Raw genomic sequence first — 576,716 nt, 5'->3', positions numbered from 1 at the left:
CAGTCCCTATAGCCACTGCCATTGTTGTCACTACTGCCACCATTACCACTTGGGGCTGGAGAGAAAGAATAAAACAGAAAGATGACCAAGGTATCATCCTCACTCTCTGATAGGAGTCCCCTTCCTGCTCTTTAAACTAGGAAGAGAGGGTTTCTCTTGGAGCTGTTTTTGTCTACACCCACTGTGCCATTCCAGGTTCTGGAGTGTCTTTGAGTCCAGGCTGGGCAGTGATGGAGGAAAAGTAAGTAGGCAGCCTAGACCAATTTGCTTGGCACTTCACATTCTGGCCTCATTCTCCTGTCTGCTTACCATTTACTTTCCAGAGTCCCCAGATAACCGCTCCATGCATTCTGTCCAGGAATCCTAGTTCAGTGGAGAGACAGGATGAAATGTACATCTTACATCTGCCCCAGATCAGGAACCTTGACCCAGTGAATTTTTCATTCCAGATTTATTTTTTCGCTCTAGAGTTTCCATTTGTTTCTATCTTTTTATGGTTTCAACATCTCCTCTCATTTTTTTCATTGTTCTTTAAATCCTTGAGTATGTTTTTAAGAGCTTTTTTAAAATTACTGACTTCTAATTCCATCATCTCTGTTGTTACTGTTGACTCATTTTTCAGTCTGTTACTATTGACTCATTTTTCTTTTGCTTATTGGTTATATTTCTCCACCTTTTTGCCTGGCTAATAATTTTTATGTAATGCTGGACTTGAGATTATTATATTGTTGAATGTCTGGATTTTGTTGTCTTCCTTTACAGAGTGTTGCATCTTGTTCTGACAAGCATTTAGTTCCTTTGTGTACCAACTTGAACCTTTCAAGACTTGTTTTTAAACTTTGCTAAGCCTTTACCCGGGTCATTTCAGCTGTATTCTTAAGATGTGGCCTGCCTGGAGGTTTCTATTGAATTAATTTGATGTTCAGTGAGGACTCCCCACTCTAACAGGTCAGAACTGAAGTGCCTCCCAACCCTATGTGAGCTCTGGCAAATGCACCTCTACTCGGTGTCTGTTCAGTCCCATTTGCCTTATGCAGGTCATATTACCATTCATCCAAAGACTCAAAGGGACCCTATGCAGATTCTTGAACCCCTTTCCTGCTTGGATCCCTCCTATCAAATTCTCTATCCCCACAAAGTCCAGCTTCTTCAACCTCCCCAAACCACAGTTTTGTCTTCTCAGCTCAATGAGACTGCTATTCTCTGCTGGGGTCCCCTCTCTACACTGGGGTCCAGTAAATGCCTGCAGGCAGGAAGCCAGGTAGGTTACAGGGCTCATGTTATTTGTTTAGCTTCTCTGCGGGATCACATTGCTACGCTGCCTGTTGTCCAATATCTTCAAATAGTCTTTTTGTGTTTTTTTCCCCTGGTTTTCAACGTGTTTACAGCAGGAGGGCTTGTCAGCTGCCAGTTGCTCTGTCATATCAGGAAGTGCAAGTCTGCTTATTTCCATTGGAATTATTGAATTATCCGACTGCTTTGATATGTAGACAAAGCTCTAGCCAGTTTTTAAAAATGTTACCTCATAAAGGAGACAGTCCCAGAAACTTGAACTATAGTAATTTTTGTGCAATTGGATTACCTTTTAAGATAGATTTCTGGCATATCCATGTGAAAGTGCTTTTAATTAGGAAAAAGCTGCCATGCCCTAAGAAACTGCTCTATAGTAGTATTTGCAAAGGAGATTAAAAGCAAACTTGTAGTTCTTATTGTTATTACAAAAGTAATACTCATCATTGAAAATTTAGAATATAATGACAAGTAAAAAAAAAAATCACCCATAATTCCATCATTTAGCAATTGTCTTCATTATTATTGTAATAAATAAGCATGGGTACTCTATTATCTGTATAGCCACACAAATAATTTTATACAAAAATTGACTCCTAATGTATGACTTGTGCAAACATTATTTTTGAGTTGCCCTAGTAGGAGGAATCTGATGGGAGTGTTCAGGAGAAGCTTGTCAACAATGCAAATCTACAAGCAAGCTATCTTCTGCACTGATTCAAGTGGGCTGTCGCTGCATCTGGGTGATGGCTGGATGGATGTCAAGAGTGGATGGATTGACCGAGAAGCCACCAAGGATGGAGGTCACCGGGGATGGCAGGGGAGTGTCTGTTGTCTCCCCTGGGCATGTGGTGAGGCACAGAAAGAATCCATAATCATGTCAGCCCCATCCTCATGCATACCCCCTAGGAGGCAGGATGGCAGATAGGGACATTAGGGACCATCTGTCCCATTAGACCACAGAACACTCTGGATTCACTCATTCGCAATAAATTTATATTCATTTCACTTTAAAAATAATAATGTGAGGCCAGCTAAAACAAAAGACACAAATTCAAGAAAGCTATATTGCTCAGATAATTTTTTTTAAGATTTTATTTATTTATTTGACAGAGAGAGACACAGCAAGAGAGGGAACACAAGCAGGGGGAGTGGGAGAGGGAGAAGCAGGCTTCCCGCGGAGCAGGGAGCCTGATGTGGGGCTCGATACCAGGACCCTGGGATCATGACCTGAGCCGAAAGCAGATGTTTAATGACTGAGCCACCCAAGCGCCCCTGCTCAGAAAATTTTTTAAAGACACGTTATAAAAGGACAGCGTAGTTGTACTAAGAAACTTTAGACGAAAGCTAGTTGCTGTGAATAAGTTTAATTATTTAAACTTGACTTTCCTGGCAGCCAGGGCAAAAAAAGAAAAATAAAGTGTGTTGCAAAGCTCTTGCTTTCTAACACAGTCCCATGACTCCTTATCAGAAGCCCTGGGGGGAGGATGTTTTTCTGAACTCAGAACATTCGAATTTTAGGCCATTAGTAATGTGTATATACTGTATATTAAGTAATACTCTAAAAGGATCGGGGGCAGCAACTCATTACTAAGCATACTCATTTTTGTGTGGTGAAATATATAAATATTCATTCTGAGACTTGAATTATCCTTATATCTGACCAGGTCAGGTTTTGCCACTAAATGCGTTTGCCACTAACTTATGGAAAAATCTTGGTTTTCAGAAATATTTAGATTTCTGGAACTGTGCATAAGAGACTGGAGGCCTGTAATAGAAGCTGTTAATTAATCTCAAGGGAGAGAGAAATGTTTTCCTAGTTCAGAAATCTAATATCTCACGGACTTGAAGGATATTGCACAACAGAACAGGCAGGTTCACCCGTGGACATTTTATAAGAAATGCATTGTTCCAGCCAACTCTGTGGAGCCCTCTTGGATGCATCTGGTCTGCAGCCAGCAACTGGGGACAGGGGTGGTGGGGAGCAGGGCATGGTGCTGGATAAGAGATAACCCCCACCCTCCAGAGACACATTGTGGGGTGCTGAGTGTAACAGGGTGGACTGCCCCTGGTAGGGCTGGGGAGGAGGAGCCTCTGCAGGCAGGGTGAGAGGTGCACTGGGCTGTGAGCAGCAAGGCCCTGAGCTCAAGCGGGATGGAGCCATCAGAACAGAGACCCTCAGGGCGGGAAGTGCAAGGAGGGGCAAGGGCGGTAGCAAGTGCCGTTTGCCCTGCACAGCCCTCCTCAGGGTGGGGCTTCACCCTCAGCTGATAAAAGATGTGACATCCTGACATGGCAAAGCCCAGCAGAATGTGCTAGACCATTTCTTTCGGTGAGTCTATTTTATCAGAGAGGAAACCTTACCCAGGGACTCCCAGCCGACTTTGGCTCACATCTCATTGGCAGGCCTGGTCACTGGCTCCTGGCCAAGGGGATGAGGGCAGAATGGCTAGCCATGACCCAGCAGGACGGATCCCCGAGTCATTGGCCAGAGGAGGAGGACCTGAATCAAAATAGACCCAAAACAGCAAGGAAAGGAGGAATGTTGGGGGGTAAGCAACCCATTGTGCTCTCCAGGGGTAGGGAGAAGGGAGTGGTGGGGACAAAGAGGGGAGGTCACTTCGCAAACCTGGTGGGGCTGATGACCCCCAAGAGAAATTAACGTGCCTTGAAAATGAGGGGAACGGTGCGCTGTGGGAGCCAGGTCCCGAGGTTCCTCCTCACTGCAGCTGTTCTGGTGGCATGCAGAGCCTCAGGCTAGGAGCAGGGCCTGACCTCTGTGTCAGCACAAGTAGAAGGAGGCGGGGAAGGCACGTGGCCCCCAGCTCAGGCAACAATGTCAGTAGAGGGGGCGACAGATCTGAAATCTACAGGGCCAAGGTGCCCTTCATGCCTGCAGGGCAGAACCCCGGGGAAAGCCCACCTGCTCTCTGTCCTAATGGGGGAGAGTGATGGGTCCAGCCGGATACTCTGCTGATGAAAAGCTTTCTACCTGTTGGCCTTGACGCACTCACATCTGCACAACCACCCAGGAAGCCAGGCTCAAAGGTAGCCTCCTAGACTCCCTTGTAAGCCCAAGGAAGTAGCCCTGGCCCGGGCCCCGCCCATTCCCTTTGCTCCCACTCCCCACCCAGCACACTCCTCCCTACACTGGAAACCCCAGGCCCACAGGTGTGCCCAGCTACAGAGAAGCCACCCTGGGAAGGCCCAGGAAGCAGGTGGGGGCATTTGTCAGGGAACTTCCTGGTCCCTGGTATCTGCTACATGGCCTAGAAGGGGCAGAGGCTCTGAGTGAGCATGTCCCCTGGGCCTGTGGGAAGGGGCGCAGCTGGAGGAAGGCTCTGGAACAGGGTTCCTCTTGCGGGCTCTGAAGGGGGCAGGGGTCCCTATACAATGTGATAAAGGGATGCAGGGAATGAGGGGAGGGAGGAGTCTAGAGGTACACCCTGGGGTCTGGTCTGGGCCAGGAGGAGGTTGATAGTTCCTTCACTAAGATGGAACTTTTCAGGGAAATAGCGGAGCTACACGCTTTCCATATTCTTTCAGGATCTTTTTTAGATGGTGTCATATCCCATTTTGTAGAACATGCCTCGACACACCAACCATTTCCCCATTAGGCCAGGGCTTGGGAAGGAGAGGAACGCAATGGTGGGTCCAGGGGAGAGGCACTGCTTTTCTGTTTGGGTATTTTCTGTAGTTTTGATTTTCAGTTTGTAAGAGTCTTGAGCGGATCTGTGTGCTCAGGGAAGGAGTCCATGGACATGGGCAGAGCATCTTGCTCTTTTCTGTTATGTGTATAAAAGCCGTATTCCTGGGAGGTCACACGTGGGTGGCTGGAGCCCTGGCTTCAAGGGCTCCCTTTCCTTCCGGCAGCCAAGTGTGGCCCAGGCGGGGGGCCCGACGTCAGAACCACCTGTGGACTGAGAGGGAAGAGGGAGTGTATGGGATCCCTGGGCTGGGGGCAGGCCCTGGTCCTGGCTCTGCCCCACAGGGCACCCTTGGCTGGGGCGACCCCACAGCCCCTCTCAGCCTTAGGGCCCAGGCTCGGAGAACACTGGGCTCAGAGGCCCTCTCACGGAGAAGGGGCTGGTGACAGACACAAAGGGATGAGGCTGGGGTCAAGTCAGGCCCTAGGTGCCAGGCAGACCCCAGAAGGAACCCAGTTGGTGCACCCTGGACAAGAGGCCCTCTCTTGTTTTACAATTCTGTGTTTTCTTCTGTTTCCATGGTCCTCCAAACCCTGCCTGGCCAGGCTCCAGCTGCGTGGGGTCAGATGCGAGGATGCAGAGTCCTGATCAGAAGGAAGGCGTTGGGGCACACCCGTCCGGCCCAATGCCCGCCCTCTGTGGTCACGTGCTTGCCAGCCAGGCGAAGGCCCACAATGCAGCTTTGTGAGGCACCTGGCTCGGAACATGCACCGCGTGTCTGGGGAGCTCTGGCCGCCGGCGGTGCCAGCCGTGGAGGCCAGAGATGCCTGGGAGGGAGGATGCGCCCAGCCCAAGCCTCCAGGGCCCTGGGCCAGGGGCTCTCCAGGAAACACCTGGGGTGGCCTGGCGGCCCCTAATGATACCTGAGACCGTGAGGGCTGTGTCTGGGGAAGAGGGAAACTGCAACAGCGCCTAGCCATCAGGTCTCCAAACTTACAGGGCCTCCAACACTAAGCCTCTCAGCGGGACCGACTCAGCCTGCCTCGGGGCAGGGGGCGGTGCCAGCAGAGCCCCTGGTCTCGGATAAAATAAGACAATGAGAGCAGCCTGGTCAATATTTATAAAGCTGAATATATCCGGTTTTTAATATAAGGTTTTTTTCCGACGTAAAAACATCCTTTTTTAAAAATGAAATGATTACAGGGGCGCCTGGGTGGCTCAGTCGTTAAGCATCTGCCTTCAGCTCAAGTCATGGTCCCAGGGTCCTGGGATGGAGCCCTGCATCACGCTCCCTGCTCTGCAGGAAGCCTGCTTCTCCCTCTTCCACTCCCCCGTCTTGTGTTCCTTCTCTTGCTGTGTGTCTCCCTCTGTCAAATAAATAAATAAAATCTTTAAAAAAAATGAAATGATTACAGTAGATAGAGGTGGTTTTGTGACGACACCCTTAACGGACAAAATAAAAAATTGGCAACCTTATTTTCATCCCTCTTCAAAATAAATTTGGTTCATGAAGCCCCCAGATGCTGACATTACGGCGCTGGTGGAGGCTGGCTGGGGCCTTGTGGAAGAGCAGTTGGCAAGCTGTCGGGCCTCTGCGGCAGGCCCCCAGGTGTGAGATGCTCCAGAGTTTCCAGAAGCCGGCACTGGAGAAGGGGTTTCCCTCCACCCAGGGCCTTCCCTCTGGAGCAGATTGAGGTTCCTCGCTTATGACTGAATCACTGAGCAAGGTATAGATGGAATGTGTGCCCAGAGGGGAAGGTGCACGTCCTCCCTGTCACCCCGACCCTTGTCAGCCTCCCCTGCCTTCTGCACAGCCTGCTCCCCGCCAGCCTGGGGGAGGCAGAGTGGGGGAGTTGGGCCAGAGTCGGGAGCCAGGATGTGTTGCGACCCTGGACAGGGTCTTCCCTTGGAGGATGAGGTGGTGCTGGGGGACTCTTCACAGTTGCCTGAGTATTGAGGGGAAGGGAGATGCTTCTCCTCTGAGTAACTCAGCCTCACTTGAGAGAAGCAGAGGCCCCTCAGCCTGAAGGCACCGACCTTGTCCCCTGCCTGGTGGGGGTGGACAGGAGGTGATGGCCCATCTGCCACTGCTGCCCAGCTGCAAAATCCTTCTGGGACCCTGCAGCCACATGGGTCCACAGGGACTTGACTGACAGGAGATTCTCTCAGGCCTGAGGCTGGCCCCTACCAGATTAGGCCATTTGGAGGGAACATCCAGGGCGTGGGGTTATCCCTAAAAAGGCCTAGAGGGAACATTGCTTTTCACTCACTGAAGTGTTTAAGAAACAAATGCTGTTTTGGTTCTTACTTTTGAAGTCACTGAATTAAACAGCAGTTTAATTAATTAATTTAGGGGAAAAAGCTCTCAGATAGGTTTGTTTCCGCTTCGAGTTGGATTTGCATTAAGCTTTTTTTCCTAAAAAAAAAAAAAAAAAAAAAGCCAGAACGCCTTTCTAACTGGGCCTGATTCTCCCAAGATTTTAACCCATTTCCGTTCTGTGGATAAGGGTAGGAATGGTGGCTGAGGGGGATGTGCCCAGAGCAGCGCAGAGAGGCCCGCAGCTCTGAGGGCTCCTCTCAGCCTCTCAGCCTCTCACCCAGGCTCCACAGGAACTCACAGTGGCTGCCTCCCTACTCAGGGAAAGGGAAGGGAAGAGCAGCTTCTGGGCTTGGAAATTATCTTACCCTCCCCCACCCCCACCCCCCCACTGCCCATTCTGGGTCTTTCTGTGTGCTTGATGGGGATTGGGGGTTGGGCACTGTGGGGCAGAGGCAGTGGGCAGGCCCTCACCAGATGCTGTGAGTTCTGTGCTGGACCCTTGCGCACAGTGTGGCCCCCAAGAAGTTCACGCTCCTTTAGTAGGAAGCCGGGTGGGCAAATGAATAAACACAGCCATACGGGACCACACAGGTTACTGGGAGAGCGGGAGGGCAGCGCAAGCCCCCAGGAAAGAAAAAGGATGTCCAGGGGCTGTGTCACCTGTCCAGACCAGGGAACAGGGTGTGTGAGGGCTGGGAGACATGGTGCATTGTGCCAAGTGCAATGTGCAGTCTCGCTGGAGGGTTACGCGTACTCCTCAACCCAGCCCTGAGTCCAACTCACCAGGAAGGAGCTTCTGCAGAGCAGGACTCCCAGACTTTTCCCCAGAGCAGGGCACTTATTGTTCCAGGTGTGGTCACTCGAGTACCTAGAGGCCAGAGGAAGGGCTGAGGCTGGGAAGTGGCCAGGGGAGGCACATGTCACCTGTTTTTTCTCATCTGTGCATGAGGCTGCTGGGGGAGAAAAGCAAGGTCACACACAAAGCACGCAAGGCGCAGAGGTCCCTAGGCCAGTCGAGTCATTGGATTTTCTCTGGGAGTGTGAGGCAGCCAGGCCGCCCACCAGGAGGGGGTGGCCAGCGTGCCGGACACAGAGTGGGCGGAGGGGGGGTGGGGGGCAGTGGAAGCACAGACTCTCGACCAGCCTCGGGGTGGCTGGGCTGTGTGCCAGGGTGGCCTCAGCCTCCTCAGCCTGGTTCGGAGTTGGTGTCCCTGCCTGGCCCCTGGCCCAGAGGTGAGATGGAGTGCACTTGTTTCTGGGCCTCGTTGCTGGGAGGTGCCAGGGTTTTCTCTGTCAAACACGAGTGGAGAAGCCTCTGGCACCTTGTTCCCTCTACAACACCCACTGTCAAGGCAAAATCAGAAGGCCCTGAGCATCATTAGCCCTAGGACCTAGGTGGGCGACAGAAGCGGGGGGTGGAGGGGAGGCACCAAGAAATGGAGGAAATGCCCCAGGACTAGCTGGACACGGGGAGCTGTAAGCATCTGGCTGGGCAGGGCTCCCAGCCTGTTCCCTGGAATTTCAGACAAGGCCACCAGAACCCTAAGAGGTTGCATGCTTGTCCCAAAAGCTTCAAAATGTCCTCAGGAGCACACTGAGAGGGGGCATTGAGGATGAAAGAAACACAATCCTTAAAGAGGTTCAACCTAAAATAGAGTCTAATATCTAAATGACAGATGCTTAATTTCTCACAATATTTCTGTCATTAGGCCCGGCCAGATAGTCTTGTTTGCCCAAGACCACAAGGGATGTATTTGGAGTTGCTGTACAGCATAGACCATCCCCCAAACATGCCTGTGGGCCCCACTGGACCCTAAGTCAAGCCCAGGGCTTGCTTATGCCAGGGACCCAGAGCCCCGCACCTTGCCGAGGCCCATCTGGCTGGAAGAGGGGCTTTGGAGAATAGGCAGGTGACCTCGGGCTCCTACAGAGCCTCACCGCTCAAAACCACTCTGCCCAGCCCTGAAATCCCTTGGCAGGAGACAAAACTGTGTCTGTGGTGATTGGTGGTCATGTGCTATAGGGCACAGGTGTCAGTGAAAGAAGGGGATACCAATTCACACCATGGCGAGACGGGGGCGTCTCAGACTTTTCCCCAAAAACACCCGAGAGCAAACAAGATCCAAGAGGGCATCCTGCCAAGCCACCTGCGTAAGATTCATTTTACCTAGAATGTCTCCTGGGTTTCCTATACTATTCCTCCTCCTCCTGGGTTTGTTTTAACTCTTTTTTTTTTTAAAGGTGCTCTAAAGTAGTCACTGTTGCATACGGAGTGCGGCTCACCCTCCTGGCCCTCCTGCTCCTCGTCTGAGAACTAAGCTGCTGACCACCTGTGCCCCGCCCCTCCTAACTCCAGCCCCTAGTGCCTACAGGGGGGCAGCAAGGCAGAGAGGGTGGAGCCTTGAAGGGAAGTGGGAACAAGTCCAGAGGCCCCTGACAGGCCTGATGAACCAGTTGTGGGGTGTTGGTGAGACAGCGGTAAGGAAGGGGGCACAGGGGTGATTGGTGATCATGTGGCAGGCAAGGCAAGGGGGGAGGAAGGAAGTACAGACAGGGGTCCTTCCGGGGTGCTCCCCTCCACCAGGGCCCCACTATCCTTGCCTGCTCCCTGTATTGATCTATAGGCCTGTCTCAACAGGGAAAAAGGAGCCTTGTGCATCCTGGACAGGTGACAGAGGAGGGGCTGTCCACCGGGCTGGGGTTGACACATCAGAGATCACCTGCTGCCCTTCCTAGCAAGGGTCAGGACTGGAAGGTGCTGAGCATAGCCCACCCAGCGCAGCTCCTGATGGCCCTCAGGAGGTTGGCTTCATGCCGTGGGGCAAGGCCAGTGGTCTGGGCGGTGCCTTCCTGGGGAGACAGGGGTGGTAGAATGACTTGGCGGGTTCCAAGCTGGAAGGGCTAGGAGAGGGGAGCAGGGGCAAGAGGCTTGAAAAGCAGGGGACCCACACCTGTGTTCTTGCAGAAGGCCCCCTGGAGAGCCCTCCTGCCCAAAGGAAATGCAATCTGCCTTCTTGCTCTTCTGTAGTCATTTATTTATCTGGAAGATACTTTGGTGGCAGGAATCCAGGGCTGCACACAGCCGACTCTAATGAGGGCAATAGGGACCAGAAAAGGGACAAAGCTGTCCCTCTGGGGCTGCCGTGGGAGGCTAACAGCCTTTGCGTCAGTGGAGCTCTGCGCCTGCTCTGCAGCATGCTCCACTCCCACCCAGCCTTTCACTCCCAGGCACGGAGGCGCAGGTGTGCCACTGGTCAGATCCTCATTTTACAGCTGGGGAGACTGAGGCCCTGGAGTCACCCCACAGGGCCACGTGCACACCCAGGGCTACAGAGTTGTTGCCCCGAGGCAGACCCGCGGGGGACCTGGAGCTTTCCCCTGTACACTAGGTGCTGCCCGCCTGCTGTGAATTACAACTGCTGGTTGTTGCTATGGTGACTGGTCCTGTTAGTCCATCACTGCTGAGCTGTGTGCATGGCCTCGCTCCAAGACGGTCCATTCTGCAGGAGTCCATATCTGCCTCCAGGTGTGTGTGCGTATACCAGCCACCACCTTGGCCCTGCCCAGTTCTTCCTGGCATACCCATCCTCTTCCCTGGGCCCAGTGGAGCCCAGGGCCCTGCCTCACTCAGCCCCACTCCTCTTGGGTGCTGTGCGGGGTGCTGGTCTACCCCTCCCAGGTCCTGCGCAGTCAGCTCCCCTGTGTCCGTACCTGAGAGCACCTGCATTCTTGTTTAAGCTGAAGAGAACTCTTATATGCACCGACAGACCATAATCCATCGAACCCACCCCTGCAAATGGACGGTTGGGTAGTTTCTAATCTCTGGCTGCTACAAACAAATCTTTGAAGAATAACCTTGAATATTTGTCATTTTGCACATGGGAGAATGTTTGTAGAATAAATTCCTGTAAGTTGCATCATTGGGAAATAAGTGTATGCATTTGTAAGCCTGGTAAATATTGCCAAATGGCTGTCCATCGTTATTACCCATCGCATGCTTATTATGTGCCAGGCACTGACTTGACACTGTATCTGGATTATCTCATTTATCTCTCCGCAACCTTGTGAGAGAGGTGATTCCTCTCTTCCTTTTACACAAAAGGAAACTGAGGCTCAGAGAAATTTGGCAATTTGCCAAATCATTGTAGTATGTGTCTTTTGGGCAGGGAGGCCCAGCCCTGGGACCCCATTTAAGGTCCCTGTGCCCATGAGTCCATGGATGGGCCTTTCTCACACCAGCCAGCCTCCCCCTGGAACCAGGTGGCCCACCCTGGGGCCTTGGCACACACAGTCCCTCTGCTGACGAGTCCGTCCACCCCAGACACCGTCCCCAGCCTGGCCAGCTCAGCCTCAGCGGCGCCTGCTCAGAGGGACCTCTCCCAGTTGCCTGGTCTCATTCTTCCCGGGTGGTTGCACAGTTTGAGGTAATGTCCTTCTGCCTCTGCTTCTTTCTTCTGGTTCTGTCACCTCCTGGCTGGACTGAGAGTCCCCTAGAGAGCTCAATCCTGGCCCTTCATGGTGCACCGGGCAGTGCCCACTAAGCCAAGCTGCGGAGCACAACCAGGAAGAGCAGGGCAAGATCGGGGTCTAGAAGCGCCCCGCCTCAGACTGCGGGTGGGTGGGGGCCTGGAGACCTCACTTCATCTGCATCACAAAATGGTTTGCTGTGCCCAGGGCAGAGATTGCTGGGAACCGCCTCCTTCGTTTGCATAACAAAAGCGACTGCCCAGAGCCTGGGGGCAGCCGTTCTAAGCGGCTTTGTTGAGAGCTCTGGGCTGTGCTCGGCCAGCCCCAGTGCAGGTCGTTCCCGGCCTCCACTGCCACCCCGGCGGACAAAAGCCACATTGTGGGGCAAGCAGCAGCTGCCGGCATCTGCTCCCGGTGCCGCCGCCCAGAGCCGTCAAGGCTCCTCGGTGCAAATGCTGTCCTTGCCAGGGACATGGCCGTGGTCAGAGCTCGATGCCCGGGGGCCTCCCCCAGAACACGGGAGGGAGCGGGCTGACCCTACCTGATGAAATGAGGTCTCCAGGTCACTTGGTGACCAACGGTGACCCCAGATTTGAAGGAGGGAAGATAACTGCCATGGCATGTGCACCTGCCACATGGTGGGTGCCGTAACCCACATTGAAATGTTACGTTATTTGATGCTCCGCTCACAGCAGGTGTTTTTTTTTGTTTTCTGGGTTTTTTTGCACTGTTCAGACGGGGAAGCCGACTCAGAGAGGTTCCCGAGGCGGCCCAGCATCACACAGCAGAGTGGAGGTTTGAAGGACCCATTCCCTTAAGGTCTGTTCTTGGCTATCCCTGAGGCTCCTCCCATGCCTCACTCCTTTTCCACTTTCCCTTTCTGAGCTTCTCAACCTTCTTTCTCTCTCCTGTGCCCCCTCCGCACCCCTGCATGGCATCTAGCTGCCTGGGCCAGCACACCGATTCACCTGGGAGCCCCCAGTTAGGCTCTTGCCTATGTCGGGGGCTCCCCCCAGCACAGGACTGGACTGTCGGCCCTTGCGACGCTTCTTGGGGCCCATGCCATCTGCAGGCGTCACTTGTTTCCTGGAGAACTGCCCTCCACCCCTCCACCCCCCAGCACGCCCTGCTGATCTTGGGCTGCCTCTACTATCACACCCAAATTTCCTTCTGTCCCTGAAGGACCCACAAACTCCCACTAACCCACCCAGCCTTGCACACGTCTCAGCTTCCTGGATTCCTCTTCACGCTCCTGCCGAGCTTTGCTGCCTTCTGTTTGCACAGGGCCCGGCACCCTAGCCATGAGTTCCCTCTGCATTTGGGCACCCTGGCTACTTAGCCCAGAAGCCACACCTCCATGCCTCCCGGCAGCCACCACTCATGGACCTAAATGAACTTGACAACTTCAGGTGGCCCACTCTGCCTCTCAGAGCCGGTTTCCCCCTGTGCAGTGGGATCATGACTCTGGCATCACAGGGAATCTCAGGCAGCTCTGACTGCTCTAACAAGACACCACTGACTGGGTGGCTCAAACAGCAGACATTTATTTCTCACTGTTCTGGAAGCTGGAAGTCCGAGATCTAGGTGTTGGAATCTGGTGAGAATTCTCTTCCTGGCATACAGATGGCCACCTTCTTGCGGTGTCCTCACATGGTAGTGAGAGTAAAAAAGAGCTCTCTCCAATTTCTTCCTCTTCTTTTAAGGGCACTAGTCCAATTATAGTCCTTCCCCAGGACTTGTTGCCCTCGGCCTTCCCAATGGGGGAGGGGAGGCGGCAAGGCCTGGAGGGCTCTGCTTCCTGCCTCCTGGCAGAGAGGACCTGCCTGGTCCAGCAATCACACTGGAGTGAGTCTGTGTGTCCCAGAAAACCCAGCACAACCTGCTTCAGGAAGAGAAGAGCTCCATGTCCTCTCATAAAAGCAGCCTTGGGGGAAGTAGCAGGGTAGGTGTGGGGGCTCCTCAACCCTCATGGCAGCTTCTAAAGCTCTAGCAAGACTCTGGGTTATGGGTGGTGGGTGCCAGGAGAGCAGAAGGCAGCAAGGGTTCACCTCTCCCTGTATGGGGGTTTCTTGGACATGGTATTTCTCTCCATGGGCCCCTAAGATCCCATTGGTCTAAATGCAGTCGTGAGGCATGCCCAGCTCCAGGGGAGGCTGGGAAAGTCAGAGATTTTAGGATCTTTTTCCCTATCTCTGCTTCGGAGGCCCTTGGGGGATATTTCCAGGGTGCAGCAAAGGCTCTCAGTGGGGGTCACTTTCAGCACCTCCCTCTGGGAAGTGGCCTTGGGTGCAATCTTAGGAGCCAACTCTTCAACCACAGAAATCCCTCCCCTGATGGGCCCAGTTCCACATGGCCCTTGGTTCTGTAGGGGAGGCATATCTCACCGTGGCACTTATGAAATTATATCTTATCTTTAAAAAGAACAAAAATACCTCTTTTTCAAAAAAGAGCTTCGGTTTCCCAAAAGGAAGGAAGGGGGATTGCACTGTGGCATTTCTGGCCTCTCCCAGGTCCTATGAACTGTGGTGGAATCAGATACCTTCCAACTTTAGCAACGAAGGGCCTCAGGCACACTTACTCTCCGTGATGGGTTGTACTTCCTAAAGAATGCCGCGGTAATCTCTCCCATTCCCCATGCTCTGCTAGAACCTTGCTACTTCCCCATCAAGAAGTGGAGTCCATGTCTCCTCCTCTTGAATCTGGTTGGGCCTTTGTGACTGCCCCAGTCCCCAGACTCTGGTGGGAAGTGTTGCTGAGTGACTTCTGGATGCCAGGTCATAAAAATGCACTTGTCCTTCCATCCCTTGGGATGCTGGCTCTTGGAAGCCAGCCCACCATACTGGGAGCAAGCCCCAATAGCCTATGGAGAGGCCAGCTTGCAGAGGAATCAAGGCCCCAAACCCACGGCCCAGGCTGAGCCCTCAGTGGACCACCAGGACTAACTTGCCAGCCATGCGAGGGAGCCATCTTGGAAGTGGGCTCTCCTGAGGCAGTGGAGACGCCCCCACTGACCCTGAGCAGAGCAGAGAGGAGCCAACCTCTCTAAGTCTTGTCCAAGTTGCAGAGTTGTGAACGAAATGGGACTCCAATGGTTATTTCAAACCACTAAGTTTTGGGTGGTTTTTAGGGAGCAATAGTAACTTCTATTTCAAATGAGTTTCACAAAGGGATGGTGGGGTAGAGACGTGAGTCCAGAACTCCTGACTGTAGTTCTGGTGCTCCAGGACGGCTGAGCAGGAGACACATGTTCTGGTTGACCAGGTGGGAAGAGCTGAAATACCCCCAGGAAATGGGCTTCAGAAATCAGAGGAGCTGTATGTGATGAGGGTGACCTGGTTTGTTGAATGACCCGAGGATCCTGCTGGGGCAGGCCTGGACCTCTCACATGATGGCAGACTCAGTGCTCCCCTCGGGCAGCCTCTCTCCCACAGTGGAGCACAACCACTCCCCGCTCACCCTCTTCCCTAGGCAGAAACCACACCATGTTACCTATCCCCAGAGACCACAGGTGACTGGATCAGGAGTGGGCCCAGACCCCAAAGTTCCCCATCCTTAGGTGGCCTATGACTTAGTCTGACATGAGAGACTGTGTCCAAATGGATTATTGTGATTATCTGAATCAATAAGTTCACTCAGGAACTTAACTTACAAACACCAAGCAGACCACCCCATTTGTAGAAGAACATCATGTAGGAAGAGGGCCCAGAAATACAATTATGAGTCCTGTGCAAGTCAGGTTTGAAGAAAGAACATGATGAATTTATCAGTTAGGATCTGTGTTCCTCTGTTATAAACCTGGCATAAATATCAAGAACTGCTAGTCCCCTTCCCTGTAAAAAAAAAAGTTCAGTGTTAGAAAATTCAAGTAAATTATGGGAGGTTCCATGATGTCACTAGGGACACAGGATCCATTCAGTTTTCTCTTTGATTTGTAGCATATGCCTTCAGCTTTGGGGCTGCCTCATATTCACAAAATAGCTGCTGGAGCACGAACCATCACATCTGCATCCGGAGCAGTCAAGAAGAGGAAGAGGGATAGGGCAAATGCCAGCTGTTTCTTCCCATTCTTACAAAGCTTTTGGCAAGTCTCACCCAACTTATACATCCATCTCACTAATCTCCATCTGCTTTGGGGAAGGCTTAGAAATGTAGTCTTTTAGCCAGGCGTCTTGTTGCTTAGCATAAAATTGCAGGATGAAGGGGATAATGGACACTGAATAATGGGTAAGTATGGTAGTTTTCAAATATGTCCCCAAATTTTTGGACATTTCTCACTTCAAAAGGTAGAGCTTAATCTCCACCACCCCCTACCCCTACCCACTTTGAATCTGGGCCAGACTTAGCAAGTCTCCGAAGAGCCAATGATTCGGATGTGGCAGAAGCGACAATCAGAAAAAAGAATAGCTGTCGCTTGGCTCTCTCTCTAGACCTCTCGCTCTGGGTCAGGGAAGCCAGCCGCCATGTTGTGAGAACAGTCCAGCAGCTGCATGGAAAGGACCTAGTGGAAAGGAATGGAGGCTTCCCACAAGCAACTGTTACGTTGGGGAATCACTGTGAGGCTCATTCTCCAGCCCCTGTCAGGTCTTCGGATGACTGCAGTCCCAATGTCATGACTGCAATCCCATGAGACCCCAAGCCAGAAGCCCCCAGCTTAGCCCTTCCCAAATCCACAGAAACTGTGAGTCATAGTAAATTTTTATTGTTATTTTGAGCCACTAAGGTTGGGGCTACCTTGTTATGCAGCAAGAGCTGGTCGACACAGTAAATAATTAGCAACGGCTATCACAACAAGTAAATAGAGAAAAATGGTCTGTACATGCGTGAGTTGGCAGAAGAGCAAAGAAATGGTTCTTTTCCTGGACAAAATAGCAATCATCAGCTCTTCAGTGTTTTCCAAATTAAGTAATGGAATTAAATAATGGATAAGGAAGTTATGGAAACATGGAATTTTGGAGAATGTGTCAGAGGAGCCAGGCCTAGGATGGCCAGAGTCCCAGTCATTCTCCTGAGGAGGAGGCTGGGCTGCAAGGACCCTAAAGGGGTCATGTGCCAGATGCATGGCATGGAGCTGAGCATTCACCCCTCTTGTCAGAGGAGGCTCTGAGGAGGCAGAGAGCTCACCACTTGGGGTCCCTGAGTGCACCTACCAGGCAGCTGTGAGCGCCAGGGGAGTCTCAAGTGAGTCCCTCAGTCAAACACAGAATAAGTCCCCTTGAAAATCCTTTAGCTCACCCATATCGTCCAGACGTCAACGAAAGGCTACCATCATTGGTTTCCCCCTTCCCAGGACTGAAAGAGATCATTTTTCTCTGAGCACTACGCCCGGTCATTTCTTGGTTTAAAGAAACGATGTTTCTTCCAGTTGCTATTGCTGTGTGACAAACAACACCCAACACAATGCTCTAAAGCAACAACTGTTGATTTGTGGGCTAAGAATCTTGAAGGTTCCTGGAAGGGATGGTTTCTTTCTGCTTCAACAATGTTTGGGGCCTCAGCTGGGAGGTCTGGAAGGCTGGAGGGCCTGAGGGTCGACTGCCAAGATGCTTCTTCACTGACATGCCTGGCACTGTGGTGGGGATCAGCCACCGGGTCAGGGCAGCTGGATTTCTTATACAGAAATTCAGGGCTCCAAGAGGGAGGGAATGAAAGTACCCTCCAAGAGAGCCAGGTGGGAGCTGGGGGGAAGGAATGGAGGCTCAAGAAGTCACAAAGTTTCCCTTCTACTCTACTCAATGGGCTAAAGCAGTCAAGAGCTGCTCAGATCCAATGGGAGAGGTGTTAAAAACTTTGAGGCCATTTTTTAAAAAGCTGCAACAATGTTGCAACAACGTTTAAAACTGCCTTGCGATATTGCAACAATGTCTGCTTTCAAGTGCCCGCTGGCCTTAGCTTGGCAGTGTCCTGGAGGCCCAGGGCATCCCTGGTCCCTCCTGGCTGGCACTGCAGGCCTCCCCAAGGGCAGGGGCAGCTCCCGCACCGTCAGGACCTCTGTGTCACCAGCACGTGGTGGAGGTGCACTGGGTAGAAGAGTGTGTGCCCCTCCCGAATGGGTCTGCAAGTGGGCTGCTCACCTGCCCCTCCCACTCTTGGCCAGCCTGGGAGTCTGGACTGCAGTGCTCGAGTCCAGACTTCTCAGTCCAAGAGTTCCTGCCTCACAATGACACCTAGGCAGATAAAGGACATTAAGGGGGGACTTCAAGGCAACAACAGAATGTGGATGAGAAATTCCCCCATTCCCTGGGCACCTGCTTCCGGAAGGGCTGTACAGCTGAGGTACTGGACACAGAGGGGAAGTAGAGTGGAGGACTGTCCAGTAGCTGACCCCAGGGCTGGCCCAGACCCAGGGGCATCCTCCTGCCCTGGGAGAGGAGCCTTCGGGAGGCCTACCTCATGGTCACCCACCAGACCCAAGGCAGACCACCCAAAGGGGGCTTAGTCAGCAGTTTCCAGTGGAAACTATTTCTGGACTTCCAGGAAATGATTTCTGATCAGAGATGGCAGCCTCTTGGCTGCTCTCAAGTTACCTGTAATGAGATTAAACTAATTCATTTTCAACTTCTCTTTTCCTTTTCCTGGCGGGGGTGGGGTGGGGCGAGTCCTGAGAGGGAGGGGGGAACATTTCTCAGGAAGCTCTAGTTCGAAGAGGCTCACACAGAATCAACTCAGACTATATTTTGAAGATATTTTAAATCAACTAATTTAACTCTAAAACCAGGTATAATAGCTACTGACTCTCTTGATGTACTATCCTACAGAGGAAACCCAAAGCCCAGAAGACCAACTGAACATATGGCGGTGTGGAGGATGGATGAATGTTCTTTGCCCCCACCCCCCCCCCCCAGAGGAGACAACAGACCCCATGTGCCCCAAGAGCTCACCTGACCATGAATCAGGTGGGCATGACCCAGCAGATTGTCTCTGGCCCCCATTTCTGGGATTTTATGATGCCTAAGCAATATCATCTGGAGTACTAGCATAAAAGAATCCTGCTTTATTTGTATACTATCAGCTAAACTTCACCACCCTTCCTGTTCTTCGCCTAAGTCCTGCATGCAAACAGCCAAGAATTAAAGACAGCCTTATCCTATATTGTCTATTGCAAATCCTCCCAATCCCATTAATGGGAATACTCATTAGACAGGATTTCCATGAGAGCCCAGAATGGACCAGCCTTGCTCTGATTTAATTGATTTGATAAATCCCCACATTAATTAGCTAGCTTCCCATAGGCTGGGGGTGGGGACACCAATATGAGGTGAAAGAACTCCGGGCTGATGCTCTGGGCTCTGCATCTTGGTATGTGTGGCCTGCGGGGGGAAGTCTCTCAAGCCGACTGAGGCTCAGTTTTCTCACCCGTGAAATGGGAAGGAATGGCACCTTCCTTGTAGCATGTCCATGTGTCAGGGGAGTTCTGAAGTGTTCCCAAAGGTTGGGGCTTATAGGTACTGACCGGGGCTTGGCAGGAATCTCTGAGTCATGTCAAAAGGACGAAATGCAGCATTTGACCCTGAACACCCACCCAGGGAAAGGATCACAAATTACGAACAGCAGACGACCAAGGGGTGAGACTGGGAGGGGACACACAGAACAGACGATTATCATGGCAACCAGAGATCCTCCCAGAGTATCAGGAAGGAAGGCGGGATCCCATGTCAGTTGCCATGTTTGGGAGTGAGAGCCATCTGCTCCAGCAAGCCTGGAAGGGACCATCCATCATTTTAACATGCTTTCCTCCTACATTTGTTGCAGACACTGTAAATATCTCTTCGGTCTTTCGATGGCTGGTCTCAGAAGCATTTCTGGTTTTAATCTTTTGCCTTGTAAGCGTGCACCAGATGTGAAGCCGGCTTTCATCATTTAGGACCTGATGAATTATTTTGTACTCCAGGACCACTGGGAGATGGGACATGAAAACAGTTTTCTACCCCACCCCCATGTCATACAACAGAGAATGGCTTGTTCTCCTTTTCATGCATCAAATCATCAGTGACTGTGATGAGGTTTGGGTCAGAAGTTTTTCATCCAACCATCCAACTCTGAAATGGTCAGACTTGAGGGCTGCAAAAGCTCAAGGTCAAAGTCCTCCTGGAGTGAGTAATTCTCTATGATACTGTGACTAAGTCAGGAGACAGGAGCCTGCGAGTGACCCCTGGGCTGGGCTGGATGAAGAAGACACTGCTTGCCTTCTGTGAGTGAGGGGTCTGAGCATCAGGACATCACTGGATGGTCCTGGATAAATTCCAGCCACCCTCAGCCCAGCTCTGGGCCATGGCTTGTGAGTAGCTGCAGGATTTAGAGGCTGTACCCACCCTGGGAAGGAGAAGTAGGGAGGACGATGCCCAGAGCGGGCACACCACAGCCTGGCTGCCACCAAGAAGCCAACGCTAGAAAGTAACACTGTAGAACAAAGCACAACCCTCACTTTGCCTGGCACTGAGCCCCTTCTGCACGTATCTTGTTTGCTTGTTTTTCTCCTATCCATTCCTCTCACTTCCACTTTTACATTAGTTAAGGCAAGCTAAGCCCCAGTAACAGGTAGGCCCCGAATTGTTGTGGCTCAAATACAGTGACCATCCAGGAGAGCACTGTTGGCCAGATTTCTGGGTCCCTGTCTCTTCTATTTGGTAGCTCCATCATCCCTGAGGGCTTTGTTGTCATAATCATCCCTGAGGGCTTTGTTGTCATAATCATGATTATGATGACAAAGGGGAAAGAGAACACGCAGGTTAGAAACCCACTCTCTTAAACGCCCCAGGGCACAAGCAGCCCACAGCCCCTCCACTCATATTCCTTCACTCAGAACTGGGTCACCTGGCCACATGTAACTGCACAGGTGTGTGGGGAATGGGGTCAGTCACTGCTATAGAAAGTAGGGATAGATTTTGTTGCTGTCTTGGTCCATCTGGGCTGCTATCAACTGAATACCACAGCCTGGGTGGCTTATAAACAACAGACATTTATTTCTCACAGTTCTGGAGGCTGGAAAGTCCTAGATCAAGGTGCCATAGATTCTGTGTCTTATGAGAACCCACTTCCTGGTTCATAGATATGAACCTCACATAGCACTGGGTCCTCACAACACAGAAAGGGCAAAGGGGCTCTCTGGGGTTTCTTCTGTGAGGGCCCTTATCCCATTCATGGGAGCTCCACCCTCATGACTTAATCACCTCCCTAAAGCCCCACCTCACACGAGGGGTTAGGTTTCAACCTATAAATTTGATGGGGAGGGACACAAGCATTCACTCTACAGAAATTGGGTGCTGGTAGTCTGACATCTTTTTTTTTTCCTTGAAAATAGATTTAATCTTACTCAAATTACAAATGTTCTAAGTCTCTCTCCAAAACCACCTCCAAAGTTCTCCTCTTGACAAATGAAAAATTTTCCGGGGAAAAGTTTTGAGGAGAGTAAAAGAAAACATCACTTTTTTTTTTTTTTTTTTTTTTTTTTTTTTTAGCGTCGATCCATCTAAAGGCACATAATCAAAAAATGTCAGTGTCTGACCTGTCCACAAGGTGTCTGGATCATTCCTTCCGAAGGAAAAAGGCAGAGGGGAGAATCACCATCACCGCTGTGATTTGAGAACATTTTTATCTACCATATCAGTTAACACTGGTATAATATGCAAAGACCAGTGGCCCTCAAGGGAAGGTTTCATGGAGGGTCTGACACATCTTTTAATTGTGATTAGTCCTTCCATCAAAGTTGTATATGCAGATACCTTAAAGGTGCAAGGTTTGTTATGAAACAGCAATCCCTCAACTTCCCTGCCTTCCTTCCCCCACCCCAGAGACAACCCCTCTTGCCTCTTTTCCCTGATTATTTCTATAACTCAAACAGCACATGCTTGAGTTTTCTATTGTGTAACAAATTACCACAAGTTTTAGCAGCTTTAAACAACCATTTGTCATCTGGCAGCTCTGTAGGTCAGAAGTCCAGGAATGGGCCAGCTGGCTTTTCTGCTCAGGTTCTGACGAGGCCAAAATCAAGGCATCACCCAGGCCATATTCTCCTCTGGAGCCCAGGTCCCTCTTCCAAACTCACATGATTGTGGTTGAAGTCTGTTCTCTGCAGTTGTAGGGCTGAGGTCCCCAGTTCCAGTGGGCTATCATCTGGAGGCCAGTCTCAGCCACCCGTGTTCTTTGCCATATAGCCTCTCCTCCATCTTCAAAGCCAGCAACATAAAATCTCCCCCACCTCAAATCCCTCTCATGCTTCCAATCTCTCTGACCTCCCATATCTGACCCCCAGACCCAGATAAACAGGCTCATGTGATTGGGTCAGGCCTACCAGATAACCTCCCCATCTTAAGGTCAACTGATTTGGGCCTTAATCACATCTGTTAAATGCCTTTGCAGAAACACCTGCATTAGCGTCTGACTCTGTGGGAGGAGGTATGTGTAGACTGGGGACTGGAATGTTGGGGGCATCTTAGAACTCTGTCCACTGCAGCATGATCACATCGCTACCTCTTGGGCTTTCCGTTTGGGGTGCTGGCGGTTACCTCCCCATATGTAGATGTGGACTTAGCTTCCTTTCCTCTTGCCGCTTCTGCCCATGTGCACTCCTCAAAAGGCCCCATTAGAGTGACACAGAACAGTTCATTAGATCAATGCTCCATGTTTGGTATTCTCATGAAAATACCCTCCGTAACTGAGCCAAGTGGTCAACTACAATGGACTCCTTTTGTTTTCTTTGGAGCTCTTGATTGCTTTCTTTTTTGTTCACTTAGTTTTCTATGTAATTACCATTAATTCAATCCCAAACTCTTTGCCAGTTTTCTCAATATCCTCAGAAGTCACATTTTGTGGAAATCACAGGTTTTGGGGAAAGTATTAATACTTCGCTCAGTAGCTCAGCTCCTTGTCTTCTGGGAAACTCATGGGGCTGCACCTGGCTCCCTGTGGGTAGGGCAGTCCTTGTGACCATTATGAACAGAAGTGACTGTCAATGTTCCAGAGCATGGCTGCCCCATTGATCTGGGTGCTGGGATGAAGGTGATCATGCCCCAGATCAGTCCGCAGCCAGTCCTCGATGGATTAAGAATTAAACTTTTGGTATTTGAAGCCACAGAGCTTTTGGAATCATCTGTTACTATAATATAACTTAGCTGCTCCTGACTGATAAGAGAGTAGCAACCAGGTGTGGGGTGTTGCTGCAACAGAAAATATTTGTTGCATTGGCTTCAGGGCTGATGAAGGCAAAGAGAAAACTGATGGTGGAGGCTGGAAGGATGGCCATCATGTATCCAGTGATAGAGTATTTGGTAAATTGTCACCTGGGATAACTTGGAAAAATCAGAGAAAAGAGACTTAAGGGTATTGCTCTACCATCAAAGATCAAGAGGCTCAAGGAAACTGCAATTAAGTTGAGAGAGAAAAGCATGTATCAAAAAGCAGTGGAAAGAGGCTATTAACAATGTAGCTAACTGGAATCAAACAGATTAGGTAAGAAGTTAACTACATTTTAATTTAATCAGTTAGTAATATTTAAATGAGAGCGATTTATCTTTAAAAGAAAATCAATGAAGTTCAGCCTTTTGATGTGGGTCAGAATGCTATACCCTCAGCTGCCAGGCCACCAAATGAATACAAGTGTTGACTAGGGGTGTCTAAATAACAGAGGAAAGCTACCACAAGGGACTGTCCAGAACAGTCATGAGACACACCACAGATAAGGAGGACACAGAAGGAAGAAATACAAATTAAAATATGCACACACATTAGTGAAACCAAGGAGAAATGACATTTCCAGATCTGTGACTTTGCAAGTTGATACTGTTCCTCTGTCTCTTTGGTGTTCTCAAGTTCGAAGGCATTAAAAAAACCTTTAAATATATATCTTATGCTGTATAAGTACACCATCTATAGTTACTTTTTTATTGTCATTGCAGAATATTTTACAGTTCTTCCTTGGTTATAATATTTTAACCAGAGTCAAGTAGCCATGAACATTGAAATTTGAATTTTGTTGCATTCTTATATGGATTGAAATGGGAAAAACTTACTGTTTGCTCTAGAGCCTATGTATCTTAAGAAATCATACCTAAAATGCCTCTCACAGCTGTCCTGTTTTTAAACGAGAGGCATAGACTATATTTATTGTCTTCCTCATGTTTACATCAATGTCCTGTTGAAAATATTCTAAAAATATAATTATTTAAGAATAAAAAGAAGAGAAGTTAACTAAATTTTTGAGAGAAGTAGTAGAGCCAAAGAAACTATGTACAAGGACTAATAGAATTTGTGGCTGGAATTTCCGATTACCCTTCTACAGATGGAAGTGGGCTGGAAATTGCCCAGCTCCCAAAAGGGTGTCTTCCCCATGCCCATCCCCACCTGTGCAGATAAGGAAGATAATGAAGAAAGAACCCCCAAGGGTGAAGCAAGACTCCAAAGAACTGTGCACTGGCCAGGCCTTCCCAGACAGCAGGATTGGGATGATTCCAGGAATATCCTCACTCCTGGGTGGGGGAAAATACCTGCCGAGCAGGATTTTAGGTTTGCTATGGACACAGTTTACTGGGACTCTCCCACTCCTCTGCTTTCGGAATCAGGGTGTTTGTTGTGTTAATCTGTCCCTTTCTGCCACTGTGCATTGGGACTTTGCATTGAGGCTAGGAGTGGGGTTGTGTGGAGGGGACAGGCAACTCCTCTTTAGGGCATAGGTTTCTAGACTAAAAAGAACCGTATGAGCCAGCTACACATGAACCACACACATGAAGAGACCACTGAGCCTCCTACAGAGGTCCTGGACCTGGAACTGGACAATGCAGTCCCCCTCACCTCAAATCCCTGTCATCCCTCAGTCTCGGATTTCCCTGTCCCTAGCCTCTAGATCCAGATTTGGAAGGCTCATGAAAGTGGGGCAGGCCCGCTGCGGGGGGGTGGGAGTAAATGTTACGTGTGGGAAAGAAGGCCCAAGTGACACCTGTGGGTGAGTGCTCTCACTGTCCCTCTGACATGATGACCAGCATGTTCTAGAGAGGCTGCTCCATCAACCTGCTGGTCCCTGGGTGCCTCACTATGGACTCATAGCCTGGCCAGAAATAAAACTTTGAGATCTGCAGGTTGTTTGTTCTGCAGGATGGCCCAGCCTCTCCTGACTGATACAGGGATTCTATCTATCGTAACTTGTGAAGCCGTATCCCCAGAGCTTCTGACCTGCTCCATCCAGCTTTGTCTGGTTGCCCTCTGTGCCCTCCTCCCCCCCCCCCCCCCCCCCCCCCCCGTGTGGAGTGCTTCCTGGACCACATGCCTCTTTCTTTGTTGATGCAACTCTTCATTTTGGAAGCATTATCTCTTGTAGCTTCCTACCACGAGAAAGGATGCATAGAAGGTAAATTTTGTGACCTCGTGAATCTAAAAATATTTGGTTTGTACTTTGTCTGGGTGAAGGTGGGAAAATAATTTTACTTTAGGTTTCCCAAGGCTTTGCTCTTTGCCTTCTAACTTCTACTTGTTGCTGTGGAGAAGCCCACAGCCATTCTGACTCCTGACAATCTCGATGTGACCTGCTTCTATTGCCAGGATATTTTTTTGTCCCCATTATTCTAAGCTTCAACAGCAATCTGCTTTAGGGTAGGGCTATTTTTTCCCAATGTGCTGGGCTCCCTGTGGGCCCTTTCAGCCCACATTCTTCAGTAGTGGAGACTTTTCTTGGATTAATTCATTGATGACTCCGCCCACCCCTTGTGTTTTCCCTGATCATTCATTCGGAGTTCCTGTTATTTGATCAATGGACTTTCTGGATGGTCCTCTAATTTTTTTCTCTATTTCCCATCTTTGGCATTCTTTCTTGCTCTACTTTTTTTTTTTTTTAAGGTTTTATTTATTTTAGAGAGAGAACACAAGCGGGGGAGGAGCAGAGGGAGAGGGACAAGCAGACTCCATGCTGATCACGGAGCCTGACGCAGGGTCCGATCCCAGGAACCTGAGATCATGACCTGAGCAGAAATCAAGAGTCAGACGCTCAATTGACTGAGCCAGCCAGGCACCCCTTATTCTACTTTAATAGGGATTTCCTCAACTTTATCTTCCTTTCCCCCTCTTGAGGGTTTTTTCCTCTCTGCTATCTTATTTCAAATTTCCAAGAGCTTTGTTCTCTGTTTCTTTATATGTGTCATGCCTTCATGGGTTGCAATATCGTAATTTCTCTTATGACATTATTAGTAGTTTTGTTGACATGGACTTCTCTCTGTATAATCTCTGTTTCTTCCAAGCTGCTTAAAAAAAAAAAAAATCCATTGGGGGCTTTAGATTTCATGATACAAAGCTTTCCTGAGATGCCAGGTCCACTTTGGCAGCCTGTGAAAGACTGATTAGAAGCCCTGTACACATGCATGGGGCCTTTCCTTTGGGTGATCTGGCTTAGTTGGGCAACCACAGATGCCAAAGAATTTAGGTGTTTCCCTTGGCCTGGTCCTGATGCCCCAGAAAAGACCCTTTGTCTCCTGGCTCTTGCAATCTGAAATGCCAAAAAGGGGGCAGGGTTTGGTCTCAGTATCCAATATCTGTAGGTTCATTTAATCCCCCCATTCCTATTATGGCACCTCTGCCATCAATTATGCCTGGTGTCTCTCAGTGCAAGATGCTCGCTTATACTTTCTTTAGATAATAACCATCCAGTCTTTTGTTAGGATAGGGACGGCTGCACAGAATTAGGGAGGGGATCTGGGCAATTCAGTGCTTCTTAGCCAGGCTTTCTAGCTTATTCTTAGGTTAGCCTCTCATTTATACTCATGTCCAGAGGTACCTAGTGCCATCCATTCATGAACCTTCTGGACATTCCAAGGTTTGTTCCTGGCTATCATTTCAGGATTTCATTTTCTCTGGTCTGTAAGTATTGTAGCTTCAAAAATTGTGTTGTTACTTCCTCCCTTGCTCTCCCCATCCTTGACAATTTCTGTCTTACAACAAGTAAACTTACTGTTGTTTCAGGAGGCTCCGGAAATTAGTCAGTCTACCACCTTTACCAGAAACCCCAGCCACCTTTTCAGTCTTGTACGTCTTTACTCCGCAGACACATCTCCATCTACTTGTTCTCATCTGACTTCCCTACTCTGCTTTTGTATATTCTGTTCCTTCCATCTGACAGTTGATCCCCACCCACCCTCATATATACAATGAGCTACCTCTGCCAGAATCCTATTTAGCAAGAAAAGCATGGATTCATAGCTCTGGGGAAGAGAAATGAATCTCTGGATACCGGAACATACTTCTACATGGTAAAGGCTGCAGGGTCCGAGGCTTGCTTTCTTTTTTTTTTTTTTTTATAAATAATTTTCCTTTTTTTTTTTTTTACGATTTTATTTATTTATTTGAGAGAGAGAGAGAAACAGCATGAGAGGGAAGAGGGTCAGAGGGAGAAGCAGGCTCCCTGCTGAACTGGGAGCCCGATGCGGGACTCGATCCCCAGACTCTGGGATCATGACCCCAGCCGAAGGCAGTAGCTTAACCAACTGAGCCACCCAGGCGCCCCCGAGGCTTTCAGTGAACAGTCATCAAATGGGTGGGAAACCAGCCAAGGGGCTGAGTTTTGCATCCTGAATGCCACAGGGCACAGCTGAAACCCTTAGGGAGACTGCACTCAGCACTCACGGGGAGAGGCCTAGGGACTGCTTTGGGCTGTGGATGGGGGTGGGGTTTGAGGCAGTGCAGGGGACCCTTGACCCAGGCTGGCCTCCCCTCACACAGGGCGGGTGTCTTATCCATGGCTGTGGCCCAATGCCTAGAATAGTGCATACCTGTAGGAGGATGGCCAGTGTATGTGCAGGCGGGGGTGAGGGGGTGGGTATCCCAGCAGGGGTCATGGAGAAAGCCAAGAGTTGTGGTAATCTCAAAGACTGGGGCAGAGTCCCCCACTCAGGCTGGAGAGGAATAGAGAGGGGATGGGTGCTGGTAAGTCCGTGTAGGGCCAGCTCCATCTTTAATGAAGTGACTGATTGTGGCATGTGGTGGGACTACAGAGACATTGTGAATCATTATTTGGTCAGAACACAAATCTCTTAAATGTCATCAACACAATCTGCCTGACAGAATGATTTCTTCCTGCCAGGAGACCCTCTTCCAGGGACCTCACCCAGATGGCCCTTACAGAGCCCACCCCAGAGAAGCACGCCTGTGGTCTTCCCAGAGGGCACCAACTTGATCAGTGAGAGGGAAGTTTAGAGTTTCAGTGACAGACACCCAGGGCGCTCAATCATCCACGCCAGTTTACGGTTCACCACAGCATGCAACAGAGAACGTCTCTCTCAGTTCCTTCTTCGTTACCTGGAAGGACGTTTTTTCTACTCACGACTCAAATTAATTTGGTGAGAAATGGTCGCTCTGAATTTTGTGCGCAGGATGACCTCGCCCCACCCAGCCCCCTTCTCAGGTCCGCAGGCTCCCCTCGCGGTCGGCGGACACGTGCAAACCGTCCTTGAAGGCAAACCACCCAGGGGCTGCCGTCCCAGGCCTCAGCCTTCCGGTTCAGGGGCTGCCGGCGAGGGTCCGGAAAGGGGCTTGTGGCCTTGATTCTGAGGCAGTAGGAAGTTCTGTACTGGCCTCTCCAGTGATGGCCTAGGCCTGTAGAAGGATGGTGGGGCCGAGGGGATGGGGGGAGGAGGGGAGCCGGTGAGAGTCAGGGGCAAGTTGGCAGGGCCAGGGCCAGGAGTACGCGGGCTGGGCGCAGCGGAGTATTTCCTTCGGTAGGCCCGGACAGGGGGTGTGGGTGGGGCGCGGTGGGCGGGGTCCTCGCAGCTGGCGGCGTTTGAAGCCTTCCCCACCGCGGTGGGAGAGGGGCAGCCTAGAGAAGTTGGCAGCTGGCCTGGGGCGGGGAGGAGGAAGGGGCCCCGCGTTCCCCGAACAGCGGCGCCGGCTGCACCAGCACGTAGTTCACTCTTGCAAGCACAGGACGCGGTGGGCACGTCACCCACGTTGCCAGGTTGACCACCAGCCCGGAGCCAGTGCGGCTCCGGCTGACCTAGGCTCACCGGCAGCGCGATCCCCTCCGGGTCCCCGGCCGCCTGGGACCAGTCGGGGAAGCAGCCGGTCCTTCCTGCGCGAGCGGCCCCGCCCCACCCGTGACCTCGCTCCCAGCTGGGCCGCACGGAGGCCCGGAGCTCAGCAGAGGGAGCATAGAGGGGGCGAGCGGCCTGCGTCTCGAGGCGCGGCCACCTAGGAACCCTGCAGCGGTGGGGTGCACGGGGAGCTGTTCCGCCCCCAGGCCAGGCCCGCAGCCCAGCGCCCAGCCCGAGCGGACACGCCTCCTCGCCGTGCAAACGTCGCTCTGGAAGGGAAGAGAGAAGCGGAGGCGAATCCCGCCGAGGCGCACCCATCCCTGGCGCCCCTCACAGGCGGGGTGGAAGGACAAAGGGGCGCCCTCCCGAACGCTCGCTTCCACTCCGGGGTTCGAGGCTGTCACCGTACAGAAGACCCGGCAGGAAAATGCCTCGCGGGTACCCCGCTGCTAGGGGGGTAGGGTGGGGTGGGGAGCGGTCCCCTCACAGCCACGCCCCAGCCCACCGCCCTCGGACGTCCTGCGTCAGCGTGCCCGGCTCCCGGCTCAAATTTCCGCTCCTCCTCCCGACGGCCAAGAGGGCACGCCCATTGGCGCGCGCAGGCCCCAAGGCCCAGTCGGCCCCCCTGGCCGCCGGGATTGGTCCGACCGCCTACCGACGAATCTACGGCGTCCGCCCCTGTCCTAGGCCACGCCCCCTCCTCAGACGCGAGCGCGCGACCCATCCTGACTAGGCGCGCTCTCGGATCCCCGCCCCCTCCGCGCGCGCAGTTCCCCGCGGCCGCCGCCGCCTGTAACCTGCGCCGCCAGGATGTGGCTGGGGGCTGACGTCGGGTCCAGATGTGGCCCCGGCCCCGCCCACCCCCGGGGCCGGGCCGCCCACACCGACCCGCGGCGCGCACGGCGGCTGTCCCGCCTGCCACAATGCGCGGCGAGGCTGCGGCCGCAACTTGGCGAGGTAGTCTCTAACGTCGCTGCTTGGCATCCCTAGGACAGGCCGCCCCTGACGCCGCGCGGGGACCCCATTGGCCCGCGCCCCCCATGCGCTCACTCTTTGGTGCCCGGCCGGGCGGGCGCCGCGCGGACGCGGAGCCGCGCGGGTGACGGCAGAGGCGGCTGCGCGCCCAGCCCAGCCCGCGGAGAGGGCGCGCCGCGCCCCCGCCCCCCGCCCGCTCTCGGGAGGCCGTGGGTGCGGATGCGCCTCTGACGACTCTCAGCGACCAGCAGTGCCGCCGGCCCGCCGGCCGGAGCCCGCAGCATGGCAGCCGCCGCCTATGTGGACCACTTCGCCGCCGAGTGCCTCGTGTCCATGTCGAGCCGCGCGGTCGTGCACGGGCCGCGGGAGGGGCCGGAGCCCGGACCCGAGGGCGCGGCCGCCGCTGTCGCCGCCACGCTGCCCCGCGTCGAGGAGCGCCGCGACGGCAAGGACAGTGCCTCGCTCTTCGTGGTGGCGAGGATCTTGGCGGACCTCAACCAGCAAGCGCCGGCGCCCGCCCCGGCGGAGCGCAGAGAGGGCGCCGCGGCCCGGAAGGCGAGGACCCCCTGCCGCCTGCCGCCCGCGCCGCCACCCGCCCCCGAGCCCGCCTCCCCCGGCGGCGAAGGTGCGGCGGCCGCGCCCCTCAGCCCCGCGTGGAGCGAGCCCGAGGCCGAGCTCGAGGCGGGGCTGGAGCCGGAGCGGGAGCCAGGGCCCGCGGGGAGCAGCGAACCCGGCCTCAGACAAAGGGGCCGGCGGGGCCGAAGTCGCGCGGACCTGGAGTCCCCGCAGAGAAAGCACAAGTGCCACTACGCGGGCTGCGAGAAAGTTTACGGGAAATCCTCGCACCTCAAGGCGCACCTGAGAACTCACACAGGTCAGTAGGGCCGCCCGGGCGCCCCGAGCGCGCGGACGGGGACAGCACAGGCCACCGGGCCACGCCCCCGGAGCTGCCGGCGGGGCGCGAGGGGCGGTCGGGCCGGGAACGGTCGGGGCCTCGCCCCTTCCCCCGCCATACGGTCCTGCGGTCGGACCCGCGCGCCGAGCGAGGCGGGTCCGGGAGCTGGGAGCCGGCGCCCGCCCGGCGACCGCGCCCCCGCCGGGCACGCCCCCTCCCCGGGCACTCTCGGGCGGGGCCGCGGGGGCGGATGTCGTCATCTGGGCTGCGGGCGTATACCCCGCGGGGGCCGGGGGGCGGCGCGGGCAGGTGCGGGCGAGCTGGGTGGGGGCCTCGCGTGCTGCTCCGGGAGATGGGCCGCGGGAGCGCCCTGGGGCCGCGGGGGAGGGGTGCCCTCGCCCCGGCCCCTCCCCTGCCGGCCCCTCCCCCGCCGGCCTTAGAGCGCGCTCGGGAGGGGAGGGACCCGCCCGGCCCGGCCCGGGCGAGCGGCGAGCGAAGTTCACGCGGGGACAGGGCTCCCTCCAGCCACTCGGCACATTCTTCGCTCTCCTCTTCCTGTAATTTTTCCAGCGTTCTAAGGTTTAATTTGTCGAAACCGGAGCCAGCAGCGGCCGACGCGGGGGGCGGTCCGGGTTCTCGGCCGGAGGCTCTTTGTGGGAGCCCCGCCCATCCGGCCAGCGGAGGCGCGCCCGACCCCAGGGGGCTCTTCGGCCTGGGGGCGCTTTCGCTCGCCTAGTACATAGCCCGTTCCTCCGCGCCCCCTTCTCCGCCCTGCTCTCACCTGCCGGGTGCCGGATGCGTGCGGGCACCTGCACGGGGGCGGTCGGTCTCAGAGGACCATCGCCTGACCCCCCCAACCCCCGGGCAGCCCTCCCCTTCGCACGGGCCCGGGACCTCGTCGTTGGTTGTTTTTCGTTTTCTTAAACACAAAGGTGGGATGCAACCTTTCTCACCCAATTTGGTTTTAAAGAATTGTGTGTTTTTCCTGGGCTCACGCTAACTCTTATGTTACACTTAATTCTTCCACATTTGGAGCAGGTTAAAAACCCGTATAAATACAGTTACCTTGATACCAACGATTTAGACTTCACATTTATAAAACAGTACAGAAACTGGTTACAAGACTGGCTTAAAAACTGCAGTCCTCAAGACCCTGGAGCTGGAAGACCCCCTTCTCCTGGTATATTTGTAACTGAGCAGTCCCGAGGTCTGCAGGTGTCAAAGCCAGCGGATTTCAGACAAACCTTTACCTCGGAGGCTGCCCACGCGGTTTTGTCCCTTGCTGTGGGCGCCCCAAATCACGTGGCTGGTGGTGGGGTCGAGGGTGAAGGCGGGGCCATTTCTATTCATTCTGAGTCAGAATTAAGGGTGTGTGGACCGAGATAGGGGGTGGGGTTAGTGTAGGGTTGTTGGTTCAGCTTGGGAACGTTACTGCAAGGGTGGGTGTGGCCGTGGAGGAGGGGCCAAACTAGGTTGGGATCCTGGAGCACCCAGATTACGGGGGCGGGGGCAGGGCGTGGGGCGTGGCTCGAGGACCGCCTTGGGGGGCGAGGCCGGCACTGGACCGGTAATTTAAGGATTGGAAGCTTCGTAGCCTGTTTGACTGTGGCCTTCCAGGGGGCTAGCGGGGTTCGAGAATTGCGGAGGGGCTGGCTGAGGGGTGGGGCTCACTGTCATGGGCGGGGCAGGCTTGGACGGGGGACCGGAGCTGGAGGATAACTGGTGGGTTGCCTTGCTCCCTGATTCAGGCTCTAGTGTCCCTGATGGGGTCCCTTGGCTAGAGGATTGGGCAGAGGCGTTGGGAACCCAGGCCTCCCCCGGTGGGGTGGAATCCAGTCTCCCTGGGGTGCTTTGAAACCCTAAGCAGAAAGAAGAGGATGGACCCCACACTGGCTGCAGTGTGCTGGGTCTAAGAGCAGGGAGGTGGCCTTGCCCTCCAGGTGAGCCCTACCTCCAGAGCAGATGTAGACCTCCAAGTCAGGAGTGTGCGGGGTTCCTTTGGGGCCCTTGGGAATGCAGATTTCCAGGTCCCAGATATTGACCTTCCGCCGAACAGTTTTAGTGGTGCCCCAGGTGAATCTGATTATGAACCAAGAAAGAACCTGCTTCTGGAGGGTGTCTGGTTCAGCTTCAGGTGGAGAGCACCTCTAGGGAGCCCATTTCCAGCCTGTGCCCAGGTGTGCAGAACATAATTAGCTGGTGTTCATAAAGGAGACAGGGGTAGCCCACAGGCCACAGTGGGTGACCGAGAGGCCAGGCTACCCTGGGAAGACCTGAGCAGCAGACCTTGGTTCTGAGGTAGCTGTGGTTTGGTTTGTGGACTTCCAGCAGCTTTCTGGGGGGGTCCCTGCCGGCAGTGGTTCAGGTCATGCCAGGCCTTCTACTCAATAGGAACCGCCGCCACCACCACTCCACCCACCTGTAGCGATTTCATGGCAGGGGGTGAATATCAAAACCTCTTTAGCCAAGAAGGCAGTTTACAGCTTGCTCTGTCTAGCCCTGTGGCCAAGGATGGGTCCCCAGACCTCCCTGCAGCTTGGTGATGTCTCCCCTGACCACTTGGAAGATCTGTGGGAAATGAGGCTGTGAGTTTGACAACCCTTTGGGAAGTACAAGGCTCAGCCTTGACTCTGGGGAGACCGGGCCTTCCCTGACTCTGCTGTGATCTCCCACCCCCACTCCCTGCCCGACTGAATGCAAAAGAGCTGCTTGTCCTGGTTAGTTGTGTGCCAGTCTCCTGGGGACTGATTACCCTGTCACATTTAGGTAATTGTTGATGTTATAGCAAACACGTGATGAAACAAAGACACGTTTTTGCAGCTCAACTCACTTTTTTTTTTTTTTTTAAAGCCACTTATTTGGCTAGTCAGAACTTCCCAGTCCAGATCTGGGAATTTGCTAAGTCTTGCCTTGGGGACCAGGAACATATTTTCTTGGAGGCTGAAGGGCTTTGATGTGAACATTCAGGACTTTCAGAAGGAAAGGCCTAGGGCCCTTTGAGGGCAGATCTTCCCCCTGAGCCAGCCAGGCCCTTCACCTGGAGATTCCTGCTTGTTGTCTGGAGTGGTGGGGCTTGGCAGACCCCTAGCAGAATGGTCACTCAGCCTTTCTTGGCAGAGATGCTTTGAATACATTCCTATTTGTTCCCACAAAGAATTGTTTTCAGAATGCCTCTGTGCCCTGCTTTCCCTGCAGCACCGGGAGCTAAAACATCCACTCACTAGCTGCCTGGGCTGGGTCCGTATCAGCAGCTCTGGGGGGCTGGCTGGAAAGGGGGGCACTGTGCTGTGCATGGCTCCTCCCTTCTGCAGACCTCGACGGAGACACATCCCTGGTCACCTGGCCCTCTTTGGGGTGGGGGTGGGAGTAGAGTAAGATTGCATTCTCTCAGCCATTTCCCGTAATAATTTGGGTGGGGTTAGTTGGAAGTTTATCTTGAGCCACTGAACAAGGGATTTGATCATGAATGAGATTATTGGGGCAGGGTATTTAGGTTCCCTCCCCCAACACAAACTCTGGCTGTAGAGCCTGGTTTCCAACCACACTGCTCTCCTGGCCCCATCGCAGCTGTGTCGGACCCACAGCCTGTCGAGTGGAGGGTGAACGGCTGGGGTCTCCTTCACCTAGGGTGAAGCCAGGCTGGCAGAGGGCCAGCACTTTGTTCAGGATACATCCAGGCTGGCAGTTCCTGTCCCTGCTCCCTCACGGTCCCGGGCTGCCAGTGGGCCTGGTTGTGAAATTCTTCAAACAGCACAGAAGCGAGTAGACAGAATGTGTCAGCCTTGCCCTCCTCTGGCTAACCACTATCACCGCATGTTGGTGTGTCCCTTTCCAGACCCTTTTAATGGATTTGCATTATGCGTGCGTGTGCGTCCACACAGACATTCGAAAAATACACATGCAGGATGGTAGCGAATACATTCTACCACAGGCTTTTGTTGTGTGCTTGTTTAATGAGGCACCTTCATTCTTTTCCCTGGCTGTGTGGTACTCCAGGGGGCCGTGTGGCTGTGCAGACGTAACTGGGAAGCCTCCCACCCGTTGGAAGGATAGCTGTGTTGCCTTTCCCATTTTTCATTGTTCCGTGCCCGCAGCAGTGGACTCTGGTGTGGGTCTTGGTGCGGAGGGGCTGGCATTTCTGTAAGATCGAGCCCTGGCAGGGTTACTGACCGTGGTGTAGACAGCAGTTCAGTGCACTGTGGAGTTAACTATGTTGACTTAAAAGACACATTATGTTTTTAAAGGAAATAGCACATTATGTTTTTAAAGGAAATAGATGGAGGTCTTGGTCTCCCCAGTACTGAGGTTCCTGCTGTGTTGCTGCCTTTTTTTTTTTTAAACTTCTCCCAGTTCTCCTTTTGCACATGTGAGATCATCATATTGAGAACATTTAAAACAACACTAACAAAACCACCATTACTCTCTCATGCCTCATGACCTCCCACCATCTTTACTTGGCTTACGCTGGGGCCCGGCCTGGGTGAGGGTTCAGCCCCTGTCGCAGTTAGGTGTGCCCACCCCACTCCCCACCCCTGTGCCTCCTGGCTTGTTGGCACTGGGCACGAGGCTGGTGTGATGCCATTTGAAACTCTCCCTTCTCTGGCTAAAAGAGGGCTGGAGCCCCTCCTATGTGAACAAGCTGATAGCACTACACTTCACTTAACCAGAGGTCCTGTGGGGGGCTTCAGATGTGGAACACAACAGAGGTGGCGCCCTGCCCCTTCAGAGTCGGTGCTCTGAAGCCCACTCACTGAACTGAGCTGCGACAGCCCAGACACGGTTAGGACCTGTTTGCTCTAACCTTCCTCTGAATCCAGTTCGTCGTTGGGTTCCTAGACGTAGCAAATCAAAAGGGGAAGGGGGAGATATGTTAATAGCAGCTACAAGCAAGGAAGGAAAGAAACCAAGTTATTAATACGTATGCATCTGTACTTAAATATATAACTCAAGAAACCCAACAAAACCAAACAGCACTGGAACAAAGGTGGGGCTGTTAGTGGAGGGGCACGATGTACTGCCCAGTAGTCCCTGAGGCCTGTGTTCTGTCATAACCGGCATTTTATAACAGTGATCTTGAGGTATCAGGGCACTGTTAAAATGTGTTTGGTTTGTGCTTTAAGAAAGCAGTTAAACTAAATTTTTGAAATGAAAACTTCTAGAATGACATGCTCCGCTCTCACAGTTGTTATCTAATGCTTGTAGACTGCTTGCTAGGGGCTGCATGGTTCTGTTTGCATTCGTCTCCAGTAAGCTGTTTCATCTTCCCAAGGACCCTGTGAAATAGGCACGGTCTTCAAATAAAGATGCCAAGGCTCAGATGGGTTAGGGAATCTGCCCAAGGTCACACAGCAAATGAGGGGGGAGCTGAGGTTTGTGCCTGGGCAGCCACACTGCTGAGTTCCGGTATACCCGAACTGTGTCTGACTGCGACTCCTGTCTGGACCTGTGTTCTGGAGCATGACAGGCGGGCTGTGCCTCATGGTATTAGAAGCCTGCATGCCCCCAGCACACTGCTCCCCCCACCCACAGATTCCCATTCTGAAATATAGTGAACGCTCAGACGTTCTCCTGGACTCATCAGTTAAACATTTTGTCACCCTCTTTTTATCCCTTTTCCCCTTCCTCTTTTCCCTCTAAGTACTGTATTTTGTCCCTTCCCTGTCTCTCCTTTTTCTTTAAATAGTACGTATTATGTAATGTGCAGTCCATATTCAGTTTCCCTAATGATTCCCAAAATGTCCCTTATAGGATGCAGGATCCAGTTAATCACACATGGCGTTTGGTTGGCCTGTCTCTTTAGTTTCCTGTTGTCTGGAGTAGTCCCCTATCTTGTGGCCTTTTGTTGCATTGGCATTTAGGGATCCAGACCAGTTGTCTTGTGGAATATCCCGCAGTCTGGATTTGTCCAGTTGCTTCCCCCTGATTAGGTGCAGCCTAAACAGATTTTGGTCAAAAACACGGCACAGGTAATGTTGGGCACTTCCATGCACCACCGTGGGAGCATGTGATGTCAGGTTGTCTAGTTGCTGGATCACGGCTGTGGTTAAGGCGGTGTCTGCCAGGTCTCTTCACTGTGAAGGGACATTTTTCTCTTGATAATAAGTAACCAGTAGGGTGACACTCTGAGGCTGGGTTTTTGGAGGGTTAGAGTGCTGCTGGGCCTGTGTGTATAGCCAGGTGCCTGGCTGGTACAGGGGCGGTGTCTCGTCACCTTTATTCAACCCCCTTCAATCTGGTCCACCTGGTAGGTTTCTGCTGCTTCTTCCAACGTCAATGACTGGACAAGCACTGGGATTTCTGGGTCCTGCTGTTGGGAGTCCTTTTAAAGTCAAAAGGATAGCTCAGCCAAGTCTTAGGTGCTCCCTTCCCAGATAAACAACACGCCCTAATTTTACTTTGAGTGAAAATGTTTCCAGATGGTATTTATAGCCTGTTTTTTTTTTTTTTTTTTGTTAGCCCACCGGCACCCTGGCTCTGTGGCCACAGGTGACCCATCCCCCAGGCCTGAGTAGGGCCTGCAGCCAGTGATACCCTCAAGGTCCTGGTGGGTCTCTGCATCCTTTCCAGAAAAAAACAAATATTGATCTAAGTCCACACACCTGAGTCTGTTTTACTTCCCTTTCATTAGCCCCAAGTGGGATTATTTTCTTGAGAAGTCAGCTTCCCATCAAAACGGAATTAAACTTTGGAGTGTTCTCTCGGCTTGGCATTTTCGAAGCAGCTACTGTGGTGGGACTGGGATGGGAGGGTAGTGGGGGTTTGGGACCCTGAGCTCAGAAGGCCTTGGCCCCTGCTCTCAGTCAATATAATGGAGACTCGAATGCTAACTTTTTATTTTGTTCGCAGTGATTTGACACTAGGCACTTGATGTAAGACAAATCGTCACCCAACCAAAAGCTCTGCCGTTTGGCTACACACACACACACACACACACACACACACACACACACACACACACTCTCTCTCTCTCTCTCTCTCTCTCTCTCTCTCTCTCTCTCTCTCTCTCTCTCTCTCTCCTGGATTTTGGTTCATTGATTCAGTTTGATCTTACGGTCCCCCTAAACCCCAGATTCCAGCATCTGTGGATCAGCTGTGTGCAAGTCAGGCTTCTTGGAGGCACGGAGTTCCCTCAGCTGAAAGTAGGCTGTGACAAAGAGATGGATCAGCTGCCTTGCCGACCCCCTTGCCCCTCTCAGTGCCCTAGCACTGAGTGCCTTCTGCCCAGCTCCCGTCCCTCTCCTGACCCAGGGCCTGGGCGTCGTCACTGTTTGCTGTTGGGTGTTGTGTGCATGGTGGGAGCAAGTAGCCTTGACCAGTCCATAGTTTTAACTAACATCATTCTGGACGAACAGAACAGAGGGTACAGGTGTTTTTTTGGGGGGGTAATGTTGAGCAGGGGGTCCTGTTTATTGTTCTCCTTTTTTGAAGTTCATCACACAAAAACACTTGCTAACCAGGAACTTGGCCACACTCCGTGGCGATTGGCCAGTCTGTCCCAAGGTGACCTGCTTGGGAGAGCGCTGAGGCTTGATGCCTCAGATTAAATGTCCCTGCTTTGCTGCCACAGGGGCGTGGCCTTCCCTGCATGGGTGGGTGACCCATGGTCCCTGAGCACAGGGTACAAGCTCGTCTCCTTGGAGCTAGAGTCCAGGGTACATCATGAAAGAGCTTTGCAAGGAATGGGGGCCCAAATTAAAAATCACTTGCCAGGGAGCACATGGTTTGGTGCGTGCATCAAGGGCTCCTGTCCCAGGAGCTTCTGGAGGTGGGGTTCTGGCACCTGCCTGTCTCCTGCGAATACTGGCCAATTGGAAGGAAGCTTGGGAATGGGAAGAAGATGAAGTGGGCTCAGAGGAGCTCAGAAGTCTTCTTGCCCCCCACCCAGGACCACCATAGAGACATGGAAGGACATCAGCAAGGTGATGGCTCGTGGTCAAGGTCCCAAGTTGGGACCTCCTGACACTCTTGCGTTAAGTAGACCTGAGCTCATTCTCCTCATGTATGTGTAGGATCTATGATATAGGCAGGAATTTCCACCCCTGTAAACTTCTTCTCTGAGCTTTTTTACTTGTCTTTAACTCTCTTTAATGGTATACATGTTCACACACACAGGATCAAGGGAACTTGGTTTGGGGCTAGAGGTAGAAGTTAGTTAATGGCAGATCAAGAATAGAGGTTTTTGCAAGGAAGTATTGGGAAAGAGAGGAAACAGAAGAGGCATTCGTGAGCTTAGAGCTCCGCCCTTTGGGGGGGAGGGCTCCAGGCTTCTAGGTGTGTCCTTGGGGCCCAGTGATGTTTTGCCTGGGCCATCAGCTGGGCTGGTTGTTCAAAACCGTGTCTGGGATCAGGGGAAGGGTCTGGAAACTGGTGTTGGCACTATGAGTGCACCTCAGACATCTTACCAGTAACCAACTCCAACATATTTTCATTGAAAGAGAAATAATAAATGTGAGCTAATTACAAAGTTGCCATTGTAACAGGTGCTGGACAGTCCAGCTCCTTAGCTGTCTCTCTGTTGTCTTAGTTAGCACTCTGCAGTCTGCTTTCCTGACTTACTGCCTCACGGCAGTGTGCGAGAGCCCACGGGGGACTCCAGCTCCTTGCAGCCCTGTGTGCTAAGGGCAGTTTCCCAAGGCTTCCTCGTTTTTTCCAGAGTGCCCCTTTTTGGCTGCTTTCATGGCATGTCCTGCTTTCTAAAATTACTTTGCTGCTTGGCCTTATGCATCAGGGGATATCAGAAGGGTCTGAGGGGCTTTGCAGATGCTGTTTTTTTTATCATGATGAAGCATAGTCTCAGCATTTTATGCCATGCCATCTTTGTGGGGGTTCTATAGTCTGGCCAACAAGCGTCTGCCATCATGGGCATCCTGTTTCCCTGTTGGTGAGCACGAAGGTGGTTGTCCTGAGTTACTGTCAGGCCTTTGGGTCTCGCAGGATATTCAGCCTCTGCTCCTTCTAGGTTCTGATTTGAAGCTGTCCTTCCCTAATGATCCGTGGGCGTTACATGTTAGCATTTTGCTTTGGATGGGTTGCCTCATTCTAAAGTGTACTAACTTTGGCCTCCTAAAAACTTCCACTTTCATTTCCCTTTCCCTGATCTCACTTGTCTCCCTGAATCTGAGCTGAGCATTTAAACTCCTTCCCATACCCAGGCCCTCCTGTCCCACATTCAGCACTGCACATGGCCTCTGAAGACAGATATTTATGTGTGTGCATGTGCGTGTGTGTGTTTGCGCATGCGTGCACACTGTCAGCCACCTGCCAAAGCTCAGGAGATTGTTCCTTTGGAAGTAATCCAGTCACAAGGCATCTGGCCAGGTGGCACAGGCTGCAGCAGGGATGGCTTTTTCTCCATGACCCCCCAGTGGGGCTGTTTCACATCCAGGCCAGTAACTTGCAAGAGCACAGAAGGAAGGAGCAGTGTGTGCTGGGTAGGTCTGTCCTTCAGGGTAGAGTGGGGACCCTGGAGCCAAGCTGGAGGGTTTGCATTCCTGGTCCCTGATGGAGTCTTCCTTCTCAAGCCATTCTGCCCTTGACCTTTTCTGCTGGGGCAGACAGCCTGGTATGGGGGCCTGGCTGAGGCCAGGTGAATGGAAGCTCTTTAGCTACCCAGCTAAGTGTGCAGCCCTGTGTGCCCTCACTTATGCTCTCCTCCTCCTCCCCTCCCTCTTCCCCTCCCCCTTCCTCCTCCCCCTCCCTTTCCCTAGTCTTCCTCTCCCTCCTCCCCTCCCTCTTCCCCTCCCCTTCCTCCTCCCCCTCCCTTTCCCTAGTCTTCCTCTCCCTCCTCCCCTCCCTCTTCCCCCTCCCCCTCCCCCTTCCTCCTCCCCCTCCCTTTCCCTAGTCTTCCTCTCCCTCCTCCCCTCCCTCTTCCCCCTCCCCCTTCCTCCCCCTCCTTTTCCCTAGTCTTCCTCTCTCTCCTCCCCTCCCTCTTCCCCCTCCCCCTTCCTCCTCCCCCCCTTTCCCTAGTCTTCCTCTCCCTCCTCCCCTTCTCCTGCCCCCTTCCCCTCCCTTTCCCTAGTCTTCCTCTCCCTCTTTCCCCTTCTCCTGCCCCCTGCCTTCTCTCCCTTCCCTTCCCTTCCTCCTCTTCTTCCTCCTCCCTTCCCCTTCCCCCTCCTCCACCTCTCCCTTCTTCCTTCTGCCTCTTCTCCCTTCCCCTCACCCTTCCCCCCTGTTCATCTCTCTCCCCTTCTCTTTTCCCCCCTCCCCTTTCTTCTCACCCTGCTTGCACCCTAGGATATAAGCACATTTTTAATCTGCCTTCAGGGGTTTCCAGCCCACAGGACTAAGGCAGGAGGTGTGCTGGGGAGTAGGGCCCCAGGGGCTTGAGAGCCGGTGAAGACCCCTCTCCTTGGTGCTGTAGCTCTGGCTCAGCCTGGGAGACCCCATGGGCTGGCTTCCTCCTCACACCCTCTGGGGATGCCCTGGCAGCCCTTCCCAGTATGGTAGCCCGGTGGGCTGTTCCTGGGCAGTCGGCCTCCTCCTACAGAACGGGAGGTAAACACTGGGTCACCTTGGCAACTGGCAGAGCTGGGGCTCAAAGCGCTGGTGGCAAGAGTTCTCATTGTCTCAAGTTTCTGGGATGCTGTTTTTGTTTTGATTTTTTTTTCTTTAATTAGCTGGAGTGACTAAGATACCAAAATGCCTGACCTGGTTCCTATAATTTCTTAATAAACATTTATATTGCCTTTATAGGAGGAATGTTTCTTCCTGTGATTCAATGACTTTTTCTTCTAAACTGTGGCGAGGCAGGGCGGGGGTGGCACAACCCCCCCCCCCCCCCCCCCCCCGCATACAGCTGGCTGGGCCGCAGGCCTGAGGGGAGGGGGGTTGCCTGGCAGGGGTCCAGGCACTGGGAGCATTGACGTAAACACCACACCAGGATTGTATTGGCTTTGAAGTTGATTAAGTTCCATGGAAAATTTGGGGGTGATGCCTCTCTTATCTCGGGGTGTTCAGATCCCCATAACTGGAGCTTCAGGAAGCCATCTGTCAGACCCGTAAGTCTTTCTGAGCCCTAGCAGTGCTCTCTCCACCCAATGCCAGGTTCTCCTGGGAGGCCAAGGTGTGAACTAGTTTCACACCTCGGTACAAGGTGACGCTTTGGTGTTTGCTGTTAAACAGTAACTGCCATGTAGGTAACTTGGGCTGGATGTGTCAGGGCGGGTCTCCTGTCACCCTGCTGGCTGTCTCAAGGAGTGCCGGGAGAGGGGTTCTGGGCCAGGCAGGGCCCTGGGTGTGGTGTGTCCTTTAAGCCGCTCTGCAGTTAATACCCAGGCCTGTATCCATGGTCCCTTCTTCATCGTGGGCATGTAGGCCCCTTGGTTCTCTTCTCCCTACACAGACAGGCTGAATTCTTGCTGGGTCAGGCACGGCTGCCCCGTGGCCCCTCCCTCCTCAGTTTCATTGCGGATGCCCTGTGTGTACCTTGTGTCGAAAGCCTTTTCCTGCAGCAGGGGCTATTGCGATCACCGTGGGGGGAGAGTTCCCCCCAACCCAAAACTGAAGGAAATGTCTGTATGTGTTGCATTTATTTTGTGGTGAGTGGTGTTACTGGCATTACTGGTTCATGCACTGTACCTTTAAGCTTTTCCAGCTTTTTCCGTCAAGTGCTGGGCAGCCTACTTCCCTGGGCACTGAGAAGCCGTCTCGTCATCCTTTCTCCCTTTGTAAGGGATCCTTTTCAAGGATGTATGCAGAATTTGATTTTTTTTTTTTTGGTGAAGAATTTTTTTTTTTAATAATGTTGGAGAAAAGACACAAATTGAAGATATTAAACTGGTATTGAAAAGTGTTGGCAGTCCAAAGCCCTAATCCATTTGGGAGTTTTGTCAAAAACCCAGTGTCTCTGTGCCCTTTGTAAGTCCTAACTAACAACCTGGGCTTTGGACTTCCAGCCCCGCTGCCGTGCTCCCCTCCCAGCTGCAGCTGCTTCTGGAGCCTCTCAGTGTTTTTATCAGAGGAAGTCCTTTTTGCCTGATACGCTTTGTCCTTTAAACAGAGAGACAAAATGGAATGTTGTTGAGGACTCTGGGCTCTGGAGTGAGAACAGATCGAGCCGGCCAGTGTTCTTATGTGGCAAGCAGGTCGGGGCGAGCTGAGCTCAGAGGAGAGGAGGGTAATGGGACCGCTCCAGTGCCCGGTAGGAGGTGCGTGAGACATGTGGTGTGTGGTGTGTGAACGGGTTGTGTGCGGGTGCGGTTTGCATGTGTCTGGGTGGTGTATATTTAACTTGCTGGAGCAGAACTTTACCCAGAACTGTAATGCTCACCAGCACCTGAGTGAACATTTTTGCTGCCTGCTCTTTTGGAGAAAAACAACAACAGATGCTTTAGAACTCCTTTTTTGAAGCAGGTGCCCGCTCACGCCCCCACCCGCTGGTACAGTGTGTGGGGTGAGCCTCCCCGGGAGTGCGGCCCCAACTGGGCCCCAGCCTCCATGCCCCAGTACGGAAAGTGCCCGTCCTGGGCTGTGGGAGGATGAAGCGGGAGCCAGGAGCCGGGCTCCTGGAGGCCAGTGCAGACGTGAGGCTCCTGGAGCATCTTGTTGCTATGGAGACCTGCTGCAGGGCGGAGCTGCGCTCAGCCTCGGGACGGTGGCCCCCTCTCAGGTGAGCCTCACCGGTTACCAGGGAACGGAGCCTCCCAGGCCCCAGCCAGCTGGGCTGGGCCTGCTGTTTTTTAAGGCGCAGAAGCGGCTGAACTGGGAGCTTGAGGTGAAAGCCGCCGTCACTGGGCACAGAGCGGCTCTGGTGGGACCAGCAGAGACGGGCACCGGGCTAGCAGCTTCTCCCCTCCGCAGGGTCAGACAGTCTCGTGGTGACAGGTGCTGTGCTATCCTGCCGGGCGACTCCACCTCCATGGAAGGACTTCCCGGGTCCAGGTGTGCTCTGGGTGCCACTTGGCAGAAGCATGCCCACCCCTCGGGGAGAAGTTTGGTAACTGGCCGCCTGGCTCGGCAGCAGCCCTGCGGCTCCTTCAGGTGGAGGGCGCTCGGCTCGGCTGTCACGGCTGCTTCGGCGCGCAGCCAGGGAATCCCACTCAGGACTTACATTTGCTATTTTTATAGCTTTCCTGGGCTTCTCCGGTTTCAGCACGCATTCTGCTTCTTGTTTGCAGGAGGAATTGCTTTCGTGAGCTTTGGGCCATGTGGGTTCCCCCCTCCCCCACTTTCTTTTCTTTCATTTTTTGGGGGGGACAGCAATTTGATGTTTGTAGATAGGAGAATTGTTTCCTAAAGGGAAGCAGAAAAGCGTTCTTGAGGCTGGCTTTTCAGCTGTCGGACCACAGTTTCATACCCCTTTCCTTCTTGCTTTTCATCTTTGTGAGTGTATTTGGCATCAAGATGCTTCCTGTGTGGTCTGAGGTGAATATTTTGAATGAATATAAGGGCTGAGGGCATTGATTCTGAGATAACACCTGGGCACCAGCGTGGCCTTCCTTCCTCTCTCCTGGCATCTCCTTGTTCCAGAGGATATTTGTGATTGTTGGGTGGGGGCAGGGGCTCCCCGGTCCCCCGTGAACCTGTACCTCTGCTCAGCCAGGAGAGGCTGCTGGGGGCCTGGGCTGTTCCTGTGCCCTGCTCACGTGGTGGGCTGTGTCCCTTGCCTGCTCTGAGCAACGGGGCTGTGGGGAGCCCCTGAGCTGGGCACACCCCGCAGCCCTGCGCAGGACCCACTGGCTCAGGTGTCCACTCGACGTCCCCCCGGGGAGAAACAGCCCCAGGTCTGTGGTGGCCACGTTTGGATGTCCTTCAAAGTGCAGAGACAGGCACGCCCCCGTCCTTCTCGCAGGGGTGAAGGGGCAGAAGCCAGGGCTGTCTGTGCAGAAAGGCTGGACAGGCATGGCCTCCAGTAGAGATTCCTGCAGGCTGCTCCCTGGCGTGGAGAACACCAGGAGACTGGAGAGGCGTCCAGCCTGCTGTGGGGCCCAGAGTGGGGAGGCACTTTAGCCGGTGGGTAGCCTGAGTGCTCATGGGCCTTCGCAGGGCCATGTGCCCACCTGTGCCAGCCGCATCCTAGCCCCCAGGAGAGCAAACAGGGTTTCATATGTTAGGGGACGATTTCCAGCCACAAGGAAATGACCTGGAAACTTTTCTGCTTACATTGCCCAATATCGAGAGTGGCCAGCCCTGGGTACTCAGTGTGCCCTCTGGGTTTTGGATGTTCTGACTCTGGACTGCTGTGACTCCATGGAAGACAGAGCCTTGCAGAGGCCAGACAGAGAAAACCCGAGGGCACCTTGGGCTCCCAGGCACAGAATTGGTGTCTCCTGTTTCCTGAATCAGCTTGGGAAGGGCTTTAGGAGTCTGCCTTCTCAGTTTTTCTGGAGGGCAGAGTTGCCCCCCTGGGGCCCTTGCCCAGCTCTGGGGTGCTCCGTGCCATCATCTTGCTTTAATATCTCTTCGTTGGGGAGATATCTTGCTGCTACCCCCCACTGCACCTCCTTTTCCTCTGGGTGCGTTTTTGTGTAATAGTGTGTCTCCCTTGCCCCAGTGAAACAGGTCACACCAAGCAGAGCAAAAGGCCCATTCCTACTCAGGAACTACTTATGGCACAAATGGCTGGCTCTCAGAGATGACATTGACCTTGGGGGATGCTCCCTGCTGTTGTTTGAGTGTGTTCTCCCTCCCCCCCCCAGATTCTCAGGTTAAACTCTAATGCCCTATGTGTTGATATTTGGCGGTGGGGCTTTGGGGAGGTGATTAGGTCCTGCGCCCTCATGAATGGGATCAGTGCCCTTATAAAAGAGGCTCCGGAGAGCTCCCTTGCCCCTTCTTCCTTGTGAGGACACAGTGAGAAGGCACCAGCTAGGAACCAGGAAGAGGGCCCTCAGCCTTGATCTTGGACTTCCTATCCTAGAACTGTGAGAAATACATTTCTGCTCTTTGTAAGATACCCCATTGGTGATATTTGGTGACAGACTGAACAAACTATGACACTCCCCAAGCCCTTTCGGCAAATACCCGGCAATACTTCCCCAGCTACCTCAGGTTAGCCTGGTGCCCGTGCAAGTCCAGAGCCCTTCACTCCAGCTCCAGAGGCGGGACTTACCCTCCCAACCCTGTTCATGAAGATGGGGCACCCCCAGATCTGCCCTGACAGCATCCTAAACCTGGAGGCTGGCTGGCACCTGGTCTTACCCCTCACTTGCCCCACGGCTGGGGGTGTCAGCAGAGTGGTCCCGAGTGTCTTCATCACTGCCTTCACCTGAATTTTCAGGCCATTGCCACTTGAAATGGGGCCATGGCTCAGAATTTTCCATGTATCCAGTTGGCAGGGATTCCAGGGAAGGGGTTGGGGGTGTTGGGACCAAGGCCAGGAACCAGCAGCAGCCCAGGTACTCACCAGACAGGGTTCCTCAGTACCTGAGCTGGTGACCTTTGCCTTGTGGGATGGCCTGCTCTTGCCCCCTGTCATGGACTGGGTTCCACGGTGGGGTGAAGGGGTCAACCCCTTCTCAGGAGCCTATTGCCCCCAGTGATAAGGGAGAGCTCTTAGAGGTCTGGGCTGTCATTCTGCACCCTTCCCCAGGGCCAAACATGGTGGTCACAGGATTTGTCTTAAAAATGTGGGGAATGACTCCTGGTCCTTGAGTTTACAGGGTTGTTTGTTTGTTTTTTTTTTCTCTAAAAGCAGTAGAATCTTTCCTTCAACCAAATCCCATGGATTCCAGTGTAGAAGAGAGCTGGGGAAGGGAGGATTGCTGGTAGGGGTTGGAGGGGTTTTGGCTGTCACGCCTTTTGTCACTGAGCACTCCAGGGCACTCTCCATACACCCTGAAGACAGTCCCCAGCGAGGCTGGCTGTGTTGTCCCCAGGCTAGCATAGGTCCTGCTTCTGTACCTCAGTGATTTGGAGGGGAAGGAAGCGAGATGAATGGGGTTCAGCCCCTAAGGCTGCAGGCTAGGTGCAGGCTAACCCTTGGGGCTGGGCCAGGGAGTTGGGCCCTCAAGGTCTGGGGCAGGTAACTTCTGGGGTCTGTGGTCAGTGTCTTCTCACCTTTCAGAGGGGTGCTACCCTGGCTGCCCAGGCTTTAGTCAAGGGTGATTGGGTTAGGGCTCTATGGGTTCCAGCAGGCAGAGGTAGTGAGATGAGACCCTGGCCAGAGCAAGGGGCAGAGTGGAGGGCAGACAGGAGGCACATAAGGTCACAAGACAGGGGGCAACAGGGTCTTAACCCACCCTGCAGGCTGGCCGAGAAGCACTGAGCTCTCAAGAGTCAGGAGAGAAGGTGGCCAGGGGTCAAGGCGATGGGCTGGCAGGTATGGGGGCGGGGTTGGCCAAGCCCGTGGCACACACTGGACTGGTGTGTAAAGCAGACAGTGTTGGGGTGGGGGATGTGGGACATGGGATTTTGTCACTCATTCCCTGAGGGCTGCAAGGGTCCTGGCTCTGGCTGTGCTTCTGCCTCTTGAAGGGAAGACTTGGTATCTGTGAGGCCAGAGCCATGTGGCCCCATCCCCATATGCTGCTCTGGGCCTGGGTTGGGGGGTCTGTGTCCCTCACTCCAACCCCCCTTCACCCTGGGTGCTCTACCCATCCCACTCAGCCAGGTCTTTCCCTCCTTCAGATGCCTTCTCAGAAAGCACAGGGGTGGGGGCAGATCCAGGTCTGAGTGAGCACTGTGTGCCCAGCAGTATGTGACCAGGGGACACACAGGAAGTGAAAGGAAACACTTTAGTGAGTATGAGGAGAGCCAGAGAGGTGAGCTGCTCCCATGGGTGCCTTTCACCAGTGACCCTGATGTCCCCAGATGGGCAGCACCCCACCTGGCTGGCGTGCTCTGCCTGGGGGTGTCATCACAGTGATGGCAGGCTGGATCTCCCACCATCCCAGTTCTAAAGGAAGAGTATCAGAGGGCAGACGTTTCTCAGGACATCCCCAGAGCTCAGATGGAGCTTGTGCGCGGAGGGGATAGAACACCTTAGTGCCTGTGTGTGCCCAGCATGAGCCCCGGTCCTGGCACATGCCCCCAAGTGTCCAGTGTCCCTCATGAATCTCCGGTCTGTCCCCATGGGAATCCAGGCCTGTTCTGTACAGAACACCGGGTCGATGATCTTGACTCTGTTGTTTCTGGGAAGATTACCCATCTTAGTTCCAGAAAGCTCCTTCTTCCTTTTTCTGAAATGTGGAGCTTTCTCTCCCCACCCCGTGAGTCAGGAGCAGAGCTGTCCTCAGTGGGCCCCTCACTTTGTCTGCCTGGGCCTGGGCCATCCCTCCTGGCTGTGGGAAGCCTGCACGCCTGGCCCTGCTCTGGCTTCCCACCCCCCAACCACCCGGTCATGGTGTGGCTCTGTCTTGTCTCCTACAGACCTGTGCCTGGTGCTCCCACACCTCTATCCTGCCAGTGACTCCATGCCACCTCTCCTTTCTCTTCTTTCTCCTCAGGTCCTACCTGGTCTCCTGGCCTCTTAGGATCTCAGGGGCTCCCAGGCTAGGGGCTCTGAGCCTCCTGCTGCCTCCCCCACAACCATAGCCTCTGCTCTGGGGTGGGCCTCCCATGAGGCAATGACCTGCTTTGTCACAGTGGTTCACTTCCGTACCTTCTTTTCTCTTTCAAAAGCATCATCTTCAACTGGAAGAAGAAATGAAAACACCACCTGTGCCTCAAAACCATTCAGTTTCTAGACAGGGATGTGCCAGGCACTTGGTAGTTGGGCCTGGCTCACCCTTGCCCTCCGCTGTGCCCTGCGCCCACCCCAGGCCGTCAGGATTGGGGGTCAGTGGCTAGGCGGCTGAGGTCAGGCAGGTGCAGACTGAGATGGTGGTTTGGGTGGGCAGCAGGGGAGAGGGGCAGCCTGGGGGGTCGAGCACAGGAGGGGCTCTGGGTAGGAATCTCAGGTCCCCTGGCCACTGGCCTTCAGTTGGGGCTGTGGTGGGGCTGGGTTTGTGTCAGGGCTCCAAACTCAGCAGGTAGGTGTATTTGTGAGCTTGAAAAACTAGGTTAGTTAGGCAAGGAGTTGGGGTTTAGACACCTTCCCGGCATCAGCAGATATCCCCCCAGAGCTGTCCTGGCAGCACCAAGGCTTCCAAGGAGAAGCCTTCAAAGTTTAGTCTGGGAACCACCTGGGAGTCCAGGGCCACCAGGAGACTGGTTCCTATGAGACCGAGCTGGACTGAATGGTGGTATGGGAAGTACTGTCCCTGGTGCTTGTGTGTGGGGGGGGGCGGGGGTCTTTTCAAAGCGCTGAGCAAGGCTCATGTTGTTGAAGGGATGGTGTGGAGGGGGCCGTGGCTGGTGTGGGAGTAGGGGGGGCTGCCCCGTCATTGGGGTGGGGGTGGGGAACCTGACAGAGGCTGGGTAGCCAAGGGAAAGTCAGAGGGAGGGCTGGAGTTTTTGTCTGCAGGGTGGAGGCGTGGCCTTGGCAATGAGAGACAAGCCCTGGGGCATGGAGATTGAGGGGATTGTGCTGCTCCTGAGAGATGGTGGGGTGGGGAGAGAAGTCCTGTGGCAGCCCTTTGCCGCTGGAGCCTGGATTGGGGTGGGGAGCACCAGAAAAGGGGAGAGAAGAAGAGAGGGAGGCCGCGTGATTGGGACCCAAGGGGAGAAGAATGAAGGAGGTCTCATGGTGGCATGTCCTGCCCTCTGTGCCCCCTGGCCTCTGGGGTGCTGTGGCTGTGTGCACGGCCCCTCCATGGGCAGCTTGGGTGGAACACCCAGGCATCTAGTTGGCTTCTCCCAGACTGCACATTCCTGGGGCCAACACCTGCCCCGCCTGCCTGCCCTGCGGGTGGTGCTGGCCCACACTGAGCAGGAAACGTGTGTTCCATGCCTGGTGCCTCCTGCTTGGTCATTCCCACCCCTGGAGCATCGGCCTTGACTTGGGCAGCTTCTTCCTGCTCATCTGGGCACCTGTCATCTATGGCTGAAGGCAGGACCCACCCCAGGTTTTCCTGCCGGGGGAGGAAAGTGGAAAATGTGCAGGACTGGCGTGTGGGACGTGCCGCTTTGCTCTTGTGGGGATGGCCACGGGAGCGGTCATGTGTCGAAGAGGGGCAGGCAGCAGAAGCGAAGGAGTGGCAGGCAGCCCCTGCTACTCCCTTGAACTTGGTTTTGTGCTGAAGTGATGGTGGGACCCAGGGGTCTGGAGGGGTCAGCCCAGCCTGTGTGCTTTCTGGGAAGAAAAATGTCATGCATGGCACATGCACACACATATACGCGTTTTTACTGAAAGTGATACGTTAACTGCAAACAATTCAGAAAATAGAAGCTCAAAGCAAAGATTAAGTGGCACACGTGGTTTTACCTCCCAGAGAGCACTGTTGTTTGGCTCTCTTCTCACCTCCAGCAAACCTGTAGTTCACTGCCACTCATCCCCAGGAAGCCCCTCCTGGCGCCCATGACCTGGCCGACCGTGAAGGCAGCACACAGCCTGCCTGCCCGGCGCTCTGACACAGCTTCGTTTCTGGGAGCCTGAGGCCCAGGCTGCAGGCTAGGCCTCTGTGCTTGGGCTGTGGGGTGCAGCCGGAGCTACTGATGTTGGTGCTGGCATCGTCCAGAGCCATTTGTGGAGGCCTGATGTTGTCTCGGGAAGCGGGGAGTGCAGATATGGGTGGGGTGAGACGCTGTATTCCCTGTGGGCCCACTGCCCCCACTTGCAGGGGCTTTTTGATGCCTGAGTTTGGAGGGTCATGGTCTGTGACTGTAATTCCTTCTGGGGGAATCCCGGGACCGGTGGAAATGCTGCCCAATGCTTTCCTGTCTTGGGCAGGTCCTGGCTTTGGCATTGTTTTCCCAGAGCTGGGGATGGGCCACCCGCCGGCCTGGCCCACGTGGTAAGCATGTGCCCTGCTGGGCTGTAGTGGGAGGAGCGGCTCTCTCTCGTGAGTTGAATGGTGAATGGTCAGGGGGGCCAGGGATCAAAAGTGCCCTTGACTCATGCCGTGCCTGATCCTGGACCTGAGTCTCCAGTCCCCTGACTGGGTGCCGGCAGTGTCCAGCCTCCACTCAGCTGCCTCACTCTGATACTTCCATGGGCCTCTTGCTATGTGAGCGTGCAGGTGGTGCCTGCTTTGTGAGGCCTAGCAGGTGGTGAGGAGGAACTGGGTGCCCGCCAGGCCCCTGGGGGGGTAGGTGTGGGCCAGGCCTGTGCCACTATCTTTGGACCAGCAGGATGGGAGTCCAGAGCTGGGAGCAGGGGTCCTCAGGTACTTCAGGTAGCTTTAGGCCTCTCTCCCAGGGCTGGAGCGCTCCGGGGATGGGGGGCTGTCACTGCTTCCAGGACCCCTCCTGCCAGTGCAAAGTTGGGCATGAATTAATGAAAAGCAGACAAGTTCAGATGTCCCTGGAATTCCACATGAAGCTAGATGGTAGAACAAGTGATCAGCCATGTGTCCTTGGCTGAACCAGAAGTACTCGGAGAGTTGCTGAAACTGCCAAGTGTTCTGAGAAGCTCTTGCAGAATTTGTGAACATTTCTGTGGATGATGTGTCTCTTCTCCACCAAGTAAAGCCCTACAGAGAATTCCCCTGACCTCCCAAAACTTGGAGGGTGGTGTGGCATGTGGTCTGTGTCTTTAAGCCAGTATGCAAATTGCAAGCTAGAAAAGGGAAGAGTCTGCCCAAGTCCCAGTGGGGGAGTGGGTGTACTAGACCCAGGGATCCTGGCTTGGGGAGGGGAGACTTGGAGGGCTAGAACCAGGTCCCACAAGTCACACAGGCCCAATCTTCAGAACCTGTCCTGGGTTCCTCTGTCTGTGTCACAGGTAGATGTCTGGGAACTGCATCTCATTACAGATCACAGGGTGAAGTGTGTGAGGTTCCTGGCAGGGACACTCCCCTTAGGTTCTGTTTTCATCAGATGCTTAAGCTTGATGTGTAGGGAACTGTGTCCCCCAGGATGTGGGGTAAAAGAAATGAGGCCCACGGCTTGGTGCTTTGCACCTGCTTCACCCACACAGTGCTTAGAGAATGTGGTTTGGTGTGTAAGGCAGCTTCTGGTCTGACATCAAAAGATCCACAGGGTGACTTTGGTCTGGGTACAGCCCCCTAGACAGGCTTCAGAGGAGGCCCCATGGCCAGGCTAGTAGAACCCAGGCTGACACCCAGGGCCCAGGGTGCTTTTGGGGCTACAGCAGTTTTGAATAGGTGAGGAGCCTAGCTTTCTGTGAGAACATGGTGGTGACGTGAGAATCACGACACTGAACAGGGATGTTGGTGGACATCCAATTGGAGAATCCCACAGCATCTGTAGGGATGACTTGCCTTTCCAGATGACCCAAATCCACCATCCCTGGACCTGTGGCAGCTTCTGAGTCGGGTCTAGTCAATAGTCAGAAAATGTGCACTCCACCCATAGCACAGACTGGGTTCTGGTGCTCGGGGAGGGGGTGAGATGTGTGTTCCTGTTTCTCACAAGAACTTGGCTTGCCCAAGGACTGACTTGGGTGCACCGCATTCGTTTTCATTTCTGATTGTAAAAGTTGAACGTGTTCATGAAAGAGGATTTGGGAAACAGAAAAGTATTAAGAGAAAGATTAACCCGAAGGAATATCAATAACTTTAATCCCACCCGCCCACCGAGTCACGACGGTTAACATTTTTGACTCTGTATGTTTTAGTGTAAAACTCGGGATTGCTTCACGGAAGTCATTTCGTGTTCCATTCTTTTCCCACTGGAACATTCTATCATGATCATATCCCTGAGGTGCTGACTGACTCTTCAACCCGCACTTCCATGGTCATCTCCAGTATCCTAAACAGTCACTGGTGGTTGGTGGCTGTGGTACCTCCAGCGACTTGCTCTTCTGGAATATCTGTGACTGAGGGCCAGCCATAGTGATTCATCTTTATGATTTTTCACAGCAGGAACTCCTGGGAGCAAGTAGGGGAATGTGCAGTTATGGGCAAGGGAGAACGAGCCCAACATCCACAGCCATGCATGAGAGCAGCCGGTCCAGCCCTCTGGCAGGGACAGCATTATGAGAGATCCAGAAGGGTGTCCCAATGAACCGAGGTAGCTGCTTGTATAGAGTTGATGTAACAAAAGCCCCAGACCCGCTCTTTATCCTGGGACCCTTACACTGTCCTGTTGTGTCCCCACCTCTGGACCCTCACGGCTGTAGGGTGTGTGGTATGACCTCAGACCCCACGGGTTTTGAGATCTCCTGGTCAGGGAAAGGGGGGTTTTTCTACAGCAGCGCCCGGCCAGGGAAGTCAGCTGTGGGAGCTCTTCTCCTCTTTAGGGCTCACCCATGCCCAGGGGTTCCCATCCCTCTTCTCAGCCCCAGAGTCCACCCAGGGCCCTCCACGTGCTCTGGACTTCCGCCCTGCTGCCCCTCAAGCTTCTCTGGTTCCCAGCATCCTCGGCCCTCCTCAGTGCATAGACTTGGTGGCCTGGGTGGTGGCCAGCTGGGCTCTGGATGGAGCTTTCTGGAGATATAAATGCAGCCAAGGCCAGTCCCCACAATAGAATGTCATTCTGAGGTCAGGCACAAGCCTTGCGAGTCCTGCCTGGCCTACCTAGGTGTGGCCCTGGATCAAGTCTTGTGGCAGCTTTGGTGACTGTTGAGATTAGCGCACACATGCAGTGGTGTCACTCGGTGTGGTTCCAGCCCCTGGTCTGGGGCCGGCCCTGTGGAAAAGCCTCTGGGCACCTGCTGTGTCCTGGAGACAGGAGCCCCATCCCCAGGGCTAGGGCTGAGGCTCTCCAGGCTCCCCAGGCCTCCTGAGTGCTGCAGGAAAAGGCTGAATGAAGTCTCGTGAATCGCAAGGCCAAGCTGAGTACCCTTAGGAGTGAAAGGACATTGTTTCCAGGTCCCAAGCTGTGAGCATCAAGATAGAATCCCAAGACCACTGGGCACTGGGACTCCAGAGTGGCTACTTGGAGTTCTTGCGGGGAGGCAGCCCCCTGACCATGGAGTGGTGTTGAGGCTGGGCTGCCCTTCCCTTGTCTGTCTGCAGCTGGCCCACATCGGGGCGGTCAGGACTCAAAACTGCTGCCTGCCTTCGACCTGTGGCCCAGGGCCCTTGTCTCACAACCACGCCCTGCTGTGGTCAGGAGCTCTGTTGGTGTCTCCTCCAAGTGTGTAGGCAGAAGGTGGGGCAGGGGGCGCCAGGCGGGGAACCGGGCTCAGGGTTGGCCGCGTGGCCCTGCGTGTCACAGACCCTCGTTGGACTTGATTGGCTGGCCTGTCACTTAGGCAGTTTTACTGGGTTGTGAAAAGGCAAGTGCCCGAAGAAGCAGAGCAGAGGCTCGTAGCCCCTGGTTACATGGCACAGTTACTGGGGGTTTTACCACTGCTGCTGCCGGCCCTCCCAGCAGTGGAATTCAAAACCAGACCAGTGCCTGGGGAACCCTTCGGGGCCTTCCGTAACTCACAGCTGTAGGTGTCTTCCTGGCTGTGGAAGGCCAGCTCAGAGGGAAATAGCAGGAAGTCCCTTGGGAGGAGGGGAGCCCTGGAAGGGTCTTGCGCTGAGCAAAGTCCCTGCCATCTGGCCTGGCCTACCCCTGGCCGACCCAGCGTCTGCCTTGGTCCCTGCAGGGGTTGGACTACTTCCAGATTTGTTTTCGTTTTCAATTCCCTTTATTGCTCAAACCACCTCAGGGCCGCAAAAAAACAAACCGTTATCCTCAGCTGACCTCAGATTCCTGGCCTCAATTGTTTGCCATTTGCTAATTTTAGCTTCTGATCATTTCCACCCTTATCCTCCCCCCCAAAAGGAGACACAGACCGAGAATAGCTGCCGGGAAGGGGGGCTGTGGCGTTTGCGGCCAGAGTTCCCACAGTGATCTGGCACCGTGTGTGGGGCAGCTCGCTCGCTGCAGCTGGCCTCCCCCACCCCAGGCCGGAGGGGGTGGTTAGGGGGCCCTCAGCAGGCGGGATGCCCCCTCCCCCAGCCCCTTTCTTGCCAAGGACCCAGCACCCACAGAGTGCAAACATGCAGAAGAGAAGGACTCTTCTCTGAATCCCTTTGTCCTTTTAAACAGAAACCAGGCTGCTTCTTGGAAAAAAAACACCCCTGCTGCCCTGCCTAGTGCACAGAGCCCTGGGAGTCAGGAACTCCCCAGAGCTCCCAGACTGCAGCACCAAGTGGACATGCACAGTCTGGGGTCAGACATGGCGCTTGGCCACGGTGAGGCCCAGGAGACAGCATCAGGCTGGAGGGCCCTGGCCAGGCCCAGTCCCCGCCCGGTGCCCTCTGCTCTCCCAGCCGTGGGAGCGAGCACAGGGCCTGTGTGGACGAATGGCGAGTCCGGGGCACTGGCCAGGCCTGCAGGGCGCCCGCCTGCCCACGGGAGGGCGAGCAGAGAGCAGTCTGGGGTACCGTGAGCCAGCCTTGGGAGAGCCAAAGGAGGGGTGAAATCCAGTGAGCAGAGGGGCCTCCAGGCTGGGCCTAAGGCATATGGCTGCACCCTGCGTCCGTGCAGTAGGGAGAACATCAGGCAGACACCCTGGGTGAGAGGAGCACATAACGAATGCTCACATCCCCAACATCCCTTCCAGCGCCCCCCCCCCCCCACATTCTTTTCAAGGAAATCCCAGACACCATATCATTTCATCCATTAATATTTCAGTGCCACACATTTTTAAATGCAAGTCCAGTGTGTCTAATGCTAGAGTAACACTAATTAAATATGGAGTAAAGAAAGCCACAGCCTGTAGTCACCCCAGAGGACTCCTTAGACTTGGGAAGTGGTGTGGGCCACACCCCCTCAGGGCAGTGCTTTGTTGCAGGCAGAAGAAGGTACCCAGTGGCAAACTGTTCTGGACACAGGTTTTAATCAAAATCAGCAACAAAGACAATCAGAAGTGCTGCTGGGGTAACACAAGTAGGTAAGGGAGGAGGCCCAGCTCCCCAGGAAGGGCTTTCCTCTGGTGCAGGGGGCCGGGGAGGAGCAAACCAGCGTTACACTCAACGCCCCTTGGGTACCGGCCCGTACCCTCACACGACTTCCGAAGGGGTGACAGGGATAGCAGAGCGGTTCTGCATGGAAAGGCTTGGCCGCCACGAATGTTATCTCCCTCCCATTTTGTAAATTATTTTAAAAAATGTATTAGAGGGGCACTTGGATGGCTCAGTTGGTTACGCGTCTGCCTTTGGCTCAGGTCGTGATCCCAGGATTCTGGGATCGAGCCCCGTGTCGGGCTCCCTGCTCCGCGGGGAGCCTGCTTCTCCCTCTCCCCTGCTCGTGCTTGCTCTGTCTCCATCTGTCTCTCTCTCAAATAAACAAATAAAGTCTTTTAAAAAATAAAATAAAAATAAAAATGTATTAGAGTAGTGCACCAGTTAACACATGTAGCCCAAGAACCAAATCTTCTTGCACATTTTATCATGATAAACAGGTGCTAGGCTGTGCCCCTTCCCTCCCATTCCCGCTGCCAGAGGCAGACGCTGTTGGGTTCCTTCAGCTGCCTCTTTTGGGATTTACCATCCTAGCTCTCGACTGCATGCTCCTGGGGGCTCTGCTCTGTGTTTTGGCTTTGAGTATCATGTACTGACTTCCCACAGTGGCAGATGAGAAGTGAGCTCCCTGTCACCACCCCTGTCCCTGCCACCCCACTAGGTTAGGGGGGTATTTTGCGTTAGGTCAGCATTCAGTGCTTACAGATGACCAGGACTAACTGAATGCTAGTTGGCAGTGACCCTAATGTCACACATTTCTTTTCCATAGAATTAATAGTTGCTCCTTGGTTTTCTCAGTGCTATTTTCCTTGACTTGTCCCCACACCCCCTGGCTGTGTGGCTCTCACTGGTGTGGAGGTGTCCTCTCCAGACCTCTGGCGGCTTCCTGGACTGGCCATCCCTGTTGTCCCGAGACCCCCTGCCCCCCTTTAGGTCCCGTGTCCTAGAACCCATGCCTCTGCCTTCTGATGAAGGCGTGGGAGGCCATGTCTTGGAGACTTACGTGTCTGGAAGTGTCTTGCCCCTCGTCTGATTGAGTTGTGGCAGAAGTGCTGGGCCTGAGGCTCTGTTTTCCTACAGTGGGCCCTTCGGTGTGGCCACGAGTGCCCTGGCTTCTGGGACCCATTCTTGCACATACTCTGGGTGACAGTCCACCTTCTGTGTTCTCAGGGCTCTCGGGGGTCCTTTTATCTGGAATTGGAACCATTGGCTGATCCTTCCAGGATCTTACCTTTCCCTCCTATCATCCACTTACTCGTCATTTGCTCTGTTTTCCGTGAGATTTTCTCCATTTTCTCTTCCAACCCCGAAATGGAGATTTTAACCTCTGCCGTATTCCCCCGCTGCGTCTTTACTGTCAGACTCAGGTTTCCGCTGGAGTGCCTTTTCTAAGGAGTATCCTGTCGTTGCTCCATGGATGCCATGTCTTACCTCTGAGGCTGACTCACAGCTCTGGACGTTCTCTTCTCCCCATGTCGCATGGACTCTGCATCCTCTGGGTCACGTTTTTCTGCTTGCCGGCTTGGATCTCTCACCTGACAGCCCTGGTCAGAGGTTCTTCTCTGACTGGTCCTTGGTTTCTGGGGATACTGCTCAAAGGCCAGGACTGGTGCACAGATGGGCTCAGTGACTTTCTGCTCCTGCCTCGGGGGGAGTCCAGGGCCAGGTGGGGAGAGGGCTGGGAGTGGTGGCATGGAGCAGGTGAGCTCTTCCTCGGGCCCCCATTAGGGAGGCTGTGCTGCCTGCCGTGAGCCATGTCTGGGGTCTCCGGTCCAGAGCCTCCACCTCCCCTGACCCACCCTGCAGTAGATTGTTCTTCGGCAGGTAGGGAAGAGACAGGCGGCTGTGATGTGTCTGCTGCTTCTTTAACGTTCGGGTACCCCCTCTTTCAGCCCCACTGTGCCCTCACTACGTGGGGCTCCTAAGCCTTCAGGAGGTCACATCCTGCAGGGTAATGTGCTTCTTTGCTTTCTGTGCCATCCCTCTAATTTCCAGCTTCCAAATTACTATTGTTTTCTCCTTTCCCTTTCACTTAGTCCTTTAAAGTCCCTTTCCTTTCATTTTAGAGGGATCTGGGGATGGGAAGGTGGTGATCTGCTATGTTTATCCAGAGTTTCTGTTTCGCATGTCGGCCAGTGCAGGGAGGTCCAGGGAGAGACGAGCGGCCAAGATGAGGACCTGCCTCACCAGCAGAAGATTCCCTTCCCACGTAGGCTCCCACCCCTGCGTGGCCTGAACTGTCTAGCCCTCAAGCTGCCAGTGTCATCCTTTGGTTATGATCCAATGATGTGACGCAGGAATTACAGCTAGTGCTACAGTGAGCAATAACCTTGAGGCAACTGAAGGCAGCTCACAAGAAGACAGTTGCCTGGGGAAACAAGAAGATCTAAACCTAAGGTTGGTGGGTTTGGGTTTCTTTTTCTCCATTTCAGGTCCCAAAGTGGATATCCGGGGCTGGTGTAGCAGCTCCAGGATGCCACCAGGGACCAAGGCTCATCGTCTCTTTCTCTTTAGTCGTTGTTGACCCATGAATTAGGTTGTGCTTTCCACCTATGAGTGCATGACAGCTGCTGGTCCTACAACCTTGGAACATTCTCCAGGCGGAAAGAAGGGCACAGGCACAGGGTCCTCTTTCTCATGAGGAGGCTTGTCCAGTGACTTATCCAGAACTCACTGGCCACAATCAGTTCACAAAGCCAGTCCTAGCTGCAAGGGAGTCGGAAAGGAACCATCTTTACTGGGCTCATTGCCGCTGCAAACTTAAGTCTTGTTGTCTGGGGAAAGAAGACACGGAGAATGGTTGCTGGACCAGTTGGACTTAGTCGTCACTGTCATGGTTGCTGGGTGACTCCTATGCATTTGTCCTCAAGGTTGGCAAGCACTGATCAGCTGGCAAAGGTGACCACTGCATGAGCCGGTGCTCCCAAAGCATTTGAGGAACCTCAGAAATCATGTGCTTTCTCCAGCATTTACTTTTTCCCCCAACAAGTGAGGCTGTCCCAGCCATTTGTCCTAGCTAAGAAGTACTGACTTACTACTTAGAAATGAGCTACACGGTCACAGCTGTAGTGACCACAAAATGTGAGTGAAGTGAGTTTTTTGTAATTTATTACCTGAACTGTAGTTGTCATGCCTTCTCAGGCTCCGTGTGGGTTGTGACAGTTTCTTAGGCTTTCCTTGTTTTCCATGACCTTGATAGTTTTGAGAGGTAGTGGCCAGATATTTTGTAGATTGTCCCTCAGTTTGCATTTGTCTGATGTTTTTCTCATGATGACACCGGGTTTATGGCTTTTGGGGAAAAATACCACAGAGGTGAAGTACCCTTCTCATCAGGTCATATCAGTGGGAGAACATTACCACATGATTGCCACTGATACTTAACTCTGTTGCTCGGTTTTTCCAGCGTTGGCCAGGAACTCTGTCAGGTTGGCTCTGGTGTCCCTTTGACCCATCCCCATCCTTCTGGTTTTTTGTGCACTTCTTTACTTTCTGGCATTAATAAGATAAGTCGGGTTTATCTTCTATTTTTCCTGATCTAGTCCTAGAATCATCCATTTCTCTAAGGAACCCTGATTCCTTTTGCTAGAAAATTATATTTAAAAACCAAGATCTGGGTGCTGGGTGTGTTCCCTGTTCTTGGGGTGTCGCTGCTTCTAGCCCCTCCCAGGGGACGGACCCAGGAAACATGTCTGTGTCCCAGCCCATTTACACGTACATACCCTTAATAGTTTCTCTATCTGGCCCTCTGTGTGCACACTGAGCTAAGCATGCATTCACACAGATATCTCAGATTCTGTGGCAGCCCCTAAGGAAGGACGCATTCCCGCCTCCCTCTGCTGATCTGTAACCTCCCTCTCCAACAGTGAGACGCCAGGTCCCGCCATCCACCGTGCGGTCACCTGTTTGTTCAATCCCAGCATACATGGGAAGCAGTTTCATAATTGTTTATCTCGTGAGAAGCTGGAGCAGTGTTTAAGTACTGTCACTTATGTCTGCAGTCTTTCAGTTTCCGGTCAAAACACCATTTTCCCAAGTTACTTAGGTCAGCTGCTTTCCACCCTCCCCCGCTTCCCAGAGGCCACGTCATACATTTGTAATATGGTCACAGTCTGTGGTTACAGTCTGCATTCCATCCTGGGATCCCCCAACCTCCTTTATGTGTTCAAAATTTGTGTACATTAAAGTGCAGTCGGCAATGTGCAGTTCTATGGGTTTGACGGATGCAGAGTCTTGTATCCACCACCCCAGTACCAGGCAGAACAGTTCCATCGCTCTAAAAATTCTCCTTTGAGGTCAGCCACTTCCTGATTCCCCAACTCTGACAACCCCCCTTACAGTTTTGCCTTTGGCAGATATCATATGAATGGAGTCATACAATAGATAAACTTTTGGATCTAGCTTGTCTGACTTTGCAAAATGCATTTAATATTCAACCATTTTTTGTGTTTGTGAATCAGTACTCCTAATTTTCACTGATTATGAATAAATCTGCTATAAACATTTGCAGATGGCTCTTCAGTTCTCATGGTAGATGCCTAGGGCTAGGGGTTGCTGGGTTGTATGGTGAGTCTGTTTTTAACTTTATAAGAAACTGCCAAACTGTCTTATCAAATGACTGTGCCGCATTCTCACCAGCAATGAACAAGAGTTCCAGTTGCTCCAACGGCTTTTAATGTTGTTGGTTTTTTGGCATGTAGCCATTGTCATAAATGTATGGTGCCACCTCATTGTTTTACTTTGCATTTCCTTAATGATGATGCTGAGCTTCCTTTACTTTTGATCAGCCTCAGATGAAGAGCATTTTTATCAAGTAAATAAACCTGAATCTTTAATTGTGGATTCCAAACTCATGTCCTTGTCCTTGTTGTTTGAGAAAACCTCTGAAAAGACCAACTGAGATGTCATCCGTAGGTTGTCAGCAGCTGTCAGGGCTGTGCATGCAGATCACATATTCCCAGAACAGGGTTGGTGACAGCACTCTGGCTCCCGAAGCAGCGGAATGCTCCCTTTGAGATTGCAGAGGAAGGGGGGGCGGTCAGGGAGCTTGACATGAGTCACTCTGGTCAGCCCACGGAAAGTGCTCCTGGGTTCCCTTTGGAAACAGTTAGTGATGTGACCATTAGAATAGATGGGAAAGAAATGGGCACCTCACATGAGTCTACCCATCACATTTGGTCACCTGGTGGACCGTTGCAGTCCAGGATCTGGAAGTGTTTGACGGCAGGAGCTGATAGACCTCTCTCTCCATGTCCCTTCAGGAGAGAGAGTGTGTGTGTGTGTGTGTGTGTGTGTGTGTGTGTGTGTGTGTGTGTGTGTGTGTAGGGGGTGGGGACCTCTAAAGCCCTTCTTTGGGGTGGCCCCTGGCTGCCTGCTGGCAGAAATCATCAGTATTTTATTATTGCTATTTTAAATGGGACCTTGGGAATGGAAATTTTCAAATGTGTTTTGTAACCCTTAGCAAAAGGGGGGAAAACACCTTTGTGAAATTTCTGGCATGTGGTCTTTTGACCTTTCCAGGCACATGCACCCGTGCCTGTAAATTCATGCTCTCCCTCACCAGAGGCCAGAGGTGCTGAGTTCTGTGGACACAGGCCCAGTTAGTGAGTGGGACTTTGGGTGAGCTATTACTATTTTGTAACAGAGGTTCATAACATATATAGATAAGTACACACATATAGGTAACCATGTATACATCCAATTTCATGAGATAACAACTGCACTCTGCAAAAAGCAGCTCAGTTGAAAAGTATAGGAATGCAGAAAGGACAATCACGCATGAATCCCATCTTCCCAAGATAATGGCTGTGTTTCTTTCCTGCCCTTAACAGCTCTGTAGCATGAGCATTTTCTGCATGCGTTAGGACAGTGAGACTCAGCTGCTCGGTGGTCTGTTTTCTTGGTTGGTCTACTCGAATACGACTACTTATAAGTGGGCCCCTGTCTGTGGCTTATGAGACTTTAGAGAGGGACAGCCAGGCAGCCTTCATGCTGACCCTTCCTTTGTCTGCTTACCCAACACATGAAGCCTGGTCCCGGTGATGTTGGGTGTGACACCAAGGAGCACCAAGCCCCTGACACCCCACTTCAGGGTTTCCCTGCCCTGGGCAGCTTGTCCCAGCTTTTGCTGGCCCTCCCTTGTCATCAGGCTGACACAGGTAGCCTTGGGTCATAGAGTCCCCTGCAGAGCTGTTACTTGAAGAAGGAAGGGATCACTCTGGGGGATGGTGGGGATTGGAGTGCCCAGCGGCATCTGCTTTTCTTCCTAGCTCGTGTCCTCAGGGTTAACCCCCGTAGTGACTTGTTCCAAGCTAGGCATAGGAACAGGGTTGAGCAGGAGGCAGGATGTTAATGAGGAAGGGACCGGCTCAGAGAAGCTGTGGGCAGGCCCTGTGATAGGGAAGGGGCTGGCCTTTGTGCCCTGAGCGTCAGAGGGCCCTGGGAATGCACTTCCTTCTACAAACAGTGTGGGTTTCTTCAGGTGGGGAGAGGGCTGGCTGGTGAGGGCAGCAGGGGGCCACCTCTTCTCTGGCAATGGAACTCAGATTTACTGAGGAGCAAGGCCCCTGGCTTACTATTCTAGTATCCTGTTCTCTGCAAGTGGTTTTGTGAACAAAATAGTTTTCCTAGAACACACCAGGTGTAAATTGCTCCAAGTGGCTGAGGCTATGGTGCGTCTGGTGACCTGGGCTACTGAAGGAGAGGCCCCAGGAGATCTCTGGGCTCCTCCATGAGTGTCTGAAGCAGTTCCTTAGCACTCTTCAGCTGTGCTAGAAAAGGTAGGTCAGTGACTGGCTTTTTTTTTTTTTTTTTTTCTTGCATCAGCTCCCTCAAAAACCAAAAGCATTTTAGGACTATAGAAAAATGACTTGCTCGTTTTTATTCTGATTTATTTGCTTTATGAAACCAACTGTGACAAATACATTGTTTTGCTAGGTTCTGTTTGAAACCTTGTGACTTTTTTTCCCCTTGAGGGAAATGGACGGCTGCTTTAGTACCTGAGGCAGGCCAGGTATAGGTGCTGGGTCTGGAGGAAGAGCCCGTGCTCCCCAAGGGCCACTTCTTAGATCCATTATTTTGAGTGCGCTGCCTCAGGATGCTCAGTCGTTCTCAGACAGGTGGGCGGGGCCTCTTGGAGAAAAGCTACCCGGCCACAGGCTGCAGAAGGACTGGTGACTGCCTGCCAAGGCCCTCAACGGGCAGAGTGACCCAGTGCTGCCCTACTGGGCTGGGCGTGCTGCTGGGGAGCTCCCTTCCCTGGTAAGCTGGAGGCCCCAGCATACCGAGGGTGGCAACTTATGGTGTGTATGCTGGGCTTCCGTGCCTTCATCTGTGAGATGGGCCCTTCGCCTTGACGGTCCCTCTTCTGCTTTCAGCTCCCAGGACACTAATTGCCGAGGTCATCTTGGGCAGCTCACCATAGCAGTTCGTATTCCACAGTGGGGAGAGGCTGTGAGAGTGTCCTCCTTCTAAGTGAAATCTAAACTTGGAGGGCCAGCCATTCTGGGCGTGTGGCCTTGGTGAGGTCCTATGACCTTCCACCTTTAGTCCCCATCCCTGAGATGGGTTTCATCTTGACACCCTTCTCTCCCCCAGGGTAGAGTCACATGAGCTTGCATACGTCCAAAGTAAAAATTGTGTCCCTGGAAAGCTCTGTGCTTACAGATGTCTGCGCTGTGGATTGTCCCTGCCACGGGGGCAGCTGTGGTGAGGCTGGGTCCCTGCTGGCAAGGCCCACCCAGGAGGCACAGGGGAGAGGACGGGGAGTGAGGAAATGAAGGCTGGGGGAGGGGGAGACACAGGAAGAGGAAGTGGGACAGAATGGTTGCCAAAGGCTCTGCAGAGCAGGGCCCCTCCCTTGGTTGCCTAGAGAGCCCTGGGTATGGGCATGGGGCCTTGGGGTGCAGAGCAGGGCAACTGGTCGTGCACGCTGACAGATGGCGGCAGGAAGGGGACCCGTTTGGTCTGCTCTGTGCCCTCTCCCAGGGGCCCTGGCTGACCTTGAAGAGTTTTGTTTCTTTGGGGAAGGGGTGGTGTGGGAAGCCTCAGGTTGGCTGAAGTCTTGCTTGTCTGTGTCTAGGAGCATTTTGGCTTCTCCGTGAGTCCCTGCGGACCTTCCTGTGTGGCCACCAATGACTTGGTGCCACCCCAGACGTCACAGCCCCTCACAGCCTGCCAGAGGCTTTTCTGTGCTGCGGCTGCTTCCCCACCCCCACACGCCGGGCCCTCTGTCTTCCCGCCCTCCCTTCCTTCCTTTTCCTTTCTTTTGGTCCAAGAGAAAAACCTTTCCCAGAAGCCTGCATGGGTTCCCTAGTTCCCACCGCCTCACCAGTCCCTGGCGGAGGGGACCGGGGGACCAGTTCTCCTGCCTTGAACTTGAAGCCTGTGCGCTGACAGGCGGATGAACTCACCTGGCCGCGCCTCGCCTCGCCCGTCTACTGCAGCTGGTTCTCGACAGTCCAGTCCTGTGAGAGTGGACCCGGCGACGTTTATGACAGGCGCGTGGTATTTAGGAGCCTGAAGGGGCCTCTGACCCACCCAATTACAGATCTGGGTCTGCTGCTTAGATCCTTCTCCCTTACCTTTTAAGTCTGATTGGGTCTGTCAAACCATGTATCAGGGAGCGCCCTCCAACACGACAATTGGCGGTGTGACCCAGGGACTCGAGCCCTGGAAGTCCTGCCCCGGGAACACCTTCCGGAAAGGTGGATTGGACCTCATGGCTATTTTTGAATTTCTCCTACACCAAGGAGCTCCCCTCCCCCTCCCCCATTCTGAGGAGAATCTATTTTAAGGGGAGCTCTCAGGATCCTCTGCGGCTGCGGAATGTGCTGAGGGATGTGTGCCGCCACATGCGGCGTGAGTGGGCCTGGCCGGGAAGGCACAGAATGTTGTTCCTTCGACTCCTCTTTTAAAATTTGCTTTCTTTGTAGCTAGCATTTCCTAGTTTGCTATGGATTCTTGTATTTAATTGTTTGAATTAGGTAAGTGCATTTGTGTGTTTTGAAATCCAAGAGACTGAAGTGGTTTTCAAGGAAAATCCCCAGCGCCCCTCCGTCCTCCCAGCTCTCTGTCCCCAGGTAATCCCTGTGGTGACTTTCCTAGCTGTGCTCCCAAAGGATCCTACTGCACGTACACGCTAATGCACACACGCACACTCACTGTTGCTCCTATTTCACGCATTCTGCGCCAAGTCTTGCTTTCCTCCCTCAACAGTACCGCTTTAGAGTCTCCCCCTGTCAGTTCAGAAGGAACCCAGTCCACTTCTTTCTCATAGTATTCCGTGATGTGGCTGTTGCATAAGTGATTTAACGGGCCCCAGAGAAAAGGCATGAGTTGTTCTGAGGCTTTTGCTGCCTTGAATAATCAGGCACCTATCCCGTTTTGTAGGTGTGCAGGTATGTCTATAGAATAGGTTCCCAAAAGCTGTTTTGTGGGATCAAAGGTTGCACACATCTGTAATTGTGATCAGTATCACCAAGTCGCCCTCCATCAAGGTTGGAGCAGTTTGCACTTCCATTTCCAAGCTGCCAGAGTGCAGGCCCTGCAGCCTAGCCACCTGGCAGGTACAAAGTAGGACCTCAGTGGGCTTTAGTTTGCATTTGCTTCCTGACGGGTGAGGCTGAGCATCTTTTCAGATGTTGGAGAGTCCTTTGCGTTCTCTTTATCTACTATCTTATAGCCTTTGCCCATATTTCTGTTGGGTGTTGATTTTTCCTTTTCTGTACCCTCTTTCTGTATTGGAGAATAGGCCTTTATAATATGAGCTGCAAATATATATATTTTTTCTCAGATTGTCATTTATCTTCTGCCTTTGCTTCTGGTAGCTTTGTCCTTAGAGAAGTCTTTTATACTTTTGTAGTCAAATTTATCAATCTTTTCAGTTATGGCTACTGGACTTGATTCATAGAAAGAACTTCTATCCTAGCATGGTCCTTTCTTTCTTTCCAGATGCTACTTAGTTGTCCTTACACATATTTTGGACCCTTTCCCCTCCACCCATCTGAGATGTTAATTTATGCTAAACATGTTTCCCATTCTTTTGGGGTCCAGTTCTGCCATTTCTGCTCCTCTCCACTGGCCAGTTACCAGCTTGTGTAGCAGTATGTTGAATGTCTGGTGGTCTAGTACCCTCACATCATTCTTTTTCAGTTTTCCTCAGTGTTTCTGTTTGTTTGTTTTTATATATGAATTTTAGGATCAAGTTATCCTATTCCAAAACAAAGCAAAGCAACACCAAAAATGCCTACTTTAAAAGTACACTTGCATCTATTGTTGAAAGGCAGATTTTGTTTTAACTGTGCCCCCAGGGCTGTGTGTAGCAGTGTCCAATCTCCCCTCACGTCCTGCCACCTCTGCTTGGGTGCAGGAGTGTAGGCAGCGTGTGACCCACAATACTGGTGCACTCGCACCCATAACAGCAGCATGAGAGCAGAGTGCCTTGGGGCGGGGGCAGTTCCGGCAAAGATGAATACTCACATTTCCCAGTGGCTTGCTCATGAGAGCTCCCCTCAAGGGGCTCAGGAGTCCAGGAGCAGCCCCCTGTCCAACTGGTGATAACAGTGTCGCTCATATGAGCATGTATGGGCTCCCACTTAGGTCTCACCGTAACTGTGAGAAGAAACAGGCAAGATGACAGCCCCTGGAGCTGTCAACAAATGAGTAGGGGTGCAGGGGTGAGGCGGGGGCTGACCACTGCAGGGGCTGCTTCCATGCAGAAAGCACCTCTCCGGCTACAGGCAGAGTCCCAGGGCAAGGGGGGGTCCCCGCTCTCCGTCCTCCTGGGCCTCACCTCCCTCATTTGTACCATGGTGGGGAGGGGCTTCCAACTGGGGCGTCCTAGGAGACAAGGCACCTGAATGTCAGCTCCATGTGGGGCTATAAACCATGGGCATTTTCAGTGATCAGTGGAGTAGCCAATGGCCTCCTAATGACAGGAAAGTCTGCTTTCCACCACAGGGGACAGGCCTTTCTGCTGACCCCAAGGCTGCTCGTGGGCCTGGGTTTCCTTGGAGGCTGGCAGCCGATTGGCTCCAGTGGTTGGCCGGCTGCCAAGCTGCCCCAGAGTGGGAGGGGAGCAGGAGGGATTCCCCAGAGTGACAGACATGGTAGTGTTGAGGTGGGGAGCTGGAAGTGGTCCCCTGCCAGTGGCCACAGGTCAGAGCTAGCTAGTGATGAATGACAGCCCACTTGCTGGCAGTGAATAGCCAGGACCTGGGTGCTGGGCCCTGGCAGGCCGGGAAAAGCTGCAAGTCTGTGGAAACCTCTCCCTGTGCCTCCCTCTGACTCTCTGACCAGCCCTGCCCCTCATCATCACTCCCCAGACACATACCCCTGTGGATTCCTTGTGCTCACTGAGGTCTGGTCATGTGAGTAGGCCCTCCTGTTAAGTCGATGGAGCCATCTGCCCTTCCCTCTGGGGGGGCCTCTGTTCAGAGATGCATCCCCTCCCTTCTTTCTTCCACAGAGGGGAGCTCAGCTAGGCTTCCCAGAGCCCTGGCTGGTAGAGCCAGCCTGAGCTGAGAAAAGCCATCAGGAGGCCGAGGGGGCTAATAGGGGAGAGCACTTACTGCCCACAGGCAGAAAAGGCTTTAGTCTACAGACAGTATTCTGGCCCCGGCTCTGTGTGAGACACTGGGACACAATGCCAGAGGAACCCCAGGACTGCGCACAAGAGGCCCACAGATAAAAAAGAACAGCCGTGTGCAGGTACCGTTGGAGCCAGAAGGGACCCACTCACCTGTAGGACCTGGCGGTCTGGCCAAAACTGGCTGGAGCAATTGAGATGATTGGGAGCATGCCCTTTGGACAGGGGTCAGAGCCGGAGGGAGTCTCACTGTGGCCCGGGCCTGAGCTCGGGGCATGAGCTGGATTGTGCACATTTCCCAAGCTGCACCTGCAGGCCTCCTGGAAGGGGGTAAGGGGGGAGGGCCCAGGGCTGGGTGCCCAGTCGGGGGCTCGGGCAGGAGGAAAGCCCCTGTGCTCCGAGGCTGGCCTCTTGTGGCTTCTGGGAGGAACAAGCTGTCCCAGCCCAGGCCTGTGGCTTGGGCAAGAGGAGCATGTGGGACACAGTGTTCCCTGATAAGATGAGGCAATCGCTCTCACAGCCTCACTGCAGCGCCAGGGAACATTTATATAACCCCCGCCCTGCGCCCCACGAGCTCTTGGCCCTGGCGCCTCTGGCGCCCAGCTGCCCCCCCTTACTACACACCAACAGCACCCCGCCCTGTACAGGCCAGTTGTCCCCTGACCCGCAGTTCCTGGCCCTTGCACCCTGGCACCCTCAAGGCCCTCCACCCTGAGCACGGCCTGGCCCCTTCCCCAGCCCCAGGGCCCTCTAGCCCCCCACAGTGACCCCAGCTTCCCTCCCTCCCTGTGCACCCTGTACCCCATAAAACCTGACCTCTGTCCCATTCCTCTTGCTCTGCCTCCGCCTCCCAAGACCCTCTCACCATTCAGTCCCATGGACCAAATCCTGGCCCCCTGCAGCCCTACCTTCTTTGGAAAGTGAGGGCAGGGGGACTGCAGTGGGCCCATGCCAGGCTTAGGCTTCAGGCAGGATGCTGCAGGAGGGCTTCCTTCAGGGTTCTGGAATCCTCGATTAGGTTTCCTGTCCCAAGAGGGCCAGTGTCACTTCTGAGCTAGACTGCACACTCTCCTTGTGATGGCCCTGTGGTACTGTTGCTGTCTCCCCATCACATGCCCAAGAGGAAGCAGATGCAGAATTTGAGCCCAGCAGGAGGGAAGCTAGGGTTTACTTAGTCTGGAGGGCTGACTCCCTATAGGGCGTGGACCTGCTGGGCCCCCACTCCAGGCTGGGTATGCTCCCTCTATACTCACTCAGCCCAGTCACACCACCTTGGGGTCAATTCCTAGCAGAGCAGTTTTCAAAGGGAGGCCCAGGGACACCTGTAGGTAACCTGAGACCCTTCTAGGAGGCCATGAGGCCAAAACTATTTTCAAAATAATAACATTATTTGTCCTTTATTCTCTGAAAAAAAAAAATACAATGGAATATTCCAAAAGCTAAATGATGTGTGATGACATCATCCCCCTGTCAGCTACTGGAATGTGTGCTTGAGTTTGAATTTTTGTTTTAATTTCTAATATGATAAATATCAATGGATATAACCCACATAAACAGACACTTTTTTGGGTCCCTCTCTACAATTATGAGAAACACCATCATGGGTGACTGTCTCCCTGTCCAGGCTGCCTTTCCCCACCTATTCTCGATTCTCCTGGCTGCTCTTCATTAGCCTCCTGGGTGCTGCTTGAATGTCACCAGCCCAGCCAGACCCTGGTGCTGCTCCTAACCAGGATGAATCATAACTTCTAAGTGTTTTATTCATCTGTTTGTGGGCCAGTTTGTTGCCATCTGTCGTCCTGGAATGGGCTGACAGAAGTATAAAGGATGGAACAAGGAGGACCCTGTCTGCATCAGGACCCTGTTCCCAGGGCCAGACATCGGGTCTGTGTTCAGTAAAAGTGCCGAGCTGCTGACGCCCAGACAAAACCAAGAGCCGTGTGCTGGCCTACGTGTGATGCTGGGCTTTCCCTACCTTCTGCCACTGCAGGCTACCCGGTACCAGCATGCCATGGTGTTGGATGCTGCGGTTCTCTGCGGCCCTGACATCACTGTAGCCCATCTATAATTAGACCTGCCTCACACGCCTCCCAGAGCTCCAAGCGTAAGGACCCTGAAAAGGACAAGCCCCCGTGAGGGCCCAGGGCTTCTTAGAAAGCAAGGGTGAGTCTGAATTTGGGTTTGTCCTCCCCTACTCCCACCACAGGCTTAAATTTGAGAAGACACAGGTGACAAAAATAATAGATAAGAGCAAAAATAATAGCTTAACATTTTAAGGGTAAGCATTTGGCATGTGCCAGGCACAGCGCCACGATCTGGTTGTGTGTGACATTATGGAATCACCATGTGTACTCCACTATGAGGATGGGGTAGTATATTCATTTCCTGTGACTACCATAACAGATTACCATAAACTGGGTGGCTTAAAACAACACAAATGCACTTTCTCACTGTTTGAGAGGGCAGAAGTCTAAGATCAAGGTGTTGGCAGCTCACTCTCCTGCCCACCTCTGTTCTTTCTGAAGGCTCTGCTGGCAGGGGGGAAGTGGGAATCCATTTCATGCTTCTCTCCTAGCTTCTAGGGGGCTGCCCTACAATGCTTGGTGTTCCTTGGCTTGTAGATGCATCACTCCAATCTCTTCTTCTGTCATCGCTTGGCCTTCTCTTCTGTGTCCTTTCCCCTTCTCTTCTTTTCTAAGGACACTTGTGATCTCATTTCAAGATCCTTACCTTAATTATATCTACAAAGACCCTTTTTCCAAAAGGAAAGGGATTCAAGGATTTCTTGGTTCAAAGGATCAGGACTTGGACATCTTTTTGGGGGAGCACTCTTTACCCCACCATAGAGGCGATTATCTGAGGCCATCAATACACTGTGAAGACAGGTCTGAACCTCATCCGTCACACTTGGCACATTGAGCTCTTGAACTCAGCACCCAGTCACACAGAAATGAAACCATTGTATTTAATGCTGGACCTTTCCAAATATTTAATGACCAATGTGCATTGTGAAGTTCCTAGAGTAGACTTAGCATGCAGCATTTCTCAAACTTTTTTGTTGACAAGAATTTCCCCCCCAGAACCAATTAACAATATATTCAATTCTAAAAAGACACATAACATAGAAGAACTTACAACGACAACAACAGAAATCCTGTTCCCAATGCAGCCTCACTCCCCAGAGACCAACACTGCTCTGAGTTTAGTTGTGTTGGTGGTTTCTGACATAAACTGTATTATTATTATTTATTTTTTTGCTGTTCTTTGATGTATCAGATTTAGATACGATCTGTTATCTCCCTTCCATAAAATTTAAGGATTTACCTCATTTCTACCCCTCCCCTCACCTCCTCCTGAATTGATGGATGTATTATTATTTTAATTGTTTGTTGATTATCCTTATAACTTTAACCTCATTCAGACATTTCCTTTGTGCATGTGTGTGTTCCTACCTTTCTTGTACATCCACATTCTCTGTTGGGGCCATGAGTCAGTTGTCTATAACATTGATTCTAAGCACTGACAATTAGCTGGTGGTAGGGTTCACATGACCATGACTGTGGAAAGATTACTTCCATATACCAGGGCCTGTACAGGGATTTCATTCCCTCCTGCTGCCTCATGGGGTTGTTGTGAAAGATAAATAGTATAACATACAAAAAACCCCTAGACTAGTGTTTGGCTCAGAGCTCTTCCCTGATTGCTCATAGTCTTGTAGCATTTTAGTTTGCTTCATATTTAGACCCCAATTTTCTTGCATGTCTTCTGTTTTTCCTGGAGTTTCTAATTGCCTCTGTTTTTTCTTTTAACCAAAGAATAGTATGTGCCTTCACTATGTCCTGAAGTTTATTCAGTCTCTTGATCATACTCTCTGATGCATGGAACTCACTTTCTTCTTGGAATTATCCTCCTATGAATCCTGCCTCAGTGGTCCCCAGGTCTCTGCCTCACTCTCCTGAATACCCCTTCATTTTTCACTCACTTCTCTGGCTTCTTGGTTTTTTTCTTATTTTTGCTGGAGTTTGAGAGGTAAATTTGGAAGAACCTATTTCTTTGTCATCTAGAATCCAGTGTGATTTATGAGAAGTCTAGTGTGTCCCAGCCTTATTCTCTTACGGATAACTTGGTGTTTGTTCCTTACCTCTTTCTAATAAGTTTTGTGGTCTCTTTTTACTCAGTGTTTTGACATTGCAGAATTTCTCATAGCAGGAGCCTTTACTCACTACACTGCCCACATCTGGCTAGCTAGTCTTATTTGATTCTGACAGATACCGTTTTCTTGTTTCTTTGATAATTTGCTCTCCTCCCTTTTTTTCTGTTCTTTAACAAACAGAAATTAGTTGAATATTGCACTCCCAGGATTGATTCCCTGTAACTCTGAACTATCATTTGTAACTGTTATATAGGTTTGGGAAATGATGGTTTGCTCTCCTACTTGATTTTGAATCCTCCCCACCACAGACACCCTTTCCCCCTCCAAAGAAAATCCCCAGAAAATCAATAAGAACATATACAACCACGCATAGCTCTTAGTTTCAGCATTACTAGGAGACAGAGAATGCAGCAACATTCACATATTTCTAAAACCTTTTTAATGTTGTTCCATTTTTTTCTGGGATATTTCCTTGAGTTTATTTCCAGCTTTTCTGTGGAATTTTTGTTTGGGCAACAATACTCTCAATTTCTAAACACTATTTTTTGTTCTCTGAACTTCCTTTTGATGTTATCATGTTTGCTTTATGCATGAATTTTTTCTGAAATTTCTCTCAGAATACTAATTAGAATTTTTAGGTTGGCATTCTCTTCTGTCTCCTGGCTTCACTCTTTTTCCTCTGGAGTAAGCTTTGTTTTGTTGCTCTGGGACTTCTCCCTTTCATGCTGCTGGTTTTCCTTGGCCATCTGGCCATCCTTGGGTGTTTGTTTATATTTAAGGTTGATGGGCTCATTTGGGGTGGGTGGTGTGGATTTCCTCCTCCAGGCACAGGTAGGCCAGCTTTGAGGACTGGCTGTTGGCTTTAGGGCCAGAGTGGGGGAGGGAAGGGCAAGGTAAAGGGTTGGAAGGGTTGGCCGTGTGGCCACCCCCGGTGCCATAAGGGCTGCATTCTGGGGTGCCAGGAGCTCCTGCTGGTTCTCTCTGAGCAGTTGATGTCATTTTTTTGTGTGGCTCAGAGTTTGCCTGGGTAAATGCTGGCCTGTTCCTTGCTCTGAGCAAGGGATAAGAGGGAGGAGGGGTTCCTGATTGCAACCGACATTTGTTACCTCCCCCTCATGGAGTGTTCTGAGTAGCCACCCTTGTCTGTCTCCGTGCTTGGGTCTGCAAGAGCCTGTTGTAGTCTCCTGCTCTGCTGGCTGTTGCCTGTTGGCCACATTGGAACTAATGTAAGAGAGGGGGCAATAAGAGAAGGAAATTCCCAGGTCTGTGCTCCTCATGTTATAGGTGAGGAAACTGAGGAGGGGTCAGGATGGTGGTAGGGCACTTGGGTTTGGGAATGGTCTCTTGGCCCTGAACAGTGTGGGGCTCTGAAGTGTGGCTCCCCTGGGGTCAGTGTGGGGCAGCTGGACTTTCGCAGACCTGCAGGTCCTTCCTGGCCCTAGACCCTTCACTCCTGTTCCCCATCTTTGATCCTGAAGATGGGCCTGAGCTCCCCACAAGCCAGGGCCAGGGGGCCTGCACAGGTTGTTGGGTGCCACGACCAGGGGCCTTGGGCCCTGCAGCCACATTACCTGAGATGCTGCCATTTCATCCTGGGAGGTGTCTGCTGCCTTCCTTGGGTACCGGCTGGAGGGCACTGGCAGGGTACACCTTTGCCCTGATGGCTTTGTCACAGAGGGCTGGTGGAGACAGGGCGCAGAGGGCGGGGACCAGCTAGGGGTGGGGAGGAGCGGGCTGCGTGGAGGGCAGGACCAGGAGCAGGGACTGACGCTCTGCCCTGTCACCCGCAGGTGAGAGGCCCTTCGCCTGCAGCTGGCAGGACTGCAACAAGAAGTTCGCGCGCTCGGACGAGCTGGCCCGGCACTACCGCACGCACACGGGCGAGAAGAAGTTCAGCTGCCCCATCTGCGAGAAGCGCTTCATGCGCAGCGACCACCTGACGAAGCACGCGCGCCGCCACGCCAACTTCCACCCGGGCATGCTGCAGCGGCGCAGCGGGGGCTCGCGGACCGGCTCCCTCAGCGACTACAGCCGCTCGGACGCCAGCAGCCCCACCATCAGCCCGGCCAGCTCGCCCTGAGCTGGGCCCCTGCCAGCCCGCGGCAGCACAGCCCCGCCCTCCCCGCCCCGGGGCCCCGCCCCCCCACCCCCCCTTCTGCGGGCGCCCTGCCCCACTCCGCCCGGCCCACCCCGGGGCTGGCCGAGGACCCTCCGCCCCCACTACAGCCATGAGCAGATGCTCGCCCTTCTCGTGATGCCCTGTCTTTTCCTTTTGTAATAAGAAAGAAGAGAGAACTTTATGAAGTCAATAACAACAACACAACAAACAATTTCTTCACCTCAGGTGTCAAAGTAAATTTGTAAAAAAACAAAAAATTTTCAAAAAACACCATCCACAAATTGCACAATAGACATACCCACAAAGGTGAGATTCAGTGGTGTTGACCCCCCCCCCTTTCTCAGGGATGGACATGTTCCACGAGGTCAGTGAGGACACCCCTTTCCTGCCGCCTTATTCTGTACATAGATTTGCACTCTGGAGTTTTCTGTTAGGTTCGGGAACACACTGGGGACAAAGGAGACGAAGCAGTGCAGGTGGGGCTCAGCATCCAGCCTGTGGGTCAGTTGATCGGTCAGTTCTGAGCGAACGCGGTCACTGACATTTGCTTCCAGGCCAGATTCCCAAGCCGGGGGCCTCCCGGCCGCCAAGCCTCTGCCCCAGCAGCCCGGCCGGGCTCAGGACGTAGATCATTCAGAGGGATGCCTTAAGCTGTACTGGGCAAAAGAAGCACTCCACCTGGGGAGACCACAGAGGCGCCCGCCTTGTGCAGGGGCCCTGCCCATTTCCCTCCCCTGCCTCCAGGAGCCTTTCTCTGGGCCTCTCAGAGCACTGGAAGCAGAGATGCGAGCCTGGGTTGATCAGCCCGCTGCACCATCTGAAGTCCGATGTGACAGGGCCCGGGCCACGTTTGCCCAGCCCTTGGCCTGCCTGAGGTATGTGCCCCGCGTAGGGACACCTGATGGTCTGTGTCCTGCAGAAGGCACATGGGGACCTATCACTCTCTCATCTTCTCTGACTGGAAAACAGAGCCTGGGAACCCAGTCTTCTTCAGAGATGACCGAAAGTGTCTCTGGTGCCTCCAGTTCCCGTGTTCCCCTGGACCGGCCCTGCTCTCAAGACACCTTTGTTTGAAACCGCGGGGAAGGTTGTTGGGCCACCTTGCCAGAGGCCCAGTGTGTGTGGCCGTGCACGTGGCAGCACTCGGTGCTTCACAGAGACAGTTCTGTAGCAAGAGACCGGAACATTGTGACTTGGAACTTTTCGGGAGTGGTAAAGCAGATGTTATGGGAAATGCTGTCGGAGAATGTGCATTCTGTTTCCTCCCCGGGGAACACCAGACAGAAAGTTGTGGGAAATACTTTGCTCAGACCCACCATGTTCCCAGCTCGGAATTAGCAAACCTCCAGCTTCTCCATGAGCTTTGCACCCCCTGGACTTCTCCCTTTCCCTCCCACTCCTCCCCTCCTGCCTGGGAGGCCCCGGCCCACACCTGCCTGCCCGTGGTGCAGTAGGGCTCCGGGGTGCTGTGTTTCCAGCGTTCTCCTGCTGGGAGAGGAAGAGCAGAGAGCTGAGTGGTTTCTCCGGAGTCCCCCGCCTGGGCTGGGGTGGGGCTTGAGCCCTGGCGGGGCAGTCAGGCTGGGCTCCAGCATGCTGCTCCTCTGCAGACATTTGGAGGCTCCTGCTCAGTGCTGCTGCCTGGGCACCTCCCTTTCCTTCTTCCTGAGAGTTGGGGCATGTAAATACAAGCCCCTAGGACAGTGTGTGTGTGTGTGTGTGTGTGTGTGTGTGTGTGTGTGTGTGTGTGTGTGTGTGTGTGTGTGTGTGTGTTGGGGTGGGGGGGTGTGGGTTTGGGGTGGATTTGAGGTATCTCGCAGAGACCTCTGCTCATTTTGGTGAGGAGGAATGACCCTTGGGACCTCAGAGGGCTGTAGATGGGCTTCCTGGGCCCAGAGTGCCTTGGTGGTGGCCATCCTGCGTCCACCCCACTGTATCCTGGCATGGGGTGCAGCACAGAGAAGCCCCAGAGACCCAGGCCTGGCTGGTGCTCACAGGGGCCGGCACCCTCTGCCCATAATGACCACAAGGGTGGCAATCTGCTGGATGCAGCACTTGGGTGCCCCTTTCAGACTCTACTGTGTGTTGTCTGGGATCGGCCAGGGGCATGGTGGTGGCTTCTGAGTAGCGTGTTAGGTACCAAGTTGGGCAGTAGCATTGTTCTTGCTGTGGGTGAAAGCCAAGCAGGGCTGGGGGATCAGATGCAGAGGTGACGGCCCTAGCTGCTGTGTCCCATTTGGGCTGCATGACAGCCCTGCTTGCGTTTGGTCTGGAAGAGAGGGTGGAAGATCCTATAGAGACCTGGACAGAAGAGCGCCCTGAGTGCTTGGGGTGAGAGATCTTCGTGCCCAGTTCCAAAGTGAGGCCCAGAAGGCCCTCGGAGGCCCCTCCCAAAGTTGTTTCTGTGTGAGGCATAGAAAGCCACACTCTGAATACATTTCATGTCTCAGGAACTCACATTCCAGGTTCAGGAATTTTATTCCAAAGTCCTTTGGTGTGCTCACCGTCCACGGGTCCCCGAAGGCAGGGCGAGGGAGCTGTGTGTCCCTGGGAGGCCACATAGTGCTACCCCCTTGAGGAGCCAGGAGTCTCCTTGTGATCTGCCCACTGGCATCTCAGAAGGAGGGTTTCTAACCCCACATCTGTCTGCACATAGGAAGGGGAGTAAGGACTCTAAACCCAGTCATCTTGGAATAAAAGAAGAGCTGGTTTGTTTTAGAGGCGGGGTGGGGGGTGGGGGAGGGAAAGCGGGTGTTTGCTGTTTCCAAAGAGAGCACTTAATTTAATTTTTCCTCTAAATGACCCAGGGCTGTTCCGTCAGATAGATGGAAGGGTAACATTGCCTTAAAACAGAAATATGCAGGCATTGACTATTTTTGGCAAATGAGTGTGTTTTCATTCCCAAAGCGGTTCTGGTCTAATGGCCGGGTGCGGTCCTTCCACTATGGGCCTGGCCTGGGAGATGGGGCACTGCTCTGCTGACTTAGGGCACCTGGAGGGAATCCCCGCCTGGCTTCCCTGGGCACTTGGCCTGGGGCTCCGGTCGGACCATCCTGACTCATCTGGGGCTAAAATTCATCTCACTTGAAGGGTGGGAAAAATCCATGAACCTCAGGCGAGGTTTAAATGGGCTCTCCCTGGCATCTCATCACCATGAAATGAGTGCTTGTGGAAGGGGGCGGTGGGCCTTGGAAAGCTACTCCCTGGGGCCCCCACTGGAAGCAGTTACATGGGGTGGACCCTCCTGAAACAGCTTGCATTTTCTTCTAAGATGTAGAATGTCTTCCCAGCCTGGGTCTATTTCAGGGTCTTTCATTTTTCTGGTTTATGGCCATGCTTGCCGGCTTCAGTGTGATTGAAGAACCCATAGGACTCCTAGACATAATAGTGAAAACTCAAACCTTTATTTTGTAGCAGACTTGTTCTCACAGGCCAAGGGGGCAGAGATCTCAAAATGAAGGTTGCCTGAACAAAGGGAGAATTTCCTCCAAAAAATCCTAAAAGTGACCCTGGACTCAACCATCAGGGGGCTGGTGTTTAGCTCATGTCCCAAATAAGAAAGCCCCTCTTTGCGTCAGCCATGTGAGGGGACCAGTTGTCAGCTCCCTATATGCCCATGGAATCCTACAGCCATCTGGAAAGGAACAGGTGAACACAGCCGTTTCCACGAAGGGCCCCGGGGTCCTCTTCTGTAGGGTGCTATGTAGGAACAGGCAGCGATGCCCTTGATGGGAATGTAGTCCTGGAGGTGCCCTACCTGCATCCCACCACACCCCCACTATGGCACTTGAGGTGCAGGACACTACCCACCCTTTATTCTGAGGCCATGCAACCGGGCAGGTGCAGGATTCGCCACGGTGCAGCCTCCAGGTGCAAACATCAGTGGGACTGGGGTCCCCAGATCTCACCGTGCCCTGGGTCACAGCTCAGACCAGTGGGGAGTGACTTGGAGATAGGGACAGACAGGCCAGCCACAGGTAGCCCCCAGCCCACCTGTTGGGACATGAAGAGAGGGCCAGCGGCTTTCTATGGTCCCGAGGGAAGTGTGGCAGAACTGGGGTCTCCAGTTGAGCTCTCTGCTGCCCAGCCCAGAGTCTTCAGAAGACCCAGCCTCCTTTCTTGCCAGAAGCAGGTGCTAAGGTGGACGGCACAGGGTCATAGCACTTGCCAGGGACTTCATCCGTGGTTTCAGTGAGCAGGAGTGCCACCTAACAAAGTGTGATCTGAGCAATAGCATCCCATTGTCATTTAACTCCTGGTTTGGGCTGTTTACAAGGCTACCTGATTATTTTGACTTCTGACAGATATCACTGATTTTTTTTTTTTAAACCCATTTTTAAAGTCAGTCAGTCAAAAACAGTGCTGGAAGGTTTAAAGGGTCTGATGTAGTGGTCACATCGAAAACAGTAAGAGATGCTTTGTTGGTCCCCCGTATCTTTTGCTACCCAAAGGTTCCATATGCGATTCTCGTGACCATGTTTTCCAAAGGTAAAATCGAGGATGTGGACCTACAATTTCTGAAGGCAGGATTGCCCTGGGAAGAGCCAGCTCCCTATGACTGATATTCCCGATTCTGAGGCTCAGTTTCAAAGGTTTGTCCAAGACACATTCCAGAGAATTTTGTACCAGAATTTGGATGCGCAATCCAGCTTACTACTGATAAATGCCTGCACATCATTTAGGGCGAGGCCCTTCCTGCCACCCACTGCCCTGTCCCTCACTGGTGTGAAGATTGGCTTTGGTGGGAGCTTTGAGCCCCGGATCCATGAGGGCAGAGGGGCCGTACTTGGTTTCCTCTGATCCCCTGTAGCAATGTCAGACTTGCAGTGCGTCCAGCTGGCCCTGCCCAGCCTCTCCCCTTCTCATGCAGCTTTAAAACCTTACGACTTTTATTTAAAGATGAACAAGATGGGAGGGGAGGGGACCACATGAGCAGCTTTCTCCCAGGGCTCAGGGGCGTTTTCCCAGGGACGTGTTGACAGGTTGTTGTACATGCTTATTTAGAAACCCAAGTATGTGAGCTGAATGCAAGACAACCACAGGTCTGGCCGAAGGTTGGCCCCCCCCTACTCAGAGCACAAGGGCTGGGTGTACCGGCCGGATCCCTCCCCAGCTTGCCCTGTGTATGGGGTGAGAGGGCCACTTCCCAGCGGGGATCAGGTGCCACTTGGGGAGCAGTGTGGCGGCCTTTCCCAGGTCAGGGTGCAGGTGTCGGGGTGGGTGGCTTCGCTCCCGAGCTTCACCCTGGAGAGTCCGTGTGCCTAGTGCTGAGGATCCCAAGGGCTCGGCGGCATCAGCACGAGCTATGCATTGTGGGGCGTGGGGCTTGCTGTGTTCCCACATAACCGGGAATACATCATGTGGGTGCGTTGGGTGCATGAGTCAGCCACCCCCAGACCCGCACAAATGACCCCTTCCCCATCCAAAGCCATTGATGGAGCTTCTCTGGAATCGTATGCCAAAATCCCAAGGCAGAATCCAAGGGTCCAAGACCATTTCCATGGATCACGCATTTTCCTTTTCTGTAGGAACTTTTTTTTTTTTTCTTTTTAACCAGCACCACACCATGCTTCCGAAGGCCATGTTTCATCTTTCCTGGATCACTACAGTGAAGTATTACAGTTGTACAGTTCCCAATCTGGCCTTGGCTTGCTCGGATAAAACTTTGTATGTATTTTGTATGGCATAGATTCTATATTGTAATGATGTCCTATGCAAAAAGAAAAAAAAATAACTAAATTGTAAATTTTATTGTTTTAATGTGTATGCATGTTTAGTGACGTTTACATTTTGAAATAAAATTTATGATTCATTATTTTATTTGCCAGAGCTGGTTCCTTGGAGAGGCCCAGGGTTGGGGCGGGGGGGAGCAACCTAAGTGGACCAACTCCAGCAGCTGTATAGAATTGGCTGAGGGGCAGAAACCAACCTGGAACTTTGTAGGCCTTTTACAGAAAACAAGGCTTTGCAGAGAGTGGGTGCCCCTCTGGCCATCCCCTCCCACCTACTCAGCTGATTTCAGCTTGTCGCACTCCCAGCCCTCAGCTCTTCTCCCTTCCCACACCCCACCGCCCAAAAGCTCTACCTGACAGTTCCATCCCCAAGAGCATCGAGGAGAAAGGCTCTCAGGGAGGCAGCAATGATGCGTTTCTGAGCAGGTCATAGTGATTGTCCCTAGAACTCCCCATAAACACCTGAACATCCTCCCCCTGCCCCCGCCGCCCCAGCAGCAGCCCCCTTTCTCCACCCCAGTCGCCCTCGAGGTTCTGACAGCCCGTCAGACCACACTGTCACTCGGCCAGATCCTGCTTGCTCCCCTCGCCCCTCTGCCCAGAGTCCAAAGAAGGACCTGTTGGCAGCCACTGAAGTCCCTGAGGGTGGCTGGGGGCTCTGAGCCCAAAGCTCTCCGCCACAGACGGCAGCCCGGAGCTGTGGGGACAGGCCTCGGGGGCTGGGGACTGGCATGGTACGTGCTGCTGCAGAGCTCGTTTAAGTCTCCTGTGATCAGGCTGCTCCCCCAAAACAGGGCATTTCCGCAGCAGGCAGCGTCCAGCCTGTGGCTAGTGGGAAGAACTGGGTGATGGGGTCCGGCCCGCGGCCTGTGCCCACAGAGCACGGAGAGAAGCCCCCAGCCAGGTGCAGACCCAGGCCTGCAGCCGGGACGGTGTGTGCTTCTCACGTTACCACCTGCAGTTTGGAGAGCACACGAAGACATGGATAAATGTAAAATGAGTAGTAAGAGCGACAAGCACTGGAGCTGATCGAAGGCGATTTCTCCTAAAGAGACATCTACACTGGCAGGTGTTTCCCGATAAAATCTTCTCTGTGTCATAGATGAGGAGGAGGGCCCGCGAAGTGAAGGCCCTGGAGCATACACAGAACCGCCGGGAAAACAAGCACGGGTTTCAAAGTTTCAAACAGAAGTCTCCTGGTGCTCAGACATGTGGAGCCCCGTCTTGGTGGCAGCATTTTCCCAGGACAGCCTTGTTCCGCCTTCTCAGAGACCATTTCTTTCTGCTCGGGAACTCCCTATTGCAGCAAGCCGGGTGGATCCACTTCCATAAATAGTTGTGTGCTGCGAGGAGCCCAAATGCTTTAGAAATACTGACTGGCGGGGGGAGAGATGCAGCCATCCGCCGTGACAGCGCTGCTGAGGTTTGCAAGAAGTTTTGGGTTCCTGCTGAGGTTCCTTTCTAGAAGAGGGGGGCCTGGCCACTCAGGGAGCCTCCATCTCAAAAGGCCGAGGAATGAATGTCCTGCGACCCTGAGAGGCACCCAGTAGTGTTAGAGGGAAGAGAATGCTCAAGCAATAGGTTTCCCCGGTGTTTAAAAACCACACATATTAGTGCGTGTGACGTGCACATAGCACATGAGCAGTGCGTGGGGCGGGGGATGGGGATCTGTGGTACTAGGATATCAGAACTGAGCAAGGACTGGGTGTCACAGAGTGGTCAGCCCCCAGACACTCCTTGCCCAACACCCTCTGCCTTTTTTATCAGGACCTTGCTTTACAAAGTCCAACTTGGGGCAGTTAGGTGAAGTACACGCTGTCGGGGAGGGTTTGCACAGAGATGGGGATGTAGTAGTTAATTTCTTGGATAACAGAGGATTCAAAACAGCATCCACAGGCCAGTAGGATGGCGGCCAGCCCCTGACCACAGCCGACAAGACGAAGTGTGTCTACACCACATGACACAGACCCATCCTACCATGTAGAGTCCGGAGGAGACCCAGCCTCTGACCAGCAGCGGGTCGCCGGGCGACACAGGGGGTGCTGGCTTTGAGTGGGTGGGGGGGTGGCATCGGAGGGCAGAGGCCAGCCGGGGCTCCCACACTGCAGGAACTTCCCATGATTCGGCAGCAGTCTGCGAGCAGTGACCACTCCACCGCTGGAGGTATTCAAGCAGAAGCTGAAATGCTACTGCCACAAATGCCACAGAGGAATTCTGAGTGGGAGCCTGGTTGGTAGGCAAAACCGAGGCCACGGTATTTTCCAGGGGGACCCACTGGGGCATAATCCTGGGAAACGATCTCTTTCCTACGGCCGTGTCAGTCATGGTGGGGGTCTGACGGAGATGGGGTCGGAAGCATAGGGCCCCTCCTAGTTTGCTCTTACTGCTGTAACAAATCACTGCCAACAGAGCGGCTTACGGCAACACATATTTATTCTCTTATAGCTCGGGAGTCAGAAATCTGCAGTGAGTCTGATAGGGCTCACCTCAAGGGGTCAGCCGGACTGGTGCCGTCTGGAGCATCTGTTTCTTGCCCTTTCCAGCCTGTAGAGGTCACCTCCCTTCCTTGACTCCTGGCCCCTTCTTCCATCTTCAAAGCCCAGAGTACAGCAACTTCTCTCCTCTTTGACCCCCCACCTCCCTCTTATAAGGGCCTTTGTGATGACATCAGGCCCACCTGGAAAGTGCAGGATAACCTCGGCACGTGCCCCAGCCCTCGGGGCCTTCCTGCACCCACCCTGAGCCACGGAATGCACAGTAGCAGTGCGGGCTACAGCGGACAGACGCAGGCTGGACCAACCCCTGCATGGTGGGAGAGCCCTGCCGTCACACGGGAAATTAAATCGGACTCAGCTGCTGCCACGTGCATTTTGTCATCCTTCCCAGTATTTTCCTGCAGTTGTCAGCTCTTGAAAAGTAGAAATAACAACCATGAAAACAGTAGTCAATGCACTGTAGCTCTTTTTAAAGAAGTGATTGGGGGGCGCCTGGGCGGCTCAGTCGGTGAAGCCTCTGCCTTCGGCTCAGGTTGTGATCCCGGGGTCCTGGGGTGGCAGGTTAGGACCCTCGTCATGGGGCAGGCTCCACGGCCGTGCAGGGCCCTAGGCTGGTGCCGTCCCGGTGTCTTCTATTCCCAGCCTCGCCACGGGGCAGGGAGTCATTTATTAATTCCCCCAGAGCACTGGGTGAGTATCAACACTAAATATCAATATGGTTGGTGTAATCAATAGGCTTCCTCCTCGAAGGAGTCATCCGTGCACAGAGCCGCCACACGAGGCCGTGGCTTATTGATCCGTTATTGCTTTCGGAAAATGGTTGCTGACGGCTGGCTCTGATGAACGTAAGCTGCGCCCTGTCTTTGGCCTGTCTCCTGCCCTTGCCAACTACGAGCACATTCTGGAAGGTTAGCGGAGACTGATCGCAGGCCCGTGAGGCCAGGACGCCCAGAGCAGGGAGGGCAGCCCCATCCAGGCCTCTGCAGCTCTCTCCCACCCCTAGTCCAGGGAAGTTCTTACACGAACCTTTCACCTTGGACAGGAAGACCAGCTGCTAGTGCTCGAACCTCGATTGTAATGGAAACACAAACCCCACATGGAGGAGAGGGGGTGCCTCTAGTCGCAGGGACAGGCGGCTAATGGCAGCTGTGACCGGCTCTGCGGGGAGCGGAGGGGGGTGAGGGGTGAGTGGGGGAGGTCAAAACTCACACTTCTGCGGGCGCCTGGGTGGCGCAGTTGGTTCAACGTCGGACTCCTGATTTCGGCTCAGGCCATGATCTCAGGGTTGTGGGGTTGAGCCCTGTGTCGGGTTAGGCACTGTGTGGAGCCTGCTTAGGATTCTCTGTCGCCCTCTCCCTCTGCCCCTCCCCTCCTCTGCTCTCTCTCCCTCTTTTAAAAAAAAAAAAAACCCACACAACAAAAACCCCACCTCACACTTCCATTACATATATTCTTGTGAATGCAGTAAATAATAAAACACTTAAAATTATCTGTTAAAAACACCAAAATGTTTAAAAATAGTGTATATAGGAATAGAGGATTGGCTAAGTGAACTATGTAACATCCACTGTCTCTAGTGGCCAATATATTATTAGGTAAAAAAGGCAGGTAATAAAACAGTTTGCAAAGTATAATCACATGTTATTTAAAAATTTTTCTCTATAAGCTATATAATTGTGCTTATGAATATATGCATAGAAAAATTCCTGGTAAAAGACAAAACTCAAGCAGTTATATCCGTCAGTGGTGGAAAATACAAATTATTTTTTATTTACTTATTTTTGTTTATTTTTTAAGTTTTCAAAACTACCCAGGTGTAACTTCTGTAGTTAAAAACCGCAATGGCACTTTTGTGAGGCTAAGAGCTTGTCAAAGGTAAGCTGGGAAGCCCACCTCCCACCCCCAGGAGATGTCCACTGGCGTCCATGACTGTGCCCTTAGGGAGAGCTAAACCCAGACACACCCCAAAGGCTCCTAGACACGCAGCCATGCCCAGTGGCTGCCCGCCCATCTGTGCAAAGGTGCAACGAAGAACCGAGCACATCAACCTTAGACCATCCCGAAACAGTGCTGCATAAAGAAAACAAGCGGCAAAAAGGAAACCCTGCCATAGAGCGACATGCTTGTGAGCTGGAAGACAAAGGGTAATGCTCTGTGTGCCTCGTACATCCATCCCCATAAGCCAAGCCTGGGAACCATGGAGGGGAGGTCGGGGCAGGTGGCTCAGAGGCCTTTGCCTGTACCTGCTAGGTGGTGGGAGCTGTGGGGGCTCTTTTTTCTTTCCCCATATTTGCTCTAGGTGTGAAATGTTCGACGATCTTACATGGTCCGGGGATTTGGTTCCTGCATCTGGGCTCGTCCAGGCAGGCCTGCAGGCCGTCCTTGCGACGTGCAGCCTAAAGTGTACTGTGAAGGCTTCGGGCTGCCCCCTGCATTGGGCAAAGCCTGGCACCAGAAGCATGGATGCTGGCTGGGACATAAGCTGTGCATCACAAGAAATAAAAATAGACCTGCTCCAGCCCGAGGGAAGTTGGGGCAGGGAGGGGTGGGCCGGCTCCTTGCTGGGAGGCCTCTGAAAGGAGAGGAGTGTTCACTGATCTTAGACTACGGAGGGATACCGGCCCTGAGTGCCAGGAAGGGTCCCGGCTACCTGCTCTGGTACCTGGAGGCCCATCTGGGGGTAAAGGTGGGGGACTCGCTATTCCTCACCCCATCTGGCACTTACCCTTAGGTAAAGGCCTGAAACTTTTTTTCCCCTTCATGTATACAGGTAAAGTAAGGAAGGCATGCTCTGTATACATTCGGGTGGTTGTAAAACTAATCGAGAAAGCGCCAGTGAAATGCTTTACAAAGTAAAACAGCAAAATATGTTTACTCTGCTTTATGGAGCGTTGAGTCATGGTGTTCAAGGACTTTGGGAGCTATTCATTCATTGGTTTCATTTTTAACATTTGCGAATTTTAATCAAAGTAATACATGTGAACAAGGTTAAAAAAACAAATACCAGAAAACCTAGTGATAAAATAATCTCTCTCCTCCGGCTCCCCACCCCCACCCCAAAGTTCCCCCACCCCAGGCCTAACCCTTTTCTTTTTATCATTTCTCTTTCTGGAGGACGAGGAGCAAGATGGCGGACGAGTCAGAGACCTAAATTTCGTCTGGTCCCAGGGATTCAGCTGGATAGGGATCAAACCATTCTGAACACCTACGAACTCAACAGGAGATCGAAGAAAAGAATAACAGCAATTCTATGAACATTTCTCTTTCTAAATATCTTGTTAGTTATTCCCTTAAGCCTCAATGAAATGCTTGTCTGTCCTCCTGTTTTGCAATTTGTGAGCATTTGATAAAATATACTGGCTTCCTGATATGAAAGAGGATGGATTAATTCCATCTCCCAACCCTGTGCTTACGTGACGAAGAATGTTTGAGCTCTGTACGTTCCCTCTTAAGCTTTACAAACTGCTGTTCTTCTCATGGATGCTACCCTACCTTTGGTCCATGTCTCTACTTCCCTTTCTAGAAAGTGAGGGTCCTATGGCCCTTGCCATCCACCACCCTGCCGGCCGCCCCTCAGTCATGTACTCTTGCAAACTTTGTACAGTAAACGTGGATTCAAGTGGTACAGTAGCAGGCATCTCTACCCGCCGGGGCTGTGAGCATTTTGGTGACACACCTGTCACTCACTGCACAGCCAGGCCCTGGGTTAGGGGACATTTCCTTCTCTGTGAGCCTACTATTCTTAGCATCCAGGGCAAGTCGGGTGAACACATTTTATTCCATCAGTAGCTTAAAATCGTATCTCATTTTAGTTCACTTTATATTTGAAACTTAATTTTATTATATACATGTCTTTTTTTCTCTGTAGCTTTTAATCCCCTTTCTTCCTTTTTGTTAACAAACTAATAAGGTGCCTCTGCCATAGCCTCAGTTTTACCACTGTTGTGTTCCCAAGACTTCCTCCCCAGCACTGTTCTGCTCCGGCCCGATCTGGCTGCTTGCTCCTTGGCTCCTGCACAGTCCCCCTGTTACCCTGGGACTCCCTCTACCACCCCTGGGAGGGTCACTCTTAAGCTCCATTTCCATGTCTGTCTATTTCTTCATTTTCTTTCTCACTTTGCTGCAATATATCAAGTAACTGTCCGAGAAGGGATGCGTGTGAAGCGTATATATGTATTTTTGCATCTTCGAAGGTGTGAAGATATCTTTATGCTGTCTCATTGCTTGAGTGATAATTTGGCCAAGTATAGAAAACTAGGTTCAAAATTACCTCCCGAGTGTCTTCTTATGTCCATTGCTACCAAAGGGAAGTCTGAGCCACTGTGAATCTCACTTCTTTGCAGCAAACATTTTACTTTTACCATTTTTGAAATCTTTCAGGCTTTTCTTACTCCCTGTTGTTTCACACTTTCAAGAGGGTTATTTCTAAGGGCAGGTCATTTTTCCTTCATCCAGACACATCCGTCCCATGTGTCTCTTTAGAAATGGAAATGTTTTCTTTGATGTTTTATTGCTAATTTTCCTCCCTTCATGGTCTCTCCTTTTTTGTTTCATATTAGTGGTAGGTAGACTTACAAAGTCAACCTTCTGTATCTCTTATCTTTACTTTCACTTTTTCTGTCCTGGATTATCCCCCTATTTACCTTCCCTCTTATCTCCTGGTCTGCTTCCTGAGCTGGAACAGGCTTCTTTACTCAGATCGCATACATCCTCTAAGACGCAGGCCCCACTCCTGTGCTTTTCCAGCCTGCGGTGGCATCCCTGTCCCCAGGCAGTGCCCGGGCCCCCTCAGCGGGAAGCACCCTGTCCTGACCCTTACTAGGCTGCCCCAGCAGGAAAGGATGCCAGAGTATCCACTGCATGAGCCTCCCCTACCAGGTGGAGGGCTGTGGGGGGCTGTGGGGGACTGTGGCGAGGGGCTGTGAGGGGGACTGTGGGGTGGGGCTGTGGGAGACTGCAGGGTGGGGTTATAGGTGGGGCCGTGGGCGGAGCTGTGGGTGAGGCCGTGGGCGGAGCTGTGGGTGAGGCTGTGGGCAGGGCTGTGGAGGCTGTGGGCGGGGCTGTGGAGGCTGTGGGCGGGGCTGCAAGGGCTGTGGGCGGAGCTGTCGGTGAAGCTGTCTGCAGGGTTGTGGGCGGAGCTGCGGGCTCCTGGTGAGGCTGTGGGGTGAGGCTGTGAGGGGAGGCTATAGGACACTGCACTGTCCAGGCCTTCAGGGGCTCCTGGAGACATTCAGGGAAAGGGAATAAGAGGAGTGGGAAGGAGGGAGGGGGGAGGAGCCAGGCAGGCCATCCCTCCTTGCTTCCCAAGGCTCCAATAAATTCCTGAAATTCAAGAACTGTTCCTAGCGAGAGGGTTTGCTATAAAAGCCAGGAAGGTTCGGGATTCTGTGTAACAGGCGTGAAACAGCCCGTGTGACAGCAGGCCTAGAGACAGGGGCCTTCTTCACGGAGGGCTGGTGGGCTCACATCCGGTCTCTCCCTCTCAACCAGACCCGCCCGTCTCGGTGCACCCCTCCCAAAGCTCTGTTTTCCTTCACAGCTCCACTCAGCTCCACGGGAGAGCACATCCCCGGGTTCTGGCTCAGGCTCCCGCCACACCCGTGGGCCTCCCACATCCGGCGTTCACGCAGCCGCCCACTGCGTCTGCACCTACGTCTGAATCCTCTGGCTGCGTCCCGTGGCTCTGGGAGTGCCCCTGTCCTCCCTCGCACTACCCCCCCACTTGCAGACCAGGGCCCAGCGTTGCCCTTCGCGCCGCAGGAAGCCCCTTTCGGCTTCCGCGCTCAGTTCCCGCCCAAGGACAGCCCGAGGACTCCTAGATGCTGCCCTTGTGTTTCTAACCCCCACATGTCTTTCAGCCCTCTGCTTCTGAGAGTGTGTTGAAGCCCCTCTGGGACATACGTGATAGAAGAATGATGCCAAAGTCTTGGGGAATAATGACGATAATCGTTACTTTCTTCTTTGTACTTTGTGATTTTAAGGTGCTTTTGACTCGCATGAGCTCATTTAATGCTGCTGCTGCTCCCCAGAGAGAAGGAGAGGAGACTCCTTCCTCATTTCCAGAAGGCCCACTGAGGCTCTGCAGGCCCTATGCTGGCTGTGGCCACAGTAAGTGAGGGGCTGAGCATGGAGCCCTCTCCAGGTCTTGCTGGGCTGCATCCATGAGGCCAGTGGCCCCAGCCTTCTCCCCTGCCCCCAGTCTGCAACCAGAACCCCCTGGTTTCTCTGGTCCACCACTACAGGTCCTTTGTCCTCCAGCTACTGGGTTGGTCTGCAGGGGTGTCCCAGTGGCTCTGTCTCTTCTGCCCCCACATGCCTGTCCTTGGGGGCCACTGCTGCTCAGCTTCATCCCATAGGGCTCCTTCCTCCATGTTCTGGAGCCCTTGGGGCCATAGTGTCCGGAGGACCCCCCAGGATATCTTGGGGAGGACCCATATAAGGGCCAGAAAGCAGAATGGCTTGGCCAGGTGTCATCTTGGAAATTCAGTGAAGATCTGCTCACGTTATTTTAACAGTGTGGGCTCTGCAGGGTCCCCACACATGGGTCAGGAGGGAACTGGGCCAAGAGCCCCATCTGGGGATCCACAAGCATTTCCTCTATTGCCCCTCTCACCACCCTCCCACCCCTGGAAGCTTCCAGAAAGTCTCTGCCGCAGACACAGGCTTACAGACATGACATGACAACTCTTGAGACATGCCCAGGGCCCGGCTAGGCCCTGCTGCCCACGGAGATGGGTAGATGCAGATTCTGTCGGCCCCATCCTCAAAGTAAATCCTTCTCTGAAGGCTTTGCAGCACGGCCACGGCTGCCACTCGGGCTCCAGACCCCATCCTCTCTTGCCTGGACCAAGACAGTGGCTACCCCCGACAGGCCCGCATACAGCTTATGTCCCGGCCCAGACCTGGCCGGAGCCTTACAAGTCTAAAGGCAGACGGATGGATGCTTTTCTGATCAGAACCTGAACATGGCTTCCCTTCCCCCTCACATGGACCCTACTTGACTTGGCACCCGCCTCTCCCAGAACTCTGCCTCGCCCCTAACTTCCTGCCAGCCCCCAGCCTGCTGGAATCACATGGGCTTCCCGGCAGAGTCCGGGGTACAGCGAGTGAGCCCTGGCCGGGGCCTCTGACATTTCGCACCCAGATATCGAGGTTTGCTCCTCACGCTGTGCGGCTCTCTGCGCAAATGCTCCTCCTTGGAGGCGCGCACCTGCCCCATCACTCTCGGCCCTTCCCAGAATCCCTCCAGTGGTGGCATGTGCCTCCGAAGCTCTCACCACAGCCCCTTCCCTGCACCCTCTGTTCCCCTATCGGAAGGCCCCTGCTTGCACCCCTACTTGTCTCCCCCATTTACGGTACTCCACCCCGCTGTGCTCTGGGGGGAGGGTGCAGCCGCTTCTCTCAACGAGGAAAGAGGGGGCCCCGTGCCAGGAGGCAGCAGAGCTTCCCAGCCAGACATTGGTTTGCTTGGCCTTGAAGGTGAGGGTAATCATAACCAGAGTTCCCACTTAAATCACGGTCATTATGTCCCAGACACTGTTTTACGTCTTTGACCGGTATCAACTTGCCCGACTCCCACTGCAGCGGGTTTGCAGGTGAGAAGCCCCAGGCGGCAAGGAGCAGCTCCACGGCCCCGGGGCCAGCTCAGCAGCCCCCCACCTGGGAGGGGCGGGCGCAACGCCCACCAGCGAGTGCTCCCGGGCAATGGGTTCCGGGAACCTCCCCCGGTGAATCATCAGGACGGAGATGGGAGTAGCAGGCAGGCATGGGTGTTCCTGCCGTGCGCGCGCGCACACACCCACCCCCCCCCCCCCCCACACATATGCACATGGATATACACTTCGCTTACTTTGGCAAAAAGAAGTCTTGCGGACATAGGCAGAGGATAGGAGAACAAGATTTCTCTGGGCACACATTTTTTTTTGCTTTAACAGCTTTATTGAGATAGAATTTGTATATCATACAATTCACCCATTTCATGGATACAATTCGATGGATTTTGGTATATTCAGAGGTGCAACCAACCCCACAGTCAACTTTAGAACATTTTCATCACCTTAAAACATACCCTTTACTTTCACTCCACTATTCTCCTTCCTGCCCGGCCCCCAGCCCTAAGCCACCACGCATCTATTTTCTGTGTCTATAGATTTGCCTATTGAATATCTCATGTAATTGGAACCATACAATATATGGCCTTTTGTGTCTGGTTTCTTTCACTTAACATAATCTTTTCTTTTTCTTTTTCTTTTCTTTTATTTGACAGAGCGAGACAGCGAGAGAGGGAACACAAGCAGGGGGAGTGGCAGAGGGAGAAGCAGGCTTCCCACTGAGCAGGGAGCTCGATGTGGGGCTCCATCTCAGGACCCTGGGATCACGACCTGAGCCGAAGGCAGACACTTAACAACTGAGCCACCCAGGAGCCCCAACATAATCTTTTCAAAGCTCATCCATATTATAGGGTGTATCAGTACTTCATTCCTTTTCATGGCTGAATAATAATCCACGGAATGGATATAGTGCCTTTTTTTTTAATCCATTCATCAGCTGATGGACATTTGGGTTCTTTCTACTTTATGACTATCATGAATGATGTTTCTTTGAACATTCACATACATGTTTTTATGTGGGCAGATGTCCATTTCTTTTGGGTCTATACCAAGGAGTAGAATTGCTGGGTCATGTAGTAACTCTATGTTTAACCATTTGATGAATTGCCAGACTGTTTTCCATCTGTATCACTTTACATTTCCAGTTACTCCACATCCTCACCAACACTCATTTTTATCTGTCTCTGAACACAGTGGGGTGGGCAGGTGGGTGGGGTTGTTATGGGGAAGCTGGCTCGGGGGCGGTGCCATGGCTGGGCCTTGCTCCCCCACACAGATTGGCACTCCGGATCCCTGGGGGGGCAGAGCTGGGACACCCCTGTCTGTGCTGCTGTCCGTGCTGCTGGACATCTGTCTCAGGTCGGCTGGGGCCACCAAACAGCACAGTCTACTTGAGGCCAAGACAGTCTAGCTAGGGAAAGATGGCCAGGGTATGGAGGACATTACCCAGCAGCAGGGGTCAGGTATCACCCAGCTGGGGGGCAGCCATCCAGATGCCACTTAAATACTGCTAACAGGGGCTCCTGGGTGGCTCAGTCGGTTAAGCTTCCAACTCTTGATCTCAGCTCAGATCTTGATCTCAGGGCTGTGAGTTCAAGCCCTTGGGTTCCATGCTGGGTGTGGAGCTTACTTAAAAAGTAAATAAATAAATAAATAAATAAATAAATAAATAAATAAATACCTGCTAACAGATAGGAAGGCCTGGAAAAGAATCCAAAACTGAAGCAATACGTAGACCCGTTGGATACGGAGCGTGGAGCCAGGAGGGTGGGGACAGCAAACATCTGTGAATAGAGACAGGAATTAGGTGACAGATGACCTGTGCCCAGGGATGTGATTGGGAAGACTCGCCCTCTGCCGGACTGGAGAAGGGATGGGTGGGGCAACCGTGTATCAGGCACGGCCTGCCGGGCAAGTGGGCACCAGGCAGGGCCTCTCCCGACAGTAAAACGCTCTACCAGCCAAGAACACAACCCGCCATTTTTTGGAAAGGTAACTCTGATATTATTTTGGATGACAACCCTGTAGAAGTGTCTATCCAAGAGTCTATGAGAAGGAAACCCACAATTTTAACATTGTTGAAACATATGCTTTTGGTCTTTTCAGTGTTTGTCCTGTTGAAGATAATCTGGGCTGTTAGTCATAGGCCAGCTTTCTAATTAGAATTTAAAGCCGTAATTGAGTAATTAATTTAGGCTTGAAATTTTTAACTAGAAATCTAAGTTCTTTTACGGTATTGGAATACTCAGAGAATGTGAGTCACTATATTTTAATGTATTAGATTTATAAAACAGCCTTAAGTACTCCGGAAGGGTTTTTTTTTCATCGATAACTATTGAATTACTTAAAATTGAATTAAAATTAAATGCACAAATGGAGTTTAATACGTTTAAAAGAGTGTAATTAACAAACTATGTGGATGGGCCAAACATAAATCAAAGCCCTTCTTCCACAACATGATGGTTCAATTTTGCTAGGCTTATGTATAAAATAAGAAGTTTAGTAGGGGAACTTAAAAGCTTAGGGAAGAACTAGTCCTTTATATCTGGGACTTTGATAAATTGAATATTAATTTAAAAAATTTTAAATACAATAAACTCTGAATTTTATTTACAAAATGTACCCTTTGAAGATCTAAAACAAATCTCCAGTTGCACTGGAGTGAGGCAATGAGATCTGGGGTTTTAGAGAATTCCTTTCACTGCTTTGGCACATGGCGGCCCAGGAGGGTCCCCAGGGCGAGCAGGACTGACTTGCCACAGCATGGGCCCAAAGTAGTCTTGTCTACTGTGGTCAGTCCTACATCTATCTCCACCACAGCCAGAGGGACCATTTAAAAGTGTGACCCTTGCTTAATCCCATGGATGCATTCTTACCGCCCTCAGAATAAACCCCGAGGGGCGCCTGGGTGGCTCAGTTGGTTAAGCGACTGCCTTCGGCTCGGGTCATGATCCTGGAGTCCCGGGATCGAGTCCCACATTGGCCTCCCTGCTCAGCGGGGAGTCTGCTTCTCCCTCTGACCCTCTTCCCTCTCATGCTCTCTATCTCTCGTTCTCTCTCTCTCAAATAAATAAATAAAATCTTAAAAAAAAAAAAAAAGAATAAACCCTGAGCTCTGCACACTGGTCCTGCTGCCCTCTCAGGCTGTCTGTCCCCCGCTTCCCCTCCCCCACCAACCAACCCCTTGGGCCTCCCATCTGTCCCTGGAATCACAGAAGGGCCGCCATCTAGAGACTGTTTCAGCTGCTCTGGGTTGCTGGACGCTTCCTCCTCCTGCGCCCACCTTTCCTCTCCCGGGCGGGTACCCCCGACCACCCGGTCCGAGTGAGGCCCCTGTCGCGGTAGTCACTGTATCTTCTTTTCCTTTTCCTACTGTCTGGTAGTTCTTGTCTCTTTTCTCTGATGTTCGTTGTGTCCTCAGTCAGAATGTTGAGTGTATATAGACACCTCCTGGGTGTCCGAGGCCAGTGTCTGATACATTACCAGGTGCCAAAAACATATTCACCGAGGGCCCAAATGAATAAGGAACGTGTTGGGAAGCACCATTTTAAAGGTGAGAAAACTGGGTCTCACAGACTCACTTGGCCAGTGTCACTCAGATCATAAGGAGCAGAACTGGGATTGGAACAGGGGTCTCTCTGCTCATGCACCGCCCCCCCATGTGCCCGGACCGGGGGCAGGGGCCGGGAGGGCAGGCAGATAGAGTACAAATTCGAGGGAGGATCGGATCTGCCCTTAAGCGACAGAGAGCTTTGTCAGGAAGATGACAGAGACACCAGGTGCTACTCCAAAGGGCAAGACAAAGAGATGTGTGAACTTGGCCCTGGAGGAGAGGAAGGACCCTGGTCTGTGGGTTGGAGGGGCGGAGGGCTTGGCCAGTGTGGGGGACAGGCGCAGTCCAATGGCAGAGCCCTTCCAATAGCTGGTTTGGCTCAGTAGAGAGGACGGGTGAGGCAGTGGGGCCAAGGAAGGGACGTACAGAGTTCCAGCCCTAAGATTTGAAGAGTGGGGTGAGGCAGCCCTGGGGACTCCTGCACCCTATGTAACTCAGCTCACACTTGCAGCCTGGGGGGCTGGGGGGAAGCAGGGGGAACCCACCTCCCTCCATTGGGCAGGGGTCAGGATTGGGCCATGAAAGTGCATCCCATCAACATGGACCTGGGAACTGGGATAGTAGAGGGACAGGGTGCCCTGGCAGGCTCTGGTGGCTTCTTGGGGTACAGGTCCAGGCACCTTTCTGTGAAAGCCACCCCCACCTCTGTACTTCCTTTCTGTTCTTTATCTCTCAGGCAGGCTGGGCTTGCATTATGTTCTATTCTTTCCTTGCTCCGATGCTTGGCCCTGCCTTTGAAGAAAGGAGACCAGGCACTAAGGCAGATCTGTAACCCCTGGCCTCACTGGAAGGTGACATCCATGGGACAGGGGTTTCCAACCTGTGAGCTGAGGAGGGGGTCCAACCCCCAAGCCTCCCACATGCCCCAATCCCATCACTGGTGAGAGGGACATTCAGACAGATGAGGAGTTCCAGGCATCAGCCAGGGTGTGGTTTTTAGACAAGAAGACCTGGGAGGAGCCCTGTGGAGGTATTTCTCTAGAGAAGCCCTTTGGGGCTGCTGGGCCCCTAGTCAGGAGGAACAAATGGAGGGAATCCATGGGGGTCGTCATGTCTGAGGGTAGAAGAGAGAAGAGGGAAGCCGTAAGCCAAGAGGGCTCACACTGTAGCTGCCCCGGACCCCTCTGGGGGGTGAGTTAAAAACCCAGTGTTGGACTCACCTCCAGGGTTTCTGATGCAGGACGTCTGGGGAGGGGCCGGGGTATTTCCCCAGTGTGCTGTTGTAGGTCCTAACTATACTCCGGGGACCCTCACTCCAAAGCAAGTTTGTGCCCCTTTGCTCTTTTCACTGGGAATGAAAGGAGATAGGTAAGGCCACGTGAGCCTCTTGGGTCCAATTTAGAACTTGATGTGTCTCCTCATTTTCTTAAAAGACCCCAGGCCTGGGGGCTGGGGAGCTGCAGAAGATGCAGGGACCTCGGGGAAACACTTGGAGTTTCTGAGTGACTCCTAGTGGCCCCAAGGGAGGGGCCCTGTGTCTCAGGTGTTTGGCTCTGTCTCAGCTTGCCGGGGCCCTGCTGGGGGTGTGGATGAGACCCCGTGCCTGTCCTCTAAGCTCTGAAGGCCATGGGGAGTGCAGAGGCATCGAGGGACAGGTTGGGCCCTGGAGGTTCTGAGCCAGCCAGGCCTGTGAGTGTGGCATCCTGTGCCGGGAAGGGAGGTGGGCCAGGTTGACTGGATGTGACAGGCCTTGTGTGCAGAGGGACAGGCAGAATCTTGGTGGGTCATGGAAGGTGGTGCAGGGGCCCTTCCTGGCTCCCATGGGCCCAGCGGGCACCCTCCTTCTTCATGCCCTTATTTTTCCTTTGACTCTGCTGCAGGGGACAGTCTCAGGGGTCATTTCCCAAGCAGTTTGAATTTGGCAAATGGGCGGGGATGGGAGAGGGTGTCCAGGGAGGTTGGGGCTGGTGTGTTCAGGTCGGGCAGTGGTGTGCTGGGTGCTGAGTGTGATTACCTGACCTTGGAGCCCCTAGCTGCCGGCCTACCCGCCGCCCGCCCAGCATTCTGACACGCCTGGGCCTGGCCTCCTCCCTCCCAGTGACTTGCTGGGCTGACTAGGAGCCTGTGGGGGACTGGCCCTCAGGGAGGGGCGCTGGTCTCCCCAGCATGCCACATCCTCCAGGCTTGTCGGTTCTGGGAAGTTCCTGGGCCTGGTTGCCCTTTTGGGCTGGGGCTGCTTCTTGGTTCCTGGCTCTGAACGTTGTTAGCAAGCCCCTCAGTTTCCCCATCTGCGAAAAGAGGATGGCTTTGCTCCGAGGATTAAATGAGCTAATCTATGTATAGTGCAAAGCCAATTTTACTAGCAACATTATCATGATCATCCAAACCCAGTGGCCAGGAATTCCTGGCACATCACAGGTGTGGAGGGATGAACTTTACAGACAAGGAAGTCGCTGGGGGGTGGGGGGTGGGCAGTGTCATGCAGTTTGCAGGCTGGTATGAGGTCTACAGATCCCTCCACTCTCTTTGGGGTCCTCCATCCTATTACTTCTTCCATCTTTTTCCCCTGGGCCTCAGCCGGAGGACCTTTGGCAAGCATTCCTCGCAAGGAAAACACCACCTTGGAGTGGCTCTTCAGGCCAACCCTGAGTTTATTTTACATTTTACACAGTATCGGTGGGCCAAGGAGCCAGCCCATAATTAGTCTCATAAGGTGCTTGCTGCAGGCACGTCTGTGCTTAGGCTCCATTCAGATGGCTACCCAGTAATTTGCCGGAGCTCTCGGCTAAGGCCTTTGCCTAGACAGGTTCCCGTCACAAAGCACACCGTGCTCAGGGTGGGGCCTAATTGTGGTGTTTTCCATGCTTCCTCCCTCCCCCCTCCCCGAAGCAGTGGGAGCCCCGTCCTCACCACCAGCAAGACCATCTCCCCAGTGAACAAGCATCAGGGGACAGGGCTGCAGGTGACAGGACAGACCAAACATGAGCTTGACTGACCGATGTCCCAAGAGGAAGGGAGACCCCTCCAAAGCAAAGCCAGCGCTTGGTGTTTGTGCGGAGTGGCCAGTGGGTCATGACCGCGGGCGCAGCTCTGTGGTGGGTCCGACCCCACAGCACGCTCCAAGGCTTGAGGTCCAGGGACTTGCATCAGGGAGGTGCCCGCCTGCCATCCAGGAATGCCCCAGAGCCAGCTCTTCCCCCAGCTCCTGGGCCCCATCCAGAAAGGAGCCGCCCCCTCTCCCCAGGGCTCAGCCCCAGGTTGCTTGAGCCGCCTTCACCTCGGGGCCACCGTGTGACACCAGGGGCCGCAGTCGCTGGAGGACTGACTTTGGAGCAGGACCCCAGGCCCCGGAGGGACCAGGCAGGAGGCTGAGGCCCCGGAGCTGCGGAGCAGGAGGGTGGACCTCACCCCTCTGCCCCTTTCCCCTCCTGCCCCGGCAGCTGCAGGCCCCCGGTGGGTGGACGGTGGGCAGCCAGGCACGGGGAAGCCTGGCCTGCAGCCCAAGGAGCTCGCCCACACAGCTCTCTTTGATCTGCCTGCTGCGGGCAGGGGTGGGGGCAGGGGCTGCATCCTCAGGGAACTCTCCTCCAGAGACTGGCCCGGGCACCCTGTATGTCCCTGGCAGAGTCCAAGATGCCCCTCACTGCCTTTCTGGAGAGGATGATGATGCAGGCTATCCTGGAGGAGGTCAGGGCCGGTCAGAGGTGGAGCCAAGAACCCCTCAGCCATGCTTAGCCAATATCCCTCTGAGGGGCACTGGGTTCCCTCTGGAAAGGGAAAGGGCCTCTCAGCCCGGCAGCTCCGGAGGATCCAAGGGTTGGGTGGTGGGGGAAACTCACCTGGCAGAGTATCTGCATCCCCGCATTTTCTGGGGTCAACTGTGCCAACCCGCTGGATAATCCCCTGGGCTTCCTGGAGCCATCAGGCCCACGCAGGGGCTGGGTTAGCCTCTCGGGGTTCCTTGACACCCACTGCTCTAGGTCCAGGCCCAGGCCTGCCCCTCTGTTCCCAGATGGGTCCAAGAGCACTGAAAACTGCCGAGCCACCATCCACGGGCTGGGTGCAGGACGGTGGGTGCAGTCTGAGTCAGAGCTGGCTCATCCTGGGTGGGTGTGGAGGGTGGGGTTGCTGCAGGGCACCAGGGCACCAGCCACTGTGAGGCAGTGACCCGTCCTCCAGCCTGTCCTGTGCCACTCATGTCTCACCCAGGTCTGCCAGGGAGGAGGTGAGAGCCTGGCTCTGGGTCCCAGGCCTCCTGCCACACTGGGGCCCCCACGTCTGTGCAAAGGCCCTTTGCTGGATGACCCTTCACAGCTTCAGCAGTCCTCTTTGAACTCGGCTTCTGGCCCTCAGTCGGGGGCTTTCCACTGCATTGCCTGTGGGGAGGGTGCCTCGGACCCCCAGGCTGCCATCAGCGCCACTCGAACCCACCAAAGCTGCAGTAAGTCGGCTCTCGAGTGCTGGCCAGGTGCTAGGTCCCACTCTCTCATGCTGTCTTCACCCTCCTGTCCCTCTGCCCGGGGTCTGTCCCTGGGAAAGGGGCATTCCCACAAGAGTTCATACCCAGGAGCCGCTGCAGGAGGGCGGGGAAGACGAAGATGAAGTCCTGTGTCACTTGCGTGCTTCTATTTTAATTGGGTGAGGGGCCAGGAGCACCCAAGAACGTGTGTCTGGTGGCAGCAGTGATGAAGAGATATGAACGCTGAAGGGAAGGGGACCCCCCAGGTGGAGGGGGTGGTCTGCAGTTTTAAATGGGTAGGCAGGAAGGCCTTCTTGAAGGTGACATTTAAACAACATCTGGAAAAGGTGAGTTAATAGGACTTAACAGCTATCTGGGGGAAGGGTTTCGAGGCAGAGGGAAGGGCAAACGCAAGGTCTTGAGATGGGGGGTGAGCAGGACAGCTTCTAGGCCGAGGGTTGGAGGAGAGCAGAGGGGGGACTGGTCCTGTGGTGTAAGGAGTGTACTTGGTCTCATCCCTGGCTCCTAGCATGGAACTCTTAAAACACTTGGAATTTCCTGAGTAATAGGAGTGTCTTCTGTTATTTGAACACACCTGAGTTTATCCTAATGAGGTGGCTTAAGGTGGGGCCCCTATCTGTTGCAGGATGGGGCTGGTTCGTTAGAAAGACCAAAGGATTAGAAGGTTGGAACTGTCGGCCCCTCCCCACTGATCTCTGGGAAGGAGAAAGATGGGGCGCTGCAGATTAAACTCCATAAAACCTCTAGAACAGGGCGCCTGGGTGGCTCAGTGCGTTAAGTGTCTGCCTTCTGCTCAGGTCATGATCCAAGGGTCCTGGGATCGAGCCCCACGTTGAGCTCTTTGCTCAGTCGGGAGCCTGCTTCTCCCTCTCCCTCTGCCTGCTGCTCTGCCTACTTGTGCTCTCTCTCTTTTTGTCAAATAAATACATAAAATCTTTAAAAAGAAAAATCTCTTGAACAATGAGATTTCATGAACTTCCAGGTCGGTGAACACCTCCACATGTGGGGAAGCTGACATGCCCCAGTTCCTCAGAGACAGAAGCCCCTGCACTCGGGACCCTTCTGGATCTTGCCCTGTTCCTCCTTATCTAGCTTTCCACCTGTATCCTTTATAATAAACTAGGACTTGTAAGTGTTCTCTGAGTTCTGTGAGCTGCTCTAGCAAATTAATTGAACCCAAGAAGGAGGTGGTGGGAACTCTGATTTATAGCCAGTTGGTCAGAAGCACGGGGGACAATCTGTACTTGTAATTGGCATCTGAATTGGGGGGCTGTCTTGTGAGCCTGAACCCCTAGCCTTTGGGATCTGAAGCCTTCTCCAGGTAGATAGTGTCTGAATTGAGTTAAATTTGTAAGACATCCATCCAGTCAATGTTTGCTGAGAATTGGAGAGTTGCTTGGTAGTTTGGGGAAACATGCCAAGGCCCCAACTTGGGTTTTAAATGGATCACTGTGCTGTGTGGAGAAAGGAGGGGTGGGGTAGAGGGAAGCAGGGGACCAGGCAGGAGGCAGATCCTGGGGAGAGGTGGAGGTGTCCTGAGGCAGGGTGTGTGTGTGTGTGTGTGTGTGTGTGCACGCGTGTGTGTGACAGTGGTTGGATGTTGACCACATTGCGAAGGGACCGATGGCTGGATATGGTGGATATGACCATGAAAGAAAGAAGGAGGATGAGCTGGTTCCAAGATTTCGGCCTGAGCACCTGGCAGCCTAGGGTTGCTATGGTCCTATTGACACCTCCAGGCGACCTTTTGAGAGAGGGGCTGTAATAAGTCCAAAGCCCAACCTTGGAAGATGAAGAGACATGTCTTTTAGCCTGCAAAGTTATGCTCTCTTCACTAAATAACTCGCCTGCCAGTCATTCCAGATAAGAAGAGTTATCTCTTAGAAGAGTGTGTTGCCCACCTGGGAGGTCCCTTGGGGATGAGGAGGTGGCCCATCCAAGCTGGCCTGAATGAGACAGGGCATGGGTCTGGGGAGGTGAAGGAGGTAATGGGCTGCCTGCTCTGAGCACGTGGCTTGGACCTGCACCTCTCCTTCTGGATGTGACGGTGTGTGCCATGTGTAAGAGCTCAAGAACAGTGGCTGGCATTGAATGGTCCCACCTGAGCTGTTGGCCTGGACAGAGCCCTTCCCATAGCAATTTGATCCCCTTAATGATAACCCTGCAAGGGAAAGACGTCATGCTATGGTTTGAATGTTTGTGTCCTCCCCTAAATTCATATGTCAAAATCTTAACCCCCAATGTGAAGGTATTAGGAGGTAGGGCCTTTGGGAGGTGAGTAGGTCACGAAGGTGGAACCCTCATGAGTGGGATTAGTGTCCCTATAAAGGAGACCCCAGAGAGCTCCCTCACCCCTCCCACTGTGCGAGGACACAGCAAGAAGACACCTGTCTATGAGCCAGGAAGGGAGCTCTCAGACACCGAATCTGCTGGTGGCTTCATCTTGGACTTCGGGTACCCAGAACCGTGAGAAATAAATACCGAAGGGGCCCAACTCAGTGTAATGATTTTTTGACTCTACGACGGTGCAAAAGCAACACGCATTTGGTAGAAACCATACTTCGAATTTTGATCTTTTCCTGGGTTAGCGATATGCAGCGTGTCGCTCTGTTGTGATGCTGGGCGGTGGCAGCTCCCACAGCTCCCAGTCCACCTCGCGATCAGGAGGGTAAGCAACCAACACCCTCACAACCGTTCTGTTCTTCCCTTTCAGTACACTAATCAATAAATTATATGAGGCCGCCAACACTTTATTATAAATAAGCTTTGTGTAAGATGATTTTGCCCAACTGTAGGCTACTGTAAGTATACGGGGCACATTAAAGGTGGGCTAAGCTATAATGTTAGGTGTCTTAAATGCATCTTCGACTTCAGGTCTTTTCAACCTATGACGGATTTATTGGGATGGAATCTCTTCGTGAGCAGAAGGAAGATCTGTATTGTTGTTTATAAGTCACCAGTCTACAGTTATTGTCTCATAACATCCCGAGCAGACCCAAACACTGATGCTCTCATGCCCATTTCACAAATGAGGGAGCCGGAGCTTGGAGGCAGACGACTTGCCCAAGGCCACACCACTGGGAGGCAGTGCAGGGACCTGAACCTCGCTCTCCAGCTCCCAGGTCCCTATCCTTCCTCCCAGACGGCCAACCTTGTCTGCTCCTCTGAACCCAGACAGTCTTGATGCTTGAGGCCACTGCCTCAAGGGGCTTGCCCAAAACTGGGGCTCGCCCAGCTTGTCCTGGGTCTGGTCAACAGCACGTTCTGCTGGCACTGATGAGCTTCTGGAGAAGTAAAAAAGGGTAAGCCTTGAGTTGACAGCAGCTTCCCTAAGTTGGATGGGAAAGCCATGAGCTAGGACAAGTCCCCCATCTCAAGGATACTGGAGTCTACAGTGCTCAGTCCAGAAGCAACAATATCCTTGGAACCGGGCCCTGCATCCGGAACAGTGTGTGTATCAGTCAGGACACAATATGCTGGCATGACAAACAACCCCCAAATCTCAGTGGCTGAAAACAAAAGGCTTGTTTTGGGCTCCTGCCCTGTGTCCAATGTGACCCACAGTGGTAGCATTTCCACGTCTTCCAGAGGAGTAGGCAAAGAACGGAGCCCAGCCGTGAGACCCTGTCACACACCCTTTGCCCTCAGATTGCCTCGCCCATAGCAAGCCGCATGGCCACACGTAGCTTCGAGGGGGCAGGAAGGGTGATGTTTCTGTAAGACAAAGGATGCGGTTTCTATTATGGCTGCTGATCACGAGTTACCCCAAACCGAGCAGTTTCGATCATTCTAGTCTGCTCCCGAGTGACAGGATTTGGGCAAGAACGAAGCAAGGAAAGTTGAAATCTGTTCATGGCATCTGGGGCCTCACTGGGAGGGCTCCAAGGCTGTGGGGACCACTGGGCTTGGGGCTGTTGGTGACCCCATGTCACCTGGTCACACGCTGGCTTGGACTCTTACGAGAAACTTCCATGGGGCCTCTGTGCCACTTTGGCCTTCCTAAAGCATGCTGGCTGCATTTCCAAGGGGAGAGTCCCAAGAGCACCAGGCAGAAACGGTCTCATCATTTGTGACCTGGCTTCAGAAGTCAAAGTGTGTCACTTACCCCAGAGTGGCACCCTCCCCGGATCTCGGAGGAGGGAACAGAGCCCTTGCCTCTCTGCAGGAGGATGGTCAGAGCCGGTGGTACAAAGCTCAGAAGTTCAGTCGGTTGGACATCCCGTGTGTTGCTAACTTTAGAAAACGCTGTTCACCCCAGAGGAGAGACAGAAGACAGGTGAGCAGCATTGTGTGTCCCGCGGTGGAGAATACGCAGGATGTCCAGACAGAGCCTCTGACCTCTCGGCACGGGCGGCTTCCTTCAGGATTATGCCTGAAGCTGGCAGACAGGACAGAGAAAGGCCACGATGGCCAGGCTGTGAGCCAAGGTGCAGGCTTTAGTCCTGGCTCTGCTGTTCCCCGGGCTCTCCACCCTGGGCTGGTCCCCAGCCTCCCTGCGGGGGGGCCCATGGTGCCCGGAGGCGGGCTGCTGCAAAGTCTGAAAGGAAGAGGTTTCAGCGAGAAGAGAAGGGGAGATTGCCCGGGACCCCTCCCTCAGAGGCACTGCTTAGAGGGGGATGGAGGAGAGGAAGTAGTGCTTTGGGACCCTTCATTCACCGTGGAGACTTCCAGCCCAGGTCTCCCAGGCAGCCCCAGGTGACAAAGGTCCTGGAAAGGCAGCGTAGTCAGGGGCTGAGCCAAGGGGAGGATGTGGGAGAAGAGGGGACCGAGCCTGGATGTCCCCATCTGGAGCAGGACCCAGTGATCCCCTTTCGCCCAAGCGTTAGCAGGCGCCAGAGCCGGGGCTGTTGTGTTTTCCCGACTGCCAGCGTGGATAAGGAGATGTTTCCCCCGCAGCCGTGGCCACAGGAAGCCCAGGGTGGAGCTTGGGAAGGCAGGCTCGGTGTCCTCTGCACGCACATCACCAAACACTTATTTCTTCAGCTCGTTAGTCTGGAGCTCTTTCTATTGGGGCAGACGCTCCCCTGGGATGTGTAGACTGTTCTGGCCCAGCCAACAGCAGTAAATGGGGCCTTATCCAAATAAGAGATGTGAAAATGTGGAAAAAATACTTTGGAAAATGTTTGCATTGGAGGGACGGGCGAGGGCACTCGTGAATTGTTTTCTTCTTTCAAAGCAGCTCTGACCGTAACTGGTTCCAGCAGAAGTGATGCGCAGGGCGCAAGTCCCTGGGGATGCGGCAGGAAAAGCAGAACAGAGGAAGGGCGGGCTACTCAAAGGCTCGGGGAAACACATTGTTTGTTGACTTTCGCTCCACAGCTCTGTTGCCAATTCAAACCAACAGTCTCCCTTGACCCCTGGAATGTTCGAGGACACAAATATGTCCCTGATTCTTTTAGTGTCTTTGTGACTCTGAGCTAGTATGGGGCAAGAGCTTTTCCTCTGGGCTGGGTAATGCTGGGTGATGTATTTAAAATCAAGGGCCACAGTGAAACTGGGTGTCTGGCAAATGATTAATAGAACATTAACTCTGGCCCCAGAATTCTTGTCTCCGGACAGAGAAAATGTTGCACAGATCTTAAAGGCCCAGCAAGGTTGTCTTAGTGTGTTCCAGCTGCTATAACAAATTGGCACAGACTGGGTGCTGATGAACAACAGAAACTTATTTCTCACACTTCTGGAGACTGGAAGTCTGAGATCAGGAAGTCAGCACGGTTGGGTGAGGGTCCTCTTCTGAGTGGCGGACTTCTCATCGTAGGTGGCGCCTCTTGCCTAAGAGCACAAATTCCATTCATGAGGGCTCCACCTTCATGACCTAACCTCCTTCCAAAGGCCCCACCTCCTAACACCATCCCATTGGGCATATGGATTCCAACATGTGAATTCTGGGCAGGCACAAACATTCAGACCACAGCAAAGAGGGTGAGGAGTGAGCAGACCATTCTGAGGCATGGACAGTCAGCTGGCTATCTTCCCAATTACCCATCCATCATGTGCAGGCCCATGAGGAAGATAAAATCATGGAAGGGACATGGTGCCTGCCCCCAGCAGGACCCACCATATATGCTCTTTCCTTAATAATGGAACCCTCAGTTTCAAGCTTGGCACACAGCTATCTGGACCAATTCTGGCCAGTGGGATGTGAGTGGCAGCATCATGAGCGACTTCCATTCTGGGAAATAGCATTAAAAGGAGCAGATGAGCCCTTCTTCCCTCTTTCATCTTCTGGAGTGTGGACTCCTGGCTGGAATGTAGACACGATGACTGGAGCTGGAGCTGCCCTCTTGGACCATGCGGCGATCTAGTGATTGAAGCCACACCCAGCCAGGCATGGGAAGGACAGAGTCTAAACCTCGACATGCAGCAGCCTCCCTAGCAGACTTTCCTACCTCCCATATTGAGTAAACTGTTGTCTTTTTAAAGTCACTACTATTTTAGAGTATCTTTCACCCACAGCCAAAGATAATCCTCACCCATACACCACTTGCAGAGTGTTTATAGTCAATTGTGTTTCTCGTGCCAAAAGTTAGCCAGTGGTTATAAGTAATTTTGTTAGACTAGAACACCGTAGCTAAACTAAGGCAATTCAGTGGCGGGACGGCCCTGGTCTTGTAGGGAAGAGACTTCCTACACATAGACACATTACCACGAGTATGGTGACAACTGTATGCATCTAGTACTTACAGACCTACCGGAAAGCTGCGCTAGCTTAGGTATCCAGAGGGTAGATTGAGCATCTTTTCACTTCCTTCCCTTCTCCAAAGCCCCTGGAAATGGTAACATAACATAATCCCAAGCAGATTCAAGAAAAGGATGAGTGCACAGGTGAGTATCAGTGAACTCGTGACTTGAGTAGATTTCAAGAACATAGAAATCAGGCATGATCATATTGATTAAAAACCATGGCTGAGGAGATTGCAGCCCCCTAAGTATGCAAGAGGCAGCCTGGGTTAGCCTCCCTGAGCACCTGGAAAAGCTGTGAGCTCAGAGTCTGAAGTTTGATAGCAGGAGTCAGGCAGGGGCTTAAAACCGCCATGGAAAGGAGGGTTGATGCAGGGATTGTCCATGAAACAGCAGAGAGAGCACTCTGCTAGCCTCTAACCCCAGGCTCCACCATGAGGCAAACAGTGCTGTGTTTGCACTTGGAAATGACCTTGGGAGCAAGATTAGTTCCCACCTGAGTAAAGCCCTCAGTAGTTGGGTCTTTTTGTGGGGTAAGGAGCCCCGGCACCCTCTAATGAAGGCTGCCAGTTACTATGAGTCACCCTGTATGCAGAACTCAAGCCAGCCTTCTCGGGAAGGGGTGAGCCCTGCTGAGTAAACAGACTCGGGAGCCACAGACGGAAGCCTTGCCAGCAGTCTATATGCACCAGTCTCGTCTTTCATTTGTACATGTAAACAAGCAACCAAGGAAAACACAAGAGAGAGGGACCCCTCTGAACAAAAGTAACAGCTGTTCCGGGAAGATATAGATAACAAAGGCAATGAGTAAATCCCAAAATCATGATTAACACCTCGGAGACATGTGAGGAGGTTATTGTGTTTCCAAAACAGGAATAGGAAGCTAAAGAGAGGAAAAATCGGGGAACAAGAAAAGTTCATAGACATTAAAAATATGGCTGTAAAAAAAGACCCAGGAGAAGAATTGGAAAATATAGTCAAAGAAACTTCCCAGACCATAGGGCAAAAAGACAAAGAACATTCAAGGAAAATTAAGAGATGTGCAGCATCAGTCCAGGGAATCCAAAATGTGTCAGTAGGAGTCCAGGAACAAGGAACAAGACAAAAAGTCAACGGTAAGTATACTGGTTCCTATTGCTTCTGTGACAAGTTTAGTGGCTTAAAACAACACAAATATATTACTTTATGGTTACAGAGGTTGGAAGTCCTAAAATCAAGGTGTCAGCAGGGCTGCATTCCTTCTGGAGGCTCTAGGAGTGAATTCATTTCCCTGCCTTTGCCAGCTTCTGGAAATTGCCTTCATTCATTGGCTCATGGCCCCTTCCTCCATCTTTAAGACCAGCTATGTAACATCTTCAAGACTCTCTGACTGTGACCCCTGCTCCCATGAAGGCATTGTGTTCTCTCCTTCTTCTGCTATCATATCGACTCTGACCTGTGGCCTGCCTCTTATGAGAACCCTTGTTGATGACATTGGGCTCATCCAGTTAATCCTGGAAAAATCTGCCCACCTCAAGATCCTTAACTTAATCACATCTGTAAAAGTCTCTTTTCCATGTAAGATAACATATTCATAGGCTCCAGGGATTAGGATATGGACATCTTCACTGAGGCCATTACTCTGTTGACCACAGTGGGAAATAAAGAAATGGTGGGAGAAAACTCCCCAGAGCTAAAAAAGGGGGAAATTTTTAAAATTAAAAACTCTTCTGAGTTACTTAATAGAATGATTGAGAAAAGATGAAAACCTGGGAACTCTATCATGCATATTTAGAAAAATAAGGAGAAAATCCTAAAGGCTGCCTTGGAGAGAGAGGGGGTATATGTCACTGGCAGAGGAAGATCAGAAGCGTGGTGTGCTAATGAGAAATAGAAGACATCCTTTAAGGCTTAAGGGGAAATTATCTTGACGCTACAATGAAGACATATATGTATATATATTTCATACAAGACAAGATCCTGAATGTTGACTTCCCATGGACTTGTTCTGAGACAGTATACCTTGATGTGTACTCTGACCACAAGAAAATGGAATCAAGAAAAAGAAAAATTAGAACTTCCCCAAACTGTAGAGCTAAATCAGTACTACAGTGAGAAGAAATTCTATACCAGCTATTCAAAGATGACTCAGTAGTAGGAAATCTACTCTTAAAATTGATCACATTAACAAGCTGAAGAAGAAAAATAATTATATGGTTATCTCCACGGATGCCAAGAAAGCCTTTGAAAAAATTCAGTATGCATTTGTACTTACAGTCTTGAAAAAAATGAATAGGTTCTTCCTTACCAGGATGAAATATATATAACTCAGTCCTAAAGCTGATGATTTAATTAATGGGAAAACACTAGAAACATTCTTATCAAGGTCAGGAACAAGGCAAGAATATTTCCACTATTATTTAACATAATTGCTTATGCAATCAGATAAGAGAAAACAATTGGAGGGATAAAAATTGGAAAAGGAGTAGAACTATGTCTACTTGCAGATGACAAGACAGTATACCTAGAGAGAAAATCCTAGAGAACTGTTGGTAAAACCACCTCAAAGAATAAAAGAATTCTACAAGACAGCAGGTTGTAAAATTAGCACATAGAAATTACATATAACATATAATTCATACAAATAAAGTTAAAAGTTGAAATGAATCCTATCAGATACTCACAAGGAAGACTGGGGACACCCTGCGAAGGCTTCCTAGTGATGCAGGCCACTTCTCCCCTATCCTCCTCCCCCTCCCCTAAACCCCTCCCCAGCGGGAAAAAAAGTCTTAAACTACAAGAATGGAGAAGGGCAGCAAACAGTGTCACCCTTATAGTACGGAAGAAAACTGATTACAGCTGGGGAAGGGAAAAGAAACAAATCTTCTGCCCCTTGGGAAAGGGCAGGAAACATGTGGGCCCAGAACTACAGCTGGAGGAGGCACATCCCCAAGCACCCAGCGCCTGCCCGGGACTGAGGCTTAAAGAGAATGCTGGAGAATGTCCTGATGCATCCTACCTCCCCCTCCCAGCTAAGAAATTCCATGTGAAAATAGCAATGGAATACTGCTGGGGAAGCCGCCCCAAGAGGCAGAGGTCTCTGCAGTACAGTACTGAAAACCCAGTGCTGAGAGTGGGAACAGACAGGGAAGTCAAATCTCAGCACAAAAGCCCCCACCCTAAACACAAGGTATCTCTAGAAGAATTTAAAACCTGTTACGCCAGGAGGGCAACAATGGCAATGGTAAAGCCCAAACCCAGCCTGGCTCCTGACTAAATTAATAAAATGTCTAGCAGAAGGACATGGCAAAAGGAAAGATGTGCTCATTTCCAAGCATAAAGTATATTTATCTCAGCTTCTATTGTCTAATGTCTGTGTTTTAAGCAAAAAAATTATGAACCATATGATAAAGCAAAAAAAACCCCAAATATATAACCCCAAGAGACAAAGCAATCAACAGACCAAACAGATATGATGCAGATGTGGGAACTATCTCATAGGGAATTTAAAATAGCAATGATTAACATGTTAAAGGCTCTTTTTTTTTTAAAGATTTTATTTATTTATTTGAGAGAGAGAGAATGAGAGATAGAGAGCACGAGAGGGAAGAGGGTCAGAGGGAGAAGCAGACTCCTTGCTGAGCAGGGAGCCCGATGTGGGACTCGATCCCGGGACTCCAGGAGCATGGCCTGAGCCGAAGGCAGTCGCTTAACCAACTGAGCCACCCAGGCACCCAACATCTTAAAGGCTCTTAAGGAAAAATTAGCTATACTGAAGATCAGATGGATAATTTTAGCAGAGAAATGAAAACTATATGAAAAAATGGATGGAAATACCAGAAATGAAAAACAGAGTTACAAGGACAAAGAATGCCTTAAACTGGCTCATCAGTAGAAGAGATAAAGACAAGGTAAGAGTCAAGGTGAGGTTAAAAGTAAGACAATGAAAGCATAAAGAGAAAACAAGAGGAACCAAACCCAAGCAAACAGTGCATCAAAAGCTGTGGGAAATACCCAACGGAATCCTAAAAGAAGAAAAAGAGAAGACGCGAGAAGAAATATTTGAAAAATATTGGCTGATATTTTTCCAAAATTAATGACAGACACCAAGCCATAGATCCAAGAAGCTTAGAGAATGCCAAATAGGATAAATGAAAGAAAGAAAGGAAAAAGACAAGGGAGAAGAGAGAGGGGAAGAGGGAGGGAAGGGAAGGAAGGAAGAAAGGAAAGAAGAAGGGGAGGAAAAGAGAAAGAGAAAAGAAAACAAGGCGCTCTTATGCATAGCATATTCAAATTGCTGAAAACAAAGAAGAAGAAAGAAACAAACCTTCCAATAAAGAAAACTTTATGCTCAGATGTGCTTGCTGATGAATTCCACTAAATATTTAAGGAAGAAATAATAATACCAATTCTACACAATCTCTTCCTAAAAAGCGGAAGGGGAGGCAACATTTCCCGCCTCCTTTTATGAGCCCAGTATTACAATGATACTACATTGAGACAGAGGCAGTACAAGAAGAGGAAACTATAGGTTGATATCCCTCATGATTATAGAGACAACAATCATCAATAAAATGTAAACAAATTGAATCCAGCAATGTATAAAGACAACAGTACATCACAACTGAGAGGAGTTTATCCCCAGAATGCAGAGTTAGATCAACATTTGAGGACTGATCAATATAATTCACCTTACTGGGGCACCTGGGTGGCTTAGTTGGTTAAGCATCTGCCTTCGGCTCTGGTCATGATCTCAGGGTCCTGGGATTGAGTCCCCTGTCAGGCTCCCTGCTCAGCAGGGAGTCTGCTTCTCCCTTTCCCTCTGCCCCTCCACACCGTTCGTGCTCGCTATCTCTCAAATAAATAATAAAATCTTTAAAAAATATAATTCACCTTATTAAGAAGCTTTTTAAAAGAAGAAAACAAAAAAAATTTTTAATTAAAATAGAGAAATAAATTAAAAAAGAAAACTATATGATCCACTCAATAAAAGTATAAGAAACACTTCCCAGTATTCAGTATCTGTTTATAATGAAAAAACAAATTCTCAGTAAACAAGGAATAAAAGGGAATTTTCTTAACGTGAAAAGGGTATGTACCAAAACAAACAAACAAATAGACCAAACCACCGAGAGTTAGCAAATATTTAATTGTGAAAACCTGAACGCATCTACCCTAGGATCAAAAAGAAAGCAATGATGTGTTCCCTTACTGCTCCTATTCAACATTGCACTGTAAATCCCAGCCACTGTAATATGGCAACAACAGCAACAACAACAAAAAGGAAAGAAAAGAAAGAAAAGACACATAGGTTGGAAAGGAAGAATTTGCCTTTATTTGCAGATGACACAACTGAATATGTAGAAAAATTCAAAGAATCTACAAAAAAAAAAAACAACGACCCAAAAAAACCAAACATAGACAAAACCAAAAACCTTCTAGAATTAATTCAAGAGTTTAGCTAGGGTATAAGATACAAACTCAATATACAAAAACCAATTGTATTTCTGTATTGTATTCAATTATATTTCAATTGTATTGTATAATAGAACTGTATAATTGGGACTAAATTTTTTTCAGGTTACCATTTCAAAAAGCACACACACAAAAATGAACTTCTTAGGTCTAAGTGTGCTTAAATACATACAGGATTTGAATACTGAAAACTACAGAATATTGATGAAATAAATCAATGAAAACCTAAGTGGACAGTTATACTGTGTTTATGGATTGGAAGATGCAATAGTATTAAGCTTGCAATTCTCAACAAATTTACTTATATGTTTGGTGAGATCCCAATGAAATTCTCAACAGGCTTTATTACTGATATTGAGAAACGGATTCTAAGATTAAATGTAAAGGAACTAGATTAGGCAACATGCCTTGTAAAATAAAAGCAGGACTGAAGAAATTATTACATGGATCCAAGACTTATTTTCATGACATAGTAATTAAAACAGTATAGTACTGAAATAAAGATTAAAAAAAAAGTAGATCAGGGCGCCTGGGGGGCTCAGTCGTTAAGCGTCTGCCTTCGGCTCAGGTCATGATCCCAGGGTCCTGGGATCGAGTCCCACATCGGGCTCCCTGCTTGGCGGGAAGCCTACTTCTCCCTCCCTCACTCCCCCTGCTTGTGTTCCTGCTCTCGCTGTGTCTCTCTGTCAAATAAATAAATAAAATCTTAAAAAAATAAAAATAAAAATAAATTTAAAAAAGTAGATCAATGTAATAGAATAGATAGTCCAAAAATAAACCCATATATATTGGGCTCAAATTTAGTAACAGATAAAAAGAATCATATACCAAGACCAAATGAGATTTATCTCAGGGATGCAAGGTTGGTTTAATGTCTGAAAATTAATGAATATAATGCATCATATTAATTGACTGAAAAACAAAAGTCACATAAACATCTGGAAAATGACTTGGCAAAATTCTACACCCTTTCAAGAAAAAAAAAAAAAAACTACTCATTAAACTAGGAACAGAAGGGAACTTCCTCAACCTGATTAATACATCTATGACACACCCACAGCTAGCATCATAGTTAATGGTGAAAGACTAGATGCTTTTCCCCTATGATCAAGAACAAAACAAGGAAATCTGCTCTAGGCACATCTATTCAATATTGTACTGGAGGTTCTAGCCGGGGAAATTGGGTAAGGAAAAGAAATAAAAGTCATCTAATTTGGAAAGGAAGAAGTAAAATTATCTCTGTTTGCAGCTGACATGATCTTCTATGTAAAAAGTCCTAAAGATTCCAAACACACACACACACACACACACACACACACACACACACACACACACACAAACCCCTTTAGAACTAATTAATGAATTCAGCAAAGCAGCAGGATACAAAATCAACACACACAAATCACCTGCATTTCTATACGCTAACAGTGAACAATCCAAAAAGGAAATGAAGAAAACAGTCCCATTTACATTAGCCTCAAAAATAATGAAATACTTAGGAATAAACTTAACCAAGGAGGTGAAAGACTTGTACACTGAAAACTACAAAACAGTGTTTAAAGAAATTAAAGAAGATATAAATAAATGAAAAGGCATCCTATATTCATGGACTGGAAGACTTAATATTGTTAAAGTGTCCATACTACCCAAAGCAGTCTACAGATAGATTGCAATTGCTATAAAAATCTTTATTTCAGAAATAGGAAAAAATCCTAAAATTCATATGGAATGTCTAAGGACCCTTGAATAACAAAAACACTATTGAGTAAGAAAAACAAAGCTGGATGTCTCATACTTCCTGATTTCAAAACATATTACAAAGTCGTTGTAATCAAAACAGCATGGTACTGGCATAAAGACAGACATACAGACTAATGGAACAGAATAGAGAGCCCCCAAATAAACCTTCCCGTATATCGTCAAATGATCTTCAGTAACAGTGCTGAAGTTACACACAAGGGATAATCTCTTCAACAAATTGGGTTGGGAAAACCAGATATCCACATACAAAAGAATGAAACTGAACCCTTACCTTACACCAGATACAAATATTAGCTAGAAATAGATTAAAGACCAAAATGTAAGACACAAAACTATACAACTCCTAGAAAAGAAACATAGGGGGAGAGCTTCATGACATTGGATTTGGCAATGATTTATTGGATATGATGTCAAAAACATAGGCAATAAAAGCAAAAATAGACAAATAAGACTGCATCAAACTTAGAAACTTCTGCACAGCAAAGAAAAAGTCAATGGAATGAAAAGGCAACCTATGGAATGGCAGAAGATATTTGCAAGTCATTTATCTGATGAGGGCTTAACATCCAAAATATATAAATAACTTCTACCACTCAACAACAACAGCAGAAATAACGTAGCTAAAGATGGGCAAAGGATTTTTTTTTTAAAGTTTTATTTACTTAAGTAATCTTTACACCTACTGTGGGGCTTGAACTCATGACTCTGAGATCAAGAGTTCCTTGCTCTTCTGACTGAGCCACCCACATGCCCTGGGCCAAGGATTTGAATGGATATATCTCCAAAAAGGATACACAAATCACAGCTAAGCATATGAAAAGATGCTCAACATCACTAATCATTAGGAAAATTCAAATAAAAACCACAAGGAGATACCACCTCACACCTGTTGGGATGGCCACTACCAAAAAACCCCCTGAAGAGAGGAGAGAGATTAGGGCAAGCATGAAAACGTACTTTTGCTGAAAAAGGAACATTCCTGGAGGAGGAAGTGGAATGGAGATGTTCCCCCCCCCCCGCCCCCGCGGTTCTTTTGTGTATTTAATAACCTCTTGCCTCTGACCTGCACAAAAAGCTCTGTACTGGCCACCTGGACCAGACCCGGTTCTCTTCTTTAGGGGACATGTTTTCCTGCTTCTTTGTATGCAAGGTCATTTTAAAGATTTTGTATCTTTATTTGAGAGAGAGAGAGCATGCACACACACACACACACACACACACACATCACAGGAGTTGGGGGGCGAGGGGCAGAGGGAGAGGGACAGGCAGACCCCATCACTGAGCCGGGAGACTCAGGTGGCCCTAGCCCAGGACCCTGAGATCATGACCTGAGCTGGAGGCAGACCCTTCAATGACTGAGCCACCCAGGCGCCCCTGTATGCAAGGTCATTTTAATTGGCCGCCAGGTATTGTGACTTTTACCACGTTGATGCTTGATATTATTTTATTCTTGCAAATCTTCTTTAACTCATTTCTGTGATGCAGTTAAGTTACTTAGAAGTCCTTTGACTGTCTCTGTTCAGGCTGCTATAACAAAAATACTATAGACTGGGTGGCTCAACAACAAACGTTTATTCACACAGTTTTGGAGGTAGGAAGTATAGGACCAGGGTGCCTGCAGTCAGGTTCTGATGAGAGCCATCTTCCTGATTTATAGATGGGTATCTGTCTTCTCCCTGTGTTCTCACCTGACAGAGGGAGGGAGAGGGAGGAGAAGCAGGATCTCTTGTGTTGTTTTTGTGTAAGGGCACTAATCTCACATGAGGCCTCCACCCTCAGGACATAATCACTTCCCAAAAGCCTTATCTCCAAATACCATCACATTGGGGATTAGGGTTTTAACATATGGATTTGGACGACAAGAACAGTGAGTCCATAGCAGGTGCTATGATCAAATATTGCTAAGAACATACTTCCATATGCATTTGGCTGCAACATGCACACATATTAGTAGGTTTGTAGCGCCTAGTGGAATTGCAGGCTCGTGGGTATGCAAATCTTCAGCTTTAGGAGACATTGCCATACCATTCTCCAAAGTGATTATACCTCCAGCAGTGTTCCTGAATTCCTGGGACTTCACATACTTACCAACACCTGGTATGATCAGTCTTATTGGTGTATGGAGCTAGCTCACTGTGATTTTAATTTGGATGGTGAAGGAACATTTATATGTTTATTGTCCTGTTCAAACATTTTGCCCATTTTTCCATTTTACTCACTGTTCTCTTTTTTTCTTATTGATTTCTTATTGTACTTTATATATTCTGGGTATGAGCCTTCTGCCAGTTATATGTATTGCAAATATCTTCTTCCACTCTCTGACTTAACGTTTTACTCTCTTCATAATATCATTTGATGAAGAAAATTTTCTTAATTCTAATGAATCAAAATAATCCAACATTTCCTTTACCATTAGTGCTTTTTGGATCTTGTTTAAGAGATCTTTCTCTAAGCCAAGATGATGAAGCTATTCTTCTATACTTTCTTCTGCGCTATATTGTTTGCTTTTCATCTTTTTAAAACTTGTGTTAAGATATACATAACATAAAATTTACCATTTAAGTCATTTTTAAGTGTACAATTCAGTGGCATTAGGTTCATTCACATTTTTTGGCAACCTACATGATTATCCATTTCCAGAACTTTTTCATCTTCCCAACTGGAACTTTCTACCCATTGAACACTGACTTTCCATTCCCTCCCCATCCCCCTCCTCCCCACCCCCCACCCTCTCTCCCAGCCCCCTGGTAACTCCCATTGTACTTTCCATCTCTATGAGTTTGGCTACTCTAAGTGACTCGAGTAAGTGGAACCATACAATGTTTGTCTTTTTGTGACTGGCTTATTTCACTCAGCGTCATGTTCTCCAGGTTCATCCATATTATAGCCGGTGTCAGACTTTTCATCTTTTTAAGTCTACACTTTTCTCCACTTGTATGACTGTCCACACTGCTCTGCATTGCCACCTTTTGTCATAAGTCAAATGAGTTTATATGCCTGGGTTTGTTTCTGGGCTCCCTATTCTGATCCATTGGTTTATTTTACATTTTTGAGCCAATAACCAGGGCCAAATTCATGGGTTTGCAACCTATGCAGCCACACAGGGCCCCATGTTCAGAAGAGGCCTGCACTTGATTTAAAATTCTCCTATTGCTGCCTTGAAATTTTTAATAATTTTTGAATAAGAGGTCCAGTATATTTATTTTGCAGTGGGTCCTGCAGATTATATAGCCAGTCTTGCCAGTAACATATTGTCAGAATTATTATAGGGATGCCTGGGTGGCTCAGTCAGTTTAAGCATCTGCCTTCAGCTCAGGTCATGATCTCAGGGTCCTGGGATCAAGCCCTGCACAGACTCCCTGCTTAGCAGGGAGTCTGCATCTCCCTCTCGCTCTGCCCCTTTCCCCTGCTCATGCTATCTTTCTCTCTCTCTGTTGATATTATTTTATTCTTGCAAATCTTCTTGAGCTCATTTCTGTGATGCAGTTAAGTTACTTAGAAGTCCTTTGACCTTTCTGGGTCTTGCTTTTATGTGTCAGGTGGGCTTGGAGCTGTGCTCAGTCTAGGCAAATCCCTGCGTATTCTACCCAGTGCCTAGTGAATCCGGGATTCCAGTGTGGCCGGTGGGAGCCCTGGGTGGGCACCAGGCACAGTGCTCTCCTCCCCTAGGGTGGGCTGCACGGACATGTGCTGAATTCTGGAGCGGACCTCCTGTAGATCACCAGGGCTCTCTTGTGGCAGCAGTCTCCTTTTTGGTCCTCTGTCCTGAACACCCCAGTTGCCTTGGTCTCCCTGGGCTTCCAGTCCCGTCTCCTGAACTCGGGGAGTCCTCTCTATGCTCCCGGGTTCCCCGTCTGCTCTGCAGCCCTGAGCGCTGTCAGGTGGCGAGCGGCCTGTCGTAGGGCTCACATCTGTTTTCCACCTCCCAGGGGCCACTGTTCCTTCTCGCCAGACGTTCTGGTGCTCCCCTAGCTTGTCTGGTTGTGTTCTAGCTTCAGGAGGGAGGATAAATCCGGACTCCGCTTCTCCGCCCCAGGTGGGAGGGGAAGGCAGAGAGGGCTGGTGTAAAGTGGCAGTAATGACAACACAGCCCACTGACGCGAGTGATCTGGTAAGAATGAAACATTGAAGATGCAGAGGAGGGAGAATTGGGAAGCAGTGTCCATGAGTGGAGTGTGGGGGGGACATGGGTGCCCCGCTGGAGAGACGCCATACCCTGAGGTAGGACCTCCCACTCTTGGGACAGGAGAGAAGACTCTGGGCACAGGGCAGGCAGGCGGAGGTCTCGGAATTTCTGTCTGCCACCTCTCTCTTCTCAGCGGGGAGGAGGCCTGAGGAGAGAGGAGATGGCGGGGGGGAGTGGAGAGATAGTGGACCAGGGGATCCCTGCGCCAATGCCAAAGGGCCCGTGTAGGGAGCACCACAGGAGTTCTAGACCTGCTCTGCGTTTCAGACCTCAGGCTGCTGCATGTGCCCAGGGCAGGGGATCAGGGCCTGTACATCGGATCACCACGGAGACACGATCCCCTGGGCTCACCCTATTGAGATTTGCCTTCAGAAAAGGCGCCCTTTTTCTCAAGCCCCAACGCTGGGCAAATCTGTCTGGGGCCTGCCCTGCTGGTCTGCTCGGGCCTGGCACCCCCAGGGCCTCCGTCCTGCAGGCCTCTCTGCATAACCGGCTTGGGAGAAGCCAGAAAACCTCAGCCAGCATCTCGGTCTTGAAATTTTCAAGAATGTGTCCAGACTGAAGAGCGGGAGTCTCTGCTGGGAAAATCGAAGTGACCTCAGCTGCCAGTGTCAGTTGACCACTCACGAGAACAGTTTGGACAGCGCTACCTCTCTCCCCTTTCTCCCTGGACTTCAGCACAAGGCTGTCCCTGTAGAAGCCAGAGGATACCTCCCCATCCCCCCCAGGCCTCTGGCCTCCTGGCAGCTGGTGGCCTGGCTTCTCGTGACTTGATGCTTCCATGACTTGGGACAGGGCCCAGCTTGTGTCCCAGCCTCTCTGCTCCCTGGACCCATGTGTCCCTCGCCAGGCTGACACTGAGGTCCTCTCAAGGTCTCCCTCTGCCTGAGCACAACACAGGGCTGTGGAATGCCCACCTTTCCTTCTCCTACCCTCGTCCAGCCTTCAAGCTCAGACTACAGAGTGCCCAGTGAATGTCACCTCCAAGACACACCCACACTGGGCACTAAGCCTGCAAGGTCTTCCTGAGCTGTTAGTCTGGATGCAACCCTGCCCCTGTGTGGTTGGAGGAGGGCCAACTCCCACTGACGTCCTGGGCTCCAAGCAGTGGAAGTTGGCCCCTGGCCAGTCCTGGCAGCCTCGGCACGGCCACCCCCTTGCTGTTCCTGTCCCTTTGGCAGGCTGGTCTTGCTCTTAGGTGACGTCCGTCATGCGGTCTCTTGACCCCAGATCACCAGGAGACACAGACCCTCACATTTCTTTTTTGAGCACCTGCTGTATACTGGAAAGATTCTGTAGGGACTGAGGGAGGCTGGAAGGATGACCGACTAGTCCTGCTCCTGAGAGATTACCATCTGCGGGGCATAAAAAACCTGTTATCCTCAGGATGATTGGTATACACAGAACCTGTGATGCTCACAGAGCCGGTGGTACCGTGTGCCAGGCTCATGCTTCGCATCCATGATCTCGTCTCAGCAGGCAACTCTGATTATACCCATGCTACGGTCAGGGAAAGGAGGTTCAGAGATTTAACTGACTTGCTCAGGCTCACGTAGCCAGACATGGAGCTGCTGACATGGTAAAATGCCCCATCGGTGACAGCAAGGGACAGGCTTCGAGGGCGCACAGAGGAGTGCTGTCGAGCTAGGGATGAGCAGGACTTGGGAGAAGGAAGGACAGACGACAAACAGCACAGACCAAGGGAGGAATGAGTCAGGGAGCTTGCCCCTGACTCAGCCTGGACCTGGTGGTGGAGGGGTTAGAGAGCAGGGGAGGCCTTTGGCTGGGGCAGGACTGGGTCCTGTGGGTAAGCCATCAAGGGTCATAGGAGTGTCGAAGGGACTTCTGAGTCAGGGATTGACATGCTCAGAGCTACCCTGGTGCCATAGGGCTGGCTCTGCGGGGGCCTGAAGCTGGTTATAACCAGAAATCAAAAACAGGCCTGTTGGTGAGTCAGTAGCTAGGAACACACAGAGAAGCAGGCTTCTTCCCCCGGCCCTGCAGACTGGGCAGCCGCCCACGCCTCCCTGCCCCAGACCACAGCACTGACCGTGCGGACCAGAGGTAGCAGCCTTCGCTTGCCTGCCTGGGTCCAACCCAAATGCCATCAAGGAGCAGCCCACAGGGTGCCTTCCTGCACGGGGTCCGCCCTCACTGTTGTGTCTAGACAGCAGACGCTCCGGTCCTGTGGGGGGTCAGGGTAGGGGGGACCGGCCAAAGCTACGTCTGAACTCTTGTTCAAAACCACAGTCAGGGCGGGCTTGTCGGAAAATATTCCTTTCCTTGAGACATGGAGCCTCTTTGAATCAGCCCGGCCACTTCCTTCCTGTGTATATCTGACGGTCGCCAAGGGTCGGGGCGAGGTCGGTTTGTGTGCCTTGTTGCTTCTTTCAAGTTTTAAGTCCACGTTTTGTTCCTTTGTGAGTTGTAGGCTGGAGGGGTTGGGGGCTGGTTCTAAGGGGCCTTTGTCACTGGAGAGGACACTGGGGACGCCTTGGGTTTTCTCTGAAAGTTAAAAACCTCTGGTTGTGACAGCGACAAGGACAAGGATCTCTTTAGGGACACACTGAGCACCCTCCACTGTGATTGCAAGCTTAAACTCAAAATGGCTCAAGAGGCACAGAAGATAGGGAAGGGACATGAGGGGCCAGGGAAGCTGGGGTGCTTGCCAAGGTTTCCAGCCTTCCAAGTCCAAGCTCTCTCCTGTACATCGCAGCCAATGTCAACAGCCACCCAATGCCTGTGGCAGGTGTGGGGCACGGTCCCCGCCCCTTGACCTTCAGAGCCTGACCTAAAAGTATCTGGCGCCCGTTTCCTGAGAAGTCAAGGGAACTTTGGCTCATTAGTTTTTCTTTCTTTTTAGGTAAACAGAACGCAGGACTTTCTCAAACTCCTTTGTCTGTGACTCACAGCAGATGCTACAATTTACATGGCCACGCCATATGCACATGTATACATATGTATACACACGTGTATGCATGTACATGTCTATACATACATGTATCTGTAATGGATACAATTGTCATAAAAACACCCTCGTGTGACACACTCACCCCCCATGTGCTACGCCCTCCTTTTCCTGTGCGTGTGTGCAGACACGTACAGATGCATACATACATCCACGTATATGTATGTCTGATACCATTTTTACAAAACAACTCACAACCTAGGCTAAGTGAGACACACTCTGCGTGTAACACGCTCCCATTTTCAACTGATCGCCTCCCACTGAGCTTATGTTTACACATCCGTGGGTCCCAATCTGATGTTTGGCAAACACTGAAAGTAAAGGAGTTGTGTTTGTGGGGCCCCCATCGACCCGGCACCAGCCGATTGCGTTTCTCAGATACCTCGTGTGGCAGGAAGCACAGAACTTGGAGGTGCTTCTATCTAATTCTTGAAGGGACTTCAGGCCTGGAGCCTCCTCCCACCCCCTGGGCCAGGCCACTGTGGGGCTGCAGCAGGGTGGGTAGGAGGAGTTCAAGGTGGGACAGTGTCAGGTCACTCAGGGACCCGGGGCAGGGGCATGGGACCCTGGAAGCTCTGTTCAGAGAGGCATGGCTGAGGGCCACTAGAGCTCCCTGTGGCTGTGGGCCCTTCCATCTCACTTCAGGTGACAACGTTACCAGTCTGGGAAAGAACCTGAGGAGCCCTTTTTAATAGTCACTATACCCTGCAGGGCACTTTGGGCAGTGATGGCACTGAATATCTGGCTTCCGTCCTCCTGGAGCTCGGCCTGCCCAGGCTGCAGGGACTGGAGCTCAAGCCTGCCACAGGTGAGGCCTTCTGGTGGGTTCTGCAACGGCAGGGAGGGTGGGGGTGGCAGGGGGCACAGAGTGCAGGCTGCCAGCCCAGCTGGGCCAGCGGTATGGGTCACCAGCCCTGGTTTCCAAGGCCTTCTGGGGTATACTGGTTTTCCCCTGAACCCTTACATGGACTGAGGGCAAGTGCAAGAGGGGATGAATGTTTATCAACTTTCCGTAGAAAGACAGTCACAGGGGCAGGTTAGGGATACACCCCAGCAGTTTAATACCCCCAGGGCTCCTGGGAGGCTCCACACATCATTGCCCAGAGCAGATGCCTGGCAGGGGAAAGAATCTTGGAGTGCTGGTCCAAGGGGCCTGGCAGGTGACCAGGGTGGGGCGCATGTGCGGGGCAGCTCAGGTACCCCTCCTTTATCTTGCCTGTCTGTCTCGGGGTTTGCTCTGGGTGCCCCAGCAGCCATCTACAGCTCCCCCAGTGGGAGCGGGATGCTGCTGGCCTAAGGGTTGCTTTAAAGCCCTAGTGTCTGTGGGATGGGGGCAGGCAGGGGTGTACCCCAGGAAACAGCCACAAGAGGCAAGCTCTGGGATCCCCCATTCACCTTAGCCCCTCTCCCTGCGGGTTTAGTAAATAAAAATACAAGTTGTCCAGTTGTATTTGAATTTCAAAGGAACAATGAATAAAGTTTTAGTGTAGCATGTCCCCAATGTTCCCTGGGTGTCTCTGGCAATACTACCGTCTAGACCCTGGACTCTGTGGTTGGGCCTTTTGATCTGAAGTCTGCAGGGGCTGGGGGCTGAGGCTGTAGGCCTGGGACAGCCCTGGATAGGCCACCAGGCAGCAGAGTCCATGTGCAGAGCAGACGTGGGGAGACCAAGCCAGGGGAGCTGGACCCCACAGGCCCTCAGAGGAGCGTGGAAAGAGAAGCCGTGTGTGCTCCAGAGGGCCCACAAACCCTCACGTGGGTATGCCGTAATTTCCTGTGACTCCTAGGAAGTTTACCCCCACCAAGCTCACGGGAAAAGGTCTCTGTTCCCCCAGATCCTCTTCCCCACTAGCATCCTGACCCTACGGTAGGGCACTGGTCACCAGGTGTTCTCTGTGGGGGAGCAGAAGACATTCACCAGCTGATCCCTGTGCACCCCACACCAGAGGAGATGGGGCTCTCTAGTTGTCTTGGGGGGCACCTCATTCTGTCCTGACTTCTAGAACCTCAGGACATGAGACCGAGGGAAAGCAAAAGATTGGGCACAAGAGGGAAATCCCAGGGAGAGACACAGTCCTGACAGAGGCCAGTGTCTTTCCTGCTCCCACACCGGGGCCAGGTAACCTGCTTTTTTCATTAACAAGTTGGCCTCAGCTGTAGGAGGGACTCTAGTGGTACAGCCCAATTTTAAAAAAATTCTGTGTTGGGGTTTGCAGCCAAAGGCCATTTAGTGATTGTATTATTCAGGACTTTTTTCCATTTGTAATTGCTTGAAGGTACAGTCCAAATTAGCTGCAACAGGAAAAGGAAATTCACTGGCTTTGTAACTGGCTGGTTAGCTTCAGGCATAGTTGGACCCAGGAATTCAAATTGTATCTGTAGTCTATCTCAATTTCCATCTCTCTCTCTCTCTCTCTGTGTGTGTCTCTGTCTGTCTCTCTCACTCTCCATAATTCTGTTCTGTTTCCCTCCCCTTTCTGCCTTCTTCCTCAGGCCAGCTCCCGCACATGGTGGCAAGCTGACTATCCACAGCTTCAAGTTCAGCCACGCTAGGGTTTTCAGAGCAGAGAGCTCAAGACAAAGTCCTTGAGGCCACTCTGACTGCTCTTCCCCTTGGGTTATGTGCCCAGCCCAGGACTGATTCCTATGACTGGCCAGCCCTGGGTCACAGGCCCACTCCTGTGGGGAGTGTATCAATGGGGAAGGGGAAGTTTCAAGGACAGCTGTGAACCTCTGCAGTTCACTGCCATGCAGAATCCTTTGCTTACCGCCCTAGTGCATGTGTTGCTAACAGGGACCTCACAGGGAGAGGGACAGTTTGTCTGAGGGTGGATTCAGCTAATCTTTCACACAAAACTTCGTTAATAAGACTTCTAAGAGAATCACAAGACTGTGCAATTATTCCACTGACAGCTGACGTGGGCATGGCCTTGGGTGACAAGTCAGCTGCCTACCAAACCAGAGTGTAGGCAGAACTGGTCCTTGGCGCTCAGGCTGGATCCTGGAGACTTCTAACACTGACCCCATGGGGTCCTCCTCTCCTTCCAGGCCTGTGGGAGATGATACCTCTGGTCCCTCACAGTTAGGGGGGGCCACGTGACAGGGTCTGGCTGCGCGCTGTGCACATTGTGAGCAGAAGGGTCACCTGTCACATTTAGGGGGAGGCATTTTCTGGCCAGTGTGATTCTCCAGGCCCCTCTTCCCTAGCTAGGAGGTCTGCGGTGGAGACAGCCACAGAAGGAGCAGCTTGGATAGCCCACTGCCACCTGGATGATGCTTTTCGTAGAGTTGCCCAGATCTGAAGTGTACTGTGCCTGAGGGAGAAATACACCTTTGCTGTGCTCAGACTTTAAGATTTGGGGCGGTTTGTTGCTGCAGCATAGGGTGGCCTCTCCTAACAAATATACGTTGGTGGTCTCTTGGCAATTTTCGGGCCTTGCTTTGCAGCGAGATGGCCCCCGGTCTATTCATGCTTTCAGTGTCTTGGGGTCTACACCCCTGCCTTCCTTTTCTATCAAATATTCCGGGGCTAGCTCATGGAGGCGCTAACTGGACTTCACGGCTGATGTGGGTTAATGTTGCCCACCATTCTCTTTTCTTTAAACTATATCCAAACCGAGCCTCCTCCAGGGGCCTCTTCCCTGGACCTTGGCGGCGCTGTTCCCTGCACAGGGCCTTCTCCCTGGGTGCTCACATGCCTGCCCCCGGGGGACCTCTCCCAGCCTCTGGACCCCAGCCTGGTCTCTCGTAGCCAGCTGCACATCTGGGACTCCCTTCGGGGCTTGCCTAGTCCCCACACACTGGGGGCTCCTGGAGGGCAGGTCGGGGTCCGGCCTGGCCGCGCGTGCTTGGGACTTGTATCTGCGCAGCAATCCCGCTTCAGTGGAACTTCGCTGCCTTCTGCCCCTGGGCTAGTCACTCGGGCCCAAGACCCCGCCTCCCGCCCCGCCCCCGCCTTTGTCGGGGAGCCCAGAGCGCCCGGGGACACCCTGAACCCCACGCGCAGGCAGCCGCCCGGCAGGCAGCGGGAGCGGGCGGGCCGAGCTGACCCCGCGGCCTTTCAGCGTCCCGGGAAGCGGGAACCGCCGGGCGGGGGGAGCGGAAAGCGCGAGTTAGAGCGAAAGCGGCGGCGAGGTCACGGTGACCTGCCAGGGAGGGCGGCGCCTGCGGGAGGCCGGGGAGACGCCCGCGCCCCGCGCCCCGGGTCTCCCACCCCCACCCCGTCCCCCCGCCGCTGCTCCCGGGTCCTCGCGCGCACCTGCCGCAGCGCACCCGCCTCGGCTTTACCCAGAACCTATTTTTAAGCCTGGAGGCTGGTTGGAGACCAGTTTTGCAAAGAAGGGCCTTTGATTAAAAAAAGAGGTGCATGAATGAAAGAAAAAGCGAGGGACATTAGCGTAGGGACCGCACTGACCACAGAAAACCCTTCATGTCTTTGCGGTGGCTCCGGGGACAGGGTGGCTAATTCACACGTAATACCACTGGCTGAATACGTCGCTGTCCCCGGGAGAGGCGCTGGCGATGAGGATGCGGCTGCCGGTTGCTGCTTGAACACCTACTGTGTGTGCAAGGCACTTTGCCGACCACTTTACATGCATCCTCTATCCTGACAACGACCCCAGGGGTATAGTTACTATCCTAACAACATCTCTTTTAATTGAAGTATAAGGTATGTCAGTCCTACAACCTCGGGTAGCAGATGTAGACTTGCTTGGCTTCCATTTCGTCCTTAATAGACTTTCCCAGTCACTATGGCTGTGAGGCAAGCCACCCCAAAGCTTAGCCGCTTAACAATGGCAACATTTATTTTGCTTATGAATCTGCAATTCCCTGGGGGCTCAGCAGGGAGAGCTGTTTTAAAGACCCCACCTGCCCAGAACCTTCTGTGCCCCTGCCTACCTAGGCCTGGTTTTTGGGTCTCATGCTGGCTGCCAGGGCCTACAAAGCCCCTCTGTATTGGGTCGTTCTGTGCCCTAACACTGGAGAGGACTGGGATCAGGAGGCTGCGATCCACAGAGAACAAAAGACCAAATCCAAGGCATCCAAAATTACTTGGTGGTTACAGTAGCTACAGGGCAGACTTAGAAAGGGGGCAAATTGGTACCAGGGGCTTCTTCATAACATGCTCACTTTGGGTTCTGAAATGCTAGTGCCCATGGTGTGGGGCCGGTCCAGTCTTCTGACTTACATTCAACCTCAAGCAACCCCAGCTGGCCCCCAGAGCTGGAGGAAGGGGGTGAGGCTCAGAGAGGCCCTGCTGGATGTCAGTAGCTGGGAGGAGAATCCCAGGCCCCCAGGGCCCCAAACCACCCCCTGCAAACCGCCCCCCTCCCCTGTCCTGCAGGATGATGAGTCTCTCCAGAGAATAGACCTGAATTTTATTTGTCTAGACTTGATTTTTTTCCTCTTCTAATTCATTTACTTTTGTTTTTATTCTTATGTGCATGTTTTTTAAAACACAGTCCTCACATCTTATTTCCCTTTTTCTAATTTCTTATGTTGATGACTCATCTCATTTTATTAATTCCTTCTTGCTTAGTAATGAAAGCAGGCTGTAGATGTGCCCCCTAAGTTTTGCTGGGTAGTATTCTCATCATTGCTGTCTATGTAATTGCAGTTTTGATCTCTTCTGTCACCTGACATTCATTTAGGAGGGCATTTTTTTATTTTTAAGTTTCAAGTGGTTAGATTTTTAACATTGAGGTTTGATTTACACATAGTGCATTTAACAAATTAAGCTGTTGTCATTCACTTGTACATTTATTGCTTTGAGGTCTTAGACCCTCAATACACTTTCTGCTTTTTGGTATTCATTGAGGTTTTCTCTGTGGTCCAATATATAATCAATGTTTATAAATATTTCTTGAATGCTGGGAAAGAAAGAGGTTTGTTTTTATGTAAAATTTGATGTGGACATGGCTCACAGGTCACTAGCCTATGACCACAACGTAATATGCATATCCCTCTTATGCCCAAATTATACCCAAATTATGAAGGCACAGCCCCCTCCCATGCCCTACCCCATTGACAAAGGCAAGACCTCCCCAAAATATGGCCTATCTCCCCATAGGAGTGGAAAGTGTGTTGGGCACTTGTCCAGCCCTAAGCCACACTTTGTCATCTGAACCCAGCAGAGGTCCCTTTGAGCTCCAGTCTGGACTCTAAGACTTTTTCCTCAAGGATAGGTGACCTCTGGCTGTCACTCCATGGCCCAGAAATTTACCAGATTGCTCAGGAAACCTGATTCTTTAGCTTCAGTCCTCATTTCTGACTTCAGGAGCTCAAACCCAGTCCCAGGGTCCGGAGAGGGAACATCTGCCTTCTTGCCCCCTCTACCCCACTCACTCGCCAGCTTCCCTAAAAGACTCCTGGTCCCCCCAAATAGACTCGTCCATTTAAAAAAAAAAGTTCACATTTGTTCGGCTATCTCTGAACAAATACTAACTGTGCTGGGAACGGGGTGGGGTGTTGCTTTCTCCAGCAGTCTGTTAAATCAGCAGGATTGACCACGCTGTTCAAGGTCTCCACATTCTTGTTGCTTTCAGACATACCACCTTTGACAAAGAGCCTGAGAGCTAAGGTACAACTTCCCACCACAATTGCATTTTTGCCAATTTCTCCTGGTGTTTTAAAAACTTTTCATTTTATATATTTTGACGTCATAGCATTTCACATGGAAGAAGGATAATGGAATTATTTGATTTATAACTTTCATCATTAATATGATTTATATCCTTAGGCAAAATAAAACAATCTTCTTTGCCTTATTTTAATACTTTTCTTTTGGATTTTATTTTCTATGATTAAGAAAATTTTTGATATCTGCCTGTTTCACTCGCTTGCTGTCTACATTTACCTAGCACATTTTTGCCCACCCCTTTGCTTTCATTACCAAATGCATATTGGATATCTTCTGTATGTTCCATGGTGTCTCAGGGCTGGGCTCTGCAGGACAGCCTGTGGTCACCGTACCTGTGTGCATGAATTACATCCCACACCTTAGTTTTAAGTGTGTCTCTTATAAACAGCACATGGTTTGATATTGTTTTTTGAATTAAACTAATAGTTTATGTCCCGTTACAGAGGTATTTGACTTATATCTGCATTTGTCATTGTAACTGATACCTTCGGTCTTACTTTCGCCATGTTGTTTCATGCTTTCTGATATTTATCCTTTCTTGCTCTTTCTTTTGCTTTCTGTCTTTCATTATCTGGGTTTTGTTGTCTTTGGTGGTTATCTTCTTCTGTGTTTTGGAAGGTATCTTCTCTGCTTTTTTTCTGTTCTTAGGGTTCTTTTAGATTATGGCCTGTATTCATAAAGATACATTTAGAAAAGGTTTCTCCTCACCTGGTGTCTTAGCCACTCACTTCTTGGCCCTTAAAAGAATAGACTGGTGTGCATATCTAGATCACTGGCAGGCAACATGATTATGTTAAATGTTTTGGGTCTCAAGAAGAATTCTCAGTATTCATATTCAATTCTGTAACTCGAATCATAGCGATGATTTAGGTTGGCCTCTTCTTATAACTGGCTTGTGTGCTCGCTGTCAACCTTCGACACTATATTTTTCTCATTTTTTAAAACATTAAGTTGCTTTTTACCTTATTCAACTGGAGCTATGTCTACAAGAATTTTTGGTGGTGTGTTTTCTGAGAAAGCACTTGCATTTCTAAGAATCCCTTCCGTTGTTCTTTTGCACATGAGATACAATGTAGTTAACCATATAATTTCTTATAGATTGCGACGTCTGTACCATATAATTTCTTATAGATTGCGACGTCCATATGTTGAAACCTAACCTCCAATATGGTGGTATTAGGAGGTGGGGCTTTTTGGAGGTGATTAAGTCATAAAGTAGAGCCCTTATTGGTAGGACTAGTGCCCTTACAAAAGAGACCCCAGAGAATCCCTTCATTCCTCCTGCCATGTGAGTACCCAGTGAAAATATGGCCATCTACGAACCAGAAAGCAACCCCTCCGCAGATACTGAATCTGCTGGACTTTGAGCCTCTAGAATTGTGCGAATAAAATCTTTTGTTTAAGCCATCCGGTCTATGGGATTTTTTTTTCTTTTACTTAGGTGTAACTCTTTTATTTTTATTTTCCTAAATTTTATTTTCTTTCAATTCAATGAATTAACATATACTGTGCTATTAGTTTCAGAGGTAGAGTGCAGTGATTCCTCAGTTGCATATAACATCCAGTGCTCATGACATCATGTGCCCTCCTTAATGCCCAAATGCACTAAGGTATTCTTGGGCTAGAAGCATTCCTTGAAAATTTTTAGAAATAACATTACTGTCTCTGCTGTTCTGTGTTGTAAAGAAGTTTGAAGCTCAAGGCATTTCTATTTTTTTATACGGAGACTGTTTTATTTCTTGTTCCTGCCTAGATATTTTGAAGGATCCTGAAGGTGGGAATGTAAAATACTATAGCCACTCTGGAAAGCAGTTTGGCAGTTTTTATAAAACTAAATGTACTCGTGGTTTATCAATGTTATTGGTTGTTTTGTCTAACCAGCATTTTGCCTCATTGATTTTTTTCTATTGTCCTTCTATTTTAATTTATTGATTATAAATATAACAACTTTATTGATTATTGATACATAATTCACATGCCATACAATTCACACTTTTAAAGTGTACAATTCAATAGTTTTAGTATATTCATTGAACTCTGCAACTATCACCATCATTTTAGAATATTTTCATCACCCAAAAAAGAAACACTATACCAATGAGCAGTCACCCCATTCTTCCCATCGCCCAGCTTAGGAAAATGGTTGATCTTTTCAGATTTGCTCACTCTGGAAATTTCGTATAATAGAATTATACAATATGAGGTCCTTTGTAACGGGCTTCTTCCACTTAGCATAATAATACAAAATTCGTTCATGTTGTAACATGTATCAATACTTTATTTTTGTTGCAAAATAATATTCCATTGTATGGACACACCACATTTATTAATACATTCTTCGATCAATGGACATTTTGTTTTTTTCCCACTTTTTGCCTATTATGAATAACATTGTTATAAACATCAGTGTACAATTTTTTGTGTAGGCATCTATTTTCATTTTTCTTGGGGATAGACCCAGGAGTGGAATTGTTGGGCCATATGAGATCTCTGTTTAACCATTTTAAAACCTGCCAGATTATTTTCCAAAGTGGTTACATCATTTTACATTCCTGCCAGCAGTGTATGAAGGTTCTGGTCTCTCCACATCTCTGCCAACACTTGATTTGGCTTTTTAATTCTAGCTCTCTAGTGAGCATGAAATGGTATCTCATTGCAGATTTGATTTGTCTTTCCCTGATGGTTAATGATGTTGAACATCTTTTCATGTGCTTATTGGCCATCTGCATATTTTATTTGGTGGAATATCTATTCACGTTCTTTGCCCATTTTTAATGAGAGTATTTGCCTTCTTGTTGTTGAGCTTTCGTAGTCCTTTATGTATTCTAAATGTAAGTCCCTTATCAGATATATGATTTGCAATTTTTTCCCTCCCATTCTGTGGATGTCTTCTGACTTTCTTGTTGGTGTCCTTTGCAACACAAAGTATTTACTTTTGAAGTCCAATTTATTTATTTTTTCTTTCATTGCTTTTGCTCTTGCTGTCATATCTAGCCTACCCCAAAGTACTGAAAAGTTATTCCTATTTTCCTGTAACAGTTTTATAGTCTTAGGTATTTAATTTAGTTCCATGATCCATTTTGAGTTAAGTTTTGTATATGATATGATGAATGGGTCCAACTTCATTCTTTTGCATGGATATATCTAGTTGTCCCAGCACTATTTGTAAAAAAGGTGAATCCCCCCCCCCCCCGGAATTGTCTTGGTACTACTGTCACAATCAATTGATCATAAATGTAAGGGTTTATTTCCGAATCTAATTCTGTTCCTCAATCTATATGCCTTTCAGTCAGTATCACACTGACTTAATTATTGTAGTTTTAGGATCAGATTACCAACTTCTGCAAAGAAGTAAGCTGAGATTTTGATAGGAGTTGCATTGAATTTGTATATTAATTTTGGGAATAGTGCCATCTTAGCAATAGTGTTTTCTAATCCATGAACACGGGATGTTTTTCCATTTACTTAAATCACTTTCTTTTAACAATGCTTTATGATTTTCAGAGTAATTGTGCTTCTTTTGATACATTCATTCCTGCGTATTTAATTCTTTTTTGATTCTATTGTAGATGGAATTGCTTTCCTAATTTCATTTTCAGATTGCTCGTTGCTAATGTGTAGAAGAAATACAGTTGATTTTTGTGTATTGATCATGTACCTTGCAACCTTGCTGAACTCATTTATAAGTTCTAATAGATTTTTAGTGCAATCATTAGGATTGTCTACATACAAAATCATGTCATATGCAAATTGGATAGTTTTACTTCGTTTCCAATCTCAATACTTTTTATTTCCTTTTATTGCCCAATTTCCTAGTTAGAACTTCCAGTATAATGTCAAGTAGAAGTGGTGAAAGCAGACATCCTTGTTTCTGATCGCAGGAGGAAAGCATCCAGTCTTTCACCATTAAATATGATATTAGCTGTGGGGTTTTTGTAGACATCTTTTATCAGGTGGAGGAAGATCTCTTCTATTTCTGGCTCATTGAGTATTTTTTTTTTTTAAGATTTTATTTATTAGAGAGCGAGAGCGAGAGCGAGAGCACAAGTAGGGTGAGGGGCAGAGGAAGAAGCAGAATTTCCAATGAGCGGGGAGCCCAATGTGGGGCTTGATCCCAGGACTCTGGGATCACGACCTGAGCCAAAGGCAGAAGCTTAACCAACCGAGCCACCCAGGTGCACCCTTGTTGAGTATTTTTAATCATGAAAGTGTGTTGGATTTTGTGAAATTCTTTTTCTGAGTCTATTGAGATGATCACATGATCATGATTTTTGTCCTTTATTCTATTGACATGGTACATTACATTAATTGATATTCAGATGTTAAAACACTTTTCATTCTTGGGCTATATCCCACTTGGTTACTATATTAGTTCTCCAGAGAAACAGATAATAGGATATGTGTGTGTGTGTGTGTGTGTGTGTGTGTGTGTGTGTGTGTGTGTGTGATAAATATAGACCTAGATCTATCTCTCTCTCACCTGTTAGTCTATTTATCTATGTTTTCTGATGTTACATTTTATATATATTTTTATTTTGTGTATCCCTTAACTATTGTAATTATTTTTACTACTTTTGTCTTTTAATCTTCATACTAGTTTTAAAGGCAATTAATCCTTTACTATATATTTACGTTTTTCAGTGAGATTTTTACTTTCATATGTTTTCTTGTTACTAATTAATGTCTTTTCTTTTCAACTTAAAGAAGTCCATTTAATATTTCTTGTAAGCTTTTGCTTGTCTGGAAAACTCTATTTCTCCTTCAATTTTGAATGAGAGCCTTGCTATGTAGAATATTCTTGGTTAGAAGAGCACTGCAAAGTTTCTGCTGAGAAATCTGCTGATAGTCTTATTGGAGGTCTTTTGTAAGTACAAGTTGCTTTTTTCTTGTTGCTTTTAAGATTCTTTCTTTTGATTTTTGACATTTTAATTATAATGTGTTTTGGGGTGGGTCTTTTTGTGTTCATCTTCTTTGGAACTCTTTCGGCTTTCTAGATCTTGGTGTCCATTTCTTTCCCCAGATCAGAGAAGTTTTCATCCATTATTTCTTCAAATAAGTTTTCTACCCCCTTTTCTCTTTCTTCAGACTGTGAATGTTATTCCATTTGCTGTTGTCCAATAAGTAATCTTTGCTTAGTTCTTTTCTTCTTCTTCTCCCCCCCTTCTCCTCCTCTCCTCCTCCTTCCTCTCCTCCGTCTTCTTCTTCTTCTTCTTCTTCTTCTTCTTCTTTCTTCTTCTTCTTCTTCTTCTTCTTCTTCTTCTTCTTCTTCTTCTTCTTCTTCTTCTTCTTCTTCTTCTTTCTTCTTCTTCTTCTTCCTCTTATTGGGTGAGTTGCCCTGCCTTGTATTCCAACCTGCTGACCCATTCTTCTGCTTCATCTAGACTGCTGTTGAATCCCTCTATTTTTTAGTTCAATTATTGTATTCTTCAGCTCTGTAACTTCTGTTTGGTACTTTCTCATATTTTCGGTCTCTTTATTGAAGTTCTCACTGGGTTCATCTATTCTCCTGAGTTCAGTGAGCATTTTTTTTTAAAGATTTTATTTATTTATTTGAGAGAGAGAATGAGAGATAGAGAGAACGAGAGGGAAGAGGGTGAGAGCGAGAAGAAGACTCCCCGCTGAACAGGGAGCCCGATGTGGGACTCGATCCCGGGACTCCAGGATCATGACCTGAGCCGAAGGCAGTCGCTTAACAAACTGAGCCACCCAGGAGCCCTCAGTGAGCATTTTTATAACCATTACTTTGAAATCTTTATCAGATAAATTACTTATCTCCATTTCGTTTAAGTTTTTATCTGAGGTTTTATCTTGTTCTTTGTTTGAAACATATTCCTCTGTTTCTTTATTTTGCTTGATTCTCTGTGTTGGTTTCTTTCTTCTTTTTAAAAAAATTTTATTCATTTATTTGACTGAGAGAGACAGAGAGAGAACACAAGGAGGGGGAGTGGGAGAGAGAGAAGCAGGCTTCCCGCAGAGCAGGGAGCCTGATGCAGGGCTCGATCCCAGGACCCTGGGATCATGACCTGAGCGGAAGGCAGACACTTAATGACTGAGCCACCCAGGTGCCCCTCTGTGTTGGTTTCTATACAGTAGCTAAAACAACCACCTATCCCAGTCTTAAAGGAGTAGCCTTGTGTAGGAGATGAAACTTATCATTTAACTTTGCCCTACTTTCTGGTTGTCTCTTGAACTTCTGTGACTGTCTAATCAGTCTGATTTATTCTTAATTTGTCCCAGTTATTGAGGGTGTGCCAACACTTGTGAGTGTTCCAGAAGGAGGGGTCTCAGTTAGCACCCAGCTTCTGGCTGATTGAAAGCTAGACCTTCAGGCAGCAGCTTTTAAGATATGCAAATATATATAGTCCTTTGGGACCACAACTGTAAATTCTGCTGGCCTCCAAACCAGGCAATCTGGAGGTGTTCTTTTGGCAAAAATTGCAAAAATTGGAGCTCCAGATGAGTGTAAGAGTTCCTTTGTGGTAGATATCTGCAAGCCGACCTGTACTGAGGCTCTCTTTATCTCTCATAACAGTTTGTTTTTTGTTTTAAAGTATAGGTTGTCTGATCTTAATATAGCCACCCCAATATCTTGAAATTGCTCTTTACATGGGTATATTTTTTTAATCCATTTACTTTCAATCTAGTTGTATCTTTGAATCTAAAATGTATATATTATATATATGTCCAACTATACATTACATACATATCATTTTATGTAATTGCTTTTTAAACCAGTTAAGAAAAGAAAATGAAACACAGACATTTTATAAGATCTTTTACAATTAAACAATATAATTACATAATTATCTTTACTCACGCTCCTTGTCTTTTGTGTAAATTCTAGTTACCCTCTGGGATCACTTACTTTCATCTTGAAGAACTTCCTTTAGTATTTCTTGTACCGGGGAGAGGTTGCTAGAAACAAATTTTCTTGCTTTTTGTTTATCTGGGAATGTCTTTATTTCGCCTTCCATTTTTGAGAGCTTTCCTGGATATAGGTTGATGGTTCTTTTCTTTGATCACTTTGAATAGATTAGCCCACTTTCTTTTGGTCACCATTGTTTCTGATGAGTCAGCTGCTTATCTTCTTGGGGTTCGTTTGTAAGTGACACATTGTTTTTCCCTCGTTGCTTTCAAAATTTTCTACTTGTTTTTGGTTTTCAGCATTTTGGGAGTTCCTTGTGCTTCTTGGATGTGTGGATTATAATTTTTCAATAAATCTGGAAGTTTTCAGTCATCATTTCTTTGGGTATTTTTCCTTTTCCTTTCTCTCTCTCTCTTCTTTGTTAAAAGAGAAACTGAGAAGGGGTGCCTGGGTGGCTCAGTTGGCCTCTGACTCTATTTTGGTTCAGGTGGTGAGATCAAGACCACACTCCCTGGGGAGTCTGCTTGAAGTTCTCTCTCTCCCTCTTCCTCTGCCCCTCTCCACCATACTCTTTCTCTCTAAAACAAACAAACAAACAAACAAATAAATAAATAAATAAATAAACTGAGGCACATTAAAAATTTGGAGTGTTTATTTGAGCAAACATCAATTTGAATTGGGCAGCCCCAAACCAAAAGTAGTTAGGAATGCTCTGCTGACAGAAGTCAGAGGAAAGACTTTTATAGAGAAGATATGGAAGTAGATCAAAGAAATTATTTGATTCACCATGGCTTACGTAGTTGCCTTATTTGGGAAAACCTAGTTACCTATTTGTGGTTGATCTTAAATTTCATTTTCTCAGAAATGAATGCATTTATAAAACTAACTCTAGCTTAGGTTTTGATTTGCTTACACAAGCTATCAAGGCAGTGAAGCTACCTCAGTATAATGGCTTCCTTGTTTTATTTCCTTCTGGGACTCCCATTACAGTAGTCCTCTCTTATCCAGAACTTTGTTTTCCATTGTTTCAGTTGCCTACATTCCGCTGCAGTCTTGAAACTTGAAACAGATTGTCCTTCTGACATATCACTGAAGGTCAGTAGTAGCCTAACACTACTTCACAATGCCTACGTCATTCATCTCATCACATAAGCATTTTATCTCTCATCATCACAAGAAGAGTGACTACAATACAGTAGATATGGAGAGAGAGAGAGACCCCATTCACGTAAATTGATAATTGTTCTATTTTATCATCAGTTATTGTTGTTAATCTCTAACTACACTAATTTATAAATTAAACTTTATTATAGGTATGTATGTATATATAGGAAAAAACATAGTTTATATAGGGTTCAGTGCTATCTGCAGTTTCAGGCATCCACTGGGCCATCTTGGAATGGATCCCCCATGGATGGCGGGGGGGCTTGGGGGAGGTGCTACTGTACATGTATATTGCTGTGCTTAACAGTGTCCCACATATCTTGGGGGCTCTGTTTTTCTTTGTTTATTTTTCTCTTTTCTTCAGTTTGCATATTCTCTATTGAACTATCTTTAGCTTTGTTAAAATTCTTTCTTTTGCCAGTTTAAATCTACTGCTGAGCCTCTCTACTGGAAATTTTATTTTTTTTGTGTTACTTTCCAACTCCAGTATTTCCATGTGCTTTAAAAAAATTCTATCTCTTTATTGATATTCTCTATTTGATGCAACATTGTCATCATACTTAACTTCTTTAATCATGGTTTCATTTTGTTCTTTGAACATATTATAATGGCCACTTTAAAGTCTCTGCTAAATCTGACATTTAGTCACTGTCACAGGCAATTTCTATTGTTTGTTTCTTTCCTGGTGTATGGCTTTTGCTTTCCTGTTTCTTTGCATGTTTCATTACTTTTTGTTGGGATATTTTGGATAATATCTTGTAGCAGCTCTGGGTACTGGTACTCAACTCCCCTAAAAGGCTTGCTATTGTTATTTGCACGTTTATTTGTTTAGTGAATAGTTGAATTATTTTTGTAGAATTTATTCCCCCCTGCTGTGTTAAGCCTTTGATATTGCTGTAACAGAGTGGGGGACAGCCTTGGGTATACCCACAGTCACTCTGTAATGACCATGGGTTTGGCAGTGCTTTCTCTGACACCACCCAGCTATTATGGTCCACTAATTGCTGGCTAATTGCTATATTATTCTTAACAATTACTCTATAAACTCATCCAATCAAATTATGTCTCCTTTCAAGGAGTGGTTCTAGGTGTCGATGTTTGTTCTGCTACTACATAGACTCCCCCTAGGGTTTCTTTCTCAAGTTCTTTGCTTTCCCACCATGCAAAATCTCTAAGCCTTGGCTACTGAGGTGGGGTGGGGAAAATGATATAGTTTTCTTCAGGTGATATCCATACTTTGGGAGCTGGGTGCCTGGTAGATGGGGTTGGGCAGTGGCCTCTGTGTTTCTGTTTGCCTTTCCTAGTATGGAACCACCACCTTCCAAGGTGGGAAAAAGGTATTTGGGGTCCCTGTATTCTCAGTAGCACCATGTTCAAAGTGGAAAATTTACCCATGAGCGGGGGCTGCACAGAAGGGATCTCCCACCTCTCAGCCATAGTCACCTAGAACTTAGCCTCAGGCAGCTGGCTAAGAAGTGGCTAAGCTGTGCTAAGTAGGCTAAGAAGTGCTGACCTGTCCTTCCTGGGAAGATTCTGTAGGTCTCCAGGTGGGAGCCCCAAGGAGAAAAGAGCAATGTGTTCTTGGCTGCACCAACTGGAATGGAGATTCTGTCTTCCTGAGTTGGGAGGGAGGACAGATGAAGCAGGTTTTGGTTTAAATACTACAAACTCTCACTGTCCTTACTGAGTTATAGTAGATTTTCTTGAATACATGTTTTTTTCACTGGCTATATATCCTTGGGATCACTACCTGACACATTAAGAAGTTGTTTTTTTATGTCTCTCAGTAGTTTCACTGAGAAGCAAGTCCACAGAACTCCTCATGTTGTCATGTTGGAAGTCCTTCACCTCTTCTAATATAAGAATTTAGTGCTGTAAATTTCCCTCTCAACATTGCTTTAGCTACATCTTGCTTCTTTGGATAGGCTGTGTTTTCTTGTTTTTTGTATTAGTCAGGGCTCTCCAGAGAGAAACAGAACCAATAGAATATCTATATATCTATATCATCTAACTATAAATAGATCATGGGCAGATCCTATATACTATATCTCTATTTTGATATTCTCTATCTATCTATCTATCTATCTATCTATCATCTATCATCTAACTATCTCCATATGGTATTGACTCATGCAATTACAGAGGCTGGGAAGTCCCATGATCTGTTGTCTGCAAGTTGGAGACCCAGGACAGTCAGAGGTATAGTTGGAAGATCTGAGACCTGAGAGCTGATGCTATAGATTCCAGTTTAAGCCAGAAGTCCTGAGAATCAGGACCAACAAGGGCAGAAGATTAACATTACAGGTCAAGGAGTCAAGCAGAGTGAGTTCAACCTTCCTCTGCCTTTTTGTTTGATTCAGGTCCTTGATGAATTGGATAGTGCCCACCCACGTTGGGGAGGCCTTCTGCTTTATTGAACCCATCTATTCAAATGCTAATCCCTTCCAGAGACATCCTCACAGACACACCCAGAGATAATGTTTAACCAGATATATGGGCAACTCAACCCAGTCAAGCTAATAGATAAAATTAGCCGTCACAATTTTTATTCAGTTCTGTGTATTTTAAAATTTCATTTGAGATTTCCTCTTTAATCATGGAGTATTTAGAAGTGTATTGTTTAATTTTCAGTCTTTATAGATTTTCTTGTTGTGTTTTTGGTATTGATTTCTGGTTTGATTCCATGATGGGCAGAGAACATACTCTGTATGATTGTCTCCAAATTTTAACAGATAGATTATTCACCTTAATGACTCCCTCACTCTTTGAATGTACAACAGAAACTCACGTACTGTAGGAGGAAGTTTCTGAGTGAAACGCAGCTTCTTCTGTGCGAGGTTCAAGAGCTGTCATTGTGTTCTGTGTAAGCAGCCTGTGGGCTGTAGCAGGATGAAGACAGAACCCTGGGCAGTGGGGCCCAGACCAGGCATCTTGTTATCCATGTGGGGCCTGAGTCCCCAAGTCTCAGAAGAGGGTCCCTCTACTGGCACAATGTGTCGGACTCATGGTTGGTCAGGTTTGGTCTGCACCAGCAGCACACACTCAGTGGAGAGTATGGGAGTGGAGCCAGTCCTCAATCACTGGGAGGAGCTCACCCACATGCCCATGAGGCAGTAGAAGGCTGGGTCCTGGCTGGGAGTCCTCAGCTACCTTCTGGGTTTGCAGGTGGGTCCCAGACCTCCAGTGGCTGAGGAAATCCACCCATGGCAGCCCCCTGTCCTGGGTGGCTTGGCATAGGCAGGGTATGGAATGTGAGACACAGAAGACAGATTTGGTTATGGGGCCAACTTGGGAGGGATGAACCGGAACTCAAGGAGAATGAGACAGAAATTGAGGAATCACACTGGAGTGTCTTCCCCTCTCCCCTTGCCCCCTAAGGTAGAGTTGGGGGTGGGCTGCACTTGTCACCTCTTCAGGGCCTGCTGGCCCTGCTCCTCTGTCCCCCACTGGGGTGTGTGGCTGAGGTCGGTGGCCATGTGGTTCCTGTCTGGCCACTCTTGGCTCTGCCCACCTCCACTCCCTATGGCATCAGCAGCATCACTCAACACGTGTTCGTGTACACGTGACTCAGTTACTCCATCTGTAGGATTTAATTCTGCAAATGGACTCACCATCAAGTGAAAAGAAATGACAAAGGTGTTCACAGCAATGGTGTTTGTGACAAAAGTCAGGAAAACACCTAAAGCTGAACATGGGACAGTTGAAGTACAGCTTCATCCATTCACACAATGGCATGTGTCTGCCACTGGAAAGCAGGATTCTGTGCATCAGGATATTTTGATATGTGCTCCGTAAGCTCCCATGTGTAAGAAAATGCTGGCCTAAGTATTCCCAGACATGCTCACATATGCCTGGACATCCGGAAGACACATGGCACATTGCAGGCAGTGGTTATGGCCGCGGGGTGTGGGTATCTGCACCCCGATTCCCTGCATCACTAGGCTTTCTTGAACTAAATCAGGATTCCATCCCCTTTAAGCCTGCTTTCCATGTCCTTTTATGATATGTGTTTAAAATACATCCACAACTTTATAAAAACATCTCTTTGGGAAAAAATGAGCCTGGGAAGAAAGCGTGAGTTATGAGCCCTGTTTTTCCTAAAGACTATCCACTTTCACCCTACTGTATGCAAGTCATTTCCAGGAGCCACTTGGGAATTTCCTGTTTATTTACCGGGGATTCCAGACAAACCCAGACTCCAGCTCTGCACGGCATGGCCAACAGCAGCCTTGGCCCGACTTGCTGTCTGAGCTGGAGCTAAGAGCAACTCACCTCAAACCTTCCCACACTGCCTGCTCCTGCCCGCTGTGGGCTCCAGGCAGCTGTGAGGGGAGGCACCAGGTGCCCCAAGACCAAAGGGAAACCCCCTCAGGATGCCTTCTATTTTTTTTTTTCTAAAGAGAGAGAGAGAGAGACAGAGCACAAGCAGTGTGAGCTGCAGGTGGAGGCAGAGGGAGAAACAGGCTCCCCACTGAGCAGGGAGCCCGACGTGGGGCTCGATCCCAGGACCCCGGGATCATAACCCAAGCTGAAGGCAGACGCTTAACTGACTGAGCCACCCAGGTGCCCCCAGAATGCCTTCTAGTAAGGGGATCTTAGAATTTCGGCCTGCAACTAGGAGACATGCAAAGATGTCCTGTTTCTTCCCCCCTTGACCTGTCAAGGGCAGAGATGCCGGCGTGCTATGGCGGCAGAAACGTGCCCTCTCAGGTGGGCACAAACATATATGCCCTCGGAGACCCACAGACACCTTCACACATGGAGACACACAGGTGCTCACAGACAGGGACCGACAAACACACACACACACCCTAATGGACATTCACAGGTGCACACAGACACCACCCCCAATAGACAGACAGATACACACATACCGACAGGCACGCACACGTACACACAGGCGCCTGCAGACACATGGGCACTGCCTGCCTGCCGGCTCTCATTGCACGGGATCTCGGCGACTTTTCTCAGACGCTGCTTGTGAAGCCTGAGGCCCCTGAAGGGTTAGTTCTGCTCTGACCATCGACCAATTTTTCAGACCCAAGTAAATAATTTCCCACAGCCAGAGGGGAGTAGCCTCAGCGTTCCAGGGGCCGTGGGGGCCAGAGAATCTGAGCGGTAGACAGCCCCTCCGGAGCATGGAGCCATTGGGCCGTCAGCAAATGAGTCCTGGGCTGCTCAGGCCCACAAAGCTCCCTCTGCCAGGAGGCCTGCCAGAGCAGGTTCCACATTCCCTTCCTTTTCTCCCTGCTTTGCTTCCTCACTCAAGAGAAGGCCTTCTGCTCAGGCAAGTCAGATTTGAGGATACTGGGTCATGAATTCTGGGGATGGAGTTTTCATAATGGTTTAATGGCCACATAAGTGGGGGAGGGCCCTTATTCCACCTCTGCCCCTGTGGTTGGTGAGGACACTTGTCCCTCAGGAGTCAGCAGGTTAGGGTTGCCAGAGAAAATGGATGGATTGCCCACTAATTATAGACTGATACCTATGTCTTCCCCCTTCAAATATTCATATGTTACATCCGAATCCCCGATGGGACGGTGTTAGGAGACGGAGCCTTTGGGAGATGATTAGGTCATGAGGGAGCCCTCATGCGTGGGATTAGTGCTCTTATAAAAGACCCCAGAGAGCAGGCTGGCCTCTTCTGCCATGAGAAAACACAGCAAGAAGACAGCTGTCTATGAACCAGGAAAAAGGGACTCTCACCAGCACCCCGAGTCTGCTGGTGCCTAGATCGCGAGAATTCCCAGCCTCTAGAACTGTGAGAAATGAATGTTTGTTGTTTATAAGGCACCCAGGCTGTGGTGTTCTGTTACAACAGTCTGAATAGACTCAGACACCGGTTAAATTTGAGTGGAAGTTCAATGGAAAATTTTTTAGAAGTATGTCCCAAATATCGTACACGACATACCGAAACTAAAAACTGTGTTCGATGTTTATTGGAAATTCACATTTAACCGGGCAGCTTTACTTCATTCCTTCTTTCTAAATCTGCCATCCCTACCCAGACCCTTCTCTCTGGAGGCTCACTTTTCTTCAGCGAAGTAGCGGACTGGAGAGAGGCTGGTGGGCCGCACGCTTGCATGGGGGCCCGCGAGCCCTCTCTTCCGCAGGATGTCTGCCCCGCTAGGAGATAGCTCCCAGTGTGCTCCCTCCCCGGGCACAGTTTGCCTCAAGAGCTCTGCACGTACTAACAATTCAGTCCTCCCAGCAGTGGTGCTCAGTTCTGTCCAGCACAGTGCTCTGGAAGCGTGCCTACTCCAGGAGCTCCTTCTCCCTCTCTGTGCTCCTCACTCAGCAGATGTTCACTGAGCGCTTCCTCGGCTCTGGCCCAGACGGTGGTACGAGGCAGTGCCTGGGGAGCCCTGTCTTGTCCTCGGGGACCCTGCATGCCAGGGTGGGGCATGGGCTCTGCAGTTCACGAACAGGGTGGTCAGAAGGTATAGAAGGCCCCCAGGAGCACCAGCTGGCCAGTTCGGGTCCGAGCCAGTGCAGGGGGAGGACACACCTGTTGGATCTGGGAGGGGCCTGCGGCAGGAAAACCCCCCCGCCCCCAGGACTACTAACCTTTGCCCTTCATGCTGGACTCATCGGTGAATCATTTCTTCCAACCTTTTCCTTTCCTCCAGGAGGCCATCCTAGAGCAGGAAAGGGCCACAGGGTGTGGCTGGTGAGGTGGGGATTGAATCCAGGGCTATCCTCAGGTGTATTCCTCTCCCGGGGAGGCCAAGCTCTTGTAGCTCTCTGAAGATGGTCCAGGAGGAGGAGCATCGCAAGCCCTTTGCAGACGCTAATGGCTGCTTCTTACAAACCTTTGATCAATTAGGTGGCCTGATGATACATGCAGAGCAGTGCAGCTGGCTTTAGGTCCTTGAAGGCTGGTATGGAGATGGGGGAAGAGGGCATCAAGGCAGCTCTGGTCCTATCTTGTCAAAATCTCCCCAATGCCGACACATGTGGGTGGAGTCACTGGCTTTTATGGGCTGGATCTGAGTTGAAATTTTACATAATGAGCTTTGGCCAGGCTCAGGGAAACCTCAGTGGTCTGCATGGAGGAGTATGCCCCTGCAGCTGGGGTAAGGGCACCTGGTTATAGAGGATGAGAGAACCAGAACTTACCAGGGACCACTAGGGTGGGAGGGGCCAGAGTTGAGCTTCTACAGCAGGCCTAGCCATGGAGCTACTGAGACCATTGTGAATGGGGAGTCCCCAGACCTCAGCTAGTCCCTGGTCACCAAGCACTTCCCCGGCTCTATCTCCTGCCTTTCCCAGGGTCCTGGGATTGAGCCCTGCGTTGGGCTCCCTGCTCACTGGGGAGCCTGCTTCTCCCTCTGCCCCTCCCCCCCATTTGTGCTCTGGCTCTCTCTCAAATAAATAAATACATAAAATCATTAAAAAAATAAAAAATTAAATATTAAAAACAGTATCTGTGCCATTGATTTATATTTTGATTTACTTAAGTAGAAGGAGAACACATTCAACTAGGAAGGGTTGTGCTCATAATCAATCTCTTAAAGTGAAGAATGTTGTTCTCTCCCTTTGTACTTGCCACAGGCTATACAATGTCCTGAGAGGATTCATAATGAGAAAAATGTCAATCACTACCTCTAGATCTTACCTTGGGAGGAACGAAGGAGAAACCATGGGCTTTTCTCTTTTCAAATAAGGGGTCTTAATTTTTCTTCTTGTTGAAAAATTTAACAGTTTATTTTGAATGTATTGCTACGGTCTATGAATATTTGCATCTTCTCCCAAGAGTCATATGCTAAAATTCTAATCCCCCAAATAATGGTATTAGGAGCTGGAGTCTTTGGGAGTAGGGTGGAGCCCCATGATGGGATTAGCACCCTTGTAAGGGTGTCCCAGAGAGTTCCCCGCCCGTCCACCTTGTGAGGATGTGAGAGGTCTACAACTCGGAAGAAGGCCCGCATTTGACTGTGCTGGTGTCCTGACCTTTCAGGCTTCCAGGCTCCAGAACTGGGAGTCATAAGTTTCTGTTGTTTATAAGCCTCCCAGCCTCCCATGACACAGGCCGAGGGAAGCTGAGAGATGTGCTACCTTCTCCATCTCCCATCCCGGCCTGATTCCTGGAGCCAGAGAAGCCACAGTCCGGGCCGCTGCTGCCCCCAGCTACTACACCCTAGCATTGGCCATTTCTCTAAGGAACCCTGATTCCTTTTGCTAGAAAATTATATTTAAAAACCAAGATCTGGGTGCTGGGTGTGTTCCCTGTTCTTGGGGTGTCGCTGCTTCTAGCCCCTCCCAGGGGACGGACCCAGGAAACATGTCTGTGTCCCAGCCCATTTACACGTACATACCCTTAATAGTTTCTCTATCTGGCCCTCTGTGTGCACACTGAGCTAAGCATGCATTCACACAGATATCTCAGATTCTGTGGCAGCCCCTAAGGAAGGACGCATTCCCGCCTCCCTCTGCTGATCTGTAACCTCCCTCTCCAACAGTGAGACGCCAGGTCCTGCCATCCACCGTGCGGTCACCTGTTTGTTCAATCCCAGCATACATGGGAAGCAGTTTCATAATTGTTTATCTCGTGAGAAGCTGGAGCAGTGTTTAAGTACTGTCACTTATGTCTGCAGTCTTTCAGTTTCCGGTCAAAACACCATTTTCCCAAGTTACTTAGGTCAGCTGCTTTCCACCCTCCCCCGCTTCCCAGAGGCCACGTCATACATTTGTAATATGGTCACAGTCTGTGGTTACAGTCTGCATTCCATCCTGGGATCCCCCAACCTCCTTTATGTGTTCAAAATTTGTGTACATTAAAGTGCAGTCGGCAATGTGCAGTTCTATGGGTTTGACGGATGCAGAGTCTTGTATCCACCACCCCAGTTTCAGGCAGAACAGTTCGATCGCCCTAAAATTCCCCTTTGAGGTCAGCCACTTCCTGATTCCCTGACCCCAGCAATGACTGATGTGTTTTCTGTCCTTACAGTTTTGCCTTTGGCAGATGTCATGTGAATGGAGTCATGCAATATATAGGCTTTTGAATCTGGCTTCTTTCATTTATGCTATAAAAAAAAAAAACAAAACAGTTTCAAATTCACCAAAATCTTAGTCTTGTCTTTTATCTCCCTGAAAGTAGTAAACATAGCTAGTTAAGAATCTGTGAGTGGTATCTTCAGTATCTGGAACTTGTGTGGGCCTGTTTCTATTGCTCAGTGTTTCTGCTAGTTTTTATTTGCGTTGGTTTGTCTTCTTGACTGCTTGGTTATCTTTTATTGTGAGTCAGATATTATGTGCAAAGCTGTTTGTAGAAATACTTTGAAGGATAGGATAATGTTATTGTCTTTTTACGGATAATTTCCGATTGTTTCTGGCAGGTTCATGGCATCCAGGATCCCTTTAATCCAATCCAGGAATTGAGGTCTCCTGGGCCACTCTGATGACTGAAGCCAGGCTGTAGTCCCTATAAAGACTAATCTTCTTGCTTCTCCTAGAAAGCAATCCTTTGATCTCTCAGACCAAAGAGTGTCTCACCCTCACTAGTGCTTTTATTCTTTTTTTTTTTTAAGATTTTATTTATTTGTCAGAGAGAGAGAGAGAGCACAAGAGAGTGGTAGGCAGAGGGAGAAGCAGGCTCTCCACTGAGCAGGGAGCGCCATGCAGGACTCGATCCCAGGACCCTGGTATTCATGATCTGAGCCAAAGGCAGATGCTTAATGATTGAGCCACCCAGGTGTTCCTAGAGCTTTTATTCTTGATGGGTCCTGAACTTTGATGTTTCCACTCTTGTAGAATTGCTAGTCATCCCTAGACTAAAACTGGCCCCAAATGTCATTCTTTGTAATCCTGTTGCTAATCTGGTGTCTTTTAACAGATGTTTCTTATATTTTATGTAGCTTTTCTAGTTGGATAGATTGGATGGATTGACATATTACTCAGTTGACCATAGGAGGGGAGGCTCCCATACTTTTTGTCAGGCAAGCTCTCCAACCAGACCATCCAACTTCTCAGCTGACCTTTCACTATAAGCTTAGTATCTGAACTCCTTCTTCACTCTGGATCATTGAGACTCATTTCCAACAGAGATCCATGAATTGGATCTGAGGAGTGGTCTTGCAGGGTGCCTGGACACACTGACAGTTTGTGTTTACACCCCTGGTATGTGTGGGCATCATCCCAGGGGTGCTCTGAGGTGAATCCTGGTGGACCTGTCAATAAGGGATTATTTCTCTTTTTCCAGAAAATTTATCACCAATATTTAAATTTTCAAATGGAAAAGAATAAGTATTTCCACTATTTTGCCATGCATACTTTTGAGTGACACTATGGAAGGTTATCTCAGGAGTTGAAAGACTGAAAATGGTAAAGTCACTTGAAGCCTTGGAAGGTGTCTTTGTCCCTTTCGGCTGCTAACTAAGCACGTGTTCAACATCACACTGATGTCTCAGAGTCAAGAGTCGAAATCAAGAGTTGGACACTACTTAACTGACTGCGGCACCCAGGTACTCCATAAACTTCTGATTTAATTACTTTTGTGGGCACCGTCGTAGGTTATAGGTTTCAGATCAAGGGTCACAAAGTGAAGCAAAATCTAGACCTGCAGAATCAACTGGTCAAAGGCATTGGATTTGAAAGAAGTAAGTTGTTGGTTTGTTAAAGACAATTTACTGATTCCCCCCTGCCCTGTATAAAAAGGAAGAAAACATTGAAAATCCTGTTGTGGATCTTCTGGCGCTCCTGGTATCTAAAGAGAGGAGAGTGTAAGGTTCACGTAGGTGTCTTCACAGCTGCCCCTCAAAACCACAGACCCAGCATGGCAGCCCCACCACCAGGGGGCAGCACATGGCTGACCTTGGCTGCAACACTGCTTTGCGGGTCTGTCCGTCTGGAGGCAGGCGGTGTATCTTCATACAAAAATCACACACACGGCCTCAAATTGGATTTAAGTGTGAAGGGCAGAATTAATATATTTACTACTGTAGAAATTTAAAACTATTAATCAACAGATTTAGAATTAGTAGCAAATCCAAAGGAAATATTAACACCCTCTTTCAGTCACTCTGAGATGGGTGTAATTTACATTTTCTGGGACATTTAGCATAATTTCTTTATTGGTTTAAAATACATAGAAAATGAGGGGCGCCTGGGTGGCTCAGTCATCAAGCGTCTGCCTTCGTCTCAGGTCACGATCCCAGGGTCCTGGGATCGAGCCCCACATTGGGCTCCCTGCTTGGCAGGAAGCCTGCTTCTCCCTCTCCCACTCCCCCTGCTTCTGTTCCCTCTCTCGCTGTGTCTCTCTCTGTCAAATAAATAAATAAAAGTCTTAAAAAAAAAGAAAACATACCTTCCCTTGGGCTTTTAAAAATAAAAAAATAAAATAAAATAAAATAAAATACATAGAAAATGAAAAACAGTTAAAAGCCCTCCAAGACTGAGTCTAAAAAAAATTACTTTCTGTATTTTCTTTTCCTGCCATCATGTGGGTCTTTTATTTACCACTTAAATGCAGCTTTGTGGACCCTAAGAAAAAAGCTGAAAGTCCTGCAAAAGAAACAAAACCTTTTTGATAGCAGATAAGTCGACAACCACACACCCAAACACACCTCTAGACACAGTTTTGTTGAGGTTAGCGTTCATTGTCCCCAGAATGTATGGCCACCTCTAGATCAGACATCCCATTAGCAACACAACTGTTGACCTGTTCACCCATGGCACAGGGCAGACACAGTGACTGAACGGACATCAAGTTCTTTATAGATTACAGGCGGTCCCAGATAAAAGAAGGAGGAACAGTGAGGCTTAAGGGACAGCCACCAGCCAGGGTGATGGGCTGCACCAGGTGCATCTGTCTGGGCACCAGAGTCCTTACGCACATTCTCCTGGTCCACACAAAGTCCTCTTGGGCCCAACACCAAGACTTCTTCATTGTCACCCAGTACTCTGCCAGAGGGACCTGTCTGCTCCATTGGTGGACTTAAGCTGTCAACTTCTAAGCTCATCTTTCCTGCTGCAGATTATTTGGCAAACATCATCCCTATGCCATTCACCTATGCCAGGAGAGTAGATACAGGTGAGGTTGCCGGGGCGGAGGGTAGGTGTAGGTGTAAGCTCGGCCGCCAAGAGGAAGGGAACAGGCGGGATGCATGCGGTGGGGGGGAGGGGCAGGCGGCCCAGGTGTGTATGAATACCAGGCACTGTGCTTCGTGCAGGGGTGTGAAATCATGTGTGTGTGTGTGTGTGTGTGTGTGTGTGTGTGTGTGTGTGTGTGCCAAGAGCAGACGTCCGCTCGGGCTGCTCCAGGTCGGTGGGGGCAGGTTGTAAGGTGGGAGCTCTAGCATGGACATCAGAAAAAATGGACAGGGTACATTCACGGCTCCGGTAACCAAAATCATTGGCCGATAGGACTGTAAAACCGTACAACTTATGTGGGACACTGGTTGGAAATTTCTAGCAACGTTAAGTGTACACTCATTCTGTGATCCGGCAGCTTCGCTCCTTTGTAAGTATCCAAAAGAAATGAAAGCTTATATCCATGAAATGCTCACCAGGGCTCATAGTGACTTTACTCATAATAGCCCCAAACAAGAAACAATCCGACCGTCTGTTAACAGGAAAATGGATGCATAAATTGTAGTGCAGTCCCAGAACGGAATACTGCTCGGTGGTAAAAAAAAAAAAGTTGTAAACTGACACAAGATTGTACATATTATGAGATTCCATTTGTATGAAGTTTAAGAATAGACAGACTAAATCTCAAGTGACCCTGTACGATAGCTGCTTTGGGGGGTGGGGGGTAGGCTAGGGAGGGCAGGAGGGGTCACTTAGGGGTGATGAGATGTTCTGTGTCTTGATCATGGTGGTGGGGGTGGTAACCGGGGAGGATACACTTATGAAAAGTCATTCCACTGTACGTTTGATACTTATGCATTTTACTGTGCATAAAATACACCTCAACCAAATTAACTTTATTAAAAAACACTTGTTTGCAGGCAAAATTCCTTAGGTAACCATAGAGCGGTCACAGCCGTTCATGGAATTTGCAGATCTGAGCCACTTCACACGTCTGGAACTCCTCAGCTAAAGGTGAGCCAGGCCCCCTTGAGAAAAGACCCTGCGTATTACCCTAGTCGTCTCTTGTAAATCTCCTCCAAACTTCCCCCAAGGGTCTGTGACCTTTCCCAAGGGTGGCTGTGCTCTGGGACAAAAAGACTTGTTCTGGCAAGGAAACGTCTATTCCCATGTAATCACTGGGGGACAGGAATACCTTCATCATTCAGGGTACTCAACGCTGGCTCTGAGTTGTCACCAATTTGGGGCAAATGAAAATACCATGGTGGCCCTCTAGTCAAGGCGGAGGCTTGTGGAGGTCAGAGGACAAGAAGAGTTTTGTCCCAAGCATGGATATCCACGGGACTGGTGGGTCCATGGGCCTGACCTGTGGTGTGTTTTCCATTTCCCGTGCATAGTTGGAAGAGTTCCATTTGGCAGCAGGCAGGGGCCCCGTGTCTGCTTTCCTGCCTTGAAGTGAATGCTTTTTTTGGTGGGAAGTGGGATGAAGGTGAAAGTTCCGGAATTTCCCCCTGCCTACCATGATAGTAAATCAAGGGTAATGAATCGTCCATTCTGGGGGCATCTCAGAGACTAGTGGTGCTATCAGGGGCTTGAGCGGTTTAAGGGAGGAGGTTCCTAAGATAGCCCTTGACCCTCGCCTGTTTGACCTACACGGAAGATGCGCGCATGCTGGCGGAAGGCAGTGGATCATGGTCAACTTACAACTGACAGGTCCCTTCGCTTGCCACTGCTGATGAAACACCTTTTCTGGGCACTGGTGGGAGACTTTGGTTCTCTACGTCAATTTGTAAGAACCACCAGAAATAATTTGCGCATGTCCAGGAGTGCCAAGAGGTTCTCTCTCCTCCAGCCGGTTTTCCTGCTCTCTGCCATAATAAACCTGGCAGAGATGCCACAGAACACTGTACTGGACCTCATTACTGACCTCATTATGCTGATTGCATCTGCCTCAGTAAGACACAGAAGTGGGAGAAAAAGCTCCACAAATATTCAGGGCCCTGCCACCTTGGTGAAGTTTTGGGGGACCGTATAGCACTTTTTAGGACACCCCATCAAAGTGAAAAATACATCATTTTACCTAAAAAAAAGAGGCATGACTCTTGCTGAGATGTTTGGATTTTGAAGGCGACCTATGTGTTCTTTGGGTGTGCTTTCCCAATGCATTTCTTTACCAAGGAATGAGTAAGACCTCCAGTTTTGAGTGGGACCCCCTGGGCCTCATCCCCTAACAGACCCAGTGGTGCTCAAGTGTTCATGGCCAATAGCGATGCTGTAGAGAACCCCAGTGGGTGAATCATAGTACAGACTCTAGGACTCTGGAACAAACCCATGACCTCTGCTGCATATAACTATTCTCCTTTCTAAGAAACAGCTTCTGGAATACTGCTGGTCCTTGTAGGGATGGAAGGGTCCTTGTAGGGATGTCCGCTGACCAGCGGACATCAACTGACTCCATAATCCTGAGCTGCCCATCATGGACTGGGTGTGATCTGACCTGCCCACCTATAAAGTCAAGCACATACAGTTGCAACCTGTCATCTAGCAGAGACGGTTACCTAAGAGGCTGTGATCGAGAAACCCCAGAAGGCACATGTCAGTTGCTTGAGCAGGTGGCTCAGACCCTGCGACATGTTCTCTTGCTTCTTGCCTCCTCTCCCTCAATCTATGCCTCATGGGCAGTTCCTTAGGACCAGATGGCTAGGCAGGCCTGCTTCCAAATGGTTCTCTGGGATGTGCTGGTTCCAGCTGAGAGCAGGCTATGAGAGATGAGAGATAACCCCTCCCCCCCAGTCTGGAGTGTCCTTGAAAGACGGTGGAGAAGGGAAATCATCCTAGTGGATGAGACTTGAGCAGAACAAATGTTTTTCACTTTTCTGGGCTGAAATACAGCCAGAAGAATTAACCTATACTAGTAAGTCTTAAGAGGGGATGATCCTCCCGTCCCCAACTTGAGGACATTGGCCATGTTGGGAGGACATTTTTCATTGTCACATCTGCGTGGAGGGCACGACTGGCATCTGGTGGTTGAGGTCAGCCAGGGATGTTGCTAAACATCTTACAACGTACACAGAACAGTTCTTTCAGAAAAGAGTTATTGGACCCCAAATGTCATTAATGGCACTATTAAGAAACCCTGACCCATACTGGGGCAAATACTTTGATTGGTCAGGAACTGGGAAGGAACAAGATTCAGACATTGGTGACAAGGTGGTACAGGGACAAAGGGAAGACATCTGTTGATGGCTTTCTCAAAATGTGCATAGATCATGAAGATACATGTGCCCCATGTTTATGCTCATTAAAGGTACCCTGTGCCGAGAAGACTGTTAAGAATCAGGTGAACAAGATGGCATGTTCTGGGATGTAAGCCAAGCCTTTCCCCAGCCATCCTGTTGTTTGCTCAATGGGCCCCTCTACAGAGACCCTGGCTGCGGGGATGGAGGCTCTGAATGAGCACAACCACACACCAAGGCGAGCTTGGACACTGGCACTGCTGTACCACAGTGACCTCTGACCTCAGAGAGCAACACGGAGCTCGTTGATCTTGATGGCCAGCCAGATTCCTGGTGGCTGGCTGGTTACGCCAGATCCCTTCCATTCTGGAGGGGAAGTGATTTCCCTTCCCTGGAGTAGATGTTCTGGTTTCAGATTTGCCCTTTCTGCAATGCTTCTGCCAAAAATGACCATTCATGGACTTAGTGAACGCCTTGTTCACCATTATGGTATTCCACAGGTTGCTTCTAAAGATTTTATTTATTGAATAAATAAAATAAAGCTCAGCAAGCTGAGATTCTGATGGAGCACAGATGGTTATGGAAAGGAGGCAGAGAGGTGTATCTTCTTACTTTCTTCCATGCTCGGTGTGTGTATATATGTGTATGCAAACACACGCATGTGTAGTGTATGCAAACACACGCATGTGCATGGGTCCACATACATGTATGCATGTATTCATATGCAACGTGTGTGCCTAGATAGACAAGAGAGAGAGATAGAGAGCGAGTGTGAGTGGGGGGGGGAGGAGAAGAAGGGGAGGGAGACAAAGGGGGAAAGAATCTCAAGCAGACTCTGCACTGAGCGCAGGGCTGGATGTGGGGCTCGATCCCACGACCCTGAGATCATGACTTGAGCCGAAACCAAGAGTCGGACACTTAACCAGCGAGCCACCCAGCCACCACGGTGTTGCTTCTGATGAAGAATTTTGGTTTTACAGCAATGGGATCATGCACATGGAATTCACTTACTACATGTCCCACTGACCCAGAAGCACCTCGTCTTCTAGAGCTATGGAATGGCCTACTGGAGATTTCCTTATGAGCCAGCAGGGAGACAGCTCCCGGAAAAGTGGGAGTTCTGTCTTACAGAAGGAATTTATGATTTGATTCAGCAGCTACCATATGGTGGTGTCTGTCCTGTGGCCAGACACACGGTCTGGGAAACAAGGGGTAGGTGTGAGAGTGACCCTTGTCACTGTTATGCATCATAACCAAGAACCTATGCTTCCCTGCCCATACCCCAAGCTCTTCTGGTTTGTAGGTCTTAGTTACCAAGGAAGGAGCGCCTCAACCCAGGCTACACAGCGGCATCACTGGACTGGAAGCTGACACTGGGCCATTTTGGGTTTCTGCACTGGCGGGGGGTGGGGACTTCATTATCCAGGAAAACTTGAGCTCCTGCTAGCCAGTGGGTGCCAGGGCGCTGATGTCTGAAATCCAGGGCGCTCTTCGGGGGCCTTTATTATACCCAAAATACAAGTTAATGGTAAACTCAGCAGGACTGGTGAGGATTTGGACCCTTCAGAAATGAAAGTTGGGGTTATCCATCAGGTAAAGAATCCCAGCAAGCTGAGCTTCTGACAGAGCACAAATGGTTATGGAAAGGAGGCAGAGAGGTGTGTCTTCTCACTTTCTTCCATGCTCGGTGTGTGTATATATGTGTGTGCAAACACACACATGTGCAGTGTATGCAAACACACGCATATGCATGGGTCCACATACAGGTGTGCATGTATTCATACACACGCGTATGCCTAGATAGACAAACGTATGCCGAGGACTTGCTCTTTCCTTTTGCTTCCAGTTCCCGTCAGCCTTGTCCTGGCAACACTCCTTCACTTGGCAGCTGCAGTTGGTTCCAATTTTGTTTCTCCCCCACGTGGAGGGCCCTGCGGAACCACGCACCCCCAGAGGTAGCAGCCACTCCTCCGAGATGGGAACCCAGCCCTGTGGGGCTCCTCCTCTGGGCTCTGAGAGCACCAGCACCCGGAAGGCAGCCTCCCTTTGCAGAGGTCTGATGCCAGACCTCTGTGGAGCCTCAGAGTCTGAGGTCTCTGTGGAGCCCACACTCTGCCCTCGCAGCTTTGAACAACCTGGCATCTCTGCCTTGCTCCCCAGCCCAGCCCTGTGCTGAGCTGCCCTCGCTATGGGATCTCTGTGCTCCCTTTTTGTGTGTTTTGGTTTACCGATACCTGTGCGTCCAGTTCCCCAATTTCTTTTTTCCCGAGATGACACACAGACTCCTTGACTTGGTTGGGGACTTGGAGCTCCTGCTCCCGAGTCCCTCATTTTAAGAATACTGGCGTGGCTTTCTGTCTCCCATTGCAGGGCTCCCACACCATCCTATACAGTGCCAATGGGAGAATATGCCTTTCCTCTGGAATTCTCTGGCCGTCCTGAGAGAACTAGGAACATCAGGGTCGGGCATAGACGAGTCTTATTGGCCTTAATGCTGATCCCAGGAGTGTGTAGAGGCCATTGGCCCAGAGAGTCCCATAGGCCAGCTGAGTGTCTTTCCTCTCCTTCTGTCCATGCTAATTCACACTGCCCTGCCCCCACTCCAACCCCAACCTCCCATGGGTGAGATGAAGACTCGTGTGTCAGATTCCAGGAGGCCGACTGTGAGTCTGCTTTCATCCTCTATGCTCCCTGCTGATGTCCTTTTGTTTATGTTGCCCCTTCTGGTATATACAGGCTAAGAAATACCCTGTTGATTTCATTCAGATAGAAAGTGTCATGATCCTTTTTAAAAGGAGGGAAATTTTTTCTCTTATACGATGAAACTGTGATAACTGGTTTACATCCCATCTGATTTAAAAAATACTGGTGTGAATGGATGCCTGATAGAATCCACCCCCTCTGGGCCATAAAGCTTTTTGTAGATATTATTTTACCGGGAACACAGGAGTGAGCAAATAATTGGACCAACCAGTGCTTTACAAACATGTTAATTTTATTGAGTAGGCATGAAAGCTTCTCTCTGTGTCAAGTAATGGAGAAGCCGTGTCACACGGATTACAGAGCTATTTTTACTTGAAATAATCTTTCATAAAAGAAAGAAATGAAATACAGTTCTTCTATAAAAAGTGCAGTAGTCATTACTGGAAGTTTTCCAAAATGAAAGCAAGATTTACTACATATTGCAAAAATTGGTTTAGTGCTTTAATACTTAATAAAGTAACAACCCAACCACCAAAGACAGCTCTTATAACGGGTTCCTTCTCCAAGAATAGACCAGGTGGAAAAGAATATTTGCATTGAATTAGAATGAACACTCCCAGGTAGAAAAGGGCTCTGGATAACTTGGTCAAAGTAACGGGATTTATGACCCATTTTTGCCTCAATGTTCTCTTTCGTCCACAGTAATCAAGTTGGGGAAACAAAGCAACACATTTCATCCCAAAATGGGTCAAATGAACCAAAAAAAAAAAAAAAAAAAGAAGAAAAAAAGGAAAAGAAGGGACAGAAACAGAGAAACAACATTCACTGACTCCCATAGGCCAAATGCATGTTTGAAGGAACAAAGCAATTACACTTCAACAACCCTTGGTTAAAACAAGACCAACTTAATAGAAGATGATGGTGAACAGCGTTCAAGCTCCGCAGATGAGGCTCTGAGCAGATTCAGGCCAGCCTCCCTGCACCTCTAATAGCTGAGGTGATGTGACTGAGGACCCAGGCTTTATACTGAGGCTCCAGGCCATGGCTGATCTCCAACCATGATCATGGTTGTGTTACTAGTTTTGGTCATAAATTAGTGGAGACAAGCTGCCCCACTCCCTCCTGCCAAATTGTAATTCCAAATCAGGTGTTTGGATTCCATTCCATGCAAGTGGGAAGAATGTGTAGGAAGAACTTAGGCAGACCACAGGGCACCTGTCACGGAGAAAAGTTTGAGTGGACCAAGGAGGCAGCCCTGGGAAAGCCTGTGTTCTGAGTATTGGCAGGAGTGCGTCCCCAAACTTGTTAGGGCAGCAATGAAAGGGACGCTGTTTATTTGGCAATTTAAGCAAAGGGACACACACGTGTGGGCCCACTTCCTGTCTGCTGGGCAGGCGCAGAGGGAGTATTATGAAGGGGACCTCACATCTGCACCATGAGGGACCCTAAAATATGGCACCCAGAGAAATGACAGCAAAAACCATGGAAGGAGGTTAAAGAGAATGACAAAGCCTTTTAACCAGGCTACAGTAGGACAAGGGTCCGATAAGAAGCTTTTAACAGTATTTTGCCAACAGTATTTATAACTTAGAGGAAAATACATTTGGCTAAAGGACCTGGAAGTAAACACCAAGGTTAGGTAGTTGTGAAAATCATCCTGCAGGGGTGGGCAGTTCAGAGGAGGAACCATCCCTCCCCTGCTGGTGAGTGAGGTCGCCTGACTGCATTTGAGGGCCTCCTGCTCTGGGGGTGTGTTTGTTGTTTGGCTCTGTGGTGTCAAGGCTCTGTCCCTCTAGCACACGCCCACCAATGATGGGGGGTGCAGAGGCTCAGAGGGGCCTTGATTCTCTGCCCCTGCTGCTTCTAGCTTTGTCAGTCCAGTTACCCATGGCTGCCCCTGTTATTTTGCGTGACAAGTTCCTCTTCCTCTGCACGCCTGCTTTTGGTGACAGGAGAATGGGTCCTTCTCGTGGTCAGATTGACTCCCTTCGCTGGCCTGGGTCATCCGCTGCCACCTAAGTTTGTTATAGGAAGGAATGCCTGTCTCCTGGGAGACACTGTGGAGGAACAGTGGGTGTCCAAAGGGCTGGTTATAAGGGACTCCCTAGAATGGCCCAGGCCCACAACGACAACACGGAGGTCTATCACAGTGGGCCTGTGCCCTGTAGGAAAACTGTCCCTGCTGCAGCTTGTTCCAGAGAGCTTTCTGTAAACAGTGGAGTCTCACAGCTGTGGGGGAGGGCCACCGGACAGGCCTTCACGGAGACAGGAAGAAACCTGCCACAGTCAGGTTGATGTGCTCACTGTTATATCTGGCATCATGGACCGCAGGCTGGAGAAGCAGCCAGTGCTCCTTTATCAGCTAAAATTTTCCCTACTTGGGGACAATAGTGGACTATGGATCTGATAAAAGTTGAAACTGGTACTATTAGGCTTAATAGTTATCAAATAACTGATTTCATTTCTTTTCTTCAACAAATATTGATCCAGTGCCTAATACGTGTCAGGCACTGTTGTAGGCACCAGGAATACAGCAGTGAGCAAAATGTACAAAAATTCCTGCCCACATGGAGCTTACATTCTATGGGGGTTGGAGGAAGGACATAAAGTGAATGAATAATTCATATGTGCAGCACTCAAATAGCAATAAGCACACAAACAATGCACAGGGTGGTGGCAGGGAGGGGGTGTGTGTTGTCCTTTTAAATAAGTCAGGGAAGGCCTCCCTGAGAGTGACATTGGAACAAAGACTGGCAGGTAGTGAAGGGGGAAGCAGGTGGCTTGGGGGGGGAGAACATTCCAGGTGCAAGGAGGAAAAGCATGTGCAAAGGCCCTGAGGCAGGCCCATGTTGCTGGGACAGAGCGGCTAACAACGGAGGAGGAGAAGGTCAGAGAAGTACTGGAGTGGGAGTGGTCTTTCTAAGGACTTGGCTGTTTCTTCATTGAAAGTCATCCTCCACTGTTTGTAGATACTGTCAAACAGCCGGTTTTACTAACTTGTCCTCATTTAATTAATGGGTTGCTTTGGTCTTGAGCAGATTCAGCCTATACTCTTAAAACCAACTGATACTCCTCACCTTGTAAAGAACTGGTTATATATATGTATGTATATATATATATACACACATACACATACGTATGTACACACATTTATGTACTAAGATGCTCTGTTGGGTGAATAACAAAGCATAAGCCATGGGCATCCTTCTGTATATACACAACTGAGGCTGGCGGAACTCCTTCTTTTGCAAGAATCGAACAGTAAAAATGCACATTTCAACAAATGACTTTGCAGAATGAATAGAAACAGTGACATCGCTAGGACTGTTTGGTGAGAGGGGCTTCTGTGCTGTCCCTAGGGTGTTGTGTTAAGTCAGCCCCTTGGAGTAAAGCATATTCATACTGCAGAGCCTGCACATGCCGGGCATTTCGGAGGGTGCATGCAGGGCATCTCCCTCTCGTCTCTACTGGAGGTGGTGTGGTCCAAGAAGGACTGCTTTTGGGGCTGACTACATAACTGCTAACAGGCCATTTTGAACACCACTTGGAGCCCAAAGTGCCAATCTTCCAAAACACTGCACCCTGGAAGTGCTCCATGCAGCCTGGGGGGGCCTCCTCAGGGGGAGTGGGGGGTCCCCATCATGCATGCTCTGCAGGTCTTTCTAGGATCAACTATCCCGGACCCACCCTGTGTCAACAGGCCGCGCTGTCAGAAACACGCTCCATGCGGGCAGAACCAGTACTGCAGAGTAGATATGGGGGATGGGGGTGGGGGTGGCTGTGGATGAAGGGATGAAATTGAGCACCCCCTTTCTGCCCTGGAGAGCCACACCAGAATGGGGGCGGGGGGGGCAGTGCGAATAGAAAACAGTTTATAGTCAGGACTGAATGGGGAGGTGGTGCCCAGGGGTCTCCAGAGAGCCACCACTTTAAGGCTTTTTGGAAGGGGGTACCTTCTTTCTGGTGGCAGGAGTGCCAGCCACCTCTGGGCCTTTCCACGGTGTGTCTGCCCTCAGGTGACAGCAGAGCCAGAGTCTAGCCAGAGCAGAGGCCGCCTCAGCAGCCCAGGGGGTGATGCCACAGAGGCTGAAGTCCGGCAAGGCAGGGCTCACTCAGCCATGGAAACGCATTGTCGTCTTATTTGTCAGAAGCATTGAAAGAAAGAAAAGGAAAAATTAAAAAAAAAAAAAAACAAAACAAAACCCTGGAGGAACTTATTTTGTTAAGTCCACACCACAGTGAGGAGAAAGGAATTGTGTCATAAAGAAAGAAACCCCAAACGTGCAATAGATGCCTTCAGCTTTTACTCCAGGTCTCGTAAGTAAACATGAAAGACTCACAGAAATGGAACTTAACACACACATGGGTTTGGCAAAGCCTTTTTTTCCCCTCGCACAAATTTCCCCCCACTGATAAGTACAGCCCTTTTTTTCCTTAACTCACATGAAATATATTTTGATAGGTTAACTTTATTTTTGCAAAGTAGAGTGGTTTGCAAAATAAGCTTGTGGATGCTAAGGGAGAGGGTGAGAACCATGTGCATCGGGGGTGTGGAGAAACCTTTTATCTCACGTCACCAAATTCCTGATGGTAAGCTACTAGAACTAATGAATCATTTTGGAAAATATTAAATTTTTAAAGTAACAGATCCAAACTTTTCAGAACTCCGCTTGAGCCACTGGGTGGTAACAGGTAAGAGAAAGTCTGCAGTAACTTGGTGAGTATAAAGTATTCATTTAAGAGGAAAGGTGCAGTACCAAAATCCATGGACAGAACAAAAATATCAAGCTTCTAATAAAAAAAGAAAAGACATTTACATATTCCCACTTTCAGAGGGGATGTGAGCAAATAGCAAAAAGCACTTAAACCCAAGAGCCCACAGTGTGGAGCCCCTTCCCCCCTAGAGTTACCCGTCCAAGGGGACAACCCTGTGACAATATAAGGGCACAAAATATTGCTCTGTGGCATATTCTGAAAATAATATAAAAATAATTTCTATGGTACAGTTTAAACCTGGCTTGTAAAATTTCAACATAACATAGCATAAAATCTACAAACAGAATACACTTAAAAACACCTTCCTTTAACAATACATTATTTAAAAAAAAATCATATACCCAGGTAGCGCATGTGCGGGAAATGTGAAGTAAATTACTGAAACAACCTCCACTGGGGTTCAGAAGTATCTAGGATCCCTCTGGAAACTTGCAGTCGCTTAGAGACATCTGACCTTCCCGGAAAGGGAAGTTTGGCCAGATCAGACAAGAAGGCCACTCACAGGGAGGGTCTGCCATGTACTCCTAGTCCAGGACGTATGCTCAGGTGGGGCTCTCAGCCTTTCCAGAATCCGGACTGGTTTTCTTCCTTTTCTCCAGTGCCTACAAGCCACTTAACCTTTCCCTGATCCACCAGAGGCCCCCAAGTCACAGAAGGATATTAGAGGACCTCTTGGCCCACATGTAAACAACACAGCAGTTTCTAATAGTTACTGTTCAGCCTGACAAACTAATTTGGTTTGAGAGAACTCTGGCCAGGGACCAGGTCTAACGAGCTCTTTTGAACAACATGGAACGTTCCTGGTACACTGGACTAGTAAGTTTAATATAACAGTAGGTTCTCTCACTGTTTCAATACCATTTAGAGGAAGGGATTCATATCTTTCACAAAAGGAAACAGCTATTTGTAAACGATGTGGACAAGCACCCACAGGCGCCCTGGCATGCCGAGCCACCTCGTGACCATATGAAGTTGGGGGCCTTCCACATGCCTGGAGAAGCCACCATGGTGGCCAGTAGCTGGATCTCAGGCTTTTATTCATGGCACATCTACCCGGTGGGGTGGGGCGGAGGGGACTTTGAAATTCAACGAGATAGAACATGTCACCCTTAAAAAAAAAATACCTACGGATTATACTGCCTGGTTTTGAAGGTTCTCCGTATTACAATGGACCATGCTTATTCTCAGCTCACCCCCCCGCCTCCTACCTTTTTTTTTTTTTTAAACCTGGCATGAGAAAGATAAAATATTTGCATAGCCAGTCTTGGGAAATTTCTGGTTGGCTGTTTTAACATTAAAAAATTAAAAAAAAACACCATAAATTTACTTTATGCCTTCTTGACTTCTTGTGTACATGGGTTTGGTTTCAGAATGCACAATTAAGCATTTTCAAGGTTGGCTGTCTCAACCTTCTAAGAGGGAAGGGTGGGGCGGGAGCCATAGCCGGTGTCTACATGTAATGCAATACTTCCTGTGACCTCACAGCTTTGGATGGCAAAGCGATTGCTCAGCATGACACAAGGAATCAGTCCAAAAAGCTGCCACAAACCCTCTCGATGAGAGATTTTTAAAAAACTTTTTTTTTCTGAGTAACAAAAGAAACCCCAGTAATATGAGGGACATGGATGTTAGTAATTACCACACATTGAAAGTATTGTTTGGCATGAAAAGTAAAACTTCCAAAAAATTTCTCCAAGATTCTATTTAATAAATAATTTTGATTTAAGGAACCACTTATGCAAAACTTGAATAAATTACTGAAAACTCCACGTGCTGTGTAATAATTAAAAACAAAAGAATTACTCACAGGAGATACTCAAATTACTATAATTCTTCAAACAAGTAAAAAAAAAAGTCCCCCCTTTTTTTGTTTTTTAATTTATTTTTCTTTTTTTTGCTGCCTTTTATGTCAGAGGGAAAAACATCCTTTCTGGAGAAGGAGAAGCTGGCTCCAATGAAGAGATGGTCTACCTCCTGCATTTTCTGAGGATACACCCACAGCAAAGCTGGGCGCTATCTCTTCTCTTTCTTAGGATTATTAGAAGCTATTCTAAGGCTCTCGCAGGTTTTAAAAGTATTCTTTTGCTAGTGAGGATTTTACCCATCTTATCCATATTTCTTGGAAACAGGATCTCTCCGTAGCGAGGCAGATTTAACTCCTCAGCGTCCTTGGCCAAGAACGGTGTTCTCCAGAGGTAATCTTGGAAGGAAGAGGCTGCATATTGCTGCTCAAAACAGGGTAGCTAAGGACACATTTTTTTTTTCCTCAAGAAATGTAGGAGGCACGAAAAAAGGGACCGCTCAGGGTTGGGGCTGCCCCCTCAGTGTGTTATGGAGCCACAGGTAGGGTTACCCTGCCCTGCAGAGGGGACCCCAATGGGAGCGGCGCCCCTTTACCTGGCTGAACCCAGACAGATGCAGGTGGAGGTGGAGATGGGCTTCCTTCCCAGCTTCCCTCAGCCTCTTCCCTTTGGAAAGAGGCACAGGCCAGGTTTCCAAGTAGCCTAGCGTGGGGGCTTACACAATGACCAAAGGGTCAATTCCTCGCCTCTCTTGGGGCACCGATGATCACTTCCTAGGGTCCTCCGGTGATAGTTCACTGTGAAAGTGTCTTCAAAGGAGAAATGTGAGCAGGCTGTCATCTTTGCTCATACATGGGCAATTCCAAATAGTGAGTTCGGAACCTTGCTTTTTGGACCGAAGGTGTCTTTGGAAAGCTCCTGTCACCTGAGCTGCCCGGCACTGGGAGCGATCACTACACCTCACCGCGCGCCCTGCGAGGTAGGTTGTCCGGTGCCCATCCTAGGACCCCTGCGGCTTTGACGACAGTGTGAATGTTGCTTGAGCGGGGGGGAGGGGGGGAGCGGGGGGTCGTGGGGCGTGGGAGGAGGTTTTGCTTATGAGATGGAGCTGTGTATTCCTAAAGGGCCACCGCGGCCACCAGAGCGAGTCAGCGGGCGGCACAGTGCCTCCTGCCCTCCCGGGACTCGGGAAGGGAAGCAGGTGCGTGCCCGCAGCAAGCCGCCGCCGCCGCCCCACTCCCGGGCTGCGGGTTTGCTTCTAAACCCTGGGTGGTACCGACCGCACGCGTGTGACCGCTAACGAGGAAGAGGTCAGTCGCTGGGTTGGGGGCGGGGGGCCGAGAAAAAAAGGCAAAAAAAAAAAAAAAAAAAAGGTAAAACACTCCCTTCTAAAAACAAAGGGCTGCAAATTTCTTTATTTCTCTTATTGAGGAACAAAAATACTCTTGCAATGGCTATTGAGTTTCCACAGGTACGAGGCAGATGCTAGCTAGCACACCCACTTCCAACAGTATGACTTGTTTCCTATCCGTCTACTACCTGAGTGGCGTCAGTGTAGGTTCAGGCACCATTAGGAACGTTTGACCAAACACGTACACAGCACTGACAGAGGAGTCGCCGGCCTTCCGGTTGACCAGGGAATGTAAAAAAGACACCGACAGAATGGAAAAGAAATCCTTTATGGTAAAAGCTGGCGCGCGCGGCGCACTCAGGGCCGGGCCCCGCGCGCCTCGCGCCGCCGCCGCAGCTCCTCGCGGTAGCAGTACGAGCAGTAGTGCTCGGTCTCGGCGCGCCCGTAGAACGCGCAGTTCTCGCGCTGGCAGCGCCGCTGCGCCAGCCCCGGGCCGCCGCGGCCGCACTCACCGTTCGAGCGGGCGGCCGGCGCGTCGGCGTCGGCGAACTCCAGGCCGTCGCGCGCGGCGCCGAAGCCGTTGGTGTAGGTCTGCGACTTGTGCTCGGCGGGGCCCGCGGCCCCCGCCGCGCCGGGTAGGGCGGCGGGGACGGCGCGCGCCAGCGACTCGACCGTGTTGACGGTGCGTAGGGCGGCGGCGCGCGCCGGGCTGTAGCTCTGCGACGACAGCGAGCGGTTCTGCTGCGGGTACGTGGCGCACGGCCGCAGCGCGCCCACGGCCGGCGCGCACGCGTCGTCCCGCGCGCCCGCGGCCTGCACGTGGATGACGCTCTGGCGCGCTGGCGCCGGCGGGCTGCGGCCGGGGAGCGGTCCGCTGGCGCCCGCGCGCCGCGCGCCCCCACCGCCGCCGCCGCCGCCCGGGGAAGCCGCGCCGCCCGCCGCCGCCGCCGCCCGCGCCGCCCGCGTGCCCGCCGCCGGCCCGGGGCTCGGGCGCTCCTTGAGCTTGAGCACCAGCTGCGTGGGCGGCCCGGCCGGCGGGCCCGGCGAGGCGCGCTCGGCGCCCGGCGCGCCCTCGGTCTCTGGCCTGCGCGGCGGCCGCTTGGCCGTGGAGGCGGCGGCGGCCGCGGCGGCGTCGCGGCGCCGCTGCTCCTGCTCGGCGCTGAAGCGCTCCTGCGCGCTGGTCAGGTAGTAGCCTATCATCTCCTCGTGGAACTGGTGCCGGTGGCTGGTGAGCAGCAGGCCGGCGAAGATGAACTTGCGCTCGCCCTGCATGGCGGCGCGCAGGATGTTGAGGCTCAGCTTCACGTCCGTGCTGTACTTCCAGGCGTCGCCCCGCGGCCCGCCGCCCTTTTCGGCCGGCGACGCCCCGGCCGCCTTGTCCGTGGGCGACGGCGTGGTCTTCTCCGACGGCGACGTGCTCGCTGACGCGCCCGACTCTTCCTTGCTGCCCTTGCGCGACTTGGTCTTCTTCTCCTTGCCGCGCTCGGGTGCGTCGCCGTTCTTGCCGTTGGCGGAGTTAGCACGGCCCATCTTGCCGTGCACCAGGCCGCCCAGGCCGCCCATGTTTTTCTTTAGCTTGATGCCCAGCGTCTTGCTGAAGCTGCCCAGCTTGTTGGCCACAGAGTCCGCGCGGGTCTTGTCCTTCTCCTTGCGCTGCTTCTCCTTCTCCTTGTCCTTGCCGTTCTTGCCATTATTGCTGTTGGAATTGCTGCACACCGAGTCCCGGTCCGAGTCCAGGGAGTCGGCCAGGGATTGCACGTCCTCCCCCACTGAGGCTGTTGGGGATTCCGGTTGTGCCAGAGGGGCCTGTAGCGGGAGAGGGAGGTCAGGGAAGGAAGGAGGTTAGAGATGAGCCCTCCCCACGTGGGACCAACAAAGGCAGACCACCCCAGCTCCCAGGCTGCTATACTGGGGCCCTGGGGTCTCACTGCCCCAATCCAGGATGCCTTTTTGGTGAGCTAAGGTTGCTGGCAGCCTGGAACCCCGAGGCGGGGAGCTTGGGCAAGGTGCAGATACCCACCTGGCGCTGAGCTCCAGAGCCTCTGTACATTTTAGACTTAACCGTGCCCAGACTCCAACCTTCTAACCTGGGCTAGGCGGGTCTATGACCAGACACAGGTCCCGGCTGGCCTCTAGAGCGAGAGGCCTTCTGGTAAGGGTCACACTTCACCTGCATCTATAGGTGTCTGTCCTACAAAGGTGTCTCACCTGTTTGTTCCAGGCAGGGGACAGACATCTTGCCCTCACGTTGCAACAAAAATACTCTTAGTTCTGGGGATGACCATTTTACTCTAGGGGTTCCTTTCTCAGATTGACAGTGGGAGTGTTAAACTGAGGATTCTGAAATAGGACCTGGACTTAGCAGAAAAGATGTTACCATTCCCAGAAAAAGGGGACCTAGGGTGTGAGGCGGGAACTTCTCTGTGAACACCTTGGACAAGGCCCACTATCAGCCAGTAAGGAGGGCAAGGCCAGTGTGGAACGTGGTCAGGACCGTGGGGTAGGTGGAGAGCCTGAGAAAGGCGACGAGTGGAACCTACTGCTGCCTTGTGGAGGTTCCTGCTTGAGGGAGAATTCAGACAGCATCATTGGGTGAACACCAGGGACCTCATACTAGAAGCCGAGTGGCAGGAACTGGTGCTCACCCCTAAATGGGCTTTTCCTGGCCTCTAGGGGAAGAGCCTGGGAGAAGGCCCCATTGTTCTGTCATTTTATTTTTGTCCCTTCCCTCCCCAGGCAGGTCCAGGAGAGGGGTCCAAGAGAGGGGTCCAAGAGACCTCTTGCAGCCAAGTCCCCAGAAGCAAGCAGAAGCCAGCCCTCACCACCTACCAGTCTGAAATTCCTTCCTTCCTCTTCCCACCCTGTCCTGGGTCTGGAAGGAGGTAGAGGTCTCAAAATGGTTTGTCAATGACACTGAGGGGCAGAAGCTCAGGGGTTTGGCCCAGGAAAGGGGGGTGTGCTTGGTGCTGGCAGTGCCCATTGGTGGGAGCCCAGTGAGTAAGGAGCCCTGGCTGAAATGTCCTCGGGCTGGAAGGGTCGTTGCCAGGCCCTGAATCTGACATGGGGGCCACCATGGCTTGGCAAGGAGTCCTGCTCAGTGCAGTGGAGAGCTGTGTCCCAGCCCAAGAGCCTCCTGATTCTAGATCGAGAGCTGCTACCTTCACACCATGTGTGTGTGCGAGGAAAGAACACCCCAGCAACACTGGCATCATCCAGGCAGTTGACAGGTCACTGTGGAGGTTAAGAGGCAGAACTCTGGAGCCAGGCTGCCACCAACTGCCCCTTGTGTCCTCAGTAAAATGGGATATCAGTACCTGCCCCTAGGAGCCCTATGAAGATTAAATACAGGTAAAGGCTGGTGTATGAAAACATCCTGAGCAGTGCCTGGCATAGCCCCGCGACTGACTTGGCCAGGCACCGCCCTACTGCCTTCCTCCGGTCACTCCTTTGATATTGCTTATGAGCCCCATGGCATGGCCAATGGCCAAGGCTACTGGTGTCTGAGGGGGGCTTTTTGTTTTTACAGTCCCTTTCACTGAGGGTTCACTATTGAGATAAAAACATCAATCACTTAAAGTGAATCCTTAGCATCCGGAAGCAGGGACAGAGCAGACTCTCCCTGGGAGGGGGGGGCGCGTGGGGGCGGGCAGCCCCTGTTCTCACCGCCCTCCCAGAGGACGGAGGAGGAGGAGAGAAGGAGGGGGCGATGAGGAATTGCGCTCCCGGTTCCCTGACTTTTCCAAGGACCCACACAGTTTATAATTAATTCGCTCCGCTGCAGCACATCGTGTTCCGATCTCGGCAGAGATAGTTTTGTGTTGTGACTTGCCTACGGTTTGTTTTTTGAGTGGGTGTGTTTATTCCTCTCCTTCTGGAGAAAAATAAAGGGACCAAAAGAAAAAAAAAATCCCCAACAACCATCTCCTAGCCGGAGCGCGCGCCTACATAGAGCACGCAAGCACGCGTGCACACACGCGCCAGCTAAATCCGAGCCACTTCTGGCCAGAGCCAGGGCGGGTGGGCGGCCGGGCGGGCGCCGGGGAGCCCAGCCCCCGCCCGCGCCGGCGGCGAGTGAGCGGCCAGGACCCAACCAGCTGGTCGGGGCCGGGCGCACGCCAGGCTCACCCGGGTCTCGGAGGGGATCCGGATCCACGTCACATTCATGTAGCTGTGCAGAAGGTTCAGCTTGGCTTCGAGCGACAGGATCAGGCTGGTGAGAGAAGAACACCAAGTGAAACGCGCCGCAGCGGGCCCGCTCTCGCCCGCACGCACCCCGCCCGCACGCCCGCCAGCTGTCCCAGGAGGAGGAAAACGCCGGGAAACCGGGCGACCGCCGCCCTTTAGGGCGTTGGGGGAGGGGCGCGGGGGAGGGGCTCACTGGGCCAGCCGGGCGTTATCGTTGTCGTCTTTCCCCCACTCCCAGTCCTTCCCGGGGTCCACTGCAAAGTGCAGAGGCAGCAGCTTGTGCTCCGAATCCGTCAGGGGGATCACGGCTGGAACAGAAGAGAGAGACGCGGTGCCAGGTGGCCACGGGCGGGCCGAGAGGCTCCAGGCCCCAGCAGCCCCCAGGGAGGCCAGGAAAGGGAGTCCCAAGCCCTCCTAAATTAAGGAAACCGAACGGAGACGAACACAGACCATCTGTGCCAGCAGGAGCGTTAAGACCACAGGTGTCAAAACCACTACTGATAGTTTAGAATACTTGGTATTTAATTGTGGACGTGGAAGAGCGGCTGGAGACATCACCGGCACTCTGCTAACGACTTGGGGCTGTCAGAAGGCAGGTACCGCGGTTGGGCAGCAGACAAAAAAGGCTGTGGCTGTTTCTGTAATTTCGGAGGAAGGACCCAAGCCGGGCTCTTGGTCACCTCACGGTGTGCAAATTAGGCAAGTAAGGGCTGCCTGCCCATCTGCTCCTTTGTGAGCTCATTCAATAATTCTGCATCCGTTCGGGGAGGGGGCTGGGTGGGAGCTCCCACAGGGAGCTCACGGGTAACAACAACAAAATCTCATCATCTCAGGTGGTGTTAAGTACCCTGAAAAGTAAACAGCAGACTCGTGGGGAGCTACTGCAAGCCCTTCTAGGGCGGGTCGGGGCGGCTTCCGAGGAAGTAACGTGTAGGCGGGAACTGCAGCGAGGAGAGACCTCACCCAGGGACCCATTCACCACAAACACTCCTGAGGGAAACTCCCACCTGGGAGTTTCTTGGCCCATCTCAGAAAGGCTGGGGCGGAGTGGGGTGTTCACAGGGTTTGCCTGGATCTGCTAGAAGCTTCCGAGCTGCTCTGGGACCCAGTGCCCAGTGAGAACAGAACAGCTTGAACAGCTTGCTCCTCCCCTGGGTTTACCCTACCTCCGCCTCCTCACTCTGCCCCTCCCTCCTCCCCGCCCCTTGGTGGCCATGAGCCTGGTGTCATTTCCCATGATTCATGGCAAGGGTGTCACGGCAAGAACAAAAAGGCAAAAAGGCAAATAGGTAAATAAAATCTATGACTGAATACCATTAAAAGTGGACTTTCTAATAAAAAATTGCAAACGCCCACTCACTGCTGCCCTCCAGTGTTGCTAAGGAGAAAATATGAGCACAAATAATCCTCTACTCCCATATAAAGGAAACACTACTTTGCTGGGGCGGGGGGTGGTGTTTCTGTTTAAAGTGGCTGGGGACTGGCAGTACTGTGCTCTGCTTTGGTTGGTCAAGGGCAACTGGGTTCTGTCTTGACATGGCCATCCCCTCCCAGGGCTGAGCTGCAGGGTAGTCACACTCAGGGAGGAGGGGCTGCAGGGCTGGTTCAGGACCTGCCTCCATTGGGCCATGCCCAGAAGCCTGTCCAACAATTCCACAACCCAACACAAAGGCAGAGAGAGAGTTGGCCTGGCTTCCCATCCACTGGGAAGGGGTGGGGATGGCAGTGAATCCTTCTGTTGACACTTGCTAGGGCAGCACAGCTCCCTGGGGTGCTTGATAAAGCACTGATTCCAGGCCCCCGTCCAGATGGCCAAACAAGAGTGTCCAGGAAAAGGAGCCAAGGACTATATTTTAATTAAGCATCCTCTGTAGTTTTTAAAATCATGCAAATTTGGAAAATATTGTCCTAGAGCAGTAATCTGTTTGAAATAATGACTGTGGGTACAACTTGGGCAATTTGGGAATGGCTGTCCACTCCCTTCCCAGGGGAGGGGTGCTATTGGGAGGTGTCTGCCCAGCACAGCTACACTCCCTAGCCCCCAGCACTTAACAGGTGCCTGGTTGCACAGAGGGCATGAGAGCAGAAGCACCGTGGGAGTTGCTGGGCAGTGTGGTTAGGTGTGGGCAGCCTTCTCCCCACACCCCTCCCCATCCTCCTGTATGCTGAAAACATGGCAGGGGTGAGCTTCTGACTCCCCCAGTTGGAGAAGATCTGCTTGCCAATCAGGAACACCTGTTTTAGACTTTATTTGCATGAGAACCAAACTTTTCTCACTATGATTTTGGTTTGTTTGTTCCAGGTAAACCAACTAAAGTAGTACAGATCTACATGCCCCTCAGCCTCAATTCCCTACCATGGGGCTCCTGGGAATTTTTATCCTCAATGGTTGGATTGGAACTGACTCCCTGGGCTGCCCCCTGCTGAGCAGAAGGTTGGACTCATCTGAAGTTGCTACAGCCTGACCACCTAGCAGGGTCTTGGCAGCCTCTCAGCACGAATATTAGTGGGGTAGGGGGTCAGGTACTCAGAGAGGTTCTTGGGACATTGCAACACAAAAGGCATCTTCTCTGCAGAGGGTACAGCTATGTGGGCGAGGGCCAGGGCTGGAGGGACCGAGAGCCCAATCCGTAGCTGAACAGTCCAGGAAGGCCTTGAGAACAGGCCCTACCTGCAAGCATTAGCTGCTTTGGATGCCTCTGCTTCCCACTTTACACATTGACTTTTCCCAATTGGAAACCTGGCCTCACCCTGTGAGACATGTAATGATGTGACGGCTTGCCCTCTGGTGGCAATGTCAGGAACAGCAAGTGCTTTTCAAAATAAGCCTGCAAGTTCTTTCTTTCCTTGAAAATGATCTCCTATCTTTTAACCTGAAAACATACAGACACCATCTCAAACCAGCCTGGACATACTTTCAGTACTTATTTTCCAAAAATGAATGGACATTTCTGGTTTCTGTTTCCAGGAGAGTGTGGTGCTATCATTACAACAATAACAACAAGCTAGACAAACTGCAGATACACAACTTTCCTTTAACCCATTAGAGAGCAGAAGTCACATGGCAACTAGCTAACCCCAAATCTAAGGACAGCTGGGTGAATAAAGGAGAAATAGACATGACTTCCCCTGGGGCAGATTCAGCTGGACTGCAGTAAAAAGAATTCAGCTAAAAATGGTTAATAAATTGGTAAAGGAAGAATGTAGCCTAGTGAAAGAATATCTAGAACCCTGGAGGCTACAGATACAAGGGAAATTCAAATGTACTTGTAGACCCCTTTCCATGGGACCCAACCTGGTGCTCATAAGGTTGGCAAGAATTCGGAGAAAGTGTCTTTCATAGATCTTTCTCTCCTATCTATACTAAAGAACAAAAGCTTAAGTTGGGAGGGCAGGGCAACAAACACTGTTGGCCTTAGGGCACTGGGGTCTTTCCCCAGTAAAGCTAGAGGTGGAAGTAGGAAATAAGAAAAAAATAAAAAAAACCCTTTTTTTCCCTGGGGGAGGGGCAGGAACACATGCTGAGCCCAGAACTACAGCTGGCGGAGGTCACTCCCTTTTCAAGATCCAAGGACACAATACCTTCCTAAGACAGAAGCTTAATTAGAATAACAAAAACATCACCCTTCCTGCTCCCATTTTCACAGCCAGGCTAACAAGCTGCAAGTAATAGCGGAAGAGGGACAAGAATTTGAAGAAAGGGTGAAGCAGACAGCGAGAAAAACCTTCTGGCAAAATACAACATATCACTAGTGAAATCTGAAGGCTGAGTGCACTAAGGGTAACCAAAGCAGCAATGAAACCAAAACCAACCTCAAGTCCTGACTGGATTGATGTAAACCCCACACTAAAGACCTAGCAAAAGGTAAGGCACACTTAGTTCCAAGAATCAAAACGATGTACCTCAGTCTTTACTGTCCTACTCAAGATGTCTGGCTTTCAACAGAAAACTGCTAGCATAAGAAAAGACAAGAACCTCCCCTCCCCCAACATGTTGACAAGAGACAAAGCATTTGACAGAACCAGACTCAGATATGACACAGGTATTGAAACTCTCAGACATGGAATTTAGAATAATTGATAAATAAGTTGAATCCTCTAATAGAAAAGGGGGATACCATGCAAGACTTAATGATTAATTTCTCTCCAGCAGAGAGAATCAATTTACAAGAAAGAATCAAATGGAAATACTAGAAATGAAAAAACACAGTAAGAGAGATGAAGAATGACTTCAAGGGGCTGATCAGTACACTTTACACAACTGAGAAAAGAGTCTGTGAACAAGATGGGTCAATAGAAGTTACCCAAATTGAAACACAGAAAGAAAAAAAAGAGTTGGGCGGGGGGAGACACAACAGAATACCCAAGACGTGTGGGGCAATACCAGACAGCCTAAGATCTGTGTAAGTACAATCCCAGAGAGAACCCAAGACAAGGGATATTTAAAGAAATAATGGCTGACAAACATTTCCACTGTGAATGACAAATACCACCATAGAGCCAAGAAGCTAAGGAAAAACCAAGCAGGAAAACAATACCACCACCAGCACCACCAAAAATATCCCTATACTTAGCATATTTAAACTGTTTAAAACCCAAGGCAAAAATCATAAAGGCAGCAAGAGGAAAAAGACACATTACATACAAACAAAGATAAGAAACACAGCAGACTTTTCATGATAAAACAGGTAAGCCAGAAGACATTAGAGTGACATCTTTAAAGCACGGAAATAAAAAACTGCTAATCCATAATTCTATACCCAGAAAAAATATCTCTGAAACATGAAGGAGACATACTTTCTCAAACAAAAATAAAAAAATTAATTGCCTACAGAACTGCACTAAAAAAGATGTATATATATTGCACTAGGAAATATTAAAAGAAATTGGCAATTGTTTAAGGGGAAGGAATATGCTACCAGTAGAAACTTGGATTTTACATAACAAAATGAAAAGTAAAAGAAGTGGAATAAATGATATGAAAATAAAATTCATTTTCCTTCCTTTCAATTGTTCTAAGAGACTAAGGTAAAGAGAGATGCAGTGTATTATGTATTTATAGCATATGTAAAAGTAAAATGCTTGATGGTAATGGCACAAAGGATGGGAGGGAGGGATTGGGAATAAACTGTCATAAGATCCTTATACAATACATGAAGTAGGATATTACTTGAAAATAGAACCTAATTAATTAAAGATATTTATTGTAAACTCTAGGGAAATCACTAATAATGAAAAATAGAGGCATAGTAAGTCAATAGTGGAGATAAAAAGGAGCCATTAAGAAATGGCTCCTTTTTAACCCAAAACTCACTTATCCAACCATATGATTATTACCATTAAATGTCAATAGTCAAAAAATACCAATAGAAAAGCAAAATTGTCAGAATGGATAAAAAAAGCAATACTCAATTCTACTGACTACAAGAAATTCATTTTAAATATAAAGACAGAAAAACTAATGATGTACTATATGTTGGCTAATTGAATTTAAATAAAAAAACAAAAAAAGGAAAAATAAATAAATATGAAGACACAGGTAGGTTAAAAGATATTCACTAAGTATAAAAAGGCTAGGGTGACTCTGTTAATGTCAGACGAAGTAGACTCCAGAACCAGGACTGTTACCAAAGATACAGAGAAACATTATGTAATGATATAGGATCAGTTCTCCAAGAAAACATCACAGTCCTACATGTGTGCATGCTCTTAATGACAGAGCTTCAGAGTACTAAAAGCAAATACTAACAAAAATGAAAGGAGAAACTGACAAATCCATTATGGTTGGAGACTTCATCATTTTTCTCTTAGTAATTGACAGAATAAGTAGATAGAATATCAGCAAGGATGCAGAAGACCTGAACATCATCAGAGAACTTGAAAGAATTGACATTTATAGAATGCAACAAGAGCAGAACACATTATTTTTAAGGGTACATAAAATATTCACCAAGATAGAACACATTCTTTGCCCACCTTACAAATTTAAAAGAATAGAAATCATAAAAAGTTTGTTCTCAGACCATTAGTAAATAAAACTATAAACATATAACAGAAGATATTTGGAGACTCCTCAACTATTTGGAACTTAAACAACATGCTTCTAAATAATCCACGGGTCAAAGAGGAAGTCTCAAAGGAAATTACAAAAATAGTTTGAATACAATGAAATGGAAATACAACATATCAAAATTTGTGTGATGTAACTAATTTGTGCTTAGGGGAAAATTTATGGCACTAAAATGCTTATATTAGATAAGAAGAAAAGTCCCCAGTTTGTAATCCAAATTTCTGCTTTAAGAAGCTAAAAAAAAAAGCAAATTAAACTCAAGGTGGGGCGGAGGGAAATAATAAAGATTAGAGCAGAAATCAATGAAACTAAAAAGAGAAATAGACAAATCAGCGAAATCAAAAGCTGTTTCTTGGAAAAGACACACGAAAAACAACAGATTATCCAAATTCATATTTTAAGAAGTTAGGATAAATGGGAGAGTAGGCTTTTAAATGATTTTAAGCTGTTAATATTCCTGCTAGTCAGTACACGTTTATCATACCTTAAGACCACATTCTAGAATGTTGAACTCTTCATTGTTAGCTGACTGTAGATTTAAATGCAGTTGTAAGAAATAATGCAGAGGTATCTGTGCACCCATCCCCGAGGTGCCTCCAAGTTAACATCCTGCATAACTGGAGTACAATATCACAGCCAGGATATGGACCTTGGTACACTCCATTTCTCTGCAATTGTCTTTCTCTACAATTCAGATTGTATAAATTTTCCATGCATTCATTTGTGTGTGTGTGTATGTGTATTTGGTTCTATGCAATTTTATCACATGTGTAGATTTGTGTAATGCTCTCAATCAAGATACAGAATGATTGCATCACTGCAAGGGTCCCTCGTGCTACCCTTTTATGAACACACCCACTTCCTTTCAGCACTTCATTCCTGTCCCTAATCCTTGTTCACCACTGTGATGGATGATTTTATATGTCAACTTGACTGGGCTAAGGGGTGCCCAGATAGCTAGTAAAACATATTTAGGGTATTTCTGGAGGAGATTAGGATTTGAACTGGTAGACTGAGAAAAGAAGATCATCCTCACCAATGTGAACAGGCATCATCCAATCCATTCAGGACTCAGAACAAAAAGTGGAGGATGTAGGAATTTGCTCTTTTTCTTGAGCTGGGATATCCAGCTTCTCCTGCCCTTGGACATTGATGCTACTAGGTTCTTGGGCCTTCAGACTGCAATGGGAAATTGTACCATTGGCCCCCATTCTTGGGCCTTTGGACTCAGAACTGAAATACACCCCTGGCTTTCCTGGTTCTCCAGCTTGCAGATGGCAGGCAGATGGTGAGACTTCTTGGCCTCCAGAATTGTGTGAGCCAATTCCTAAAATAAATCTCTTCTTATATATATATCTGTGTATATCCTGCTGGTTCTGCTTCTCTGGAGATCCATGACTAACAGAACCACTCATCTGTACTCCATCTTTATCGTTTGGCCATTTCAAGGATGCTACATAACTGGAATCATATAGTATGTAATCTTTTGGAATTGACTTTTTTAATTCACCATAATTCCTTTGAGATCCACCCAAGTCATTGCCTGTTACCATATTCATTTCTCTGTACTGCTGAGCAGGATTCCATGGTATGGATGTACCATAATTTCTTTAACCATTCACACAGGAAAGACATTTTTTTTTTTTTTTTCCAGGAAACACATTTGGGTTGTTTCCAGTTTTGGGCTATTACCAATAAAGCTACTACAAACATTTGGTATACGCTTTTGTGTGATCATAAATTTTCATTTCTTTGGGATACAATTACTTTTTCTTCTATGTCTGGGTCATATGGTAAGTGATATGTAGTCACATAAGAAACTGCCAAACTGTTTTCTAGAGTTTTACATCCCTACCAGCAACATGTGAGAGATTTGGTTGCTTCACATCCTCTCCAGCATTTGTTATTATCACTTTTTAAAACTTTAGTCATTCTGATAGGTGTGTAGTGATATCTCATTGTGGTTCTAATGCTGAACATCCTTCAGTGTGCTTATTTGCCATCTGTATCTCCTTTTCAGTGATGTCTGTTCATGGCTTTTCCCCATTTTTTTAATTTGGGTTGTTTGTTATTTTTTATTGTTGAATTTTGATAGTTCACTGTATACTTTAGATACAAATCCTTTGTTGATATGGGGTTTTAAAATAGTTTCTCCCACTCTATAGCTTGTCTTTTCACTTCTTAATAGTTGTTGTTTTGTTCATTTGTGTTGTTTTGTTTTTTTTTGTTGTTGTTATTGAACAGAGGTCCAATTCATCAGTTTTTCCTTTTTTTGGATCATGCTTTTGTGTCATGGCTAAGAGCTCTTTGCCTAGCCCTGGGTCCTGGGGATATTTTCTTTGAAGTTTTATAGTTGTACATTTTATATTTATTCTATGATTCATTTTGAGTTAATTTTTGTATTATTAAGACTTAGATTCAGGTTCATATTTTTGCCTATGGATAAGTACCAGGCACTATGTCAGGAGCTCTATATTCATTATTTAAAATTCTTTCACCAGTTAAAGGATTCTTGTTCCAATTTTCCAGAAGAGGAAATGAAGGCTCTGGTACATAAATCACTTGCCCATGCCAAAGTTAAAGTTGTGATTTAAATGTAGGTCTGCCTTACTCCACAATGTACAGGTTTTTTTTTTTTTTTTCTATTATGTCACACTGCCTTTCTCTGAATTACCTAAAGTTAGTTCATTGGGAAAATCTAATCTTATTCATTCTTTATTCATTCAACATTTATTAAATACCTCTCAGGTGTCTTGATGCTACAGACACAAAAATGAGTAAGATATCATGTCTGGCTTCAAGATGTTCAGGATCTGAATGATGAAGAACAGGGACCCTCCAAAAAGCAATCTTTGTTGTCCCCTTTCTCTCCCTGCTCCCAACTCCCACCACAGCCACAGCTCTGCTCTCTGTCTGTGAACAGTCTCTGGTTAGCCTGATGTAGAGTCCCTGGGTGGACAAAGACTTTGCATTCTTGTACCTCTGGGAAAAATCAGACCCACTTCATTAGGATTTGCTTCATGAAACTTTGATCTGCAAAGCAATGGCAGTCCTTTACCTCTGACTACTACAAGGGAAGGGGTTAGTTCCTGGTGGATGAGCCACCCATAGCCTCACACTCCAAACTGCCCACTGGTTTCTGATGGGGCAAAGGTTTCTTTCCTACAGAACTTTTCCCCAGTAAAATGTCCCCTGAAGAAACTCTCTTAGTGGCTGGACCTCAGGTTACCACGAAGTTGTCCATCTTCTCTGGTCATATGTGGTACCACCAGGGACTCTAATCCTGGGGAGCAGGCTGCCCCTAGTGTTGCCTGTTCAGGCCCTTGGTGGATGGTGCTGGGTCACTGTGAGCACACCATGCTGTGTCTGTCCCCTCCAGTTTAGCCTGGCCACACTGCTGCTATCATTATACAGTTCAGGTTCTTGGCACATTAAGTACCCCTGAAGGCTTTCTATGAAAATCAAATGGATTCTTGGAAGGCAAGCTGAACTATGTGTACGTAGGAGGCACTGGCAGACCACAGGTGGGGCAGTGGGAACAGCCTGTCCCAATGGGGAGGGTTTCTAGCACCAATATTGTTTAGAATTGTAGGCCATGGTGATGATGCCAAACATTCCAACTTTGAGTTGGTTTTTTTATTGTTTTAAAATTCTCTCTAGACAGTGCCCCTCCTTACTGTATACCCTGGGACTGGGTGCTCCCACTGACCCATCCTGGTACACCACTGTGTGAAAGAGAGAGCCAAGAAAGACTGGAAATAATCACTGTAAGAGCCCAGGAGAGTTTACACTTTGCATGGGCTTCGCTCCATTTGAGAGAAGTTAAAGGGGAACTGGTAGCAGGCACATTAGAGGTATGACACCTGCAAAAACAAACAACACTAGAAAGATGGTAACAACAAAAGGTGTCTAGTGCTTACTGTGCACATTCTACATGGAGTTGACTCATGTGATCCCAGTGATCCGTGGAGCCACCTTGCAGAAGAGGAAATGGAAGCCCAGAGGCACTAACTGTCCCATCCTGTCATCCAGGTGGTTACCAAGCCAGGATTTTAACTCAGGCCACTGGATCTCAGAGTCCCTGTCCTTCACCTCTGAGCATGAAGCTGAGGAATAAGGTACATTTGTGCTTTCAATTAAAATGGTTCAGGTATGTCTGCAACATTTATAAATACACACACACACACACACACACACACACACTTATAAACTTACATATATATAAATTGACTTTTCTACTTACTGAGTGCTTCTATCTGCTATGCATGTTCACAATTTTGTGAATAGCTTCGGCTGGGTCGGTGTATCTCTGAAGCCCATCTACCAAACCCAGTGTAAAAACCTGTGAGCTGTAGCAGAAAGGAGCCCAGGACTTCAGTTTACCGCGCAGCCCTATTGAGTGGGTCAAGAGAGGGAGCAGGACTGGGGATGACCTTTGTCCCACTTTCACTAACTTCAGGGTTTTGTGAAAGTCAAAGGAGGTAGTATATGGGGGGCGGGGTTTGGGAAAAGGCAAAATGAAAAGCAAAGCGTGATAAATCCCCCATCTAAGAGGTATCTTGCTATGGTGGACTCTTGAAAATGCCTTGGGAGACGCAGAAATTTTGAGGGCCATGGGGGAGTGCAGCCCACCCTTTGTCCTCACTCGCAGACCCCACCTCCTGGGACTATCAGGAGGGCTCTAAAGCATTCATGCTTGACTCATTTTCCTCTTGTCTGTGACTTCTGAGACAAAGTCTGGAATGAAATCTGCTCAATGAGATGTAAGAGGAAGTCAGCTGGAAGATTCCTAGTTAAAAGCAACACAAAGGAGGGCCAGGCTCTTTTCTGACCTCTCCATGTTTTACGTGAGGATATAACGCCTGGAGCTACAGCAGTCATATGACCAATGAGGGACAATTATGGGACAAAAGGCAACAAGCCAAGGAGAGTGGATAGACAGAAAGGGCCCAGGTCTTTGATGAGTGTCAGGTCCCAAATCAACTGACTGCTGGTCATCAGATTTCTCATTACATGAGACTCTAAACCTCTTTATTCTTTGTGTCATTGTGAGTGTTTTCTCTTACTTGCAGCCCATATCCTCCTGAGATGGAATCTGGTTCCTATGATGGGGCACTGTGAAGGGAGGAGGGACATGGGGAGTGAGAATCCCACCACTTGGGGACAAAAAGTCTTTGCCTCTGTGAAGCAGGTCCAAGATGCACAGGTGAGCAGTCACCCATTGTTTCTGTGGACACAGAGCTCTGCCAACCAAGGTTGTAATGCTAGGAACATAAAACAAACACATAAAACAATCATAAAATGATTGTATGTGCTGGCTATTGCTTGTTGCTTTCCGGTCGTGGGTTACATGATGAGCTCAGGCTAAAGGTAGCGTGTTGGAAAGTAGAGGATGAGTGGGAGATACGGCCCGGCTTCTGCCTGGGGGGCTGGGCTCTCTCCTGTACAACTCCCTTTAGGGATAAAAGGGGCTGTGTCAGATGGTGGGTGATATCCTGCCCTTAAGGCAGACGCCAGCCCCATGAAGTTGGAGCTGGGCAGGGTACCAAGTTCACAGGTCGCAGACACAAATTCTCCAGCTTAACGTTTATATGTAGATAGGGTCTTTGGCTTAGTCAGTAGTCTATGGAATAAACTTGCTATAGACTGAATGTGTCCTCCCAAATTCATATATTGGAACTTAACTCCTAATGTGATGGTATTTGTAGATGGGGTCTTTGGGAGGTGATTAGGTCATGAGGGTGGAGCCCCCATAACTGGGATCAGTTCCCTTGTAAGAAGAGACACAAGAGAGCGTGCTTTCTGTCTCTCTCTCTCTCTCTGCCATGTGAGTACAAGAAAAGGCAGCCACCTGCAAACCAGGAAGAGGTTCCTCACCTGACATGGGATCTGCTAGGGCCGTGATCTTGCACTTCCAATCTTAGAATTGTGAGAGATAACATTTCTCGGTCTGGTACCACTCGGTCTATGGTACTTTTTTAATAGCAGCCTGAATGGACTCAGACAAAACTGGAAAAAATGCAGATTGGAATTCAGGGAATTGTACTGCCAAATAAATGCTCAGGCTAAGGAAGCTCAACCTCTGGGCTCCTGAACACCCAGGATGAGTGGTGACAGTCTCAGCCCCCCAGTGAGTGTCCTTGGTTGCATGCACCAGACATGGACCTCAGGGTCTTCTCATGCTGTCATGCTGGCTGACCAAAAAGCTTGCTCCCCACGTCCAGGGGGACAAGATAGACAGGTGCCCCATGCTTTGCTTCTCTCCCCTCTTCTGAGGGGGGTTTGGTAGGGAGCAGTGTTCCAGCAACACATGCCCAAGGACCACACATAGTACCTGTAGGTCCACAAAGAGCCCAGTGCAGCCTGATGGAGAGGCCTGCAACATGATGTGCAGATGGGGCTGGGGCTGATTCAGGAGTCAAGGGAAATGGTGGCTGGTATGCTCCTGGGGGAGTGCTCTTCATGTGCCATGGAAGGCATGGCTGGGCAGCCAGTTGCCTGGCCTGCTGTGGAGCTCAGGAGAGGACAGGGTAGGGCTCATCAGTGGGGAGATGATATCAGGGCACATTCCTGCTTTCTTGTCTCTCTAGGCCCTCGGGATTTCTAGTCAAAAACCCTCGGCCAGTTCTTTCCACACAGTTGACCGTAGCTAGTATCCCTTTGGAAGCCAAGGACAGAGCTCCATAGCCTTGAAATCCTTCTTGCAGATCCTGGTTACCTGGTGGCTCTTTGCAGGGTTTGTGGGTCAAGAACCAATGCTAAAAACAATGGCCCTTGTTTAGTCCTCAGACCCTGAGGTGCAGGGGTCTGAGCTAAAATTCTAGATGCTCCCCACACCAGTTCTTCTTCCTCTTTCTCTTTAACAAGGGGCCTTTGCAGACAGGGGCTTCCTTCTCGGGGGCTGGACTCTGGGCTTTAGGAAGAACAGCAAAGGAACGTGGCTCGCAGTCCAGTGAGGCTGGCTGCAGACCACAGGGGGAAAGCAAAGCTGTGCTTTTTCCTCCTACCCTGAGCTTTATCTTTCAGTGGTAATCTGCAAATTGAGAAAGTGGTTAAAGAGAAGGGAGGCTAATTGGAAAGACAATGAAGGTAATTTGCATTCCTTAGGCACCTTCTGGTTTCTAAAGCCTTCTTGCTACTATAAATTTATTTGATTCTTATAATGTCCTATAACTGGTGGGTTGTTCCATATTTTCTCCATTATTGTATTGAGATAGGTGCACAGATAGGCCAATTTATTTGGAATATGATAAAGTGACTGAGTCAAAATCACTTTATTTTGGATTACTATGTTTACAAAATTATATTATAAAATTCATTTAAATGGGATACTTAATAGTCATAACATGTGAAGAGAAATTTTTACTTAACGACAGATGGATGCTGTTGATTATAGACCAATCCTGTAAGAAAAAGCATGGTTTGTTGTCAGATTGGAAGGGAAATGTTAGACTCTATTTGGTTTGGGCAATAATGAAATATAGATTGACACTGAATTTAACTATGAGCTGTGCATCGAATACAGATTAAAAACTGCTTTCATGAACTGTTATGTGGGATTATTCTGTTTGGCTCCACAAAATCCCCAAATGACTCATTTTTATAAATATGGTATATTGCTTCTAAGTGGCAAGAGATAAAGTTTCAAGCTGCTCTTTGCAAACACTTTTTTCCTGCAAATATCACATTTTGGGGTGTACCGAGTCTCTGTTTCCAGTAAATGAACAGCAAAATCTGTAAACATTGGTCTTAGTTACGTGGAGCTGACTGATGGCTGCATGAGCATTGCTGCCCATGTCCTTATTCACACTGGCATCCCCCCTCCATCTGTGACCAGTGGGATTTTTAGAGACTGCAGTATACTGCTTTCTAGGTAGTCTGAATGGGAGGCCTGAAGGGACAAGGGCAGAGTTCCTTGAATTCTCTGTGGCCCCTGGATATGTTTCAGAGGCCCTCAGGTTGTTTGCACTTAGGAAGAAAAAAACCATTTAAATAATTACCTTATATATTGATTTTTTAAAAAAAGAATAGCCCCGAGTTACCAGGTGCCAGATGCTGGTTTATCTCAAGCAAGATTTGATTTGGGGTACCACTTCCTGTACCCCTCTCTGGGAGATGCATGTTCCCCGATGACCACCCTCTTTGGTCAGCTCTCCTTTTTGGAGGCCACACCATCCCACCTGTCCTAGCAACCCTTCATCAATTCCAACTGCTCCCTGGGGAGCAGGGATGGTCCACCCTTCCTCAGTTTCCTCCTCTGTCAGGTGTGGATAGAAAATGGGGGGGGGTAGTTAATAGTTGTCCTTGGCAAGGACCTAGAATGGCACCTGCACACAGTAAGTGCATGCAAGTCCTGGTGTGACTATGGGGCGCAGAGCCAGCCCCAATGCGAATTTTACAGAGTCATTTGAACATGTGGTGGCAGGGAAGCCCACAGGTGTCAGGCCTGTGGGCCCCGGAGGATCCTCCCTGCAAGCTGAAAGACCAGGGTCCAGGGTGTCGTGGGGCAAAGGACTAACATCCTCTCTTGGAGAAAGCATGGATATGGAAGCTACCAAGAAAGGACACATCATTTTTATTTTAAAAGTCTTAGAGTGGATTGGAAAAGCCTCGCACACTCAACTTGCCCACACCTGACCCATCTCTCCAGCCCCCAACCTTCCCTATGCAAGCCCTTGCCTCTCCCCAAGAACAACCCTGGTCTGCAGGACACAGGAAGACTCTTGCATTTGAAGGCAGCTGACCTGAGCAGTGGGTGAGGAGTGGCCCAGGTGAGGCAGAAAGAGCTCTAAGAGCAGAGCCTTTCAACAGGGAAGACAGATGGGAGGTTTAACGAATGCCTTTTGCATTTTTAAGCCTTCAGGAGCTTGCACACACAGATGAGACATGCTGGGCCAAGCAGGAGGAAGTGCATGATGGGAAGAAAGGAACCCCATGTCACAGCCTAGAATACATTTTTTTCCTGATTTTGAGGCTCCTAGAACATTGTTCCTGAGACACAAGGACAAGATGGCTGCCCGCTGGGGCCTGTGATGACTGTATCTGTTGGCTTCTGTCCTGGGGTGCTGGGAGGTCTTGGGGAGCACCCTCCACAAGGTGCCCTTTGTGTGAGGCTGTGTGATAACCACACTCGACAGTGGGGGGACCAGCAGGTGTCCTGGAGCTTGACCTTCCCAATCTCACATCTCCCACCTCCCAGCCGACTCAGACTGCAGTCTGGGCCGCTTGCTCCTGAGCTTCCGGCCCCACTGTGGTCTGTGAGCCTCCTACGTTGATCTCATGCTGGAAACTGGAGTGTCAATGTGGTTTCCATGTCCCTCTCCTGGCTGAGATGCCATGTGACTCAAGGGCACAGGCTGGGACTTTGTTCCCTTGCTCCAGCATCCTGTGTGGCATGAGGGGACACTGGGGGCATGACAAAGAGCCCCATCAATGCCAGCCCTGGGCTCTTCTCCAGGCTGGGGACACTGGTGCCTGAATTTGGGGCACCTGGCATTGGAGTTCATAGTGGCTGCCTCTCAGCCATCTCTGTAGGAGCCCAGGTCACCTGGTGAGAAAGGAATCCAACGCCACGTACTCATTATACCAGGTTAGCCCATTTAACTCTCCCAGTCACAAGTTCCTGGGGTGGTGTGCCATCATATAAACATTCTCAGGTAATATTTGTTGAAGAACATCCATGCAGCTCAGGTCCACAGGGTTGTGCAGGAGACAGCTGGGGGCCACCCACAGCCTGCCCCCTGACCATGGGCCAGATCTGGTTCTCAGAATGCCTGGAACCCACGGCAGGGCTTTCATGCCCTCAAACATGTAAGTGGCAGTCCTGCCCTTTGCTCTGTGGGACCACCAGTGGGTTGCCCTCTTTCCGTGGGGTGGAGTTGTGAGGATTAGCCACATTCCAAATACCTGCTGGGCCCTGGTTCAACTACAGCTTGCAGAAAATTACTTTTTAAAAAGTCCGCCATCAGTTATAATGGGCCCTAGGATCCCTCCACACAGGCATTTGGGTATTGAGGGGCCAGGGAGCTCATCTACACGTAGTCAACTACTGATGGATGCACCATCTGTTGGTCAAGAAGGTGATGCCGATGAACTGAGCCAGAAATGTCCAGACTGGATAAACTGAACCCAGACGTTCTGCTCTTTGAATGGTCTCTTGGGCTCTGTATACACCAGACGCCCTCCCCTTCTCTTCTCCTCTTAGTGATGCCCTCTCATCCTTAGCCTTCCAGAGCACACATCAATTCCTTCTCAGCTCTGGACACCTGGGCCTCCTCCGTGGAGTTAAGGGGGCTTCTTGCCAGGGCCAGGGCTAGCCAGTGCACATCCCTGCTTAAAGTGGGCTCTGCTGGGCTTGCCACATGGTTTGTTCTGCAAAATGCCACCTCCTCTGGGCGGCACCTTCATCTCTCCCCTCTGAGCTGAATCCCTGGGGTTCTCTTGGTCTCAAGGTTCTTCTCCATGTGACTGTGCACACGCTGAGGGTAGGTGCTGCCTGATCTTTGCACCTCCCATGTAGCATTTGCACAGTCAATGCTCACCCAGATGTACTGAGTGACAGCTGACTATCTGAATTGCCCTGGGATAATCAAATCCTTCAGTTATTGGTCATAACACTCTAGTCAGGAAGGATATCAGGACAGAGCAAAGGAAGTTCCAAAGAGAGGCGTAATGCACGGCTTGCAAGTGGGGAGCGGGCCATGGCTAGGTCTTCCTGCTGACGCTGCCCTTGCTCCATGCACCTGACTCTGGTTGGCATCTGTCTGGCAGCCACGTGTGATGTGAGAGAGAACCTCTCTGCCCCCAGCATTGGGTTCAGGCTGTGGGAAGAGACAGGCCTGATGGTGAGGGGACAGGAGAGGAAACTGGGGGGATTCCCCAGGCCATATCTCTCCTTCTGGTCTCCTCCTGGGGACCAAGACCACCGGAGATTGGCAGAAGCACAGCACACTTTGGTCTCTCACCAGTGAGCAGGCATTTTCCTTTCTACCTTCTATAGAAGTTCCAGTAGGCATTTTCTTTTTCCTTTTCTTTGCTTTAAAAAAAACATTTCAAACAGAGTTTGAAGAAGTCCCAGGTAGGAGTTAGGACATCTAGTTCAAGCCCCATCTGCTGGTTGGGCCAGGTGACCTGTGTGAGTCCCTCCTGTGTGGGGTGCAGTGGGTGCTTTGGGCCGGCTAACCTTCTTCCCAGCTCCGACATGCCCTCATCCTGGACGCGGCGGTTCTATGGGGAGGGGGCAGGTCAGAGGTGTGCAAGGCACCTTCCGCTCCACTGTTTATTTCCCATTAGCTCTGGTTCTGGGTTGGAAGCCAAAGTAAGATGAATCTGACTGGTCCTCAGTGGAAGCAGAAGTGAGTCACAAACTTTGTAATGCTTCCACCCAGGCACCCAGCTGGGCACCCCGCAGGGCAGTGTGTGTGTGTGTGTGTGTGTGTGTGTGTGTGTGTGTGTGTGTGTGTGTGTGTGTGTGTGTGTGTGTGTGTGTGTGTGTGTGTGTGTGTGTGTGTGTGTGTGTGTGTGTGTGTGTGTCAGGAGAGGGGGCGGGGTGGGGGATCAGAGCTGGGTTTCACCTTCCAGGTAAGTGGCCTGGGAGGAAAAGATCTTCTATAAACATCTGGGACACTGCTAATGGGTCAAGGTCTCACATGGGAAAGAGATCCCAAGAGATCTGAGAATAAGCACAACTGTTAGCTGCTCCCAATAAACTCTGAAAATACACTTAAAATTTTTTAACCATGTTTTACTGTATTTGCTGATTTGTGTTTAGACTCATCCATTCACTTGGGCTTGAAGACTTTGGTATTCTCATTCTATCTTTATTAGTTTGCTTGGGCTGCTATAACAAAGCAACAGAGACTGCAGAGCTTGAAGAACAGAAATATACCTTCTCGTGGTTGTGGAGGCTAGAAGTCCAAGATCAAGGTGTCAGCAGGGATTTCATTCTGAGGCCTCTCTCCTTGTTTGTGGATGGCTGTCTCCTGCCTGTGTCCTCATGTGGCCTTCCCTCTGCGTGTGTCTGTGTCCTAATCTCTTATGAGGACACCAGTCAGGTGGATTAGGGTCCACCCACATGACCTTACTTTACCCCTCAAAAGGCCCAGTCTCCACATACAGTCACATCCTGAGGAATAGGGTTAGGACTTCAACATATGAAGTCAGCCCTTAACAATGCTGTTGCTTCTCCCTTCATGATACGCGGGGAGACCTCAACTCAGAGCAAAGTCCCCTCACCAGTTCACTGAGGGAATGCGGGATTCAGGCTGATCCTTTCCTGCGATTTGCCAGTTTCCAAAGTTATGTGTGACCAGTTTCCAAAGCATCTTGCAGAGGCGATAAGTGAGCCTTTCTCTGAGTATCATTATGAATTTGTGGACTGAAGAATCTTTGTCATGGCTGCCCATTCCAGCTCTGCTGCTCACTCCCTCTTATCCTACCCACTCAGCCCAGGAACCCTTCTAACACCACCCTGGTGGTTTCTGAGGATGTCTTATTTTCTTCTAGGACAAGATGCTCTGGGATCTTTGTGTATACTTCCTACCCTGGATCTGGCCTTGCTCTCAGACACAGGCGTTTGGGGGCAAACTGGACCTGCTTGATGCTGGGGACGGTGGCGGTGGCTTGTCCTGCATGGAAGCTGAGGAGGCTGCAGGGTGGGACGGAGGGGCTTAGACAAGTGCCTCACTTGTCCCATGGGGCCTGCCAGATTCCAGGTGGTTGGAAGACAATGAACACCCTTCCTATCTATGCCACCTGAGCTGGGTTTTGGTTACCTGCAGCTGAAGGGGTTCTAACGGGCACCAGGGAGCCCTATGAATGGAAAGAGAGGTATGGCAGGACAGGGCCAGGGAGGAGAAAGATGGTTTTCCTGCTAAATCTCCTCAATCTCCTCTCCCTCAGCTGCCTATCCTTGTGGGCAAGGACGCTAGCTGGGGTGGTGACTTTAGCATCTGCAAAATCTTCTCGTTTCCACAAAGGTGCTCTCTGGGGGCAGAGTAGCAGCCTGAAAGCACAGAGATACCGAGACTTTCTCTAAGGATGGAGTGAGAAGCCCTAGTGCCTGGCCACGTTCTCAGTTCAGAAGGGTTTGGAAGGCCATGGGTCCAGGGCTGCTCTCCCGTCTGAGAGGGTCCTGGCACAGGCCCAGTGCTTGAGGAGAGAAAGCCTCTGAACACAAAACTGCCAGGTGGCATTCAGATGTGGGGGGGCACAAGACTGTCTAGTCAGCTGCCTGGCCCCAGGTATGGCTTGCAGCAGGACCCCCAATGCTTCCCCCTCCTGTGGGCACTGACCACTGTCAGGACAGCATGGAGCATGCACCACCCTTTACCTGTGGTTGCCCCTGCACCATGAGATTCAAAAGAATTGAGTGGTGCTGCAGGACAGCCTGCTTATCTCCCTGCACTTAAAGAGAATGGGTTTTCTTTTATGGAGTGGGGCACTGATAGCCTCATGCACCATGGCTTTTTAGGGGATTGAGAGTCCAACAGCCAACAGTGATTTATTTCCAGACAAGGGGGCCCAGTTGGAAAGAATTCATTTTCTGCACTTTTGCCTTTCCCCAGATATAAGGTACTCATCACTGCTGAAAGAAAGAGCACAATCCAGATGGAACTGCTAAAACATCACATTGCCCCCTGATTCAGAGCTGGCTCACCAAACCCCCACCAAACACCTCGCCCCCTCCTTCCTTTGCTGTACTCCCTACTTGGACTGCTCTGCAGCTGGGAAACTGCAGGCGTGGAGCTCAGCTTTGGTTATCAAGAGGCCAGCACAGGTCCTTGGGGAAGGTTTCCCCCTTAAATGAAAAGTTAAACTTTCATGAAGAGAAGGTATTTGGATGTGATGGCTGGAGTGGCAGCACCCATTTTGTGACTATGAGGTTAAAACCACAGGATAATAATGGTGGAACAGGGAGAGGCTGGGAACCTGAATCCCTGAGAACATTTAGAGCAGCTGTGCCAGCCCTGGACAACCCAATTCAGGAAGGACTCCCTGTTATAGAGGTGGCAGTGGCCCCTTTCCCCTGTGAGGCCCTTGCAGCCCAGTGCTATTCAGGACACATCTTCCCTTAGGGGCTTATAGCATGGCTTTCTGTGGTTGTTTCCATTTTCCTTGGCATTATAAAGGCTGAGAAGAGAGGCTGAGTCTGTTCCTTAGATGGGTTCCTTACCTCTCAGCTTCTCTCCAGTACCCCCAACTACCAGGCAACAGTAATAACTGAAATGCTAGGATCTGGTATTTGCAAAGAGGCCCCTGCAGTCTCTGCTGTAGGCCAGGAAAGCAGGACAGCACCCCTGAGGAGCCCGGGGGTTGGCTTCCTCTGGTGATGGCTCCCTTGACAGGTCCTCTCTATTCCTCCCACCTTCAACAGATCCTTTTGAGCGGGACACTGGGCACTAACGATGGTCAGGAAGGGATAGAGTCAAGGCCTTTAGGTTTATCTTTGAAGCAACACTGAAGGATCAGGAGACAGGTCTGCCTTAGGATAGGCAATGCTGTTTCCTAGTGATTACTCGCAAGGCCACTGAGGACCTCGGTGCATGGAGGGACTGTCCTGCAACAGTCACTTCATAGTTAAGTGGGGATGTCCCTCAGTGGGGGTGAGGGGATCAAGGGCAGGGCAGGGAAGGTGAGCGGGTTCAGCATCCGGGGAGGTGGGTGTTACTGCCCTGGCCGACAGACAGGAGGTAGGCTGGGAGGTCCCACAGCAACCCTCATGCCACACAACAAAGCAGCAGCAGTGCCCAGGCCTTTCCATGCCCACACTCTTACAGCATATGCTTGCTGTACCACAGTGACACTCGTTCAGCAGCCCAGCACTTCTGCTAAGACCTAGTCTGTCCCTTAGCAGCCTCTGGACATCACGCACAGCCTCCAGGACTAGTTCTAACCCACCTCTCCCTTAGTCTCTCTGTCTGTTCTTCCAAATTGGAATAATTGCTCCCTTCCTGAATGCAGCTCATACCTGCTTGGTGTATATCCCGCCTTGGTGGGATCTCCCCTACAAGGTAGTGAGAACCCTAAGGCAGGGATGCCGTCATCTTTGGGGCCCCCAAACCTGAATGTAACAGGTGCTTTCCATGCGTTTACTGAACTAACCCTTGGCCCCCAAACAAATGCTGCAGGACCAGTGAACTTTAGGCTGATATGAGGTACAGTGAGCAAGGTCACTAACTTGACAAGGGTGGCACAGGGGACATGTTGCTAGCAATACTTAAAGCCTAAAAGTCTGCAGAGCATTTGTGTTCTCTCCAAATGTATGAGGGTCTGACATGCTGCACAGAAGTTACCCAGCCGGTGGGAGCCACTTATACGTGCTTTGCTTCTGCTTGTGCAGAAGGTGGCACTGGAGTACTTGCTCTGCAGTGGATCGTGGGGCCTGGATGGGTCAATGTGCAGCGCTGGCCACAAGAGAACAGTGGAGGCAGGGACCCCCACCGCTCTGAGGAGTAACCCAGTGGGCGGAGCTGCAGCAGCCCAAGGCACAGGCACACAGAACGAAGGACTGGGACCAAAACTCACCTTTGGGAAAAGTAAGCTGTCAGAGGTGAAATTACTCTCACCTCTGCAACACTCCCCTGAGAGAAGTCAAGTGACAGCCCTTCCACCTTCATTCTTTTATAGAAGGGCACCTGCCTATTCACCTTGAAACACCAAAAAGCAGTATCTAGAAGGCCTGGAAGAAAGCTCAATGCCTTCTGTGAGGAGGGGACTGGCCATCTGAGTCCCCTGCTCAGCAACTGAAGATGTCAGACCTGGGACTTTCATCTTCCCTAACCGCAGAGAGTCTCTGGGGAGACTGGACAGAAGGGCCTAGATCTTGGCTGGGATCCCAGGGCCTGAAAAAGGCCCCCCACATTGCCCAAGGGCTGTGGTAAGCATTGAGAAACCCACAAAGGCCAAAAGTCTGAGAGACTACAAAAAAGGCAGAAATGCCTCTCAGGCCTTCACGGCTAAATATTGCTTTCTGTGACCCAAGTGAGATGTCTGTAAATGATGTGGAAAAATGATCTGATATTCCCATTACAGCTGCAGCAACCCTGCTTTCCTTTTCCTTCTGGGACTCACATCGCTGCCTGATTGGCCACCACGCATTTCCTCAGACCACATCCAAAGGCGGGGACGTCAGTCCTGCCTGTCTTTTAGTCCCTTGGGGGATTCTCTGTCTAAACCAGAAACAGGAGTGACAAGAGGATGAGTTTTCCCCTCTTCCCTCAGCTAGTCAGTAGTTAACGCGAGGAAACAGCAACCATTCCAGTCAGAATCCCACCATTTCCACAGCAAAGACACATATTGCACTGATGGAAGACAGGCTCCACATGAATGTCTGACTGGTGGCTTGGAATTGTGCAGTGCACAGCCTGTGCAGCTGGCCTGGAGAGCCTGTCTGCAGCACTGAAATGACTATTTGTGGGAAACAGTTGTAATAGTTTGAGAGAAAATATCAACGTTTTGATTCAAAAGCTTACTCTAGAGCAGAACTTGGCAAAATTTTTCCACAAAGTGTTAGTCAGTAAATATTTCAGGCTCTTCAGACCACACAGTCTCTGTGGTTACTACTCAACTTTGCCCTTGTAGTGCAAAAGCAGTAGCCACAGATAATACATCAGTGAATGAATGTGGCTGTGTTCCAATAAAACTTTATTTACAAAACCAGGCAGTGGGCCATAGTTTGCTGACCCCTGCTCTAGGGACTTAAAAAAAATTACCTCTAAGATGAATTATATCCACATAAAATATATATACACGTGAAAGGGGAAAATAGTAAAGGCTCTTTAAGTGTGGTAGGAATTATTAATTTGCTTTGTATTTTAAATTAAGAGTTGTCTTTGACACTGTTATTTCCAATGATAACATTTATACATACATACCCATTTACATGCCATATACACACAAAACCCCTCACTGTGCGTGGGTGTGCTCTCCATGGAGGACCCCACTTTCTGCCTCCCCGTGCCCTCCGATGCCCACCCCTACCCTATACATTGTCTCTCAGGTGGCGGCGGGCATACCTTGTTCTCTTTGTTGATCTCTCTGCTCCATGGACACAAGGGCAGAGAAATGCGCTTGATCGTAGGCAAGAACCAGAGGAGAGCAGTGGCATCTGTTGGGAGGCACCTCCAGGGGCAGGTAAATCCCTCCGAATGGGATTGGAGCAAATGCTGTGGACAGAAATGGTGAGGGCCTGTGGAGCCTGAAGGGTACATGGGTGGCATCCCTGACCACCCTGCACGATGTGGTGGGGCAGAGGGAAGGGAGGGTGGTCTCAGACCATAGCCTTAGGTGTCAGCTGCTCCATCCACATGGCAGTAAGCTGGGTGTTGCCCACCTGACAACGGGTGAGGCTCACAGGTACCAGTGGGATGAAACCTGCGGTCCCATGCATGCCCAGGGAACCTCTTACGCCCTCCTGCCTCCATGGCAGAGTCCTCCTGGCTCTTGTCAGGCTGTGCCCTGGAAACAGGAGGGACAGGGCTGAGGGCTTCTTGCTGTAATCTTCCCAGGGACAGCCTGTTGTCCTGAGACCTGCACAGGTGACCAAGAACTCACAATGGTCAGCAATGACATCCACTGATGACTGCCGGGAAATCTGGGTTTTTCTGGATGAGCTTCTTCCTCCCCATGTATTCACGGAAGCATTTGTATACAGAACAAAATCCTTGCTTGCTTGTTCTATATTTTGAGAAGCTCTTCTGTTGAGTCCAAAGGAACCAACCAGAAAACTCCAGAACCAAATTGTGAGTCAGATGGGAAATGAGAGATGGGGATTGGCTCCTTCAGCAACTGGGACATAATCATGTTCATTCCCTTACTCATCAAAGAGGGAGAAGAGAGACTTAAACCCTCACTGAAATAGAATAACTCCCAGAAATATCTGCCCTGATACAGCATATGCTTTTTAATCATAAAGAACTTTGCCTCTTGGCCTTGGAATCAGGGACTCACTCACTGTATTTCTGTGAGCTGAATGCAACAACAATCAGTTCCGTGAGGCTTTTGAGGAACACTTAGGTTTCCTTCTACTCACCCTGCTTTATCCACATTGGTTTTTTTTTTTTTTTTCCCGAACAATCTGAAAAAGTTTTATTTTTGTTCTTTTACTTTAAAATCTTTTATTGGAAGCAATAAGCATATATTGAGGAATGTGGGCTCCAGTATTAGATCACTTGGGTCTTAATACTATGTAATTTTCTTTTTATTTTCCTAACTGTGCAATTTTCTTTTTTTATTTTATTTTTACTCATTATTTGATGTACTATATGTTGGCTAATTGAACATAATAAAAAAAAAAAAACCACATTGATTTTTGGTCGTGTTTCTGCCCACGGGCTGAGAGGTGGGGTAAGTCCTCTTTCAAGAGGGCTGTACTCTTGAGCACAGGTAGGATGGAAAGAAGCATGGACCCAGCCTTGTGGGATCTGATGGGTACAGGTTCATGTGCCCAGGGACCCCAGTGAGGGGCCTGCCTCTGCTCCCAGAGAGGCTGAAGACCGCAGGAGCCCCTGTCGCTGGGCTGCACAGGGAGGGAAGTGGCGCTGGGCAAGACCAATGTGCTCCCAGCTCCCTCCTACCGTGACAGCCGTGGCCCCACTGGTCTGCTTTGGCAGTTGTGATTTAGCATGAAGACCCTCATCCTGATTGGTAGGACTCTCTGGAAGGCCCACGACTTTTGTTAAGGCTTTGGTTTAAATTTAAGTTAGGCTGGAGGGATAAGTCACTGTCTGGCATTCGCCTAGCAAGGAGACCTTTTCAAGAAGTGAAGAAAGGGAAACATGGTGCCGAAAGGGACTGGCTCGTGCTGGTAATGGAAGTGAAGGGAAGGTGAAAACAGTGTGGGAGGGGCTGGAAATGGGGAGTTTTGTTGAGAGGCTGCGGCAGTTGCACTGGGGGTGACCTTTCTGGCCCACCTTCCCTGGCCCCTCTTCTTTTCCTTCTCCTTAGGTAGCATGGCTGCCTCATGGACTTCTCAAGTGGCCTTGCCCCTCACTCTGGCAGAAAGGCTGCCCTGGGTTGGCCTGGTTCCTCCAAGGCCTTAGTCGAGGGCTGGGGCACATTGTGTAGCCTCTCTGGGCTTCAGTGTCCACTCTGGGAGGGTGTGGGGAGGGCTGAGGGAGAGGGCACGTGCAAAGGGGCCGTGAAAGCCAGTGCTTGGCTCTCGGCGGGCGGGGGGCAGGCGATAAGCAGCTCTTGCTGTCCTTTCCTTCTTCTCCAGTCCCAATTCTGCCCTGTGACTTCATGCTTTCTGTCTTTTTTTCCCCTTTGACACACATAGGCTGCAGAGGGTAGGAGGGGACTAGAGTGGCTGGTGGCCCTGGGATGAGGCCTGCCCTGGAGGGGTGTGGGCTCCCTGCCTCACTCTGAGCACACAGGTGGCGGGTGGGAGACCCTCTGGATTTAGTTCCATCTGTTACTCAGACAGATTTCTCATGGCCACCTGCCATTGACACAAAGTCTAGATGGATGGGTGGGTGACCAAGAGTAACCCCTCCTGCCACTGGGGAAGAAAAAGAAACACATCAGGTCGAGGAGAAATGAGAAATACTGCAATCTTCATCCATACTGAATAAGGCTCTGTGGCTTTCTGGGATCCTCAACTCATACGTTAGGCTGTCTCTTCCTTAATTGGGATGTTATGTTTTCTGCGTCATGCGTCATATACGGCTGTTTTACTATTGTATCAACTTACCTTCTCCACCTGAGTCCCTCAGCATTGTATCTGCTACGACAACTATTGGTCTTCTTAATATATGGGCGAGGACAAACACATGGAACTCCTCTAGACTCTCGTACACGGGGTCCTCAGAGTTGTCCACACTAGGAGACAAAGCAAAGCAAGCCTGAGTTAGGGTGGGGGATGTTCAAGACAACACCCTCCATCTAGGTCCTACCTCCATGGACCCTGCCTGTTGAGGCCCACGGAGGCCACCTCCCTGCCATGCCACCCACTGATGGCAAAAACACAAGACCCAGCTCCTCACCCCCACCCTGTGGTGGTCTCAGGGGACAATGGGAGAGAAGCTTCTGGTGATGGCTGCTGGCCACCTTTAAGACAAGATCCCCCTGGCGACAGAGGCAGCCCACCCAGAACACGTGGCGACATGGGGACTTATTATCTGGAGGCATTTAACAAGGAAGCAGTGGGGGCAGGAGGGATGGAGGCTTCCTTTTTTGGGTCATTCCTATGTCCAGCAGCTTGAGCTGAAGCCTTACTCATCAGGAGCACAAGTGTATCTGTGCACATCAGGTGGGCTGGTGGGGTCCATTGTTACAAAGATCTGGGGCCTTTCTAGGAAACACTCCCCCTAGAACAGAAGAGGGCAGTGAGCAGGTGACCTGGATTTCAATCCTCAGACCAGGAGGGGAGCGACTCTGACCCAGGCTACTTGGACCCTCCACAGCCCACACCCCTGAATCATGTCTGAGGCTCAGGGAAAGAGTTGGCTCCAAGAAATGCATTCACTTAGACTCAAGATATTTGGACAGAAGACTGTAGCCTTGATGTTCTTCAACAATCCAGCCACCCCAAGGGAAGAGCCCATCGAGACGAGAGAGTTAGAGCTCACAGCTTGATGGGGCCTCTGCAGCATCCATGGTGCCACCCAAGGTGGCAGCACCCACACAAGACCCTCAGGTGGCATCTGGACTTGTTCTGGAGCACTTGGAGGATGCCCAGGATTCACTGAGGGAGGTCTCTGAGCACTGGAGCAGGTAGGGCCAGAGCTAGCAAGTGAGGCCCTGCTGGAGAATCCAGGGTGGGGGGCCTGGGGAAATAGCTGTACGTTCATAGCCCACAGCTAACTCCTTGAATTACTTCTAGAACAAAAACTGTGACTCTTCAGGAATGCATCAATGACCTGGGAAGTTTTTTTTTTTAAGATTTGATTTATTTATTTGACAGAGAGAGACACAGTGAGAGAGGGAACACAAGTAGGGGGAGCGGGAGAGGGAGAAGCAGGCTTCTGGCAGAGCAGGGAGCCCGATGTGGGGCTCGATCCCAGGACCCTGAGCCGAAGCAAAGGCAGACCTTAATGACTGAGCCACCCAGGCGCCCTGGACCTGGGAAGTTTTGTTGTTATTGTACCTATTTTTTTTTTAAGTTTGTTTGTTTGTTTATTTATTTTTGCTGACTCAAAATGTCTTACTTTTATACTTAAAAATACTTGACAGCAACCAAAAGATGACAAAAAGTTGTGCATATAGTATAAATTACTTTTTTGTTTGTTTGTCTGGAATCATTTGAAGGTAACTTGCCAACCTGAAATCCGGTACCTTGGAAGAGTTTAGGTGCATATCCTATGAACAGAATGTTCTCCTACAAAACTACAACACAGTCATCAAAATCAAGGGTACGTCCAATCACTAGTGCACTGATTGGTCTAATCACCATGACAGACCCCGGTCACAGTCGGCCAACTGTCCCCAAAATGCCTTTTAAACAAAGACTCCAGCATGCCGCTTTTAGCTGTGGTGTCTCATTGGACTTCTCTGGTCTAGAACATTCCTCAGGGGTTCCTTGACTTTCGTGGCTTTGACGCTTTTGAAGACTATGGGTCTGGTATGTCCTTAGAGTGGGTTCCTCTCTTTCCTGTGATTAGATTGTATTGGATTATGCTGTGTCCTTCTCTCGGGGTCCTATCAGGTGGCCTGGGCCTTTGGACTATCCCATTACTGGTGATGACTTGGACCACTCCCCTTGGACCATCTGCCAGGCTTCCCCCTACAGAGCTACTCATTTTCCCTCCATCATTAATGAGCATTTTGTGGGGAGAAATTTCGAATCTATGCACATATTCTACTCCTCACCAAATTTTTATACATTTATTGATATCACTATGGATTCCTGGCTTCAATTTCATTCAATGAGTTACAATCCATGAGTGGTGATTTTGATGCTCAGATATGCCCTGCTTGGGTTAGTGTGGCTCATTCAAGCTGTGTCCTTGTAACATAGCCCCATCATTTTTCAGAGGGCTTCCTAGCCTTCTAACATAAGAATATGGTCCAGATTCATCTTTTAAAAAAATTTTTAAATTTAAATTCAATTTAATTAACATATAGTATATTATTAATTTCACAAGTAGAATTAGTGATTCATCAGTGACATTTAACACCCAGTGCTCATTACATCATGTGCCCTCCTTAATGCCTGTCACCCAATTACCCCATCCCCCACACACCTCCCCTCCAGCAACCCTCAGTTTGTTCCCTAGAGTTAAGAGTCTCTTATGGTTGTCTTCCTCTCTGTTTTCATCTTATTTTATTTTTCTTCCCTTCCCCATGTTCATCTGTTTTGTTTCTTAAATTCCACATAGGAGTGAAATCAGATGATAGTTGTCTTTCTCTGACTGACTTATTTTGCTCAGCCTAATACCCTCTAGTTCCATCCATGTCATTGCCAATGGCAAGATTTCATTCTTTTTGATGGCCGAGTAATATTACATTGTATATATGTACCACTTCTTTATCCGGGTTCCTATTGTACCTTCTCTGCTTCAGCCCTGGATTCGGCCATTTCTCCAAGGAGTTGTTTTTTGTTTTTTTCTTTTTTTAAAATAGTGGATAATGTTGTTTAGAAGCCAAAATATAATCATCACTTTTGGGATGTCATTGCTTCTAGACTCAGTGAATGGAGGGAAGGCACGTTGTCTTGTGTGTTCGCTCACATATGTACACAGATACTTTCATCCGTCATCTCTCTATTAACTTGGAGTGCACTGATACCTCCCATTCCAATCCAATACCCCAATGCTAATTTTTCTTATAACTCCCTTCTCCAACAGTGAGAAACCTGGTTTCTATTCATCTTAAATTATTTCCTTACTTGGTCCATCCCCCCATATGTAAGCAATTCCCCACTTCTGTTGCCACCCCGCCCCCAAGTTGTCCTCTTCACCCTACTGGCTCTGACACTCTGGCTTTGGTCTCCTGGGTCCTACCAATGCCCCCACTTGCCCATTGCAGATGCTCACTTTGCTTTGCCACACTATACGGCTTTAGGACTTAATTTTTCAGGATGGCAAGAGAAGTGGATGAGGAGTATTTTAAATACACATACACATGCCAAGTCTAAACACAATGCTTGTGGGTGTGCTTTTAAAAGTATCCCAGATGATTATCTTGTCCAGCCACAGCTGAGAGGGAGGCTGCTGGGTATGTGAGGTTCAAGTGCTTCCGGAAGCTGCTTGCTTGTCCCCCCTAAGTGCTCACAAGCAAGTAGACAGCTGAACAAGATAATAAGTAGCATGGACAGGAGGGAACACAGAATTACAACCTGCATACTCAGAGAAAAATATCTCAGTTAGAAATGTGGAGTGTTATTCCTTCCCTAATCCAGTGGATGGAGAGGTCAGCACTGGAAAAAGATGAGGCATCAGAGAGTCAGATATTAATGCTGAGAAGAAGGAATGGCAAGGGGAGGGGGAGCTGAGAGCAGCTCTGGGTTCTCAGTTGCATCTTCACTCCATGACAGAACACTCTGTTGTCTAAATAGCTACACAGAAGGGGTCTTGTTGCAGCAACAGTGCAAGGGTTGACCAATTACGAGACACCACTGTACTGCCACAGCATTCTGCTCATGCAAAATTTGAAGCAGAGCCATTGTATTTCAAACTGAAAAAACAGCCAATATTTACTGAGCACTTACTATATGCTGGAATGGTAAAAGGCACTGCAGAGGCCCTCAAGTAAGATCTGTCCCTCCATCTGTCTAGCCATTCATCCATCCATCCATCCATCCATCCATCCATCCATCCATCCATCCACACACACATCCATCCGTCTGTCCATCCACCCACTTGTCCATACACATACACATCCATCCATCTATCCACCATCCATTCTTCCATCCATCCACCCATTCACTTGTCCATCCATCCATCCACCCATCCACCCATCTGTCTGTCCATCCCTGGTTCTGTACCAGGGCTATAGCACAGAAGTTGGGAGAGGGTGATGGAGAAGAGCCTGGAGCACAGTGACCTTTCTGCACACTGGTTGTGGGGTTGAACAGGAAAGCCAAATATCAACTGTGAACCTTCAGTGACCCAGAAGTTGGCAGAGAAGGTCCCAGCTGCACCCTAGGGGCAGCTTGAGAATCATAATGTCCTTCCTTCCTTGCTTCTAGCTGCTTGCTTACACATTTTAGGGAGTGTATTTGAACTGGGGGTGGGGTGGGTGCTTGTTCTGCACTTACTCCTCAACACCACAGCCATGTTCCAGTGCTTCTGGAACTTTGGTGTCTGACCCTGTTCTGTTGAATTCAGGCTGAGAACACTGGCTCAACAACTCCTCAGGCTGTTCTGATGGGCAAATGGGATCATTTCTGGGATGAGACTTTGGAACTGTGACCTGCCCATGTGAATTACTGTGATTGAGCCCACTGGCGGAAATCAGCTCTAGTGAAGCCAATCCTGAAAATTCTCTTCCACTTCATACCCAGAGGCTTAACATCTTCCTGTGAGCTCACTGAGAAAATGTTAGACCTGGGATTGTAAACAGAATCTTGGCCTTTGGGAAAAGACAGGTAAAAACCCCTAAAATTGGTGTTTACTGGTAAGAAGACTAACATGCAAGCATAACTACTTCATCCTCAAAGAGACTGGGCATGCCCCAAACAACTTCCTAATGTTTCTGTGACATAACACACACGCACTACTCACCCTCTTCTGCAACATTACCCAGGGAGAGAGAAGTCCTGAGAATAAGGCCACACCATCCACCTAGTAAAAATCCCCTGGGGAAGATGCGGTGAAAGGTGACCAGGGCACAGGCCAGGTTGGGAGCTTCCTCCGGTAGGCATGAAGCAAAGATGGTGGCGTGAGGTCCTGACGGTATCTCAAGGTCACAGAGGATGGTGGCAGGAGTCAAAAATACTCAGCAGATTTGGGGGTGCCCTGGCTTAAATGGCAGCCACAACCCTTGGAGACCACCTAGCAAGAGCCCATGTCATGGACAAGGAAGCCAATCTGGGTGCTAACAGGGTCTCACCCAAGGGCAGTCACCAGGCCACACAGAGGGGCAGTTTGGGCACAGGCCTCCTAGGATCCTCCCTGTGTCCCACACCACACCTCCCATTTTGCTCAGGAAAATCCTGATTTATGCATCTGGAGTGATTGGTACTCCCCCCCCCACCCCCACTGGCCAATGCACCAGTTTGGATGTAAGTTGTGTAGTCACCCCATCTATGGAGACATAGTTGCTGGTTTTTGGTGTACCCTTCCATTTAAAGATATAAGATCAAGATATTTAGATTCTATACACATACATATACCCTCCTCTACCTCTAGGTATAAGGGCATTACACTTACTATTCTGACCCTTACTTTTCCCTCTTAATGGTGCATCGCAGAGATGCTTCCAGCACAGTATGTGGGGTCCTTCCCCCTCTCACAACGGCATAGCACTCCCCATGCACATGTCACCAGCTGCATTTCTGAGTGGTGGGACTCAAGCTCCTCCCCCATGCAGGGCTCAGAGCCATGACAACACCTTTGATGAACTGGCATGTAGAGTTAGGGGGCTGGAGATTAGGAGCCAGGGCCCTGAGCAGAGCTGAGGCCAGACTGTGCCTGCTGTGGGGACCAGGGACTGTGTCTGACTAGAGGGCAGCCTTTCAAGAGATTTCCTAAGGCACAGTGTAGGCAGCAGGGGCTCTGGTAAGAGCTATGGCCTGGGAAGCTAAGAATGAAGAATGGTTGCACACAAGGCACTCTGAAGGGACCAAGTTGGTCTCGGGCTCTGACAGGGGCTCAACAGCAGTCAGGTGGCTTGGGGGTGAGGACTCATCTTATTCACTGGAATCAATAAACTGGGGTCAATCCTGTGACAAATATTTACTGGGTGTCTGTGATAAGTATAGCACTGTCCTGGGTGTGTGTGTGTACGTGCACATGTATGCACACGTATGCAGGTCTAGGGATGGAAACACTCAATTAACAGATGATCAAATAAGAAACTACCAGGTGTTAATAAACTCAATGATAAAAAGGTGGTTTCTTTAGACAGGAAGTTCAGGGAGGCACCTGATAGATGAAGAGTTGACTTTAGTCTTATTTCTAATTAGAAAAGTCTTTAAAAATTAGACCTGGATTCTACATCTTCAAACATGAGAACTCCTAGGTGAACAAATGTTTTCCTGCTTGGTTTGCCAGGGGAGGTCAAAGAACTGTAAGGAATACTCACAAGAAAGTTTCCTGTCCAATGAGAGGCCAGGCCCTGGCTTTGGAGTGCCAGACTGGGGTGTGGGCACCTTGCAACAGAGAACACTACTTATTTTTCCTTAAAAGACTCAAGTTCCTGAGACTGTACATCATGAAATCATTTAGGATTCCAGGTATTTCTGAAAAAGCCCAATAAAGAAGAAATGCAGTAAACATACTACAAAATTGGGTAAACATAGCAATGAAATTGCAGAAACAACTTCAGAGGGAAAGCAGAATGAGAAACACACAAGAGAAGTGGGGAACCAGGACACAAGATGCCCTGCGGGGGCTGCCCAGGGGTCCTTGAACTGGCCCCCCCCTTTCCTGTGTCTCTTTTTCTCCCTGCTTTAATAGCCTCTCAGCCTCCACTTAACCTGTCTCACCAAACGGAGAATAAGTAAGCTTTTCACAAAAGTTATTTTTATCACAAATCTCAAGAGAAGTTGTTAATTCCTGCTCTCCATACCTGTTTTGTATTTGTTAAGGGCGTGGGTTTATGTTTTTGGTCAGTTCTAAGTTTGGATTCTGGCTCTCTCTCGTGAGTTGTGGGACTTTGGGAACTGACCTAATTTTCTGAATCTCAGCTTCTGGATCTGTCATTGGCTATGCTAATGACGGTTTCACAGCCAGCCCTGCTAGACACATAATGTAACACATAAGTGTGTTCAGTAGATGACATGGTTCTAATTCCTGCCTGACAATGCTGTTCCACCTCACTTCCTAGGAAATCCAGATCCTTTGGGAAGTCCACAGCTCCCTACTCTGGCTCCCAGCCTGCCAGTCGAAGGGGTGAGCACTGGACCCATAAGGGGGACAGCCTTTTTTCCCTGCCTTCTATTGGGTCAGGTCTGGGTGCTGGTGTCACAGGACCTGGGCAGGAATATCTCCCCTGGCTGTGTGTGGCAGCACAAATGGTCAGCTCTATGTCTGCTGGTCCTGGGTCCAGCTCTGTATGTACATAGAGCATAGCAACAGATGCCCAGCCTTGAGCTGAGGTTGGAAGAGAATCAAAAAGAACCAGTGGGTTTGGCTGGCCATCAGAATATTGCAGTCTGAAGGAGGAGGCAATATAAAACATATATGAGCCCTGGATGAGGCAGGGGCTCAGGACAGGGCGATGTGCACAGCAGTGCAACATTTCTCTGGGCAGAGCACATACAAGTGGTAATTTAAAGAGACAATGCAGAGGTGCCCTCTCCCCTAGTCCTCTGAGATGTGGGGTCACAGACACAATCCATGTTACTGAAGAGTTTAAAACACAATAAAATAAATATATCCTTTGAGAAAGTAAACTTTGAGAGGATTATAAACACATTCCTCCTTTTCCTAACCCATAGACCATTTCCTGCACAAAAATAGTTGAATCCCTTTCATGATCTTTCCATTACTAACAGCAAGTAAACAGAATGAACATAGCAGCACCTAGAAATCTGTCTTCAGGGTTATGACTTCCCAAATTTTGAATCAGAAAGGCATTGTGGAGTTTCTGAGTTGTTGCTGAGAGTCCAACAAAACACATCAAACTTTAGGGGAGAATCTGGTGCATAAGTTACCTTGGGGAGTCAAAGATGTTCCAGAACAAGAACACTGCCTTTTGAATGGAATTATCAGTTCAAGGGAGCTGCCCTTCCTAATGGTCTCCGAGTGAGGAAGACCAAGCACGTCAAAGGGAATTGCTGCACAGACAGCCCCATTATTCACTCAGATTAGTTTTAATACAATAAGAACATGTAAAATTCTTGGCACAGGCTGCATGCCCCCAATAAGTGTGGGAGCACAACTGAATCTTTGCCAAATCATGCAACTTGTCACTATGGATCTGGCAGGATTAGGATTAAGAAAATGCTCAACTGCTGAACTTGGTGGGAATGTCTTCTGATGTGTGTGTACAGACGGGGGATGCAGGTGAGGATCAGTGAGGACACAGGTTGCCAAGGCCCCTCCCAGCCTACCTTGTCTACCCCACCTGCTCTGTTGATACAGACCTCCTGTTTCATCTGCCACAACAAAACCTCTAGTCTACCACCTTGTGTTTGACTCTTGTTGCTGCGAAGATCAAATAAGAACATTCCACCCCTCCTCTCCTCCTGAACACAACCCTCCTACCTAGATAGAATGAAAGGAGGAGTTACTGGAAGGTTCTGGAAGGTAAATAGTAGAAGGTAGATTGGGAAAGAAAACTGAATTTACATTTTTTTAACGCTCTGGTGTTCCCAGAAGCAACATATCCTGAAACCCACAAGCGGGCACTGGTGAGGGGACAGAAGGTGTCCTCTAGTTTGGGAGTGAGGAATGGGAACTCCTAAAACTCAAGTAAAGCATGGAAATCCCCATTTTTTTCTTCTCCCCTTTCTCCCATCCTCCAACTCTCAAAAGCCACTGGGAGCCATGAATCTAAAAGAGAAGAACCTTCCTCACTGATCAGTGGAGCTGTGATGCCAAGAGGGTGGGGACAGGTGAACCCCATTTTGTTTAATATTTTCCCCTCTCTGTCTTCTTGGCCATCTGGCCCAGGACACAGGTGGTTATGGAACCGTATGGCAGAGTGCTGTAACTAAGGCCCTAGAACTCTGGCTGGAGGACAGAAAATGGGGTTCTAGAGAAGTACCAAAAAGTACCTGGAAGATCATGGACAGGGAGAACTTGAGAAAACAACCCCATGAGGTTTTTATGAATTCCTGGACTCCCCACCCCCCACCCCTGAGCTGTACACGTATAGGTTTGGTCCTAATTAGTATACCAAAGGCTCTGAGGACTGACTGAATAGATTGTACCCAGGTCACAGACAGAGTAATGTAGCTGAATAGGACTGAACTGCCATTAGAACCACAGCCCAACAAGTACAAAATATACATCCTTGTAGAAAGCACATGGAATCTTCACAAAGTTAGACCACAGGCTCACCTCTTAACAAAGTTTGACAAATTTAAAATAATTTAAATCACACCAATTATGTTACTAGGCCATAATGCAATTAAACTAGAATAAGTAAAGAAAGACAACAAATCTGTTACACAATACACTTTTAAATAATTCAGTGGTCAAAGAGAAGTTCTTAAGGGAAATTAGAAAATATTTTAAACAGAATGAAAATATAAATCCAACATATCGAAATTTGTTGTATGCACCTAATCGGTGCTTAGAGGGAAATTTATAGCCTTTAAATGAATGAGTTCTCAAATCAATAATATAAGTCCCCACCTGAATAAAGTAGAGAAATTAGAGCAAAATAAACCCAAGGCAAGCAGAAGGAAGGAAACACTAAAGGTAAGACCAGAAATCAATGAAACTGAGAACTAAAAAACAATAACCAACTAAACCAAAGTTGGCTCTTTTAAAAGATCAACAAAATTGATAAAACTTTAGCAAGGCTGACAAAGTAAAAAGAGAAAGACACTAATCTGCTGAATTTGGAAAGAATGAGGGAATATCACTAATGATCCCCAGAGACATTAATAAGTTATAAAAGGAATATTACTAACAATGCTATGCACACAAATTCAACAACTTAGATGAAATGAAAAATTTCTCAAAAAGAAGCTACCCAAATTCACTTATTTCTACTTTCTATAGCTATTAAATAAATTGAATTTATCATTACTAGCCTTCTGAAAAGGACATTTTTGGTTGCAGATTGATTCACTTGTGAATTCTCCAAACATTTAAAGAAGAACTATCTCTAGTTCTGCAAAATCTCTTCTAGAACATAGAAGAGGCTAATGCTTCCCCGGGTGTTCTATGAGACTAGCATTCCTCCAAGGCTAGACAAAGACAGTAGTATATAAAAAGAAAAACTATATTCCAATAATCTCTATGGCCACAGATGCAAAAATCCTCAATATAATATTGCCAAATTGAATGAGCAAAATAAAAAAGTTCAATACACTAAGAGTTCATCTCTGGAATGGAAGGCTGGCTCAATACTCAAATATCATTCAAGGTAACCCACAATATTAATTAATTAACATTAATTAAAGAAGAAAAACCCCTACATGATCATATTAATTGATGTAGAAAATTTATTTGATAAAATTCAACATTAATTAATGATAGAAACTCTTAACAAAAGGAAGAGAAGGAAACTTCCTCAACCTGATAAAAGATATCTACTAAAAACCTGCATTAACGTCATATTAATGAAAGATTTGGTAACCAAGAGAGGATGTTCTCTCTTACCATGCCAATTCAACACTGTACTAGAAGTCCCAACTAGTGCAGTAGGTCAAGAAAAACAAAGGCATACAGGTTGGAAAGGCAGAAAGAAAACTATCCCTACTCATAGATGATATGAATGCCTATGAAGAAAATCTGAAGGAATCTACCAAAAAAATCTCATAGATTTAATAAATGAGTGTAGTAATATCAGAGGATACAAAGCCAACACAAAAATCAGTCACATTTCTGTAATAGCCATGTACAATTGCAAACCCAAATTAAAACACACACACACACACACACACACACACACAATCATTTACAGTAGCTCCAAATGGACTACTCAGATATGATTTTTTTTAAAGATTTAATTTATTTTAGAGAGAGAGAGAGCGAGAGAGAGTGAGCACACACATGAGCAGGGGGAGGGGCAGAGAGAGAGGGAGGGGAGAAAGAGAATCTCAAGCAGGCTTCCTGCCCAGCGTGGAGCCTGACTTGGGACTCAGTCCCATGACCATGACATCATGACCTGAGCCAAAATCAAGAGTCAGATACTTAATTGACTGAGCCACCCAGGTGACCCGCAGGTATAATTTTAATAAAACACATATAGGACCTATACGCTGAAAACTATAAAATGCTGATGAAACAAATAAAAAAACATCTAAATAAGTGGAGACACATACTGTATCACCCCAACACATGGAAAAAGATGTGTTAGAAGACTCACCATTGTAAAGATTTTAATCTTCCCCAAATTCATATATAGATTTAATGTAATACTAATCACAATCCCAGCAGGATATTTTTCAGGTACAGATAAGCTGATTCTACAAATTTACATGAGAAAGCAAAAACAAACAAACAAAAACAACCCCAAACTAGAAATACTAAAAAAGAAGAAAGTTGGAGGAATGATGCTACTCAATTTTAAGACTTATTATAAAATGACACTGATCAGCAGGGTGATATTGTCAAAAGATGGACACATATTTCAATGGAAAATAACAGAGAATGCAGAAAAAAATACCTGCAAAAATAATACCAATTAATTTTTGATAAAGGTTAAAGGATTTCAATGATGAAAGAATAGATTTTTCAAGAAATGATATTGGAAAATTAGACATCTATATGCAAATAAATGAACCACTCATCTGTTCCCCATCATGACAATTTTGCTTTTTGGATAATGTCATATAAATGGAATCATATGGGGTGCCTGGGTGGCTCAGTCAGTGAAGCATCTGCTTTCGGCTCAGATCGTGATCCCCGGGGTTTTGGGATCGAGCCCCATGTTGGGCTCCCTGCTCAGTGGGAGCCTGCTTCTTCCTCTGCCTATTACCCCTCCCCCCACTCATGCTCTCTCTCTCTCAAATAAATAAAATCTTTAAAAAATTTCTAAGAATCTGTAAAGCTGTATTTGAAAGTGGTTGTACCATTTTCTATTGCCACCAACAGTGTATGAGAGTTCCATTTGCTCTGCATTTTCACCAGCACTTGGTATTGTCAATACATTTTCTTTTCAACCTTCTAATACATGTGTAATGGGCTTTTCATTTCCTTGATGGGGTTTGCATTATATTCTTAAAACTGAGAGGATCCTGGTTTACTCCTTGCCTCCCCAAATTGTAGTGGTTGTGCTGAAAATTGCTTGGTAATAATTTATCGTAAATGCATTTAAGATAATTCCTCTCAATAATTCATTATTGAATTTTACAAAGGTTTTCAAAATTTGAGAGGTGAGTAAAGGGAGATTCAGGGAGGCTGAATTGGAAAATGCCTTTCTGTACATTCACAGAGCAAGACAACTGATGGTGGAGGTTTAGTCTTTTGTTAGCAAGGGCTGAGATTCAAATGGTATTCCCCTGAAACACAACTGGAATTGCACTAGAAAACAGAGTCATTATTCCATTACCCACAGAACTAAAGGTGAGAAGGCAGCAAGAATCCAATCTTCCATAACAATGGAGACAGACTTCTGAGCTAAGGGACAGGGAAAAAAGCAGGGGACCTGAGAGACAGAAGATCTGAATTTGAACTATGGCTCTGTCATTCAGTACCCTGGACAAGTCCTTTTCCATCCTGAATCCAAGTTTCCTCATATGATAGATGAAGATTATAATCTTTATGTCACAGGTTACCGTGATGGCAGAATGAGACTGTGTATGTAAAAATGCACAGCACATGGAAGGCAATTAGTAGATGTTAAACTAATGAGTAAATCTTTTTCAGAGCTTGTAAAGATGAAGAAGTTGAACATACTTTGTCTTTGGGTTTCATATAATTGTTTCTTATTTCAAATTAGCCAACCTGAACTGAATGCCAGGAAGTGGATGTCTTTCTGTCTAACCTTTTCTCTGATGACATCATTCAACCCATGAATTTAGAGTTTTATACCTAGCGAAACTACCCACCAAGGGTGAGGTAGAATAAAGGCAGATTCAGATATGTCAGGACTCAAAAGTTCTAACTGCAGTACACACTTTCTTCAGAAGATACTGAGGCTCTAGGAAACCCCAGGACTGGGATTAAGACATGTCTGGGTCTGTATTCTAGCCCCACCCGTTACAAACCGGAGGCAAGTCAATCTCTCTGAGCATTCGTTGCCTAATTTATAAAGTGGGGATAATGTGTGCAAGGCACGTAGGTGCTCAGCAGACATTCATTTCTTCCTTTCTCTCCTCCTCAGCTATGCCCAGCACAATCAATGAGCCATTTTTGTGCACCATTTCCACAGAACTAGGCTCTGGAGGTCAGGCCACAGAGTATAAAATGTAGTATCCTTGGTGTAAAAACTAACAGAAGGGATTTGCTCCACAATCGGAGAGACTCCTAAAAGCCCCAAAGCCCTCAAGACCCAAGGAAATTAACTGCTAAGGGTGGAATACCAGGCATGGAGATGAGTCAGTGGGAAGTCTGGGAGAAGGAACACATTTCAGATGTCTGGGATGGGCCTTTACCACACACCCTATAGGCAGCAGGCATGCCAACTTGCAGAAGAGTGACAATGTCTTAATAAATGTTATTTTTACTGTTGTAAAAGTACCCCTTTCCAAACACCTTCAAATTTGTGATTTTACCACTCCATACTCCATACCAGTAACATCTGAGTATGTAGCAGACTGCTTCAATGGCTACAGATCCTTCCACTCCTGTGTACTTGTCCCTTTGCAATGTGACTTTGCCCCTCCTTCCATCAAGGGTAGAGTCTAGCTCTCTGCCTTGAGGTTGGCTTGACCATGTGATTTGTTTTGGCCAATGGGACATTAGTAAAGGGATGCAATCAGAGGCTTGAGAAGCCCCAGCAAATCAGGGGCTGTCCTCTCTTCCAGCGCTGAGACTGTATTGTAAGGAGCCTGGACCTCCTCAAAGATAAAAATCCATGTGGACAGAGGCCCAGGGAGAGCTAGTTCTCAGCCTCAGAACTGTGATATGAGACTATCTTGGACTATCTAGCCCCACCTGAGACCAACTGCCAGATGACTGCAACTCCTCAAGTGGCACCACGCAATTCCAGTGACCTCCAGAACATGAGCAAACCCGGTGGATGCTGCCTGGCAGGGAGGTTACTACCAAATGCATTTTACGGATGAGCAAAACTGAGGCTCAGAGAGCTCGTGAGACATGCCCAACATCACATGCCCAGCTTGGGACTATAACACAGTGCATTTAAGTCTGGGTCTCTGGTCGGGGTCCACCAGGCAAGGCCCTCTTACTTGCTCTCCATTCATGGTTGCCCTGAAACTAAATGAAGTGCCCAGAGGCCTTCACTAACTAATTGCTGTCAGAGATTTTTTTTTTTATCACTTTCGGAACAAGTAACTAGGTTCTTCTGATTGCACACCCTCTTTTCCCAGAGTGTGTAGGGCCTGGGGCTGCACAGGCAAGCAGAGGATGAGCAACCAGACTTAGGGTGGAGGTGTTTCCTTATTTCCTCCCTGTCTTCCTGCTGGGGAGCATTCCTCTCCCCCTGCTCCCCACATGGGCTCGAGCACCTGCAGGATGGCAAGGATGGTGATGGTCAGACAGGGCTATCAAAACCCCAGCAGCAGCCCTTCTGGAGGGATGCATTTCACATGTGGTATCTCAGCGGGTCTCTGGAAAAGCAGTAGCAGTGGCAGCACCAGCACAGAACATCCTATTTCTCTTATTTTGTCCATGGGGAAATGGGTACATTTTGATTTGCAAGCATCAGAGGGAAATCGTTCTGCACTTGTGCCCTGCTCAGAAGCACCTGCCTCTGCCTGGGTCTCCGCTCTTCACTGTGCTTGCCACGTCGATGTCTGTGGGTGCCGTTGTCTGTCTTTCTTGTGTATCTGGAGTACAACAGGAAGCCCATACCCACCTTGCCTTCCTGGGGGCTTCCAGGGTGCCCTGCTCTGTGATCATGTACTTTGGGGCATCAGCCCTAAGCAGCTTGTCCTAAACAGCAAGTGGTACCCTGCCCTGCCTGGATGCCAACCTGGTGTACACCCATTTCCTTGGGCGAGCAGTGGACATGCATCTCTGCCTCCAGGGTTTCTTGCCGGGATTCTGCCAGTGAGCCTGGGGGCCAGCCGCTGTGAGTTGTAGAGGAAGAAGAAAGAAAGAGGGCCAAGCTCATCCTTGAGTCTGCCCTTTCAACCTCTCCAGATACTTAACCTCGTAGTGTCTGGGAAAGTAATGGATTTAAAAAATGACACCAGGCCAGTGTCCATGCCAGAGAGCAGCAGAATGGGGTCTGTCCCCATCTGTGCCAGTACCAGGGGCCAGGAGCTGGGCAGGGAGCAGGACAGAGGGAAGGGCCAGTGCTGCCGGAGCTGCTACACTCATCCCTCATCTCTGGGAACCAGGTTTCCAAATGAGTCAGGTGTGGGAGGGAACACAAAGAAAGCCACATTAGTCTTCGTTACCATCATACTTGCAAACTCATTCTCTCTTGACTAGCTCTCTCCTATCCCCAGGATGAAATCTGGAAAACCTGTGTGTCACTTCTCTTCTGTTCCGAGGGCTACCAGGCCCCAGCCATGCCTCTGTTTCTCATGTCCCTGCCTCCTCACTCTCTGGCTGCTGTCTGTGGCTCCCCACGGGGTTGGCACAAAGTCCTTCTTGACTCTTCTTTTGGGTGCCCACTGGGCTTGGCGGAGGTCCAAATGCTGACCCTGTTTCTAGGGAGGTGCTTTTGGGGGTCTTCAGACCTTCCCACAGCTGTCTCTGCCCTCAGTTCCCTGGACAGAGGTGGTGGCACCCCAAGCTGGTGGCTTGTGACCACGCTTCTGGCCTGGCTTCTGGGGTTTACCCTTGTTGTCGGCAGAATCCTCCTCCTGAAGACAGTCCATCTCAGGCCTCGTCCCAGGGTTCACTCCTGGTCCTCGGGAAGCATGCATTGCCCCTAGGACCCCATAACCCCCCATGGCTCTGAGGACCTGGGAGCTGGCCAGCCTCAGCCTTCGGAGCCTTGGGGCAGACATCAGGTACCGGTCTCTAAGGCCCTCAAGCCCCAGGGATGCCTCATATCTCTCAGCAAAACGTGAGGAGGGAAACCTCTTCCCTTTGCCCAGGGAAGACAGAGGCAAAATGCAGAGGTACTGATAACTCACTGAAAAAATGTCTCTCTTTTGGATTTCTGAACCCCAAGGGAAGGTGGGACCCCCATGGCAGGCGAGCCCTTCCTGAAGGGAAGAAACATACTGGTATTCTCTGCTGCTTGACTGTATGAGAGCGATCCAGAACGAAGGGAAATGTACAAAGACTAAATGCTGGTGTCTCATGCATAGCACACACACGTTTACAAAAGTAACATGTCAGAACCAAAATGGCCTTGTTTCTAGCAGCTCCTTGCCTCCTTTTGGGATTTACCTGCTGCTGTGGGATCCAGGTGACCAGTCAGAGCCCAAACACGGCCCTGTGGGCTACAGACATCAGGACAGACAACTCTGAGCTCTGGCATGGGAGGGGGCATGGGGGCAGGATTTGAGCTCTTGGAACCATGAAAAATTCAGGAGAAACTAGCCATGAGGACTTGGACACCATCTTGAAGAGCATATCCTTGTTGTGGTCTGTGCAAATGGATAGCAAATGCGGGTATTCCCAAGGTCCTGGCAGGTGTCAGAGTCCCCACCTGCATTGAGTGTTCCACCCCTTTCCAACACCTTCCCTGATGGAAGAGATGCTGGTAGCTCATGTGATGCTTGTCTGCTCCTCAAACCTTCTGGTCCAAGTTGTAGTGGAGGGGACTAAAAAAAAACCCCAAGGGATCCTGAGAGGAGGCAGGACATTTGGAGGTGTGTGATCACTGCAGTTGGGGTGGCAGGGCTCAGCAACACCAGAGCACTCTTCTTGTGAGCTGGGGAAAGTGAGTAGCTGCGCCAATGCCTTCTGTCTCTCCCCCATTTCCCCAAAGCTTAAGGGAACAACAGAGAACAACAGAGCTGCTGCCCATCACCAAGGAGGCCTCTCTGCAGTGGTCCTGCCCCGACTGAGTTGGCGAACCTGGGTCCCATGGGAGGGAGACACCAGACGCCCCACTCCTTCCACCCCCACTCAGCTCTGGGCCCTCCTGGGTCCCAGGGAGCAGGAGCGGAAGCTGAGGCCTGATCAGCTGTGTGACCACGGGCCAAGTGCCTCCTGGATGGGAGGACTCAGGGAACACAGTACATGGTGATGGCCACGTATTATTATTATTTTACCCCCCACCCCCTCCCCCCCAAAGACACACTGGGCTAGAGTCAATCCACGTGCATCTACGGAGTGTCTTCCCTGTGAAGGGTGGCAGAGAGGCAACGATGAAAGGGATGCTAAGGAATTCTTCAGACACATCTCAGGCATGACTCAGCATGGAAAAGCAGAGTGTGGAGTTTTCAGGAATGGACTGAGTCTTCAGAATATGCCATTGTTGTCCCCATGCCCTAAATAAGATAGACTTTGGTGCGGACATGTGACATTGTTAAAATAAAGTGACAAAACCACTCTGTGGGAATCGTGTTGATGGGTTTCCATACCAGAGGGCTCCTCTTTGAGGGTCCTTGATATAGTGCCCAGCCTGGGAAGCCCCCACACCTGGCTGCTGGTGGCTGAGGACCCCCAAGGTGGAGTTATGGGGCCAGGACATACTGCCAACATGGGCTCTCCACTGGGGTCTGATCCCTTCTGGGATCTTCTGTGTCAATGCTTGGGCTTTCTTATGTTTGCCTGAGACTTTTTCTACGGGTGACAACTTGGCTCTCGGCTTCCATAAGTATGAACGAAGGCACACATGTGCCTTTCAACTGCTAGGGCTACAGGTTTGGTGGCTGCCTTGTTGGGCCACACGCTTTATTCTCATGCTGGGACATTTCAGTTGTGTCTGCAGGAACAAGCCACTCCCTGCACGTGGACAGGAAGGCGCAGGGCACCTGTGGCGCCCACCTGGGAGCCGCTGCACTCACTTAATGACCTTTTGCTCTCAGCGTGACTTTTTGAAGCCAGAAATTAAATGGATACTTGGAAAAAGTATCCAAACCTGGCAGCTTGAGGCTTCTGAGCCTGGTGAGTGCAACAGCAGCGTGCAGGGCCTACCATGTCGCATGCCCCCTACAAAGGCTGACCGTCCAGCGAGTCCCCTTCCCGCAGCAGCCTGCCATGGGGGAGGGGCGGCACTTGCAACCTCCGTCCCTCTACCTGCAAAATGCACGTGCAAGCTGTGTAAAATTTCCCCCAAATATCTGGCGGGGGTCCAGCCATGCCCCACAACTCTGCCCTGTGTCCCTGAGGAGAATCTAATGTCTGAAGGCGGGAACCTTTGTATCTCCTGTGCTGGGTGGCCAGGAGCTTAAGGTGAGCACCGGGGACGGTGAGGGGCCGCACTTACCCCCCGCCTGTGCCACCGTTCTTGCTGAAGTGCGTGCGTGGCTCGCTGGACGCCAATTTCAGCAGCTCCGTCCACTCCCGCTCCCATTCCTCCTCGGTGTACAGCAGCCCTGACTGGCACAATGGAAGCCGGCTCAGCGGGTGGTGGCCGGGCCTCCTTGCCCACCCCGTGCAGGTGAGCCTGGCAGCCCTGCCGGACCCCCGACCCCCCAGCTCAGTGCAAGCCCGACCAGCACCCAGGCTGGGCACACCTGCTAGTAGCCGCTGACTCTCCCCGTTTGCTCTCAACAACATTTCTTCAGAACCCCCAAATCTCCAATTTCAATGCTGTGGGGAGGGGTCCACCCAGCAGCAAGGGTCCTGACAGGGGGGTGTGAATGACCAGACGCTAATCTGCATACACCAAACTCGGCGCTGAGCACTGAGAAGTTTAAAGAGATGACGGGCCAACTTCAATCAGAAAGCAGGCAGATCCTTGTAGGACAGCAAAGTGATAACGTCCCCCATCGTCAGGATGGCGGGATTCTCTTTGGACTGAGAACATACACAGGAGCGGGGACTGCAGGCTGTGCCAAAACCACCTTGCGGCTACACCCGGCCTTCAAGTCACCACCAGTTAGTGACCACACATAGGGGACTGTATAATTCGTCCTCAAGCCAGGACGCCTTTTGACAGGGAAGGTGGTTGGTTTTCATAATTATGCAAGGGCAGGCGGTGTGAGTAGACATACAGTCACTGTGTGCCAGGGGCTGAGCTTTTGTAATGGGCACCTCTTCAGTTGGTTTAAATGAGGGAGGCTTTCCTAGTCCCAGCAGCCATTGCTGTCGGATCTCACAAGATGGACTTGGCCTTGGGGCCCAGCTCTGGACTCCAGCCGTGGCCCATGGCTGCGCTTGGTATGGGTCTCAGGCTCTGGATACACCAGCGGGTACCAACCTCCTTGTTCTGCTGCGTCTGCTGCCACCTCCACCTCCGCTTTAGGGCTTCTCTTTCCGCTCCTGTCCTCATCATTGTATAGAGAGCTTTCCGCAACACCAGGTCCCGGTCGTGAAACCCCCACATTCCTGCAGCAGGAGGCCCATGAGGAACACAGGAGAGAGACAGGACGTGAGGAGGGGACAAGCCAGGAAGCCACTCAAACCGCCAGACTTACCGGGCCCGGCCTCCCGCATCTGCACACACAAAGATGACGCATCAGTCAGCCATTCGGTTCTCACGGTTAGCTAGCCATTCCCTTCTGTTCTCTTTCCCCATTTCCCATTGAAGCAAGCTGCTGAATGAAGGAGTATGCCCCTTGCTCAGAGAAACCACAGTGGGTGAGATCACATGCTGCGTCTCTCTGGGACCCTTGGCCAGCTACTTTCAATCTCTCAGGTTTGCTTTGAGGGACCTAATGCTCACTGTCCAGCTCTTGTATTTGAGTGAGAGAGTCTCTGTGGATAAGCTGGTGACGTGTCCTCACATAGGGCCTCAAGCCAGGCTGGTAATCAGACCCTGGCTTCATCTAGGCTTCACCTAGACATCTGATGTCTCAGCCCTAAGGCATCTCGACCTCCTCAGACACAGAGCATCAGTGGGAACCACTGCAAACATCTGGACCCAAGAGAAAGTACCTGTTTTGGGGGGAGGTCTTTCTCCCTTACCCCCTCCCCAGCCTGTGCGGAGTGTTGAGGGGTTATAAGGGACACCAGCCATCTCTGAGTACATTCATGGGACAGCTCAGATGCAGTCAAGAGACCCAACAAATGGAAGAAATAGGAATGAGAAGTGCAGGTCTGGCTATGGGGAAAGAATGGAGGAATCCATCCATCCATCCATCCATCCATCCATCCATCCATCCATTTAATTAAATGGCATTAATTCCACTTAATTAATTCTAAACTTATTTCATAATAGGGGTGAGACACCATTCTCGGTTTTGGGAATACCCACAGCAGCAATCAGGACAGACTGAGTTCCTAAAATCTCACAGAGCGCACACTGAGGGAAGGGGAAGCAGCCACCAAAGTAGTACATGACATAGCTGTCAGGGGTAGAGCACCATACGGAGAGATAAAGCAGTGCTCATGGCATGAATGGAGACAACAGGGTCTAGACTTGAGAGGGTGAAGGAGGGAGCTGAGTTGCCAGCCCAGGCAGAGGGGAAGGCCAGGGGTCAGCCCCAAGGGGCGCCCACGAGTCATACTAGAGAAACAGCAAGTAGGAAATGTGGCTGGAGGGAGGATCCAGGCGACAAGGTGGAGAGCGAAAAGGTGGACTTTTAAATGAGTTGGGAGCCTCTGGAGAGCTTTTAAAAGATGAGTGACCTGCACTGACCTAATCTTTAAAGACTCAGTCTGGCCACGCATCCTTTCGTGCAAAGATATGCAATAACCAGGGGCTGCTATGGGCTTTCCATCAAGTGAGGCTTTTGTCTTTTTTTACAACATAGATGAGGGAAGTGACCATTCATGCTCCTTTTATTAACAGGCCAAGCTGATCTTACTCATCCCTCAGCCCTGCCTGCAGTGGCCTCTCGGGACTCTCCCAGGCATGGTAAGTCCAGCCTCAGTTCCCCTGGCTCCATGTTTGGGTCTCTCTTGCAGGAAGGGTTTCCTTGCCCCATAAATGTTTGCTTACAAGCCTGGCTCTACGATTACTGTCATTTCTGTGGGTGTCCCACAACCCTAGGTCAAGAAGCATTGCTGGTCAGTGTTGCATGGCTCCTTTGATCAGTCAGGTCAAACAGCTAAACCCCATGAAAGGAAAACAAAGTCCCAGGAGAAAAGAACCCACTGGCAATGAGCTCCAGACTCCACTATGGCCTCGCTGGAGCAAGGCTGGCCCACAGGATGCTTTCTCTTCTCAGGCAGACGGGAGCCCCACTACACTCACTGGGAAAATGCCTGTCCTCAGGCCAGACCATGGTGACATGCGGCCTGATTTTGGCTTTGCCCACCTGTAGTAGTGCACACCGCAGTTTCTGAAGGACAAAGGCATTTCCCTTTGTACGAGGCTGATGTGTGACACAGAACAGAGATTTCTTCTTTTATGTTCTTTCCAGGTTTTACACACCAACAAGGTAAAAATGTTCCACAATAGGGGACTACTTTATACATTATGATGAAATATGACACAACTACCAAAAACATGTTTTTGAAGAATAATAGCATGAGAAATTCACAATAGAATTTTAAGGGGAAAATGCTGGATTCCACACGGTGAACATTGTGCAATCATAATTTCACTGGAAGAAAAGGCAAAAGATAATATGCCAAAACATTAAAAGTGGCCATTTCTGGGTGGTGGGATTGTTGATGTTTATTTTCTTACCATGATGAATGTGAAACACTTTTGCAATGCCAACAAACAGAAATGTGTTCGTTGTGAAATGGAAGGCAAGCAGGGAAGTGGGAGCCTTCGTGTTCCCCACCACCCACTGCCACGCCTGCAGAATGCGGAACGTTCCCCTTGCTCTGGGGCTCCATTCTCCCCCGAGGCTCTCAGGCCCCCTCCCAGACCCCATGCATTTCCCTCTGTGGGCTTTAGTCTCACCTCTGTCCACCTCTTGCTGAACAGGCCTCACTACAGGGCTGCAGAGAGGTTTGGGGTCCGGCCCTTGCTCTGGGTCCCAGCATCAACCGTGTTTACCTGGGGAGGTGAGTTTGACCAACAAGGAATATTCTTGGTCAAACTCGCCAACTAAGAATACTCTTATCTTAGGGTCCCATCTGTGGAGAGAGACCCTTTATTCTAGGACTCATGAGGATAGCTGGCTCTGAGGCCTGGGTCCCTGGCACAAATCCAGTCCTGTCTGTCAAAACTGATTCGGCTATGTGTATAGAAGGATGGATCTAGAAGGAGTAATTGAGCTTCCAGAAAGTCTACCATGACCCCCATGACCTCTCAGTTATTCAAATAGTGCCAGAAATGCTTGTGCACCTGCTGGTATGGCTTTTTGCAGCCTGGAAGCTCACATCTCTGCGGAAGGTTGCTGACTTCCCTGCTGTATATTTGGACTATGCTGATTCGCCTGTGATTTACCCAAGTGATTTAGCCAACTATGTCTTTTTGTCAGTCCCCAGGTGATTCCCCTGTATCAACAATAAAAATCAACAATCCCACCACCCAGCAATGGCCACTTTTTAATGTTTGAGCGTATTATCTTTTGCCTATCCTTCCAGTGAAATTATGATCTCACTATGTTCACAGTGTGGAATTCAGCTTTTTCTTCCTAAAATTCTACTCAACCTATGTCTTTTTCTCAGTACTCAAGTGATTCCCCTATGATTTACCCAAGTGACTGACTCAAAAACTATGTCTTTTTGTCAGTCCAAGTGCATGGACTGCTATCAATGTGGTGGCCCCACACCATCCAACCTAAGGTACTGTTCCCCAAACTTCCTGTTCAAGTCCAACCAAGCTCAGCCCTGCTTCTAAAGATCCTGTTAATTCCTGCCTTCCTTCCATGGAGTCTCCCTACCTGGAATGTCTTCTTTTAAAGTCTTTTGAGTCCTTCAGATCTCACCTCCTCCAGGAAGTCCTCTACACTATAATCTCTAATTCCCATCCCTGCCGCTCATGATTAGGCCCCTTCTATTAGATCAGGTCTTTTCTCATGTGTGCTCTGTGTCCCCACCAAGCCTGTCAGCTGCTTGACCTGAAGGGCTAGATTGTTGGCTATATCCCCTGGGGACTCTTCCAGATGAGTGATGTGCATGGCTCTACTTAGCATATGTCTGCCCTTTAACTCATTATGAGCAGAACTGGCCCGGGGCGCTGCCACCCTGTCTCTGCTGCAGAGCTTACCCAGAGAGGCTGCGTGTAAAAGGCAGTTCCCGTCCCCTGTAGTGGCCAAAGGAAGAAGCCGTTTACAGCTCGTGCACACAGTGGACCACCAGTTCAGGCGACCTGGAACAGAAACTCACTTTAGAAGAGAATCTGAGAATAGATCATTATTAAGTGTTTCCTACGTAAGCATAAACAGCAGCAGATGATTTTTGAGAGGTTCTAGAGAACTTCAGTGGGAAGGTAGAGCATTATGGCTACTTTTAAATAAAATATAGATTTTTTTCTCTTCTAAAATAAGAAATGACCAAATCCTCCCATTAATTAGCAAGAGGATTAAGAACCCTAAGGGTGAAGGCTTTTCTCCTTGAATCTGGGACCATTTTACACAAAAAATAAAGTTTATCTTTGTGCAATCTCCTTGAACACGGTTTCCCCTTCTGGAAGTTATTTTTTTGTTTTGCATCATCCTTTTTTGATGCATACACACCTCCGAAAGTATGGTTTATGTTTAATTTAACAGATCAAAATCATTATAGCTACTTCGATATAGGCCTGTTAAATCTCATTAACACATCTTGAGACTTCTGCTTCCAGGAAGAGGGAGTAGACATACTTTCCCCTATTCTTTCTACTAAGTACAACTAAAAATCCTGGATATCACGTATAAAATAACACAGGAAGACTGAAAAGTGGAGAGAAGAGGCAGACTGACCAAGAAACTTGGGATCTGAGAAACAGCATGGTAGTCGGCTCCCTGGAATTTCTTTTTTGCCCCCAAATCCTAGACCAGGTACTGCAGAAGTTGGCAACCTGGAGACACCAATGGGGGTAGACAAAGGAATCATGCTCTCTCTAGACAGGATATCAGGAAAGGGGCAGCTTAGGAAGATAGACAATAACTGCTCTATTTCAGTGAAATGCCACAGGAGAAATTGTAGCTCATTATAAAACCTGCTGGCAGAGGTCAAGTGGGGAGCCACAACTTCCAGCCTTACCGGGCAGTAATGAGTCACTCACCACCCGCTCCCCCAGTGCCAGATGGTGTCAGAGAAAGCTGAGCACACAGCCGGTACTTCAACCCTGCTGGGTGGTAAGCTGGACTCCACCCCCTACCAACTGAGAACATATGGGGAGCCTGGCCTTTCCCACCCATCTGGTGGTAAGAAGGTCCCATGCTCCCTCCCAGCAGTACCAAGAGGCCCATTCCTCCACAGGTGTCCAACAGAGCAGAGTGGAGAACCTGGGCCTCCACCCTTATCTGGCAGTTATTACCAGTCTAGAATTCCAGACCTCAGATGAACAGAAAGGGAGAATCCACCGGACCTGCAGTAGAGAATACTAAAAGGATTCAGTAAAGAATACTTCAGGGTGCACGAAAGTAATAAAGGGGCTTGAAAGGGCAAGTACGTTGGTAAATGTAAATAAATACTGGCTGTTTATTTTTTTAAAGATTTTATTTATTTATTTTGACAGAGAGAGGGAACACAAGCAGGGGGAGAGCGAGAGGGGGAAGCAGGCTTCCTGCCGAGCAGGGAGCCCGAAGTGGGGCTCGATCCCAGGACCCTGGGATCATGACCTGAGCCGAAGGCAGACGCTTAACGACTGAGCCACCCAGGTGCTCCCAATATTGGCTGTTTAAAGCAATATCAGAAATACCTTTTTGAGGATTAAAGTATATGTAGAACTAAAACACATGACAGTAATAACACAAAACATGGGAATGTGTAATAAATGACATAAGTCCAAAGATCCTTACATTGACCAGGAAGTGGTAAAAGTGCCACCTTACGGTAAATTCCAATAGCTTGAAGGTACATTTTGGAAACTGTAGAGAGTAACCACTAAAGGAATAATAAAAGAATGTATAACTGACAAGCTAGTAGAGGGGAAACCAGAATAATAAACATTCTTAAATAATTCAAAAGAATAAGAGAGGAAAAAAGAGACACAATAACACAAAAAATAAACAGCAAGATAACAGATTTAAACCAAATATACCAGTATTTATGTTAAATGTGAGTGAACTAAATACTTTAATTAAAAGACAGATTGCCAGCCTTGCCTAAAACAAGTATAAGCTGCTGACAGAAGACACCATAAATATAATGACACAGAAATTTAAACAGTAACTAGGTAGAGAAAGATACATTGTTCAAAAACTAAGCAAAAACAAAGTCGGTGTAGTCCTATCGCCATCAGATGAAGGTGAACAGGGTAAAGAGGGATACTTCATAATGATAACACAGTAAAGTGTTATCATTTTACTGTGTTATCATTATCAAACTCATAATGATAACACAGTAAAGTCAAATGGAATATAACCATTCCGTGTCACGTGGAATATTTTCCAAAATTGACCACATAATGGGCCATAAAAAAGTGTCAACAAATTTCAAAGGATTTGAAATCATTTACACAATGTCCTCTGGTCATACTAAAAATAAGCTAGAAATCAATGAGATAACCAAGAAAAGTAGTCAGCTTGGGCTGCTATAACAAAACACCACAGACTGGGTAGCTCAAACGACAGACATTTATTTCTCACAGTTGTGGAGGCTGGAAGTCCCAGATTGAAGTGCTGGCTGATTTGGTTCCTGGTGAGAACTCTCTTCTAGGTTTGCAGGGGGCCACCTTCTTGCTGTGTCCTCATACGGTGGACAGTGAGCTCTGTTCTCTTCCTCCTCTTATAAGGACACTAATCCCATCCCGGGGCCCCATCCTCACGATTTTATCTAAACTTAATTACCTTTCAAAGGCCCTACCACCAAATACCATCACACTAAGGATCAGGGTGCCCCCATATGGACTTGGGGGGACACAAACATTCAATCCATAACAGTAACCTTAAGACAGTTTGTTCACTGAATGTGGCTGTCCCCAAAAGCGACCATCCCCTCTCAACTGCTTCCTAGGTAATGAGCAAGATGAACAGGACTAGGGGTTATATAGACCTGTTTTGAAAATTCAATTCCTCCCTGGCCATTTCTGACCATGTTGCTTCTTTCTTGTCTGTCATGGCATCCCCAGGCTGGCCTGTTTAGCACGCTCTGTGGGTGGTGGTTTAACCAAAAGGGAAGCTAGGAGATTCAGACTTAGTTATGGTTCAGTTTTGTAAAAACGCTTTTGTCCCGTTATGGCTGACCTTCGTGGACGAGAGGTCAAGTTGTGATTAGGAAGTGATTGAGAACAAAGGGTAAGTTACAGGCACTGTGATGACAATTTTGTGAGGGAAGACAGGAAGCAACAACCCACATGTGGGGAAGGAACATCTTAGACCCCAGAACGTATCAGAGAGGTGGTACACTGATCATGTTTTATTTCTCAGGACCACCCAGTAGGCTTCCACAAGAAGAAAAATGCTCTCGTGGGATCTCCCAACGGCCGCACATGCTTCAAATGTAACTGTATCCTCTCCTATGCTCCAGAAGTGCCAGGTTTTCTGCCAGCATCCATGAAACCACAAAAGGCAAGTTTATTAGCTTTCAAGCAGAGTAAAATTTTGGACATCTCACAGTTCTTGGTGCAAAACAGAGTTTTTCCAGAAGCCTCCCTCATGAAATACAAAGTTTATCTGGATGATAATCTTGCCAGGTAGAGTATTCTTGGTTGTAGGTTTTTTTTTCCTTTCAGTGCTTTGAATATATCATTGCACTGTATGGTCTTTGTGACATATATTTTTAATTTGGGGAATGGAATATAATAGCCACCTCTTGGGGCCTTTAACTCTTTGTGGAATTTCAGTCAAATGAGAATGTTTATAATAGATATTTTCAAGAAGTTGTGAAAACATTTAATTGAATTTTTTTTTTTTTTTTAAGAAAGAGAATTATACTAATAGGACTGGAAAGTTGGAGGGGCATTGCATTACTTACATTCCAACAAGCCATCTGTCATTATTAAGAATTAATCTTAACAAAGGGTGTTACTGCTTTCGGTAATCAATAATGAAATATGAAGGGCAAGAACTACAATATTGCTGGAAGTTAAGGCCCTCAAAAGTACATTTAGTTCAGAGTTGGAGAGTTACTGTCTAACAGATTACCACATTAACAAAGCTTAATATAATAAACCGTGTCAGTAATGTGTTTGAACTGGATAACGATCTGTTCTACAGTGCTTTTTGGTTAAGATTCAGTAACTGCATTTTAATGATAAGTGGTTTTACTAATATAACATAACTGTATCCTTAATTCTAAATGAAAACATGTATTGAAATTAACACTACAAAATTAAATGGACAAGCCTCTATTATTGATGATGCTAATGCTTATGCTAACAAATTGGCGTATTCTGACCGCTTGCAAGTCATCTTATTAAAGCTAAATGAGAAAGGCAATTAAGGGCCTTAATTGACTGTGCCCCTGGATCACCGGTCAGAGACATAACTGGAAATAACATGCCATCACTTGGTAACTTCTTTTTTTCTAGGTTGTGAAATAGCAACCCGTCTCACCTGACTTTTTCCAAGGCCTTTTAATAAACCTCCAGGCTGGGAGATATTAAAACTGGGTTGCCACAAAATGGAAGAAAAATGACAAGATTCTTGCTTACATGGCATAAGAGAGTAGCTGTAACACCTGAAAGCCCCACACATTTAATGTTCAAGTGGGATGGCCCTATGCATCCTCTGAAGCTGTTCCAAGAGCCAGCGGGTGCAGGGGTATGAATAGAGAAACAGGGGAAGGAATATGCTAATGAGGAGGTGATCTGCATTAATGGGCGGACCCTGTGGTTTGCCCATTTAATAGCTTTCCCTTCCCATCCTTGCTCACAGAACCCTGCTGTGACAAATTCCTTCCCTGCATTCCATGCTCCTTGCCGGGGACCAGTGTTGCTGTGGCCACATACTGTCCCTTGACCCGTGGGGCAGCTACTGGAAAAGTGTTGTTCATCCTTCAAAAGGGACATAGACAGGGCCTCTCCCTTGCTTCCCTGGATGATGTGTGAGGATGTCACCAGGTGCATCTCTAGCCACATTGCACCCTGAATGGAGGCAGCACTGACCTGCTGAAGATAGACAGGCAGAAAATTGGGTGTACCTGGGTCCGTGAAGACACAGGGAGCTGCCAGCCCTGTCATGAGCGTCCCTGTCCCCAGACCTCCTGTTCTGTGCAGTAATGACGGATTCACAGCTGATGGTCCTGCTGGCTGGGTGTTAGTGTTTCCTGCTCCCTGCGGGGCTGACCATGAATCCCCCAGTTTCGTGTGGGGGTGCATATTCCCATTTTACAGACAAGGAAACAGGCTCAGGGAGTCATGGTGCACTGAATCTTAAAGGGGCCATCGCTCATCTAGGGCAAAATCAAATCCTGAGCAAAGCTGTTCTAACTTAGTCGGACGTGGCTGAGTTTGTTGGCAAGCCGGTTTCAACTTCTGTGAGCTGGTATGATTTCAAAAAATATATTCTTCCATAAGCAGTGGAGCTGAAGCTCAAGTTTGTTGGTCTGAAGTCATAGACCCAGTCTTTCTACTGTGCTTCCTTAGAGAAACAAGGGTTGCTCACTCTCCCTTTTCTGCTTTTGCTTGTTTCTCTCATTCTGTTTTTACTGTGAAAATTTTGAAGAGTGCTGAGGGCAGTACACCCATCACGCAGAACTAGGCCCCTTGCAGACCCTCTGTCATATTTGCTTTAGCTTGTTCCTTTTGATGTAAAAGAAGAAAAAACTAAAGATCAAGTTGAAGTTCCCTTGATGTGTTTCCCCAGTTTTCATTCTCATTCCTCCCTCCCCATCAGTACCACTACATGAATTTGGTGACCTTTACGTTATATAACATAAAAACAGGTAAATTCAAGGTTGAAAAATATGTGTTGTACATGAGGCTTCTTCCTCTGCCTCTGGTGTCCACCTCAAAACCATGTTATTTCCTTCTTTTTCATATTCCTTCCTCCCTCTTTCCCTTAGTTTCTTTTTTTTTTTAAGATTTTATTTATTTGAGAGAGAGAGAGAATGAGAGAGAGAAAGCACATGAGAGGGGGGAGGGTCAGAGGGAGAAGCAGACCCCCTGCTGAGCAGGGAGCCTGATGTGGGACTCGATCCAGGGACTCCAGGATCATGACCCGAGCCGAAGGCAGTCGCTTAAGTTTCATCCCCCTATGCTCCTGTCTTCCTCTGCCCAGCACCACTCTTTGGTATTGCCAGTGTTCAGGCAGAGTAGACTCCTCCCCTTTCTTTCCCCATAGGGCACACAGATCAGAGAGTCCACTGTTCTGACCTCTCCTTGACCCAGCCACTCTTCCAGGAACTGGACGAGTAAGCCAGCATCATATGGCCCCTAGGGAGAGGTAGTGGCGAATGAATCCCATTGGGGTCATTCAAGAATGCAATATGAGATAATAGGCTGGGACCCTTGAAAAAAAATTATCATGAAAAGCAAAAGAAAAGATAGGGGGATGTTCTTTAAAAGAGGTAAAAAAAGAAAAGATATAACCAAATGCAATGCAGAAACTTTGATTGGGTTTTGGAACGAAAAAAAAATTAAATGAGATTTTGGGGATAACTGGGAAAATGTGAATATGAGCTCTATATTAGGTAGCATATTGAGTAAATGTTATTTTTCTTAGGAGTGGTAATGTTCCGGTTTCATAGGAGAATTTTAAGATACACACTTGTAATACACATTCAAATGGTTCAGAAAAAAGTTATGTTTATATAAAAAAGGAGATAAAGCAAATGTGACCTAACTCTGAAAATTGGTGACTCTTGCTGCAAGGAATATAGGCACTAATCTTTCAACTTTCCTGTAGATCTAAAAATGTTAAAAACAAAAAGAATGCCACGTGGATTTGTTTCAGTTTTACACTTGTAAATGGAGATACTTTATTCTGGTGCCAAAGACAATATCTATGTAAATTAACTCATTTGTCTTGATTTAGTTTTAAAAAAATTGGTTGAATTCAGTTAAACACACTTTGGGGGAATCTAACTGGTACAGTTACTAGTTCCACTAAATTTTTCTCCTCTTCAATAGATGAGTTGGAATTCTTATAGTTTGGTTATAATTTTGAAATTTTTCAGAGGCACAGAGCCCTGAAGCTTACAGGTGATTTCTCTGATGTGTCTCAGGTCAATCCCCTTTTGCATCCATGCAGATAGCATTAATAAATCATCATCCTTTTCAGGGCAGACATGCTAATCAATCATTAGAAACAGAAGACCTGCTCATTCTTTTCAGTTCAGAGCTATGTATAATAATGACTAAGTGTTTCACGTTGACAATGGGGACCATAATGAATTATTCACCCATAAAGCAGGCTTTGGAAAACCTACTCTTGCAGATCTGAGGCCAGAGTATGAGATACTCAAGGGCTCAGAGAGGTTGCCAGCAGAGTGGTTAAGCAGAGGGACCTTGGAATTAGATTTTCTGAGCTCAAATCTCAGTTCCACTACTTCTTAGCAGTGGGACCTTGGACAAGTTACTTTGCCTCTCTAATGTCTCAGTCCCCTCTTTTGAAAAATGGGGATAATAGTAGTATTGATCTAGTAGAATTTTTATGAACGATACGTTATTCACTATTTGGGAAGCACTTAAAACAGGGCTTGGCATATAGAAAGTACCATATATGTGTTTTTGTCAAAACAGGTCCAAAACCCTGGGTTAAAGCAAGGAAGGTATTTATGCATAAACTAATGAGTGAATAAATGAACCACACCCTTTGGATTAAAAAGTACCTTCACATACTGAGGCCCTTTTGGGGGTAAGCATAGTTGCTTTTGCATTCATGGAGGAGAGGTCTAAGGGAGGCTCTTTCCACTAAGACTGCGCAGAGCTGCTCAATGAGGTCAACTGGGGCACACTGAGGTGAGCACAGGAAACAAGAGGAACTGTTTAGGGGCTTGTAGAGCAATGGGCCTTGCTGCAATACTTTTATTGAATTTACAGAAGTGATGAGGCAGCAAAAGGCAAGCTGAGGGCAAAGCACAACCTCCCCACCCCCCAGGTGGGATATATGTGACATTCCTCAGGCACTCCTGACTGCCCAAGAACAAAGGAAAGGGAAAAACAAATGGTTAACTGACAGAGATCACAGCCGAGCAGGACATGAGTCTCATCGGTTTGCAACTGTCTTAATGATCTATACGAGAAAAAGCAATCTCCAGGATTTCCTAGAGACTCAATTTCCTGGAGTCCTAACATCATCCTCCCCTCTATAGGATAGACAAGCTTATATAATCAGTCACTCCTCACAACCCCAGTACAGCCCTTTCTGCCCACAGATCCCCCTCCTATAATAAAAACACCCTTTTTTGCACCAAAAACATCTCAAGTGTTCCTTCTTGGCCATTGGTTCCTGAACCCTATATCAAACCACATCAGGAATATTGGTTCAGAGTGAATTGAAAGTTTAAAAAAGTGGTCCTTCAGTACAGATGGCTTGAGAAGCCTTGTTTAGAGGTCCCTAGAAATGCAAATTACACCCCTGAATCAAGCAGGTATCTACAAACAGCATCTTAATTTTTTTTTTTTTTTGCCAACATTCACTGTTGAACTTGTAGTATTAGGAGAAAGAGGCTTTTTAATGAAAAAAGTTGAGTAAATCTAAGGGAAAAGGAATCACATTAGGAATATAAGAAAAGAGGAGGAGACAAGCTGGCCTTACAGGTATGGAGTACAACAGACTGAAGAAGATGACTCGTCAGGAACACTGAACTATTTCTTATATCCCTACAACCTCCCGTTGATTTTTACATTTGTTAGTTATTCTCTATTTAATTATACCAGATTTCTTTGCCATACTTAGAAAATCCAATTTGAAATAAGATCTTATGTGCATGTGTGTAGAACAGCAAAGACAGTGGGAGCTGAGGATTTGTTTTCAGTCACTGGAAGAGAAGCCCCTCTCTCTGAGACAAGTGGGAGAGACAGATTTAAGGAGAAAAAAGGAATCAGAGAAAATAGTGCTCCTTGTCAACACTCCTTTGAAACGTATATCCAAGTCTGAGATAAAGCGTGGTAAATCCCCAGTGACCAAAAATAAATACGGAATGAAATTAGAAATATGTACCAACCCTGTGTCTCCTGTAGGTGGAGACATTTTGCCTGTTTAATCACCTCAAGAGAATCTGAAAAAAGGCTTTGAGATTCTGTGATGTGGGGAATTGGGACCAGGGAACCCTCACCCCACATGGGGTCAGGACCCTCAGAAACTACCTCCTAAGTGCAAGGATTAGAAATAATTCCCCCCCTCCCCCCCCCCTCCCCCCCCCCCGCCCTGGCAAAGGAAGCTGAGAGGGAAATGTGTCTCTTCTAGACTGGGCTTAGCAGAGAAATAAAAACAAACAAACAAACAAACAAACAAAAAAACCAAAACCAACCAAAGAAACAAAAAAGCCAAATTCTTCCAGACATGTGGCTATTGACTTGGCTCTTATTTAAGCAAAACTGATTTGTGGCTTGAATGCCTAAGCAAAGAAATTAACATAAAGATTGTTTATAGGATGGTGATTTCCTTTGGGAGTCTGGCATAAACAAAGAAACAAACAAATATATCACTCAACATAGCTGAGAACACCCTCAGCTCAGACCACCAGATTCCCACAGATAATATCCTGCTCACAACCTCAAATTACAAGGCCAACAGGAAGGCAGCCATCTTGAGAAAGAGTTATAGACACAAAATTATAGATACCTACGAACTTGAAGCTAAAAACGGTCAGCTAGAGACTACAAACAAATATGCTTAAAATGCTGAAAAGACCCAAAGGAAGGAAACAAACATTTCTGAAGAATAAGAGACAGATTTGGAAAACAAAAATATGGCTTTAAAATGAAAGGGGATAATGTGTAAGACTGTTGAATCACAGACCTGTACCTCTGAAACAAATAATACATTATATGTTAAAAAAAAAAAAAGAAGGTAGTGGGAATGGAGAAACAAAGGGGGGGGAATCGGTGGGGGAGATGAACCACGAGAGACTATGAACTCTGAGAAACAAACTGAGGGTTTTGAGGGGGTGGGGGGATGGGTTAGCCCGCTGATGGGTATTAAGGAGGGCACGTACTGAGTGGAGCACTGGGTGTTACATGCAAACAATGAATCATGGAACACTACATCAAAAACTAATAATGATTAGTGGTGATTAACATAACATAATAAAATAAAATAATAAAATAAAATAAAAAAACAAAAAAAAGGGGATAATAGAAATAGAAAAAAGTGCAAGAAATGAAGATAAACAAAAATGGTAAATATATGGGTAAATCTAAATGAACACTGTATAAAACAATAATAATAATGTCTGATGAGATTAAAAGTATAGAACTAAAATAAATGATAATAACTTATAAATCAGGAAAAGGGGGGATATGAATAAAATTAAACTAGTCTAAGTTCCCTGTTTTGTCTGTGTATAGGTTAAGATGTTGATGAATCTGGGGCGCCTGGGTGGCTCAGTTGTTAAGCGTCTGCCTTTGGCTCAGGTCATGATACCAGGGTCCTGGGATCAAGCCCCACATTGGGCTCCCTGCTCCACGGGAAGCCTGCTTCTCCCTCTCCCACTCCCCCTGCTTGTGTTTCCTCTCTCGCTGTATCTTTCGCTGTCAAATAAATAAAATCTTTAAAAAAAAAGAAAGATGTTGATGAATCTGATATGTGATTCATATGTATGTTTTATGAATTAGGGTAACCTCTCAATAATAAAAGAAGGAAAAGAATGAAATGATTAAAAAATATTCCATGTGACAAAAAGAGGACTTATAAGGGGAAGAAAAAAACTCACATAGAAAAGGGACAGAGAGTAGTTACATTAAAAATAAATGCATGCGTTAAAGACAAAAGTTGTTAAAGTGATTTTAAGAATAAATCGACTACATCCTGTTTACAAAAGATACATCTAAACATGGGAATACAAAAGTACTAAAAGTAAAAATATGGCAAATTGTGCATCAGGTCAATTTTAACCTAAAGAAAGCTAGGGTAACCGATAAAAAACTGAAAGGCAAGAAAACATTACTATAGTTAAATAGGCTCTCTTCATAATGTTTAGCAGCTCAGTTCATGAGGAAGACATAACTTTAGTTCCTGTATCTAATAACACAGACTTTTTTGGATTTATAAATCCATAAGAATAAGAAGAAATATGAATAAATGCACAATGACAATGGGAAATTTCCATGTATCTCTCAGTAATTAAGAGATACAGTAAAACACAAATAATATATAGACTTGAAAAACATAATAAATGACCAAATGTACATATATAAAACAATGCAGCCCACAATAGAAGACTGTTATTTTCAAGCATAGAACATTAAAAAGACAAAAGGATTATATTCTGTTCCATAAAGCAAAAAGTCTTAACAAAGCCTCAACAAATTTCAAGTCATATAGATCATGCACTCTGACTATAAAGCAATTAAGGTAGAAATCAGTAATACAAAAGTAACTAGAGGAGGAGCAAGATGGCGGAGGAGTAGGAGACCTGCATTACGTCTGATCCCAGGAATTCAGCTGAATAGGGATCAAACCATTCTGAACACCTACGAACCCAACAGGAGATCGAAAACAAGAAGAGCAGCAATTCTCTGAACAGAAAAGCGACCACTTACTGGAAGGTAGGACGTGCGGAGAAGTGAATCCGAGGTGATATTCGGGAGGATAGACGGCGGGGGAGGGGGCCTCCGTCCGCCACTTCTGGCAAGTGCTAGAGCCACGGAGCACAAAATCGGACCTTTTAGAAGTCGGCTCCGCTGAGGGACGTCGCTCCAGTGGCTAAGTGGGGGGTGGAACCCTCGCGGGACAGTGTGGTCTCAGGACCCTCGGGGTCACAGAAAGACCGGGGGTGCCTGAGTGCGGCAGAGCTCCCAGGTATCGGAGCGGGGAAGCCGGCTGCAGAGACGGAGCCGAGGCGCGGGCTCTCAGCTCGGGGTTGCCATAAACTGTGATCCGCGGCCCAGTCGGGCCACTGCTCCTCCAGCAGGGACCCAATAAGCGGCAGAGCTGGGGACACTCCCCTTCCTCCCCGGGGAGGAGCGGCGTGGGAGCGCACCGCAGGGATCTGCTGGGTTTGGAGACTCCACACGGGGTTGGGTGCCAGACATAGAAACGCTCGGTCACAGGCTGGGTGAGCACGGAGTGCGGCCGGAGACCGGGGAGACCGGAGTGACTGCTTTTCTTTGGGGGCGCACTGAGGAGCGGGGCCCTGAGTTCTCGGCTCCTCTGGGCGGAGATTGGGAGGCCGCCATTTTCACTCTCGTCCTCCAAAGCTGTACCGAGAGCTTGCAGGGAACAAAAGCTCCCGAGAGCAAACCCGAGCAGCTTGCTTAGCCCGGACTCACAAGGGCAGGGCAATTCCGCCTCTGGCAAAGACATTTGGGAACCACGGCAACAGGCCCCTCCCCCAGAAGATCAGCTAGAACAGCCAGCAAGCCAAGACCAAGTTTACCGATCAGTGAGAATGGCGAAACTCCAGCGCTAGGGGAATACTGCACAAAGAATCCATGGCTTTTTTCCCATGATTCTTTAGTCTTTCAAATTAATTTTTTTAAACTTTCTTTTTTTTTGAATTTTTCTTTTTCCCTTTTTCAACCAACAACTTATCAATCCCTTTTTTAAAAAATCTTTTTTATTTTTCATTTTTAGAGTCATATTCTATCCTTTCATAGTAGTTAAGCTTATTTTTGGCATATATATATAAGTTGTTCTCTCTTTAAAATTTTGGGATACAGTTTCTTCTAACAGACCAAAATATACCCCAAATCTCTAGTGTATGGCTTTGTTCTAGTCTCCTGACTGATTACATTCTCTTCTTTTTTTTAAATCCTCTTCTTTCTTTTTTCAACCAACTTCTTATCAATTCCTTTTATAAAATCATTTATAATTTTCATCTTTACAGTCATATTTCATCCCTTCATCATATTAACCCTTATTTTTGTACATATATAAGTTTTTCTTTCTTTAAAATTTTGGGAGGCACTTTCTCCTAACAGACCAAAATACGCCCGAAATCTAGTGTGTGGCACTGATCTATGCACCAGCCTGATCATATTTGATCATATTCTGTTTTTTTTGTTTTGTCTTGTTTTTGTTTGTTTGTTTTTATCTTTTTCTTTTCTTTTTTTCTTTCTTTCCCTTTCTTTCCCCCTGGTTTCAGGTCTTTTCTGGTTTGTTTAGTGTATGTTTTCTGGGGATGTTGGTACCCTGTTAGCATTTGTTCTCTCATTCATCTATTCGTCTCTGGACAAAATGACAAGACGGAAAAAATCCCCTCAAAAAAAAAGAACAAGAGGCAGTACCGACTGCCAGGGACCTAATCAATACGGACATCAGTAAGATGTCAGAACTAGAGTTCAGAATGATAATTTTAAAAAAGATACTAGCTGGGCTTGAAAAAAGCATGGAAGTTATTAGAGAAAACCTTCCTGGAGAAATAAAAGAACTAAAATCGAACCAAGTCGAAATCAAAAAGGCTATTAATGAAGTGCAATAAAAAATGGAGGCTCTAATTGCTAGGATAAATGAGGCAGAAGGGAGAAATAGTGACATAGAAGACCAAATGATGGAAAATAAAGAAGCTGAGAAAAAGAGAGATAAACAACCACTGGATCACGAGGGCAGAATTGGAGAGGTAAATGATACCATAAGACGAAACAACATTAGAATAATTGGGATCCCAGAAGAAGAAGACAGAGAGAGAGGGGCAGAAGGTACATTGGAGCAAATTATAGCAGAGAACTTCCCTAATTTGGGGAAGGAAACAGGCATCAAAATCCAGGAGGCACAGAGAACCCTTCTCAAAATCAATAAAAGTAAGTCAACACCCTGACATCTAATAGTAAAACTTATGAGTCTCAGAGACAAAGAGAAAATCCTGAAAGCAGCTCGGGAGAAGAGATCTGTAACCTACAATGGTAGAGATATTAGATTGGCAACAGACCTATCCACAGAGACCTGGCAGGCCAGAAAGGACTGGCATGATATCTTTAGAGCACTAAATGAGAAAAATACGCAGCCAAGAATACTATATCCAGCTAGGCTGTCATTGAGAATAGAAGGAGAGATAAAAAGCTTCCAGGACACACAAAAACTAAAGGAATTGGCAAACACGAAACCAGCCCTCCAAGAAATATTGAAAGGGGTCCTCTAAGCAAAGAGAGAACCTAAAAGCATAGACCAGAAAGGAACACAGACAATATCCAGTAACAGTCACCTTACAGGCAATACAATGGCACTAAATTCATATCTTTCAATAGTTACCCTGAATGTAAATGGGCTAAGTGCTCCAATCAAAAGACACAGGCTATCAGATTGGATTAAAAAACAAGACCCAATGATATGCTGTCTGCAAGAGACTTATTTTAGACCCAAAGACACGCCCAGATTGAAAGTGAGGGGGTGGAAAACCATTTACCATGCTAATGGACACCAAAAGAAAGCTAGGGTGGCAATCCTTTTATAAGACAAATTAGATTTTAAACCAAAGCCTGTAATAAGAGATGAGGAAGGACACTATATCCTACTTAAAGGGTCTATCCAACAAGAAGATCTAACAATTGTAAATATCTATGCCCCTAACATGGGAGCAGCCAATTAATAACAAAAGCAAAGAAACACATTGACAACAATACAATAATAGTGGGGGACTTTAACATCCCCATGACTGAAATGGACAGATCATCTAAGCAAAAGATCAACAAGGAAATAAAGACTTTAAATGACACACTGGACCAAATGGACGGCACAGACATATTCAGAACATTCCATCCCAAAGCAACGGAATACACATTCTTCTCTAGTGCCCATGGAACATTCTCCAGAATAGATCACATCCTAGGTCACAAATCAGGTCTCAACTGGTACCAAAAGATTGGGATCATTCCCTGCATATTTTCAGACCACAATGCTTTGAAACTAGAACTCAAATACACGGAGGCTAAAGAGCATCCTACTAAAGAATGGATGGGTCAACAAGGAAATTAAAGAAAAATTAAAAAAATTCATGGAAACCAATGAAAATGAAAACACAACTGTTCAAAATCTTTGGGATACAACAAAGGCAGTCCCGAGAGGAAAGTATATAGCAATACAAGCCTTTCTCAAGAAACAAGAAAGGTCTCAAATACACAACCTAACCCTCCACCTAAAGGAGCTAGAGAAAGAACAGCAAATAAAGCCTAAACCCAACAGGAGAAGAGAAATAATAAAGATCAGTGCAGAAATCAATGAAATAGAAACCAAAAGAACAGTAGAACAGATCAATGAAACTAGGAGCTGGTTCTTTGAAAGAATTAACAAGATTGATAAACCCCTGGCCAGACTTATCCAAAAGAAAAGAGAAATGACCCAGATAAATAAAATCATGAATGAAAGAGGAGAGATCACAACCAACACCAAAGAAATGCAAACAACTATAAGAACATATTATGAGCAACTCTACGCCAGCAAATTAGATAACCTAGAAGAAGTGGATGCATTCCTAGAGATGTATCAACTACCAAAACTGAACCAGGAAGGAATAAAAACCTGAACAGACCTATAACCACTAAGGAAATTGAAGCAGTCATCAAAAATCTCCCAACAAACAAAAGCCCAGGGCCAGATGGATTCCCAGGGGAATTCTACCAAACATTTAAAGAAGAATTAAAACTTATTCTTCTGAAACTGTTCCAAAAAATAGAAATGGAAGGAAAACTTCCAAACTTGTTTTATGAGGCCACCATTACCTTGATCCCCAAACCAGACAAAGACCCCATCAAAAAGGAGAATTACAGACCAATATCCTTGATGAACACGGGTGCAAAAATTCTCACCAAAATACTAGCCAATAGGATCCAACAGTACATTAAAAGGATTATTCACCACGACCAAGTAGGATTTATCCCTGGGCTGCAAGGTTGGTTCAACATCCGCAAATCAATCAATGTGATACAATGCATTAATAAAAGAAAGAACAAGAACCATATGATCCTCTCAATAGAGGCAGAAAAAGCATTTGACAATGTACAGCATCCTTTCATGATCAAAACTCTTCAGAGTTTAAGGATAGAGGGTACATACCTCAATATCATAAAAGCCATCTATGAACAACCCACAGTGAATATCATTCTCAATGGAGAAAAACTGATAGCTTTCCCTCTAAGTTCAGGAACACAGCAGGGATGTCCACTATTACCACTGCTATTCAACATAGTATTAGAAGTCCTAGCCACAGCAATCAGACAACAAAAAGAAATAAAAGGCATCCAAATCGGCAAAGAAGTCAAACTCTCACTCTTTGCAGATGATACGATATTTTATGTGGAAAATCCAAAAGACTCCACCCCAAAACTACTAGAACTCATACAGGAATTCAGTGAAGGGGCAGGATATAAAATCAATGCGCAGAAATCAGTGGCATTCTTATACACCAACAACAAGACAGAAGAAAGAGAAATTAAGGAGTCGATCCCATATACAATTGCACCCAAAACCATAAGATACCTAGGAATAAATCTAACCAAAGAGGCAAAGAATCTGTACTCAGAAAACTATAAAATACTCATGAAAGAAACTGAGGAAGACACAAAGAAATGGAAAAACTTTCCATGCTCATGGCTTGGAAGAACAAACATTGTGAAGATGTCAATGCTACCTAGAGCAATCTACACAGTCAATGCAATGCCCATCAAACTACCATCCACTTTTTTCAAAGAAATGGAACAAATAATCCTAGAATTTGTATGGAACCAGAAAAGACCCCGAATAGCCAGAGGAATGTTGAAAAAGAAAAGCAAAGCTGGTGGCATCACAATTCCGGACTTCAAGCTCTATTAGAAAGCTGTAATCATCAAGACAGTATGGTACTGGCACAAAAACAGACACATAGATCAATGGAACAGAATAGAGAGCCCAGAAATGGATCCTCAGCTCTATGGTCAACTCATCTTCGACAAAGCAGGAAAGAATGTCCAATGGAAAAAAGACACAGTCTCTTCAACAAATGGTGTTGGGAAAATTGGACAGCCCCATGCAGAAGAATGAAACTGGACCATTTCCTTACACCACACACAAAAATAGACTCAAAATGGTTGAAAGATCTCAATGTAAGACAGGAGTCCATCCAAATCCTAAAGGAGAACACAGGCAGCAACCTCTTTGACCTCAGCCATAGCAACTTCTTCCTAGAAACATCACCAAAGACAAGGGAAGGACGGGCAAAATGAACTATTGGGACTTCATCAAGATAAAAAGCTTTTGCACAGCAAAAGCAACAGTCAACACAACCAAAAGACAACCAATGGAATGGGAGAAGATATCTGCAAATGACATATCAGATAAAGGGCTAGTATCCAAAATCTATAAAGAACCTATTGAACTCAACACTGAAAGAACAAATGATCCAATCAAGAAATGGGCAGAAGACATGAACAGACATTTTTCCAAAGAAGACATCCAAATGGCCAATAGACACATGAAAAAGTGCTCAACATCACTCGGCATCAGGGAAATCCAAATCAAAACCTCAGTGAGATACCACCTCACACCGTCAGAATGGCTAACATTAGTCAGGAAATGACAGATGTTGGCAGGGATGTGGAGAAAGGGGAACCCCCTACACTGTTGGTGGGAATGCAAGCTGGTGCAGCCACTCTGGAAAACAGTATGGAGGTTCCTCAAAAAGTTGAAAATAGAGCTGCCATACAATCCAGCAATTGCACTACTGGGTATTTACCCCAAAGATACAAATGTAGGGTTCCGAAGGGGTACGTGCACCCCGATGTTTATAGTAGCAATGTCCACAATATTTTTTTTTATACTTGAGTATTTTTTTTAATTTTTTTATTGTTATGTTAATCACCATATATTACATCATTTGTTTTGGATGTAGTGTTCCATGATTCATTGTTTGTTCATAACACCCAGTGCTCCATGCAGAATGTGCCCTCTTTAATACCCATCACCAGGCTAACCCATCCCCCTACCCTCCTCCCCTCTAGAACCCTCAGTTTGTTTTTCAGAGTCCATTATCTCTCATGGTTCGTCTCCCCCTCTGACTTACTCCCCTTCATTCCTCCTCTCCTGCTATCTTCTTCTTTTTCTTTTTTCTTAAAATATGTTGCGTTATTTGTTTCAGAAGTACAGATCTGTGATTCGACAGTTTTGCACAATTCACAGCGCTCACCGTAGCACATACCCTCCCCAATGTCTATCACCCAGCCACCCCATCCCTCGCACCCCCAACCACTCCAGTAACACTGTTTGTTCCTGAGATTAAGAATTCCTCGTATCAGTGAGGTCATATGATACATGTCTTTCTCTGATTGACTTGTTTCACTAAGCATAACACTCTCCAGTTCCATCCACGTCGTTGCAAATGGCAAGATCTCATTCCTTTTGATGGCCGCATAATATTCCATTGTGTATATATACCACATCTTCTTTATCCATTCATCTGTCGATGGACATCTTGGCTCTTTCCATAGTTTAAATATTGTGGACATTGCCCACCATAGCCAAACTGTGGAAAGAGCCAAGATGTCCATCGACAGATGAATGGATAAAGAAGATGTGGTATATATACACAATGGAATATTATGCGGCCATCAAAAGGAATGAGATCTTGCCATTAGCAACAACATAGATGGAACTGGAGGGTGTTATGCTGAGTGAAATAAGTCAATCAGAGAAAGACATATATCATATGATCTCACTGATATGAGGAATTCTTAATCTCAGGAAACAAACTGAGGGTTGCTCGAGTGGTGGGGGGTAGGAGGGATGGGGTGGCTGGGTGATAGGCATTGGGGAGGGTATGTGCTATGGTGAGTGCTGTGAATTGTGTAAGACTGTTTAATCACAGACCTGTACCTCTGAAACAAATAATACATTACATGTTAAAAAAAAAAAGAAGAAAAAGAAGAAGATAGCAGGAGGGGAAGAATGAAGGGGGGAAATCGGAGGGGGAGAGGAACCATGAGAGACTATGGACTCTGAGAAACAAACTGAGGGTTCTCGAGAGGAGGCGGGTAGGGGGATGGGTTAGCCTGGTGATGGGTATTAAAGAGGGCACGTTCTGCATGGAGCACTGGGTATTATACGCAAACAATGAATCATGGAACACTACATCAAAATCTAATGATGTTATGTATGGTGATTAAAATAACATAATAATAAAAAAAAGTAACTAGAAATATGTAATGTACTTTCCATAGATTTAGGAATCAAAAAACACCTCCAAAAATTTATGGGTCAAAGAATAAATCAAAATCAAAATAAGAATATTTTTGAACTCTACTGTAAGAAAAATGCTACATTTCAAAGCTCATGGAATGTAGCTAAAAGAGTAACCAGAGGAAAATTAATAATCTTAAATGCTTATAAGAGAAAAGAAGAAAGGTTAAGAATTAATGACTTAAGTATTCATCTCAAGAGGTTAGGAAAGAAACAGTAAATAAATCCAAAGTAGAAGACAGTATAGATCAGGAGTCAGTAAACTTTGGCCTGTTGGTCAAATCTGGCCAGTAGTCTATTTTTGTATGGCCTGAAAACAAAGAATGAGTTTTACGTATTTTAAAGGTCTGTGTGTGTGTGTGTGTGTGTGTGTGTGTGTGTGTGTGTGTGTGTGTGTGTGACAGAGAGAGGGAGGGAGGGTGGGAGGAGTATGTGTAGTGGAGATGAGGAGAGAATAAATATGTGATAGAGACCTTATGTGACTGGCAAAGCCTAGGAATATCCCTCAAATATGAATGGTAAATAATGGCATTTTCAGACCAGCAGAAGTAGAGAGAATTCTTTGCTATCTGACCTGCACATTAAAACAAAACTAAAACCGTATCATAGTAGCATGGAATAATGAGTCTAAATCTGTATGTACCTAATACCATAGCTTCAGTGTATATAAAACAAAAGTTGATAGAATTGAAGGAGACACAGAGAAACCCATGATCACAGGGGAGCCTTTAATACGCCTCTTTCGGTAGCTGGTAGAACAGTAAACAAAAGCTCAGTTAAAGATAGAGAAGATCTGAACAACAAAAATCAACAAAGTTGATATAATTAACATATATAAGGGGCGCCTGCGTGACTCAGTTGGTTAAGCATCCAACGGTTGGTTTCAGCTCAGGTCATGATCTCGGGGTCCTGGGATGGAGCCCAGTGTTGAGCTCTGTGCTCAGCATGGAGTCTGCTTGTCCCTCTCCCTCTGCTCCTCCCCCATGCTCGTGCTCTCTCTCTTACTCTCTCTGTCTCTAAAGTAAATAAAGAAATAAAAATCTTTGAAAAAATTAACACATATAAAACACTGTACTGAGAAGGGCAGAATTCAATTTTTTTTCGAGTTCATAGGGAATATTTTCCAAACTTCATCATATGCTGGTTCATAAAGCAAGTCTCAACAAAATTTAAATGTCTGAAATCATTCATTGTATATTCTTTGAATATAGAAGAAGTAAGTTTGGGAAAAAAACACTAAAAAATCCCATTTTTCTTAAACATTAAACAATATACTTCTAAATCAATTGCAAGAGAAATTAGAAAATGTTTTAAATTGAATGATAAAGAATAACCTATCAAAAATTGTAATATTCAGCTAAAACACTGCATAGAGAAACACTTATGGCTTTAGAGATGTGTAGCATTATATATCACACTGCCAAAGAGAACATAATGGCATAAGCTTCCATCTCATGAAGCCAGAAGAAACAGTAGCATATCTAACCCAAAAGAAGAAGATGAAAGAAAAAAAAATAAAGAGCAGAGATTACAGGTTACAGATTACAGAGAAACAGGAAATAAATGTACAGTAAAAAAGCCAGCAGAGGCCAAAATAGATTCTTTGAATAATTAGTACAATTTAGAAGTTTCTAGCAACATTATTAATGAAAATAAAAGGAAATTACTAGGTATCAACATTGGAAATGAGAAAGGAGGCATCATCAGAGATCCTGTAGACATCCATGCTGTTTTGGATCTAAAACCATCAAGAGTGGGGTTCAACCCAGATATACTACTGATCCAAGTGAAGCAGCTAATGACACATGAGAAGGTTGGGAAAATTCCTTTGACCATAATATATTATTTTTTCTTTTCAAATTTTTTTCAATTCTAGTTAGTTAATATGTAGTGTACTATTAATTTCAGGAGTAGAATTTAATGATTCATCACTTACATATAATATCCAGTGCTCAACACAACAAGTGCCCTCCTTAATACCCATCACCCAATATCAATGACTAAAATGAAAAGACAAATAATATGGAGCAACCAGAACTCTAGACAGAAGAGCAAATTGGTACTTCCACTGAAAATTGTTATAAAGCTTAAACGTGTAAAATCCCATGACCTAGCGATACCACTCCTAGGTACATACCTGAGGAAATATATACATGTGTTCACCAAAAAAATCTGTAAGAATGTTCACAGTAGTACTGTTTGTAGTAAGATACTGGAGACAACAAATGTTATGGATGAATGTTTGTATCTCCCCCAAAATTCGTATGTTGGAGCCCTAATCCCTAGTAGTATTTGGAGATGGGGCCTCTGAGGAAGTAATGAAGGTTAAAGGAAGTCATAAATTTGTGGCCCTGATCTGAAAGGATTAATGTCCTTATAAGAGACACCAGAGAGCTTGTTCTCTCTGTCTCTGCACATATGTACTGAGGAAAGGTCACATGAGGACACAGCCAGAAGGCAGCTGTCTACAAGCCAGAGAGTCCTCACTGAAAACCGAATTGGCTGGCAGCTTGATCTGAGACTTCTAGAATTGTGAGAAAATAAATTTCTGTTTTTTAAGCCACCTAGTTTCTGGTATTTTGTTATGGCAGCCTGGCCTAAGAAACCAAATGTCCATTAACAATATAATGGATAAATAATTTGAGGTATATGCATATACTGCAATACCAGATAGTGACAGAATAAACTATAATTACTCTTAATAAATTGAATGAATCTCACAGGCTTAATAGTAAGTAAGTGAAAGAATCCAGAACTTTACCCTTTCATGATTCCATTTATATAAAGTTCACATAGAGGCGAAATAAATCTGTGCTGTTAGAAGTCCATTTCCTCGATCTGAATTTCTTGACAGGAGTCCTCATTAGAATGTGTTCTGTTCTGCACTTAACTGTTTTCACACTTTTCCGTATGCGTGTTATGTTTCAATAAGGAGTCAAAAAAAAAAAAAAAATGAAGGGGTGTTGAGCCTAGCTCTGGAGACTATCAAAAGAGAGAGAGAGCTGAAAGCCACTGGCACCGGAGAAGACATTTTGAAAGCAAAAGAAAACGTCCAGGGCGTGAGATTCCTGAGAGCTGGTGCTTGCTGGATGAAAGACCCTTGGAAAGCCCCAGTTTGCAAATATTTCCATTCCGCATTATTTTCCCCATGAAATGCAAGAGTGTTTCTGAAATACTGAAGAGGCAGCTTCAATAAACATAACACTATAAAGTCTATAAAAATAAGACTAAGTCATAAAATCAGTAATACATACTGTCGCTAAAATATACTTCAATATCACATTTTTCCTATTTCTACACAGATAGACTGGTGTCTCATAGATCTAGCCACCACCAATTTTAAAAATAAAAATTTTAAATCATGAAAGTTCTATTTTCTAACCATTCCTTTGACACTTTCCTCACTTTCTTTTTAGTTCTAATATCTGGATTACCAAATGGAATCCCTTTTGGTGCTTTCTTTTTCCTCAGAAACAAATAAAAATGAAAACAGTGACCATACAATAGTGATAATATTTTTTGATTGTATGAGATCTGCTCACTAGATACATCACATGAGCTTTATTTATTTATTTTTTTTAAAGATTTTATTTATTTATTTGAGAGAGAGAGAGAGAGAGAGAGAGAGAAAGCATGAGAAGGGGGAGGGTCAGAGGGAGAAGCAGGCTCCCCGCCGAGCTGGGAGCCCGATGCGGGACTCCATCCCGGGACTCCAGGATCATGACCTGAGCCGAAGGCAGTCGCTTAACCAACTGAGCCACCCAGGCGCCCTCACATGAGCTTTATTGATCACTACATATTATGAGACTATAGGATCAGTTACCACATGTCAGAATGAGGAGGGTTTGATGCAAAGACTGGGGACTGTTGTAATTTGTGGGGCCTCCTTCACTTGGCCTCCTTGTCCGATGTTTCTGCTCAATGCCATCAGCAATATGACTGAGTGACTTTGCTGCTTACTTCATATTTGGCCTCTCAGAGAGCAATCCCTTGGAGATTTTCTCTTTTCTTTGCTCTTTTAAGAAAATCAAGAAATCATGCAATTATTATTTTTTTCTTTTCAAATTTCTTTCAATTCTAGTTAGTTAATATGTAGTGTATTATTAATTTCAGGAGTAGAATTTAGTGATTCATCGCTTACATATAATACCCAGTGCTCAACACAACAAGTGCCCTCCTTAATACCCATAACCCACTTAGTCCATCCCTGGCTCACCTCCCTCCATCAACCCTCAATTTATTCTCTATCATTAAGTGTCTTTTATGGTTTGCTTCCCTTCTATTTTTTTCCCCTTGCCCTATGTTCATCTGTTTTGATTCTTAAATTCCACATACGAGTGAAATCACATGGTATTTGTCTTTCTCTGACTGACTTATTTCACTCAGCATAATACATTCAAGCTCCATTCACAATCATTGCAAATGGAGGCAAGAAAGAAATCATGCAATTATCTGGAAAATAATTTTTCAGCAGAAAATAGCCTGAGGGAAAAGGTTACAGTTTGCAAGGTTGTAAGCAGAGCTGAGGAGGTGTCCTGGAAAGGCCAGGGTGGGGCGGCACCCAGAGCCAGGTTCTGATGGCTCTGCTATTTTACAGGCTGGGTGCCCACAGGTGAGTGGAGGTGCTTCTCTGAGTCTCCCCTTCCTTACCTGTAAAGTGGAAATCATATGAGCAGCTCATGGGAGATGTGGAGGTCATTAATACCAATACTGTACTTAGCATACTATAGATACTACGCAAATACATGATGGCTATTATTATCAAAAGCACAGTATCGTAGTGCTTACCCCTACCCCATTCTAGATGACCATATCTTTCAGGAGAGCCCAGTAAGAAGGCCTGGTTTCCTCAGAAGATGCAGAAACATGTTGTTTTGGATCTGAAACCATCAAGAGTGGGATTCAACCCAGATATACTACTGATCCAAGTGAAGCAGGTAATGACACATGAGAAGGTTGGGAAAATTCCTTTGACCATAATATATTCTACATGATTTAAGCTTCCATTCTGGAACTTTAAGCATAGGGGAATTGTCAAAATGCAAATAACAACATTGCATCTGTAGTAAGCAGACTTCTAAGGTGACCCTAAGATACCCACCTCCTGGGGAGGGATCCCCTTCCCTTGAGTGTGGGTGGGATGCCACCCCCATGATTAGGTTACATTTCCTGGCAATGTAAGGGGTTTTAATTAGTTGACTTTTCAATTGACCTGAAAGGGAGAGTATTCTGGTGAGCCCGACCTAATCAGATGACGACCTTAAGAAAGGATATGGTGGTCAGAGAGGCAGGAAGTCAGAGACAGGAGAGAGAAGAAAGGAAGAGAGGGGAGGAGCGAGCAAGGCAGAGAAGGGGAGAGGGAGAACAGAGGAGAGAGATCCTCTTGTTGGTCTTGAAGAAGGAACCTGGCATGTTATAAAGAGGGCCATGTAGGAAGCACCTAGGTCTCTACAGCCTTCTCTGTTTGCCAAGAGCTTCCCCTAACAAGAACTATCAAGCAAGCTGGAACCTTAGTTACTCAGCTGCAAAGGTGGGCTCCCGGCAGCCCCAGGCTCCCCTGTGCTGGGAGGAAAAGGAGCAGAATGACCTAGAGAAAGCATGACCTTCTGATCCTGCGGGAGACAGTGACATTGATTTATATGCAAATCCTGAGCCTGTCACAGCAGGCCAGGTGAGGCGCCCTGCCCAGAGGTGGGGGGACAGACTCTGTAGCTTTTAGAAGCCTTTGGTAGAATTCCATTCTCATCCTCCAGAACCTCTAGAAGATAGATTTCTTCCATTTTTTTTTTTCTGTTCACTTCATGAATCCAATGTAAAGAGCACAATCTCCCCCCAATTATTAAAAGCTTTCCAACATTCTCAGCAACCTGAGGCTTTATATAAAATAGGGAAAGCACCTGATGTTTCAGGGGGTGGGAATGCTACCTGAAAAGGTGCTCATCTTATACAATTTAGATAATGTTCTTGCCCAGATTCTCATTCTTACCTTCCTACATGCCACCATGTTCACTTGCTAGAAAATATGTCATAGGATTGGTCACTGATGTTGCTCCTAGGCCAGGCAGAGGATGCTTTGGAAGCCAGCATGTGTCTTAGATATCTCATTATCCTCAAGAACTTAAAACAAATAGTGATTCAGCCCATGAACTGCTCATCTACCTCAAATGGGGCACACCATGAAGGCATACTGGATGAGCAGGATCTGGCTCATGTCAGATCCCAAGCAGCTTTGCTCTCCTGGGGGAGGAGGGCTGCTCTCCACCTCGTGGTGGGGGCATTCCAGGACCCTGACCCCAGGAGAGGAGCCTCAGGGGTGTAAATTCACCAGCACAGCCAGAAGTTATCTTCCCACTGGAAGAAATCTTGCACATCTTGAAGTTATCTTTCATCTAGAAGGAATGGCGTATCCCTAGAAGTAATCTTTCTGGGCCCGAGAATTAATGCCATCTTAAATGGGGCATCTTCCCTTCATTCAAATTTCTTCTGGAGAATGTATCACTTTCTAAATCTCACTGTAGCCCACATAGTTAGTCACACTTGGAAGGTAACTGAGTCATGACAAAATTTAGTATCTGGCTAGGGGGATGGAAGCCATGGCTTAGTGGCTTGATTTCAGTTGGCTTCCGGAAGTCAAGACTCTTACGCAGTTGAGAACATTCCTAGGACTGTCAGTCGGATGTGACCACCCTGGGAAGACGACCCAGCTATGATAAATGCCAGTGCTTTCCAGCCTCTGGAGAGCCAAAAATGGCTCGCTGCTGTTCTAACATCTCCAGCCAGACCCAGGTTGGGATGCCCACGATTAAGGTGTTCTTCACACAAGTAATCTGATTGGGAACATGGTACAAAGTTCCTATTTCTAGCTTTGACAGAGCGGTCATTCAATCTCCTCACACAATAACTGCACTTAAGAACAGAAGACAGACACATAAACGTGGGAACTGGCACTGTGAATGGAAAAAAGCCCGCAAAACTTGAGTGCCTGCAGAGAAGAAAATGGCAGGTGAACTCTGTCGAGGGAGGCTGGTGGTATTATGGGTGAGGAGCGATTAGTCACTCATTCTGCCTTTTCCAAGCAATGTTCCTGATTCATGCACAATAATGGGACCAATTAACTCGAGCTTTGTAACAGATGGTTACCACACAGTTTAAAATAAGATGTCATTTTGCTCATCACCCACGAAGAAAATAAAACGTGACAAGTCTCCAGGAGCAAGGCGAGCACATCTTGCCCTGAATGTGACCCTGTGATACTTTTTAATATCACTGCCCTTATGGAGAGACCCCCCCCCCCCCCACGGTCACTGATTCCCCTTCTCTGGGTCTTGCCTGTGCTTCTGCAAGTCCCTCCCACAGGACTGCAATGTTTTTCTCTGGGTCTGTCTCCCTAGCATTTCTGTCCGGCTCCAGACCCCTTCATCCACCCAGTATTCAAGACAGAGTGGAACTGTGTTGGGGCTATGGTGGGAGCTTGCTATGAAAGCTCACCTCCTCCCCAGGGATTTCTTCTCACACTGCTAACTCCCACATCTATATCCTTAACCCAGGCCTCTCCTGACCTCCAGACTCTCATGTTCAACTGGACAGCAATGTCACAAGTCTCACCAGGATCTCCGACCTAGTCTGCCCCTCCTGGCCCGTCCATCGTCCCCAAATCTGCCCCTCCCCCAGGGGTCTGCATCTCCCCATGGCACTGTCATCTACCCGTGTGCTAAGGAAGGGCAACATTCTTGGGGTCATGCTTGACTCAGCTCTTTCTGCCATGGCCCGCATCCAGTACATCAGCAAGTCCCATGGGTCCACCTTCAAAGCAGATCCTGCTTCAGTATCTAGCTTCTTCTCGTGACTTCCACTGCTACCCCCAGGGCGCTGGCTACCCCTCCTCCCCTGAACTAAAGCAGCTACCTCCTCCTTGCTCTTCCTGCTTCTTCTCTTGCCCCCTTAGACTCCATTCTCAACAGAGCACCAGAACGCATCAAATGTGAATCTAAACATGTCACTCCCCTGTTCAAATCCTCGTGGGACTGCACCTCCGACCTACAGTTAGTCCCCAGGGCTTACAATGGTTCCCTGGGCCCCTGGCTACCATTCTCTTGCCTTCCTTTCCAATTCCTCCAACCCCTGTTCCATCTGCTCCCATGCCTGGCCTTCCTTACGTAGTGTGCAAGCCTTTGAGGCCAAGCCCCTCCTGCTGGGAACACCAGAGCCAGATGTCTCCATCCCTCCCTCCTCCCTGCCCTTCAGAGAGCCTGCCTTAGTCTCCCTCCCTTCTCCTCGTACCTCCCTACCTTGCTTCTTACCCCTTCCACAACGGTCCTCACCGCCTCACTTCACGTATATGGTCTCCCTTTTATCGTCTTTCTTCCCTACTAGAATTTAATCTCTGCAAGTGCAGGAATTTCACCTGTGTGGTTTAGAGTCATGGCTCCAGCACCTGCAATGGACTGTTTCATGGGAGCACAGGGTTGTGTTGGGTGAACTGGTCTTGGTTTGACAGCTCTCACATATCTCTGACTCAAAATGTAAAAAAGTGAGGCTCAAGAAGGCCAAGTAATGTGGCCAAGTTCTCCCACCTGACCTGGGACTTGGCCATGTTGGGCTGACTCGGAAGCCTTTGGAACATCTGCACATCCCGCCACTTCCCTGGCAGATCTGCTTCAATCTGACTATCCTTCCATGGAGCCAAGACTCAACACCACAAGTCAAGGGGGTCCCTAAATATTTTTTGACATCTGTATTTCAATTTCTCAGGTATGCAGTAACTACTATATTACACAGACATGCCTCTGCCCTTTGGGTTCACAGACTTGCTGAAGCATCACACACCATCTTGCCCACAGTGGTGGGCTTCTGGACAAGCTACCAGTGCTTACTCCTCAGGCCTAGAGACCCATGATCTTGGAGTCTTCTTACAGATAAGTGAAGCAACATAACCTGATGGAGAAATTTATGGTTTCTTGTATTTTCCATGGCAGGTAATCATTAAAGAACGAAAGGCATTTTTCCTTCCTCTCTCAGGTCAGTGCTTATATGTACTGAAGACGTGTCCTTTTGTTGCTTGTAAGACTGTCATGGGGTGGGAGGGAGTAGGTTGTACCCTGCAGGGATTTAAGGTCTGGGAGAATGGCACTGTGGGTTCTGTGGGAGGTGAGGACTGGCACCCCACTCAATACAGAGGCCCCTCAAATAGATGGGCTGCCCCATGCCTTACCAGGCACTGAGAGAGTAGAGCCAAGCCCCTGTGGTGGACCAGGGGCAAAACTGAATGAAGGTTAATTTATTCCCAATTTTCTGGACCACACAAACTCCGGTTCCTGCAGAGTCCCAAGGGCAGGGAAAGCACCCCCACCCCGAGACGCTGTGACAGAGATGATATTTCCTTCCCAAGACAGCTAGAATTATGCCTTGAGCAAGTGGAATTTTTGGACATCTATATCTGTCTCCCATGTATATAGTATATGTGCAACACATGTACCTCAACAGCTTACCCACAACTGTCCTGAGCATTAAATTACAAGGAGGAATTTGCACTTTATACCTGGCAATACTGAGCAGCTTTCTCAAATCGCTGTCTCATGGTAGAGCTCCATCTTCCCCATGGACATTAACAGTGGTGCCTGAACAACAGGAGCACAGCCTGGGTGGGAGAGAATAAGTCTGCCTCCTAGAGGGCCATACTCATCACCCAGATGGGGTGGGGGACCATCTGGGGCTCACCTGACATGAGCCAGGGTCCTCACCAGAATTTGGGCACAGAAAGGGCCTGAAGGATGATCTAGTCTACACCCCTGCTTGGAAGGTGAAGAAAGAAGTCAAAAGAGAATTCATATGGATGGCAGGCTGGGGTCAATTCTATGCTAAGGAAATGAACACATTTATTCTTTATGCCTACATTGTTTTTCAGTTCCTCATTTCCCTGTGCTAGGCAGAGCCCTGATGTTCAGGCTCTCGCTGCTCCAGGGGCATTTTCCCAAAGTGGAGGGTGGGGGGGTGGGGGTGGGCAGCCAACCAGCCTCCCCAAGGCTTTCTGCAGCATGGATGGGGTGCCTTCCCAGTGCTGGGTGGGGATCCCTGCTGCCCGTTCTCTCCATCCTCTTGGCATGTGACAGAAACAGTGTTGAATTTAGCGTCTTCACTCGGTAAGTTTGGGTTCTTAAAAGGTGCTTTCCAAGGCAGGATGGTTGGAGTATAATAGTACCCTTTTAAAATACGAATCCAGAAGGTAAGATGTAAGTGATAAAAATGAGTATGTAACGTATGGAAGAAATAACAGAAAAGACATTACAAAGAAGTAAAGGATTTTGCTAAACATGGCAGGGTCGAAGGAGGGAGCTCTCATGGTACCAGAGGGGGGCGTGCGCCCTTTACCAGGACCCCACCTTCAAAGGAAGCAGCCACCATTCCTGGCGCTACCAGCCATTGTCAGGACCTAAGGTTATAAAGTCCCAGCCGGGTAGCAGTCGAGAGAAATTAGCTCATGAAATGCTTTTTTCTTTCTTAACCTATACCAATTCCCGCTTCTGTATGAAGAGTGAACACTTTGTTTAAAATCTCGTATTCGTATCTGAATTATTCACATTATTATCATTCATATCTGAATTATTCACATAGAAGCATCTTTAAAAGAGCCAGCCTCCATAGCGAGTGGTTTAGGATTATTGCTAATCCAGGTGAATTGTTTTGTGACTGTTGATTAGTCAGTGACCGTGAGATAAGACAGAGCAGGGCTGTGGGTGTCAGTATTTGGGCTGCTTTTGACAGCTTTGTAGCAGCTGAGGAAACAAGTCATCTGCAGTCACAACATCACATTCAATGAGTTACTGGGAGTGCGGACCCTGTTCTCAAACCAAGCATGCCATGGGTGAGGCTCCCCTGAGTCCTGTGGCTGAGACCAATCACCAGGATGCCCAGCACAAATAAGGCCCTACTAACCACCATCCCTTCCTTTGTCTATGTGAATTCTGTGCTTTCCTTCTTGGAGTAGGTGGATGAAGATGTTTCCTGGATTGTTCTACAAGAAATGGGAGGAAGCCAAGTATACACGGAAGCTTGGATCTGGTGAAAACACCCAAGTGTCAACTTTCTGGATGCTTCCCATTTGCCCTGAAGATCTGTGCTCTCTCTACTGTGCACCCATAAGGCAACCTGTACGGACCCCAGTAATGGGCTCTCTGCTCTCTGCCCTTCTGCTGGTGAGAGGCACTGGTCAGAGCCTGGATGGTGGAGGAAGAAGGTGGTTAGAATATTTATTTTTTCAGAATCTTTTCTCCTAGAAGGCACACCTTCTATAAGTAGCTTTCTCCATCAGCTACTCTCATTGTTTGCCTCTTTGCCACCAGGATTGGTAGGAAATGACTGGTCCTTCTGCCAATGTTAAGATCGTACCAACTACAGATCCTTCTCTTCAGTCTTCTGCAACATTCCAAAGGCTTGGGCATTTTCAACTGTGTCTTGGTGAAGAGCTGAGATAAGCCTGATTCCCTGACAGAGCAGAACTAGTTGACTGAAGGCCTGAACACACCCTCTCTTCACCATGCTCAGTCAGAGGCTCCCCTTCCTGTTCCCCTGGGAGGTGCCACATGGGAGCACCTCCAGGTGCCAGGCCTTTGAAGGGCATAGAAGTCTTCTGGATGCATGTCCAAGAAGCCCCTGAACATGTGATTTTGCAAAGATATATAATGAAAACGGTTATGAGTAAGATAGGATATTTGCTCTGTCTCAGGAAGAACCTACATCTGCTTTAGACATTTATTTTGAACTAATTATTTTGTCCTGAGGAACTCCAAAGAAGACAAGTCTGGCTTGCTCCCCAAATCTCTTCCTCATTGGGATGTCAGAAGACACGCCAAGAAAAACGGGGAGAGTGAAGTCAGGGTTTGCGTCTCTTCAACCTGGAGGCTGGGAAGGCTGGGAGGGCAGGAGATGACAGCCACACAAGGCAGGTGCCATTGCATACTCAAATAGTTTCACCGGGCCGCCACCTGTCTTCCCATCTTTGCAGGAAAACAGAAGCTCGGGAAGGTTACTAACTTGCTTATGTCCACAGGAAGTGACAGTCTCCTATTTTTCTCAAAGCCCATGGTCTTGCCTTTCATTCGACACCCACGGGAGAGTTAGATGGAAACAGGAGAAAAGTAAGGCAAAACCACAGAGAGTCCTCTATAGAGGGGGCCGGCCTAGGCAGGTCGGGTCTGGGAACAAAGGGAAAACTCAAGAGTTCTCAGCACCACACAGTTATCCACCCCTACTGGCCCGCTCTGGGCTGGAGCAGAGCTTGTCTGCTGAGCAGGGGGTCTGCTTCAAGTACCTAGAGTCTGAATTGAAAACACTTGAGTCAGACAACATGCCTCTCCCTTGCTCCCTAATCTAAGTCAGGCCAACCTCACTTGCTCCCTGAGCCCAGGCAACATGGGCCTGCCGGGGGCCAGCCACTCACCTGCCTGCTCCAAAGCCACCATGGTCGCCTGCTCAATCAAGTCCCGTTCGATGAAGCTCCTGAAGTCTTCGCTGTACACGCTCAAATCTGGCAGCTGGAATGTGTAGATGGGCATCTCCAGGGGGAACTGCTCATTGTTGCACTCACTCGCCACGTGGGACCGGGCCAGGGAGACGATTGCCGAGCTGGCGTGGGAAATCCCCCGGGAGAGTCGCTTTTCTGCTGGGGGGTGGAGGGGGAGAGGACAACCACAGGAACTGAGTGGGGTGGGCGTGTGGCTCTGCGAGCATGCATGCGCACACACACGTGCATGCACAAATATGCTCCCACACGTGTCCGCACGCACACACACACCTTCAGGCGCACACACACACTCGCCCGCACGCCTGCCACTCTTCCTCCAACATTGCAGGCCTCCCTGCGGCTGAGCTAACATTACCACCACCTGGGATATGGCACTTTACTCACTCTGAGTCGTGAAACCATTCAGAAAGAGGTGAGCTGCAAGTCTACCACACAAGTACACAGCAGCATCATGAAAGATCACCAGTCTTGCTTTTTTGGGTCTTAAGTTACATCTAACTCAGTTCAGCAGAGCTGCCCTGGGCTCAGCTGAACACCACGAGACAGACTCTTTTGTTTTACATATGCATATACTTAAAGCAAGAAGCAATTGGTTCAGGCTTTCCCCACATGGCTTGGGTTGTAAGAGAGGTTACTTTCCTAAAGGTACTCTGATAAACATATCCCACGTGACGATGATGCCCCAAATACAAACATACGAAGCCATCACATTTGCTTCTCTCTCTCTTTTTATTTAAAGATTTTATTTATTTCAGAGAGAGAGAGTGCACGAGCAGAGGGGAGCAGAAGGAGAAGCAGGCTCCCCGCTGAGCAGGTAGCCCATGCGGGGCTCGATCCCAGGACCCTGGGATCATGACCTGAGCTGAAGGCAGATGCTTAACCAACTGAGCCCCCCAGGAGCCCCTGTTTCTCTTCTCAGTTTGCCATTGACACAGCACTCAGAAAGTGCCTGTCTACTCTGGTTTTATTCTGCCTAGAGTTTCCAGCCAAAGGGTGAGAAGTTTAGTGCAGAATTCCTCTGATGTACCTGATGTTGCTCCGGGAAGAAAATCATGTGATCTCAACGCCACAGCAAAAAAGCGGATGTCTTTGTTCTCTTGGCTCTGAAAGCATACTTGGTTTTTTAAGCCCTGCTCTTAATAGCTAACATTTATTACCATAATAGAAGAAGTCTTAAATACACGGTGTTAGGGGGACACTTTATTTTTGCAGTCAATATTTGTAATAATGGAGAATTCTTCTAGCAAGGCAGAAGTTCTCTTTCAATTTGCTCAGGGAAACAAAATTCAAACTAGTGTTTGAGTGTTGTCTAAGCCCTGTGGCAAATTCGTAAATGTATCCACTTAGGTCATGAGGACTGCCACTTCATTTCAGATTAGCCTGCTCACTGATCAGGCTCTGCGTGTAAGCTGATGCCACTCTGAAGCATGTCTCTGCCCACCTGAGCTCACAGAAAACCCACGCTCGTGCCTTCATCTGGAAGGAGAGCTCCTTACTTCCTCACGTGCAAGAGCAGTGGACAGAAATGTCATTAAACCCACGCCTGTGCCTTCATCCAGAACGGGAGCTTCTTACTTCCCCACGTGCAAGAGCAGTGAACAAAAATGTCATTAAAGTCATTTTGCTACAGCAGACTAAAAACAAGAGGCTTTTAATCCTGGGGTAAGTTGATTTTAAATTTAAAGTCCTTTCTCAGAAGCCTCAAGTATCTGGGCATTAAACTGAGTGGTTGAGTCCCGCAGACAGAGTATTTTTAAAATGAGTAGTTTTGATTCATCTTCAGTTGGATTCTGAGACCATGATGACTAGTTATTTTGTATTTTGAGGAAAGGCAAAGAGAAGTTAAACCACACGGCCATGAGAAAGAAGAGACATGGAGCACGTAGGGCCTGGTTTGTCTACCACTGGGGATGGCCCTGTTGCTTCCTGCACTTGGTCCACATTCTGAGAGCAGGAGCAGAGGAAACTGTAAGTCCTTCTGCCATGTTCTCCAGGTCTCACAAGCCGTGCTGATGTCTTACCTCTTGCTGCAGACTACTGTTTCTATATCCGGGAAAGTAGGAAATGCCTCACCCTTTGGGACCCGATGGAGACGGACATCAGACATTCTTTAACACCTGAGGTGCTACGTGACCCCACAATCCACTGGGCAGACTCACGATGCTGCTCTCAACAGTGGGAATCTTATGGGAGGGGTCATCCATACTCCTTCATGGCTTATCACTCAGTACCTCTTTGTCAATTGATGAGATGCTATTAGGACCTTAGGAACATGGTGATTCATAGTATAATATGATGCTATTAAGCAGTTCCAATTATTAAATATTTGGAGTCTGAATGAAAAAGGCTTTTGGGGGGTGCCTGGGTGACTCAGTCAGTGAGCGTCCGACTCTTGGTTTTGGCTCAGGTCATGATCTCAGGGTCCTGGGATTGAGCCCCTCGTTGGGCTCCTCAGTCAGAGGGGAGCCTGCTTGAGGATTCTTTCTCTCCCTCTCCCTCTGCCCCTCCCTCTGTTCACTCTCTCTCTAAAATAAATAAATAAATCTTAAAAAAAAGAAAAAGTCTTCCCCACCACCACCTCCATGAATGCACATATGTAATCACACACAGATACACACACACATTGATTTTTTAAACATGAACTCATTGATCCTTCTTTTAGAGGTATAAATGAATTGTTTTACAGGAACGACCATGTTCAGAGTTATGCCCCAGAGAAATACAGATATTAAACAAAAACACAGTGAGAGAACGCACAGAATTCTGCAACTATTGACAAAACCAACTCAAACTGATCATTGATTCAGGCCAGGGGAGGTGTTTTAACTATATTTTCTTATTTTCTGTATTCTTGACGCTCTGGCATCTGGGGCATCCCTGACTGGGCAGAGGCTCTTCTTACTAGGAATAGCTAATTCTGAGAGCAAATGACTCCTAGGAAAGGAGCGTGCCTTTCTTATGCAAACCAACCAATCCAGAGCCCATACTCTGAACCACCTCTTCTATCTGGTTCTTACACTCCAGCAAGCAATATGTCTCTGCACCCCAGGGCAAGGTACAAGACAACCAGGGATAGCTCCTAAACCCCAGAGAGCCTGCTGAAATTATTCAATCTTGCCAATCCTAAATCTGTTTACCCTGCCTTGCCTTTTCCAAGGAAATCAAAATAAAAGCTCATGCCCGTATTTTTCCTCTCTGTCCCTTCTGCCTCCTGACCAACCTTGGTGCTTCCTCATGTTGTCCTGCATAGTGTGCCATGCCACCTGCTTTTAGGGAACTGTGAGTCTAACAGCTTCCTTCATGATATTCTTTTCCATGTTTGCCTATCTTATCCTATCTGATTAAAACAAATCCTAGGTATTTTAAAAACAGGTGCACAAACCTTTTCTGAAAGGGACAGATATAAGTACTTTAGGCTTTGTAAGCCAAAGCCTTAGCCAATGCATAAATGAGTGGGCATGAGGGTGTTTCGATAAAAACTTTATTTAAAAAACAGACAGTAGCCAGAGTTGGCTCATGGGCCATTGCTTGCTGATCCCTAATTTATAATATGGAGACATTCATTTTCCTTGTTAGTGCATGCACTATGATTTCAAGTACTCAGTTAAAGGATACATATATCTAATTCAGAAACTAAAAAACTCAATTAATGGAATTATGTGACAGACTTATTTTTTCAGTTACATTTATTAGGCTCTGAATCCATCAACCTCTCTGGAAGCAGAGAGGAGGGTCCTTCTAGCCTCCTCAATGGGAGGATAAAATAATGGGTTGGTTGGTTTGCTGCCAGTCAAAAACAGCAGGGGCAGCCACATACACATACATATTTAGAAAACCCAAGATATTCTCTTAGAAAAAAATGATTAATATTATAAGAGAATTTCTGTGAATTACTGCATAAAATATAAATATGGAAAAAGTAAGTCGCTTTTCTCTATGTCTAAAATCTTAGAATCTGACTAAATGGAGAGGCATATTTAATGTTCTTGAGTGGGAAAACAATATTACACTATGCCAATTATTCTTAAAATAAAAATTCAATCCAATTCCAACCAGAATTCCAAGCTTAAGGTTTATATGGCAGAATAAAACGTCCAAAAATAGTGAAAAATTTTTGGAAAAGACTATCAGCGAAAGGAGTTGCCTTAACAGAAAGTACAGCATATGAACTACCAGAGTTAAGGTAACAGGATGGGTGACCGCACGGATTGACAGAGTCTGTAAACAGATCCAAATATATTTGGGAATTTAATATATGGCAACGTTGGCATTTTAGTTCAGTGGGTGAGGAATGTTTTATTCAATAAATGTGCTAGAGTAACTCACTCTTGATCCAGAAGAAAGCAAGACCAGATTCTTCCTTATTACTTATAAAAATTTCAAATCAATCAAAAGACCTAAGAACAAAATTTTAAAAGAATATAGGAACATATTTCAGTAACTATTCCAGGAGACCTTCTAAAGCAAAAGAGGACACCTATCAGCCATGAATGCATAGTAATATAAACATTTTGTGTGGCAAAATATTCTGTAAAGTCATAAAGCAATGATATACCGGGAAAGACATACACATATATAAAAATATATGTTCTTAGTCTTAATCACAGAGGATGCTACACGTTGATCAGAAAACTGAAAACAAATCAACAGAAAAATGGGCAAAGTATGGGAACAGGCATGTTGCAGAAGGGGAAATCCAACTGGCTAACAAACAAATGACGAGATGAAAGTTAAAACAAGACACCCTTTTCCACCCTTCACAGTAGAAAAGCAATGTAAAGCCATTACAAAAACGTCCAGTGTTGGCAAGAGTGGAGGGAGATACCTCATTTCACACACTGCAAGCAGAAATGCGTCTGGGAAAAAGTCCTGCAGTTATTGAATTAAAGATACACAGGTACTGGCACAGCAAATCCACTTTGGGAACACTAACCTATAGATACAAAAGCACTAGTATCTAAGATCACAGGCATACCGTTGTTTATTTTAGCATTGCTAGTAGTATTGAAAACAAGCAAAACAAAAAATCCCAAGAAAAACCAGAATAACCATTAATACAGGAGTGGTTTAAAAATCATTGTAGGCTGTGGAATAAAATATTGAGCCTCTACTCGTGATTTAATGTTCAGTGAAACAAGTGATCTGAGAAGCATTATGTGCATTTGACCCTGATGCATTTTGAACGAGCCCAGGGAAAGCAAGGAGGAGACAGATGAGGATGTAATTGTTGCTTATTACATCAGTGAGATCTGAGATGGGTGAGAAGAAAACTCTGAAGTTCTCTTTATATATCTTTGTACTGTTTCTTTCATCACGATAAACACATCTGACTTCTGTAATTAAGAAAAAGAATAGAGAAAATGGAGCCTGCGGGGCAATGAACTGATGATGAACAGATCTGGAGACCAGGTGGGAAAAAAGTGAAGGGACTAGAGGTGTTTGGCTTGGAGAGAGACCAGGGCTCCAGGAGGAGGGCTGGCTTTTAATCACGTGGGGTCCTGGGGAACTGGACTCCTCCTCTCGCTTTTCCGAGGCAGAGGGAGGAGCCGGAAACGGAAGCCGCAGGGCACATTTTAGCTTGATGTGCGTGGAGAGCCTGATGTGTCCCACAGCTCAGGAGAGGGATGACTTTGCGGTTCTTTGCGCCCTCCAGCCCCCCACCCCCGCTACGCTACCCCATGCAAGCCATGGCACTCTGGGGAAGCTGTTCCTGGCCTCAGCCCCTCACCAGGTCAGGTACCTTGGGCAATGTCGTCCTGTCTCTGCAGGCAGGGCCGCTCCACCTTGTGGCCGGTTTGGGGCGGCTCTCTCTCTGGCTGCTTGGGGCACCTGCCCTCGTTGAACACATGCGGCAGGTTGGCTGTGTGCACTTGTCGGAGCTGCTCATAGTCACTCAGAGCGGCAGTCAGGTCCCAGTTTTTGCCTATGGCCAAGAAATGACAATATTAAGGATCTCACTGTAGGAAAAAAACTGTGCAAGAAGGGTTCCTCATCAGCACGTTGACGAATGAACTTTCCACCAGCAATGCTCGTTTTATTCAGAGGGGTCAAGTGGCCTGATGTGTAAGTAGAAGTTCACACCTGCGACTGATGTCCATCTGAAATACGTGACTGTATTTACTCATCGCCTTTAGGTTCATGCACACACATGTCAAAACATTACATTCCTAATTATCATGCCTTCCTCCACCCCTTTGAAAAATTAAGTTGTAGAGCTTACACTCAGAGAAGCAAAACATAAACTAAATTTTAAAAATCAATAAAAAGACTCCCCAAATTTTCTTTAGGCTTTTGCTTCCAGTTTTACTTCTCTTTTTAAGCTTAATACGGGAAAAGCAGAAGCTTGGGACGTATTCTCCGTGTAAAGCCTCAGTGGGAGGCAGACTTCAGATCTCTGACCTTGAACTGGGGGAGATGTGAGCCGGGACTGGGGTCCTGGTCTGGGACAGCTCTAAGCAGGGTCCCTGGGCACGGAGATGGGTGCCAGGTGTTGAAGAGGACTCTTTGCAACCCTAGGGGGAGCTGTTGTGGGGGCTGGAGCTCTGTGGGGCTCTAATTCTGAGTCTGAGTCAATGGCCTTCTGATGGACCCACAGAGGCATTGCACACTGCATCCGATTCATGAGGCATCATGAGCTTTTTAAAGACAAAGAATTAAAAGCCTAGCTTTCATTTTAAAGAGCAAATAAAATCTTATCCTTTCCTGGTTAACTTTGAAGTGCAAGTATTAACCGTATTGACCTAATTATATGCCGAATTATGTCGTATATACAATATCATGAGGCTTTGAGCATATAAAATAATATCGGGACATCCTTTTTTTTTTTTCCCCTTCCACTTCTAGTGCAGACTTGATACTATCAATCATCAGTATGGCCATTGGTAATTTAATCACGTTTTTTTTTTTTTTCCTCCATAGTCAGCTAACAAAGATGCAATAGTTGCATCTTTGCACCCTCTCAGTGGGTAAGAAAAGCAAATTAATCTATCTGGGTCACACAGCAGAAAAAAAATAGCAGGAGCTGGTGTTTTTGTAAGTGATGATAAACAGGGGGTATTGGTGTAATGCAGCTGACTATCATTAGTAGCAGAAGTGGAGGGTGGTGGTCGTGGCCATGGGGCTGGGTGCTGGCCATGACAGGGCTGGTTTTGGGAAAGGAAACCGAAGCAGAAATGTCAGAACACACTCTCGCTCTTACACGAGACTAACAATCACAGTGTACACATCCTACCTACATGATCAAAACCTGGCATTTTCCAAGTCTAATTGTAGTGACTATCAAAGGAGCATTAATGTTCCAAGAAGACAAAGATAAGACCCTACCTTCAGGGAAATTTATGCCTTAGCAGGGGTGATGACCTGAGTGGGCACCCTGCTCTAAGGCGTGGCTGGGGGGGGGGCAAGTGACCATGGGAGGGTCAAACCTGCACGGAGGAGGAAGGTGAAGGAGAGGAGAGGTGGAGGAGAAGCATTCTTGATGCCAGTTCCTATCACAAAATGCAGACATTCCAGCATGGATGTGTGTATTAGCAGTAACATCAGCATGACGAATTCTGGTTGTGGAGAGGGATGGGAGAGCAGGGAAGCAGCCCATGTGGAGCCCCTGAGGAGCTCCAGGTGCAGCCAGGGGTGTCATGCTCCCCAGGCCCCAACAGGACACGGGCAATATTCTGCCATTTCACAAAGCGACGGGTAGTCTGATTACAGCATTTACCCGCAGTTCCTCATTTGCTACATCACGGTGTTTGCATGTGGGCCCTCCAATCTGTTTTTTTCCCTGCTGAGCTGCATCTACCATGCAGGGCTGCGCTGCACACAAAATCTGGTCCTGGCAGGGCCGTGGACCCTAATCCAGCTGGCAGGGCACTGTTATGGGGAGCCAGCCCACTCCCGCCCTACTGTGCTTCTTCTGCCCAGTGGAAGGAGTCTCTCCTGCTGCTTCTGCCTGTTCCCTACCCTTCCCAGAGCCCCCCATCCCCGGTTCCCACTATAAGGCATTTGGGCCCAAGTGGGACAGCAGGCCTCGAATTATGTGTAGCTCCAGTAGGCTAGGCTGCAGCCTCATCCTGCAGGACGAGGGTGTGTTCCCACTACACGCAACTGTTAGAGGATCAACTTGGACCGCACTGACGAGGCAGATGTCCCACCATCGGTGAAGGACCGTGCATTCTGCTTTTCTCCTCAGTGACTTCTCACTGCTTATCTTCTGACTTGCTCAGGCCTCCTCTGCATTCTCCTATTGCTGCCTCATATTCATGCTCACTTAACTATGCACCTGCCCTGTATTCTTAGCCGGTGAGCATCCTGGTTCTAATTGTGCTGTACCTCGTCACAGAGATTCAATCAATGTTAAGTGAGAATGAAAATGGAAGGAGGAGGGGCGGCGGCACTGTCCACAAAAGCCTAGCTCCCAAATGCTCCCTTCAAAGACGTTAAAGAATCCCTCAAGGAGTCGGTACTTCAGTGGCCATGCATTTGGAAAGACCGCTGATGTGGGAAGAAAACAAGACAGGCGACAGACACATTCATCAATCGTTTAGAGAGTCAGAGCCCCTCAAGATATGCTTCCCACTCTGCACAGTTCCCCAGATGGCAGCTCAGGAAAACCAGGGTTGTACATGGTGATTTATAGACACGTGGACCAGGGAGGCATCAGCAGGTAGCTGGGCTTCGGTGGGTCGTACAGGTTGTATCTAAAAACAGGAAATCTAGGGATCAGGATGGGGTGGGTCCCTGGTGGCCTGGAGGTAGGGTTTGGTGGTCAGAGATCACATGCATCAAGCTCTCCTTTCTTCTTTTCTGTTCCAAGTCTCCAAGAGTCCTAACTGATGTCACCCAGAGTCAGGATGAGCAGGAAGGGCCCGGAGGCCCACCATGGCCTCACCACCACAATGGATGGGCCGAAGCCCAGATGGAATTGATAGGCTGAGTGATCATGGTGGCCATGGGCTGTGTATGCCCCTGAAGCCAAGACACTCATTTCGAGGAAGGAATTGGTCCAATGGAACAGTCAGGAACACAGGCTTTGGGGCGTGGGTCCAGCCCTGGCTCCACCTTGTAGCTATTTCTGTGACAGTGAACATGGCATTTTACCATGTGAAACCTCAGATTACTTTTCTGTACAACTGGGGAGACTAAAATCCATCTAATGGGAATTCTTAGGAGGGTTAAGTGAGACTAGGAGGTAATGTCTGTAAAGCACATGGTGCTTGGTGTTATGATCATTCATTACAAGTTTCTGCTATATCTAACTTCTATCACTTGTGATTGAAATCCAGCTAGTAAATGGCAACTGAGATTCAAATCCGGGTCTGTTTGATTAAAACCCAAGCTTTTAAGGCTATAGTTCCCTCGAACCTGGTCTTGTTTGGGGCATCACAGCCTATGGTTATGGACTACCTTTCACACCTCTTTCCTGCCTTGCCCGTCCATCATGACCCTTGTCTTCTTCTCTTGCATCCCTCACTCTCCATCGCCACTCTGCCAATGTCTTCAGCTGCTGGGTCCTTAACTCTCTTCCCCATGCACTTACCCGTTCCAGGTGAAATTCTTATTCAGGTGTCACTAAGTCCATCTCCTAAACACAGTGGGCCATCAGGCCCCCGGGAAAACAGCAGAAGGCTTCCCTAGGACAGGGACATTTAACAGTCCTTTTTATCCTATACCTTGAATACTCCATGTCCCCTTTTCTGGCTGATTTGCCTTTTCTTGCCCTTAAAACACATGGGTTCCCCCCATTTTTATTCTTTCTTTTCCTCTCTTAATTTATATCCTCTTTTTGAAGATCAAGACCATCTCTATGTGAATAATATTAAATCTAGTTATAATTTGTACTCTAAGCTTCAAGTCCAAATATCTAACTCTGGCAGAAGCTAGTTGACTATCCAATTTCTAGTCTCCTCTAATTCTTTCTGCACAGAATGCTGATTTATTTGAGACTGCAACTCACACAGCTAGAAATACTCATTTTTCTCCTGTAGCCAACCTGAGATCTTCAAAATATGTTTCTGTTGTTCTATCTCTCTGTGCTTACTCTGTTTCTTCTTCTGGCAATATTTCCTCCAGGCAGCAAAACAGTATGACTATATGAAAGAAGACCTCAACCCAGGGAATAAGGAAGTTGCCTGTTAATTTTTTTCTTTTTGGCTCTGCCTCAATTTGTGCTTATCACAATACAGTAGGTTTTCGGATTACTAACAAGTACAGGTTTCGTGGTAAGTACCAAAACCTCTTATATAGTTTACCAATGAAATATTCTGTGCTTTAAACTTCTAATTCATTTGATTTACTCTTAAGAAGAACATCAAATGAGGTCAGAGCTCAAGTTAAATTTAACATATGCATTTTGGCTCTCAGTGAGGTGTATGCTGCTTTAATTTAGCACAAAAGTATCACATTAATGCAGGGAAACTATAAAGCAGAGACGCATAAGCTCAAAGGAAGATGTGAAACAGGAACTGACTAAACTCTGGGGGAAAAGCAAAAAAGAGTCACAAATCCTTTCTGAAATGAAGTTAAATTACAAGGGAGCAAAGAAAAAATAGACCACAGACAGGACCATAAAAATGAAAAATATGGGTGGTTCAGTTGGTTAAGTGGCCGACTCTTGATTTTGGGTCAGGTCATGATCTCAGTGTCATGGGATCAAGTCCCATGTGGGGCTTCACACACACAGTCTGCTTGAGGATTCTCCCCCTCTCCTTCTGGCCCTCACCATACTTGTGCTCTCTTTCTCTAAAATCAATCAATCAGGACTCTGAGAAACAAACTGAGGGTTCTAGAGGGGAAGGGGGTGCGGTGATGGGTTAGCCTGGTGATGGGTATTAAAGAGGGCACGTACTGAATGGAGCACTGGGTGTTATACACAAAAAATGAATCATGGAACACTATATCAAAAACTGGTGATGTAATGTATGGTGATTAACATGACATCAAAAAACTAATGATGTATGGTGATTAACATAACATAATAAACAAAAGGAGAAAAAATTCAATCAGTCTTTACAAAAAAATGAAAAATAAGCAAAGTGGAAAAAGTTGAAACAAAAAATAAAAGCTTAGAGAAAAATGGTAAATATAGGGAAAGACGTACAACATACACATAACTGGAGCCTAAAATATGAAATCTAAAATAATGGAAAAAAAAAGAATTTAAAAACTATTTTAACTAGAGCTACCATACGATCCAGCAATTGCACTACTGGGTATTTACCCCAAAGATACAAATGTAGGGATCCGAAGGGGTATGTGCACCCCGATGTTTATAGCAGCAATGTCCACAATAGCCAAACTGTGGAAAGAGCCAAGATGTCCATCGACAGATGAATGGATAAAGAAGATGATGGTATATATATACACACACACACACACACACACACACACACACACACACACACACACACAGACAATGGAATATTACGCAGCCATCAAAAGGAATGAGATCTTGCCATTTGCAATGACGTGGATGGAACTGGAGGGTGTTATTCTGAGTAAAATGAGTCAATCAGAGAAAGACATGTATCATATGACCTCACTGATATGAGGAATTCTTAATCTCAGGAAACAAACTGAGGGTTGCTGGAATGGTGGGGGGGTGGGAGGGGTGGGGTGGCTGGGTGATAGACATTGGGCAGGGTATGTGCTATGGTCAGTGCTGTGAATTGTGCAAGACTGTTGAATCACAGATCTGTACCTCTGCAACAAATAATGCAATATATGTTAAGAAAAAAAAAAAAGAAGATAGCGGGAGGGGAAGAATGAAGGGGGGGGAATCGGAGGGGGAGACGAACCATGAGAGGTGATGGACTCTGAAAAACAAACTGAGGGTTCTAGAGGGGAGGGGTGTGGGGGATGAGTTAGCCTGGTGATGGGTATTAAAGAGGGCATGTTCTGCGTGGAGCACTGGGTGTTATGCACAAACAATGAATCATGGAACACTACATCAGAAACTAATGATGTAACGTATGGTGATTAACATAACAACAAAAAAATTTAAAGAAAAAATAAAAACTATTTTAACAAAGCAAACTTCTGATACAAAGATTTGATTCTATATATTGAAAGGGCACACTGCATAAAACAAAGTTGTCTTAGTTTAATCAATACCAAGATAGATCCTTATAAAATTATTGTGTCTTAAAGATAAAGAGAATTCTTTGAATATTTAAGCAAGAAAATGAGGAAAATCAGGCTGGTAACATACTTCTTGGCAGCCACATTAAATGCCTGAAGTCACTGGGGTCACATCTACAAGATACTGAAAGAGAGAAAGAAGTGTGGGCTAAAAAATCTTGGTGCCCATCGAGGCTATCCTTTCATGTATAAAGGCCACAGACAAACCATTTTCAACATGTATGAGTCCAGGAAATATCACTCAAGTGGATCTTCCTTGAGAAAACTACTAGAGGATGGGCTCCAGGTAATCAAGAGATGAGTGGGGGGTTGGCAAAGGGATAGTCAGGCAGCAGTAAATTTATTTAACTGTATATCTATGAAAAAGCAAAGATACAGATAGAAGTGGAAGAGGAGAAAGTCAATAGACTGCTAAAGCGACTGGTACAGTCAACAAAATGGTAGAAGGCAGAAAGTACAATCAACTAACAGTTGCCTCGGCGATGCTACATGGGAGCACAAAATAATATTTAAAGTTGAAATACAAATCAAATACAAATACATAAACTTTTTTTTGAAGATTTTATTTATTTATTTGAGAGAGAGAGAATGAGAGACAGAGAGCACGAGAGGGAGGAGGGTCAGAGGGAGAAGCAGACTCCCTGCTGAGCAGGGAGCCCGATGCGGGACTCGATCCCGGGACTCCAGGATCATGACCTGAGCCAAAGGCAGTCGCTTAACCAACTGAGCCACCCAGGTGCCCCGTAAACATTTTTAATAGTACAGAGGTGAATGCCAAAAACCAGAGAAAAGATAAACTACTGATTAAATTGGATGGGAGGAGACAGAAAAAGAGAGGAGGGAGGGGGAAGGAGATACAAGCTAATTTTATTGAGGCAGATCATAAGAACAAATACTGTCTAAAGAAAAAAAGGAAATGGGATGTTACATAAAGGTAGAACTTTAAAAAGTGAATCACTAGATAAAAAATGCAACTTTTCTAAATATCAGAAATATATTTTTAAATAAAAAGCTAGTAAAATATATTGAAAGACATGTGAAATACTTATACATAAAAATAGAAAATATAATATGATGGAACTAAGAACCACCATATCTGTCAGAGCAATACCTTTAAACAGACTTGATGCAACTATTTAAATAAGAGGATTTTCATATTATTTCATGAAGCAAAGTCTGTTTGCTATATATAAGAGACCTATTGAGAGCAAAGTGATTCAGAAAGGTTGCAACTAACGGAAGGACAGTGGTGTATCAGGTTTACTAGGCAAAGATAAAACAACAAAAACAAAAAGCAATACAGAGGACATTATCTTACATCAAACAAAGTAAAATTCGGGCCAAAAAAGCATTATTTAAGATGAAGAAGGCTACTTTATAACCCTAAAGGGTTCAAATCATAATGGAGATGTATTAATCATGCTCTTTCTTTTCTGTAGTTTTGAGGGCTTGCTGACCCAGGAGGGACTGCCCTTCTCAGGGCTATCTGATTCTTCATGATAGCAAGCTACCTCCTTGCAAGTGTGCCTTTTATGTGCAAACCAGCCAATCCAAACCCCTCACCCCAACCATGTATGATCAGGCTTTCACACTCAGGGCAAATGCTCCCATCTGCTGATCACCCAGGGCCAGGTACAACTTGGGACAGCCTCTCCAGCCTGGAGTCTCCTAAAATTCAAACTAGCCAATCCTAAAACTGCTTACCCTGCTTACCCTGCCTTACTTGTTCTTCCTGCAGAACCCACACTAAAGGTTCTTGCTCATGTTCCCCCCATTCCCTGTGCTTCCTGACTGACCTAATACTCCTCTGCATGGCCCTCATGGCATGCCTCCTGTTCCTAGGGATCTTCCTCCTTTGTGACAGTGATTTCCAGGCCTGTGTGTCTTACCAGATCTGATTAGAACAAATCTCAGATACATATTAAAACAGAAGACATAAGAAGTATGAATATATGCATACTAAATAGAAAAGTAGAAACTTTACAAAGCAGAAATTGCCATGAAACACTGAGATAAACACACTGACCTTTACTATTAACAAGAGAATGCCATAAATAGCAGGATAGATTATAATGTGGGAACAAACAGCCTCCCAAACTCTGGAGGCCATAACAACGAAGGCTTGCTTTTTGCTCAAGCCACGGGTTGGCTGTGGGTTGGGTGAGCTCTGCCATACCTTCTCATTTCAGGATTCAGGTGGACAGAGCAGCTGGTCTTAAAAACTGACTATCAGTATGACAGAGGGACAAAAAGCCCTGGAGTATCTCCCATTAACAATCAAATACCTTGGCCCAGTAGTGACCTCTCACTACTGTTCACAACCCATGGCTCAAACTAGGCGGGGGTCCCATCCAACCATAGGAGCCAGGACGGGCACTTCTCCCATGCACACACAAGGGGGGAGTCAGATTATGGTACATTGTCCTTGAACAGTGCTAATGACTAACACAGGATGTAAAATTAACATACACACACAAAAGATGGCCTTGGGATGCCTGGATGGCTCAGTTGCTTAAGCGTCTGCTTTCACCTCAGGTCATGATCCCAGAGTCCTGGGATCGAGTCCTGCATTGGGCTCCCTGCTCAGCGGGGAGTCTGCCTCTCCCACTGCCCATCCCCTCCACTTGTGTTTGCGCATGCTCTCTCTCTCGCAAAAATAAATAAAAATCTTAAAAAAAAAACCCCAAACCAAAAAACAAATACACCGAGAAACCATTTTACACATATCAAAGTGGTGAATGCAAAAGTTGGCAAACCCACCTGGTTACCAAGTTTGTTGGTAAACAGGCTCACTCATCCACCTGCTGCTAAAAGCACAGAATGATACAACCCCCACACAAGGCAATTTCCCAGCATTCATCAAAATTACAATGCATTTATACTGTGACCCAGGATAGTCTATCGAAACAGCTCTTTTCAAGAGTACTGACGAGCTTGATGTAGATAAATCCAAGGTCATTTCTCTGTCCCCCATCAGAAAAGTTCTCTCTTGGGTGCCCGGGTGACTCAGTCGGTTAAGCATCTGCCTTTGGCTCAGGTCATGATCCTGGAGTCCCGGGATCGAGTCCCGCATCAGGCTCCCTGCTCGGCGGGGAGTCTGCTTCTCCCTCTGACCCTCTTCCCTCTTGTGCTCTCTCTCTCTCTCTCTCTATCTCATTCTCTCTCTCAAATAAATAAAATCTTTAAAAAAAAAGAAAAGCTCTCTCTTCTTCTTGATTTACTCTTTCTGTGGCGAGGAAAAGGGAGGGATCTAATGTACAGCATGGTGACTGTCATTCTCTTACTTCTAAGACATTGCACTCTCCTAGTCATCCTCTTATCTTAATGGCTGCTCTACTCCTTTCCCTTTAACAGCACTTCGTCCTCCTTCACGAAATCCCTAGATGTTGTCATTCTTCAGTGCTCAGATCTGGGTCAAACTCTGTTGGGAGGTATTTGAAAGACATTTTTACTTCTGACTTAAAGGAATGTAGACTTAAGAGGAGAGCTGACCTGTGCTGTTTTTCCCTGATCTTACTGACTGGAATGCAGACATGATACCTGGAGCTGTGGCAGTCATCTTGCAAACATGTGGCAACAAGCATAAAAGGCCAATGGCTAAGAATGCTGAGTGAGGGGGAAGAAACCCTAAATAAGAATCTGGACGGATTACTGCCAGCCACTTCCCAACTAATACAGAAAAAAGAGACAGGACAGAGGCCTACACTGAGACCGAAGCGTTAGGCATGAGTCTGACAGGACACCCAGGACGGGATATAACGGGACTTGGAGGATGATCAGAGGTGCTCTCCTTTAGGCTGAGACCTGAAAGAAGTGTGAAAGCTATTCTGGCAAAGACTCAGGAACAGGAGGAGCAGGGGGAGTGGGCTGGGAAGAGGAGAGCACAGGAATAAACCTGGAAGTGAAATGACCTGGTACATTAAGGCACTGAAGGTAGTTAAGATGAATACAGCCCCAAGAGGAGCCTCTCCTGGCTCCTGGGAAGGATGCAGGAGGGCAGATGGAGGTATTGGGACAGAGTGCTCCTTGAGGCGTCTTGTGAAGTATGCGCTGGGGTTTGGACTTTATCCCAAGGGCAAACATGGGTCACTGAAGCCTTGCCAAAGGAGTAGGGCTGGATCAAATTTTTATAGAAAATAAAGTATTTGCATTAAAAAATTACTCTGGCTAAATAGCAGAAACTGCATTAGAATTGGGGAAGCCGGAGGCAGAAAGAAAGTCAGGAGGGACCTGTAGCAATACAGATGAGAAATGAGATGGCCTGGCCCAGTGACAGTGAAGATGGAGAAGAGGGGCATTCTCCTCATTGCTGGACCAGAGGGAGAAGCAAAGGCAGGTGTCTAGAATCTTGCAGACTGCTCAGGAAATGGCTGGCTGAGTTACGGTAATCCACATCTGGAAGATTACTCAGCCATTAAAAGAATGAATTTGCATATACAACTGATTTGAGGGGATATCAGTGAAGTAGGGTTGAGTGAGAAAAACAGTATGATGACAGTGTGTGCAGCATAATCACCTTTAGCGACACAAAGCAAAGCAAACACAGCTCTGCCTGGTCCACATCCAGCATCATCATGCCTTAGGATCCAAGGTCAGTTTTGCACACCCCTGCTGCCTTTGCACACTCTTGCTCATCCCAGGAGAGAAGTGTGAGTGAATGCTCCTGGAATTCCTTGCTCAGTAGAGTTCTGGCAACAGCCTCCAATGATAAGCATTCTTGCAAGATTGATTGGAAGGCTGAGCACAGGCTGGTTTTCTATGGAGGGTTGCAAGCAGATGCCTGAGCAGAAAGCAGATGGAGATTGGCTGTGGCTTTGGGGCAAACTCCTGAGAAGCATCTGCTTGATAATCCAGCTGTCGGGCTGGGTTGGGGGGGGTGCCTTGTGACTCCTGAGGCTGCAAGGACTTCCAGTGAGCACCAGTGAACCTCCCATTGTGAGCACAGCTTCTCTGATTTCACGTGCTTTCTTTGGTTAATAAACATCTAGTTCTCTTTCCTACTTGGAATACTTAGAATGACTTCTGTCTTCTTTACCAAATGCTGATGGATACAGAATTTGGTACTAGAAGTGGTTCCAGGAAAGCAGAAACAAAAGATGAGACTAGTTCTCTGATGCTGCAGAAAAGCCAAAAGCTGTTATCAATAGACACTGTGATGCAAAGATGGGGTATAAGGACTGTGGTGGGTGAACCTCCCTGACTGCACTGGGGAGCACGTAGGAAAAACAGTCAGCAGTAGGACAATGAGCAGGAAAGACTGGACTTTGAAAACTGGAGGACACTTGGTGGGTTCTGATTAACCTGGGGTCCTTGACTCTCCAGTTTCCAGAGCATCCTGATCAGCAGAAGCAGCCCCTCCTCCCTTTACCAAGACTAGTATCCCCCCACCCATTGTCTGAAGACCTGGCAATGACATCTTCTGAGCAGATGTGTTTCAGGGAGATGTCCAATTCACCTTAAGACCCAGGTCTCTCAAAAGTTTTCAGATTCATGACTAGGAAGACGGCCTGGGAGAAAGTCCCATACACATCAAAAGAATTCTAAGGTTTTTGCCAGGAGAAATCTAGAGTGCATAGGATTAGATTTTACAAATGTTAAACTGAGAATTGACCAGAATGTGCTAATGGCAGAAGCAAAAGACTCTGGACTCCGGGAAACAAACTGAGGGTTGCAGAAGCGAGGGGGTGGAGGGATGGGGTAACTGAGTGATGGGCATCAAGGAGGGCACATGATCTGATGAGCACTGGCTGTTATATGCAAATATTGGATCACTGAACACTACATCAAAAACTAATGATGTACCACATGTTGGCTGATTTAATTTAATAAACAAAAGGTGCAGAGTCTGGATATGAAGGTTTGGGTACTGGGTGATGGCAAGGGGAGCATGGCAGGTGCCATGGAAGAAGGTGTTACAAACTCCCCAACTGGAGTATGCAAGGGGCAGGATTCAAGATATGGTTTGCATATTTTCTCCCTTGCTTTGTTATTTATCTATAGGTATGTATGAATCAACTCATGCCCTTCTTCCTTCCTTGTCACATAACATAAAGTAGGCTAGGTGTGATTAAGCTCCTCGTTTAGTCTTCAAGTTATAGTTTACCAAAGATGGGTCATGGTCTCAACCAGGTGAGGAATGAACACAACTCAAGATGGGTTTGGGACGTATGGGACTTTGTACCTCCTGTAGGTGGGGAGAAGTAAGCACATCTTCAGTTGTATGGGAGAACTGGCAGGATGTGATGTTATTGTGGTTGCTTGTTAAGTATGGGCCAAGGTTATGTATGGATGAGGATATGAGCAAAGGGATGGAGAGTGCTAGAGAGTCCACCGCCAACTCAGTCACGGCCTTCCCTACACTTCCCTTTTTCATTTTCCTCTGCAAAGTGGGGCAGAAGCCTGCAGTGACATTCCCAGAATTGCTTTCCTGATAGGTTCGAGGTTCTAAGGGAGAAGCACTCATGCAAGGTTTGCAAGGCTGCAAGAAGGAGAAGCCATCATGCTCCAAGCCCAGCTGTGGGCAGCTCCAGCGAACCCCATACTCAGTAGCTTGTGAGTCACAGCTGCTTCTAGGAGAATGCCTACAAAGGAGCTGCTCTGTGCCTGGTGTAGTAGGTAGCAACAGCAGCAGCATGGCCCCTCTGACATTCCTGAGGTTGGCAGTGACTCCCAACTCACCTGCTTCTCTCTGTGGCATCCCTGACCTTTGCTTCATCAACCCTTCCAATGGTGGTGCAAGCCCCTAAGTGCCTGTATTAAAATTAAAATGCATCTCACTTGCAAACCTGAAGTGTCTTAGGTGTTCCTAATAGAGCTTGGCTCTGTTCATACATGTATATACATATGTGTGTCTCTCTCTGTTTAATATATATTACATATGTATCTGCAGATGATTATTTGAGCTTGGAGAAAAATATGGAAGGACACATAATAGGTTGTTAATATGGGTTTCTAGTAGTTGGTGGTGATATGCATAGAATGGAGAAGGAGGGGGTAGGGCAAACAAGCAAAAAAGAGGATTTTCTAGAAACAGATGATATGTATGTTATGATCCCATTATGCAAAATTATGTATCTGTGTGTATGTGGATGAACACATTAAAACTGAGAAAGGTAGGTGGGGCTAGAGTAGACATTCTGCAGGAATTCTGAAGGATGAGGCTATACTGGTCCACCCTATACCCTCTCTGCGGGGGAAGTCTTGCAGCCAGTTACTATTATGTGATTGTCATCTAACCCTTAATATTACTCATACCTATTTGTCCAGTTTCTTTCCTCCAAGACAGAAGGACCACGGAAGTTCAGGGGTATGGAGAGAGACCAGACAGACTATGCAGAGGGTGGACACTGTTCGGCAGAAGGCATCAGCCTCAGCTCTGACAGTTCACTTTTTTAAAATGAACTAACCTTTTTAAAAAATTGAAGTATAATCAACATACAGTGTTGTATTAGTTTCAGGTGTACAATATAATGATTCAATGATTCTATGCATTTCTCAGTGCTCATCTGAAAAGGAGTCACTTTATCTATTTCAGCACCCTCTCCTTCCCTCTGGCAACCACCAGTTTGTTCTCTGTATTTAAGAGTTTTTTTTGTTTGCCTTTTTTTCTTTGTTTGTTCATTTGTTTTGTTTCTTAAATTCCACATAGGAGTGAAATCATATGGTATTTGTCTTTCTCTGTCTGACTTACTTCACTTCGCATTATACCCTCTAGTTCCATTCATGTTGTTACAAATGGCAGGATCTCATCCTTTTTATGGCACACACACACACACACACACACACACACACACACACACACAAATGCCATATCTTCTTTATCCATTCATCTATGGACACGAGTACTTGTGTTACTCCCATATCTTGGCTATTGTAAATAATGTTTCAATAAACACAGAGATGCATGCATCTTTTCAAATTGGTGTTTTCATACTCAACAGTGAAAAATGGGGGCTTTTTCTGTAAGATCAGGAACAAGACAAGGATGTCCATGCTCACTACTTTTATTCAACATAATACTAGAAGTTATAGCCATAGCAATCAGACAAGAAAAAAATAGGCATCCAAATTGGTAGGGAAGAAGTAAAACTGTTGCTATTTGCAGATGACATGATACTATACATAGAAAACTCTAAAGATTCCACCAAAAACTACAAGAACTGATAAAGGAATTCAGTAAAGTCACAGGACACAAAATTAACGTAAAGAGATCTGTTGTATTTCTATGTACTGATAATAAAGTAGCAACAAGAGAAATTAAGAAAATAATCCCATTTACAATTGCACCAAAAATAATAAAGTACCTAGGAATGAACTTAACCAAGAAGGTGAGAGACCTGTACTCTGAAAAGTATAAAACACTGATCAAAGTAACTGAAGATGATATAAACAAATGGAAAGATATTCCATGCTCATGGAGTGGGAGAAAAAATATTGTTGAAATGTTCATGCTCCCCAATCTACAGATTTAATGTGAACCCTATCAAAATACCAACATTTTTCACAGAACTAGGACAAATAATACTAAAATTTGTATAGCATCACAAAAGACCCTGAATAGCCAAAGCCATCTTGAAAAAAAAAAAGAACAAAGCTGGAGGTATCACAATCCCAGATTTCAAGATATACTACAAATCAAAACAGTGTGGTACTGGCACAAAAACAGACACACAGATCAAGGGAATAAAATGAATTTAACTTGGATGGAAGTCTAAATTCTATACATACAGTGTAAATAGTTCAAATATTTATAAATTTAAAACATGGCTATGGTGTATTAAATGTCAAGTCCTCATATGACTGAGAACGGGGTTTTCTACACAAACGCCTCCCAGGGCTGTCCGTAAAGCAGGCATTCAGTCCTGATGTCCTGCGAATTAATCCATGTGATCAGGGATGGGTGGGTGAGGGTGGAAAGAATAGCAAGTGTCAGGCATGAGGTTCTGGAGCTATAAACAGAGCATAACTTTTAAGTATTTCCAAATGCTTGGGCTCTCTATACCCAGGATGCAATTCATCTAAATAGTGATATCGCGAGATGTGATAAACCATTTTCACAGTAGCTGAAGGACTATCTAAACTGGACAGTCAAAAGCTACAGGACAGGGACGGCTCCCATGCGGCACTCTTAGGAAAGCCATGGATCCAACGTGTGGGCTCCCAGTTCAGGCAGATACCCACGGGCACTGATGATATAAATACGAATGAGGACCGATGTGTGTTTCTTAAGAGCTGACAGAGCAAGAAGTAAGACAGGCATGCAAACACCTGCTGTGGACCGAGGTAGAAGAGAAGTCTGTATGGAGAGCTGGGGGTCTGCAGAGCGGACCATATGCCCCATTATTTGTGAATGAGGTGTGGAGGTTCTCAGAAGAGGAACAGGAAGGGCAGTGCAGGGGAAAAGCATATGCAAAGGCTCAGAGGCTTGCAAAACCAGTTTCTGTCCCTCAAATTGTACAGATGTGGTGGAGTTCCAGGGAGGTGGGAGCTGATCAAAAAAAAAAAAAAAAAAAAAAAAAGAAAAAAGAAAAAGAAAAAGAAATGGCCATGAAGTGGCACACAGGAGCTTTATGGGGTGATGCTTGCATGCGGAAAGTTTCTCACAGGGGGAGCCTGTGCACCAGAGACTGCGTGGGTGTCTCTACTCAGAAGGGGAGGAGGGCAGGGGAACTCCCAGGAGAGAGGGGGGGAGAGGGGAGGCTTCTGTGTCCAGGTGATGTCACTCAGCAGCACCGTGGGGAGTCTGGGGCAGAGAAGTCTAAGGGCAGCAGCAGCCTGGGCTCTCATAGCCACAGGCTCTATCTTATCAATGGCCAGCAGAGGCTGAGGGAAGATTCACGGCAAATGCAAAGCAGGAAGGCTCTCAATGTATAAAAATAATCTGCTTAAGTGGGCTATGTTTAAAACAAATGGATGTGTGAAAGTTTTGAGTTTGGGCTGGCAGGTTTGGGGCGAAGGGGACTCAGCCTGCAGGGAAGAAACAACCAGCTTTGGAGCCAATACACAGATCTTAGGCTCATTCATAAAACAAGAGGTCAGCAGGGCTGCGCCATAGAGTTTGACCCGAGAAGACCAAAGTGATACTCTCTCAGGCAGAGTTCTAAAAATACATGTTTTGCTTTCAAAGTCTGAGATGGATTTTGCAAAAATATCACTTGTTTTAGAGGACAAATAGATGAATTCTGTGGCTGGCTGTGCCCAGTCACCCACCCTGCCTTGGTCCCTGGTGTCTAAGCAACACCATCCCTACCATTGCTTCCGTGGGGGTGGAGACCTGTCCCCATAAAACCTCGTGGTGCAGAAAGTAGAGCTAACTTGTGGCTCAGTCTTCTCTGTAGCCAAGCCCCAAGCTACTCACTCAAGCAGCAGCTGCAGCAACTTCATCAACTCAAGCCAGGTCTCCTAGCCTTTAATCTTAAAATCACATTTTATAAAGAATCTGAACACTGATGTTCATAAACTCAAAGATAGTTAAGTCAACTGCTAAAATAAAAGATTCAGTTCTGATAATTAAGGGGTGCTTTGCTGAGATCGACGGCCACCTTCTAATATGGGGACTGTCCACCCTGAGTGTGCATCCTCACTCTGCATTCCGTGCCTTTGATCTGCACAGTATTTAAGAAAGAAATGCACTTCTTTCAGTTAATCTGTTTCAATTAAAAATTCCTGAGGCAGCTTTTTAAAACTGAAATCAGACCGAATCCTGAAGATCTGAGAAATAAATCACTGTCTATCTCGTGGATGTTGGCCAACCTGGTAGAGTCTGGTAGACACCAGGAAGAGTCTTGATTATTTGTGGTTTCTAAAGAAATCCTTCTAGCTCTTTCCATCCAATTCTACCAGGAAGCCTGCTAGCTCCCCTCCCACAGCATGTATATACATGCTAACAATGGAGACTACCTTAGCTACGAGGTCCAGGCTTCACAAAGCATCCAGGATCTTCCCTGGGGAGCTTGGGGGCTCTGGAGGAAGACTGGCCCCGCTGAGCCCCTGGCATAGTCAGACACCCACCATGGGCTGTTCATCAGTCCACACAACTGAGACAGAAAGGCTGTGTGGCCTCCCAGGATATTTTCTGCTTGTTCAGATTCAGTGAAATCCTGCTAGGACCCTATGTCTACAAAATGGTCCAATCATAACGATGTAAAGATTGGGATTCTGGGCAGCAGGGCCTGCCCCCTGGTGGAGAAGGCAGCGTGCCCAGGAGAAGCAGGACAGAGCTGGGGGCAGGTGCAGAGCCCACTGTGCTGTGTAAGGCCTATGGGCCAGGGGGCTGGCCTTGCCCACGAGGCCTGTGTGTGCACCCAGCAGGCATTCAGGGGGTGCTTACTATGTGCTGCTTTAGTACTCTGGCACCAAATAGCTCCCTAATAATGTGAGAGACTCAAACAGATAAGAGTCCTGTGCTGTTTGGAGGATAGCATTCTCAGTCATTAGAACAGCAAGGTCAAACCCTGCGGGGGCTGGGGGGTGCTGCGTGGCTGCAGGTCCATATGTGAGCAAGGTGACCTGTGCACAGATTGTGCAAGGTGGGGTGTGGCAAAGATGCAGGATTTGATTTTGGGAGAGACTAGACCCTTGGCAGACTCACAAGCTGCAGAAAGAACGTTCTTTCTTTTATATAATTAAAAAAATTTTTGTGGTATCACACGCAGTGGAGTGAATGCCCAGATCCGTGCTCAGTTTGAGGACTCTGGTCGAGTGCACGCATGTGTGTAATCACCGCTGCCGTCCGGAACTGGACCGCGTCTGTGATGCCCAGGAGGGTATTGTGCCCTCTTCCAGCCAATGCCTCTGTGGTGGTTTCCTGCTGCTGGGTAATGAACGGTCACACAGATAGTGGCCTGGAGTCCCGTGGGCTCGGTGGGCTTCGCTGCTCTGAGTCGCACAAGGCTGCGTTTCTTTCTGGAGGCTCTAGAAGAGCACCCACTTCCAGGCTCATTCCCGTTGTGGCAGGATTCAGGTCCATGCGGCGATAGCATGGACTCTTCAGCTCCTTGGGGGCTGTCAGCTGAGCGTCATCAGCACCCCTAGCAAACACCTTGTTCCTTGGCCCGTGGCCCCTTCCTCCATCTTCAAGGCAGCAATGGCGGTCAAGTCCTCTTCCCACTTCGAATCTCTCTGATCTTTCCTTCCACGTCTCTCGGAGTCTTCTGCCTTCCTCTGTTGCTCTCAAGGGCAGAAGATTATCCCCCAGATAGTCCAGAAAAATCTCTCTATTGTAAAGTCAGCCAATTAGCAATGTGCATTTCACCTGCGAAGCCCCTCTGCAGCAGCACCTAGATCAGTATCCGATTGCATATCAGGGAACGGGAATCCCGGGTGGGGGACATCTTTGGAGTCCTGCCTACCGCACAGCCCCCGTTTTTGAGCTCCTTCTAAATGGAGTCATGCAATACTTACTTTGCTGTGTCCAGCCTGTTTGCTCTGATTAAGATCTCTGAGAGTCACCCATGTTGTAGCATACACGAAGAATTCATTTCTTTTTATTGCTGAGTAATATTCCATCGTATGGATACACTGCACTTAGTTTATCCAACTACTTGTTGAAAGGTTTGTGGGTGGTTTTTAGATTTAGGTGATTATGAGTAAAGCTGCTATGAACCTTCACGTACAAACTGTTTTGTGGATACACGTTTCTTCAGTAAACACCCAAGAGGAGAACTGCCAATCAAGGGAAGAGTGTATTCTTAATTTTATAAGAAACCACCAAACTATTTTTCAAAGTGGTTTTATTACTTTGCCCCCTTACCAGCATTTACTCCACATCCTTCTACCACTTGGTATTTTCAGTCTTCTTAATTTTAACCATTTCGGTGAGTGTGTAGTCATATTGCATTGTGGTTTTAATTTCTATTTCCCTGATGACTGATTTGAAAATCTCTTCCCGTGCCTACTGGTCATTCACCTATCTTCTTTTTAAAAAGTCTTCCACCCACTTTTTTATTGGATTATTTATATTTTTATAATTAATTTGCAGTTGTTACTTACATATTGTTTATATATTTGTAAATTATATTATATATTTATAAATTATGATTAATTTGTGGTTGTTATTTATACAAGTACTTTATCAGATATATGATTTACATCCCAGTTTGTGGCTATTATCTTGAGATTGTCTTTGGAATGAACATTGTTTATTTCTAATGAAATTCAATTTATCATTTATTTTCCCTTTCATAGTTAGTCCTTTTTTTGACCTCTCTAGAACATGTTTGCCAACTCCAGGGTCAAGATTTTTTTCTTCCATGCTTTCTCCTAGAAGCTTTATAGTTTTTTACATTGAGGTCTATAACTTATCTTCAAGTAACATGTATGTATGGGTGAGACAGAGGGTCAACATTTTCCTGTTCCACCTGCTCTCCCTCCCTCCCTCTCTATATTATTTTATAGTTATTCCAGCACCTTTGGTTGAAAAGACTTTTTCCTTTTCCTTAATGAGGTTTTTTTTTTTTTTTTTTTTAACAACTTCAATTAATGGCCGGCACGGGGCTCTGCCTGGACTCCTTCCTGTTCCACCATGCACTGCTTGTCTCTCCTGACCTGAGCACCACACCATCCCAATTACTGCAGCTGGAAGTCAGGCACTGTAAGTCCTCCAGCTCTGCTCTCCCACTGTGGGGCTGTCCTACCTCAGGTCCTCAGAGAGTCAATCAATCCCAATCAAATTCCAGCACTTTTTTTTTTTGAGAAACTGATAAGCCTATATTTTAAAATTTCTATGGAGATGATTTATATTTTACATTTTACTTTTTAAACTTTTTATTTAAATTAAATTTAGTTAACATATAGTTTGTTATTAGTTTCAGGGGTAGAATTCAGTGATTCAACCATTGCATATAACACTCAGTGCTAGGAGACGCCTGGGTGGCTCTGTCAGTTAAGCATCTGCCTTCGGCTCAGGTCATGATCCTGGGGTCCTGGGATCAAGTCCCACGTCAGGCTCCTTGCTCAGCGGGGAGGCTGCTTCTCTCTCTGCCTGCCGCTCCCCCTGCTTGTGCATTCTCTCTCTCTCCCTCTCTCTGACAAATAAATACAATCTTAAAAAAAAGATAACACCAAGTACTCATCACATCAAGTGCCCTCCTTAATGTCCATCCCCCAATTACCCCATCCCCCCGCCCCCTCCCCTCCAGCAACCCTCAGTTTGTTTCCTAGAGTTAAGAGTCTCTTATGGTTTGCTTCCCTCTCTGTTTTCGTCTTATTTTATTTTTCCTTCCCTTTGCCTGTGTTCATCTTAAATTCCAATTGGCAGTTTGAAGAAGGGAGCAGAGGGAAGACAGGCAGCGGACTGCAGTGCTTGGACTGCGGGTCCTAAAGGTGAGGCTAGGGCTTCCTGCAGGGGAGCCAAGCAGCAATTCCTGAGGCTTGGCTGTGCAGGGTCAGTGAGAGCTGCAAGACTCGCAGGCTTTCAGAAAAGCAGGCTGTTTCCTGCTCTCCATGGTCTGGGCTCAGATGGGCTGGTGGCCCTGGAGGTTCACCTGGGACACAGTAGTTATGGGGGCCTGGGGAGCCTCATGATTCTGCAGCCGTGACACTGTCCTTAGCGGAGGCTCAGGCTCTGGCCCTGGTGAAGGAGCTCCACGGATCTGAGCTGTGGGTGCTCCTGAACATTTCAGGCAAGACCTATATTCAGAAAAGTGTTTGCAAACAACCGCCAGAGCAGTATGAAAGGGAGAGCTTCACCCAAGGTACATGACGTCAGGCACCGGCTCAGGCAGGTGCCAGCAACGTGCCTCTGAGGATACTCCTGGCTCCCACTCAGGAATCTACGAGAGGAACCCCAGGGCCAGGTCAGGTGCCCTGACGAGCCGGGCAACCATGCTGAGGGCCTTGACAAAGCCGTATCCCTCACCTCTGTGCTTTGGGCTTTGGATAGGCAGGTGGGCTGGAAAGTAGGTCCCGCCTGATATTATCAGGTGCGCATGAGCTATCACAGCAGCCAGAAGCTTCTGTGAGCAGAGGCATGAAGAATAGGGCAGCCTGGGAGGATTGCAGGGCTGAGGAGGGTGGAGGAATGGGCTCTGCCTCTGAGTGCAGCGTGCCGAGGATGTATGGTCAGGTCAGGAGGAAGGCGAATCTTCTATATTTGTCTGCTTCTTTGCTTCCGCTTTGATTTTAGTTTGTTTTTTTGTGGGAAGGATTTGCATATTGGGTGAGAGGTAGAACTCACTTTCACTCATTCATTCGTTCATTCACTCTTTGAATATCTACTCTGTGTCAGGTGTTGGGTCATTTCACACATGACATCTTCTTGAATTCCTAATGGCAACTTTGCAGTAGTGGTATGATGAGGATGTCTGTTTAGCATCGAAGGAAGCCAAATCGCTTAAAGAAATCAAACAGCTTGCTAAGCTCACACATGCAGAGGGAATGCCCCACCTGGAACTGAGAACATGTAAAATCCAGAGCTCACTCTCTGAATGATGATTTCCTGCTGCCTCCCATACCAGAGCTGGCGAACCTACGGGCCTGGGAAGGGGAGAAGGAAGACAAACACTGGTCCAGTGTCTCAAGCACAGGAGCTGGTGTGGAATAGTTTCATGCCCATATTAAGTTCAGATTTTACTTTTATGTTTTGTGTATTTCCCAAATTACCTGCCAATATGGTAGAAAGAGACAAATTGAATTCTTAATTTCCATAAACAGAAAATTGTACATAAACTCAAAAATTATGTGTGCATTACTTAAAAAATGTATACATACATATAAATGTTTGCAATGTTTTCAGTCCCTCCTGAAACATTTAAAAACTATTCCATTCCTCTTCCCATCCAGATGAGACCCTCCTACCTTGCTCTTATTGATAGGATGCCCCAAGGGGAGCATCAGAGAGAACAGGGAGGGGCTGGGACACAGGATCTGAGGCTCATGCAGGGGCAGGGGCTGTGACTGATCTGTAGCAGTGAACTCAGTGTGGTGTGTGCATGTGCTGTGTGCACAGGATATTATATGTGTGGGGATAATATATGGGGTGGGGGTGGAGTGGATATGGGGTATGTCTGTGCTATGTGCATATGTAGTGAGTATATGTGGTATGTGTATATTGTGTAGCCTGTGTGTGGAACATGCTGATTCTGCATGCATTTGTGGGGAGTATAGTATGTGTGTTGTGGTGTGCTGTGGTATAGAGTGTGTGTGGACGTATGTATGGTATGCATGGCTTATATGGTATGTGTGTGGTGCTACAGAGCATGTGTGGTATATGTGAGTGGTGTGTGATATATATATTGTATGTTGTGTGTGCATATTGCGTTTGAGATAAATGTGAGGTGCCTGGGTTCATGGCGTGTGTGTGTGTGGGGGGGGGCATGTGCCTGTGTGTAAAGTGTGAATGCACGTGAGATATTTGGACACATGTGAAATGTGTGCCCCCGTAACGTATGTGCATGTTCAATGTGTCTTATGTGGTTAGCGTGTGTGCTCCCTGAAGTGTGTTTGTGTTTTGTGGTGAGAGTGCAGCTGTGATGTGTGGTATGTGTCATGTGTGGGGAAGTATGTGTCCTATGGAATGGGTGTGTATCTGCGGGGGGGGGGGGGGGCATGGGCGTCCAGGATGAAGAGGGTGGTATGCGTGAGGATGCTGCACGGTATGCACCCGTGGAAGTACAGGTGGTTAATGGGCACTGTGTGGGGTGTGGTGTGTGTCATGGGTATGTGTTGTATTGTATGTGAGTGCACAGGCTCCTGAGGGCAGCCTTGGTTCCCCAGGTGGCATCCCAGCTATCAAGGACTCTGGGTAGTGAAGAATGTGGGAGATACACTGGACACAAAGGGGTGTACTGGGAACAGTGGCTGTGTACTCAGTCTCATGAGGTGACTGGCATTTGAAATCTAAGCTGTTCTCTTCTGAAACACAGACCCAGACCCCCTGAGCTGAGCAGCTGACCGATTCTCTTTAGCAGTCTGGGCCTGCATCCTGGGTACAGGGCTGGGGTCAGTTCTAAATGCCTACTGGCTTTAGCAGTATGGAAACTGTGCAGGTGGTGAGGGGTTTCCTGGTAGGGAAAGCCATTAGGGAATGCTCTTGTGCTCACCGACCCCATCACTGATCTGCTGGGAACTCAGGCCTACAGTCATGGAACAAACGGATTAAAGCAGGGAACAATGAATTATTTTTTCAGACCCATTTTCTGAAATGGCTTAATCAATGCCTCAGGCCAAGCATTCTGTCGATTATGTGAGGAACTCCAGTGGCTTGCTTCTGAGACACTGCCACAGTGCTGTGAGGGGGAGTCCACAGGCCTTTGCTTCTTGGGAGCAGGGCCCTCCCACCGCACTTCCTTTTTCCAGCCCCTAGGGAGCCTGTGCTGACTGCAAGAACAGAGATTGATGAAGGATAAGGCTCACATTCCCAGCACTGAATTCTGTCCAGTGCGACCCTGGGGAACACACAAGCGCCGCCATCACAAAGGCAGGAGTATCAACACCAACAGGCCTTTCTGGATACTCCTGGAGTCCAGTCTCCACTGCAGCAGAATATTATTAGGAACAAAGCTCATTTACCTCAACCAAACTTAAACATCTAGATGACCTGCAACCACAATCACTGGTTGGGCTCCAGTGAGCTACACACATCCTAACATTCTAGTCATAGCTGCCGTTGGCTTGCGATGTCTAGCCCAGTGCAGATGAAGAATAGCTTATACTTCCTCTAAATATCCCTCCTGCTAGAGCTACAGGGCTGTTGTGGAACTATGCCTTACTATTTTACACTCTTCACTTGCAAAGCCCTGGTGAGTGTACTTTAGGTTCAGGGAGATAGAGACAAAGTAGTGCAGAGCTAGGGCAGGTTTGTAGAGGTGTCCGTGATAAACACACACATGGGCATGCATAAAGGTAGAGAGCTGGAAAAATATTAAATTCCTTTCAACATGGGAAATCACTTCTTAATACTAGTGGTACATGGAGTTGTTTAAAATAAACTGGTCAGGATATAGATGGCTAACAAAATTAACTATATTTTCTAACATGACTAGCAAAATGCAAACAGAGGTAGATAACCTGTGCTCATCATTTCGAGAAAAATTCCCTCTTGCAAAAATGTGGAGGTCACACAGTGGAATTATACAACCTAAGCAAAAGTCATCTGTGTAAACTACAACACTACAAAGATGTTAAAATTGATGCCAACAGCTGTCACATTAACTGTCTAATGTACAAGTTCTGTTTCAGAAGTCAGCAGTCTTCTGTTCAATTTGGCAAAAAGAGCTACCATCTGAGGATTGGGTAGTGATATTTACAACCACTCTTTTCCACATGTGAGTTAAGAAATAATATTTTATTTCACTCTAGAATGCTGACATCAACCAGCTTGGGATTCTTTGATAGAAAAAGTCATACAAAAAACTATAATATGCTTATTCCAATACTGGAACATTTATCAGTGATATCACAGTAAACGAATTCAAACCATACTCTGAAGTTCTGTTTCTGGAAATGGTGGACTAGGTTGTTTCAGACAAACACTCAGACTGGAATAACTAGGAAACATGGCAGAATGTAAGTAGGAAGCTGTTTGATGACACTGGGGAGTACAAAGGCAGTAAAGAATTTTAAGGCTGAGGTCTTGGAGGGGATGCAAGATGAGAGAGGTGAGCCTAGCATCAGAAACCACCTCCCCGTTGCAGATACTGCCAATGATAAAAGCTATGGCCGAGAAGCTGAGAAGCTGAGCAGAGCTTTCAATAAATTTTCTGGATCTGGGAAGACAAAACCCCAAATTCAGGTCCACAAAGAAGAACAGATCCTGGTCAACACCCCAGGCTTTCATCTGGGAACCTAGAGGGCTAGACCCAAGTCAGAGTGAACTAAGAATAGAGCATCCATAGCATGGAAATAAATCTAGTTTCAAATCACTTAAATCCCTACTTGGCTTAAAGTGGTCTTGAATTGATAATACCCCCATCCCAGCTGTCTTGAATAAGCAAATTTAAACCTCTCTGGAAAAAAGATAAAATCACCCGGAGCCTAAAATTATATCTCAAAATTTTAATATATAATATCCAGCACTCAATTAAAATGATTAGGATTATGAGAAATCAAGGCAGGACAGAAAAATAAGAGAAAAGCAGGCTGTAGGAGAAGAAAAACAGGAGATCTAGACAATGGAGTTATTAAATATATACTTTAAAATAATTATAAATAATATGTTGAAGTTGAAGACTTTTGGCAGGGAACTGGGAAATATAAAAATAAGCCAAGTGGAAACTCTGGAACTGAAAAATAGGATAACTAAAAATAAGAACTTAGTGGGTATGTTTAAGAGCTGACTTGGTACCCATGAAAAGAGAATTGATAAACTGGAAGATAGGTCATAAGAAAAACTCCGGTCTGAAGCAGGCAGACAGACAGACACAAACACACACACACACTCAGAGCAGGGCACAAGGGTGGCAGGTAAAGGATATAAGCACAAAAGCATACTAAGCACAAGCCCAGACAAAGACCATAGGACCCAAAATATGTATAACGGAGTCCCAGAAAGACAGAATATAGAGGATGGGATGGAAGCCACACTTAAAGAAGATAATGATAGAATTTTCTAAAATTAATGAAAGATAGGGGCGCCTGGGTGGCTCAGTCATTAAGCGTCTGCCTTCGGCTCAGGTCATGATCCCAGGGTTCTGGGATCAAGCCCCGCATCGGGCCCCCTGCTCCGCGGGAAGCCTGCTTCTCCCTCTCCCACTCCCCCTGCTTGTGTTCCCTCTCTCGCTGTGTCTCTCTCTCTGTCAAATAAATAAATAAAATCTTTAAAAAAAATTTTAAAAAATTAATGAAAGATATCAAGTCACAGGGTCATAAGTGGTATGAACCCCAAGGAAGAAAACATAAAGAAAACACAAGGAGGCGATTTATAATAAAACTGCTAGAAACCTAGGATGAACAACAAAATTTTAGAAATAGTGACGAACAAACAAACAAAAAGACATATTACCTTCAAATGAGCAATAAGAAGGTAGATAGTTGACTTCCCAATGGAAATAATGAAGGCCAGAAGAAAATGGAATGATATCTTCAAAGGGCTGAAAGAAAATAAATGCCAATCTAGATTCCTATATCTTGTAAAAGTTACCTTTCAAAAGCAAAGGCAAAATGAAAAAATTCCAGATAAACAAAATCTGAGCGCATTTATTGCCAGTGGGCCACACTAAGGTAAATGCAAAAGGGTGTTCTTTAGGTAGAAGGAAATGAATCCTGTCTGAAGCTCAGAGATGTGGCAAAGCATAAAGAGCAATGGACAGTTTTTCTGTGTTTAAATTGAGTTCTGACTCCATAGAAAATAATATTTCTTTAAGGGTTTAAAATAGAATCCAATTATGGAATGCCATTAGCATAAAAGGCAGGAGGGGGTAAGTGGAATTAAATTCTAAGTTCTTGAACCTGAAGTGTGATAAAAGTACTAATTTAAGGGAAACCACTGTCAAGGATGCATGTTGCAATCTTTGTAGTTCCTGCTAAAAGAATAGTAAAGGGATGTATAGCTAAGAAACTACAAAGGGAAAATTAAATAATAAAAATTTTGACTTTTACAAAATAAGGCAGAAAAGATAAAAAAAAGAAAAATAATAGGACAAACAAAATAAAATGGTGAGATGTTAGATCTATAACCAGATATATCCGTTATCACATCCAATGTAAGTAAACTAAATACTCCATGTTAAAGACAGATAATCAGCAGATTTTTAAAGAAATATATAACCAAATATATCCATTATCACATCCAATGTAGGTAAACTAAATACTCCATGTTAAATACAATCAGCAGATTAAAAAAAAAAAACTCTAATTACATATTATTTAGAAAAGCTACATCTTAAATACAAGGTGTCAGAAAGGTTGGAAGTAAAAAGATAGAAAAATATATAGTGCAAACACTAACCAAAAGAAAGCTAATATAGAAATACTGATATAAGAAAAGGAGGCTTTTAATGAATCTTTAATAAAGATAGAAAGTGAAACTTTAATAAAGATAGAAAAAATATTTATAATGATAAGGGAGTCAATCCAACACAAGATTGAATGTATTTAACCTCAAAGTATATAAAGCAAAAGCTGACAGAAAATAAAAGAGGAATACACATGTCCACAATCACAGTTGGAGATTTTAATCAAGTGCTTTCAGTAACTGAGAACAGGCAGACAAAAATAAGTCAGTACAGATTTAAATGTAGCCTAGTACTGGCTCCTCAGCAACGGGCTATCTTACACTTCACACCAAGGGCATGGGGCCCTTGGGTTTCAGTTGTCGTTTTGGGTGTGTGGGACAAGGACCTGGAAGCTGGCACCTCCAGCTACTCTCCCCTTCATTCTCTATCTAAGCCATAAACTGGATCCAAAAATGGCTCATTGTATCTTTACCAGCTGAACCAGTGTGTGTGTGTGTGTGTGTGTGTGTGTGTGTGTGTGTTAGACAAAAATCAATTACAAGAAGATGATTGGAAAACCCTCAAATTCTTGGGAATTTAGCAGAAATGTCCAGCCTTTAATATAAATGAAAAGAAGAGGCTGAACTGAACATCAATAATCTAAGTTGGGGGTTGGCAAATTATGGCCCATGGCTGATTCCAGCCTACCTGTTTTTGTACAATGCATGAGCTAAGAACAGCTTTTAAATTTTTGAATGGTTAAAAAGAGAGTATGTGGGCGCCTGGGTGGCTCAGTTGGTTAAGCGACTGCCTTCGGCTCAGGTCATGATCCTGGAGTCCCGGGATCGAGTCCCGCATCGGGCTCCCTGCTCAGCGGGGCATCTGCTTCTCCCTCTGACCCTCTTCCCTCTCGTGCTCTCTATCTCTCATTCTCTCTCTCTCAAATAAATAAATAAAATCTTAAAAAAAATAAAAAGAGAGTATGTGACAGAGACCATATGTGGCTTGAAAATAAATGTACTTACTATCTGTCCTTTTGCAGAAAAAACATTTGCCAATTCCTGATCTAAGTATCCATATTAGTTTTTAAAATAGAAAATTTAATAAAAATATAATGGAAGGAAAAAAGGGAATAAGGAAGAGGTAGGACAAAGAAAAAATAGTGAATGATAGATCTATAACCAAATATATCAAGAATTTATAAAGATCAGAGCTCAATGAAAGAGACAACTAACAACGGAAAGAATAAAGCCATAAGGTTATTCTTTGAAGAGACTTAAATTATCAATAACCCTGGCAAGCCTGATCTCTCTATATCCATCCTCACCTCTGTCTATATGCAAAAGAAGGCAGACACACAAGAATATACACTGTACAATTCTATGTATACAAAGTCCAAGTACAGGGGCGCCTGGGGGGCTCCGTCGTTAAGCGTCTGCCTTCGGCTCAGGTCATGGTCCCAGGGTCCTGGGATCGAGCCCCAGTCGGGCTCCCTGCTCAGTGGGGAGCCTGCTTCTCCCTCTCCCTCCCGCCCCGCTTGTGCTCTCTCTCTCTCTCTCACTCTGTCTCTCAAATAAATAAATAAAATCTTAAAAAAAAAAACACAACAAAGTCCAAGAACAGGAAAAACTAACCTAAGATGTTAGAAGTCATGACTATGGTTACTTCTGGGGAGAAGGATGGTTTAGTGACAGAAAGATGGAAGGAAAGGGACTTCTGAGCTGCTGACAATGTCATAGTTTTTTATTTGATAGCAATGATGGTTGCATAGGTGGTACGTTTTGTGAGAATTCATTAGGCTGTATACTTACACTTTTTATAATTTCTGTATGTATTTAATACTTCAATAGGAAATTTAAAATATCACTTTTTGTATCAAATTTCAAAGACTTTGTAAGTCTTGTTAGATTTACTTTGAACCAGGTTTTGCACAATGTCACATGGAAGGTGGTTACTTAGAATATATACTTGATTTTAAAAAGCTATTGATACAAAATTCACAATTTCTCTAGAATTTCCCACATTCAGAAGTTACTTGGTGGTTAGCTTAGTTATTTGGCAGTTAGTCTTAGGACTCTGTTCAGAGAGCACTCTGGAGTGGTACGGTGGTTACACCGTGCTGTACCCCCCCCACCCCATGCCCCACCTTCCTGTTCAAGCAACCAGGTCGGTGCATTACTTTCACTGGGGTTTGTCATTGAAGTACTTTTTTGTGTAGGAATGTAAAATACTGTTTTTTCTGTTGACTTATTCTTTGCTAACCCAAAAGGCCTTACCTTTACTATTATCTGGTCTAAGATATTCCTAAACAGAGCAAATACACTAAAATTTTTTTGTCAATAAGAAAGATATTAATTCATAACAAAATAAAATAAGCATATTTATAAATATAAATATATAAACAAATACATAGTTTTATACATTTGTATCTTTTAATTAGTCTATTATGATTCACTCGGTCTAAATTTAACACCAAATTAAAAGCAGTGGTATTTATTCTTATAAGCCTGATTATTACTACTAAAATAAATCATGCATGAAGAAAAAGGACGTATGCTGAAAGCTGCAAGATCATGACATAAGCATTAACATATCACAACAAATGTAGAGAATGCCATTAGAGGAATATCCATGACTAATTGGGCAGATGATGCATAGTCATAGAAAACAAAAAACTTTCTAAATATCAGGGAAAAAACTGAATTTGAAACTAGCATTTTTCAAGTGCTTCTCGGTAGTCTGTTGGGTTCTTCCCAGATGGACTTTGGCACATGTAGTCCTCAACAGTAAAACGGGACAAAATTATGGTGAATGAAAGGCATAAATTGCAATTTGTATAAAATATTGATAACTGTCCTCTACTGAGACCCCGTTATGTGCCATTATAGTGCTGTATGTACATTATTTCATTTAATCACACCACTATTTAATAGCTATAAAAGCTCAAATCCTAGCAATCCAGCAGGCCAAGAGGTTGGGAGACTAGAACTTAGACACAGAATGGTCTAGCTGGCTTCAGCCAACTTCACAGAAACACTTCAGCTACCCAACACTCCTATTGGCCCTGATTACAATTTCCCTTTCCTGCCAACAGTTGCTTCAATCTTCCCGTTTGTGATGGCCAGACTCCAAGACAGCCCCCACTTTCTGTTATTTATACCTTTGCATAGTCTCTGCCACATTCTACCAACAGAATATGGCAGAAATGATGGGATGTCATGTCCAAGATTACATTATAAAATATTGTGGCTTCTGCTGTGGGAATGTCTGTCTATCTATCTTTCTCTTTTTCATCACTCACTCTGGGGAAAGTCAACTGACATCTAATGAGAACACTCAGGCCTGTAGTGAGAAATGGAGGTCTGCTGCCCACCATGAATGAAGGATGGAGGCCTGTTGGCTACCATGCAAGCCTGGAAGCAGAGCCTCCAGCCCCAGTTAAGCTTCACATGATTCAGTTAAGCTTCAGCCAAAATTTGACTGCAATCTCAGGAAAGACTCAGAGCCAGAAAACCACCCAGCTAAGTCACTCCTGGATTCTTGACTCTGGTGTTTAAGCCTCCATAAAGCAGTTAATATGATACACTATATTAATGAAATGAAATGCAAATATCATATAATCATCTTAATAGATGCCAAAAAAAGCATCTGACAAAATTCAACATCCTTTAAAAATGAAGGAAAGCCCGTTATTTGTGACAACATGGATGAACCTGGCGGGCATCATGCAAAATGATATGTCAGACAGAGAAAGACAAATACAGTTGATCCTTGAAAAACACAGGTTTGAATTGTGCAAGTCCACTTATGTGTGGAATTTTTTGATAAATACCAGTATAGCACTATAAATGTATTTTATTTTCCCTATGATTTACTTAATAGTTTCTTTTCTCTAGCTTACTTTAATTTTAAGGATACAATATATAATAACACATAACATACAAAATATGTGTTAGTTGACTATTCATGTTATTGGTGAGGCTTCTGGTCAACAGTAGGCTATCAGTAGTTAAGTTCTGGGGGAGTCAAAAGTATTATACATAGATTTTCAATATGGCATGTTGGCACCCTTAACTCCCATGTTGTTTAAGGGTCAGATCTTACATGCATCGCTTATGTTTGGAATCTTAAAAAAACAGAACTCACAGAAATGGCGAGCAGAAAAAGTGGTTGCCAGGGGCTGGTGAGTGGGAGAAATAGGGAAAGGTTGGTAAGGATTCAAACTCTCAGTTATAAGATGAAAAAGGTCTGAGAATTGAATGTATAACATGGTTACTATAGTTGATAACACTGTAATGTATAATTAAAATTTGGTAAGAAAGTAGAACTTAAATTTTCTCACTAAAAGAAAGAAAAGAAAAAAGGGTAAATATGTGATGATGGATGTGTTCATTAACTTGATAGGGGAATCCCTTCATAGTTTATACAAGAAAATCTTGTAATTTTATTTATCACTTAGGCCACAATAAAGCTGGAAAAAAATTCAAGGTCATAAAGATTTTCTATGCCTTTTGTTAAAGATTTTTGAGTTTTAGGTGTTACATTTAGGTCTCTCATCCATTCTGAAACAATCTCTGATATAGGTATGAGATACAAGTATGAGATACGAATCAAACTTTCTTTTTTTTTTTTTTGCAAATGAATATCGAATCATTCCACTGTCATTTGTTGAAATGATTATCCTTTCTGCACTCAATTTCCTTTGTATCTTTATTTTCAGTAGTCTATATGTGTGAGCTATTTCTTGATTTATCAATCCGTTTCATTAATCTATTTGTCTATCTTTGTGATAATTCTACACTCTTTCAGTTACAGTACCTTCATAATGCATCTTAATATCAGATATTGTGAGCCTCCAACATTGTTCTAATTTTTCCAAACTTCTTTTGTTTTGTTCTAGGTCCTTGCATTTCTCGGTGAATATTAAAGTAGCTTTCAATCTCTACAAGAAAAAGCCTGCTGGGATTTTGATTGAGATTGCATTAAATTTAAAGATCAATTTGGAGAACAGGTTGGAAGATGATGGCAGGGTAGGAGGACCCCAAGCTTGCCTCATCCCACAAATACTACTAGATAACTCTTGAGTCATCTTAAATACCCCAGAAATCAATCTGAAGACTGGTAGAACAAACTCCACAACTAAAGGTAGAGAAGAGGTCACATCGAAGAAGGTAAGAAGTGTGGAGACATGGTTTTTGGAGAGAAATGGGGTCATGGCCACTATGGTAGGGAGAGAACCATAGTTGCAGAGAAGGACAAGAGATAGACTAGCACACAGGGGAGCTCACGGGGAAAACAAATACCCATGCAATCGGCTTAGAAAGTGAGAGGGGCCAAATTTCGTGAGTTCTGGCAACCAGTGGGGCATAAAGCCTGGAGTTTTAAAGGTCAGCAGGCTTGGCTGAGATAGAGCCCAGAGGGCACTGCATTGCTCTTTGACAGAAGGCAGGCAAACAATCTGTGGACATACAGTGTGGAAACTGATCTGAAGAGCACCTGGGGCACATAATGGGGAGGTTATTCACTCATCTCAGAGCATATCCCAGAGAGGCAGTATTTACAGAGAGATTCCTCTGGGGACAAAGAAACTGGCAGGTACCATTTCCCTCCCCAGCCCCTTAGCATAAGCACAGGGTTACCTGCGGGGACCAGTGAAGCATCAAATTTGCTGTCCAACTTGTTTACACCAAGCCCCACCCTCTCTGCTCTGGTGGAACTACCCTTCCAGTCATACTTGCATCAGTCCCAGCGTAGTGGGTGCCCTCCTCCAGAAGACTGGCTCAACCCCTTGCTTATACCATGTCTCCCAACTTAGGAGTTTTATTTTTTATTTATTTATTTATTTATTTTTAAATTACAACACTTTATCCAACTTAGGAGTTTTAGAGAGCCTCGGTTCTGGCAGTGGTGGCAACAGGTCTCCTTTCACAAACAAACCAGAGCACACCTACTGAAAACATGCTACATTCAGGCCAGGGACCAAACACTGCCCGTAGCAGGCAGGGAGAGCCTCTGCAGATGACTGGCCTGAAGGATTAAAGTGGCCAGGACAAAACAGGAGGGCACACATGGCACACACTGGAGATACTCCCATAAGTGCCAGGCCCTTGGGAATAGAGAATACTACATGGCAGGGCACTAAAGGACCTCTTCTTCATAAGACCATTACCCTCAAGAACAGGAGATATATTTGACTTTCCTAACACACAGAAACAGGCACAAAGAATTAGACAAAATGAGAAGACAGAAATTTATCCCAAATGAAAGAACAGAATAAGGCCATGGTGAGGGATCTAAGCAAAACAGATATAAGTAATATGCCTGATGGAGAATTTAAAGTAATGATCATAAGGATACTCACTGGACTTGAGAAAAGAGTGGAAGACATGAGTGAGACTCTTAATGCAGAGATAAGGAATAAAACAGAGATAAAGGGCTCAATAAACAAAATGAGAAACACATTTGATGGAATGAACAGCAAGATGGAAGAAGCAGAAGAATGAATTAGTGACCTAGACCACAGAGTAATGGAAAGCAATCAAGCTGAACAAAAGAGAGAAAAGATAATTAGGCAAAATGAGAATAGACTTAGGTGACTCCATCAAAAGTAATAACATTCATAGTATAAGAGTCTCAGAGGAAGAAGGGAGATAAAAGGGGGGAGAAAATCTATTTGTAGAAATAATAGCTGAAAACTTCCCTAATCTGGGGAAGGAAACAGATATCTGGATCCAGGAGGCACAGAGAAAACCCAACAAAATCAACAAAAGCAGATCCACACCAGACATATTGTAATTAAATTTGCAAAATATAGTCATAAAGAAAAAAATTAAAAAGCAGCAAGACAAAGGAAGACAGTACCTTAAAAGGGAAATCCCATATAGCTAGGAGCAGCTTTTGCAACAGAAACTTTGCAAGCTGAGAAAGTGGCATGATATACCCAAAATGCTGAATGGAAAAAATCTGCAGCCAAGAATACCCTATCCAGAAAAGTCATCATTCAGAATAGAAGTAGAGATAAAGAGTTTCCCAGACAAATAAAAACTTAAAGGAGTTAATGATCACTAACCCAGCCCTGCAATAAATATTAAAGGGGACTCTGAATGGAAAGGAGAGACCAAAAGTGACAGTATGAAGGTAGAAAAAAAAAGCAGTAAAAATGAATATTTTTATTACTTATTTATTTATTTTAAAGATTATTTATTTTTTAACAGAGAGAGAGACAGCAAGAGAGGGAACACAAGCAGGGAGAGTGGGAGAGGGAGAAGCAGGCTTCTCGCCAAGCAGGGAGCCTGATGTGGGACTCGATCCCAGGACCCTGGGATCACGACCTGAGCCGAAGGCAGACACTTAACGACTGAGCCACCCAGCCGCCCAAAAATGAATATTTTTATAAAACATCAAAGGACTCACAAAATTAAAGGATGTAAAAATATAACAACATGTACCTCAAGTGTGGGGAGGAGAGGAGTAAAGAGTGGGCTCAAACTTAAATGACCATCAACTTAATATAGTCTCATACATGCAGAAGAGGTTATGTATCTAATGGTAACCATATATCAAAAACCACTAATAAATATGCAAAAAATAAAGAGAAAGAAATCCAAATATATCACTAAAGAAAATCAGAAACCATGAAAGGAAGAAAGATAAGGAGAAAAATCTTCAGAAACCACCACAAAGCAAATAATAAAATGATAATAAATACATATCCATCAGTAATTACTTGGAATGTAAATGGATTAAATGCTCCAATCAAAAGACATAGGGTGACAGAATGGATAAAAAAGCAAGACCTATCTATATGCTGCCTACAGGAGACTCATTTTAGACCTAAAGACACCTGCAGACTGAAAGTGAGGGGATGGAGAAACATCTATCATGCAAATGGATATCAAAGGAGAGCCTGAGTAGCAATACTTATATTGGAAAAAACAGACTTTAAAACAAAGACTGTAACAAGAGACAAAGAAGGACCCTATATAACAATAAAAGGGACAATCCATCAAGAAGATAGAAAAAATGTAAATTTTTATGCACCCAACACAGGAGCACTCAAAACATAAAAACAGTTAATAACAAATATAAAGGAACTAATCGATAATAATACAATAATAGAAGGGAACTTTACCACCCCACTTACATCAATGGACAGGTCATCTAAATGGAAAATCAACAAGGAAATAATGGTATTGAATGACACACTGGAACAGATGGATTTAACAAATATATTCAAAACATTCCATCCTAAAACAGCAGAATACAAATTCTCAGATTTACATGAAAAATTCTCCAGAATAGATCACATATTAGCCCACAAAACAAGTCCCAACAAATTCAAGACCAAAGTCATATCATGCATCTTTTCTGACCACAACACTATGAAACTAGAAGTCAACCACAAGAAGAAGTCTGGAAAGGTCACAGATACATGGAGGCTAAACAACAGGCTACTAAAAAATAAATGGGTCAACCAGAAAATCAAAGAAAAAATAACCTGGGGAAACAAATGAAAATGAAAACACGAAGCTCCAAAACCTTTGAGATGCAGCAAAAGTGGTTCTAAGAGGGAAGTTTATAGCAATACAGGCCTACCTGTCTTCTGTGAATAAAGACAGCTTACTTTTCCTTTTCAATCTAGATGGTCTTTGATTATATTTTCTTGCTTGACTGCACCAGCTAGAATCTCCAGGGAAATGCTGAATAGTAACTGTGAAAGTGGGCATCCATGTCTTGACATTAGGGAAAAGCATTCTTTCTTTCACCAGTAAGCATCATGGTAGTTGTAGGTTCTTTTTTCGTTTGGTTGGGGTTTTTGTTTGTTTGTTTTGTTTTGTAAATGCTCTATATTGGGCTGAGGAGGTACCCTTCTATTCCTAGTTTTCTGAGAGTTTTTTTTTTTATTAAGAATGTGTGTTGGATTTTGTCAAAGACTCTTTCTGCGCCTATCAAGACGGTCATATAATTTCTGGTTTTGGGCTTGTTAATATGGTGAATTACACTGATTGATTTTTGAATGTTAAACTAGTTTTGCATTTTTAAGAGATAACCCACTTGGGCATAATGTGTTATTCTTTTTATATATTGCAGAATTCAAATTGCTAAAACTTTGTTGAATTTCCACATTGATCTTCATGAGGAATATCTAAGTACAGTCTTTGTTTCGTTTTGTATTAGCATAATACTGGCCTCAAAGAATGAATTGGGAAGTATCTCCTCTTCAGTTTTCTGGAAGAGTTCATGTAGAATTGGTATAATCGCTTCTTTACATGTGTAGTAGAATTTACCAGTGAAGCAATGTATGCCTGCATTTTCTTTGTAGGAAGGCTTTTTTCAATATAAATTTCTTGAATATATACAGAGATACCCATGTTATTTACTTTTTCTTGCATTAGCTTTGGTAGTTGGCAACTTTCAAGGGATTTGTTGATTTCATGTAAGTTGTGATTATTGGCATAGACTTGTCCATAATATTCCTTTATAATTCTTTCAGTACTTGTACAACCTATACTGAGGTCATCTCTCTCATTCTTTATATTAATTTGCATCTTCTTTTCCTCCTGATTATTTGGCTAAAGGTTTATCAATTTTATTGATCTCAGAGAATCTGTCCTTGGTTTTATTGAGTTTCTCTATTTTTCTGTGCTCTATTTCATTAACTTCTGTTCCGGTATTTATTATTTAACATTTTCTTTAACTTCTTACTTTGGGTTTAATTAGCTCTTCTTTTTCTAGCTTTAAAAAAAAAAGGTGGATATTGAGGTCACTGATTTGAGGCCTTGATTCTTTTCTAATAGAGGTGGTTAGTGATATAAATTTCCACCAAAGTACTGCTTATTTCTTCAAATATTTCTTCCTGTACTGCCACCTCCCTCTTTCAGGGACTCCAATTACACATATTTTAGACTGACTATACTTTTCCCACAGCTCACTGATGCTTTCTAAATCTCTTTAATCCTATTTTCTCTGTTTCATTTTGGATAGCTTCTACTTCTCTGTCTTTATGTTCATTAATCTTTCTTCTATGATATCTACCGTTAATCCCTTCTTAGACATGGTAGTTTTAATTTCTAGAGGTTTGATTTGGGCCTTTAAAAATATCTTCTATATCTTTATTTAAAGTCTCAAACATATAGAATGCAGTTATAATAACATTTAATGTCTGTCTGATAATTCTAACCTCTCTGTCAGGTCCAGGTTGGTTTTGATTCAGATAATGTCTTCTCATTTTGGGTCATACTTCCTTGCTTCTTTGCATTCCTGGTAACTTTTGATTGGTTGCCAGACACTATGAATTTTATATTGTTTGGTGCTGGACAAGTTTATATTCCTATCATATACCTATTGCTGACCTTTGTTCTGGAATGTAGTTACATTTCTTGGAAACAATTTTGTTCTTTTGGGTCTTTTTTTAAGGTTCGTTAGTGAGACTAGACCTGTTTTTATTCCTGGGCTAATTATTCCCTATATTGCCTCTTACTGAGGCAAGACCCTTTTAGATGTTATATTCAGAGCTTTTCCAGTTTGGCTGAGGCATACAGGTTCTTTTCTTGGCCCTGTGTCTGCAGCGGGTGCTGTCTTCTCTAATCCTTCTAGTTTGTTCTCTCCCCAGCTGCACATAGTTTACACACACACACACACACACACACACACACATACACACACACACACTGAGCAGCAGAAGTAAACCCTCATTAACTGCTAGAGTTCTCAACTGTGCAGCTCTTTCCTATCTTGTGCTCTGACATCGAACTCTGGTCTCCTTCACTCCCTAGGGACTCTGAGTTCTGTCTCTTCGCACTGGGGAGTCTGCCACACTCCATGTGGGTTCCTCCTTCCAATACCACATCCTGGAAACATTCTCAGGGCAGTCAGGTGGGCAACCATAGGACTAACCTTGTTTGATTCTCATCTTTTGGGGATCACTGTCCTCCACTGTCTAATGTTCAGTGTTTTGTTTCATATGTACTGCCCTTTATTCTTTTTTCAAGCATGAGGGTAAAGCTACTTCCTGATACTCCATCTGGTCTGGAAGCATGTTTCCTGGTGCTTTCTGTTTTAAAACACTCTATTCTGGCATTTTGACTTAGGTGGAGGAGTTAAGATGGAGGAGGAGTAGGGAGACCCTAAGTTTGTCTCATCCCTCGAATACAGCTAGATAGCTATTAAATCATTCTGAACACTTGAGAAATCAACTGGAGGTCTGAGAGAACAAATACTGCAAGTCTACAAGTAGAAAAGTGACCACTGTTTGGAAGGTAGTTGTGGAGACTTGAATCTGGTGTGATATAGCTGAGGTTACAGGAGAGGGGAGGGAACCTGCTTAGGGAGGCTACTGCAAAGCATTATAAGCAGCAGAGCACAAAATCAGAACTTTCAGAAGTCTGCTACAGTGGGGGATATGCCTGGCTTAAAGGTGTTCAGGTGGTGAAGTGAGGCAGAATCCCAGGTGTGACAGCATGGTCTGAGGGTCCCCAGGGTTGCAAGAAGAACGGGTGATGCCTGAGTGCTGCAGAGTTCCCAGGCATAGGAGTGTGGCTGAGAACAGGGAGTCTAGGTGCTGGCTTTCTGCTCTGTGTTACCATAAACTGAACTGCTGCGTGGTTAGGCAACTGCTTTCTTGGGACAGGTCTGGCAAAAGGCAGAAGCATGGTGAGACCCTCCCTGGGAGGAACAGCATGGGTCCCTGCCATGGGAGTCCCTAAAAGTCAGAGTTTTGATACTCAGTTGTGTGCCTGAGATAAAAACGCTCGGAGACAGGCAGGGTGAACACAGAGTTCTGATGGAAACTGGGGAGACAAGAGTGATTGACTGCTTTTCTGCGAAGGCTCAATGAAGAGTGGGGGGTGTAAATTTTCAGCTGAGGGCTAGAGAGCAGGGTGCAGCCATATTCCTCCCACACATCAGTAATAAAAGCCTTCAGGGAGCAAAACAGTACCACCTAGTGGAGGCCAGAGCTGCATATACCAAGCCTTGCCTCTCTGTGCTCTGGAGGTGCATCTCCACTAGGGCAAATCCACCTGAAAATCACAACAGGCCCCTCCCCCAGAAGAGGACCACAAACAACTCAATGGCACCAAGTTTACGGATCATAGAGGGCTGCAAATTTCAGCTCTAGGGGAAAAGAGTATCTAGCCCCTTTTGTACTTTTATTCTTTATTTTTTTATTATAATTTTTTCATTGATTTTATTTTTTCAATTCTTTTTATCCTTTTAAAATTTTTACTTTTCTATATACTTTGTATATTTTTTACTTTTTGTTTCCTTTCACTGTATTTTATTTCTCTCTCTCTCTCTCTCTACATATATATATATTTTTCATTTTTCCTTTATTTTTTTTGTCTTGAGACCTAGTTTCTTCTAACAGATCAAAACACACTCAGGACCTAGTTTTTTTTGTTTTGTTGTTGTTATTATTTTGTTGTTGTTGTTGTTGTTTTTCTTTCTTTTCTTTTCTGGACAAAATGACAAGATGGAGAAATTCATCCCAAAAGAAAGAACAAGAGGTACTACTCACAGCCAGGGATTTGATCAATACAGATATAAGTAAGATGTCTGAACTATAATTTAAAACAATGATTATAATGATAATAGCTGGGCTTGAAAAAACATAGAAGATATTAGAAAATCCCTTACTGTAGAGATAAAAGAACTAAAATCTAGTCAGGTTGAAATTAAAAATGCTATAACCGAGATCAGTCCCAAGTGGAGGCCATAAAAATGAGGATGGGCGAAGCAGAGGAGTGAATCAGTGATAGAACAATAAACTTATGGAAAAATAATGAAGCTGAAGAGGGCAAGTAAACTATTAGATGATGAAGGTAGACTTAGGGAACTCAGTGATTCCATAAAATGAAATAATGTCTATATCATAGGAGTCCCAGAGGAAGAGCAGGAAAAAGGGGCAGAAGGCTTATTTGAACAAATTATAGCTGGGAACTTCTCTAATCTGGGGAAGGAAACAGGAATTCATATCCAAGAGGCAAAGAGAACTCCCCTCAAAATGAAGAAAAACAGGTGAACTCCATGACATAGCATAGGGAAACTTGCAAAATACAAAGATAGAGAATTCTGAAAGCAGCTAGGGAGAAGATGTCCTTAACCTACAAGGGTAGACCCATAAGGCTGGCAGTAGACCTGTCCACAGAGACCTGGCAGGCCAGAAAGGACTGGCTTATATATATAATGTGCTAAATGGGAAAAATATGCAGCCAAGAATACTTTATTCAGCAAGGCTGTCATTCAGAATTGAAGAAAGGATAAAGAGCTTCCAGGACAAACAAACTGAAAGAATTTGTGAACACTAAACCAGCCCTGCAAGAAATATTAAAGGGGACCCTTTGAGCGAAGAGAGCTGGAAATTAACAAAGACCAGAAAGAACAGAGATAATCTACAGGAACAGCAACTTTACAGGTAATACAATGGCACTAAATTAATATCTTTCAATAATTACTCTGAATGTAAATGGACTTTTAATGCCTCTATCAAAATACAAAGGGTATCACAATGTATTAAAAAAAACAAACAAGACCCATAGATATGCTGCTCACAAGAGACCCATTTTAGACCCCAAGACAAATCCAGATTGAAAGTGAGGGGGTGGAGAACTATTTATCATGCTAATGGACATCAAAAGAAAGCTGGAGTAGCCATACTTATATCAGACAAACTAGATTTTAAACCAAAGAGTGTAATAAGAGATGAAGAAGGACTCTATATCATAATAAAAGGGTCTATCCAACAAGAAGATCTAACAATTGTAAGTATTTATACTTCTAACATGGAAGCATCCAAATATATAAATCAATTAATAACAAACTTAAAGAAACTCATTGATAAAAATACAGTAATAGTAGGGGACTTTAACGGCCCCACTCACAGTGATGGACAGATTAAGCAGATCAACAAAGAAACAAGGGCTTTGAATGACACACTGGATCAGATGGACTTAATAGATATACTCAGAGCATTTCATCCTAAAGCAGCAGAATACGCATTCTTTTCAAGTACACATGGAATGTTTTCCAGAATAGATCACATACTGGGTCAGAAATCAGGAATCAACCGGTACAAAAAGAATGAGATTATATCATGCATATTTTCAGACCACAATGCTAGAAACTTGAAGTCAGCAACAAGAAAAAATTTGGAAGGACCACAAATTCATGGAGGTTAAACAACATGCTACTAAGGAGTGAACGGGTCAACCAGGAAAGTAAAGAAGAATTAAAAAAAATACATGGAAGGGGCACCTGGGTGGCTCAGTTGGTTAATCTACTGCCTTCGGCTCAGGTCATGATCCTGGAGTCCCAGGATCGAGCCCCACATCGGGCTCCCTGCTCAGCGGGGAGTCTGCTTCTCCCTCTGACCTCTTGTGTTCTCTCTCTCATTCTCTCTCTCTCTCTCAAATAAATAAATAAAATCTTTAAAAAAAAAAATACATGGAAGCAAATGAAAATGAAAACACAAGAGTTCAAAACCTTTGGGATGCAGCAAAGGTGTTCCTAAGAGGGAAGTATATAGCAATACAGGCCTTCCTCAAGAAGCAAGAAAAGTCTCAAGTACACAACCTAACTTTACACTTAAAGGAGATGGAAAAAGAACAGCATATTAAGCCTAAATTCAGCAGGAGAAGGGAAATAATAAAGATTAGAGCAGAAATCAATGATATAGAAATAAAAAAAATAGAACAGATCAATGAAAGTAGGACTTGGTTCTTTGAAAGAATTAACAAGATTGATAAACCCTTAGCTAGACTTACCAAAAAGAAAAGAGAAAGGACCCAAATAAATAAAATCATGAATGGAAGAGGAGAGATCACAACCAACACCTCAAAAATATGAACAATTGTAAGAGAATATTATGAGCAACTATGTGCCAACAAATTAGGCAATCTGGAAGAAATGGAAATTCCCAGAAACATATAAACTATCAAAACTGAACCAGGAAGAAATAGAAAATCTGAACAGACCCATTACCAGCAAAGAAATTGAATCAGTAATCAAAAATCTTCCAACAAATGAGTCCAGGCTGGATGGCTTCCCAGGGGAATTCTACCAAACATTTAAAGAATAATTAATACCAATTCTTCTGAAACTGTTCTAAAAAATAGAAATGGAAGGAAAACTTCCAAACTCATTCTATGAGGCCAGCATTATCTTGATCCCAAAACCAGATAAAGACTCCACTAAAAAAGGAGAATTACAGACCAATATCTCTGATGAACATGGACCAAAATTTTCAACAAGATACTAGCCAGTTGGATCCAACAGTACATTAAAAGGATTATTTACATGTCCAAGTGGGATTTATTCTGGGTTATAGGGGTGGTTCAGCACTCACAAATCAATCCACATAATACACCACACTAATAAAAGAAAGGATAAGAACCATATGATACTCTCAATAGATGCAAAAAGAAAAAAAAAAGCATTTGACAAAATACAGCATCTTTTCTTGATAACAGCCCTCAACAAAGTAGGGATAGAGGGAACATACCTCAAAATCATAAAGGCCATATACGAAAGACCCACAGCTAATATCATCCTTAATGGGGAAAAACTGAGAGGTTCTCCCTTAAGGTCAGGAACATGACAGGGCTCTCCACTCTCACCACCATTGTTCAAATATAGCACTAGACGTCCTAGCCTCAGCAATCAGATAACAAAAAGAAATAAAAGGCATCCAAATTGGTAAAGAAGTCAAACTTTCACTCTTCACAGATGAAATGATACTCTATGTAGAAAACCTGAAAGACTCCACCAAAAATTTGCTAGAACTGATACAGGAATTCAGCAGTCACAGGATATAAAATCAATGCACAGAAGTCTGTCGCATTTCTATACAGTAACGAGGCAGAAGAAAGAGAAATCCAGGAATCGATCCCACTTAAAATTGCACTAAAAACCACAGGATACTTAGGAATAAACCTAAGGATCTGTACTCTGAAAACTACAGTACACTTATGAAAGAAACTGAAGAATACACAGAAATGGAAAAAACATTCTACACTCATGGATTGGAAGAACAAATATTGTTAAAATGTCTACACTATCCAAAGCAATCTACCATTTAATGCCATTCTTATCAAAATAACACCAGCATTTTTCACAGAGCTGGAACAAACAAATCTAAAATTTGTATGGAATCAGAAAAGACCCCGAATAGACAAAGTAATGTTGAAAGAGAAAACCAAAGCTGGAGGCATCACAATTCTGGACTTCAAGCTGTATTACAAAGCTGTAATCATCAAGACAGTATGGTACTGGCACAAAAACAGACACATTGATCAATGGAACAGAATAGAGAACCCACAACTGGGCCCTCAACTCTACCGTCAACGAATCTTCAAGAAAGCAGGAAGGAATATCCAGTGGATAAAAGACAGTCTCTTCAACAAATGATGTTGGGAAAACTGGACAGCCATATGCACAAGAAACTGGACCATCTTTTCATTCCATTCCAAAAAACCCTCAAAATGGATGATGGACTAAATGTGAAACAAGAATCCATCAAAATCTTAGAGGAGAACACAGGCAGCAACCTGTTGGATCTTAGCCACAACAGCTTCTTGCTAGACACATCTCCAAAGGCAGGGGAAACAAAAGCAAAAATGAACTATTGGGCCTTCATCAGGAGTCCTTTCCTTTGCATGGCAAAGGAAACAATCAACAAAACTAAAAGGCAACAGAATGGGAGAAGATATTTGCAAATGACATATCAGAGAAAGGGCTAGTATTCAAAATCTATAAAATAACTTATCAAAGTCAACACCCAAAAACCAAAATAATCCAGTCAAGAAATGGGCAAAAGACACGAATAGACATTTTCCAAAGAAGATACACAAATGGCTAACAGACACGTGAAAAAATGCTCAACATCACTTACCATCAGGGAAATGCAAATCAAAACCATAATGAGATACTACCTCACATCTGTCAGAATGGCTAAAATTAACAAGTCAGGAAACAACGGATATTGGCAAGGATGCAGAGAAAGGGGAACCCTCTTATACTGTTGGTGAGAATGCAAAATGGTGCGGTCACTCTGGAAAACAGTATGGAGATTCCTCCAAAAGTTAAAAATAGAACTGTCCTATGACCCAGCAATTGCACTACTAGGTATTTATCCAAAGGATAAAAAAAATTTAGTGATTCAAAGGGGCATATGCACTGTAATGTGTATAGCAAAGATGTCCACAATAGCCAAAATATGGAAAGAGCCCAGATGTCCATCGACAGATGAATGGATAAAGAAGAAGTGGTATATACATATATGGCTTAACCATAAAAAAGAATGAAATCTTGTCATTTGCAACGACATGGAAGGAACTAGAAGGTGTTATGCTAAGCAAAATAAGTCAGGAAAGACAAATACCATGTGATTTCACTCATGTAGAATTTAAGAAGTAAAACAGATGAACACTGGGGAAGGGAGGGAAAAATAAAATAACATAAAACAGAGAGAGGGGGAGACCATAAAAGACTCTTAACTCTAGGGAACAAATTGAGAGTTGCTGGAGGGAAGGAGGTGGGGGGAAGGGGTAATTGGGTGATGGGCATTAAGAAGCGTATCTGAGGTAATGAGCAATGGGTATTCCATGCAACCAGCGAATCACTAAACTCTGCCCTGAACCTAATAATACACTACATGTTAACTAACCTTAATTGAAATAAAAAAAAAGTAAAACATTCTACTCTGGAAAGCTTTGTACATGTCAGAAGTATACAGAAGATTACAATGGACCGATGTGCATGCATCCCCCAGTTTTAATGAATAATCAACTCATGGCTAATCTTGTTTCATTTCTAGTATCACCTATTCCCCCACCCTCCAAATCTCAGCTTGATATTTTATCCATCAGTATTTCAGTGTGTATATTTTTCTTAGTATAACCTCCCCAGAACTAATCACCAGTAATTCCTTAATATCATCAAATACCCAGTAAGTGTTGTGTTCAAGTTTCCCATATTGTCTTATCATCTTTCCTTCTTCTTTTTTTTTTTTTTAAGATTTATTTATTTGAGAGAGAGAGTGAGAGTGGGGGGCGGTGCAGAGGGAGAGAATCTTCAAGCAGACTCTCTGCTGAGCGTGGAGCCAAACGCAGGGCTTGATACCAGGACACTGAGATCATGACCTGAGCCAAAACCAAGAGTTAGATGCTTAACTGACTGAGCCACCCAGATGCCCCCATTTTTAATTTTTTTTTTTTACAGTTTGCTTGAATCGAAATTTAAGTAACATGCATACATTCTGAATGGTTGATGTGTCCTTTAAGCCTTTTTAAATTTAGAGTAGGGGCTGGCAAACTATGGCCCATGGGCTGTATGCCTGCTCTTGGAAATAGTTTATTAAAATACAGTTGCACCCATTGTCTGTGGCTGCTTTCATGCTCCAACAGCAGAGCTGAATAAACTGCTTGGCCCATAAAACCTAAAACATGTATTATCTGGCAATTTAAAGAAAAAGGAAACAAACTCCTGATCTGTGGAATTTACCTCAGAATTTATTTGTTGAAGAAACCTACAGCCTAGATTTAGCTATTGCATACTTGTGTTGTCACAGAACAAGTTCCTTCATCCTTTGTATTTGCTGTCATTTGGTGATTAAATAGGATTTTGATCAGACTCAGGTTCATTTCACTTTTAGCAAGACTTTCATAAGTGCTGTTGGTACTGCTATTAAGAGGCATGTAATGGCTGATAATCTCTTTTTGTGATATTGTCAGCTACTGAAGATCCCTGTCTAGATTCAATAGAGGCTACAAAATAGTGATAATATAATTCTATCAGCCTTTCTTCTTAAACTCAAATATTTTTATAAAGAGAAACTTTCATTAACTAGTTACACAGTGATACTAAGTGTTATTAGAAGGGCAGGACAATGCTTATTTCCCTTTATTATTAACCCAGTTTTTCAAAATAATGAGTTGGTTCCTTAGCATCTTCCAAAAATTATCAATGAATTGTCTTTCAGTGCCATTACAAATTCATGTACGTAAATGTATTTGATGTGTTCAGAACCATACAATTATTATACTCGTCCTTATTGATGTTTCAGTTATCACACCTCTGTCTATGGGAGCTTCTCCAGAGTGGTTCTTGTCTTTTTGATAAGACCAGGTCACATATGAAAGCTTTCCTACTTTCTGGTTACAGGGTTCCTGGCTCAGCTGACATCTCGCTGAGAACTGGAATCAGACATTTCTCCAAGGAGCCCTGACTTCTTTTATGAGAAATGATAAATGGCACCCAAAATTTGGACACTAGAGTTGCTCACTGCTTAGTTGATCATTGTTTCCAAGACTGTAGTGAACAGATCTAGGAAATATCTATTTTTCAAATAAAATACATTGTGAGTCCATATTAGCAATTTTTTTTTAATTTTATTTTATTATGTTATGTTAGTCACTACACAATACATCATTAGTTTTTGATGTGGTGATCCACAATTCATTGTTTTCATATAACACCCAGTGCTCCATGCAGTACGTGCCCTCCTTAATACCCATCACCGGGCTAATCCGTCCCTCCACCCCCCTCCCCTCTAAAACCTTCAAATTGTTTCTCAGAGTCCATTGTCTCTCATGGTTCGTCTCTCCCTCCGATTTCCACCCCCTTCATTTTTCCCTTCCTTCTCCTAGCGTCCTCCATGCTGTTCCTTATGTTCGACAAATAAGTGAAACCATAGGATAATTGGCTTTCTCTGCTTGACTTATTTCACTCAGCATAATCTCCTCCAGTCCCATCCATGTTGATGTAAAAGTTGGGTATTCATCCTTTCTGATGGCTGAGTAATATTCCATTGTATATACGGACCACATCTTCTTTATCCATTCATCTGTTGAAGGGCATCTCATCTCTTTCCACAGTTTAGCTATTAGCAATTTCAATTCAAATTAAGGACTATAAAGAGGTGATGTCAGCATCATGGTGGAATAAGACATCTTGCATTTTTATCCACTCCCTGCTCCAAGAATAATTTGCCATTTGTTCATGGACAAAAGTGCCTTTGTGGCAGCTGTGGGACCCAGGAGAAGTCTCACCTACCTATGTGTTGGGTAATAGGCATGCAGACTTCAGTACCAGCCGTGGACTCTGCCATGAACCTTTCAGCTCCTCTTGGTTACAGTTTGAGAGCCCATGTAAAACAGTGTTTTAGATATCACCCATGGATGAGAGAACCTAGAAATCCAGGTTTCTAGAGGAGAAGTTCCAGCACAACATCAGAGCAAGAAAAAACATGTGGATTTGGTCACACTGGAGAAGACTAGAGGAACAGCTTGACTTTACCTGCATCATCCCTTCCCCAAGGCAGCACAGCTTAATGCCAAGAGAAACCTTCTTGGTCCATGATTTCTCCCATGGGGAGAGCCAGATTATGTAGGTAAGCACCAGCTTCCCCTGCTATGTGGGACACTGCCAAGGAGGCTAACCTGATCCAGATTATTGAGTCATGAGCTGCCTGACTGGGTGGTGGAAGAAGGGTGGGAGAGTGGCAGATAGGACTCTTAAGGGGCATTAAAGGGATGTGGATCCCACTAACTGCATCATGGACTCCATCAAAAAGCCTGCCCACAAGCCACTGGAAACAGCTCACGTATGGATACCCCAACTGGCCAATGGGCATCCCGAGCACTGGTGAAAGTAAGCTTTGGCTAGTGAGCACACACAGAAAGTTGGCTCAAATCTGCACGCAGGAAGAGATCTGTTTGAAAACCAAAACTTGAGTTTTAGCACTGCCTTTGAGAAAGCAAAAGGGAGTCTTATCAGCATGGCAGATCAGAAGTCATACAAGCTTAAGAATTCTGCCACAAGAGGGAGCAGGAAACATGGAGCAGGTGTATCCATAGAAGGTCTGAGAAAGCCTCAAAATCCTTAGCTTGGCTGAGGGAAGGTATTTCTCTCCTGAAGGCAGTGAGTAAAGAGTGGAGGAGGTGACTGCTACTTCAAATGTGATGACAGTAATGCAAAACTTCAAGGAACATGAAAAATCAAAGAAACATTACACCACTAAAGGATCATAATAATCTTTCAATAAATCTTCAATAAACTGGCCTCAAAGACATGGAGATCTTGCAACTTAGCTGATAAAGAATGCAAGACAGCCGTTTTGAGGAAACCCAACAAGCTACAAGACACACAGAAAGATTATTCAACAAAATCAGGAAACAATATACAAACAAAATGAAAAGTTTAACAAAAAAAAAAAAAAAGAAAATCATAAAAAAGAACCAAGCAAAAATCCTGGAGCTTAAGAATACAATGAATGAAATGAAAAATGCAATAGGAAGTGCCAACAGTAGATGAATCAAGCAGAAGAATCTGTAAGATAGAAGAATCTTTGAGATCATTCGGTCAGAGGAGTACAAAGGAAAAAGGAATGAAAAAGAGTGAAGAAAGCCTACATGATCTATGGGATAAAATAAAAAAAAACAACTTGTAAATTATTAAAGTCTCAGAAGCATTAGGGAGGGAGAAGGAGACAGAAAACATATTTAAAGAAATAATGGCTGGAAATTTCCCAAATCAGGAATGAGATTTGAATAGCCAATTTATGAGGCTCATAGGTCACTAAAGAAAATCAACTTAAAGAGATTCTCTCCAAGACACTATGATAAAACTGTCAAAAATCAAAGAGGAAGAGATAATCTTAAAAGAAGCAAGAGGAAAAAAAAGTGTGTAACTCATAAGGGAACCCCCAAAGGGGTGTCAGTGGAATCAGCAGAAATCTCACAGGCCGGTAGAGAGTGGGATCATATATTCAAAGTACTGAAAGAAAAAAATTTCCAAGCAAGGATACTTTATACATGGTAAAGTTATCTCTCAGAAATGAAGAGGAGATAAAGACTTTTCTAGACAAACAAAAGTTAAGGGAGTTCATCACTGTGAGACCTGCCTTATGAGAAATGCTGAAAGGAGTTCTTTAAGGTGAAATGAAAGGATACTAATGAGTAAAATGAAAAAATATGAAAATATAAAACACAATGGGAAAGGTAGGCTTATGGTCAAATTCAGAATAGTCTAATGCTGTAATATGGTCAAGTATTACATAGAAAGATTAAATGACAAGAGTATTAAAATAACTACAGCTACAATATTTTTTTAATGAATACACAATATAAAAAGAGATATTATGACATCAAAAACACAAAAGAGGGGAGTAAAAGGATAGACTTTTTGTATATGATTGATGTTGCTGTTATCAGCATAAAAAAATTAAATATAAGTTTTTACTACATCTATATCTTTGTGGTAAATACTCAGTAGTGCAATTGCTGGGTCATAGGGTAGCTCTATTTTTAACTTTTTGAGGATCCTCCCCACTGTTTTCCAAAGTGGCTGTACTAGCTTGCATTCCCACCAACAGTGCAAGAGGGTTCCCCTTTCTCCACATCCTCTCCAACATTTGTTGTTTCCTGCCTTGTTCATTTTTGCCATTCTAAGTGGTGTAAGGTGGTATATCTCAACATGGTTTTGATTTGAATTTCCCTGATGGCTAATGATGTTGAACAATTTTCATGTGTCTGTTAGCCATTTGTATGTCTTCTTTGAAGAAGTGTCTGTTCATGTCTTCCACCCATTTATTGACTTGATTATTTGTTTTTTGGGTGTTGAGTTTGAGAAGTTCTTTATAGCAGCAATGTCCACAATAGCCAAACTGTAAAAGGAGCTGAGATGCCCTTCAACAGATGAATGGATAAAGAAGATGTGGTCCATATATACAATGGAATATTACTCAACCATCAGAAAGGATGAATACTCACCATCTGCATCGACGTGGATGGGACTGGAGGAGATTATGCTAAGTGAAATAAGTCAAGCAGAGAAAGTCAATTATCATATGGTTTCACTTATTTGTGGAACATAAGGAACAGTATGGAGGACATTAGGAGAAGGAAGGGAAAAATGAAGGGGTGGAGATCAGAGGGGGAGACAAACCATGAGAGACAATGGACTCTGGGAAACAAAGTGAGGGGTTTAGAGGGGAGGGGCATGGGGAAATGGGTTAGCCTGGCAATGGGTTTCAAGGAGGGCATGTATTGCAACTGGATGTTATATGCAAACAATGAATCATGGAACACTACATCAAAAACTAATGATGTACTGCATAGTGACGAACATAACATAATAAAAAAAAAACCTTTTACCTCATTAAAATTAAACCCTGATCTTCCAATGTTAGACATGGAAGGAGAATTTCTGGTGAGGAGGTATAGCCAGCTACTGTTATTCTACATATGTGTATGATGCTTACAGCTTCCACTTAATATAAAATTAATGAATATTCTTTGAAGAAAAAAAGATGTTTTATGTAAGCCTCATGGCAATCAGAAACCAAAAAACTACAGTAAATTAATAAAACATAAAGAGAAGGGAATCCAAGCATACTACTACATAATATCAATCCATAAAGGAAGGCCACAAAAGAGGAAGAAAGGAGAAAGGGAGCTACAAAACAGCTAGAAAACATTAAGATGACATTGTAAGTCCTTACCTATCAATAATTATTCTAAGTGTAAATGGATTCAATTCTCCAAACAAAAGGCACAGAGTGGTTGGATGGATAGAAATCAATACCCAGACAAGATTGCGGAGGAGTTGGAGACCTGGATTTTGTCTGGTCTGAGGAATTCAGCTGGATAGAGATCAAACCATTCTGAACACCTACGAACCCAACAGGAGATCGAAGAAAAGAATAGCAAGAACTCTCTGAACAGAAAAGCCACCACTTACTGGAAGGTAGGACATGTGGAGAAGAGAATCTGAGGCGATATTCCGGAGGATAGACGGCGGGGGAGGGGGCCTCTGTCGGCCGCTCTGGCAAGCGCTAGAGCCGCGGAGCACAAAATCGGACCTTTTAGAAGTCGCTCCACTGAGGGACGTCGCTCCAGTGGCTAAGCGGGGGGGTGGAACCCTCGCGGGACAGTGTGGTCTCAGGACCCTCGGGGTCACAGAAAGACCGGGGGTGCCTGAGTGCGGCAGAGCTCCCAAGTATCGGAGCAGGGAAGCCGGCTGCAGAGACGGAGCCGAGGCGCGGACTCTCACCTCGGGGTTGCCATAAATCGTGATCCGCAGCCCAGTTGGGCCACTGCTCCTGCAGCAGGGACCCAACAAGCGGCAGAGCCGGGGAGACTCCCCTTCCTCCCCTGGGAGGAGCGGCGTGGGAGTGCACCGCAGGGATCTGCTGGGTTTGGAGACTCCACACGGGGTCGGGTGCCAGAAATAGAAACAATCAGGTCACAGGCTGGGTGAGCATGGAGTGCGGCCGGAGGCCAGGGAGACGGGAGTGACTGACTGCTTTTCTCTGGGGGCGCACTGAGGAGCGGGGCCCCGAGTTCTCGGCTCCTCTGGGGCGGAGATTGGGAGGCCGCCATTTTCACTCTTGTCCTCCAAAGCTGTACCGAGAGCTTGCAAGGAACAAAAGCTCCCGAGAGCAAACCTGAGCAGGTTACTTAGCCCAGACCCGGCAAGGGCGGAGCAATTCAGCCTCCCGCAAAGACATCTGGGAACCACGGCAACAGGCCCCTCCCCCAGAAGATCAGCAAGAACAGCCAGCCAAGACCAAGTTTACTGATCAGTGAGAACGACAGAACTCCAGCGCTAGGAGAATACTGCACATCGAATCCATGGCTTTTTTACCATGATTCTTTAGTCTTTCAAAGTTAATTTTTTTAATTGTCTTTTTTTTTTTGGAATTTCTCTTTTTCCCTTCTTCAACCAACATCTTATCAATCACTTTTTTAAAAAAATTTTTATTTTTCATTTTTAGAGTCATATTCTATCCCTTCATAGTAGTTACCTTTATTTTTGGCATATATATATATAAGTTGTTCTCTCTTTAAAATTTTGAGATAGAGTTTCTTCTAACAGATCAAAATATACCCTAAATCTCTAGTGTATGGCTTTGTTCTAGTCTCCTGCCTGATCACATTCTCTCCCTGTTTTTTCTTTTTTTTTAATCCTCTTCTTTCTTTTTTTGCAAACACCTTCTTATCAATTCCTTTTATAAATTTTTTTATAATTTTCATCTTTGCAGTCATATTCCACCCCTTCATCGTATCAACCCTTATTTTGTACATATATGTTTTTCTTTCTTTAAAATTTTGGGAGGCACTTTCTTCTAACAGACCAAAATACACCCAAAATCTAGTGTGTGGCACTGAACTATGCACCAGCCTGATCATATTTGATCATATTCTGTTTTTTTGTTTTGTTCTGTTTTTGTTGGTTTTTATCTTTTTCTTTTTCTTTCTTTCCCTTTCTTTTACCCCAGTTTCAGGTCTTTTCTGATTTGTTTAGAAGTATATTTTCGGGGGACGTTGTTACCCTGTTAGCATTTTGTTCTCTCATTCATCTATTCTCCTCTGGACAAAATGACAAGATGGAAAAAAATCACCTCACAAAAAAAAAAAGAACAAGAGGTAGCACCAACTGCCAGGAACCTACTCAATATAGACATTAGTATGATGTCAGACCTAGAGTTCAGAATCATGATTTTAAAAATCCTAGCTGGGCTTGTAAAAAGCATGGAAGTTATTAGAGAAACACTCTCTGGAGAAATAAAAGAGCTAAAATCTAACCAAGTTGGAACAAAAAAGGCTATTAAGGAGGTGCAATAAAAAATGGGGGCGTTAACTGCTAGGATAAATGAGGCAGAAGAGAGAATCAGTGATACAGAAAACCAAATGATGGAAAATAAAGAAGCTGAGAAAAAGAGAGAAAACCCTGGATCAAGAGGGCAGAATTCAAGAGATAAGTGATACCATAAGACAAAACAACATTAGAATAATTGGGATCCCAGAAGAAGAAGAGAGAGAGGGGCAGAAGGTATATTGGAGCAAATTATAATAGAGAACGTCCCTAATGTGGGGAAGGAAATAGGCGTCAAAATCCAGAAGGCAAAGAGAACCCCTCTCAAAATCAATAAAAATAAGTCAACACCCCGACATCTAATAGTAAAACTTATGAGTCTCAGAGACAAAGAGAAAATCCTGAAAGCTCAGGAGAAGAGATATGTAACCTACAATGGTAGAAACATTAGATTGGCAACAGACCTATCCACAGAGACCTGGCAGGCCAGAAAGGACTGGCACGATACATTCAGAGCACTAAATGAGAAAAAATATGCAACCAAGAATACTATATCCAGCTAGACTGTCATTGAGAATAGAAGGAGAGATAAAAAGCTTCCAGGACAAACAAAAACTAAAGGAATTGGCAAACACGAAACCAGCCCTCCAAGAAATATTGAAAGGGGTCCTCTAAGCAAAGAGAGAGCCTAAAAGCAGCATAGACCAGAAAGGAACAACAGACAATACACAGTAACAGTCACCTTACAGGCAATACAGTGACACTAAGTTCATATCTTTCAATAGTTACTCTGAATGTAAATGGGCTACATGCCCAAATCAAAAGACACAGGCTATTAGATTGGACTAAAAAACATGACCCATCAATATGCTGTCTGCAAGAGACTCCATTTTAGACCCAAGACACGCCCAGATGAAAGTGAGGGGGGGAAGGAAAACCATTTACCATGTCATGGACACCAAAAGAAAGTCAGGGTGGCAATCCTTATATCAGACAAATTAGATTTTAAACCAAAGCCTGTAATAATAGATGAGGAAGGACACTATATTCTATTTAAAGGGTCTATGCACAGGAAGATCTAACAGTTTGTAAATATCTATGCCCCTAACATGGGAGCAGCCACTTATATAAGGCAATTAACTAACAAAGCAAAGAAACACATTGACAACAATACAATAATAGTGGGGGACTTTAACACCCCCGACTGAAATGGACAGATCATCTAAGCAAAAGGTCAACAAGGAAATAAAGACTTTAAATGACACACTGGACCAAATGGACTGCATAGACATATTCAGAACATTCCATCCCAAAGCAACAGAATACACATTCTTCTCTAGTGCCCATGGAACATTCTCCAGAATAAATCCCATCCTAGGTCACAAATCAGGTCTCAGCTGGTACCAAAGGATTGGGATCATTCCCTGCATATTTTCTGACCACAATGCTTTGAAACTAGAACTCAATCACAAGAGGAAAGTCGGAAAGAACTCAAATACATGGAGGCTAAAGAGCATCCTACTAAAGAATGAATGGGTCAACCAGGAAATTAAAGAAGAATTTAAAAAACTTCATAGAAACCAATGAAAATGAAAACACAACTGTTCAAAATCTTTGGGATGCAGCAAGGCAGTCCTAAGAGGAAAGTATATAGCAATACAAGCCTTTCTCAAGAAACAAGAAAGGTCTCAAATACACAATGTAACCCTACACCTAAAGGAGCTAGAGAAAGAACAGCAAATAAAGCCTAAACCCAGCAGGAGAAGAGAAATAATAAAGATCAGTGCAGAAATCAATGAAATAGAAACCCAAAAGAACAGTAGAACAGATCAACGAAACTAGGAGCTGGTTCTTTGAAAGAATTAACAAGATTGATAAACCCCTGGCCAGGACTTATCCAAAAGAAAAGAGAAATGACCCAAATCAACAAAATTATGAATGAAAGATGAGAGATCACAACCAACAACAAGAAATAAAAATAATTATAAGAACATATTATGAGCAACTCTATGCCAGCAAAGTAGATAACCTGGAAGAAAGGGATGCATTCCTAGAGATGTATCAACTACCAAAATTGAACCGGGAAGAAAGAGAAACCTGAACAGACTATAAACACTAAGGAAATTGAAGCAGTCATCAAAAATCTGCCAACAAACAAAAGCCCAGGGCCAGATGGCTTCCAGGGGAATTCTACCAAACATTTTCAAGAAGAAATTAATACCTATTCTTCTGAAACTGTTCCAAAACATACAAATGGAAGGAAACTTCCAAACTCGTTTTATGAGGCCACCATTACCTTGATCCCAAAACCAGACAAAGACCCATCAAAAAGGAGAATTACAGACCAATATCCCTGATGAACATGGATGCAAAATTCTTACCAAAATCCTAGCCAATAGGATCCAACAGTACATTAAAAGGATTATTCATCACAACCAAGTGGGATTTATCCCTGGGCTTCAAGGTTGGTTCAACATCCGCAAATCAATCAACGTGACACAATACATTAACCAAAGAAAGAACAAGAATCATATGATCCTCTCAATAGATGCAGAAAAAGCATTTGACAAAGTACAGCATCCTTTCTTGATCAAAACTCTTCAGAGTATAGGGATAGAGGGTACCTACCTCAATATCATAAAAGCCATCTATGAAAAACCTACAGCGAATTCATTCTCAATGGGGGAAAAACAGAGCTGTCCCCCTAACGACAGGAACGTGGCAGGGATGTCCACTATCACCACTGCTATTCAACATAGTATTAGAAGTCCTAGCCACAGCAATCAGAGAACAAAAAGATATCAAAGGCATCCCAATCCGCAAAGAAGCAGTCAAACTCTCACTCTTTGCAGATGATATGATACTTTATGTGGAAAACTCAAAGACTCCACCCCAAAACTGCTAGAACTCATACAGGAATTCAGTAAAGGGGCAGGATATAAAATCAATGCACAGAAATTAGTGGCATTCTTATACACAACAACAAGATAGAAGAGAGAGAAATTAAGGAATCGATCCCCATTTACAATTGCACCCAAAACCATAAGATACCTAGGAATAAATCTAACCAAAGAGGCAAAGGATCTGTACTCAGAAAAGTATAAAATACTCATGAAAGAAATTGAAGAAGACACAAAGAAATGGAAAAATGTTCCATGCTCATGGATTGGAAGAACAAACATTATGAAGATGTCAATACTACCTAGAGGAATCTACACATTCAATGCAATCCCCATCAAAATACCATCCACTTTTTTTGAAGAAATGGAACAAATAATCCTAGAATTTGTATGGAACCAGAAAAGACCCCGAATAGCCAGAGGAATGTTGAAAAAGAAAAGCAAAGCTGGTGGCATCACGATTCCAGACTTCCAGCTCTATACAAAGCTGTCATCATCAAGACAGTATGGTACTGGCACAAAAACAGACACATAGATCAATGGAACAGAATCGAGAGCCCAGAAATGGACCCTCAACTCTATGGTCAACTAATCTTTGACAAAGCAGGAAAGAATTTCCATTGGAAAAAAGACAGTCTCTTCAACAAATGGTGTTGGGAAATTGGACAGCCACATACAGAAGAATGAAACTGGACCATTTCATTACACCACACACAAAAATAGACTCAAAATGGTTGGAAGACCTAAATGTGAGATAGGAGTCCATCAAAATCCTAAAGGAGAACACAGGCAGCAACCTCTTCGACCTCACCCATAGCAACTTCTTCCTAGAAACATCGCCAAAGGCAAGGGAAGCAAGGGCAAAAATGAACTATTTGGATTTCATCAAGATAAAGAGCTTTTGCATAGCAAAAGGAACAGTCCACAAAACCAAAAGACAACCGACAGAATGGAGAAGATATTTGCAAATGACATATCAGATAAAGGGCTAGTATCCAAAATCTATAACTAACTTCTTAAACTCAACACCCAAAGAACAAATGATCCAATCAAGAAATGGGCAGAAGACATGAACAGACATTTTTCCAAAGAAGACATCCACATGGCCAACAGACACATGAAAAAGTGCTCAAGGCATCAGGGAAATCCAAATCAAAACCTCAATGAGATACCACCTCACACCAGTCAGAATGGCTAAAATTAACAAGTCAGGAAATGACAGATGTTGGCGGGGATGCGGAGAAAGGGGAACCCTCCTCCACTGTTGATGGGAATGCAAGCTGGTGCAGCCATTCTGGAAAACAGTATGGGGGTTCTTCAAAAATTTGAAAATAGAGCTACCCTACGATCCAGCAATTGCACTACTGGGTATTTACCCCAAAGATACAAATGTAGGGACCTGAAGGGGTACGTGCACCCCAATGTTTATAGCAGTGATGTGCACAATAGCCAAACTATGGAAAAAGCAAAGATGTCCATCGACAGATGAATGGATAAAGAAGAAGTTGTATATATATAAAATGGAATATTATGCAGCCATCAAAAGGAACGAGATCTTGCCATTTGCAAGGACGTGGATGGAACTGGAGGGTGTTATGCTGAGTGAAATACGTCAATCAGAGAAAGACATGTATCATATGACCTCACTGATATGAGGAATTCTTAATCTCAGGAAACAAACTGAGGGTTGCTGGAGGGTGGGTGGGAGGGATGGGGTGGCTGGGTGATAGACATTGGGGAGGGTATGTGCTATGGTGAGTGCTGTGAATTGTGCAAGACTGTTGAATCACAGATCTGTACCTCTGAAACAAATAATGCAATACATGTTAAGGAAAAAAAAAAAAGAAGATAGCAGGAGGAGAAGAATGAAGGGGGGAAATTGGAGGGGAAGACCAAACATGATGATGGACTCTGAAAAACAAACTCAGGGTTCTAGAGGGGAGGGTGGTGGGAGGATGGGTTAGCCTGGTGATGGGTATTAAAGAGGGCACGCTCTGCATGGAGCACTGAGTGTTATGCACAAACAAGGAATCATGGAACACTATATCAAAAACTAATGATGTAATGTATGGTGTTTAACATAACAATAAAAAATTAAAAAAATAAGTAGGAAGCCTCCCCCCCCCAAAAAGAAATCAATACCCAACTATATGCTTCATATAAGAGATTCACTTCAGCTGCAAGGATACACATAGTTTACAAGTGAAGGGATGGAAAAAGATATTCTGTGGATTTGGAAATCAAAAGAGAAAAGGGTAGCTATACTAATATGAAGTAAAATAGACTTTACACCAATAATGTAACAAGTGACAGAGAAGGTATTATATAATGGTAAGGGAGTCAATTAATCAAGAAGATATAACAGTACTTAATACATATGCACCCAACACAGGAGCACCTAAATACATGAAACATTAACAGATTAGAGGGGAGAAAAACAACAACAAAATAATAGTAGGGGATGTCAATTCCCCACTTTCAACAATAGATAAATCATCCAGACAGAAAAACAACAAGGAAGGCTAGACTTGAATCATACTTTAGATTTAGTTGACCTAGCAATCATACACAGAACATTCCATCAAGAGCAGCAGAAAACACACTCTTCTCAAGCACACATAAACATTCTCTAGGATAGATCATATGATAGGTCAAAAAACAAATATTAACAAATTTAAGAAGATTAAAATAATACCAATTATCTTTTCTGACAACAATGATATGAAACAAGAAATCAACAATAGAAGAAAAGCTAGAGAATTCACAAATATTTAGAAATTAAACAGCATGTCCTGAACAACCATTGGGTTAAAGAAGAAACATAAAGAAAATGAAAAAGAATCTTGAAACTAATGAAAATGGAAACACAACATATCAGAACCTATGTATGAAACAAAAGCAGTCTTAAGAGGGCATTTTATAGTGATAAATGCCTACCTTAAGAAAAAAAAAAGAGATCTGAAATAAACAACCTAGCTTTATACCCCAAGGAACTAGAAAAAGAAGAAATACTAAGTCCAAAGTTAATAGAAGGAAGGAAATAAAAATCAGAGTGGAAATAAATAAAATAGACATCAGAAAAACAATAGAAAGACCAATGAAACTAAGAGCTGTTTTTTTGAAAAGATAAACAAAATTGACAAAGTGTTAGCTAGACTTACCAAGAAAAAGAAAAAAGAGAGAACTCAAATAAGGAGAATCATATATGAAAGAAAAGACATTGCAATGGATACCACAGAAATACAAAGAATCGTACAAGACCATATAAACAGTTATATACCAACAAATTGGAGAACATATAAAAAAAAGTGGATAAATTGCTAGAGACATAAAACCTACCAAGACTAAATCATGAAGAAATGGAAAATCTGAACAGATCAATAATGAGTAAGGGTATAGTTCAGTAATCAAAAACTTTGCAACAAAGAACAGTCCAGGACCAGATGGCTTCACTTGTCAATTCTACCAGACATTTAAGGAAGAATTAACACCAATCTTTTGAAAACTTCCAAAAATTTGAAGAAGAGGATATACTCCCAAACACACTTTATGAGGCCAGGATTAACCTAATACAAAATTCAGATAAGGACACTGCAAGAAAACCAGAGGTCAACATTCCTGATAAATACAGATGCAACAATTTTCAACAAAATATTAGCAAACTAAATTCAATAGTTCATTAAAAAGATCATACAACATGATCATTTGGGATTTACCTCTGAGATGCAAGGATTGTTCAACATACACAAATCAATAAATGTGATACACTGCATTAATAGAATGAAAGATAAAAATCATATGATAATCTCAATAGAGGCAGAAAAGCATTTGACAAAATATAACATCCTTTCATGGTAAAAACTTCCAAGAAATTGTGTATAGAAAGAATATATCTCAACATAATAAAGATCATATATGATAAGCCCCATAGCTGACATTATACTCAACACCGGAAGGCTAAAAACTCTCCTTCCAAGATCAGAAACAAGGCAAGGGTGTCCATTCTCACCACTTCTATTCAGCATAGTGCTGGAAATCTTAGTGCAATCATGCAAGAAAAAGGAATAAGAGGTTTCTGATTCATAAAGGGAAAAGTAGCACTACTTGCAGGTGATATGATTATATATATATAAAATGCTAGGTACCACCAAAAAATTGTGGCTACACACAAGCCTGGTCTCACCTTCCCACAAATTCAGTGCTCCAAGGGGAGCCCCAGACTTGAGGGGTGTCTGCTAATGGGATAAAAGCAACCCAGAGGAATGAGGGCAACTGAGGACCAGTAGCTAGAGGACCCTCCTCAATTCTTGGTGCCATGAGCAAACATCCCATTCATTCAGACTACAGGTCACCCCTGAGCTTTCATATGAGTACAGCATGGCTGATCAAGTGGGCTCTTAATAATGAGAAATGGCCCCTCCAATCTTGTCCTTGATCCATGTCTTGGAAGCAACCAGAGGCAGTCTGTGAGACTGATTCCCCAAAGCATGCTTGATCACGGTGGGAATTTGAAGGAACCAGCTCACTGGGAGGCTGATCCCATAACTTACTGACCCAATGTACAGGCACAGATGGCATTTCATGCCATTTGCCCATTATCCCTTGCCTGGAAAGTAGGAGAAATCTCCTTACTGGTTTAGAGATATAAATGCTGGTACCCCCAGTTGCTACCATGAGGACTGTGGCTAATTAATGATCCCCTTTCCCTCTGACCCTCATGCTCCTCATGCTCCTCATGCTCCTCATCCTTTTGGCAGGCATAGTTCTTCAAGCAGAACCATAGACAATTAGGATTCAGAAACGGGATACAATCTATTTTGCACTCTAGTCTCATAATGTTTCCTGTGACCTCCCTAATTCCCTTCAGTGCTTCTCACTGCTTAAAAGGTAACTTCTCTGTATGGAACACTAGGCGCTTTGAGATGTGTCCATCCACACAGTCTCATCTATCTCCTGCCATTTCCCCTCTAGTCATAGTCTGTGACACAACAATACTGAGCTCCTTCTCTTTCTGATTTTTATGCCTCCATACCTTTGCAAATGCTCTTCCCTCTGACTGGAATATGCAACACCCCAGCCTTACACACACACACACGCACACACGCACACATGCACGCGCGCACACACACACACACACACACACACACACACCTTTCTGCCTAGTAAATTCCTATTCCACTTCTGAGCCTCAGCAACCTATGGTATCATCTTGGACCACCCTAACCAGGCCTGGGTTCTCCTCTTGGACCCCTCATTTTGGCCATTTACCTGACTGTGATAGCAGGGGGTTGTTAAGTAATTGAGGGCAGAAGGTACAGCCTTTCCTTCTTCCATCCTGGATCTCCAACATTCAGGTCAGAGGCCCTCAATACATGCTTGCAGACTGACCACATCATTGTTTTTGCTTACGTTCGAGTTCTTGATATGTAGCATCTTCCCCTTTCCTGCCCCCAATTTTTAATCGGTTTTGGTTTGCACAGCTACTTTTTACCTTAAAAAATGTTTAACTTTTATGACTCCAATTCTGAGCCACAATATCAGAGGATCTTCCACCAGAGGATGTTGTTCTCTTGACCCTCCCTCTTCAACACAATTGATTTCAGTCCACATTACTGACTGCACTGGGCGGAAGCCTCTTAGGAATGTGCACATCAGCAAAGCAAGGTGGAAGGACCCCAAAAGGTGGGGGGTATGGGATAGCCCAGGTGGAGATATCCATTGAGAAAGACTGTCTTGGACATGACTGGCTTTCCAGAGAGGAAACATTTCATTTCAAGTAGCCAAGATGGGAGAGCTTCTTGGGTAAAGCCAATAAAATAGGTCAATGATGGTACCCGGGGTTACAATCTACCCTAATGGAAAGGAAATGAGGGAAATAAGATCTACTTCATTGATTAGCATCCCAAAAGGAAACTCCTCACACATGGTTGTAATGGATCTCAGTTTGTTTCAAGAGTATTTAAACACTCTCCCTTATCTAAAGAGAGTATGTGTCTTCCTAAATGGGGCCAGACCAGAGGAGTCATCTTGGAAGTCTGATCCTGAACAGGATTTTTTATTTTTGGCTGTATTATTTTAAATATGTCTAGTGTAATGGCAGAGCTCTCCCCAGTGGGAGCAGGACAGCAGGGAGAGCAGTGAGTGTCTTCATTACAGTATTTCTAGACTCACTGGCCAGAGCCCTTCAGACCTTCTCTTCCTCTAACTCCTGCTTAGGATTCAAGGTCACCAGGCCACTTTTTCGTTCCGACCCAAGGATGATCCCACTCAAGTTTTCTAATCATGCAAACCTGAAAAACTTACAGCAGTGAATTCTTCTGGTAAATCGGATGGCATGTGTTCAAGACTGGGCTTCAGATCTAGCTTGACTGAAGAGAAAGAATGCTCTGGTTACACACACCTGGGATATCTGGCCTTGGAACACTTTTCTCATTTTAATGAAAAGAGTAACTGTTCTGAAGCCTACCTCAGTTTCTTGTGTGTTTAAGTCTTGGGTCAGTGACGGCAACTGGCGAGTCTTCAGGCAGAGTCCCCTTTGGCTCCTCTGCCCTCTGCCCTACCACTTCCAATTTCATCTCGTCCACTCTGTTGAATGCTCCACAGGCAACTATGTGGGTTTGTTGTGGGCAGATCCCATACACAGCTGGTGGGCTAATGTGAGAATTTTACTAAATACATTCTTCTCTCGGTTGCCTTCATCCCCTTCCCCATTTCTGGGGTGTACTCTTTGGGGCATTATTACAGTTATCCCCCTTCCCCATTTCTGGGGTGTACTCTTTGGGGCATTATTACAGTTATCCAAGTCAGCAGCTGCTGTCCCCAATTGTGAAAAAGTTTTCATAGGCCAGATGTAAATGTTAATGGAATAGCCTGTCAATATGGCTGGTAGGTTATTGGGAGTTACCTCTCGTGTGAGCTGGACCAAGAAAGGACGCCATATGCAACATTCCAAACCATATATACTTCAACTCTAAGGGGCCCAGGATTGCAGAAAAGGTTGTATTTCCCCAGAAACAACTCTAAGTACTTTAGTTGTCAAATTTCAACTCAACTGGTAAATATATGTGCATCTTAAAGTATGTGGACAACTTCCATATATATATTTTGGAGAATACAATTTAACTTAGTTGCCATTATTTTCCTTAACTTTGCAAATTCCACAAGGATTCTGAAGGATTATACTAGGGACATGTGAGATATTAATTTCCAGTTAATATTCTTCCCAAATGCAACTTGGCTGTTTATTTGAGGATTTTTTTTTCTTTGGGTCGCAACAAAAGTAAGGCCTGGGTACACTGAAAGAATATCTTGGTAGAGCTTCAAGGCCTAAGATTCATGGTTATTATAAAAGCATGAGAGTTGCTTTATCTTTAAGAAGGGAATGGATGCTGTATAAACAACTCATGTGTTTGGCCACTCAAAAATCTCTTTAACTAGCTTTTAGCATTTTTAAAGTGGCCAGATAGTGTTTGGCATCTGATTGTTAGCTATTAGTTCTATCTTTTGAATAGTTTTGTGGTCTATTAAAGTAATATTTTATTTGAAAAGTTAATTAGACACATCATAAAATGGGTTACTAAAACATCCCTTTGGTGGTTAGTTAAAACTCTTTTGAGTGCATACAGCAACAACAAAGTGCTGTTATACTCCGGAAGGACAATGGGCATGAAGATAAATTGTAGACATTTTTGCAGAAATAACCTGGCATTGAGTGACACGATTGGGTTCAAATGCTGGTTCTGGTATGTTCTGGATGTATAACTTTAGGGAATTTTCTTAGTTTCAGCTTTCTTGCCTATAAAATGGGAAATCTAACACTCTTCTAATTCACTGTGTGTATTAAATGAGACATCACATTTAAAGAGCCTAGTGTCTGGCATATAACAATGCAACATAAATGCTAACTACTATTGTCAATGTTATTGTCTTTGATTTTAAGAACATCTAATTTAATGAGAAAATAAGTATGTGATCAATTATAAAATAAGACAAAATCAAACATATGTGACAATAGAAGTCTACAAAGGTTTGAGGAATGGCAAAGAATGACCAATTAATTCCAGCTCTTGCTGGAAACTTCTTTCTCCAGATAGTTATGTCATTACTCTCTCATGCTTCAAATCTTTGCTCAGATCCTGTTTTTATTAATGAGTCCTTCTCTGACAACCCTAATTAAAAATTGTATCCACATCTATACCCCCTTTCCCCTCCCTTTGATATAGTTTTCTTCATAGCACTATCCACTAAAATACTACATAATTTATTTATGCTACTGATTGTCTGTCTCCATGAGGATGAGGATTTTCATCTGGTTGCTTATTGCTGTGTGCCCAGCAGCCAGATCATCCCACTGAGGGACTGGCATGTACTGGGTGTTGGAGGGACACAGTGAGCAAAACCTGAGATCATCCCTGCTGTCATGGAGCTCATACACCAACCTGGAAGAGGAGTCCAGTCTCAAGAGTGAGACAGAGTGTGTGCAGAGAGTGTGGGCAGCACGTGATCTGAGCTTAAGCTGAAGCACAGGGGCGTGTGGTGTGTCTGGGGAAAAGGATGGTGAAGAATTTTACCAGAGACGAGGTGGAAGGGGTGGAATGGGGCACAGGCTGAAAGGAACTGAGTGCCACGTAGAGGAGTTCATTCTACAGGTGACATGGGATATTAAAGGATTGGGGGCAACAGAATCACTCAACCCGAACTTATTTCAGAAAGACCACTTTGCCAACGTGCAATAGGCAGATGTGAAGGGATCAGACAGCCAGGTAAGGATGCGCCTTTCACCGGAGGCAGGTCAGTGTGCATTTTCTCCATCCTGTCTTTCTATTCTTCTCTCCCTGTCCTGTCTTTTTTTGCCAGGGTCTTTGTCAACCTACGTTATTTTTTCTCCACATTGGCTGGCCTCTGCTCTCTTGTGATTCCCATCACTCTATGTGTGTTTTAAACTTTTTATTTTGAAATCAGCAATTAAAAACACAAGAAGCTTAAAAAACAGTGCAGAGAGGGCTCATGGACTTTTTCACCCAGCTCCTGCCATCACCACGTGGTTTTACCCTTAGCAAGATCACAAGGAAAAGATTTCATTCTTTGAAACACAGGCTTTTGGAAAAATCCTGACCCAAATAACTCTCACACCTGAAAGAGCCCAACATACATATGTAACCGTAGTGTCCCCACTGGTAAAGACAGTGGACAGGTTCCATCCTAGGGGAGCTGGAGCAAGGACGCTGCACCCCATCTCTCCTGCTGAAAGCAGCAGGCCATCAGGACAGAGTGCATGGAGCAGCTTCTGGGAGACTCAGAGGAGTATGTGAGAGCAGGCAGATGGGGGAAGAAGACCGTAATTCAAAGTACCCCAGAACTGGTGGTGAGTTGATCATTTTTTCTTCCAGTCTCCCCCATGTGAACTCAGTGTAGCCCCAAACCCAGAAGCGGGCATTAGCTCCAGGAAAAGCCCTCTAGCTCTGCCCCCAGAAGCAGAAAAGGGGTCTCTAATGTTCAGAGAGCATGTAGAAACCCCTCATTTATCTTTTTTACCTCAAAAAATTTTCTCAGTTCTCTAGTGTCCCAGACCTGAAGCAATTTTGTGGCAGCAATGAGGGATTGCAGGAAATAAAAACTGGGAAACAGGGAAATCTTCTTCTTCAATCACGGGAGTTATGGTCCCCAGAGGTAAACCCCATGACTTTTTTTTTTCATTTTGGATTTTGATTGCTTAGTTCAGACCTAAGCGCAGTCAAATCAAATCTGTAGGAATGTGGGAATAAACAAAGCTCAAGGACCCAGCACTCAATTGAGGAGATTACAACGAAGCAGAAATTTGGGAAAGCAACCCCTTAAAGTTGTTTGTGAAAAGAGTTGTGAACTCTTGGGTTTACCCCTGAGCTGTACATGTATGAATCTGACTCTAAACAGATCCCAGAGGCTTTGAGTAGTGAAATATGGGACAGACTACTGCCCAGGTCTCAGACTGTCCACTAGGTGGTACACATATGAGACAGATCCAAATAGAGTTGACCTTGGAACCACAATGCACAGAAGTCTTGGGGAACCTGGAACTTCTGGTCTGAAACCAACTGGGGCAATTGCCTTCTAAATCAAAAATAACATGTGCCATAATTTTAAACAACTATAGTCTCAAAACATAATATCCAAAATGTTTAGAAATATAATCCAAATTTACTCAGCATACAAAAAAACCAAACAGCTCTCCTCCACGCCCAAACCAGACATGTCAATAGCAGTACTGAAATGAAATTGATATTGGAATTATCTGACAAGGGCTTCAGAGCAGTTATTATAAATATTTTACAACAGAAGAGGACACTCTTGAAAAATAGAGAGGCTCAGCAAAGAAACAGAAAAAAATAAAGAAGAATCAAGTGGAAATGTTAGAAATAAAAAAAAAAAATCAACAACCAAAATAAAAAACTCACTGGATGGGTTCAGTAACAAAATAGAGCTGACAGAGGAAATAGTAAATTTATAAATAGATTAATAGAAATGATCTGATTGGAACAATAGATGATAAAAGACTGAGAAGGTGAACAACTGTAATGATCATGGGGCAGTTGGTTAAGCGTCTGACTCTTGGTTTTAGCTCAGGTTATAATCTCAGGGTTGTGAGACTGAGACCCAATTCGGGCTCTGCACTCTGTGAAGTCTGCTTTTTTCTCTCCCTCTGCCCCTCCCTCTTCTCTCTCTCTAAAGTAAATAAATCTTTTTTTTTTTTTTAAGAATTGTAGTGATCTGAGGACAATAATAAATTCTAAGACTCCTATCATCTGAGTCCCAGAAAAGAAAAACGTGCAGTAAAAAAAATCTTTAAATAATGGCTGACAGCCTGGTTTATTATTAGGAGGCAATCAATATAATCTGTTTTACTAGCAGTTTAAAGAAGGAAAAAAACCCCAATTAATCATATCAATTGACATGGAAAATGCATTTGAAAAACTTAACACGTATTCATGATAAATCTCTTAACAAAATAGGAAAGGACTTTCCTCCACCTTATAAAGAACATCTACAAAAACCTCCAGCTAGGGCGCCTGGGTGGCTCAGTTGGTTAAGCGACTGCCTTCGGCTCAGGTCATGATCCTGGGGTCCTGGGATGGAACCCCACATCGGGCTTCCCTCGCTCTTCGGGGAGCCTGCTTCTCCCTCTCCCTCTCCCTCTGCCTGCCACTCTCCCTGCTTGTGCTCTCTCTCTGTCAAATAAATAAATAAAATCTTAAAAAAAAACCCTACAGCTTTTCTGCATAACGGTGAAAGACTATTGGGGGGACTGCTTCCATCCTAAGATCAAGAACAGAGCAAGGATGCTTTCTTTCACCACTACCATTTACCTACTTCCTGGAAGTCCTAGCCAGTGCAATAAGTCAAGAAAAATAAATACGAGGCATATACATTGGAGTAAGAAATAAAACTATCTCTATTCAGAGACAACATGACCATCTATGCAGAAAATCCAAAGGAATACACACACACACACACACCCACACACACACGTGTGCACACACATGCATGAGGAGGGTGTATACATACACATATACCTTAGGACAAATAATTGAGTTTAGCAAGATTGTAGGATACAAGGGCAACACACAAAAATCAGTTATATTTCTCTATACTAATAATGAACAATTAGAAACTTAAATTAAAAAAAACTGATACCATCTACAATAGCTCAAAAAACCCCTATATATAAATCTAACAAACATGTATAGGATCTATATGCTAAAAACTACAAAATGCTGATAAAATAATTCAGAGACATCCTACATGAAGTCAGTGGCTACACTGACTTTATTGATTGTAAGGCAAAACATAGGATTGATTTACAGATTTAACATAATTCCAATCAAAGTCCCAGCAGGAAATTTTAGAGAGAGACACAAGTTGATCCTTAAATTTGTATGGAAAGGCAAAGGAAGAGAATAGTTGAAACACTTTTGAAAAAGAAAAATAAGGCTAGAAGAATCATGCTGACTTTGACTCACCACGAAGCCATACTAATCAAGATGGAGAAGTACTGGCAGAGAAAGAGACATATTGATCAATGGATCAGAATCAGCATCAAGAATTAGCTTCCCACAGAACCCTCCTACACTGTTGGTGGAAATGCAAGCTGGTGCAACCACTCTGGAAAACAGTATGGAGGTTCCTCAAACAGTTGAAAATAGAGCTACCATAGGATCCAGCAATTGCACTACTGGGTATTCACCCCAAAGATACAAATGTAGGGATCCGAAGGGGTACATGCACCCCAATGTTTATAGCAGCAATGTCCACAATAGCCAAACTGTGGAAAGAGCCAAGATGTCCATCGACAGATGAATGGATAAAGAAGGGGTGGTATATATACACAATGGAATATTATGCAGCCATCAAAAGGAATGAGATCTTGCCATTTGCAACGACGTGGATGGAACTGGAGGGTGTTATGCTGAGTGGAATAAGTCAATCAGAGAAAGACATGTATCCTATGACCTCACTGATATGAGGAATTCTTAATCTCAGGAAACAAACTGAGTGTTGCTGGAGTGGTGGGGGGTGGGAGGGATGGGGTGGCTGGGTGACAGACATTGGGGAGGGTATGTGCTATGGTGAGCACTGTGAATTGTGCAAGACTGTGGAATCACAGATCTGTACTTCTGAAACAAATAATGCAACATATGTTAAGAAAAAAGAAAAAGAAGAAGATAGCAGGAGGGGAAGAATGAAGGGGAGTAAGTCAGAGGGGGAGATGAACCATGAGAGACGATGGACTCTGAAAAACAAACTGAGGGTTCTAGAGGGTAGGGGGATGGGTTAGCCTGGTGATGGGTATTAAAGAGGGCACATTCTGCATGGAGCACTGGGTGTTATGCACAAACAATGAATCATGGAACACTACATCAAAAACTAATGATGTCATATATGGTGATTAACATAACAATAAAAAATTAAAAAAAAAGAATTAGCTTCCCACAGATACGTTTAGTTGGTTTTTGACAAATGTGCAAAGGCAATTCAACGGAGGAAGGATAATCTTTTCAGCAAATGGTGTTGAAACAATTTAAGCCCCATATGTATACAAATGAGCTCTGGCCCAGATAGTCTAAAATAATCCACTCAAAATGAGTCAGAGATCTAAAGTAGAAAACCTTTAAGAGACCACCTCAGAGAAAATCTTCACGACCTTGGGTCATGCAAAGGTTCTTAAACATGTCACCCGAAATATGATCCATACAAGAAAAAATGATGAATTGGACTTCACCAGGATTAAAAACTTTTGCTCTGCAAAGGGTACCTGCAAGAGGATAAGAAGTGAAGACACAGACTGGAGGAGAATATTTGCAGATCTCATCTCTGACAAATGATTTATCCTCAGAATATATAAAGAACTCTCAAAATTCTACTACAAGAATTCAAATGACTCCATTTAGAAATAGGCAGAAGAACTGAATGAACATCTCACCAAAGAGAAGATACATATGGAGAATAATAACAAAACATTGAACATCATTAGTCAGTGGGGAGATGAAAACCAAAGTGATGGAGAAATACCATTTCACACCTAGGATAATGGAGAAAATAATAAAAAAGAAAAGAAATACCAAGCACTGATGGGCACGTGGAACAGCCGGAACTCTCCTACATTGCTGGGGAAATGCAAAATGGTTCAGCACTCTGGAAAAGAGTTCGGCAGTTTCTTGTAAAGTGAAACATACAGTTACCATATAAGCCAGCAAATCCCACTCCTGTGTGTGCACCGTGGAAGAATTTAAATGATGTTCACAGATGCCCCGGTTGTCAAATACACATTTGAGAGCAGCTCTAGTCATAACTGCCCCAAATCAGAGGCAACTGAAACTCCCTTTGCACAGGTAACTGGATAAACAAACTGTGGTCCATCTCTAGGATGGGTAGCACTTAGCAATAAAAAGGAACAAACTGCTGACATGCACAACTTGCATGAATCTCAAAATAGTGATGCTGAGTGAACAGAAGCCAGTTTCAAAAGGTTAGGTTCTGCATGACTCCATTTATATGGCATTCTTGGAAGAGACAGAGCGAATATGACAGGAGCCAGAGCAGTGGCTGCCAGTGGACAGGGTGGGAGAGGGCATGACGATCAAACACAGCAGGGGGGCAAATGGGGGGCTGGGGGCCGAGGTGGTTCTGTGTCTGAGAGTGTTAGTAATAACATAAATCTATGCATCATTCTTAGAACTATACCCCAAAAGGTCAATTTTTTGGTATTTTCATTTAAAAATATAAAATTAAGGAAGAAAAGGGCTGACAACTCTCATTTCCTACTTAAGGCTATCCAGATAATTCAGAGCAAGTCAGTGCCACTGCTGTGACAAACGGGATCCTCGTCGACTGCTTTTGGAGTCTCTGCTGCCCGTGGGTCATCCAGCAAGCATTTGGCATCATGGCTTCGAATGTGCACAATCACCTTGGAAGGTGGGTTAGGGTTAGGATTGATATACAGGAAAAACTGAGGTTAAGGGAAGAAAGTAATCTGCCCTCTGTGATGCAGAGCCAGTAAGTGGCTGGGTCTGGGTTTGGCCCCAGCTCTTGCTGCCAACCTCACTCTGCACCTGCCTCTCTGCACGACTTCTCACTTCAGGGAGGAAACGCAGGGGGACTATCAGGGAGGGGATCAACAATTGGCATTGCGGGGGGTGGTGAGAATCGCACCTCGATTTACGTGCATCACAAACATTCGCTACGCATTTTTATTCTGAACCCTGAGTTTGTTTGAAATTCTGGGAGCTGCAGGGAAAGTTAAAATTGACACTGTTGTTGCTGCCGTGCTGGCATTTTCTCAGAGACCTTGAAGAGGTAGTTCCTAGTTCTCCATGGGATTTGAATAGTTACCTCCACCATCATACAAATGTGCAGTAATCCATATTACCTCCTAAGTGAACTAAGGGATAATTGTGACTTAGAATAACTTAACCAAGTATTAGCTAATTCCATAAACAGCAGTTTATACATTTGAAGCCAAGAGAAATCATTTACAAATTCTCTGACACATTTGTTCATTCTGAGAAGTTATGACAGGCTCTTCCCCCCTCTCATCTTTACCCCACCACACACAAGTACACAAAAAGATTTTAAAAATAGACAAAGTAAGTACACTTTAGAGCCTGAGACAGAAATCGCACATTTTCCACATAACAAATGATATCTACACTTAAGGTTTAAGGAGGAATTCAGCCTTCTTGAGTATGAATTGTTACCATCTATTTACTGGCTACTACATGGTTTTTCTTCGCCTAAAGTATTTTTGTCTCAGCCACAACAGAGATAAGAAATGTTCAGTTCCCCAACAAAAGTGTTGTCTTCAATGTTCTACTATTTTTGCTCTGTCATATATTTCCTTTAAAAAAGTACTTTCTGATAAATTTTGACTGTCTTTAAGCTTTAATGCAAAGCAAAGCTGAGCTAATAATGCCTTCTGCAGTTTTACTGCAGAGAGCTGAGTAATTGATTCCGTACTCAAAATAAAGCCAAGAATAACACAAATTATTTCATCATCAACACCTTTTTTTTTTTTTTAACTCTTAATGAGCCCAGTCCCACCACCATCAGGTAACAAAAATCTTATCTTTTTTCACCGGTTAGAGGTTGTTCTGCCCAGGAGAGTGGCGTGGGGACGACAAGGCCCACTTACCTTCCAGCAGGTCTCTGGCCAGACCAGGTTCTGCCCCCGTGGACCGAACAAAGTCTGACAGGACTGCGTCCATATCAAGAGTCATAGGATCATGTAGAAGGGCTGCCCAACACTCAGCCGAGGTGGGGTTTGGAAGCAGGCTAGAAACCATCCATCTGCAAGAAAGGAGAGAGGAGCCACAGTGCTGTAAGAGGGGAGGTAAGTGGCAAAAGTGCACGCAAGTGAGCACGCACGCAGAGAATGGAGAGCTGAAACCATTTCTGCCCGTGTGGGACAGCGGCCCCATTCTTCAGGTAAGACACTGAATAAAAATCAAACCCAAGCGTCATCCCTCTGAGCATACCATATGAGCCTGGGGGGCAGAACCAACTCCAGTGCTTCTGACCTTACATTTGTCCATTCCAATGACAGCTGACTGAGAAGAAGACAGACCAGCAATTGCAGTACTAGATATTTGTCCAAAGGCTACAAACATAGTGATCCAAGGGGCACCTGCATCCCAATGTTTATAGCAGCAATGTCCACAATAGCCAACCTATGGAAAGAGCCTAGATGTCCCTTGACAGATGAATGGAGAAAGAAGATGTGGTATATATAGACAATGGAGTATTACTCAGCCATCAAAAGAATGAAATCTTGCCATTTGCAATGATGTGGATGGAACTATTATGCTAAGTGAAATAAGTCAGTCAGAGAAAGACAAATACCATATGATTTCACTCATATGTGGAATTTAAGAAACAAAGCAGAAGAACATAGGGGAAGGAAGGAAAAATAAAATAAGATGAAATCAGAGAGGCAGACAAACCATGAGAGACTCTTAAAGATAGGGAACAAACTGAGGGTTGCTAGAGGGGAGGGGGTGGGGGAGATGGGGTAACTGGGTGATGGGCATTAAGGAGGGCACTTGATGCAATGAGCAATGGGTATTGTATGCAACTGATGAATCACTGGATCCTACCTCTGAAACTAATAATATAGTACATGTTAATTAAATTGAATTTAAATAAAAAATTTACAAAAGAGATAGACTAGATTGTTTAAAAAAAATCACCCACGTACACATTGATTAATTTGGGGTTACTAGATTTCCAATCCTCTCCCAAGTTAACCAAGCACGCAACACTACCATAATGTAACTGCGTTGCCCACTACATCCCAATTACAGCTTTATCAGTGAGCCAACCCACTCCCTCGGCTCTCATCCTCCTCTTGGCTCTTAGGAAAGAGTCCATGCAATCCAGAGCCGACTGAAGTACCAAACCTGCTGAAATGACTGCTGAGCTATCTGTCATCTCTCCAAGAATCGTCGTTGTCACAGGAACAGTCTGATAAAATTCATAAGGATGCGAGATTTCCCAGGCAGAACGGTCCCAGTTAGAACCATACAAGAGGTATCCTGCAGCTTGACCACAGAATGCACCCGCCAATTTTGCTGGAAGAAAGCAACCAGCACCTGGCCTGGGAGGCTCACAGCAGGGAACCAGTGCTGGGCCAGTGGTGGATACCTGGTCATGGCTGATAAATTGGAAATGCATCCCTGGGTTTGCATACGTAAGGGGTGGGCAAACGATGGCCCATGGGCCAGGTGGGAGCTGCCATCTGTATTTGTACATAAAGTGGTACTGGAACATAGTCACATCCATTCAGTCACATGTTGCCTCTGGTTGCTCTTCACGTGGCTGAGTTGAGCAGTTAAAACAGAGACCACAAGGCCCACAAAACTAAAAACATGTATGAGCTGGACCATAGATTTTATACTGATATAAAAGCCCATGGCAAATGTTATACTGGTATAAAGTAAGCATCTAATTAAGTATGTAATTAATTTTACCTGATGTGGGGTGGATTTAAGTCCCATGCTATTGATGAGTGTCCTTGTGCCTTCTTCCCAGATAACCACTCGGATGCTTTGCTCTGGGAGCAGAGACCAGATTCTCTGACAGATGCTGCTACTTCAGAGCCAGGCTCGCTGGCCTAATCTGACCCGCCACTCTGAACAGCTGTGACATGCTGCCTACCCACTCTGAGCCCCTCTGTGCATTTGTAAGACTGGTGGAAATAAGCTTATCTAAGGTTCCAGACCATGGGGAGGGGGCATCAGGCAGGGAGGTGTGTAACCTCAGAGCTCTTCACTGTTTTTATGCCATCTTGCACGTGGCTCTTACTGTGGGTGAAGTTTTTGGTTGGTGTTGCTAGAAAGTAAGAAAATTATTTGACCTGATGTATATGGTACCAATTAGGAGATTGCCTTCTTCCTTCTGTCCGTGGACCAGAGCCTCGACTGGGAGGGTTCTTCTTTTATCACTCTTCTCCCTGGGGGACAAATCAGAGAATGAGAGCATGTTATTCTCATTTGCAGGCAGAAGCTGAAGGCTTTGCTTCTCGTCACGTGAGGCTGCATCTGAGGCCAACTGTTTGTGGCATGCCGTTGCCCTCCTGGGCCCGAAAGGCACCTTCTGACTGGCCAACTATCGGCTCCCATGTCCAGGGGGCTTCTGCAAGGGAGGGGGTGGGTCTCAGCTTTCCTCATTTTAGCAAGTATCTATATTTCAATGAATATCCTGTTCACCATACAGAGCTGTTTTATTTTTTTAAAAATATTTGTTTATTTTAGAGAGAGAGAGAGAGCAAGAGCATGGGGGCGAGGGACAGAGGGAAGGGAGAATCTCAAGCAGACTACCTGCTGAGCACAGAGTCCGATGCAGGGCTCGATCTCCCGAGAGACTGAATCATACGCTTAACTGACTGAGCCACCCAGGTGCCCCTACAGAGCTGTTTTAAATCTTACTATGAACACCATAATAATACACTGAAACTTAGCTTTTTTTTTTTTTAATTGTGAAAACATACTCATAACATGAAATTTACCATCTTAACCTTTTTGAAGTGTACAGGTCAGTGGCATTAACATTCACACTGTCATGCAAACATCCCCACCATTATCTCCAGAACTGTTTCATCTTGCCCCACTGAAGTTCCGTCCCCATTAAACACTCATGTCCATTTCTCCCCCAACCCCAGCATCTGGCCACCACCGTCCGACTTTGTTTCTGAATTTGACCATTCTAAGTGTGTTGTATAAGCAAATCATATGGTATTTGTCCTTTCATGACTGGTTTATTCTGCTCGAGCGTAACGGCTTCAAGGTTCATCTGTGTTGTAGCAGGTGTCAGAATTTCTTTCCTTTTCAAGGCTTGTCTTGGTCCATGAGTGCCGCTGTAACACAATACCACAGACTGGGCCGCTTAAACCACAGACATTGATTTCTCACCATCTGGAGGCTGAGAAATCCGAAATCAAGGTGTCAGCAGAGCTGGTGTCTGGTAAGGGCCCACTTCTCGGCTTGTAGATCGCTACCTCGTTGCTGTGTCCTCATGTGACTGAGAGAATGAGCTCTAGTCTCTTTTTCCTTCTCAGAGGGACACGAATCCCATCATGGGGGCTCCATCCTCATGACCTCATCTAGACCTAATTACCTCCTGAAGGCCCCACCTCCTAATATACAACATTGAGGGTTGGGGCCTTAACATCTGAATTTTGGGGGGACGCCCAGAGGCAGTCCACAACAAGGCTGAGTAATAGCCCATTGCATGGATATACCACATTTTGTTCATCCATTCATCTGTAGCTGGATGCTTGTGTTGTTTCCACCTTTTGCTTATTGGGAGTAACTGAGTCTAAATCACTTTTCCACTTTTACAGGTAGGTCACCATGCTGTGACCACGACAAGCTTTCACCATTGTTAGAGTACAGGTTTATGCCCACACCACCTCCTCTGTACCTTGTCCTCCATGCAGAGATCAAAGAATGGGTTTAAAATACAGTTTTTTTTTGCCACATTCAAATATAAACATTTGCACGGCAAGATGTTACTCTGCCTATCCCCTTGAAGACTTTTTTTTTATTATTATGTTATGTTAATCACCATACATCACATCATTAGTTTTTGATGTAGTGTTCCATGATTCATTATTTGCGTATAACACCCAGTGCTCCATGCAGAACGTGCCCTCCCTAATACCCATCACCAGGCTAACCCATCCCCCCACCCCCCTCCCCTCTAGAACCCTCAGCTTGTTTTTCAGAGTCCATCATCTCTCATGGTTCATCTCCCCCTCCGATTTCCCCCCTTTATTCTTCCCCTCCTGCTATCTTCTTCTTCTTTTTTTTTTTAACATAAAATGTATTATTTGTTTCAGAAGTACAGATCTGTGATTCAACAGTCTTGCACAATTTATAGTGCTCACCATAGTACATATCCTCTCCAATGTCCATCACCCAGCCACCCATCTCTCCCACCCCCCACCACTCCAGGAACCCTCAGTTTGTTTCCTGAGATTAAGAATTCCTCATATCAGTGAGGTCATAGGATACATGTCTTTCTCTGATTGACGTATTTCACTCAGCATAACACCCTCCAGTTCCATCCACGTCGTTGCAAATGGCAAGATCTCATTCCTTTTGATGGCTGCATAATATTCCATTGTATATATATACCACTTCTTCTTTATCCATTCATCTGTCGATGGACATCTTGGCTCTTTCCACAGTTTGGCTATTGTGGACATTGCTGCTATAAACATCGGGGTGCACATATACCTTCGGATCCCTACATTTGTATCTTTGGGGTAAATACCCCATAGTGCAATTGCTGGATCGTAGGGTAGCTCTATTTTCAACTGTTTGAGGAACCTCCATACTGTTTTCCAGAGTGGCTGCACCAGCTTGCATTCCCACCAACAGTGGAGGAGGGTTCCCCTTTCTCTGCATCCCCGCCAACATCTGTCGTTTCCTGACTTGTTAATTTTAGCCATTCTGACTGGTGTGAGGTGGTATCTCATTGAGGTTTGATTTGGATTTCCCTGATGCCGAGCGATGTTGAGCACTTTTTCATGTGTCTGTTGGCCATTTGGATGTCTTCTTTGGAAAAATGTCTGTTCATCTCTTCTGCCCATTTCTTGATTAAATCATTTGTTCTTTGGGTGTTGAGTTTAAGAAGTTCTTTTTTTTTTTTTAAGATTTTATTTACTTATTTGACAGAGAGAGAGATAGCGAGAGCAGGAACACAAGCAGGAGGAGTGGGAGAGGGAGAAGCAGGCTTCCCATGGAGCAGGGAGCCCGATGCGGGGCTCGATCCCAGGGCCCTGGGATCATGACCTGAGCCGAAGGCAGCCGCTTAACGACTGAGCCACCCAGGTGCCCAAGAAGTTCTTTATAGATTTTGGATACCAGCCCTTTATCTGATATGGAAGACTTCTTTTTTAAACCTAATACCCCCACTGCCACCAAGGCCTCATAGTCATGCAGTGTGGTGACACGGGAGGATGGGCCATGGGGATACGGGCTCCTGACCACCTTGGCCACACTTACCCCACTTGCCCCTGCCACCTCTTCTAGTGCACTGCTGGGCCCTGCAACCTTCACGAACCAATGCACCCACGCTGCCTGGTTCTATTGGTGTGAGGTTCGGGGGGGGGCACATCCTGGCTCCACAATCTGGCAAGTGCCTGTGCATCTTGGCCCTTGGTCCTTGGACTCCCCTGAGGGTCTCACCCTGTAAACAGGTGAACAGGTGTGTCAAGCTGTTTTCACTATGACTTTGCCTTCGGAGAGGCAGTGCAGCATGGGAATAGAAGCTGGGCCCTGGAATCAGTCTCTTGGTGCCAAAGTGGCCCCATCACTACTTCCTGTAGAGCCTCAGGCCTGCGATCAGTCCCCTCCCTGCACAATACAGTGCTTTGACTAGGTGAGTAAGGACGCTTTCTGTTATAATATCCCAGGGTTTGAAATGTCTCAAAAAAGAGAGAGAAGCAGAGGTTTCCAAATGCTATGTGAAAAGTGATGAAAAATAACACTGAGAGATTCCTTCTTCTCTGTTATTTCGACCTGCGTATGCGTCTGCCACTTTCGGCTTCCGAGCAGCCCACGACACAGACTCACTGCGGGTGTAGAGTTTCCATGGTTTATGCGGCGGGTAGGGTGCACACCTGAGGGGCAGCAATGCTCCCCTGAGCGCTTGAGAGACAGGTCTTAACAGGCCCTGTGGGGGATGGCCAGCGTCCAGCTATCTTCCTGGGGCCACCTGTGTGCCTCCAGGGAGCAATGCAGCTTTGGCTCTGGTCACACACCGCCAGGACTGGCGACTATCTGAGAATGAGAAGAGTCACTACACAAGCCTGAATACCAAATCCCTGGCTAGGCATTTTCCTAAAACCCCATTTTGTTGAACATCCTCTGTGGCGAATAGGTATTCTTATTTCCTCTTTACTTGTGAGGTTATAGAGGTTTGGAGAAGGGGAGAGCTCTGGGGGCACTGCCGGGACATGCTGGGTCTCCCGGTGCGGTCCTCTACCTCTTGCTCCAAGAGTGGTCCATGACCCTTCACCTTCGCTTCAGGCAGCAAGGCAGGGCTGACCATGAGCATGAAAGCACAGAGGCCCTTCCCATGCCAATCTCTGTGTCCCACAGCAGTCTGGCCTGGCCTGGCCTGCCCCTCTTCCAGCCCCTGGCTCCCTCCCTCCCAGGCCCTGGACTCCCTGAGGTCACACTCTGGGGAGAGCTTCCTGTACACTCCCAAGTGTGTTCTCCTGGCTGGCTCTCACCGAGAATGTTCCTCATGTGGTTCCCATCCGAGTTCTGCCTCCCTGTGACAAGGCTGTGTGCCTGCCCCCTGTCCAACCCCCAGCCATGCTCGGTCCCAGTGGGGGTCCCCTTAATTCCTGTGACAGTGTAAGCTACCATGCTACCCACCCACAGACCAGAGGGGACAAAAGCCATTGCCACAAGTCTTCCTAAAGTGCAGATCTCTCTGGGCTTTGGCACGTGCATGCACCTGTACATGTGTACACACACACACACACACACATACACACAGAACACACATCAGCTGTGGAGGGCTGGGGGAGGGGCTCATCCACGTGGGGGGAATCACATGAGGTGATTCTGATGGGGGCTGTCCTATTCCATACTTTGGGAAATATTGCCAAAACTGAAATATTGCTAAAATGCACTGTCCGCACATTTTGTCACACATTAGGTTTTTGTTCTTTATGAAATAGGAAGTTAATGTCAAGTTTACAAGCTTCTATAGGCTTAAATAACCAAATGAAGCAAAGAACCATCCACCTTCCTAGAAAGCACTCCATACATTTATGTAAAAGAACTTTGTTTTGATAAGTTAGTTTAATTAAATATGGGCATGAGTATGTGACTTTGTTCCCTTCCCCTCAAGAGGCTGAGCAGGGAAGGACTCTCCTCCTTAGCTCGGCCACATCCTAAGTGCCAACCCTGACTGGGCTGATGGCCGATCTCTATCACACAAGGCAGGGTTTACGGGAGATTAAGTGAATTACATGTCTTTGAAAGAGCTCTATAAACAATTATGGGCTATACAGATATTTCAGATCATCCTCTTGTTACCAGGGGGTCAGACCCAGGGTCTCTGAGACAGTGATTCTCAAAGTGTGTTCCTCAGACCAGCAGCAGCTTCCTCTGGGAACTTGCTAGGAATGCCCATTCCCAGGCCCCACCCCAGACCGGCTGAATCAGAATCTCTGCGGGGAGGCCCTGCCAACTGGTTTTACATGTCCTTCAGGGGGTTCTGCTGTGTGCTGAAGTCCCAGAACCACCGTTCTCAGAGCTGTGAACTTCGCTTGCCAACAAGCATTTCGAAAAGAGGTAAAAATAATGACACAGCATCAGAACAAACATGGTGACATTTTTTCCTTTATAATTGTCTTCTCTTCTGTTGATTTCTACCTCCCCATTTCCCTAACCAAACTTTCATTCCCTTCCTTCTTCAGCTGAAATACAGAATTGGCCAAATTTTCAGAACTCAGGCCTCCTTTCAACCAATTTCCTGTTCCACACCACGCCCTCCCTCCCCACCCCCAGACCTCCCTCCAGGGCAGTTCTGGCTGCTGGTCCAGGACCTGATGCCCAGCCCCTGCTGAGATTCTGCTCTCCGTCCCAGTCTTGCTCATAGTCCCCATTCCCCACTCGGTTTTGTCCTCTCTGGCCATATTAACCCTGTTGCACAGGCTCATGCAGGGTCCCTGTCTCCCTGCACTTAGGGCTACTGCTCTTAGACCTCAGTTCCCTGGCTTGGAATCACTAGAGTGTTCATGCTGCAATGGGTGTTCTGACTTCAATATCACCTTCTCTCCAGTACCTGGGGCGGCTGCCTTCATCTATCATTCAAGCAATGAGCATTCATTGAGTTGCTATTCTGTTTAGTTGCTATTCTAGTGAGTGTGTGAGACTCAAACACCGGGCACCATGAGCAACTTGGGCTCCCCTGGGAGCTTCCCAGGGAGCAGAGAGAGAGAGATGCAGAAACAGGTGCAGGCAGGAATTTGGGCCATTGTCTGGTGGAGGAATGGGTCTAACCAGAGAGAACACAATTTTAGGAAACAGGTGCAGCAGGATAAGACTAAAATTGCATCAGGATCGATTTTTCGTTAACTTCATTTCAGGGGAACCTAAATAAAACACATCTCTATTTTATTTGTCTGCAGATGTTATAACCAGAGACTGGAAGGTGACAAGACGGGATGGATGAATCTAGACTGGGAGATGGAGGCAGAGGTTAGCGGTCTGACCACAGGGGACAGACAGAGGAAGATCATGGGGAGAATGAGGGCCTGAGGGTTATCCTCCACCTCCAGAGCCGCAAACAAGCTAGTCAATGCCTTGTATGTCGTTGTATGTAACATCCATTTATCCCAACAGAGGGATTGCTGTCTGAGTGCTTGAATCCAACTTCTTTTTCCTTTCTGCTCTCCAGGCTTCACAGTACCTGGCACCCAGCAGGACCAGGACTAGGGAGAGGAACGTGAGGTACTTGCCAGGTGCAAAACTTAAGGGGCTGCAAAAATCTCAGAAATCAAGATAAACAAGTTTGGTATAACATTTAAAAAATCAAAGTTAGTGCAAAAATATTCTTGATGAACAAAATATCAATATTTTAAATGAAGGCAGGATCAGTATGACTAACTCTTCCTTTGCCTCAGGCTCCAAATGGTGGGCAATCATGGGCACACATCCAGGGTTTTCTGGTATCTCTGAAAAGACTCCTTAAAGCATAACCACAGTACCACCCTCATATCCTAAATTAACAATCCTTCCTGAATGTCATTAATATCCAGTGTTGAAATTTTCCAAAGATCTCAAATGCTACACATGTACATATTTTTAATTGTTCAGTTTGTTGGAACCAGAATTCAAATAAGGTCCATGCATTGTAACTGGCTGATAGGTCTTTTTTTAATTTATAGGTTTTGCCTCCATCTTCTTTTTCCTTAAGTTTGTTGAAAAAGCTTGATCAAGTCTATTAGAAACAGTTTATATATAGTTTTCTCTCTTTTCCTTAATGCTTCTGGAGTTTGAGTCTTAAATTTTTTTTCTTATTGCCAGATTATAGAGAATTCACCCATGTTTTCTTCTATGAATTGAAGGGTTTTATTTTTTATATTTAAAATTCTGATGCAGTTGGAATTGATCCTGGTGCATCAAGTGAGGAATGGATCCAATTTTATCATTTTTTCTATGTCTACCCTACTATTCCAACACCACTTATGGAAAAGCCCATCAGTGAGTAAGCCCCACTGATTTCAGATGCTTCCCTTATTATATGCCAAGTTTGCATATACCATTGGGTCTATTTCTGTATTTTTCTGTTAGATATATGCCTAGGTATTCATAAAAGGTATCCTTTTTTCCCCATTATGTGTGTTAACTGGTTATCATATTAATAAACAGAGCTATTGATTTGTGGTGTTAAATTTATATACTGCTATTTTTCTAAATTCCTAATGTTCTTTGAATTTTTTCCATAGCTTTTCCAGATATACAAGCATATCAAGTGCAAATAGAGATTGTGTTACCCTCTTAATTTTCAACTCTTAGATCTCATTTTCTCTTGCCTGAGTTGACTAATTTAGTATAATAGTAAATATTAGTAGAGGTAATGGGATCTTTGCTCCTAAATTTAGGGGGAATAATTTTGATATTTCCACATAGAGTAAGATGGTGAGTGCTGGCTTTTGAACTATATACGCATAGTCACATACCTATATATACGTTTAGAAAGTATCCATATACCTTCGGGATGCCTGGGTGGCTCAGTCGGTTAAATGTCTGCCTTTGGCTCAGGTCATGATCCCAGGGTCCTGTGATCCGAGTCCTGCATTGGGCTCCTTTCTCAGTGGGGAGCCTGCTTCTCCCTCCACCTGCTGCTCCCCCTGCTTGTGCTCTCTCTCTGACAAATAAATAAAATCTTTAAAGAAAAAAAAAAGAAAGTATCCATATACCTTAATGAGTGGTCTTATCATGAATGGATGTTGACTTTCACATGACTTTTTTGTTAAGATCTATTAATATGATAAATTCTATTAATGGACTTAAATACTGAAACGTACTCATATTTCTGGAATAAACCTTCTTTAATCATTCATTGGTATTTCTTTTTTTATGTGGCTTTTGATTTAGTTTGCTAATTTTTATTTAAAATTCCCACATTGATGAGGCGCCTGGGTGGCTCAGTCAGTTAAATGTCTGACTCTTGATTTTGGCTCAGGTCATGATCTCAGGTTCATGACATCGAGCCCCATGTCAGGCTCCACACTGGGCGAAGAGTCTACTTAAGATTCTCTCTCTCCCTCTCTCTCTTCCCACCCCCCCATTTGTACTCTCTCTTTCTCAAAAAATAAAATAATAAAATAAAATAAAATTCCTACATTGATATTAATGCATTAGCTTGATACATGGTTTTTATTTTTATGTGCAATCTTTGTCAAGTTTTATAGTCAACATTATATACACAAAACAAAATTAGAAGTTTATTTTCCTTCTCAACTCTCTTGCAATAACCCAAGTAGCATTGGGATCATTTGATCTTTGAAGGTTGGGCAGATATTCCCTGTGAATTGATCTGTTCTTGAGGCTTCTTTTGGGGTAAACTCTTTTACAACCTTCTCTATTGTTTTTCTACGGAAATAACTCTGTTTAGACTTTCTATCTCTATAGGATTCAATTTTGCTAGATTGTATTTTCCTACAGATCTATCCAGTTTATCTTGGATTTCAAATTTATTTGAATAGAGTTGGACAATGAAAGCCATTCTTCCCATGGGTTTAAACCCTGTCTATGTCTAAATGAGGAAAGTAACTACTACTTGTTGGGTGCCCATGATGACAACAACTGTACTAAATGTTGTATGGGAGAGTTAACTACAATACAGACAACAACTCCATGAGCCAACAAGCTTTGTTTCCTTTTATTGAAAACCAGAGAGCCCAGTGGCAGACCTATGATTCTCACACAGATCCACTTTGATTCACAGGTCACCATTCACCTTCCCTTTACAATGGTAGAGGGGTCTTCAAATGTTGTCAAGTCAAAATGCCTGGTACTTTTGAAATACCCTATGTGCACAGAGGCATGATCAGAAGCGAAACATTTCCTTAGTTGACATTCAATTATACCTTTTAATGATTTTCTCACAGTATGGAATGATGGAAGAAAAGTCTCTCCTAAAATTTTTATTTTGGGGAATAGTAGTGAGTAGAGGATCTACTGAGGTTTTCTCTTGTGCGCATTGAAATAATATACGGGGTGCCTGGGTAGTGCAGTTGGTCAAGTGACGGACTCTTGGTTTCGGCCCAGGTCATGATCTCAGGGTCCTGAGACTGAGCCCCGTATCAGGCTCTGTGCTTAGTTTGGAGTCTGCTTAAGATTCTCTTCTCCCTCTACCCCCCCACCTCTCTCTCTAAAATAAATAAAAAATCTTTGAAATAATAATCAGTGAAATATCTAATTCTTCAGGGTTCTTAATATGAAAGCAGGTGTGCAACTGTCATCATGCTCAAGGCTCATGATCCCCAAAGATTTACAGACTCTTCTTTCCATGCTACTTCTACCTTGAACTCATATTGAAGACTAGGCAATTCTTAAAGAATGCACAAGGAATAATAACCACTAATATTGACAATAATATTTGAACATGGAAGTTAATTTTTAAGGCCATGAGACAGACACTCATTGTGACTTGTAGAGAACAGCTACATCCTTGCACCTGTGTAACATGCCTACAAGAATGATCATGTTCTGAGGGAAGTTGGATGTCAGAGGCATTATCTCATCCTTGCAAATCTGCAGCAAAGCTTCTCTGCACAAGTCTAAGCCTCCATCACTGGAATTCTTTCAAGACTCTACTCCCTTGTTTTGATGGATTTATGTTTTTATCCTCCAGGCCCACAAATCTAGCTGTCACACTGGAATAAAACATGAGTCTGAACCAGACCAATGTGCCATCAACAAGGGTTTAAAAAGATCTCACTAATCATATTCAAGTTTATATTTCTACTATTTATTTCATCATTTTATTTAGCTCTTCTTCTGGGAAAAGACATGTTTCCTATCAGGTTAAAAGAGCCTAAAGGGTCAGACCCCCTCTGTACCCCTCCCCTTGTCATCATGACAGGAGAGGAACACTTTGAACATTGTGCCTAGGTCCTGGGCTGCTACCTCTGCCTGTTTGTCTCCTTTTCTCTCTCCTGGAGGGCAGAGTTCATATTTTTTTTGCCTTAACATCACCATAAGCTGAAATATACCAGATGCTCAATAAATCTGCTGAGTGAATGAATCAAATGATATTGAAAATGTTAAATCCAACTTCCTACTCCATTTTGATGGGTAGACATGAAAATAACTAATTCAACTCAGACTGGGATAAATACTATACTATTGTTTATGTGAAAAATCATTAGAATACTAGAGAGAAACAGTTCTTTCTGACCAGCAAAATGAAGAAGGCCGAAGGTAAGATGAATTTTTTAGAAGGATTTAGGAAGACTGAAAAGACATTTCAAGCTGGATGAGCACCACAGACAGAGACCAAGAGGCACAAGAACACATTTTCATGTCCAGGGGCCAGTTGTACAAGGAGCAGGAGAGACAGTGGGCACAGAGACTGTAGGTAAAGGTTAGGGTCAGACCCTATGGGCTATCAGGATAAGTAGCTGGACTGTAACATGACACCAGTGGGAAGCCACTGGAAGTTTCTGAGGAGAGAATGGACATGTGCTTTGGGAAAACAAAGACAAAAATTTGGTAACGGAGTGAAAGATGGATCAAAGGCACATAAAGAAATGGAAAGGGAAAGGTACTCACTCATTTTCTTAGATGTTGCCCATCCTATACCCACTCCTGTACTGCTGGTAGAATTTTGGTTTATCATGTAGCAGTGGAGAACTCTTGATTTTCAGAGAAGATTGAATTCTAAGCAGCAGGGGATGAATCAAAATGGGCCTGGACCAGTCATTGCTAATCTTTTCCACTTGACCTGGGATTCATCAGTTTCGATGTAGCCATAATGAATGATTCAGGTCCATGTGATGGAAACAGAAGTCAACTGCACTGAGTTTATGAGCTTATGGTTGGGTTTACACTTACCTGATAGAAAGGGATAGGCTTACTTACGATAGTCTTTTCTTATTTTTCCTTTCCTAAGCAAGGAAATAATATCTGCAAGTATACCCATCATCTTGGGACTATGGGGAAGAAAGCCAGAGGACAAGACCCAACACGCAAAGATGGTAGAAAGCTTATCCCTGATGGCATCAGTGAACATTTGCACCAGACCTAGACTACCCTTCTGGACTTCTGATTATTTTTCTCATATAAATACCTATTTGTTCAAGCCAAGTAAATCAAGTACTTGGTTACTTGTAGCTAAACTTATTCCTAGTTGCTACATGAAGGTAGAATAATTCAGATGTCAGAATTAGAAAAGAAGTAACAGAAAAAATCATAGGCCAGTGTCATTTATAAACATATATGTAAAATAGAAGATTAGGAAATGAATCCAAACTGTAGAAAAAGACATAAAAAGACAAGACCATCTTGGCCAACTGAGTTCATACCTGCAGTGCCCCAAGCAGTAATCCAACCAGTGGTTTTGTTCATCTGCATAACTAAGTGCGGGTGTGTGGAGGGAACACACTGACCAGGGAACTCAGCAGGATGTACATTTGCCTGATTTGGTTCCTCAAAGGAGGAATTTTGCCAGCCCTAGGGTTTGGTTTGCCCACACCCAGGCAAGGAGCTGAACCATAGCCCCAAATGTGGGGAGCTGTGGAGAGTGTCTTCCAGCCCCATCTGATCACAAGGGCTGGGGATGACTTCTGGAAGGTGGTCAAAGGTACAGATTTCCAGTTATATGGCACATAAGTACTAGGGATGTAATGTACACCAAGAGGACCATAGTGAATACCTGCTGCATGATATACAGGAAAGGTACTAAGAGAGTAATCCTAAGAGTTTTCATCACCAGGAAATTTTTTCCCTTTTTTTCTTTCTTTTGTTTTTATTGTATCTATATGAGAAGAATGATGTTCGCTGAACCTATTGTGGCAATCATTTCACAATTTATGTAAATCACACCAATCACACCAGTATGCCTTATACAGTGATGTGTGTCAATTATTTCTCAATAAAACTGAAAAAAAAGTAGCCTGGGTGGCTCAGTCGTTAAGCGTCTGCCTTCGGCTCGGGTCATGATCCCGGGGTCCTGGGATCGAGCCCCACATCGGGCTCCCTGCTCGGTGGGGAGTCTGCTTCTCCCTCTCCCACTCCCCCTGCTCGTGTTCCCTCTCTCGCTGTGTCTCTCTCTGTCAAATAAATAAAGTCTTTAAAAATAAAAAAATTAAAAAAAAAAAAACTGAAAAAAAAGTAATGATCCCCAGCTTCTAAGAATTATCCTACCTAATAATGAAAAGTTTAGGAGCAATTCTGTCAAAGTTCAGAACAAACCCATGACTAAATATTAGAACAAAATATGAGCATTTTAAACGGCTGGAACAAGATCAATGTACAAAAATCAATACCTTTTCTTACCAACATTAGTCAACTAAGCACGAAAAAAAAATTAAAAGATCATTTTATATTAGCCAACACCAAAAAGAAATTTCTATAATTACCTAGGGATAACACAACAAAATGAGAGAAACATTTTTGTTTTTATTTTGGTTTGCAGAATACGATCTTTGTTGAAGAAAAATAAATGGATAGGAAGACTATATTTTTAAGATGACAAGTTTCATATTTATAATAATCAATTCCAAGCAATCCCAACAGAAGTTTTATGAAAGTTAACAGTTTCTAAAACTTAGAAGAATAAATAAGCAAGAAATTCCAAGGCAATTTTGAGAAAGACCAAAGTGGATGGAGAAGTTTGTCCTATCTCATATCAAACATAACAGCACTGGGATTAGAGCAGAGTGGTCTGGGGGCAAACAGAGTCACACAGACCATTGGAGGAGGGCAGGCAATGCAGAGACATGTCCCTATGCATGCATGTGTGCATGAGCATGAGAGACAGAGAAAGAACTAGGAGGCAGAGGAAAGAGGGAAAGAGGGAAAGAGGCAAAGAGGGAAAGAGAGAGAGAGAGAGAGAGAGAGAGAGAAGGAGGAGGGAGGAAAAAAGGGAGACAGGAAGAGAATTTGATATATGAATGTGGCAGGTGCTGTTAATTTTCGATCTAATACCCATTCTCCTTGTTAGTTCACAGGTACTTGCTTTTGTCCCTGGCTGCAATGTACTCAGCCCCATCTAATAAGTCATGATTGGTCTAAGCCAATCAAGGCAATTCTGATTTCTGCATCACCAGCTTTTCTTGCAGCTGAGTGTCCAGATAACCAGTTTCTTCCCTCTCTACAAGTAGCCCCAAAATTGCAAAAAAGAAATCTGCTGGGCTACTTTAAGTGAACATTTTGCTTTTCTAACAAAAGGGGCATGCAGAGAATTCCCTATTCTCACCTTGAAAGGGATGCAAAAGGGAAGCTGTGCCTATGATCATGAGGGAAATGTAAAGAGAACTTGAGGGGCGCCTGGTTGGTTCATTCAGTGGAGCGTGCGACTCTAGATCTCGGGGCTGTGAATTCGAGCCTCACGTTGGGTGTACAGATTACTTAAAACTAGAATTTTTTTTTAAAGATTTTATTTATTTGAGAGAAAGTGAGAAAGACCACAAGCCAGGGAAGGGTGGAGGGCAAGGGAAGAGCAGACAGGAGTCTGCTGTGGGGCTCGATCCCAGGACCCTGGGATCATGACCTGAGCCGGAGGCAGCTGCTTAATCGACTGAGCCACCCAGGCGCCCCTAAAACTAGAATCTTAAAAAAAAAAAAAAAGAAAGGTGTTGTCCTGACATCATCAAGCAGCCACCCTGAGGCTAGCACTGACTCTGGACTCTCTGTTGAGTAAAAGAAGAGATATTTTCAATGAAGCCCCTGCTAGTTAACTTGCCTGTCATTTGAGGTTGATAGCATGGCTATCTGACAGAATGATAACCACGGGGAATTTCCCAAATTTGTGGAAATCCAGGGGGGGAGAGGACAATAGTATAAAATAAGTAGGCAGTACATTTGGAAAAAATACAATTAGACCCCCTACATCCTATCATTTGCCAACAAATTCCACATGAGTTAAATACATATAGATAAGAAATAAAGTGATAAACCACCAGAGAAAAGTGGAGGCGAATATGCTTATGACCTTGAGGTAGGAAAGAGAGCTGGAGGACCTGCTTGAGGTTGACCATATCCCGTTCCTCTTCCTCAGGGCACACATTTCCAGATTACATTTCCTGGTCCCCATGCAGTTGTGTGTGGCCATATGACAAAGTTCTGGTCAATGGAACCTGACATGGAAGTGATGTGGGCCATTTCTAGGACTGACCCTAACCCCTCCCTGCCCTGGATCTTCCACTTCTCTCTTATCTCTCATTTGCTAGCTCACTAGAGAGGATTCCCTGGAAAGTGTGAAACCCTGGTGGATGATGAAGCTACTGCATGGGAGTGTGAATCTGGGCTTTCCATGCTACACACATTGAGCTGACATGGCGAGAAATAAGGCTGTATTGTTTCAACGCACTGGGATTTGGGGGAATGTTTGTTGTAGCATTTAGCCTGCCCTAACTAATACAGGAAGCCTTCTTAAGGCAAAAAAGCCCATAAAAGAAAATTTTGATAACACTAATAATAGCAAAAACACAATTAATAAACAAACTTCTGAATGACAAAAAATACCATAAAATTGTCAAAGTTATATAGCAGAACAGGAGAAGACTTTGAAAAATATATAACGAATAGGGAGTTGGCATTCAGAATAGATGATGAACACTCCCAAATGATTAAAGACACATGGACCTTGGGGTGCCTGGGTGGCTCAGTCGCTAAGCGTCTGCCTTCGGCTCAGGTCATGATCCCAGGGTCCTGGGATTGAGCCCCACATTGGGCTCCCTGCTCCGTGCTTCTCCTTCTACCAGTCCCCCTGCTTGTGTTCCCTCTCTCACTATGTCTGTCTCTGTCAAATAAATAAATAAAGTCTTAAAAAAAAGACACACGGACCAATAAAAAAGCAGCAAATTACATGAATGTGCAATTTAAAGGAAATCCAAATGACCAATCAGCATGTGAAAAGATAATCAGCCTTAGTTAATAAGGGAAATACTAAGGTAACCATAAGCCATGCCTACCCACTCTTTACCCAGAAGACACCCAGAAGGCTCCCTTAAAAAATCAAGTTTGAAAACATGATTCCTGATGAGATGAACTGGGTACTTTTTTACACTACTATGGGGGTGGGGAGGTATGTTGGGCTAGCAATGAGGTCAATTGAGGACATTTTCTTTTTCAGTGTCTAAATTTTTTTAATGTGCATACTCTAACTCTACAATTCTGCCTCTCAGTATCTTCCTTAGAGTCAACCTTGCTCTATATAAGGATGTTCCTTGCAGCACAGCTAGAAATAAAAGAAACAGTTGTTTGTCAGTAGGAGGATGGCTGAATCATGTATGACCCATCTAGAACATGACCAATCACATGGGTGTTAAAATGGAAATTTCTCTAAGGTACATGAGAATATCTATGTATTATAGTGTAATTTACAACTGCTAAAAGGAGAAAAAATCCCATGTAGACAAGTGTCTGAAGGAGGTACAGCTGCTGACTCTTATGGCCTCTCAGCGGTGTGAGGCTGTGGGAGGGAGTGGAGTGGGGTTTCCACTTCTACTTTATGGCCTTCTAAGCTCTTTGACCTTGTGCTCATGAAAGACACTGTATCTTAAGCATCATTTTCCACTGAAGCTATTGAATAAGATAAGCAAGATACAGCAAGGGGCTGCACTAAAGTATGGAAGCAGAAATGAACAGGAAAAGAAGAGAAAGGTCTGGTTTGGTTGGCAATGTGCTGGGAGTTGAGAAGGAAAGGAGATGGTATATAAGGGCATAAACCTTGGAGAAAGGTAGAGCCAAGTTTTGAATTTTTCTATTAAAAATTATTTAAATTTCACAAGTACAGGACAATTTCAGCTTTTGGAGTTTCGCTTTTGGAGTTGCATTTTATTTTTTATAGGCCCATATTAGTTGAATATCTATACATGCTTGTGACTGGTGCAATTTAGTGTGTTTTATCAAAATGTCTATCTTTCCAAATAGGACAGGCCAGTTTATCTAGACAAATAAACAAACCAAAGAAAAAAAAATACCCCTATGGATGACATTATCCTAGATGACTCTGAAAACTTTAAGTAGATAACATTCAGATAAATGGATTTTTAAGAACACATCCAGCTTTCTATAATTAATTATCTGGCAACTCTGTGACCCAAAGTGTTACTCTACTAATTGTTCTTCTTGAGTTACCTGGGTTTTAAACTTTAGTAACTAGAAACACCTGCCTTAAGGTACAAATTCGTACCAGTATGCAAACAAAACTAGGACAATGTACTTCTACTCCCTGGTTCTCATTGCTTCATCTTTGAAACAAGGATAGCAGTTCCCATGTTATGTGGTTGTGCTGGAAGTTATGTAACAGTGTGCTGGGCTCATAGGGAGCACCAAAAAAGCTTAGGTATGATTATGATTGTTACTATCTATTTACTTCTTTGCCAACATGTTCTTAAACTAATAATTTTGGAAACCTAAAAAAACCCTCTGGAGTACCACTCTTCCAAAAATTTCCTTTTGGTAATTTTTGTATCATATTAAAAGAACTTATAATTAAAAAAAGTTGTTTCTATATTGAAATAGATGAAGTTCAAGCTTATAGAATCAGCTGTTTGAGTCAAGAAAGAAAATGCCTCTTAAAGCAGAAAAGATATATGTCCACACTCCCCTGAGGAAAGAACACTGAAACCAATTTCACCCAAACACTAAGCATTGGCTTGAGACTCAATGACAAGCATTGCGGCTCTGGAGGAAACAGTCACAGCAAGTCTGAAGCAATTGATTTTCAACAACAAAAAATTCTTTTGCCATTGGTCAAGAATGGAGTACTTTTTTCTGAACTGCACACTGTCCCCACAAATAAGCTGCCTCTGAGTTCAGCCCTCAACTGTCAAGGATGTAATCACAGCTGCCAGAAAAGGGGAACCAACACAGAACAGGAATCAAGAAAGGAAGATAATCTTTTTAAAAAATATATTTATTCATTTATTTTTGAGAGAGAGAGAGCGAGCGAGCATAAGTGAGGGAGGGGCTAGAGAGCGAATCTTTAAGCAGACTCCCTGCTAAGTGTGGAGCCCAATGTGGGACTCGATCCCACAACCCATGAGATCATGACCTGAGCTGAAACCAAGAGTTGGACCCTTAACATACTGAGTAACCCAGGCTCCCCGAAAGGAAGATTATCTTAAAGATTATTAAAGAATGGGGAAGAGGGAGAAAGAAGATGAGAAGCAGAGAAAGAAATGAAGGAAAGCTCAGTTGAGAAGCACATCTCCAAGTACAATCAACATTATACATTTCATTGATGTTGTATCAGTTAGCTATTGCTATGAAACAAATTACTCCAAAATTTAGTGACTTGACACAATGTATTTATTATGTCACAATTTCTATGGTTAGGTATCAGGGTGTGCCTAGCTGGGTTACTTGACTCTGTCTTTACTAAATTGTAACTAAAATGTTGGCTAGGGCTGCAATCTTGCATGAAGGCTCAACCAGGGAAGGATCTCCTTCCAAGTTCACTCATGTGGTTGTTGGCAGATTCATTTCCTGAGGGTCAATGAACTAAGAATCAATTTCTTGCTACATGAGATTTTCCACTGGTCAGACTGCAAGGATTAGAGATAGCATGTGCATGAGGGAACTTCCAGTCTTTTGTATCCTGATCTTGGAAGAGGCAGCCCATCATGTCTGTTGTATCCTGTTTATTGGGTGCTATTTACTAGGTCCAGCCCCCACAGAAGGACAGGGAACAACATAAGGATGTGGTTGTCAGGAGGCAGGAATTATTGGGAGCCATGTCAGAAGCTGCCTACCACAGATGCCCCTGCAGCATCTACATGAGGGCTCAAATTCATTGTGCAAGCCAAAAGGCAGCATCTTGCGATGGTGCTACATGATCACTTCTAATTTGTCAGCCATCTTTTTTTTTTTTTTAGATAATTGTTATAGAAAAATTTATTCTAAACTTGAAAAAAAGGCAAAATGGTTATTTCTTGAATTTTTGATATTCTGCTAAAACACTGACTTATTATAAGCCTATTTGATCCTATTCTGAAACTCTTGAGAAGTGTCACAACCACTTATCCAACAATTAACAACCGATAAAGATGCAGAGGGTATATAGCTCTGTAAAATTAGAGACTAACTTGCAGAAATTAATAAATTATGATTTTTATTGCCCTCAGTTAAAATGTAAAACCCAGATAAGGTATTATCTTATTGCCCTCTAGAGAGTCAGCTTAACTTAGCATCTTATTTCTGTATTTCTTTTCCAGTTGACTTTATAAATTCTAGTTACTCAAATGTACTTGGAGCCAAACCAAGTTTGCTTTTTTTCTATAACAATTATCTAAAAAAATGATGGCTGACGAATTATAAGTGATCATGTAGCACCATCATAAGATGCTGCCTTTTGGCTTGCACAATGAATTTGAGCCCTCATGTAGATGCTGTCGGGGCATCTCTTTTTGCTGGTTCATTATCAATAAGTAAAATTAAGTTTTGTATATGCTAACAAATGATTTTGTGTGAGAACTGGGCTTTGCATGTTCTAGGAATACCCCACAAGGTACAGAGGAAATTTAACAAAGCACTGGAAAATGATCCCTATAGAAACTGCTCCCCGGGCATTATCATAACTGGCCAACCCACATGCATACGTTCGTGGTGGCACAATGTCCATGTGGATAGCAGGCCTCTCTGGTTACAGAAGATTCAAGAACTGCCCCTGAGTATGTAAGTCCCTTAAGAATTGATATTCATTCTTTCTCACTGGGGACTGTGCCTCTTTCATATGGCTCAGCACCTGGGCTTTGAGGAGGAGGCCCTGAAGCAGAATCCTGGTTACCAGGGTTTCCTGATTGGTGATGCCAACAAGCCCACCCTGAAGTACACACACTGCCATGGGTCTACAGAAAAAGCCACATACATAAATCCTACCTGTGAAGGTGCAGCTAATATGGAGAAATATGTTGAGCAAGGAAAGAAAGATCTAGAATATGATATACTATATACTTTAAAGTATCAAAACCTAAATGATCTCCCTGAATTCCTCTGGGAGACTCAGTCCACACAGATTCTTGGAAGACCACAAAGAGACAAAGGACACAACTGCATTCTAGAAGAGTCTATGGCTTGAAAGGAAGCTATAGGGGTGGGGGAGGTTCGGATCACATGGAAAGAATGCAGAGGTAAGAATAGTATATGACAGGGCATCTGCCCTTGGCAGGGACACTGGATCTAGATCTGAGCGAGTACAGAAAGCGTGGGCTGTGGCTCTCAACCTGAGCCTGGGCACCCCTGGGGCACATTAAGTTTTGTCAAGGGGACATGAGTGTGGAACACTTTCAAACAATCAATCTTCAAATTCTCAAGTCTGTATATAATCTAACATAAAATTTGTCTGTGGGTAAGATGTCTGCCCTGCAGGTTCTTCTTTCCCATACCCTACATCGCTCTGGAGTGGAAACCTCCAGATGCCACAGAAAGGGGCAGCCAATGAGTCCTCACACTAGATCTCCCCAGGAGCCTCTCTGTCATCCATCTCATTAAGAGACTTTTCTCTGATATATTTTATTTTGTATTTAATTATGCTGTTTTGATTATCTGTATACTAATCAATACTATAAACAGTATCAATAGCAAGCCCCATGGAATATTTTAACATATGTATGTGTATATATATAGGTCTGTGTAACAAACATACACAAGCAAATATGCAAAAAACAGGTGACAGAATAATCAGTGAATGTCTTTCTTTTTCTTAGTGAATGTCTTTCTAGAAGAAAATTATGATAAAGTTTTGTGGGGAAGGTGGAATTTCTATTCCTATTTCTATATGAATTCAAGGAGGAAACAAAATGGTATAAAATTTCAAAGTGAAGGAAGAATCCATGTATTCTGTATTTTGAATGGGTGGTCTTATATTTGTGTATATTTGTGTATATTTATTTACTTTTAAAGATTTTATTTGAGAGGAGAGAGAGAGCAAGCACGAGGAGGTGTATAAAAATATACACCTCGATTGTGTATATTTTTAAAAAATGATAGGTCTGAATAAAAAGTACAGCATTTTAATTGTAATAACAGTATATATATATATATATATGTATATACTTATCACGGTGAGCATTGTGTAATGTATAGTGTTGAATCACTATGTTGTATGCTTGAAACCAATATATTATATGTCAACTATACTTCAATAAAAAAGTGACGTATCGGGGCGCCTGCGTGGCTCAGTCGGCTAAGCATCTGCCTTTGGCTCAGGTCATGATCCCAGGGTCCTGGGATGGAGCCCCCATGTTGGGCTCCCTGCTCAGCAGGGAGCTTGCTTCTCCTCCCTCTGCCACTCCCCCTGATTGTGCTTGCTTGCTCTCTCTCTCTCTTTCTGTCAAACAAATAAATAAAATCTTTAAAAAAAAGTGACACACCTCTGCTGTTTTAAAATGTCATTATTTACAATATGTTAGAAATGACATCTTTGTCCCTATTTAAATTTATAATGCAAAATGTTAAATGTGCACTCAGATGTGCACCCATAAGCACAGGATGTCAGGACTAGCTGAGGGACTACCTGGGTCACATATAGACCTATCTGTGAGTATCAGAAGAAAGGCTTGTGAACACAGCCAGCTAGCTCCCACAGTTTCTGGAGCAAAACTGGGTGCCAGGGGAAAAGCCTCTGGTCTGACAGAAAGGCCAGGAGAGGGTCTGAGGGCCAAGGAACAATGGCACAGGAGGAAGCTCAGGCGGGACTGGGGTTAACCAGCCCAGTCACCCAGTTGGGAGGTAAGATATAGCCAGTGGCCAGTCTCATTTCTCAGTGAGTTTCAAGTGCCTTTGGTGGGCACAGTAAGCTTTAATTCTGGGCACATAAAAAATGTGAAAAACAGACCAAAAATAATAAATCACAGCTTTCAGGGCTTGACCCAGGGGATACAACCCCACCAACCACAAAATGACCTCCAGAGCAGCACTATGCTGTTTCACGGTGCAGTTGTTCATAATAACTGAGTCAAAGCGTGTGGGAGGACAGGGGAAAGGGAGCTGAAAGTCACTGCTCACTATGAGCTATGCGTCCACATCTGCCTGGGCCCTCATACTTACAACCATGATTTCTAGCATTCTTACCAGGTGTCACAGCTCTGGGTACTTCTCATGAATTAACTCACTTTGTCCTCACTTGAGCCCTGTGTGGAGGGCACCACCATCACCATCCCCATTTCAGAGATGAGGAAACTGAGGTCTACAGAGCTGATCCACACGTAGCCCCCAGCCTGGCCTTGGTGTAACCAGGAGCTGGGCTCAAGCTCTATGGATTGAAACCACATCGGCACATCCCTGGCAGCCCCAGTGGACAGGAAACCTTAGCTCCATCCTTGGGAGAGCAGTGGCTGCAGTGTTGCTGCTCACCCTCCTCTGCCATCTGCAGCTTCCGCTACTCAAGGAACAAGTGTGGATTTCAATGTGTTTCCATTTAAAACAGTTCAGGGAAAACATTAGGACACTGAGAGGGACAGCCCCATATGGGCCTCACGGGCTTTGGCATTTGCTCTATGCAGCCCTCCTCTGCCGTAACTGTGAGAGTGGACTCTGAGGGTCAGGAACGGGTCTTCTGTGTGGAATCCCCAGTGCTGAGATGCACCAGCGGAAGAATGAGGGTAGAAGAGGGAGGTGCCCTTCAACACTCAGTACCTGGAACCAAGGGAAACACCATTCCTGGGAGGCCTACCCAAGAGGGAATGCTGTCCCCATTGGGCAGATGGGAAACTATGGCCACCCAGCTAGAAAATGGGGAGTAAGCACTGGATCCCAGACCCCAGAACCAGAGAGACCATGGGCTAGGCTAGCGCTTCACACAGATGGAAGGACAAACCTGTCTCACCCAGCACACCCATACTTTTGCTCCACATTTGACACCAATGAGCAGAGCCCGGTTGCCCAGGCAGACATCAGGCCCTGGGTTCTGCTGTCCCTCTCACAGCCTGGGTGTGCCACCTAGCCCCGGGGCTGCTCCAGGACCCACATTCCATCCTTCCTGGGGAGGTTACGGCCCACTGTGTGTGGGCATGACATGGAAAGACATGGCGCCATGATCACACCTGCCACAAAAAAACATGAGCTCCTGGGACCCAGGTGGGACTTGGTGTGGCTCTTGGGGCAACGGCTGCAGGACCCCCGGGAACAGGGAAGTAAAGCAAGCATGAAGACGGAGACTCAAGGACTGACCCAGGGCCACCAAGGAGGTCCCCCCAGTAAGGCCCAGGACCTGAAGCCTTGGGGAGGGGCTTCTCTACAGGGAGCTTTTTTCCTTGGCTTCAAACTGTTTCCATGTCAGTCTCAAGCATGCAGGTTAGGAGTATGCTACTCATTTAAGACCAGATAACTCAGGTTTCCAAGTGGACAGAATTTCACAGAATGCACTTGAAGAACAGAAAAAAGGCAGCCCTGATATTTCCACCCACACAGTCAAAAGACACCCAAGTGATTTCCTCTGTGTTTTTGCAGAACTGCAGATTTGATTTTTAACTGTGCTTCACTCAACCTGTAAACCATTATGTTGCCCGCACCACTGTCCCTTCTCCGAGGAGCTCATCAAGGGGACACAGAGACAGGCAGAGGATCCCTGGCCTGCGAATGGCTAAAAGGGAGGAAAACAGAAGGAGGAGGTGGTGAACCTTCTGGGGGACTTCAGGTTGGTGCCCAAGCAAAGGTGTTACCTCCGGGTCTGCAGGGCCCATTCTCTGCCCCGGCTAACCTCAGGCTGGCTGGGCTGGCATCACCGAGAAAGCAGGAGAACAGGTGACATGTCAGGGCCATCCCTCAAGCTCAGCCCAGCAAGCCAGAAGCCAGGAAACATGCTGGATACAGCATGCATGCTTCCAGAAGCCCTGCTTTATGAAAGCCAGCCCTCTTGGGGAAGAAATCTAGGCAAGTAACATTTTCAGATACTCCAGCTAAAAATGTTCTCCAAGGGTAATCTTTTTTTTTTTTTTTAAGACTCAGCCTAATCCATGCCCATGTATAGCTCAAAAACTAACATGTATATTCACAAGCTATTTTCTTGGTAGAATTCTCCAAAGATTCTCAAAGAGGATTCCAAGGCAAAGGAGCTCAAATAAAGCCACAGTGACCTGATCTAAACAGAAAGAAACCTAATCATCTTCAAACAATCAGTTGCTAGTGACTGAAAGGCAAAACTGTCAGCAGACTAGGGAGATCCAGGCCTAGCCAGGGGAAGGAGCCAAGCAACGAAGAGTGTTAGAAATAACCAGAATGGTGGAGTGGACGCCATTAGGATGCTATTCACTGATGCATGCTTCCTGTTGTGATGATGTCACTTCTCTATGCCACCTTCTAACTTTAGGGACTTAAAAATATGACCACTCACATCCTGGGGTACCTCTGCCCTGTCACTCAGGTTTATCAGCATTTTTTGCCAAAGGTCTTATTCAGCTTTTGGGGATTACAGAAGATCTCGGGAGTGAAGCAGCATCCGGAGGCATGCAGCCTGTCCTTTTGCCGCTGATAATAATTAATAGCTAATACTTGGTGAAGCCAACCGTGGGCTCCATCCCTACCAGACACCCCATGCAATGGTTACCCATTGCCTCCTAATTTTAATCATGAGGACACTGAGGGTTTATGAGATGAAATATTTGCTCAAGGTCACCTAGTGAGTGTGTGTCAGAGACGGGATGCATACTAGACATGCATCCAGACGGTCTAATTTCAGAGTCCTTCCCTTGACTGCTTTGATATTCTCCCTTGTGTGGCGGCTCACAACCGTGGAAAAATGAACAAAATAATGAAACCATTTGACAGGGAAGGAAGACCGTGGTGCTAATGAACTGGTTAGTTAAAAATCATAATACAACCTCCAGTGGATGCTAAAATGGGTGAAAATGAGCTAGACAAGAGAATGTTCACATGGTCTCAGAGTTCACCGCACTGATTACTTATTAATTACAAGGAATAAAATAACAGTAACTTTATAAAGGACAGCTCTGGGAGAAACCACCTGAGCCAGGTGAACAAACTCGTCTTCACCAGCACCAGGTCACCCTGACATGCTGAACCCACGGATGTGGTGTAAACACACAAAATGTGGGCCTGAACCTAAGCATGAAGAAACAGCCAGACAAATCCATACTGTGAGACTCTCCTCGAAACAAATGGCTTAGGTTCTTCAGAAATGTCAAAATCACCAAAGATAAAAGCAAAAGCAGTGTTCGGCTTCGATTTAAAGAGACATAACCAAATTCAGGGCATGATGCTTAACTGAATGCTAGATAGGGGAACACAGCTATGAAGAATATTTTGGGGACATCCAGAGGTATTTGAATAGGAACTATATGTTGGATAAGATTACTTTATCAGTGTTAAATTCCTCAGTGATAACGGTGCTACCATTTTGAAGAAGAAAGCCTATGGATGTAGGAGATATTTCTCAAAGTATGTCATGATGTCTGCAACTTACTTTCAGATGATTCAGAGAGAAACACTGAACACACACATACATAACACACATGAGTACATATTCCATGTGTGTATATGTGTGTGTGTTTGTGGGTAAACAACTGGTAAATCTGAGTGAAGAATATATGAGTGTTCACTTTCCATTTTTAATAGATGTGAAATTTAGCAAAATGAAGAGCAGACAAAAAAAATAAATGTTTGTTCAAGGAGTCATAAGGCAAAAGAATTGCTATGCTATTAATCAACTAGATAAAAACAGCATTTTGAGACAAGAACTAAGAGGAAACATTAAAAAGGAAAATATGTGAAGGTGAAAGACTACTTTTGTTTAAATTACTCTTATAATACTTTACAAATCAATCACGATAGCAACAGAGGGCGATAGAATTACTTCATAAATTTTGTACCAGTATTAGTGTAAATAAAATCACTTTTCTGTTGTTCACTACAATCATTTTTTTTTGAGAATAATGTTTATCATTCTAAATGCAAATTATAGTACAATACGAAACTCATTTCATAATTCTTTCTCAATGGATTTCAGGGAATAAATAACCCTATCCCTGGCTTTAGATTGGATTTCAGGCAATTTGCTCCAAGGACCAGTACAAGTTGGTCTGTTGCTAGAGGTGTTGACTGCACGTGCCCCTGTGGCACAGTTGCTAGGGGCCCAAGAACATGGGACTTACTTTTCAGACACCGTGATTCTCTGGAGGTGTGTGGTAGTCAGGCATCCAGGGCAACACTGCGCCGTCCCTGCTGGAAATGGCCCATTGTTGCCCCCGTAGATGGTGTGAGACTGCAGCCCCTGAGAACTCTGGAAAAAAGATGACAAGGATAAAAAAGGAATGTTCATAGTTCACGAAAAGTGAGAATTTAAAATCTAAGTTTTAAGAATATATTTTTTATATATTTAAAAGTTAAATGTAAATATTTCAAATTTAAAAGTGATTTTAAGTATTCAATATGAACTTGAAATGGTCTTGAGAGTGAACCCCACATCCCTGAAATCCCCCTTCTTAACACACCATCCCACTCTTTAATTTTGAAATAAGCGTGGGCATCTGGAGGTAGGTCAGGATAAATGGGAAAAGTCTCCCCAATGGGTGACTGTGAGAAGTAACTGTGGATGAGAACACACAAGACGCTCATGTGCTATGCTCATGTTCCAGGAGAGGTGCACAGAGCTTCTCAGAGGGCCTCGCACACCAACTCCTGACTTCTGACATTCCATGAGAATCTCAGGTGGTGTGGTCTATGAGGAACCCTGAAGTTAGGAAGCTACTCGTAATCGCCACCCGGACCACGGGGAATCAAGGCGGTCATGGTGATCACCACACCCCGGTCCTGGCAGGGTGCATTGTGCTCCATATGAAGGGCTGGGTGTCATGAACAGCACCGTGAATGGAGAGGGTCCCTGTGGACCACACCTCAGTCCAGGTGGGTACACCTTGCTCCGCAGTATCTTGACTCCTGAGATCCACTCATATGCAATGTGGAGTTTTCTTGCAGGCATCGGAACCCTAAGATGCTCTTAAGCTTGGAGGCCTGTGACTTCACAGGTCGGGGGGGGGGGATTGGGTCACATCTGTGCACTCTACACAGACTGTACCACATGGGGTCCAGGAACCCCGCTTTCCTTTATGATCACACCTAGGCTCTGGGTGAAGTCTGAGGATCCTGCCTGTGTCTATGAAATGTCTGTGGTGTGCCCCGAGGTCTGGGATGGTATGTTCTGTCCTGTGGTTTCTAAATACCCTGGGGCTCCAGACCCCTGGCTGGCTTCCCCTTTGATATCTCCCACCCAGATGGAGAAATCACCAGTCTTCATAAGCATAACTGCTTTACTTTCAACATTTCAAAGCTAATGCGATCACTCTCTCTTTTTGGTGTTTTTTACCTTTTCCTAAATATTTTTTGGTCTTGTATATCCCTTCCCACCTTGAATTCCACTCTGCTACTTGTCTTGTTGCTCCTCATTCTTTCTGTAACACTGCTTATAATAGTTTTGCCTACGCCTTATATTTTTACCTCTTTAGGCCATTTTTTTTTTCAGCTGTGTCTTATCTGATACCTTACAGATAAAATTTAATCCTTTATTCAATTTCAGTCCTTCACTCCAATATCTGTCCTTTAATTGGGGGATTTAACCTGTTCTATTTTTATTTTTTGTAGCATTAAAAGTAGAGTAGGGAGATGACTTGTATATTCGGACCTTTCCCCATCATCTGTTTTAGTGCTTTCTACTTCTCAAATTTTATGGTGTTATTTTCTTTACTGCCTTCAGCTGACTTGATTGGTCTTATTTTTCTTGTAATGTATTTTTTAGAAGTTATATATCTTATCTTTCCTTCTATTTTTTGCTTTAAATTTGTTACACACACAGGTGTCTTAATTTTTTTTTTTTATCCCAACACCATGAACAGATACAACCTTTAATTTCCACACAGGATAAGACCATTAGTTCAATGTAATTCCCTTCCCTCCCTTTGCTGTTCTATTTTGTAAAAATCATTTAAAAAAAAAAACCCTGAATTGCTTTTAATTTTCATGCTTCTAGTTTCTTAGGGATCATTTCTTAACAATTGCCTTAAATTTCACGGGTACATTGTTAATTATTACAACATGTGATTGTGTTTCACTGTTAATTATTCACAAATAATTTACATATCTCTTGTTTCTCCTTTCATTTTTTTGCTACAGGGAGTTTTTGAGTAGTTCTTTCAAAATGGTTTCGCAGATAATACATTTTCTGAATTCTTAAATAGAATTGGGAAGAGACTATATGTAAAAGAATGAGACTCCATAGTCGCAACAATCTTGATAAAGAAGAGCAAAGTTGGAAGTGAAATAGTTCCCGATTTCAAAACTTACTGCAAAGCTACAGGAATCAAACAATGTGGTATGCATGTAAAGAGAGACATATGAGGATTCTATCTGGGATAGAACGGAGAGTCCAGAAATAAAACTCTCACATCTATGGTCAAATAATTTTCAACAAGAGTGTCAAGACTATTCAATGAGGAAAGGACAATCTTTTGAACAAATGGTGTTGGAAAAACTGGATATCCACAGGACAAAGAATGAAGCTGGGTCCTTACCTAACACCATATATAAAAATTAACTTGAAATGGACCAAAGGCCTACAAGTAAGGGCTAAAACTATAAAACTTTTAGAAGAAAATTAGGAGAAAATCTTCGTGATGTTGGATTTGGCAATGATTTCTTGGGGATTAAAGCTCAAGCGATAAAATAATTGGACTTCACCAAAGTTTAAAAAACTCCTCTGCATCAAAAGACACCATTAACAAAAAAAGGCAATCCACAGAATGGGAAGAAATATTTACAAATCATGTATCTGAGAAGGGATTAATATCAAGAATATATAAAGAGCTCCTACAATTCAACATAAAACCCAAACAGCCCAATTCAAAGACGGCCAAAGGACCTGAATTGCCCAAAGAAGATATACAAATGGCTAATACGCACATGGAAAGATGTTCCATATCACTAATCACCAGAGAAATGCAAACCAAAACCACAATGAGATACCCGTTCACACCCATTAGAATGGCTATCATAAAATTTTTTTTCAAAAATTACAAGTGTTGGTGGGGATATATAAGAATTGGAAGTCGGTGCGTTGCTGGTGGGAATGTAAAAAGGCCTCTAAGGAAAACAATATAGTGGTTCCCCAAAAAATCAAACACAGAATTCCCACATGATCCAGCAATTCCACTTCTGGGTATATGCCCACAAGAACTGAAGGCAGGGACTCGAATGGATATTTGCAGACTTATTCGCAATAGCCAAGTGTGTTGGGATAGGCATATAAGGGGTGGCTTTATTTCTTGATCTTCCTGAGAGCTTTAAGAGAAATTTTCTTTCCAGGAAATGAGTTTTAATTCACATACTGATCACCAATTAGTCTGTCACTCAAGAAGATATACAAAAAAGCCTCAGGCCTGCTGGTATGCAGTTTTGCTTCCGGTTCTCTAACGGAATCAAAACTTGCCGCATGTCCTGGCTAAATTTTCAGGAAATTTACATTCAGGAAAAGGCTGTGACAACTTCTATAAATAAAGGGGAAATTTTCTTTTTGCACCATCAGATATTGTAAGCACAAAATATGTCCATAATAAAGGCTGGAAAGGTCTGGTAGGTCGAAGTGCTTTTCAAAATGCAAGCTCCTCTAGAGGGAAATGCAAGAAAATTTCTAGTGATTGAAAACCAATACAGATCAGAAACACAATGAAGAGAGGGGAAAGGCTATCAGCCAAAACAAAGGGAAGGACCAATGCTTTGTGGGAAGTACTGTCCTAAGAGAACAATAATTTCTAAAATAAAATAGCTATTTCCGTTTTGTATCTTGGTTTCCAAAGGTGGAATGTGGCTAGATTGCAGACATCATCATAATAAGGCTGGCAGTGCCTTTCATGACACCCCCTGACTGCAGACAGAGGGCCTGGGAGTGTGCTTGGAAACTGAGGACACACCACATGTTTGGAAGCTTCTAGATGAGAGCTTAGAATAACTCCTACATGAAAGCAGAAAGACAATGTTCCTGTGGGATTCGCCTCCCTTTGCCCTGCCTCTACTCTGTTGCAGAGTCCCCTGGAAAAGCATCCGGGATGACCTGGGATTGGTACCCGGTGAGACCCCTGCCAGTGGTGTGTAGTCCTGGGAAGCCATTTCAACCACAGGGCTCAGAGGGTTCCAAGGCTCCTGGTGAAGACTGACTGGGACAGGCGTCTGAAAATGCTCTCAGGACCTGAAGGGGCTCACAACTGTATGGGGACGCAATTCTAAGGTAAAAAATGCAGGCACATAGGGGGTTGAATATGAAAGAAAGCCTGCTATGCCCCAGGTTTGGATGCTAAGAAACTGCAGGAACAAAGTGGGTAGCATTCGTCCAGCAGGGCGGCCAAGGCTGGTGGTGGCCCAGCGGCTGCCGGAGAGACTCCAGGGACCCAAGGCAGTGTGGGAATGGCTCATCATGCACAAGAGCTCTCTCTGGACGACCCAGAGCCTGGCCTTCCTGCTCCTTCTCTTGCCTCCAATGCCCACCTGGATTTTGTTGTATTTTTTCACCTGGTTCCCTCCCCGCTACTTATCCGAATGCCCCTGACCCTTCACAAGCCAGGGTCCCTTCAAGCCCCATTCCCCTCAAGAAGCCTTTGCTGCTCATTCAGCCAGCAAACCTTTGATGAGCACCTACTTTACCAGGAGTTGCCGGTGGTGGGGCAGAAATAAAGTGGGCTGGTTTTTGTGCAGGTGTACCCTGCGGCCTGAAACAGGAGACAAGCAGGAAAACCAAAACCTGCCGATCATCGTGACCCTGAGTCCAGGGGAAGCCATGGTGCTTTGTGCCACCTGCCTCAGGGGCCAGGGGACTTTCAGAGAGAAAGAGACACTTAGCCTGGAACGTAAGTCCTACAGAATTCCCAAGAGAAGTCGGGGACAGAACGAGTGTTGGTTGAGGGCTTATTCTCTGTCACCCCCTGGACGAGTGGTTCTAAGTCCTCTCAGGTAATCTCACAAATACAGCTGAGGAAAGGGGCTCTGGGGGACACACAGTCCTGCCCTCTTTCTGCCCCCAGGAGGGCCTCCAGAGGCCACCCTCTCACCCCGTGGCCTTGCCTGGTTCCGCTCACTCATGGGTCCGCAACCCATCCTTTACCTGCACATGCTGTCTGCAGTGCCATCAGATGTGGGAGCCGTGTGCCCACCAGGAGAGCCCACTGGGCAGCTGCAGAAGAGGAAAGCTCAAAGAAGAGCTAGCCAGGGTGGCTCAGAAGGGTGGGTCCAAGCCTCCTGCTGCTGGCCGAGGAGTGCCTGCCACCCAGGTGAAGCACAGGACCCAAGGAGGTGATAGATGATCCAGGGGACAGCAGCCTCGGTTGCCGGGAAGGGGGGGGTGTCTAGTGTCCGGGCCAACTTGGAGGGCCTGGAGCCAGGTGGTGGTAGCCCTTGAGAGCAACCATAGCAAGGAGAAGAGGAAAGGAGGGAAGGAGGGATGGGAAGTGTTGCTGCTCTGCGAGAGGGTCTCTTATCATGGGTCATGGGGCCAGGCGTCCACTTACTCCTTCTCTGGGGAATTGTCATTTCTAAGATCGTGTTTATGTTTCCCAAGAGGAAGAGGGGGCCACTGCCCTCCCAGGCTTCCTGATCCCACAGCTGGCCCCACTCCTCAGATCTAAGATGAATGGTCCCTTTTCTTTTAGCGTCTTCTTGCTTTGAATTTGACCTTCACATGGACTCAGAGGCGCCCGGTGGTGGTGGGTCAAGGTGACACCAGGATTTCAGAGTGGGACTCCTCCCTCCCTTTTGCCCTGACTGCGTCTCATGGAAGCTCCTTCTTGTCCCTGACCATCATTTGTAAAGGACATTCCCCAACCTTTACTGTTAACTAGTGAATTTTTGGTGGAGGATCTGCAATTACCCTGTTTATCTATTTACTCATATGTGATTCAGTGAATATCACTAGACTGGATGTCCCATGCAGGCTGGGACCAGAGTCTTCCTGAAGCCTGGCACACAGAGGAGCCAACCATGGGACAGCACATGGAGGCCAGGGGGCCTGCTCCGCGTCCAGAGCTCCTTCTAGTACACCTGACTGCTTTTCCGGTGGGTTCCATCAGGGCAGAAGACATCATGACAACCCACAGGTACTCTTCTCTGTAGAATCTGAAATAAATTCCCTCAGCTCTTTAGAACCATGGCTACCCCCTGCTGCTCCTGTCCCAGCAGGCTCACGAAGCCGTCATGGATCAAGCTGCCCTCAACAACTTCCCTTTCCTGTAACATTTGAAGGCATCTCCCATGGGTGCATCCCAACTTCACGATTCACTATTTATTACCTTGAAACATCCTCTACTTTCATCACAGGCAGGAGTCTTGATTTTCTAACTCCATCGGCCAGCAGGGCCAGAGTTTTATCCTTACACAAAACCTCCAGGGTGCAGAAGGCATTCTGGAAACAGTAATGAAGAAAGTCCCTGACTTCTAACGAGAGCAGTCAGCCTCCTTTATGAGGGTCTCATTCCAGTGGAGGCCACTCTTCTCCCACCAAATGGGCTGTCAAAGCTAGCGACGTTGGCCATTCCCCAGCCCCGCCTCCCTGAGTCACCGCAGAGCCCCATCTTACAACTCCCAGAACAGGTGAGTCAGCCTGCCCAGGACAACACAGCAAAGTGCCTAGCTGTGACTCCTGGCCCCTTCACTCACTCTGTTCCTGCCCTTCCAGGTTGGCCATGCCCACGGCAGTTTTTTTTAGTTTTGAAGGTGGCAATCTACAAATGCTTTATTAGCAGAAGGAGACAAACAAGCTTGCAGCATGGGAGAGAGGGAGGGATCCTCCTTTCCCCTCAGGGGCATTATTAGACCTTTAAAGGAAGGCAGGTTAAAACTGGATGAGAGTAGACCCCAGGGCATCAAGCAGGTTGGAATCCAACAAACGTGATCTGCATCTGGGCAGTATAAGCAACCAGACCTTGAACTCCTCTTACTTCTCTAGAGCTGCCTGGAGTTGGGCAGGTGCGAGGCCATGGGATATGCGGCGCTGCTCCACCTCAGGAAACTGGACACTGTGGCCCAATTCCTGGATAGTGGCAAGTGTCACATCTGCTGGTCTCTGGGGCCTAGCTGTTGCCCCTTGTCTCCTAGAAGTGAGCCCTTCAGTTCCTAATTGCTTCCCCTTGCCCGGGTCCAGGGGTGGGACAGGACCTACAAAGGAAAAATGTCTGAATGCCCACCCCCCCGCCACCACCCCTTAAGATTCCTTTTATTCCACAGCACTCCGGAGAGCTCAACGGGAGCCAAGCATGGGGGTGTGGGGGGGGGACACACAGGGTCCTTGGCTTCCCACTGGGGAGGGAGAGATCAAGGGGCCGCCTGAACAGGGAACAGATGGCACAACTCCTGAGGTGGGACGTGGGAGAGCCTGGGGAGGGCGCTGAGCCAGACACGGTCGGTTCCACTAGTTCTGTGACCTCAGGAGAGTTGCTTGACTCCTGCGTGCCTCACCTGAAATAGGACCTACCTCATAGGGAGATTCTCGGTATGAAATGGATTAAAACTGAATACACATCTTTGTTTTCATGCACAGCTCCCTTCTAGGCTGCGTCAGACACGGGCACTTGGCCTTTGGGTCCCTCCTGCCACCTCCCCTGTGCTGCCCAGTTCACTTCCTGGGCAGCTCTTCTCTACCAGCTTGGAGAACTACACCAGCCCCTGTCATCCCGAGCCTAAAGGCCCTGCTTGCCTCCCCTCTGCCTGGGTCTGGGAGCAGGACTGGATGTTTGGGCCAGCCAGCCTTCTCATCTCCCTCTCCCCCCCTAACCTTCTCCCTGCATAGAGGTTAAGTGAGCAATGCATTACTTAGGCCCTATGCAAATTAAAGCTGAGACTCCTCCTTGTAGGAGATTCCCAGCCTGCAAGTACTTCTCTTCAGGGAGTTCAAAATCACCTCCCCTTCTCAGTGGAAGGTGCTGTGCCTAATGGTGTCTAATGACATCCAATGGCATTAGACTGTGGGGTCAGTGCTGAATGCACTTAGGAAAATGCAATGTTTGCAGTACATCACAACCTTACTGGATGGGCTGAGCTCTGGCTCTATTAGTATTCTCCACCTATAGGTTTAAAGGTAAATTAGGGGGCACCTGGGTGACTCAGTCAGTTGAGTGTCTGCCTTTGGCTCAGATCATGATCCCAGGATCCTGGGATCGAGTCCCGCATTGGGCTCCCTGCTCAGCGGGGAATCTGCTTCTCCCTCTCCCTTTGCTGCTCCTCCTGCTTGTGCTCTCTTTCTATCAGGTAAATAAATACAAATCTTTTTTAAAAAATAAAGCTCAATTAGACTCCAGTGGCACTAAGTGAGCAGTGGGCTAGGCCAGTTCAGGGTCAGGTGAGCCTGGGAGCTGGGGACAGAGGGGGGCCAGGCATGAATGGGCAGGGCTGCTTTCTCCTCTTCTGGGGTGAGAAAGTCCACTCATAAGCAGGATGATGGCCCACAGGGAGCAGAAGCCACATTACAGCATTGTCCTCCACCCAAGTCAGAGCCCAGCACTTAGGTGGATCTGGGGAGCTTAGGTGACTGAGGTGCCAGGCAGGCTGTGACTGTGATTTGGGGACAGCATGGCCAGCACAGCAGCCTAGAAGCAGACCTGACTGGATGCAACGCCATCTCAAGGCTGATCTGGGGCCTGGCACCTCTCCCCAGCGAAGTCACCCACTGCAGGGAGGGTCCTGCAGGACCAGGCTGTGGCTCCATGTGGCCACAAAGGCCCACAGTCGCTAGTTTTAGAGCTCTGGAAGGAACCACAGACAAGGTTTTGAGAAGAATCAGAACTACATCTGCTTGAAAGTGAAGAATTTTCTGTTTGACCTTGAAGCAGAGAAGAACTTTTTTGAGTGTCTCCGATGTGCTAGGCACATTCCATTTGCTTCATCCTTACATTTCACCACAAATCTACACCGAGGGGCAAGCATGCCCCTTTAAATACCACCTCTCCTATGCCCAGACGAGTTGAGCAACCTGCCCAAGGTCATACTGCAGTAAGTCACCTAGAATCTGAAGAGCAAAATCAAAGCTCCTGCTTTAACATTATGCCACTTCTTGAAATGCACAGAGATGCTAATGATGCTCTTTGTCTTCACTTTGTGAAGGCCCTGTCACCTTACTCCCCATGTTTCCTGGAGCTCCCAAGGTATTTTGCCTACCTGGAAGGTCCTTCCCTGATAACCAAGCCCAGAGTCCTGTTACTGCCGCTCAAGAAACAAGCTTTACCTGAGTTTCCTACAACAGCAGCTAAATGTTCTTTCCTAAGCTCTCGCTCCTCCACTGGGGATGTTTTCTATTTCAAAATGGTTGAAATTATACTGTGACAATTTCATCTCTTATTCAATATGAAAAATTTTTTTTCATATCAGCAATGAAAATGGTCTATTATTCTTCTTATTTTTTTGTTAAACTGGGAAATCTTCACATCAGAGCTAAGCAGCTGAAACACGTTTTACTCTAATACCCTGGCATTTTTCAACTTTGGTAACTTGTGGTTGTTTCCCTAGTATTGTGACCTGTTGATTCTTCTGTTAAAAGGCAGACCAGGAGACCAGACTCCCCATGGTGACCGTCCCAGAGAGGCCCCTCCTTCAGGCCCCCATCCCATCACCTCCAGTTCCTCTGCTTCCAGATGACCCAACCCACCCTGCACTGAGCAGTGGTTCTCCAAGTGGGGTATCTGGTCTGTAGCATCAGCAGCACCCAGAGACCTGTTAGAAACGCAAGTTCTCTGGGGCGCCTGGGTGGCTCAGTTGGTTAAGCGTCTGCCTTCAGCTCAGGTCATGATCCCAGGGTCGTGGGATCAAGTCTTGCATCGGGCTCCTTGCTCAATGCGGAGCCTGCTTCTCCTTCTGCCTGCTGATTCCCCTGCTTGTGCTTGCTCTCTCCCTCTGACAAATAAATAAATAAAATCTTAAAAAAAAAAAAAAAAGAAATGCAAGTTCTCTGGCTCCACCCGGACTTGCTGAATCAAAACCCCTGGGCATGCTGCCCAGCAATCTGGGTTTTCATAAGCCTTTCAAGTGGAGAACCACTGAGCTGGAGGCTAGAGAGAGCCTGGGAATGACCTCCCCCAACAATCCCCTCCTCTCTTTCTTTGCTTGCGGTCTCAGGAGCTCATTGTTTCTTGTTTCCCAAAAGACCCACCTTCTGCAATTATCCCTTCACTCCCCCATTCCAGCAAGCTCTTCCTCTCTACTTTTTCCTCCCAGCTTGTTTCAAACTTACTCAGGAGTCCTCTTCTTGAAAAAGCATCTTTTGCATGACCTCCTGTCCCATACATTCAAGTCCTTCTCTTCCTTTCTACCTCTGTTACCTTGGCAACTTACCCTTTTGAACATCACAGTCTCTAGGAGTAACAGTACCTACTAAACAGGCTGGTTCTAAGAGTTTAATGAAATAACATTAGTAGAAGGATGTGCTATGAGGGTTAATTCTAAGAGGCCTGGAATTAGCCTGAGCTGCTTTGCTAAAGTTTGAGAGATGTGCCTGGTCAAAATATAAAATGTGACTAATATTGCTGTCTTTTACTCATGGAGCCCAAGTGAGTTTTGGGGTAGGCTGTGCTAGTTTGTTAGTATCATTTATTGATAATAATGAAACTGATAGCTTGTACTAGTTTCAGTGTGAGGATGGGGTGTGTAGCATAGGAAGGGGGAGAGGGCTCCCATATTGGGGCTGGTCTTTTAGCAATAATGTGCTTACATGACCACTAGGGTATAAGAAGCTCCAGCTAAACTGCTTTCGGGCTGCTTAGTTTGGGCAGGTTGGTGGTTCAGAGAAAGTACATCTGGTATACCCATGCAGAAGGAGGACAACTGCAGGGAGCCTGTGTAGACCTTGGCCTCTTCAAACCCCTTGCTGATAGGCAGTCTTTGGCTATGATGTAGGTCCTTACTTCTGTGTTTTTTGCTATATCATATCCTTTCTCAGCAATAAACTGTAGATTCATAAGCATTGCTATTTGGAGCCCTGCTAATCTTCTTTAGCAACAGAACCCTATCTGGCTGCCACTATTACTATAGGCAACATTACAGCTATCTTTCCTTCTGCACTGTTTTTAAACAATTCCTTGCTGAACTGCTCACAAGAATTGTTGGCCCTTGGTTTCTTCATCACTTACTCCATTCTATGCACTCCCTTATCCTCTACCCAAATCTGGATCCCATCCTTACTACCCAATTGAAATCACAGTCACAAACGTCACCACCAAGTCATGGGCCTCTTAGTTAACACAGCTGGCCGCAACTACTCTCTTGGACTGTTCTTTATACTTGATACCATCATCCTTTGTGATCTGATTATTCCTCCTCTCCCCACCACTTTAGTTTGTCTCACTAATTCCTTTTTCCAACAAACTATGCATATTCTCCTAGATCTATCCTTGGCTCAGCTCTTTCCTTCAGATGACTGATCATACTCATTCAATGTTCATAACCACCTATGTTCAGATGGACCCCAGATCTCTCTCTCTAGTCTTGCCTTTCCTGCCCTTTGGTCCACAACTCCCTGATGTTGTGATGTTCACATGAACATCTCACTGGTACCTCAAAGTCGTTATAATCTATCTTCCTTGAAAAGCTCCCTGTTCACCATGTCAGTCAAGACTTAAATATTAGATTCTCCCTCAACTTTTCCCTCTTTATTTCACTGGGTCCCTTTACATGTCTTTCTCTGTGAGTCAGTCTTTCTTTCTTTTTCTCCCTTTTTCTCCATGTCTCTCACCCCTCCTTTCTTCTCCCCAGCTCCAGCAATCACACAATCCTGATACTTATAGAAATTGGCCTTCTGTTTCCCCTGTCTGTTTTTCATCACTGGGGTTGCCTGGCTTCATGCAGTGGTGTAACAGGATGGCTTGAAGACTCTCCTCTGACTCAAAAGTATGATGAGAAAGAGAATATCTGCATCACAGTGTCAAAGTACCTCCCACAAGATATTTATTAATTACAAATGGTTAACTTTGCATTACAGAAACTTCACAGAAACAACCTTAATCAAGTGATCGAGGTTAATGAAATAAGCTAAATATTTATTTGTGTTCCCCCTCCAAAAATCATGTTGAAACTCTAAGCCCCCAATGTGATAGTGTTAGGATGAGGGGCCTTTGGGTGGTGCTTAGGTCATGAGGGTGGAGCTCTCATGAATGGGGTTAGTTAGAGCCATTATAAAAGAGACCCCAGAGAGTCCTCTTGTTCTCTTTCTGTTATGCGAGGATTTTAGGAGAAGTGGGCAATCTGCAATATCCCTCAGGAATACAGATGCAAAATCCTTAAGAAATATTAGCCAATAGAATTCAGCATGTATAAAAATAATTATACACCATGACCAAGCAGAGTTTATTTTAGGGATTCAAGGCTGGTTCAAAATTTGAAATCAATTAGTATAATCCACCATATTAACAGACTAAGAAGAAAAATCACATGATAATATCAACTGATACATAAAAAACAATTTTTGACAAAATTCACCCCCTTTTCCTGACAAAAATTCTCATAGAAATAGGAATAGAAGGGAACTTCCTCAGCTTAAAGAGCATCTACAAAAATCTACAGCTAATGTTATACTTAATGTTATACTTAGTGGTGAAAGTTGCAATGCTTTGCTCCTAAGATTGGGAACAAGGCAATGATGTCTGCTTTCATCACTCTCATTTAATGTTGGTGTGATGTTCCAGCCAATGCAATAAGGTAAGGGAAGGAAATAAATGACATACAGATTGGAAAGAAAGAAACAAAAATGTTGTTATTTCCAGAGGACATGATGTTCTATGTAGAAAATCCCGAGGAATCTACAAAAACTCCAAGTACTAATAAGTGAGCAAGGTCACATGACAAAAGATCAACACACAAAAACCCACGTATATGTTTAACTCTATGTTAGCAATAAACATGTAGACACTGAAGTTAAAAATACAGTATCATTTATAATCACTCATTAAGGAAATGAACACTTAGTTGTAAATCTTAGTAAACATGTGTAGGACTCATATTCTGAATACTACAAAACACTGATGAAAGAAATCAAAGATTTATATAAATGAAGAAACATAATGTGTCCCTGCATTGGAAGACTCAAAATACTAATGGTGCTAAAATTCCTCAAATTGATATACAGATTTAATGAAATTCCTGTCAAAACCCAGCAAGATTTTTTGTAGATATAGACAAGATCAGTGTAATACACTTACATGGGAAGGCAGTGGCAGTGAAATAAGAATAGTTAAAATGATTTTGAAGAAAAGAATCAAGAGGGAGAGATCAATCTACCCAATATTAAGGCTTACCACATAGCTACGGTAATCAGACTGTGGCATAAGTGGAGGGCTAAACATGCAGATCAATGGAAAAGAACACAGAACCCAGAAGTAGAGTCACACAGATATGCCCAATTGATTTTTATGATGGATAATTCAACACCCAGTGGTTATTCTTTCCCTTTCCATCAGAGCTCTAGTGTCTGATTTCTAGAAGGAAATTACTTCCTTCTTAGACTTCTTTGCTCTGACCAAGAAATGAGAACAACCCTTCAGACACGATTTGGCCCACAGGATAGAGAAGTTCAATGCCTTGATTAATTGAGACCCTTTTGTCCCATTCTAGTTTCTGCACCTTCAGAAATTCATATGAAGTTATTAGTTAAGCAACGGCTTTTGCTTCTGCTGAAACAGCTGTTTTTTGTTTGCTTTTTTGATTTTTACCTTTCGATCTAAACTCACCATTCCATTTCTTTTTTTTTTTTAAGATTTTATTTATTTATTTGACAGAGAGAGAGACAGTGAGAGAGGGAACACAAGCAGGGGGAGTGGGAGAGGGAGAAGCAGGCTTCCTGTGGAGCAGAGAGCCCGATGTGGGGCTTGACCCCAGGACCGGGATCATGACCTGAGCCGAAGGCAGATGCTCAATGACTGAGCCACCCAGGTGCCCCTCACCATTCCATTTCATCAGTACTAATTTTCATTGTGTTAGATTGGGCACACCACAATTCCCGCCTATCAGAAGTCATCTTAACACCTTTTGGCTCTCAGTTACCTGCTTCCCTGTGTATGTTTGCCAATCCCTGTTCTATAGCATTTTTAAAATGGCTAGACAGGAAGGAAGGCATAGCCTTGTAGCAAACTACTAAAGACCTATTTCTAGGCTTAACTAAATGTCTAACAGATAATCTGTTCTTTGTTTATAGTACTTGACAATGGTGAATCCTATCTCATTAAATTGACATCCAGGCTACATTTTTCCATTGTTATTATAGGACTGTCATGATGAATTTACAAGCACAGTGTTACAGCTTGAAGGGGCCTGAGAAATAATCTAAAATCCAACATCTTCATTTTATAAATGGAAAAAAAACAGACTCAGATGTGAACTGACTTCTCCAAGATTAACAACAGGTAACTAACAGCTTAGTGATTTGGACCCAAATATTCCGATTAAAATATGGTTGTGTGTGTTTTTAACCATTACATTATGCTTCCTCTTTATCAAATGAATTACCAAAATTCAGATGTATGCTGTCTCTGGTTCTCCCCTACAAAATCTCTATCCAGGAAGAAAGTGAGGTAGAGCCTAGCTGGGCTCTACCTACACACTTCAAGCTCTGACTGTTCACCAGATGCCCTCTTTTCTTCTAGTCCCCTGTCCCAGAATAGTATGTAATATGGACATTACTGCCATAATTTGCAGGATCAAGTTTCTATCCCTCCTCTTAAAACTAAAAAGTTTATATGCACAATCTAAAAAAAAACAAAAACAAAAACAAAAACAAAAACAAAAAACTGAACTAATTGAAAAACAGAGCAGATTAATGGTTGTCAGAGGTGGGGGTGGGAGGTGGACAAGATGGGTGAAGGGGGTCAAAGGGTACAAATTTCCAGTTGTAAGATAAATAAGTTCTGGGGATCTAATGTACTGCATGATGACTACAGTTAACAACTCTGTATTGTATATTTGAAAACTGCTATAAGAAGGTAGATCTTAGAAGTTCTCATCACAGGAAAAAAATGTGTAACTATGTAAGGCGATAGATGTTAACTTTGTGGTAACAATTTCTTTCTCTCTGTATATATCAAATCCTCATGTTGTACACCTAAAACTAATATAATGTTATATATCAGTTATATCTCCAAAAAACTGACAGAAAGGGTTTATGAAAATTCTTGGGGGTACAAGCAGAGAAAAATCTCCTGGATATATTGTTGATTTTACACATTAATTTTGCAACACATCTGTAATCAGCACCTGGTTTTTGGGATAGTCTACTTTATCTTCTATTTCTCTCTATATATGGTGTGGGAAAATGACCTACTAATTTTCTTCCTGATTTATACTAAATGATGCTAACAATTTATTAAACACTGTTTTCCCACTGGATTACATGTGAGAGCATGAGGTCTGGTTTGCCATATGGCACCCAAATGCCTCATCCTGAGTTAGTACCACAGCACGCCATGCACCTCGCATGTCAAATTTTTATTCAAGACAGTATGGAATGCGCCTTCTACTTCTGAAATATTATTTCAAAGAATTGTGATTTTTGTTTAAAAATTTTAAGTTCTAAATAAATGACAGCATATGCGTAAAGTAGGACATATAAAGACACTGAATTACATTTCTGAAATTTTAAATGCCATGGGGAAATACTTCGTGACTAAAAAAACCAAGAGAAAACCATATATATGGCATTCCTTAAAAATGTAAAAATGCATATATTAAAAAAACCAAAAGAAATTATGGTAACATATTATCATATAGCCAAATCTGCCAGTCGATTTCTTTATCATTCTGGGATTCCTGCCTGACTTTAGAAGGCCTCCTTGGGCAGTCTTCTAAACTTTCGCTAATATTTGTATAATCTGACTTTTTACCCTACATTTAGATTTAAAATTCATCTGGAATTTACTCATGTACATGGCATATTGTTGGCATCTAATTCTATTTTCTTCCAACATCATTGATTAAGACAATATTTATTAAATAAGACATCTTTTCATGCTGAGTTATAGTACATCTATAGTTCAATCTGCTTGTATAATTCCAGTGATTTTTATTTATTTATTTTTATTGTGGTTTCAGTGCTTTATTCTTTTGTCTGGTATAGCTATGAGATACTTTTAGTATATGATATAAGTCCTTCTTGCTATTCTTTTCCAAGCATTTCTTGCTAATATTTGTGAATTCGGGCTCAGTAAAAACAAAAATTTAGGGTACTGATCAAAGCTGTATATTATATATTAATTTCAAAAGGATTGATGTCTTCAGATTTTGTTTTCTTATCCACGAGCAAGTATATCTCTTATTATGTAGATTTTTAAGTCCTTTAATTAAAAATTCATACTTCTCATGTTTCTTGTTTTTAGTACTAAAAACAAGAAACATTTGCTATTCCTATAGCAAAATGCAAATAAAATATGTACAAAGTAGAAAAGAGATTGGGAAAAATTATTAGTTGGAGAACAGACTTCCTAATGTACAAAAACCTTACACAGATAATAGAGAACAATAGTCAAAGGACAGTGGGCAAAAGCCATTCTTATAAAAGAGGGATGGAGGACAGCGGATAAGAGTAAGAGAGGATGCACCACCTACCACACATCACAAGCAATGAAGGAAATGCAAAGCAAAACAAAGTACTTTTTTTTTCTGATGAAATCTGTAAAACTTAAAAAGAATCTCTAACACCCAGTGGTGGCGAAGATGTGCACTTCACACATTATTGATGGAAGTGTAAATTGAAAAGGAATGTGCCAGCGCATACTAAGCATCAAAATGCACATGCCCTTTGAATCATACTTTTAAGATTTTATCCAAAGAAGTTAAGACTTCTAGTACAGAAAAAAAAAAAATCTATATATAATAGGCTCTGCCACCCTCAGCATTATTGTGACAGCAAACGTCTGAACATTATCCATAGGGGAGTGTTGGTATAAATTTTGCTATAGCCACACAACATTGTAATGAGCATGTCATTTTGAAGGTTTACACCTTTCTTCCTTAAATCATGTATTCTTGGCAGCTTCCCCCTTTAAGGCTGACTTACACTCAGAATCAAAGAAATCATCCCCCAGCTCTGAGTCTCAAAGCTGGGTTTTCTTAACTCCTTAGTAAGAATTCTGTCTTGAAAGCCAGGCTTATTGGAGACAGAGAAAGCAATCAAGTAATTGAATTCCAATAGTGGAGCTTTCCAAGGCCTTTTGAGGGAAACATGCATCAGCGACTAAAGAGAACTTTACTAACTGTCAGGGACAGGGAGGCACCAAGACTTCAAGATGAAGGGGTGGAAAGCCCATTTGCTTCCAGTGACTCTGGCGGAGAGAAAGTTGGGGGAGGGGCACCGGGAGAGACATGCATCCTGTGCTCTTTCTGGGCCAAAGAACCAGGTGGGGAGGATTGCCAAGAAGATAAAGGAGCAAGTAAAAGCAGCAGTGGGATGGAAATTATATTATACTTTGATCTTTTTTTGTGATTATGGGAGAAGATCTGTCTGAATCTAAGCAGAATGCAGCAGTCATTATGGGTTTTGCAGAAGGACATTTATAAGAGAGAGAGTGAAGGGAAGGGGGAGACAGGGAGAAAGAGTGAGGGGAAAGAGGGAAAGAGAGAGACACAGAGGAGGAGACGGAGGGAGGGAGGGAGGGAGGGGTAGGGGGAGGAAGGGAGACACAAGCTAAAGGAGAGACTATGGACTGATACATGAATACATATTCATTTATGATAAAAACAAGGAATGAAAATGTTATCTGTCATAAGCTTTTGAGTGACAGGATTATAGATAACTGGTACCATCTTTGCTCTTTTATGTGTTTTCTGAATTCCCCCTAATATAGTCATATACCACTTTTGTGATCAGAAAAACATAGACATTAAAAACAAACAAACAAAAAGGCATTAAGGCATTTAAATCCTTTTGCTATTCATTACAGAGAAGTCGTTTTTTTTTTTTTTTTCCTAGTAAGGCTACAACCAAACTAGCTGAATGATTCCAAACCTAAATCCACAGCTGAATGTGTGCCCCAGGTACACATCTTGAAAAACTAGTACCTGCAAATGAGGTGCCAAGACTTGAATTTTATTAAGCCGCACTGTCATGGGAATATATATGCCTGAAAAGTGGTATCTGGTTCTCAGAGAAGCAGATTCCCACCGCAGGCCTGCCCTCCCACCATCATGTTTGGTGTCTATGGATTGGCCTCCAGCAATGCACGGTGGTGCAGAGAGGTAAGAGCAAGTCCTCAGGCCGGGGCGGGGGGCGGGGGGCGGTGTGCGGGTAGGAGACTAGAGGGAGAAATCAGAGGACAAGACTAACATCTGAGCAGTGACAAAGAAAGGAGCACCCTCCCCAGTTTGTGGTTTAGGGCCCTAAGATGCTCACCTGTTCTGGGAGGTAACGCTATAGAAAATCACTGGGTTTACTTCTTGGGCTGTGGAGCCAGCACCCCTGTCCTGTTAATAGTGGGCTGTTCTGGCTGTGGCCTTGTAAACACTGAATAAGGGAAACACAAACATGAAGAATGTGTAGTTATCCTTATAAAAGCCTTTGTTTACTTCTTTGATCTAAGCAACATGGGGAAATAGGGCTTCAAATGAGAAACCTTGAAGATAAAAAAGGACCTCAAATGTGGACACTTGACCATCATACTTGCTGCAGAGTACTGGTTAGCAAGTGAAGTCCTTCCTCAGTGTCAGAACAACAGAGTATCGATTACAATGATATGGCTGCCCTTGAATACAGCCAGCCCGTAAGGATGAAATAAGATAATTTAACAAAGCAAGATTCCAGTTCCAGGAAAAGATGGGATAGACAAACTTTCACCTATTCTTATTACTAGAAACAGCTTAAAATTCTGGGTTTTCTATACTAAAACAAATAATCAGACAAAAGCAATAAATAAATCTAGGAATACTGAAAGGTAGAGAGTAAAAGGCAGACTGGCTAGGGACTCTGGGACCTGGAAAACAACACAATGGTGAGGTCCCTGCGTTTCCTTTAGGTCTAATATATACTGGACTGGATGCTGGGCAAGTCAGCAACTTGGCTATGCCAAGGGACACTCTCAAAAGCAGCCTGCTCTTTCTGGCCAAAGGACAAGAAAGAGGCAGCCTAGCAGGATGGAAAAATTTTAGGCAATGACCACACTACACTAACCAAATACCATGGAAAAAAACTGTGACTCTTCCTCACTCCTCAGTGGGAAGCCTAGAATTCCACCCTTGTTGGGCTGAAATGAGACACCCCTATCTCCCCAACAAGGGTGGTGTCAGAGAAAGTCGAGAGAGGAGGCAGGACTTTCATCCTTGTTTGGTGGTAAGAAGACCTTCTCTACCTACACTGTCAGTAGTAGCTATATGGGGAGGCTGAAATCCCATCCCCATCCAAAAGTATCAAAGCATTCTCTTCTCTACCTAAGTACTGTCTGTAGAGACCAAGTGGGTAACAGTATGAGGGATTTCCCCCTCCTTGAAGCCAGGGGAGTAGCAGCTGAAGCCCAGTGGGAAGCCTGAACTTCCACCTCACCCCAGAAGTTACAAGGTGTCCCTCCTCACTTCCCTAGGGTGTCCATGGAGGTGGAATGTCCATGGAGATGGAAGTTGGTCTTCCATCCCCACCTGGAAATAACGAGGTGGCACACTCCTTCCTCTGCCAGCCTGTTCTCCAAGGAGGACTGCTAAAACAGAAATTTTAAATAGGATTCAGAATCTCATAACAATATGCACGGTATAATTGAAAATCACTCATCACACAAAGAACCAGGAAAATCTCAACTTGAATGAGAAAAGACAATCAATGTATGCCAACATCTATGTGACACAGAGGGTGGGATTTTTCTGACAGGTTTTAAAGCAAACATACAAATGCTTCAACGAGCAATTACAAGTATGCTTGAAACAAATGAGAGAATAGAAAGTCTCAGTAAACAAACAGAAGATATAAAGAAGAACCAACCAATGGAAATTTAGGAAAAAATACAATAACCTAAATGAAAAACTTACTGGATAGGCTCAACAGCAAAATTAATAGGACAGAGAAAAGAATCATTGAACTTAAAGACAGAACAATAGAAATTACCCAATGTGAACAACAGAGAAAATAGAAAAAAATTAAGCAAGGCTCAGGGACTTGTGCATATAGCAAAAGACATAAAATTTGTGTCCTCAAAGTCTCAGAAGGAGAGGAGAAAGAATCTGGGGCTGAAAAAGTGTTTGGAGAAATAATGCCTTAAAGTTTCCCAAATTAGGCAAAACACACAAACCTACAGATTCAAGAAGCTGAGCAAACCTGAAACATAATAAATCCAAAAAAAAAAAAATCTATGCCAAACACAAAATAATCAAACTCCTGGAAAAAAAAAATCTTGAAAGCTGAGTGAGACAAATAACATCTTACTTATAGTGAAAAAACAATTTAAGTGACAATGGATTTATCAGAAACCATAAAGACTAGAAGGAAGTGGAATAACATTTGTCAAGTGCTTAAAGAAAAGAACTGTCAACAGTTCTATATCGTGCAAACATACCCATCCGGAATGAAGGGGAAATTAGGACATACTCAGATGAATAAAATCTAAGAAAATTTGTCACTAGGAGACCTACCCTAAAAGAATGACTAAGGAATTTCTTAAAATGGAAAAGAAATAAACACCACCACCACCCCCCACCCACCCCCAAGCTTAGAACAGGAAGGAAGGAAGGAAAAAACAATGGAAAGAGTAAAAATTTGAGTGATACATTTTCCTTCTTTTCTAAATTATATTCAGTGTTTGAAGCAAAAATTATAACTTTGATGTGATTCTTAAAGTACCACATAGAGGAAATATTTAAAATAATTATAAATAGGAGAGGGTAAGGGACTTAAAAGGAGGTAAAGTATCTATATTTTATTCAAATTGGTAAAATATCAACACCAGTACACACAATGCAATACGTGGAGAAATTACTAAAAAATCAAAGAACTGACTCATACTGTGTGTTCTATAACCACAGTGGAATCAAAATTGGAAGTCAGTAATAGAAAAAAAATTTAAAAAGCCTTTAAATACTTGGAAACTGAACAACAGACTTCTAAATAATCAATGGGTTAAAGAGGAAGTCTCAAGAGAAATAAAAAAAATATACAGAATTGAAAGAAAATAAAAATACAACATAACAAAATTTGTAAGACACAGCTAAAGTACTACTAAAAGGTAAATTGTTACAGCACTAAGAGTAAAGCCTCTAATCAATAATCTAAGCTCCCACTTAATGAAACTAGCAACGTAAACACACAGCCAGCAAAAGGAAGAAAATAATAAAGAGCAGAAATCAATAAAATCGAAAAGAGCAAAACAATAGAGAAAAATCAATAAAACAAAAAGCTGGTTCTTTGAAACCATCAATAAAATCAACAAACCTGTAGCAAAACTGACAAAGAAAAGACACAAATTACCTATAATGAGAATAAAACAGGATATTGCTACAGATTCTCAGACACCAAATATTACAAACAACTGTATACACATAAGCTTGGTCACTTAGATGAAATGGACCAATCCCTTGAAAAGCACAAACTACTACAACTCACTCAATATGAAATAGATAATATGAATATTCCCCTAACTATTAAAGAAATTTAATTTACAATTTCAAATCTTCCTAAAGAGCAATATCCAGGATCACACTGTTTCTGAAGAACTTTGAAAAATACAACCACATGTTTAAAAAGAATGCCAATTCTATACAAGCTCTTCCAGAAAACAGAAAAGTAACACTTCTCAATTAAATTAATAAGCCAAGTATTCTCTTAATACCAAAATCTAAGAAATACAGTATATAAAAAGTAAATAATATTGTTAACAAATATAAACACAAATATTATTTACATATCATAAATAATATATAAATAAGTATAATAAATAATAAACCCTACTTGGTCATGGTATAAAAAATATATATGTGTATGTATGAAATTATATACATATAAAACCAAGTCACATTTACTCCAGGGATGCAAGTATGAGTCAGTATGAAAAAATTTATCAATGTAATCAACCATATTAACAGGCTAAAGAAGACAAATCACACAATTACATCATTCATGACAAAAACTTTCGGAACACTAGGAATCAAGGGGAATTCCTTCAATGTGATACAGAATTATGCAAAAATACTAGAGCTAACATAGTTAATGGTGAAGGGCTGAATGTTTTCTAACTATGACTAGGGTCAAGGCAAGATTTTTTTCTCGCCACTTTATTCAGCATAGTACTGGAAGCCCTAGCCAGAGCAATAAGACAAGAAAAGGAACTAAAAGACATACAGATTGGAAAGGAAGAAATAAGCTGTTCCTATTTGCAGATGACATCACAGTCTACACAGAAAATCCTCCAAAGAAGCTACAGAAGATTCCTAGCATAGGTCACTTCAGCAAGGTCACAGGATACAAGATCAATACACAAAAATAAACTATTATTCCTATATGCTAGCAATGAACCCATGGACACTGAAATTAAAAATACAATACCATTCACAATCACTCAGTAAACAGATGAAATACTTAGGTATAAATCTCACAAAATGTGTACAGGACTTATATGCTTCAACTGTAAAACACTGATGAAAGAAACAAAAGAGGATCTAAATCAACAGAGAGACATACTGTGTTCAAGGACTGGAAGACTCAACATTGTAAAGATGTCTCCCTAAAATGATGTACAGGTTTATAGTAATTTCTAACAAACCCCAGCAAGATTTTTGTAGATATAGACAATATATTATATAATTGATATGAAAAGACAAAGAAACTAGAAGATCTAAGCAGTTTTGAAAAATAAAAATATTATGGGATTAATCATTCTGCCTGAATGGAAGACTTATTACACAGCTGTAGTTTATTATATGGCTACACAGATCAACAATACAGAAGAGAAAACCCAAAAATAAACATACACAGGTACACCAATTAATTTTTTTTTGCTTTAGCTGCATTTTTAAACAGCTTTATTGAGATATAATTCACGTACCATACAATTATCCCATTGAAAGGGTGGAATTCAACGATTGTTGTAATATTATGTTATTTTTTTAAATTGTGGAAATAAATACGTAACATAAAATTTTCCATTGTAACTGTTTTTAAGTGTGCAATTCAGTGGCATTTAAAAAGTATGGAGCACTTCAAGAATTTACATGGCCTATAGTCATTTTCTTTGTAACACCCCTATTCTTGTGCATGTAGTGCCAAAGTGAGTACTGGCCAACTGATTTTTGATAAAGGTGGAAAAGTAATCCAATGGAGGAAGGACAGTCTTTTGAGCAAATGGGTATCATTTGCTGATTGCATAACCATTGGCCAAAAAAAAAAAAAGAAAACCAAAAAAAACCCCAAAACAAAACAAAACAAAAAGCCTCAACCTCATATTTTATACAAAAATTAAGTAAAAATTGGGGCACCCGGGTGGCTCAGTCAGTTAAGCATCTGCCTTTGGCTCAGGTCATGATCCCAGGGTCCTGGGATCAAGTCGCGCATCGGGCTCCCTCCTCCTTGGGAGCCCGCTTCTCCCTCTGCCTCTCTCTCTCTCTCTCTCTGTCTCTCATGAATAAATAAATAAAATCTATAAAAAAATTAAGTAAAAATGGATTACAGTTTCATAGGTAAAACACAAACCTATAAAATTGTTAGAAGAAAAAAAATTGGAGAAACCTTCAGGATGGAGGGCTTGGTGACAAATCAAAAGCCAAAAATCAATAAATTGGACTTTATCAACATTAAAACCCTCTGCTCTAGGAAGGACCCTGTGAAGAAGGCAAAATGACAGGCTGGGAGAAAAGGTTTGCAAACTACATGCCTGACAAACAACTCCTATCTAAAATATATAAAGAATCTCATCATTCAACTCTAAAAGACAAACAATCCAATTAGAACGTGGGCAAAAGCCCCAAAGAGGCTATATATAAAGAAATGCTTTTATCTCTGCTCCTGTAGACAGTATGTAAATGGAGCACCAAATGATTCAAGAGCAGCACCCCAGGCCCTGCAGCCAGGGGAGGCTTGCAGATGCAACGCAGAAAAGACTGCAGAGAAGGACAGCAACAAGGGATCAAGGTCATGGTGGCCCGTTCTACAACTGGGCCTTTCTCAGCAACTGCTGGACAGAAAGACCATGAAACTTCACAGAGACAGGGAAAGGGACTCACAGGAACCTCTCAGCACTGCGGGCACCAAGGCATAACCAAGAGGGGCAGACAAAGCCAGCCCCAGCTGCTCAAAGCACTTAAATCTGAACTTGAGCCAATCGGAGCTGACATGGAGACTTTCTTTTTTCTTTTTGCGGTTATGGCATCTGCTTTCCAAGAGTGCTACATGGAATGAATAAGGTCCCTGGTGGTCCCAAGTGCCCAAGCCATGGATTCCATGATGTGTATTAATGAGTGTTGTATAGCCATGTTGTGCCAGGCACTGGGGAGAAAGACAAGGTGTTCTTGCTCGCTTGTGTTGGCAGGTTTCCGAGAGTTTAGCTCAGCTACTTCATGGCATTAGTGCCTTGGCATCCATTTTGTTTGGTCAAATGGTCTGCAGGGCCCCTAACTGACACCAGCCCCCTCCTGCAAACACATGTCCTAGATAGCAGTCTGCAGCGTCACAAGCAAATGCAAGTTCCTGATATGACTTCTCCAACAGCCCTTGTGATAGATGCTCTCTGCCATCTTCCAGGGCTTCCCCTTCTGTGAACCTTAGATAAGACCCCTGTGGAACTGAACAAAACACTGCTCTTTTTGGTTTGATTGGAACAATCTGGTCTTATTTCAGCATTCCCTAAAGCATTCCAGCCACCAACCCTAATATGAACCCATGAGCCCCAGGTCCTGCTATTTTCTCTCCCTTTGTATGCACCCTTCCTCAACCTCCCCTTTTGGCCCCTAGAAGCATGCATGTACTTCCTCCAGGACATGTGAGTAACGAACTCTCTTTCAGTTTCTCTTGTGGTCTTTGTTGAATGTGACTTACCATCTGCCATCCTTTGGCTCCACTTAACAAATGTTAATTTAACAAAATTAAAATCATAACACAGTAAATAGGGGAGAAAGAGTTAAAACGGCCAGGACCACCTCTTGAGAGGGGTGAAATACGAAAGTGGGTCAGAGAATGCCCAACACCTCAATTCAGAAGGGTGTGGCAAGCAAGGCAGAGGTACCCCTCAGGCACAGCACACCTGGAAATGCACCTTGAATTAGGAAAGAGGGGTCACAGTAAACATGGGACCGCATGCCTGCTCAGCTCTGCACTTCTTCCACCCACCTGAAAATGAGCTGGTGCTGCACAAGTGTTGTCCTTGTGTACTAACCATGTCTTTTAGTTTCCGTACTTGATGCTTTGACATCTTGGGGCCTTGATAACCCTAAAGTTTGGGACAGCCCTTCCCAGAGTTAGCCAATTCCTAGAGATAGTCAAGAACTCACCCTCAAGCATGACTTTCATATACAAACCAACCAATCCAGAGTCCACACCCCAACCACTTCCTCTATGGAGGCTACTCCAAGCCACCATCCACCTGCCATGATCCCCCAGGACCAGGTACGAGACAACCAGAGCCAGCTGCTATGACCCACGGTCCACTGGAATTATTCACATTAGTCAGTTCTAACCCTGCTACCCGGCCTCACCCCTTCCTTCCCATGAAAACCACAACAAATCCTGTTGCCCACATTTCCCCCTCACTCTCTCTGCCTCCTGACTGACCTTGGCACTTCCTTGTGTGGCCCCTTGTGGCATGGTGTGCTCCCTTTGCTTGGGAACTGTGGTTAACAAACTATTTTTAGAATGGCAGTCATTTCCTGATCTGTTGGCCTTACTACGCCTCAAACGTTCTATTAATACTATATTCTAGAGGGGCGGAGCAAGATGGCAGAGGAGTAGGAGCCCTGGATTTCATCTGGTCTCAGGAATACAGCTGAATAGGGATCAAACCATTCTGAACACCTACGAACTCAACAGGAGATCGAAGAGGAGAGTAGCAACAACTCTCTGAACAGAGAAGCGACCACTTACTGGAAGGGAGGACGTGCGGAGAAGTGAATCCGCAGCGATACTCAGGAGGATAGACGGCGGGGGAGGGGCCTCCGTGGGCCGCTTCTGGCAAGTGCTAGAGCCGCGGAGCACAAAATCGGAACTTTTAGAAGTTGGCTCCACTGAGGGACGTCGCTGCAGTGGCTAAGCGGGGGTGGGGGAGTGGGGGGGGTGGAACCCTCGCGGGACAGTGTGGTCTCAGGACCCTCGGGGTCACAGAAAGACCGGAGGTGCCTGAGTGCGGCAGAGCTCCCAGGGATCGGAGCGGGGAAGCCGGCTGCAGAGACAGAGCCGAGGCGCGGGCTCCCAGCTCGGGGTTGCCATAAACTGTGATCTGCGGCCCAGTCGGGCCACTGCTCCTCCAGCAGGGACCCAACAAGCAGCAGAGCCGGGGAGACTCCCCTTCCTCCCCTGAGAGGAGTGGCGCAGGAGCGCACCGCGGGGATCTGCTGGGTTTGGAGACTCCACACGGGGTCGGGTGCCAGAGATAGAAACGCTCAGTCACAGGACGGGTGAGCACGGAGTGCAGCCGGAGACCGGGGACACGGGAGTAACTGCTTTTCTCTGGGGGCGCACTGAGGAGCGGGGCCCCCGAGTTCTCCGCTCCTCCGGGTGGAGATTGGGAGGCCACCATTTTCACCCTGGTCCTCCAAAGCTGTACCAAGAGCTTTCAGGGAACAAAAGCTGAGAGCAAACCCGAGCAGCTTGCTCAGCCCAGACCAACAAGGGCGGGGCAACTCCGGCAAAGACATCTGGGAACCACGGCAACAGGCCCCTCCCCCAGAAGATCAGCTAGAACAGCCAGCAAGCCAAGACCAAGTTTACTGATCAAGGAGAACGAGAGAACTCCAGCGCTAGGGGAATACTGCACATAGAATTCATGGCTTTTTTACCATGATTCATTAGTTTTCAAAGTTAATTTTTTTAACTTTTTTTAAATTTTTCTTTTTCCCTTTTTCAACCAACATCTTATCAATCCCTTTTTTAAAAAAACATTTTTTATTTTTCATTTTTAGAGTCATATTTTATCCCTTCATAGTAGTTACCCTTATTTTTGGCATATATATATATAAGTTGTTCTCTCTTTAAAATTTTGAGATAGAGTTCCTTCTAACAGATCAAAATATACCCTAAACCACTAGTGTATGGCTTTGTACTAGTCTCCTGCCTGATCACATTCTCTCCTTTTTTTTTTTAAATCTTCTTTCTTTTTTCAAACAACTTCTTATCTTATCAATTCCTTTTATAGAATCTTCTATAATTTTCATCTTTACAGTCATCTTCCATCCCTTCATTGTATCAACCCTTATTTTGTACATATATAAGTCTTTCTTCCTTTAAAATTTTAGGAGGCACTTTTTTCTAACAGACCAAAATACACCCAAAATCTAGTGTGTGGCACTGATCTATGCACTAGCCTGATCATTTTGATCATATACTGTTTTTTTTTGTATTGTTCTGTTTTTGTTCTTTTTTTCTTTTTCTTTCTTTTTTTTTTCCTCTTTCTTTTTTCTTTCTTTCCCTTTCTTTTCCCCTGGTTTCAGGTCTTTTCTGTTTTGTATAGAGTATTTTTGCTGGGACGTTGTTAACCTATTAGCATTTTGTTCTCTCATTCATCTATTTTCCTCTGGACAAAATGATGAGACAAAAAAAATCACCTCAGCAAAAAGAACAAGAGGTAGTACCATCAGCCCGGGACCTACTCAATACGGACATCAGTACGATGTCGGACCTCGAGTTCAGAATCATGACCTTAAAGATACTAGCTGGGCTTCAAAAAAGCATGGAAGTTAGTAGAGAAACCCTTTCTGGAGAAATAAAAGAACTAAAATCTAACCAAGTCGAAATCAAAAAGGCTATTAATGAGGTGCAATCAAAAATGGGGGCACTAACTGCTAGGATAAATGAGGCAGAAGAGAGAATCAGCGATATAGAAGACCAAATGATGGAAAATAAAGAGGCTGAGAAAAAGAGAGAGAAACAACTACAGGATCATGAGGGCAGATTCGAGAGATAAGCGATATCATAAGACAAAACAACATTAGAAAAATTGGGATCCCAGAAGAGGAAGAAAGAGAGAGTGGGGCAGAAGGTATATTAGAGCAAATAATAGCACAGAACTTCCCTAATGTGGGGAAGGAAACAGGCATCAAAATCTAGGAGGCAAAGAGAACCCCCCTCAAAATCAATAAAAATAGGTCAACACCCCTAACATCTAATAGTAAAACTTTCAAGTCTCAGAGACAAAGAGAAAATCCTGAAAGCAGCTCGGGAGAAGAGATATGTAACGTACAATGGTAGAAACATTAGATTGGCAACAGACTTATCCACAGAGACCTGGCAGGCCAGAAAGGACTGGCATGATATCTTCAGAGCGCTAAACGAGAAAAATATGCAGCCAAGAATACTATATCCAGCTAGGCTCTCACTGAAAATTGAAGGAGAGATAACAAGCTTCCGGGACAAACAAAAACTAAAGGAATTTGCAAACACGAAACCAGCCCTCCAAGAAATATTGAAAGGGGTCCTCTAAGCAAAGAGAGAGCCTAAAAGCAGCATAGACCAGAAAGGAACACAGACAATATACAGTAACAGTCACCTTACAGGCAATACAATGGCACTAAATTCATACCTTTCAATAGTTACCCTGAATGTAAATGGGCTAAATGCCCCAATCAAAAGACACAGGCTATCAGATTGGATTAAAACACAAGACCCATCAATATGCTGTCTGCAAGAGACTCATTATAGACCCAAAGACACCCCAGATTGAAAGTGAGGGGGTGGAAAACCATTTACCATGCTAATGCACACCAAAAGAAAGCTGGGGTGGCAATCCTTATATCAGACAGATTAGATTTTAAAACAAAGACTGTAATAAGAGATGAGGAAGGACACTATATCCTACTTAAAGGGTCTATGCAACAAGAAGATCTAACAATTGTAAAAATCTATGCCCCTAACATGGGAGCAGCCAATTATATAAGGCAATTAATAACAAAAGCAAAGAAACACATTGACAACAATACAATAATAGTGGGGGACTTTAACACCCCCCTGATTGAAATGGACATATCATCTAAGCAAAAGATCAACAAGGAAATAAAGACTTTAAACGACACACTGGACCAAATGGACTGCACAGACATATTCAGAACATTCCATCCCAAAGCAACGGAATACACATTCTTCTCTAGTGCCCATGGAACATTCTCCAGAACTGATCACATCCTAGGTCACAAATCAGGTCCCAACAGGTACCAAAAGACTGGGATTATTCTCTGCATATTTTCAGACCACAATGCTTTGAAACTAGAACTCAATCACAAGAGGAAAGTCGGAAATAACTGAAATACATGGAGGCTAAAGAGCATCCTACGAAAGAATGAATGGGTCAACCAGGAAATTAAAGAAGAATTAAAAAAATTCATGGAAACCAATGAAAATGAAAACACAACTGTTCAAAATCTTTGGGATACAGCAAAGGCAGTTCTGAGAGGAAAGTATATAGCAATACAAGCCTTTCTCAAGAAACAAGAAAGGTCTCAAATACACCACCTAACCCTACACCTAAAGGAGCTGGAGAAAGAACAGCAAAGAAAGCCTAAACCCAGCAGGAGAAGAGAAATCATAAAGATCAGAGCAGAAATCAATGAACTAGAAACCAAAAGAACAGTAGAACAGATCAACAAAACTAGGAGCTGTTTCTTTGAAAGAATTAACAAGATTGATAATCCCCTGGCCAGACTTATCAGAAAGAAAAGAGAAATGACCCAAATCAACAAAATATGAATGAAAGAGGAGAGATCACAACCAACACCAAAGAAATACAAACAATTCTAAGAACATACTATGAGCAACTCTATGCCAGCAAATTAGATAATCTGGAAGAAATGGATGCCTTCCTAGAGTTGCATCAACTACCAAAACTGAACCAGGAAGAAATAGAAAACCTGAACAGACCTATAACCACTAAGGAAATTGAAGCAGTCATCAAAAATCTCCCAACAAACAAAAGCCCAGGGACAGATGGCTTCCCAGGGGAATTCTATCAGACATTTAAAGAAGAATTAATACCTATTCTCCTGAAACTGTTCCAAAAAATAGAAATGGAAGGAAAACTTCCAAACTCGTTTTATGAGGCCACCATTACCTCGATCCCAAAACCATACAAAGACCCCATCCAAAAGAAGAATTACAGACCAATATCCTTGATGAACATGGACACAAAAATTCTCACCAAAATACTAGCCAATAGGATCCAACAGTACATTAAAAGGATTATTCACCACGACCAAGTGGGATTTATCCCTGGGCTGCAAGGTTGGTTCAACATCCGCAAATCAATCAACGTGATACAATACATTAACGAAAGAAAGAACAAGAATCATATGATCCTCTCAATAGATGCAGAAAAAGCATTTGACAAAGTACAGCATCCTTTCTTGATCAAAACTCTTCAGAGTATAGGGATAGAGGGTACCTACCTCAACATCATAAAAGCCATCTATGAAAAACCTACAGCAAATATCATTCTCAATGGAGAAAAGCTGAGAGCTTTTCCCCTAAGGTCAGGAACGCGGCAGGATGTCCACTCTCACCACTGCTATTCAACATAGTATTAGAAGTCCTAGCCACAGCAATCAGACAACAAAAAGAAATCAAAGGCATCCAAATCGGCAAAGAGGAAGTCAAACTCTCACTCTTCGCAGATGATATGATACTGTATGTGGAAAACCCAAAGACTCCACCCAAAACTGCTAGAACTCATACAGGAATTCAGCAAAGTAGCAGGATATAAAATTCAATGCACAGAAATTAGTGGCATTCCTTTACACCAACAACAAGACAGAAGAGAGACAAATCAAGAGTCGATCCCATTTACAATTGCAGCCAAAACCGTAAGATACCTAGGAATAAATTTAACCAAAGAGGCAAAGGATCTGTACTCAGAACACTATAAAATACTCATGAAAGAAATTGAAGAAGACACAAAGAAATGGAAAAACGTTCCATGCTCATGGATTGGAAGAACAAACATTGTGAAGATGTCAATGCTACCTAGAGCAATCTACACATTCAATGCAATCCCCATCAAAATACCATCCACTTTTTTCAAAGAAATGGAACAAATCATCCTAAAATTTGTATGGAACCAGAAGAGACCCCAAATAGCCAGAGGAATATTGAAAAAGAAAAGCAAAGCTGGCGGCATCACAATTCTGGACTTCCAGCTCTATTACAAAGCTCTCATCATCAAGACAGTATGGTACTGGCACAAAAACAGACACATAGATCAAGGAACAGAATCGAGAGCCCAGAAACGGACCCTCAACTCTATGGTCAACTAATCTTTGACAAAGCAGGAAAGAATGTCCATTGAAAAAAAGACAGTCTCTTCAACAAATGGTGTTGGGAAAATTGGACAGCCACATGCAGAAGAATGAAACTGGACCATTTCCTTACACCACACACAAAAATAGACTCCAAATGGTTGAAAGACCTAAACGTGAGACAGGAGTCCATCAAAATCCTAAAGGAGAACACAGGCAGCAACCTCTTCGACCTCACCCATAGCAACTTCTTCCTAGAAACATCGCCAAAGGCAAGGGAAGCAAGAGCAAAAAGGAAGTATTGATATCATCAAGATAAAAAGCTTTTGCACAGCAAAAGAAACAGTCCACAAAACCAAAAGAGAACCGACAGAATGGGAGAAAATATTTGCAAATGACAGATCAGATAAAGGGCTCGTATCCAAAATCTATAAAGAACTTATCAAACTCAACACCCAAAGAAGAAATAATCCATTCAAGAAATGGGCAGAAGACATGAACAGACATTTTTCCAAAGAAGACATCCACATGGCCAACAGACACTGAAAAAGTGCTCAACATCGCTCGGCATCAGGGAAATCCAAATCAAAACCTCAATGAGATACCACCTCACACCAGTCAGAATGGCTAAAATTAACAAGTCAGGAAATGACAGATTTTGGCGGGGATGCAGAGAAAGGGGAACCCTCCTACACTGTTGGTGGGAATGGAAGCTGGTGCAACCACTCTGGAAAACAGTATGGAGGTTCCTCAAACAGTTGAAAATAGAGCTACCGTACGATCCAGCAATTGCACTACTGGGTATTTACCACAAAGATGCAAATGTAGGGATCTGAAGGGGTACGTGCACTCCAATGTTTATAGCAGCAATGTCCACAATAGCCAAACTGTGGAAAGAGCCAAGATGTCCATCGTCAGATGAATGGATAAAGAAGAGGTGGTATATATACACAATGGAATATTATGCAGCCATCAAAAGGAATGAGATCTTGCCATTTGTAACGACGTGGAGGGAACTGGAGGGTGTTATGCTGAGTGAAATAAGTCAATCAGAGAAAGACGTGTCATATGATCACACTGATATGAGGAATTCTTACTCTCAGGAAACAAACTGAGTGTTGCTGGAGTGGTGGGGGGTGGGAGGGATGGGGTGGCTGGGTGATAGACATTGGGGAGGGTATGTGCTATGGTGAGCGCTGTGAATTGTGCAAGACTGTTGAATCACAGATCTGTACTTCTGAAACAAATAATGCAACATATGTTAAGAAAAAAGAAAAAGAAGAAGATAGCAGGAGGGGAAGAATGAAGGCGAGTAAGTCGGAGGGGGAGACGAACCATGAGAGACGATGGGCTCTGAAAAACAAACTGAGGGTTCTAGAGGGGCGGGGGTGGGGGGATGGGTTAGCCTGGTGATGGGTATTAAAGAGGGCACATTCTGCATGGAGCACTGGGTGTTATGCACAAACAATGAATCATGGAACACTACATCAAAAACTAATGATGTAATGTATGGTGATTAACATAACAATAAAAAATAAAAAAATACTATATTGTAAAGCAACTTGTACTTGGGATTATGACAGTTAAATGTCACATACTCAGCCACTTTTTCTATAACATGATTCCATTCTTCACAGGACTTTGTGGTTGCTCCTCCATCAAGTTAAAGGGAGCCTTTTGAATATTGATAACGAAATTAAGCCAACTCTCCAGACTGGTGTCCAGGGTGTGCAGAGAAAATCAGTGCCTGCCTTAGAGAGTGAAGCTCAGTGGGGCCAAGTCTTGCCTGGTACACGGGGTGAGACCACCCTGCATGGGAAGCAGTGGGGAATGACACTAGGTCCAGAGCAGAGTTTGGGAATGCTGAGTGTCCCACCCATTCCATCTGTAGTTCAGAACAGCGCAAGTGCCATGGTGACCAAGCCAGGATGAGAATGTGCAGTAAGGAAATGAGCCTCAGGCTCAATGTTAACGGGCTGGTTCACGAGCTGATGAGAGCTTGATTTTCCAAACCAGTAATGGGACAAGTCCATCATGCAAAGATGTGACGGAGGAAAAAGGCTCTTTTTCCAGTAGGCCTTTGACTTCACAGGGATGTGAAATAGGCTGTAGGCTCTCAGTTACTCCTTCAGGGTATAGACCAGGGTGATGTCATTGCCATGTCTACACTGCAGCCGGTCTCCTGGAGCTGGCCTCACTCAGCAAGCCATACAGGGCCTCCGGCTACCATGACAGACTGCCGTGTCTGAGCATCTCACTTTCTTCCCTGTGCTTTAAAGCACACTGCCTCGTCCTAAATCCCCTGCTCAAAATTGTTTTTCCTTCTTTTTTCCTCCCTCTCTCTTGCCTTACTTCTTATCACTAATCTCCATAATTCTGCCAACTCCACTTGCTATAAATCACTTTGAAGTCACCTGGTTCTCCAGTGGGAATAAAATCTAAATTGCATGATGATATCTGTAATACCTACAAAGCCTTGAAAATCAGAAAATACCAACTCAAGAATGGGAAAGCTTTTACCTCCCTAACACTCCTTAGAACGATGTATTTTTCTTCCTAGCAAAGTTGCAAAACTCCACTAATTTTAAGCCTGAGAATTGATCCCAGGGTTGGCACAGAGGTTCAAAGGACATATGAGAACAATACACGTTTGTGACAACAGGGAGTAATGCACTTTGTGTCATCTCTGATTGAGGTGCATCAGCTGCATTCTTTGAGGCTCTCCCTCTGGGTAAACTCTGAGTCACTGCGAGGCCATGGACCAGGACAGTGGCCCCAAGGGGATTGTTCCTCCCTCCTTCAGTGGATGGGTATTGTGTTTCTCTCTCCTTTCCTGGGCAAAGACCTTTTGAACATTTACAAAGGTATGGCAAGGAAGGACAGCTATGCAGCACGGCACACGGTGGGGTCCTGCCCAGGAGCCCCATCTGGGACACCTGACATGGGTGTGACAGATAGTGGGTGCTAAGTAGGAGTTAGCTGCCCAGCTAAAGACTCAATGACATGGGGAATGTAATCAAAATGCAACTTAATTCTTGTCTCCTTCTGACCTATTTTCAGGAGGGAATTCAGCTGAGGAAATTCGGAAGAGTTGTTCTTTCCACTGGATGGGAATCTGGCATACCCCTGACTTACAAACACAGTCTGCACCCTAAGTGGAATGAATTTTGTCCACCGTGTTAATTACACCTCCATCTCTCAATCTTCATTTAAGGTAAGCCTTCTCTTCCTGCCCCTCTAAGCCTGGCCTGGGGGCTCTTGCCTGCTATAAGGGGTGAGCCCTGGCATAGTTTGCTAAATTTGAGGCAGGGGAAGGGAAGTTTGAACTGAGGGTACCCCAGAACCCCACCTTATGCCCCTGGGCCTGGCAGAGCTTTTCAACCAGGAAACATCATTAATAGGGTGAAAGGCAAACCAAAGAAAGAAAAGTTCCCTGACATCCACAGAATCGAGAAAGAAGTTAATAAGAAATAGTTAATCCAATAGAAAAATGGAAAGATATCTGAACACTTGGAAGAGGACACCTGAACGGCTAAGAACCAATTAAAATTTGCTCAGCCTCATCAGTTGCCACAAAAATTAAATTAAAATCACAATTAGATACCTGCCAGATCTAAAACTACTAAAACAAACAAACAAAAAACCAACTGTTGGTGAAGATGTGAAGCAACCGGACCCTTCCTCCAGGGCTAGTGAGAGTGTAACTGGTTCAAGACCTTCGGAAGATTACTTGGCAGTATCTACCCAAACTGATCACACATACACCCTTATGACCAACAATTTCAGCACCTGGTATATACTCAACCACAATGTGTACACACGTACACCAAAGCATTTGGAAAGTATTTTCATAGCAGCATTACTCACAAAGCTAAGAACGAGAAGCAACCCAAATGAATACCAGTGGTAGAATGGATAAATTGGTATACCCGCACACATGGACCAAGAGTATATATAAATAGCATAGTATGAATGAATAACCTGCTGCTACATACAACACACTATTTCATTCATCACATGAAGTTTACAAATAACCTACAGACTAGAAGTCACAACAGTGGATAGTGCGGACTGAGAAAAAAGGGGGTGATGGGGAAAAACACAAGGGGGGAGAATAGATTTTTTGGTCTGAGTGGTGATTACAAAGGGATATTTGCATTTCTATAACATATTGATGTGCCTTTTTCTGTCGGTATGTTATACTTCAATAAAAAAGATGGGCAATAAAAATCTGTGGACCATAAAAAAGCCCTTATGTAAACCTAATAAATAGGCTCATGAAGGACTTCTCCAATCCAACGTCTGTCTACACACATTTTTGAAAAACAGCCTTCAAGGCAGGTAGCTGGACATTTGCTAGCATGCTATTGATCATTTCATTCAGCCTGAACACTTTTATCCACATCAGCAAACCACAGTCTGCACCTTCCTCCAAACCCTTCTCCCCACAGCCAGATAGATCTTTAAAAGATACAAATTGTATCGCATCATTCTCTGCTTGAAACCCACCAAGAGCTTCCCACTGCATTAAAATAAAATCCAAACTGTTTCTCAGCCTTTAATGTCTTTGTCTCTCTGTCCTGCATGGCCTGCTGCACCCACCTCTCCGGGCTGACCAGGCACCAGGGCTGTCCTGGGTCAGCACTTCGGGTCTGTCTCCCTGCACGTGCGGGGTACTTTCCACACCCATTCCTGCACTTCTGACTGGCTTTGCTGGAAGATGCTCCACAGTGCTTCCCAACCTTTTCCTTTCATGCCAAGCACCTGCGTCAATTTCCCCACTGCTGAGAGGCCTCCTTTACTCCGGTCCAAACTGCCCTCCCCTTTATTTTATTACCACACCAATTACTAATTCTGGAGAACTAACATCATCGGTAATAACATTACCCAGACATGAATTCATCTGCCCACTCAGCCTGTGTGTGTGCCCTCTGGAGAATTTAAGTTCTGGGAATTTGCCTGTTTTATCTCCCTGGGACCTAGCACACAGCCCAGTTCAGGGTCATAGCTACTCAGTAAAAGTATGTTGACGAACGTAAGGAAAATTATAAAGGCAACTAACCATTCAATGTATTCCTCTGCTTTACACCGAACATGGCCTCCTAAACTCCAAAGCGAGCTTGTCTTGAAGAGTTCATTGCCATTGCAACAAAACTGCACTGAGTTCTTCCTGGCTCACCAGTGGTACTGAGGGCACACTAAGACATGGACACAGCCCACATTTTAGTGGTGGAGTGAGACACAGATTACCGCAGTTCATACTGGTTTGTGAGGAAGTTGTATAATTGTAAAAAGTATTATGAAAATGAAACCAATCATTTTTTTGGGGGAGGGTGTCAGAAACCCAAGAAACAACCAGAGGAAAAGCATTTAGAAAGGTTTACTGGTAACTATTCTAACCTACTAAATTTTTTAAAATGTTGTTAATTAGGGGCACCTGGGTGGCTCAGTCAGTTAAGTGTCGACTCTTGATTTCAGCTCAGGTCATGATCTCGGGGTTCTGGGATTGAGCCCCGCAGTAGGGCTCCCTGCTCAGTGGGGAGTTGGCTTGTCTCCCTCTCCTTCTGCCCCTCTCCCTGCTCTCTCTGTGTCTCTCCCTCTCAAATAAATAAATCTTTAAAAAGTATTGCTTAATTATTTCAATAATGCAGTTTAACACCTTTATTCTGTGGTCTGAAATATTACATTGTTGAGATGCACTGTCAAAGAAAACTGACTAAACAATCCTGCATGAAGTGTGAGTGGGCACCACCCTCACAGAAAGAAACACGGCAGAAAGGAGCAGGGACCAGCAAAACGTTCACACTTGGATCAACAAGAGTGCCATGAGAATGTCCTGTGGGAAAGAAAGGACGTGCACTCTGATGGTGCTCAAAGATATTCGCCACTGATCACGAGGACACGCTGGAGGCGATGTGAGGACCCAGCAACGAGAAACACTGTTAGGAAATCTGGTCTATCGACTTCAGTGGAACATTTTTCAGATATTAAAAATTATCCAGGGGCGCCTGGGTGGCTCAGTCAGTTAAGCAGCTGCCTTCAGCTCACGTCATGATCCCAGGGTCCTGGGATCGAGCCCCACATCGGGCTCCCTGCTTGGCGGAGAGCCTGCTTCTCCCTCTCCCTCTGTCTGCCGCTCTGCCTACTTGTGCTATCTCTGTTAAATAAATAAATAAAAATCTTTATAAAAAATTATCTAAAAAATGAAGACAACCAAATGGCATGTTCCCTGTGACACACTTTGTTTTGTTTTATTTTTTAATTACTTTAAAAAATAATTTTATTTATTTTATATATATATATTTTTAAAGATTTTATTTATTTATTTGACAGAGACACAGCGAGAGAGGGAACACAAGCTGGGGAGTGGGAGGGGGAGAAGCAGGCTTCCCGCTGAGCAGGGAGCCCGATGCAGGGCTCCATCCCAGGACCCTGGGACCATGACCTGAGCCGAAGGCAGATGCTTAACCGACTGAGCCACCCAGGTGCCCCTTTTATTTTTTTTTTAAAGATTTTATTTATTTATTTGAGAGACACAAAGATAGTGAGAGAGATAGCGAGAGACAGCATGAGTGGGAAGGAGAGGGAGAAGCAGGCTCTCCCCCACTGAGCAGGGAGCCCGATGTGGGGCTCGATCCCAGGACTCTGGGACCATGACCTGAGCCGAAGGCAGACGCTTAACCGACTGAGCCACCCAGGAGCCCCGTTTTGTTTTGTTTTAAAGATTATTTATCTATTTATTTGAGAAAAAGTGAGAGAGAGAAAGCATGAGCTGGGAGAGGGGCAGTGGGAGAGGGAGAAGCACTCTCCGCGGAGCAGGGAGCCCGATGCGGGGCTGGATCCCAGGACTCTGGGATCATGACCTGTGCTAAAGGCAGACGCTCAACCGACTGAGCCACCCAGGGGCTCCTCTGTGACCCACTTTGTAAAATCTGCGCATATGGACACAGAGAAATCTAAGCAGGTTACTTCCCTCTGAGAGCCACCCAGGGGCTTACACCATTTCACATGAACCATGAAGATGGCAGAATCAGTAGCATATACACCATTGTGACGCAGTGCTAATGGCTTTCTTTGATTTAATGTTGCCTACTTTGCTTTAAATTTTTTTCATTTTGAAATAATTCCACACATAAAGAAAAATTGCAAAAACAGGACAAAGAATTCCCATTTACCAATATACAACTAGACACCCCAAATGTTAAAGTTTTACATTTATTTTATCATTCTTTCTATGTATGAGTCTAACCTAAAGATCCTATTCAAGTTTCACCCGTTGTCCCAACAATGTCCTTTGTTGCAAAACTCTTGTTTTCTGGTCCAGGATCCCACATTGTATTTCATGCTTATGTGTCTAATCTAGTTTTTAAAAATCTGAAACAGCTTCTCAGTCTTTCATTTCATGACCTTGACATCCTACTTAGGTATGGAATGTCCCCTCCATTTGGGTCTGTCCTGTGGATGCCCTCATTATTAGAGTCATTGTACATTTTTGGCAGGAATACAACAGAAGTGATGCTCTGTCCCCAGCCCCCAAGCACCGGGAGACAACATGATGCCTCCTGGGCTCTATTTGGGCTTATCCCTGATGATGCTGATTTTGATCTCTCGCTTACAAGACGATCTGTCTGGTTCCTCCACTATAATGTTACTATGTCTTCATTTGTAATTAATATTACCTTGCATGGAGACACTCTGTGTAAATATTCTACGTCATTGAATTTGCCTCCACTGATTAGCACTCAGTTAAAACTTTGGTGGTTGTCAAATGGTGATTTTCTAGTTCCTTTCTTTCTTCTACACTTATTAGCTGGTATTCCACTATAAGAGAAAGGTTTTCCTTACCCCCTTCCTACTTATTTCTCTATTTATTCCTTTATTTACATTAGTACAGACATATGCATTTTTCTTTACTAAGAATCATTATCTATTTAGTAATAACCTGTTGCTATTATGATTAGTTTGAGGCTCAAACTGTCCCAGGGTCCACCTGACTTGCCCCCATCGCTCTTTGACGACATGTTTTTTCCTGAAGTTCTAGTTATGTAAAAAAACACCATGCTTCTCTGACTCTCTTCCCATGGCACTCCCTATTTCTTTGCTGGATAATTCCTATTGCTCTTTATTAAAGAGCCAATTTAGTAAGTTTCCCCAACTTCTCTTATGCTCCCTTCTCAAATCTTGCTATGACCTCAATACCCTCCTGCTTCTCTTCCATCCCATACCCTGCCCACTTGTTTAGGCTTAAGCAGTGGGGTTTGTGACTTAAATCTCTTTCTTACCCCTATAAAGAACCTATCTGGTCCATATGAGGTGCTCAATAAATAAATGTTTGCTGAATAAGTGAATAGGGAAAACACAAAACAACAGTGGAAATACTCTTATTCTATACAACTTGTAATTCTACAGGGTTCTATATATTTTATCAAGTCTCATAACTTTGTTGTTGAGATCTTCCATATCCTTGCTAAATTTTTTCCTGCTGTTTGAAGTTACTGAGAAAGCCAGATTAGTCCTCTCACTACGATTTGCATTCTTCGCGTGCTGAGACTTGGGGCATAATGTTTTAAATTCCTTCTTCAGTTTTGGTCCCAAGAGATTCCCTTTCTCAATAACGTGGATGTGTAACATACATCTCAAAGAAACACTCAGCTTCAGAGTCTGATATTTCTTTGCAAATCGACCTTCCTGGAATCTTCCTGTCTCTGTTCAGGGCAACCTCAGGCTTCCCTTTCTCATGGCCAAACACTGCAGGAGTCACTGTGAACGTTTTCTTTCCCACTCCACATCTGGCCCATCGGCAAGTCCTGCTGGGTTCTAAATACAATTTGAACACCGACCTGCCTGCTTCTCACTGACTGCCCTGCCCCATCATCATCCAAGCAAGGTCTTTTCTCACCTGCTTATTTATTGCAACCGTCTCACTAGTCTCCCTGCCCAGAAAGGCTGACATCCAGTTTCAAAACAGCAACTACAGGGATCTTGCTAACCCTAAGTGGGGTTAGGGTTAGCAAGTCCCCCTGCCCAGGACCCTCCAATGATGTCCTATCTTACTTAGAGGAAAAGCCAAAGGCCCCATAACACTTCTGATGACGTGGTGCTTGGTTCTGCTCTGATCCCATCTGCTTCTCCCCCTTCCCTCCCCACCAGCCATACTCTTCCTGGACATCACTCTCCCGCCCCCGGCTCCATCCTCTCCTCCTCCAGATCCTCACCTCCCGATGAGGCCTCCCCAGACCCCCTTGTCTAAATGCTCAATTCCCCTTGTGGGTCTTCACTGCTTCAAATCTCTGTTCTCTGCTTTACTTGTTCCCTTCAGCACTGATCACTCACAATCTATACATTACACACATATATTTTTTGGTCCATTTCCCCCATTAAAACATAATTTCCACAAGGACATGGAGTTCTATTTGTTCACTAATACATAGTGCCTGGCCCAAAACAGGTACACAATACATCCTTTAAAAATTAAATTGAAATGCAATGAGTTCTGCATCTGAAAGGATGCTTCTAACTTCTTATTCCCCTTTTCTGGTTAGAGGAACAGTTTTCAGGATATCTAATGCAGCGTTCTTTGGAAATCTATGGCGTGTTTTTTATCTAAAAGGAAAAATAGGTGGACTTGGGCTGCTCTTTGCCTATTAAATCATGTTGAAAACCTGTCAAGGTACTGCTCATCTCTAAGCAAAGGGAATCCAACAACATCATGTTAGGGACAATCAGACAGACCCATCTGTCTTTTTTTTTTTTTTTTGCTTTTAAGCTTAAATATTAGCACATTTTGTATGCAGAGAATAAGAAGTGTAGCTGATCCTTGTAAAGGCTTAATGACCAATATAGATGTTAATATTAATGATAAATAATTAAAATATTCTAAATAGAGAAAGAATTGTGGCGTTTACAGCTACTCACAAGACACTACCAGACAGGTGTTGCATGATTCACCCACATTTTACAGACTGTTTCAGTAACATCCTTCTGTGTCACATCCAATAAAGTGGCTATTTCTATATAATCAGTGTGCGTTATCTTGAGGTAACCAGGATGCAACAGTCCAGCATTAGACAGCCGCTAGTTTTACAATGGGGCGGGGGAGAAGATGTGAGAACAATATCATTCGGTTTAAATGAAGTCAAAGTCGATGCTGCTTCAAATGCACATTTGTAAGAGCTCCGGGCCTGTGGGCCACCACTTGTGGTGGTGTCAAAATAAGTGGCCTCAGGTAATTTCTTCCATTTTCATGTTCCTGTTCTTTTCTACATCAATATGCCTTTTGTGCTCTCCTTCCTCAGGGCACAATCTTAAGGTGCAGTTAGCCTCTGAAAGCATTTTTCAAGAACAAAAATTGGAAAATCAAGTCAAAAAACCTTACTACACATTTTCTCTGGCATTCTCTGTGAAAGTCACTAAGAATTTCGTCAAACACAAAATAAGGTAACGATTTCTAGATCAATGTGACCATTACTTGGTTTCCTTTTTCTGCCCATGAAGTTAACATTTTATATGAAGTTACTGAAGGACATGGAAAGAATCATGTGACCACTCCAAAGAGAAACCGGGCCACAGCTGCCGAGCACAGTGTGAGCCTGATACAGGAGTAAAGGCAGATGCTCTGCACTTCAGCCTCCACATTGAACCCGGGTTTCCCTGAGGTCATGGCCTGTGTACTTGTCATCAAATTCCCCGGGTGTGACTTGAAGTACGTGCTCAATAAAAGTCTGTTGACTGAGTGAATGAATACATAATGGAAGAAGAAGAGACAGGACCTGGATGTGTAAACAGTTGTCAGAGCCCAGTGGGTGGCCTCAACCTGTGGGAAAACCCCATCCTTCGTTCCTTGCGTGGATTCTGGGCGTTTAGCCCAGACATACTCTGGGAAACAAAAGGCTCTGTGATCTCTCTGAAGTCAACGAGGGGAGAGAAGAAAACGATTCACCCAGAACCCATGGCAGGAACCGGGTGTGGGCGTGGACATGGGGGTCTGATTGGTAGGGAAAGGATGGCCCCAAATCACACCCGTGCCTTCTTGCCTCAGCCACCCTGGAACCACTGTTAGGTTTCTGAGGCTGACACAACTCCCTGCTGGAGAAAACCTGGCTGCCTGGGTCCCCACAAGAAGGATGTACAGATGACACAAAGCTGCTCGGTAGATGTTCACGGAGTTCTCAGAAAATGGGCAGCTCCTCATGGATGCCCACTAGCTCGCTCCAGAAGCTCCTGTGGCTGGAAAGAGCAGGGGTGCAAACATGCTTCTGAACGCACTTGCAGCTTGGATGCACAGCCGCGTGGCGAGGCGTGACCGCTAGAGCAGTGGCCCTATAGGGAGGGCCGCGACAGAATGAGGCCTGCAAGCTGCCACCACCCAGGGAGGATGAGGTCACCAGACAGTTGAACTTTGCTCCAGAGCCTTGCAATCTTCTCAGAATGTTTTCCTTGTGATTCCTTGTGGTTATTATTTTTTTTTAATCACCTAAATCGCACACACCCGATTATGTGGATAAAAACTTATGTGGGGGCAAAGAGTGAAAACCTTCCTGTGCCAGGGTCCTCTCCTTACGGTGGAGGGAGCCTACAGGACGCTCAAGTGAAAAGGACCCCAGTTCCACCGTGTCCACTCCTGACCTTACGGGTGACAAAACAGGCCTGGGCAACATGAAACGACACCCCAGGGACAGGAGTATGCACGAAGGACCCAGGGCTTTCAGCTGGGGGGTGTTCATGGAGCTCTGGGTTCCTGATCCCACTGTCCTGGCAGCTGGGACCCCAGCCCCTGGTCTCCTTGACAACAGCGTGGATGAGAATAGAGTAGGAAAGATGCTGCTGGTCAGCAGCCCCCGGAAGTTCCTCAGTGCTGCTGAAGAGGGAGTTGGCTCGTCTTCCCGGGACAGTGAGTCCCATGGTGGGAAGCAGGCCAGTCCGGGAGAAAGGAGGCAAGGAGGCAAGGACCAGGGGCCCAGCCAGAGAGGAGGGGAGACCCTGCAGCCCCCCAGAAGCCCATGATGGCCGGTGAGGCCAGGAGGCCACGTCAGCTGCCTTCTCCTCTCAGATCCCTCAGCCTGGCCTGCAGAGCACAATTTACCTTTGATGGTGGTACCAGCATTACTGAGGACACAACACACTCCACCCCTCACTTGTACGACATCGTGGCAGGGGTTAGGGGGGCTGGGGGGACAGGGAACTTCAGCTAAGGGACCAGCCTTGCAGAAAGAAATGCTGGTCCTGTCTCCTTCTGGACCTTTCCTTTATAAGCATATAATTAACATTATCAAGGATATAATTAAGATCATGTTACATATAGTCTTGGGTGGCTTGCTTCTCCTAACCACGGCTGTTTTCCCATGCCGGCAGACAGAGCTCATTCATTTCCCCCTGCTGGCCACAGAACTTTCCATTGGGTAGATGTACCGGGATTCACTGAGCTGCTGCCTTACCTTGGGCTTTGTCTTACTACAAAACAAGAGTGAAATGGAGACCCTTGTCCAGGTATCTTGGCCTGCACAGGCAGAAACAGCTGTAAGAAAGATTCCTGAAAGTGGAAGTGGTTGTTAAAATGGAATTAGATGTTAGGGACGCCTGGGTGGCTCAGTAGGTGAATCATGTGCCTTCAGCTCAGGTCATGGTCCCAGGGTCCTGGAATCGAGTCCCAAGTCGGGCTCCCTGTGCTCAGCGGGGAGCCTGCTTCTCCCTCTGCCTGCCACTCCCCCTGCTTGTGCTCTCTCTCTGGCAAATAAATAAATAAAATCTTTAACAAAATGGAATTAGATGTTAGACACTAGCACATGGTCCTTCGTGAATCACATGGAAAAAGAATGTTTAACTGTGTGAGGTGATGGATGTTCATTAAACTTACCGTGGTCATCATTTCACAATATACACATATAGCAAATGCTTATGTTGTACACCTTCTACAATGTTATATGTCAATTATATCTCAAAAAAAAAAAAACCCAGAGAAGATAAATTGCACTAAAATTAAAAAAATATCATATGCCAACTTACCACCACCCACGAACCATGTGAGTGTCTGTCTCCCACACCCTTGCCAAGACTGGGCATCTTCAATCTTTTAGATATTTGCCAACTAGGTGAACAAAATGTGGTACCTCCGAGTTTATCTTTTTTTAATTTGCACTTCTCTGATTACTCATGGATTGACAAACTTTTCACTTGTTCCCAAGCCATTTTTATTTCTTCTGTGAACTGTCTGTGTATATCTTCTGATTAGTTTTATTTATTTTTCTTACTGATTTGCTCTTTGTGTATTATGGATATTAAATTTTTCATTAATTTCTTATCATTGGTTGCTTATCTTTTCCTTTTTTATGATCACTTTCACCCATGAAAGTAGAGAATTTAATTAAATAAAATCTGCCTTGCTTCTCTTCTACATTGTGTCAGTTTTGTAGCTTGCTTAGAAAGCCCTACCCCCAAAATAAAGGCTATTCTCTGATATTTCTTTTTAATAGTTCTTGTAGGGTTCCCCCCCAAATGCTCATACCTTAATACATCTGGAATGAACATTTGTATGTATAAGTGTTTAGGTAGTGAATTGCTTCCATATGGATAACCAAGTGTTACTTCATGGTCTAGTTACATGGTCTACCTTTTCATCACTGATTTAAAATACCACATTTATCATACACTAAATATGCCTTTGATGCAATCCTAAGACAAGGAGTAGGTGGTAAGAGCTTGGTGGGGCAGATGAGGGCTTCAAGGAACTGAGATTCAGTTTCTGTTGCTCACAAAATGGGAACTCACGTAGAACCTAAGGCAGGTGGTTACCTGTGAATACCTGAGATGGTATCTTCTACAGTCATATGACAAGGGCTCACTTGGATGGCATCATCGACCATCCTTGGTCCTAAGACCAAAGGGAATGGAGTGACTGACTTTCCCTGAAGGACTGTACTCTGGATTATGGTTGTTCTTTTATTCTTTTTTTTTTAAGATTTTATTTATTTATTTGACAGAGAGAGAGAGAGAGCACAAGCAGGCAGAGAGGCAGGCAGAGGGAGAGGGAGAAGCAGGCTCCCCACCAAGCAGGTATCCCGATGCGGGGCTTGATCCCAGGACCCCGGGACCATGACCCAAGCCAAAGGCAGCCGCTCAACCAACTGAGCCACCCAGGTGCCCCTGGATTATAGTTGTTCTAAGACTGATCCACACATAGCTGCCAGTCCCAAGGAGGCCACAGTTTTCAATGTCCCTCTTTTCCAAAACGGGATGAGCCAAGACCAGAAGAGTAGATGGTGTGGTCCCTGCTGGGAAGCACTGGGGCCAGGTCAAGGGTAAGAGGCCCTTATAGCCTCTGCCCAGAATTCTAGAATTTCTATGGCCAGTGACAGCCACCTTTCCCCCATTTTATGCTGTTCTGTTCCACCGCTATGTGCGAGGGGTGTGGAGAGGTAGGGGTGTGTGTGTGTGTGTGTGTGTGTGTGTGTGTGTGTGTGTGTGTGTGTGTGTGTGGTTTAGTGTGGTATGTGTAGTTGTGTGTGTAGTATGTGCAGTTGTGTGATTGTGTGTGTGGGCAGGGGTTGCCGGGTACCAGCTAATTTGCCTTTTAGTCCACAGTTCTTCAGAGTAAGAGAAGTAAAGCAACTCCTGGATGGACATCATATAGATTTCTGTATGCAAATGTTGAAAAATTACATTTATTTTACATTAATTAAAGTAATTATGCAAATGAAAAAATTAAAAACAGAAATCCTTGACTTTGAAGTTGATGGGACTTTAGAGTTGTCTCTCATGGGGAGCAATTACATTTTCTATTTGTGTGAAAAGACTGAATCAAATATTTGGTGACCAGAAAGGTGGGCTGTGGTGGACATTAAAACTGTTCACTAATATCTGAGTTTCTTCTACTTCTGGGACTCAGAAGGATTGTACTTACTGGCTTCCCTGAGGCTATACTTGGAAGATATATATATATACATATCTTGGCCAATGAAGCACGAGGTGAGGTGACGTGTGTAATTCTGAGTCAATACATATAATTGCTGGGCCTCAACTCAGTAGTCCTTCCCTTCCTCCTGTCACCAAGCCTGGCGACATTCCAGATGGCAGTTGCTCTGTCAGCCTGTGTGAGAGTGACATGAAGCAAGCTCCTAGCAGACCCATGAAAATAAACCTCTGTGGGTGAAACCTCTGAGATTTGGGGGCTGTTTGTTACTGTATCTAACTTAAGCTAATTGATATACCAAGCATTTCCATTCATCTCCAGGGCTTCAAGTATTTCTATACTGATGATTCTCAGATTTATAATTTTAGCTCAGCCCATACCCCTTGGGCTAGAAACTTTTTTTTTCCATCTTGAGCTCCTTTCTCTTCTCTATCCGCACCCTTCTCAGTAATTCTTGTCTCCTAAAATATCATTTATGCATCAGTGTCTTCGAAATTTCAAATGCTCCAATTTAACACCTCTCCAGGACACTGTATTTCATTCTCTCATGGTGCTTGCATTAGCCTGGACTCTTGAAACTGAATACAGACACTGTCCCTGTCTCCTGAATTTTACTCTTAAATAGACCAGTATTGCCTAATATAAAAAGGACCTTTGAAAATGTCAAAGCACACACACACGCACACACACACATACACACACACACACACACACTGAAAGAAAGTGTTTACATTTTCTTTCCTCACATAAGTAGCAAGGCTGGAACAAATGTAATAATTAAAAAGAATAACCTGTACAGTATATATAACTAGGAAAGAAAGGAAAGAAGGGGAGAAAGAAAGGTAGATCCAGCTTTATCATGTCAAACAGAAAATGCAAAAATTGAAAACAGAACGTTATTGTACATCATCAATAACCTTCTTTAACAATCACAGCTGAGAAGCAAGCAAAAACTGAAACCAGCCACCTTCCTAAGACATATATTCCTCAAGGAATATGCCCTTGAGGACACTGCTCATGGAAGGCCCATGAGTCACCAGGAAACTGCACTGGGAGTCCCAGTAGCTGCAATGAGTCATGGCACCCACCAGCCAAGAGCAAATTCTGAAGGAGATCTGAATGTGAGGAGCCGATGGCGACAGGTTAATGCTCTCTTTGTCAACACTGCAATGGGAACCATTTTCAAGGAAAGTTGTCTTAATCTAAGATGAAAAATGGCAACAGTAACAGAAACCACCCTTGACCTGTCTCAGTACATCTTATCAAGAGACATGGAAAAGGTCTGAAATCTCCACTTACCATCTCCCATCAAGCTTATTTTGACCTATAATCAGAATGGTGAGGTCAACTGTGATGGAGATGGGAGTCTACGGGATGGGGCCATGCCAACTTCAGCTGCCTCCAGGAACACCATGCTAGGTCCAGGTGCTTGCCTGCTTCCCTAACCGGTCTCAAATCCATCATTTCCCCACTTTTAGCACAATATCCTGACCATCGAAAATCTCCCACCATGGTATTCCATACTCTTGGTGGGTTCATCCCTCCACCTCACCCTCATATCCCCACCTTTCCCATCTTCCCACAAGAGAACTCCGGCTGCTTCGTAGGGCTGCCTCTGTTTTGTACAAGTTCCTGCATACTCCTAGGTCCATTTTTAGGCTCTTCAGTTCCATGGTGCCTATCCCACATATGAATACCATATACTTACAGTCACTATTAATTTAAAACTTTTATTTCTACTAGATAAGCTACCTCCTTATTCTTTTTTCCACTTGCCTTGGTTATAGGCCTTCTATTCAATAGAGTTTGTTAAGTTCCATGAGAAGTCATGCTGAAATTTTGGGATTTAGATAGCATCTGGAGGTTGACTTGTAAGGAACTCTCACTGCAATGCACCAAGTCTTCCTATGTAAAAATGAGGTGTATCTCAAGTGGGATTTATCCCTGGGCTGCAAGGCTGGTTCAACATCCGCAAATCAATCAACGTGATACAATACATTAACGAAAGAAAGAACAAGAATCATATGATCCTCTCAATAGATGCAGAAAAAGCATTTGACAAAGTACAGCATCCTTTCTTGATCAAAACTCTTCAGAGTATAGGGATAGAGGGTACATACCTCAACATCATAAAAGCCATCTATGAAAAACCTACAGCAAATATCATTCTCAATGGGGAAAAGCTGAGAGCTTTTCCCCTAAGGTCAGGAACGCGGCAGGGATGTCCACTCTCACCACTGCTATTCAACATAGTATTAGAAGTCCTAGCCACAGCAATCAGACAACAAAAAGAAATCAAAGGCATCCAAATCGGCAAAGAGGAAGTCAAACTCTCACTCTTCGCAGATGATATGATACTGTATGTGGAAAACCCAAAAGACTCCACCCCAAAACTGCTAGAACTCATACAGGAATTCAGCAAAGTAGCAGGATATAAAATCAATGCACAGAAATTAGTGGCATTCCTTTACACCAACAACAAGACAGAAGAGAGACAAATCAAGGAGTCGATCCCATTTACAATTGCAGCCAAAACCGTAAGATACCTAGGAATAAATTTAACCAAAGAGGCAAAGGATCTGTACTCAGAACACTATAAAATACTCATGAAAGAAATTGAAGAAGACACAAAGAAATGGAAAAACGTTCCATGCTCATGGATTGGAAGAACAAACATTGTGAAGATGTCAATGCTACCTAGAGCAATCTACACATTCAATGCAATCCCCATCAAAATACCATCCACTTTTTTCAAAGAAATGGAACAAATCATCCTAAAATTTGTATGGAACCAGAAGAGACCCCAAATAGCCAGAGGAATATTGAAAAAGAAAAGCAAAGCTGGCGGCATCACAATTCTGGACTTCCAGCTCTATTACAAAGCTCTCATCATCAAGACAGTATGGTACTGGCACAAAAACAGACACATAGATCAAGGAACAGAATCGAGAGCCCAGAAACGGACCCTCAACTCTATGGTCAACTAATCTTCAACAAAGCAGGAAAGAATGTCCAATGGAAAAAAGACAGTCTCTTCAACAAATGGTGTTGGGAAAATTGGACAGCCCCATGCAGAAGAATGAAACTGGACCATTTCCTTACACCACACACAAAAATAGACTCCAAATGGTTGAAAGACCTAAACATGAGACAGGAGTCCATCAAAATCCTAAAGGTGAACACAGGTAGGAACCTCTTTGACCTCAGCCGCAGCAACTTCTTCCTAGAAACATCGCCAAAGGCAAGGGAAGGAAGGGCAAAAATGAACTATTTGGATTTCATCAAGATAAAAAGCTTTTGCACAGCAAAAGAAACAGTCCACAAAACCAAAAGACAACCGACAGAATGGGAGAAAATATTTGCAAATGACATATCAGACAAAGGGCTCGTATCCAAAATCTATAAAGAACTTATCAAACTCAATACCCAAAGAACAAATAATCCAATGAAGAAATGGGCAGAAGACATGAACAGACATTTTTCCAAAGAAGACATTCAAATAGCCAACAGACACATGAAAAAGTGCTCAACATCGCTCGGCATCAGGGAAATCCAAATCAAAACCTCAATGAGGTACCACCTCACACCAGTCAGAATGGCTAAAATTAACAGGTAAGGAAACGACAGATATTGGCGGGGATGCGGAGAAAGGGGAAACCTCCTACGCTGTTGGTGGGAATGCAAGTTGGTGCAGCCACTCTGGAAAACAGTATGGAGGTTCCTCAAACAGTTGAAAATAGAGCTACCCTACGATCCAGCAATTGCACTATGGGGTATTTACCCCAAAGATACAAATGTAGGGATCTGAAGGGGTACGTGCACCCCAATGTTTATAGCAGCAATGTCCACAATAGCCAAACTGTGGAAAGAGCCAAGATGTCCATCGACAGATGAATGGATAAAGAAGAGGTGGTATATATACACAATGGAATATTATGCAACCATCAAAAGGAATGAGATCTTGCCATTTGCAATGACGTGGAGGAAACTGGAGGGTGTTATGCTGAGTGAAATAAGTCAGTCAGAGAAAGACATGTGTCATATGACCTCACTGATATGAGGAATTCTTAATCTCAGGAAAAAAACTGAGTGTTGCTGGAGTGGTGGGGGGTGGGAGGGATGGGGTGGCTGGGTGATAGACATTGGGCAGTGTATGTGCTATGGTCAGTGCTGTGAATTGTACAAGACTGTTGAATCACAGATCTGTACTTCTGAAACAAATAATGCAACATATGTTAAGAAAAAAGAAAAAGAAGAAGATAGCAGGAGGGGAAGAATGAAGGCGAGTAAGTCGGAGGGGGAGAGGAACTATGAGAGACGATGGACTCTGAAAAACAAACTGAGGGTTCTAGAGGGGAGGAGGGTGGGGGGATGGGTTAGTCTGGTGATGGGTAATGAAGAGGGCACATTCTGTGTGGAGCACTGGGTGTTATGCACAAACAATGAATCATGGAACACTACATCAAGAACTAATGATGTAATGTATGGTGATTAACATAACAATAAAAAATAAATAAAAATGAGGTGTATCTCTCATTCATTCTCCAACCTGGTGCCAAGTAGCTTCAGTTTTGGCCATTCCTCCAAGACTGTTCTTGCTAAGACCCACAAGACAGCCACATTTCTAATCCCATAGACTTTTCATTCCTCATTTTATTAGATCTGTGTGTAGTGTTCAGTGCCTTTGAGGAGGCCTTCCTTGAACATCCTCCCTTATTGCCTCCATAACACTTGCTCTCCTGATTTCCTACTACTTCTTAGCCTTCCCCTTCTCAGTCTTCTTTGCTGGCTTTTCTCTGACCTGTAAATGACACATTCCTTGGAGCCCCACCCTGAGCTCTCGCTTATACTTTCTCCATAGATGCTTTTAGCACCCATGGCTTGAAATACCATCCAAATGCCAACAATTCCCAAATTTATATTTCCAGCCCTGAACTATCTTCTGAACTTCACTTCAGTCTTGTCAATCTGACTACCTACGTGACATCTCACTTGAATATCTCAGTTACCTCAAACATAATGAGGCTACAAACACATTCTGCTCTCCTCATTGGATTGGCCTCTCCTCCAGTTTTCCCCATTTGTGAAGGGTTTTTTTTTTTTTCCCCATCTACTTAAGTTGATCAAGCCAGGACCCTGGGAGCCATTTTTGGTCTTCTTTCTTCACAGCCAGTGAAGTTGTTAATCCGTAACTCATGTAAAGTCCACAATTTAATGATGGGATTTATGCCTTCAAATGACCTTAAGTCCACCTGCTTCTTTCCATCTTAATCTCTACCCATCTGCCCCAGGCACCCAGCACAGAGCAGCCGGGATGACCTCCTGCTTCTGCTCTTGGTTCCCACCCCCGATATAGCAACATATAGCACAAAGCAACCTGCATGATCTTTTAAATTGGATCATGCGTACAACTAATGAATCGCTGGACACTATATCAAAAACTAATGATGTACTACACGCTGGCTCATTGAACATAATAAATAAATAAGAAGTAAGTAAATAAATAAATGGGATCATGCATTTCCCTCACCGTAAATTCCAAAGTGGAATTTTACTTATGGAATGAAAATAGAAGCTCCCCTCCATGACGCAGGTCCACTTGTGATCTAGCCCTGTTTCTCCATCTCACTCTACGCCACTGTCCTTCATCCATTATGCTCCTCCCCACCCCCACCTTTCTTCCCTCAACCGCTCTAAGTAGTCTTCCTCCTTGCTCGCCATCCTTCCTGTCCTGACTCGCACACATCTGTCAGGTCCTATGTCATTTGCTAAAAGACTGTCCCTGATTAATTTACCTAAATTAAGTCCCACCTGTTTTCTCTCATAGAACATACTTTTCTCCTTTACTGCGCTTCACACTGATTGCAACTATGTGCGTGTGTGTGTGTGTGTTTGTGTGTGTGTGTGTGTGTGTGTGTGTTAATATCTTTATCCTTCATTACACCGGAAGCTCCAGGAAGGGTTGGGTCATGTCTGCTAATCTCCACTGGGAACCCTGCAGTTGGCACAATGCCTAGCACACAGCACCTACAAAGTGCCAAATAAGCACCAACATATCTGTTTATCACATAAATAGATAACTGAAGTTTGTAGCCCTGATGCCCCATAGTTCAGCAAAAACAGATGGACTGTTGGGCCTGGGTTGTCATAGCTCTGACATTGACTGTCAGGAGGAAGAGGAGATAATGCACTGACGTCAGCAGTAAACAGTTATATTCACAGTGACTCACGTGATATCGAAGCTTGCTCTCACACTACCTGGGAAGGCAGTTCATTGAGTGCTCAGAACAATGGGTGAGGATAGGAGCTTACTGAGTGTGGCCCTTTCATGATTTTCCTTTTAGAGCTAAAATAATATAACAGATCCAACACCTAGTTTACCTTCAAGGACATTCCATGTGGCACCTGGAGAAGCAAACAAACAAAAATAAGTGCAGCTAAAATTGCGTTTTATTTTCATTCTCCACTTTCAAATTTTAATCCTCCATTTTCTATACCCTTAATCCCACCTTGCTCACCTTCCTGGTGGAAGCCTGCTCACCTGCTTCCCCCAGGATTGTGATCTCGAGCACCCTCCCATAAGCACAGCTCACACCCTCCCTCCTGTAAACCGTGCTTCCAGTTACAGCCGTCCATCCACATCTGCTCTATCATTTCCCTCTTCCTTTGCACATTCCTGAGCCCCCTACTGGTTGTCTTCCACCCTTATTTCTTTCACCAGGTCCCAAGTATGCTTTATTTTTCCTTTACTCCCTCCCCCATAATACTAGTAATCCCTGCTATGGACTAAATGTTTGTGTCTTCCCCAAATTCACAGGTTGACATCCTAATGGCCTCATGCTCTTAGGAGGTAGGGGCCTCTGTGACCTCCACCATGTGAGGACACAGCAAGAAGGTGGTGTCTGCAAACCAGGAAAAGAGCTCTCACCAGAACCTGACCCATGCACCCTGATCTCAGACTCCCAGTCTCCAAAATGGTAAGAAACAAATTTGTAATTTTTAAGCACCCAGGCTGTGGTGTTTTGTTAGAGAAGCTTGGACGGTGAGATATAATCCTTCGTATTTACAGTTCTTGCCTTCCAGTATGGAATTTGACTCTTCTTTCCTTCCCCAGGCTGCTTGTCATCTACTGCCTTTGATGCTGGCTCTTCTCCTCATCTCACTGCCTTACTGCAGACCTCTATGACACCTTCCTTGTGAGAGTTCTTCCGTCCATTCCCAAGGCTCAAAATACCCTCTACGTATTTGGCTCTGAAATGTCTACCTTCCAGCAAGCAGAGAGATTCAAATTCAGCTCATTTTTCAGTTGTCCGCTGGGAAATTTTATGTCCTGGAGCATAAACTGGAGCAACCACACTAGACAATGCAGGGTCAAGCAGGACTCCTGCCAAGGGTGAGGTACAGATCAGGCTTGGCGGAGGTGACCTGGACTCAACCCCAGCACTGCCATCTCCTAACTGTGTGACCTTGAGCAGGATTCTTAAGCTTTCTAAAACTTGGTGTCATCTCACACATGAGAGTGTCACGGGACTGCTATCATCATGCAGCGCTCAGCCACGGGTAGGCAGAGAGTGGGCCTCACGGGGTCTGTGGGCAGGACAGTGATGGCAGGCATGAAGGAAGGGATAGAGATGCCCACACGTAGTTCAAGCTCAGACATGTGATGTTTTCTGCGCTGGAGGAGAATTAAGAGGCTCCCCGATCAAGTTACTGAAATGTCCAAGGAAAAAATAAAAAAATATAAGATATACTTAGGACTGAATCTAAGGTTGAAATTTTCTCTTCAACCTAAGGATCTCACAGTAGGTGCATGACATCAAGCTGTTGGGCTAGTGTATCTGTGGCATAATTTGGTCAGGCTGCGATGCAAGCCCCAGAAACTGATTTATCAGTTTAAATACCATTACTATTTGAGGGATGCCTGGGTGGCTCAGCCAGTTAAGCATCCCTCTTAATTTCAGTTCAGGTCATGATCGCAGGGTCCTGGGATCAAGCCCTGTATCGGGCTCTGTCCTTACTGGGGAGTCTGCTTGAGGATTCTCTCTTCCTCTCCCTCTGCACTTCCCCAACCCCTCCTGCTCACGCTCTCTCTAACACTCTTTCTCTCTAAAATAAATAAATAAATCTTTAAAAAAAATCATTACTATTTGATGTTTTAGTCAAATGCAGTTAGATCACACCCTTTTTTATCCTTTTCTAAGGGAGATCCCTTTTTACATTTCTATAGAGCTTTTCCATATTCAGAAGTTGGGGGATATATTCTGATTCTGCATTTTAAAGGAGTAAGATAAGCAGAGATGTTTATAGCAGCTTATTCATAACTGCCAAAACTTGGAAGCAACCAAGACACCCTTTAGTAGGTGAATGGATAAATAAACTGTGGTACATTTAGACAATGGAATATTATTCAGTGCTAAAAAGAAATGAGCTATAAAGCTACTAAAAGACATGGAGGAAACTTTAAATGCATATTGCTAAGTAAAAGAAGCCAATCTGAAAAGGCTACACACTGTATGATTTCAACTATGTAGCATTCTGGAAAAACCAAAACTATGGAGACAGTCAAAAGATCAGTGGCTGCCACCGGGAGGGTTGGGGGAGAAAGGGATGAACAGGCTGAACACAGAGGATTTTTAGGATTGATACTATAATGGTGGATACATATCATTACACATTTGTCCAAATGCATAGAATGAACAACACTGAGAGTGAACTCTAATGTAAACTACAGACTTTGAGTGATTATGATGTGAAAACATAGGTTCATAATCTGGTTGGGGATGCTGATAATGGGGGATGCTATGTGTGTGGGAGGGGGCAGAGGGTACAAGAACTCTCTGTACTTCGCTCTCAATTTTGCTGTGTACCTAAATCTGCCCTAAACAATCAAATCTACTTAAAAAAGAGTAAGATAAGAAATTATTCCCAATGAAAAGGTAAGTAAGCACATAATCCCATGAACACAGCCATTTCCCCTCTAGTACCCTTTCTTGAACATGCTCTAGTCCTCTGGGGAGCAGAATCCCAAACAGGAGGAGGTGAGCCAGGACAGGGAGAGTATAGGGCAGGCCAGGCTCTTTCCTCCTGTCTTCCCTGAAATCTCTTCTTTGAAATTAAAATTGCATCACAAAACAGAATAATCATCCCCTCGGACTCTCTCTTGCTCCATGGCCAGTTTCCTATGGCCACTTTCTTTACGTGTAGACACACTGTACTGTCACAGAAAAGTCGCCACTGACTGGTACGCAGGTGCAGAGCTGAAACTGACTGCGAGCCCCTAGGCTGGAAGGAACTCTTAGAAAAAGGAGGCTGAGAGATGCCCAGAATGGCCCCAGGGGAAGCCAGAGCTGCAACAGCATGTCCTGCCTCCTAGTTAAATGTGCTTTTAATTATGCCATGCTGCATACTTCTGTCAAGGAGGGGATAAATTTAGTTGCCTAACTTCAACTTAATAAGCCACTGAGACATACAATTCATGTTAGAAAGCTATTCATAACATATGGCTAAAATAACCAAAGAGTTGATTCTTGGAGAAGTGCAGTCCAGTACCTGGAGAAGGTGCTACACACATTCTGAGAGCAGATCAAACCAGCATATTTGTTTTATTCTAGAAAGGTGGCTCTACCAGCTATAGCACAGTCCTTTGTAAAATATTGTGGGGCAATGTTTCGTTAATAAAGGTAGATGTAGTGCAATGGCTGCATTTTGTCTTTCCTTCCATTTCCCGCTTCCTTCTCCTGGGGCTTTTTCTCACAGAAACTTGCTCCCAGGGTTACTCTCCATTTCCTGAGCTGCATTTTCCTTTGGATATCAGTCTGTGTGTTTTGCTATGGCTGCAATAAATCCTACCCACCTGCAGCCCACATGTCCTCCTTGCAACTACGGGCACGGTCTAATTGCTCCTTCACATAGCAGCCGAAACACAGCAAGTAGAACCTGCTCAGTCCGCTGTGAAAGGCTCCTCAAATGTATTTGGCTTGCCATGGGAGGCTCTAGAGTCCAAGTTTCAAACCTGACTCAGGATCCTGCTGGCCAAGTGGGTGACCTGTCTGAGTTCATGTTTTACCTTTTTGGATTGTTGCAAGGGTGAAATGAGGTCAACACAAAGGGCTCAGGGCAGAGACCAGCACACAAAGGGTGGAACAAGATGGTGCTGATACGACCCACCCTCCCAGACTCATCATGGGCCACTTGTTCTCTGGGCTCAGGATACTCTTCCTGCCCTCATCCTTTCCCCCCAACACTCACATCCTGCTCCTCTGCCCAGCATATTCTTATCAGCTCCTCAGAATTCAACTTAAATACCACTTCCTCCAGGAAGCCCTCCCGGGCTGCACAGACCAGGCCAGGGCAGCCTCTTGCTTTCTACCCTGAGCGTACCCTTGACTCATCAGGGAGCAGACACTGCATCTGCTGTGTTCACCACTGTCTCTTCAGCATGAAGACGAGCCCAGGCATAGCAAGTGCTCAACACACATCTGCTGAATAAATTAAAAGTCACGGCTGGAATGGTCACCCTGGGAATCAACTGTAGATAAGATACTGTTTGAGCACTCTCAAAAAGAACTCAGGGCTCAAGTCTCAGCCACGTGTAGAGGAAACAAAATCAGAAGTTGAAAGAGAGGGGGAAACACCAGCAGGCCATCCAGACCCAGAGCATCCAGAGGAAGACTAGAAACCACAGGGTTCGGAGACAGGACAAAATGGAAAAGTTGATTGCATTTCAGCAAGGGCAGAGGACAGCATAAAAATGCTAATTCTTTCAAAACGAATGCAAAACTGGAAGGCAGTGTCAGTCAGAGTCCTGATGTCTTTTGGGGAACTGGATATAACGATTTTGAAGTGTGAAGCAAAGAACTGATGAGAATAGTAACAACATTAATAAAAGCAGTCAGCATTTTTATACTTGTGGTGGCAGTGGGTGAGGGTATAAAAAAAAAAAGTCAAGACTGGCCACAACTTGCTAATTACAGACACTAGGTAATGGGCACATGGGGATTCAATATATTTTTCTGTATACAGTTATAGATGTATTTTCCATAATTGTTAAAATATTAAGTAAAATGAGGTCAGTAGGAAACAAAAAGGAGGCATTGTCCTAAACTCTTTACATTTATTAACACATTTCTAAGAGCAAACAAGAAAACTGAAGAATGGAATAATAGTAAGGGAGGGTTTACTTCACCACAATGCTGAGCTAATCAATATATTATGACACAGACGTGTGCCCCAAGTTGCATTTCAGTTCCCAGGGAAAAGAGTGGTCCATTTAATAAATGCAGCTGGTAGAAAATAGACTTACACCCCACCCCCATGCCTCCAGAAATAAATTCCAGATAAAGATTATGAATGTTAAATAGTTAACTGTAAACATATTACAAGAAAAATGGAATAAAATGTTTGTATGACTTTGGCATGAGGAAGACTTTCCTAACCAATGCAAGATATCCAGACAAATAATAAAATATTTAACCACATAAAGTTTTTAAAATAAGGCAGAAAAAAATATAAAAAGACATTAGTAGACTTAGTAAAATAGGTGTAACATATACCTGCAAAACAGTAAAATCTCTCTAAAGAAAGACCTGCTATACACTGTTAAGATAAAGATAACACAGTGACCCAATAGAAACTTGGACAAAAGACACGAACAGGCAGTTTATAGGAAATAAAATGCAGAAGGCCAATAATGCATGAAAACGATGTTTGCGTGAGCATTAGTCATGAAGAAAACATTGCAAACTGCCAATGAAATAGAATTTTTAGGCAGACTGGCAAAAAAACCTAGTGATGACATCTGGAGACAGAGGGACTGTAGGGAACTCTGCACACCTTTGCATTTTTGGTGGGAATGTGATTTTCTGAGCTCTTTTTAAAAAAGTGATCTGAAAACATCGATTCAAATTCAAAATAGAAGAGCTTAGAAGTCCCATTTTGGGAAATATTTCTTACAGAAGTAAGTCAATAGTATATTTGAAAGTGTTCAGTGATATCAAATTAGAATTTTTGAACTGGCAGAAACTGAGAAAATCAGAATGCTTCTCAACGAAGAACAACTGGATACATTGGATGTGCTCTTATGCTAAAAAAATGAATCAGATTTGATTTGTTGATCTGGAAGGACAACTGTGATGTACAGTTCACCAAGGAGAGGAAGCTTCAGAGTTCCACGTATTGTATAGAATCACAGACATCTGGTTGTAAAAACAAGTACAAAAGACTCTTCTGTACTTACAAATATGAGCCCAGGTGTAGCTAGTAATTTCTATATAATATCTATTAGCCAAGGGAAGTATAAATTGGGGGGTATTATTAATACTTTCAAACTGATTTTTCATTCTTTCACTGGCTATAAAAACTTCTATTACTTTTGTGACAAAAAATTAATCAAGAGCATTTTTGTAAAAGGTGACATTTTGCCAGGGAACCCAAGGGGGTGGAGGGAAGAATTTCAAGGAAGAGATAAGTGGTTAAGTAAGAGCCAATAAAGATTGAGCCTCAGGCAAGGTGGGTGAGCCTGGGTACCCCAGGAATAGGCACAGAAGGCGGTGGGGGTATGGCTGGGGATTTGGGGTGAATGATGGATTCCATGGGTCAGAGGCCCCTGCTGGAAGATTATTTCCTATCTCGGTAAAACTAGCATCTTGACTGTAAAGGGGAGGGGAAAAGAATTTGGTTGAAGATGAAGACCAGAGTATGCATTCAGCCAGAATGGAGGGAAGGGGGGATACCAAGCCCTGCCCTTGCCCCCCACCATCACCCCAGCCCCCCACCATCACCCCAGCCCCAGCAGTCTGTCACAATTTCAGGCAGTCCTAAAGCATTCCTATTAAGCAACACAGTGAGCCCGAGAACAATCTGTGAGGACGATGGGCTAACTAGCAAGTATCAAGCTTTCCTGGGAGGAAAGGACCAGTGACCACCTGCTGGTTGAGGCTGTTCCCAAGGCACATGCATGTGCCCCCTGCTGCCCATCTTTCTCTGCGATGTAAAGCATGTGAACCCTGAAATCCAGGAGGAAATAGGAAGCATAACCCCAAAATAATTTTGTCTTCTGGGACAGAATGTGCATGTGGACCCGGCAGCCTGACCCTGGTTCCGAGAGGCCCAGAGAGGGCACAGGTGTGATGTGGTGGGTGTCAGGCAGGCCCACACCTACAACACTTATACGTTGATGCTCTGACCATCTGAGAATGGAAAATGCAAGAAGCCTCCCTAGGTTTAAGACTATTCTAGTTGTTCCTCTGATGAGGATTTTAAACTTCTATTGACATCTCCCGGCTCCCTTAAATCACTCCTGCACTGTTACCAAGCTCTCACAGAAGACACGTTGACTCTGATCAGGGACTGTGTGTAGTGGTCTCTAGGGAGGCTGCAGACCACTCTCCATTGGGTGGGGGCTTCGGAAAGGCTAGGGACTTACAAGAACATGCATTCCTGAGGGGCAGCCCAGACTTACCAAAGGGGAACTTCTGAGTGTGGGGTCTGGGCATATGTGTTTTTACAAGCACTTGAGGTATTTTTATTCCACTCACATTGGATCAAATGTCTTTGGAAATCATTGAAATCCCTTATCATACTGACAATGTATTGAAAACCAATGTAGGAACCTGATAAACACCTGTACTTGGCTGATTTCTATAAAAAAGACAATAATTAGAGGTCCAGTGTCTTTTAGTCATTCACTGTTGTCAGTCTAATACTTAAATAATAGATTCAGTTTCCCACAAAACTGAATTTTCACCCATGTCTGTCCCCTTCCTCAAATAAAACAACCCCCCCACAAAAAATCCCCAAACAAATTAAATGGAGTATATTAAAAGTGTTCATAGGTCATTGTAAAATCCAGAAGGAAGATAGTTACACTATCGGCTCACCTTAGACTTTGATTTGTTAAACCTGCATGCTGTCATTTCTATGGAAGCATGAAAATAAGGAACACAAGGGCATATAATTTTCAAACAACTGTAAGGGAAAAAATACAATTCCCACATTTGTTCACCAGTATCTTTTGAGTTCCTACCATGAGTCAGTCCCTATTTGAGGAGCTTGAGATGCGTCCGTGAACAAAACAGGCAGAAACCCCTCATGAAGTTTCTTTTCTAAAAGAGGCAGAGAAACAAACACATGATACCATGATCAGGGCATGCACAGGATGACAGAAGGTGACTAACTGATCGGACGGAGACGAGATCAGGGTCAAGTGTAGGGGGAGGGCTGAGGGTGTAATTGAGGACATGTTACACGGGGTGGTCATGGCTCACATTCACTGAGAAAGTGATTCTGGAACAAGGACGTGGAAGGGGTAAGTGGGTGAGCCGAGTGCATGGTCAGGGTAAGAACAATTCATCCTGGGAGAGTCTGGAGGGGCCCTGACCTGTCAGAGGAACTGCACATGGACAGGTGCGTCTGGAGTACACGGAGCAAGGGTGGTGGTCTGAGCTGAGGCCCATGTAACGTGAGGGGAGCAGGCCCAGCAGGCTGTGAGGGTCCCCCTGAGCACCACGGCATTCACGAATTTCGCTGTGTGAAACGAGGAGCCGAGACACAGGCTTTTGAGCTGAGGCGTGATATGATGGAGCTTCCATGTTAAGAGGCTCACTCTGGCTGCTGCTTAGTGAGCAGATGGTCGGGGGAAGGTGGGAAGTGGGAGGAAGGAGAGAAGCAGAAAGATGCGTCAGGAGGCCACTGCCTTATCCAGAGGAAGGAGGAGAATGGTCTGGGTGAGGCGGCGGCAGTGGGGGTGGTGAGAAGTGGCTGAATTCTTGATGTATTTTGAAAATCGATTTTAAAAAGAATCTGAAAGAAGGCAATAAACAAGAAGTGGGGAGCAGATGTGAAACAAGGAGAAAGCACAAAGTAAGATGGGTAGATTTAAGCCTAAATGTGTCACTAATTAAATTAAATGTAAAGATGCCAGATGCTCCAGTTAAAAGCAATAAACTGGCAGACTGAATACAAAAATTCAACAATACGCTCTTTAAAAAAGACAGACACCTAAAAGGTAAAGATACAGAAAAGATAAAAATTGAAAAGGTAAGAAATGTACTATGCAAATTATAATCACCAGAAAACTGGTGTAGCTATGTTAATATCAGACAGAATAGATTTGGGGGTAAAAAGCATTTACTAGTGATAAAGAGAATTACTTCGTAATGATATAATCAGACATAATAAGAGTAGGGACATAAAAGATTTGAACATACTACTGACAAACTTTATCTAAAGGACATATAGAATTATACTCCCAAGAGCTGCAGAATACAATGTGGAATCTTTACAGAATATTTATATTTGAGGACACAAAGCAAATCACAAAGACGTTCAAAGGATGAAATCAAACAGACGATGTTCTCTGAACATACTACAATTAAATTAGACAGATAAATCCCCATAAGTTAGGAAATTTAACACATTTCTAAATAACCATAGGATTTGCTTCAACATAATACAGGATGTTGGGGTGGCAGTAAGCAAGGCATAGAAAACACAAGACTGGACAAAACTTGATAATTATAGATGCTGGGTGATGTGTACATGGGGATTCAATATACTGGTCTGTGTACATTTATAGATATTTAATATTTTCCATAGTTAAATGTTCAAAAATGTAAGCAAAATAAAGTCAGCAACAAAAAATCACTAGGAAAAATACAATAACCCAAGAGTGAAAGAAGAAATCACAACTGAAATAATAAAATATTTTGAACTAAATTATAATAAAAAATTTCATATCAAAATTTGTGGGGGTATAGTGAAAGCAATAGTTAAAGGGAGTTTTGTTGCTTTGGGGTGCCTGGGTGGCTCAGTCAGTTAAGCAGCTGGCTTAGGCTCAGGTCATGATCCCAGGGTACTGGGATCCTGCCCAGCATCTGGCTCCCTGCTCAGTAGGGAGCCTGATTCTCCCTCTGCCCCTCCCCCCTCTCATTTTCTCTCTCTCTCTCAAATAAATAAATTTTAAAAAAGGGGTTTTGTTGCTTTAAATGTACATGCAAGAAAATAAGAAAGACCAAAAATTCATGAGTCAAGCAGCCATTTCAATAGGCAAGAAAAAAATCAGCAAAATAGACACAAAGAAATTAGAGGGAAGACAATAATCAAGATCAGAAATACATAAAACAAAAGCAAACAGATGGTAGACAGGATCTATCATTAGTTTTATGAAAAGAATAATACTATTGATAAACCTCTAATATGAATACTTATGCAGCCTGGCAAATACAGACAAAATGGACAAATTCCAAAAAGAAAAACTCAACAAAATTACTTTAAAAGATAGAAAACCTGAATAGTTCCATAACTATTAAACAAATCAATACACAAATGTTTTTTTCCTTCTAAAAAAGGACCTCCAGGCCCACATCGTTTCCTCAAAAATGTACCCAGTCTTATAAAATTTAATCTGGGTACAGAATAAGAGGGTATAATCTTCAACTCATGTTATGAAGCTGGCACATAATCTTGGTATAAAAGTGTGGCAAGGGTAATAAGAGGGAAAGAAAAAAAAATACAGGGCAATTTCAGTCACAAAGATTGATGACGTACATTTATTACGTATCATGGCAAACTTGGGCTTATCATGGGAATGGATGTATGGTTTAGCATTATAAAATCGACTACATCAACAGATTAAAGGAGGGAAATAAATAAAATAATCATATTTCAATACACGAATGCAGAAAAAAACATTTTAAAAGCCCGACACTCATTTAAGATTTTATAAAACTTAGAAGGACATTTCTTTAACCTGATAAAAGGTTCCTTACAAAGAAAAAATAGCACAAATAATATTCATATTTGTAAAATGTCAAAAGCTTTTCCTACCACAGTAAAACAATTAGATCCAAACATATAAATAATTAAATTACATGCTAACAGCCTACATTAAAGCTGTAGTTAGAACATTTATTTCAATTAGAAGTCAGAGATTGTCACACTCATTAAAAAAAGCAAGACCTAACCCTATGTGATCTTTTAAATATAAAGACACAGGTAGCTTGAAAGTAAAAAGATGTAAAAATATATACCATGCAAATTATGAGCACAAGGAAGCTGGAATGACTATACTACCATTGGACAAAATAGTGCACTACAACTAATAAGTGCACTTAGCCCTTTTTCATCATGAAGAAAAACACCAATTCACCAAGAAGACATGACAATGATAAATATGTATAAATATATAACTTCAACATATATAAAATAAAATATATCACTAAAAGGAGGTAGAGAGACATAGGCAAATCTACAACCATAGTGGATGATTCACAATCTCTTTCTCAAGGAATTGCTAGAACAACCAGGTTGAAAAAAATAGTAGTGAGGATATCTATATCTGAACAACAGCATCAACAAAAATTACCCAGCTGTCATTTATGGAACACTTTACCTCAAAAACTGCAGAGTATAAATTCTTTTCAAGTACAGAAAGAGCATTTGTCTCTTGGTGAATAGGCCATATGCTGAGTCACAAGACACATCTTCATAAAACTCAAAATGCTGAAATGGTACAGAGTATGTTCTATGACAATAGGATTAAATTGGCAATCATTACCAATAAGGAATCAAACAATTCTCAAATATTTGGAAACTAAGTAACACATATGTAACTTACTCATGTATCAAAGAAGAAATCACAAGTAAAGTTAGACAACCTTCCGAACTGGAAGATAACACATAACATATCAAGATGGGATAAATGAGAAATCACAGGGAAATGAGAAAACACTCTAAACTTGAAAATACTGAGAACATATCAGAATGTTGCTGATGCAGAAAAACAACTTTGAGTGAAAGTTATGGTATTAAATGCATGTAAGAAAGGAGCAAATGCTTAAAATCAATGATCTATGTTTTCACCTTGAATATCTTTTATTTTTTTAAATTTTTTAAAAATTTTATTATGTTACGTTAATCACCATACAGTACATCATTAGTTTTGGATGTAGTGTTCCATGATTCATTGTTTGCATTTATAACACCCCGTGCTCCATTCAATACGTGCCCTCTTTAATACCCATCACCAGGCTAACCCATCCCCCCACCCCCTCCCCTTGAGTATCCTTTATATGAGATAAGAAAATCAACACCAAAATAAGTAGAAGGAAGGAAACAACAAAGAGCTAAAATTAGTGAAAAAGAGAAGAAATAAGAGAGAGAATTATAAAAACTAAAATTTGGTCCCTTGGAAAGGTTAGTAAGATTGATAAATATCTAGCAAGATTGATGGGGAAGAGAGAAAGGAAACAAAAGAAGGGACAGAACCTCAGTTTCTGGAGACATAAAAAAGGATAACAATGAAATACTATGTACAGTATAATAAATTAGAAAATTTAGGTGAAATGGACACAACTTAACTAAATGAGCTGTAAGATGAAATAGAAAATCTGAACAGCATATTTTATTCTGAATCTGTGTCTGTTATGGGAATTGTATTCATTATGAAAATATTAATTAAAAAAATACAAATTATTTCACTTACAGATTTTACCAAACATTTGAGGAAGGAATAATACCAAACTTACATAAACTCTAAAAATAGGGAAAAATGGGAAATACTTCCAAACTTATTGTACAAGGCCAGCCAAAATTAGAGAAATTACCAATCAATAACCTTCATGAACACAGGCATAATCATTCATAACAAACTACGAGTTGAATCCAGCAACACATAAAAAAGAATCATGTACGAGATTCCTCAAGAAGTGAACAATTGAGCTACCCTACGACCCAGCAATTGCACTACTAGATATTTATCCCAAAGATACAAATGTAGCGGTCTGAAGGGGCACTCCAATGTTTATAGCAGCAGTGTCCAAAATAGCCAAATTATGGAAAGAGCCCAGATGTCTAATGAAAGATGAGACAGATGAATGGATAATGAAGATTTGGTATATATATATATATATATATATATATATATATATATATATATATGCCATATATATACCATATGGTATATATATGTGGTGTATATATATAATGGAATATTACTCAGCCATCAAAATGATGAAATCTTACACTTACATCGACGTGGATGGAACTGGAGGGCATTATGCTGAGCGAAGTAAGTCAGTCAGAGAAAGACAATTATCATATGGTTTCACTCATATGTGGAATATAAGAAATAGCACAGAGGATCATAGAGGAAGGGAGGGAAAACTGAATGGGAAGAAATCACAGCAGGAGACAAACCATGAGACTCAACAATAGAAAACAAACAGGGTTGCTGGAGGGGAGGTAGGGGATGGGGTAACTGGGTGATGGGCATTAAGGAGGGCACGTGATGTGATGAGCACTGGGTGTTATATGCAACTGATGAATCACTGAACTCTACATCTGAAACTAATGATGTACTATATGTTGGCTAATTGAGTTTAAATTAAAAAAAAAAAGAATCATGACCATAGTGTATTCCATAAATGCAAGACTGGGTTAAGATTCAGGAACCATCAATATTATTCACCATACTAAGAAAAAAAAGAAACAGATGACTAAATTCAACAGGTATTCATGATTTTTTAAGAAAAAATCTTGCAATCTTAGAATTAAAAAAAACTTCCTCATTGGATACAGTACATTTATATAAAAAAATCCTACACCTAACATACTTCATGGTGAAATATTGTATTTTTCCCTTTGAGGTTAGGAACAAGGTTAGCACATCCAGTCTTTTTTTTCTTTAAGGTAGGCTCAACGTGGTGCTTGAACTCATGACCTTGAGATCAAGACCTGGGTGGAGATCAAGAGTCAGTTGCTCAATTGACTGAGCCACCCAGCTGCCCTGCCCATCCAGTCTTAATACTTGTAGAGGAGATCTTAGCTAGTGTGATAAGGGAAGAAGGTTAGAAAGCAAAAAGAAGTTTCTTTATTTGCAGATAACATGAATATCAGCGTAGAAAATTCCAAAATCTCTTAAACTAATAAGTGCACTTAGCAAGACTGCAAGTTACCAGGTTGATATACAAAAAAATCATTTGTATCTATATATATTAGCAGCAAACAGTTTGAAAGTGAAATTAAAAGAAATCAATTTAAATGGCTTTGAAAAACATGAAATAATAAGGAATAAATTTAATAAAAGATGCCAAGACTTTGTACAATGAAATGCAAAACTCTGCTGAGAGAAGCTAGAGGAGACATAAATAAATGGATATACACTGTGAATTCAACAAGTTAATATTGTGGGTCAGTTCTTCCAAAATTGATCTATAGATTTGATGCAATTCTATTAAAAAATTCTAGCAGGCCTTTTTGTAGAAATTGACAAAATGGTTCTAAAATTAAATGAAAATGCTTTTGATCCACAATATCCAAAATTATCTTGATAAAGAATAAAGAATAGAACTTCAAGAGTTACTATGAAGCTACAATAGTAAAGACATTTTGATGAGGGTATGAAGGTAAATATGTAGAGCAATGGGACCAGAGTCCATAAACAGACCCACAGATATGCTGAGACACCTCAGAGGTGAAGGGGAAGACTTCACAGATGATGCTTGGAAGAGCTGCCCTTTCTCATACAGAAAAAGAATGAACCTCAATCCTATCTAATACCACACATGAAAATTAATTCAACATGGACCACACAACTAAACATTAAAGCTATAAAGCTTTTAGAATAAAACAACCTAGGGGGAGGTAAAGATATCTTAGGACATAGAAAGCAATAATCATAAAAGAAAAAAGTCAGTATGCTAGACTTTATCAAAATTCAAAAACTTCAACTCATCAAAAAGCACTATTTAAAAAATAGACAAATCATAACTAGGAAAAATACTCATAAGACATATACCTGACAAATGACTTATTTACAAAATCTTTTAGAAATTTCTATGACAATAATGAAAGGACAAACAATCCATTCTTTTTCTTTAAATTAAATTAGCCAACATATAGTACATCATTAGTTTCAGATGTAGAGTTCAACAAGCCCATTTTTCTTCAACTGTCCTGCCAATTCAAGTGAATCCAATAAGCCTTTCTGATCACTTATGAGGGACATGGCAGTGTGCAGTGGAGGGTGGAGTTACAGAGGCTGTATTTTATCACCTTCGTAAAGAGTTAATCTCTCAGGTACATCGATGGGAATAGTTAAAAAAAAGACAGTGGGACCTTTTGGAAAAAAGTGTAGTTTTATTAAAAAAATAAAATGTCTTGGTTTGTGTGACTTTTCAGTTTTACTTTTTTCCTTTTTTTTCAACTGAAGTATAGTTGACAAGCAAGGTTACATTATTTCAGGTGTCAACTCAGTGATTTGACAATTCTACATTTGTTATGCTATGCCCACCACAAATGTAGCTAGCCTATTTCAATACCATTGACTATATTCCCTATGCTGTACTTTTCATCCTCTTGACTTATTAATTTCATAACCAGAATCCTATACCTCCCACTCCCCTTCACCTCTTAACAACCCAATTTTTTTTTCATGGGCAAAAGATTCAAATCTTTTGGAACTTCAAAGGAAGACCTAGAAATGGCCAATAAGTGCTCAATATACTTAGTTATCAGGAAAATGAAAATTGAAACCACAGATAGTTATCACTTGATACCCATCAGAATGGCTAAAATTTAAAAAGGTGACAACATCAAATGTTGGCAAGGATGTGGAACATCCAGAACTTTCTTATAATACTAGAGGTAGAACAAAAATAATGCAATTAATTTGGTAAAATATATGGTAGTCTTCTATAAAACTAAGCATACACCAACCCTATGATCCAGTAATTCCATTCCTAGCTATTTATCCAAGAAAATCGAAAACATGTTTCTACACGAAGACTTGTATAAGAATGATCAAAGCAATGTTATTCACAATATCTCAAAGCTGAAAACAACATGTCCAATGTTGATCAACAAGAGAACAGGTAACTGATTTTTGGTATATTTTTACAATGGAATACTTACTACTCAACAATAAAAAGGAATGAACTACAGATACATGAAGCCACGTGGATGAATTTCACAGAAGCTGGAAATAAGAGAAATCAAAGTGTATAGTTCCTTTTACAAAAAATTTTAGATTTGGCAAAATGAATCTATACTAAAAAAAATTAGAAAAATTATTGCCTTTGGGGGCAAGGGGGCAGAGCACAATGAAACTTTTTGGGGTGATAGAAAATTTGTATTTTTTTAAGATTTTATTTATTTATTTGACAGAGAGAGAGAGATAGTGAGAGCAGGAACACAAGCAGGGGGAGTGGAAGAGGGAGAAGCAGGCTTCCCACCGAGCAGGGAGCCCGGTGTGGGGCTCGATCCCAGGACCCTGGGATCATGACCTGAGCTGAAGGCAGATGCTTAATGACTAAGCCACCCAGGCACCCAGAAAATTTCTGTATCTTGATAGATGTTTCATTTACATGGGTATATATATTTGTCAGATTTTTTTGAATTATGCAATTAAAATGTACATTTTACTAATGTAAATTTAACTCAAAAATACTCCCACACAAATACCAAACTATATAGCTGGTTTATTCTTTTCCTTTGGTACTTAATAACAATTCTGATAACACTTTCTGTATATTTTAGATTGAGCAAATGAGTAAATGTATTAAGGGTATTGAAAGCAAGGTGTTTCACTACTGGTAAAAGGAGTTACAAATATGGAACCCATAATGCAGGCTGGAGTTGAAAGCATCAATATAAACTCTTATTTTTTTGGCAGATGTTTAACGACTGAGCCACCCAGGCGCCGCCAGAGACTGTTATTGACAGAGAACAAACTGAGGGTTGCTGGAGGGGAAGTGGGTGGGGGGATGGGCTAGATGGGTGATGGATATTAAGGAGGACACTTGTGATGAGCACTGGGTGTTGTATGTAAGTGATGAGTCACTCAATTCTACTCCTGAAACCAATACTACACTATATGTTAACTAAAATGAATTTAAATTTTAAAAAAGTTTGTATTTAAGGATTTATGCTTAATAAAATTAATAATTTATACTGTTCCATCAGGGACATTTCTAAAGGAAATTAGCATTTATTTTTATGCAAAATGATAAAGAATACAATAATTACTGGTGTATTTTGATGCTGCTGGTTTGATTTGTGTTGTTTCTAGCAGTTTTATCACCACTGTTTTTTGTATAGTCCGTGCAAATGTCAACACAGTGAAAAAGGCAAATAACATGTTAATATTATTATAAAAATAATTTTGACCTTGTGGATCCCCTGAAAGCTTCTTGGGGAACCCAAGTGTCCGCCAACCACACTTTGAGAAGTGCTGGGGTAAGGGTATGAAGGCGGTAGTCCCGCAATAACTGGCTGATTTCCTTACTAGTCTCACAGGAGGGATACCTGGCTGGCACACAAGAAGATATGTAGGTATAAGAGAAATCTATTTAAGGAGGAGTGGGTTGGGAGATGAAAGGAAGGTGGCAGGAAGAGAGAAAGGGGAGTAAGGGAAGATGGCCAGAGGAAAGGACAAGGGTCACAGGATGGGGGAGGGAGGAAGAGCCAGTAGTATGTGGTTCCAGAAGCATCAGCAAATACAGGAAGGCTTCTTGTTCTATCCGAAGATGAGCAAGAATGCTACAGGGCAAAAACTTCCATGGGCCTTTCCTGTCAATTAGTTTCAGATTGAGGCATCACTGAAAGGAAAACCTAAAATTTGGAGTCTTTAAACAACAGCACTCATCTTGACCATCAATAAATCTTCAAGTGAGAATGATGTTTTAACTGAAATGCTTCCCAGTCTCACCTGTTGGCTTGTTTTCTGGCCAATGGGGACTGAGGTCTGTCCCCGGGTCAATCAGTAATGCTCTGGCAGCCAGGGAGCAAGGGGGCTGGGAGTGCAAGGTGGCTGGCATCGTCTGCTATCTGCTGCGCATGGGGTCCTGCTGCCCAATCAAAGGGGGTCATGGTGACATGCACCATCTGTAGAGTCAGGTCACACAGCAGGAGGGCAAAGCGGAGGATTCCAGGCCTCATCCCCAGTGGGGACTGTGCTGGAGATGAGCAAACCCTGCTGCTTCCCCTTCTCTTGACTTCTTTCCCTGCCCAGGAAGCTAGTTGTGTTTGTGCGCCTAGGAGGGCCTGAGGGCGCCTGCTTCCAACCAGCAAACCCCTGACCAAGGGCCTCATGGTGCCTCTGGGGCTTTTTTTTTTTTTTTAAAACACAGGAAAACTCTTTTACAGTTTACCTTTTTCCTTTTTTACAGTTTTATTTTTTATTGTCACTTTCCATCATTATTTTATCTCCCTCTTTACCTGCTAAATCGGGAGCATAAAGTTCCAGTGCAAACAAAGCTGTGAGGATAGTCAATGCCTTAAATAAGCCCCCTTTCTGCTTCTCAGGTGCCTTTTGGGGCCCCGGAAGTGCCTAAAAAAAGTCTTGCCACTGGGATCTCAAAGAATCTGTCAAATCAATGCTGATACCAAAGGCCACTGTCCTTGTTCACAGAGCAACCCATGGGCCTCAGTTCTCCATCTACCAGAGTTGCTGCAGGTCAGAGCAACAGAAGCAGGCTGCTCTCTCATGTCCTCCACTCAGTCCCTTCTGAGGACACAAATGCATCAGACCCCACTAAGCCCAACACACAGGCATACTCCATTTTTAAAAAATTTTTATTTATTTATTTGAAAGAGAGAGACACAGTGAGAGAGGGAACACAAGCAGGGGGAGTGGGAGAGGGAGAAGTGGGCTTCCTGCGGAGCAGAGAGCCCGATGTGGGCCTCGATCCCAGGACCCTGGAACCATGACCTGAGCCGAAGGCAGACGCTTAACGACTGAGCCACCCAGGCGCCCCGCATACTCCATTTTTATTAATCCTGAACCAGCCAGAGTTCTAGAATAACCTGTGATTATGCAAGATAAATGAATTCAATGAGATTGGTTAAAGTTTACCAACATTTGAGATTTTGACAAAACCTCTGGCTCTACAAGGCAGCTACTGCAGGCCTAACTATTGTCCAGCACCCCTCTTGCTTCTAAGAAGGGTATGCACAAGAAAGTATTTCAGACAATGTGCTGGCTATATGGAAGCCGTTGCTATTGTTCTATGTTATAGAAATGATGGTAGACCGTTCTTGTCCTCAAAGCAGACTTCTCCAGCTTCCCTCAAGGAGCAACTGTAAAGCAGGAACAGGGGGGAGACTGAGCAGAGACAGAAGGCAGGGGCACATATTGCATGAAAGTTCTTTACCCTCCATGCCTGTCCATATGAACCTAACCTCCCTGCAGTATTATATTCACTCCTGTACCCCATCTCCTGCTCCTGCCTAGGGCAGAAGCAAATCTCCTTGATGTCCCATCTCCAGGCACTGTCTCAGGTGCTGAATCTCTGGGGCTCTGGAGGAAATGTGGCCAGGGTTATAATTCTTCCATGCCAAAGCCTGGGCAAGTCACTTAACTCCTACTTCTGCAAATGGAGGATAGGAATGTCACCTTCTTTACAGGGTTACCAAAGAGATGAAATAAGACAACATATGTGAACACGTCAAGGGTGCCTGGCACAGAGGAAGGATGTGATAGAGGCTAGACCTTACTGCATCACTTCTATGGCTGCTGGCTGCCCCTGCTGCCAGTGGAACATGATGGTCCAGGGAACACATGCAATATTATTTCAAAGAACCTCAGGGATACACACAAACATGAGACAGACTAACCAACAATGTAAGAAGGAGTTTGGGGAACCCGCCTCCACGACATTACTGGCCTGTTGAACATTTTCCTTGGAATTCTACCATGTTCCTGCCCCTGAAAAGACAGTCTCTGCCCCAAGGCATAAACCTAAAGTACTATAAAATGTCAATTCAGTTTCTAAATGTATTTACGGATCACTGTAATCTGGGCAAAATATTATCCACATGATAAATTAGAATTAATGAGGAAGATCTTTAAACTAATTCTGTCGAATGCTCTGAGGCTTTACAAAACAAAGGCATATCCTCTGAAATAAATGTGAGAATGTAAATCAGCTCCCACAAATACTGCTGACCCACTGATGATCCTTAGGACAGACAGGGCAAGCATTGTGCCTGACCCCAAAGCAATGGCCAGATTCTAACTGGAAGCAACTGCAAACATACACACTACCAAGTGGTTTGAAGTATTTTAATGGAATCCACAAAAATTAATGTCTTTGATTTTTACTTTATATGAATCCAAAAAGGCAGGTTTTGTATAATTTAATGTTGGCAAATTATCAAAATGGATTGAGGTCCGAAAAGGTCATGCTGTAAAGTTCAAAAAACTACTTCAAGATAGCAACTTCCTTTTCAATCTACCTAGAAATGTGGGAATGGGAGAGTATAATTTGGGTAAAGAAAAGTACCATGATGTTGGTCATACAAAACAAAAAAGAAAATCCCACAAAAAAACCTAGGAAATAGCAGTTCCTTTCCTGCACAAGTATGCTATCATCTCCTTCTGAACACATGGCCAGGGATGAAGCTGCTATGCAGGTCAGGAGATTCGGATGGTCTAACGCTTCACTGACTTCCACAGGACTTGGGTCCTTTACCAATCTGGGCCTCCGACTCTGTGAATTGTATGTACAACCAGACAACCTCTACAGAACCCATCCCTCCTTCACATTCTCTCTTATGACTGTATTTTATAAGCCTCTTGCATCTGCACCAGAACCGTGTTCCCCTCTATGGTATGCAAATGCTGCTCAAAGCAGAGTGCGGACATGTAGTTATTTATAAGGACTAGGGATTTCACTGGAACATCACACAACTAAAATGCTCTAAAAATATACAGCAATCAACAATTCACCCAGAGTTGGGGGAGTTTTCTTGATTCAGCTCAAGCTTTCCCTCTGAGCTCCAGACCTGGCACTAACTGCCTCTTTAATGTCTCCTCCTAGATGAAGCATAGCTATCTCAATTTTGGCATGACCCCGGCAGAAATAAATCCCTTCCCAAACCTGTACCCTGTTCAGTGTTCCCCATATGGAAGAAAGTGGCAAAGCCCTTCCCACAAGGCTTCTGGATGAATAATGGAATGATCTGGAGGAGATCTTGGAGGTTCTGATTTAGCCTGGGCTTCATCCCCAGTGATTTTGATGTAATTAGTTTGGGATGTTGTCTTGGCATTGAGATTTCTTTAAAAGCTGCCTCTCCCCCAGGGTCGAGAATCACTGTTCTAGATATTTTAAATTCCCAATACTCTAATGGGCCTATTCCTCCTCAAATGAATGGGCCTTCAATCTTAGAACGCTCTCAACTGCTACAACCTTCCCAATAGGGTCACTGTCACTATGGTCTATATCAACGAGGTGCCTTTAGGGTCTGTGCAATCTAGTAGGTCTGCCTCTTCAGCCCCAGGGTCACCCAGCACTATAGGCTCTCTTGTAATGGTTATGAGTTCTGTGTGCATATTCAAATCATCTGTGCGCTTTAGAAGACACTGATGCTCAGAGACTCTGAATCAATTGGGTTGGAACCCACTGATACATTTTTTAAAAGTTCCCCAGGAGATTATGATGTGCAGCCAGAATTAAGTACCACTTATTTAGTAGGTTGGCAACTATACCAAAGAGAATTACTAATTTCTGCAAGGTATCCAATGGCCATGTGTGCCCCTGTGTCTGCCACTTCTCAGGACCTCCATTTTGCTGAATGGGTCACTTTTCATACTTCACCCTCCTCCTTGCTTCTCTAATTGCCTAGTCTAACAGACTACGGTTCAACATATAGGCCATGATTTTTCATATAAGATTAATGCCTAGCACATCCTCTCCACCACTCCACTCCACTTATTCTGCACTTGTACTAAAGCATCTAAACATTGCTGGGAAAAAATCTTAATGCTGATGACTAGACTCTCTTCAAATTTATACTATATACCTCAAATAAGCACTCAAAACTTCCAAACTGTTATATTTCCTCAGAAATTTCACTTTCCCACTCTCCAAGATGTCGATTTCATAGTTGTCCATTCCTCTCAAATCTTCAAAAACCTCTCTCCTTTCAGGCTCACCTGGTGACTCTGCCACCTAATCTATGCAATGGTTTGTGGAGAACCTTTTGATCTTTCCATCATCAATTCTTCAGCTTCTGTACCCTCATCCTTCACTTTCCTCTTACATTATTACCTCCCTCTGTATGCTACCCTCTTCACCTACTAAAGATTACTAAGGGATGAAATCCCTCCAATTATTCCATTTCCACTGCATCATGAGTGGGTGATTTGATTATGCTTTCAAATTTCTCATCCTGAAGATAGACTTAATATCTTCCTCCAGCTCCCTCTTCTTTTCCTCTTCTCTTTGTGGCAACAATCTTTGAAGATTTATCTGTACTCTGTCACCAAATGCTCAGTTCTTTACCCTTCGTTTTGTAAATATGTTTGCACTGGGAATAGAATTTTAGATTTTCAGGTATTTGCTTGAATGCACTGAAGTTATCAATCCATGACCTTCTAGCTCCCAGGGATGCTGTGCAAAGACATCCATGTTCATGGATCAGAACATTATTACTATTGTTAAGATGACAGTAGTTCTCAATTTGATGACCAGATTCAGTGCAATCCCCCATCAAAATCCCAGCTGGCTTTTTGCAGAAAATGATAAGCTGATCCTAAGGTTAATTGGGAAATTCAAGGAACCAAGAATAACCAAAACAATCTTCAAAAAGAGAGAATTCACATTTCCTGATTTCAAGATTTACTACAAATCTAAAATAATCAAGGCAGTATGGTATTTGCATAAAACCTTACATTTATGGTCAACTACTTTTTGAAAAGGATGTTAAGACAATTCTGTGAGGGGGGAAAAGTCTTTTCAACAAATGATGCTTGGTTAACTGGATATCAACATTCAAAAGGATACAGGTGGATGCTTATCTCACACCATACACAGAAATTAACTCAAAATGTATCATAGATTTCCTAAAAGTAAGAGCTAATCCTATAAAACTCCTTGAAGTAAACACAGGAGTGATTTGTGATCTTGGGTTAGGCAGTGGTTTTTTAGGTACAACACCAAAATTACAAGTAACAAATTAAAAATAGATAAATTGGATTTCTTCAAAATAAAAAAATGTTTTTGATTCAAAGGACACCATAAAGAACATGAAAAGACAACCCACAGAATGGAAGAATTTTTGCAAATGTAAGACATTTGCAAATCATATATCTGATAAGAGACTTATATCTGGAATATATAAACACCCTTGCAACTCAGTTATAAAAAGACAAATAGCCAATAAAAATATAGCAAAAGATTTAAACAGTCACTTCCCCCAGAAATGTATACACATGGTCAATAATCACATGGAAAGATGTTCAATGTCATTAGTCATTAGAGAAATGAAAAACAGAACCCCAATAACACTTCACACTTACTAGGATATCTATAACCAAAAAGACATGATAACAAGTGTTAACAAGGATGTGGAGAAATCAGAACCCTCACATACTGCTGGTGAGAATGTAACATGATACAGCCACTTTGGAAAATAGCAGTTTCTCAAAAGGTTGAAGGTAGAGTTGCCAAATGAACCAGCAAGTTATATACCCAAGAATAATGAAAACATATCTGTATATGAATTTTCATAGCAGTATTATTCACTATAGCCAAAAAGTAGAAACACCCAAATGTTCATCAACTGATTAATAGATAAGTATGTGGTATCCATACAATGGAATATTATTTGCAATAGCAAGGAATGAAGTGTTGATACCTGCTACAACATGAATGGACCCTGAATATATTATTCTAAGTGAAATAAGCGAGTCACAAAAGATACCATATATTATATGATTCCATTTGTATGAAATGTTCAGAATAGGTAAATTTATAAAAACAGAAAATAGATTAACGGTTGTCTAGAACTGGGGGAGGGGGGACAATTGGGGAGTTATTGCTAATAGGTATGGGATTTCTTTTGGGGGTGGTAAAATGTTCCAAAATTAAACTGTATTGATGGTTGCACAAATCTGTGAATAAACTAAAAACAAATGAACTGTATATTTTAAATGGGTGAATCTTATGATATATGAATTATATCTCAACAAAAATAGTTTTTGAGAAAGTATCAGTAACAACCCAATGGAGGGGTCTCATTTGGCAGCAGCTGGCCGTGGTGTGGTGGCAATGGTAGTGGCTTCTGGGCATGGACCTCACACCCTGAAGGAGGGGAACCTTCTGTCTGCCCACAGGAGCTGAGCTCACAAGGGTCTGCAGCAAATAATCATGGTTTCTTTTTTTCTCTCTGACCTTCCACTACTTGACCTCTGACACAGGTGAAGTCATGGGAAGTGTAAAACAGTGAAGACATACAAAAGCCCTCGTTTTCCAATCAGAGGACCTTGAAAGAAGCCAAGAGAGTCAGAAAATGTCAGGAAAATTGTAAAGAGGAAGAGTTCAAGAAAGTGGCCCCATAAATGATATATGACCTTCTGGCTCACCTGCAAGCTGTGCATGCATGGATAACCCTGAACAGAACAGCAAAGACTGTGATAATAGAACTATAGGATTAACCTCCCTCTATGTCCCACACTTAACCCTGAGTGGTGCATATGCTGGAAAGATCCAAATAGCATTGTAAAGTTTCTGAAAACAGACTTGACATTAGAACCACATTCCAATGAAGAAGTGCCAGAACTTGAAGCATGAACTTAACTGGGTTGATTGCCTGCTAAAACAAACAAATAAAAAAATTGACATTCACCTTAGAATTAAACAAGACCCACAGATGTAGTGAAAAGAAGGGCCATATGCACCCCAATGTTCATAGCAGCAATGCCCACAATAGCCAAACTGTGGAAAGAACCGAGATGCCCTTAAACAGATGAATGGATAAAAAAGATGTGGTCCATTTATACAATGGAATATTACTCAGCCATCAGAAAGGATGAATACCCAACTTTTGCATCAACATGGATGGGACTGGAGGAGATTATGCTAAGTGAAATAAGTCAAGCAGAGAAAGTCAATTATCCTATGGTTTCACTTATTTGTGGAACATAAGGAACAGCATGGAGGACATTAGGAGAAGGAAGTGAAAAATGAAGTGGGGGAAATAGGAGGCGGAGACAAACCATGAGAGACTATGGACTCCAAGAAACAAACTGAGGGTTTTAGAGGGGAGAGGGATGGGGGGATGGGTTAGGCTGGTGATGGGTATTAAGGAGGGCACATACTGCATGGAGCACTGGGTGTTATACGCAAACAATGAATCATGGAACACTACATCAAAAACTACAGATGTACTGTATGGTGACTAACATAACATAAAAAAAAAGAATTAAATAAGACCCAGATATTCATATCATATTCCAGCATGTAATCCAAATTACTTGGTATATGAACAACTAGGAAAATCTCAACTTGCAAGAGAAAGACAAGCAAAATATGTCAACCCTAAAATGACAAAAAATCCAGAATTACCAGACAGATGCAGCTAGTTAAACCATGATCCTAGAAGTGAGGACAAACAATTAAAGACACGGAAAGTCTCAGCAAAGAAGTAAAATATACAAATAAGAATCAGATGGAAATTTTAGAAATGAAAAATATAATAACTTAAACAAAAATATTGATCAGATGGGCCCAACAGCAGAATGGAGGTGACAAAAGAAAGATTCATTGGCTTTCAAGAGAGATTTATAGAAATTGTCTAGTTTGAACAGGGGAAAATACTGAAAAAAAAATCAAGAGACTCAGGCACCTGTGGGGGTGTGGTATTGATCATTTGTTTTATCAGAGTTCCAAGAGAAGAGAGTCTCGTGCAGAAAAAAATATTTGAAGAAGTAATAACTGACATCTTCCCAAATTTAGTGTAAAACAAACTTAGGGATTCCAGAAACTCAAGGAATACCAAAAAAAAAAAAAAAAAATGAAATCAAAGAAATTCAATCCCAGGCACATTATAATCAAACAGCTGAAAACCAAAAACAAGGTAAAAATCTTGAAAGCAGCCAGGAAAAATCACTGCATTTATGAAGAGAACAATGATTTGAATGACTACAGACTTCTCATCAGACATCTCAGAGGCACCACATTTTTAAAGGATACAAGAAAAGAACTGTTAACCCAGAATTCTACATCCGGCATAAATAACCTTCAAGAATGAAGATGAAATGCAGATACTCTCAGATGAAGGAAAATTAAGGGAATTAGTCACGAGAACAGCTCTAAAAGAAATGCCGAAGGCAGTTCCTCAGACAGGAGGAAATGACATGAAAGGGAAACTTAAAACTTCAAAACAGAGAAGCAATGGAAATGACAAATATCTGGGTAGATTGTTCTTCCTTTGTAATTTCTAGAACATATCTATAATGATTAACAGCAAAAGTGACAGCACTGCCTGATGGGGTTTTTAGTGGATATAGATGTAAAAATAAGACACCTACAAGTAAAGGTGGGGAAGTTAAGGATCTATATGGTTGTAAGTTTCTACATTCCACATAAAGTGGTAAAATATTAATTCTATACAGAATTGGGAAGGTAAGTATGAATACTGTAAGTTCTAGAGAAATAAACAAAAATTATACAAAGAGATCGAATAAAACATAAATTAAAATGGGAAGTACCAGAACTTGAAAAAAATATACTAAAATACTAAAAAATAGTCAAGTATTTCACCAAAAGATAGGAAAAGAGAAACAGAGGGACAAAAGGAGAGAACAAAAAGAAAGCAAATAATAAAACTGTCAACCTAAATTCAAACATATCAATAATTACATTAAATGCAAATGGTTGAAATAATCCAATTAAAAGACATAGATTACTGGAATGGATTTTTTTTTTTAAAGATCCAACAACTTGCTCTCTCCATGTAACTTGAAAAATAATGACAGGTATGTCAAAAGTAAATGATGACAAAAATATACCATGAAAATATTAACTGAGAGAAAGCTGAGTGGTTATACTAAAATCAGATTTATTAACATCAGATACAATTGACTTCAAAGCAAGGGGAATTAACAGTGATTAAAAGACATGTTCTGTAATGATAGGAAATTCAATTAAAAAAAAAAAACAGAAAATTCAATTTACCAAGAAGACATAACAATCCCAAATGTGCAGGCACCAAAAACAGAGCTTCAAAATATATGAGGCAAACACCACTTTAATATAGTGCAGCAGTTTCTTATAAAATTAAACATACACTACACATCACCCAGTGATCTCACTCCTGGGAATTTATTAGAGACAGAAGGAAACATAGTTCCCCCTGAACCCTGTACAGGAATGTTTACAGCCACTTCACCTGTGACAGCTAAAAATGGAAACCTCCTAAATGTCCTTCAAAGGGTCAATGAATAAACAAATCATGGTACCCCTGTACAATGGTACACTATTCAGCAATAAAAAGGAATGAACTATTGGGGCACCTGGGTGGCTCAGTTAAGTGTCCGACTCTTGATTTAGGCTCACAGTCTTGGAGTTGTGAGATCGAGTCCCGCTTTGGACTCCACAATCAGTGGAGACTCCGCTTGAGATTCTCCTCCACTATCCCACTCTCATTCTCTCAAAATAAAATTTTTAAAAAAGGAATGCTAAAACAAACTGAGGGTTCTAGAGGGGAGGGGGGTAGGGGGATGGGTTAGCCTGGTGATGGGTATTGAGGAGGGCACGTTCTGCATGGAGCACTGGGTGTTATGAACAAACAATGAATCATGGAACATTGCACCAAAAACTAATGATGTAATATATGGTGATTAACATAACAATAATAAATAAAAAAAAAAAAAAAAAAAAAGGAATGCTGAGCGAAATAAGTCAATCACAGAAAGACATGTATCATGCGGTCTCACTGATATGAGGAATTCTTAATCTCAGGAAACAAACTGAGGGTTGCTGGAGTGGTGGGGGGTGGGAGTGATGGGGTGGCTGGGTGATAGACACTGGGGAGGGTATGTGCTATGGTGAGCGCTGTGAATTGTGCAAGACTGTTGAGTCACAGATCTGTACCTCTGAAACAAATCATACATTATATGTTAAAAAAAAAAAAGAAAAGAAAAGAAAAAAGAAGAAGAAGAAGATAGCAGGAAGGGAGAAATGAAGGGGGGCAGAAATCAGAGGGGAAGATGAACCATGAGAGACTATGGCCTCTGAAAAACAAACTGAGGGTTCTAGAGGGGAGGGGGGTGGGGGATGGGTCATGGGTACTAAAGAGGGCACGTTCTGCAGGGAGCAGAACGTGGGTGTTATACACAAACAATGAATCATGGAACACTACATCAAAAACTAGTGATGTAATGTATGGTGATCAACATAACATAAAAATAAAAGGAATGGACTATTGATTCACAGAACACGAATCAATCTCAGTTGTGCCATGCTGAGTGAAAGAAGCCAGCTGACAGACTGTATAACTTCAATATATGATATTCTGGAAAAAGAAAAACTTAGGGACAGAGAACAGACAAATGGTTTTCAGGGGTTAGGCATGAGAGAGTTGACTGCAAAGGGGCAGCTTGAGGGAGTTCTGTGGGGAGATCAGACTGTTCTGCATACCCCTCATGGCAGAGTGGTGATGAATCTATATGTGTGCTAAACTCCTAACTGTATACAAACATCAGCCAATTGTACAAAAGGCTAAGTTTGGAAACAGGATTAAAAAATTTAAAAGCCTGTAACAGAGAAGTATCAAACTTACAAAAACTAGGCTTCCATCTTAAGAAACTAGAAAAGAGCCAACTAAACACAAAACAAGGAGAACAAATGACAGTGATGATAAGAATACAAAGCAATGAAATAGAAAACAGAAGAACAAAATAAAAAAATAAAAAATTGTTTCTTTGAGAATATTAACAAGACTGACAAGCCATTAGCCATGCTGACCAAGAATTCAAAAGAGAAGCCACAAATTACCAAAACCATGAAAGAAGGAGAGGTTACTAGTACCAAATCCACAGATATCAAAAATATTATATGGGAATACTATGAACAACTTCACACAAAAAAATTTAGAAAGCTTACATGTAATGGAGAAATTTTAGATATACACAAATTACCAAAGATTATACAAAAAGAAAACAGAAAACATGAATAGACCAGTAAAAAGCAAAGAAATTGAATTAGTCATAAAAAATCTTCCCACAAAGTTAATCCCAATCCAAACCGGCTTCACTAGTGCACTCTATCAAATATTTAAAAGAAAAATAATGCCAATCCTTCACAAACACTTTCATAAAGTCCAGGAAGAGGGAACGCTTCTCAATTCATTCTATGAAGTCAATATTACTCTGACATCAAAGCCAGATGTAGATATCCCAAGAAAAGAAACTACAGACAAATATCTTTCATGAACAAAGACATAAAACATCCTTAGCAAAGTATGAAGAAGCCAAATTCAGCGACATACAAACATTTATATGGCATGACCAATTTGGCTTTATCCCAACAATTCAAAGTTGACTTAACATCTAAAAATGAATAAATGTAATATGGCATATAATAGAATAAAGGACAAAAACTATATAATCTCAGAAGATACAGAAAATGCAAGGAAAGCATTTGAAAAAATCCAGCATCCCTTCATGGTAAAAATTCCCAGCAATCTAAGATACAAGGGTACTTTCTCCATCTAATAAAAGGCATCTTTGAAAAGCTGGCAGCTAACATCATGCTTAATGAGGAAAGCTGAATTCTCTGCACCTAAGATCAAGAACAAAGCAAGGAAGTTCTGCTCTTGCCCCTTGTAATCAGCAATGCCCTGAAGGTGCTAGTCAAGAAGAAGCACAACAACAAATTAATGACACCCAGACTGGAAAGACATCTAAACGGACTGTGCTCACAGATGACATGAGTTTACATGCAGAAAATCCTAAGAAATCCACAGAAAAACTAGCAGAACTAATCCATAATGTAGCAAATTCAGAGGAGGGTAGTTATTAAAGGGTGAACAAGAAAATTTCTGGGGGGCTGGTAATGTTCTCTTTCTTGATCCAAGTCCTGGTTTATTCAACTGCCTATTTGTCATCTCCTCCAGATGTCTAACACCATCTCAAACTTAATATGCTAAATAGACAATTGATTTTACTCCCAAATCCGCATGCATTCCCAGCTATCCATCAACTGTCTCCCTTCCCACTACAGGACACCACGAGTCACCTGATTGCTCAAGTAAAACACTTGGAATTATCCTTGATTCCTTCCTTCCCTTACACCATATATATAATTCATCTGCAACTCCAGTGGGTTCTACCTCGAGATACATGGTGAATCCACCAGCTTCCCTCCACTCCACTACAATACTTCTTCTCCATCTACTATCATTTCTTGCTTTAATAAATGCATAGCCTCCACCAACAACTTTTAAAATGATTCATTGGGATTTTTAAAATTTTAATTCCAGTGTAGTTAACACTGTAGTTAACAGAGGTACAACATAGCGATTCCATACATCACCTCGTCCTCCAGAAAACTTTGTTTTAAGTAATCATTTTGATTAATTGGCTAATTAAACATTTTTCTTTTCAAAAAAATAAATAAAATGGTTCATTGGAACCTTGTCTCTTCCCCCTCCTTACTCCCTTGCTTAAAAGTAACCAACAACTTCACAATGTTCCAAGTTAAAAGTCACTGACACGGCTCCAAGAAACTTGCAGCTGATGCTCCTCTCCAATTTCCTCTTCAGCCTCTCCCAAGGGCCATGTCAGTCCTGTGCTTGTCCTTAGGATTTGCCAAACTCTATCATGGCTTGGAGTATTCATTGATGCTCCCTTGCTGCCTGGACTCTAATATATTCTCCATAATGGCATCTTGTTCAGGACCTTTTTCTCACTTTCCACAATCTTTAATAACATTTTTTAAGTGTTGACTTATTTACTTGTATATTATCTGTCTTCCTCTGCTAGACTAAAATTGCATGAGGGCAAGGTTATTCCTTTTTTATTCACCACTATGTGCCTCGCATCTGTATAATGCTTCACAGGTAGCTGGCATGGTGTTTATTCATGCAAGTGCACAGTGAAAAAAGGAATAAATCAATAAATCAAAGAGTACTGGGGCATATTCAGATATTGCATCCAATGATTCTTCATGCATTGCACATACAAGGGGTTCCAAACTTTGCCACACATGAGAATCACCTGGGTAGCTTTTAAAAATCCCAATACACAGGAGCACCTGGGTGGCTCAGTTGGTTTAAGTGTCCAGCTCTTGATTTTGGCTCGGGTCCTGGTCTTCGGGTCCTGGGATTGAGCCCTGCATTGGGCTCCATGCTCAGTGCAGAGTCTGCTTGAGATTCTTTCTCCCTCTCCCTCTGTCCTTCCTGCTTGTGTTCTCATGCTCTCTCTCTAAAATAAATAAATCTTTAAAAAAATTCCAATACACATTTTAAATCTTATACCTGTTATGTCGTAATGGTTGGGGGTTGAGAGCCAAACATCAGCACTTTTTTTAAAAGATTTTATTTATTTATTTGAGAGAGAGCAGAGCACAAGAGAGAGAGCATGAGTGGGGATGGGGGGCAGAGGGAGAGGGAGAAGCAGACTCCCTGCTGAGCAGGGAGTCCAATGTGGGGGGCTCCATCCCAGGACCCTGAGATTATGACCTGAGCCAAAGGAAGACACTTAACTGATTGAACCACCCAGGCGTCCCAACATCAGTACTTTTAAAGTTCCCCAGGTCATTCTGATATGCCGCAAAGTTGGGGAATCACTGACACATACCCTTTAAAATAAAAGCATGGAATAGTAAAGTCTTCAAAAGAAAAACATAATCCTTGCATTTACATCATGTATGTATGAAGTTAAAATGGCTCCTACAATGTATTTTCTAAGCCCAAACACCATAAAAATGTGCTATGCTAGGTTCTAACTACGGTAAATATTGACGACCACTTTTCTTTGTTAATTTGCATTGAATTCAAGAAGTAAGTCTGTATATAATGTCAAGTAATATGATGTAAGCACTTGTTCCAATATGAATAATGCTGAAAGCGGTATTTTTCCTGTAGTATTTTCAACTCGTAGCTGATTTTATTGCTTAATATTTGACACCACATGGCCATTATAATTACGTGTATATACCTATGTGAATTCCACAAATATTTAATTAATTATTATTTGGCAGGTACTCTGCTCAATGTTATAGAATTCAGGAAATTGAGGATGGAGTTTTACTGATATAACACATTTACATGTTGACAGTTCTAGATGATGAGTGAGACATGATTTGACTGAATTCATTGTCTGGTTGGTGTACCCACATCTTTCCCACCCAATCCAGTTCAACTCTAGGTTGCTCTACTTACTATCCTATATATATTTAGGTGACTTTGCTAATCTTTGTGTTTCAGTTTTTCATCCAAAAAGTGAGAAGAGGGGCACCTGGGTGGCTCAGTCAGTTAGGCGTCTACCTTTGGCTCAGGTCATGATCCCAGGGTCCTGGGATCGAGCCCTGCATCGGGCTCCCTGCTCAGCGGGGAGTCTGCTTCTCCCTCTGCCTGCCACTCCCCCTGCTGGTGCTCTTTCTCTCGCTCTGTCAAATAAATAAATAAAATCTTCAAAACAAACAACAAACAAAAAAACAAAAAGTGAGAACAGCAAGCTGGATGCTAGGGCTTTTGATAGGTTTAAATCATGTGACATATGCAAAGTTATACTATCTCATATATACATGTTTCTAGTCAATCAATAGAGGTTCATGTACATAGGCTCTCTGCCTTCCCTGCAGCATTTTATCTGTCCTACAAATACAGTATAAGGTGGTGGGAGGCTGGGAGAGGCAATTTCTTTTTTTTTTTTTATTATTATTATGTTATGTTAATCACCATACATTGCATCATTAGTTTTTGATGTAGTGTTCCACGATTCATTGTTTGCGTATGACACCCAGTGCTCCATGCAGAATGTGCCCTCTTTAATACCCATCACCAGGCTAACCCATACCGCCCCCCCGCCCCAGAACCTTCAGTTTGTTTTTCAGAGTCCATCGTCTGGGAGAAGCAATTTCTAATCTAACAAAATCTGCTCACCAGCATCTTTAAACCCACAATACAAAGAACTGATTATCAGCAACTCTACTGTTTAACTGTCAAAAAGAAAATCTGCATTAGTCCTACTGAAACAAAAGTATCCGCACAATGGGTAAAAGGCTAGAATCAAGGCCAAGAAGAGATGAACCGTACACAGCCATACATTATGGGAGAGCATAGTGAGAGGCTTCTTTTCTGCCCCAGACAGCGCCTTCTCGGTGGTGCCCTGCAGAAACAGGTCCTGGAGTTAGCAGTGGCACAAAGCATATCAGCTTTGGTGGAGGTCTGCCCATACTGAAACCATGTTGGCCATACTGAAAACCATGAGTCAGCAGGAAGTTCAGGTTAGCACAGGTGCTCTCTGTAGCCTGGGAATAGATGGAAGCAGGCTGCCTGCTGCCTGCTGGGTTGGGGCCAGCCCTTAGAGCTCCTTAACCAGCCCCTGGCCCTCCCACACCTCCACCTGCAAGTCTGTGCCCAGGAGCCTCTGTCCCAGCTCTTCACCACCATGTTAGACGTCCTTTATCATCAGGATGTTCCAACACCTTGAAAAATACTATCCTCTGAGAAGGAGAAAAATATAACTAAGAAAGACCAGCCTGGAAGAAAAGTGCATGGCCATTTGTGTGTAGCGAGCCACTTTGGCTGGAATCTGCCACCTGGAAATAAAGCTCACGCCTGCCAACAAGGATGTGGTCATATCAGGCACAGAAAGGAATCAGATGTATTTCCAGGGGGGCAGGTCTCAGATACTCACTGCTAGTTGCTGATTACAATGTCAGTCTCCATATATTATCCAGCACACATTTTATGGAAGTTTCAAAAGCGATCCTGGGTGTTCAGGAGAAACTATCAGCCCCGAAAATGTATTTGGGGGAGGAAGAGATATTTGCACTGAAACAGCAAAAAGCCGGTAACGCTTTTCTTCCTTATTGTCAACCAACACAGGAGGACTGACGGACCACCCAAAGCAGTATCCGAAGCTGTCTGCAGCCTCCTTGTGGGGTCAGGCCATTCCACCCAGGAAGGATGGCCTAGGTAACCTTCTCAGTAGGATGGTTTTGATTAACAAGAGTATCATAAATGGTGATGCTACTGGAAAGAGAGACACAACTTCATACACAAACACAATTGTCCTCTCCTGTCTTACATAACGCACGTGCATACACGCTCACACGTGTCTGTGCACACACACATACACCTTTCCTCTCATTCAACCTTTAGCAACTCCGAAGTTCTGGAGAGTCTGACTATAATAGTCCTCACCCTTATTTTCTTTCTTGAAGACAAAGCTGCTTAAAAAGATAAAATGCCAAAATATATGGGCCCAGGTACATTTTGAAGATCACCTGGGTGGATTCATTTAAAATAACCACGTACTTGTTCACTCAACCAATAACCGTGTGAGGGAGCCTATTTTAATAGGGTTCTGCACTTACCAGTGAACAGACAAAAGTCCCTGCCCTGGTGGAGTTCTTATATCCCAGAAGGCAAAACAAATGACAACAAACAGGCATTAGAACTAAAAGTGAATTCAACAACATCGAGTCTGTAAGTGCCGTGAATAAAACAGAGGACCTGGTGTGCTGCGCAGGATGAAGGTGGGGTGGGGGAGAGCCAGTGCAACATCAAGCAGCCTCACCCAGAAGGTGACATGTTCACAAAAGTTTAAAGAAGATGATGTGGTTAGCTGTGCAAATATCTGGGAGGAAAACATTATTTGAAAACTCATTTTTTAAGCAACAAAATGTGATTTTTTTTTTTTAATAGAGTACACCACCCTTCTAACTCAGTCCTAATGAACAGGTTGTTCATTCAGTGGGGCAAAGACTTGCTCCTGGTTGCCTACAGGAATAATTTTAGAACTGGTTAATACAGCAGGGCAGGGAGCAAGAAAGAGAAGAATATGTTTGGGAGCCCCTTGATTTCTCAGTTTAGTTGTTTGATTTCCAGCAGCAGTGCATTAAAAGCTTAGTCTCAGTCCAGAAGTCAAACAATTAATATTTGAGGTAAAACAAACTTAAAAACCCCCTGAAGAACGCTTCCAGAGGAAAATGTGCACGTGGGTGGATACGACACATCCCACAGCCACACAGACATAGACGTTTGCCATTCTTCAACACAGAAGAGCTGGGGCCAGGGCTCAAGGGCAAGCAGCGCTGGGGTAGCTTCTGACAGCTGCCCCAGGCCACGTCTCCTTGCCACACCCACAAGCATAGCTCCCAGCAGGGCCTGAAGCCCCCCTGGGCATGGCAGAAGCTTATTCCATAGAACACTTCAAAAGTGTGTCTTGAGAAAATGACAAACCTACTTTTAAGCACTTGGGCTTTGCAGGAGTGTTGGAAAAGAGCCAAGCCCACAGTGGGGTTTCGTGATGAGGTCGCCTGGAGAACACAGACTTCACATAAAAGTCTCCTGGCAAACCAGGCAGGTCTGGTCTAGAAACTTAAAAGCTAAGACACACACACACACACACACACACACACACACACACACACACACACACACATGCATTACACACTCTCTCACACATACACAGGCATGCACACACTCACACACACAGGCATGCGTCCACTCACTTTCTGGCAGAGTTCTGGAACATGCTGGAACTGTGTGCCTGAGCACATATCTTCCTTTGCTCACCTTCCTCTAAGAGCTAGCAGTTCCCTTGCATTGGTGGCCAGGATGGTTTTGAGGGCACCCCCGGCATTTGAAACCCCAACTTGGGCTTCCTGGCTCAGAGTAGCTCCTGGCGGGTGGCTTTCAGAATCTGGGGGTTCTGGCTGCCAGCTAGCTATGTGCCTGGAGAGCCTAACAGCCCCAATCACTTCCATGGGGTGGGGCTGCCTTAACCACCTTGTTGAGTCTGGCTTGGGTTGGACGGGGGCAGGTTTCCTGAGCTCCCTGATAGAATACAGGTCTTGCTCTCCCTAAGCTCAGGAGGTGTGGGCTCTTCTCACCGTGGTCCTTCCTCAGGGGGCTCCAGAACCACCTGGTGAAAAATGGCAGCCATTTCACCTTTCCTTCAGTTCAGCTTTAAAGACTTTATTTATTTTAGAGAGCGACAGAGAGCATGAGTGCAGGGAGGGGCAGCAGAAGTGGCGGGAGAAAATCCCAAGCAGATTCCTTGCTGAGCTCAGAGCCCTATGTGGGGCTCCATCCCAGGACCCTGAGATCATGACCTGAGCCAAAATCAAGAGTCACACACTTAACCGACTGAGCCACTCAGGCTCCCCTCCTTGAGTTCAGTTTTAAAATCACCATCAACTACAGGAAATGCATTTTATAGGAGGGTCAGGGAACTTTATATATGAAACAGAAACTACCCTCACTACCCTTTAGGGCACATATATTTTTTCATTCTATTGTAGCTCATTAAAAAGAAAAGTGCTGGTTAAGATCTACCAAATGGATTTCAGGTCCTGGGGGTCTCCTAGAGGGTATCAAGCCTGACTTGAGCTGATGAGGGGGTATCTGCTGACCCAGCTGATGCCTGGTGACAGGAAGGAAGGCCTGAACTGTACCGGAAAAGGGGGACAGAAATGAACGAAAGGCCCCCAGAAGCCAGTCCCTCACTCATTGTTACAGACTGAATGTTTGTGTCCCCAAAATCCACATGTTAAAATCCTAACCCCCAATGGAAGGTATTAGGAGGTGGGGGCCTTTGAGAGTTAAATTAGATCATGAAGGTCAAGCCTTTGTGAATGGGATCAGTGACCCTGTAAGGGACCTCACAGAGCTGCCTCATCCTTTCCACCATGCGAGGCTATGACAAGAAGTCAGCCGTCTGGGAGATCGTCTTCCTCAGAAGCCGATCATGTGGGCACCCTGATCTCAGAATTCCAGCCTCCAGAACTGTGAGAAGTAGAAGCCACCCAGTATATAGTACTCTGTCATAGCAACCCGAACTAAGACACTCCTACTACATGAGTTTGTAACGTGGCTGAGAAGGTTCTTGTGAGGGCAGGGGTGGAGGCTGCCCACAGCTACGAGCCCAGCTCCCAGTACAGCTGCTGCCCAACAGCAGGCCCCAGAAGACTTAAGCGGATGAACAAATGAATGCCTTCAAGGTAGGGAAGTAGTATATCCTCCACTTAACAGCATTTTCGCTCACTTAAACTTCGCTGACCAGGGATAATCAATTGATTTTTTGATGTATAAAGCATTAGCTAAGGAAAGACAGCATTTTAAAGTTAGGTTTTCTGCATATATATATTTTAATGACCGTGAATGTACTTCTTTATAAACACGGTGACAGGTAAACACTACAGGTGTATTATTTGTGAGAACATGTTATAAGTGGTTACCATGTATTATTTTATATCATTGCCCCTACTTACCTTATAAGATACATATCATCACCCCCAATTCACAGGTAAGGCAAGTGAGGTTCAGAGAGGTGGAGTTACTTGCTCACGGTCACACAGCTGGTGTGAAACCTCCCAGTCTGGCTCTCAGATTTACACTAGTAACCACAACACAATCTATCAGCCTTGAATGACAGTTTGTTATATGATAAAGATTTGTCTGGTCCTTATCCTAGGTTCCTGGGAGGTAACTTCTAAATCCCTGGGTTTTCCTGAGTGATGGGAGTCTTTGTCACGCATGGTGGGCCCCTTGGATCATACTTGCCTTTATGCTAACAAGATGACTCAGGATAGGGGCTGGCCAGAAGACCAGGTCACAAAGACCAGCCACCTGATTAGGCGGTTGGGGCTTTGAGCCAGGTATTAGCCAAACCTACCAACCTCCTGGGAGGAAAACAGGGCTGGAAATTGAGTTTTATGTGGCTGATGATCCAGTCAATCATATCTTCACAAGGAAAGCCCAATAGAAACTGTGGACACCATGGCTCAGGTAGGCTTCCTGGCCGGTGAGTACATCTCTATGTTGGGTGGGTGACATGCCCTGACTCCACAAGAAAAGGTCACAGAACTTCCCAGGCCTCACCTTATATGTCTCCCCATTTAGCTTGTTCTATTTGTATCCTTCATTATAAAACTATAATTTGTAGCCAGCTGGTCAGAAGTGCAGGGGCCTGAGGAGTACCCAACTTGTGCCTGGTGTCTGAAGTAAGGGACTGTGCCCCTAACCTGTGGGGTCCGTGCTGACTCTGGGTGGTCAGCACCAGAATGGCACCACAGGATTGCACAGCCACACCCAGCCATCTGATCCAGAGAAGGAGGAATCCAATGGAGGAAACTTCAGATAAAATCTGTTGAGCCTTACTGGGGAAACTGACCAAAAAAGGAACCCTTTCAGAGATGTGTCCTAACACTGTTGGATTGCAGGAAAAGAAATGCCTCCAGTCCAAGCATAGTGTTACAGCTTTACTGTGGTCAGCCTCCAGCAGGGACATCCTCCCATCAGAAGGGCTTGGGACGGTGGCAGTCTCATCAACAGTGGGGACTTGCTTTGCTCAACTAAAATTTCGACCAAATTAAAGTCAAATGACCATAAAACTTAGGAGCACTAAGGAAAAAGTCTTGCACCTCTTGTGCACCAAACAGCTTTGCAGTGTGCCATGACTGCCGAGGTCTGCAGGATCTGAAGGGTCCTTATAGCACCCTTCCGGGAATGTGTGCTTTGTAAGCTGAAACTTTAACATCAATTTGTCCCTAAAAGTGGTCATTTAACTTTCCAGTAAATGGAACTGGGCTTTAAGTGTATACTAGGAGAGCTTGCTATTTAATACGTTCCTATTGTTAAGCCTTTTAGGAAATGGAGCATCTTCTTATAAAGCCATCTGACCTCTTGTCTTAGTTCCCCTGGGCTGCTATAACAAAATACCATAGACTGAGCAGCTTATACACCACAGAAATTTATTTCTCATAGTTCTGGGGGCTGAAAAGTCTAAGATCAAGGTGACAGAAGACTCAGTGTCTGCTGAGAGCCCACTTCCCAGTTCATAGATAGTGCCTTGTCTTTATGCCCTCACAATGCAGAAGAGCCAAGGGAGCTCTGTGGGGTCTTTTCTGTAAGGGCACTAATCTGGTTCATGAAAGCTCCACCCTCCTGACCGAATCACCTCCCAAAGGCCCCATTTCCAAATACCACCATACTGGGCGTTAGGATTTAACACATGAATTTTGGGGGGATGCAAACATTCAGCTGATAGCACTCTCTTAATGGCTGGTATTCCATAGGTTCAAGGTAAATGTCTAACCATAATTAAATGTGATCCTTGCCTGGGGGGTGCCAGGGCACTTGTATGGTCCCCAGAGGGGCTGCAGCGTTGTTGAGGTCTCAGTTAGAGCACCCACGTTGGCCAGGCCATGAAGGAAGGCTCCTCCTCACCCCCTGTCCATGAAAGAGGCTGGTCTGTACTGCACAAGGCGGGACAGCGTGTATATACAGCAGCACCCGAAGCAGGGGTTTGGTGCCAGTGCAAGCTCTTCTGCCCTTCGGAAGGGGTCTGCGGGTAGCCAGACAGGGGTCCCCACCCTGGATGCACACTAAGCAATACCTCACAGCAAGCCCTGGAGTAAGTGGGAAGGGTGGGGTGGGTTCTGCATAAAGGGGGTTAAGCAGAGGCGTTCCGGGGCCAGACCACTCTGTCAGCTGTACGCTCAATGGCCAGAGGCAGAAGCCAGGTCAGAGGACAGTTGTAGCTCTAAGAGCAAAGAACCCCAACCCAAGGTGGTAGAGACCAAGGCGAGAAGAGGGACAAGCACCAGGAGGTGAAGCAGGAAGCAAGGGCAAGCAGTCTTGGTCATGAACAGAAGAGTGGCAGAGGAAAGGAAAAAGGAACCGAGGACTCCTCCCCCGTCTCTGGTTTGTGTCTTGAGGTGGGGTATGGAGAGGAGAGCTCTTGGGGGCCACACAAGAGGCCTCCCTAGGAGGGACAGACTGGGAAGAAAGGGGGCGTTTCTTTGGCGCAGTGTAGGACAAGGGAATCTAAGGGTGCGCGTCTTAGGAAGAGGCCTGGGCTGGAGAGATGGGCATGACGGAGCCATTAGCAACCTGGAAATGGCAGAAGGAGCAGACAATAAATCTAAGGACAAGAGCCCAAGAATACGCAGAGACAGAGAAACACAGAGAGACACAGAGAGACAGAGAAATACAAAAGTCACACCAAAGGAGCTTAGGGGCAGTCCTAGCCCCGTCTGCAAGGCTCCTCTGCAGGAGCTCCAGGAGTTATGTTCACAGATGAAACCACAGAGAATGACCACTGATGAGAAGAAGTATGTCATGGGGAGATGGGTGGACTGGGGGTTTCATTTGTATCCCCCGAAGTGATGGGAAAGGACTGGGACTACCAAACTCACTCACCGCAAATTACGTTTCAAAAAGAAAAACAGAAAAGAAAAAGATGTTTCACTTATCTAACAAATGAAGCTCAAGTTGAAGATGCCAAGCACCGCACACAGTGCACTCACCAGCAAGAAGCAGTGTTCTACCAACCAGGAGGTGGCCCTATCCCTGGGCCTGCCCACCCCATGTGTGTGGGGTGCTTGTGTGGACGAGGGGTGTCCTGGCAGCTGAGGAATTCACACATTATACACACACACAACTGTAGGGAGCATTCCTTTCTTTCTCTGCCCTGAAACCAAGAGTCATGCCTTCACTATTCAGTTTTGCAGTTTAAACATGGTCAATGAAACATAGATCATGGTGGATGTGAGTTTGGAGTAAAAAACGCAATGTTTCTGCACCGGAAAAGGAGAGCTACACAGACAGGGACATCTGGGGAAACAGCTATATCTTAAATGGATAAAATCTACTCAGAGAAAATAAGAATTTATTTTAGGAATTTTTAATACATTTAAACATTTCATTTCCACGGAAGAGTTTGAGTCATTTTGGAAAAAAAAAAAAAAGACTCTTCCCTTTGTAAGTCCCTTCTAGATTCACTGTCAAGGTCTAATACTGTGTGCTTTCTTAAGCCAAGTGCACTGATGAACCCGGGGCCAAGTGCGCCCCCTGGAGTCTCTGCTGTGACTCAAAACCACCACCTGGCCGGACCTCGTAAAGGCAAGCCCCAAGAGGAGTCATGACAGAGCTAATGCAATCTGAAAAGTAAGTTTCATTGATTTAAGCTTCCACTCCCGGTCAGCTAGGCAACATAGGCATGTACCCACATTCTTAGAGGATGCATGAGAAACCCTTACTGTTCTTAAAGCAAACCTGTTATATTAGAATTATCTCACGGGTATAATAAAGCAAATCACATCATATATATAGCATTTGTAATACAAGAAAAAAAAATGCACCGTTCCTGAAAATGGGGTAGGTCACGGTAAAGAAGCAGGCAGAAGAAGAAATCTGCTCCTGGCCAGGGCCTCTGAATATTGAAAGCAGATGTCTGATTGGGTCTGAAACCATAGGAAAAGATCTCCATGTATTGTCACACCTTTTTAAGCACAGATTTGGGTTCCTGGGGAAACTTCCAGGACATTAACCCCGCTTGTCACTGTCAACCTCTGGCTACCAGAGCCTTCTCCTTCTTTTTTTTTTAATTTAATTTAATTTTATTGTTATGTTAGTCACCATACAGTACATCATTAGTTTTTGATGCCTTCTTCCTGGACCACCGCGGAGGCCAGGAGGAGTAGTTGAGGGGGACGTGGAGGTTGGTGTGGGGGGCGGGGCTACAATGCAGACACTCAGTGGGAAAGGGCTTGACCATCTCAGATCTGTCAGTGGGAGATGAGGTTTGGAATTCATGCTTTCAAAGGTTCCTGCTGACCTGACCTGCCAGGATTGGGAATCACACATCCCACCGACCGCCAGTAATGGCCTCTGAAGTATTCTCAGTGTGGCCCAGAGATCTCCGCAACCAGGGCCAGGATGGAGCAGTGCAATGTGCTGTAATTCACCCCTTGGGGGCGGGGCGAAAGTGCTGCACTCAAGCAGGAGAGTGCCTGGCGTGGTTACATAATGACCATGGAGGAAGCAGGCGGGCTCCAGGAGCTGTAATTAACTCTCCAGAGCAGCCCCTCTGCTTTTGGAATCACTTAAAAATAAAGCAGCCATGCATCAATTTAGCTCACGAGATTTCCTGAGATTTCCTGCTGTTTCCTTCACTTCTAATACCATACACATAAACATTTAACATTCCAACTAGCTCCTAGCTTTTATATATGTGTATATACACATACACATATATAAAATGTATATACACATATACACATATGAGCGTGTATATATATATATATATATAATTCTTTTCTTAAGATTTTATTTATTTGAGAGAATGCATGCGCATGAGTGGGGAAGGGGCAGAGGGGTTGGGAGAAGCAGACTCCCGGCCGATCAGGGAGCCAGACATAGGGCTAGATCCCAGGACCCTGAGATCATGACCTGAGCCGAAATTTAAGTCAGCTGCTTAACCGACCGAGCCACCCAGGCGCCCCTATATATATATAAACTTCTTAAAGGGGCTTCTGCAACTTTAAGAAAGTTACTTGTCTTTTGAAAAATAGGGGTGTAATCAACCTCGCTCCGGATTAAATTCCTGAATTAAACTAACAAGCAAAGAAAACCTGAAACAAGGCTCACTTATAGGCAGATATATGCAAGGACATAGGAGGTGCTGGGAGGATCTGGCAAGCAGAACTCTCTGAACCTAGGCCGGCCAACTCTGCCGCCTGAGCTCTCGGTGCTTCTAGAAGATGCAGGCGGCCTAGAAAGGGATTAAGCAAGGGCCCTCTCACAACCCTTCTAGTGACTAAAGAAAGTCATGCAAGCATCTGTTGTGGGGAGGTCACAGGAGCTAAACAAGAAGAGGAGCAGCTGAGAGGAGTCTTCCTTAGTAAGAAGTCTACAGCAACAAAAAGCTCCTCCAACTGCCCTCCATGCAGGAGCAAGGGCAAAGGAACTTCCCTACATGAGTATTCCACCAAGTGTGTTTGCTACCTCCATCTCCATAGAAAAGATGGGCCAACAGTAGGTTTCATGGCTGAAAATGCTACCCACTGTCACTCAGTTCCTTGCATTCCCATGTTCTAAAAATTTGGCAGCTTCTGCAAGCTTTCCACAGGGAAAGAATGCACTGCACTGACACTCTGGATCTATTAGCACTTACATTTTTCATGACAAATTTAAAAAAGTAGGGTTATACACTGGCCTTTTGTTTGGTTGGTTAATGTTGATAATGCCCCTTGTGGAAAACTGTATTTTTTTAACAGGATGGGGCTATTCCCATTGTCATAGCAATGCCACAATCACGTTTGGTCTTCTCCAGTGTGGCCCTGCCAACCCTCCAAGAGGGAGGGGTTGATGACGTGTCTCCTTGATTCCAAGTCAGCTCATAACTGCAGGATCCATAGAACACAGCAGACACACATGACGTGGCTTCCAAGGGCAGGTCTTATAGGTGATGTATCCTTGGTTGCATGTGTACCTAGAGCCCTGTGACTCCAAGTAACAAGACCATAAGGCCACCATGCTGTCAGGAAGTCAGGCCACATGGAGAGGCCCTGTGTTGGTGCTCAGTTGGCAATCTTAGCATCTGAGCCATCCAAAGCCAGGCCTCAGAATGAGCCTTCAGATTATTTCAGTCTTCAGTCTTCAAGTCTTTCCAGCTGGGGCCTCAGACTTCATGGAGCAGAGACAAGCCATCCTCATCACGCCTGGTCTTAATTCAAGATTGATAAAAAGGTTCTTTGAACTGCTAAGTTTTGGGGTCATTTGCCATGAACAGAAGTAATCAGACCTGGACTGGATCAGTTGGGGTATACTGAAACTGTGCAGGGTTGACAGCTGGGCTCTGACCCCTGGCCCTCCCAGGCACCCCCAGCTTTGTGAGACCATGCTTGGCCAGCTCTCTCCCCTGCAAGGCATGGTCTTGTAATCTCACTCATGCAAATATATTTTAAAGCCTGACTATGCCAATGTGTACATCGTTTAAAAGCAACACACACCCAGGTCCATCCTGGGTCAGCTAGCACCAATCTCTTCTCCCTTTAAGCTCTGCCAATGAGCACTTGTTGGGACTGCCCCCCGGGAGCCCAGTGCCTGGCAATGCCTGGACCCCACACAGTGTTTCCATCCTCAGGAGTGCTGTCTGTGCTCCAGCCACAGTGGGCCACTGACCTCACCCAGCTTGAGGGCAATTTATTGTCATTATCTTATTGAGGGGAATTTTACTGCTCCCAACTATTTATGACAGATTTTAAATAATGGATGAATATCTTCCCATATAAATCTATATATTGTGCTTTTCATCATTTCCTTAGGAAAGATTCTTTTTTTTTAAATTTTTTATTGTTATGTTAATCACCATGCATTACATCATTAGTTTTGGATGTAGTGTTCCATGATTCATTGTTTGTGCATAACACCCAGTGCCCCACGCAGAATGTGCCCTCTTTAATACCCATCACCAGGCTAACCCATCCACCCACCCCCCTCCCCTCTAGAACCCTCAGTTTGTTTTTCAGGGTCCATCATCTCTCATGGTTCGTCTCCCCCTCTGACTTACTCCCCTTCATTCTTCCCCTCCTGCTATCTTCTTCTTTTTTTTTTTCTTAACATATATTGCATTATTTGTTTCAGAGGTACAGGTCTGTGATTCAACAGTCTTGCACAATTCACAGTGCTCACCATAGCACATACCCTCCCCAATGTCTATCACCCAGCCACCCCATCCCTCCCACCCCCCACCACTCCAGCAACCCTCAGTTTGTTTTCCTTAGGAAAGATTCTTAAAAGTAGAATCGTGGAACATTACGCATTCATTGTAAGAACCCTGATACATACTGCCAGGTGGTTTTCCAGGGTCCAATTCCTAGTGAAGTTGAATAGAGTTTTAAGCCTCATTGGTCACTTTTATTTCTCTTTTGCAAACTGTCCCAGTCCTCTGGCCATTTGAGGACATATGTCTGCTCACTGACTGGTAGGGGCTCTTCTGGCATGCCTTCATTTGTGAGGTACAGTCGCCGAGCCCGCTCCATGCCTCTGCACTGTGCTAGGTGCTGTGGATGCTGTGTAGACAGGCAGATGGTGATAACCCAAAGGGTCAGAGGTCACAAGGGCAGTAGAATGACTGGCAGAATGGCAGTGACAAGAGAAAGAAGGTGATTCTGGAAATAACTTCGCAAGACTTCATGATGAATTGGCTGTGCGGAGAGAGAGTTAGGTGTTACACGTGACTCTAACATCTCTGCACAGCTCAGTAAAGAAGAAGTCATTTGTGGAAATGGGGGAGCCTAGAGGAGAAGCATGGCGGACAGGAAGAGTGGAGAGCTCCCTCAGGCACCCGACTGTAGGTGGTGTGAGGCACTGACATGGAGATGTCCCATAGGCAACTGGCAGACTGGCCTGGAGCTCAGGAGCATGTTCCGCCTGGATGTGTACCTTTGGGGATCTGCACACAACTGGCATTTAGAGCCATGGGACTTGAGACCCCCAAACAAGAGCTGAACTAAAAGACAACAGGACTCAGGGCTGAGGCTTCAAGCTTCCAACAGCAGGTCAGGTAGAGAGGGCAATAAGGACCAGTGAGCGAGATGGGAAAGGAGTAGCCACTGAGCTGAGGAGAAACCAAAAAGCTGTGGCATTCTGGAGACCACAGAAGAAGAAAGCTTAGAGAGGACTAGGAAGAAAAGGGGTGCAGATTTCCCCAGCTGTGAGAAGCCAGAGGAAATGCTTCATCAGAGCTTAGCGCAGACACTTGCTGTGGGCAAGTGTGGAGGGGGCAATATCCCCACATCCTGGGGCGGGATTTTCACAGCCACACAGGAATCCCACAGCGGAGGTTCCTCAACACCCTTTCAGGGGCTCCACAAGGTCAAAGCTGGATTTGTCTTTTCACTGTGTTGATACTGATGGTGCAAAAGCAATGGTGGGTAAAAGTACCAAGTACCATTAGTCTTTGTATTCCTCACCACCAGTCAGAGTTACAAAAACAAAAACAAAACAGAAACAAAATAAAAAACAAACTGAAAACAAATTAACTTAATGCTGTCCCTGCACTCAAGCCATTTAAGCCACGAATTAGCTGTGTGGCTTTGCACAAATCACATAACAATATTATGCCTCAGTTGTCCCACTTATAAAATGGGGCAAGTAGCATCTTCCTAATAAGGCTGATCGGAGGATTGAATGATACACATAAAGCACACAAAACAAGGGCTGGGCATATAATAAGCACTAATTTAATATTAGCTACTATTACCATTTTTTTAAATGTTATTATCTAGTACAGCAAGGTCTCTATCCACCAGCAGTACTTCTTTCTAAATCTTCCTGGACACTTAAGGCAAAGAGGTCTGGAGTGTGGCCAGGATATGTTGTTACTGGAAGCTCCTCTTGAGTGCATGAGCCAGACAGAAGGGGGGGGTGAGTGTGTGGGAGTGAGTGTGTGACCATGTTGGGGTGTGTTGCAGGGACTGTGGGTGTGGTGGTCAAAAGCCGTGCACAGTGCCTGGGTGACAGGTGCATGCCTCTCTGTGAGTGCAGTGCTGTGCTGTGTACCACTGGGCCCCATCATTTCCCCTCATAGCTGCATGGGGTGGCTGCGAAGAAATGTCCCCAAGAAGGAAGGCAGATTTTGAGTCCTAGAACAGAGGTTTCCAGTATAAAGGTATTGCCGACTGGCTCTGAAATGGGGAGATCTGGGAGGCCTCCCTCAGGAGCACTGATGCGGCAGCTCCTCAGAATCATGGCACCCCAGAGCTCTGACTGGAGCCCTGCGGTGATATCAGAGACAGAGTCCAGCCATCTCAATCCATCTCACTATGAGTGTGAGGCCTGCTGTTCTCCCAAAGAAGACTTTGAGAAGGGGAAATGTTTTACACCAAAATATCACTGTTTAGCTCTAGAGATGCTTCTCCAGTGGAGAAACCTAAGGAAGACTGATTAGATCTTGCATGTAAAAACCCACACAGAGATCAATGACATGCAGAGATGTGCCATGTATGTCCCACAGGGACAGTGGGGCTGTTAGGATCCTGCTCCAAAGAAGTTGCACCAGCATTTGATCATGGAGAACTAGTAGCTTAATCTCAGTGCAGGATGTTATATTTCTAAACCACACGTGATCACCTCACTGGAGCCATGAAATGGCCCTTGATGGTTGTAAAGGAAAGAACAAGAAGACAGTACATATTTATTGGCTCAGCAAGTGAAGGTAATGGTTACCTTGAAAATTAGTTCTTAAAGGAAACAGGAGAGTATTTGATTCTCTAATAGGAATTACAGGTTTTCCAAATTTTTAGTGAAGATGTGTACTAATGAGCTATGGAAAAAATGTCCACTTAGAGAAAACATACATCTCCTACTCTGCATCGGAAAATTCATAATGGAGGGCAACCCAGTGACTGTAAGGAATGCGGTAGGCCTTTGGACGCGGGGGCAGCCTTAGACCACAGTGGGGACTTCATGTTGGGGAGATACACTGTGACTATGATTTACATGGCAAGGCATTCAGTGCACATCAACAACGTGCTGAACGTCAGGGCACTCATATTGCTGAGAAATCCTCTGAATGTGATAAATGTGGGAAGTTCTTTAGACTTAACTCAAGCCTCACAGTACATCACAGAATTCATAATGGTGAGAAACTCTTTGAATAAAAACAATGCAGAGGCTATAGAAATCCCAGACAATGTCATACATATCCTAGACTTCACAGCAGTGCAAAATCCCTCCAATGAATAGAATATGGGAAGGTCTTTAAATATGGTTTGCTCCTTAGAAGAAATCAAGGGGTTCATACTGGCCTAAGGCCCCAGGAATAAATCTCATGCACAGTAGCGTCCAGTAATGGCCCAAGCCTTATCCAACATCAAAGAATTTGTAATATGCTTTATTTAACATGAAAGCCTACTGTTATATAATTACCTTGTAACTGGCTACTTTGTTGAATGCTCTCATAATTCTAAGTCATTCCACACTGCCAGACCCTGAGTCCCACTCAAGAATTAATTTTTTGAATAACTGGCTGAATGAATGGATCCTCTTAAATTTTCTAAGTAAATTATCATATTGGTTGTGAAGCCTACTAGTTTTGTCTCTATCTTTCCAATATTTATACCCATTTTTTCTCTTCCTTGTGTTAATGCATTAAACCACAACTTCAGATGCTGAGAAACAGGAGAAGATTGTACTGATATAACTGATGAGGCTATCATGCCAAAGGACTCTTTGGGTGGCAGTTACAGAAACCCACATGAGTGAGCTTAAGCAAACGAGGGGAGGGCCAGAAGAGATCTGGGCTTCAGACTGAACAGGTGCTATCAGGTATCCAAACGGCTACTGATGGCCATAGACAACAACCTAATCCCTAGGTTTTAGATGATGGTTCCAGAGATGATTCTCCTGAGGAACCATTTTCAAAGTCCCAGAAAAAAAACACATTACCCTTTAGGTACCCCTCTTTGGGGTTATCCATAGTCCACAGTTGGAACTGTGTTGGCCCCACCTTGGGTAAGGCACCTGCCAATCAACTGTGATAGTGGTAGAGGGGTATGGTGGGCCAAGGCCATTTCTACGCAATGCAACAGTGTGAGTGGTGAGGGAAAGGGCATCACAGAGGTCTTGAGAAAGTGACCCCAAGGCTCTCCACGGCATAGAGTAAATACCTGTACAGTTCACTGTAGTTTACAAAGAACACATCGTATTAACTCAGTTGCTGCATCCTCCAGTCAGGATTTCTTTTTAAGGCCCACTGTATAGATGAATAGAATGAGGCTCAGGAGGATCAGTGACTTTTCCAAGACCATATAATTACTAAGTCCAGGGACCCAAACTCCAAATTCTATCTTCTCTTCAGTCTCTCTGGCTGTTGTCATTATAGCTATTACCGTAATTTTATACCTAGTTAGATCTCCAGCATCATTAAAGTCTCAAAGAGGCTGGTAATGAATTTCAATTTTGTGATACTTTCAGGGGGGGATACACCCCATTAAACACTGTGTAATGGATGCCCAGAATATCTACCAGCACTTACTATAAGCAACACTAAGCATCTCCAAGCCACGTCTTTCCTCACATGGGGGAGAAACTAAGAGAATCTGTTGAGGAATTAATTTGTAATCGGAGCATGTTCAGCCTCATGTTCAATCAAATGGGAAAATTTTTGTTTCCTTCCTTACTATGGTATCCCCCAAGAAATATGATTGACCTCAACGTGTCTGAAAGTAATCCCTCCCAAAATTTCAGTGCTCTAAATGTCTCTAGCACTGTTAATTTTAGAAATAAAAAATGAAGTCAGGTAATTTTTTACATGAACCCTCTGAGCTGAAAAGATGGAGCAAAAGGACAACACATCTGTCTTAGTCCATGACTATATTTCCCAAACCTCAAATTCTTCCCACAATTAGTTTGGTGTTACTGAGGCTTAACACCACATACCTCAAAAATCCTGGACTTTTTTGCTCATGGCCTAATTCCAATTTCAGCAGATGGCACATCCACAAGAAACATACCTGTCTCTGCAAGAAAATGTGTAGCATACGCCTACGCTGATGATCACCTAAGAACAGGGAAGTGTACCACGTGACACAAGGAGCCTGGGTCACTTCTTTGTGCTGATGCGGTTCCCTAAACCCCCACATTAAGTCAGCTGGCCTATGGCTCGCCTACCCACACAGCTGCAGGCTCTCCTCATGTCCACTTCTTTGACTGCTCCAATCTTCCCTTCAGCAATAGCTTTAGTCTCTTTCTAGCATAAATTATTTCAGCCTCTAATTTTCCTCTACTTATCAGATCCATCTACTAATCTGATCATCACAACTGGCCCCAGAGCACAGCCACACAGAGGAAGGAGCTCAGAAAGCAGATGGGGAGAAGGGAGCAGAAAATGCTAATAATCCTTCTTATTCTCATCCCCATCACAACTGTATCTGCAAAAAGACACCAGGGGGCGGGGGGAGAAAGAGGGAAAAATCTGAAAAGCCAGTGCTGTATTTTAGCCTACCCCCCTTGTTCCACCTACCCGCTTCTTCCATCACCACTTTCGTGCAGTCTGAGCTATGGGGTGCCGACACTGGCATGACCAGTGCCCACAGGGTCTCAGGATTCTCAATAGCTGGAGACAGGGTGAGGATATGGTTTAGACTCCACGCAGGTGAATCCATCTCTAGATTCCAAGATTCTGCCATGTGGAGGTATAGCCATCACTGCCCTATGAAGCCAATACTGATGGGAGCATGTCACTCGTCCCTGATGTACCAGGGACAACAGCCAAGAGCTACACCTCTGATACCACGCCTCCCACCCCACGGCAGGTGTCAGAATCCCAGCAGGGCTTCTGAAAACAAGGTGGCTGGGCCCACCCCCCAGAGATTCTGAGTCAGTATAGCTGGGGTGGGGGGCGAGAGAGTGTGCATTTCTAGCAAGTTCCCCCGTGATTCTGACGCTGCTGGTTGGGGGCCGCGGTTGGGAGAACTGCCCTGTTGTATCCCTGAGGCCTCGTTTTATGCATGAGAACCCTGAGGCCCTCAAAGGAGAGGTAGTGCCTGAAACCCAGGCCCCTCGATTCAAAGGCCAGAGATCCTTTCACAAGAATGAGAGGTTAAGGAAAAAAAAAAAAAAAAAAGGAGGAGGGAAGGAAAACATTAAATAGATGACCTTAAGATAAAGAGGAGAGGGCGCCTGGGTGGCTCAGTTGGTTAAGCCACTGCCTTCGGCTCAGGTCATGATCCTGGAGTCCCAGGATCGAGTCCCGCATCGGGCTCCCTGCTCAGTGGGGAGTCTGCTTCTCCCTCTGACCCTCTTCCCTCTCGTGCTCTCTATCTCTCATTCTCTCTCAAATAAATAAAATCTTTAAATAAAAAAAAAAGATAAAGAGAAGAAAGCACAAAACAGCTCCCTGAAATCTTGAGTGTGTGGAAGGAAGGGCACAGGTTTGCCCCGGAATCCTGGGATGGAAGGATTTCTGGGGCTGCAGCTGGCCTGGGACCCTAGTTCCGGCACCTGCCATGAGCTGCCTTCCCGCCCGCCGATGACCCCACAGCACCTCAGACATCAGAAGTGCCTCCTGTGGCCTGCAGACCCCCCTGGGCCCACCCACCTTGAGCACACTAACAACAGCCTCCTGATGCCCCAAGCCTGCAGGAGGGCAAGAGGCCCATCACACAACTACCAGAAAGAAGGTCTCAAGGGGACAGGGTCAGAGGTTGAGGCCCACTTTCTAAGTTGGGGTAAGAATTTGACAATTGACACAACTACCGAAGTGACATTTTTTCCCAGAATATTCATGGTAGAAACAGTGAAGGGGCAGCAGTGTTGAGTTCTAGGCCTGACTTTACAACTGTCACCTCACGTGAGTTGCTTGGTCTCTAGAAAGTTGGACTTTGTTACATATGGAAGGTGATTTTCAAAGGAGCTTCTCGGGGATCTTTCAGATTTTCTATTGGATCATTCTACTTTCTTTTCTGGGTTCCTTGCTATGGCCCTCTTTGTGAGTAAGAGGGTCGGAGCGATGCCTACATTCGATTTTGTAGAACAGGAAAAGCTTAGTTAACTAAATGGGTGTTCATGCCATAGGCATGTGAGGAAGGAGCGAGGTATAAAAGGTCCCAGACTAACCCCAGCATCTAAAGGGCTCTCTAGTCAGCTCTGGGCTCACTGGTTTGACACGCGTTTCTATAATCTGCCAGGAAGTATACTTTATGTTCATTGGCCTTCAAGAATATTCTACACAGCTATCTGCTTGCCCCTTTTGAAATATTGCCTTCCCAGGGCTTTCCTGCCACCACCCTCTCCGGGTCCTCCTCCTTCCTCACCAGTTCTTTGCAGCCCTGCTGACAAACGTCCTGGGATGCAGGACTCCGCCTGGACTGCTTCTAGTCTTTCTCTACGTACACGCTCCCTAAATGCATTCGTCTGTGAAGGCCCTAAATAGCATCTGTACTCGCAGAGGAGGCCAGTCACTGGAACTCTGGACTTCTATATCCAACTGCCTGCCTGACATTCCCACTTACCTCAAACCCAACATCGCCTGGACAGAACTCTTGATTTCCCACCGCACACCCTCCCAGACTTGTCCTTACATTCCCTCTCTGCCTAATGAACAGTACCAGCATCCTCCCAGCTCCTAAGCCAAAACGCAGCCTGCCTTATTTCTTCTTTTTCTTGGCCCCACACCCAATCAGTGGGAAAACCCAGCACATGTATCACATCTCCCCACCTCTTGTTATCTCTCTGCCATCACTTTATCTACTTTATAGCATCTCTTGCCTGGCTGACTGTCTTCCTGACTGATATCCTGCATCCACTCTACCTAACTACAATCCAAGCCCCACCCAGCAGGAGGTGGCTTCTTAAAAAGCAGAAACCAAACTTCACCACCCCCAATTTAAGCCCTCCCAACAACTTCCCATCACGTTTGGGCCAAAATCCAGACTCCATGGCCAGGTTCACAAAAGCTCCACCGGCTCTGGCCCTGCCTCCTTCTCCACAGCACCTAGCTGCCTGGCTTCGCCACCTCATTCAGGTCCCACCTTGAATGGCTTCTCCTCTGAGACCCTCTGCCAATGACTCAGGCTGAAGTAGCCCCCAGTCCCTCTCTACTACATCATACTGTTTTAGTTCTCTGCACAATGGTTTTTAATGCCAGACATTTTATTCTTTATGAACATATGTGTGGTCTGTCTTCCCACAAGAACATAAGCTCTGAGAGCTGGCTTCATCTGCTTGCCCACCTCTGCAGCCTCAGAGCCCAGGGTCGTGACTGACCTCCAAGAGTGCTTGTTAAACACTCAATGGGACCTCGGCGACTGAGCCGTGACAGGGCATCATCAGGGAGCTCTTCTGATAGCCTGGGGAACCCGATAGCCTGGGGGCCAAAGGGATACAGGTCCAGCATGCCTGGGAATTCTAAGCAATCCTACCATGTAGTCCTGCAAGATTGACGTCTTCTTTGCCACCATCCACAGAAAACACACATACCTCGACCCAAACACAAAGTGGTAGATGGCATGTGGACACTGAAAATGACCACAAAACCAGCTCACCTTACCACCCCCACTATCTGCGATGATGCTCAGGGGACCTGTGCTGCATTGCTTCCTAACTCTTCCCAGAACCTCCCCAGGAAGTGGCCAGGAATGCCCTTTCTGATGGACAGGGCAGAGCCTGTCCTTATCTCCCTTGCTGGCATCCATGGGGGCGGGGCGGTCCTTTGTCTCTTCAGCTCCCGCCTTCTGGACAGCTGCTGGTGGCTGTCATCTGCCTGGATTGCCCAACCAGAAGTGAAGAAGGCGTGGAAGCAGCTGGAATGTGGGGGGCAAGCGGGGAGACCAGGGACATCCTCTTCTTTCCCTCCAGCCTCTATGGCTTCCCACTGGGCCAGAGGGTCACTTCCTGCCTGACCTGGGCTCCCAGTGGCTTCTCTGCTCACAGAGTCTTCCATCACCCCTCTACGGTCCACTGTCACCTTCTTCCTAGAAAGCACCGCTACTCATGCATGTCTCTGCATCCTATGAACCAAAACTAAACATGGTTCCTTCTCATTCCCTGTTATTATTAAACCACAGTTCTGGAAAGGGTAAAGAGATATCATTTTCTTAAGTCTTCCTGTTTTTGTGGCCAGAGTTACTACTGGAAGGCTTAGGAGCAGGAGACAGCACATTTTCTCTTTTATAAAAGGCCATTCGATTGCTTTCCAATGCATGCTTCTCTGATTAAAAATGACTCGGAGCATCTTTTCATTTGCTTTTTAGCCTTGTGATTTTCCTGTTATGTAAAATGCCTGATTATATACTTTGCCTGTTTTCCCATCTGGGCTCCTCTTGGTTGTTGATTTGGAAGAGCTTCTTGCATATTGTTACTTGGTATTGCTGATGTTTTCTTCCAATCTGTCATCTGTCTGTTAATGTTATCCGAGGTAGCCTTCATTGATCAGAAATTCTTAATTTTGATGTGATCAAATTAATTAATTTTTGCTTTATAATTTGTGCTCTTAAAGTTTTATTTAAGAAGTCCTTCCTAGGGGCACCTGGGTGGCTCCGTTGTTGAGCGTCCACCTTCGGCTCAGGTCAAGATCCCAGGGTCCTGGGATGGAGCCCCACATCGGGCTCCCTGCTCCGCAGGAAGCCCGCTTCTCCCTCTCCCACTCCCCCTGCTTGTGTTCCCTCTCTCGCCATCTCTCTCTCTGTCAAAAAATAAATAAAAATCTTTTAAAAATAAAAAAAAGTCCTTCCTATACCTAAATCTTCTTCAACTAACTTTATAGTGTTATCTTTCACAGTGAAGTCTTTAACTTTTGTATGTAGTGTTTGGTAAGGATCCAGTTTTATTTTTCTCTACAGAGAAATTTACCCTATATGGAAAGTTTCTATATAGGAACTTTCCCTATTGATCTGTGGTTCTACCTTAACATATATTAAGTTCCTGTCACATGGAAATCTGACTCTGAGCTCCCTATTCCGTGATACAGAGTTATTTGCCAAGACCACAATCTTTAATCACTTTATAGATTTGTGGTATGCCTTAATATCTGGCAAAGTAAATTTACACTGATAGCTTTATCTTTAAAGGGATTATTTAATAACTCTATCTCACCATGCAGAAGGCAATGTGACAATCTCAATAATATAGACACATATTCTGATATAAAATTGTCACTTATTTTTGTTGAGTGCCAATCATTATTGGTACAATATAGGCAGATTGCAAAAACTATAAATTGATAAACAAAAGATTCATTCATTGAACATATCTTTATTAGGCTCCTACTAAGTGCTTAGCTGGCATTATTCTAAAGGCTGAGGATGGCACAGTGAGAAAGACGATTATCGTATGGTTTCACTCATATGTGGAACATAGGAAATAGCACAGAGGACCACAGGGGAGGAGAGGGAAAACTGAATGGGAGGAAATCAGAGAGGGAGACAGACCATGAGAGACTGGACTCCGGGAAACAAACTGAGGGTTGTGGGTGGGGAGATGGGGTAGCTGGGTGATGGGCATTAAGGCGGGCACGTGATGTGAAGAGCACTGGGTGTTATATGAAACTAACGAATCGCTGAACACTACATCAACAACTAATGATGTACTATATATGTTGGCTAATTGAATTTAAATTCAAACAAACAAACAAACAAAAACTACATGCAATCCCAATCAAACACCAACAGCATTTTTCACAGAACTGGAACAAATAATCCTAAAATTTACATGGAACCACAAAAGACCTGAAAAACAACAGCAATCTGGAGAAACAGGACAAAGCTGGGCATATCCCAATCCCAGATTTCCGGATATACTACGAAGTTGTAGTAATCAAAGCAGTATGGTACTGGCATAAAAATAGACACACAGATCAATGGAAGAGGAGAGGGAGCCCCAAAATAAACCCACACTTATATGGTTATATGCTTAAATGATTAATTTTCAACAAAGGAGGCAAGAATATACAACAGGGAGAAGATAGTCATTTCAATAAATGGATTGGGAAAACTGGACAGCTATGTGTAAAAGAATGCAAGTAGGCCACTTTCTTACACTATACACAAAAATAAACTCAAAATGGATTAAAGACCTAAATGTGAGACATGAAACCATAAAACTCAGGAAAAAAACGGGCAGTAATTTCTCTGACATCGGCCATAGCAACATTTTTCTAGATATGTCTCCTCAAGCATGGAAAACAAAAGCAAAAATAAACTATTGCGACTACACCAACATAAAAAACTTCTGCACAGCGAAGGAAACCATCAACAAAACAAAAAGGGAACTTACTGAATGGGAGAAGTTATTTGCAAAGGATATATCCAATAAGGGGTTAATATCCAAAATATTTAAAGAACTTATACAACTCAACACCCAAAACACAAATAATCCAAATAAAAATGGGCAGAGGACTAGAATAGACATTTTTACAAAGATTTACAGATGGCCAACAGAAACATGAAGAGGCTCAAGATCACTAATTATCAGGAAAATGCAATTCAAAACCATTGTAAGATATCACCTGATACTTGTCAAAATGACTAGAATCAAAAGGACAAAAATAACAAGTGTCAGTGAGAAAAAGGGACATCCGTGCACTGTTGGTGGGAATGTAAATCGGGGGAGCCACTATGGAAAACAGTATGGTGGCTCCCCCCAAAATTAAAAATAGAAATACCCTATGATGCAGTAATCCCACCACTGGGTATGGACCCAAAGAAAATCAAGACACTAATTTGAAAAGATACAGGCACCCCTATGTTTACTGTAGCATTATGTACAATAGCCAAGATCTACCCAAGTGCGCATAAAAATAAAGATGCGGTGGGCGCCTGGGTGGCTCAGTTGGTTGGGCGACGGCCTTCGGCTCAGGTCATGATCCTGGAGTCCCGGGATCGAGTCCCGCATCGGGCTCCCTGCTCAGCAGGGAGTCTGCTTCTCCCGCTGACCCTCTTACCTCTCGTGCTATCTCTCACTCTCTCTCTCTCTCAAATAAATAAATAAAATCTTTAAAAAAAAAAAAAGACGCGGTATAAATATATAATGGAATATTACTCAGCCACAGAAAAGAATGAGATCTTACCATTTGCAATGACACAAATGGAGCTAGAGAGTATCATGCTAAGTGAAATAAGCCAGACACAGAAAAACAAATACCATATGATGTCACTTATATGTAGAATCTAAAAATCAGAACAAAAGAACAGAAAATAAAACAAAGACTCTTCAATACAGAGAACAAAGTGATGGTTGCCAGAGGGGAGGTGGGATGGGGGGAGAAGGGAGAAACAGAGAGGATTAAGAGATACAAACTTCCAGGTGTGGAGTAAATGAGCCACGGGAATGGGAGGTGCAGCACGAGGAATCTAGTCAGTAATGCTGTGGTGGTGTTGTCTGGGGATGGATGGGGGTGCATGGCAATGGGTAAGGTGTGGGGTTGCTGAACTGATATGTTGTACACCTGAAACTACTATAACATTCTATGTGAACTATACTTCAATTAAACAAACAAAACAAAAAACCCCTCCAGTTTGCAAAGTGACAACAGTAAGAAAAAAAAGAAAAGAAAAGAAGTCCTGCCTTCATGGAACTTAGGTTTGAGTGTTGGAAATCAGGCAATCACCTCTATATTGTCAGTAGCTGCCCCGCCTCCCAACCTTGTAGCCAACTGTCTAGGGAGTGCCTTGTCCCTTCAGGGCCCCGGATAGGAGCTTCCTGAGTGACTATTTCATGAGAACAGAGCCCAATCTAACCTGCAAATGCACAAAACATTATTGTTTCTCCTCGCCTTTATACACAACCCAGATATATAAATTAATTTACTCAAGAGTTAATTTAAAAATAAAGTCAATGCTATTAGGGTAAGGGAAATAACAGGTAATTTCTTTTATCTCCACAGTTCACTTATTGTTCTAATATTGACTAAAGATTTGTAAAATTGAAGATTAAAAATGCATGCTGCCATAAATCTTTTAAACAATAATAAAATCTAGTTATTTTTATTAAGTTCTTTAAGATTGAAAATGAGATTATCTTCTGCAGAAAGCAATTCAGGACTAAAAGAAATCTAGGCAAATTCAAATCTGTGCTCCCATTCTGATCCTAAGATGAAGAGTTAATGCAGTTCATTTGAGATGAAGTGATAGGCAGAGACTTTTCCATAGGAAATTTCTCTCCCAAGCCAATGGATCATCACAGGATGACTGAGGTCTTCATTGTACCCCACGCTCATCTTAAGGAAGGTTGGCTGGAGTTTCAAGCACCATGGTGGATGCACCTTCATTCTGCTCAGAAGCAGTCTCATAAACCCAGTTCAAACACCCTCATCGGTTTTAGTTCCCTAATAGCAGAGAGCTCACCTAGGGGAGTTGTGTTTATGATGCTCCAGAGAGGTGTGGAATAAGAGAGAATTGAGGTGGGAGAAGGAGAAAACATGAAATGTGCAGCTAGCAGTTATGAGCTGAATGTGCTCTTTACTATTTCTGGGAGGTGAAAACAGTGGGCTGGAATCCCTGTTAATTTCCTATGTCCTGCCAGGCAAGGCCCACTGAGCATGGTGCAGAGTGGGCTGTGGGAGTGTGAGGCTCTCGCTTTACAGATCACTGGGGCTGGGAGCACAGCTGGGTGACTTGGAGCACACTCTGACCTCTCTGGACTGCAGTTTCCTCTTTGTGAAGCGAGGAGCACACTTACACGTAAACCTCCCAGGGCACAAAGGACAATGAACGTGTTAGTGCATTTTGAGTGCTTTCCCTGGCACCTGGTGTCCAAGCTTTCTTGAAGCCTGGCACCTGAGAGAATATTCTGACTGCTTCATCTCCTGGAACCCTCATGAAAACCCTGTGAGGATGGTGCATTGTTACTGTTTCATAGCAGGCTACATTGAGGTGTGGAGGGCTTGCCCAACATGCAATAAGCTTCAGAGCAGGGACCCCCACCGTGTTTACTGAATCTTGAGTCTACACGAGTCAGGGCTCTCCAGAGACACAGAACCTGAAAAGGGTGTGTGTTCGTGTGTGTACATCTGTGTCGACCTCCATCTATGTATGGATCTATCTCTGAATCTATCTATCCACGTACCCACCTACCTAACTATGGAGATGGAGACTGATCTGAAGGAACTGGCTTGCACAATTGTAGGGGTTGGCAAGTCTGAAATCTGCAGGGTAAGCTGGCACGTTGGAGACCTAGGGAAGAGGTCACACCCAAGGGCACTCCTCGGCTCACAACAAGGGCACTCTGAAGGCAGAATTCCTTCTTCCTAGGGTCACCTAAGTCTGTCTCTGAAGGCCTTCAACTGATTGGTTGAGGCCCACCATTAAGAAAGGTGATCTGTTTTACTCAGGGTCTACTGATTTAAAATGTTAATTACATTTGGGGCACCGGGGTGGCTCAGTTGGTTAAATGTCCAACTCTTCATTTCAGCTCAGGTCATGATCTCAGGGTCATGAGATGGAGCCTGACGTCAGGCTCCACGCCCAGCACAGAGTCTACTTGAGATCTTCTCCCTCTGCCCCTCCCCCTACTCGTGTGCTCACTCTCTCTCAAATAAATAAATAAAATAAATCCTAAAATGTTAATTACATTTTTAAAAACACCTCTACAGCAACACTCAGATGTCTATGACCCAAACCTGGATAGTATGGCCTAGCCAGGTTGACATAAAATTCCCCACTGCGGTCTCTATGATTGTTGGACACACCATTCAGGTAAAACAGCAATAAGAACAAAAGTAAGCTGCCAAGTAAACTATGGCCTCATACTTCTGTATCCCTTCTAGTTTTTCTTCTATACTTGTATTTAGGCGGAGGTTTCTTTCAAATATCACTCTGATGCAGACACAGTTCCGATGGGCTTTAAGAGAAGGTGGACTTGTGGTCATTTCTCAGTGAGGAGTAATCATTCCATTAATATAAACTCTACGTGCTGTTGCTGTTCCTCTCTTCCCGTGCCATCTCTCTTTAACACAATCAAGGGTAACCCTTCCAAAGACATTTTAACTGGCACCTCAAACTCAACACACGCAAAGCGGCGACACCACAAACTGCCGTGATCAAGTTTGCACAAACACAGGCTGCAATGACCAGTCACAGTTGCTGCCTAGACCTGGGTGGTGGCACAACTTGCCAAAATTTGAGGGGTGATAACATGTGGGGGAGCCATGAGGCATTGCACTGATTCCTGTTACTACTGCTCCTGCACTAGAGACAGAATCTCTAAAGGTGGCTGCCACCCCACCCAGGACCACACTCCTCACCCTGGGGTTGGAGAGTCTGCAGGCAGCTCCTCAGCCCCCCACGCTTGCCCTCATCCATGTCTCGTTACAGCCCATCTGGGCCTGCCTCTGTTTCCTGAGCACAGAGCCCTTCCCGCTAGGCCCCGTCACTCAGGCATCCTCCGTGGGAAACAGAGGACAGAGGAGGTGGAGGATGGTCAATGACAACTTTGGGGACCATGGATGTTTTTGAGAGTTATTTATGCAGACTCACCCAATGAATGTGAAGCAACTTCCTGGGGTTGGGGTGGGGGGCAACAAAATCACCCATATTTACCTAATATATTACCTTTTTATGAACAACTCTTAATTTCTAGCTGACATTTCCTTATTTAAATGTATGTCATCTCCCTTATAAACAGGCTGACCACACAGCTCAGTTTTCCTGAGAGAGTAAATTATGAGCAGTGCCTCTTTCCCTCTCCAAAGTGTCCCATTTTGGACCATCCCAATCCATAAGGCCAGAAACTCCTAAAGCCAGGATCAGTTCACGGATATACCTTGGAATCACCTCACTATATTCTCAAAGGACTCATAGTTAACGTTTTTAATTATATGTAAGCTAGACTCTGAAAGCAAAAGGCTCTCCTCCCCATTCTTCAACCAGCTCCGAAGTTTACATCTGTGGTTGTCTGGTGTTAGGACTGAAGGAAACAGCTCCATGAGTGACAGCCTGAGTTTGGCTGCTCTAATCACATTCTGTTTCCTTACAGGGAGAACCTGAGCTTGGTGGGGCCATGGCTGGGCAGGGCTGCACTGCAATGGCCATTCACTAGCACAGCTGGAAGGAGATCCTTGCTCCTCTGACCCCCAGCTGAGCACTCCTCCTCTTTGTGTCACAGCCAACCATGCTCCTTAGGCTCAAGGCATTTCTGGGGTATTTCGGTTCAAAGCCAGTCTTGGGAGCCACCCACGAGAACTTTAGTCTGATCACCCTGGTTTTCTACTCCACATCACCCCCAGGGAGGTCTTCCTTGCCTAGCTGTCTGAAACCTCACTGGGCTCCCTCCTCGCCTCCCCTGGCTTTGCTCTCAGTGTCCTCTCTCTATGGCCTGTCTCCAAGGCCAGAGGATAGTCTCCAAGGTCAGAGGACAGCCTTGCCCTGTTCTCCACCACCGCCAAGCCCCCAGCACCCCCATGATGCATGAAAAGCCCTACCCCTTAGGTTATAGCTGTAAATACAATTATACTTGGAGGTCAGCTACCTGCCTTATGACCCACATTCTCTCCCAAACTTGGATTCGGGTTAACAAAAGTTAAGGTAAGCTAGCAAAATCAGAGATTTGCTCCCACTGTCACTGTCCTAAGGAATAGTCCACATGCATGAGACGGTTGTGGAGACGTTGCAGGTTGGGTTCCAGGCCACCACAATAAAGTGAATCACAATGAAGTGAGCCAAATGAAGTTTTTGGTTTCCCAGTGTGTATAAAAGTTATGTTTACACTATACTGGAGTCTATCAAGTGTGCAATAATAGCATTATGTCTATAAAGGTAATGGACATGTCTTCATTAAAAACACTTCATTGCTGCTAGTGCAGCCACTCTGGAAAACAGTATGGAGGTTCCTCAAAAAGTTGAAAATAGAGCTACCCTACAATCCAGCAATTGCACTACTGGGTATTTACCCCAAAGATACAAATGTAGGGATCCGAAGGGAGACATTTATAGCAGCAATGTCCACAATAGCCAAACTATGGAAAGAGCCAAGATGTCCATCAACAGATGAATGGATAAAGAAGGAGTGGTATATATATACAATGGAATATTATGCAGCCATCAAAGGAATGAACTCTTGCCATTTGCAACGACGTGGATGGAACTGGAGGGTGTTATGCTGAGCGAAATAAGTCAATCAGAGAAAGACATGTATCATATGACCTCACTGATACTAGGAATTCTTTTTTTTTAATTTTTTATTATGTTAATCACCATACATTACATCATTAGTTCTTGATGTAGTGTTCCACGATTCATTGTTTGTGCATAACACCCAGTGCTCCACTCAGAATGTGCCCTCTTTAATACCCATCACCAGGCTAACCCATCCCTCCACCCTCCTCCCGTCTAGAACCCTTAGTTTGTTTTTCAGAGTCCATCGTCTCTCATGGTTGATACAAGGAATTCTTAATCTCAGGAAACAAATTGAGGGTTGCTGGATTGGTGGGGGGCAGGAGGGATGGGGTGGCTGGGTGATAGACATTGGGGAGGGTATGTGCTATGGTGAGCAATGTGAATTGTGTAAGACTGTTGAATCACAGGGGCACCTGGGTGGCTCAGTCATTAAGCGTCTGCCTTCGGCTCAGGTCATGATGCCAGGGTCCTGGGATCGAGCCCCACACTGGGCTCCCTGCTCAGCCAGAAGCCTGCTTCTCCCTCTCCTGCTCCCCCTGCTTGTGTTCTCTCTCTCGCTGTGTCTCTGTCAAATAATAAAATCTTTACAAAAAAAAAAAAAAAAAGACTGTTGAATCACAGACCTGTACCTCTGAAATAAATAATACATTATATGTTAAAAAAAAAAAAAGAAGATAGCAGGACGGGAAAAATGAAGGGGGGGAAATCGGAGGGGGAGATGAACCATGAGAGACTATGGACTCTGAGAAACAAATTGAGGGTTCTAGAGGGGAGAGGGTGGGGAATGGGTTATCCTGGTGATGGGTATTAAGGAGGGCACATCCTGAATGGAGCACTGGGTGTTATACGCAAACAATGATTCATGGAACACTACATCAAAAACTAATGATGTAATGTATGGTGATTAACATAATAAAAAAATAATAAAATAAAAAATACTTCATTGCTAAAAAAGTCTGATCATCTGAGGTTTCAGTGAGTTGTAATCACTGATCACAGATCATCACAATATAATAGTAATGAAAAAAAAATTGTGAGGATTACCAAAATAGGACACGAAGTGAGCGAATGCCATTGGAAAAATGGTGCTGACAGACTTGCTGGACGCAGGGTTGCCATGAACGTTCAATTTGTAAAAAACAAAAAAAAAACAAACACAGTTATCTGTGGAGTGCAAGAAAGCAAGGCATGCCTGTATTTCTTCCCAGCATGTCTGCTAGGGCTGTCATAACAAATCATCACAGACCTGGTGGCTTAGACAACAGAAACGTATGTTCTCACGACTCTGAAGGATGGATGTCTGAGATCATAGTGTTGGCAGGTTTGGTTTTTCCAAGGCATCTCTCCTTGACTTGCAGATGCCCTCTCCCTGCGTCCTCCCCTGGCAGTTTCTCGGTATGCACACATACTTGGTGTTTCTCCCTCTTATTATAAAGATGCCAATCACATTAGATTCGGGTCCCGCCCTTATGACCTCATTTAGCCTTAATTACCTCCTTAAAGGTCCTATTTCACACTGGGGGCTAGGGTTTCAACATATGAACTTGGGGGAAAGGGGGGAAACAACCCAGTCCATAACAAACATGACCGTCCCAGAAATTCTGAGATGGAGGTGGTCACTGAGCTAAAGATGGTTCCTTGAGCCACCAGCTGTTGTGCACACAGTTATTTCATTCAGCAAGTGCTTACTGGGTGCTACCTGACACCCTGTATGTAGTTGCTGTTCCAGGTGTCCAGGGTGTGACCGAGGGCATGTCAGAGCAGACTCCCATGCTCCTGGGTTGGGGGTTATGGGCAGTGGAGGAAAACACACATACTATATTACAGCAGCTTCCAGTGCTGGTGGGTATGATGAAGACCACCAGACAGGGTTAAGAAGAAAGGTAGGGAGTATTAGGCCTGAGATTTGATTTTTCTGCTGCTCACTGCAACCATTGTCAGGGAAGAACCAAAACCTCATAGAGGATGGCCAGAAGGAAAGTTGCTATAAGCCCACAAGTGCCAAAAGCAGACAATGAGACTTAAGTCATCCCGGCAAGACAACTGGTTACCCCCAGCACAGCAAACAACAGCACTGGCCTCTGTGTTCTGTTCCCTGGACCCCATGGCCCATGAGGCCTGAGGGAGGCCCGAAGGGATGCAAAAGTTTTAAGCCAGGAGTGAGTTTGGGGTGGTTCCTTGAACAGAGAGGCATCCAGAATGGCTGGTGTGGACTGACAAAGAGGAGGGGATGGAGAGGCACCTGGACAGAGAGAGAAGGCCAGGCTGTGTGGGCCTATGGCCTCAGGGCATGGGCTTCATTCTGAGCGTGATGGGGAGCTGCTGGAGGGGCTAAGCAGAAGAGAAACACAATCTGATATGTGTTACTGAAGATCTCTCTAGCCATGGTGGGACCTGGAGTAGGAACAAAAGCATGGGTCAAGTCCAGTGAGGTAGGAAAGGTGGTGTGCTTGGGTCAGTGTGGCATCCCAGGCAATGGACGGACATGCTGGGTTTGGGCAGTCAGGGGGTCAGAGCTCTTTGACAGGGATGTGTGATCATGACAACCAGAGCTGATATCAGCAACTACCTGCTGAGTAATAATCCACAGCCGACATCGGTGATTTGCACAGGCTGGCCCTACTGACCCAGAGAGCAACCCCAGAGCTATGCTTTCATTCTCAATTTGCAGAAGAGAAAGTATAGTCAGAGAGAGAAGCAAGACGCTCCATCATCTGGCCCCTGAGTGGTGGGCGTGGGCTGGGATCTAAACCCTTCTGGCCCACGCCAGTTTCTCCCAGTGCCCTGCTGCTTCTAAACTCGGGAGGTGGGGCTTCCCTTCAGCCAAGGCGTCACAAGCCTGGGGAGGCCAAAGGCCCAAGGTGAAGGGTGGAGAGCCACTGAGTCAAGGATCTCTTCACAGGCAACCCAAAGCTTCCCTCAGGTTAACCAGGGTACTCATGTTATATTCTGGGCACAGGAACCACACCTTAGACACAAAAGCAAGGAGGGTGTTTATTATAACAGAAACTGCAGACAGTGAGTAGGCTGACAGGAGGTGGTTACTCAGAAATCTGTCCTTGATAGTAGGAGCACATGTGCCATCTGTGGCTGGGTGACTGCTAATGACACAAGGTACCCAGTGTGCTCTGCAATCTCACCCTGAACGTGAACACAACAGTCTTGCCAGGAGTGCTGGGTTACCAAATGGGGACTTCGGGTATGAGACCCAAGGGGCCCTGCCTCTTGTGAATGCCGAATGTCTCAGGGAGGGGTTTCTTGCTGTTCCATAGGACTTGCAGGGTCTGTCAGGCATGCTAGTAACAACAGTGGTTTGCACTCATGTGGCATTTCACACTTTATAATGAACCACTCACGGGGGTAGACCAGGGATGCTGAGCCTCAAGTCTATTATCTTCCCCAAGGTTGGGAGTCCCCGGGGCTCTGTGGGGCCATCAGGAAGTGTGTTCAGGGTCATAGTGATGCAGCCAGAGGGACACAGCAGCTGGTTCACCCAGGGGCCGGCCCCTGGTGGCAGCCTGAGCTCTCCCTGAGGTCTCACATTCCTGCTGCCTGGAGCCAGGTCCAGGGCTGAGTCCTCCTTCCCCATTCACGGGTCCCTCATGACATCGTAACTTCAAGTTCCTCCTGTCTTTCAGAGAAAGAAACTGGGAAGGTAATCCTACACCTGCTTCATAAGCCAAGAAACATGAGGCCCGGTGCGGGGGGGTTCTTTGATTCGTCCTAAGACTCCTGACCAGTGGGTGGCCCAGCTCTCTGCTGATGGGAGTCACAGCATCCATAACAAACCCACCCTTGCTGTGGGTTGCCTGGAGTCCCTGCCCCGTGTACACAGGCTCTCTCAGGCACCCAGGCTGTGGACCCCTCCATAAGTCCTGAGGAACAGTCTCAGAACCTCTAACTGCTGAGCTGGAGAAATGAAAAAACCAGGCAACAACAACCACTGAAAGAAGACACACACACACACACACACACAGCTTAGTGTACAGCATTATCCAGCAGCCCCATTATTTAAAAAGAACAGAATCAGGTTTCCACAAATTGTTCTGGAAAGCAGATAGGGCCAGAAATTCCACACTGCAATTAGTTCTTCTAATGAATGATCGCTGGAGCATTCACCGCTGAACGCAAGCGGGACAGAGCCTTGGCAGGGCCCATAGGTAGGGCTGAGTCAGCCTCGTGCTCCAGGAGACCGGAGGCCAGGTGCAAGGACAGACCCCCAGGCTCTCAGCACGGGCAGGTGCTCACCTTTCACTAGGGCTGGCCAAGCCCGCAGGACGGGCAGGAACGCGCAGGAGTGGCCCCGACACTGCTGTCCCTGCCCCGAGCTCTGGGCTGCCTCAGGAAACAGAACTCCTCCGATCCTTGCCCTTTGTGTGCTCAGCACGTGGAGGTCCCGTTGGGCCAGCCACGAGGCCTGGCTCTGGGCTGCTACCACCCAGGCCCGTGGGGGCATGGCACCACAGATACATAAGACATTTTCTCAAGGTACATAAAATTGCATTTTTGAAGAAACAGCAACATTTTTAAAGTTTTATTTTGTTTACGATTTTAAGTAATCTCTACATCTAAGGTGGGGTCCGAACCCACAACCCTGAGATCAAGAGTCGCATGCTCCACTGACTGAGCCAGCCAGGGGCCCCTAAAGTCTTTTTTTTTAATCAAGCAAACGGGAGGGAATATCATCTACTTTGAGGGTGCTAAAATTTTCTGAGGATAAAATGAGTCCTGTGTGTGTGTGTGTGTGTGTGTGTGTACATGTGTGTGTGTAAGAATACGAGGTGCACTATTCAATTGCTTTCAATCCACAATTAAAAGCCCAAAGAAATCAGAATGGCTTTAAATACTGAACCTATGCTATGTGCCTAATGGTTCTTTATATAAATATGAAATAGAATAAAATAACATAAATATACACATCTATGTTATATGATAATAAACATAAAACCAAAGACATATAAATACATAAAAAATCAGTTGCACAGCAAGATGCAGGATGCTGTGTGTGTTTCTATATATTACACTAAGGCAATAATATGTTCGGGTCACAGAACTTCCAGGTACCAACACTGTGGTTCTCTTCTACTGTCGCTAGCTTTTACACGAAGTCACAAAATAAAACAGAATAATATTCAACTGCATATTAAACTTAATTATGCTGATATTCATATTAGGAGTAACTATGTATGGGGTAACCTTGATGTTATTAAAATCCAGTCCTGCTGTAGCACATTTGAAATGCGGGGGATAAGTAGGCTGAGGTACATTAACATCTTACATCCTTTTTAATGGATTGACTTATTATGTAGGAAATAAGAGAGGACGTCACCGTTCTTTCCTCTTTTGTTGGTTCGTTCTTCACCACCTCTTTGATACAAAAATACTACATGGACTATTTCAGGTCAAAACCCTTCAGGCTTCAATTGAACCCTGAATGGGAGTCAGTGCAAACACTGCTGGGGGTGGGTGGATTCCACAGCTTTCCAGAGTGAGAGGGGTCCCTCGAAATCACCATCATGAGGCTCTCTCCCAGCCTCATTGGTGCCCTTTTGGCTAAGGGAGAGAAGCAGGATCAGTGGATAGACCTGTCTATTTACTTTTGTGGGTAAGACTTCACTTGAGCAGGGCATTCCACAGCAAGTGAAAATAATACAGCTGAAAACCACTAATTCACACAATCAATAATCATGTTCTAGAGAAAGAGACAGAAGCTCAGAGTGGCCCCAGTTGCCGGGTCACTTAGCAGCCGACTCTAGATTGGGGGACGGCATTTTCAAATTTGCAGTCCAAAAATATCTTGCCTCATTCGGCCCTGCCCGTTGCTCAGGACACAGGAATAAAAACATCTTTCCACATCGTCTGCAAGATCATTTCAAAATCCTTAAGAAGAACTGTGTAAAAATGTCATTTTTCTTTTATTTCTTCCCCATTCACAAAACATTTCTTTAAAATTGTGTATCTGGGGGCACCTGGGTGGCTCAGTCGTTAAGCATCTGCCTTCAGCTGAGGTCATGATCTCAGGGTCTGGGATAGAGCCCCGCATCAGGCTCCCTGCTTGGCGGGAAGCCTGCTTCTCCTTCTCCCTCTGCCCCTCTGCCCACTTGTATGCTCTCTCTCTCTCTCTCTCGCAAATAAATAGAAAATCTTTTAAAAAAATAAAATAAAATAAAACCATGTATCTTAAGCTTATTTCTTATAGTCTCGACAACACTGACAGCTCAGATTCCCTAGAAAGTATGCCCCTGACACACCCCCTTTCTGTGCTCAGTGAGCAGGCTGCCAGGGAGGCGAGAGGACACCACTGTGCTCGTCTTCTGGAGGACACTGAGGGGAGTCTGCACGCTTTTTATTTTTTCTTAATATCTATCTATCCGTCTATCCAACTACCTATCCATCCATCCATCCATCTCTCCCTCCCTCCCTCCATCCATCTATCCATCCACTTATCCCTCCATCCATCCCTCCATCCATCCCTCCATCCATCCATCTATCCATCCCTCCCTCCCTCCCTCCATCCCTCCATCCATCTATCCATCCATCCATCCATCTAACCATCCATCTATCCATCCATCCATCCATTTATCCATCCATCTATCCATCCCTCCCTCCATCCATCCATCTATCCATCCATCTAACCATCCATCCATCCATCCATCCATCTATCCATCCATCCATCCATCCATCTATCCATCCATCTAACCATCCATCCATCCCTCCATCCATCCATCCATCTATCCATCCCTCCCTCCCTCCATCTATCCATCCATCTATCCCTCCATCCATCTATCCATCCATCCATCTATCCATCCATCTAACCATCCATCCATCCCTCCATCCATCCATCCATCCATCTATCCATCCCTCCCTCCCTCCATCCATCTATCCATCCATCTAACCATCTATCCATCCATCCATCCATCTATCCATCCATCTAACCATCCATCTATCCATCCATCCATCCATCCATCTATCCATCCATCCATCCATCCATCTATCCATCCATCTATCCATCCATCTATCCATCCATCCCTCCCTCCTTCCCTCTCTCCCTCCATCCATCTATCTATCTATCCATCCATCTATCCCTCAGCCCTTTTAAAGCCATCTTGTCTCTCAGCTGGCTGGAGCTTCACAAGGAACAAAGACTCCATTTCTTTTCCATAGGTGCTACTGAGCCCCATGGCTGAAGTCACAGCATTTTAATTGAAATTGAAGGACTGGCTGTCTGAGGTCTGTAGCCTTTTTCTCAGGCAGTTTCTGGAACTGCAGTGAGTCACATAAGTGCCCTCCCCTGTGAGGATCTTGAGAGCAACATTTCCATGCAGCTGATGTCCAGAACACGTCTGCCCTAGTGAGGCCAGGACCAGGGCATAAACCCATGGGAATGATCCCCATGAGTAGACTCTTCAAGATGCACTCTCAACCCAGAGTGGTATAACCCAACTCAACACGTCTGCCTAAGGAACCAGAAGCTTCCCCACCATTGCAGATCAAGGCAGTGATAATTGGTGACAATCTTAATCCCCTGGTTGGAGGGTGACAGGAGCTTTTCTAAACTCCAGTGGAGTAGAGTGTCGCAGGGGTAGGAGACAAATGTTATTCAGTCTTGCTAGAAGTGAAATGAATTCATTCAATCTAATTAAATTATGGTATAGTAGGTGGCCTTTGCATACATTCAGTCCTAAATTCCACGGGATAGTTTCCAAACCTTTTTAGTAGCAGACCCTTTCTTCAGATGAAGTTGCACAAACATCATTTCAGGATCTAAAAAATGCAGAGTGGGTGGTGGGAGAGGTGCCCTTCTCCCTGCATTCCTCCCAAAGCATGCTGGAGATAGCCCTGGGATGCGACCTCAAGCACAGCTCTCATGGGGCTCCTACTTTTACGGTATCTGGGAAACATTCAGGCCCCATCTGACTTTCTGAGTGAGAATCTCCCCAGAAACCTCTTCCTTCCTGAAGCTCAAGGCTGGCTCTTCCTCCTTCCTTGCCCCGCTCTGTCCCAGGGACTGTCCAGGACAGGACATCAGGATGTTGTAATGCCAGGAGTCATTTCCATCTCACCCTCCCCCCATCCTCCCTCTACTTCATGACAATTTCTCAGGGCTGTGCGGTGATCTGGGCTTGATTTCAGAAACGGAGCTCAGTCATCAAGGAGACCTTGCGCGTCCTGGGGTGGGTGGGGTGGGGCTGGAGGGACTGGTGGACCCCCACCTACAGAGGAGCAGTCATAGTGGGGGCTCCATGAACATGGGCCCCACGGCTGAATGTCACCTGCAGACGAACACACCACAAGGGATGAGTGTGAGCCATTTCAACCCAGCCTACCTGGGAAAAGGTCAAGCCGATGGTTGTACAGACCACTTTGGTTCAAGGACTGACTAGCTAATTTTGTTGAAATCTAGAATTGTTCACAAAATGCACAAAAGCAACTGTGAAGGGATTACTAGGCATCAGAAATACATCATTGCCCAGAGCCCCATATTGGGAGGCCTGGGAAGAAGACAGGCATCAGAAAGCAGCTTTGTGTGGCAGCTCCTTGGCCCATGGGCATTCTGACCAAAGAATCAGAAGCTGCCGATGAACGGCCCTTGATCTTTTCCTACCCCTAAACTGAGCTAAAGAAGGAAATGATTCCCAAGAGTACCTGTTAGAAGGTCCACGACTGCTGCACCCCTCATAGCTCCTGAGGAGGAGTGGGGTCCAGGATCAGTTTGAAAGTGGGAGGTGGGCTCCGCAGAGGCTCTACCAGCCCTGACACTGTGGGTGCAGGACTATTAAGCCTGGTTTTTAAAGAACTGAAAAAGATCACGCAAATGTAGGCTATCTCATAACCTAGAGAGCACGGGCATCTTAGCAATGAACCTGTACTGGCAGGTCCTTGCAAATACAGGCTTGGCACAGGACAGGCCTGGACTCCTCCTGCCTCTTCCCTGGGGCCCGCTGCCTTCCCTGAATGCCGGGAATGACATTCAAAGGCCTCAGTGGGGAGGAAGGGCAAGACACAGGGACTAGGCTGGTGTCTGGGAGGCTGGTGCTCAGCACAGGGTGCATGTGCCCCCTACTTCTCCCTTCTCTGTTTGCAATGGGCAGTAATGACTGCCTCTGTCCATATAGGCACATGGCCAGAGAACATGGCAGCACGCCTTCCAAAGAGAGGCCTGTGACTTACCAAAAGGTCACCTGAAGCAAGAGGCACACGCAGGAACTAACAGTTATATTTGGCAAAATCTAAGAACTAATTCATCACACTCATCACCTTAAGAACAGGCGTGTGTAAAGAGAGTAAAGGGCTCTGGAACAGGAAGAGGAAGTGTGGTCTCAACCTGAAGTCCTCGTGAAGAATGGCCCCTGTGGGCTTCCTCTAGGAGGCTGACCGCTAAGAGACAGCTTGGGGTCTCTTGAGATCTCCCTCCTCCAAAACCCAGCAAAATGAACAATTGTCTACATTTAATTAATGAATACAAACCAATTAAAATACACCCTCAGCTACCAAGATTGGCAAGGGACCAGCGGGAGGTGAACATCTCTGAGACTCTCTGGCTTCCCAAAACTGCCCAGACGTCCTACTATTTCAAACAAATTCTGAGAAAGTTTCTATGTGACAATATACCAAAACAGTTTAAAAATTTGGAAATTTTCTACAAGCTTAGAATGGCATTCCAACTAATCTATCGTGATCGTGACCATAAAACTGTAGATTGCTTTTTGCAAAACTACCGTTGGCTTCCAATCCCTAAACCCTTCAAGGTTATTCTGTCCAGAGAACTAGGATCATTTTCTGCTACTAAGAGTCTGGTTCAGATTTTTGCCTGTGTTAAACTGTGTCCTGACTCTCATTCAATCCCAACAGCATGTGGCTCATCTTGCAAGAATCAGCGCATCTCTGGGCAGGAACCTTCCCAGGGCTCTCACTGATGTGCCTTTCAGGAGTCCAAAAAACCACATGTGCATCAAGGAGAGATTTTTTCCTGTGAGTCAGTAAGTCTCTCAATTCTCTCAGCAACACATTTAAGAAGAGACTATCCAAGCCAACCTCTTAAATGCACTGGAAAATGACTCAAAGCTCCATTTAATTTGTTAAATATACTACACTAGGCATTTAAGGCGCCTGTGACTAAAAAGACCTATTCAAATTTTCACTGACACTCCAGGCTTTCCTTCAGACCCTCCTGGAGGGCCTAGTGAGGGGATGAGCACTCCCAGAGCCCCCACAGTGACCACTGCCGGCTTGCGGCCAAAGGCTAGTAACCCACCTACCACTCCATCAATACCAGTTCCTATGCCTCCCGTCCTAAGATCATGTAGAAAAAGTAGTTCCTTTTATCAAAAAGAGAGAACTTATCCAAATATGTAATAAGTAAAAGTGACCACAGAGCATCTTACAGTCCAGTATAAAGGTTAAACCAGGAGAAGCGAGTTTCTCCTGGAAAGCTACGGTTGTGGTCCTAGCCCTGCCTCTAGGGAGCCAGCCGTGCATGTGTGGCTGGCAATCCTGACAGATCAAGATGGCAAGCGTCCACAGGGCACACAGATACTGTCACCCAGCACCATGGGGAGGTGTGCTTACCTACTTTCCAAGAAGGAGCGGGGGTGGCCTTTGGCCCCTTGTGCCACCCAACCCCACATTTCCTTCTCTCGCTTGTAGACCCGGCAATACTGTGGGTCACTTCACTTCTGTTCAATTCAATTGTCCTTTACTTGCCGGTTCCTATGTGCCAGGCAAGGTACTAGACTTTTTATAGCATTGTCTCATTTAATCCCCCTCCAGGCTCGGAAGGGTAACATCATTCCCATTTTGCTGATGCAGTGAGTCTCAGAGAGGCTAAGTAATGTGCCCCCAGTAGCTATTGTTCAGACTAGGTCTCCCCACCACTGAATCCCAGGCTCTTCATTGCTATAGCCCTAGACACACAGTCCAGTAGGGAAAACAAGTGTGTGCACATACCCTCACATGCACATATGTATACACACACTCACATGCACACAACTTGTGAATGTGAAAAGATGTGTGACAATGTCAGTGTGAGTTCCTATGAGTTGGTACAAGTCATTATGGTTTATGGATATGTTTCATTTCTGTTTTTAATTCTAAGTTCCTATTATTAAGCTCTTACATAATGCTTTTTCTGAGTATCTCCAGATTTCACTCTGATTTGGTCCAAGAGATGCAGCAAAAAATGAAGAAATATTCCCAATCTCCTATCTGGGCTAAAAATGTCTGGGGTGCTGCCATGGAAAAGCCACAACTCCAGCACTGACAGATCCTAGAGCAAGAGGCTGGAAATGCCCACTGTGGACTTGGCGAGGTTGGGAGGCCTCCCCTGCACTACAGCTGTGCTCAGGAACACCTGCTCCCCCAGGAAGGTTTAAACATGAGCAGAAAAAAATAAATAAATAAACAAAATAAACAAATAAATAAACGTGAGCAGAGCCCATTGGAGTCGGACTCCCAGTAATGAACGTGCTATATGTGATGAGATGCTTGTATTCTCAAAAAGCAAAAGGGAGCTAAGATCGCAGAGCAAAAAGCCAACAAAAAGCACTGGGAAATTGCCTGGGACCTCATAGGAGGTGGTCCATCTCATGATCTATGTCATTTCACCTGAATGCTTCCCAAAAATTTAGGGGGAAACCATCCAGTTCAGAGTGCTCCTTCTACCAAGATGCTGTTTTGGCATTTAACAGTCCAGAGACAATTTCCCTGCCTATAGCTGCCATTTTTATAAGTTTTTAAAAATTAATAATAGGTGTCATTTCATTTGTCTGTTGACACCTCAAAACATGTAGTACTTTTGCATAAAGAAGGAGCTGCTATAGTCTAAATGTTGGTGTCCTGCCCAAATTCATGTTTGAAATCTCACCCCCCAAAGATGATTAGTGTTAGGAGGTGGGGTCTTTGGGAGGTGTTTAAATCATGAAGGCAGAACCCTCCTGAATGGGATTAGTGTTCTTACAACTGAGACCCACGGAGCTCCCTCTGTGTTCCACTGTGGGAGGACACAAGATCTGCAACCCAGGAGAATGCTCTCACCAGGACACAGCCATGCTGGTGCTGTGCTCTCAGATTCCCAGCCTCCAGAACTGAGAGAATACAATTACTCAGCCCCTTAGAAGCAGCCCAGTGTGGTATTTTGTTATAGCAGCCAGCACGGACTAAGACAGGGTCAAAAGAAAGAAAATCTAAACACATAATATTTTGTTCCACAATTGAGACAATAAAGGCTATGATATTGTGATTTATAAGAAATATGTATTTGGTCATTCAAATGACCAAAAAATTTCTCAAGTGTATTTGGTCTTTGTCTAGGGTTCCTGGCTCACAGCTCCTAAAACCTTAGGAATTTCTCGTGATTGGGCAATAAAGGTGTTTTTTGTTATGTTAATGTAGGTAGCTTTTGAAATGTAGCTAATGTAGGAGGGGAGAGGGGGCTGGTGGTTGAATCAATCAATGGCCAAAGATTTAGTCAACCTTGACTATGCAATGAAGTCTTCATAAAAACCCAGGATTGGGTTCAGAGAGATTTCATGTTGGTCAACACATGGAGATGCAGGGAGAGTGGTGCACCCAGAGAGGAAGCTCCCTGCCCTTTCCCCATACCTGGCCCCATGTACCTCTTTATCTGGCTGTTGATTCCTATCTTTGATCATATCATTTATTTATTTATTTATTATTATTATTTAAATTCAATTAATTAACATATAGTGTATTATTAGTTTCAGAGGTAGAGTTCAGTGATCCATCAGTCTTATGTAACACCCAGTGCTCATTACATCACATGCCCCCTTAACGCCCATCACCCAGTTACCCCATCCCTTCACCCCCTGCCCTCCAGCAACCCTCAGTTTGTTTCCTATGATTAAGGGTCTCTTACTCTTTGTCTCCCTCTCTGATTTGTCTTGTTTTATTTTTCCTTCCTGTCCCCTATGCTCCTGTTTTGTTTTTTAAATTCCACATATGAATGAGATCATATGATAATTGTCTTTCTCTGATTTACTTATTTCACTTAGCATAATACCCTCTAGTTCCATCCATGTCATTGCAAATTGATCATATCCTTTAATAAGCTGATAAATGTGTTTCCCTGAGTCCTGTGAACCACTCTAGCAAAAGGAACTCAAGCAGGCGGCACCTCCAATCTGTAGCCAGTTGGTCAGAAGGACAGGTAACAGCAGCCTGAGGCTGGTTACAGGCAACTTAAGTTGGGGACGGGAGCAATCTTGTAGGACTGAACCCTTAAACAACAGAATCTGATGTTATCTCTGGGAAGACAGTGTCAGGATTAAGTTGAGTTCTCAAACACCTTGTTGGTGTCTGAGAATTGCATGGTGGTGTGTGTGGAGGAAACTCCCCACACTGGAATTGGGTTTGGGAACCTCAAAAGAAATGCCTGCATATGATGGGGTAAATGATTTATACCAATAAAAACATTTTATACCAATACAAATTTTCAGTTAAAACATAATTCGAGAATTGCCAAACCATCCGCAAGGTACCAGGATAAATTTTCAAAGCAAAGAAAGCATCTTCTTGTTGAACAAAACTCTGCCTCTCTGTTACATGAGCCCCAAAGTAATGCATACATTTCTTGAAACACAGTCAAGTATTAACAATAACACTTGTCGCATTTTCCCAGCATGCACCCCATTCAGATGAGCACTTTCAGGAGCATGAACTGGGAAAAACTCAGAAAACAGACTATTTGGAAACAGAAGAAGGTGTCTGACCCAGAGGTCCAACAGGAGCTTTGTTGTGCTATCCTTCTTGACCCTACCTTCTTTTTGCTCAGAACCAGCCTCAAGATCATCATCCACATTTATCTAGGACCTTCCTTTATGTTTTTAGAAGTCAAAGTATAACACTTTCCTTTTAAGAGACACCAAAGTGTGGCACTGGTTTCTCTTTCATGTTTTTCGCTGTTGGGACAGCATGACCCAAGGCCTTGCCAGGATCTGCCCACAAGGGTACTCACATCAGTGGGAGAACAAACAAAAGACACACATTCCCTCCTTGTGCCTCACAACTGGTGGGCAGCTGTACTGACCTCCTTCAGCAAACCAGGGGCCCAAGGGAGCCTGGCTCTAGTCTTCCTGGGCTCCACATCCGTTGGTTGAGGCCTAGGCCTGCTTCCATTTACAACACTTAACATTGTCTTTTGTTTTTTGACAAAAGACTCTGAAGTAGAACCAAGGTCACATTTTTAACTTTTTGCACAATTAACCAAAGTAGAGACTGAATGAAAAGCAAAGTCAAAGGAAGTCAAAGGACCAAGAGGTACATGGGGGAGAGCAAAACAGACACCAACAGGAACGAAAGCAGGCATAGAATAGAGGGCAGAAGACCAGGCGCAGTCGATGGAAGACATGCCCAGCACCAGTTTCCAACACCAGCATTCCACCAAATGGGATTCACATCTGACTTCAGACTAGCTTAAACCCTGTTTTCTATTCCCATCTCAGGTGCTACCAATCGGCAATTCTGAATCCCAGCTCTTAGGAAGTAAAGTATATCCTATGAGAGCCACACCTTTTGCTTGCTGTCTACCCAATACCCATTCCCCTCCTTCTGCCTTACCATCCAAACCTGATTTTGGTGGTGGTGATGGTGAATGTGCCTGGCCTCAGGTGATGGATCTTGGTTAGCATAAGCCAATGGTGACAACAGTGTTTCTTGCATTCCCTGCCTCCCTTTGAGCTAGTGGTAGCAATGTGACCCAGTTCTGGCCAATAAAACCTAAGCAAGAAACTACCTGGCAGACTTCCAGAAGATCTTTGCAATCCTGATAAAAGGGAATCAGATAGCAGTCAGCACTGGCCCCTTTTTCTCCCTTGAACTAGGACATAATGCTTAGGGCTTCGGCAGCCATCTTGCAGCCATGCAGTCAAGAGAATTACGGAGATGTCAACCAGATGGGGGTCAAACTTCTAAACCAAACAGTAACCTTGGAACTCCTCCTTAGGTGTGAAAAGCAAGTCATTAGCTGGTCGGTTTTCTGTTACTGGGACCTGAACCGGTTCCTGATACATTTGTTGAAACATCTTATTTATGAATGTAATTCAGTGATAGCATCTATAATAACTCCTTTCCTGTATATAACCATTTTTTTTTAATCTACTAAAGATTTCCACAGGGTTTATTTAACTGGACCCTGTTACCAGGTGAAGTGTGTTTTCCCTATTTCTGAGATAAGAGCACAGACTTAGAGAGGTAAAGTGCTAAATCCAAGGGAATCCCAGCCAAACCCTCCCCAAGGCTTTCCATGGAATCACTGTGATGCATCCAGGTTAAGTAGAAGAGCACAGTTCATCAGGCAGCAGGAGAAGGGAGGCCATTGCAGGAGACAAGGAGGGTGCACCTCTATATGTGGCATGCTGGCCTGGCCACGAGCCCACATTCAGAGCTCCAGGGATCTGGGACCACCTACACAGAGGGTACACACAGGACAATGGGGGGACAGCAAAGCCTAGCTGAAACTCCACCACTGTTATGAACTGAACAGTGTGCCCCCCAAATTCATATGCTGAAGCCCTAACTCCCCCTGTGATGTATTTAGAGATGGGGCCCTTGGGAGGTTAAATGAGGTCTTAAGGGTGGGGCCTTAATCTGACAGGATTAGTGTCTTTATGAAGAGGAAGAGAGGAAGAGAGATTGCTTGCTCTCTTTCCCTCCCCCCACACAGAGGAGAGGCCCTGCGAAAACCCAACAAGAAGATGACTGCAAGCCAAGGGGAGAGGTCTCACCAGCACTTGATCTTGGACTTCTAGCATCCAGAACCATGGAAAAATAAACCCCTGGTGTTTAAGCCACCCGGTCTTGCCTTATGGCATCCCAAGCGGACTAATACGACCTCAACAGGTGGTGGCAGTGGCCTGTACATTCACTGTTAAGTGAATCATTTTTGTGATGGTTCTGAACCAACCTTTGGAGGCTGGGTGCTCCAAGGACTGACTTGGTCCCTTCTGGAATTGCTCACAAATGCCAGTCTCTTAGCTCTGCAGCATCAGCCAGCTCAGACATTCATGCCCAGGGAGCTCTGAATCCTAAAGGATACCCAACAGGGTGAGGCCAAGGGCCCTCTGATGAGAAAGCCCCAAATCCATCAGGCTCAACCCTGCTGCTGCAGCCTCATACTATGTGCCCTTGGACAGAGCATGCCTTGCACTTGCCTTCAGAGCAGGGTCTGAGGGTTTCCTATTGGGGAGGGAGGGCAGAGCAAGTCGAAAACACATTATACACAGACCAAGCACTGCAGGGGCGGGGGCACCTCATGGATTCAACATCCTGTCTCAATCCCTACCATTAAGAGCAATTTAAATTACATTTAGAGGACAAGATAATAATATTTTCGGTCAGGGAGAGACGGTGATGGCTGCAACCAGGACAGAAGAATTGGGAAGAGGCAGACAGAGTAAGAGATGTTTGGGGAGATGAACTATGGGGACCTTTTGATTGATTTGTTGTGTATGTGTGGAATAGGATGGTGCGTGTCGTGTTTGTGTGGTGTATTTCTGTCTGCACTGTGTGTGTGCGTGTATGGTTTGCGTGTGGGGTATGTATGTGATATGTGTATGTGCATGTTGTGGTGTGTGCGGTATGTGTGGAGGTGGTGTGTGTATCTGTGACGTGTGTTGTGTGTACTATGTGGTATGTGTGGGGATGTGTGTATGCAGTGCATGTGTGATACATGGTGTGTATTGTATGAGGTACATGGCACAGGGGTGTGTGGTATGTATGTGGTATGTGATGTGTGGTATATGATATGTGTGTGGTGTGTGTATGTGGTATGTGGTGTGTGTGTTAAGTGTATGGATGGTGTGTCTAGTGTGGTATGTGGCATGCTTATATATGTGTGGTATGGTGTGTGTGTATAGTATGTGGTATGTTTAGAGGTATGGTGTGTTTGTGGTGTGTGTGTGTGTGGTGTGTGACCTATGGTGCATATGGGATATGTGTGTGTCTGTGGTATGTGGGGTGTGTGTGTGTGTATGGTCTGTAGCATGGAGTGTGTGTGGTGTGTGGTGTATGTGTGGGTCTATGATGTGTGGGGTGTGTGTGTGTGTGTGTGTGTGTATGTCAGTATGGTATATACATGGGTATTATATGTGGTAAGCGGTGTGTTTGGGGGTTTGGTGTGTATGGGTGGTGTGATATATGGTATGATGGGGTGTGTGTGTCTGTGGCATGTGGGGTGTGTAGTGTGTGTGATATGTGGCATGAAGTATGTGTGTGGTGTGTATGTGTGATATATGGTGTGTGTATATTGTATGTGTCTGTAGTATGTGGGATATGTGGTGTGTATGGTGTATGCTGGAGTATGTGGTATGTATGTGAGGTGTGTGTGGTCTATGGTATATGTGGGTGGTGTGTGCATGTGTGTGATATGTAAGTGTCATGTGCATGTCTGTGGTATATATGTGTATGTGTATGTGGTGCGTGCATGTGTGTGATATGTAACTGCCATGTGCATGTCTGTGGTATATGTGTGTACATGTGTGTGATGTGTATGTGGTGTGTGCATGGATGTGATATGTAAGTGCTGTGTGCATGTCTGTGGTATATGTGTGTACATGCGTGTGTGATGTGTATGTGGTGCATGCATGTGTGTGATATGTAAGTGCTGTGTGCATGTCTGTGGTATATGTGTGTACGTGTGTGTGATGTGTATGTGGTGCGTGCATGTGTGTGATACGTAAGTGCTGTGTGCATGTCTGTGGTATATGTGTGTACGTGTGTGTGATGTGTATGTGGTGCGTGCATGTGTGTGATATGTAAGTGCTGTGTGCATGTCTGTAGTATATGTGTGTGCATGCGTGTGGTATGTATGTGGTGTGTGTGCGTGTGTGGTACATATGTATATGTGTGTGGTATGTGGTGTGTGCGTGCATGTGGTATATGTGCGTGTGCATGTGCGGTGGGGGGGTACGTGTGTGTGGTGTGCATGTGTGTGTATCTGTGTGCATGGTGTGTGGGGTCTAAGACGCGATATGTGGGGCATGTGTCCGGTCTGTGTGTGGCAGGAGGTGACAGAGGCAGAAGCAGTGGGAATAACAAGATTCTCTACACCAGCACTAGGCTCCAGCCTCTGATCTAAAGGGCTGCACATGGTGGCCCATCTACCCTCACAACAATGGCCTCACTGTCCTCACTCCACAGTGAGGACGCTGGGACACAGCAAGAGCCAGCCACCTGCATGGTGCTGCAACTGGCCAGGGCCCCACCTGCAGGCAGTGTGAGTCGGCCAGAACATGATGTCCCCTAGACTAAAGCAACGTGCTTCTTCCCTACCAGCCTTCCAGGGCTGCACACAGAGATGTGGCCATGCATTCTTTCATTCACTCGGGCATTCATTCCACCCCCAAAAGCTGCTTAGATCATAAACTGGGCCGAAGGGTATTTGGGTACACGGCACCTGCCTGGGGCAAGCTTTCCGGTGTGGGGGGGAGATAAGCGAAAAACAAACAAAAGGAAAGACACCCCAATAGCAGCAGTAGCAATAAACACATGCTTTGGGTGCAGACTGACAGATGAGGAGATGACTCTGGGAGGTCCTGTGCAGAACATGGGGCAGGGACACGAGGACCACTCCAGGCAGGTGGCTGGGACTTTAATGGTGAGAAGGATGGAGCCACAGCCCAAACGAGGAGCATATCCCACCTGGGAGGCAGGATGCCTACAAGGATCAGCCTCCTGAGGAACAGAGAAAATCAATCCTCATCAGCAATAGGTGGCTGGCCCATTGTGTCCCAGCATGGGGACTATGGGGTGAGAAGAGTGGTCCTGTCTTCCATGAGTTGGAGGGAGACATGAAGGGTGACTAGTATCCTCAGAGTAAGGTGACAGCCACCGTGGGAGCAAAAGGTCCCTGATGACAGCCTGAGGACCAGGACAGAGGTGATCCACAGGAGGCCACATCTTGTAAGCGGGGCTGTGAACAATGCTTGCAGGTGTCCATAGGAAAGTGGGGTGGGAAGGGTCCAGCTCCAGGGCTTTTAGCAGGAGAGGAATCATGTGCACAAGGCTAGGGACTAACCACTGATGGCTGACGGCTGTGCAGAGCCCCTGCCGCTCCCCCAGGGTCTGGAGGAAATCCAGCCTGGACTTGTCATCTGTGTCCCGGGCCTCAGCATGCTGCATTTCAGGCGGGCCTAGAGAGAGCCTGGGAAGTCCACTAGCCATCACTGATCAGGCTCATCACTCCCTTCCTTCCCACCGATCAACGCACACCAAGGAAATTTACCACAGGACCCCACACTCTCCCTTTCCACCTGTTCAAGGGGAAAATGCACATGAACCTCACTTGCTGGAGAAAGTGTTCTGAAGAGGAACCAGAAATGGATTCCCCCCAACCCCCAAATCTCAGCAAAGGTAGAGCTAGAGAAGTTCATGACTTAGAGGACTTCCATGGGAATTCCTTTTATGACTGTGTGCATCCTGGCTCAGGATAATAAAACAATCCTCCCTTTACTTTATCCATGCATTCCTGGACCCAGCCTGCCATCCATGCTGTGCTTCTCCCATGAACTGCTCTCAGGCTTTCTCATGCTAAGCCCTGGAGAAACCCCCATGTAGGCTTGAGGCAAACGCGGATATGGTTTGTTCAGAAAAGCGGGTGGGAAGGACTTGGTCAAGGGCTGCATTTGGGCCGTGTGCTGTGATGCTCACAGGAAAGTTCAGGCCAGGATGGGAAAGAGTCCAGACAGGAAAGAGATAGCAGAGCATGAGAGTGAGGACAATTCAAGGAAGGGTTAATAAAGGGTCTCTGCACAAAGGTGGGGGCAAAGGACCACTGAGACCCACATGGGAGAGTATAAGACCCCACAGACAGAGAGAAGGAAGAGAGAGCTCCGTGGACCATATGAGTGGTGACCTCAGGAAAGAGGGGAGGAGGGGAGTGAACACCCCACCACATTCCTGCCAGACTTCACTCCTGTCCAAACCCAGTGGAAAGCCAGAGACCACAAAGCCCACTGAGGAAGCCCATGGGGGGCAATGGAGCAGGGGTAAGGTGGGTCTGAATCTGGAAGGGCAAATGCATACCCTCACCCAGCCTCTGGCAGCACAGTTATCCCTGAATACCCTGTAGTATGTCCTAGGAACCTTGTAGCATGCACAGTCCTGTACCTACCTGCACCCAACCACCCCTCAGTCTGGGAGTGACAAGAAGGGCTGGTGGGTTTGCACCAGGTCTCACACCCTCTCCAGGTGCAGCTCAAGAGAATCGATACTTATTGGCGACTTGCACCTCCTACAATCTCCCACACGGGTAGAGAGCACAGCAAGGCAGTCCAGAACACTTGCAGGATCTTGGGTAAATCTTCTCCTTCAGTGCACCTCTTTGCCAAGTCCTGGCAGATTATGGCTACATATTACTGCAATACATTTCATTCAAGGGGACAAAGGCACACCCTGGAGGTCAAGCTCTTTTCTCAAGATGAGGAAACTGGGCTCAGAGCAGTGAGGTGGTCTGCCCAGGAGGCAGAGCTATGGATGGAGAAGCCAGTCGCTCAGCAGGACTCCAGCTCCATGCATTCTTACAGAACTGATGGACACAGCCCCGCCTCTCATGGCTGCATGAGGAGGTCCTGGGTGAACAGCTTCCCCTCTGAGGGCTGGAGACAGAAGTGAACAGGAAAGAGACCCCCTCAACAAGACACCTGCAGAGTGTGCTCATAGGAAAGGAGGCAGGTATCAGAAGGGTGCTGGGGCCACAATGACAGGGCGTCAAGAAGGGCCTCCTGGGATGTCCACATGGGCCCAGACCCCGTGGATGCTCCACAGGCACCGTGGGAGGTGTTGGAAGGAGGGTTCCTGCCCAGGGAGACACAGATACCTGAGGCAGGACCAAGTGTGGGCTTGTAGGCAGGATGTAAATCCCAGGAGATTCTCACACTTCGGGTGTGAGAAGCCTTGGATGGGGGTGGTTATGAGCAGAAGGGTAAAAGGATTTGGCTCACAGTATTTAAAAATCACTTTGGTAGCTGTGTGGAGCAGATGCAGAGAGAGCAGTCAGGAGGTTAGGCTGGCACAGGATACACTTTGAGGCTGAAGCTGATGAGCCTGGGTGAGGGACTGGGTGGAGGGCAAAGGAAAAGGGCAAGCTGACAATTATCTGGGGTCTGGGGCCCAAGGGAGACGATGAACTGCAATGGGAGAGTGAGACCTTGGTGAGTCGGATGTGTGTGCACGTGCATGCACACACATGCAGATCTGTGGCACATGTGTGCATGTGTGAGCAAGGCTGTACACGTATACTGTGTGAGTGCGTGTGCAGACCTGTTTGCACTCCCCTGTGTGACGTGTGCAGGTGTGTGTGTGTGTGTGTGTGTGTGAACATGTATGAGTGTATGTTGTGGTTTATGTGCATTCAAGGGAGTGTATAATCAGCACTTGTGTTTCCTCTTCCTTTGAGGGAGACAGGACACCAGAACACACTGACATACAGAGTAAGGTGGGCACAGGGGAGCAATCAGCCCACAGATGTCACCGAAGCTCAGGGCATTAGAGAGAAGAGGGCCCAGCTCTGCAGTCCTGTAGCCGCCATGTGGGTCACAGAGAGGCCAGGAAAGGGGAGTGAGCTGGGGCAGGGGGCCGAGAGGCTGGGCAGCAGAACAAGTGGGGTGCTAAGGGGTCAGCTTCACTCTCTCACCAGTATCTGGACAACACAGCCCACAAGAGACCTGAGAGGAGGAGCAGAGTAGGGATGAGGAGGCTGGGTCCCATTGACTCATGCTCCCAGTCTTCACAGGGACAGAGAAGGCACTGGCCTGAGTCCTTCTGAGCTGTCCCTTTATCCATGCTCACAACCCGAGGGCTGCAAAAGCCACTCACCTGGGGACCAGTAACAAAGGTACCTTGAGGGTGGAACCCCGGAATCAGTACAGCCTTAAGCTTCCCCGAGTTACCAGACTCAGTGCCCCATCAAACCAGAATGTTCCCCCGACCTTTGCCCCTGAGGAAGCCCATCTGTCTATGCCTTCAGCACTCTCCCTGGAGGCCCCGTGCCCATGACTCCAATCTGCAGAAATCAGGGGGTTACAGCATCAACTGGCCAAAGGCAACACCTTCCAGAGGGCCACCCCAGCCATCAGCCATTGTGAGGCAATCTGAACGTAAAAGGGGCAGAATTTAAATTACAGACAGTTTCAACTTATGATGGTTCAACTTATGATTTTTTTGACTCTATGATGGTGCAAGTAGTGTACTTCAAATTTTGAATTTTGATGTTTTCCTGGGCTAGTGATAATGCAGTACGATCCTCTCTCGTGATGCTGGGCAGCGGCTGACACTCCCGGTCAGCCACACCATCACCAGGGTCAACAACCAACACCCTTACAACCAGTCTATCGCGGTACAACCACTCTGTTCTTCACTTGCAGTAGAGTAGTCAATTAATTACATGAGATATTCAACACTTTATTATAAAATAGGCTTTGTGTTAGATGCTTCTGCTCAACTGTGGGCCAAGGTACGTGTTCTGAGCACATCTCAGGTGAACCAGACTAAGCTATGATGTTCCTTTGGTTAGGTGTATTAAATGCATTTCAACTTAGGCTATTTTCATATTATGAAGTGTTTATTGCAACGTAACCCGACCATTAAGTCGAGGAAAATCTGTACTCTCCCTCATTTGCAGCTGCCCTTCCTGGAAGAGAGAAAAAACAGCCTTGGGGGAGATTTTAGTGACAGTAATAACAGCCCCCAAGGAAATGCAAGCCCTTAAGCCATTTTATGGGCTGATTAAAAGAGCCAGATTTCTCTCTTTTGTGCCTGAACAAATTCCAGAAGAACTGCCTCATCAAAGGCATCAAGAACCCTCGTTCCGCGCTGATGGCTGAAATGAAAGGCATCCAAGAGGAAGAACAGCCTGACCAGCTGCCATAAAGCCCCCTCCCCTGCTCCCACGCCCGGCTGTCTCCAACCACATCACCCTTTACTGTGGCACCATGTGGGCGATCAACCACCAGTGTGAAGGCTGGATCCGTCAACTGTGTGGCAGGCTTCGCATGTCTGAGCCACAGCCTTGTCATGGACTATGAGGCTCAGCTCTGTCCACAAGACACGGGGCCCTGAGCCCCATAGCAACCACCTTAGTGACCTCTCCAGGTCCTCAGCACTCTGGGCCTTAACCTGCAAGTGGTAGCCTCCTCTAAAACATAAGAGTTTTAGCTGTCATTTCCATAGGCCACAAAGCCCCTCTATACACACACGGATATGAGGCCTTGCTACATCACTAGGGCAACCCTGAGACCCTACACTTTGGTCCTCAAGGCAGGAACCTTCTGGCCACTTTTAGAATGTAACCCCAAACCAAGAGAAAGTGGGAAAAATGAATTTGGTGCAACGCTTCTCAAATACTGGGGGACATGAGAATCACATGTAGTGTGTTCTCCATACAGATTCCCAGGTCCCATACCAAGAGGGTCCCATTGTGCAGGTGATGGTGCAGGCCAGGGATGTGCAGGTCTCCAAGTGCCCTCCCATGCTGATGCTTGGGTCCATGGACCAGACACAGATCGATCTACTCATCATCCATCATAGCTAGCCTTGTATACAGTTGGAGCTCAATAAATCGTTGCTTAAAAAAAGAATATAAAAGGAAGTAATTCTTAATAATGTGCACCATATGACAATGATTTCCCACATGACACATCATATAGCTTTTGAAGAAGCATTATTCTATTGTGCCAAGAATCAGTAAATTCCACATTTCATGTACTAATATTCCCATAAACACAGGCCTGAAGGAGGTGTGTGGGACTGGGGCTAAGGAAAGTTTGAGGAAATTTGGATTCCATTTGAGTAAACTATTTACTGCAGGCCTTCTCAGAGCCTTTAGTATGCTAACGGGCAGTGTATATCTTTAAAAACAAATGAGAGCATCTAACATTTCCCAAACTTATTAGATCAAGGAATCTTACTTATTTTTCAATGGAACATATTTTAGCATCAAGAAACAAAATTGGGGAAATCTCCAGTTTCACCATTTTACAGAGCTTTTTAGTTTTTCCAAAACACTTCTGTGAATATGGACCTCCTGGAATATCCATGTCCAATTCCTGCCTCTGGAGTCAAGAGGCTGCATTCCTGTTTAGTTGAGAATGCCTGGAAAGATTCCTTACTGGCAAATCTGAAAAACAACCAGAGGAATGATCATATTGTCTTGATTTTAAGACACAGGATCAGTCTGATAACAGCTTGTAAAGAAAAAAAAAAAAAAAAAGCCGTGAGAGTATCAATCCCAGCCAATACCCCAGTGGCACATACCCACCATGGTTCATTTCACAGTCACTGCAGGCCAGCTGGGGCTGAGCCCCAGAACCCCTGACTCTGAGCTGCAGGCTGGTGGGGTAGACAACCCCAGACATTACCCATTGCCATGCAGAAAGCAGGAGAGCTCTGTAGGATTACACTCCAGCAATTAAGTATCCCAACCCAGAAGTGACACATGTCATTCCTGCTGACAACTCATGAGGCAGCATCAGCCCCCTGGGCAGCCCTGCCTGGTACGTTGAAATGCTCATTACTTGACAGACAAAGAGCCGGAAAGACAGCCAACAACAACCATGGGTGACAAGCCTGCTGCAACCATCATCACCTGATACATGCAAACTCCAGCAACATGAAAATGTAAAGAAGGACCCGAACTTTCAAGAAAATGGTATTTTAAAGGTATGCTGAAGTTCTAGCCAAGCTTACTGAGCGGTTCATGATTGCACAGGTATGAATCCGTGCGCATACTGGCCAAGCATCTTTCCAGGCATCAGATTTTAGCAGGGGGAAGCAACATGCCTGAGCAGAGAGGTGTGGATCAGAAGGCTCTCTGCGCAAGCATTCTGCTACAGGAGCCAGGAGCCCCTTCAGCTCCTCGGCCCCAAATGTGGGTGACCCCTCACATCTATCCTCTGTCTAATCATCACAGCCATCCCTCGAGGGTGTTAGGGTCATGTACAATCATCCTCTCTCACAGATGTACAAACCCATCTATCCAGCAAGGAACTAAGCTGGAGGTCACTTGGCTAATGTGTACCCAAGGACACTGAGTATCTAGCGCTTCTGGCCCCTCTTCCACTGGCCTTCCCCCACGGCACACGAGGGGATGGCACAGTCTATGGGAGTTCATTTTGAGAAGATCCTCAGAACCTGGTCTGTACTGGAAGGAACCTAGTTGGGTTCAGTCAGGAAACAAAACACCAGGATATGAAGAAATAGGGAGACAGGCTGAGGTCCTCTCCCACTGGGCAAAGGGATGGCATTCCCTCCCCCGACTCCTATAGGCAGCTGTTCATCAGCGGTAACATGATGCAGGATCTGCAAGAACAGTGAATAGGAAGCTTCCCCAGGGATCAGGCAGGCTCCCTCTCCCTGCGCACAGGACCAGGGCTTCTTCAGGGAGAACTGTAGCTCCCCCATTTCTAGCCCACAGGGCAGGTGGCAGTTGATGCTGTAAGCCCTGCTCTTCCCCCCCACCCCCGGCAACAGTGACTGACCAGGGCTGATGCATGCCCCGCGTGGGCCCCCACAGGCCTCCCGGGGAGAAGCTGCTCCTTGCTGAGACAAGGACACTGCTTTGTGCACTCAGCTACTGTCCTACCCAGATCAGAAGATCACGAGTGACGTGCCTCTGGAAAGTCTGCTATTGAATTAATCAAAGGTAACGTTAAGCCTTGGGTAGTGGGTCCAGAATCAGACATGCCCTTTTTGGACTACACAAAGAAGATATTTTATTCCTTCCTTGTAAGGCCAGAAAAGAGAAGGGGAAAAAAAAAAAGCCATCTCAACCACAACTCCATTTTTTGTGTGTTTTTGTCTGTTAGTTTTATTTAACTGATCCTATTGTAATAAAGAAAATTATTTTAAAAATTAGAATCATGTGTTAAATGTATACTGAGATGCTTATTACTTGAAGGAATCCCAGAGTAAATCCTCTGGCAAGCAGATATCCACCAGAACTTAATTTATATGTTAGATCTATAACTGACTTAAGTGCCTTTTTTTTTATATATATATAAACAAGGAAGCATAGAAGTGAAATGTGAAAGATCAAAACAACAAACATCTACTAAGGCAGGTGCTGAGAGGGGTCAGGGGAGGGTCCACCTGGGTGGAAATGAGGCCCCCACCTCAGGGAGTCATGGTGGGCCATGGCCAACGGGGTCCACCGACCCATCCACTCTCAGGAGGGACGCTTCAGAGGGGACCTGACCCTGAACAGCAAGAAGGCATCTGTCATGTGACAACACATTTAAAAAGACAGACCAATAAACAAAAATCCCCCAAACACTGCCCGCAACTAGCTCAGCTCACAATGACAACAGCACTGCAGAATTATATTCTCAGAACTCAAAACAGAATAAAATAATAAAGTGATGCAGCTCTTGGGCATGTTTCTGGACTGAGGCTGGGAACATCCTCGCTTCTGTCTGGGAGCAGGGTCTCCCTGGGTCCCCAGGGTGGTGGTTTTTCCAAGCCCTACTTATCTCAAGGTCACTCAGGCTGTTATCCAATTTAAGTCATTACATTCCCTCCTCTTTGTATTCAGACCATTCTAACTCATTTCCCCTTACCAGTGAGATTTTGTTAGAAGTCTGGAAAACTTTTCTGTTGTCAGGATTAATAAAAGAACTGAATTCTAAGGAAGGCAGTTCCCATTTCGCAAATGAGAAATCGAACACCAGGAGATAAGGTGCATTTTAGTCACATTTTCCTGTTGTGTCATGCTCCATCCAGAAACTTAGTATAATTTACAGACTAAAATGAATTCTATACAATGCATGTCTTTCCTTTGCTGATCTATGAACAGCCCAAGGTTTTTGTTCTTCTGTGGGCCCCACGAGTCAGGACACATGAGTAGTTTCTGAAAGCATGAGCTGGTTCTGGATGGCAACCTGCACTTTCTGGGATTTTGGTAAGTCCTGCCCACAGCTAACAAGATAGTGCACTGCCCTACCCTCTGGTTGAGGGCCAAGTGGAGCCACCACCTGCCTGCCAAGCCACACCCCCCGCCTGGGTCACAAAGGGTACCGCCTTATTCACACCAAGCTGTCACCCACCTGGCAAGTCAGCACCTGCCTGCTCATCTGTATGTGGACACCATGTGGGGAAGCAGCAGCCTTGACACCAAACATTTTAACACAGTAATTCTACGCTGTGTATTTATTCTTAGAAAATGAAAGGACAGGAGCAAACAGAAGTATGGAGAAAAGAAGATATTTGCTGCATTTCTGTGTATAAGGAGAAAAATGAAAGCTAACATTTTATGTATTTATTTTTAAAGATTTTATTTGAGAGAGAGAGAGAGAGAGAGAGCATGAGTGGGGGGAGGGGTAGAGGGAGAAGCAAACTCCCGCTGAGCAGGAAGCCCCTCAAGGGGCTGGATCCCAGGACCCCAGGATTATGACCTAAGCCTAAAGGCAGACACTTGACTTAGAGCCACCCAGGTGCCCCGAAAGCTAACATTTTAAACAAGAGGATGTTGAGGTTGTCCCTGGTGCTGTTAACCAAGCATGTCTGGCTTCCCTCCTTCCAGGTGACTGGTTGGTGACCTTGGCTTCCCCGCCCCTGGGCATGAGGCCAATGGCCTTGCTCCAGCTGATGAAGAGCAGGCAGAGATGCTGTGCTATTTCCTGGTTGTACTCTCTCCCTCGGCCACCTGCAATGTTTTGTGAAGGGGCTGCTCCATCATTCTGCATCCCAAAGGCCCCTGCTGACCGAGGACAGACACAGAATGGGAATAAGAAACTTTTGTAAGCCACTGAGATTTTGAAGTTGTGGATTATTAAAGCATAAAAGAGTTTATGATGATTGATACAGAAATGGGTATCTACTTGTGGGCTGCTTTTATAAGATGTATTAATTTAAGTAGATCTAGCCTCAGGGGTTGGGCAGAGAGTGGTAAGGACACTTTTATCTGAGGTTGGGAAAATGATGAATGAATCATTAAAATGATTTCCAGTGAGCATCTGGAGGGCAGATCCTGCAATTAATAAGGGGTACAAGGCAGAATGTCATTCGTGTGGGGGGCAGTCACTGTTAGCTAGGTTCGGTGATATAAGAAAGAGGTGAGCTCAGAAAAGAACTGGCTGATTTGCAAACAGTAATGAAAGTAGACAGAATCCATAAATGTAGGGACCCACCAAGTTGGAAGATGAAACAGCTTCTAATTTTTAAACAATAAGAGATTAAACCAAGGGTGGGATTTCAGCTACAAAACTAAATTTTAGAGGCAAGGATCTAACGAAGGGTAGAGCCCTCACTCTATTGTTATAAATCATAGATTCAAAATTCTAGCAATACTTTTTAGTTGGAATAATGGCTTAAGGGAAAAAAATAAAACCTAAAAACTAAGGGTAAGACACTTCTGTAGAAGCCTGATAGGCTGAAGGAAGCTGCCAATAAGTTGAATAAGTACTATTTTTACAAACTTCTGTAAGTCTAAAATTATCTGAAAACAAAAAGTAAAAAAAAAAAAAACCTCAAAATGATGATACAAATCAACATCTATTAGCTCACAAGGATATTGAGCAAATGTTCAGGGAAAAGGAAAATATGACTAGCCTGATCTATACCTTTCTATAGCAATAAATAAATAAAATCATTCCAGATAGACACCAATAGTAGTTGTTTGGGAGACTGGAATTTGGGGATTCCAATTTATTTTCTTTTGTTTATTTGTAAAGTCTTTTATGTGCATAATTCAAAAAAATTTTTAAAGATTTTATTTATTTATTTTAGAGAGAGAGCATGCTTGTGAGCACTCTAGTGGAGAGAGGGGCAGACGGAGAGGGAGAGAGAGAGACAGAAGCAGACTCCCTGCTGAGTGGGAAGCCACAGTTCGGGGCTTGATCTCATGACCCCGAGATAATGACCTGAGCCAAAATCAAGAGTCGGACATGCAACTGAGTGAGCCACCCAGGTGGCCCCATAATTCAAAAATTTAATTTTCATGTAAATCTACATTACTTATACATTATGTATAAGTATATATAATAACAAATTACACTGTGATTATTAAGATTACAATCACAGTATTTATGGCTTTGTGATTGTCTGTCAGATATCCACGTTTTAAATATCTGTTCTCCTTCCCTCCTTACCTCAGTGCCATGAAGTAGGTACCATTCGCAAGGCAGACAATGAAACCTAAAAAGTTGAATAAAGCTCTTGCTCAGTATGTCAGATACAAAGGTTCATTATAGAAAGCTCACTCCCAACTCACTCTACCCTCAGTCTGGTTATTGGCTTCTGTTGGCAACCCCTGAATATATAATATCGTAGGCAGCAACAATGGAAAGTGAATGACAATACAGAAACCTGTAACCTGACAGCAAATTACAGGCAAGCAGGCAATCCAGTCTATCAATTAAAGATCCTTTTCATTCTTGGCTTTATCTGCAGGTTCCTTGAGGTTAAGTTCGTTACTCAACTATTTTTTGAGCTTTGACATATGCACTATATCTTGCCATTCTTCCAGGAGCAGCATGACATTGATGTGGCCACGACCATCAGCACGTATGGTGTGCCAGGCTTCATGTTAGATGACTCACAGGTAGTTACTTATTTTCCTCTTAATATCACTCCCTGAGGCAGACACTAATGGCAATCTACTTTCTGTCTCTATAAATTTACTTATATGTGGTCTTTTGTGACTGGCTTCTCTCACTGAGCATAACGTTTTCAAGGCTCATTCGTGTTGTAGCACATATGAGTTCTCCAATTTTTTTACTCCTGCATACTATTCTGCCATACGCCACAGTATACCACATACTATATTTTACTTATCCATTCATCAATGTGTATTTGGGTCAGTTCTACTTTTTGGCTATTATAAAAAATGCTAATGAACAATCATGTACAATTTTTTGTGAGGACATAGGTTTTTATTTCTCCAGTATATACCTAGGATTGGAATTGCTGGGTCATATGGAAGTTCTACATTTAACTTTTTGAGGAACTGCCAAACTGTTTTCAAAGAGGCTGTGCCATTATACATTCCCACCAGCAATGTACAATGGTTCCAATTTCTCCACCTCCTCACCAACACCTGTTTCTCTTGTGGTTTTTTGTTTGTTTGTTTGTTTGGTTGTTTTTTTGGTTCTGGACATCCTGGTGGGCATGAATCGGTATCTCATTGTGGTTTTGATTTGCACTTCCCTGATGACTGATATGTTGAGCATCTTTTCATGTGCTTGTTGCTCATCTGTACATCTCTGGAGAAATGCGTATTTGAGTTTTCTATCTATTCTTTTATTGGGCTCTTATTTGTCTTTTTTTTTTTTAAGAGAGAATGAGAGAAAGTGCACATAAGCAGGAGGGACAAAGAGAGAGGGAGAGAATCTTAAGCAGGCTCCATGCTCAATGTGGAGCCTGATGTGGGGCTTGATCTCACAACCCTGAAATCATGACCTGAGCTGAAACCAAGAGTCAGACGCTCAACCAACTGAACCACCCAGGTGCCCCTATTTGTCTTTTTATTATTGAGTTGTAAACATTCTTTATATATTCTGGATAGGAGTCCTGCATCAGATTTGATTTTGCAAATATTTTCTCCCATTCTGCCTCCTTGAAGGTCTTGTTTGTGGCACAAAGGTCTTCAATTTTCATGTGGTCCAATGTATTTTTTTTTACTAGTTGCTCCTGGTGTTGGAGTCATAGGCGGTACCTCCTTGAAGTGAGTGAGGGAGCTGCTGGGGGCCATGTGCCCCCTGTGTGGATGTGGAGACTTGGGAGGAAGCCAGGCAGCATGGAGACAGAATGACAGTTACAGAGCAGGAAAAGGAGCTGTGTCAGGGAGACACAGGTTTGGGTTCCCCACAGCACTGACTTCTTGAGCCAGCCTGCCCTGAGACCCAGCTGAATCTGACTGGGATTCCTCAGGACTCCAGGGACCTGCTTTCCAGTGCTGTCCAGTTCCGGGTATTTTCTGGCTAAAGGACAAAGAAGCAACAACAACAACAAAGAAAACAAGAAATCTGACTAGTGTACCCCATTTAGAGGTGAGAAATAAGAGGCTCTGAGAGGGTCAGGTCACAAGGCAGGTGCCATATAGAGGCTGGGATTCAAATGCTGGCTCATGCCCCAGCCTGGCTTCCCAGACTCTCTGTGGGCACTGAATGAGCATCACAAACAAGCAGACAAGCTTCTCTTCACTTGCAAAAGACTCACGGAAAAGTTTGTTTAAACAGCACACTGTGCATATGGCCCTTCTTTTCACTACATCTGTGTCTTTGGGGTAAATACCCAGGAGTGCAATTGCTGGGTCATAGGGTAGCTCTATTTTTAATTTTTTGAGGAACCTCCACACTGTTTTCCAAAGTGGCTGTACCAACTTGCATTCCCACCAACAGTGTAAGAGGGTTCCCCTTTCTCCACAACCTCTTCAACATTTGTTGTTTCTTGCCTTGTCCATTTTTGCCATTCTAACTGGTGTAAGGTGGTATCTCAATGTGGTTTTGATTTGAATTTCCCTGATGGCTAATGATGATGAACATTTTTTCTTGTGCCCTTCAACAGATGAATGGATAAAGAAGATGTGGTCCATATATACAATGGAATATTACTCAGCCATCAGAAAGGATGAATACCCAACTTTTACATCCACATGGATGGGACTGGAGGAGATTATGCTAAGTGAAATAAGTCAAGCAGAGAAAGTCAGTTATCATACGGTTTCACTTATTTGTGGAACATAAGGAACAGCATGGAGGACATTAGGAGAAGGAAGGGAAAAATGAAGGGAGGGAAATCAGAGGGGGAGATGAACCATGAGAGACTATGGACTCTGAGAAACAAACAGGGTTTTAGAGGTGGGGGGGGGGAGGTGGGGAGAAGGGTTAGCCCAGTGATGGGTATTAAGGAGGGCACGTATTGCATGGAGCACTGGGTGTTACACAAAAACAATAGATCGTGGATCACCACATCAAAAACTAATGATGTAATGTATGGTGACTAACATAACATAATAAAATGAAAAATAAGTAAATAAAAAATAAACAGCACACTGTGTCAGTTGTCTGAACACTATTACATAATAAAGATCAGGAACCACAGAGTTAGAAGAGACTTCATCCTAAATCCAGGAGGCCAGTGGCCTTTTTAGGGGCAGTTCTCATGCCCTGCTGGCCAGGCCAGTCCAATCGCTCAGAAAGGAAGAGCAGGCCATTGGGACCAAGGGGGCAGATCCTGGGGACAATACAGTCACACAAGTGTCCAGGAAATGCATAGTTGCAGATGGGATGTCAAGGTAGTGGCAAGACTCGTGCCCTAATGGAAGCCACCGAAATCTCCATAAACCATAGCTAGTCAAGACAAAACTCAACTTTATAGATTTTCTGAATGGAAACTCTGAAATACCTTGTTTCATATATAAACTAAAGAGAGGGAACTGGGACAAAAATCTTGGTCAACGGATATAGATTTCATGTTGAAAAATACTGGTTCAAAGGACGTTCCAGCCTATGTTTCAAAGACAAAAAATAACACACATAGAACACCATTCCTGGGACCTCTCTCCACCACCTCTGTGTCAGTGACCTCCCACTAATCTTACTAAACTGGGGGTCTAGGGTGGAGACTATTTTTGCTCCCCTCCCTCATGGGGTTTAGACTCAGAGCGTTCCACATATAACCACTAAATCATGGCCAACTTAAGCAAAATAATGAATCTGTATATTTGTTTGTCAAAATGCAAATTCCCACCAAGCAGAGAAGATACATTTATTTTAAAGGAACTAAAATGACTTATTACCCTGCTTTCAAGAGTCATCATATTTGTGATTTCAATATCCATAGGGCAAAGAATAGGTGAGCATGAAGTTACCAAAGATGTTGCTTCCAGAAGGTCCCCTTGAAGCTGAATAGAAAATATCTCAACTTACTTTCTTCTCAAATAAATACAGATGAGGATCTTGGCCGTGAATTTAATTTCTCTCACTGCACATATATCTTAGAACCTAAACGTCTTAGAAGACAAATTCATGTGGTTCACCAGAGGATGAAAGAATATTGAACTGTCTGGCCATGGGCCGTCATTAGCAGCCTAAATCACATGCTGTAAAATGTTTCCAAAAGGCAACCTACTCTAAAAATATTAAACTATATGGGCGCCTTGGTGGCTCAGTCGGTTGGGCATCTGCCTTTGGCTCGGGTCATGATCCCAGGGTCCTGGGATCGAGGCTGAGTTGGGCTCCCTGCTCAGCGGGGAGTCTGCTTCTCCCCCTGCCCCTCCACCACTCATGCTTGCTCGCTCTCTTTCTCTCTCAAATAAATAAAATCTTTAAAAACATTAAACTTTAACATAAAAAACAGCTATGCCACAAACTGTGATATGTCATTAATCTGAAACTCTCAAAGAATCCATCCATTCATTCATTCATTCATTCATCCATCCATCTAGCTTTACATACTCATTGAGCATCTTCCAGAGAGTCTTAAAAGCTTGCTGGGTAAGCAAAACCTAAGACACAGTCCAAGGCATGAAGTGTATGGTAAGGACAGGATTATGCAGTACTCTGACCATCTGCTGGAGTACCAACAAAACAGGGCACCAACACAAGGCCTTTGTTCTGTTTCTGGAACAGGTGTCTTCCTGCTCAGGATAGCACTGTGTGCTCCCTAACTGGGCTGCCTCCCGCTCAGCATCTGGACCTTACCTAAGCCTCTCGGCAGAGAGGCCTGACTTAGCCACATCTCACCTCTGATTCTCCATCACTTCACCGGCTTCATTTCCATAGCAACACTCATCACCTGTTCATGAATGCTAGCTCACCAGGTATACCCAATCCCCTACAGCACACAGAGCATCTGGTAGATAGTATTTTTCATTAACGACCAAAATAAATAAATAAATAAATGCTAGCTCACCAGGTATACCCAATCCCCTACAGCACACAGAGCATCTGGTAGATAGTATTTTTCATTAACGACCAAAATAAATAAATAAATAAATAAGGAAGGAAGGAAGGAAGGAAGGAAGGAAGGAAGGAAGGAAGGAAGGAAGGAAGGAAAAATGTGACAGCAAAGTTTGTAAAGTTCAGAGAAATGTTTCTTCCCTGTAAGAGATGGCTTTCTAAAAGATTGCTCTAAGGGTAACAAAAATATCATGAAAAACTCTGAAGAGCCCTCATTTTTTAAAACATTTTCAACTCAGTGACTACTGATGCTTCTGCGAAGAAACAGGACATAACATACTTACATGGCCCCTCCCTTTTCCCACTCAATGATTTTCCTAAGTTATATTACTATTTGTAAGGTTTACATCATTTATACTATGTGCTGCCACAATAATTCACATGGATAGGCAATCTCTCTTTTTTTAATATTTAAACAGATATCAGGTTTACCACTCATCATATACCAAGCTCAGTAATTTTATTCACTTCTATTTTGGCTGAATTTCAAAGTTCAATAGTTTTATTCAAAACCCTTATTCAAAAGGGCTCACAGCAGCTAAGCACTCTGATTTCTGGCATGTTTGAGAATATCTGTCCATGGTCTCTGTCTTTACACTTACGGCAATTTGGCTAAATAAGAAATTATTGGGACATCCATTGTTCCACTCAGAATCCCCCAGTATCCTTTCAGAAAGTGTAGCTTGATGGAGGCAGAACCTGAGTTCCTTCCCACCTATGTCCCTTACCTTTTCTGCCTCAGCGCCAGGTGAAATGCACCAAGGAAATCAAAGAAAGTCACTACGACTCATTATCAGTCATTCTTTTGTTTTTCTTTTCTCATTTTATCAATATTCCCTATTTCTCCCACCCACCCAGCCCCTGGCCACCACTTCTCTACTCTCTTTCTTTTTTTAAAAAAAAGATTTTATTTATTTGACAGAAAGAGTGAGAGACAGCACAAGAAGGGGGAGCAGCAGGGAGAGGGAGAGGGAGAAGCAGGCTCCCCACTGAGTAGGGAGCCTGATGTGGGACTCAATTCCAGGAGATCATGACCCGAGCTGAAGGCAGACGCTTAACCGACTGAGCCACCCAGGCACCTCTCTACTCTGTTTCTATGAGTTTCTCTCTCTCTCTCTCTCTATATATATATATATATATATTTTTAAGATTCCATATGTAAGTGATACCCTGCAATATCTGTCTTTCTCTGGCTTATTTCACTTTGCATAATGTTCTCCAAGTTCATCTATGTTGTAGCAAATGGCAGGACTACCTTCTTTCTCATGATGGAATAATACATTCCAGATATATACATATGTATCACATCTTCTTTATTCATTCATCTGTTGACAAATACTTAGGTTGTTTCCATATCTAGGCTACTGTGAGTAATGCTGCAATGAACATGGCAGTACAGGTATCTCTTCAAGATCCTGTTTTCATTTCCTTTGCATATAAACCCAGAAGTGGGATTGCTGAATTCTATGGTAGCTCTATTTTTAATTTTTTGAGGAACCTCCATACTGTTTTCCATAGTGGCTGCACCAATTTACATTCCTACCTAGAGTACACAAGGGTTTCTCCACATCTTTGCCAACCCTTATCTCTGGTCTTTTTGATAACAGCCATTCTAATGTGTGTGAGGTGGTATCTCATTGTGGTTTTGATTTGCATTTCTCTGATGATGAGTGATGTTGACTTCCTTTTTATGTACCTGCTAACTACTTGTATATCTTCTTCAGAAAATATCTTTTAGTTCCTCTGCCCATTTTTTAATTGGTTCTTTGTTTTTTTGCTATTGATTTATATGTATTATATATTTTGGATATTAACCCCTTATCTGATATATGATGTGCAAATGTTTTTTACCATTCCATAGGTTGCCTTTGCATTTCCTTTTTTTTAAAGATTTTATTTTTTTGAGAGAGCGAGTGAGCATGCGCAAGCTCAGACCAGGGGTAGAGCAGAGGGAGAAGCAGACTCCCTGCCAATCAGGGAGCCCCACCAGGACCCTGAGATCATGCATGACCTGAGTCAAAATCAATCACTTAACCGACAGAGCCACCCAGACGCCCCGCCTTTACATTTTCTTAATGGTATCCTTTGCTGTGCAGAAGCTTTTAGTTTGATGTAGTCCTACTTGTTTATTTTTCTTTTATTGTTTTTGCTTTTGGTGTCAAATCCAAAAAGCCACTGCTAAGACCAATGTCAAGGAGTTTACACCCTACCTTTTCTTCTAGGAGTTTTATGGTCTTTAGGTCTTAACATTCAAGTTTTAAATCTACCCGAAGTTGTTTTTTGTGTTTGTTATATAAGATAGGAATCCAGTTTTGGTCATTCTTTTTAATGCGTACCTAAATGCCATAATGCCTTGTGAATGACAGTCAAGTCTGGCCTGAGTATTTACACAGTTTTCTTTTACCATATACTTAGTTTTTTCCCTTCTTTTCTAAAACTCTTTGTTAGGAAATCAAATTCTGGTGATACTGGCTTCCTTTTGTGTAGTTTCCTGAGGCTGTCCTTGCTGATTGTTTTTTTTTCAATGAGGCTTCCTGTTTTGTGGTTTCTGAATTAGTCTTTGTGTCCGTATCATTTTCACTTTTTTCTCGTCTGCTTTCTTTTGCCCATGCATTCTGCCAGCTTCGGCCTTGGTTTCTTCTGTCTCACTCACTCCTCTGAATCTTTTATGGTCAAATTATGCCTCAGAGATCATGTTGCATTTTCTTCAAGAGTCTGAGAACTTACTTTTCTAAACTCCTGAACTGGTCTCTGAGCCATCTGCATTTTCCCTCCGTCTTTTGCTATACTTTTCTCTTACTCTCTTTACCTTTCAGGTTTTTCTGTATGCTAGCTCTTATTTCTTTATTTATTTACTTGCTTATTATTTTTTTTTCAAGTATGACTGAAACACAGTGTTATATTAATTTCAGGTGTACATTATAAGGACTCAACAATTCTATATATTTATCAGTGCTCATCGAGATAAATGTGTTCTTAATCCCCTTTAGCTAGTTCTTTGATAGTCCTTCATCGTCTCAGAATGAAATCAACTATTCATTGAGAGGGATAGTGTGGAGTAAACTGGGGGGGGGGGGCGGTGAAGCTGAGAAAGTGTAAGGCCTTGATTCAAATTTGTCGGCAATATTTTCTCATCCATCTGCACACTCCTCTGTCCTGGGAACCTGTCTCCTTGAGTTTTCGGACTGCAAGAGTAGGGCTGGATAAAAACAAAACATTTATTGCCATGTGCCCTCTGGGTGGAGATCTGTCATTGCTGCCTCCCACACTTCTCTCTCCTATTCACCTTGGGTGGGTCCCTAAGCCAAGAGCCAGATCAGGTAGGGACAGATCGGTAGGGCATGGTCTCTTCTTCATTGCCATGCCTCTGGGTGTATAGTGGCATTAAAATGGCTCCATCTTGGCAGGAGAAAGTGCTCACTCACTCCTGAACTGGTGTCCCTGGTCTGTAGTACCTGCTCAGCAAATATCTGTGTTATCTTCAGTTAAATGAAGAATCACTGTGCCAACAAGTAACCCAGATGAAGAAAACCAAGGAGACTAACAGTGGAGAGTAGGACATGACCAGCAAGACAGCAAACTGGGAGATAGTAGCAGGAGAGCCTGCAAGTCAGTTTAGATGCACGAACTCACCCCCTCTCTTCTCCAGCATGGGGCAGGGCTGGCTGATGTGTTTGCACTTCCCACAGCTCCAGAAAATTCTGGTTCAGGCTTGGCCTGGAACTATTAATACAATAAGGAAAGGATTCCACACAGGGAGGCTTTTCAAACACTTTATCCTTCATCCATGCCAGCTTTGTTCTGGAAATTACACCCTGAGTAGACGGAGGAAGATTTCACTCTTGGTTCCGTGTACTGGAGAGTGATAGCTGCAGGGATGGAGACCACCATGGAATGACAGGAGGACACTAGAAGTTAGGCTGTCACCATGAACATGGCAGACGTTCCTGACCTTTGCCAGGTACACATATTTGTAAGCATTAGGCAAGCAGGAGCATGGATACCTCAAAGTTCATCTATGTGGACCAGTGTCCACTGGCCTGGGGGTGGCCATCCCCCCTTGCATACCATCCTCTTGTAGTTCTAGTTCCAGAGGTCCTCTAGCACAAGCCAGGGAGGCAGAAGACACCCAAAGTGACTCTGGCACAGGGCATGTCAGCCTGGCAACATGGAAGCTTAAAATCAGAATCTAAGCAGACTTACAGTAAATAAAAAGGGATGTTTCTTAACACTTGAGTTGGCTGACGGAGGTCCAGACACACTTATCATAAAACTCTCCTCAGCAGTCCTTAAAGCCACTGCTCAGGGCTCCAAGTGACCCCAGCAATCTCTCCCTCCAGGGAGCCACTTCTTGACCTTCTCTTCACCCTTCCCCCCCCCCCCCCGCCCCTGCCACACCTGGGGCTCTCACTCTCCTTTTTGGTTAAGGGATTAAGGGATTTTTCCAGATATGACCCAGGAGGCCTGGATGGCTCGGGAGTGGACAGTCAGTCACATCACCACCATCTGCGGCTTACTCAAGTCTAAGTGTCTACATTCCAGAGCTGCTATTTCTTGTTCAGACCTGCCTTGCTTTGTGTCTTAAATCAAAATCTCCAAAAAGGCAAGAGCCTGCTCTTTGAGCCTATAAACACTTCTAGTAAATGATTTTAAATGTGATATTCATAAAGTGTGACAACAAATATTAGCAGAGACTCAAATATGCTCCCTTATCTATGGTCCTTGAGAAAATCCTGATAGAAACAATTATTTTAATGACAATGAAAAAAACAAAATAGGTGACAAATTAATGATGTGTGAGCCCTCATATCGAGTCACACCCAAAAAATAGAAAAAAGAAATATCCCCTGCTCTCTGAATGTTTCAGTCCCAGTGGAGGAAGAATAGGGAGGATGTTAGTTTATGCTGTTAGAATGTCTTATATCCTACAAAGTGCTTTCACATGTCTTCATGCAAATGTGTCTGACAATGAGCTTGGGGGGTATTATCTTCATTTTACATATGAGAAAACGGAGACTCTGAGAATAAACTTTGAAAGATTCAAGAAGGTTGCAAAACAAAATAACCAATGTCAACACTGAAACAGAGTAGACTGTAGCTTAGTTTTTCCCTCTGTCACAGAATGAAAGATTGTGATTAAAACAATTTCATCTGTTGCTCCTCTACTGGCCTTCTAAACATACGTCAGCGATGCCATGAGGGTACACAAAGGTGTGAGCCACTTACAGAATCAAATAGGGTGATAAACACTTCCTGAACATGTCCTGTGCGTGGCACAGTACCAGATGTCACCACAGGTAATTCACACAGTCATCACCTTCACTCAGGGATATCTTCGTTATTTTACACATAAGGAAAGTGAATGAGAACATTAACGTTATCTACTGTATCACTTTGGAGCAGGGCCACAAAAATGTGATGGGTACAAGTGTAGGATATTAACTACAAAGGTACAGTAATCAAGGTCATATGATATTGGCATATGATACACAAATCAATCAATGGAAGAGAAGAAAGAAGCCAGAAATAGACCCTCACTTCTCTGACCATTTGATTTTTGACAGAGGTACCACTGTAATTCAGCACAGATAGGATGGTTTTTTCAACAAACGGTGCTAGAAAAATTAGATCTCCAAATAGAAAAAAAATAACCCTCAACCCCTACCTCACCCCATACATAACAATTAATCAAGATGAATCACAAATCCCACTGTAAAAGCTAAACTAAAAACTTCAAGAAGAAATATAGGAGCATATCTTCACAGCCTGGAGTAGGCAAAACTCTTTTCAGGACACAGAAAGCAATAACCATAAGTAATGCTAAGTTAACTTCATAAAAATGTGAAAATTCTGCCTATCAAAAGTCACAACTACAACTCAGTACTGTAAAGATGCACTAGTAAAAAATGAATAAAAGAGCTGGACATTTCAATATCACCAGTGACCAAGGAAATGCAAATTAAAACCACTACACTCCTACTGGAATGTCTTGAAGGAAATAAGGCCGACAGTACCAAATGTTGGCAAGGATGCCGAGCAACCAGGTACCTCGCACCTTACAGGCAGGAGTATAAAATGTTCTGGTGGTGTTTTAGAAACCTGCTCCAGGATCCCATAATTCCACTCCTAGCTATTAATCTAAGAGAAATGGGGGGCATCTGTCCACAAAAAGCCTGTATCCAAATGTTCACAGCAGCCTTATTCATACCAGCCCCAAACTGGAAAGAGCCCAGCAGTTCAGCAACAAGAAAGTAGCCAAACGGCCCCTGGCACGGTGAAACAATGGAACATACACAGCGATGAAAAAGAACAAGCCACAGATAAAGCAACAACATGGATGAATCACAGAAACATTAAGCTGAGCAGAGATGAATACCTACTGCCCAATTCCTTTCACAGGAAGTTCTAGAACAGGTAAAATTAATCTCTAATGGAGAAATCAAAAAAGTAGCTTTGCCTGGAGGGCACTGGAGGTAGGGCAGGAGAGAACTTGCTGGTGTAAGGTTAATGCTGCATATCTTGATAAGGATATGGATTACAAAAGATGCAGACATTTGTCAAGACTCATCTCAAAGTATACTTAAATTTTATGCATTTCATTTTAATTAAAAAAGAAAAAGAAAGAAACAGTTGGGCTGGTAGGCTGAGAAGCCCCTCCCTCCCACCTGAACTAGACGTATTCACTCATCCTGCTCCCTCCACTGGTGCATCCTGGACCACCCCAGCATTGAGTGATGGGGAGACAGGACAAATCTATAGAGGCTCAGGGAACAGTGACCTGAAATAAAACCTAAAGGGTTCGAGTCTATGTAATCCCCAGGAAGGAATGAGTGGTCCCTCAATCTCCAGACAGGCATGCATCCTTTTTTTTTTTTTTAAGATTTTATTTATTTATTTGAGAGAGAGAGAAAGAGAGAGAGAGCACAAGCAGGGAGAGTGGCAGGCAGAGGGAGAGAGAGAAGCAGACTCCCCGCTGAGCAGGGAGCCCGATGTGGGGCTCAATCCCAGGAACCCGGGATCATGACCTGAGATGAAGGCAGTTGCTTAATCTACTGAGCCACCCAGGCACCCTGACAGGCATGCATCCTTACTACTTTTTTAAAAGTCTGCTAGAATACACTCATAACATAAAATTTACCATTTAAACCATTTTTAAGTGTACAGTTGAGTGGCATTAAGTACTTTCACTTCACTGTGCAACCATCACCACCATCCATCTCCAGAACTTTTCCATCTTCCCAAACTGAAATGCACTCATTAAACATTAACTCCCTGTTGCCCCCCTCCCACCGCCCCTGGCAACCACCATTCTAGGTACCTCACTAAGTAGAATCAGATCATATCTGTCCTGTGGTGACTGGTTTATGTCACTCAGTATGATGTCCTAAGATCCATGTTGCAACATAGGTCATAATTTCTTTCCTTTTTAAGGCTAATATTCCATTTGATATCTATACCTCATTGTATTTATTTGTTCATCAGTCAATGGATACTTGGACTGTTTCCCCCTTTTGGCTACTGTGAATAATGCTAGGGATATGGGTGTGCAAACATCTTTTGGATTCTCTGCTTTTACTTCTTTGAGGGATATACCCAGAAGGAAGCTTCCTAGATCATACGGTAAATCCTTTTTCTAATTTTTTGAGGACCCACCATACTATATTCCATGGGAGTTGCACCATTGCACCATTTTATATTTCCACTAGCAGTGCACAATGTTTCCAATTTTTCTATATCCTAGCCAACACTTCTCCCTCCTTTCTTCCCTCCCTCCCTCCTTTTCTTTTTTTCTTTTTTCTTTTTTTTTTTTTTTAGAGCAAGAGTGAGTGGGAGAGGGGCAGAGGGACAGAGAATCTTAAGCAGGCTCCATGGCTTGATCTCACGACCCTGAGATCATCACCTGAGCCAAAATCAGGACCCTGGATGCTTAACTGACTGAGCCAGCCAGGTGGCCCCCTTCCTTCCTTTTTTGTTTTTTCTTGCTTACTTACCTGCCTCCCTCCCTCTCTTCCTTCCTTCCTTTTTGATAGTAGCCATCCTAATATATGTGTGGTAACATTCTTAATACTTTTTAAAGAAAGAAGCAATTCTATGCTTCTTCTGTGCCTCTCTCCCAGAAGAAAAATAGAAAGCATATTTTACATTATGATTTCCCAGCAGACTACTGAGCTTCATAGCTAGGAACTGAGGCAAAGGAGGTTCGGGTCATTAAAACAGGGGCCCTATCTCCTCAAAATGCCTGACTCTAATGAGTTCCCTTGTATATCTGCACACAAAGTTTGGCCAATACTGTACATATTTGATGCAAGTACATAGATAATTCCTAGTCATTAGAAACCAAAGAGATTTCATTATGTTTAAGCATTAAGGTTAAGAAACAGAAAATATTTATAAAAGAAGCAATTTCCACTTGGAAAAATCTTTATTCAGGCTTAATGGCTGCAGAAACATACTCAAAAATTGAACAGAATTACAACAAACTTTTTTCCCTTCATATCACATCAAAATTGTAGGAAAATATCCATTCAGCGCACTAAAGGACCAATTCTTAGCAAATATATATTTATGTAATTTAACCAACAAAACATATTCAAGTCAATACAAAAATGTAATACTTAGAACTTTTTGAAACTTTTAGAACTAGGCCAGACTTAAATAGCCTCAAAATTCCAGAGATATTAGGAATTATCAAATTTCTTCTGCATTTTGAGTGAATAAAATGGCCAATCACAAAGAATTATTTTAACCTGTATCCTAAGTCAATTTAGTTGGAAATTGTAGAAATCAGAGAGTCAATCACAAACTTGGTAATAGCTAGTTCAGTTTTCATAACACATGAAGAAAATGACCCTAGAAGCTGCCACTTTGCTTTTGGGGAGTGCACCTGACTTGTCCCCATCCAGAGCCCCACATTCTTTGGATTTACAAATGAAACAGGAAGGCCATGGAGGGCCTTCATTTTAGCTGCTTGTAAACTGCCTCTAATTTTTTTAAAAACTTTTATTTAAATTCAATTTAGTTAACATATGGTATATCATTAGCTTCAGGGGTAGACTTTAGTGATTCATCAGTTGCATATAACACCCAGTGCTCATTACATCATGTGTCCTCCTTAATGCCCATCCCCCAGTTACCCCATCCCCCCCTACCCACCTCCCCTCCAGCAACCCTCAATTTGTTTCCTACAGTTAACCGTCTCTTATGGTTTGTCTCCCTCTCTGATTTTATCTGTTTGTGTTTTTTTTTCTTGACTTGGCATTAAAGGGTATTTGGCCTTTATGGGAGTAATACTCTTCAGCATTGTTTTTTTTTTTTTTTTTTTTTTTTTTTTTACCACAGTTGTAGTTCTAATGACTTCCAGTGCCCCCAAACTAGCCAGAAATACAAACAAGAGTCAGGGGCATTTCCTTCCCCTGGGCTGAAACAAATTCTAACAGACATAAGAACATTGTTCATAGCAAAGTAGTTCAAGTTCACGGTGTGGTTTTGCCAGCTGCCTGGAACAGAATGAACATGGAAGGGAACAGTACACAGGGAGCTCTAGGGACCAGCATTGCTATAAAGAGAGAGAGCAGGATGACCTTCATAAGCTCTCTCCCAAGCAGACCTCCTTGTGTTGATATCTGAAACCTCAGGGTGTTGACAGAGAAATTCTATTATGTCTTCTTCAGGCAAATCATCTAATCCAGGCACTACAGATAATGTCAAAACCAAGCTTATCACTGTGGATCATTTAAGTAAAGCCTGCAATAGATAAACTCTGTTTCTACTTATATATCTGACCCAGGAAGTATGTAAAGTATATTATGTATCCGTAGTGTATGGACACTAATTTAGGCAGCATTCTAAAAGGGTAATTGCAAATAGGACCGAGGTGCGAATGTGTGGATGAGTAAGAAGCTTTTTGAATAATTAGATGCTGGCAAGACAAATGAAGTGAGATCACTGCAAATAGAAAGTGTGAGTGGGCATTGGGGGTGTGGGGCTCAAATCGGCACCGGGAAGGGTCCAACCCCTGCCCAGGGGCTGAACACCCTGCCGCAGGCACCCATAAGAGAAAAAATAAACATTACACAAGGTCTGCCATCATGTGCACCTACTAGGAAAAGACAGCTGTCCTATATTAAATAAAACAACTGCTACAGAATTTTGACATTTTCTCTAACTTCTTTTTCTTTTATCTTGAATGAAAATGAGCATGGTTCAAAGTATGGGAAAAAATATGGAAAAAAGTGAGGGTTGCTAGATAAAATAGAGAACGTCTGCTTAAATTTGAATTTCAGATCAACAATGAATGTTTTATATAAGTATGCCCCATGCACTATTTGGGACAAACTAAAACTAGAACATTATCCATTATTTATCTGAAATTCGGATTTAACTGGGCATCCTGTATTTCTATTTGCTACATCTGGCAACCGTAGAGGAAGCACAAATTTGTTTGACCTTCCTAAAACCCTCTCTGCTGGTCAGCGTATAGAATGCTAAAACAGCTTGGAACAAGGCAGACCTGTCACTGAGTTGTCACTGCAAATGGTGAGCAAGAAGCAGCCAGGACTGGCCATCAACCACAACAAATACAGCTACCCTGTTTTCATCAATTCTTTTAAAAGATTTTATTTATTTATTTGAAAGAGAGAGAGAAAGAGAACATGAGCGGGGGGGGGGGGGGAGAGGGAGAGGCAGACTCCCCGCTGAGCAGGAAGCCCCATGTGGGACTCGATCCCAGGACCCTGCCATCATAACCAGAGCCAAAGGCGGACGCTTAACTGACGGAGTCACTCAGGGACCTCTGTTTTCATCAGTTTTTAAGATTATATTTACCTCTTTGTTCTCCAAACTGCCCTATTTTTTTAGACCCAGATTTAAATATTATGTATGTGAGTTTAGGAGACTAACTCAATAGTTAAAGTATTTCCCCATGACCACACCAATGCGAAGCAAAAAAAAACCCCTTTTGTCCCCCTCCCCGCTGGAAACTCACCACTGTTACATAATTTGCCTCTTATTCAAGACACATGTTTCAAGCAAACTCCAAAGGTGATAAAAGGTTTAGATACTCTCTCTAATGCAGAACTATAGCACCGATGTAGATGTTCACAATTCTCTCTGTGACGAGAGAGAATCCCCCCTGGAAGGGGATGGCTGCATAACTTAATTACTTTTTGGTTCTTCTGAAGTATTTTTTTCCCTCCTGTTGGCACTTCTCATAAACATATTATTTTAAATTGAGAATATCTAAAAATTCTTTTATAGTGCAATATTTAATTCATGATTCCTTTCACAGAAATGCTTACTAAGAATAATATTATCCCACCTCATTTTATGAGGCATACCACGATGATACCAAAACCAAAGACACTGCAAAAAAAGTGCCAACATCTCTCATGAACAAAGAGAGACAGAACAAACCCCAACAAAAATATTAATAAATATAATCTACTGATATATAAAAAGAATTATACATGACGACCATGAGGGCTTTATTCCAGGGATACAAGGCTAGTTTGATATTCAAAAAAAATCGAGCAATATAATCCACAGGCTACATATTAGAGCCACATGATCGTATCAATGGCCTCAGGAAAATATCTGACAAAATCCAACATACATTCCTGATAAGAATCACTCAGCACACTAGGGATACGAGGCAACTTTCTCAAACTGATTGGGCATTTTTGAAAACCCTATGGCTAGTATTACAACTAATGGCCAAATACTGAATGCTTTCTCCCTAAGATCAGGAACAAGAGAGGATGTCTACAATCACCACTGCTTTTCAACAGAGTATTAGAAGATCTAGCAAGTCCAGTACGGCACAGAAAGGAATTAAAAGGCACAGAGACTGAAAAAAAAGAAATAAAGCCGTTTATAGATAATGTAATAGTCTACCTAGAAAATCTTAAGGAATCTACAGGAAATCTCCTAGAGCTAAATGAATTCAGCAAGGTCACAGGATATAAGATCAACATACAAAAAATCAACCCAGTTTCCATGTACTAGCAATGCACATATGGAAACCAAAATTAAAACACTATAATTTAAAGACGCTCAAAATAAAATGCTTAGGTATAAACTGAGCAAAACATATATGGAATTTATGGACTAGAAATTACAAAAAAAAGGGGGGGATCAAAGAAATCAAAGAAATCTAAACAAATTTGGAGAAACGTATGATGTTCATGAGTTAGAAGACTCAACACAGTTAAAGATGTTGATTCTCTCCTAATTTCTTCTGGAATCTCAGCAAGGTGTTTTTGTAGACATAGACAAGCTTATTCTAAGATATTTACAGAAAGGCAAAGAAACTGGGTGGGCGAGCTGAAATAATTTTGCAAAAACAGAATGAAATGAGAGGAACCACTGCACTCAACCTTAAGGCTTACTATCATACTGCAGTAATCAAGGCACTGAAATATTATTATTAGAAGGTCAGAAACACATCAGTGGAACAGGGTTCAGAAAACAAAATGAAACAGAGACAGATCTACATAAGTGCAGCCAGCTGATTCTGACAAAGGTGAAAAACAATTCAATGGAGGAAAAAAAACAGTCCTTTCAACCAGTAGTGCTGGACCAACTGAACATCCACAGGAAAAAAGAAATTGAAATGTGACCTAAACATCACACCTGACACACACACACACACACACACACACACACACACACACACACACAAAATGAACTCAAATGGATCATAAGTTTAAATGTTAAATGTAAAATTATGAAATTTTAGAAGAAATCATAGGATATCTTCAGTACCTAGGTCTAGGTGAAAAGTTCTTAGACATGATACCAAAAGTTGAAAGTAATAAATTGTCCTTCATCAAAATTAAAACAAAACCAAAAACCTCTGCTCTGTCAGAACACCCTTTAGCAGAAAGGAAAAGCTTGGTCGTCTCCAGCTCAGGAATTGCCACCCCCAGGGGGTGAGGTCAGAGACCATGCTGTACACAATCCTTACCTCTCATTCAACCCACCTAATCCCATTGGCCCCCCACTCCTCCTCAGTGATCTGGAGGACCCCCCACTTAGCCAGTGATCTGGAGGACCCTCCACTTCCCCAGTGATCTGGAGGACCCCCCCCACTTCCCCAGTGATCTGGAGGACCTGCCCCCACTTCCCCAGTGATCTGGAGGCCCCCCTGCTTCACAGTGATCTGGAGGCTCCCCCTTCACAATGACTGGAGGACCCCCACTCCTTCTTAGTGATCTGGAGCCCCCACTACTCCTGACTGACCTCTGGGGCCCCTCTTATAATCCACATAACAGCCCGAGGGACTTTTGCCAAATGCACCTCTGACCATGATGCAGTCCTTATTGTATTGTCTGAGATCCCGAAACATCAGAACAGATGTGATGGATTGAGGTGAACCAACAAGACAGCTGGACTAAGGTGGGGGTTCTAAGATGCTAGTGAGCTGTTCTCCCAGCCCCTGGGTCCGTGGCACTCCCACAAGAGCAGCTGTGGCTCAGAGCATACTTTTAAGAGCAACACTGGGGCAAGGGGCATCCTCCCTCCACCCCCTCCATCTGGACCAGCAGCAGCCATAGGCCTCAGTGACTGGCTTCCCACAGCACGGGGGGCTGGCCTCAGCAACCGGATGTCACCACCACACAGTGATACAGCCACCAGAAGGTGGCCACTTTGGGGAGCAGGACCCTCTTGTTCATGTTCCTCCTCCTCTTCCATTTGCTTGCTGGCAGGACTGTAAGCACATTGAAGGTTCTTGGACCATATGAAAAAGAGAACTTAGGGTGACTAACAGGATGAAACGTAATTTTAATCTGAACTCAAAGGGAATAGATCCTAACTGGACGCTCTAATACAGTGGAGCCTCACAAAGCCTTCCGAAGACGCACCTCCTGCCTGAAGCCTGTGCTGGCATCTAGCTCAGGCACAGGAACACCGGTGAGGGCAGGCCTGAGGGGCACAGTGCACGGCTGGACACCTCCTCCAAGGTGCGATGCCTGAGGGGAACTTTCCATCGCCATGACCATGTTTCACAACATTAACAGCACATCAATGTGAAATTCAGGGCAGGTGGTTGGACTGAAAGTGCAAGGAAGAAGCTCTACCCTGGGCTTCTGCAGCCCGATCATTAACATGCAGGTCTCGTCACTGGACTGAGGAGCTGACATGTGTGAGGGGACGCAGACAAGCTCCACGGAGGTGTCTCCACTGCAGGACTCTCCGGTCCAAACAACAGCATCCACCCCTGTGACAAAAGCCCTGTGGGGCGGATTTGGGATGAAAACCCTCACATCAAGGCTGGGATTCTTTTTTTTTTTTTTAATTTTTTATTGTTATGTTAATCACCATATATTACATAATTTGTTTTGGTGTAGTGTTCCATGATTCATTGTTTGTTCATAACACCCAGTGCTCCATGCAGAATGTGCCCTCTTTAATACCCATCACCAGGCTAACCCATCCCCCTACCCTCCTCCCCTCTAGAAACCTCAGTTTGTTTTTCAGAGTCCATCATCTCTCCTGGTTCATCTCCCCCTCTGACTTACTCCCCTTCATTCTTCCTCTCCTGCTATCTTCTTCTTTTTCTTTTTTCTTAAAATATGTTGCGTTATTTGTTTCAGAAGTACAGATCTGTGATTCAACAGTCTTACACAATTCACAGCGCTCACCGTAGCACATATCTTCCCCAATGTCTATCACCCAGCCACCCCATCCCTCCCACCCCCCACCACTCCAGCAACCCTGTTTGTTCCTGAGATTAAGAATTCCTCATATCAGTGAGGTCATATGATACATGTCTTTCTCTGATTGACTTATTTCACTCAGCATAACACCCTCCAGTTCCATCCACGTCGTTGCAAATGGCAAGATCTCATTCCTTTTGATGGCTGCATAATATTCCATTGTGTATATATACCACTGCTTCTTTATCCATTCATCTGTCGATGGACATCTTGGCTCTTTCCACAGTTTGGCTATTGTGGACATTGCTGCTATAAACATTGGGGTGCACGTACCCCTTCAGATCCCTACATTTCTATCTTTGGGGTAAATACCCAGTAGTGCAATTGCTGGATCGAATGGTAGCTCTAATTTCAACTGTTTGAGGAACCTCCATACTGTTTTCCAGAGTGGTTGCACCAGCTTGCATTCCCACCAACAGTGTAGGAGGGTTCCCCTTTCTCCACATCCCCGCCAACATCTGTCGTTCCCTGACTTGTTAATTTTAGCCATTCTGATGGGTGTGAGGTGGTATCTCATTGAGGTTTTGATTTGGTTTTCCCTGATGCCGAGCGATGTTGAGCACTTTTTCATGTAAGGCTGGGATTCTTAAACAACCTTAAAAATCATAATCACTTTCTGGGGAGAAGCTGGGAGGGGGTCACTTATAGAGACACAAAACATAAATGACACAGTTAAAAAGTTGCCTTATTTATCTATTCATCTGTTGATGGACATCTTGGCTCTTTCCACGGTTTGGCGATTGTGGACACTGCTGCTATAAACATTGGGGTGCACATATCCCTTCGGATCCCTACATTTGTATCTTTGGGGCAAATACCCAGTAGTGCAATTGCTGGGTCATATAGTAGCTCTATTAGAATGGATAAAGAAGATGTGGGGGTATATATATCCAATGGAATATTATGCAGCCATCAAAAAAGAAAACGAAATCTTGCCATTTGCAACGACGTGGATGAAACTGGAGGGTATCATGCTGAGCAAAATAAGACAATCAGAGAAAGACATGTATCATATGACCTCACTGATATGAGGAATTCTTAATCTCAGGAAACAAACTGAGGGTTGCTGGAGGGGTGGGGCATAGGAGGGATGGGGTGGGTGGGTGATAGACATTGGGTAGGGTATGTGCTATGGTGAGCGCTGTGAATTGTGTAAGACTGATGAATCACAGACCTGTACCTCTGAAACAAATAATACATTATATGTTAAAAAAAAAAGAAGATAGTAGGAAAGGACAAATGAAGGGGGGGAAATCAGAGGAGGAGACAAACCATGAGAGACTATGGACTCTAAGAAACAAACTGAAGGTTTTAAAGGGGAGGGGGGTGGGGGGATGGGTTAGCCTGGTGATGGGTATTAAGGAGGACACATATTGCATGGAACACTGGCTGTTATACGCAAACAATGAATCATGGAACACTACATCAAAAACTAATGATGTAATTTATGGTGATTAACATAATAAAATAAATTTTTTTTAAAAAGTTGCCTTATTTACTTAAAAAATAAACTTTCGGAGTTTTTGTTGTTGCTGCAGCTATTTTGTTTTTCGCTCTTTAATGTGGTCAGATGTGAACTAAACTGCACAAAGTAAAATCTCTTTTGATAATAGAAATATTACCTCTTTTGGCTGGTATTCCCCATTAACACTTTCGAGACACAGGCAGTAGATTCTGAAATAATCTTCCAGGACGTTATTCAATGAGAGCTCAAAGCTTACTCTCCAGACAACAGCAGTCTGTTTTCAATTAGAACGAGCAAAGGTAACATCAAACCTTTGGAGGTCATCGAGCTTCCTTCAATGATAGACATACGTTGAAGTTAACCAGATGGGTTTTTTTTAAATTTTTTTATTGTTATGTTAATCACCATATATTACATCATTTGTTTTTGATGTAGTGTTCCATGATTCATTGTTTGTGCATAACACCCAGTGCTCCATGCAGAACATGCCCTCTTTAATACCCATCACCAGGCTAACCCATCCCCCTACCCTCCTCCCCTCTAGAACCCTCAGTTTGTTTTTCAGAGTCCATCGTCTCTCATGTTTCCTCTCCCCTTCTGACTTACTTCCCTTCATTCTTCCTCTCCTGCTATCTTCTTCTTTTTCTTTTTTCTTAAAATATGTTGCGTTATTTGTTTCAGAAGTACAGATCTGTGATTCAACAGTCTTGCACAATTCACAGCACTCACCATAGCACATACCCTCCCCAATGTCTATCACCCAGCCACCCCATCCCTCCCACCCCCAACCACTCCAGCAACACTCAGTTTGTTCCTGAGATTAAGAATTCCTCATATCAGTGAGGTCATATGATACATGTCTTTCTCTGATTGACTTATTTCACTAAGCATAACACCCTCCAGTTCCATCCATGTCGTTGCAAATGGCAAGATCTCATTCCTTTTGATGGTTGCATAATATTCCATTGTGTATATATACCACTGCTTCTTTATCCATTCATCTGTCGATGGACATCTTGGCTCTTTCCACAGTTTGGCTATTGTGGACATTGCTGCTATAAACATTGGGGTGCAGTACCCCTTCGGGTCCCTACATTTGTATCTTTGGGGTAAATACCCAGTAGTGCAATTGCTGGATCGAATGGTAGCTCTAATTTCAACTGTTTGAGGAACCTCCATACTGTTTTCCAGAGTGGTTGCACCAGCTTGCATTCCCACCAACAGTGTAGGAGGGTTCCCCTTTCTCCACATCCCTGCCAACATCTGTCGTTCCCTGACTTGTTAATTTTAGCCATTCTGACTGGTGTGAGGTGGTATCTCATTGAGGTTTTGATTTGGATTTCCCTGATGCCGAACTATTGGGATTTCATCAAGATAAAAAGCTTTTGCACAGCAAAAGAAACAGTCCACAAAACCAAAAGACAACCGACAGAATGGGAGAAAATATTTGCAAATGACATATCAGATAAAGGGCTAGTATCCAAAATCTATAAAGAACTTATCAAACTCAACACCCAAAGAACAAATAATCCAATCAAGAAATGGGCAGAAGACATGAACAGACATTTTTCCAAAGAAGACATCCAAATGGCCAACAGGCACAGATGGTTTTTTGTTCCATTTTTTTTCTTTAAAAAAAATAGTTTTGGAAAACCCATTTTTAAAGTTAACTCTAGGTTTCAGAAAATACCACACACGAACAGGAAACAAGATCTATACTACCACCAAATGTTCTTCTCGAAGGTTGAGATTCCACATGACCTGACGGACTACATCCCATTACCCAGATTTCCCCAAATGATGTTTTAGAATCCGTATAAATGAGCACATCAAAGGGATACCCAAGGTTAACAGGTTCGTGTGGTTTCATGCTGACAGGACAGTCTGCTGGGCAGTCACGTCCTGCTGCCGAGGAACATTCGCCATCATCTGTGCAAGACGGGGGCTGGAAAGGCCAAGCGCCACCAAGCCCAAAGGGGCCAGTTGCTCAGGTAAACGTGTTAATAGTCACTGTAAAATAAAGTGCCACCTTTATTTGTCTGCTTGGTAGGGAGGAAGGGGCTGTGAAGTGGCAGCCTGTCATGAGGTTTGCGGCCAGAAGACATGAGCCCAGACCCCCTTTCTTCGTCATGTTGAGACACCCCCTGCCCGCGGGGCAAAGTACTTAACTTGAACTTCAGTTTCATCATCTCTGACAGGAAGGGAACACTGTCCCTGCTCCTCCTTGCTTCAAAGGGTATGAGAGGTGATGCGGTCGGAAGCCTGGCTTCAATCATGAAGTGCCGGGCAAATGTGACTCATGGGAGTGGAAGATTTCCTTAGCTCTGAGGGCTGTTCTGAAACATATCTTAATACAAGGTATAGCCTCCAGAGCCTATGTGACAAACACACAGTGACAGTTTGGCAGTCCGCTCAGCCTCTGCCTGTCTACAGGACCCATTCCTTACCCCCACCCAGAGTAGGTTTATCAGGGCCAGGACATGCTCTGTTGGTGGGTGACATCATCTGAGCACAGTGAAAAAGTTAACTGAGTTGCACAAGCTGATGCAGGAATAAAAACTCATTTAAATGCGGAATTTGCCTCTACAAAAACCGATTCTCTTCTCTCAGATTTCTAAGAATCATTGCTTACTAAAGTGCCTTTAGAGTCTTGCTTGAGCCAGTATCAACCCCCGTCTGCCATTGTTAACTTTATTTACTCTACCTGAAAAACCTCGCTCGGGCTTCTACCTGACTGGAAAGAGTGTCGTATTTCTGGAAAGCTAAAGTTATCTTGTATGCTGAAGCTAGGATTCCCTGTGACCCAGCAATTGCTCTCCTAGGTACGCGCCCAACAGGAAGGCATCCAAATGTTCAGCAAAAGACATGTGCTTAGAAGAGTCCAAACTGGAAACTACCCCTATGCCCATCAATGGTGAATATTGTGTATTTACATACTGAGACGTAATGAGATCCAGCAACACAGCAGGACTCAGACTCTGCCAACACATGGCGGGGGGGGGGGGGGTGGGCAGTGTGAAAGGAGCCCAGAGGAGTATGCACACTGTGGACCTCACACACAGAAAGCACAAACAAGCTGTACCAATCTACACTGTGAGAAATGATGACAGCGTTTACCCCAGGGGGGTTCCTGGGGTGCTGGCGTGTTCTGCATCTTAATCTGGGTGCATACAGGTTATGTTTAGTTTGCAAACATTTACCAAGCTGTACACTTATGATGTGCACCTTTCCGGGGTGAGGTCATACTTCTACAAAAAGATGTAAGTCAGGGGGAGAAAATGGTTCTCTTATACCAATCCCAGGACTTGGTTTTTCCTACCAGTCAAGTAGGCAAGAGGACAGATTTTCCTCAGCCAGTGCTGAGGGTGAGTCCCTTGTGGGCCCAGCACGTACTCAGCCCTCTGAGCGCTGGTTTCAGCAGAGATTGTATGGGGTATGTGTGTGAGGGGGCAGGGTAAGCGGACATCCTGCAGGCCAGAAATTAAGGCATGCTATTTAACTAGATTGCAAATGCACTCTGAATTCTGACAAGATTCGTGACTCTTTCCAAATTTACGGTGACTCACCTGTGATCTCGTCAAAACCGTGACAAAACCCTGACCTACTTAGTGCTAGGAAGGTGCCTGTAAATGACATTGCTGCTTCCCTATTTCAAGCAGGTCTCTCATGACTTAAAAGCAGAACCGAAGAAAACCCCAAATTCACTGCATTCCAAAAGATGGTTTTAAATTTGCTACTTGACCCCGAAGATGCCAAAGGCTAAGGCGACATGCATGGTAATCAATGCCTAGGGTACCCCAAAAGCGAGGCAGTGGGTGTGGGTGAGACACTGCTGGGCACGAGCCCCGGGTCCACATGTCCACCATCACACCACTGCTATGCAGACCTCAGTCCCCACTCCACAGAGGAACAGGAGAAAAGCCAGCCAGGCCTGGTGGCCGGAAGACTGCCCACCTGGGACCACCCTCTGAGCGGGACAGCACCCTCAAGAAGTACCTCAGACACTTGGAAACAAACCTGTCACCCATCTCCTGGGGGGTTGCTCTTGGGAGTTTTCATCTTACATGTGACAAAAATGTTTTAATCTCAGTAAAAACTCCAATCAAGCCTTCATTGATATCATCTCTTTGAAACATGTTCTGACAGTGATTTTTTTTTTTCCACCTGTGCTATGTCTCCCGTTCTTCCTTTAAAAACTTACAACTGTAAAATGAAAGTCTGTACCATTTCCATCTAACAGGCAATGCCCATGTTACAGCAGGCAATGCCCATGTTTACTGCAAACATCTGTGGCAGATGAGCCCTTGCTGAGCTTGGTGAGAATGCACAAAACCTAGCCGTGTCAGTTATTCTTTTTGGCCTACTTACACATATATATATATATATATATATATATTTTTTTTTTTTTTTTCTGTTCTATGACTCAAACCATATAGTTTAAGGACTGGCAGAGCTTGCCTGCCGCACAGGGTATGAGGCCTGGGAATGTCCCACCATCCTGCGTGGGATGGGCTCTAAGCTCTGCCTCCGGTCTTCGATAGCACGGTACCTCTCAGCTGACACACACAGCCTCTTTGAGGACTGCCTCCCCCTACCCACCCCCGGGACAGAACGGCCACGGCCTGGGGGGAGTGGAGACATGCACTGGGGCTTCCAAATCAGAGTTTATTCATACCCAAAGTTCCAATGACATATTCACTTTGATGGGGAATTTGAAAATCAGGGGAGGATGATGATGACCCTTAATCACTCATCATTTGAAATGCCTTCTACAACTTTCCTATAAATAAGTCAGTTTCTTGCCATCCAAATGCCTTCCCATTCCCATCTTACTGCTTACTTTAAAATAATAGCAATTTGGGGGCGCCTGTGTGGCTCAGCCAGCTAAGTGTCCGACTCTTGATTTTGGCTCAGGTCATGATCTCAGGGTTGTGAGATGGAGCCCCCGCATCAGGCTCCACAATGGGCATGGAGACTGCCTAAGATTCTCTCTCTCTCCCTTTCTCTCTACCCCTCCTCCCCTCTCCCTCTCTAAAAAAATTTTTTTAAATAAATAAAATAAAATAATGGTAATTTTAAGAAGCAGAATTCTTGGACGAGTTGGCCTCCCCCGTCTTGCATGGCACCGGCCATTCCTTCACTGGGCCTTGACTGTATACACCCATTTTCCTGATGTCTATACACACCTTGTCCCACGCCCTAAGCCTATCTCAAGGAGAGGCAAAATGAAAGAGGCTGCTGAGCCTCTGGTTCTCCCGCTTTTGCTCCGTCCCAGCCTTTCCAATAGCTGAATGGATACACGTAAGCACGTGACAATCACTATTGCCTTCTTGCTCCTCTGCCCCCCATGAAGCTGGCTGCATTCTAGCTCTGCATGACGTGCCCCATGGGGACAGGGCAGGAGACTCCCTCTCAGCATGGGCCCCTCTTCACAGGTCCTGAGACTTCAGCGAGCATGGACAGGTGGCCCAGTTGGTGGAAGGCCCATGATGGGGCCAGCCTGGGGCATCCTTGACTGCCCAATGCTCTCCCTACCAGGCCCTACCTCGTGCCTCTGGAGATACCCCTGCCCTTCCTGCACCTCCTACACCTCCCCCAAGACCTTACAAGACCCCATGTTCTAACCTGGCCCTAAACACAGATGAGGAAAGGCCTATGCAGGTCTGGAGAGGTCAAGTGCTCTGAGTGCAGCAACAGAAGCTCAGCAGACCCCATGGAGGAGGAGGAAGAGGAATAGGAAATATTGTTCTGGGGGCTCCAGAGCACAAGAGGGCCCATGGACCTAGGGCTGCATCCAAGGTGGTTCTCAGCACCGTGGCCCCCAGAGTGCAGGATCCCAGGTATTCAGCTGTTCTGGGGGCTCTTTCCTCCTGAATCTAGCTGCTCTTCTCTCTGTCTCAGACTGGCTCAGACCCACTAGAAGTCCTGATCTCAGGAATCTGACCCACACAACTCCTTCTTGGTTGGCTTAGCAACTCCTATGAGGCCCAAAGCAGCCACCGTTCTGTTGGGGGAGCAGACTATCTTTTAGCTTTCTTTGCTGGAGGTTTGGAGAAAGGATGTGGCATCATAAAGTCTTTGAGCACACCACCACTGACGAAGTTGAGAAAGCGGGAAGAAGCAGGTATGGCAGAGGCCAGAGAACAACTGCCAAGGGGACCAGCTGAAAACCAAGAGAATAGGAATAAAGGGAGAGCTCTGGCCAAGGCACTCAGGAACAGAACCGGGCAGGAAGTGCGGCTCTCCCGGCCGCGGTGATCCAAAATGCTGCACTGGACTGATTTGCCCGCTTGACCTGGAACATGTCCCCAGCGTGGCCACGGAGCCCTGCCCTCGGGGAGCCCTCGATCACATTCAGTTGATGCAGGGCCATGTGGCCACAGAAACCTCAGCTTAAGAGGAATATTTAATACTGTGGAAGAAGCTCAAGAAATCACGCCAGGTGAAGAGGAAAACAACTGGATGAAACATCCTTGGCACACGTGGTTTACCTCTTTTCCAATGGGTATTTTTCCAAAGAGTATTTTCTACTTTGATGAGGGAGAAAATGTCAAGACAAAGTGTCTGCTGAATGAGTGAGGTGACAGGGAGCCAAAGGCAGCTCACTTTCGCCAAGATGAAATGTAGGACTAGAGTCCATAAAATGCCACGAGTTGCCCCGCCGTTCCTGGCGCGGAGGGGGCAGTGGAGAATCCCTCTCATGCTCCCCCAAGCCCCGGCGAGGAAGCTGGATGCCCGATGGGTCTGCCGTCTCTGTCATGTTCTGGGTGGATCAGGCAGCATAGAATGAGTGCTGAATGCAGGGTGTGTTCAGACTACAGAGCAAGCTCAAGATGTAACAGGGGGACACTTGGAGACATGTTACACAAACTCATGACCACTCCAAACCTCCTTCCACAAGTCAATACAGGCAATGGGTGCTCTGTGCTCATGAGACAATCCCGTCTCATTCCCAACACACAGAAGAACAGCCACCTGAGCAGGACCATGGCGAACACCTGCCCGATGTGAGTACAGACAGAAATGAACAGCGTACAGTAACACGACAAAAGGGCAAGACGAGCGTTGTCCAGTGCTACATGCAACTAACAGTGTCCCCACTCAATTACCAGGAGAAGGGGGCTAGTTGTAAAGACTCCAGGTCATAGTGACTTGGTAAGAGTGCTACACTCCAAAGAAGTAATAAAGTGACTTCAGACCCCAAATCTACTGTGTGCATGTTTCTTTTGGGGGGGGATGAGGTACTGCAAGACTTTTGGGGGCACTAATGGTGCAACGGACTGCAACACAGGTAATTACCTTCTTTTGGAAATCTAAAGAGTTTTTCATACACCATGACCATGAAAAGCACCATCTACCATAAGGGAGGCACCCCATGGGTGAGATTTATGAACACACAAAGATCTGCAACCTGCCCTTTGGGGGCTAGGACCCTAAGTGCAGAGTTCCCAGGAAGGCACACACTCTGTGATGTGAGGGCATAGTTTAAAGGTTCAGTGATCGAGGGGCAAGCTGGGAAAGGCCTTCAGAAGGGAAACCATAAATTGTGTCATGGGAGAAGTAGGGGTGCCTGAAGGGCAGGTTCTACAGGGCACCTAGGAAGGGGCAGGGAAGCCAGCATCCTAGATCAGAGCAAGGCAGCCAGGCACTGTGGCATAGCTGGGATAAGGGCAGCTGGGGTAGACCAGTCTGCCCTGGGGGCAGTGTCTAACCTTGAACTTAAAGTTATAGTTTCCTAATGGTAGGCAATACTCTCAAATGTTCTATGTGCTTTTGTTTGTTGTTGTTGTTGTTGTTTAGTTTTCTACAATCAAGCTTGCAAAAGAAACCTCAGTTGCATATCATCTGCACAACAGGATCAAGAATATTCCAGCCATCAAGGTATGGATTGCCTTCCTCCTTTCTCTGCACTGACCCAGCACTCATCTCCTGAAGCACTATGTGCTCTTCATAGAGCTTTGCATTTTCAATCTTGCTGATATGATAAAAAGAAGCAAACAAGTAAACTTCCAGAAAATACAACACACTCAGTTGCAAAGGGTCAGCCAGCATTTTGCCTCTGAGCAGCTGACAGAGTTCCCCAATGCAACCAATACTGTTCCATCCACGACCGAGCACTCAGTCAAGGAAGTGCTCACCGGACATTCCTAGGTCTGTCCTTTGGTGGCTCTACTTTCCAAGCTGTTCCCAACTTTAGGGCAAGCCACCCATTCAACACACCCACAGTATCTGTAGTGTGTGGCTAGCTCTCTCCTGACCCCCACACTGACTACATCCCTGTCGCAAACAAAGCATTTCCACAGCTCTCACCACAGGCTGCATGACTACAAATAAAGGGCAGAGGGTCAGAGGATCCTCAACTCAAACAGCCCCCAGAGCCACCAAAACCATCAACCCAAGGAGTTAACACACAAGATGGCCCTGGGCTCACAGCAGCCCTGGGGACGGGAAAGAAAGAAATACAACCTCCCTGACCAGATGTACCCACCCCAAAGCCAAGCCAAAGATGAGCCTGTAATCAAGTGAGAAAATGCAACAAGCAGCAGCTCCCCAAGAACAGGGACCAGCAGACCCAGCAAACAGTAGGACCAGACACCCCCTCAGTCATCACAATGTTCAGGTAACAGGTTATCACTCACAAACTATAACATACCGTTTTAAGTGATGGAGTCAAGTATTTTTGAAAGTGATCAAAACCCTTAGTAAAGAGTATGACACTTTTTAAAAGATGAAGGATGTAGGACTTGAAGGGAATTCACGGAAATGAGTAATACAGAAACAGAAGACCTAGTGGTTGGGTTTTCTAGTGAATTGACATCCATCAAGTGAAGGATAGATTCATGAAGACTATCCAGAATGAAGTAGAGAAAGCTTAGAAGATAATGTGAGAGAAGGCTTAAAAACAAGAATGGAACAAAAAGGACCAATAAATGCGTATCTGGAAAAGAAAAGAAAGGAGGGAAGTGGTAACAGGCCATCTTTGAAGAGCTAGTGGTTAATAATGTCCTAGAATAGATGTCAGCCATGAATCATCCACAGGCGGGGAGGCCCACAGAAGCCACTAGATGGACAGCTCATTCTCTTATCTTCCCAGGAATCCAAGGAAGCTTCTGGAGGGCTACATTCTCCAAGATCTCACACATCTGATTGGATAGCTGAACCTAGGACGTTGTCCTTCCCAAACACCAGGTATGTTTTTCTCTTTCTCCACATTTGCAACAGCACAGAGGTGGTGTTGATCATTTCAACTGATTCTTGGGTGCTGCTGACTTTTTGTCTCTACAGGGATGTGGGGCTCAGCCCTGCTGGCTTCTCTGAAGTCAAGGTCCACTGGTTACTCATCCCCATGACTGACAACCCCTGTGTACTCTATAAACCAGTGGGTAGGCAGAGAAAGAAGAAAAATATTTAGAGATTCAGCTTACTGTCATTTTGTGCATGGTGGATGTCCCTGCTAAGCAAATGAAGACAGGGAGCATGTGTGCTCCCCTCCTTCTACACCACATGGCTGGCAGGTGCCACAGGAGCAATAGGCAGAAGGTGCGGCACATAGCACAGCCTGCAGTGGGCCTGGCTGGGGCAAAATCCTCACCAACTCACATTCCTTAGGATTTAGGACTGCCTGATTTTAAGTGTACATGGCCTTAGCAAGATGGGAGACTCTGCAAAACTCTGCAAAATTTAATATAACAACTAAAATGGAACGTTTATAACAAACAAATATATCTTAGATTACTGCAAGTAAGCTATTCCAAAATATACTTAAGTCAATAGATTTGCATGCACAAAGAGTTTATAAGAGAATGCAAAATGTTCACAAGCTTCAATCAACCCAACAAAGCAAGGGCCCACCTCCTGGGTGTAAAGAACTAATTGGGGTGTTTGTAAAGACAGTTTGTGCTTCATGAGATATATGACTAGTAAATTGTGTGCCCTCCTACTTGGCTCACCCTGAACAGGGACACCTGCCTCTCAGAGTAGCTGTGAATTTCAAACCAAATAAGGTCAATAAAGCACATGACAGTCAGTGACAGCTACTCTTGCTGCTTAGGGATTACAGCATTACTTTAGTATTTATTAGTGATTAAAGCAGGAAGTATTCATTCAAGTCTTTACTGATTAATGTCCAAAAGGCCATGCAGATTTCCAAGATTCAGGCGGTTGGTCAGTCCAAGGCCACTGAGACACAGCAGGTGTGGGATCAGGCCTCAGAGGCAGAGGCAGCCTGGGCCAGATGTCCACTGCAGTACCTGTCTGCATCCTTCCTCCAGGCTGCTGTGCAGGGGAGGGCCTTGAGGATGCTAAATCTCTAACACAATAGCTTCTCTACTCTAACAGCAAGGCTTTTGTACAGAAGTGCTCTGGAGTGAAATAAAACCTCTTCTTGGAAAAGGAGCCCCAAAATTACAAACACTAAACAATGTTAAGCTCCCATGAGAAATTGTGACCTGTTTCTCTAACTCAAAGGACAAGGAGCCCCCCCCCCCCCAAATTATAAAAAAAATCCCTCAGCATCCACACAACCAAAAGGAAGGCAGCAAATACGAGACAAAAGGTCTGCTCAGAGCCACACCCAACTTAACCAGGAAAATCTGGGGAACACAGCCCTACTGGGCAAAGAAAACCCACCTGTCAAAAGTATACTCCAGACCACAAACTTGAATCGAGTGTGCACCTGTCCTAGCATCAGCCCCAGCTCCATTCTTCAACAAAGAACTGCCCATACTAAAACATGACTAAAACCACAAAGGAACCAGCAAAGAACTCAGACATAGAAATGGGGATGGAGAAGGAGGGCAGATGCAGATGTGTGAGGAAATACTCACAAGAAAATAGGCGAAGAGCCTTTGTAGTAAAATAGCTCCCATAGTCTGTTAGTTTCCCTATTACTGCTATAACAAAATCACTACAAACATGGTGGCTTAAAACAAAGAAAGGTCCTTGGACATTCTGGAGGTCCAAAGTCTGAAATGGGTCTCACTGGGCTACAAGCAAGGTACTGCAAGGCCGTGTTCCTTCGGGAGGCTCCAGGGGAGAATCTGCTCCCCTCTTTTGCAGTTTCTAGAGGCTACCCCTGTTCCTTAGCCGAAGTCCCCTTCCAGGAACCACATCACCCAACCCCTGTTTCTGTCCTTACATCTCCTTCTCTGACTGACCCTCTTGCTTCCCTTTGAATTATAACAGGTCCACCTGGATAATTCAGCATAACATTCCCATGTCAAGACTCTTAATCACACTGGCAAAGTCCCCTCTGCCATAAAAAACCACATAGTCACAGGTCCTGGGGACTAGTACATGGCCACCCTTGGGGGTCACTATTCTGCCTACCTCAGGAGGCAACCTTTTTTCTTGCCTTTTCCAGCATCTAGAGGCCACCCACATGCTTTGGCTCCTGGTCCCTTGCCTAAAATGACATCAGGACAAGTCTTTCTCACACTGACACCTCTCTGGCTCTCCCTCTTCCACTTTTAAGGACCCTTCTGATTACACTGGGCCCTCCCAGTAATCCAGGATAAGCTCTATATTTTAAGGTCTGCTGATTAGCAACATGAATGCCATGTCGAAATTTATTTCTTCTCAATTCCAATTCTCTTCTATGTAAAGTAGCATATTCACAAGTTCTGAGGATCAGGATAGTGACATGTTTGAGGGATCATTACCCTGCCTATCATACTCTCCTAAAAAGATTTAAGAAATCAAAGAAGATAATGTAAACCAACAGAAAGAGAAGCAGAGCTTGGGAAAGAAATGGAAAAATAAAAAAATAAAATAAATGGGCTATGGATGAAACCCACACTAGAAACAATTAAATAACAGAATGAAAACAACCAAAGGGATAAGCAAATGAAATGTGAAAGGACATGAAATATCAAGTTCATTAAAGAGACAACAGGACACAGAAGAAACAGTACTTACATAATTAACATTTGTGAATTATTAACAGAAAAAGGTCAATGATAGAATAAAATAAAACTCCTGAAATAAAGTGTCTTGTGTGCGTCAAATGAAAGGGTATATTTTGTTTGTTTAAAGGAAAGTGACACAGAAAGATCAGCATCCAGAAACAGTCCCGTGAAATGACTGAACCGAGAGAATCATAAGAACAACTAGGCTGAAAACAGGATGAGTTCAAATTTCTCCCCAGTCATGCGTAGTGCTGAAAGACAGGAGCAATATTTCTATATAGTTTTAAAGGTTAGTTAATGTGACTTGAGAATTTTATAGTCACATAAATTTTCAAGAGAACTGGTTTTTTTTTTTTTTAGTTTTCAAGAGATACTTTGAAACTTGCAAGAATCCTGCAGGTGGTGTCATGAGCCATGTGGGATGGAAACAAACTCTATAACGAACTTCAGATCATTGCAAGAGGAATGGAAAGAAAGCCCTTGAGAATTCCTCTAGAATTCCTGATAAAAGTAGTGATACCGTGTGATCCTCGAATCCACGTAAATATTGCACTAAGACCATGTAACTGCACGAGCTGAAGTTAACTAAGAGGGTACACAGTGTGCGTGCATCTTGGCGATGCAAGGAATTCCGACATCAACAAGGTAGGAGAAGTGGGGTGGGGGGAGGTCTGAAGGCAGCGTGACCATGCAATTTCCTCCTCTTTCAAAGCAGAAGGGAGCTGATACTCTAAACACAAGGTAGCAAGCAAACCTGTATCGCAGTTTTCCCTACCTTTACAGGAACTGAATGAGACCACAGCTGCTCCCCAAATCTGCATCCCCTGCCTCCTGGGCACCCCCACTCACCCACATGGTATATGCCCAGGGGACGGCGGCTAGGCCCTGCTACAGGAACCACCACCCAAGAGGGCCACTGAGAAATCTGGGTCTGTGTCGGTAACCACAGGCTGACCTTCCCAAACCAGGAAAGAGATGTTTTAGAAACTTTCACACTCCAAGAAATAAGATATTTGGCTTAAATTCAGTAAATCCTTCATTATTAAATAAAAATAAAATTTACATGAGTGCTTATGATTTCACTTATATGTGGAATTTAAGAAACAAAGCTGATGAACATAGGGGAAGTGAAGGAAAAATAAAGTAAGTTGAAAACAGAGAGGAAGCAAACCATAAGAGACTCTTACAGGGCTGCTAGAGGGAAGGGGTCGGGGGGAAGGGGTAATAGGGTGATGGGCATTAAGGAGGGAATGTGATGTGATGAACACTGGGTGTTATATGCAACTGATGAATTACTGAACTCTACCTCTGAAACTAATAATACAGTATATGTTAACTAAGTTTGAATATAAATAAAAATTTTTTTAAAAATTAAATGAGTGCTTTTTAAAATAGCATATACTACAGACTAAAAATGTAATAATCTCCTACATGATCAAGTGAGAAAAATGAGAACAGAGAACAATGGGTACTGCATGCTCCTATGTGTTTAAACATGAAACAAACAAACAAACAAAAAGATGTTCACATACTTAGACATTCACAGAATATTTCTAGAAGGATACACAGGAGTAATTAATAGTAGTGCTTCCTGAAAGAGAGATTAGGGTCTGGGATCTGAAAATAACACATTTTACTATATATTCATTTGAATTCTAACTTGTGCAAATACTAGCTTTTTCATAAAAAAAAGATTAAATAGGCAAAGGGAAAAGAAAAGAGCAAAAAATAGTATGGTCTATTTTTATGCATAATATCCAGGCTTCCACCTTTCTATATGCACAGGAAGCATTGTGATGCTGGGGGCAGGATTGGGGAAGTTCTGCATTGGTTTTATCTTTCTGTATTTCAGTACTTCTTAAGGAACATGTTTTACAAAAATTTCCCCAAAATGGATGGTTATAACGGGGCACCCGGGTGGCTCAGTGGGTTAAGCATTGATTGGCCTTTGGCTCAGGTCATGATCCTGGTGTCTCTAGATCTAGCCCATGGTGGGGTGGGCTCTGTGCTCAGCAGGGAGCCTGCTTCTCCCTCTTCCTCTGCCCCTGCTCATGCTCTCTCTAGCTCGCTCTCTCTCAAATAAATAATTTTTAAAAATAAATAAATAAATAAAACAGATGGTTATACTCAAAACACCAAGAGCAAAGTGGAGTTCACTTGGGGCCAACTTCTCAACTCTCCCTCCCCTGACACATTAATTAAATTCATCAATAGACTGTTTAAAAATTAATGTCAGTGATGTACACTGAACAGAAGTTTGAACGATCCTTTGGTGCACTCCCTCATAGGAAAGCACACAAGTGAATTCTGGTGGATGCCCAAAGGAAGGGTCCAGATTGCCCTCTCTGGCTTCAGAGGCTATTTTCTGCTGAGAGCCACCTGTGAGCTCATGAAGGTGGTTGCCAGACCCCTCTGGAGCTCCTGGACGAGCCCCTCCCTTTCCCAGAGGCACCTGACAACCGGCCTCTGCAGTCCTTGCAACATCCCCATGAGATGTCCCCTCTCACTATCATTCTAGGATGAGGAAACAGAGGCTCGGAGTAGTAAGGACCCACGGCAAGGTTCCCGAGATCCCCGGCAACAGGACAGGCCTTTCCCCCAACCCCACTGGGAAGGAATTAATGCCCAGATGGCTTGAGCTCAGTCTTGACTAAAGAGGGGCTGGGAGAAAAGCCATAGGAAGCCAACAGGTCCCCCAGACCTGATGTCACCTGTGAGGCAAGGGTCATCTGTGGGGACCCTGACGCTGGGCAGGGTTGGACTCAGCCAGGGACTCATTACAGGAGAGGTAGCACCAACAAAAATAGAACCCACTGCATCCAGGCCCAAAGCAGAGCCTCTCCTAGACTCCAGCCCCCAGGTGCCCCCCGGGCTGGAGCTGTCTCACTAGCCTGGCTAGCCTGGGAACTCAGATGCTCCACTGTGGACACTTACATGCCCACATCCTCCCCTGTGGACACTCCAAAAAGCAGAGCATGCTGGGGATGCAGGATCCCACAGAAGTATCTGGAGAGAGCAAGTGCAAGGCCACTGGGCCGTCAGGGCAGGGGCTGACATGGACCCACTCTGCTCAGTGCCCTGAGTGTGGGGGTCCATTCAACAGACACTCACAGGGCTGGCCTGGGCCCAGTTTCTAGAAATACTCAGGGTAAGCAGAGGGGTCAAAAATAGTTTCCCACTCAATACCTTGGGGACAGACCTGTACATCACAGTAGAACAGCTGTGTTACCACAAGACTCCTCAAGTCTCACCGGCCCAGGGATTTGGGGAAAACAGTAATCCATGGGGAAGATATGGGATGGCCCCAAAGAAGGGGTGGCAGCCTCATGCCCATGTGGTCCCTCAGAAATGACCTGCAGCCTGCTTTCAGCCCACAAGTCTAGCTGCGCCAGCAGCAAACATCTGTGGGACATTCTCTGTGAGCCACTGGGAGTCATGTGATGACAACGCCAACATTAAAGAAATGCTTCTTACATTTGAACAGTCGTACACAATGTACAAAGTACAGCCTCATGTGCAGATTAAGAAACTAAAGCTGGGGTTTGGCTCCCCTAACGTGCCTGGGCCGTGGAGCCCTGAGGCCCCTGCCCGTGCTCTCCCCATGTGGTGCCTTCGTGTGTGGCCTCCCCGCCACCCTGGTAGCTGCCCAAAGATGGTGCATGTCCCAGTCTTCCTTCTGTCACCCATGCTCAGCCCAGGCCAGCACCCCAGGCCCTTGGAGGAGTTCCCTTGGGGCAGCCGGATGTCCATTCAAGAGGCGCTGTCTCATGTCCTTCTCCGCTGGTCATGGAATGCCACCAGGAATCCAGGGTAAAAGGCCACTGCCTACTCCTTGGGCCACGTGAAGAACTGACGGGTAGGGCCAACAGGAACCTGGGGGTCTGCCCTGCTGCAGGCTTGGCAGCTCTGTGAATGGAGACAGGTTGTCCCATCACCCTGAGGAGCAAGGAGTCGACACGCCTTCCCGATCAGAAACTGTGCCCGCCCCTCCTCCTGCCTGTTAGGAAGAGTGCGACATGAAGAGCGCACATTTTAGAGGCTGGGGGGGTGGACCAGATTCTGGACTTCTCCACTGCTCCTTACACACTTGACTTGCCCCTGTCTGGTAGCCTGGCACTCCTGTACACAGAGGGTTAACACGAGGTTGCATTCCTTTTCTTGGTAATGCCCACCCTTCACTCCCCCCAGAGTACCACACCTGGCCTCCTGAGCCTAGGGCAAGTGCACCCTGTGGGACAAGGAAGAAGGACCATGGGCTTCTCATTCTGATAAAGGGCTTTTCAAGCAGCATTTATCTGTGAGCCCTCACTTTATCATCACGGATACAGTGGTTCAGTTCCTTCTTGGGCCACTTTTGCCAGAGAAAGAACACTGAAAGGGGACAATGACAGAAAGGGCTAATTACTTGAAAGAAAAATTTCCCCAAAGAGCTTTATCCAGAAGTGTCATTTCCCACTCAATACCTTGGGGACAAACCTGTACATCACAGTGGCACAGCCGTGTTACCACAAGTCGGGTCGACCCCATTCTCCTGCCAAACTGAAATAACATTAAGGCAGGTGATAAGGAATCTTGCTCAGTGGCAGACGGTTGAGGTCCAGGGGCCCCCACAGCCCCATGGGGACACTTTAGAGCAGGGAGATGAGCTCATCAGAGAGGCAGAGACAGGCAGCAAAAGGGCAGGGGACTGGCATGGACAGTGCAGTCACTGGTCCCAGTCTGCAGGAAGTGGAGCGAGGCCCAAAGGAAGAGTTAGCGCCTTGCTCTGAGGCATGGATAGCAGAGAACACTTCGTTTTTCTCTGCTCCTCTGCAACCCCAAAGAAGGAAAAGCAAGGTTGGGAGGATATTTTTTTAAAACTCTAGAGTGGGATGCCTGGGTGGCTCAGTTAGTTAAGCGTCGGCCTTCAGCTCAGGTCATGATCCCAGGGTCCTGGGATTGAATCCTGCATTGGGCTCCTTGCTCAGCAGGGAGCCTGCTTCTCCCTCTGCCACTCCCCCTGCTTGTGCTCACTCTCTCTCTCTGACAAATAAATAAATAAAATCTTTTTTAAAAAACCTCTAGAGTATAATAATTTGTCTTATCAAACAGATATACCTAATATTCCCTAAGACTGCATAGAGTGTATGTGATATATATATTGAAAGGAGCACCTGGGTGGCTCAGTTGGTTAAGCCTCTGACTTCAGTTCAGGTTGTCATAATCTTGGGGTCCTGGGATGGAGCCCCTGGTAGGCTCTGAGCTCAGCAGGGAGTCTGCTTGTCCCTCTGCCCCAACCCCGACTCCTGCTTCCGCTTTCTCCCTCTCTGTCTCAAATAAATAAATAAATAAAATCTTTAAAAAATATAATGGAAAATATGAAACTATAACTCCTCTCAGAATGTACCCTCTGCTGAATGACAAGCAAGTCCCATGACAGTGAATCAGTAAATAATCTGGGCTTGGCTTCATTTGTATGCTAGCAAATTGGGGGCTAAGGTTGGGAAATGTTTCAAATTTTACATGAGCCACATTCTCAACGCTTTTGAACTCATGGGAGCTAAACAATTCTGGAAAGAATAGTTAACTGTCTAATTTTAATTCCCACAGGACTCTCAAATGCATTTAACAAACATGAGCTGAGAGCCTCTCCTGAACAAGGTACTTCAGAGATGTCTTCCCCGAGTTTACTGGTCAGAAGGAGGAATGCTGGCCACACAACTCATTTCTAAGTATGCATACTTGTTAAAACGCTCTGTATTGTCCTCCACCTGAGAAATGGATACACATATTTTGAAGAGACATCAGAATTTTCCTACCTGTTTGTTCTCTCTCAGCAATGAGTTGCATTTTCTTTGCCCTGATTAGTCAGCACTTAGAAATAGGAATTATTTTGCACAGAATCATGGAGTTAATGGGATATCAGAGATCAGGCAGCTAGATTTCTTCACTTGACATGTGAAATTAGACCTAGGGAATGTGCCCAAAGTGGAGGCTAAAGCAAGAAGGAGGCCACCTCTGGGCTGGGAGTTCTCTCCTCAGCAGGCGGGACCCATCCTTCACCAAGGCAGATGGCGGGCCACACACAGACGCTCACTCATGTCCATGTTTGTAGCCTGGCTCTCCAGTCACTCCGTGGGGATGGAAGGAGTCTAATTTAAATGCAACTATATACTAATCTTCTACTAATGAACCCCAAATGTTAAACCACAAAATTTCTCCTCCATGTTGACCCCTCCCGAGGGGGGTCCTGAAGCCTTAAATGCCATTTGTGATAAAGCATTTCTGAATACACTCCCTGCCAGACTGCTCACAGGATAGATCAGTTTATCTTTATTTTTATTACTGAAGGATAGTTGACATACAATGCTATATTAGTTTCAGGTGCACAACGTAGCGATTTGACAATTCTATACATTACTCAGTGCTCACATGGTAAGTGTAGTCACCATCTGCCACCATATTATGTTATTACATTATTGACTGTATTCCCTATGCTGTGCTCTTCATCTCCATGACTTATTTATTTTTTAAGTGGAAGTTTGTGCCTCTTAATCCCCTTACCCTATTTTGCCCATTCCCCCAACTCCCTAGGGATAAGTCAATTTTGGCAGAAGAAACCTAAGGAAACCCTGTCTACCTCATCCAGTGCAGGCAGAAGATCCTGAGGAGATGCCCGGGCTGATAGCACACACCACAGCTGATAACCCACAGTTAACTGGTCACTTCCGACCAAGTGGACCGGAGGACTTAGTTCACATTCAGCACCTCAGACAAGACAGACTTCGCAAAGAGAATAATCAAGGGATGTGTATGTGAACTGCAATCCATCCCTGCATTTCCAGGCCACAGATACCCAAGAAATTCAGTTTGGTCTTTCAATCTGCCTACCAATAATTGCACATCCATGGTGCCAAGTTAAATAGTCATTGAGCTTTCACTCAGCCTAATAAGTCCCAGGGCTTGCAAAGGAGCGACTTCCTGCCACATGGGCCTGCATCATCCCCGAGGCGGCATGGAGACCTCTGGGCTGGACCCTTCACCACTACCAGTGCCAACGATGAAGGCTACTCCATGGTCTCAGAGCCCAAAGACTTGTTCTGGGAATGCCAGCACGTCCTACAAGGGAGCGCTTTCATGGTGGGGAGAGTGGTGTAGACACTGATCTGGCTACACACTCCCGTCAGGGGTAAATGCCAGGACCAACCGCGCTGGCAGGATCATAAGTCATAATCACTGCCCCTCACTGACACTGATGTACACAACTCCACCTATGGAATGCTTTTCTCTTTCCTCTCCCCATCCCCAAGTTGTTCATGCAAACAACCAATCTTTCATCAACTCCAAGAGTAAGAAAATGTGCTCTGTAACCAACCAATGAGCCTTTGGGGGCTCAGCAGCATCCAAGGTATAGGAGACACAGCCCAATTTTGGGGAAGTTTGTGATTTATTTGGATTTAGAGGAATTCCCTTTAGTATTTTTTAAAGATTTATTTTAGAGAGAGGAGAGAGAGGACAAGCACGTGCATGCACACCAGCTGGGGGAGGGGCAGAGGGAGAGACTCTTCAAGCAGAGTCCCCACTGAGTATGGAGCCAGACACAGAGCTGGATCCCACAACCGTGAGATCACGACCTGAGCCGAAACCAAGAGTCAGACGCTTAGCCCACTGAGCCACCCCAGGTACTCCTCCCTTTAATATTTTTAACAGAGCTGGCTCACAATTTTAGATAAACTGTAAGAATCACTGAAGCCACAGGAAGTCATCCTTCTTACCCAGGCTTCTTTCTTCCTCTACAAAACAAGACAAAGCAAGCTCACTCAAGCAATGCCTTGAGTTACAAGTACAAACTATAAATCCATCAAGAGAAAGAAACCAGGCTAGTGATGAGTGAGAGAGACATACTCCATCTCCAATTCCTTTTATTGGAACAACTGATGGCTCCTTAGGATTTAAGAACTCACTGCACACACACCCACCTGCTCCTCCCCCAGAGCCTATAGGAGGGCTGGAGCAGATATTCTCCCCCAGCTGCCTGGGACTGTGCCCAAGGTCACAAGATCATCACCCATCCAAGTCAGAGTTGGCACCTTGTCCCATTTATTTTTACCACTTAGTGGTGATTCTTTTAAGAGATAGCATGATGTTATTTAAAAGACTGGCAAAAAAATCCAATTCTTAAATTTTAAAAAGAAAAAAGTTAACTATTATATCTCGGATGTGGAAAGATCTTTTTTTTATTTTTTTTAAAGATTTTATTTATTTATTTGACAGAGAGAGAGAGATAGTGAGAGCAGGAACACAAGCAGGGGGAGTGGGAGAGGGAGAAGCAGGCTCCCCGTGGAGCAGGGAGCCCGATGCGGGGCTCGATCCCAGGACCCTGGGATCATGACCTGAGCCGAAAGCAGACGCTTAACGACTGAGCCACCCAGGCGCCCCGAAAGATCTTTTTTTAAAAGATTTATTTATTTATTTTAGAGAGAGAGTGTGTGTGCGCACATGCACAAGCCGGGGGGGGGGTAAAGGAGAGGGAGAGAGAGAATCTTGAGCAGACTCCGTACTGAGTGCAGGGCCTGATGCGGGGCTCAATCTCAGATCATGACCTGAGCCAAAATCAAAAGTTGGATGCTTAACCAACTGAGCCACCCAGGTGCCCCTGGAAAGATGTTTTTTAAAGGCATGAAATATTACACTGCAAATGTGTTGCCCATACCGCAATAATGTACATTTTTCCCCAAACTTCAAATCATCACTAGAGGAACTGTGGGGAAATGGATTGTCACCATGGCCTTTGGACTCCCAAGATAAAGGGGTATAATTCAGCTTGCGGGTGGGGGTGGGTTGCAGAACAAGGGGCACTTCATGTCCCAGGACATGGTGCATTGTGTGGTCTCTTGCATGACAAGGACATGCCAGGCCAACCCTGAGCTTACTTTAAGAAGCAGGAGAAGCCCATGTCATGGATAATTCCTAAAATGGAAGCACAGAGATGACTGGGGTAAATCACGGGTGTGTCAGACCCAAGGGCAGCAGAGCAAGGTCTTCCCAGAAGCAGCAAGGCTCCACTTGGGATAGCACCTGGGGTATCTGCTTCAGCTCCACACATCTGCCTTCTTTAGGGTGAACTCCTAAGCCCTTGTCTCAGTAACTGAGAAACTTAATCTAATCTCACCAACGGGTGGGTGGGTGGTTTAGTCACACCAATCCTTAATGCCATGTGAAACTCCACAGTAATCTAATAAAACAACTAATGAAACAACAAACAGAAAAGGAAATTAATTTCAAAGTTCTCATTTTATATTTCATAAAAGTCAATACAACACCTTACGCATGCATATTCATTCAGATATCAAATTTCCATTATATTTATAAGGAAAACTACCTAAGAGTAAACTAAGTTCAAATAGAAAATAATTCCCTGGAAGGAGACTCAAAATCCTTCAAACCTAGAAAATGAGTTTACTTTAGACTTATCTGCTTAAACCAAGAGAGATGCCTTTAGAATCTGCATCAGCAGCAATGTGCATTTGACTTCTCAGAATGTGAGTTGGTGGGGAGCACAAATCTGTAATAGCAAGGGCTGGGGTTTCATGGAAGAGAATGATTTTACTAGATAAGGCCATGGAGACATATGAAGCTAGCTCTCTCCTTTTCCCACAAGAAGCTTAGAGCATGACCACACCATGCATTGTCCAGGGTGGTGAGCTGTGGCTGATGCAGGTGGAAATGTAGAGTCTTCACCCAGTTCCTGGTCAAGAGATATAATGCACAAGCTAGACAGCTAAACACACAGCCACAGCACAGGCCAGTAGTAAGGCGGTGTCCAGCCCATCTCTCATTTCAGAATTTAAAAACATTATCTCAACCCACTTCTCCAGTCTGTTACTATGAATGATAAAGAATCTATCCCCAAAGTGCAGTGAAAGTGACTCCTACATTACCTGCTGTCTCATCTGTGTGAAGACCATCTTATTCTTGGGTTGACATATAGACTATTTGGGATACAGCAGTATAACCAAGGGCAAATAAAACTCTACCTCCAACTTTCAAGGGTAAAATATTTTCAAATTAGATTACTAATAGGAACTAGCATGTTTTATTTCCACTTAAATGCCTGTGGATCTCAGGGCTCTCTCTGAATTGGATGCGCTGTGGTCATCCTCAGGGATGGACATCCTCTACGAGGATGAGGTGCCACCTGTTATTTTATCTAGTGGCACATACCCCCTGTAGCCATTTAGAGTGCTCCAAGAGAAGAGTGTGGTTCAGCACAAAGCTGAAAAATTATTCCCATTTGCCCCTTTGAAATCAATAATTTGGTTTTACATGCATTTTTCATGGAACAAGAAGTATCAAGAAATACCCAGCCATAGCATTTAGAGAGTTCTCTAGTAGAAAATCTATTCCCTTCTAAGGTATTATGTGTCCCTTTTGTGTGTGGGCGCCATGAGGGACGTGGGGAAGAGGGAGGAGTAACTGGTGCTCAGTACCACTCTAGACACTGCAGTGGATCATCGACGCCATCCACCCATCCCAACTGAGCAAGATGACCCTCCACTAAGGAGCTCAGTTCCTGCAAGGAGAAACCTCATAGGGAACTTAGTGATGAACAACCTGCATACACTTAGAGTCAGGTTAAGCACATTTAAGCAAAAAGCACAGTTGCCTCTTTTCTCCTGTCTTCATTTTCTACGGGAAAAGAAATGTACTGTGAATAAACATTTCCTTCATTCCATCAGAGAAACCCCGAGGCCAATAACCCTGGTAAGGCAGGGAAATAAACCTTCTGGGAGGTGCCACACAGAGTCCTGGGGTTTAAGTCAATAGGAATCAAACCCAAGAGGAAATTTGACAGGAAGGTGGTGGCATTTCCCCTGGCTGTCCTGGGTGGAAGTCATGTCCTCACCAGGACCAGCAGTTCCATGAGGCCAGCATCTCCCCCCCACAAGCCAACACTCTCCCTTCTGCAGTTTGAGAAGGCATGGAGTCTTTAGATTAGAACCAACAGCCACTCTCCAAAGACAAGGAGCCCTTCAAGTGAGAGCAATCTCAATGCCTCTTTGAGGGAGGCCAGAGTTCTCTGGAAGCCACAACTTCTGGCAGTTCAAGCAATTTGCCCATCCTTCCTTCAGTTTCCACCCCTTGGGTGACAGCCACACAGAGGAGCGGTGCGCACAAGCACACACTCACGTGCATGCACACCCCTCCCCCCGCCCCCACCAACTTGGTCATCGCAGATCCTGTCCCAAGGTGGCTTAGGTAAAGTGCACAGCCAACTCGCGTTTAGCACGCCCCCTGCTGGCCCTGCAAGAGCTGACTCAGCCTTTAGTCTCTGGGCCTAAGACACAAGTAAATGACCTTAAGATCCAAAGGGAACGAAAAGAAAATCAAGACAATTTGACTTCTTAGAAACGGAAGACATGATACTCTAAGCATACAAATGGGATGAAGAGTCTTTAAAGTTCTTGTTTTTGAAATGTTTTAAGAAATAAATGACGAATACCTAAAGATTTAATGGAAACATTTCTATTTTTACAAGTACTGCAGTCAGTTAAATTAAAAAAAAAAAAATTATGGTGAATATTTTAACAGGTCTGCAGGTTAAAAAAAATGGATATGTGGCCGGAGTGGTTTCACAGTCTCAATTTCTGAAGAGTTCATAGCCCGGAGCCTGAAAAAACAATTTTCATACTATTTCACCATAGTACTGGGAATACTTCAATTACAGAAAAATCTCAGCCATGACTTAAGAGCTCAAGTTCTAAAGCAACTACATGCAGTGGGACCAATGTCACCAAGAAGTCGGAGAAAATTCTGCTACCAGGCTTCCTGTCTCATCCAGTCGCCACTGTGAATATATTTGGCAACTGCAAAAGGTGTGGGGCTGTGTACACACTGCTTGCTTCAGTGGGAGGTGCATCTCCCCTTCTCTACAAGGTGAGAACAGACCGTTCAGCTTCTTGACAACTCCAGTGCTGGCCTCCACCAGGGCTGAGGGCCCCAGCAGTTACTTCTTATGGAGACACCTGCCATACCAGATCCAGGCTGAGACCCACACCTGGCAAGATTCCATGAAGCAATGGGTTCCACCCATTGCCACCCTGAACGTCACCCTAAAGTAAACCACTGCTTTCCCTTTTTCTTTGTTCCACTCCAGGGTTTCAAAGCTTCACGTTCCTGACCAGACTCAAACTTTAACATGGCATATGGTATTAACTTCTTTACAGACCCAGTACGATCACACTAATAATTTAAGCATGCTTATTTTAAGCAATTAGGGGTGGTCATTAATTATTAAATACAAAAATGTCAATACTTTTGTCCCTTATTGAATATCCTTTCGATATGACAGGCTTAAGTAGATATTCAGACTGTCTTGGGAACTTGCTTACTTTTGTTCCCATACTAATCAGTACTAATGGAACACTCACACACACAATAATGATGGCTTGCTGCTTGCATTTAGGGCGGAAATTCCTACAGAACTTGATGTGCTGTGCAGGTAGGTCTCCAGCCTCTGCACTCTCTCCACTCTCCCTGGGTGTTGAATTGGCCTAGAGGATGGTGGGACACACCAGCTACTATGGTAAGAAAATGAAAGGCAGGGAGGGCCCTACAGAAGCTGCCACTCTTTTCCCTAGGGCAGGCTGCTCCCAGACCCATCCTGGGGCGGGGGGGAGTGCTGATTTTCCTGAAGCAATCAAGGCCTGTAAAAATTTAGGCCACACTGTCCACCTTTTCCTGGACACATCATGTGCCACATCAAATATAATATCTTCTAAAAAAAATTTTATCTCACAACTCACGTTCATTTATAAAGATAAAGCAAGGCAACAAGCATGTAAGTGTCACGCATGACACTTTCCCCTGGATCCTTGTGGTGTGGATGAAGCGATTCCCAGATCCGCTGGGATCTAACAAGTTTCCTTTCAGCTACTCTCAAATCTACTGGTTCTCAAACCAATGAATAAAAATAAAAACCGTTTTCACTTGTGTAATGCTGTTGAGTTTAGAAAGCAAAGGCAAATCCATTTTATCACAAAGATTCTCAAAGGGCTGCAAGAGCTGCACCGGGAGGAGGGTACACTTGAGCGGTTGTGTCCAATGAAGGAAAGTTTTTGTTAATGATGACATCACTGACATCTCTCAAATTTAAAGGAGCACTTAAAGCACAGCAGATGCAATTTTTTCCCCTCCAGTGAGAAGATACTAGGGAAGGCCTCCGGGTTCACAGCCAAATTGCATTAACGGTTCCCCTGCTGACCAGCCAGACCCAGCGGAGCAAGCGAGCGAGCCGTGCGCCCGGCCACAGTGGCCCACGCAGCCACAGCCTGGGCACCCCGCTAGCGGCCTCACGCGCTGCTCCTGGGCCCCGCGGTACCCAGGAGTCTGCCGGCGCCGCGGAACCCCCGGCGCGCCCACACGGACTGGGGGGCCGGTCCTCCCACGCCTGTCATCACGTTCCAGTGCAGACAGCTAAGGGGCCCGGAGGAGACGCCGGCCCGGACCCAGCCGGAGCGCCGCGCCCTGCCTGAGAGACGCGCGCCGGGCCGGAGCCGGCGCCCGCGGGGTCCAGAGCGGAGCCCGCAATGCAGCGCGCCGCGAGCACTGCGCGGGGCCCGCGACCCCCGCGCCGCCCCCCCCGTGCCTTCGCGCCTTGGCCCCAGGGTCGCCCGGCCTCTGCGCCCACCTGCCTCTCCGCGAAGCGCCGAGGGACCCGGCGCCCGCGCTCCAACAGTGCACCTGCCTGGTCCGCGGCCCCGGCCCCGCGGCCGCCAGCAGCACCGCGGCCAGCGCCGTCTCACCTGCCGCGCCGCTCCGCTCCGCCAGCCTGCAGCGCCGCAGTCGCCGCTACCCGACTTCCATTTTCTCTCGCTTTAAAGGAAAATCAGATCAGCTGTTTTGCTCGCGCTCCGGCTCCGCGGCCCCCTCCCCAGCTGCCGCTCACGGTCCCGGGGGCCTCTCCTCCCCCGCCTCCTCCCGCGCTCTGCTCCGCCCCTCGCGCCCCTCCGCTCCGCCCGCGGCCGCGCGCAGCGCCCGCCTCCCGGCTCCGCCCGCAGCCGCCCGGCGCGCGCCCTGCCCTGACGTCACCGGCCGCAGCCGCGCCCCGCCCCCGCCTCTCGTGAACGAGCGCGCGCCGCGCCCCGCCCCCCGCCCCCGCCCCGCCGGAGCCGGCCTCGGAGAGCGCGTGCCCGCGGCTATGACCCGCACGGCGGGTCGGGCCTCTGGGAAGAGTGCACTCTTCCCCGCGCAGGAGTTCTCCCTCTTCGTGGTGCCCCTTGGCACTGCCTTGGGGACTGCAGGAGAAGCTGCTTAAATAGCCTGCCTCTGCTTTCTCCACCCTCGCCCTGTGTGCGTCCACCTTTCTCATTTCTTCCCCCTGCTCACTCTTCCCAAACTTTTCTCTCACCCACGCAGGCTGGGCTCCATTTCCAAACCCTGCTTGGCCAATGCGTCACTTTAATGCGAAGTTGCTCCTTCTGCTTCCTAAACCGGTGTTCTGACCTTTCCCCATTTCTTGCCTTCCTCTTAATACTTCATGCCACCACTTCCAATGGTTTCTGTCGCTGATACCAAGGCCTGTCCACTGCTTCCTGTTCACTCTCCCATCACCTTCTGGGTGTAACCACGCCCTTCCTTCCAAATAATGCGTTATGTTACAGGTTAGTTAATACCATCCTCATGCCTTTTTTGACAACTGTTGTTTTACTTAGTTTAGGACTTTTTGCTTAGTTTTGAACATATATGTTTAGTAATTGTTTAGTAATTTATTTGACTTTTTGAATTGATATACAGTAAAATTAACTTTTTGGGGAGGGAGGGGCTTAAAAACTTGTTTGGATTCTTGTAGCCAACAACACAATTAGGATACATCACCCGAAGAATTCTGTCTTGTCCTTTTATAGCCACACCCTCCCCAAACTCGAATACACAACCATTGACATAGTTTTGCCTACATCGCTGTAGTTTTGCCTTTTTGAGAATGTTATGTACATGGAATTATGCCATGTGCAACATTTTGAGTCTGACTTTATTCATTCACCAGTATGCTTTTGAGATTCACCCATGTTGTTGTGTGTATCAATAGTTCTTTTTATTGTTGGATGCTATCCCATTCTTTGTACCAAATTTTGTTTATTCAACCATTGAAGGATATTTGGGCGATTTCCAGTTTTTGGCGATTGTGAATAGATCGTCTTCAAACAGTTGCACGCAGAGTTTTGTATGCACAAAAGTTTTCAAATTAGTTGGGTAAATACCTTGGAGTGTCAATGGAAAACTTATTTAACATAATAGGATCCTACAGTTTTCCGGAGTGTGTACACCATTTTCGTAACAACTAGCAATGTATGAGTCTCACCTTCCTGCAGCCTTTATGATATGATATCATATGATATTGGATATATATGTGTTTGTATAATTTACACAGCAAATATATATGTATATATATATATGCATATGTGGCATTTTCATAGTTGTGGAGACATATGTCATTGTCATTTTAATTTTTAATTCCTTAGTAAAAATGACGTTGAGCATACTTTCATATGCTTACCTGCTAGCTGTATATCTTCTTTGATGAGGAATCTGTTCACATCCTTTGCTGTTTTTAATTTGGGTTTTTTAATTTTCCTATTATTGAGTTTTAAGAGTTCTTTGTATATTTTGGATAAGAGTACTTTATAAGATATGTGTTTTGCAAATATTTTCTGCCAGTGTGAGGCTTGTTTTTCATTCTCTTAACAGTGTCTTTTGCAGAGTAGAAGTTTTTAATTATAGTAAAAGTCTAACTTAGCATTTTTTCTTTCAAGAATCATACTTCTGGTATTATATCAAAAAAAAATCACCAAATCCAAGGTCATATAGATTTAAGGATGTTTTCTTCTTCAAGTTTTATAGTTTTACATTTTACATTTAGGTGTATGATCCATTTTTACTTAATTTTTGTGAGGGTATAAGGTCTATATCAAGATTTGTTTTTGGGGGGTTCCTGGGTGTCTCAGTTGTTAAGCATCTGCCTTCGGCTCAGGTCATGGCCCCAGGGTCCTGGGATCGAGTCCCACATCGGGCTCCCTGCTCAGCGGGAAGCCTACTTCTTCCTCTCCCACTCCCCCTGCTTGTGTTCCCTCTCTTGCTGTGTCTCTCTCTGCAAATAAATAAAATCTTTAAAAAAATATAAGATTCTTTTTTTGTTTTGCATGTGGATGTTCAGTTGCTTCGGCATCGTTTCTTGAGAAAACTATTCTTTCCCCACTGAGTTACCTTTGCTCCTTTGTCAGAGATTAGCTGACTATATTTATTTGCATTGATCCATATGTTTATTCTTTGACCAATAATATCAGACTGTCTTGATCACTACAGTTTTATAGTAAGTCTTGAAGTTGGGTCGTGTCATTCTTCTGTATTATATTGGCTATTCTAGCTCTTTTTTCTTTTTCATATAAACCTTAGAATCAATTTGTAGATATCTGCAAAATAGCTTGTTTGGATTTTAATTGGGATTCCATTGATCTGTGGATCAAGTTTGGAAGAATTTATGTCTTAACAAGATTGAGTTCTCCAGTCCATGGATATAAAATATCTATCCATTTATTTAGATCTTCTTTAAATTTTTCAGCAATGTTTGATGGCTTTCTGTATAAGAGTTCTATACATGTTTTGAGTTATATGTAAGTATTTTTTGGAGTTATTGTAAATGAAATTGTTTCTTAATTTCTAATTTCAATTGTTTATTGCTGGAATATAGGAAAGCAGTTGACTCTTCTATATTAACCTTGTGTCTTGTAACCATGCTATTCTTGCCCCAGTAGTATTTTTGAGGATTCTTTGGGATTTTCTACATCGAATATTGTAATCTACTAATAGAGACAGTTTTATTTCTTCTTTTTCAATCTATAGATTTGATTGTCTTTTCTTGTCCTCTTGAACTAGCCAGGACTTCCAGTATAATGTGGAATAGCAGTGATAAAAGAGAATATCCTTGCTCTAGGCCTGATTTTAGGGGGGAGCATACAGTTTCTCATCATTAAGTATGATGTTAACTCTAGATTTTTTTTTGTGCATATTCTTTATCAAATCAAGGAAGTTTCTATTTCTAGTTTAAAGCTTTTTTTTTTAATGAATGGGTGTTGAATTTTGTCAGATGGTTTTTCTGCATCTATTGATATGATCACATGATATTTCTTATTTAGCTTATTGATGTGATGGGTTACTCGTTTGATGTTTGAATGTTGAGTCAGTCTTGCATACCTGGGATAAATCCCACTTGTTTGGGGTATATAATTGTTTTTATACAGTGCTGGATTCATTTATTTGAGAGCAATAGTGAGAAAGAGCATGAGCAGGGAGAGGGGCAGAGGGAGAGGGAGAAGCAGACTCCCCACTGAGCAGGGATTCCCTGTACTGGACTCGATCTCAGGACCCCAGGATCATGACCCGAGCTGAAAGCAGATGCTTAACCAATTGAGCCACCCAGGTGCCCTGCAGTGCTGGATTCAGTTTGCTGTTTTGTTTGAAGATTTTTATGTCTATGTTCATGATAGATATTGGTTTGTAGTTTTCCTTTCTTTTAAAATCTATATCTCATTTTAAAATTAGGGTAATGCTGGACTCATAGAATGAGTTAGGAAGTGCTCCCTCTGCTTCTAGCCTCTGGAAGAGATTGTAAAGAATTAGTATAGTTTCTTTCTTAAAAGTTTGGTAAAATTCACTAGTGAAACCATCTGGGTCCGGTGATTATTTTGGAAGGCTATTGATTATTGATTCAATTTCTTTATAAATACAGACTCATTTAGTTATCTACTTGTTTTTGCATGCATTTTGGTAGTTGTGTCTTTAAAGGAATTGGTTCATTTCTTTAAAATATTCACTTTTGTGGGTATAAAGTTGTTCATTGTCATTCTTTATTATTTTTTTCATGTTCATGAATTCAGGAGGGAAGAAATCTCTTTCATTTCTGATACTGTTACACTGTGCCCAATATCTTTTTTTCTTGGTAAGCCTGGCACAGTTTTACAAATTTTTATGGTCTGTGCAAAGAACCAGCTTTGGTTTTTTTAAATTTTCTCTATTGTTTTTCTGTTTTTCATTTCTTTAAACCATCTCCCCCCCCCGCCCCCATAACCATCATTTCTTCTCTATGGTTGAGAGTCAGCTTCTAGGTTTGCCTCTCTCCATCCTCTTTTCCCAAGTTTTTATTTAAATTCCAACTAGTTTACATACAATGTAATAATAGTTTCTGGTGCAGAATTTAGTGATTCTTCACATATAACACCGGTGCTCATGCCAACAAGTGCCCATCTTACTACCCATCACCTATTTAACCCATTCCCCACCCACTTCCCCTCCAGTAACCATCAGTTTGTTCTCTATAGTTAAGAGTTTGTTTCTTGGTTTTCCTCTCTTCTTTTCCCCTGTATATTCATTTGTTTTGTTTCTTAAATTTCACATATGAGTGAAATCATATGGTATTGGTCTTTCTCTGACTGACACTTCGCTTAGCATAATACTCTCTAACTCCATCTATGTTGTTGCAAATGGTGAGATTTCATTCTTTTTGATGGCTTAGTAATATTCCTCACATCATACACAAAAATGAATTCAAAGTGGATTAAAGACCAAAATGTAAGACAGGAAACTATTAAAATCCTAGAGGAGAACACAGGCAGTACCTCTTTCACATTAGCCACAACAACTTCTTATTAGATATTTGTCCTGAGGCAAGGGAAACAAAAGCAAAAATAATAAGCATCTGTACAGTGAAGAAAACAATGAACAAAACTAAAAAGCAGCTTACAGAATGGCATATCAGATAAAGGGTTAGTATCCAAAATCTATAAAGAACTTATAAAACTCAACACCCAAAAAATAAATATTCCAGTTAAAAAATGGGCAGAAGACATGAATAGGTACTTTTCCAAAGAAGACATAAAGATGGCCAAAAGATATGTGAGAAGATGCTGAACATCACTCATCATCAGGTAAATACAAATCAAAACTACAATGAGATATCACCTCATACCTGTCAGAATGGCTGAAATTAACAACACAGGTTTGAGGAGGAAGAGGGGAAAGGGGAACCCCTTGCACTGTTGGTAGGAATGCAAACTGGTGCAGCCACTCTGAGAAATAGTATGGACATTCCTTAAAAAATTAAAAATAGAACTACTCTAGAACCAGCAACTGCAGTCCTAGGTATTACCCAAAGGATAAAAAATACTAATTCAAAGGAGTGCATACACCCTGACGTTTATAGCAGCATTATCAACCATAGCCAAATTGTGGAAAGAGCCCAAATGTCCATCGACTGATGAATGGATAAAGAAAATGGATAAAATATATATATATATATATATACACACACACAATGGAAGACTGTGTTTTTCTTCTCTTTTATGACGTCTTGTAAATTTTTATTGAAATCCATACATAATGTATTGGGTAATGAGAACTGAGGTAAATTGTCCTCCACAATGAGTTTTGATGTTCATAAGAGTAGGATTGAGGCTTTGTTTTATGGCTGTGGTTTGTAGGTACCAGAGGAATTGTCCTTGTTGTCTTCTCTCTTAACTTTGGGCCTCCCAAGGACTCCTCCCCAAGAGTCTGTGTTGTGCAGCTCTTTTATCTGTTATCCACTGTTAGTATCCTGGAACCCTGTCAGTATAGTGGTAAGGTATGGGTGCGGGGGAGTTTTTCATAATCTTCCAATTATATCAAGTCTTTTAGCATACATGTTTCCATGCCCTGTGACCTTGACAGGTGTTTCTTCTTCTATGGATTTCCCTTCCCCCATGTCTTAGGTAAGACAGGCAGGCTATAGGGGGTAGATTGAGAGGACTATCCTTTTTTATGGAAATGAGACAGGGCTCCAATAAAAGCTTTCCCCCTGGAGAGTAGGCCTGTTTTATGGAAAAGGCTCTGGTATATTTCACAAGGCTTAGCCTTCCTCTCCCTGCTAATGCCAAAGGGGAATCTTCCTTGGACCTTCATTGTGAAAAGCTGGCAAGGTTTCTAGAGGTAATGTCCATGAAAGTGTGGGAGTCCTCCTAAGCTTGGGCCCCCAGGAGTTTCTCACTTTCAAACTGGTCCATACTGTGCCTCTTGTAATTTGTCAAAATTACCATTTAGGTGTTCTATCAGTGTGCTTATCCAGGTGAGCAGATCTCAGTGTGACTTTCTAGATTCACCTTTCAGATTTCCAGGTGGTGGTTTGTCCTGCAACGCCAGTTTTCTGAGGGGTCCAGGAAAAGTCATTGCTTTTCATTTGTCCAGTTCTTATTGTAGAGACGACAATGATTTGCAAGCTCTCTACACACTGGAGCCCAAACCAGATGTCTCCCTATCATTATGGTTGTAACATGTATTTTCCTAATGGTTAACGATGGTGAGGCTCTTTTCATGGGCTTGTTTGCCATCCTTCTATTCTTTCTGGTGAATTTTCTGTTCAAGTCTTACATTCATTTTTATGGGATTATTTTATTTCTGTTAAGTTTTGAGGCTACTTTGCATATTCTGGATACAAGTCCTTTATCAAATATAGGATTTGCAAATATTTTCTTCCATTGTGTAGCTTATCTACTCATTCTATTAAGGTTTTTCTCATAAAAGAAATATTCTCAAATTTTTAAAAATTTTTATTGTTATGTTAATCACCATACATTACATCATTAGTTTTTTTATTTTGTTATTGTTATGTTAATCACCATACATTACATCCTTACTTTTTCATGTAGTGTTCCATGATTCATTGTTTGTGCATAACACCCAGTGCTCCACGCAGAACATGCCCTCTTTAATACCCATCACCAGGCTAACCTATCCCCCCACCCCCCTCCCGTCTAGAAGCCTCAGTTTGTTTTTCAGAGTCCATCGTCTCTCATGGTTCCTCTCCCCCTCTGACTTACTCCCCTTCATTCTTGCCCTCCTGCTCTCTTCTTCTTTTTTTTTCTTAACATGTATTGCATTATTTGTTTCAGAAGTACAGATCTGTAATTCAACAGTCTTGCACAATTCACAGCACTCACCATAGCACATACCATCTCCAATGTCTATCACCCAGCCACCCCCTCCCTCCCACCCCCCACCAGTCCAGCAACCCTCAGTTTGCTTCCTGAGGTTAAGAATTTCTCATATCAGTGAGGTCATAGGATACATGTCTTTCTCTGATTGACTTATTTCACTCAGCATAACACCCTCCAGGTCCATCCACATTGTTGCAAATGGAAAGATCTCATTCCTTTTTATGGCTGCATAATATTCCATTGTGTATATAAACCACATCTTCTTTATCCATTTATCTGTCGATGGACATCTTGGCTCTTTCCAGAGTTTGGCTATGTGGACATTGCTGCTATAAACTTTGGGGTGCACGTACCCCTTTGGATCCCTACATTTGTATCTTTGTGGTAAATACCCAGTAGTGCAATTGCTGGATAGTATGGGAGCTCTATTTTCAACTTTTTGAAGAACCTCCATACTGTTTTCCAGAGTGGCTGCACCAGCTTGCATTCCCACACTGTGCATTGATTTTATATCCTGCTACTTTACTGATTCCTGTATGAGTTCTAGCAGTTTTGGGGTGGAGTCTTTTGAGTTTTCCACATACAGTATCATATCATCTGCAAAGAGTGAGAGTTTGACTTCCTCTTTGCCGATTTGGATGCCTTTGATTTCTTTTTGTTCTCTGATTGCTGTGGCTAGGACTTCTAATACTATGTTGAATAGCAGTGGTGAGAGTGGACATCCCTGCCGCGTTCCTGACCTTAGGGGAAAAGCTCTCCACTTTTCCCCATTGAGAATGATATTCGCTGTAGGTTTTTCATAGATCGCTTTTATGATATTGAGGTATGTACCCTCTATCTCTATGCTCTGAAGAGTTTTGATCAAGAAAGGATGCTATACTTTGTCAAATGCTTTTTCTGCATCTACTGAGAGGATCATATGATTCTAGTTCTTTCTTTTGTTAATGTATTGTATCACGTTGATTGATTTGCGGATGTTGAACCAACCTTGCAGCCCAGGGATAAATCCCACTTGGTCATGGTGAATAATCCTTTGAATGTACTGTTGGATCCTATTGGCTAGTATTTTGGTGAGAATTTTTGCATCCATGTTCATCAAGGATATTGGGATGTAATTCTCCTTTTTGATAGGGTTTATCAATCTTGTTAATTCTTTCAAAGAACCAGCTCCTAGTTTCGTTGATCTGTTCTACTGTTCTTTTGGTTTCTAGTTCATTGATTTCTGCTCTGATCTTTATGATTTCTCTTCTCCTGCTGGGTTTAGGCTTATTTGCTATTTTTTCTCTAGTTCCTTTAGGTGTAGGGTTAGGTGGTGTATTTGAGACCTTTCTTGTTTCTTGAGAAAGTCTTGTATTGCTATATACTTTCCTCTTAGGACTGCCTTTGTTGTACCCCAAAGATTTTGAACAGTTGTGTTTTCATTTTCATTGGTTTCCATGAATTTTTTTTAATTCTTCTTTAATTTCCTGGTTGACCCATTCATTCTTTAGTAGGATGCTCTTTAGCCTCCATGTATTTGATTTCTTTCTGACTTTCCTCTTGTTATTGAGTTCTAGTTTCAAAGCATTGTGGTCTGAAAACATGCAGGAAATAATCCCAATCTTTTGGTACCGGTTGAGACCTGATTTGTGACCTAGCATGTGATCAATTCTGGAGAATGTTCCATGGGCACTAGAGAAGAATGTGTATTCCGTTGCTTTGGGATGGAATGTTCTGAATATGTCTGTGAAGTCCATTTGGTCCAGTGTATCATTTAAAGTCTTTATTTCCTTGTTGATCTTTTGCTTAGATGATCTGTCCATTTCGATCAGGGGGGTGTTAAAGTCCCCCAGTATTATTGTATTGTTGTCAATGTGTTTCTTCGCTTTTGTTATTAATTGCCTTATATAATTGGCTGCTCCCATGTTAGGGGCATAGATATTTACAATTGTTAGACCATCTTGTTGGGTAGACCCTTTAAGTAGGATATAGTGTCCTTCTTCATTTCTTATTACAGTCTTTGTTTTAAAATCTAATTTGTCTGATAAAAGGATTGCCACCCCAGCTTTCTTTTGGTGTCCATTAGCATGGTAAATGGTTTTCCACCCCCTCACTTTCAATCTGGGGTGTCTTTGGGTCTAAAATGAGTCTCTTGCAGACAGCATATCGATGGGTCTTGTGTTTTAATCCAATCTGATGGCCTGTGTCTTGATTGGGGCATTTAGCCCATTTACATTCAGGGTAACTATTGAAAGGTATGAATTTAGTGCCATTGTATTGCCTGTAAGGCGACTGTTACTGTATATTGTCTGTGTTCCTTTCTGATCTATACTGCTTTTAGGCTCTCTCTTTGCTTAGAGGACCCCTTTCAATATTTCTTGGAGGGCTGGTTTCGTGTTTGCCAATTCCTTTAGTTTTTGTGTGTCCTGGAAGCTTTTTACCTCTCCTTCAATTTTCAATGAAAGCCTAGCTGGATATAGTATTCTTGGCTGCATATTTTTCTTGTTTAGTGCTCTGAAGATTTCATGCCAGTCCTTTCTGGCCCGCCAGGTCTCTGTGGATAGGTCTGTTGCCAATCTAATGTTTCTACCATTGTAGGTTACATATCTCTTCTCCCGAGCTGCTTTCAGGATATTCTCTTTGTCTCTGAGACTTGTAAGTTTTGCTATTAGATGTCGGGGTGTTGAACTATTTTTATTGATTTTGAGAGGGGTTCTCTGTGCCTCCTGGATTTTGATGCCTAGTTCCTTTCCCACATTAGGGAAGTTCTCTGCTATAACTTGCTCCAATATACCTTCTGCCCCTCTCTCTCTTTCTTCTTCTTCTGGGATCCCAAATATTCTAATGTTTTGTCTTAATGTATCACTTATCTCTCAAATTCTGCCCTTGTGATCCTGTAGTTGTTTATCTCTCTTTTTCTCAGCCTCTTTATTTTCCATCATTTGGTCTTCTATATCGCTGATTCTCTCTTCTGCCTCATTTATCCTAGCAGTTAGTGCCCTCATTTTTGATTGCTCCTCATTAATAGCCTTTTTAATTTCGACTTGGTTAGATTTTAGTTTTTTATTTCTCCAGAAAGGGTTTCTCTAAAACCTTCCATGCTTTTTTCAAGCCCAATTAGTACCTTTAAAGTCATGATTCTGAACTCTAGGTCCGACATCGTATTAATGTCCGTATTGAGTAGGTCCCTTGCAGATGGTACTACCTCTTGTTCTTTTTGTTGAGGTGATTTTTTTCATCTTGTCATTTTGTCCAGAGTAGAATAGATGAATGAGAGAACAAAATGCTAACAGGTTAACAACGTCCCCAGCAAATATATTCTATACAAATCAGAAAAGACCTGAAACCAGGGGAAAAGAAAGGGAAAGAAAGAAAAAAGAAAGAGAAAAGAAAAAAGAAAAGGAAAAAGAAAAAGAAAAAGATAAAAACAAACAAAAATAGAACAAAACAAAAAAACAGAGTATGATCAAATATGATCAGGCTAGTGCATAGATCAGTGCCACACACTAGATTTTGGGCATATTTTGGCCTGTTAGAAGAAAGTGCCTCCTAAAATTTTAAAGGAAGAAAGACATATATGTACAAAATAAGGGTTGATACAATGAAGGGATGGAAGATGACTGTAAAGATGAAAATTATAAAAGATTTTATAAAAGGAATTGATAAGAAGTTCGAAAAAAGAAAGAAGATTTAAAAAAAAAAGGGAGAGAATGTGATCAGGCAGAAGACTAGAACAAAGCCATACACTAGTGATTTAGGGTATATTTTGATCTGTTAGAAGAAACTGTATCTCAAAATTTTAAGGAGAGAACAACTTATATATATATATGCCAAAAATAAGGGTAACTACTATGAAGGGATAAAATATGACTCTAAAAATGAAAAATAAAAAATGTTTTTAAAAGAAGGGATTGATAAGATGTTGGTGGAAAAAGAAAAATAAAAAAAAAACAGTTAAAAAAATTAACTTTGATGAACTAATGAATCATGTTAAAAACGCCATGAATTCTATGTGCAGTATTCCCCTAACGCTGGAGTTCTCCTGTTCTCCTTGATCGGTAAACTTGGTCTTGGCTTGCTGGCTGTTCGTGCTGATCTTCTGGGGGAGGGGCCTGTTGCCGTGGTTCTCAAATGTCTTTGCCACAGGCGGTATTGCCCCTGCCCTTGTGAGTCCCGGGCTAAGCAAGCTGCTCGGGTTTGCTCTCAGGAGCTTTTGTTCCCTGCAAGCTCTCAGTACAGCTTTGGAGGACCAGGGTGAAAATGGTGGCCTCCCAATCTCCGCCTGGAGGAGCTGAGAACTCGGGGCCCCACTCCTCAGTGTGCCCCCAGAGAAAAGCAGTCACTCCCGTGTCCCCGGTCTCCGGCCACACTCCGTTCTCACCCGGCCTGTGACTGAGCGTTTCTCTCTGGCACCCGACCCCGTGTGGAGTCTCCAAACCCAACAGATCCCTGTGGTGTACTCCCGCGCCACTCTTCCCTGGGGAGGAAGGGGAGTCTCCCCAGCTCTGGTGCTTGTTGGATCCCTGCTGGAGGAGCAGTAGCCTGACTGGGCCGCGGATCACAGTTTATGGCCACCCCAAGCTGAGAGCCCGCGCCTTGGCTCAGTCTCTGCAGCCGGCTTCTCCGCTCTGATACCTGGGAGCTCTGCTGCACTCAGGCACCCCTGGTCTTTCTGTGACCCCGAGGGTCCTGAGTCCACACTGTCCCGCGAGGGTTCCACCCCTCGCTTAGCCACTGGAGCGACGTCCCTCAGCGGAACCGACTTCTGAAAGTTCCGATTTTGTGCTCCGCGGCTCTAGCACTTGCCAGAAGTGGCGGACGGAGGCCCCTCCCCTGCCGTCTATCCTCCTGAATATCGCCTCGGATTCACTTCTCCGCATGTCCTACCTTCCAGTAAGTGGTCGTTTCTCTGTTCAGAGAGTTGTTGCTACTCTCTTCTTTGATCTCCTGTTGAGTTCGTAGGTGTTCAGAATGGTTTGATCCCTATTCAGCTGAATTCCTGAGACCAGAGGAAATCCAGGTCTCCTACTCCTCCGCCATCTTGCTCCGCCCCAAACATTCTCAATTTTGACGAAGTCTGATTTAGAATTTTTTATTTTATTTTATGGCTCAGATTTTTGGTGACATATTAAGTACTCTTTGCCTAAATCCATGTCACAAATATCTTCTATGTTTTCTTCAAAATGTTTTACAGATTTGCATTTTACATTTATATATATGTGTGTGTGTATAATCTATTTTTCATTAATTTTTTAAAATAGGTGTGACGATTAGGTACAGGTACATTTTTTTTTTCATGTAGATACCTAATTCTTTCAACAACATTTGTTGAAGGCTTTCCTTTGCATTGAATTACCTTTGCCAAAAATCAATTGTGTGGATTAATTTGTGTATTTTATGTTGCAGTGATTTATATATCCTTTCACCTTCTTTGATTACTATAGTTCTATATTAAGTTTTAAAATCAAATACTGTGAGTCCTCTGACTTTGTTCTTTTCAAAAAAAAATTTGGCTATACTATTTCCTTTGCCTTTTTTTTTTTAAGATTTTATTTATTTATGAGAGAGAGCACAAGAAGGGAAGAAAGGGAGAAGCAGCCTCCCACTCAGTGGGGAGCCAGACACTGGGCAGGCGAGCCCAATGCAGGGCTCAATCCCAGGACCCCATGTCCTTCAGACACTTAATGGACTGAGCCACCCGGGTGCCCTGTTCCTTTGCCCTTCTATATAACTTTCAGAATCAAGTTTATCTGTATCTACAAAACACTTGACAGGGTTTTGATGGGAATGGAGTTAAATCTGTAGATCAATCTGGGGAGAATTGATATCTTAAATGTGTGTTTCCCAATCAGTGTACATAATAAGTCTATTTATTTCTTCTTTGATTTCTTTCATCAATATATGGTAATATCAAGATCCTTCACATGGTTTGGTAAATTTCTTTGTACGTATTTCAAAATAATTTGTTAAAGATATTGTGAATTTTCAAAAATGCCCATTTCCCTTGTTCATTTCTATTATATAGAAATATGATTGAATTTTGTGTGTTGACCTTGCATCCTACAACTTAGTATTTCTAGGGGCTTTTTCATGGACCCCATTGGATTTTATGTATGGATAATATATTTTGTTAATAGGAATAGTTTTCTTCTTCTTTTCCAGACCATATGCCATTTTTTCCCTCACTAATTGCACTGGCAAGAACTTCCCATAGGAAAATGAATAAAAGATAAATGTGAACATCCTTGCCTTATTTTTGATCTTTGGAGCAAAAAAATCAATCTTTCAACATTATGATTTTAGCTGAAGGCTTTTGTGAATGCCCTTGGTAGGGGTTGAGGGGGTCCCTTATAGTTTTAGTTTGCTGAATGTTTGTGTTATAAGTGCATACCGAATTTTGTCAGATGTTTCTTTTGCATCGATTTGGACAGTCATGTGGTGTTCTCCATTAGTCTGTTAATATGGTGGATTATGTTGTCTGTTTTTGAATATTGAACCAGCCCTGCATTCCCAGGACCTATCCAGCTTTCATAACGTGTTTTTTTTTTTCTTTTTTATGGTTTGTTGGAATCAATTTGTCAGTATTTTTGAGCAATTCTGCCATCTATCTTCATGAGGATATTGGTTTGTTGTTCTCTTGTACTATCTTTGAGTATCTTTGACTTCGCTTTGGGATCAGGGTAATGGTAATCTCATAAAAATGTCCATTTTCTGGAAGTCATTGTGTAGAATTTGTACTGTTTCTTCTTTGGTAGTTTCACCAGTAAAACTGTGTGTACATGAGGATTTTTTTCCAAAGGTTTTTAACTACAAATTCAGAGTTTTGTTATAGATATGGAACTATTCAGGAATTCAGATACAACTTTATGAATTTATTCTCTTGCTTTCCCTTCTCTGCACAGTCTTCTTCATTCTGTCCAACTTTCTGGGGCCTTCCTTATTGGCCTTCCAGCCAGAAAACTAGGACTCTAATCTCTCCCCTCTGCCACACACTTCCCACAACAATATCTCCATTCAGGGCCAAGTTGCAGGATTATAGCAAAAGAAAAAAAAAAGCAACGGAGACATTCTGCACACTCCGAGAACACATCTCTTCTAGTAGGAGAGAAAGTCATCTATATCAGCATTTTAGGTGCCTGCCTGGCCTCAATTGCCTCTTCTGCCACCATCACCATGGTGCAGTATTGTTTGACCGTTGGGATAGGAAAGAGGGGCCAAAAGAATTGTAAAATAATCCCCATTTCAAAAGAATGAAAATGAATCATTTCATGTGAGTGAAATAGCCTAGAGGGTGAGGAAACAAGACATAGCTTCTCGCATCCTCAGTGTGTTGGAAGGGACAGAGATGTGACCCTGCACTATAGTCATCAGGTGTGTCTTTGACCCTTTGACCCTGGGCACCCAGTGAAAACTACCAGGTGAGCAGAGGAGAGTAGGAAAAAGTCAGCAACATAGATTTGAAATCTCCCGAATCCCCTGATAAAAACAGAGCAACTAAGATAATAAACTGAAAACACTTGAGTAACATATGCAACCAATTTAGGAGATAAGATAATCTCACAAATACCAGTGTCAGAAAAGGATGGGGACAAACCATCAAGAGATAATACCCCAGTGCAACTTTAGAAACTATGTGAGGAATTGAAGGAAAGATAAAGGAAAGACAAAGGTGGCCTACAGTTTAAGGTAATTACTTCTATTTTTTTTTTTGTACTAAAAGTGTTTATCATGCATGACTTTTTATTTAAAACAGTCTTATTGAGGTATGATTGACCTCAAATAAACTGAACACACTTAAAGAGTATAATTTGACAAGCTTTGACATATGCATATAGTCAAGAAACCATCGCCATGACCAAGATGATTAATATTTCCATCACCCCCAATTTCCTTGAGGCCCTTGGTAGTCCCTTCCTCATGTCCTCCCTATTCTTCCCTCTTCTCTCCCAGGCAACCACTTGTCTGCTTTCTGCTTTCTGGTGTTGACATTTAAAAAAAAATACCTTTTCTGTCTTCATTGAATTTGTTTTTCTCATTTAATAGATAATAGTTTTCCTAATGTTAACCCATACACTGTTAGATCTCTTTTACTAATGTTTTGTTTAGGATAATGGCATCTCTGTGCATGAATGAGATTGGACTATTTTTCTTTCTCATGATCTCCCTGTTTTCAGTATCAAAGTTATACTAAATCCATAAAATTAGTTGGAGGATATCAGGATAGGCTGGGTTGTATGGCATAACAAAGGAGGCTAAAAATCTCAAGGGGTTAAATGCAACTGTAAATTTCCAGCTCTTGCTACATCTCAGGGCATCAATGCTCATTCTCTCTGTCTTCCTGTGTGCTGCCCTGTGCCCTAGGAGGCCCATCTGTATCAAAGGGCTTCCTTACTCTCTGGCTTCCTGTTGAGTTTGGCCAACAAGGAGCACTGGCAAGAGAGGAGAGGGAGAAAATCAAATAAGGGTGTTCCCTATCTGTGGGATTACCACAAGCTGGCAAACTAGCATAATCTAGCCTAATTTCTAAGAGTGTAAAACTTGCACTCCACCAAGTACCTGGAATGAGGCTATTTGCATAACATGCATGTCTACTCTTGAAAGTGTGGATTCTATTTATTTGGGACAATCTTCCATACTTCCCAGGACGTATCTGGCATAATATGCTATTAAGCCCATCTGGGGACTCATTTTTTGTTGTTGCTGTTCATTGTTAATTTTTACAGTGCGAATACTGTGCTGGTTCATACATATATGGTTTAAATGCATTTTGCCAAATGTATAAACCCATTAACCCACACCCCTATCAAGAAATAAACATTTTTATTGTTCTGGAAAATTCTGTTTTCTAATTAAAGATTTTATTTTGCCATCCTAGGTCTTTTGCACTTCTTTATAATTTGATAATCTGTTAATTTCTACAGTAATACTGCTAGGATTTTTGTTGGCATTGCCTTTAATTCTACAGATTACTTTGAAGGAAAAAATGTTATATTAAAAATACTGAATCTTCCAAACCATTAATATGATATATGATATATTTATTAAGGTTTTCCTTAATTTCTTTCAAAAATGCTACAGATCTTTCAGCATACAGATCTTGCACATATTTTTAAAAATTTACTATAATTATTTATTTCTAACTATCCCTAACTACTGTAAGTGGTATATAAACATTAATTTTTCAACTGAATGTGTTAGTATAAAGAGTACACTTGATTTTGTATATTGACTTTGTGTACTGCAACCTTGCTAAATTCACTCATTATTTTTATTTTTATTTTTTTTTTCTTGTCATGGATTTCTTAGGATTTTCTACAGAGGTTGTGTCATCTGTGATTAAAGGCAATTTTATTTTTTATTTCCACAATTTATGCTATTTTTTTAAAGATTTTATTTATTTGTTTGAGAGAGAGAGAATGAGAGATAGAGAGCATGAGAGGGAAGAGGGTCAGAGGGAGAAGCGGATTCCCTGCTGAGCAGGGAGCCCGATGCAGAACTCAATCCCAGGACTCCAGGATCATGACCTGAGCTGAAGGCAATCGCCCAACCAACTGAGCCACCCAGGCGCCCTATGCTATTTTTTTTTTGTCTCAATACTCTGGCTTGGAAATTTAGTATTATACTGAATTAAAGTGGTAAACATATATTTTGCTTTGTTCTAGCTCTTATGAAGCCATACCCAGTTTACTCATCCCTCCTTTCCCTCTGGCAAACATCAGTTTGTTCTCTATATTTATATGGAGTTTCCTCAAAAAAATTAGAAATATCATCTGATCCAATAATTCCAGACTTTGTATTTCTTATTATGTAAATTTTTTTACCTTACAAAGAGTTTCATCTCAGTTGAATTTGTTTGCAAAAAAAAAAAAAAGAGTTGGTAATATTTCCTTACTATCTCATTTATGTCTGTAGGATCTATAGTGATATCTCTCTCCTTACTGATATTGGTAATTTTTGTTTTTTCACTTTTTTTTGTCTTGATCTGTCTCACAGGGGTTATCATTTTTAAAATCTTTTCATAGAACTAGCTTTTTCCATTGTCCACTTGCTGTTTCATTGCTTTCTGCTCTTATCAGTATTGCTCCCTTCCTTCCACCTCATTTAGATTTTATTTACTCTTTTTTGTAATTTAGAAAGAACTTTATATAATATAAATATTTAAACTGATACATATTATCCTAAGTACATACTTAGCAGCAATCCCCATATTTGGATATATTGTGCTTTCATTATCATTCATTTTTACTTCCCTTATGAGTTCATTTTGGACACATGAATTACTGTAGTTCCCATACACTACAAACTCAGTTTCCTCTATTATTAACATCTTATATTAATATGGAGCATTTCTTATAAATAAGCGGATATTGATATATTCTTTTTAGTTGAAGTCCATAGTTTATTTATTTATTCTTAGTTCCAAGATCCCATGTGACCACAGGATGCCACATTATATTTAATTTTCAGGTCTCCTTAGGTTTCTCTTGCTTATGATAGTTTCTCAGTCTTTCCTTGTTTTTCATGACTTTGTTTTGAGCACTGGTCAAGTATTTTATAGCATGATTCTCTATTGCAACTTGTCTGTTTTTATTTTCTGTCCCAAATAGAATGGGTTATGGATTTTTTAAAGAAAAAGCACAGAGATAAAGTACCATTCTCATTATATCTTATCAAGGGTATGTAATATCAACATGGTTTATCACTGTTAATGTTGACCTTGATCACCCGGCTGAGATAGCATTTGTCAGGTTTCCTCACTTAAAGTTACTGATTTTTTTCTCTCTCTCTTCATACTGTACTTTTTGGAAGAAATTTATTATGTACAGTCTACACGTAAGGAGTGGAGAGCTATACTTCTTTGAGGGTAGAGTATCTACATAAATTATTTAGAATTCTTCTGCACAGAATATTTTTCTCTTCTCTTCCAATAATTAATTCATTTAAGTCTGTGTGGAGACATGGACACATTTTATATGTTTGGCTATAATCCAAAACTATTTTGTTTCTCTAATTGTTCCACTTTGGCCATTGGGAGCTCTTTGTGTTATTTTTATGAATAGAATTTTGTTTTCTTATTGAGGAATAATTGAAGTATATTAATGTACATGTACTTAAAATGAAATTGAAATATAACATACATGTACTTACAGTCAGTTTTGACATAAAAACATACATCTATGAAACCACTACCACAAATAAAATAACAAATTTTTCATTACCCCCAAAATTCTCCCTCCACCACTATCCCCATGCAACCACTAATTTCATTCAGTCACTGTATGTCAGTTTACATTTTCCTGAATTTATATATGCATTTACAGTGTTCATTTTACCTTGCTTTTTTCATTCAGCATAATTATTTTGAGATTCACTTGTGTTGCATAAGTTACTGAGTAATATTCCATTGTATAAATATTCCACAAATTATTATCCATTCACTTGCCCAACTCAAAATGGACATTTATTTCCAGTGTTTGGCTATTACAGATAAAAATGTTATATACATTTATCTATAGATCTTTTTTTTTAAAAGATTTTATTTATTTATTTGAGAGAGAGAGAATGAGAGATAGAGAGCTCGAGAGGGAAGAGGGTCAGAGGGAGAAGCAGACTCCCTGCCGAGCAGGGAGCCTGACGTGGGACTTGATCCCGGCACTCCAGGATCATGACCTGAGCTGAAGGCGGTCGCTTAACCAACTGAGCCACCCAGGGCGCCCTATCTATAGATCTCTGTGTGATCATATGATTTTATTCCTCTTGGATAAATAACCATAAGTAGAATGTTGGCTCATATAGTAGGTATATGTTTAAATTTTAGGAAACCATCAAATTATTTTCCAAAGGACTGTTATCATTTTATATTCCCACCAGCGCATGAATATCTCAATTTATTCATATTCTCATAACACTTGGTAAAGTCAGTGTTTTTTAATTTTAATTTTTATTTGTTATAACATTTAGTGGTTCTAATGGTAATGGAGTGGTATCTTATTGTGGCTTTAATTTATGTTTTCCCTAAAAAATAATATTATTAGGCATATTTTTATGTACTTATTGGCTATTTATATTTTTTTATTTGTGAAGTGCCTGTTCAAATATTTTCCTTACATTATTATTAGTTTGTTTTTTGTTATTGTTTTGTAAGAACTCTTTCTATCTTTTGAATACAAGTCCTTTGTCATACATTTTTGGAAATATTTTCTCTCAGCTTATGGCTTGCCTTTTTAATTTTCCTAATAATTTTCTTTGCTCTCTGGAGAGCAAAACATTTTTATTTTGGTTATTTACTTATGCATTTTTGCATGCATGTATGTATGTATTTATATTTTACAATTTTACATTTTGTGTTGCATCTAAGAAAACTTTTCCTACCCTAACACCACATAGATTTTCTGTTTTCTTCTAGAAGTTTTATAGCTTTGGGTTTTCATTTTAGGTGTATAATCAATTTGGAGTTCATTTTTTTATGGTGTGAGGTAATGGTTAATGTTTATTTTATTGCTAGTAGTTTTCCAATTGTTCTAACATCCTTTATTGAAAATATTTTTTTCCACATTTAATTGCCTTGGAACCAGTGTCAGAACTCAGATCTGTTCTATACACGTAGGTATAGACCTGTGTTCCATTTATCTACTTGTCTATATTGATGCCAGTGCCACACTGCCTTGATTAGTGTTGTATTATATGAAGTCTCGAAGTCAGGTAGAGTAAGTATTCCAAACTTTTTCTTGTTTAGTTTTATAAAAGTCCATTGCATTTTCATATAAATTTTAATGTTAACTTGTCAATTTCTTTTAAAAAGCTTTCTAGAATTTTATTTGGAATTACATTGAATCTATAGATCAATTTGGGGATATTTGATATTGTTTTTTTCTCACTGTCTTTGATCAGGTCTTTATTCAAAATTAGCTGTCCAAATTATTTGACTTTTATGGAATAAACAAATGTAAGATTTTAGACAGCAGGCTTCTTGTCTTTCGTGGTGTGTTTCTTTCCTGCAGCCTTCTTGTCAGCTGCTGGTTTCTTGGTAGCTGCAGACGTTTTCCCCCACCAAAGGTTTCTTCTTCTTCACACCAGTAGCCTTCTTTCCTTCCTTCCCTACCACAGGCTTCTTGCTGGAACCCCCTTTCCGTCTGATTTGGCTTCTAAGGTTGCCGCTGCCTTGTCCATCCAGAGTTTGTAATTCTTGGCCTGGCAAAGAATGGTGTTCTGGTGCATGGTCTTTGCATATGGGTTTAGCTTCAACATGATTCTCAGGTTCTTCAGTGGATTCTTCTTCAGGACTCTGCCATGAATTTTCTTGCATCATGCTCGGAGGGCTCTTTGAATCTCTGGGCTTTTCAAGATTCTGCTACAGTCTGTATTAAGCATCTTATGCATGGGAAGGTTATGGTTACTCTTGAGGGAGGCAACCTTTCACCAAGTGCCGTACAGATCATCTAACTTGTGGAAAGCTCTTTCAGTCCAAATGCAGAAATGTCCCACATGCCCACCAGGAGCAAGTTTCAAAATCTTCAGTTTGCTTTCATTAAGTAAAGTAATTCCAGGGATGTTTCTGAAGGCCTTGATGATACTGTTGTCTTCATTGTAGATGATGCAGGGTCCCCTGCACTGGATACAATGACGGTTTCTCATTTTGCCATTGCCAGCTCTCATTTGCTGAGAGGCATAGATCTTTTTGATATTCCTTTTTGATACATAGACCTTTTTGATATCATTCCATTGATATCATAGACCTATTTGATATCATTTAAGTTTCTTAAGAAGCGAAACAGTCTCCTTGGTCTTCCTGTAGCCTTCAACTTTATCTTCAGCCATGAAAGGAAGTTCAGGAACTTCCTCAATAGGATGACCTTTAGACATGACCAGCACTGGTAAGGCTGAGGCAGCCAGGGCAGAGCAGATGGCATAAGGCTTCTGTGTTGCGTTCACTCTGTGCTGCCAATGATGCCAGGTTTTGGTTGGTGCAAATGTGCAGCCACCACGACATATATTTCCGAAAGCATCCTGGCCTTTTTAAAGTTGGTTATTATTATTTTCTTTATAAAATAGCTTTATTGAAGCACAACTGACATTATGATATGTATACATTTGAAGATATCTTTTAACATATTAGATATGTTAATTATATATGTTTTAACATATGAATACACCTGTTAAACTATCACCATAATCAAGATTGTGAATATGTATATGACATCCCCTCAAATTTCTTCATGTCGCTTTACGATCATTCGCTCCCTCACCTCTCCAGTCTGCCCCATCCATAGATAACCACTGATCGACTGTCACTATACAGTAGTTTGTGTTTTGTAGAATTTAAATAAAATTCTTTTTCTTTTACTTGGCATAATTATTTTGAGATTCCTTTATGTTGTTGCATGTATCACTAGTTAATTCCATTTTATTGCTGAGTAATATTCCACTGTATGAATATACTACAGTCTGTTTATTCAATCACTGGTGAGGATTTGGATTTTATAGGTTTTGGCTTTTATAAATATAGCTGCTATAAAATTCATGTACATATTTTTATATGGATATATGCCTTGATTTCTCCTGGGTAAATAAATACCTAGGTGTGAAATGGCTGGAATGCATGGTATATTAATTAATTGATTTTCAGATGTTAAATCAACTATGCACTGCTAGGATAAATCCAAACTGGCCATGCATTTGCTCTCTTTCACATGTTGATTCGGTTTGCTTGTACTTTGTCCAGGGATTTTGTGTTTATATTCACGAAAGACATTGCTTTGTAGTTTTCTTTTCTTGTAATGTCTTCTCCTGGTTTTCATATCAGAGTAATTCTAGTCTCATGGAATGAATTGGGAAGTCTTCCTTTCTCTTTGATTTTATGTAAGAGTTTGTAGTTTATGTAGAATTAATATTATTTCTTTTTTTAAAAAAATTTTTATTGTTATGTTAATCAACATATATTACATCATTAGTTTTTGATGTAGTGTTCCAAGATTCATTGTTTGTGCATAACACCCAGTGCTCCATGCAGAATGTGCCCTCTTTAATATGCATCACCGGGCTAACCCATCCCCCTACCCCTCTCCCCTCTAGAACCCTCAGTTTGTTTTTCAGAGTCCATCCTCTCTCATGGTTCATCTCCCCCCTCTGACTTAGTCTCCTTCATTCTTCCCCTCCTGCTATGTTCTTCTTTTTCTTTTTTTCTTAACATATGTTGCATTATTTGTTTATGTAAGAGTTTGTAGTTTATGTAGAATTAATATTATTTCTTGCTTAAATTCCTCAGTGAAGGTATTTGGGTCTGGTAGGCATTTTTTCACTTGTTTGCTTTTTAAGGATGAGTATAATTTTAATTTCCTTGATAAAGGACAATTCATGCTATCTGTTTCTTCTTGAGTGAGGTTTTTAGTTTATATATTTCAAAAAGTTGCCCATTTCATCTAACTTGTCAAATTTATTGATATAAAATTGTTATTAATAATCCATATATTTCTTTGAACCTATAGAATCTGTAGTAGTGTCACATGTTCATCCTTGAAGGTAGTAATCTGCACCTTCTTTCCTTCTGATCAGTCGGCTAGGGGTTTATCAGTTTATTGAGTTTCTAAAAGACCTGACTTGATTTCATTGATTTTTTTTTTTTTTGGTTAGTTTTCTGTTACATTAGTTTTCTACTCTTAAATTCCATTTTTTCTGTATGTATTCCATTATGTTTGCTCTTTTTTCTTACTGGTGGACTCTGTGTCATTGATTTGAGACGTTTTCTTTTCCTAACATAATTGAAGTGGAAGCCCACAAATTTGACATGTTGCATTTTCATTTGCATTCATTTCATAATACTTTCTAATTTCCATTCTGATTTTTTTCTTTGACCTATGTATATTTATAAGTGTGTAAATTAGTTTCCAATATTTAGGGATTTTTTTTTCCCTGAGAGATATTTCTATTATTGATTTCTAGTTTAATTGTTTATGGTTAGAGAACATAATTTGTTTGACTTAAATCCTTTTGAACTTATTGAGACTTGTTTTAGAGCCCAGAATATGTTATATCTTGGTTAATACTGTTTCTGTTGCCCATGAAAAAAATTCTGATGTTGGTTATTGGAATGTTCTGTATGTCAGTTAGGAAAAAAATGAAAGTCTTCTGTGTTTTTACTGAGTTCCTGTTATTTGTTCTATGAATTCTTATTTTTATTCTTATTTTTAATAATCTTTTATTCTTATTTTTAAAGATTTTATTTTTAAGTAATCTCTACACCTAATGTGGGGCTTGAATTCAAGATCAAGAGTCACATGCTTTACCGACTGAGCCAGCATTGGTGCCCCTCTATTAATTCTTAAGAATTAATAAATATTAATAATTATTTAAATCTCTTGACTGTAATAATGGATTTGTGTATTTCTTCCTGCAGTTCTATCAGTGTTTGCTTCAACTATTTTGAATTGGTGGTTGCATACATATTTAGGATTGGCATGTCCTCCGTAATTGACCCCTTTATCATTGCGAATTAAGCTTATTTTTGATAACAATATTCTGTGGTCCAAAATTGACTAGTTCTGATATTAAATGAGAAAAATTTAGTACTATTTAGATTATTTTTAATATGGTGTACAATTTTTTATCCTTTTTCTTTTAAATGATTTGTCTTTATATGTAAAACACAGTCTTTTTGTCTCTCTCTCTCTTTTTTTTGTAGGCAATATATAGTTAGATCTTAAACATTTTATCTAATCTGCTACTCCCCAACTTTTAATCAGAGTGGTCAGACCCTTTAAAACTGTGTGATATCTGGAAAACAGTATGGAGGTTCCTCAAAAAGTTGAAAATAGAGCTACCATACAATCCAGCAATTGCACTACTGGGTATTTACCACAAAGATACAAATGTAGGGATCCGAAGGGGTATGTGCACCCTGATGTTTATAGCAGCAATGTCCACAATAGCCAAACTGTGGGAAAGAGCCAAGATGTCCATCGACAGATGAATGGATAAAGAAGAAGTGGTGTGTATATATACAATGGAATATTATGCAGCCATCAAAAAGAATGAGATCTTGCCATTTACAATGACATGGATGGAACTGGAGGGTGTTATGCTGAGTGAAATAAGTCAATCAGAGAAGGACGTGTATCATATGACCTCACTGATAGGAGGAATTCTTAATCTCAGGAAACAAACGGAGGGTTGCTGAAGTGGTGGGGGTGGGAGGGATGGGGTGGCTGGGTGATAGACAGTGGGGAGGGTATGTGCTATGGTGAGTGCTGTGAATTGTGCAAGACTGTTGAATCACAGATCTGTACCTCTGAAACAAATAATGCAATATATGTTAAGAAAAAAAAAAGAAGAAGAAGATAGCTGGAGGGGAAGAATGAAGGGGGGGGAAATCGGAGCGGGAGAGGAACCATGAGAGACGATGGACTCTGAAAAGCAAACTGAGGGTTCTAGAGAGGAGGGGGGTGGGGGGATGGGTTAGCCTGGTGATGGGTATTAAAGAGGGCATGTTCTGCGTGGAGCACTGGGTGTTATGCACAAACAATGAGTTATGGAACACTACATCCAGAACTAATGATGTAATGTATGGTGATTAACAAAACAATAAAAAATTAAAAAATAAATAAAACTAGTGTGATAATTGGCATAATTAACTTTAAATCTTTCTTTTCTTTTCTGTTTATCTCTTCTGTACTTTGTTCCCCTGTTTCCTATTTCTTCTGTCTTAGGTAAAATGAATGTTATTTATGATTCCACTTTAACACCTGTTGGCTTATTAGTTATAGCTCTTTATGTTATTGTTTGGTGGTTGCTTTAGGATTTATAGAATACATCTTTAAGTTATTACAGTATATCTTCATGTGATCTTATAACACTTCAAGTAGAGCATAAGGACCATACAACAGTATATTTTTTTAGTTATCCTGACCTTTGTGCTATTACTGTTATCCATATGATTTTATATATTTTATAAACCCCACAGTACATTACTATTACTGTTGTTTAAACAATTTTTTTAAATAGATTTAAATAATAAGAAATAATCTTGTATATTTACCCAATGTGGTTATCATTTCTGGTCTCTTCATCCTGTGTGTAGATCCATATTTCTATCTCTCTTCTGCCTGTTGGATTTCCTTGTTTTGTGATAATGCATTATTTTGGCTTTATATGTCTGAAAATGTCTTTATTTTTTCTTCAGTTTTGAAATGTATTTTGTCTGAATATAGGATGACAGTTTTTACTTTCAGTGCTTTAAAAATTTTCCCTGTCTTATTGCTTTCCTTGTTTTTGTTTTTTTTTTATGAGAAATTTACCATCATCCTGATTTTTGTTCCTGTGTATATGACAAGTCTTTTTTCATGTCTGTTTTAAAAGATTTTCTCTTCATGAGGTGTTTTGAGCAATTTGATTATGATGTGCCTTGGTGTATTTTTTTTTTTCATGTGGCTTGTGCTTGGAATTTGTTAAATATCTTTGATTTTTAGCTTTGTAATTTTATCAAATTTGAAATGTTTTTGGCTATTATTTCTTCAGATACTTTTTTCTGCTCTTCTCCCTCTATGAATACCATTTACACACATATTAGACCACTTAAAGTTTTGTTTCACAGCTCACTGATGCTCTTTTCATTCATTTATTGTTTTTTTTTCCTCCTCCATGTGTTTGTTCTTGGATAGCTTCCATTGCTGTGTCTTCAAATTCACAAAATCTGTTTTTCTGCAATGCCTAACATACCCTTAATTTATATAGTATATTTCATTTTTCATCTCAGGCTTATCATTTACGTTTTTAGAGGTTTTATTTGGGTCATGTCTATTTAAATTTTTTTGAACACCTGGAATAGAGTTGTAATAACAATTGTAATGTTCTTTTCTGTTAATTCTAATGTATCTTTCACAGATCATTTTCCTGCTTCTTTGCATGTCTGATTATTTTTAATTGTTGTATGATATTGTGATTTTTGTCCTGTTACATGATGGACTTTTTGTATTCCTACAAATATTCTTTTTTTTTTTTTTCTTTAAGTAGGCTCCATGCCCAGTGTGGGACTTGACTCATAACCCGAGATCAAGAGTTGGGTGCTCTATTGACTGAGCCAGCTAGGTATCCCTACAAATATTGTTGAGCTCAGTTTGCCATTAGGTTACATGGAAACAGTTTGATCCTTTAGGGTTCTGCTTTAAGATTTGCTAGACAGGATCTAGTGTTCAATAAAGAGTTTTATTATCACCCATAAGTGAGGCACGTCTGTTCTTAGGATTCTACCCAATACCCTATAAATTATCCACCAGTATGGTTGGGGGAACAGATATGATTTTTAGCCCACGTGAGTGCAGGCACTGTTCCCTCTGATCCTTTTAGGATGCTCTTTCTACAACCTCTGGTAGTTTCTTCACATGCACGCCTTGATCATATTCTGCTGACCACTCAAAGACTTTTTCCAGCTCTCTCCTCTCTGGTACTCTGTTGCATGTACTCCGTGTGCCTTGCTCTGGAATCTCAGTTCTGTCTCCTCCATTAAAGCAATCTTCTGGGCTCTGCCTTAGTTGTACCTCTCTGTGTTGTAATCTGGAAACTCAAGGCAATTGTAGGGGGTTGCTCCTTTCATTTCCCATCTCTCAGGAATTACTATCCTTTGCTGTCTCATGTCTAGTGACATAAAGCCATTGCTTCATTTATTTTATCTATTTTTTCTTTAAAAAAGTAGTTGTTTCATGCATGAAGGCCTTTTGCTCTATTTTATCTGGAAACTTAACTATTTTTATTTCCAGAGATAGTCCTCCCTGCCCCATTGTGTGGACTCCTTTGTCATGGTGATCAGTCACCCCAGCTTTCCCTTTTCTGCTTGGCCTCCTTCCTCAGCCCTTTCCTTGACCTCAGATCCTGGTAGAACATTCCTGCAGTGATAGGAATTTCAGTGTAACCCTATAAAATCCATGTTCTAGTTTACAACCTTGACTAAGTCCCTCATGTAGCCCTGTTCATTATTATAAAAGGTATCTATTTATTTTTAATTAAAACTTTTTTTCTGGACTGTAAGGTACAGAAAGAGCTTGTTCAGGAGATCACATGTGAAGAAGTTTGTGGTTAGAATATTGGCAGATGTGGTGAAGCATGAGGTGAATGCTCAGCAGCAGATCCAGTCCTCATGAGAAGTCAGATGTTCATTCAGGATCCCACAGAAAATTTCCATAATGTTCTCATAGAAGTAGTGTGTATTAAGCCCCTGAGTGTATCTGGCCTTTGGCTCAATGTCAAGTCTGGTGTATCCAGGGTTGCATGGTCCTATAGCACAATGTTCAGGAATCCTCCAGATAAATGCTTCTCACAGTGGCAGCAAGGACTTAACTGCACCTTGGGATCCCATGGAGTGTCGAGAATGATGCCAATGGTTCAGAATAATGTCTTCTGTGAATACTCATTTTGCAAACATGATTTCTAATATTCCCATCCATGCAGGATATATATCACTTCCCCTGTTTTCCCAGTGAAGAAATAATGACTCAAGGAGGCAAAGTGACTTGCTTTGTCTCAACTGGTGGGTTACAGAGTTCTGCTTCAATGCTGATGTGTCTGATTTCATTCCTGAATATTTTTCAGTGTACCATCTAACCCATTCTATTCATACCATTGATAATGTAATGCTTTCTTGTTTTAAGTCATGAAGTAGCAGAATGGGTCATTGTTATGACCTGCACTGTGCCCTCCCCATCAAATTCCTATGTTGAAGCTCTACCCCCAATCTGGTTATATTAGGATATAGCACTTTTAAATGGGTAATTAAAGTTAAATGAGATCATAGGGTAGGACCCTGATCCAATGTGACTGGTATCCTTATAAGAAGAGGGAGAAACACCAGTGGTGGACACACAGGGGAAAGGCCACATGAGGACATAGTGAGAAGGTGACCAAGGAGAGACAAGCCAAAGAGAGGGGCCTCAGGAGAAACAGTCCTGCTGATACCTGAATCTTAGACTCCCCAGCCTCCAGAAGGGTGAAGCAAATAAATGTTTGTTGTTTGAGCCCCTCTGTCTACAGTACTTTGTTATGGCAACCCAACCAGAATAATACAGTCCTCAACACCAGAAAAAGTCAGAATCAAAGATTCCTACAGTCCTTTGCAAAATCTAGCATTTTGTGGATTGAGGATGTTTGACTCTCTCATCAGTTCAGGTCTCTTGACTACACAGATCTCTTGACTTCAGATCTCTTGACCCTCATGCCAACATCTTATTTAATAATTCAACCATCCCACCAAACTCCAGGGAAAATGTCTGTTGCACCTTCTGGGAACTGTGTTTGGAAACCATTTTTCTCACTTTGCTGAGGGTCCCTACTGAACAGTGATGGCCCAGGTTTCTCGGGATAGATGAGTACAGAATAGGGCTTCTGAAGGTGGCATTTTCTGCCACAGGCACCAGTATGGGACTGTCCCTAAGAGCATCCTTGAGTCCAGGTCAAAAGCCCCAGATCCAAGCAGCTAGAGAAAACCCTGAAAGACTGATATGGTGCCATCGTGCTTTGTAACAACCAGATTAGTGTGTGAGGCACACATGGTCACACATAATGCCCCAGAGAGGTGAGGGTGCTGTGCCTCTGAAAACTCACATTATGGACTCAGGTTTTTGTTTGTTTTTAATATTCTAAGTCCTTGTGATATTTCCCAAATTCCATAACTTCATCCACACTTTTCTTGATCCTAGTATTCCTTCCAAATATCAGACTTTGTCAGCCTAGATACCTTCAAGCCTAGCTCTTTAGCACGTACCTTCTGTATTTCTCCTTCCTCTTGATGGTGATTTTGGCCATTCAGTGCCAGCCTGAAAAAGCACAAAGGAGCTGTGGTGTGTGACTTGAGGCCAGAGTCCAGAACACCCTCTACCAACTGCAGTAGAAATTCCTTCTTTAGGTGAGGTGAGTAAACTCCGCACATCCCACAGTGAAGATGCAATCCCAGCCTGGAGCAGTGGTAGTTAAACTAGAAACAATCCAGCTTAAATTACCATATCAGTTTAGCTCTGAAAGAATAATAATAAGAAGAGATCAATATTGATATCTTTATTTAAAGGGAGTGGAGGGCTGAGGGCTGCATGTACGTGGGCAGAATGAGGAGGTTAAGAAGACCTGGATCCAGGTAAATCAGCCGTTGTCCCCAGCTCTGTCCATACCAGTCTCTGAAGCCCTATGTAGGGATTGTCCAGAGAGGCCCTGAGAATGCCCTTCAGCCTCCACTGTGCCTATTTTTTCCTGTATGTTATGGCAGGATAAGGAGGGAGACAAATGAGGAATGCACTCATGCTGTGTGATTAAATTCTCAAGCCAAATGTTTCCAAGTCTCCCCATTTTCCTCCACACAGATCCCCCTGAACCATGCCGCTAGAGGGATCCTCAGGGGAGCTGCCACAGCACTAAATGTCAGGACTGAGCACTCCAGAGACCACATCACAGGCTGCTCCCACAGCTCCTGGTGAAACCTGGTCTCCTAAGGCACCCCAGCCTGTGATCTTCAACACCTCACAGTTCAGCCATTATTAGCATCACTGAGGAATCTGAGAGATGCAAAAAGCCCTTTCTAGATGGCATTCAAATATTTACATGTGTAGTGGGGTAGTATTTTATAGAGAAACAACAAGTTCCTTTCCCACACTACTTCCAAGCATCCTTTGGCCTTACCCCCAGTGAGGCATCAGCCAGGGTACATAGTGTATACCATGCACAGCAGAGTGGGTGGGTGGGGGGGACAGAGAAAGAGGATGGGGCAGGGGGGAGAGAGGGAAAGAGCGAGAGAGAGTTTGTATTACACATTTCAAAACTAGACTTTTGAAAATCATGTCTGAATCTATAGTTTGAGATGAAAGCATTTTGAGTTTCAAAATTCAGGCCCTGACAAAAAATATGTGCTCATTTTGATTCATTTTTTTTTCTCATCCTGAAGAGTAGATCAAGTTTTCATGAGCTGGAGAGGGATGGAAGAAGTTAGAGAAGAAAAGGGGAAATGTGCAGTCGTGAAATCTGAGCAAGATCCCAGGGCACTCCCCCAGAAGTCAGAGCCCTAGCAGAAAGAACAGGTAGAGATGACCAGAGGACAGGGCAGAATCCAGATGACTCAGGGAATCTAGGACTATAGAAGACCCCACTTGCTTGGAAAATCTCTGAGTGCCTTACCCCCAGCATAGACATGGTCCTGGATCTATGGTCACATAGGCTATTGGATACATACAAGCATCACAGAACTCCCTCTTACTCCAGAGTTGCCTGAGAAGCAGGTGTCAGGAGTACCACAGAAGGGTACCCCACTCCTACCCAGTCCCTGAGGCTCCAGAATGGCATAGGCTTCAGGGGGCTACTTTTAGGTCCCTAAGAGTAGCCTAAAGTAGCTGGGAGAAGGCTGGGCAGAGGGGGCCCTGCATTGAGAAGTGAGAGCTGACCAACAGCCTGCACACACCAGAGACTAGCTATGGAGATGTACCTCTCAGGGGATGGCAGACTGAAGGTGACATAACAGAGGATAAACACCCATCCCCACCCAGCTCTGAGGCCATGGCACCAAGGAACCATATAAAACACAGCCACAACCTGGCAGAAGATTTGAAGAATGCACGCGTGTGCTGTGTGTGTGTGTGTGTGTGTGTGTGTGTGTGTGTGTGTGGCCTGACTTGTCTAAAATTTCATTTCTTCCACCAGTGGAAGTGGGCTTAAAAAAGAAATTATGTCATATAAACACAAATCAGCATTTCTTGAAAACTTTTAGATTTATACCCTGCTATTCCATTTTATTTATCTTTTAGAGCAAATTTTAAGCACATAATAAAACAGAGATATAGATGGGAGAAAGCTTTATTGCCAAGGATTTAAAGTGCAAATAGATGTAATCCTACCTATAGTTGAAAAGCTGTAAATGTCATTATTGAGTGAATATTTTACTGCTATGGGAACTGCCAAAAAACAAAGACAATAAAATTGCCATTTTTTTCTTCCTATGACAAAAACATACACAAAAATCATAAATCCATTAGATTTTCAAATCACAATAATGTTGAGAACAATTTTCTTTTATGCCTGTAAAACTCCAGATAAGAAATGATCTCATGTAAAAGGTGATAGCAATTCACCTCCTTTGGTATGCAGCTTGGCATGAGTGTAGCAGCTCAGAAAGAACTATCTATGGAAGCAAAGCTTTAGTTAAGAAGGACAGGGTTAGATCAAAACCACCTATCCTATGTGGGAAGGGATCCCTATTGAGAAGCCCACAAATCACTAGCAAAAAAGGAAAAAGCAATAATAGCCACGAATTGAATTATGACTGTGTATTAGGAGTACTTTACATGTCTTAGTCACATAGTTCCAACAATGCCCTGCCCTGTGAGAGGCCTGAACCAGGCTTCATTTATTATTACCAGACCCCTCAGGTGTCTCTGCAGACTTGCATGCCACGGGCCTGGCCCAGGTCACAGCCTGTAGTCCAGCTTCTGGGAGTAGAGAACAGGAATATCTGAACGCTCCTGGCTCCTGCCATTGAAAGCAAGGCCCTGCTGCTCCAAGACTACTATTCCAGCACAGTCTCTGTAAGACAGCTTAGGCTGTCATAACAAAATACTATACACTGGGTAACTTAAAGACTAGACATTTATTTCTCACCGTTCTGGAGGCTAAAACTACAAAATGAGGGTGCCAACATGGCCGGGTTCTGGTGAGGACCTGCTTTTTGGCTTGCAGATGGTCACCTTCTCAGTGTGTCCTCACATGGGAGGAAGAAAAACAAGCTCTGTGGTGTCTCTTCTTAGATATCTCTAACCCATCATGGAACCTCCACCCTCATGATGTCATCTAAACCCTAATCACCTTCCAAAGGCCTCACCTCCTAATACCATCAAATTGGGGGTTAGAGCTTCAACATAGGAGTTTTTGTGGGATGCAAATATTTTGTCTTTAACAATCTCCAAATATAGGCAAGGGTTTCAGTTGCCCAGTAGTCACAAAACAGATGGGAAAGACCTCAATCCTTATTCATCACAGCAAGGGCTGCTCCCTGGGTTATTTAACTTCAGAGGCCAGGATCTCATCTGGCATGTGATGCTGCTTCCAGGAAGCATTGAATCGTTAGAAATTCAGGGAGTGTTGGGGATGTCAGGATATTGGGGGTGTTGGGAGTGTTGGAAATGTTGAAAATTTGGGGGGTATTGGGAGAGTTGGGGATATTGGGAGTTGTGGGAATGTTGGAAATTTGGGGAGTATTGGGAGCGTTGGGAATTTTGGGGGTGTTGGGAATTTGGGGAATATTAGTGTTGGGAATATTGGGAGTGTTGAGAATGTTGGGAATGTTACGAGTGTTAGGAATGATGTGAATTTGGGGGTTGTTGGGAATGTTGAGAATGTTGGGAATTTGTGGAATATTGGGAATCTTAGAAATTTGGGCAGTATTGGGAATGTTGTGAATTTGGGGGGTGTTGGGAATGTTGTGAATTTGGGGGTGTTGGGTGTGTTGAGAATGTTGGGAATTGGTATAATATTGGGAGTGTTGGGAAAGTTGGGAGAGTCAGCAATTTAGACTCTAATCCTCAGGGTGTTCGGGTTTCCTGCTGGTGGTGGCACTTCTGCAATCAGGAGATACCGCCATAGCTTAGGAGTCCTTAGTTGCAAACTTATCCTTTCTCACTGGCTCCCTTGCGACTGGGACCTGCGGTACCAGTAGGCATTTCCCATTCCCTGACACATAGTATGCACTCTCACTTCGATGCCTTCGTATGTGCTGTTCTTTCCTCCCAGCATGTCCTCCCCGCTTTGTCTTCCTGGCAATTCTCACTCACTTCGAAGCACTGGTTCAACTGTCACCTCCTTGTGAAGGCTTCCACAACCCACTAGGCAGTGAAAACATTCATAATTCTAGCAACTTATTTTTATTATTTACTGCTAATATTTTACTATAATTACATTCTTTTTACTATAGTTATGCTCCTAAAGATCTAGGCATTTGCTTTATATTTTATTCCGCGGCAGATGCTACTGGTGCCCTGCCTGTGCCAAAGGCTGCTTGCTGCATGTGCCTGAGGTTCTCTTCCTGAGCACTTGTGTTCTCATGTTGGGAGTATACTTGGACTCACTCATGGACAAGCCAAGAATAGCAGCCTTCAGCCAGAAAAGTTTGTGAGGAGCTGTGAGTGAGAACCCAGCAACTAGCCTTGGTTGGGATGACTCTGAACATGTTCATAGCCTCATTTCATAGTTGACTTCTGAGGACTCCAACTTAGGTCCCAGAGTTCAGTTCAGTGCCTGACTTCAATTAGATTCTTAATAATGAATAAATCAGCCCTGAAGTGGATCAGAAATTCATTCATTTGTTCCTGCATGCAATGAACATTTCTGGAGAACGTATCAGGCTTTAGAAACTGTGCTAGATGCAACATGATGTACCTAAATGATCATTTTAAGGAACTTAATTTTTTTTATTAACATATAATGTATTATTTGTTTCAGGGGTACAGGTCTATGATTCATCAGTCTTACACAATTCACAGCGCTCACCATAGCACATACCCTCCCCAATGTCTATCACCCAGCCACCCCATCCCTCCCAACCCCCACCACTCCAGCAACCCTCAGTTTGTTTCCTGAGATTAAGAGCCTCTTATGGTTTGTCTCCCCATACGGTTTTGTCTTGTTTCCTTTTTCCCTCCCTTCCCCTATGATCCTCTGTCTTGTTTCTCAAATTCCTCATATCAGTGAGAGCATATGATAATTGTCTTTCTCTGATTGACTTGCATTCCCACCAGCAGTGTAGGAGGGTTCCCCTTTCTCTGCATCCTCGCCAACATCTGTCGTTCCCTGACTTGTTAATTTTAGCCATTCTGACTGGTGTGAGGTGGCATGTCATTGAGGTTTTGATTTGGATTTCCCTGATGCCCAGTGATGTTGAGTACTTTTTCATGTGTCTGTTGGCCATTTGGATGTCTTCTTTGGAAAAATGTCTGTTCATGTCTTCTGCCCATTTCTTGACTGGATTATTTGTTCTCTGGGTGTTGAGTTTGATAAGTTCTTTATAGATTTTGGATACTAGCCCTTTATCTGATATGTCATTTGTAAATATCTTCTCTCATTCTGTCGGTTGTCTCTTGGTTTTGTTGACTGTTTCCTTTGCTGTGCAAAAGCTTTTTATCTTGATGAAGTCCCAATAGTTCATTTTTGCTCTTGCTTCCCTTGCCTTTCGTGATATTTCTAGGAAGAAGTTGCTGTGGCTGAGGTCAAAGAGGTTGCTGCCTGTGTTCTCCTTAAGGATTTTGATGGATTCCTGTCTCACATTTAGGTCTCTCATCCATTTGGAGTCTATTTTTGTGTGTGGTGTAAGGAATCTAAAATCTAATGCAGGAAATAATACAAGCAAATACATAATATTACTAATTATCAATTTTAGTATAACAGTTACCCCCAAATTTAGCATCTTAAAACAACAAACATCTATTAACTTGCACAGTTTCTCTGGGTCAGGATCCTGGTGAAACTTGACTGGGTACATCTCATTCAGGGACTCCCATGGGGTTGCAATCAGGCTGCCAGCTGGGGCTGCATCAACCAAAGGCTTGGATGGGGCATCCACTTCAAAGGCAGCCACTCACATGGCTGGCAAGCTGGGACTGGCTGTTAAAAGGAGGCTTAGTTCCTCCGTGGGACTCTATAGTGTGCACGTAGGATTCTAAGTAACCAGGAAAAAAAAAAAAAGAGCCCTCTCGGCTTTCAGCTTTACTGAGTCACTCTTTGGTACCTTGAGTTCAGCAAGCACAATGAGCAGCATTTTATATCTTTCCCTGACTGATCACTAGCTAGGGGGTCAAAAATTCCTTACACATATAGAAGAGAGGGTTAGAAGCACAGAACCATCTAGCTCTTCATTTCCTGGGGAAGTTAGTATTCCTTGGAGAGCCAGGGAGGAGCCCTCATGGTGCTCCATCCTTGCTGTGCTAGCTCTGAGTCCAGAACATGGCTGATCATCTGGTGGTAAACAGTACAAAGTGGCTAAAAATGTGGGTGCTGGCTTGACTTTGGGGAAGTTATGTGGACTCTCCTTACCTCATTTTCCTTATGTGCAAACTGAGGATGATAATAGTAGCTACCCCATGAAGTTGACTAAAGATGAAATGGGTTAACACCCATGGAGCACTAAGTGCCTAGAAAACAGTAGACAGAGGTGACCTTTACTACTTCCCTGCTGGCCTTTTTGTTTTCAGGCAGAATTCTGCCACTGCTGTGATAGATCATTCAGACATCCCTTAAAAAATTAAGAATCAAATTACTGAATTGATAAAATATAAACAAAGTAATTGATGTTATGGGCTTCATAATAATTGTGCTTTCAGGTAGACACATGACGCACTTCCTCTACCTGAAAACACAATTGTGAAGCCCATAACATCAATTACTTTGTTTATAAAATCAGCGCACACACACACACACACACACACACACACACCTGCAGCAGTGTGGCAGTCTGTCATGTGCAATAGAAGTGGTCAAATGAGGTAGAATAGAATGTTCCTTGGGATCAGAACCTGGGTCCCCAGATGAGGCACGTACTTAGTGTTTCAGCAGTGGTGAAAGAGCACAGAGACTTACCAGTGGTGTTTTGGGCACAGGAACAGCATAGACAGAGGTGTAGAGGGAAAGGAGTTAGCCAGGGCTGTCTGGGTCTCCGCTTCTCAGGAAGAGAAGCTGTGATAACCACCCCTGAAGAGGCTCCTCCAGTGCTCATCAGGGTTTTGGCCCTCATAGGTATCTTCCTTGAAGCTATGGAGATACCAAAATAAAAAGTGTTCTTGGATTAGATGTCCAGCCTGCCTCGAGCCAGGACTGGGGGCAAATGAAAAGTAAGGCTGAACTGAGATGAGCAGCTGGCATTGCTGAAGAAGTCAGATACCTAAAAGGCTGGGAGTGGGGTGGGCAGGCAACAAAAAGGAGAGCAGGAACCCAGCTCTCCAAGAGCAGAAGCCAGAGGGTCATTTTGGTTTACTCTGAGGAGCAGACTTCTTTTCTGGGCTTCCTGGCATGTGGGGTGGCAGGCAATGAAGAACCAGTAGGGACAGGTTAGAGTGGTAGGTATGGCCTGAGAGACAGATTGGAACAGGTGAGGGGGTGTGGCTTGAGACCATAGTGCCATTGGAGTTTTAGGAATTCAGATGGTGTTGGTGGGCTCAGAGGGGACTTTAGTGGTGTTGCTCCAATGCCTCCATGCAGGGAAGACAGCTGGGGCTAGAATAGGACTGTGGCCAGGAGCCTGATGGAAGGGGAAAATCTGGAGCAGCATCCTGAGGAATAGTGCACAGGGCACTCTCTCTGAGTCAAACGTTCTTCCCTTCAGCATGAAGTCCCTGCTCCAGTCTGTTCCCAGTGGCTGATGGTCATCCCAGGTTCTTGGTAGCCACTCCTGGGCTCTGTCTTTCCTCTTTCCCACTCCCTCGTTCTTCTGGGAAGATGCTGGCTCAGCCCCCAATGTGGCCTTTGGCTTGGGGAGATGGGGAGCTGCGGGCAGCACTCTGGCTTTCCCCATGGACCCTCTAAATGGATGTTGGCTTCCACCCTGGGTCCATTTCCTCTGAGCTTTGTGCTGTCAGGAGGTGATGGCTCTGCAAACCCATGTTTTTTTTGGCTGAAGCTGATAAAACACTGGAGTTGGTTTTAATTTTTGATGGTGCGGAGGTTTGTAGATGTGCTCCAACGGTTCCCACCACTCCTATTCTTCTCAATTCAAATTTCTCTGTGGGCAAAGAGAGGGCCAGGGAGGTAGATCTGCACCCTGTCCCCAGGCTTTTAATTCAGGACGCTCAAATGGATTTTCTCGCTGTGAATGCTAAAGCCCAACAATAGTGGGTATAAGCTATTTTCTGTCAAGTCAAAGATGAGTTTTCTTCTTAACCCAGCGTTCTCTGACAAATGGGGACTTGATTTTATCTCTGATGTGTTAATAAGGAGACTCTCCCCAGTTGCAGGTGAGACCCAGCTCTGCCAGTTCTGTGCTACACTCTCACCTGTGTTCTCGTGAGACTAGGCTAGACTAGGCTGTGGGACCAGTGGGGGAGGGTAAAAAGCCTGGGCAGCTCCCCAATGCTTAAACTCCTAAAAGTGGGTACGGGCTGGTGGGATGGAGCTCACCCACTGTTCCTCATTCCACTTGTTTTCCTGTTATTGCCCCCATCCTATGATGTCTATTTTCTTCTATTTTTATCTTCTGTTAAAATTATCTTTTGGATATTTTCCAAAGATAGGTATATGGTTTATAGACTTGTGGCAGACCTTCCAAAGACTACAGCCAACAGATAGTAGACGTGAGGATGAAAGCAAGATGGAATCCTGATGACATTTTTGTTCTGGTTCCTGGACCTCTCAGCTTCATTAGTCAATAATTCCCTCTTGACTCAAGTTAGATTCGTTTCAGTTTATTCAACAAAATAATCCAGACTATTACTACACACACACACACACACACACACACACACACACAAATTATCCTGCTAGTTAAATACATAGACATTAGTCAAACTTCTAGTATGATTACAGAACAGTACTAGATACAGGAGGAGATGTGAATTAATATAATATCCATCCATTCCTCTCAAAGAAGTTATACTCTCGTTGGTGAGGCAAGACATATTTCCGATTACATAATACAAGATTCAAGTAGCAGATCAATCTAGGAGAGGTGATCAGTGCCAGAATATGAATCTTTAAATAATGGTCTTTTCTCTTTGGGTTTTAGAATAACAATGGCTCGTTCCAGAGAGTGAGACTTGAAGGTCATTTTTCACTTAAAGTATTTACCGAGGTAGGAGAGACTCAAACATCCTCATTTTTTCTGCTGAAGAAATGAGGTCCAGGGTAGAAAAGATTCAGGCAAGATTTACTGTAAATTGTTAGCAGATCTGGGACCCAACCCTGGTCTTCTTAGTCCATTAAAGTGTGGCACCACTCTGCTTTGCTTTAGGCTTGGATTTTAGCTGTTCAGATATAATCCAAGTACCCTGATGTAGGTATCCAGCTATATCAATGACAAAACATTGCTGAACATTTATATTTGCAATTCTCACCATCATCATCAAATAATTACCAAGTGCTGAATTATGCAAATCGAGTCCAATCTCTACATTCAAATTTGCGAGAATATTAAATCAATTATGATCATTGTATTAATTTGCTAAGGTTGCCATAACAAAGTACCACAGGCCAGATGACTTAAACAACAGAAATGTATATGCTCACAATTCTGGATGCTGACAGTCTGAGATTGAGGTATTAGTTTGTTAGTTTCTTCTGAAGCTTCCTTAGCTTAAAGATTGTCACCCTGTGTGTCCCACATGGTCTTTCCTCTGTATGCATCTGTGTTCTGATATCTTCCTATAACGACCTCCGTCATAATGCGTTAGGGCTCATGCTAATGACCTCATTTTAACTTAACTACCTCATTGAAAGATTCTGTCTCCAAATCAGTGACTTCCTGAGGTACTGGGACTTAGGACTTCAACATATGAATTTTAGCGGGCGGGTATAATTTAGCCTATGACAGTCACTTAAATTTTTCAAGACAATATAAAAAGAAATAAAAGAATATTAAGCATCATGAGAACAAAAGTTTCCAAACTGAAGGGGAAAAGTAATGGAGACTTCATCTTGGGCCCATGTATTACAGTGCTTCATATGCTGGGAGGCTTTTACCTCGGCACATACAAATTGCCCTCCCCCATCTGACCTAAACCCTTCAAGCTGAAGCCTGACACTCCTTCCCTCTGTCAGCCTC

General features: G+C 45.2%; 2 protein-coding genes, 1 long non-coding RNA gene and 1 pseudogene across 5 annotated transcripts; 2 read left to right on the top strand and 2 right to left on the bottom strand.

Annotated features, from left to right (window-relative positions):
* The first annotated feature begins 29,510 nt into the window (after positions 1-29,510).
* On the top strand, positions 29,511-79,098 carry KLF13 (Kruppel like factor 13). Its single transcript, XM_027570474.2, has 2 exons — positions 29,511-30,573; positions 72,964-79,098. The coding sequence occupies exons 1-2, from the start codon at positions 29,982-29,984 to the stop codon at positions 73,251-73,253; spliced, it is 882 nt and encodes a 293-aa protein (XP_027426275.1). The 5' UTR covers positions 29,511-29,981; the 3' UTR covers positions 73,254-79,098.
* A 72,054-nt stretch (positions 79,099-151,152) lies between these two features.
* OTUD7A (OTU deubiquitinase 7A) lies at positions 151,153-537,955 on the bottom strand. 2 transcript variants are annotated; one of them, XM_027571864.2, is made up of 14 exons: positions 537,770-537,955; positions 348,496-348,623; positions 323,035-323,130; positions 320,815-320,969; positions 249,396-249,578; positions 243,572-243,793; positions 212,007-212,108; positions 208,155-208,282; positions 207,219-207,331; positions 188,722-188,849; positions 186,047-186,196; positions 163,155-163,269; positions 162,902-162,986; positions 151,153-160,582 (listed from the first exon to the last, which is right to left on the bottom strand). In XM_027571864.2, the coding sequence occupies exons 4-14, from the start codon at positions 320,963-320,965 to the stop codon at positions 159,134-159,136; spliced, it is 2,826 nt and encodes a 941-aa protein (XP_027427665.1). In that variant the 5' UTR covers positions 320,966-320,969; positions 323,035-323,130; positions 348,496-348,623; positions 537,770-537,955; the 3' UTR covers positions 151,153-159,133. The 2 variants fall into 2 exon arrangements, with proteins under 2 accessions (XP_027427665.1, XP_027427666.1); XM_027571865.2 differs by having other exon boundaries at positions 159,134-160,582; positions 243,572-243,790.
* On the top strand, positions 489,053-491,537 carry LOC113910068. Of its 2 annotated transcripts, none has more exons than XR_003515901.1 (3): positions 489,053-489,182; positions 489,519-489,735; positions 491,463-491,537. It is a non-coding gene; the product is annotated as an uncharacterized LOC113910068 (long non-coding RNA). The 2 variants fall into 2 exon arrangements; XR_003515900.1 differs by having other exon boundaries at positions 489,092-489,250.
* A 19,962-nt stretch (positions 537,956-557,917) lies between the features above and the next one.
* LOC113909173 lies at positions 557,918-566,749 on the bottom strand (annotated as a pseudogene).
* Between the last annotated feature and the right edge of the window lie 9,967 nt (positions 566,750-576,716).

Source organism: Zalophus californianus, chromosome 6 (assembly GCF_009762305.2).
Source record: "Zalophus californianus isolate mZalCal1 chromosome 6, mZalCal1.pri.v2, whole genome shotgun sequence".
NCBI lineage: Eukaryota > Metazoa > Chordata > Mammalia > Carnivora > Otariidae > Zalophus > Zalophus californianus.
The sequence above is the reverse complement of the archived record's forward strand: the minus strand, read 5'-3'. Positions and strand labels throughout refer to the sequence as shown.

Excerpts from the sequence above, each read along its gene's own strand:
- OTUD7A (XM_027571864.2), bottom strand. The coding sequence starts at position 320,965 with ATGGTTTCTAGCCTGCTTCCAAACCCCACCTCGGCTGAGTGTTGGGCA. Across the intron at positions 186,197-188,721 it reads GAGGGACTCAGGTGGAGAAG|CATTTGCTCCAATCCCATTC; the intron begins GTAAGTTGATAC and ends TTCTGTCCACAG. Across the intron at positions 162,987-163,154 it reads GATAACGCCCGGCTGGCCCA|CCTGATCCTGTCGCTCGAAG; the intron begins GTGAGCCCCTCC and ends TTCTCTCACCAG.
- KLF13 (XM_027570474.2), top strand. The coding sequence starts at position 29,982 with ATGGCAGCCGCCGCCTATGTGGACCACTTCGCCGCCGAGTGCCTCGTG. Across the intron at positions 30,574-72,963 it reads GCACCTGAGAACTCACACAG|GTGAGAGGCCCTTCGCCTGC; the intron begins GTCAGTAGGGCC and ends TGTCACCCGCAG.